The sequence below is a fragment of the Balaenoptera physalus genome, assembly GCF_965194825.1.
Source record: "Balaenoptera physalus genome assembly, chromosome: 12".
NCBI classification, from domain to species: domain Eukaryota; kingdom Metazoa; phylum Chordata; class Mammalia; order Artiodactyla; family Balaenopteridae; genus Balaenoptera; species Balaenoptera physalus.
The window spans coordinates 95,450,186-96,017,593 of NC_138897.1; the positions used below are offsets into that span (position 1 = coordinate 95,450,186).

The 567,408-nt window shown below is 51.0% G+C and overlaps 3 protein-coding genes, 4 long non-coding RNA genes and 1 pseudogene across 26 annotated transcripts; 3 read left to right on the forward strand and 5 right to left on the reverse strand.

Annotated features, from left to right (window-relative positions):
- Positions 1–4,272: 4,272 nt before the first annotated feature.
- On the forward strand, positions 4,273–154,537 carry ADGRD1 (adhesion G protein-coupled receptor D1). 3 transcript variants are annotated; one of them, XM_082418223.1, is made up of 26 exons: positions 4,273–6,769; positions 6,854–6,890; positions 14,077–14,160; positions 16,297–16,392; positions 18,180–18,302; positions 33,399–33,578; positions 36,223–36,477; positions 38,642–38,706; positions 39,486–39,641; positions 43,693–43,752; positions 46,273–46,390; positions 47,385–47,495; positions 49,303–49,378; positions 59,208–59,349; positions 100,726–100,799; positions 104,687–104,810; positions 122,424–122,527; positions 123,981–124,092; positions 126,613–126,766; positions 132,086–132,152; positions 134,572–134,638; positions 144,434–144,525; positions 148,175–148,301; positions 149,552–149,593; positions 150,911–151,003; positions 152,356–154,537. In XM_082418223.1, exons 1-26 carry the CDS (start codon positions 6,704–6,706, stop codon positions 152,449–152,451), a joined length of 2,721 nt encoding a protein of 906 aa, XP_082274349.1. In that variant the 5' UTR covers positions 4,273–6,703; the 3' UTR covers positions 152,452–154,537. The 3 variants fall into 3 exon arrangements, with proteins under 3 accessions (XP_082274349.1, XP_082274351.1, XP_082274350.1); XM_082418225.1 differs by lacking the exon at positions 36,223–36,477; XM_082418224.1 differs by lacking the exon at positions 16,297–16,392.
- Positions 141,423–400,330, reverse strand: LOC309640110. Its single transcript, XR_014252035.1, has 3 exons — positions 400,115–400,330; positions 141,886–143,284; positions 141,423–141,662 (listed from the first exon to the last, which is right to left on the reverse strand). It is a non-coding gene; the product is annotated as an uncharacterized lncRNA (long non-coding RNA).
- Positions 400,331–412,891: 12,561 nt separating this feature from the next.
- Positions 412,892–416,628, reverse strand: LOC309639747. Its single transcript, XR_014251832.1, has 3 exons — positions 415,829–416,628; positions 414,488–414,995; positions 412,892–413,596 (listed from the first exon to the last, which is right to left on the reverse strand). It is a non-coding gene; the product is annotated as an uncharacterized lncRNA (long non-coding RNA).
- An 18,050-nt stretch (positions 416,629–434,678) lies between these two features.
- Positions 434,679–436,862, forward strand: LOC309640101. The gene is made up of 3 exons (XR_014252022.1): positions 434,679–434,827; positions 435,614–435,940; positions 436,073–436,862. It is a non-coding gene; the product is annotated as an uncharacterized lncRNA (long non-coding RNA).
- A 13,068-nt stretch (positions 436,863–449,930) lies between these two features.
- Positions 449,931–451,627, forward strand: LOC309639634. Of its 2 annotated transcripts, XR_014251777.1 has the most exons (3): positions 449,941–450,215; positions 450,598–450,661; positions 451,254–451,627. It is a non-coding gene; the product is annotated as an uncharacterized lncRNA (long non-coding RNA). The 2 variants fall into 2 exon arrangements; XR_014251776.1 differs by having other exon boundaries at positions 449,931–450,661.
- A 17,814-nt stretch (positions 451,628–469,441) lies between these two features.
- On the reverse strand, positions 469,442–505,835 carry LOC309640086 (uncharacterized protein). Of its 14 annotated transcripts, none has more exons than XM_082418394.1 (8): positions 477,531–477,626; positions 476,955–477,035; positions 475,875–475,913; positions 474,087–474,105; positions 473,149–473,230; positions 470,413–470,534; positions 469,923–470,324; positions 469,442–469,635 (listed from the first exon to the last, which is right to left on the reverse strand). In XM_082418394.1, exons 1-6 carry the CDS (start codon positions 477,589–477,591, stop codon positions 470,448–470,450), a joined length of 369 nt encoding a protein of 122 aa, XP_082274520.1. In that variant the 5' UTR covers positions 477,592–477,626; the 3' UTR covers positions 469,442–469,635; positions 469,923–470,324; positions 470,413–470,447. The 14 variants fall into 14 exon arrangements, 8 of the variants coding, with proteins under 8 accessions (XP_082274520.1, XP_082274525.1, XP_082274524.1 ...); XM_082418399.1 differs by lacking the exon at positions 470,413–470,534 and adding an exon at positions 472,075–472,113; XM_082418398.1 differs by adding an exon at positions 472,075–472,113 and having other exon boundaries at positions 469,923–470,534.
- Positions 492,017–499,087, reverse strand: LOC309640063 (sec1 family domain-containing protein 1 pseudogene; annotated as a pseudogene). The gene is made up of 2 exons (XR_014268577.1): positions 496,995–499,087; positions 492,017–496,604 (listed from the first exon to the last, which is right to left on the reverse strand). The product of XR_014268577.1 is annotated as a sec1 family domain-containing protein 1 pseudogene (transcript).
- An 800-nt stretch (positions 505,836–506,635) lies between the features above and the next one.
- On the reverse strand, positions 506,636–535,216 carry LOC309639896 (uncharacterized protein). 3 transcript variants are annotated; one of them, XM_082417757.1, is made up of 8 exons: positions 531,835–535,216; positions 531,596–531,722; positions 521,896–527,260; positions 518,495–521,515; positions 511,665–511,734; positions 508,615–508,760; positions 507,501–507,627; positions 506,636–507,368 (listed from the first exon to the last, which is right to left on the reverse strand). In XM_082417757.1, exons 1-3 carry the CDS (start codon positions 531,965–531,967, stop codon positions 527,002–527,004), a joined length of 519 nt encoding a protein of 172 aa, XP_082273883.1. In that variant the 5' UTR covers positions 531,968–535,216; the 3' UTR covers positions 506,636–507,368; positions 507,501–507,627; positions 508,615–508,760; positions 511,665–511,734; positions 518,495–521,515; positions 521,896–527,001. The 3 variants fall into 3 exon arrangements, 1 of the variants encoding a protein (XP_082273883.1); XR_014251912.1 differs by lacking the exons at positions 511,665–511,734; positions 518,495–521,515; positions 521,896–527,260; positions 531,596–531,722; positions 531,835–535,216 and having other exon boundaries at positions 507,501–507,828; positions 508,615–510,507; XR_014251913.1 differs by lacking the exons at positions 511,665–511,734; positions 518,495–521,515; positions 521,896–527,260; positions 531,596–531,722; positions 531,835–535,216 and having other exon boundaries at positions 506,636–506,915; positions 507,501–510,507.
- Positions 535,217–567,408: the final 32,192 nt, after the last annotated feature.

Genomic DNA, 567,408 nt, shown 5'->3' on the forward strand with positions numbered 1-567,408 from the left:
GCGCGCGCGCACTGGTGCACACATGTGCTTGTGCATGTGTGGAAAGGCATGTATGTGCAAGTATGCATGTGTGCATGCATGTATAAACATGTATTTTAATGCATGAGTATGCACTACGTGTCTATGCATGTTATGCATGTGCGTGTGTGTGCGTGTGTGCATGTGTGAGCACATGTTTGCCTGTGCATGTGTGCAGTGTGCATGTGGGCGTGAGTGCACACACATGCATGTATGTGTGCACACGTGTGTATCCATGTGTGTGCACGTGTACATATGTATGTGTGTGTATGCCTTGTGTGTGCATGGGTGAGCACATGCTTGCTTGTGTCTGTGCATGTGTGTGAATGCACATGTGTGCATGTGTGCAATACACGTGTGTATATGTATATGTGTATGTATGCGTATATGCAAGTATGTGTATGCCTGTGTGCATGTGTATGCATGTTAAGTCAGTCTGGTCGGGAGTAGAGCTGGCTTGGGTTCTGTCGCCATGGTTACCATCAGTGCTGCACGGGCTTCAGACTCCTCTGGCATAGCCTTGCGCCTGGGGTGGGGTTGGTTCGGCAGAGGGAGCCCCTCAGTGTCCTTGCCCCACTTTCAGTTCCAGGCCTTTCTCGCCAGCCAGAGCAGCTCCCCATGCTCTCGCCTCTCCATTACCAGGGTGCTGCGTCCTGCCAGCCTGCAAGTGGGACGGCGGGAATTCTGTTTCCCTGGTCAGCCTCAGGCTCAGGTGGCCTGAGTTCCTGCATCTCGGGTGGATGTCCCCAGTGGCTCTGCCCCTCTCCCAGTACAAAGGGATCTCTCTGCCCCTCTCTGGGGACAGAGGGTGGTGTCTCCCCTTCCTCCAGCTGCACAGGTTCTTCCCAGTGCCCTGGGGTGCAGTGTTGGCTGTCCTTCTATAGCAACTTCAGGCCTTTGGTGCCTGGGGGAGAAGGTCCAGGCAGGTGTCATGGCTTCGCAGTGGCGGCCACTCACTTCTCCGGTGAGCCCTGTTGAGAGGTTGCCTCCAGACTCCCACCTGCCATGCTCTTCCTCTGAGCACCTGCTGGGGTCATGGAGAAGGGCCTGGGGTGGGGTGCGAACTCCCCTGTGTCTGCAGTGGCCGAGGGCTGTGTGCTCTCACCTAGCCCACCTTGGCCTTTCCAAATTCATTGCAATTCTTTTGCTGAATTCTCCTTACTGGCTTGGGCCCCGTTTCCCCCATGCCCTGCCTCGTGTGAGCCAACACTCATGCCCTCCTCTCCTTAGAGGGGTCTGCCGTTTCAGACCACGTTTCAGGCTGCGTGGTTTCCCTGACCTCTGTTTGCTAATGGACTCAAGAAAAGTCATGAGTTTGTAGATTTGGAGGCTGCTCTTGTTGTGAAGCGGGTAATGCTCTTTCCAGCTTTCCATGTCCTCAGAGAAAAAGCTTGGGTTTCCATTCCCATGACTGCAGGAGAGCTGTTCCATCTCTTCTTATCACATCTATGCTTCGGCCATAAAAAAGGTCAAGGTCAGCAGGCTTCAGGAAGAGCAGAGATCAAAAGCGTCTTCTCGAAGCCTGTGCCGCAGACGTCCGCCTCTATCTCGCTGTGTGTAGCCCCCTGGCCACCCCAGCTGAAAGGGAAGCGACCGTTTTTAACTGAGATTACGGGCACCCAAACACACTTGGGATACTGCCTGGGGAGAAGGGAGAGCCTGGATTTGGGGCAGGGAGTGAGCCACGTCTGCCAGGCACAGTCTTCTTAAAGCCTTCCTCCCCAGCTCAACAATTTCTTAAGATTTCACCCCTCACCTCCTCTTTGGAGACGGGATGAAAGCTATGGACACCGTCCCCGCAGAAGTTCACGTGTGTGCCTTCAGAAGAGCTGTGCATGCGACTTCAGGGCATTCTGTGACCCCACGAAGCTGTGCCTGAATGTCGGGACCCATGGAACCGTCACCCCTGATGGCCGGTCTTATCCTTGGTTCTCCAGAAGCAGAGCCTGGGGTTGACATGTGTGTGTCGTGTTCTTGGGAGCCGATTCTAGGGGCAACGGTGTTTCCAGGGGGAGTACAACAGGCAGGTGGGAAAGTGAGCTCAAGGAGCTGTCACTGAGCTGCCGCTCCTGGAGTGGAAGAGAAGGAGCGGGTGTCTATCCACTGAGTCCTGAGCCGCACTGGTCAGGGCCGCTCCCTGGCAGCAAGGGCCCTGTTTCTGGGTGCTGATGCATGCGGCTGCATGGGACCCCCGGGCGTCCCGCCTGCCGCCGAGTGGGAGAGGCCCCTGGCAGAGACACACCGTGGGGAGGGAAGCGCGGAGGCTGGTGTGGGGCTGAGCCTCCCAGCGCGTCTGGAAGGAGAAGTGACGCCGCCCGCCGGCCGGGCAGTGGCGAGGGGAGGGTCTGGTACACAGGCCAGCCAAGCGCCGCCTCTCTCTGCCTTCTCCCTCCGCTCCTGCCCTGCTGCCTCCTGTGCCTACACAGTCACCGAATGACAAACGACTGCAGCTTCTCAAATTCATCCCATTCACCAGACCTCCGACGGCAAGCGACAGAAACTGAGCTCAGACTTTCTCCCGGGAAACAGGAATGGATCGGTGCCTCTTGGCGAAAACTGCCCCTGTATCTCAGGTCCAGGAGCTCAGCAGACACCATCGAATCTCTTAGCTCAGTCTGTCCGTTCTTTCTACTCTTTGTAGAGGCAAAGTGGGCGTGAGCAGCCTTAAGTTAAGATCCTTGGGGGTCAGCAGCGCCACTGGGGGAGGGGAGCCTCCTCTCTTCCAGGGCGGGTGTATTAGCCCCGGGAAGGCGCTGATCAGAGCCGAGAAGGACGCGTGACACGTCTGGTCAATTGCAGGCCCGGGGCGCGCCGAGGTGCTGCAGGGGTCCCGCCCGCCCCGTGACCATCTGCCCACCGGACGGAAGCACGTGGCTGGCGTAGGAAGCACCCTGCAGAGGAAAACCTCACGCTTGTGTCCACAGTAGGGGAAAGCGGGGGGCTGGGCCGATGGTTTGCTGAGGGATGTGTGGCATCTGGGGAGGTGTAGCTGGGGGAGATGAGAACCGGGCCCTAAGAACTCGGTGTCCTCACAGCCTGGCCGGCGCTCCCAGCACCTGGGAGGTTCTACTGCGCTCTTCCTGAGGTCCAGGCTGTCCGTCCCGGCCGGCGGACACGTCTCCAGTTGCGCGTGAATAATCCACTTATGCCCCCGTCTTCAGCTGGCTTCACACTTTGCTTCATCCCTGTAAAACTTTATTGAATAGAGCCTAATTGGAATTTAAGTTTCCTTTTATTTTTTTTTTCAGCTTTATCACTGTATAATTGACAAAATTGTAATATATTTAAGGTGTGCAACGTGATGATTTGATATACATATGTATACACTGTGAAAGGACTCCCACAGCAGAGCTAATTAACACATCCGTCACCTCTCACCTCACATATTTATCTTTTTTTTTGTTTTTGGTGAGAACACAAATTCTACTCTGTTACTCTGTTGAAATGGCAAATTTCAATTACACGGTACAGTATTACCCATTATAGTCACTATGTTATATATAGATCCTTGGACCTATTCATCTTTTTTTTTTCTTCTTCCTATTCATCTTTTCACTTCATTTTATTTATTTTTTGTTTTTTAAAAAAGATTTATTTTTATTTATTTATTTAGGCTACGCCGGGTCTCAGTTGCAGCACGTGGGATCTTCGTCACGGCATGCATGTGGGATCTTGTTTCCCGACCAGGGATCGAACCCAGGCCCCCTGCCTTGGGAGCACGGAGTCTTACCCACTGGACCACCAGGGAAGTCCCTTCATCATTTTTTTTTTTTTAATTTATTTATTTGGTTGCCCTGGGTCTTAGTTGCAGCAGGCGGGCTCCTTAGTTGTGGCATGAGAAATCTTAGTTGCGGCATGCATGTGGGATTTAGTTCCCTGACCAGGGATCGAACCCGGGCCCCCTGCATTGGGAGCACGGAGTCTTATCCACTGTACCACCAGGGAAGTCCCCCCTTCATCTTTTGAAAAAAAATTTTTTAATTATAATTGATTTACAATGTTGTATTAGTTTCTGCTGTACAGCAAAGTGAATCACTTATACATATACATATGTCCACTCTTTTTTAGATTCTTTTCCCCTATAGGCCATTTCAGAGTATTGAGTAGAGTTCCCTGTGCTCTACAGTAGGTCCCTATTAGTTCTCTATGTTATACATAGTAGTGTGTGTGTGTGTCAATCCCAATCTCTCCATCTATCCCTCCCCCCCCCCACCTTTCCCCCCGGTAACTGTAAGTTCACTCTCTAAGTCTGTGATACTGTTTCTGTTTTGTAAATCAGTTCATTTATACCCTTTTTTTAGATTCCGCATATAAGCGAGATCATATGTTTGTCTCTCTCTGTCTGACTTACTTCACTCAGTATGACAATCTCTAGGTTGATGGTGATTTTTATGGTTAAAAAAGGAACAAACCAGCGTGGCTCGGTCTCGGTGATGGGAGAGGTCCATTTAATTAACAATCTGTCTAATTCTTGGTAAATTAAGATCTGGACTAAGAAAAATCTGCCTCTGCTGTCCCTCCTCATGCATCTTTCTCTTTCCTCCGGAGGCAGGCAACAGGAGGGACAGAAAACTGGTGAAATGCAGAGATAAAAGTTGTAAATTACTTTCCCCTTAGGCGATCAGCCTAGGCGGCAGGATAAAGGTGGCAATTACCACAGTGGAATTCACCATTTTTTTCAAGTGGGGAAGAGATAGAGAAACGTGCACATGAATTTCTGGAGCCCTGCTGAAGCTGTGCCCCGTGGTTCAGGCTATCAGATCATCTGGAAGGTTGTGGGCTGCAGGCACAAGTTAAAAGTAAGCACTTTATGGTTTTGACATCACATTTTTTTCTCCCCCATGGAGACTGGAGGTCATTTTCTTATCCTCTTTAGGAAGTACTTGGACTCAGGGCTCTGTTCCCATTTAACGTCAGGACAAAGGAGCTAATAATATTAGCTAACATTTAATGGGTGTTATTTTCTACTTTATAATAATAATAACCACAGCTAACATTTATTGAGTGACATTTTTTCTTTGCAAAAAATAGCTAGCATTTATGGAGTGCTACGTATTTTCCAAGCGCTGCTTTGAGAACCTTCTTTGTATCATCTCATTTCTTGTTACAACTCTATGGAGCGGAAACTATTACCTCCACCTTACAGATGAGGAATATGAAACAGAGAGGTTCAGTAACTTGCCTAAGAGCACACAGCCAGTAAGCATTGGAGATGGTACAGTGAGGTAAGTGTTATTTAAATCACATAGCACATTATAGCAGTGATTATAATCATGCACGCATGTGTGTGTGTGTGGACATGTATGCAGTATAGATAAAGTTTTGGTCTCTAGTAAAGTGGGCTGAGGCTGGCTAAGGGCCTGACGCTTTACTATCACCTTGAACAGCGGTCCCCAACCTTTTTGGCACCAGGGACCGGTTTCGTGGAAGACAGTTTTTCCACAGAGCAGGGAAGGCTGGGTGGGGGGCTAGGGGTGAGGTGGAGAGGGTGGGGGGAATGTTCAGGTGGTAATGCAAGCAATGGGGAGCGATGGGGAGCGATGGGGTGCGGCAGAGGAAGCCTCACTCGCCCGCCACTCCCCTCCTGCTGTGCGGCCTGGCTCCTAACAGACCACGGACCAGGACCCGTCCACGGCCCGGGAGCTGGGGACCCGTGACCTTGAGAACACTACCCTGGATGCTGTGGTGGGCTGTGGGGATTGGTGTAATCGCCTAGTAAATAGTTTCATTCGTCTCTGAAAGAGTTAAAGAGAAAACGTGGCCAGCATCACGTAGAGGGCACGAGGGTGCGGTGTATTTTCTTCTTCCATCCCTAAGTCACCTTCCTTCTCTCTCTGGGCAAACAAGGCTCCGCTCTAAACAGAGTTTACGGTCTGTTGTACGTTTTGTATTTATTAATATTTCTGCTGACTTTGAGGCGCTGGTGGAAGGTAGCTAACGTATGTACGCGCCCCGTGTCTGTCTGCTCTGCTTCTGAACCTCAGACCCTGAAAGTAATTCCCAGTGGTTCTTAACAGGCTGGTGTTAGGACCCAGGAAGGACACAGCAGCCGCGGGATATAAATAGAGAAGCAGAACAGAACAAAGTTTGAGGAGAGAGCCTTACATCCCTCACTCTCTCCACCCCAAGCGCTGGGGGACAGACAGACGGACGAGGTGTAAGCCTGAGTCACACCAGAAGGACTCGGGCAGCAACGCACCAGCCCAGGAGCCCGAGGGAGCTCCAGACACAATTCCTCCCACTTCCAGGAAAAAGAGAAACTTCCAACTCCGAACCTGGGTGGATGCCACTGGAGACTCTTGACAGAAACAGAAAACCGTGAGGGACCCACGATCAGCCCCCTGAGCCTGGGCGCTGCAGTCACAGCCCTGGATTTCTTCTCGGGAGCCGGGATCAGAAGCTGCCTTTCTCCTCCCTGCGTCCCCGTGCCGGTCTGATCGTTCCCATGTGTTTATTGATCACCGAAGACCCTTGAGTCCGGAGACGAAGACGAGACACCCATTAACTCTCACGACCCTCTGCCTTAACTCTCTGCAGTTCACAAACTCTAGTGAGACAGAAGGTTTTCTTCTTTCTGGAACCTGTGAAAATGTCCCTTTCCCAAGGGAGTGAAAGTTAAAGGTGCCACTTCGTCACAGACCCTCAGGAATTCTGCACGGATCACATTTTCACCTCCGAAAACACCATGAGGAAACTGCTGCCTCTTTGCTGCTGGCACTCCTGGCTGCTGTTGTTTTACTGTGATTCTCAGGTAGGGTCCCCAGGTGGTGCCCACCGAGATGGGACGCGCCGGGACGTTCCCTGCATGTCTTACAATGTGGTGTTTTGTGTGCAGGTGCACGGAGCCGACGCCAGGTCACAAGCCCATCCAGGTGAGTAAGGCGGCTTCCCTCCTGGTCTGCTCACTACCTGCTCTCCCTGCCCAGCCCAGGGTCTGGAAGCAGTTTGCTTGTTTGTCTCTAAGGCTGCGGGCGAGAGGCCCTTCTTGGGCTCCTCTGGCCCCGCCAGCTGTCCTGGCACCTGGTCCCGTGGGTCACTCATCATCCTACACCTCCATCTTGGGGAAGCAGGTCTCTCCGCGCCCGGATGCTTCTGGTTCTGGGGCATTCAGGAAACGGGGTGTTCACCGGTGAAGCACCTTCTGTCTCTTACTTACCTCGTGTGTCTCCAGCACAGATTCACTTGGGCTGACTTAGAGCATCGCCCCCTTTCCGCGCCGCCCCATTCTGTCCCCGTCCCTCCGACGGGAGCTTGGGTCCTCCGTTCCCTCCGAGGAAACCCCTCGCCCACCCGGCTGGGTCCGCTTTTCCTTTGCCCTCCTGAGCCCTCAGTCAGGAAGCACCACCCTGAGGCTTTCCTCGGGGAGGATACAGGAGCCGTGAAAACTTCCCTTGCCCCTTCCCAGAGGGGGAGGCCTGCGTGACGGCGACGGGAATTCGCTTTGCCGGCCCTTGTTCCCGTTTGCTGCTCGGCTGGCGTGCGCGTGGTAGAGGGGACCCTACACTAACGTCCCCAAGTCCTTGCTTGGGAGCCCGGAGGGCAACCCCGGCCTGGGGGTGAGCGTGCCTCTGGCCACGATGACTGTCACGGGCAGCCCTGCCGACTCCACGACCCACCAGAGATGGCGGGTGCAGCACCCCCGGCCCCATCCAGGTGGGAAGCCAGTTCCCAGGAGCCGGCTCCAGTCTGGTGGGGGCACCGGAGCCGTGCTGGGCGAAGGTAGACGAGGGGAGGGGCTCTGTCCCCTTTGGAGTGACGCGGCCGTCGCGGTGGGTGCTGGAGCACCCCCGCTATCGCTGCCACCTCCGCCTGCCGTCTCGGTGGTACAGGGGCTGCTGTGTCTCTTTCATTTGCATGTTTAAGTTCAGTCTTCGGTTGAAAAGGGCGCGAGGGCGGTGAATTTCCACAGGCTTCCCTTTCCTTAGCCAAAACGCTGAAAGAAGGGTTTGGGGATAAATAGAGCATCTAGCATCGCATCAAACGGGGGCTGTTTGTGCCCTGTCGCTAACTCACAGCTCACGCTGGTTTCCCAGGAGAGATGTGTGTGGCCAGGAAGGCGACAAGGCAGCCCTAGGCCCCCGGCCGCGGTCAGGGTGGGCAGGGAAGCTGTAGGGTGTTTGCCATGTGGTCCCCTGGCCATATCGCGGCCCGCCTGTTCCACCCACGGCCGCTGGCATCCTTGACCCTTAGCTTCAAGGAGTGGCTTGAACTCAGTCTTGGTTCCGTAGAGAAACTGCTCCTCTTGCATTCTAATTTAGGACAGAAGAAACATTTCTTGATCAACTAACTACCTCAGAGAAATAATAATAAAACTGACAATCATAGAAATGTTACTAAAAAGGAGCAATGTGCACGGAGGCCTGGGGGGAAAGCTGGAGTGCAGGGAGTTTGGGGTCTTAAGCTGCCCTGTGGGCAGCGCTCTGTAGCTGCGAGAGATTCCTCCTTGTCGAATCCCCCCGTCTCCAGCAACCTCTCTTTCTTCTTGTTCTCCCCACCCCACTTTTAAATTTTATTTTAATTAAAAATGTTTTTATTCCTCTTTATTGGAGTAGAGTTGCTTTACAATGTGGTGTTAGTTTCTGCTGTACAGCAAAGTGAATCAGCTACGTGTATACACATAGCCCCTCTTTTTGGATTTCCTTCCCATGTAGGTCACCACAGAGCACAGAGTAGCGTTCCCTGTGCTCTACAGTAGGTTCTCATTACTTATCTATTTTATACATAGTATCAATAGTGTGTATATGTCAATTCCAATCTCCCAGTTCATCCCACCCCCTCTCCCCCCTTGGTCACCCCACATTTTTAAATCTTTATTTCCTTTTCTTCCTCCCGCCTTCCTTCCTTTTTAGAATAAAGATGAAGGCTGATACTTATTGAACACCTAGGAGTTTTATTGTTTCTATTTTATACCCTATGGACGAAACCCTATTGCTTCCTCTCCTTCCCCCTTCCTTCCTTCCTTCCCTCCTTCTCTCCTTCTCTCTCCTTTTCTTTCCTGTCATCCTTTCTCCCTTATTTTCTTCCTCTCCCTCCTCCTTCTCCAGTCCTTTTATTTTGTCTTCTCTTCCTACTCAACCCCCTTTCCTGCTGAAAAGTCTGACCCCTGTCATCTGTGCACCATCAGCACCTGGGAGGCCTGATGCATTTCTGCTTCTGACCTCGGAAGCCTGCAGCATCCCGAGGGGAACCCCAGTGGAGGAAACCTGATTCCCAGGACTTCCACCCAAGGGCATCCGCCTAGGCACACAGTGAACATGCAGAGACCCTGTTCCCAATGGGAAGAGATTTGGAAACACCCTGAATATCCATCAGTGTGGGAAAGGCTACAAAAGTTGTAGCGTTTTATTCTAAGGAGCGCGAAGCGGTAGATAAAAATGCCAATATGATGGTGTACTGGGTGCTTTTACGTAGATTCTATACAGTCGCCCCAGTGCTTTGAAGCAACTTTGTCAGCCTCCAGGTGACGAAGTGTTTCTTCCCAAGGGTACGTGCTCTGCCCAAGGTCCCACGCTAATAAGACATAGTGGTAACTAAGGACTCACAAATTTGGAGGGAGCTGGGGGTGGTCAGACTCATACAGAGGTTGTTGAAGATGAGAACAGCGTGGTCAGCCCAGTGGGGGAGGTACGCACGGGAGGTTTGGTGAGCCGGGGTCCCCAGTAGAGGCTGGACCCCTAGTGTCCTGAAGGGCAACCACACCAAAGCTTCCTTTCTAAGGTTCTAGGAGGACTAGTAAGCGTTTCCTGGTTTCTCGGTATGGTACCCAGCCCTGTGCCTTATAGATACTAGGTGCTCAGTAAATACCTGTTGGTTGGATGAGGCATTGTCAGTTGAAGATTTGCTGGTTGTCTGGTGAGCTGAGTCCCTGATGACAGCCAGCCTGCGTGATTTTAACACCCAGCTGGGGGTTTTGGCTTCGTTTTCTGCCTTGCCTCTCTATACTAGCCCAGGTAACTCGATATTTCCCTGGGCTTTATCTCTACCGCATAGATAGGTATTTAGTTTCATCAGTAATTGAAAAACAACTTCAAATCATTTCGAGCATTTGTGTGTTTTGTGACTGTGGACTGTCATTTTGTGCCAAACTATAGCATGCTGTTGGAAGGACCACCAGGGGCTATTCTAGCCCACCTCCCCATTCGAGAGTTGACGGAGGTGAGGCCCAGAGAGGGGAAACTGGGGACTCCATCCCACACCTGGATCCTTTTCTCTGGCCCCAGGCTGCCCGATTTCTTGCTCTGGCCCCGAAGACAGTGCTAGGAAGCTGTGTTGGTGGATAAATCTAAATCCATAAATGGCAACGGCCAAGAAATTGCACATCACTTAAAAAAAGTTTATAAACATGCCTTTTACAGATAACTTTTGTAATGAGGGGACTTAATAAACCATGTCGTTATCCAGAAGTTTCCTGGCCCTGGGGTACGCAGAGTGGCTGGTTCTGTTTCCAGGAGATGGGGGCAGCTCACCTCATTGGCCCCATTTAGATGGCAAGGAGGCTAACACAGGTGATTATAGTAATTATAATTCCCATAGTTATGTAGTGGGTTTTTTCCCCTGTGTGAATCAATTGTTTATTCCCTTTATTTATTTTTATTTTTTAATTGAGATATAACTGGCATGTAAAATTAATGAGTTGCAGGTGTACAACATCGTGATTTGGTATTTGTATATATCGCGCAACGGTCAGCTCAGTAAATCTAGTTAATATCCGTCACCAACATCGTGTTGTATCGTTTATAAAGGACCCTCAGAGTCACTAGGTCATGGTAGGAACTTCATTCTTCATCGTCCTAGTGCAGACACAAAAGTGTTTATGATATAACTTTTAAAAATAATGTTTATACACTATTGAACAAATGGAAATTTGGCATTTAGAGATTGGGGAGCATCAGAATTACATAGTCTTTCTAGGTTTATTCTTTTATTTATTCATTATTGCAATTTCATTCATTCCACCTATATCATTTTTTTAAGAATTAATTGCTAACATTAAAATTTGGGGGAGAGTTCAAATGCAAAAACCTAGATTTCTGACACACACATACACACGTGCATGCACACACACACACACACACATACACACACACACACACACACCAGGCTGTGTTTTAGACACGGGGCTAAGGTGCAAATAGAACAAATTCTCTGCACTCAAGTCGCGAAGAGTCTGGTATAGGAGACAGACAACAAACAAATATACTAACAAACAAAAACTTTCAAATTATAGTGTAAGCCCCACGAGAAGACAAAACAAAGCATTGGGAGAAAGAGTGGATGGTGGTGGTGATGAGGGGTGATCAGGGCAGGCCTCTTGGAGGGGGTGTCCTGAGGGCAGAGGCTTGAATGACAGCGTCGGTTATGCACAGCGAGAGAAGAGCAGGGGGGACAGCAGGCGAGTCCCACTGTGGAATGAGCTTGGTGTGTCATGGGCCAGGCAGGAGGGGTCCAAGATCTGCCCAAATTGGCAGGGACCAATTTTCCTCTGTGTGGTGTAGATTTCTGTTGAATAAAATCAGTGGGCACGTATTGCCCTACACAGATTCAAGGGGTGAGGGCTTCCGTTTACTGACACACAGAGTAAGTGACAGGGAAGGGATGGAATGGGGAAATCTGGAATAAAAGCTGAAAAGGAAAAATTAAAAGTTTTATTAACTTTTCTTTTTGAATATTGATACCCCTCTCTCCCTCCCTCCCCATCTCTCTCACCAAACTGGATCAACAAAACATTAAGTATGGATGAGAAATTATTGCTGAAGAACTGATTTTGAAAAAAATTATTATGTTGAAGTATAGTTGATTTACAATGTGTGTTAGTTTCTGCTGTACAGCAAAGTGATTCAGTTATACATATATATTCTTTTACATATTCTTTTCTATTACGGTTATCACAGGATATTGAATAGAGTTCTCTGTGCTGTACACTAGGACCTTGTTTTTTACCCATTCTATGTATAATAGTTTTCATCTGCTAATCCCAAACTCCCAATCCATCCCTCCCCCACTCCCCCTCCCCCTTGGCAACTACAACTCTGTTCTCTATGTCTGTGATTCTGTTTCTGTTTCATAGATAAGTTCATTTGTGTCATTTTTTTAGATTCCACGTATAAGTAATATACGATATTTGTCTTTCTCTTTCTGACTTAGTTCACTTAGTATGATAATCTCTAGGTCCATCCATGTTGCTGCAAATGACATTATTTCATTCTTTTTTTATGGCTGAGTAGTATTCCATTGTGTGTGTGTGTGTGTGTGTGTGTGTGTGTGTATCACATCTTCTTTATCCGTTCATCTGTTGATGGACACCTAGGTTGGTTGCTTCCATGTCCTGGCCATTGTAAATAGTGCCGCAATGAACACTGGGGTGCATGTATCTTTTCAAATTAGTTTTCTCCAGATATATGACCAGGAGTGGGATCGCTGGATCATTTGGTAAATCTATTTTTAGTTTTTTAAGGAAGCTCCATACTGATTTTCGTAGTGGCTGCACCAATTTACATTCCCACCAACAGTGTAGGAGGGTTCCCTTTTCTCCACACCCTCTCCAGCATTTATTATTTGTAGGCTTTTTGATGATGGCCATTCTGACCGGTATGAGGTGGTACCTCATTGTAGTTTTGATTTACATTTCTCTAATAATTAGCAAAGTTGAGCATCTTTAGTAGATATTTTTATGATTTTTGAGTTTTTTTAAAATCAAGAATAGGTTAAGTCCTTCAGTTTTTCAAGGGTTCTTTTATATCCGTTAGCATGATTTTATTGTTTTCTTCATGAGAATGTTGTATAGTTCTTATTCTTTTGTTCTTAAATGTCTTGGCTGCATTTATAAATGAGAACCTTTCTTCTGTTTTTTAGTATTATTATTTGAATACAGGAGAGCTATTGACATTTGCATATTTAATTTGTGTCAGCCTCCTTACTCAATTCTTTTATTGTTTGTAACAGTTTTTCACTTACCAAATTCTTTTCTTATTTGTAATAGTTTTTCATTTTCATTATCAGGCATATATCATTTGAAAATAATGATTATATTATAATCTCCTCTTAAAAAACATCTTTTACAATGAACAAGGCAAAGATTACTTTATTAATTTTATCTTTTTGGTGATCTGGCAGACATTCAAGGCAGTTGATTATTATTTAGTCATCTGGGCCATTATTTCCACTTCTGGGAACCATTCACAGAGAAATATTCCAAAAGAAGATCCAAGTTAGGAGAACAATTCAATGTGTGATGGTGTAGCCTCTCCAGGGACTATTACCCAAACTCGATTATGAGAGTTAGAGAGAAAAAAATAAATCAAATAATTTGTACGGTATTAAGTGAGAAGAGCAGAATAAAAAAGAACGTATCTGCATAAAATGATGTCTACGCAAAGTACAAGGAACATAAAGGTAATTCTGAAAGGATTCGTTTTTAGGATGGTGGAAGCAGAGAGATAATAGAAAGGTCAGGACCAGTTCAGGAGACGTGTATGGAGCACAGCATCTAACACCAGTCCCTGGGTGACTCCTGAGGGGGCGTTTTATTCCTTGTCATAACAGATAGGCTGAGAGTACAGTTATAGAGTATCATTAGAATGAAACGAGGAAGTGTTTGTAAAGAACCTCACACAACGTCTGCACGATATCGGTATTGGTTTCCTCCTCTTTTTCAACCTCATTTTTTTCTCTTGTCTGATTGTATCAGCTGTGTCTTCTAAAACGCAGGAAGTAACAACGGGATAATGGACATTCTTGTCTTTTTTTCTGACACGTATTGGCGTGCTTCTTGCGTTGCACCATTAGGCATGGTGGCTTTTATTTTCTTTGGTTAAAAGGTATCTCTCTATTCCTATTTATTGTGTTTTATTCTGTAAAAACATTCATTTAATTTACTGAGTTTTTTGAACACTGCGAGTGTGTATTGAATCTATTCCAATGCCTTTTGAATACATCCCACAGTCACTCTGATACTTTTACTCTTCCCGCAATTCCTGATGGAGGTGGTAAGTAGTTCCTTATGTCCAGCTCTTTCTTTCCTGATGGTGATGTAATATTTTTATTCTTTCCTCCCCCAAGGGTTTGACGTCTTGGCTTCTGCTTCCCATTATTGGCCGTTGGAAAGTGTGGATGGGATCCACGAACTTCAGGAGACAACTGGAGGTAGACGGGGTGGGCACAGTGACCCGGGCCCGAGGAATGCACTTTCCCTGGGGAATCGGGGCCGTTGGGAGGGACAAGGGAACAAAAAGCATCCGCTCTGAAGTCAGCCACGATGACGGAGATGACTAAACATTTGTGTAGCTTCCCCCAATCATTGTTATTGCAAAGGATTTTACTAGAACTTTTATATGATTTTATGGTTGAAGGACAGGATTTATGCTTCAAAATATTAAGATGTGCATTTCGTCCAACAACCTTTAAACAAATGCAGTTGTTTTCAGCTTTAAGTGGTACACGATGGATCAGTCTCTGTACAAGTCCAGATGTACGTTTTCTAGGTAGGCACAAATGGAGTCATCTCCATGCCTGCCAAAGCAGGGGCCCATTGGAACCTAGGGCCAAATGTCGTGCCAACGAGGACTGACCCCCTGTTTGCGGGGTCACGATTTCACTTAGCAAAGGTACCCCCCCCACCTACCCATCATCTCCTCTACACGTCACTGGAAGCCCCCCTGTGAAAAGATCCAACATCACCTAAGATGCTTCCAATGGTCCCCAATTCCATGGAAGATAAAGTTTCTCTCTGAAGCAATTCAGACATTTCGAGAAGGAGAAACCCCAGACAGCCCTGAGCACTTTTTGCATTCCAATAAGAAGCTTTCTTAAAGTCTAAGTTTTGAGTGATTTGGGATGCTTTGACATTTTAATTTTTATTTCCTTATTCCTCTTGATCATGTCCAACGACTGATGTGTGTAACAGGAGAGTTATGTACAACCAACCTGGCACATGCTCAGATTGTCTCTACTCGTTCTTTGTAATGGATTAAAAAAAAAAACCCACACATTGCTGATTACTGTGCTTTCCACACCAGCACACTGATATTTTCCTTATTCCTGGGACTTCATGTGCTGCCATCAATTGCCACCTCAGATTCTAAAACTTTTTTTTTTTTTAATTTGCAAATTGAGAAGCATTACAGCTGAAGTCTGTCCTGCTGGCATCCTTAGAGGAGCTCAGTCAAGGAGCAGGGCCCTCCAGAAGGGTGCTGTCCTCCTGTGTAGGGCCACCGGAGGCCCTGCCTTATTCTGCATTGCCTCTTGCTTGTCTGCGTATCAGGCAGTGGTGGCGGCCACAGTGAAAACCTGCACTGGGCCACTGGGACTCCATATTTTCTCCAAATAGTCTGTACCACAGGGATGGACTGTCCCTGTGATAGTTATTTTATGACTACCTCAGGTTAAAAGAAATGGTTTCCCCTTGTTATAATCTAATTTTCTTTTCTCAGGGCCTTTACTTTAAAGCCTTTGAAAGGCGATCATTCCAAGTGGAAATTGCATTGTCAAAATAGCTCCTTGTTTAGGACCCAGGCGCTATTTTAGGAATTACTTCAAACAGAGCTCAAATAATGATCTGTATATTTCTCTCCTCACCCCCTCAGCTCATTTCACTGCCATAGATCATCAGATACAATTACACTGTGGTTGAATTTGTTCACCCAAAGTATTATTTTCCCATAAAACTCGAGCTATATTGGTGTTTGTCCCAAAACACTTGAATGATGAAGGTTTCACTGCGCTGTTCTATTGGGTCCATTCTTTATGTTATCGTGCTTTACTGGCGTATTTCAATTTGATTACAGCCTTCACATTTTACTTCTGGGGACAGTTGAATGGTGCTGGGAATCATTGCGTGGAGGCACTGCTTTGTCATTTGTTGCTGAATTCCCTGTTGTTTTGTCCATTTCTCATAATAACATGCAGTTGTTTTCATGCTGTGTTGCTGTTTCATCAGTTCTTGTGACATCACAACCGTTAATCCTTTTGTTAAGGCTATTTTATGGCCGAGTTCAATTTCATATCTCTCAACTAAGTATCTGGATGGGGGCGGGAGCCAGCAAATCGCAACCAAATACAGCGGCGATCACGCCCTAGGTTTGGGACTGAACGGGGTCGCTGGAGTTGCCGTACTGTCCCCTGAAAAAATTAGAGGGAGGTGGGGTCGGAAGAGAAAATCCAAGCTGTTTGCGGGGTGAAAGGCACACTTGTCGATGCGTGTTGAGTTGAGAGATATGTCGGTTCCATTTGTTTTTTGTGTCACTCATTCATTGTGCTTTTTTCTTTTGTTGTTTCACCCAGCATTGCGAACCCACAACCTCACTGTGCTTCTTCCCCATAATTCTACCTTTGTATATACCAATGACTCTGCCTACTCAAATTTCTCTGCAACCGTAGGTGAGCACATGTTTCTTCTGTGTTTGTCGAGTTTGGATCTGCAATGAATTGAAAGGCCATTCCGAGTTGGTTCTATATGAATTCACTATATCTTGACTAGCAAACAAGCAAATAACCAGAAAAAGAGCCAAAGATCCAGGGTATTGAAGATAACAACTTCGAATTAGGTCTAAAGGAATTACCACAGATTGCAGTACATTAGGGGGCATCTACACGCTTTCAAGCGACCAGGGTCTTCCAAACCAGCTGCTTGTTTTCAGAACAATACAGACATAAGATGAGTAGTTTCTAAAAATAGAACTTGTTTGGATTTTTAAATGGATTATATTCTTTGGGGGAGGAAAAACATGCCCTCTGAATGGAAAATTAAAGTCGATTTAAAAGTACCTCATCAAAAATCTGATCTCTTACAAACATTAAAATCGGCATTTCTTCTGTAGCTGGAATTTTTTTTTTTAATCATTAGAAGCTGTTTTCTAAGACACAGCCACAAGAGTCATGGCTAAATGACTATCTTATTTAATAACCTCCAGAGCCCGTATGTTTCAGATTTTGCTTATGCAGCACAGAGCAGAATGGATAGTAGCAATTGGGCAGCTCTCTGGTCAGTACGGAGAGTCAGCTCAGATAATTTAGATCTCACTCCTGATCTTTTTACAATATATAACCTGATTGCTCTTTCAACTATGGGGTGTTTCGCTTCCAAAATTAATTTTGCCAAGCAAACAGTCGGGTTTATACAGCCTCATTCAATGACATACTGTGAGTTGCCCATGTAACTTTGTAATATGTAGATCATCTCCAGCAATAAACGAGATAGATGAAAAAAAATAAGTTTAAACATGATAAGGAAAAACTTGAAGCCCTTTGAGTTGGTATCCACATGCCAATGGTTGTCAGAAAATCTGAGCTGGGGTAGCAGTCGGTCAAAGAGCCTCCAGTGATTCTGTACATCTTCATCTGGGTCGATGGCTCCAAGGGCAGGAGGCATGTGCCACAGGGCAGAGGGTCATCTGGGCGACTTTGACCCCAGTCAACAATACGTGACTCATCACCCTTGGCTTCAATTCTGTAAACCACTGACACCATCAGAGAGGTTTGCTATGGGAATGGGGCAAACAAAAAGATGACGGAGCTGGCGTCTCTGCCAGGACTGCTGGCCCTGTGGTCTTGTCGTTGGCGGGCTCTTCTGGGACAACTCGAAGTGTAGCTCTGCATGTCCTTCCTAGTGTTTGAAAATGAATTCTCTTAAAATCATGGGCTCCCATGTCTAGGATTGGGGGCTCTCAATGAGAACTCAAAAGGAGAGAGAGTTCACGTGTAGTTTTACGTTCAAACTTGAATCTCAGTGTTTCACTTGGAAAGTCTAGTGTGAAGATGGCAGTGAGAACTCATGAAGAGGTGGATGGAATGAAAGTTTAGGGCAGTAGGAGATTCTAATCACATGGCTTCCGGTAACTCAACTGTCGGCCAACATAGCAATTATAACAGTGTTCTATAACAGTACATATTATACACTGGTATGATATTAATTAATGTGATACAATATTAATAGGATAGAATACTTAATATTGACACGAATGTATATTATTTGTGATTTAGTTCTTAATTATGAAATGTTAACTACCGTTAATATTATATAATAATATATAATGTTAGAAATATTTAATTATAAATACAAATAACACAGTATACTTAGACGTAAGTTGTTTGTAAGCCTGACACATCTCTGGACGTCGCATCTCATGCGATTATTAACCTACAGTGTTGCCATTCTTCTCACTTAGATATTGTAGAAGGAAAGGTCAACAAAGGCATTTACCTCAAGGAGGAAAAAGGAGTCACATTTCTCTATTACGGAAGGTACAAAACTTCTTGCATCAGTAATCCAGCACAGTGCGGCCCTGAGGGTGAGTGATGAGCTCCATTCTTTTTCTTTTTCTTCTTTTTTTTTTTTTTTAGTTCATTTCATTGCCAGGTACCATCTGTTGCTCTGGGCCGTGGCAGATGTGAAGGCGAAGTTCGGCTGCAGGACACGTGCAAAATGTCACATACGGCTTTGAGGGGAGGGGAGGGGAGGGATAGGCAAGCAGACACCTAGAGTCCTAATGAGAGACTGGTCCTGGAGATGGAATTAAAACACCGTCTCGTGAAGGTGTGAGAGCAAAATATTTAATCTTGTAAAGCAAAAACAAACAAACAACAACGACCAAAAAACCCAAGAAACAAACAAAAAAGAACCCTCCATAAAAAGCAGGCACAGTGATATCACACTGGAGTTTGGATGGGGCCATGGAGCTTGTGGGAAGTAAATTGATGGTGTGGCTCACAGAACGTTATTTCTGGCTCCAGGATGTTGGCGATGGATCTGGGCGGGGCGTGCCTTTTAAGACTTGTGCCATGGGTTTGCTCCTTTTATATCCATCAAGATTGGAGGGGGCAGTGGAGAGAGATGTCCCAGCAAGAGGTTGCAGGTCTGTGGTTGAAATAATGCCATGGACGAAACACATAGATGCAAAAGAGATGTTAGGAACCTATTCCTTCTTCTTTTTTTTTTTTTTTTTCTTCTATGAAAAGTAAACTGCTCTCCAGTATCTGAGCTTCAGACAATGGACATCTGAGCCACATTTCAAAACTTTCTGGGAAATTGTTCTCTGCCATCCAAATCAGCTTCAAGCTTCCAAGTTCCATTATCCTAAGGAAATAAAAAATTTTCTTTCTAGGAAAGAAAAAAGTTTAATGCAAGCCAATTTGAAAGCCCTAAGGCTTTTTGGACATCCATGGCCTTATCAAAACCGCCCAGTGATGAATTCATTGTTCTTGACTCTGGGCCATAATGGGTTACATTCCAGTAAAAGTAAACAAAAGCTTAACAAGGTGATAACATGTGGAAGGAAACATTTTGGACTTCGCAGAACCCAGAGTTTTGAGAAAGGGTTTCGAGGTCCAAAACCACGCCAGGTTTACAAATCCACAGTTCAAGCTGTTCCTGAATTCAAACAGCGCTATAAACACAGCAGCCTTGTTTATTCCTCTAAATTTAAAACAGCCCCGCCTCAGCTACAAGGACTAAGAGAAGCGAGGAGGCAGTCACGCCTGCCTCACCCCTTCCCTGCCTCGGTCAGGAAGGCGGTGAGGGGGGGGGGTCTCTGCCTGCTTTCTCTCTGGGTCTGCAGGGAACGGCCTCTCCCGGAGGACAGGGGTCTCTACAGCCTCAGCTACCAACCGGAATTGACCCGTGTGGGATGCAAGGTCCCAGGAATTCCAGTGACTGGGGATGATCACAGATGACCTGTCTTTGAAGGGTGACTATGATGGGACCAGTGGGGCAGCCCAGCTATTGCAAATCAGAACTATTGGGAAGTTTTACCTGAACTCTGCGGTCATAAATTAGAGGCCTCCGAGCTGACTCTGGCCCGTGGCTGCGTTTCATTTTGCAAAAGCACGGAGTTACAAACTTTTACTTAGTTGCCAATGTTGAAAAATAGGAAGATTTCACATAAAAATATGAATTTCCAATTTCTATTGAGAAATCCACCCCTCCACCCAGCCCCTGGCCCATTCTGATTGGGTGGGGCTGAATGGAACAGCCCCCTTTGTGATGGACATTTCCCTTTGGTTCATCACAGACTTCGGACCCTTTGATCATTGGGCCAGTTGGACACAGAGCACGTTAACGGCATGGGCTCTGAGGCCAGGTGGCCTGGGTTCCAATTCCTGTTCTAACGCTTTCTGCGGTGACCTTGGGTAACCATTTAACCTCTGAGTCCCAAGTTCCTTATCTGTAAAATGGGTCCATCAAAGTACCTTGCTCATGGGGTTGTTCTGAAGACTGGCACGTGGTTGGTCCAGCATTGAGAGGCCCTTGGGGTCAAGTTTGGTGGCTCCAAACGTCCCTCCTGTCACCAGGATCTTGGTCCTCACCCAGTCTGCCCGCTTGTATGTGACCCTGTGACAGGGGCTGACATGGTTGGACTGATCATAATAATTATGTGACCCTGTGACAGGGGCCGACATGGTTGGGCCGATCATAATAATTATGTGACCCTGTGACAGGGGCCGACATGGTTGGACCGATCATAATAATGACCCACAGTTGTTTATCATTTACTTTGTGCCAGTCAATGTTCTAATCCCATTACATGTATTAACTCATTTCATCCTCAAGAAAACGAGACAGACGAGAGCTCAGGTGGTAGAGAGAGCTGTGAACTTTGGCTTCACCTCCCACCCCGTTGACAACTTTCCCTGTGTCATGTTAACTGGAGCCTTTTAAGGTGTTTTTCGGGTGGCCGCTTTCTCTAGAGAATGGCCAGATATCCAGGGAAGCCAGGAAGCCTCAAGTCAGCCTTGGCCCCCAGAGACCGTGCTGCTGGGGGGCTTAATGCGGATGCGGAGGGAGGCTGGGTATTCCTACATCCACCTCCCTTGGTGTGGTCTTCAGACAGGGCCACCGAGCATGGGTGCCATCCTGAGGACCACGGCATGCGTTTCCCCATTTTACTGACCATATCCTTTGCTCTGGTGGGTTTCCCTGGAGCCTCAAATAGCTTGTATTTCTGGGTTTAAGGAGAACAGGGAAGGTCCGTCCAGCGTTTTCCAAATCAAAGTCCACATAGCATGTGAAGTAGGTGAGATGATTTCAGGTGCACTTGGAGCGATTAAACAATTAATGGTTATGTTTTTATTTTAAGATAGCTCGTCAGAAGCTTAAGATAGCTTTCATAGATATTCTTTAGGACGAGACTTCAGTAAGTAGTAAGCTTTGAAAATGGGTTGACTTAAAGAACAGTGTTTCATAATAATAATCTAGGTGCTGTTCAGATAAGATGAAAATGTGAGTGATTAAAACGTAGGCAACATTGGATCAGCCTTTTCAGATACATTGATCGGGCGTCCTCATGTTTTTTGGAGGTGATGGTGGGCACAAATGTATAACCCACTATTCTTATAACAACCTTATATATATATATATATATGTTTCGTTATAAGAATAATGGGTCATATATACATATATATTGGCCTCACTGCACAGCTTGTGGGATCTTAGTTCCCTGACCAGGGATTGAACCCAGGCCCCAGCAGTGAAAGTGCCGAGTCGTAACCACTGGACCGCCAGAGAATTCCCCCAACATTTAAATAAAGAGAGAATCGCTCCCCATGCCCACTCCAGCAGGTCAACTGTTTTCATATTTGTGATTTCCCAATTCTCTTGGCCTCTGTTCATATTTTTGGCTGATTTTTTTTTTTAAAGAATGTTTTAGGAGACAGGATTGAGGTTAGAGCTTTTCAAAAAAGGATAAAACATCTGAGCAGTTCAGCTGTCTGTCCCTCTCCAAGTTCTCAGGTAGAACGTGGAATCGTCTTCCTCTGCCAGGCTGCCCACTCCAGGCTCTTGAACCCACACCCTGCTCGTCCTAGGGCTTCTCTCCACCCGCTCAGCCGGCTTCCCTTGCTTGTCTGAGCTGAACGTGGGGCCTGCCTTTTGGCAAATGGTATCTCCTGGGCAAGTGTTCTTCTGGGTGCTGCGTGCAAATGCAGGAGAAGCTTTTGAGGAACTTTTGAGAGAAAAAGGCTATTTGAACATTAACCGAAGGAAACACAGTCTATGTTCCTTAAATGCCGAGGTGTCTCGCTGCCAGCTCCCACGACCAGCAAACACACAAGCGGGGAAACTCAGCGTGGGAAGGGGCTCTTCCTGAGATGTTCCAGCCTCTTGTTTCATTCCCCTGCAGACCCTGAGAGCTCGGCTCGAGTGTTACTTTTGCAGGGGTGAGTCCCAGACCAGCTGCGTTCCTCTGTCTGTGCTCTCACATCTCCCTGTATGTTCTCCCTCGAGCCCTTGCACCGGTGGTGATGACCTGCTCATTATCTGTCTTCCTTCTTTGGCCTTTAGCTCTGTGAAGGCAGGGACTCTGTGTGTCTTGGTCACTGCTGTATTTTCAGGGGTGAATATCAGCATCGTAGATGTTTGACCCGTGTCACTTGAACAGATACGTCTAGTCTGTCTTTTTGATGTTAAATTCCTTTGAATGCTTCCCCAGCAAGTGTCTGATGGGCTGTCATTTGACTATCACCCTCGATGGGCCCTTCTCCATTCCTAAAGGGGCCCGTCCCATTTTTGTACTCCTTGGACCTTTAGAAACTTATTTCTGATATTGGATGAAATTCCATCTTGAGTAATTATCTCTAATTTGAGTTCAACTCTAAATCACCTTGGCTCCCCGCAGGAAAGACATTCTCTCTGTTTTACTCATTAGCTTTACCTTTCCTCCCTCTGGAAACGCGCCCTTTGTTTTTCCCTCTTTTGCATTAGAGCTTCCCCTGCTTATAAACACCAAGAAGCCTGCTATAGCTCCGTAGCAGCAGCTGGGAAATCTCACCATCCACATTCCCTTCTTCTCAACTTCGATAGGACTTTTTTGCCCTTTGCGTTAGGTTACTAAATTTAAAAAGCTGTCAACAAAATGCTAAAATATTTGCAGAATTGAGTTTCAGGACGGTAATTTCCAGAATGGTCTGATGGTTACAGGCTGGGCATGGATCCAACTTCTGTCTCCCTCAGATGACTGGGGGTTATGGGGCTGTTGGAAAGCCTGAAGGAGCCTCAGAGAGGAGTATTCATTCAGTATGCCCATTTCACAGAGGGGGAAACCGAGGCCCAGAGGGGGCACAAGACAGCCTAGAGCCACATGGCGATTTAGTGCAGAGTATCTCAAAGCGTTGTTTCCAGACCATCAGCAGAAGAGTCTATTGCAGAGATCGTTAAAAATGGAAGTTCTCAGGCTCCAGCTCAGAACCCACTGAATCAAAATCTCCATGGATGAGGCCTGGGAATCTGTAGTTTTAGCCAGGACCTCCAGGTGATTCTCATGGACTGAATCACAGAACGAACTGGCCAAGGCTGACTCCGTCCCACAGATGTGTTTTGTTTGCTGGCATTATGTCGATTCTCACATATTTTATACTTTAATCAGCTTTCTAAATTGTTCTCGACAGGATGGGTGGGTCCAAATAGCCTGGCTCACTGTTTGCAGAAACAGAGCCTCTCTCACAGTGCTTTAAATGTTTTTTTTTAAAAATTAATATTTAATTCCTATATAAGAGAAAATTTCATTAAAAAATCTATACTTCTGACTTCTCTTAAAAAATCAGAAAATCCAACAGTGTTCCCTGCCCACCTGGCAGTGGTTGGTTACTGACCGTTTCCTTTGGAATGGTCCGATGGTCTCCAGATTTCCTGAGTCCCCAGCGTTCTCAGTTCCCTGCTTGCTGAGACTGAAGGGCAGCTGCCACTCACCTGTTGGTCTCTTAAAATAATAATGAGGAGAGAAATGGTTAGTGTGAAAGAGAGTCCTACAGCACCAGGTATTTCTAGAAGAAATTAAAGAGAGCCTTTTTGGGGGGCAAGAAGGGTAGACATGAGTAGTAGTTGATATGCAGTGTTTGACCTGAGAAAGTGTGTCTGCATGTTGAAAGATACAGCCTGAGCTGCCTTCGAGAAACACGCTGGCTGTCTTACAGAGTTAATCCTCCTGGCAAGATGGGCTTTTGAGCTTATGGCCTCTGTCGTGTACACTAAAGTCTGAGAAACACTGCCCCTTTGGGTCTCTATCATCTTTCTCTCTGCATTTCATATATCACCTGTTCTCCTACCACTGCAAACTCAACTCTGGCTGAAGATGGAACTCCTTATCTTTCACCCGGTGTCTCTTCTGTTATCCAGATTCCCCGACACTATGACCTTCAGCTCTTTTTCTCTCCAAAGTTTGCTCTTTGCTGTATCATTTCTCCCACCTTATTTGATTGTTACTTCCTTGTCTTGAAATCATGGAGCTGGGAAAAAAAAATCTAAGGATACAGTGTGGAAGCTTCACCATCTTCACAGCTTCTCTTTGTCAAGTAAAAATCAGATATTATTAGGGAAGACAGTGAACACTGGGCCATGGAGTTGATACCTTGTAATGTTTCTACTTTAAGAGTAAGGTCTCTTGTATTCACTGGACCATATATAACCTCACACTTTGCTCCTCAATTGTTCTGTATGTTTAGGATGAATAAGACAATCTTATGAACCATTCTCTTTGTGTTTTTTGGCAGCTGGGTCTCCACAATATTGAGAATGGATGAGAATAGATCACTTGAAATTTGTACCGAGGAAACTTCCGCAGCCAGACGTAATTCTATTCTCATAGTCCTAAAGTGGACAAAAAAATGGCATGTCATTCCCTTAACTCGACTTTTGTAACATCGACTATCAAGGCAGTGAGGCTGGATGTGTTTATGCCAAAGAAGAAGTCCAAGGGCGGGTTATTTACTTTAATAGGTTGAGGTTGAATGATGTAATTATCTAAATTTCCAGTCATGCTAGAATGTTTTTAAGACTAGTGATTCTGAAATTTCATTCACTTTTAAATTGCTTTTATGATTTTTTTTTTTACCATATACACATAGCACCTGAACTATAATACTTATACCTTTTCTTTAAATTTTACTTACTTTGATTCAATTGAAAAGGAAACTTTCTATCACCCGCAAGAACTGAAAACCAATCTTGGTTCCCATAAGTAGAAGATACCTATATTGTTGAATTCTACGTGGGTACCATGGCCCACCAGAGGCTCTAAATTTGAGATGTGGCATTTCTGTGTTAAAATGGGGATTAGCAATTGTTACTTATGTACAAATGGACTTTCTCTTGTCACCATCAGAAGAACTGGAACACCATCGAGAAGGGACTCGTGATTCATGTTATGTAAAGACATGCCTATATGCTAAAATTCTCTTGGAGAAAGTGTCCGACACCAGAGGGGGTGGAATTGTCAACTCTTAGAAAGATGTAGGTAGAAATCATCATATCAACCTGTACTCTGCTGAAATGCAGAAGTAGGGATCACACTTTAGGGTCTTACAAAATCAGAGTTAGGCATCTACGGCAGAACCTTGCTGGTGGGCTGCTACCTAGGTGTCTGGGTCTTTTCTCAGCTTAGCCAGAAAGCCCAAATCTCCCCATCACTCTCTCCCAGCCTGTGCTCTTTTGGAAGCGCTCGGCAGGTGGTCACTCCGTAGAGACGCTCTGTCATCAGAACCCTGCACACTTGCTTCTTTCCTCCTCCTTCTGGGCCATACCGCACAGAAAACCCACTTAGAATCCTACAGTTGGTAGATTCCCTTGACATCCTCTATTCTTTATAAAGAAACCACAGCCCCAATTCTGGAGCCTCTCTTGACCAAAACCTGGGAGAACATCCAACTTCCATGCCTGAGATACGCCGTAATAAAATTGGATGTTGAACCAGCCAGATCAGATTAAAGGCCTTCCCAAACGAGCAGAATCTCTTTTTTTTTTTTTTTTTTTTTTTATGAAATCCTTTTTATTTTGAGATAATTGTCAATGAACACGCAGTCAGTTGTAAAAAATAATACAAAGCAACCCCACGTACCCTTAACCCATTTTGCAGTGGGCGAAGCTGAGTGATTAAGGCAAGGAACTTGAGGTGGGGAACGTCCTGATCTTCCTTGTGGGCCCAGGGTCATCACAGAGGTCCTTACAAAGGGAGGGGGCAGAGGGGCAGAGTCAAAGAGAGGTGTGAAGACGGCTTTGAAGTTGGGGGCGGGGCCAGGAGCCCAGGAACGTGGGCGCCTCTAGAAGCTGGAAGAGGGTCGGAACAAATTCTCTTCTGCAGCTTCCCAAGGGGACGCAGCCCTGCTCACCTCCTGATTTTAGCTCAAGTGGGACTTCTACCTCGAGAGCCTTGAGAGTCAATCGTGTTGTTATCAGGCATAGAACTATGCGGTGATTTGTAGGAAACTAACACAGAGGTACCGTCTCAGATTTCCCTCCTAACCCTAACCGCAGCTCTCGGACCCAAGTCTCTCCTGGCCACAGCTGCCTCACCAGCCTCCCCTCCTGCTTCTCTCTTACCCTCCTCGCCACGGCTCGTCACAAGACTGACATGAGGTCTGCTCCTTCAATGTTCCCCGGTCCTTCGTCCTGTGCCTTCCCTTGTCCGAGTCACACCCGTTCCCTTCAGATCTCAGGCCCACAGTGACCTTCAGGAAGCCTCTCTCAACCTCCAGGGTAGCTGGCGCCCTGCTCCGAGGCTCGCTGTGCGTGTCTCTCCTCCCTTGCCCTCATCACACCCGTCGCCGGGGGGACCACCGCGTGACTATTCACGTCGGTCTCTCCCTGCCCACGTGGTAGTAAGTCCAGGAGCCCAGGGACCCCGGGGTCTGCTCACTCTTCTGCCTCCAGACCCTCCCTCATAGTATCTGATGTGTATCAGCCACTGATTAAATGTTTGTCGAATGAATGAATGAATGAGGGTGCTGCTATGAACTGAATGTGTGCTCCCCAAATTCATGTGTTGAAATCTTATCCCTATGATAGTATTTGGAGGTGGGCCTTTGGGAGGTGGTTAGGATTCAATGAGGTCACGAGGGTGAGGGGTTAAGGCCCTTATAAGCAGAGGAGGAAACACGGGCTCTCTCTGTGAGCACGTACCAAGGAAGGCCACGTGAGGACAAAACCAGCAAGAGGGCTTTGCTGGCAACACGATCACAGCCTTCCAGCTTCCAGAACTGTCAGAAATAACTGTCATTTAAGCCACCCAGTCTGCGAGATTCTGTTATAGCAGCCCGAGCTTACTGAGTCAGGTGTTATCTAAGGTGAGACCGCAGCCCGGGAGTGAAATTGATGGCCTTGTTTCTTTTTTTTTAAGTTTTATTGGCTTTAATATCAAAAAATTTTTTATTGAAGTATAGCTGATTTACAGTGTTGTGTTAGTTTCTGCTGTACAGCAGTGATTCAGTTATACATATGTATACTTTCTTTTTGGTATTCTTTTCCATGATGGTTTATCACAGGATATTGAATATAGTTCCCTGTGCTGTACAGTAGGAACTTGTTGTTTATCCATTATATATATAATAGTTTGCATCTGCTGACCCCAAACTCCCACTCCACCTCTCCCCCTTGCCCCCTCCCCCTTGGCAACCACAAGTCTGTTCTCTAGGTCTGTGAGTCTGTTTCTGTTTTGTAGATAGGTTCATTTGTGTCATAGTTTAGATTCCACATATAAGTGGTATCATATGGTCTTTCTCTTTCCGACTTGCTTCACTTACTATGATAATCTCTAGTTGCATCCATATTGCTGCAAATGGCATTATTTCGTTCTTTTTTATAGCTCAGCAGTATTCCACTGTATATATGTACCACATCTTCTTTATCCATTCATCTGTTGATGGACACTTAGGTTGCTTCCATATCTTGGCTATTGTAAATAGTGCTGCTATGAACACTGGGGTACATGTATCTTCTTGAATTAGAGTTTTCTCTGGATACATGCCCAGGAGTGGGATGGCTGGGTCACATGGCACTCTATTTTTCAGTTTTTTGAGGAACCTCCGTACTGTTCTCCATAATGACTGCACCAATAGTGTAGGAGGGTTCCCTTTTCTCCACACCGTCTCCAGCATTTGTTATTTGTAGACTTTTTAATGGTGGCCATTCTGACCGGTGTGAGGTGGTACCTTGTGGTAGTTTTGATTTGCATTTCTCAGATGATTAGCGATGTTGAGCATCTTTTCATGTGCCTGTTGGGATGGCGTTGGTTTTGATGCTCTCAGCTTCCCACTCCAGAACATTCTTGAGCCTGCTCTGCTGGCTCTGGGTGGTTCTCATGGAAACTTGCTTTCAGCTGGTTGTCGTAGTCGACATGTGTGGATAAGCTCATGTCCTCTCATGCCATTGCACTGTAGGTGGACGTGTGTCTCACACAGGCCTAGGGCCACCTCTGTCTTCAACCAAGTCCTCTTGGAAACAGGAAAGGATGGAGAGTCTCCTTGCTCCCCCTCTCGCCCTGCAGCCGCTTCTCCAGCATCCTCCCCCGAATCAGCCACCCACAGCCGTGGTCAGGAAGGAAGGAGGGAGCCACGTGCACATCCTTGTGGTGGCCTTTGGTGGGACTTTGGGATCAGGAAGGGGACTCCTCTGTGGATTGTCAAACTTCAGCTGAAAGGTTGTAAGCAACAGAAACGCAACTCAGCTAGGCTTGGGGGATTTACTGAGTGGATCCAGGTAAAGACTGTGTTCTGGTTATCGACTGCTGCGTAACAAGCACTCCCAAACTTAGCAAGTGCAACACAATTTAGCATCACCTCTCATGGTTCTGGGGGTTGCCAGGGCTCTCACGCAGCTGCAGCCGTGGCGGCCAGGACTGGGTCCTGTGAAGGTGCCCCTGAGGTGGATATCTAAGACCACTTTCTTCACTCACATCTCTGGCACCTCCAGCTCCTCTACATGGTTTCTTTCTCCACCAGCAGAGTCTGGACTTGTTCCACGTTGGCTTTGAGCTCCAAGAGGCAGAAAGCTGAAGCTCCCAGACAGTTAATGGCTGCACCTGGAACTTGGCCATGGCCACTTCTGTTGACTCCGCTTGGTCAAATCAGCCAGAGGGCCGGTGGAGAAATTGGCCTGAGTCTTGATGGAGAGCGGGAAGGTCACATGGCATGAAAGGAGATGGGATGGGAGATGGTGTGGCTTCTTTGGGAGATGGAGCCTGCCACAAGCTGGGTCCAGGTGCTTAGATAACGCCACCAAAAGTTTGTGTTTCTCCATCGCTCTGGCTGTGTTCCAAGAAGGCTTTCCAGGTGTGATAGCAATGTCTGCTCAGAGTCTCCAGGACTCCCTTTTATTGGCTGAAGCCTGTCCGTCTCTGAGCCAGTCCCTGTGATTCCGACTGGTCCAGCCCATGTGAACCTGGGGCTGTGTGGTCAGCCCCACCTGATCTAGAGGAAACAGGGGTGGGGAGGATGGTTCCCCCCAAGAACGTGGAGGTGCTGTGCTGGGCGAGGGAGGATGGATGCCGGGCGGCTACATCCCCTGCGGGTCGCCTTGCCCTCCCTGCTGCCTGCTGCTTTGGTCCACTTTGAGTTACCAACATGCAGGGCACGGTGCTGAGTCCATGGGTCTGGGAAGAACTGCTCCTCTACCTGGAGAGATTCCCTACCCACCCCTGCCTGCCGCCTCTGCCCCGCCCACAGCAGACACCGAGAGGATAACGCACAAGGAGACTTCCTCGCCTAGCCCAGGTCTGTAGTGTGCATTTTTCTCCTCCACGGAATGCCTTCGAATCTTTTTTGTCTAATTCAGTGAGTGAGTCCTCTCCCAAACAACACTGTCTCCAAGGGAAGACAGAGAGATGACAAGTGCAGACTCCAGAGCCAGACTGCCTGGTTCAAATCCTAACTCTGTCGCTGGCTGTGTGGCCTTAGACAAGTTACTTTACCTCTCTTGGCTTCAATCCTCTCACTTGTAAAATGGGGACCGTACTAACATCTAGTTCATAACCCTAACTGTAACCCTAACCCTAACCCTAGTCGGGAGGACTAAATGAATTAATACATGAAAATTCTTGGGACATTCTATCTTGCTCAAAGTAAGTTCTCCTTAAGCAGTGGTGATCCTACTTTTCTTTATAAAGTGTTCTTTATATAGTAAGGAAATTCATTTCTTGTTTGTTCAGCGTTTTACAAATAATTTTTTCCTGGGTTGTCATTTGTCTTTTGACTTTGTCATGGTAAATTTTTTGCCTTGCAAAATTTTATAACATTTATGCACTCAAATGTATCCACCTTCTCTTGGGACAGCTGGATATTTTTTCTTTTCTTTTTTTTTTTTTGGTCTTATTGAGAAAGAACTTTCCTCACATTATTTTTTTCGGACGGATGAGGATTCAATGCTCATAAGAAGAAGAAAAGTATTGAATCGATTTGTCAATATTGCATTTCTTTTTTTTCAGATTTTTTTCTCCTTTGTGTTGACAATTCCAAGTGCAAGAAGCAAAGTTCCTGAAAATGCTAATATTAGAGGGCTCATTGTGAATCTTTTAAGACTCTGTGAAGACGTGAATTGATATTTAAATACAAGCTGTCCCTCAGATAGAAATGATTATTTTGTAGGCTGAATGAACAAAAATGAAAAGCTTGGCTCACAGTAACCATGGTTTGCTTCAATCTTCCCTTACCTAATGCCAAATTGAATGTTTTATTTTTATTTGTCTTCCTGGACAGAAAGATATTTGGCCAAGACAGGACTGAGTGAAAGGAATTTTTAAATGCAGCAAAGTGTTTGGAAAAAATGGACTTTTGTGAATCCCGCTGGGACTTCGTTTCATAACAAGTTTCACAATGTGCCGTGTTCGTGTCCCTGTGAAATCGGTTGTTTCTGAGTGGAGAGGCATGGCAGGAAGGCGTGGGTCGTTTTTGGACTCTGCGCCACTGCAGTGCGAGGCAGACAGAAGTACTGGGTGCCCCGGGCCTGGGAGTCCCCTCCACCTGCTGAGAGGACCCGTGTCTGGGACAGCCCAGCCGCCCTCTGAGCAAACTGCCGGAGTCCCATCCTTTTGCTGGCGTGACCTGTGTCCCAGGGCACTTTTGGGGACTTTTCTTTTTCCTCAGTAGCCCTGAGAACGTACGCCTTACGACTTGGAGCTCTACCCTGGAGCGTCTCTGAGCCTCGCCTGTTATTTTGAGGTTCCTCTTTACGTTAAAACAAAAATTAGAGAAATTCCAAACCAGGGTTATATAATCATGCCATGTTTTACATGTTTATATTAATCGTATTAAGGCTTTCGACCTACAAAGGTATAATGCAATGTAATTGTCACAATTATATTGTCATAAGACATCTGAACAACTTGTGACAAATATGTTGATTCATAAAGCATTACAGCCAGGATGGGTGGTGATGGGACAGAAGTTTATACTTGATGACAAATGTCTTCCTTTTTTTTTTTTTAATTAATTAATTAATTGATTTATTTATTTATTTTTGGCTGTGTTGGGTCTTTGTTTCTGTGAGGGCTTTCTCTAGTTGCGGCAGGTGGGGGCCACTCTTCATCGCGGTGCGCGGGCCTCTCACTATCGCGGCCTCTCTTGTTGCGGAGCACAGGCTCCAGACGCGCAGGCTCAGTAGTTGTGGCTCACGGGCCTAGTTGCTCCGCGGCATGTGGGATCTTCCCAGACCAGGGCTCGAACTCGCGTCCCCTGCATTGGCAGGCGGATTCTCAACCACTGCGCCACCAGGGAAGCCTGACAAATGTCTTCTTTTAATTCAGACTCTCTTAGACTGTGCCCATAATCTCATTTGAAGATAAGATCCAAAGTCTAAAATTGGTGCCCTTTATATAAATAAGGCCCAGGGCAAATGGCCGCCCCCGCTCCCCTCCCAGCCCCATCCTGGGCCTGTTTTGATCAACTCTGGGCACCTCCTCTCTCAGCATCAATGAAGCCTTCCCACCACAGAGCCTGGGCCAGGTTGGGAGGCCTGAGGCCGCCTGTTTTATTTCCGGCTTTCACCACCGAGCCCAGGCAGGCTGCATGCATTCACACACACACACACACACACACACACACACACACACACACACACACACACACACACACACAGTTTACTCATGGGCAAAGAAAGGGTAAATGTTACTGGATTCAGAGAAGCAGAGTGGAGGTAATCAGGGATCCACAGGGCAATTCCAGGAGCCTCCGGCCAGCTGTGGCCACTGTCGCCCCTCCCCGGGGAGCCTGCCCCTGGGCTGCAAAGTGATGGTGGGTCAGGGTCTCCGGCATCAGGAGCTGGCCTCGCTTCTCACACTCGCGCCCTGCTTCCCGTGATGGAGACACACCCACCAGTGGGCCAGCTCGTTCACGTGGAGGCTGGGGACCGGGCTCAGGAGTGTGCGGCTGCCAGGGCCTTCGGGTGCCCCGCTTTGTTGGGAATGAACAATTGTAGGTTTCAAAACCTTACAAAGTGGGCTTCCCTGGTGGCGCAGCGGTTGAGAATCCGCCTGCCAATGCAGGGGACACGGGTTCGAGCCCTGGTCTGGGAAGATCCCACATGCCGCGGAGCAACTGGGCCCGTGAGCCACAACTACTGAGCCTGCGTGTCTGGAGCCTGTGCTCCGCAACAAGAGAGGCCGCGATAGTGAGAGGCCCACGCACCGCGATGAAGAGTGGCCCCCGCTTGCCGCAACTGGAGAAAGCCCTCACACAGAAACAAAGACCCAACACAGCCAAAAATAAAATAAATATTTAAAAAAAAAAAAAAAAAAACCTTTCAAAGTGGCTTCCTCTTTGACTAGAAATGCCCTACTGGGAATTTACCCTAAAGGCATATAATCTGAGACATGCAGAAAGGTTTAGCTTCCAGCTCTGTTTGGGAAATTAAAAGTTGAAAGAGACTTTAAGACCCAGCCATGGAGAGAGGGGTTTGCTGTTTTTTTTTTTTTTTTAAAAATTACAGTTCCTGTTTATTTTATTTTTTGGCCATGTCACGTGGCTTTCGGGATCTTAGTTCCCCGACCAGGGATTGAACCCGTGCCCTCAGTGGTGAACGCACAGAGTCCTAACCACTGGACCGCCAGGAAGTTCCCTAGAGTTCCTGTTTAGAACGTCATGAGGTGCAGATACAAACAATGATGACATAGAGGTGTATTTAGGGACATTGGAGGGGGTCTATGATGTAGTAAGTTTTCAAAACATGTGGCTTATAAACCGGTACGTATGAATTGGTTCCTTTCTCTGTAAAATATGTCTATGGAGAGGCTTTGGAAGGAGCTACCTTAACTGCCGACGTCTGTAGGTCAGACTGAGTTTGGGTCTAATCTGAGTCAGTCTGTAGTTCAGGGACCTTGGGCAGACCGGACTCAAGTTTCTTCATCTGCCTAACGGGGTAAGCCGATGAATGATAATCGGGTTTTGTAGTATTTATGAGGAGAGGATTCATTTAAAACCCTTAGGAAAGTGTCTGGTACTTAGTGAGTTGTTCATAAATATCACCTGTTTTTATGGTCTGTAGTTTCTGGATTGAGCGTACACTGTCTCTGGAATGAGAGAAAAGAAAAGTGCCTTTTAAATGAAAATCAAAGAGCAGCAAGAACGACCTGCTTCGGTGAGGTGAAGTCCCATCCTGTTCGTTAAAAATAACCCCATGCCTTTTCTGTCCTCAGGGGTCACGTTCTCTTTCTTCTGGAAGACGCAAGCAGAACAGTCCAGAACAACCCCTTTCGCGTTCGGGGGACAGGTCATTTCCAACGGGTTCAAAGTCTGCTCCAGCGGCGGCAAGGGCTCCGTGGAGCTGTACACGCGTGACAATTCCATGACGTGGGAAGCCACCTTCAGCCCCCCAGGTAAGGGCGCCGCTGGCCCGGAGGGAGGCTCAGGCAGGCGGGAGGGGGGGCCAGACGCTGCGCTGTCGGTCCCCTGGCCTGCGGGCGGGTGAGCCCCGTCCCCTCAGGGGGCTGCTTGGGGGAACTTGCTGGAAAGGGTGAGATGGCATCCTTTGCGGAGATGTCTGCACGGCGGTTGAGGGGCGAGGTCCTTCGGGCGGACGCCTGGGTTCCCCCTGACCGCGGGATGACTGGGTCACTGCGCCATGTTACTTAGTGCCCCGAGCCTCAGTTTCCCTAGTGAAGGCATTAATGATACTTACCTCACAGTCTGGGGGAAATTACATGGAATATTGCACGCGGAGCGCTCAGCACAGAGGTTATTGTTCCTCCTTCTTTTCCTGTCTTTTCCCTCCTCCTCCTGCATCTTTCTTTTCCCTTCTCCTCCCGCCCCTCCTCCCGCCCCTCCTTCTTTTTAGTGGTGTAGACTTGCAAATGTTTAGACTTTGCCGTGAAAAAGCTTTTGGAAAAGAGGGGCTGACGATTAGGGGAAAGAAAGGCTGCCGGAGGGGAGGCGTGTGGGCACCAGGCCGGTGAGGGCCGGGGGTTCAGGAGGGATGGTCTGGACCAGCGTGGGGCCTGGGGGTTCAGGAGGGAGGGTCTGGACCAGCGTGGGGCCTGGGGGTTCAGGAGGGACGGTCTGGACCAGCGTGGGGCCTGAGGGTTCAGGAGGGATGGTCTGGACCAGCGTGGGGCCTGGGGGTTCAGGAGGGACGGTCTGGACCAGTGTGGGGACCGGGTATGTGCAGAGGTGGTTGAGTGCGTAGGTGGGTGTTGGGAGGCCACGTGGTCCTGTCTGACGATTCCTGTTTCCTCCGGGACTCAGTGTGACCCGTAGCTGGCCGGGCATGAGGTCAGAGGTGTGGGCCAGGAAGCTGGGGGAGGCTGGAGGTCTGGAGTGGGAACTGAGATGGGGAGAGGTGATGGGGGACCCAGAATGTCTTGAGGTAGCATGGACGGGCTGCCCAGTCCAGACTGGAGACTAAGAAGGGAATCGCGGAGGTGGAGGGCAAAGTGAGAGTCTAGAAGGATCTCCTTCAGGAGGAAATGACATCTCTGACATAGGCAAGGAAAATTCATTTTCGGACCATTTAAAGGAGGCTGCATGTCTCAGTTGTTAAAAAACCATGGACTTACACAGCCATAAATAAATAAATAAATAAATTTAAAATAAGTTAAAAAAAAAAACCAAAAAAACCATGGACCCTGGAGCCACGCAGCCTGGGCCAGATCCCGCTCTGCACCCCTCTGCTAGCGGTGCGCACCCGGGCGCCTGACTCGCCTGCCCTGTGCCTCAGCGTGTTCGTCTGTAATGTGAGCTCGATAACAGTATTCGGTCATAGGGTGACTGTGAGAGTGGAGAGAGCTAACGCACAAGGAGCCTACAGGAGAGGGGCCCCGTGAGCACTGACGCATCTGCCTGACTCTGCCGCTGCTGGGAGCTGGGACCAAGCGCGTACCTCCACCCCCGGAAAAGGGGCAAATTCAGCGCACACAGAGTTTGAGAGAATCTTGCGTATTTGCCCTCTCTGCTCCCCGAGGCCAGAGCTTGTCTCTGCGTCCTCTACCTGCTCAGACCTGCCTGTCCTGCCCCTGTTCATGGCTCTTATCACCTTCCACCTGCTATCAGTCTCTTCCGTGAGAGTCTGATCTCCGTGCCCCTTGGGGCTGACACAATATCAGGCACCCAGTCGTTTATCTTGAACATGTTTTAAGGTCAGATCTGCTGAATCCTGATTGTTTCCCCACCCAGAGAAATGGGGAGAACTGTAAACATTTCTGCCTGGCAATGTGCTCTTTATTTGTTCATTGAAGCGATTTTCACACTCCAGGGCAGTGATACTTTGGACCTGTCTCTGATCCAAGCGCTCTTCGGAGACTCGCGGTTAGAAAGTTGCGCAATCCCGAGCGAGGACCCCGGGGTAACTGCTGGGTGATTTAAGATGACCACCTGGCTCGGGTCGTAGGCTTCCTGTAAAGGGCGTCTTCCAGCAGCAAGTCCCTGAGGACGTCTGAGCACACATCTGCACAGCGAGGTGTGGCCCTTTGTGGGGCAAGCTGCCATCAGAGTCCAGTGAACTTCCTTCTTGTTGGTGAACGTGGTTCTCATGACAGAGAGACGAGTCATCACCAGGGCTCCTGACAGAGGTTCCTGGCGGAGCCAGGAGTGGTTTGTTCTCCCTCGGTGCTGCCATGTTGGTTGCTACCACCTGCTTGAGGTCAGGGCAGAGGTGGGTATCAGTGGCCTTTGGGCTGAATCAGGCCCTCAGATAGGTCTCGTTGACCTGCCCTGTGCTGGCCTAGGCTGGATTAAAAAAATATTTTGAACAAGTTATGACCATTAGTTATTACTTCATTTAATTTAAAATGGCGAAGGGTCTCCTTGAACGACTTCTGGGATTTGCGGGAGGGGGGGGGGTAACTTCTTTCCTGTGCTCCTGAGGACTGAGGGGAGTGAGATGTGCATTAGGACCTATACGAGAACTCAACCAACGGTGGCACTGACCCATCATCATGAGAAAGACAAATGTGCTTAAAACTAGAGTGACCACTGCATGGGGAGCTCGACCCACGTCATCAGAAGGGTGTCTCTGCTCTTTCCCAGGACCCTACTGGACTCATGTTCTGTTTACATGGAAGTCCAAGGAGGGCCTGAAGGTCTACGTCAACGGGACGCTGAGCACCTCAGACCCAAGTGGAAAAGTGTCTCATGCCTACGGGGAGCCCAACGTCAACCTCGTGATGGGGTCTGATCAGGACCAGCCCAAGCGCTACGAGAACGGCGCTTTTGACGAGTTCATCATCTGGGAACGGGCCCTGACGCCGGATGAGATCGCCATGTACTTCACAGCTGCCATTGGTCAGTGACAGGGGCGGGGCTGCGGGCCGGGTGTGACGTCAGCTCCCGGGGAGGGCGCGGGCTTCGGACCCACCTCCCCTTCCCAGCATGTTTCTTCTCCTCCCTCTCCTGATGCGGCCGTCAGCGCTGCAGGCTGAGGTGTGTCCTGATCAGCCTCATAAATACAATGGATTTTCTAGAACCCCTGCTCTCTAAGATGGAAGAATTCACAATTTACCAGAAACACACTGAGGTGAATATTCTCCTGCTGGTCACCAGGGAGTTTTCGAGGTGTTTGTGATAGATGGTTATGGAAAGCTTTGGGAATCAAGTGTTCCAGGTCCATCAGTGTGTTTGATCCACAGATGTTTACCACATGCGTCCCGCGTGCCAGACTCACCCACCATGGGCCCTCGGAGCGCCCCCAGGACGCCCCCTTCCTGCTTAGCACAGAGCGGTGGTTCAGGTCAGGGACCCGGGGGACAGTTGGACCTGGGTTCAGATCCTCACTCAACCACGATGAACTGTGGGACTTGGAAAGTCACTAATTAAAAAAATGGAGGTAAAATTCATAAAACATGAACGTCACCATTTTACAGTGTACAGTTCAGTGGTACTTACTATGTCCACATGTTGTGCAACCATCACCCCCAAAGGAACCCAGCACCAGTGAGCCGTCACTCCCCCTTTCCTCCTTCCCCAGCTCCTAGCAACCACTAATTTACTTTCTGTCTCTATGGATTTACCTATTCTGGATATTACGTATAAATGGAATCATATAACATGTGACCTTTCGTGTCTCATATGATGTCACTAGGAATCTCTGTTTTGGACTCTGCCTTCCTTTGCATAAAGATCTGTCTGCACAGGAAGCTGTGAGCTAGGGCTGCAGGTACCCAAAGGGGGCGTTTCCCTGGGTGACCTGTCTGGAGGGGGCCCCTTTTCTAACCTGTTAGCTAGAGCAGTGCCATTTTCTGATGGGTCGGTCCAGCTGAGGCGGCCTCTTCTTTTCTAATTCACACAAAGGCAGAGTGTTGATCAGCTATCCGCCTGCTCAGGTGTCCCCCCAACCCTGCGATGGTTGGGCGTTCCTTCTGTAGAGAAGCCGAGGAAGCAGAAGGCTTTGTTCAGAGTCCCACGGTTTGCAAGTGTGTTTCTTTGACACTAGAAACACACTCTGCACAGTCAGATGCTCTCATAACAAGAGCCAGTTGGGAACTGAGACTGACTTAGGACCCGGCCGACTCTCGTTTCTCATCCTGGTCTCACCTGGTCATCAGTTATGAGGATGGACAGGGCCGCTGGGCTGAGTTTTATTGTCCTTCACTTTCTCTTATGGACTCACATGAGTTAAATGTGAATTTGATGGGATTCCTTGGCATCCAAGGAATGAATGTCACTCTGACTTGGAGAACAGAGTGTTTGGGGCTCTGATCCCCAGAGCAGTGTCACACCTCACCCTCTCACCAGCTACCCACCCCCACCCACAGGGTCATTTACTCCTGGAACCAGGGACGGGTGATGAGGTTATTCCCTCAGGCCACCCAAAGCAACTTGAGGGATTTCCAGAAATGAAGTAGAGTATCTAGTTAAGTCTGTGTTTTCACTGGGGAATACTAAAATTAGAAGTAGTTGGATGTCTTCATTATTATAATCATTCGTAATGGACCAAATGGGGTCTTGAATAGAATCCTCGGGATGGGAGGGGCTCAGGAAGATGGTCTCCCCACCACTTGATGGGGTCCACGCCAGTGTCACCTCACCGGGAGGGGTGGCGAGGTCTCCTGTTTGTCCCAGCCCAGAGATTCACAACCCTCTGTATTTTATCTCTAAGTAGTCCAGATGCAATGGAAATCCATTTCTTTTGCTTCTTTATTTATTTGAAATCAGTAAAAGCATGTATAAAGTCATCTTTTTATGTGATGACTTGCCTAAAGACTATTTCCAAGCAATTTAGACTATAAATGGAAACATAATTTGACCTGGGAAAATCCATACAATCTACCCATTTGGCTGATTTATTAGGCCTTTATCTTTGCAGCGACATTGCGACTCAAAACGTTCTCACGCTCTTCTTAGTTTGTCTCTGAAGCTGGTAGATTTTTGAATAAGGACAGGCCTTCCTGAGGGTGAACGAGGTGACCGTGGCTTAGCCCTTAATGAAGCGTGATCGATTTTTTTCCAGGAAAGCATGTTTTGTTGTCTTCAACGCCACCCAGCTTCCTCACGACACCCACAGCAAACACCATGGTGAGCAGATGCATTTAATGTTGTCCCCACCTCCCCATCTTGGTGATGTCTTTTTGCTTGGACCATATGCCAGGGGAGTGGGAATCCCATTAGGCAGTCTGGTTCTGTCTTACTGGCAGTATAATGACTGTCTGGGAGGAAATAATAAATGGAGGGGAAGCCAACCCTGGCACTAAATCTCAACGCTCGGAGTGACTCAATGGGAGACCTGCTTCCTGTGTGGCCTGTAGCCTCAGGTGCCTACACGGAGTCAACGAGACTTCCCAGGGGCCCCCCTACCCACGACCCGAGACTGTTTGCTGGTGCACTTGGCACCATGAGCAGAGAACGAAGAGGAGCTGGCCTTGACACTTGGCTTCTCTCTGCGCCATTTTCTTCTGATGTTTGAGGAAAGGATCAATACGTTTAGAAAGTGTTCCCCTCTGGAATTAACTTGTGATCAATCAACTTCGCTTCCGTGGGAACTTTAATGTAATAACGAGTGAGCAGACTCTAGAACCATCTGCTTGGGTTCAAATCCCAGTTCTCTTATATATTTCTGCGTAAGCCTCTCCACGCTTGGTATCATCTGTCACATGAGTGCGTATTTCATGAGGCTGCTGTAAGGATGAAATGTTAATAATATTTGTGAAGGAGTCACAAGAGTGCCTGGTATATAGTAGGTGCTATTACCATGATTACTATGGTGTGAGAAGCATGAGACCCAGAGGACACACTGACCTTCTGTAGAAATCTTGGCTTTAGTTCTTAAAGGAACTCATGTTGCTGATTTCTTTTAGGTGCCCATTGATGCCTACCATCCCATCATAACCAACTTGACAGAGGAGAGAAGAAACTTCCAGAGTCCTGGAATTGTTCTGAATTACCTTCAAAATATGTCCCTCAGCTTACCCAATAAATCCCTCTCAGAGGAAACAGCATTAAATCTCACCAAGGTAAAGCTATTTGATTTCTGTGCCGAGTGGCTCAGCATTGGCAAACTGCCAGACCATGGCCCACAGATGTGCCTTGTTTGACCTACACAGGGCTGAAAAAATCAGAAACTTTAATATAAAAGTCTGGATTTCAACCAGATGGCGTGGCCACTCCAGCCAGCTCTACACAGCTCAGTGGAGTCTCCTGCAGATGAGACTCGACTCTTCATCTTGTTTTCCCAGCGCCCGGCCAGCCTGGCCCCTCTCTCCATCCACTTGGCCCCTGTAGGCATTTGGGTTTGCAACTCCTGTTCTAAACTCTGCCACCTCCCTTGGCAACAGGTAGAAGGTGGAGTTGGCTCTTGGGCAGATTTAGCCGTGGGGCCATAGTGTGACCCCAACACTGTGACTTGTATCTCAGTGGGAATTCCCAAAGTTACGTAAAACACTTAGGGAATGCACCACGTATGGCACTGGAACCAAGGTGTTTTCTCTTTTCATTCTCAAAATCCTTCTAGGTCAAGGTAGAGGAGGATGCTGGGCTCCTGGGGGCTTGATAACTTCGATCTCAGCACAGGGCTCCTGGTTGATGTGCAGAAAGAAGGGATGCTTGAGACCGTTTCACTTCAAAAGTGCAGCATGAGTGTTAAGAGCAGGATGTATAGGGTCTGACTGCTGGGTTGAATGTCTCTGCCGGTTACTTACAGTGCACGCTTGGTCGCGTTATGTAACATCTCTCTGCCTCACTTTGCTCATCTGAGATATTGGGAGATAATAGTACTCACCTCACTGGGGACTAAAAGGGTTCCTATGTGCATAGTATGTGTCTGGCACTTGGCGAGTGCTTTTTAAGAGTTCTTAATTCTTACTGGTTTCCTTGCTGAAGACAGATCCAAAGAAGTACCTGAATGCATGTGTTCTGTAAACAAAGACATCCTGAAATGCAGGGTGGGTCCTGAATGCCATAGCGTTCCTGCCCAGGCGACAGAAGCAAGAGTTAGACATCTCAGATTTCATTCATTCATTCATAGAACATGCTAGGTTCTGAGGATCTGGGATGACCAAGAACCACTTCCTGCTTCCAAGAGGCTCAGGGCTAAGAGGATGAAGATGGACCATGGAGTCTGAAAAGTGCTGTGAGGGGATGTCCTGAGCTGCAGGAGCTCAGTGACACTGGAGTCAGGCAAGCCTGGGCTTGACCCCCAGCTCTGTGTCCTTGGGCAACTTTTTAACTTCTTCAAGCCTCAGTTTCCCAGTCTGTGTTATGGGGATAATTTGACGACCCAAGTCTCTCTCCTAGAATGGTTTTGGCTGCAAATAAACAGTAATATGACTATTTCAAAAACAATAGGGGCATCTAATTGCTTCACTCCAGGTTTGATTACTTCAGTCTTCATTCACAGCAGGGATTTGGGTAGCAGCAGGACAATTCTCTTGGCGTTCTGCGCTGTTTCCAAGGGGCTGGAACGGTTCCAAACACCACAGCTCGCTACCAACCACCAGGAGGGAAAGCAAGGTCAGGGGGCTCCTCCTCCTTTATAGGGGAGGGAACTCTTTCCCATGGTTCCCCCTGCAGAGATCCATCACATGACTGCGCCTAGACCAATCACTAGCCAAGGGGAGCGGGCCTGGCTTGGTAGCTCTGCCAATCATATGGTGGTATGGGCGGGGCCAAGGCAGCATTCCGAGCACTTCCGGGCTCCCCACAGGAAGCACTTCCGGGCTCTGCACGTGAGCTCTGGGGGTGGGTGTGAGGATGCCCAGAGGGGTGAACGGGAGGGTCCGGCCCCTCCCTAGTCTTGAAGAGGTGTCTACACGGGAACATAGAATTCAATGCAGGTCTACACGGGAAACAGTTTCTTTTGAAGCTTGGCGATTTCCTCTTTCCTTTCGACTCCCCTTTTCCCCTCAGATATACTGGACACTGTCAGAGGCGCAAACTCAAATGCATGCAGGGGCCAGACAAATAAAGTAAATGGATGATTGGGTCAGACAGACAATAGGGAGGAGTAGAGACCGTGGCAAACTGGAAGGTGCCCACCCACAGGGAGTGGCATCAAGCTGCTCAAGAGTCCCCTGATTTTAACCTTTAGGGTAACCTCTTCTGATTTTACAAGCAAAACTCTGTACCTGATTTTGAAATGGAAAATCGTCCAATTAAAAAAAACAACTGGACAGCTAACTGAAATTTAAAAGCAAGTGTGTACAAGCCAAATAAAAGACATTTATGAGGCAGATTCAGCCTGTGGGCCATCAGCTTGAGACCTCTGATGGGGGCCCGTGTTGAGATACCTGACTCTGGGTGTCCTGGAAAGGAATCCTGCAGATTTACCCCAAACTCCACCCATCTCTGATTGGATGAGACATAAAAATCTTTGGCATCCATATCCAGTTTTCCATAATGCCCTGGCTTCTCACCACTAACAGCTGAACAAGAAAGTGACAAGAAGTCAATTCTTGTGCTGGGTAATAAGGAGGCCGTTAGCCACACGTGGCTCTTGAGCACTTGAACTGTAATCAGTTCAAATCAAGATCTAAAACACACACTGGATCTCTAAAGTTTAGTATAACAGAAGAATGTAAATTATTAAATTAATGATTTTTATATTGATTGCACGTTGAAGTGATATTTTAGATATATTGGGCTAAGTCAAATGTATTATTAAAAAGTAATTTCACCTGTTTTCTTTTCACTTTTTAAAGTATGGCTATTAGAAAATTTAAAATAAAACTGTGGATTGCATTATATTTCTATTCAGCTGAACTGCTCTAGATCAGGACTCAGCAAACTATAGCCCTTGGGCCAAATCTAGCCTACTGCCTGTTTTTGTAAATAAAGTTTTATTGTAACACCCTCATTTAGTTATGGATTGTCTGTCACTAATTTTGCACTACAGTGGCAGAACTGAGTGTTTGTGACAGAACTGTATGGCGTGTAAAGCCTAAAATTTTTACTAGGTGATCTTCTTAAAGAAAAGTGCTGACCCCTGCTCTAGATTATAAACTCTGCCCCCTAGGCCTCAAGCCCAACGAGGGCAGGGATCAGGATTGGTTTTTTCATATTTAATTTTTAAATTTCATCTTTAAATTTTAAGACATTGCACTTTAGGGTCTTATAAATATTTATCAAATAAAGATAAATGAAAGAGTGAGGAGTTTTGATGATGTGTTCTCTAAATATTTAGTGTCTAAAACTGTGAGGAACAATGTGGCTTTTTGGAGAACGCAGTTTGGTGGAAATATAGGAGGTTTAGATCAGGCTCTAAGTTTAATTCTGGTGTCTGTAGTAGGAGACGCACTGTTAAAAACCTACATGAGTAACATAAATGAGTGAAACAGATTAGGTGTAAGGCAATAGGGAGCGGTGAGGACTGGGGTGAGCTGGAGAACTCACAACTACCTAAGGGGTCAGCTGCTGTTCAGTTTTGGTCGATGGTGGCCATGTGGGACTATGGGATAAGAATTGTCCAAGCTTCTGCTTTTTTCAGAAGAAGGAGGAAATTCACATCGTTTCATTTAAATCTCCCAATTTGAAGATTTTACGAGCTACTTTCATTTTTTTAGAACAATAGTGAGCCAAACCAAACATGGTTTAAGGTGATTTGTCCAAGGGACCCCGAGTAACTTCTGCTTATGGAGGGGTCATTTCCAATTAAACAAGTGGGTTTTTATGTCAGCTTGGCTTCTCATGCCAAGAAAAGCACACGGAGCAGGCCATGATTTGTTCATTCGTTCATTCGTTTGTTCAACAGGCTTTTACCGAGGGACGGTTATATCTTCCAGGTACTGTACTTAGGGCTGCTGCCGTAACTAAGCTGTGAGCACACATCTAACATCTAAATGTTTGTCACTGGCTAAAGGATTGTCACCAGGAGCAAATAAGACAACATCTATAACATCTATAAAAGGGCTGTGTACAGTATAACCAGACCCACTAATGGGAGCTATTTTGGTTTACTACTGTGTATATGCAAAACCCAGCCCGTGGTTGACAGAGATGGGAAAATCAAAGGTCTTATCATTTTGAGGCTTCAGGATACATGCTAAGCAGTGTCATCTTGTCTTCCTTTAGACTTTCTTAAAGACCGTGGGAGAGGTTCTTTTTTTGCCCAGTTGGACTGCTGCATCAGAGGTAAGAGAAAAGAACATTTAGATCTTCAAAAGGGGCACCTTTTTGTCTTTCTGGAAGTGGCGTAAGTGTGACCCAGTTCACATCTGTAAGAGAAATGATGCATCTCTGGGATATTAGAGCTAATTTTGACTGGATATACGACTGGTTTGCAATGCTCTGTCTTCTCTATGGACCAGTTCTATAAGCATCAGTACCATGGTCCTGTTGTCAACACTGAACAGGAAAACAGTTGGATTTCTTCATGAGGAATGTATGCTTGTCTCTCATCTTAAAAACATATTTTTTACCATCACATTGTTCTTGAATGATAATAGAACACATGTTTGATGTTTAAAGATCACTAGATTAAATGAAAAAAGTAGAACATGTGACAATATACACTTCATGATTATAAGAGTAAATATCAAAGCAGCCTCTCCTTTCCTCTGTACGCTAAAGAATTAGGAGAATAGAATACTTTTTCTTTTCTTTTTGAAAATAACTTTCTTGATTTTACTTATTTAAGAAATAAAACAAGTGAATACGTGGTGGAGAAGTTAGAAAGTGCAGATCATAAAAATATATATAAAATAAAAATCACCTGAAATCCTCAGGCTGAGAGATAATGATTATTAACACTCTTGTATATATCCCTTCAAATCTAGTTTTCAATTCTCTTATATGCATATACAGTCTACACATATGCTATATATCTGAATTTATCTGTTTTTCTTTCATTATGGCAAGGACATTTCCCAATAATATTAAGTATCTTCTGCGATGCTCTATCAGTCAGGCTAGGCTAGGCTATGCTGCAGTAACAAATAGGCCCTACATCTCAGTGGCTCAGCGCAGTGGACATTTACTTCTCACTCATGCCAAGTCTGACGTGGGTCAGCTCTTCTCCACCCAGTGACCTGGGGATCCTGGCTCTGTCCATCTTCTGCTGCTGCTGTCTCAAAAATGTGACTTCCAGGTTGCCCGGCAGGGGTGGAGAAGGGGGAGGAAGACTCCTAACTGCCTTGCCTGGAAGGGCTGGGACCACACCATTATTTAAAGTGCTCCCTCTCCTGAACTCCCGTAAAGTTTAAAACATATTTGCCAGTTTGAAGCAGAACGACCTCACCTTCTCCCGTTACGAATGAGATGGCTCCGGGGTTTACATTTGATGAAATTTTTATTTGAACAGTTTCAAATGGAATGAGATCGGGCTTCACATTGGCAAAGGGAGAGAAAGGCGGTCATGAACTTAAGATTGTTATAATCTTACCTAGAAACACATTCTATTTTAAAAGGCACAGCACTCCAGGGTTCATGATTTCTGGGGGGACGATGTGTGCAGGGCTGCTGCCTGGGAAACACCCAGAGGATGGCCAGTGGAGGACCTGAGCAGATGTATTTTCTGCATCATCTTAAATGAACTTTCGCTTAATGCTCTGCCACGAAGTATGAATAATCATGAAACTATTCAGACTCAGGCAGGCTCTACTGTGCATTAAAGGGAAGGTATGAATCAGCAACTACCCAACAGATCGGCGTGCCAGAAACACAGACTTTCATGTGCTTAACTGTGCTTGGCTGATTGAAATCAGGCCACAGGCCTGAAAGAAAGTGTCTAAAATTGGCCTCAGTGTTCTATTTCCAGCTCGTTAGACTCTCATGGAGCGTGTGTTTTTGAGAGAACGCCTGGGACGCTTAGCAACAGACAGATGCTTTTTCAGAAAGGCGGGAAGGAGAGAAGGGGTGTGACGGCAGAGAGTCACACACTGCGTTCCCAGGGAGCTGAGACGCCCCTGCCCTGCTAGACGTGTGTCTGAGGACGAGGGATAGTCAGGCTGATCCGAGCTGGCTGCAGAGATACGGGGCCACCAGGAGGGACCCCTGCCTTCTTGGGGATCCACTGGGATCATCTCTGCCCTGGGGACTCAGAGTGGAGAGGCCCTTGGAGGGGAAGGGACACCCCAGGCATGTCAGGGAGGCCAGGGGTGACTTGAGGTGCTGGCACCTCCGAAGCCTCCTCCCCTTCACAGAGACTAGGACACAAGTGCTGGTGTCTTCATCCTGGAGGGTATTTGGGAGCAGTGATCTCCCTCCTCGTGAAACAGAAGGGGATGGAGTTGGGGGGCCGGTCAGAGACCTGTCAAGGTCCCCAGTGAGTTCAGAGTGGAGCGGGGACCAGGTCTGGTCACTCTGTGTCTGAGAGTGGAAGCCTTGGAGCTGATGGTCTGGGTGACCGGGGTCAACCTCAGCTGGTGTCCGCATTCTGCGAGCTCGGCTGGGCTGGGTGACCTCAGTGGTCCCCTCCGCGCCTGTGAAACGGGGTAGCGGCGTGACTATCTCTCCCCTCGTCTGGTCATCGTGAGGGCAGAGCCTGGCCCACCATGTCAGTCAGCAGATGCTGGGCGTCGTCCTTTGCAGGAATGTTGACAGTGAGCATGAAGCTTGATCTTGTGCGTTTGTGCATTTGCTGCCTCCGTCGGGCGCACGTGCTGAGCGAGCTCCGTACTGACGTCTCCGTCCTTCGTGTCGTGCTGTTTGCAGGACAGTGCCGTGGTGCTGGGCTTGATAGACACCGTGGACACCGTCATGGGCCACATATCTTTCAACCTGCAGGCCAGCGAGCCCCAGGTTGCCATCACGGGCTCCTCATCCATGGCAGGTAGCTTGGCAGCGTGGGTGCGGGCGGGGACCGGCTGCGCGGCGGGAGGGGAGTGGGGTGCAGGGGCTGCCACCCGCCTGTTGAATTCCGTTCCACTCCTGCGTCTTCTTGCATGCGCCCAGGGACGCACAAACCTCTCGCACCATTACTGGAGATGCACCTCTCCGCTGTCCTAAACTACGTTGCCTGATGCACAATGATATGTTGGGGGAAGACGGAGTTAGGTCGGGGCGGCCGTGCTCAGCTGGGATGTGCACACAGGACCACGGGAGCCTTTCATGCTGACTTGGGGGCCAGATTCGTCTTGGGTGACAACTGTCTCGGTTCAGAACAGGAGGCGAGCAGCGGCAGCCCCTGGAGTGTCCGTGGGGTAGCAGGTTTCCCGGGGTCAGCTGGAGGCTTTTCCAAGCCAACAGGCACGGGCTCCCCTACAGGCCGACATCGCAGCCCTTCTGTTTTCAGGGTCTGTGTCTAGGGAGCGTGGTACCCTAATACTTTACCACCAGAGCCACTCTCTGGAAAGTAAGCTTAATTCAGCCACTTGGGTTCATTTTGATGGGAGTTTGTTGGCCAAGACAGGTCCCTGCATGGGATGACGCGCTTGCCTCACTTAGGTTAGTGTCTCATTTTCCTGTGGCTCGTGGGGTCCCTGGCGTGGCGGAGGGGCCCCTCAGCACAGGGGTCTCCCTGCAGGACGGGACGCGGTCAGTACCCGAGGCATCGTGAGCTGAGGGGCTGCGCTGAGGGAGAGGGGTCGCCTCAGGCTGGGAGAGCCCCCACCAGCGGGGGTAGATGGATGCGTCGGCCACATGGCCGCAATTACTGCCCTGGACACTCTTATTTTTTAGGTTCTCGTTTCCTAAAGGTAATTACACTCCGCAGGAGAGCTCGTTCTGTTAAAAACAAAACAAAACAAAAGAAGGTGGGGTTTTACAGCCCAGTTTCCTGCCCTGGAGTTGACTGACTGCAGCTTCCTCTCTCTGGCTTGTTCTAGACTTTTCCGTGGCCAAAATGCTCCCCAAGACCATGAATTCCTCCCACTACCGCTTCCCGGCCCAGGGGCAGAACTACATCGAGATCCCCCATGAGGCTTTCCACAGCCAAGGTGAGCACAGCTGGGGGGACCTGCACCCCAGGACCCTCGGGGAGGGACTCGGCCCTGTGAGCTGTCGGCGGGCGGAGGGGCTGCCCCCGGGCCTCCTCTGTGTGCCTGTGGGAACACAGTGTGTCATCAGACGCTCTTGAGGTGTTGGCATAGCGCCGACTCGACTCCAGGTCCGCTGCAGCCTGATGCACCGGGAGTCGGGGGGAGGGGCTGGGAATCTGCATTCTAGACGGACTCACTAGGCGACTCAGCAGAATGTGAACTGATGTGGCCACCTCCCCTCCCCGCTGGGGGGCCTCTGTCTGCTCAGTGGCCCGGTGCCCTCCTCCTGGGTGGGTCCAAGTCCAGGCCTGTGATGAACCCGCCCCGAGGGGACCCCGATTACTCTCTCTGGCCCTGGAGCACCGTCGGGGGCCCGGGTGGCTCTGGCCATTTTTGCTGCCATGACTGTCCCGTCTGCCCCTTGAAAAGTGACTGTGCCTCTGTAGGCATGTCCCTCCGTCCCAGGGGCCTCGGGCGGTCTGGGGAGTCGTGGATTCTCAGCTCCTGACAGTCTGGCCGGAGGCCATGCACTTGCCGGGTTCTGCCTTCAGGACTGGGGGCCAAGCTGCGGGGTGTAGGGCCATGGTGTCCCATCCCCAGCACGGGGTCCTCACTCCCCAGCCCTTGGGAGCCAACCTCTGCTCCCTGTACCCTCTAGTTTGCCTGTGTGAAAGGTGCTCAGGGATGTCGGGGTGTCCTGCTCTCAGGGGACTGTCCCCCTGCACTCAGGGTGAACTACAGAAATTGGGGGGGTCCAGGGACAATGCCGAGGTCAACCGACTGCATGTGGGATCTTTTGCCATCTCACACGGCTGCACGATCTGTTAGAAATCCTCAGTTTCTCAGAGTTGGCAGGACCGCAGCCTCATGGTCTGTACGTACGGAAGCTTCTCACACTTGGTGGTAGAGCTTATTCGTCACAAGCACCAACTCTGTGGATGGAACTCCTGGGCTCGAATCCTGGGTCAGCCACATACTTACTGGGCAAGTTATTGAACCTGCCCGGCCTCAGTTTCCTCATCTGTGATAGGGGACAGTCTTAGTACCTCCCTCAATATATTGTGGTGAGAATTAAAAGAGCAAAGCTTATACCAGTACCTGGCACACGGTAAGCGTTATGTGAATTATTAAATACATCCCTGAAATTTTAACACACTCAACCAATATCCCGAAGAGCTCGGAGGTCAGCTTGCAGTTTGCTCCTCCCGGCCTCCTGTTAAGCTCATGCGGGGAGGTAACAGAATAGATGATTCTTGTTTCCAAGTTGGAATATCACAGAGAGCCGAAGGCGTGACAGACGTCTGGGTGACTGTAAATCCTGCCTCTCTCGAGCGCTGGCGTTGCTGCAAATACTCCAGATGCAGACAGCCACTGGGATGCGCTCACGACTGCAGTGCTGTCGCCTGGCGCTGCCGTCCACAGCTCGATGCGGGCTCTGCCTTCAGAAGCTCCTGGTGTCTGGCTCCCCGGGGGCTGCAGCATCCGTGCGTCCAGAGCTGACCCCCGGGCAGCGTGGGGAGCGATCGCCACGGTTGGATTCGCAGTTGAAGAGTGGAGGGGAGTCGCTACTCAAATTCTGTCCTTGTAGCCAGTTCTGCCCCTGAGTGTCCCTCCCCTCGCCCCCCGAGGAGCTGCCGGGTTCCTGGGTGTGAGGTCTGCGCTGTGTGTTGCTGGGCGAGTGGGTTTGGCGGGGAGCTCTGTGTCTCTCCTGCTTGTCACCTGGGATGCTGACAGGTGTCTGTCTGGCCATCTGCTCTTTCCCCAGCCTGGACCACCGTCGTGGGCCTTCTCTACCACTCGGTGCACTATTACTTGAGCAGCATACAGCCGGCCAACACCAAGTGAGTCTCTGGGGGCCACACAGCACGGAGCGGGAAACGGGGTGCTTGTTTGCTGGGTGGCTGACGGCTGTGACACCTGCACCTCCCCACCATCACCAACACACTCAGTATTGTATCAGAGAACTTGTGACGCTAATTCCTGGTGCTTCACTGTTACGGCAAAGGAGGAAGACGCAAGGACCCCTACACTGGGGGTTCAGCAAGCCCTGGGGTGTAGGCTGATAGTGCAGTGGTCAGGAGCATAGGCTGAGTGACCATATCGGTTCCACCTGGAACTGTGTGACCTTGGACAAGTCAAGTGACCTCTCAGCCTCAGTTTCCACTTCTGTAGAATGGGAAGCCAGTAGCACATGCCTATATCAGTCAAGACTGTGTTGGATATATCAGCTTAGGCAGAAGGTCAGGGAACTGAGGGCTCATGCGACTAAGAAGGGCAGGAGTCAGTCGGGTTCAGGCACGGCTGGATCCAGGGACCCAGAGGATGCTTCTTTGACCTGGTCTCTATGTCCCCTGCCTCTGCTCTCCTCTGTGTCAGCTCATTTCCAGGCAGGCCCCTCCATAGAGGCATGGCTGGCTCCGGGTAGCTTCAGGCCCACGTGGGTTGGGGTCCTGAGATCTCAAGAAGGAAATCGAGTCTCTTTCATCAATGAAAAGTCAGTTTCATTCAAAATCCAGAGAGGGCTGTGGTTGGCCCACTTGGGCCACATGCCCATCCGGGCCCCCAGCCTTGGTGGGAGAGGATCCTGCCCTCTCATTGGCCAGGTCTGCTCACATGACCCACTGGGGCTTGGGGGGGTGGGTCAGCCCTACTCCGACCACAGGGAGGGGCTGGTTCCCTTAGGAGAGGTGAGAGGTTAGGGCCGGGGCCCACTCCTCCCTTTCATGGGGTCCCTGGGAGGGGGCAGGGCGGCAGAGCCCAGGGCCGGTGCCGGGAAAGGGCCAACGAGGTATGAGCCCAAGGGACCCCTCTCTGCAGTTAGTGTTTGGAAGGTGAAGCCGGTTTTGTCGGGCACAGATCCGCCCCAGACAGGGGCTCCGTGGAGGGCAGCAGGCAGGGGCTGGTCCATCTCTGTTCCCGCACGTCTGGCGCAGTGCCCGGCCCAGAGCAGGGGCTCCGTCCGAAAAGTTGCTGGAGAGAGAGCCGTGCATCTCAGAGGGAGCCGCGCAGGGCCTCCACCCCTGGACCCGAGGCCCCGCTGCCCTCCCCCCCTGGGACAGAGCCTGGGAAAGCTGATGGTATGAGGACGGGCGTTCCTGCAAGTTCGCTGTCTCTGCTGAAGGGAAGGCTTTGCAGGGGCGAGTTTCGGACACTGGCGCTGCTGCCGGGTATTTGGAGGCGTGTGTGATGGAAAAGCAGGCAGCTATTTTTACCGCCTACAGATAAACAAGAAATGATAAATACCTTCTAATGATGCAGATACCTGAGCCCTGGTATCATGTGTCTCTCAGGCTCCTCTCCCGCCTGATGTGAGGGACCAGCTCATTGTACAAAACCCTGGAGGAGGGCGTGGGAAGGGAGCAAACAGTCGTGGTTTAGCTGCAGACCTGGAAGAAAGCCCGGTTCTGGGCCTGGTTGCCTGGGGGAGCCTTATAACTACAGAAAAGGGACCTGGCACTCTGGGTGTGCTTTCCAGAATTCTTCAGGAAAGTCACAAAGGAAGATGCCACACACTTTCCTGGGAAACATGCCTTCTTGACTATTTGGGGGAGATTTCTCCAAACCTGAGATTATGAATGAATAGTGGACCCATCCTTGGCCCCAATTTATCAATACTTATTTACAGCTCTCACTGCTGGAGGTTCCGACTGAAACGGACTTTTCAGTGAAATCCACGAACGTGTATTTCTGGGGATGGCTGAGCCCTGCCGCGGGCCAGGGTAGGGGCGTGGGGAGGACGGCGTCTGTACCACGTTCTCGGTACCCCTCGCCCTCAGGAAAGGGGAGAAAGGCAGGATCGAGGGTTGCAGACGGCAGCAGGCACTTTGAATTAATATGACCGGAACCATCGCTCTATCTGGGGGTGTTGGCAAGCTTTTGCATAAAGGGCCAGGTGGTTAATATTTTCGGCTTTACCTGCCATAGTGTCTCTATTGCAGCAGAGCTGTGGGAAGGCAGCCCCAGACAATATGTAAAGACATGGGGTGCTGTGTGCTGATAAAACTTTATTTATAAGACTAGGCAGTGCCTGTGGTTTGCACAGCCCTGGGGACAGTTACATCAGTGCTGGCAGCAGCGCACGGGGCTGTGGAGAGTCGAAGTGTGTGCTTGAAGCTTGGCCGCTGGGTGTGGTTCCCTCCGTCCTAAGGGCTCCAGCCTTCCCTTCCCTCCACCGTCCTCACTGCCCAGGGGTACCCAGCAGGACTCCTGGGAGCCTCAGGACCCGGGGCGCCGTGATCAACTCTTATACCCCCTGCAAATCGTGGGCTTGGAGACCCGCACAGGCAGAGAATTCCCCTCCTCACAGCCCTCTACCCATTGGCGTTAACACCATCGACCTCTGAACTCTGTCAGCAGAGACTTTAAGTGCTCATTTTCCTGAAGTCAAAAACAGAATGATTTTGCAATGATGATGGTGTATTTCTCAGGTGTTGAACCTTTAGCTCTAAAGCCAACACTTGATGCAAAGATGTCTTACTGTCAACATGAACCTCAAAAAAAAAAATCACCCCCGAAGCTCTGCAAGTGTGGTCCCTGTGGTGCTTGCGCCTGTAGCACAAGGCAGCGCGGAGGTGACACTTACCAGTTGGGCTGTGGTTTGCTCTTGGATGTGGGAGCCGGGCTCCCGGCTTTCTTCTCGCAGCTGGCTGCCCTCACCAGCTGGTGGTCTCTTTGCTCGCGTGCTCCTTTCTAAGAGGGAGGACGGCCGTCCCGCTTTCTGAGGGTCTCCGTGAGCACTGAGTTAATGGTTTAAGTAAAGCCCTGGAACATGGTATGGAAGCACTTCCCTTATCGCTTCATGAGGCGTTGGATGTTCTCCCGCTCTCCGCCTCTAAGACGATTATCAAATTCCACGCAGGATTAGAAGCGGGTTCGAGCAGTCGCGCTGTTAGCGACACACCGTTCTAGTGTCCGCACTCGTCCGCACAGCTGACTTCATTCCGTTTTAGTTGTGTGCGTCGTCATCTTCACACATTTATGGTTTTTTGTGCGATCGGAAGGTTGCAGTGGAATCATAATGTCCTTTAAAGCCCCCCGGGGAGTGGAGTCAGCACGTGAGTTTAAAGCACGAGGAGGGGGTCGGGGCAGGACGGGCTCTCCATCCCCCCCGCCCTGGGTAGGCCACTCGGGGCCCATGTGCTGGCCCCCCAAGGCAACACCTGACCGTCCACAGGTCCTGCGCGGGGGCTTTGCTGGCCTCTGCAGGCGCCTGCACACGGGGGCTCCTCCGTGGCCCCTGGCCCCGTAGTGATAAGGAGAGTTCTGTTCTTGCTGATTCTCACCTGCCAGGCCAGCAGCTGGGACTGCCGTTTCCTTCCAGAGAGCCGTCCGAGCTGAGCAGGGAGCGGAGTCACCTGCTTCTCCTCCGCAGACAGACCCGGGACCCAGAGGGTGCGGCACTCCACGGCGGCGGCAGCAGCGGCAGGGCTGGGGCTCGTGCCTCTGGGTTTCAGCGTCTCAGTGACGGACTCACACGGGCTTCAGAAGGACACGTTCTGTGGGGGTTGACTTGGCTTAAATGTCTGCACTTCTGCTTTGTAGAGTAACGCCGAGCAATCCAGGCAGAAGGATGGCAAGGTCACGGTCGCCACGTGGCAGCCCTCAGTGTGGCCATCGATCGGGCAAACCTCCTCGGGGCAGACACCAGCGGGTGAAGGGCTGTGAGGGCCCGGGGTTATTCTCCGTCACCCCTCAGGGTACCCGCTACTCAGCTCGTGAGAAGGTCCCCAGGAGCGGAGACACTGTGACCGCCAGTTCAGCCGACAGGTCACGCTCGGTGTCACCGACGTCGGGACAGGCTGACGTCCTGCGTCCCCTGATGCGAAGCGGTGGGAAGGGTCATCCTGCCCCAGACGCTCGGTCCGACGCTCCCCACGAGGAAAGTCAGGGGACGTTTTGCAACACTTTGTCCGGACTGTGAAACATGCATGCAGTAAAAGCAGTAACAAGAGCGGGGACTGTTCCGGATCAGAGGGGACTGAGGGGATACGGTGACTAAATGGAGGGCGTCCTTTCCTTGACGGGAAGGAAGCCGCACTCTGAAGGACACCGTGGGGACACTGGGGACATTGGACGGTGGACCAGGCACCAGATGATGATGGAAGCCGTGTCAGATTTCTGATCGTGATGATGGGATGGTGATTATGGAGAAAGCAGTCTTTATTTTTAGAGGGTCCCTGTTAAAGAATTTAGAGGTGGAGTGTCATGATGTACTTTGTGATGGTTCAGCGAAAAGGCGTGTGTGTGTGTGTGTGTGTGTGTCTAGAGTGTGAGATGCCAGATAAAGCAAATGTGGCAGAATGGTAGGAGCTGGGAATCTAGGTGCACAGTTTCTAGCAAATTTTCTGTGGGCGTGACTCTCTTGCAATGCGAAGTTTGGAGAGAAGGGTCCCGGTTTAGGCAGAAATTCTGGTTCTTGCCGTGCTCTCTTGAGAGACCCCCCTGAGCTACTTCTGGACACAGAGAACTCGGCCACTGAGCCACCTGAGTACTACGGAGCTCACGTCTGCCGTCTTGGTGGGCGATTTCCTCTTTGGTTGTCCGTTGGCCAGAGGCCTCACGTCCACTCGAGAATTCTCCCGAGTCTCTCCAGTGTTCTCTCCCCTGTCACCACGGGCAACATCTTTCATGAGGTTCAAGTTTCCTCTGCTTGGTGTTTTCAGTGTCTCATTGCTGCTGCCCTGATGGTCAGCGAGAACACAGCTCTGACGGGTGGATGAGGATAGACCCCAGAGTGACCAGGGCACCATGTTTGAGTGGGAACTCATTAGAAAAGTAGTTCATTTACTAGGGAATATTTCCAGTTAAAATTTTTCTTTTTAATTTCCCTCTGGAAATTAAACTTGGCTTAACTGTGGGCCCCTTGTACTCGGAGGGATCTCTTCCTGAGGCCCCTTTTCTTATCCCATGTGTGCTAACTTCTCTTGCTTGAGGACCAGAGCTCATCTCGCCACGCGCTTGGGTGTTTTGCTTGAAGATTTCAGAGTGCCCAGATCTGCCCCTGAGATCCTGGAATCTTCCAACCTCTCTGGGCTTAGTTGAAGGCAGAGATGACCAGCAGAGGGGTCGTGGCTCAAATGTGCTGAAATAGGTGAGGCTGCAGGGCCGGACTTTGGGCTGTGTCAGTCGGGTCCCCCATAGGGGCCAAATGGGTAATTTGGGGGAAGTTAAATGGAGGGGCCGTTCACAAGGCCATGGTCAGGGTGGGCTCCCCACTAAAAAGGATAGAGTACAGTAACAGGAAAGTTCTCGGAACAAGGAGACAGGGCGTACTGCTACGGCCCTGGGCTGAGGGTGGCAGGAGAACACAGTTCCCTGTGCAAAGAGGGAGGGGTGCGTGTGGGGACCAGACGGGTACCGGGCCCTTCGGTGGGCTGGGGCCAACTTGGGGTGACGCCACGGGAACAGCCCTGTGTGGGCCTTACTCTCCTCTCTGATGCCTCTGATTTCCTACCGGTGCTCCCGTTGGCTGAATGCGCCCAAAGCAGAGGGCATGGGGCCTGGATGAGGCAGCGCGGGGCAGGGGTCCGTGCAGAGGAGGGAACAGGGCGTAACACTGCGGCCCCCGCCCCCTGGCTGCCTCCTTTGCCCTGTTCCCTCCTTGCATCTAGAATGAGCTGGTTTTCCCAACCAGAAAAGACCCCCAAGCCCTGGTGTGATCAGCTCCAAAGTGACAGATAATCCAGCCTCCAAGCGTTACTGCTCCCTAGATTAGAGATTAAAAACAAAAAAAATCAAACTTGGATCAGATTTATGAAACCAAAGCGAAACTCTTATTACAGTTGGAGGTACCAGAGAGATTAAATGAAGTGGTAAAAAAAAAAAAAACAACAATCCTCTTTTTATTATGAAAAATGTTGAACATCTGTAAAAACAGAGAGACGGTCATCACCGGGTTATGACCAGGAAAACCCACGGCCGTTTGGGCTTCCTCTGCACACCCGGCCTCACCGGTTATTTGGAAGCAGTCTCTGACATCATGTAGTTTCATCTGTAAATATTTAGTCTCTATTTTTAAAAGATAAAGACTCTTTAAAAACTACAGAGTAAACTCCCGCCATTATCACATCTGAAAAGTAAACAGTAATTTCTTAGTTCTTCTGGTGTCTCGTCGTTGTCGACTTGGGTGGGTCGTGTGGAAGCGGTGGGTTCCTCCTGGCCCGGTGACCCTGGACCCCCACCGGGGCCTCTCCGCAGGGCGAACCCAGCCAGAAGGAAGGGCCTCACTGACTGCGTGAGAAGTGAGTCGCTGGAGAGCATCGGTGTAAACCCGTCCGTATTGCAAAATTGCATTTTTCCAGATTAAAAATGCTCCTGAGGACGCAGTGTAGACCGTCAGCCTTAACCGTGATTTGGTGAGTCTGGTATCAATTCCTGCCCTCAAAGGCGGCGTTTCCCAGACTACATCTGGCTGAATCCATGTGTTCCCGGGGTGGAATCCAGGAATCCCCTCTGGATTTGCATTCTGTCTGTTGAGAGAAGGTTCTCCATGTGTTTTACATTTTTCCCATATGTTTTTCTTAAGTCGTCATTGTCTGCCTGTGAGAAGATTCATTCATTCAACACATGTTAATTGAAAACGTACCGTGTGTCAGGCATGGTTCTGGGAGCTGGGAGAGCAATGAACAGAATGGGTGAGAATGCGGCCCTGGTGGAGCTGACCTCCCAGCGGGAGAAGACAGCTGACTGGATGAAATATTAGAAAACGTACACGGAGGGGGAAAGAGGGGTGTGTGACAAATGATGCTGTATTTTTAGGGTTTCATGCTCATGGTTGTGATTTTATTGTTGGCTAATACTGGAGTCCTAATTTTTGCTAGAAAAATGAATTCTAGCTTGTTTGCTGGAATTACACACGTGCTGAGTGCACGGAGTTCTGCGGAGGGAAGCGTGGATTGCAAGGCGCTGGCAAGGGTGAGTGCAAAGCATCTCAGCTCCCCGGAATCGCGGCCAGAGAGGCCGTCCACCTGGGCGGCCCCCTCATTCTGCGAGCGAGCTGGCCTCTGTGTCACCGGGGACCACATCTTTCTGTCTTTGGGTCTGATTTGGTCCCTGGTGACATCAAGCCAGTCTTAGGTTTCCACGGCAGTGGCTGAACCCCATGCATTTTCAGTGGGGGTGATATCACCTCTGTGGGGTGAAGACTGGTTTTGGGGGCAAGGAGTCTGAGCTATTACAGTGGCTGTGACTCTGCAGAGTTGTGTAGAGCATGTTTTATGTACGTAGGCAGATTTACTGTATCTCTGTGGCACTAAAATCTCACAGGATGGGCGGGGTGTTGATGGGTGATGGCAGGGTGTTAGGGAAAAAGTGTCTAATAAGACTCTTGAGGGGGTGATGATGAAAACAGTGGTTGAGAAACACTGAACTAGCGTGCTGTTTTCTTTTCAGTGTCTTTTGTTTTTTTTTAATGTGTGTGACTTATTCTACGTGTGTCTTCTCGTTCTGGGCTTGCACCAGTGACATTTTCCCAGAGAAGGACAATCAGAGAGAAAATCAGCCGTGTTCTCTGAGCTTCCAGCAGCCCCTCAAGATTCCAGCCTCGGTGATATTCAGACACGAGGAATCCATGCCTCTGTTTTGCTACAGACCCGGGTCCTTGGTGACCTTCTGTTGGAAAGACCCTCTTGCAGGGTCTTTCCATGAAGGCAGGGCTGGGGTTTTAAACCTTTACAGCGATATATTTTTAAACACCTCATATTGACAGTTCCAGGAACAGTTCTGTGTGCCGCTGGGGACCGGCTCTCTTTTAGGGACACGTGTAAGGGGCCTGTGTGCAGAGCCGGGTGTGGTGTGTGAAGGGGGCCGGTTGCAGGAGCCGCATGGGTCCCACGGGCTCCACTCCGGGTCAGCAGCATTGAGGCTAGTTAGTAGGCACAACTAGTTGAGGGAGGAGGGAGAAGATGGCGCACGCAGCTCCCAGGGCTCGGCTCGACGTTATGAAGATAGTCCTGCGGGCATAAACGCACACGGGGGCAGAATCCCCAGTCGGGCTTTGGAGAGCGAAGAGGAGACACGCAAAGTCCAGATTGGGCAAGAGACCAGCAGGCGAATGGGCGGCCCGAGCGGGGGCCGAGGGACTCCACGCCGCAGGCATCCCAGCGTAGCTGTCTGAAATTCAGATTCAGGCAACAGACATTTGCCGATTACCTGCCACACGCCAGGCTGGGCGAGGGCTCGAGCAGACACCGAGAACACAACATTCAGATCGCTGTGCCTTCTGGGAGTCGTTCAAGCACCACACGTGGCAGGCCCTGAACGTGAACACCCTCTTAGATCTTGCACCCCAGGTTCCTTGCTTGCCTCGCCCTAGTCCTGGCCCTGAATATCATTTCAGCCTCATAACTCCATGAGACAAGTACTGTGTACATCAGTCAGGATTCTTTTGATTGGGTTTTAAGTGACAGAAACCCCAGCGTAAGCTGTTTTTTTTTTTTTAATTTATATATTTTATTATTTTATTTTATTTATTTATTGTTTCTGGCTGCGTTGGGTCTCCGTTGCTGCGTGCGGGCTTCCTCTAGTTGCGGCAAGCGGGGGCTACTCTTCGTTGCAGTGCGCGGGCTTCTCATTGCGGTGGCTTCTCTTGTGGAGCACGGGCTCTAGACATGCAGGCATCAGTAGTTGTGGCATGCGGACTCAGTAGTTGTGGCTTGCAGGCTCTAGAGCACAGGCTCAGTAGTTGTGGCACATGGGCTTAGTTGCTCCGCGGCATGTGGGCTCTTCCTGGACCAGGGCTCGAACCCATGTCCCCTGCATTGGCAGGCGGATTCTTAACCATTGTGCCACCAGGGAAGTCCCGTAAACTGTTTTAAGCAAAAGAGGACTTTGTTGGATCACATAAGCTGAAAAGTGCATGGGCAGCTGGCTTCAGGAGCAGCTCGATCCAGCATCCAGTTGATGTCACTCAGCTCCATCTCTCAGCTCTTCCAGGGGGTGGATCCCCTTCCCAGTCAGTCTCTCTGCTCATGATTGTAAGCCACTTCTGGGACCTCATGCTTCAGGGCTGATGTCTAGCAGAGAGAAGTGAGAATCTCTGACCCAGCGTTTCCTTCTGAATCTTGTTACTTCTCCTCGGATCTTCTTGGACCATGTGCTCACGTCTGAACAGTCAGCATGGTCTGAGGAATGCAGTGCACTGCTGCAATCAGGTCAGGATAGCAGGCTTTACTCTTAGTCAAGGATGGAGTTCCCTCCAAAGCACATGGGCTGCAAGTGGGGAAGGGATGATCACCTGGAGGGAAGCTGAGGTGCCTTTATCAGGAGAAGGGTGAAGCGCTACTGGGTGACAAGACAACAGGCATCTATCACACTACTATTTACCACACCGGTTTATAGTTAGGGCAAATAGAGTTCCAATAGGTAAGTCACTTGTCCAAGGTCAAGTAAATGGATGGCTGAGATTCAGGCTCATTGTTTTGGCCTTTCTGTTCTTCCCCACATCCTGGGCCATCCCCCCTTCTTCTACTAGATTATAGACTCTGTGAGGTCAAGGGCTCCATCTCACCTTTTGGTACCAGCATCAAGCCCTAAAGAGAGCAGCTCTTTGATAGAAATCAAAGCCCCATCCCAAAAAGATTTCAAAACATCTCAGGCTTAACATTAAATTTTAAACCCAAGGGTTTTTTCTTTTTTTGTGTGTTTTGTAATGATTTTTCATTTCTTTCCAAGGATTGCTGAGGCAGCAAACTACAAAAACTGCTTGCTGTCTGTGACCAGCTATCTGATTTCCCTGGAGGTCTTCCCGACGCCGAAGCTCTCCCAGAACTTATCGGGCTCCCCGCTCATCACTGTTCATCTCAGGCACCATTTGGTGAGTTCGAGTGAATTTGTCCTCATTTCTGTTCTTTGATTTCGTTTTGCAGCAAGGAATATTCGTATGTACGATTGTATAAAGAATGTTAGATGGGTTGGTGCTGGCCAGGATTAGCATTTCCCTCTTTCTAGCGTTCGTTTTCTTGGGATTATTTTTGAACAGCAGTGGAAAATCCCCCAGATGGCACTGGGGTTGGACACACAGTATTGACTTTGGGTAAAAAGGCTTCTGAGAACAGATGTCACTTTCATAGGTGTGTGCGCCACAATCATGGGTATTTCTGACTTACAATAAATGTCGTTTTTGGAGGAGGGGGATATACTGACTGGTTCTCCCTTATCTTGATAATAGGCATTAGTAAGTTGGAGAGCTTGGTTCTCTCTGGGAAACACAGTTTAGCGTTTCGAAGAGACTTTTTTATGCTTTCGGTTTTGAGTGATGAACTGTTTGTTTTGCCCCATTGTAACCATAATTCTCTCTGCCTTCACTTTATCTTTGTCAGTGATAAGAACGACAAATGTACTGGGGACACAGGTGTGCACCTGGCCTTTAAAAAGTACGATTTTCCCTGTGTCAGGATCGTGTGCTGTGATACAATGTTGATTTGACACCTGAAGGTGTGGTGTTTCAAGGAATTTATTTAAAAAAATGCAATATATATATATATAAAATTTAGTTTATTGAAGTATAGTTGATTTACAATGTTTTGTTAATTTCTGCTGTGATTCACCTATACATATAAATATATATATATGTATATATATATGTATACACACACATTCTTTTTCATATTCTTTTCCATGATGGTTTATCATGGGCTATTGACTGTAGTTCCCTGTGCTATACGGTAGGACCTTGTTTATCCATTCTATATGTACAATAATAAGAACTAAATATGTTTTTGATTGCTTGAAGTCATACAAAGACGTTTCCTGCCAGGATTTTCTATTTTGTTCCGTTTTATACTGTTCCATCCCATTCCACCAACATTACCTGAAGCCCTACTATGTGCCAGCCTCTGGGGCCGTCCACGTGTGTTTTCATCCCCTCCTCCATGAGACGGCCATCGAGGGAAGCCAGTGAGTCAGGACACAGTCGCTCTCACTGCAGCTCCCGTCTCACCCTGCCCCCCGACCCTCATTCCCCACGAAGGTCAGGCCCCTTCTTGGTTCCCTCAGAACCCAGCTCTGCCCGGCTGTCCACACTTTCTGGCCAGTGTTCGTCTGTATTTGTGCTTTCCCAGGCTGATGGCACCACCCGACAGCCGTTGCTCCGTTCTCTCTTTCATCCTGACCATCTCGCTGGTTTCTCACGTCCCTCTCATCATTCCCTCCTTCCTCAGGGAAGGACGTTTTCCTTCTCTTCTTCAGGAACCTTCCCTCCCTTCCTCCGCCCCCACTCTCTGCCTGCTCCATCCCTCTCTCTCACGCCCTTTCCATCCACAGGCAAACTGTCCTGACCTGAGAATGCCCCTCTCACCCTACCTACCTCTCTGTCTCTCTTTTTGAAGATCACAAAACATTAAAACATTTTAAATTGTGGTAAAATACACATAACATAAAATTGACCTTCTGAACCATTTTCAATCTTGCAGTTCAGTGATGTTAAGTACGTTTCACATTGCTGTGCAACCGTCACCACTCTCCATCTCCAGGACTCTGTTGATCTCGAAAAACAAACTCTGTCCCCATTAAACACAAACCCCCCCCTCCCCGTCCTCAGCCCCCCGCACCCACCCTTCTCTCTTCTGTCTCTATGACTTTGGCTACTCTGGGGACCTCGTGTAAATAGAGTGACAGATGATTTGTCCTTTTGTGTCTGGTTTATTTCACTGAGCATCAAGTCCTCAAGGTTCATCCGTGTTGTAGCAAATGTCAGAATGTCCTCCTTTTTTTTTTTTGGCAGTGCCATGCGGCATGTGGGATCTTAGTTCCCCGACTAGGGATTGAACCTGCGCACCCTGCAGAGGAAACGCAGAGTCTTAACCACTGGACTGCCTGGGAAGTCCCAGAATGTCCTCCTTTTTAAGGCTGAATCATATTCTATGGTGTGGATGGACTACATACACTTTGTTTATCCATGCATCCGTCAATGGACACTTGGGTTGCTCCCACCTTTAGGCTATTGTGAATAATGCTGCCATGAATGTGGGTGTGCAACCATCTCTCCAAGACCCTGCTTTTGGTCCTTTTAGGTGTGTACATGCAGAAGTGGCATCAGTGGTTCCCAAGTTCCAGAGATCTTATGTGACATCCACCTTCCCTTCCCTTCTTCAAACTATTTGAAGTCGATTTTTACTATCTCCACTTTCCATACACATTTTAAAGCTGCAAAAATGGTCTCACACGCCTCCAGAGACCCCTGCTCACCTGGGCTCCGTCGAGGCCCATGCCCCACCGCAGCCCCTGATGCCCCAGCCCCGGGCTTGCCATCCACGGCCTGCAGGTGCCGCCCTTTCCCTGGTGTCAGCTCCACCTCTGCTGCACCCCCTGCTCTAACTCCCTAACACAGGTGTTCCTTCAGCCCCTCTGCATGAACGTTTACTTCTCTGAATTCATGGGCATGCCGTGATTTCAGCCATCACCTCCGGACAGATGTTCCCGATGACACAAAGCCCACCTCTTCTCTCGGCCTTGCTCCTGTTTCCGGGCAGGTATCTCGGCTCCAGGTGTGCAGGTGGGCACGTTACCCCCGAACCCGCACGTCCTCTGTGTCTGTCCTCTGTCACCACATCACCTTCTCTCCGCTCTGAGCCTGTCACCCTGGCGCCCTCCTGGGTCCGGGTCCCTGCGCAGGACCAGCCGTGACCCTATTTTCAGAGCCTCCCTCGCACCTGCTCTGCCCCGCCATGCCTCCCCTGGTTCTGCCTGAGCTAGAAGCTTCCTGACTGTTCTCCCTGCTTCATTCTCCCCGAGTTCCAGGCTTATCTTCCAGAAACACATGCCAGGTGGTCTTACTCACCTATTTAAAATCTTTCGGTGACTAAGGTTTCCCTGAAGACACATTTCAACTCCGGGCCTCACGGTCGGTCTCTAGCGGACCTTTCCAGTCTGACTTTCTGCTTGAACGTCTGTCTGGAGGAATGGAAATGCTCGCTCTCCCGTGAAGTCCAGGCCTGGTGGGCCTCCACCCTTGCATGTGCCCCTCCCTTTGTCTGGAAGGCCTTCTTCCCACATCTCTGGGGTCAGTCCCACCTCATCCGTGAAGCCCTCTCTGATGTCCCCAGGGAAGGACCACGTTTCCCTCCAGGCCGTCTTTGCGCTGCGTCAGTACCACCTCCGTATGTTATTATTTATGCAAATCGACCATCTCTTAAACCAGCCCGTGCGTTTCTGGAGAGGCTGCCCTGGGCCCTGTTTGGAATCACTGATTCCTTCCTCGCGATGCCTGGCGTCGAGCTTTGGCTCCCAGCAGCGGCTCTGTAAGTGGTTGTTGAGGGAACGCTGAGCTCAGAGCCGGCAGCGCCACAGAAGTGGCCTCGGCAGGAGCTGTGTTGTTACTTGTGTGTATCTGTGCGGCTCCTCTTCCCATGGAGAGATGCCCGTCCCCGGGGCAGAGGCTCTTCCCCTGCTGCCACTGCGAGGACGCAGCCAACTCGGCAAGAATGAGCTCGGCGGGCTCAGCTCGGCGGGCTCCGAGGCTCAGTGTTGGAAATTTGGTCCTGGCGTGAAGCAGCGGCATTTTTAGTGCTTCCAGTGTTGGGGGTTTTATAATGTGGCATCTGTAACCCAGGTGTATAAAAGCAGAGAAGCCTTGCTCTGAACGACTCTGGAAGCGATGTGTGTTTGAGGCTGAAGTGGCCCTAGGGGAGGGGGCTGTGAGTCACAGTGGACGCTGGGGCTGTGGGTTGTGCTGGGGAGCGGGGGGCTTGGGCACCAGGGCCTGAAGCTGAGGCACGAGGCTGAGCGGGCAGGGGAGGGAGGGGCGGATGGCCTGAAGGCGGGGCTTCCCGGTGTCCAGACCCTCAGTGAGTTCACGGGGAGGGGATGTGTCCGTGCGTGCACACACACACACACACACACACACACACACACCCAGGACATACGCTGACACACAAATACACGCACACATGCAGACCTAGCACACACACAGACACACACCCAGGACACACATAGACCTGACACACACACACACATACACACATGCACCCAGGACATGTGCTGACACACAAATACACGCACACATGCAGACCTAGCACACACACAGACACATGGACACACATAGACCCGACACACAGACACACACCCAGGACACACATAGACCCGACACACACAGACACACACACACCCAGGACACACATAGACCCGACACACACACACAGACACACACACGCACCCAGGACACACATAGACCCCACACACACACCCAGGACACACATAGACCCAACACACACAGACACACACACACACACCCAGGACAAACATAGACCCTACACACACACACAGACACACACACACACACCCAGGACACACATAGACCTGACACACACACACACAGACACACACACACACCCAGGACACACATAGACCCGACACACACAGACACACACACACACACCCAGGACACACATAGGCCCAACACACACACACACAGACACACACACACACACACCCAGGACACACATAGACCTGACACACACACAGACACACACACACACACCCAGGACACACATAGACCTGACACACACACACACAGACACACACTCAGGACACACAGAGACCCGGCACACACACACAGACACACACATGCCCACACTCCCACACCCACCCTCCTTGTTAGATCAGGCTGGTGTGAACCTGGAGTTTGAAGAGCGGGGGTGATTTTGTTTTGTTTATCACGGTTCCCTCCCTCCCGCCCTCCCTCCCAGCCCCTTTCTGAGTAGGGCCGTCTCCAGGACCCCTACTCTCAGGACCTCACCATCAGCCAATGTCTTTTGTGATGTTCTGCCATAAAGATCCTTACATGAAAAAAAATGTTCTCAGTATTTTCTTAGGAAACCAACTCGAGTCGGTTACTGGTACAGTGAAATAAACAAACCGGAGTCCACTGCCCTGATATGCAGGGGCTTTGCCTTGAGTCCCCAGTGCTCATTATGGTTCTGTGCTGTCTGTGGGTAGCGACCCGGGTCTGACAGACTGTGATGGCCAGTGTAGCCAGGGCTCCTGTGCCATGTCTTCTTCGGAATCTCTGTGTCAGGCATGCCTGGGACCCAGCGTGTGTGTCCTTGGAGGCTGTGTTCAAACCCATCGCAGTGTTTTGCTTCATTTATGTCCCCTGCTTCCCAAACCATCAAACTGTCCAGATTCCGACCCTGTCCTTTGGCCGACCCCAGTCGTGCTGATTTGCAGGTGGCTTCCTGCTGCTTCGCCGTGTGTCCCGTCCAGCGCGGGGACCCTGCTGGGCTGCAGCCTTTCCCAGCTCAGAGCACTTGGCCGGGCAGCTGGCAGTGATGTAGAGGCTGTTGCAATAGACCGTCCAGCTGAGGAGGATGGAAACGGGGAGCAGATGCACAGCCCCCTCTAGAAGTTACTCAGGGCACCACCCTGATGTGGTTAACTGGTCCCTGTAGCAAGTGCCAAAGTCCCCTGCCTAAAAGATGGGTCAGAAATGGCAGTGTTCTGGCCAGTTAGAATCGCTCACAGCCTCTAATCAGAATCTTAATTTGTAAATCGAGACTGAACGGTCACCTTTCCCTGGTCAACGAAGATGAGACCTTTGCTACCCCCAGAAGGAAGCAAAGCCTGAGACAAGCAGATTCTTCGGAAACTCTGAGAATTAGAAAACCAAAAGCCAGTCTCTTGAAGAGCTAAGTGCTGTCAGTTTTGATGGCTATTGTCTAAAATTTACTCATCAATCTGGCTTTAGCGCTCTCTGACTGTCAGTCCCAAAGACAGGCCGTCCATCCATCAGGATTGTCGTAAAGTTGGGAAGGGATTGAGTCCAATGACAGTGATGAACTAGCATCGGTGATGTTTGGCCCGGGAAGTGGCCAGAATGGAGGGTCTGCCCTTCTGCGCGTCTGACATCAGCTCCCAGAGGACCAGCGACGGGGCTGTGGTCAGAGCACACACTGTGCTGCCTGCCCGGCTCCGACCCGTGACGGCCGTGCGCCCCTCAGCGGTGAGTCCGCGGGAGGCTCGGTGGCCGCCACGCGGGAGGACGCCCAGGCAGGATGCGGACCACGGTGACCAGCTCAGAGGCTGGGGCGGCGTGGCTGCCATAGCCGTGCACAGCGCGAGCCTCGTGTGGAGGGGCTGCAGTCGCCCATCTGAGGTCGCTTCATAGTAAGAGAGGCGAGTAATCCAGCGGGTAGTAAGAAAATCTGCATCATGAAACACTCACAAGTAAACACGAGGGTATCATTTGTCCTCCGGGACGTTTATTCATTGGCTCGTACGTTGACTCAACAAAAACCAGCTGTGTGACCTCGAGTGGGGTGTTTGCCTCCCTGCCTCCATGTCGTCCTCTGTAAGCTGGGACGGGGGTTACTTAGCGCTTGTTCGGTTCACAGTCTGCAGTGCAGGAACAAACTCCAGCCTCGGATGAACTTTAGCAAAGAGGGCGTTTTCCAGGACATCCTGCAGCTCACAGGACCGGAGGGGAGCTCCAGCCAGGGGTGGTCAGGGCCGCACAGGGGCCCTGCGCTGGTGCTGGGTGAGGGCCACCTCTGTGTCTGTGCATGTGTCCCCTCCTCACAATTCAAAGCCCCGGGAGAGAGCAGGAGGGAGGATGTCAGTTGGTGTGTGAGGGTTGTACGCCCGTCACGGGCCAGAGGGTGGCGGGGAAGTGGGTGTAGTTCCCCCAGTATCACCTGTGTGGGGTTCGTGCACCTTGACAAGTGTAGCATCTAAATGATGGGGTCGACCGTGTGAGCAGAAGTCCTGACAAATTCTAGCCCCAGTACTCCCATCTGAGTCTCAAGACGCACATGTGCTTGGGGACAAGCCCTGAAGGAAGCCCTGAGCTCTCCCCTCTGGGGGGCTGGGGCCCATGTGACCTCAGGGTGTTGTACCTTCTCAGGCCATCTGGATGCGGGGAACGGCGTCAGGACACGGGGAGCTTTGGTCCTGCCGGTGGGAGCGGGTGATGTGGCGTGGCTTCCTCAGAGGTAGTGCCACAACTTCTGATCTTTGAGGGGAAGCCATACACCTGGATTTAAAATTGTATCTCTGGGCTTGTATTGTTGGCAGCTGATTCAAATTCGCTTTTAACATTTTCAACCAAAATACATCTGTGGGTTGAGTTGGGCTAGTCGGTCACCAGTTTACAACCTCTATGGTTTTTTAAAGATTTTTATTTGAAATGATTTTAAACTTGAGGAAAAACTGCAAAATAGGACAGAGTTCCCATACACCCGGCTCACCCTAATGTTAATACTTTAAAGTACAATTCTTGAAACCAGGAAATTAACAGTGATATTAACTAGTCAATAGACATGCTTTGGATCTTGTCAGTTTTCCTGCTTAGGGCTTTTCCATATAGGACCTCACCTGTCTCCTCACCTCCCAGCCTGTCGTGGTGCTTCAGCTTTTCTTGGTCTTTCAGCACCTTGACGCTTGAATTGTGCAGGACACTCACTTTGGAGAACATCTCTCAGTGTGGGATTATCTGATGTTTTCTCACAGCGAGGTTGAGTTTATGCATCTTTGACAAGAGCACCCGGAAGTGAAATTGTGCCTTTCTTATTGGATCACACCAGACTGTGTGAGTTTCCTGTGGCTGCTGGAACAAAATAACACAGACTAGGGGGTTAGACAACAGACGTGTATGGTCTCACATCCTGGAGACTGGAAGGTGGAGATCAAGGTGTCGTCAGGGTTGGTTCCTCCTAACGCCTCTTACCTTGGTGTGTAGACGCTGCCTTCTCTCTGTGTTCTTATGTGATCTCTGTCCTCTTCTTATAAGGACACCAGTCATGTGGGATCAGGGAACAACCCTATGGCCTTATTTACCTTAATTACCCCTTTAAGGCCCCGTTTCCACACACAGTCACATCCTGAGGTCCTGGGGACTAGGTCTCCAACAGATGGATTTGGGGGCACAATTCAGACCAGACGCAGGCAGTAAAGGATGGCATTTATTATCATCCGTGATGCTCACTTTGATTGCTTGGTTGAGGGGGTGTTTTCCAGGTTTATCCATTGTAAAGTTATCGTTTTTCCCTTTGCAAATTATAATCTCTTGTGAGGGAGATACCATGAAACTACACAGCTGTCATACCTCTCATGGTACTTTCTCCAAAAATTTTAGCGTCCATCAATGGTTATTACCTGCAAAAATTATTGCTGTAGTGTTTGCCTAATGTTGATTTTCTATTTCCATCATTCTTTCTACATTTATTAGTTGGAACTTTAATATAAGGACAAATTATTCAATTATTTATTCATATCAATATGATTCTTGGACATTTTGTTCTGTAGGCTAAAATCCAATACTGTCATTATTTATTTTGTTGTTCAAATTGTCCCAGCTTTGACCATTGGGAGCTTTTTTCCAGTTGGCTTCTGTGTCCTTTTGATATGCCTTCCTCATTTTTGAGTCTTTCGTTACTTTCTAGCATTAAAGATATTCTAGGCTCATGGAATCCACCATTTCTCCAAGGAGCCCTGTTTCATTTTATTGGCTAGTGGTGTTTAGAAGCCAGGATCTGGGTGCAAAGTGTGCTTATTTCTACTGGGGTGTCATTGCTTCTGAAATGTATGTATGTACTTAAACAAGCAAACACATGCATTTATATATTTATCTATATCTATCCATCTGTATGTATATGTTAAAAAGTGTAAGATCATTCTGATAACGCTTTGCAATCAAAGACCACAGGATTCATTCGAGGCTTTTTTTATATCTTTCCTTCTCCAAAGCTGGCTCACATGATTCTCAGTATTTTTACTTCTTTGTAAAATAAAATATATTACACATACAGAGTAGTTCAGGATTGCTAACCCACACCCCCGTGGGAAACAAATGTACTAACTAGAGGACAGTATTTGTTCACATTCTCTTTGCCATTGGCTTACACTATACAGTTGAAATTCTGTTTTACAAGGTTACCTAGGTTGGTTGGTTCCTTTCTTCTCCCTTCCCTTCAGAGTGGGTTAATCATTTGTGATACAGTTAGACTCATCCGTGGTTGTTTGTATTCAGTGATGGATGTGCCCCATTCTGGTCAATTTTAGTTACTGATTTATTTGGGGGCAGTATGTGAAATGTAACCACAGTCCTAAGGGTCAGATCTACACAAGCAGGTGCACTCAGAGGCATGGCACCCCACCCTGCCCTGCTCCATCCTCTGTTCTTTGTTCTTTGCACTCCATCCCCAGCTATGCCCTCTAGGTAAGCCGTTCTCTTAATTTCTGGTTTATCCTTTCTGTGTTTCGTTTGCATTGAACAAATAGACGCATGTACATTTTCTTATATCTCCTTTCTTCCATGAAGGGTAGAGTGCTATAAAAACCCTTTTGAACTTTGCAGTTTTTCACTCCACAGTATACCCTGGAGATCACTCTAAACCAGTTCATAGAGGTTGTCCACATCTTTTTTTTTTTTTTTTACAGCTGCATAGTACTCTGCTGTGTGGATTTATTCAACCGTCCTGTGGTTATCAACTCCCCTCCTGCATATGGGCATTTGAGTTGGTTCCAATATTTTGCAAGCAATTTGTTGGAGTGAATGACATCGTTTGCCTGTATTTCCCCGTTGTGAGAGGTATAGCCTCTCTTCTGTGCTCTTGGAAAAGCGTGTGTCTACTTGCACATGGACCCCTCTCCCCAGGCTGCTCTCTCCCTCCTCTGTGTTGGCCTCTGGCTGTTGGGGGAGCAGTGGAGTGACAAATAGCAGAGAGAACAGGAGGAGCTCAGTCTCTGCACACAAGGTCACTGTGAGAATGGTGCCGCCAGCCAGATTCCTTCCCCTCGGCTGCTCTAGTGATCTGTGTGTGTGTGTTTAACTCATTTCTGAAGACGCAGCATTATGAGCTGTCGACCACAGACAATAACAATCACCCAGAAGGCCAGATGAATACAGCACGGGGAGCAGCCTTCCTGGAACTCGCTGCCCCCAAGTGACAGTGCGTTCTTGCCCCCCGGCACAGAGGCCCGGAAGGCGTGGGCAGGAAGCAGGTGCCGACGCCTCCGCCTGAGCTGTGCTCTGTGACCTGGGTCATGGCTGGAGGGAGGCGGGGCATGGCTTCGAGTGGTGCTGAAAGCCGCTGGGCTTCAGGGGTGGTTGGAGAAGCAGCACCAGGTGAAATTGAGTGTTGCTATGCTTTTTGAAAACACGGTTCTTTTTTCTTTAAGAACACCACCCTTCCAGACTCCAGCAGCTAAGGAGAGATGCTTGGATAAGCATCCCTTTGCTCTGGGAGGCTCTGGGCAGGGGCTCTGTCTTTCAATGGTCCTTGACACCTTGTCACTGGAGTGGTTCAGAAGATGGTGTGGACCAGGGGGGGAGTGGTGGGAGTGGGGGGGGGAGTGACGGTGGGGGGCGGCAGGGGGAGTCAATCCTTCGAAAATACTTCTCACTTTCCTGCTGCAGCTTGAATTCCGGCTTGGGCTGGCCTCGAGGCAGCTGCTGGACGTTTGGTAGAAGTTTACATTTTTTCCTTCTCTGAAGTCAGGAAGGTGCCAGTTTGGAAACCAGAGAAAAAGAAAGGGTGGATTAGAATGCAATCTCTGTTCTAATGGTGGGTTACTGTAGTTATTTTTAAAAAAGAAAGTCTTTGAGTGAAGACTGTCGTCCTGAGGAGAGGCGAGAGGAAATTTTGTCAGACCAACCGAGGACAGTAATTGCGGCTTGTCTCAGCCGAGCGTTCTCTAGGGTTTTGGGGGTTTTTCTTTTGAAGGTTGCGTTTGCATTTCTGAGGACGATTTTGGAGGCATGCTCTTCTGAGTTAAAATGAGTTGTGCGATGGGAAGCGGTTTTTTGAGGAAGCCCAGGCTGGTGGGCAGGGGCGGGGCGAGAGGGGCTCCGCGGACACGTGGGGACTGTCCCGCCATCGTCGAGGGGTGCGTGGCTCGGAGCCGCTGCGCTTTATCCCGGCAGCGGGGCCCGGGCTGACGTGGCGTCTTTTCCTGGCACAGAGCGGGGACTCCCTGGGGTTACTGAGGGACAGTGGCCGCAGGCCGGTCCCCAGGCCTGTCCTGGGGGGTCCTAGAGGGGACACTTAGTTAGACCCAGTTAGACCCTGAGGGTGGCCCACCAGACGCGCTGGGCTTGCGTTTCTGGGACACCACGTGGTCACGTCATCAGTCCATTTCCGAGGACATCGGGTCCCATCACTTAGTCCAGATGGTCAGGCTGCAGAGGGCAAGTTGGGTCAGGACGTTCGTGAGCCCAGCGCGTCCTCTGACCCTGGGCACTGTGAGAGGACAGAGGGGGCCGTGCTGAGGGGCCGGGGTGGTTGCAGGCCTGGCCGGGCCATGGGGGTACCCGTCTGGGGCCCAGTCACTCCCTGGCGCCTGTCCCCATCCCCCCCACCCCCCCAAGCTCTCCTGAGCTTTGCCTTCCGAGCCCGACAGATTTCTTCTCCCAAAAAGCCTGTTTAATGTCTCGGGGGCACCTTGGTCCCTGAGTCAGCACACGTGTTTCATCAGCCAAGGTGTTTGAATAGAGAACCGTCGGGGGTGGACTCCAGGTGGCTCCTGAGTGACCCCGAGCCTCTGGCCTTAACGTCCCCACTGCACAGAACTGCGGCTCAGACACATGCAGGCACTTGGCCTTTGAAGTTGCTTTTCCTTTGGGCACTTGACCTCCCGACTGAGATGGTCCTGGCTTCCTCTGTTCAGCATTACTTTGATGAGATTCATCTAGGACAGGAATTCGGACCTGCAGCACTATTTATATGCTTGTTGACCATCCCGGTATGCCTTTTTGTGTATATTATTCAGGTCTTTTGCCTATATTTGTATTGGGATGTCTGCTTTGTTTTTCTCACTGATTTTTTTAGGAGTTCTTTATATAGTTTGGGTATGAGTCACTTGTTGGATGTATGCATTGCAAATATCTTTTCCGATGGGGTCTTGCCTTTTTACTCTTGGGCTGTCTCCTGGAGTTTTAAGTTTTAATGTGGTCGACTTCATCAAGCTCTCCTTTTATGCTTCGGGCTTTTGTGCCCTGGTCGAGGAATGTTGCCTCGCCCAAGGTCATGAAGATAGTCCCCCGAGCTCCCTGAAAGCTTTATTGTTTTCTCCCTCGCCTTTGGATCTAGTCCTTCTATAATTGTTTCTGTGTGTGCTATGAAGTGGAGGTCAAGATTTATTTATTTTTCCCAGGTGGATAGCTAATTTTCCTCGCTCTATTTGTTGAAAAGATAACACCCCCTCCCCCTCCCTTTACACTGCAGTGTCACTTTTGTCATAAATCAGTTCACTGTTTACATGCGATTCTGTTTCTGGACTCTGCTCCTATCTGTTTATTCTGGTGCCAATACCTCGCTCTCCAAACTGCTGCAGATTTCTGATAGGTCCTGAGATGAGCTCAGACCCCCCAGCTTGGTTCTTCCAGGCTGCCTTGGCTACTTTTGGTGAGATACACATTTTAACATTTGATACACATTGACACACACCTTTGATACACATAATGCCCTTCAAAAGCTTGTAAGAGTTTACATTGTCCCCAAGCGGCCCCGATTTCCCCACATCATTGCAAACTCTGATGGCAAGAAGTCTCCTAGTACTGTTATTGTTGTGTTTTTATTTGCATTTCTTTGATTATGAGTGAGGCTAGACACTTTTTCCTATTGAATTGGCCATTTGCATTTTTTTTTTTTTATAAATGACTTTATTTTTTGGCTGCGTTGGGTCTTCGTTGCTGCACGTGGGTTTTCTCTAGCTGCGGCGAGTGGGGGCTACTCTTTATTGTGGTGCACAGGCTTCTCATTGCGGTGGCTTCTCTTGTTGCGGAGCACGGGCTCTAGGGTCATGGGCTTCAGTAGTTGTGGCACGCGGGCTCAGAAGTTGTGACTCGTGGGCTCTAGAGCGCAGGCTCAGTAGTTGTGGCACATGGGCTTAGTTGCTCCGTGGCATGTGGGATCTTCCCGGACCTGGGATCGAATTCATGTCCCCTGCATTGGCAGGCAGATTCTTAACCACTGCACCACCAGGGAAGTCTGGCCATTTGCATTTTTTTTTTTTTTTGATGTGGACCATTTTTAAATTTATTGATTGATTGATTTATGGCTTGGGTCTTTGTTTCTGCACGAGGGCTTTCTCTAGTTGTGGCAAGCGGGGGCCACTCTTCATCGCGGTGCGCGGGCCTCTCACTATCGCGGCCTCTCTTGTTGTGGAGCACAGGCTCCAGACGCGCAGGCTCAGTAACTGTGGCTCACGGGCCTAGTTGCTCCGCGGCATGTGGGATCTTCCCAGACCAGGGCTCGAACCCGTGTCCCCTGCATCGGCAGGCAGACTCTCAACCACTGCGCCACCAGGGACGCCTGGCCATTTGCATTTTTATTGCTTATATCCTTTGACTTCTAAGGGCCGTCTGCCTATCACAGCATTAACTCATTGTCTGTTATGTTTCATTTTGACTATCTTGGTCTCGTGCAAGTTAAACGTTTTTATATTATCCAATGTAGCCACCCTTTTCTCCAGAAGAAGGGTGTGTTAGTTTCCTATTGCTGTTGTAACAAATCACCATAAGCGGAGTGGTTTAAAACAACACAGCTTTATCATCTTAATGCTCTGGAGGTCAGGTCTCCAACATCGGTCTCCTTGGGCTGAAGTCAAGGTGCCAGCAGCTCTGCATTCCTTCTGGAGGCTCCAAGGAGCCCTGTGTCCGTGCATCTTCCAAAGACCCTGCCACTCCTTGGCTTGTTTCTCCCTTCTGCCTGCACGGCATCTTCAAACCTCTCTCTTTGACCTCTGCTTCTGAGGTCACCTCTCCTCTGCCTCTGCCCCTCCTGCCTCCCGCTCACAAGGACTCTGGTTGATCACACTGGGTCCTTACGGAACAGCCAGGAGAATCTCCCCATCTCAGGGGCTTTAACTTAACCCCACCTGCAGAGCCCCTTTCCCTCGTAAAGTGACACTCCCCGGTTCTGGGGATTGGGATGGGATCTCTCCGGGCGAGGGGGTGTCGTTTTGTCTACCGCAGAGGGTAGTGTAGGAGTCTATAGGAAGCCCCTTCCAGGTCAGTAGGGCTGCTGAAACCCTCGGGGAGGGTGGCCAGGTTTCTGAGTGTGACAGCCACCACTGCGGGGTGGCAGATTTCCCCTCTAAGGCGTGAGATTTCTGTGCCCGGACCGTTCACTCTGATTGATGTGCTGGAACACGGAGGCGGATGCATGATCACTGCACCTCATGCCCCCTCCACAGAGGAACCCAGCTGTGTGTCAGGGCCGGGGTGGAGGGTGTCAGCCTGAGTCCTAGAAACAGCGGTCTTGCCACTTCCAAGGAGCAGCGAAAGTGCTCTCCCCCGCCTTTATGGCCAAACATGGATGCCGGATAATTCAGTGTGTAGCAACTGCCGTGTTTCCCAAGTACACTGAAAAAAAACAGAAGACCAGTAATCTAATACTCCTGTAAAAGCCCATCGCTTAACGAGCCAGTTTGCCAAACACGGAGCACCTATCGTGCGCAAGGGAAGCCTGTTCAGCCGACAGTGTGGTCCTGGGGTGACTGTGGGTACCAGGTGCCTCTCATCACTCCGCATCCTCCCGTGGTGCGTTCCGGGTACACCCGGGCAGAGGAGATATACCGCTTCTCACTCTGTGTTTTTGAAGTTGCCACACGGACACCGTGGGAATGAGGGTCGGGCAAAGCCTCGGTCCCATTGTCTGTAGCTCCAGTTAAACGCGGATGGAGAGGGCCTCAGGCTGCCCAGAACTCCCCGCCTTAGTTTACGGCTGCTCCTTGGAGATCACTGCTGAGATGCAGAGTCTCGGGCTGGTTTGTGTCTTTCCAGCCCTCTCTCCTGGGCCGGCCCACGTCCCTTCCTGCAGACGCGCTGGGCTGAGGCCTCTGAGAGCAGAACCGGCTCTGGTGGGGGAGGCATGAGGGCAGCTGTTTGCCTGGCTCAGCTGAGACTCTGGCTGTCCTCCTGTTCCCTCCCTCCAGGCCTGGCTGACTTTCTTCCGGGAGCTGAGTCTGTGGGTCCTGGTGGATTTTGTGGGATTGATGGAAACTCTGGGACTTAGCTGGAATGCACCTACCTTTTGACCCATTATTGGGATGACTTGGTCCACAACTCGAGACACCATACGCTCACCTCACACACCTGTCCTTTTCAGTTAATCCCCCCACCCCATCCCCGCCCCCGACTCCAGCTTCCATGCTCCCAGGGCTCAGATTCATTCTCGTGCTTATCTTTTCCAAAAGGTTGGGTCTTAGCAAACACTAGCCCTCCACCCTTAATTCAGTCCCTGTCTTAAATTAGGTCATTGGTTTCAGGGGACCCCTTTCCTTTCTCTGCCATTGGCCTTTACTGGGCCACCCAGGTCCCCCACACAGAGCTCCGAGACTCCGCAGCTCGTGATGGGGCACGCGGGTGCCAACCACCTGTCTCCCCAGAGACCTGGGGCTTCTTAGGCAAGATGGCCTACCTTCCTTCTGGGGACCAGCTCTGCATGCCAAACAGTGGGGTGGCTTTTGCTGCGGCTCAAAAACCCCCCAAGATGCTGTCAGCCCCACCTCCCAAATCTGGGGTGTCTGCCTGCTGTTCAAGTGACTCCTCTGTGAATTGCCACCTGGGCAGCATGCCTTTGAAATGACCCCAGGCTGACCTCCTTCCTCATGCAGATTCCTACCCGCCCCTTTTCCTTTTGGCCACACTGCGGCACGCGGGCTCTTAGTTCCCCCACCAGGGCTCGAACCCGCACCCCCTGCATTGGGAGCGTGGAGTGTTAACCACTGGACCGCCAGGGAACTCCCATGATTCCGACCCCTTTGACCCTCAGAGAGAAGAGGTGACGTTTCCATGCAGATGCGGCCCTTAGCCCTGCAGACACAAGCCACAGGAGCTTTCCCCAAGGAAGCAGCACCAGCTCACACCCTCTCACCTGGAGGGATGCACGTCAGCCCCAGCCTTGCCACCTGCCGCCGGGCTGCTGCTGCCAGACGAGCTGGAGCAACCCTTCTGCCTGGGGTCCTGGTCGAGCTCACGAGCTGCCTCTCTTCAAAGACAATCTCACAAACCCACCCTCTATTGTTCAGCTTGTAGCTCCTTTCAGACCCTCCCCATGGGCGAGTCACCTAATGGATTCTGACACTGAAAATTCAGCTCTGTGGTGGGTTCACAGCTCAGTTTGGTTTCCCGAAAATATATTTGTTGTCTCGGCTGAAGTTTCCAGTCATCATTCTGTGACCTTTATGGTGAGGAGCGGCAGATGGGCAGCTTATTAGGGGCGCGTGGAAGGTCCGACCACGAATCTCCCCGTCCCCCTGCAGGGCAGCAGAGCTGTGGCCCCGCAGCTCCAGTCACAGCTTGTCGGGTTTTCACTAGCGATCTCTCTCCTTCCTTCCCCCGGTCCCCAGAGGGTTATGTTTATTGGAGAAATCCCGAGACTGTCCCAGCGGCCACTTCGTTAGTCTGGTCGCTCTTCTCCCCAGTGAAATAAAACTGTCATTAACACTCGTTCCCGAAGCGCTTGATGATTCTGTGGTTTGCGCAGAGTCGCCTGCATTTTTCACTCTCGGCCACGCAGCAGCCGAGCTGGCGATGCCAAGTTTTCTGTTTTGTGCGAGCGGGCTCTTGGGTGGGTCCCCTGTGAGCTCGTCCAGATGGGGTTGGGTTGTGGTTTTGCGCAGCGCAGAGGCAGGGGCTGGGGGGCAGGGTGGCGGGGAGGAGTCTGAGGAAGCAGAGGTTTCCAAAGCCGGCCTCGCCCTTGGCTGCTTTCATCCTGGTAGGGACTCCTGCAGACTGGGGATGCAGACCTTCATTCATTCATCCGGCAAACATTGATTCAGCCCCACGCCTGTGCTCTGCACCGTTGTGGACTCTGGGGACGCCGATGAGCAGGACAGACTTGTCCACAAATGGCGTTCTCTCCCCCGCTGGGAGGGTGGGCGTGCAGTGTTGGTTTATTGATCCTTTCTCCTCTGAGGTCAGCCTGGATGCGTGGAATTGTTATTTGCGGCTGGGCTGGGCTGGGAGAGCGTGCGCGTGGGTGAGGGCGTCTAGGCAGGCACCTCTTTGATGGGAAAGTGAGCGTTCACCCCTCTTGTCTAGCTAGCGGGAGTTGAGGTGATGGAGGCTTGGGCTGCCTCTCTGCCTGCTGCGGGGAGGACAGCCTGTGGGGTGCGGGCGACCGCAGGAGGGGGAAGGGCATGGTCCTAGCCAGGAGCTGGCCCAGCTGCGTGATGCCCTGTGACTGCTTCCACAGCTGCTGCATCTGCTGGGGGCGGGAGCGGCTGAGTCATGCTGGGGCCTCGGTGAAGTGGGTGAGGACTGGGGACACACACGGTGTCACGTGATGCTGAAGAAAATTCTGGGCATGTTGATGACCTGGGGCATCAGCGTCCAAGCTCTTGCGTCGTGCGCTTGGCAGGACAGAGCCTGCCCTCTGCTGGCCCCGCCGCACAGATGACACCGAGCAGGAGGAAACAAGACCAGCCTGCGGGCTGGGTTCCCAGCTCACGTCCCCAATCCATTCCTGCCCCGTCTCCACTCACTGTCCTTGCCCAAGACTGTCATCTCCCCTCCGAACCACTGTGATGGTCTCTCAACTTCTCTCTCGCTGCCAGGCTTGCCCCTGCTACACACAGCATCCAGAGGACTACGGTCAGCCCTCTGCACCCACAGGTTCAACCAATCTCAGATCAAAAATATTAGAAAAACAAATTCCAGAAAGTTCCAAAAGGCAAAACCTGAGTTTGTTGTGTGCTGGCAACTGTTTGCACAGCATTAACATTGAATTTACAATTACATAGCATTTATATTGTATTAGGTATTATAAGTAATCTAGGCACGATTTAAGGTATATGGGAGCATGTGCGTAGCTTATATGCAAATATTACACCATTTTGTATAAGTGCCTTGAGCGTCTTTGGATTTTGGTGTCCGAGGGGGGTCCTAGAGCCAATCCCTCTTGGATACCGAGGGATGACTATTCGAAATGTCCTTTGAACTGTGTGACTCTTGCGCTTAAAACCCTCGACAGCCTTCTGTGCATTTCAAGTACCATCTAAGTCTACAAAGCCTTGTCTTTCTTTCAGCCTTGCTCTGTGCCACCTTCCTGTTCCCTCTCTGCCTCAGCCACAGGACCTTTGCACGTGCTGCATCTGCCTGCAGCTTAGATCAGCTGTGTTGTCACTCTCCGAGGGGCCTTCCCTGACCCACCTGGACACTATTGTGTCCCATTCCTTGGTGGTACTTACACTCATCATGTGGTCATTGGATGAATGCTTGTCTTTTCCCCTAAACTGTACCTTTCCTGCATTTTTGCTTATCATGTTGTGTGCAGCATGTGGTGCATAGTGGGGTCTTCTGATGATGAGGATGCTGAGCTTGGAAAAGTGAAATGACCTTCTCCGCATTTCCTGGTTGGGGAGTGCGGGCTCCAGGTACTGAATCCAGGTCTGTGAGCCACCAAAGCTCTGCCTTAAAATGCAGCCTGTCCTCCCTGGGAAATAAATGCAGACTTCAGTCAGCATCTTCGAACTTGTTCTATGTTTTATGCTGTGAACAAGAAAAATACGCTGCTCAAGGCTTAGCTCTTCTGCATTTAGTTGTTGCTGTGATGTTAATAGCCGGCCCCCAAACATGATGTTGAGTTGATTGCTTTAAGATTTGAAAATAGAAACACTGCAGTGGTCCATCACTTAACGGGTGTGATACTGTTATTATTTTTTTAAGGAACCAGATTATAACAGTGTTAATGGAAGTCAAAATAGAAGAAAAATTCGCCCATTTTCCTAGATGTAGACCTATTAATGCCTTACACTCATGCATGCATTTTATACAGCAGGAATCGCAATGTAAATGAAGTTTTTATTCTCTCAGTTAATTATTTTCAATATATCTATAAACGGCAAGATGATTGCTTGGAGATTCATCCACATCAAAACCAATAGAGAGAAAAATTATGCCACTAGTAAGTGCTCTTATTCTCCTCCTTGTTTATCTACTTAAACCAAAAAATAAGCAAAGCTCTAAAAACAAACCAGTGTCGGGGAAGCATGAAGCTGCTCCTGTCTCCAGCCTGCTCACGTGGGTCCTTGTTTGCGTGCGCTCACCATCCGAACGTACGTTCCCATGGCAGCTGAGGGCTCAGTAACCCGGCACCTGGGCCGACCCTCCCTCCCTGCAGGCCAGGCAGGTCCCGGGCTCAGCCCAGGCAACATGTTTGCTGCTTTATTTGGTATCTCAGAGTGGGGTTTGTGTTTGATGGAGAGAGAGGGCATCAAACACAAACCCCCCTGTATTTTCTAAACTAGACTTGACAAAGCTTCCCATTTTTTAAGAGAATCGAGAATTTTTAATATGAAATTTTCCAAAAATTTGGAACCCTGTTCAGGGCACATAAAATACGCCTGGAGACAGGGATGGGCCAGCTGCACGACTGCAGTTGCCTCGTGTCGCTCCCAGATACTTTGCTCTGGAACCGTGGAAACACAGCCAGGAGGGGGCTTTCGGGTGAACGTGGGAGATGGGGCCCCGTGGGCTCGGACCTCGTCGGGGATGTGGACAAGGAGGTCCTGAGCAGGTGAGGAACCAGGGTTGGGGGGGCTCTGCAGGGGTGGTGACTCCTTTCTGTCCTGAGGGGGATTAAAGGATACTCAGATGACACTGAGTCCGATGGAGGTGGAAGGGGAACAGGTCAGCTCAGGCCCCGCCAGGGGGGAGCCTGGTTTCCCAGGACGGTGGACGTCACCTCTGTGTAGCCCCCACCTGCCCGCCCTCTCCACTGTGATGATGGTGCAAACAGCAGCTCCCAGCTCCTGAGCGCCCCCCGGCCAGGCGCTGGCTGGAGCACCTCCCTGACGGCATGAGCCCACCCAGGCTGTCCAGCTGAGAGCACATCCTCTCTCCTCCCCTACTGAGGCCAGACAGCGAGGGGCTGGTACTGCAATCCTGCGGCAGGTGTGACAAACTAACGCCCCCGGGAGCCAGCCCGGAAGTGGCCCAGGGGTGAGACACCTGTCCACTCCTCCTCCCCCACCCATGGGACCTGCTCCTGCCTGCTTAGGGTCAGAGGGGACGGAGGGGCCCACCTTCCTCTAACTCTGTGACAAGAGCGTGGCCCCGGCAGCAGTGCCTGGGACTGACCCTTGACCTCGGAGTCAGGAGAAAACTGGACGTGACTGGGGACCCCTCACCCCACTGATGGGGCCGCGGGAGGGGATGCACATCTTGTCTCCCTGCCTTGCTGATTTTCCCAGAGAAGTGGCTTTTGCAAGAAATCTGACTTTTCACTATGGACAACGCTCAAAAAAGAAAAAGAACAGATGCGGGCTGGACGTGCGAGGGCAGGTGGACGCACCTCTGGGCCCTCGTGCGCAGGAGGGGCAGGGAGAACCCCAGTCCTCAGGGAGAAGGAGCTGCTGACTTCTCTTCAAAAGGATGCACGAGCGAGGAAGAGGTGTCCTTCGGGGCCGGTGTCTGGGACTGGACAGGACAGGTTTCCCCAGGGGAGCCCCAAGCAGGGGCTGCCGGCTGCGGATCCCCTGCCTTCTCCTTTGCCGGGACAGTGGGCAGAGGTGGCGGGCGGTCGGTGGAGGACTCAGCCCTTCCGGGGCCTTGTCTCAGCCCCCGTCCCAGCAGGACCCTCACAGCAAACACAGCTGCTCTGCTCCAGGGCCAGGGAAATGGGAGGGGGGGACCCAGCCCAGCCTGAGCTGGGGTTTCTGTAAAGACAGGTTTCCCGGTGGGGACTGTGTGGGCATCATCTGGAAGGACGGTGACAAGTGCTGCCCAGGGCCCATGGTGGCCGTTTGGAGACAATGGAAAAGAAAGGAAGCAGGGAGACAAAGCAGTGTCGGCCCCGCAGAGATGTCCAGGAGGGACGGCTGGGCACATCGGCCTCGGGAGGCTGACTTTGAGTCTATCAGGAGGGCGTCGCTTTTCTCCCCGAGCACGTCCCCACTTAAAACAAGGTGGCAGCAAACCCAAACCAGCCACTGAACACACACCTTGTGAGGGGAAGAGCGTCACCTGGCGAAGGTCAGCTCTGCCCGGGGCCTGGAGAGGGTTTCCTGCTTTAAAACAGTGAATTGGGCTTCCCTGGTGGCGCAGTGGTTGAGAATCCGCCTGCCAATGCAGGGGACACGGGTTCGAGCCCTGGTCTGGGAAGATCCCACATGCCGCGGAGCGGCTGGGCCCGTGAGCCACAATTGCTGAGCCTGTGCATCTGGAGCCTGTGCTCCGCAACGAGAGAGGCCGCGATAGTGAGAGGCCCGCGCACCGCGATGAAGAGTGGCCCCCGCTTGCCACAACTGGAGAAAGCCCTTGCACAGAAACGAAGACCCAACACAGCCATAAATAAAAATTAAAAAAAAAACAAAAAAAAAACCCCGTGAATTGGCTGCAAACACTTTAAGACTGGGAGATTTCACATGAAAATCTGAGTTTTTGTCCGTTTTCTCCCTTGGAAAGTAGAGGATCAGAGATGGGGCCCACATGCACATCTGGGCCACCGTCCCCTGGGCTCTGGGTCCCCGCAGAGGCCCATCCCCTGCAGGCAGCACAGGGCTGCTATGGCTTCCAGGGGTGCGTCACCTCCCGGGCCGTGCAGGAGCTTGGCTCTGAGCTTCCTTGTGTGAGACCAGGGAAGGGGCTCTTCCTCCCCTGGGAGGGTCTGTTGCAGCTCCGTTGCTTTGCCAGGCTCTGGAAGAGATGGATGGGATTTGTTGTGAGGCGTTTGTCATGAGACGTGTGCAGCCAGTGTGGAGAAGGTGTTGTCACTGTCTCCTGGTCCCCCCCTCTTCCCCCGCCTTCTCCTCCCTTCCCCTCTTCCCCCTCCCCTCCTCCCCACCTTCTTCTTCTCCTCCCCTTCTCCTCCCCCTCCCTCTTCTCCTCTCCTTCCTTCCCATCCCCCCCTCCTTCCCTCTTCCCCACCTTCTTCTTCTCCTCCTCTTCTCCTCCCCCTCCTTCTCCCCCCATCATGCCCCTCCTCTCCTCCCCCTTCTCCTCCTCCTCTCCTTCCTTCCCATGCCCCCCTTTCCTCTTCCCCACCTTCTTCTTCTCCTCTTCTTCCCCCTCCATCTCCTTCTCCCCCTCCCCGTCATGCCCCTCCTCTCCTCCCTCCTCCCCCCCCCTTCTTCTTCTCCTCTTCCCTCTCCCTCTCATTCAGAAGGAGCTGACACCCACTCATTAAAAGGAACATGCTTGTGAATCATGGTTTTGATGTGTGGTTCTATATTTTTAGATTACTCAGTAAAATAAATTTATATTATTTCTTAAGATGAGGGTAAAGTCTTAAGCAATAACATACATAACTTTTTAAAACTACATTTATTTATTTGTATTTATTTGTTTATTTGGCTGCATCGGGTCTTAGTTGTGGCGTGTGGGATCTTCATTGCAGCATGCGGGATCTTTCATTGCAGCGCACGGGCTTCTCTCTAGTTGTGGCGCACTGGCTCTCTAGTTGTGGCACGCGGGCTCCAGAGCACACAGGCTTAGTTGCCCCGTGGCGTGTGGGATCTTAGTTCCCCGACCAGGGATAGATCCTGCATCCTCTGCATTGGAAGGCACATTCTTAACCACTGGACCACCAGGGAAGTCCCATAACATCTTGTGTTTGGCATACATTTTTCAAATAGACCTGAGAAGAGATCCATCACCATTAACTAGAAAGTGCTCCTATTTCCCTTCCTTGTGTGGACCTAGAATCATCTTGCAGCACCCGTGGTAGATTGCAGCCCCTCAGGAAACTGTGAGCTAACAGGGGGCTTGGGGTCAGACAGCTCTGGACGAGCCCCGGGTGTGTCCCCACATTTTGGGGAAACTGTGATTTGGGGAAAATTGTCCACTGGCCGAGCCTTGTTGCCCATAATGCAGGGATCACGGTAGTAACGTCTGCGCCAGCCTCGTGGGGCAGTTGGGAGGACCGATCACAGGTGAACGTCGTCATGAAGCTGCAAAGTCCTGTTTGCTCTTGGCTCTGAGCTTGCAAAGGGGCCCTTGTACCACCTTCAGCCCACGGATGACCTGGGCCGTGTTTCAAACAGTTTTGAAACCATTGCCAATATTCGAAATCAGGGGATTTTTAACCCTACCATCTTAACTTCCAGTTTCTCTCCAGAAGCCCGAGCAGGTCGTGCTCTGTGGCGGGATGGTCGGGGCTGAGTGGTGGCTGTGCCCCTGTCCCCCGGGAGGGGCCGTCACCCCGCTGGCCTTCCCTGCTGTCACCTGAGGTGTGACCTCCGTCAGTGGGGTGCCCGTTTCCTGGGTGCATCCTGGGGTGGGAGGGGGAGTGAGAACTTCACGGACCACAGGAGGTCGGGGGCGCTGGCCCCTGGGAAGTGAGTTTGAGAATGAGGCCTTGGGATGAATTAAGGACCCGTCTGTCCTCCTTCACGTGTGAGGGCCTCGGGGGGCCTGGCCTTCCTACGGAGCTGGCCTGGTGCTGCACTCCAAGGCATCAGAGAGGCGTCAAGCGTCGCCACACGTCCTCTTTCTGGTCCTTGACTCCTCCCCCAGTCCTGTCTTGCTCAGGTGAGACCAAACCAGGGCTGGGAAGGAGGCGGGAAGGATGCCCGCCTTGTTCCTTGATGTCCCATCAGCCCGGGTTCTGGAAACACCTCTTTCCCTTGGGGCTGGCGGTAGTCCTGAACCTCAGGATATGAGCTGAGGGTTGGAGTCAAGGATGGAAAGGGAGGTGAAGACACACCAGCTCGGGCAGGAGGCTGAGGAAGCTGTGGGAGTGGGGGTGGGAGTGCAGAGGGCAGCCCAGCAGACAGACGGCTTCCAGGTCCGTGTTGGGGACCAGACCCCCAAACGGGCGTGGGGTGACAAACGGCAGCCTCAGTGTCGGGGAGACCACGGCGACGTGGCCTGGAGGACACGGCCTGTGTAAACAAGACTCTCGCCTCTTGGCTGGGACGGGGCCAGAGCCGCCGGGACCTCTAAGCTTTGCAAAGGGGCTTCGAGGCCAGAGGCTCCTGTGCAGTCACCTTATTTTCAAACACTGGCCGCTAACCCGCATCCTCCCGCCCTTCGGATTCCCATGTTCTGTTTTTCTCCGTAACACATGCCGGCGTCTAAATGTCACGTATTGTGTACGTTTGTCTTGCTTATTGTCTGTCTGTCTCCCTGCACTAGGAAAGCCATCCCGTGGAGGTGAGAAATCGCCGTTTTGCTCACTGCTGTATTCTGGGCTCATAGCAGACATCAAATAAATGTTTGTTGAATGACTGATGTGTAGGTTAAAGAAAAAAATCCAACATAGTGTATGACTTAGTATGTTCTCCATTCAGAAAAAGCAATTAAGATTAATCACTTTCCAAACTGAAGACGCTTTGTTTTGAAGAAAATAGCCACCCCGTATCAGGGGGCGTCCCCCCATCTTGTGCTGTCTGCAGGGCCCCCGGTGGGACGGCTTGCTGTTTGTGGGGTGACCCAGGCGAGCAGGGGGAAGGGATGTGGATAAACAACGTCCTGAGCACGTGCGACTCTGCGGCACAAACTCTGGAGTTTGCATTTCTTCCGAGGGAGTTTGGAGCAGGATTCAGGCCAGAGTTTGACACGGTGGCTTCCGGTCAGATGGATAATTTGATTTAGCTGGTGACAATTAAAAGCTGATAAATTCCAGTCGTGGGGCCTTTTGGGGAACACGCAGAGTTCAGGGGCGCCTTCCTTGGTGATGACGATTGAGCTGAGTGGCCGCCGGCTCCTTACCTGGGCGGGGGTCTCCTCCCACTGGCCCACCTGTGCCTCCGTCCCCTTGTCTGGCCCTGCCCGTGCCCCTGGGAAGGTGGGTTTGTTATTCCTGCTCTCAGCTGGGGGCCTCCAGGCCTCCTGAGTCAACTCAAAGCAAGCGGAGGGTGGCGTTGGGGGAGGGGTGAGGTGGGAGCGGAGGGGCACAGACCCAATCAAGACGGAAATACACTGAGGCCTTAGCATCCCCAGAAGCAGCCGGGGTTAGGGTGATATTAGTTCTTTGCTTTTATACAAGCCACTCCCACCTGTTCTCATTCACTTCCCGCCACAGCTCCGGGATGGAGAAGAGGGAGCGGGTGTGCTGAGATGGGTGGGTCAGGGCCCGTGTCTAAGAACAGGCAGGACGGGAGGAGGGCCAGGCTTTGGACCCCGTGGGGGAGGGATGCTGGGATGAGCCCACTGCTGACCATGTGCTGCTCCACGGTCCACGCGGAAACGGCGCCGCTGCGGGCGTGCAAATGCACAGTCACCTCGGGGCCGGCACGTTGCCTGCTGCAGTCCAGTGCGTGAGTAGCACTAGGGTTATAGGCGACACTCCTGGGTGAGACCCACGTGGGTGTCAGTCACCTGCGCTCGCTACCGGGGAGGGGGCAGCACAGCAGGCGACCCACGGGGCTGCACCCGGGAGCAAACAACCGGGGGCCTTGGCGGGGACAGGCTTATGGTCCAAGAAGTGGGTGACCCTTGGTTCCGTGGGGGGATGAGGATGGGATTGGTTGGTTTGATGGCCCTGCAGCCCTGGGTGCTTCCAGCTTCTCTTCTTACGTGCTCCCTGGGGGGTGAAAGGTAGGAGACCCGTGGCCAGGAGGCGCTGACGGTTCCCACGACTCCGCCACTGCCCAGGTCCCGCGCCCTGGATGTCGGGTGATGGAGTGCTCCAGGGACCCTCTGCACCCCTGCCCTGGCCGCCGCGATGGGAACTCAGGTCACCGGGCGGTCTGGCCTGTGGCCCTGAGAAGAGTGGCAGAGGCGGAGGGCGCGTGGTCTGTGGGATGCGGAAATGGCCAGCACCGCCTTCACGTCATCACCAGGTGCTTCCTTCTGCCGAGTTGGGGGCAGGAATTCTTGTCTGAGCTGCGGCCTTTCCAGAGAGAAGTTGGCGTCAGCGGGAGGGGCATTCCCTCCACGTGCTGGGTGACGCCATAAGCGCCCCATCTCGGCGCCTCGTGGAAGGCGACGCATCAGTGGGAGGGGGTTCGGCTTCCCGTAAAACGGCGCCATCACCGGCAGTCCTCGCCCCCCAGCCCCCGTGGCGGCAGCTTGAACAACGGGCTCTTTCTCTCTCTGGGGGTGAAGAGCCCCGAGCCTTGCCGTGCGGGGCCCTGGGGACCAGCCCGTCCAGGATCTGGACCCTGTCCTCCAAGCCCAAGATGGCGCTCTGTTTGTCCCCCCCATGTCACACATCTCGGGGGGCAGTGAGGCTGGGGCCCCCGTCAGCTCCTCTGCGGGAGGCTCCTGGCACCTCCGATCAGACTTTAGTCATGTGGCAACTCCAGCTTCTCGGGTGGGAGGCGTGGTCTCTGAAGGGTCAGTCAGAGGCTCTTTTCTCTGCGCGATGGAGAACAGATGTCCGTCTGCCGCAGCTCCCCACCTGCTCGGGGCTGTGCATCCTGTTTGCTGAGCGGGAGGCAGCAGGCGCAGGGTCAGTCCAGGGCCAGCGGCCTTTCTGAAACCGAATGAGGCTGCGGACAGCCCTGGGTGGGGCGCCCCCATCATCTCTGAGTCTCTGCCTCCCCGGGGAGGGCGTCTCCCTTCAGCTGTCCTGCAGCTGGCCGGAAGGCACGGCCACCCACCTTCTGGGCTCGGAGGTCCCGCTGCCGGTCTGGTGCGGCCCAGATGCGCCCAGGGCTCGCCCGACCTTCCCGGGTTTGAACCCCCTACCTCTGGGAAGCAGTAAGGCGGGATGGGAGAGTGCTTGGCGTGTAGCCCTGGAGGGCGTTTCTGGTGACCTGGGCTCCTTGGACTTGCAGGGTGGAGGGCCTTCCAGGCATGTCCCGGCTGATGCTCGGATCTGTGATTCATTCCACGATGATAACAGGTTGCTGATCTGGGGACTTTTTATAGTTTACATCAAAGACTCTTGTCATTTGCGGGCAGGACGCGATCACTCGCAGATGTCCGCGTGGCCCTCCTGCCTAGCACGGGACAGACCCGCATGCAAGCGCACGTCCTGCTGGGTCTGGGCAACAGGACCTGCCTCCTCTCCTCCCGGAGGCCGTGAAGGGACCTGGGCCTTCTCCTCCATAAGCCTCTCTCCTGCGCTTCGTCCTGCGGACAGTCCCGGGGCTGAGTGCAGCGGGGAGGCCAGCTGCCTTGTCAGCCTCTGGGTCCCCCCTGGGGCTAAGGCAGGCCACTGCTTTCCCCACAGGCAGAGTGCAGGCTCTGTAGCTAACTCCCTGGGTTCAAGACCCAGCTGTGACCTTGGGCTAGTTCCTGGAGGTCTCTGTTCTCAGCTTCCTCCCGTGACCAGTGGGGCCTGTGATGCTGTCTGCAGATGGCATCACCATCACCATCATCACCATCACCACCATCACCTTCACCATCATCACTATCATCACCATCATCACCATCACCCTCATCATCACCATCACCATCACCATCATCACCATCATCATCACCATCACCATCACCATCATCACCATCATCATCACCATCACCATCATCACCATCATCACCATCACCACCATCACCTTCACCATCATCACTATCATCACCATCATCACCATCATCCTCATCATCACCATCACCATCACCATCATCACCATCATCATCACCGTCACCATCATCACCATCATCATCACCATCACCATCACCACCACCATCACCATCATCACCACCATCATCACCATCATCACCACCATCATCACCATCATCACCATCATCACCATCATCACCATCATCATCAATGCAGTTCTCAGGACATGCTGGCTGCATCCATGGCAGGAAGTGCTGTGAGTCAGGTGGGCCAGCTGTTCTGGAGTTGCTCCAACCACAACTTGACTTGTATTTCTCTAGTCCAGATTTCCAGAGGCCATGAACCTCTCCCGTGGTTGCTCCACTTCCGATGTTCACCATTTGTGTTTATCTGGAGGGATGAGGATACGGTCCTCTTGGTGATGCCGTACTGTGTAAGGTTTAGGATTCTGCTGATACGCCTCAAGAAACAAGAATTCCTCGTCTCTTTCGATGGATGTCAACAAAGGCCACTGGCATATTCATTTCATTGTCTTTTCCATTTGATTTGAAACAGAACTTGGGTGTTTGTACTTAAATGGTAACTTTCCGTCAAGATTCCTCTGTTTAAACGGATTGGGAAGTCTCAGCAACAACATACACTTGTCTGGAGTATAAGATCTTTGGGACAGCAGTGGACATCTGACTTCCTAAAGCTTTCTTAACATTTCTCCACCAATAGGGAGCTACTTAAAGGAAGAGAGGGGGTTCTCTTTTCCAGGGTGTCTGGGACAATGAAATGACACTCACCTAAGGAGGGCTTCAGGCTTGTTTTAAAGGATGTTTCCAAACTTATGTCTCAGCCCACTTTTTTAAATTAAATGGTTTATGTTGACGTCTCCTCCTCCTCATGCTACAGAAATCACATCTTTCTTAGCCCTTCCCAGTGAGCTCTGATCTGAGAACCTCCAGATGACTCCGGGGGTCTGTCGGCAGGTATCAGGAGAAGGAGGGGTTCCCAAGACAGAGCCAAGGGAGGTTGCTGCCCACACCACACACTGGAAAAGCTCCGCCCGTAAGTGCTGCACTTCAGGGGTGCCCCCCCATCAGGCGCTCACTCTCCATCTCTGGCAGCTCTGAGCCTCCCTCACAGCTGCTGGCTCAGGGGCTGGAGGAGGACGGGCTGGGCTGCAGCCGCAGGAGGGCCTGAGACTCTGCACAGAGTTCAGCCCCCACAGGGCCGGGGTCCTGAGCCGTCCTGGGGGCACCTGCCCGGCCTCCAGCCGCTCCACCGACGGCCGTGGTCACCCCTCATTCACGTCTCTGAGCCTGGACTCAGTGCACCTTCCGTTCGGGGCAGGAGCGCGGCTCTCGCTGCGGGCGGAGTGACTGCTCCTGTTCATGGTCATCGAGGAGCCGAAGGCACTTCCAGGGCTTTCCTGGGGGTGATGGGGAGTATTCACCCCCTCCCTCCTCCAGGGACCGATGGGCTTCTCTTTCAGTGAATAGTCAGGGAGCGAAAATGCACCGATTAGCTTAGACCCAGCTCATGTGGAGCTACTGAGAGAGAAGGAGAGAAAGGAGAGACCCGCTGGAGTGAAATCAGGTGAAACTGAGGTACGTGGGAAGAGATTCCGAGCAGCCAAAATGATGGAAGTTGAGGGCACCAACCTTTCTTGGCGGCTTTATGCAGTTGAGTCAAGGAAGTTGGTTTCGTGAACTCTTGAGGGATCATAGGAGCTCTGAAGGGGCAAGGACCCAGGGGAAAGACATCAGCAGCCAGACCGGCCAGCGGTCTGGCTGATCCTGCCAGAATGCCGGCCGCGCAGTGCATTCGAGACCTGGTTCCCAGGCACCTCGGCCCCTGTTTGCAGCATAGAACGCATCTGGGGGACTCGGCCGGCCAAAGGGTCCCCTCACGGGCACAGAGCCTGGGGCTGTTCTCTCTCAGATCCGGGCACTGAGACCTCCCCCATCATGTGCTTGTTTTCCAAAGCGTCATTTCCAGTCTTTCTTGTATTTTCTTTTCTGACGACCTTCATGGAACCGGCACCGTCACGGCGGAACCAAGGACGTCACCCAACTGGTCACCCTCCTCGCTGCCGTCTGTCCTCCTTCTCTTTCACTGTCCTATGCTGTCACATTTGCATCCTCCTTTTTGCCATATTTACACCATGACGTACGATGAGTGTTTTGTTTTTTTTCTTGGAAATACTTCTTTGTTCAATGCTGCTAAATTCTCCTGGAATGCTCTGCCAGTTCAGGAAGATACATATCTTTAAGTAGAAGCTTTTCCATAGAAGCAAACATAGTGGTTTGGAAAAAAAATCTCACATGGTTTTTGTACCCTGAGAATGACAGGTGTTCATTTCACAAGTAATTGGCCATGTTCATATTTCAGGACCTTTGGGATCTGGCTTACGAAATCATTTTCTATGAACTGTTCACATTGAGATCTGTAATTGTCTATTGAAATGCAAATGTTGTCTGGCAGAGATGGAGAGTCAGTGGAATGATTATTTCCCTGTGGATATCAACCAGTTTTGCCAGTTTTGTATCTATTAAGCAAATTTACTTAAGCATTCCTGGTGGCCTCGTGGATGTATGATTCTTTGGATTTTCCTTTGAAGTGACACTAACATCTTAGCGGTTGCTTCAATCATTAATGAGTTAGATAATATAGTTAATAGGTGTTCATTTTATATCTATTTGAGAGTCATGATTTTATCCTTTTCAAATGTAGTCTTTTAATATGTGAGAAGAGAATTTGAAGGGAAAAGCTTTATATATTCTCTATTGCCTTACGAAAAGGACTTTTTTTTCTGCATGTGTGAGTTTAAGGCCTGGGGAAATTTGGGTTAAATTATTTTGTATATGAGCTAATAAAATAGAGTAGCAAGCAGGAAAATGGGAAGCAAAGATGATTAACAGGAATCCGTATCACTGAACACATCTTTCATTAGACTGTTCTAGAATGCAAATCGTGGGCTTCTAAATTCCTACTTTCTTTCTAAGAAAAATTGCTCATCATTCATGAAAAATAACATCATTTTTAATGTGGTTTGTAAGAGGGTTCAAGACCACAAACATGATTTATTATTATTAACAGCCACAGAACCAGGCTGTAAAACAGATCAGAATTTTATAACCTTTAAACCCATCTCATTATTTGCATAGAAATAAAAGTATTACAGTCCCTGGGACCTTCTGATATGACCCCCAGGGGTATACCTGTAATTGAAATTTCCTGATTATCTGCAAACCCTAAAAATTTATTTCGAGAGTTCTGCTTTGTAGTTTGTGTTATGAAAATACTATTTTTTCCCTCCCACCTGAGGACACTGATATACATGGAGCAGCGTTTACCTGTTTTTTAAAAAAATTTAATCAATTAATTAATTTATTTATTTAGTTTTAGCTGCATTGGGTCTTCATTGCTATGCACGGGCTTTCTCTAGTTGTGGTGAGCGCGGGCTACTCTTCGTTGCGGTGCGCAGGCTTCTCATTGCGGTGGCTTCTCTTGTTGCAGAGCATGGGCTCTAGGTGCGCGGGCTTCAGTAGTTGTGGCATGTGGGCTCAGTAGTTGTGGCTCGCGGGCTCTAGAGTGCAGGCTCAGTAGTTGTGGCATGTGGGCTCAGTAGTTGTGGCTCGCGGGCTCTAGAGTGCAGGCTCAGTAGTTGTGGCACACGGGCTTAGTTGCTCCGCGGCATGTGGGATCTTCCCGGACCAGGGCTCGAACCCGTGTCCCCTGCATTGGCAGGCGGATTCTTAACCACTGCGCCACCAGGGAAGTCCAGCATTTACCTGTTTTGATTGCAGACTCTTTTCAGAGATACATTCAAAGTTATAGCTGAGTTTATAATCCCAGAATTTTCGGGCTGTAGGTGACATTGGAAGTAAGCCAGTGTGGACTATTGATTTAGGGATCACTGCCCTTCCTTTTCCCTTCGTGGAGAACATCTTCAGGGCTGGAGGGAAAGGCAGCGAGTTCATCTGGGGAAGATCAAACCGATCAGTACTGAAGCCATATTTTAAGTCTAGCTTCTTTTTTTTCCCCTTTCTTATATCACAGTTCAGATAACATTAAAGTTTGTGAAACATCTTTGAAAAATTCAAACCAGGTGTCCAGGGAAAAAAATTATAACACAAATATTCCACGAGTAAGAGGCATCTGGGAAGAGAATATTCCAGAAGGAGACCTGAAGGTAAAAGCTGACCACTTTTTTTTTTTTTTAGATTCTCTATATATGCGTTAGCATACGGCATTCGTTTTTCTCTTTCTGACTTACTTCACTCTGTATGACAGACTGTAGGTCCATCCACCTCACTACAAATAACTCAATTTTGTTTCTTTTTATGGCTGAGTAATATTCCATTGCATATATGTGCCACACCTTCTTTATCCATTCATCTGTCGATGCACACTTAGGCTGCTTCCATGTCCTGGCTATTGTAAATAAAGCTGCAGTGAACATTGTGGTACATGTATCTTTTTGAATTATGATTTTCTCAGGGTATATGCCCAGTAGTGGGATTGCTGGGTCATATGGTAATTCTATTTTTTTTTTTTTTTTTAAGGAACCTCCCTACTGTTCTCCATAGTGGCTGTATCAATTTACATTCCCACCAACAGTGCAAGAGGGTTCCCTTTTCTCCACACCCTCTCAGCATTTATTGTTTTTAGCTTTTTTGATGATGGCCATTCTGACCGGTGTGAGATGATACCTCATTGTAGTTTTGATTTGCATTTCTCTAATGTTTAGTGATGTTGAGCATCCTTTCATGTATTTGTTGGCGATCTGCATAGGTTCTGAAGAACCTAATGGCAGAACAGCAATAAAGACGCAGACGCAGAGAATGGACTTGAGGACACGGGGAGGGGGAGGGGTAAGCTGGGACGAAGTGAGAGAGTGGCATGGACATATATACACTACCAAATGTAAAACAGATAGTGAGTGGGAAGCAGCCTCATAGCACAAGGAGATCAGCTCGGTGCTTTGTGACCACCTAGAGGGGTGGGATAGGGAGGGTGGGAGGGAGGCGCAAGAGGGAGGGGATATGGGGACATATGTATACGTATAGCTGATTCACTTTGTTATACAGCAGCAACTAACACAACATTGTAAAGCAATTATACTCCGATAAAGATGTTAAAAAAAACCCAACAAGCTGACCACTTTGATGTGCGTGGGGATGGACTCTGACGGAGGCCGGAAGGCTGTGGTTGGACCCTCTGCGGAACGATCGTTTCCCTTGGTTCCGGCCCAGACCACACAAGAGATACTTGTGCTTTAAGTGGGAACAAAACACACACCTCAGGATCCAAAAGGGAAGTTAATATAGCAACCAGGGCCCCAGGAGGCGGAAGGAGGTCCCTGGGAGGAAGTGAGGGGGCCCACACCCGGGTCTGCCGTGCACCTCGTCGTGCTGGGTATGCCTGGATCTCGCATGTGGTGACAAGTAGTTGAGATCCGAGGCGCTGGGGAGGAGGAGAGGATAATTATAAATTATGGTTGTATTGTCCCCGACGATGAGACCTGTGGTTCCCTTAACTGGCTTACCAACTAATTCCACATTCCTGTGCAGAATTCAGCTAATCAAAATGAAACTTAGATATTAAAATCCCAGGCTTAATGGTTGGGGACATTTTATCTCCTGCCCAAGTTGTGTTTCCTCCAGCTAGAAAGCTTGTCTTGGTGATCGTTCATCTGATGCTGGTTTAACTCTTTAAAAAATTTTTATTTTGGAATAATTATAGATTCACAAGAACATCACTGAAATCAAGATACAGAGCCATCTTACCACCCAAAACAGCTCCTTTGGTTGCACTTCCATCCGTAACTCCTGGCAACCAACGATCTGTTTTCCATCCTTATGATTTTGTCATTTTGAAAAGGGTATATAAATAGAATCATACAGACCTTGCCTTTAGAAATTGGCTTTTTCCGTTCAACCTAATGCCCGTGAGAGCCATACAAGCTGTCACGTGTATTGCTAGTTCAAATCTTTTTTGCTGAATAGTCATTCAGGGTCTGGATAAATTGCAGTGTGTTTAGCCAGTCACCCACTGAATTATGTTTTGGTTGTTTCCAGTTTTTGACAATTACAAGTAAAGCTGTTATGAAGAATTGTGTACAGGTTTTTGTGTGGAAATAGTTTCTCTTTCTCTGGGGTAAATGCCCAGGAGTACAATTGCAGGGTCATGGGATAAGTATTTTCAATATTTCTTAAAACTTCCAAACTCTTTTCCAGAGGGGCTGTACCATTTCACGTTCCCACCAGCAATGTACGAGCGATTTAGTTTCTCTGCGTCTTTGCCAGTGTTTGGTTCAGTCAGTCCTTTAGTTTAGTTGTTCTCATTGCGGTCTGGATTTGAATTTCCCTAAGGGTTAGCGATGTTGAAGATCTTGTCTTCTGCTTATTTGCCATCTGTGTACCCTCTTCAGTGAAATGTCTCTTCATGTCCTTTCCCCTTTTTCTAACGGGATTCTTTGTTTTATTTTGGTTTTTTACAGTTGAGTTTTTTTTTTTTTTTTAACATCTTTATTGGAGTATAATTGCTTTACAATGGTGTGTTAGTTTCTGCTTTATAACAGAGTCAATCAGTTATACATATACATATGTTCCCATATCTCTTCCCTCTTGCATCTCCCTCCCTCCCACCCTCCCTATCCCACCCCTCTAGGTGTTCACAAAGCACCGAGCTGATCTCCCTGTGCTATGCGGTTGCTTCCCACTAGCTATCTATTTTACGTTTAGTAGTGTATATATGTCCATGCCACTCTCTCTCTTTGTCCCAGCTTACCCTTACCCCTCCCCATATCCTCAAGTCCATTCTCTAGTAGGTCTGTGTCTTTATTCCCATCTTACCACTAGGTTCTTCATGACCTTTTTTTTTTTTTTCCTTAGATTCCATATATATGTGTTAGCATACTGTATTTGTTTTTCTCTTTCTGACTTACTTCACTCTGTATGACAGACTCTAGGTCCATCCACCTCACTACAAATAACTCAATTTCGTTCCTTTTTATGGCTGAGTAATATTCCATTGTATATATGTGCCACATCCTCTTTATCCATTCTACGGTTGAGTTTTGAGAATTCTTTATATGTTCTGGATATGACTCCTCTGTCAGATACGTGGTTTGTAAATGTTTTCTCCTAATCTGTAGCTCATCTTTTTATGCTCTTAATAGGGTCTTTCACAGAGTGTGAGGTTTTTAGTTTTTATGAAGCCCAATTTATTTATTTTTCAATTTTATGGAATGCATTTCATACACTGGCGTCATAGCTGAGTACTCTTCAATGGACTGTAGGTCCTGAAGATTTTTTTCTATGTTATCATCTACAAGTTTTACAGTTTTATGTTTAACATTTACTGTAGGATCTATTTTCAGTTAATGTTTTGTAAGGTGTGAGATTTAGGTTGGGTTATTAATTGATTGATTGTCCTATGGATGTCCAGTTGCTCTGGCATTATTTGGTGAAAGAACTATCTATCCTTCCTTCATTAAATTATTTTTGATTCTTTGTCAAACATCAGTTGACTGGACTTGTGTAGGCTGTCTCTGGGTCTCTACTGTGTTCCACTGATCTATTTGCTGACTGTCAGGGTGTGTCTTTGTAACTCATTTTCTTTCTGAAAATTCACCCCATATTAGGACAATGTTGTTATCTTAGACTTGTGAGCACGTACAGAATGTATTTTATGAGTCACTATAACAAAAGTAATGGCACTTATTTTTTTTAAGGAGGACATTTTCTCATGGGAGGAGATGATTCCAGAAAAATGAGGATCTTATGTTTTCCCTAGAAAAGACTTTTTTGCTAGTTTAATGAATTTGTCCTAATTCAGACAAATCCCAACGTGTCCTCCACCGTCCCCTCTTGGATTAGGAAGGAGAAGGCATTGAGGGTCTCCTTTGGGAGTTAAACCCTCCAGGGTCAAGGTGCCCCTCTTAGGTACAGCTGGCCTGGCACTGGGGTCTGTGAGCCGCTGTTCCCTGGAGGAGTTTCTGGGGACACCTGATGTCTCTGTGGTTAACTTGAGCTGGGAATGAGGAGGCAAGGGGTGAAGTGGGATTAAACGTTAGGAATCTGAGGCCAGGACAGGTGCCCTGGTCCTGTTTGAACCAAACTGGAAGCAAGTCTGTGTGGCGACCCCAGACTCACGAGAGAGCTGTAAATAAATAAGATGTCTGGCATCAAACAGTCCTACGTGTGTGGCTCAACACAAGATTTTCCTTTTTAAAAAAACAAGAATCTTTGCAGCCCCTTCCTGTGAAACGGGGATGGAGCTTTTGGAAAGAACCCCTACCTGCGGGCTGACAGGAGCTCACGGCCGCCCTCGCGCTCACACAGTCCTGCCTCTTTCTGCTTCTGTTCTCTGCTCCCCGCTCCGCCTTCCCTGGGACCCATCTCTCTGCTCTGAGACGCCGCAGCTGTAAATGCCAGACGCAGGAACGGGCCTGGGGACCAGTCTAGCCCGTGTCAGCGCATTTTCCACTGAGACCTTCCTGACTCGTGTTACCTGGGCCACGGGGACGATTTGAAAACACGTTCTGTTCAGTTTTGAGGCCGGCTGTTCTAATTCCAGATCCCCATGTAAGTAAGTTCACAGGGCTTTTTGTGTTTTGCTGGAAGCATCGGAGCAATTTCCTCTCTGCGTGTTTCCCTCACCCGCCGGGCAGGTTTACACACCGAATATAAACCGTGAGCTAAGAATCAGGAGTCTGCAGGCCCCGTTCCTCTCCAACTGGAGCCGTGAGGGTTAACAGAGGAGAGAGGGCCTGGGAAACCACGGGCGATCACATGGAGAATTGAATTCCCTTCTGGCACCGGACCCACCCCTGCGCCCAGCACCCCGCAGGGACAGGGAAGGCGGAGAAACCCGAGTTTCCCGCACGTGTGGACCCCGCGTTCCCCGGCTCTGGACGGGTCCTCGGTGGGCGTCTCTGACCCGGAGCTGGTGGCCGTGGCTGTGCCGCTGTGTCCCTCACGAGCCCCTCCCGGCGTCCCCGGCCGTGCTCAGCTGCACGTGGAGGGATCGGCAGGTCGGGGGCCTGGGGCGCATCTGGGCCTGAGGTCCCGCCGCCAGCGGAGGGTGAGGACGAGCGCGTGTCAGCACCTGCCGGGCCGTCTGTGCCTCGTGTGGTCACGACGTGTCTGTCCACGGACAGGACGGACCGACTCAAGCCCAAAGGGGCCTCTATCGGCTGGTGGGCCCGGAAGGGCCGGGCGAGCCGGGGATGCAGGCGGCATTTGGACAGGGGAGGGCGCGTGCGGGGCCCGGGGCCAGGGCCTTGGGGTGTCCTCGGATGACCTGGTCACACACTGAGGGACGTCAGGAGGGTCCGAGCACAGCGCCTGAGGGTCCCCAGCGCCCCGGGCATGGCCCACCCCTCCGGGGAGCCAGGACAGAGAGAGCTCAGCGCAGGTGGTGCTGGGGTGGTGCGGGCATGGAGCCGCAAGGCCCCCTGAGCCCCTGCTCCGTGAGGTCAAAGGTCTCAGCGTCTCACCCTGTCTGACCTTTCACCCTCAGCACTTGGGCCAGCTCAGCCCACCAGGCTGCCCGGGTCTCCCTTTCCAGAGGTGAATCTCAGGTGTCTCCTTCATGGGGCCCTGCCCTGCCCCCATCCTGCCAGATGCTGAGATGCTGGAATCTGTCTTAGCATCTTCAGGAGGGACTTCCTGTGATTCTGTGGGAGAAAGAAGCACCCCAAAATGCCAGAGGAGACTGAGGCTGGATAAACGGTGTCCGCCGTCATCCCCACCCAACATTACCTCTGTGATTCTTGCTTCCCCTAAAGGTGGGACGTTTCAATCACGCAGAGCCCTGGCCCCTGGCTTGTGAGGGGAGCCTGGCTGGAGAGGAGGGGGCCGACAGCACCTGCCCCCAGCTATGAGCGGGGCACTTGGACCCCTTCCGTTGCTTTACTAAGGGTCAGAATTAAGGGCCGTGGAGACATCTGTGTTTTGCTTGGGACAGAGATAGGCAAGTACCTTTCCGACCAATGTATAAGTTAAACTATATACAGTCAGCCCTCCATATCTGAGGGTTCCACATCCACAGATTCAACTAACCTCAGATGGAAAATAGTCAGAAAAAAATTCCAGAAATTTCCAAAAAGCAAAATATCAATTTACCATGCACTGACCACTATTTACATAGTATTTACATTGTATTAGGTATTATACGTAATCTAGAGATGATTTAAAGTATGCAGGAGGATGTGTGTAGGTTATATGCAAAAACTACACCACTTTTTCTACAGCACTTGAGCATCTGTGGACTTTTGTATCCTCGGGGCTCCCTGAACGAATCCCCCATGGTTACCGAGGGGCGATTGTACTGGCCTAAAAAGCAAGCACATTTCTAAACAAGGAACATTCACAGGCTGTTGTCGGGTAGATTTTCTCCTCTCCTGATGTGCGCCTCTCAGAAGGAGACCCCTTGCTGTACTAGCAGCAGACAGTGAATACTCGATTAGTCCCATTTGCTTCTCCCCAAATGGGAAGTCCTCACGGTTGTTTGCAGAAGTCTCGGATCCCGTAGGAGAGATTCCGCAGGGCCCGTGTAGCCCTTCCCCGTGGGATGTGCTTAGGTGGACACGTCTGGCGAAGGGTCAGGGCTTCCCTGTGGACCACAGGGCTCCACAGGGTCCTCGGCCTCAGGACCCAGGAGGGGGTCAAGGGGGATGCTGCTCGCCCACCCCACCCTGATGGGGACGCCCTACCTCCCGGGCCCTGGGGCGACTGGCGGGGATGATCTTCCGCCCTCGCCCAGGCACTCGGGAGGCTGATGGGCGGGCGGCGCCTCCCACGCCTCTGGGAAAGTGGGCCGTGACCTGGATTCCTCGCCCTCCTTTCTCTGGCAGCGCCGCGACCGGGGTGTTCACACCATCCCGTCGTGCTCCTGGGAACCGTCTAGGTCTCCTTTCCTGGAGACGTGCTGAGAGCCTTTGTTCCATTTCAGCTGCAAACTTCAAACAAACACAGAAGGAGGGGATCTGCTTTCTCCATCACGGGCGCGGAGCCGGGAGGAACCCAGACAGAGGCAGGAGTGTCCCATCTCGGGTGTGATCCTGGCCCCAGACCCCCGTCTGCCCTCCACCCTGCCGACCACACAGGCACTTGGCTCGTGGGTCGTGCCTGATTTTTAAATTCCCGTTGAAGAGTGATCTAGATCCAGAGTCAGAGGGTCAGGACTTCGGCCTCTATGCCGCTCCCACACGGAAATGCTTCCCTGCGCTCAGAGCAGGGCTGGCGATGAGAGAAGGGGTGACCCTTCTTCCTGGGGAAGCGTCAGGGCCTCTGATGACGTGGGGCCCAGGTTGCTGGCTTCTTCTAGCGCTGGGGCCGTCACATTTCATTACTTTACACAAGCATCACACGTAGTTTAAACAAACGGGACCTAGTTAAACTGAAAAGCTTTTGCACAGCAAAGGAAGCCATGACAAAACGAAGAGACAACCTACCGAATGGGAAAAGATATTTGCAAATGATACGACCGATAAGGGGTTAATATCCAACATATCTGATAGAAACAGCTCATATAACTCAACATCAAACAAACAAACAACCTGATTTAAAAATGGGCAGAAAAACCGAATAGACATTTTTCCAAAGGGCAAATGCAGATGGCAACAGGCCCATGAAAAGATGCTCAACATCTCGAATCATCAGGAAATGCAAATCAAAACCACAATGAGATATATCACCTCACACCTGTCAGAATGCCTATCGTCAAAAAGAACGCAAATAACAAATGAGCATGTGGAGAATAGGGAACCCTCCTACACTGTTGGCGGGAGTGGAAATTGATACAGCCACTGTGGAAAACAGTATAGAGATTCCTTAAAAAACTAAAAATAGAAGTACCATATGACCCAGCAATTCCACTCCTGGGTCTATAGCTGAAAATAAAACAAGAATAAAAACACTAATTTGAAAAGATATATACACCCCAGTGTTCATAGCAGCACTATTTGCAATCGTCAAGGTATGGAAGCAACCTAAGCGTCCATCAAAAGGTGAACGGATAAGGAAGATGTGGTCCATATATACAACGGAATACTACTCAGCCATAAAAAGGAATGAAATTTTGCCATTTGCAGCAACATGGATGGACTTGGAGGGCATTATGCTAAGTGAAATAAGTCAGACAGAGAAAGACACATACTGTCTGATGTCACTTATATATGGAATCTAAAAAATACAGCAAACTAGTGAATACAACAAAAAAGAAACAGAGTCACAGATATAGAGAACAAACTAGTGGTTACCAGTGGGGGGAGGGAAGCGGGGATGGGCAATATAGGGGTAGAGGGAGGAAAAAAAGGGGAAAAAACCAGCACACAGCAGTGTCCTGGAGGGTCTGGTCCTGCCCGGGGCCAAGGAAGCCTTGCTGAGACTGGGCGGGGGTCACCAGCAGGTTCTTATTTGTATTTTCGATTTTGTGGGGTTTGCACATTGCACAGTGCAGTTCCCCTGCTGATCACCTTCTGTGGTTCTAAATGGCTGCAGCCACAGGGCTGTCTGGGACGGAGCACGAAGGTCACAGCAGGCTGAGACGTGAGGAGGGGACAGAATAGGCAGCCTCTGTCTAGCTGTTAGTGGCCCTCAGGTCCATGTGCGTCGCCTGAAGGACTTGTGGAAATCCGGAGGCCGTCCGCACCCCCAGAGCTTCTGATTCTGTGGCGGGGCCCTGGGATGGCCTGGGATGACGCCGAGGCTGCCGTGAGGACCACTCTTTGAAAACCGTCCTCAGCATTGGATGGCGTGCCAGCCGGGGTGGCCCAGGTGGCATGTGGATGAGGTCAGGCGTCTCGGACGCAGCCTGAAAAACAGGGTGAGAGAAAGGAAGGCTTAACCTTTTTAGGGTCTTTTCCATGGACTTTCTTGAGCCTTTGGTTGTGTTGCCCCCTGAGTGTCCTTATAGGGTTTGAGGCTCAGGTAAGCTCATCTCCCTGAGTACCGGGCCCCTCTCTCCTGAACCAGTGTGTGCTCAGAGACAGGATGCCCCTATCGGTTTCTGACCCACACATTCTCCTGCAGCCCAGCCCGGTGGTTGGGTGCCCAGGGGCATCAAGTAAGAGGTTCTTGACCTATTGATTGGGAGTCGGTGAGATACCATTGATCCCGGTTTCCTGTGGTGCTGCTGGCTTCCCAAGCTCCCTGGCAAGATTCCTGGATGAGTCTCTGCATCTCGTGGAGGGCAGAGCAGCTGCTGCCAGGTGCCCTGAGCTGGCATCCAGGAAAAGCCCAGGGACGAGACTTTCTCTCTTGGGAGAGTGAGAATCCTAGGAACAGGGTCATTGATGGAACTGTTCACTTATTCGTTCTTTTGTCCACTGGTTCAATAAATATTTAGTAAGCGCCTGCTGTGTGCCAGACACTAGGGTAGGTGCCAGGGATACAGCAGTAAACGAGATAGCTCACTGTGTGCATGTTCTAGAGAGGAAGACAGCAGACAAATAAATAAGTAAATACATAACGTGCTGCGTGGAGATCAGTGCTATGAAAAAACGCGGTAAGAGGAATGGGCAGGTTGGTATTGTTTTGAATGAGCCGGCAGGGTCTCCTGAGGAGAAGGCCAGGAGGGAGGGAGGGAGCCACGTCGTTGTCTTGGGGGAGAGCTTTCTAGAGGGAGGACACAGCAAGTGCAAAGGCCCTGAGGTGGGAGCCCTGGCAAAGGAGAGCCGGGAGAGAGATGGGGTGACCCGCCCTCTCCGACCACAGGGGTTGCGATGGAAGGTCAAGGGCTTTGTGTATTGCCAACCTCGTGGGGTCTTGTGGGCTGTGAGGGTGCAGCTCTCACATCAGTTTTGGCAACTCGGCTTCTCCGGCTGGATCATAAAGCATATCCATCCTCTGTCATTTCAGACTCAAAGGCAGTACATCGAGGCTACCAATGAGAGCAACCGAATCTTCCTGTATTGCGCCTTCCTGGACTTCAGGTACTATCTGCGTGGGAGGGTCCCAGGGCGAGGAGGCAGCAGAGGAGGGGAGGGAGGGGGCCCAGGGTGTCCACGCTCGGTCACACGTCTGTCCAGGTTATGATCTACTTTTATTTTTTTTGCTTCTTGTATTCTCTTTTTCTTACTCCAGTTGGATTTTGTGTGTATTTTTTTTTTAACATCTTTATTGGAGTATAATTGCTTTACAATGGTGTGTTAGTTTCTGCTGTATAACAAAGTGAATCAGCTATACATATACATATATCCCCATATCTCCTCCCTCTTGCGTCTCCCTCCCACCCTCCCTATCCCACCCCCCTAGGTGGTCTTTTTGTGTGTATTTTTGATGCCACTTTATCTCTGCTATTGACTTCTGGTGTATACTTCCTTTTAATTTTTTTGTAGTGGTTGCCCTGGGGCTTAGAGTATATATATCTTTAATTCATCCGTGTCTACCTTCCAATAATATTTTATACCACCACACATGTATTCTGAGACATTACAACAATCTTTTCACAATTCTTCTTGCCCATCCTTTGCATTATTCTTGTTGTACATTTTACCTTTACAGATGCCAGAAATGCACAATACATTGCTAGGATTTTTGCTTTAGAAAGTTAGTTATCCTCTAAAGCAATTCAAATTAAGGAAATAATAATTGCATATTTCCCTTCATTTTTTTCCATCTCCAGCTATTTCATTTCTTTGTGTAGATTCACAGTTTCCATCTGGTATATTCCTGTAACTTTTCTTGTAGTGTGAGTCTGCTGGCAGTAAGTTCAGCAGACTTTTATTTTTGAAAGGTATTCTCACTGAGCTTAGAATTCTGGGTCACTTTTTTTCCCTAGACTTACACTTTAACAAATGATAGAAGCAATATATCAAAACATTATTCTTTTAAAAAAGAAAACATTATAAGAAAAACTTTTGTCCTGTTGGACCTTTAGATCTTATCCTGATCTCTCCTCTTGCCTGTAGTAGCCACAGTGGGGAGATTTTTTTTTGTGTATTTTTTGATAATTTATGCATGTTTTATATTTATGTTCCTGGGAAATATATGGTGTTGTTTAGTTCCATGTTTCTTGCATCATTCCACCATCCTTATTTTGTGTTCTGCCCACGTCTCTTTTCACCGACGTGTAGTTTTTTTTTTATTATTTATACACACACATTCCATTTATGCATGTGAAATAGCAGTTTTCTGCTCAGATGCCAACTTCCTAGGTCACAGGGTAAGACACATATTTTCCTGTTATTTGATATCTCTTGACCTGGCTGCCATGGCGGATTTATTTATTCACAAGTCGGGGAACCAGGCTTCTTGTTTCCGCGGGTTCCCTGGGACGCGGATCTTTCCATGCACACAGAGGTGATGCCACGCGGGGCTCAGCTCCCCTGGTTAATGAAGACATCGTCACGGCTTCGTGGCTCCATTTGGGAAAATGTGACTTTCACGGTTTTTAATTCGCAGTCACTCTTGGCGCCAGCAGAGGGGACACGTTCCATCCTAGGACCACGCTCCCCGAGTTTGTGCCCGCTAGTTCTCAGGTCACCCTCTAATTCAAGTGTGGCGTTCATACATTCCATGGACAAAGGTCACATACAACCCAGCAGCCGGTGTCGCTGGTTCTCCTCAAGGACCAGGGACAGGTTAGCCCTAACAGGTGGCAGGGTGGGGCAGGACGTGCCCATCTTTAAGGCCCTTTTATCCTGACGTTACTGGGGGGTTGCTCCTGAAAACTGGTAGGTTCGACTGGTCCTGGCTGTGCTCTCTGGTCTCTGCTAAATGCTCCCCACCTCACTCATCACAAACACTGCCTCTGAAGCCGCTGTCCCCGAGCCTCGGCCATCAGGCTCAGTGCCACCCCTGAGCCACCTCCAGACGACCCTTCCCACCTCACCCTCGGGTTCCACGCTGCCCAAGCTCACCGAGAGTTACCATCACACAGCATCCTCGCAGGGACACCCTCTGCCTCAGGGATGAAAATAAAGATGCCGTTAGTGTGTGCTTTGTTCACAGAACACCGCAGGAGCGGGGCAGGACTGTCTTTATCCATCACCCCTCTGGGACGGCCACGTTTCTCATCCACGGCTGACATTGCCGTGAAAACTGAATGTACAGCAAAGAGAAACCTAGAGCCTTTAAATTTCTTCAGCTTTATAAAAGCTTTCCCCAGGGGCCCCTGCCTTTGGCCGAAGCAAAGATTTGTCTTTGCTGATCACTCAAAGTTGCAATTTCTCGGAAGAACCATTGAAGCATCCTTTTTTTTGAATTTGAAAATATAGAGAGATACAGGGAAGAAAATTGTAGTCGCTCATATTCTCACCACAAGAATGACCACAGTTAACATTTGTGCATTTTTGCTTCAAGTCATTTTTGTCTTGGTTTATACTTTAAGAAATAAAGCAAGTAATACGTCAAAACATTATCCTTTAAAAAATTATAAAAAAGCAAACATGTAAAAGACTTTTACATCTTATCCTGGTCTCTTACCCTCTCTGTGGGGAGTTTTCTCAATTATTTGTCCATAATTTATGGTTATGTTCATAGAAAATATATGATCTTCTTTCATGTCATGCCCTTGCATCATTATTACGCATTCAACATTGTATATTAAGTTTCTGTGTTTTATCCATATGGATACATTGCTGCTTTTGACTGATGTATATACCCTACCAAATTTTATCCAGGTCCCCGAGGTGGACATTAGGTAACTTTAAAATGTTCTCTAGTATCACGCATCATTCAGTAAGTACCCCAGACGCATCCCTGTGCACAGAGCTCAGAATTCTCTAGAAGTGGGATTGCTGGGTTGCAGGACCCGCACACTTCACGTTTTCTAGATTTTATTGAAATACAGTTGATTTACAATGTTGTGTTAATCTCTTCTGTACAGCAAAGTGATTCAGTTATACATATATATATTCTTTTTCATATTCTTTTCTATTATGTTTTGTCACAAGATATTGAATATAGTTCCCTGTGCTATACAGTAGGGCCTTGTTGTTTATCCATTCTATATATAATAGCTTGCATCTGCTGACCGCAAACTCCCACTCCATCCTTCCCCCAACTCCCTCCCCCTTGGCAACCACAAGTCTGTTCTCTATGTGTGTGAGTCTGTTTCTGTTTCATAGATAGGTTCATTTGTGTCATATTTTAGATTCCACATATAAGTGATATATGGGATTGGTCTCTGTCTTTCTGACTTAACTTCGCTTAGTATGATAATCTCTAGGTCCATCCATGTTGCTACAAATGGCATTACTTCATTCTATTTTATGGCTGAGTAGTATTCCATTGTATATACGTGCCACATCTTCTTTATCCATTCCTCTGTCGATGGACATTTCGGTTACGTCCATGTCTTGGCTATTGTGAACGGTGCTGCTGTGAACATTGGATGCATGGATCTTTCTGAATTAGAGTTTTGTCTGGGTAAATGCCCAGCAAAGGAAACCATAAACAAAATGAAAAGACAGCCTACGGAATGGGAGAGAATATTTGCAAATGATGCAACTGACGAGGGCTTAATTTCCAAAATATACAAAGGGCCCATACAACTCAATAACAACAAGAACAACAAAACCAACCCAATCAAACAATGGTCAGAAAATCTAAATAGACGTTTCTCCAAAGAAGACATACAGATGGCCAGTAGACACTTCATATTTATTGGACGTTGGACCAGGTGTTTTGCAAAGTGATTGGGCCTAAGTGGTTACGCCGCTTTCCCCTCCCGGAAGGAAGGAGGTGCTTGTTTCGTGGGGTCTGATCAACACCAGGAACACCCTAGTCTCGTCAGCCTGGTGGTGAGAACGCTTTCTCGGCCCACGGGCCAAGGGTGGGCTTTGCTTCCCACTGACGGTTCCTCCTGTGTCCTCAGCTCCGGAGAAGGCATCTGGTCGAACCAGGGCTGCGCTCTCACCGAAGGGACCCTCAGCTACTCTGTCTGCCGCTGCACGCACCTCACCAACTTCGCCATCCTCATGCAGGTGGCCCCGCTGGAGGTAAGCGCCAGGCGGGGAGGGGCTCTGGGACCGCAAGGAGGTGCCTTCTCTCCGTCAGCCTGCGGTGGGGGCCGGGTGGCAGGGCTTCGTCGTCAGTGCCGGGGGCTTCAGCCGCAGCCGGGCAGATGGGAGCCTGCGCAGGTAGGGAGGCCCGGTGGTTGGGGACATCCATGACGCTCCGCTTCTTTGGCAAAAGCTCCAGGTTTCCTTAGCCAGCACCTGTGCAGACCCTGGGTCCCTCTTGAGGATGCACGTGCCGCCTAGGAGGTGGTCATGGCCGCGTTTTCTGTCTTTGGTCACTGGGCTGTGAAACCCTCCCTGTGCCATGGGCGTGTCCAGCAGAGCGAGGTCCTCGGCTATAAGCAGTGTGCCTGGATGTCCAGAGAAAGTGTCACCGGGGGTGGCATACAGCTGCATCTATGTCCAGGGTGGCCACGCCGTGTCCTCGGAGCATTTCTGCTGTGCGACAGGAGACCCTGGGCTGCAGACGGGGCCCTGGACCTGTTTCTGAGGGACCTGACTTCCAGCCCCAGCGGGAGTGAGCCCCGAGGTGGGGGAGGGGATTTCCGACCGCCCCCTGCGTCCTCCTCTCCAAACGGGGCCAGGACGTCTATCCTCAGGTTAAGGATGGAAGAGGCCCCTCCTGGTTGGGTTTCTCTGCTTCAGAATATTTAATCTTTATTGCCTGCTGGGCTTGGTCAGCACTAAGAACTAGAGGTTAACTTCTGTGGTTCGAGGGAGGCGTAGCTTGTAGGAGAAGACAGAGTGCTCTTTAAAAATGCAGATGTGGGGCTTCCCTGGTGGCGCAGTGGGTAGGAATCCGCCTGCCAGTGCAGGGGACACGGGTTCGAGCCCTGGTCCGGGAAGATCTCACATGCCGTGGAGCAGCTGAGCCCATGAGCCACAACTACTGAGCCTGCACTCTAGAGCCTGCGAGCCACAGCTACTGAGCCCACGAGCCACAACTACTGAGCCCGCGAGCTACAACTACTGAGCCCGCATGCCACAACTACTGAAGCCTGCACGCCTAGAGCCCGTGCTCTGCAACAAGAGAAGCCACCGCACTGAGAAGCCCGTGCACCGCAACGAAGAGTAGCCCCCGCTCGCTGCAACTAGAGAAAGCCCGCGCGCAGCAACGAAGACCCAACGCAGCCGAAAATAAATAAATAACTTAAAGAAAAGGCAGATGCCCTGTGGTGGGACCCTCTGAACTATGACCAGTCCCTGAAACCTGGGCGTGATGACTTCCTTGGCTTCTTAGGCCCACAAAGAAAACTGAATTTTCCTGGTGGGGGTGGGAGAGCAGGGAGTCGATGGGGCTTCTCCTAGGATCTCCTAAGATGCAGGGCGGGTTGGGCACTTGGAGACAAGTTTGGTTTCATCCTATTCTGGTTTTGGAGATTGAAGATGTTTTACGACTCTGAATTTCTGGCTGCTCCTGAAGATCTGTGGCGGCGCTGGGCCAGAGCTCTCACCTGGGGCAGTGGGGCTGGAGCTGGGCAGGGGCTTTCTCCTCCTACATCAGTGGAGCTGAGTCCTCCAGCCACTCGGCACACCGGCCGCTTGTCAACAGGATGCTCTGACCTCCCCACCCCCATGTGCCTGAGGGAAGGGAGGTGGCGGCTGACGGGCAATGAGGTGCCCTGGCCGCTGGGTCTCTGTTGCCGCATGACCTGCTCTGGCAAACCCACCTCCCGTCACGCGGGCCGCCCTCTCGGGGCACGTCCACTCGCAGGGTCTGTGTGTTTATGAACAGGCTCTGTTCTCCTGGGTGTTGAACTCCAGGCGCTGCACACACTGGGCGTCAGGAGGTGTCTGATGAGCCCGTGATTGCATCCGTTTTGTTAGGGAAGGTGTGGTTCTCATAGCAACACCCAGACGGCAAGCGGCGTTTACCTAAGGGTTGGCTCCTTATCCAGCATCATTCGACAAATACCTCTCGGGTATTGCCAGGCCCAGAGGGTCATTTGTAAACAAGGAAATCCATGCGTTTCTGCTTTGGAGTAGTTTATATTCTAGTGGGAAAGACAGAGCATAAACAAATTAGCGGGTAAATCGGTAAGTTCGAAGAGCAATAAGTGTAGGAAGAGCCTCGGAGGGAGCGATGGAGGAGACGGCAGGCGGGGAGGGAGGACGCCTTCTGGGAGTGTGGTCTGGGCGGTTGTCTCCGAGGAAGTGACATTTGAATGGCCAGCAGAGTCTTGTCTCTAGGAGGCCTGGGAGAGGAATATTCCAGGCTGAGAAGGCGAGTGCAGAGGGCAGGAGGACTGATGAGGTTGGCGTATCGTGGGCGGAAGGTGGTGAGCAGGGCGGCCTTTCCATCGCAAAGCGTATCATGGATTTCACAAGCAGACTGTGAATTACTTATGGAGACTCTGGAGAGGAGTTCCTGGCGGTCTCTAGGAGGACACGGGGGCTGGTCCGCCCCCCACCCCGCAAACTCCCTGCATGGACACACGCAGCACTGCTTATCTGAACAGATGACCCCCTTTGCTCTGCTCGTGGTGAAGCTTCAAGCGAGGGTGGGGCGAGCAGACTTCTCAGTAGCCCCATCAGACCGAGTCGCCAGGAGTTGCTAGGTTACGCCTGGGAAAACTGGCGACGCGTGAAATGAAGCCCAGGCGTTGACGCATCAGCTTTTAGTTTCAGAGCGGGCAGTTCTGTCGTAGACTTGAGGGGTGCAAGCCCACCTGTCTGCCCAGCGCACCTGTTGTCCAGGCAGGTGTGACACCCCCAGACAGTCCCAGTGGGAGCGTCTTCTTGGAGGTGTGACCTTTAGGGGGCAGTTGAGTGACTGGCACCTCCTCCCTTTCCGTTTCCGTCCTTCCCATGTGCTCGGTCAAAACCCTTTCTCGGGACTTCCCTGGTGGTCCAGTGGTAAAGAATCGCCTTCCAATGCAGGGGATGCGGGTTCCCTCCCTGGTCGGGGAGCTAAGATCCCACACGCCGCGGAGCAACTAAGCCCGCGCGCCACAACTACTGATCTTGCGCACCTCAATGAAAGAGACCGCGTGCTGCAAACTACAGAGCCCACGCGCTCTGGAGCCCGCGCGCCACAACTAGAGAGAGAAAACCCACACGCCACAACTGGAGAGAAGCCCGCGCGCCGCAATGAAAGATCCCTCATGCCTCAACGAAGATCCCGCGTGCCGAAACTAAGACCTGACGCAGCCAAAAAAACAAAAAAACAGAAAAAAAAAAAACCCTTTCTCTCGTTGACCTGCAGCTCTTTGATCCTAAGTCGGGGCGCACACTGGGTTGTGAACCATTGGTAGCCGGGGGGATCAGTGCGGTGGGCCGTTGCTAGTGATTTAAAGAAAAATGAAATAAGATGACAACGTAGCAGAGTGCATTGGAGTCGGGAGAGTAAGTCCCTGTTCGCGAGACCCAAGCATCAGCCGCCCTGACTGCGCGAGGCTCCGGTTCTTCTGGTCCCTCCACCCAGTCGCTTCCTCTGCCGCCCTTGCTTATCCTAGTCCGCAGGTCCTGACGCCACTCGTATCTCCTGGCACATCAGGCCCTGGCATATGAGAAGCACGGCCTCTGTGAGGCTCCCACCTCCACCTCTGTCCTCCAGCCAGGCCCCCGGGTCCTCCCTCCTGCCAGGGCCTCGGCCCTCGTGGCTCCGTCTTTTTCCTTCTGGTGTCACAGGGGAGAGTCCAGCCACTCACGTTGGCCCCCGGCAAAGGCACCACCCTGCCGCCACGCGGCACCTGTGTCAGTAGTGCCCGGAGAGTCTGAGGGTCCTGTGACCCAGCCCCCTCCTGGACAAGTGGAGAAAATGAAGCCCAGAGGGCGGGCTGGCCCAGCCTGTGGTCACTCATCCATTCACCAGTGAATTGTTGAGCTCCAGGTGACCCCTGGGCTTTGTAGGCGTTATTCTGGAAAAATACAGCGCTCAAGATCTTGAGTGCGGACGGAGACACGGCCTGTGAGGGCAAACGTGGGAGGGTCAGGCGGGAAGACAGCGGTGGCCCCGCAGGGCCTCCTGAGCGGGGGGCGACGGGTAGAGACCCCAGGGGGTGCGGGGGAGCCATGCAGACGCAGATGGAAGGGCGTCCAGGCAGGGGGGCCGTGGGTGCGAGGCCTGAGCATGAACAGCAAGGAGGCTGGTGCATGGCAGGCGCCAGGGAGCTTCAGACCCAAATGTCCGGGGCGCCGAGAGGCCGCAGGGGTGATGGGAGTGGAGGCCATCACGGAGAGTGTGGTGAACTGAGAGCCCTTGCCCTGCTGACGGGGCAGCGGCTATGCACGCGGGCTGGAGCTGCCGCCTCTTTGATTGAGAAAAGCTGGAGACAGGTTTTGTGCAAAATCTCCTGATTTTTAGATGTGTCATTAGTTATCCTTTCTAGGCCACGTGTGAGAGGTGTATCCGTGGCCTGGGCCAGTCCGATGTCTGCAGACCAGCAGCCTGAACCCCACGTGCTCAGGGACCATCGGGTCTTGTGAAAATGCTGATCTAGGTTCCTCAGGTCTGGGTGGTTCCCTGCTCACAGGGCCCAAGCGGTGCCCAGGCACTGCTGGCCCCAGACCTCTCTCTGAATAGACCCTAGAGTCAGGCATCTTGTCTGTCAAAGTCAGATCAAGCTTGTGTTCACGTCCCGTGAAAGTGGCTGGGCCGGTTGTTACAGATTTGAAGGGCGAGTTAGGGTTAGTCTGATTCTAAACGTGTGCTCTGTAGCAGGTGGAGATGGGACCTCGGTTGGGGGTCTGAAGGGAGGCAGTGGGACAGATGGCCCTCCAGGAAGTAAGATGCAGAGGAGACTGGTGAGACTGCCTCTTGGGAGAGCAGTTCCAGGGACGCAGGAAACAAGACTTGCTCTACAGTGAGCCGCAGGCAGACCGAGAGCCAGAAGAAGGGCAGGTGTTCTGTCTGCAGCCGTGGCAGCCCGGGGGTCACTGGAGGTGGGCTGTGGTCCTGGGGGTCACAGAGCAGAGTGCCTGCTGGTGACAGTGAACACAGGAAAGGCACTGTTTGGGGGTCTCTCCCCTCCTTCTGGCCTCGCCATGCAGGCCTCACAGATGAGGGTTTGGGGACTTCCCCAAGGTCACCAGAGTCTGGACTTGAGCTCTGCCCTCCTGTGCAAAGCTCAGGCTGGTGGTCACGCCCCTGGATGGACCCTTTACCCACCAAGGACTAAATCCAGTTTCCTCTGTGACATGGGTGGGTCTGTTGGGCAGTGGGAGTGGGCAGAGGGGCAAACACTCAGCAGGAAGTTGTGTTTGTGCCTGCCGGTGGGAGAGGGAGAAGAGGCAGCTCGGTCTAGGAAGCTGGAAAACTGTGGTCACAGAGCATCTGTGATTACAGATCTGTCGCCACTCAGTGGCAACACCAGATTTAGACACAGTCAGTGGGTGTCTTCATGGAAGCAAATCATATCTACTCATCGCCAGGAAAGGTCGATTTGAAAATGGTTTAAAATTAGCTGTGCTAAAAATGAACGTTTTCATGAACGTTAAAAAAAGCAACAAGGCAGTTATCACAGGTAGATGCCAGATCCGTGGGGCTTTCGGAGAATGAATGAAAACAGCACGAATGCCTTTACTTCCCTGACGCTGAGCCCGTGCCTTCCTGGGCTCCTGGGCAGGCTGTCTCCTCCGAGCCCGCGTTGCTTCTCCCTGCCCGTCTCTCCTGGCTCCTCTCCCACCCAGCTTCCGCCTCGGGGGTCTGCCCTTGGACCCCCGCCTCCCCGAGCGAGTCAAACAAGGGTCGGGAGAGACTGGACCAAGCCCCCAGGCCTGTGTGGTACGCCCCCGGTAATGCATTTGTGTGGAATGACCTCAGATGAGGGAAAAATACAATTCGCAGCTTGGGGAGGCTGTTGCTGAGGTCTGAGAGTGCATTGCTCGTGGCTCCTTCCCGGTGCCCAGCGGCTGGCGTTCGGCAGGGGGCCGGCTGAACAAGTGTGTGCATGAGGTAGTCAGTTCCACAGGGGAGAGCAGCTTGGAGGAACGCAGGAGCGCTCCCCCCGGATGCCGGAAAGCCCGGTGCATGCGGGTTTAGTCAGTACCCCTGACTCCCAGGCACAGGGACCAAAGGTGCACAAGAGGAGGCCGGCGGGTGCTGGAACCTCGCTCATCTCTAAGGACTGACCAGCAGCGGGCACCGGGGACCGAGGAACAGAGGCTCCCGCTCTGGTGGGCTGCTCCAGGCAGGATCCGGGGCAGGGGGCAGGCGGGCATCACCCCGGGTTTCTTGTTGAAGCAGCAGTAACCACAGTGGCTGTCTTATGAGTGGAATTTATAAGTAGGAAGGGAAGTCAGAACAGGCAGGATCAGGGGCTGCCCCTGGCTCCCTCATGGGCTCCTTGACAGCAGCCTGGGCCTGGACATCTGTCCTGGAAGGGGGCAGGAGAACTGTGCCAGGACAGGTGCACCTGCGAAGGCTGGACCACAGGGGCCCCTTCACCTTCCCATCAGTCAGGGAGCCTGGGGCCGGGGGCCTGGCAGCCACAGGGAAGGAACGGTTCCCTGAGACAGAGTCACAGCCCGTGGTCTGCAGGCTGACTTTGGCCGGTGGATGTGTTTCAGTTAGCCCATTATTTTAAAATAATTTTTTAAAATTTATTTTATTGAACAAAATAACATTTTACAACATTGTGTTAATTTCTGCTATACAGCAAAGTGATTCACGTTCTTTTTCATATTCTTTTCCATTACGGTTTATCACGGGATATTAAATATAGTTTCCTGTGCTCTACAGTAGAACCCTGTTGTTTATCCATTCTAGATATAATAGTTTGCATCTGCTAATCCCAGCCTCCCACTCATCCCTCCCCCACCCCCTCCCCCTTGGCAACCACAAGTCTGTTCTCTAGGTCTCTGTTTCTGTTTCATAGATAAGTTCATTTGTATAATATTTTAGATTCCACATATGAGTGATACCACATGGTATTTGTCTTTCTCTGTCTGACTTGTCCCGGCCATTATGAATAGTGCTGCAATGAACACGGGGGTGCACGTATCTTTTCGAATTATAGTCTTCTCCAGATATATGCCCAGGAGTGGGACTGCTGGGTCGTATGGTAGTTCTATTTTTAGTTTTTTCAGGACCCTCCATACTGTTCTCCGTAGTGGCTGTGTCAATTTACATTCCCACCAACGGTGTACGAGGGTTCCTTTTTCTCCACACCCTCTCCAGCATTTGTTATTTGTAGACTTTTTAAAATGATGGCCATTTTGCCATTTGTCAACATTTCAAAACTCAGAGATATTATCTAAAATTTTGGATTTCTGGTTTTCTTAAAAAGAAGAAGAAGAAGAAGAAGACGATCTGGCCACACAGAGCTTCCACTCCTGACGGAGCAGCCCTGCTCCCTGCAGGCGGGGGTGTGCACTGCAGTTCTCCACAGTCCCCACCACTCCCTATCACCTCCCTCATGCTAGGGGCCATTCGTCATCATGTTCTCATTATTCTGCTTTTAGGAAGACAGTAAAATGCTTCTTGTTCTTTTCTCCGGTGGGAAAGCGACATACGCACTAAGAGGAACTGTTGGAAAAGAAAGGAAGATAAAGATGTCTCTTTGTGGAAGAATAGCTTCACTTGTTTAGTATGTGTGCACGCTCCCGGCTGGCCTCCTGAATTTATATGAGCTGCCTCTCTGGAGGCACTGGCGTTTGTGGTCTCTGACTCAGAGGAGTCCATGTCCTGAAGCAAACTCCAGGCTCTTCTGGGCGTTTCTAAATCTAGCCGCTGGTGGGAAAGGAAGGGCACAGCTGGGGCACACCACGCCTTCCTGAGGCTGGAGCTGCAGTGCGGGGCTGGGAAGGGGGTGGTGTCCCACCTTCATAGGAGCCCCTCCTCCGTCTCTCAGGGCCCATGTCCAGTCTGGGCTGATGGTTAGAGGACCCACCGGTGGCTGCCACACCCTCAGACTCTGGCTGCCAGGGAGGGGCGCCGGAGCCTAATTACAAGGCGGCCCTGGGGCTGGTGAAATGCCCCCTCTCTGAGCTGTATTTGTGGTCCTGGTGGGTGTATCGCAGACAGGCCAGGCCAGCATTTAGTCCGGTGCTGGTGGAGGGCTTGATTCACCATCGGGAAGCAGGTTCTTTCCTCCAGGGTCTCCAGGCGTGCAGGTCACTTAGGCAGCTTCTGATGGGCACCTACTGTGTGTGGCTCTGTCCCCATCACTGGGGTGTGGCCAGCAGCGGCCCCACTCTGCTTCCGGGTCAGCTAGGCACTCGGCCCCTCCCCCAGCACACCGCTTGACCTTGAGCAAGGGCCCGCTCTGAGCTTTGGCTTCCCTGCCTGTGACATGGGTGAGGACCCCCTCCTCATGGAGCTGTGGGGGTGGTCAGACACCTCCCAGCCCAAGTACTGAGCTCTGAGCACCCAGCAGTGAGTACTGAGCTCTGAGCACCCAGCCCCAGGCACTCGGCCTGACCGAGGCCGCAGTGATGTCAGCACTAGCACCCGCCTGGGATGTCCTGGCAGCCGAGGAGCCACATCAGAGAGGAGTAGGGAGGGGACTGGGATGGAGCAGGGCTGAGCCTGGGGACCACAGACCTCCCCGCAGGCAGCATCAGAGCTCCGGGCCGGGTGTCTCTCCCTCTTCTTTCATTCTTCCGAAGGACAGCAGGGTCCTGAGCCTCTAGGTGCGGAGTCAGGACTACTGTCTCCTTGTTGACGGGGGTCCTGCGGGAGGAGGGAGCTGAAAAGTCTCTTGTTTTGCCCTTTATTCCCCGCCCCCCCAGGATGTAATGCCTCACCTTGTGTATCTGCAACGGAGGGGCCGGTCCTAAATGCCTTCCTCTTGCAGATCCAGAAAGGCACCCCGCGTCACTCCTCAGTTCCCTGGTCCCTGCAGTTATGTAGGAAAGGGTAGCAGACAGGCTCCCACTGGGTCCTGGCTGGTCCTCTGGGCTCTGCTTTGCATATCTGCCCTCTCCCTCCTGCTGATTCACCAGCCAAGCCCTTCCAGGCTGTGTTCGGACCAGGAACTTCCTCCTCCGACCCCCCACCATGCATGTCCACGGGGTGAATCTCACCAGCATCTCCTGAGAGCCTGGGGCCGTGCTGAGCGGGGCACTGGAGAGGTGCAGAGAGTGCCTCCCTTCCCCCCTCCCCCCTCCCCTGCCCCTCCCATCTCTCTCTCCCTCCTGCCTCCCCCTCCCCTGCCCCTCCCATCTCTCTCCCTCCTGCCTCCCCCTCCCCTGCCCCTCCCCTGCCCCTCCCATCTCTCTCCCTCCTGCCTCCCCCTCCCCTGCCCCTCCCATCTCTCGCCCTCCTGCCTCCCCCTCCCCTGCCCCTCCCATCTCTCTCCCTCCTGCCTCCCTCTCCCCTGCCCCTCCCATCTCTCTCCCTCCTGCCCCCCCCTGCCCCTCCCATCTCTCTCCCTCCTGCCTCCCCCTCCCCTGCCCCTCCCATCTCTCTCCCTCCTGCCTCCCCCTCCCCTTCCCCTCCCATCTCTCTCCCTCCTGCCTCCCTCCAGGGCTTCCTAGGGCCCTTTCCTTGAGTCCTTGCCTTGCTGCCTCTCTGGGGTGGGCATGTTGGCTGAGCTCTGGGGCTGGGCCCTGCCTGCCATCCCATCTCTCCCCGCTAGAACCCCAGGCGTGCAGGCACTGCGACCACCTGGGACTGGTGGAAACGGGCTGAGGCGGTAGGAGCAGACGTTAGGGCGCAGGAGACAGCAGCCTGGTGCCGTGGGGTATCAGCTTGGCATCGGCCCGGCCCTGCTGTCCTGGGAACAGTGCCTCTCTGTGGGGTCAGGACTCCCCACCCCGGCCAATTTCATTATCCCCCAGTCCTCCACCCAGACCCAGGCTGCTACTTCAGGGGAAAAGCAGCCACTGCTTCCTTTATCCTAGAATCTTCTGAGAAGCATCTGCTCTGGAGCTGTGATGGGGCTTGAGCTGCAGGGGAAGCTGGCAGCGGGGTCCCCGAGGGCTCCTCTCTCAGGGCTGCCCTCAGGATCGAGAGCGCCCTCCGTGGGGTTGGGGTGTGAGCATGGTGGCCAGGAGCGAGGACGCCAGGAATGAGCTGGGGTGGAGCTGGGGCGTCTCCATCCCGAGGGTCCAAGGACTGACGTGCAGCCCCCCGGAGGGAGGGAGACGGGAGAGAGAGGGATAGAGGGTCGGGCAGGGAGGCCAAGGGCTCCACGGTGGTTCAGGGCGGTCAGCTCTGGGCTGGAGGACTGAGTCGGGGACTGAAGTGTGTGATGACCCAGATCGGGTAGATTCCACATTTTTTGTCGTAGGCATTATGGATCTCCGCATGGTGGTGGAACAAGGGGCAAAGGGGGACCATCTCTGATAAGCTGCCACCCCCTGCGTCAGGGGCGAGGAGACCTACGGGAGCCCAAGGGCTCCTTGCCGGACTGAGGTGAAGCCAGGGCCAGTTCCTTGGGGTGCGTTTGCTCTAAAGATGCTGCACCACGTGGGAAAGTGCAACAACACAGAAGGCAGGGTTGAGCGCGCCGGCTCCCCCCCCATCCCGGGTCTCCCAGGGCCCTGCCCGGAGCAGCGGCTGGCTCTGTCACCTCAGAGGCAGTCTCCGTGTCACCCCCTGTTCCTTCAACACAGGGCTGCGTGCTGTGAAGACTGTTGTGTGCTTCTGAAAGACGTATCCTGGTGACTGGTCCATCCCTGTCTGCGCGGACCTACCTCACTCATTTTCACCACTGCGTGCCTCGCCCCGCCCAGCCCGTGATTTCTCTGTGGATCAGCATCAGGTGACGGCAGTCTTTGGCTGCTGCGAACAACAAATATCTGGGTGCCGACTCCCTTCCCTTCACTGTGAGCGCGTCTGTAGGAGAACTCACCACAGTGGCCCTGCGGGGTCAAGCAGCGCGAGGCTTTAGCTTTTCATAGATGCTTGAAGCCACCATTTATGGGGGGGGGGGTCTGCTCCAGCCCCGCCTCCGTGCAGAGTGTTGGGGTGACGGGTGTCTTGGGTCCACGTCCTCCCGTTGTCCACACGCCTCCCCCAACAGAGGCTGTACGTGCCTTGCAGTCTCAGTGTCGCGTTACCCCCGTCCCACCCCCATGTATAAAGCTGGAGGTCACACAGCTTCCGGTTAGTGTCTTGGGGGCCGGCAGCCTCAGGGGCAGGGCCGGCGGCTCCGCGGCTCCCACCAAGGAGCTGGACGCAGGAGAGATCCGTTCCCCAGGACCCCAGTCTTGTCCAGGTGCCGGGCCTTTGCTCTGAGACCCACCCCTTCCCCTGCTGGGCTCTGCATCGCAGGGCTGACCACTGCTGGCTGGCTTCCCAGGTCCCTGCCCCTTGGGGCTCTGGTAGGAGGTGGGAGGGGAAGGCGGTGAGGCCCCGTGCCCATCCTCTCTCGCGAGCCTCAGGCGGATTTCCTGGCCTTGTCTTTGCAGCCCCCCGCTGGGCAGCTCCTCCAGCCCGTGGCCCTGGCTTCCCCAGGTGACCATGGGCCAAGCAGGTGGCTTCCTGCTGTGATTAATTGATGCCTGGGTCGCGCCATCGTCCCCGTGGCATCTCTGTTCCCCTCTCCCCTTTGTGAACGCTGCCCTGAATTAAGTCTCCAAATCTTTGAGAGGCCGAAGCGGTTGCTGTTTTCCTAGCCGGCCCCAGACCGGCACACAAGCTGTGGGGCTGAGGGGAGATGATGAGGCATCCCCAGGAGCCTGGTCTGGGTAACAAGGGGGTGAAGGGGCTCCGTCCTCGCCCCCGCTGGCTCCTTTGATGAGGTAACTAGCCTGAGGAAGGCAAGTCACTGACATCTTTTGAAAGACATCGGAGCCAAGTCTTCATGCATCCCGTGGGGAGAAATCCCACCCGCTGCACCACTGCAGGGCTGTGGGTACCAGACCAGGCGCCGACGGTCTGGTACCGATGACCTTTGGACAGAAGCTCATCTCTGCCTGTCCTTGGGGCTGTGGGCTTATTTCCACCCCTGGAATGTGAGATTCATCTGCCGTCTGGACTCAGTGCAGCGGGTGTGGCCGGCAGAACCTGCAGCTTGTTAAGCCCAGGGACTGTCTCCACACCCCCGGCTGTCCAGGGGCTGAAGGAAGGCGCGTGGCTCAGCCGCCCCGCGGAGGGCAAGCTCCACCTGGATCCCAGCAGGAGGGGAGACCAGAGGCAGGACGGAGCCGGCCTGGCAGAGAGCTGGGGGTGGGGTGGCAGAAGCAGAGGAAACGGAACACAGGGTCCAGGGGCAGCGAGGGGCTGAGAGCATCCGCACCCGGGCTGATCCAGCGAGCGGGCTGCATGCGCTCAGACGTGTCCCCACTTGTCCTCCGCTCTGCTCGGCCGCAGGTTCCCTTGACAACTGGTTCCTTCCAAGTCCAGCCAGTGAGAACCAGGCACGAAGTGATACACCCCTGCTGTCGCTCAGAGGCTCCTGACGCTGCCTGTGTCACCTCCGTGGTCCCTGCTCCTGCCGTACCCCGCCTCCGCCGCCGACCTCAGCTCATGGGACAGGCCTGTTGTGTTTCCAGCTCTGCCAGTGGCCCCAGCTCTGCTCACATCTCCCCTTCCCATTGTCCTTCCCACCCTACGAGGGCAGAGGCTCTTGCTGCGGCTGTGCTCTGGGACCCTCACCACCATCTCCTTTTTCCGGGTTTCCCACACTTCTACACCTACTTCCTATGTTCAGTCCCCTCTGCTGAATCTTTCCGGAGGTGTGGACCCTCCTGACAGAGCGACTAAGGTGGTGAGGCAGAGGTGCAGGCGGGGCTGATCACTCGGGGGCCTTGGAGACCCTGGGAGGGAATGTGGATTTCATTCTAGGTGCAGGGGTGCCCAGGAGGCGGGTAAGCTGGGAGCCATGTGTGCTGAGTGGCGACTTGGCTGAAATGGGGAGCGGTGAGGGGGTCCAGGGGCTGGAGGAGGTTAAGGCAGAGGCTCGGAAACTGGGGAGAAAGAGGGATGCATAGCTACATGTCAGCTGAGGAACCCACAGGACTGGGTGAGGGTGGGCTCTGAGGGGAGAGGGAGGACCCAGCGTGACTCTCAGGTCTGGGCCCCCCTCCCCGTCCCCCACCGATCACCTCACCACGGCCTCTGTGTCCATCACAGCCTGGTCAGTCTCAGAACTAGCATCCTTATTTCCTCACTCATGTATTTATCTGTTTATGCCTTTGTTCACTATCTGCTTTCCCCACCGCAGTGCAAGCCCCAGGCTTGGCACACAGTGGGTGCTTAATACGTGCTTGATGCAGAGGGGGGCCCAGGCCTTCTGGGGTCAGCACTGTCTTGCCAGCTGTGCAGCGCTGGGCAGTCACGTTTCCTCGTCGTGATGACCAGGATGCCCGCAGGCTGCTCTGCGGGTTCAGTGCCTGCATGCAGCAGGTGCCCAGTAAAGGCAGCTCCGCTCTTCCCCTCTTGACCATCCACTCCTCTGTGAATGCCCCACTACCCCAGACAGGCATTCTGATCTCGGTTCACCTCTGGAGCATCTGGAGTTTTCCAGTCCTCTGTTAGATGCTGGGGATCCCGACAAGACAGACAGCGCTCGTGTCCGCGGACCGCGGACCTCACCACTCAGAGCGCACGCGGCTTCCAGGCCGGGGGACCCTCTCCCGGCCTCTCCGCCCACTTCCTGCCGTGTGTCGGGGCCTGCGTGACGCCCACACCCCCGCCCGTCCCACCTCACAAGGCACAGGCTGTCTGCAGGTTACAGCGGAGCCGTGTTTAACACAGGATGCAAGTTCACTTAATACACTGACTAACCAGTGGGCTGAACGTGTGTTAAAGTTATAAAGCTCTTATATAAAAAGAGAGGGAAGTAAACCCTTCAGGCAATCAGGGTCTCTCAGATTGCCCGCCACCAACACACACACCATTCTGCTCTGTAGATTTGACAGCTGTTTTAAACCAGAAAGGTCTGAAGACCCCGACTTCTGCAGGCAAGTTCCTCCTGGTCCCTCCTTTGGTCTGCCTCAGTGCTATTCAGACCACTGTACAGAAGGATGATATATGGGGTTACCTGCACAGACTGTGGATACTCCAGTTTATGGGGGATCTTAGGGGTTTTCAAGGGTCCTTTTGATCACCTCTCATTTTTACCTTATGGCCTCACTTTATAATTCAAGTGCCATGGAAAATACGATCTTCCAATCTAGTTTGCCTTATGTTCTGTATAACCATTTCAAGACGGGCTGGCCAGGATGTTAGCAAGGGAGGGGCCATATCTCATTTTTTAAGTGTTCCCTATCGTGCCTGGCTTGAGGCTGGCTTTGGTTGGGTTTGGTAAAAGTTGTGATGAAGAGTTGGTTGATTGGTGGGGTTCATTGATGGTAAGATTGGTTGATGGTTGAATTGGTTGATAATAGGGTTGGTTGATGGTTGAATTGGTTGATAATAGGGTTGGTTGATGGTGGGGTTGACTGATGGTGGGGTTGGAAGGCATATGGTACAGGGTTGGGTAGGTGTGGGTCTGAGGCTAGGGCTGGACTCCCATTTATCAGAAGCTCTAGGCCGAGTGTATGTGCAGAAAACAGGAAAAGATTTCAGCTAGTCTGGCTGGCCAGGTACAGCCCTCACGCCTGGAAGCTTCTACATTGTGCAGTGAAACTCTCACGTGAGCCTACTGGAAGCTCCCTAGCTCTGTGAGTGGAGGAGGTAAAGATTTATTACCTCTTGGGTTTCCCTGGTGGCTCAGTGGTTAAGAATCCGCCTGCCAATGCAGGGGACAAGGGTTCAAGCCCTGGTCTGGGAAGTTCCCACACGCCACGGAGCAATGAAGCCCGTGCGCCACAACTACTGAGCCTGCGCTCTAGAGCCCAAAAGCCACAACTACTGAGTCCTCGTGCCCCAACTACTGAAGCCCACGCGCCTAGAGCCCGTGTTCTGCAACAAGAGAAGCCACCGCGATGAGAAGCCCATGCACCGCAACGAAGAGTAGCCCCCGCTCACCGCAACTGGAGAAAGCACGCACGTAGCAAGGAAGACCCAACGCAGCCAAAAATAAATAAATAAAATAAATAAATAAATTAAAAAAAAAAAAAGATTTATTACCTCTCTAAGAGGTATGCAAACAGTGATGTCGATTAAATACATCTTTTATGGTGAATCAGTGCGGGAGTCAGGGGAGTAGACTTGAGGGCTCTTTCTACCCTAAAACCTTCAGCAAATACCTGTGGAAAACCATCATTCTCAGTAGTACCCTGCTGTTCTCAGAGCTGTGGTTGATGAGACAGTGGAAGTTTCAGGAACGTGATCTCTCTCCTTGAAGAGCTCACCATCTCTCTGGGAGTAAGAAGACTCTCCCGTGAAACGTGACAGTAGTATCAGAGTGGGACGCATCCCACTGGGGGGATGTGAGATGTTTGGGCAGTACAGCGATGAACAGGGGTGGGAAGAGCTGCAACTTTGGGGTGCGAGGACTCGTGTGGAGAACTTGGGCTCAGGGCCAGACTCGGAACGGGACGTCCCAGTGGCAATGGGGTGAAGGTGTCACGGGGGCCAGGCTAGCTCTTGGATGCTGACATGTTGCTATCCTTCATTTGCTGTCATTTCCATTGGTAATTTAGGTTAATTTCAATTAGGTGAGTGCTGCAGAGGTGGACCTTAGTTTCCAAGAACAGTTGATGATCTGTGATGCCCATAAACTCTGGTAACTGATACTTCCCTCCACCTCTAGGCAGAGATCATTGTCATGGTGGGACAGGACTTTTCAACCGTCTTATGAGACAGCAAAGAAAGGTGACATAGTTGGTATAATGTTAGTGATTCCTCACCTGGTTTTTTTTTTTTTTTTTTTTTTTAAAAATAGTAGTCAGATACTATTTTATTTTTAAATTTTATTTATTTATTTTATTTATGGCTGTGTTGGGTCTTCGCTTCTGTGCGAGGGCCCTCTCTAGTTGTGGCAAGCGGGGGCCACTCTTCATCGTGGTACGCGGGCCTCTCACTATCGCGGCCTCTCTTGTTGCGGAGCACAGGCTCCAGACGCGCAGGCTCAGTAGTTGTGGCTCACGGGCCTAGTTGCTCCGCGGCATGTGGGATCTTCCCAGACCAGGGCTCGAACCCGTGTTCCCCGCATTGGCAGGCAGATTCTCAACCACTGCGCCACCAGGGAAGCCCCCCTCACCTGGTTTTAGTTCTCCGTTTCTGAAAAGTATCGCTTGAAGTAATGGCACTTCCAAAGAGATACTCTCTTCCCCTCTCCCAAAGAGTTTGAGAAATGCCAAGTTTAACATAGCTGTCTCTATCTATATATTTACCCGAAGGAGTCTCAGAAGCCTTAAGTTGCTTGTATTCACCAAAAGTCTTTAAAGGCAGATAGAGAGTGCAGCTTTTCCGAAACTTATCTAAAACCAGAAACATCGTTTCACAGAAGACCAGTGACAGCATCGCTCAGGAATTAGTGTTAAGCAATACAGTGCAGGAAAGTGGCTCTAGGAATGTATTTCCATTTGCCTTCCACAGATTTGTGATGGCTCAGAACACCGCTTGGCCTTTCTATCTGCAGATGGAGAACTTTAGGGTCCAGATCTTGGGATGTTGCCGAGAAGGCCGCTGCAGGAACGCACTGGTGGCCCCTCCTGTCTAGGAAGCTTGTTTTCCTGCATAGACAGGGGTTACTCCTGAGGGCCCTCCCGCCCCCATGTCCAGGGCTGCTGGGTCCAGGCTTCTGCCTCCCCTGCCAGGGATTCAGCCAGGGACTGAAAGTGTTTCTTGACCCCTCATTAAGTTATCAGTTCTCGGAAACCGACCGGCTGGCTCCCAAATTGTTCCCTGTGACCCACTTACGTTTCCTGGTGGGGCCTCCTGGGCCCCTCGTCCTGGACAACAGCCTTTTTCCGTACCTCAGAGTTGCCTCCTATTGTTCCCAATTAAGTCCCGGTGAACAGGGAAGAAAGCAGTTTAGCTGGAGGCCAAGGTCCCCAGGTGTCCTGGCCAAGGCTGGAGGGACCTTGATGTCTGGCGCTGGACACAAATGCAGAGCGAGCTCCAGGCTGGGTCTTTGATGCTGACGGAGGAGCAGGAAGCTCCCGGGATGCTGGTCTCCTAGGCCTGTGGCTTAGGGAGCACGGAGATTCTTGGATCCCAGGGTCAAATGTATGTGACCTCGAGAGGCCAGCTCCTGGAGTTGGGCTTGTGCTGTTAGGTGAGCTGTCGTTTCTGTCCCCGTCCTTTGTGGCTTTGCATCCACTTGACTTACTGCCTACGTTTATGCTCTACTGGGCATCAGGGATACCAGCCAACTCTTACATTGCTCCGAGCACTTCACATATGAAAATTCATTCCTAGGTCGTCAGCTGGGACTTGCACCGGGGCCTATGGGTCAGGCTCTTACGGGAACCCTACATGCCGGGCGCAGAGGCACGGGGCAGGCGGGGAGCAGTGGGGGAAGGGAGCGGATGCAGTAGCAGCGCAGGGGCGGGGCGGGTGGAGGGACCTGAGTGATGGGTGGAGCCATTTGGAGCGTCTGAAATGCGCAGAACCAAGGGCCAACACCAAAGGACTGGCCCTGTGGGTGGCAACACCAGGGCATCAGGGGGAGAGGCAGGCGCTGGCGGTCCAGTGGCCAACCCTGGACGGTCCAGTGGCCGCCTCGTGCTCAGCTGTGCATTAGCCCTGGGACCCCTTCCAGCCTGAAGCCCCCCGATCAGGCTCGGGCCACATTAGCCACGGGGCCAGTCCCCCTCTAGGGCCTGGACCGGCGGCGGCTGACTGCCTCCGCTCTGCTTCCCGCGCAGCTCACGCGCGGACACCAGGTGGCGCTCTCGTCCGTCAGCTACATCGGCTGCTCGCTGTCCGTGCTCTGCCTGACCATCACGCTCGTCACCTTCGCCGTGCTGTCGTGAGTCATCTTCTGCTCTCCCCCGGGGCCCAGGGGGTTGGGCGGCTTTGTGCAAATGTCAGTGCCACCCCTGCCCACTTCGATTTCCCTTCCGGCACTTGCGCTCGGCAGGCGGCAAATGCCGGCCCCTATTAGAGTCTGCACACGGTGTGTGACAGCTGGACGGCTGTTCCTCGATTACCTTTTGTTTTGAAATCTGGGGCGCAGGGAGGGGGCTCTGGGCGCTGGGAAAGAGAGAGGGGAGAGGAGGTGCCGTGGAATTGGAGGGCACCCGGCTTCAGCTAACCTGGAAGGCTCTGGAAAGGTCCCCAGCCCACAAGGTTTTCTGTCTTCTGGCCAGGGGGGAGCCAGAACTGAGGACCTCCCCCCAGATGATATCAAAACAGCCAGAGCTTTGTGGGGCTGGGCTGCAGGAGGCCCCGGGGGTGGGAACACTGGGGGGCCCCTGCCTCCCTGCCGGCTGAAGCCACGTCTGGTCAGAGATTGAGGTCACCCCTGCAGCCCCCCAAGAGGAGGCCGGCAGCTCAGTCCCTCCGTGGCCCTTTCTGAACCGGGACAGAAAAATAAGACGAGAGCCGTGAGTCTGGGCGGACAGCTGACTGGGGGCTGCTTGCACACTCCCCTCCGAGCTGCTGGGCTTCAGAGAAGGGCGTTTTCCCCACACCTGGCCGGGCCCGCTCTCCGGGGATGCTCGCGAGTTTATCTGCCCCTCTTCCTCCACCCCTGGGCTTCCTCCTGGGGGTTCCCAGGTTTGGCTGGTCGGGGGGCTGCGGCAGCATCAGCAGGGGAGGCTGTCAGCTTCCCCGGCTCCCCCCATCCCCACTGCTGCCCACTGGGGACCCGGGCGCCCTGGGGGGTGGGGGGCAGGGGTACACCTTGGACACGGGAGCTTCTGGAGGGATCCGAGCCGGGTGAGAGGAGACCGGCGCGGGTTTGAAGGGACCCCAGCGTTACGCTCAGGACGTTCCTCGTTCCTCAGCTATTTGCTCAGCAAGCCCACCCCACCCAGGCGTAGTCAGCTCTGAGGACGCAGCTGCGCCCAAGACAGATAAAAACACACCTGGCTGGGGGGGGGGGGGCAGACAACGAGTGAGGATGCAAAGGCTGAAGACACATCTTCACAGCCGTCCGAGCCCTGAGAGCAGTTCAGAGAGGAAGTGGGGCTCCTTCAGGCTCCGGAAGTTCTCTCTAAGGGGAGACCTGGGAAGGGACTTCACTGCAGAGGAACGGCTGGTGCAAAGGCCCCGAGGCTGGAGCGGGCTGGGGGTCTGTGAGCAGGGAAAGGGAAGAGCTGAGTCGGGCAAGGATCAGGCCCTGCAAGGCCTGTGGAAGGAGCTGGGTCGTTTCCGAGAGTGATAGGGAGCCATCGAGGGTTCACAGCTGGGAGTGGCAGCATCTGGGCGGGCTTATCAGGCCCTCTTCGGTGGCCTCACCCCTGCCTCTCTGCCCCCAGCTCGGTCAGCACGATCCGGAACCAGCGCTACCACATCCACGCCAACTTGTCCTGTGCCATCCTGGTGGCCCAGGTCCTGTTGCTCATCAGCTTCCGCTTCGAGCCGGGCACGGTGAGTGCACCCCCTCGGTCCTGCGGGGCCCACAGCGGGCCTCCCTCCCATCCCGTCCTCGCCCAACTGTCACCAGGGCTGGCACCTTCTCCTGCTGGCTTAGTTCAGAACTCAGACCACCGGATAGCCAGGCTATGTTTCCCCTGGGAGAGACAGGGACGATGACAGGCAGGAGTGGCTTCCCCGCTCAGCCTCAGTCTCGGTAATGACGACACTTACGGCCCTGACTGCGTGCTGGGCGCCGTGCTGAGGGCTTACGTAGACCCACTCAGTTAATCCTCATAACAAGCCCACGAGGCGGTGCCGTCGTAACCCGCCTGCTACAGATGCCAAGTTGAAGCACGAGGGAGTTACAGCCACTTACCCAGGGTGGCCTGGTAAGCACTGACCAGGTCCTGACCTCGTGCGGTCTTGCTGCAGACACTGCCCTCTATCGCTGCTCTGACCATACACACAGCCGCATCCCCTCTGCCTGCCAAGGGCCAGCGCTCTCTGCAAAGGGACCGTGAAGACCCAGACCCACCTTGTCTCTGCCCTTTGTATCAGGCGGGGGGTTCTCCGGGGACCTAGGAAGCCTTAGATCTCACAGAAAGTGAAATGCTGAGACCAGACTGACCCAGGCTTGGGTGCTGTGGGTCATAAACCTGGTTGAAGGGAAGAAGCAGCAGAGATGTGCTTGCTCTGCACCAGGAAGGAAGGGGGACCAGGCAGTTTAAGTCAGTGGTCCTGGGGCGCGATCACGGTTGGCTAACGGAAGATGAACTCTTTATCCCACGAAGTGAGGGTCAGCAGAGCGTCCTGTCCTCACTGCCCAGCAGGGTCCTCAGCCCACCTGCCTGTCCTGGGGCTGCTGCCTAAGGCGAGATCCGCCCTCCTCTGCTCACAGGTTTAGGGGTTCAGCCAAGCATCTCAGAAGTTCCCGGCTGTGCCGTGGACAGATGAGGCCTGCACCAGCCTCGTTCTCTCCTGCTGGGTGCTTTTCAAGCTCCACTGTGGATCATCACATGGGGTTTTCTTAAAACACAGCTTTGGGTTCAGCAGGCCCTGGAATTCCTATTTCCATCAGGTTCTCAGGTGATGGCTGAGGCTGCCTGTCCAAGCCACACTGGGAGGGGTGAGCGCCCACTGTGGGATGGCAGCAGGGGGGGAAGCGGTCCAGGCGTCCACCATCCAGATGGTGAGCCCAGGGACCGGGAGAACCTCCTGTGTGTCTAAAATCCCAGGCAGGGCTCTGAGTGGTCTGTCCATTGGATCACCTCTGTGGCAGACAGGACAGGTGACTGTGGTGGCCAGTCTCTGTGTGGGGAGGGGCCGCTCCCCACATGAAACGGGCAGCTGGTCCTAGAAGACGCAGGGCCACCGGTGCTGGGACTACAAAAATAACAGATGTGTCCCATATTTGTATCTAACTTTAACAGAGCCTGATGACCAGAAGCACAGCATTTCAGTAACTTGTTCCTTTTATTTCTTCCCTGAGAATCAACTGATCAGGGGGCCTTGGGAGGACAGGACATGGAGCCCCCGTAGAGATGGTTGTTCTTGGTTTCCATATTTGTTTCCTTCCCCAGGCTCCTGGTTCCCTGGCCCTCGTATCCGAGCTTAGGGATGGGTGGCGGTGGATTCACAGAGAGCATGGGCGGGGGGATCTCTGATTGAGGCTCCGGGGTGAATCTGAGCCCACATGGCTGAGCCTGGAGTTGTGGCCAAGACGCTAGGAGCAAGAGGGACCAGCAGACCGTTGCCGCCTTGAACAGGGCAGAGGCGCACGCAGTGCTGAGCAGCCCGCTGCCCTCGCCTGCTCGTCACCGAGAAGGCAGGTGGGATGTCAGTGCCCCGGGCAGCCAGAAGGAGCAGACATTACAGGTGGTTTGTGCACCTCTGTTCAGTACACCTGCTGAGAGTAAAGTCCCGTGAAGCGGCCGTGTCACTCAGGCCTTTCGGCTCCAGGTAGGCAACCAACACCTTGAAACGGAGAACTGAAAATTCCTGAGTCGGGAGGTGTCAGCCACGTCACAGGCTGCGCTCTCTCTGTCCCTTAACCCCCTTCCCCTCACGCGCTCCGCTCTGCAGCCCTCCCCTCCGGGCCGGGGTGGCTTCCACGGCTCCGGGCTCCCGTCCTTGGGTCCGAAGGAAGGAGGGAAAGCTGCTCACCGGCGCCTCCGCCCACCCCGGAGCCCATGCCCGGCGACCCGGCCAGTCACGTGCCCACCCCTGAGCCAATCCTGCTGCAGGGATGGGGATGTGTACGCTGATTGGCCGGACCGAGTCCCTGCCCCCTCATGAACCAATCACTGTACCTGGGAGGGGGTGTGGTGCAGTGATTGGCTACTGCCTGAGCAACGTGCCCCACTCAGCTCACTCAGCTGGGAAAGGCGAGGCGTGACTCCCCAGGAAGAAAGTGAGGCCACGTGTTTAGAAGGCTCCCCCAGAAAATGGGTGCAGGGAGGTTGGGACAACAGCAGGCTTCCACCGCTCACACCCCGAGAGAGCTTCTCCTCTGTGCCACTGCTTTGATCCTAGACCCCGTGCCAGGTGCTGGCCGTGCTTCTGCACTACTTCTTCCTGAGCGCCTTTGCGTGGATGCTGGTGGAAGGGCTGCATCTCTACAGCATGGTGATCAAGGTCTTTGGATCAGAGGACAGCAAGCACCGCTACTACTATGGGATCGGATGGGGTAGGTGGGGATGGGATGGGGCAGGTGGGGCAGAGGTGGGTTGTGATTTCGTCTTCATGTGAAACACCTCTAAGAGGCCAGGTGCTCTTAGGGTTGAACTTCCCTACACTCTTTTTCAAAAAAGTCAGTTTCCATGGGGAGTGCTTTGGATTTCTCTGTTCTAATGGTCGGCTTCCCTCCTCCCTGGGGAAAATCCCAGAGGCACTGCTCTGGAGCCGGTGCGGGGACAGTGGCCTGCTTCTCTTGGATTGACACCCCAGCTTTAATGCAGGGCACCAGGCAGGGGAGGTGGCCTCTAATCTCACAGTGTATGGGTGCCCTGGGGCGAGGGCAGTCGGGGCCCTGTGTTCTCAGCCAGTCACGCCTGGGATGGACCCTGTACAGTATGGGTTGTGGTTGGAGGGAGAAAAGGAATTCTGATCTCTCGGTCGCTCTTACCTGGAATAGAGTTTCTGCCCCGTGGTGCTGGGGAGAATGAGAAATGCAGGCAGCCTGCCCCAGGGGGATATTGTGGCTCTGGACTGGGTCCCGGGGGAGGGAGCCTGTCTTGTTGGCCACAGCCGCCTGGAGTGGAGCAGGTTGTAGCCCAGGTGTCCCAGCGTGTCAGTTTTACCCAGACTTAGTAGGTTTTCTTGAATAAATTTTTCTTAATTTGCTGCATGCCCTTGAGAAAATCTATAGAGACGTTAAGTGGTTGTGTTTTTTTAAAGCTAACTTTCGCTCGTCATGGCGGGCCTTCACCCTGGGAGTCACCTCCCCGCTGACTTGACTTCGCCTCACTTCCTTCTTGCCCATCCTGAGGAGGAGCCCCGGAGCACAGGAGACCCTGCTTCCTGCCAGAGTAATTGACACCCGGCGTTCTTGCATCTGCTGTAAAGCATTAATCCAGCATAAGGGACCTGCTACTTGTGTCTAGTTTTCTTGCGATAGATTTAATTTTCACAGTCCCCATGGTGCAGGGAGCAGACAGGCATTTTATTCTGTGCTTTGAGCTGGCTAACGTAGTTTATCTGGGGGACGTAGTGGAGGTAAATTATGTGCCCCTCCTGGCTTTCCTGCGGAGCCCAGAGAGGCTCACGGGGGCAACGTGGAGAGAGGAGGCACAGCCGCCGCCTCCCGATGGGTGTGGCCTCGCAGGGAACTCCCGGTGGTCGCCAGCGATGTCCTGTGTCCCACCTGCGGGCAGGCTCGCTGTTCATGCCGCGCTCCTCCTCACCTGGATGCCTTTGCTCTGGCTGGGCTCTCAGCAGGAATGTCCTCTCCTCTCCATTTTCTTCTTGGTGAGCCCAACTCAAGCATGACCTTCTCCTTCCATCCTGCCATGACTCCCTGACAGAGGAGGGTTGCTTCTGCCTCTGACTTCTGACTTCATTTAGTAAAAGGGTTTACAGGACAAGTGACCAACCACCTGTAATGGCTAGTTTCTGTATGGAAACGGTCAAATAGTTTAGAGAAATGTGCACACAGACACACGCACACACCCCGTAGCCACAGCAAGGACAGTTGAAATGAATTAAAAGTGTGGAGTTTGTCTCTGCAGTGACAGGAGTCAGGTGTGTTGGTTCAAGATGTAGGTGGGGGTCATAATCCAATCCAGCCCTGAAGGATCTCTTCTTTGGTCTGCACAGTGTTGGAGAAAAAAATGAATGATTTGCCAATACTTAAAAGTGGAGAGATTTTGCATAAAATTATAGAGTTCTTTTGAAAGGTGAGGTGATCTGGGAACCCTGAGCTTCCGTTCCTACTTGACAGCATTGGCTGCGACTGTACGGTTTCTGATGCCAGCGTCTTCCCTGCGGGTGTCTGAGTGTACAGCCTCTGTCAGACGCTCCCTGCAAATGGAGCGCTGGGCTGGGTTCCAGCAGGGCTCTGCCTCCACGTCAGCGTCCCCTTAACTGATTTCCTCAGGGCTCTGAACTGCGTCCTTCCTTCTGATGGGGTTCGACTTGGCTCTGGGCCTAAGTACAGACAATCTGCAGGCGGCTGGCCTCTCTCTACCTGCAGTTATGAATTAAGAGGGAGCTGGAGGCTGACCCAGGGCCCAGGGGGGTCACCCTGCAGGGAGGGTACCCCAGAGAGAGGCCACTTCCCTGGAGATTTTCACCGTGCTCTTACCCTGACCTTCAAATGGTATCATTTTTTGAAACTCAAGGACTGTGTTTTTGACCGAGTTGGGATTGGAGGTGTCAAATTAACAACATACCTGAAGTTTAGCTGCATGTCAGGTCCTGTGCTTGAACTTGAAAGGTGAGTGTAATGTAATCTTTGTCCTCAAGGAGTCCATGTGGGAACTGGGAGATCAGGTGAGTGATAAAACAGTTGAGCCTTTACACGTTGGTGCAGCAGACATGAATCTCTGACCACAAAGTCAGAAGTGAAAGAAATAATCATAAACTCAGTAGTGAAAGAAATGCAACTTGCTTTATTTTCCTCTGTTATGACTTCACTTCTTTTGTGAGTGCCCACTCATCAGAAGGTGAAAACGTCATCAGAGTTCATTCTGGACCCCGCCTTTCTCTGAAGTTGCGCTGGTGTCCCAGGGAGGTGACACAGTGCCAAGACCCTGGGACGTGCATCAGTCAGGGCAGGCTAGGTTATGCTGCCATAACAAGCAGCCTCCAACTCACATGGGTTGACAACAGTCGCATTTATCTCCTGCTTACACTGCGTGTCGTCAGTGGCCGGTGGCAGTGGGAGGGGCTCTGCTCGGGGCAGTCCCTCAGGGGCCCGGGGTGATGGAGAAGGTGCTGCCTGGAGCCACTGCTGGATGCTGTGAGAGAGAAGACAAGCCGGGGGGATGTCACCCGGGAAATCAGATACTTAGCCGAAAGAGGCATGGGTCAATTCTGTTCACAACTCACTGCCCAGAAGGAGGCAACAGCTCAACAGCCCCAGGGTGCAGAAGTGCAAGCCTCCATGTGCCCAGAACGAGGCATCCAGAGTGTGGCACAGTGACTTCTACCGGAGGGCGGGCCACTTGTCTCCCAGCGTTGTCATCTCTCTGCCCCTCCTCTGTCGAGACACCCCACCCCTGTATTGGGTTTCATATCATCCATCCTCTCGGGGCTTTGCTCTGCGGGTCTGGGTTAACATTTCATAGCAATGCTCCTTATGGTCGCTTCTCACATCACCCCTCCCTCCTTCCCTGGATCTTAGGGGCCAGCAGCCAGGGAAGCACCAGTGTGGTCCCTCTGAAAGGTCACCACATTCCAAAGAGAGCACTTCTTGAGCTCCACAAAGTCAACGTCCATAGGACAGGACCAGAGGAACCCCAAACTGCGGAAGCAGGTCGCGTGTCTGCATGGGTTATGGGGGTGTGAATTTCAGATGCTAGCAGCAGTGGAAAAGGCATCGGAGTTGGTTCATAAGAGTGGAGATTATCATGCAGAGATGGGCTTCATACGTCAGCACATCCTTAATCACATCCATGGCCGCAGCGCGTGTGATCCTCACCACAGCCTGATGGCACGTGCTGTCATCTCCATTTCCAGAGTGAGAACGTGGCAGCCCAGAGAGGTTCAGCCGGGTCCCTGAGGCTGCACAGCTGGTCCAGGGGCCCTGGGACTAGAGCCAGGGGTCGTGTGGCTCCGAAGCCCAGGCTTCTCCCACTCGCTGACTTCTCCATCCTGTTCCCACGCTCCTCTTCCCGCCACCTGTGAACTTATCCTTGTTAACAGCACCCTCACCCAGTGTCTGTGGCTCCTGCAGCGTGTTTCAGAGAAAGCAGAGGGTAGGGCCCACCTTCTTCTCAGACCCTTCTGGTCACTGCCCTGTGGCCTGTCTTCTGAGCGTCAGTGTTGCTTTGGGGATAATAGGAGAAACGTGTCAGTTGTGAAGGCAGAAAAAGAATCTTCAACTCCTCCGTTTAACTTTGGGCAGCAAAGAGATGCCAGCCCGTGACTTGGGCCCCCGCCGTGGCCACGATCGGGGGAGGGAAATGTGGTGTTGACTCAAAGTGAAGTCAACCTCAACCCCTGAGTTTGAAAATCTGTCCTCCCAGGCACCTCGGGTTCTTACTGCACCTTCCAGAACACCCCCGGACGGGGCCCTGGGGACGCTGCAGGGTCCTGCGTGCACCTGCTGGGCTGTCCTATGGACCCAGATCTCCTGCAGTGCCCACTTCTCCCGCACCCCAAGGCTTGCGCTTCCTCGGGAAGATGGGGTGGGGGGGAATCTTGGTGCTCAGTGCCCCCAGGGCCCCTCACCATCTCAGGGCCCATGTGATCCTCCCAAGAGAGCCAGGCAGCGGGGTTCCCTGCAGCGCCTGAGGAAACCGAGGCCCTAAGTGAGTGGGCGGCAGGGTGCGGGCCGGATCCTTGGCGTCCCCCTTGTCTCCTGTGACTCTGGGTCCATCAGGGCAGGAGGGCCGCAGCCAGAGCCTCCAACACCAAGGGAAAGGCTCTGGCTTCTATGAGGTCATGCACGCGGGTAGAAAACCCGAGTGTGACAGCGGGTCAGCAGTGAGAGGTGCGTCCCCTCCTGGCCCCTGGCCTGTCCACCTCTCCCCAGAGGCTGCTTACTGGTCTCCTTTGAGGGCCCGGTGACTGTCTTGTCCAGATGTGCTGTGATGTAGTCAGACTATTTTGACATCCAGACAACGTGTTTCAGAGACAGGACCACTCTCCAAAGACTCCTTTTCAAGGAGAATCATTTAACACTGCTCCTCAGAAGGGCCGGTGTGGAACTGACCAAGCCACCAGAGGTCGCAGGAGGGCTGAGGCCTTGAGGCGCCCAGGCCTGGAGCCGGGAGCAGGCTTCCCCCTGGGTCCTGGAGCAGATCTCCCATGGGCGGGGCAGGCTCGGCCAGAGGGGCACAAGGAGCCGCCTGTCCTAATGTATCTTCCCCTGCCCCCTTTTATCCCAGCAATCTGCAAAGTGCAGGGTCCTGGTCAGGAGCCCTTTCTCCTGACCACCCTCAGGAGGGGAGGGTCAGTGGGTGGAAGGGGACCCTTTGCTGTCTCTTCTTCCCCCTCCCTTCCCTGCAGGGGAGCAGAGGCAGGTGCTGTGCTCAGGGCGCCGATCAGACCGAGGCCCTGGGCATGCTGCTTCCCCAGCAGCCGGAAGGGCGTTGTTTTCAGATACAGAATCAGATTCATAACGGATCTGCCCTAAAATGCATGTGTGTGTGTGTGTGTGTGTGTGTGTGTTAGTTATCTCTTTGTTTAGACTCTAAATTCTTGGAGCCTAGGGGCTGTTCTGTGTCCTCAACACTTAGCACACATTTCTTTGTACACATCAGGTATAAAATGAATAAATGAATGAACGAGTCAGAGGAGACTGGAGCAAGCTAATAAAATATTCTGCTCTCATTTTCTGCAGGTTCTCCTCTTCTGATCTGTATCATTTCAGTAGTCTTTGCCATGGACAGTTACGGAACAAGTAAGAAGTAAGTGAAGGGGTGATCCCTGTGTGGGCAGGACCCCCGTGGGGAGGGGCGCGGTGAGGGTCCCCATGGCTCGTTGTCTTGCTGTGTTCTTCTCGGGGGGGGGGGCGTCTGTCCAAGGCGGGTATCCTCCAGCCCTGGCAGTAAAAAAGGCCTGATAGAGTGAGAAACACCCCCGGCGGTGCTCTGGGCTTCCTCCCACCTTGGAACTAGCATCGAGGGGGTCGGAGTGCCTCCTGCACTGAGTGGCCGGGACAGGTTTCTGATGGGAGCTCTTCATCCATGTGGTTGTCCTGGACGCAAAGTCTGGTCGCCTGTGGAGCCCCGTTTTGTGCTGACCCTTTCTTGGGGTGGTCAGCAAGTGCCTAGTACATAAGAAGTCCCGTTAAGTTACAGCCGAGTGAATAGGTGACTGTGTGAGTAAGTGTGGTCTGATGTGCACCCGCAGGGGGCGTTCTCATCGCTGGGGCAGCAGCAGAGGGGACAGTGTGTGTGCCGGACCTCGTGTGCCATTTTGAAACTGCAGCTGGTGGGTCCCTAGTTGGATCAGGAAGAGGCTGGGTTGGGACGGTGCGACCAGGTCAGGCGTTCACCTCCCAGAAATTTGAATTCCTTTCCTCCCAAAGAGAAAAGGGCTTTAGCTCACCCGTCTTTAGGGAGCTGCCCCTCTCCTCAGCCAAGCTGAAGAACCACTGAGTGACAATGCCATGGAGAGACTTTAAGAGGCGAGAGAGGGAGTTAAACACTGTTCCAGCTTCAGCCTGAGATAATTTCTCAGCTGAGTTGCTAAAGTGGGAGGAATCTGGCTTTTTCTACTTTAGGGCGACAATTTCCTGAAGAAGAAGCACTTAAAGAAAGCACTATCTGAGTCCATATTGAAATAAGAATGATTAAACAACCATTGTTCTGGCCCATTCCTTGCAAGCCTGCGTGGTATCCGAAGTCAAGGCACTAATTAAAAGAAGAAACTTCTTCTCAGACACATCTCATTGGCATTTGTTCCGTGTCTTTCCATCTGGGAGCGTGCAGATGCTGGGCCGCCCACGGTGCGTCTCAGCTCCAGGGTCTGTTTCTGATGTAAGCCTCTCACCCACTCATGTGCCCGAGAGCAAGGCAGCCCCAGCAAAGGTCCGGAAGCTCACTGAGTGTCCAGGGAGGACAGGGGATCTGAAGATTCTCATCCACTTAACATTCTGCGCGAAAATGGTGGAAAGCACAAGCTTCCTCTTGCAGAACCCTCACCCTCCCAGGGAGCCTGGGTTGGAGCTGCCCCTTTGCAGAGGGACCACCAGACTCGACGTGTATTTCCATGTTAAGTGCCGCGTCCTCGGACGGGAGGTTCTTTTCTCCAGGCTCTAGGTTCCAGACGGGAACGAGCCTCTTACAGGCGCTGTCACCTGTCTGGGGCATTTCGTGTCTCCTGGTCCAGGAGGTCTCGGGGGAGGACGCGGGCAGAAAGACAGGGCGCAGGCGTGGACTTGGGTCCCCTAACGTCCCTGGGCCTCAGCCTCCTCCCCTGCAGGGCGGGGTCATCACAGCACCTGCCTCAGGGGCGCGTGGGGTTATGGGGGGCGACGCTGTGCCGTCAGGGGGCTGCGCTGGGTGAGCAGGGGTGAGTGAGTGACCAGGCGGCCCCGCAGGGACGTCTGCGTCCTGCATCCGTGAGGATACGCCGTGCGCCTCACCAGATCCTGGTGGGTGTGCCAGGCCCCCGGGGCTGCCCCCGGATCCAGGCAGGTGACGTGTCTCAGGGACCCCGGGCTCTTGGCGGCTCTGATGCTCTGGAGAGGAAAACGGTGGTCCTGCCTGAGTTCCTGGGATCATGTCTCGTAAGCCAGGAGCAATTTCATATCCTCAAACTGGACCCTACTTCCCAGATGAGGCTTCTCTGGAAATCAGAGCCGTGGCTGGGATCCACTGGGACCTTTCTTCTTGGTTGTGGAGCGGGGTCGGGGGATGGCACTGCCGGGGGTGGAACTGACCGACAGCTGATGAGAAGACGAAGATGGTCCATGCTGCCACGTGATGCCTCCTCACTCCTTGAACCCCTGCAGAAGACACTAGTTAAGTCAGTATTTGAAATGCTCTGGAAGGAAGCCGGCCCCTGGCAAAAGCCTATTTATTTATTTCTCGTATAAAATTAAGACCTCCTTTGGATTTTGGCTAGACTCTTCAGAGATTGCGAGTTTTTCCACTAACCAGGTGACCTGTAAAAGCCTTCTTTTCCCCGAGCCAGTCTACAGACCTGGAACATTCTTCCCAAGAGCGGGAGGCATGAGGTCATGGACAGGATACAGACACGTTTGTAGGGATTAACAATGTCCTTGTGACTGTGCCCCACGGTGTCCCTGTACTGTCCCGGACGCAGGGCCCCTGGGACGTGGGATGGTGCACTGAAGTAACCTTCTGCCCCCTTCCACAGTTGCTGGCTGTCGCTCGGGAATGGTGCCATCTGGGCCTTCGTAGCTCCTGCCCTGTTCATCATCGTGGTACGTCCTCTGCCGTGCGGGCGCGGAGCTGGGCTGGGGAGGGGCCGGAGTGGAGGAAGCCCTGGGCTTTGTGGAGGTGCAGCTGGGCCCCCTGAGAGCATGTCCTAAGCTGGGGCAGCATAGGTCCTGTTACAGCCCCTCGTGGGGGTGTGACCCAGAGCCTCCTTTCCCCGAATGATACTCAGGAAGGTTGGGCAGGTTTTCAGGTTTAATGCAGATCTGTCTGAGGCCCTCGGTGCTTTTCATGCTGAAGCAGCAGGTGTGGGTGTGTGTCCAGGAGGGGCAGTGCAGACCCAAGTGGTTCTTTTCTTTCCCGATGCTCTTCCATGATTTCCTCACGTGCACATCTCCGTGGTCAAGGAGATGCAGGATCCAAGGCTATGTTAGGGAGTTTTCGTCCGAGCGTTCTGGGAACCACACAAAACAGGATTCCTGTGATAATGAGGGACCTATTCAGAAAGCGTGACAGACATGGGGACTTCTAAGCTCACAGTCAGGAACGTTTGCCGTGGCTGTGCGTCTGCGGTTCAGATGAGGCCGTCTCCACGTGGTTCTGGCTCCCCACCTCTCAGCTCTGTTTTCCTATAAGTTGGCTCCATTCTTAGCTAGGTTGCCCCAGATGATGGTAAGAAACTCTAGGACCACACAAAATTATAATAACTGTCATGGGAAAAAAACCCTCCTTTGTTGTTCTTGCTATTGTTCTACCGACATGTCCCACAAAATCCTGGGATCGATTTTCATCATTTCTGATGGGCCTGGCATGGAACTCTGCCCACCATGGGCCCCTCGCTGAGGCCAGAGGAGCAGCATGCTCTGATTGGCCAGAGGAACGGAATGTTCTGATTGGCTAGCCTTCACTGAAGGCAGTGGAAGCAGAATGTTCTGATTGGCCAGCCCTCACTGTGGCCAGAAGAATGAAATGCTCTGATTGGCCAAAGGACTGGAACGTCTTGATTGGCCAGGCCTGGGTCACAGCTCTAACCCTGGGTCCTTATACTTGGTTTCCCATGAAGTTATTTAACGTTAATAATAAAGCTCAAATTTATAGAGCATCTTTTTTTTTTTTTTTAAGATCTGAATGTGTTTTTACATTAAATTTCTCTCTTACTTGCCCCTAAATTAGCTGCTTGGAGAGATGGTAATTTCTATTATTACAGAGGGGCAAATTAAGGTGCAGGGAATAAGTAGAATGATAAAATCCTGGCCTGTGATGGTAGCTGTATTAGTTTAGGTGTCCCCTTCCTCTCCTCCCCCCCATCCTTCTACTCTCCCTCTTCCTTTTGTTCTCTCTCCTCCCACTTCTCCCCTGGTGCTAGTAAACCAGCTTGAGTGCCCTTGAATAGAAAAGGCTCAGTCCTGGGAAACAGAGAAATCAGTCATGGCTGGTTCCAGGCACTCAGTGATGTCCACAGATATCTCCTACTCAGCCCATGGTCCCATTGCCTCCTTGCTGGCTGCATCTCAGGCAGGCTTTCCTGGGGGGGATGTGATGGAGCTGGTACCCTGATACATCCTCCAGCTCTGCAGTTCAGGGTAAGGAAGGAGGCACTGTTCCCAGCAGTCCCAGCAGAAGTCCCAGGGCAGATTCTGATTGGCTCCCATGGGTCAGGTTTCCAGAGCCAATCACTGAGGCTGGGGTGGAGGCAGATGATTGGTCAGGCCCGAATCACATGACTACCCAGGGGCAGGGTTTATTATTTTATCCACCCGAACTCTCGGGGCTAGAGGTGGGGATCCCCAAGAAGCCCTAGGGAAAGGGCCTGGGAGAGGGGGGTGCCAGTACCTGGGTGCTGAGCCTGGCTGGGGTCTGGTCAGAGGTGAGGCATCGCCATGCTGTCCCAGTCTGGGCCTCTCTCCCCACAGGTGTTGGGGGCTGACAGCAGGACACCCCCATCCCTCCTGCCCACCTTGTGCAAATCCACAAAGCACACTCTCCACACCCTTGGCTGGGGCCCCAGAACATGCTGTCCACGCACCCCCAGGGTGGGAGCCAGGCCGTGCTCACTGCCTCTGGGGGTGCTGCCTTTGAAGGGTGTCGGGCCCCCAGGTGGGCCCGGTACTGGAGGTGACGGAAGGGACTCCAGCCAGAGACACTTGAGACTTTGGTGTCCTCATCCATCGCCTCCCCCATCGGGTGTCCCGGCTGTGGTGGCACATGAACTGTCCTCCCATCCTAAGGACAGATCCAATGTCCTGTGTCACCAAGGATGGCTGCCGGAGGATGGACTTATTTGGAGAGGGTCTGTGGATGGCACTGAAGCCCAGCGCTCCTGCCTCCCCTCCATGTGGATCTTTCCTAAATATTGTGAAGCCAGCCCTCCTTTCACTCACCCCCCTGCTCCCTTCCCCAACGGCTGATTCGAAAGCTTCTTTTGACTTTGTTCCAAATTCGGTGGCACTGACTGAGGCCGTGGGCCCTGGTGGTTAATTAGAAACGTATCCAAGGGAAGACGCCTAAAGATGTGGCTTCTTCCTCCTTAATTAAAATTCCACTCAGACATCCTCAGGCCACACAGAGGTGCAGCAGCGTCTTCTTGGTAAAGGGTTTCCAGACGGGCAGCGTGGGGGGCATCATCGTGGTGTCACCGTCTGTTCGGGACATGAGGGAGGGCGGTGGTGCCAGCCCCACACACGCTCCCCCCGTTCGCGCTGCGTTGACTCTGCTCCCCTCCACGCCGGTCTCCTGCCAGGTGACGTGTGCTCAGGGCCGTCCGCGGGGACAAGCAGGAGACGGGGGCGTTCCCTTCCTGACATGCTGGCTCTGCGAGCCCCCTGGGTCCCCCGTGGCCCCGGCCCCCGGGCCTCGGTGCCAGGGGAGAGGCGGGGCTGTGCTCCCCGCTCTGCAGGGCTCGTGCGCCCACCGGGCTCTCTGTAGGGTCCGCGCAGGGCCCTGGTGGGGGGGGTGGGCGACGGGGAGACGGGGGCCTTGCGGGCGTCAGCTGGGTGCCCCTCCCATGCCACTCCCCTCCTGCTCTCAGTGTCCCCGGGGGGCCGGTCTGGATGGAAATGGACCAGGCTCAGAGGGAGGGAGGAGCCGGGGGCCGGGAGTGCACCCCCCGATCCTTCGTGCAGGGCAGTGGGTGCACGTCTGCTCCGTCCCCCTCAGGCCACACTCCTGTCGACAGCGCCGGCCCAGCCCTGGCCGCAGGGTCCCTGACGCGGTCCCTCTGCCCTCAGCCCTTCTGTCTCACAGGAGCTGGTGTCCCCGGCGCCCCGTGAGCCCTAGCCGTCTCTCCGGTTGCTGGCTCCCGTGTGGTGCTTGGGACGTTTTCCTTCTTTGTCCATCACAGATGATTAGAATCACACTGCTGTGTCATCTCTGCGAGGGAAGGGGGACTGCAGTCTTTGCCAGTCCAGGGCGATGGCACACCAGTTCTGTAAAGGAGATCTCCTTCCAGGAAGGGCTGCCGGGTCGGGAGAGGGACGGGACTGTGGTCTCAGGGCGTCCGTCCTTGGCGTTAACTCCGAGCTCTGAGTACAGGCCCGGGTCCCTCCATCAAGTGCTTTCAGCTGCGGGAGGTGGTGCGTTGTCGTGGTGACACGTCCCTGAGCTTTCACTCCAGGCTGTCCCCTGTCCCAGGGCTGCATGAGGACCATCTGCAGTCACTTCATCACCCGGCCTTTCACAGGATGACAGAGGCTCCTGTGAGCGACCCCGCGGGTGCCCCCCTTCCTGCTCCTGGGGTCAGGGAGGACCACTCGCCTTGTCCCCCAGATGGAGACACAGGCTCAGACCAGACTCCAGTCCCCCGGACAGTTAAACCCTCCTGGTCAGAGCACGGACTGTGGGAGGGGTGGGAGGGGAGTAAGTGAGTGTGTAATTCCTCCGCCCTGTTCTCTCTCTGCGCTGACTTAACCCCCCAGGTCTGCAGGGCCCGGCAGCATCGCCCCCTCCCAGACTCCCCGGGTGATCTGGCTGTTTCCTCTGACTTTGGTCAGTGACGGCGGGGGATCCGAGGCGGCCCTGCCTGGACCCTTCCCTACCACCCACCACAGCGAGGGGTCCAGCAGCAGGGTCCCCGCATCCCACGTCCTGCAGGCTCGCTGGAGCCCTGCTGTCCTTCCAGAGGGGGCGTTACCTCCGCCCCGCCCCACCTGCTCCCAAGGGGTTAACATCCATCACCTGGGACAACAGCCCTGGGGGCCTCTGCAGAGGGGGCGTTACCTGCCCCCCACCCCACCTGCTCCCAAGGGGTTAACATGCATCACCTGGGACAACAGCCCTGGGGGCCTCTGCAGAGGGGGCGTTACCTCTGCCCCGCCCCAGCCCCTCTCCTTGACATCAGCCCCGCGCCTGCGAGGACTGCAGTTCTCACACTTGTTAGTAATGGAATCCCTGGGGAGCTTGGGAACGGTTCCTGCCTGAGCCCCACCTGGGAGGTTCTGGGTTTACTGGACCTTTCAGAGCTCCCGGCGATTCCGGTGTGGAGCTGGCTTGCAGTCCGAGGTGGGCCGTGGGAAGTCCGAGAGCCCTGGGCTGCGGGGAGGGGGTGTCTGCTGAAAACGGTCAAGTGTGGGGTCAGCTGGCCGCGGCCCACGTGGTAGATCCCGTGCAGGTGCCGGGCACTTGTTTACAAACTGCGGCGTCAGTCACGCTGCAGCTGTTGAGTTTAGCTGTTACAGTAGAGACTGGGAGGCCTGAAAAGCCAAAAATGTTTGCTCCCTGGACCTTGAGAGAAAAAGCATGCAGACCCCAGGCCAGGGGATGCGGCGGAAGGGTCCTGAGACCCAGCCTCTCCGACTGTCAGGGCTCAGGCTGGCCAGGGGCGGGAGTGTCCCGTGTGTCTCATTTCCTCTGAGGACCCTGGGTTGTGCCAGTCTGAGTCGTGCCCCGTTGTTCCCAGAGGTGCTCTGAAGACAGCAGGTTTCAGCACCACAAGTAGGGCCTGGCCCCATTGGGTAACGTGTGCAAAGCTCTGTTCGGGCACATGTTCACGTGAGCACGTCCGTGGGAAAGAAATGTCTGGATGGATGCACACGGGATGGTGTTCCCCAGAGAGGGGTTTGTGTCCGGGGGGTACTTGCTTGCACATCCCATCCATTTAAAAACACCCACATGTCACGTGCATCATTTTAAACTAAAACACTTTGGAAAGGTGCATGTTCGTGTTGGGGTATGTGGTTTCGCTGTGTCCCGGTGAGGTTGGTCCCGGAGGGGCAGGCACCTGTGGGACGGGATTGTCACCGTGGCGCCTGGTGGGCCCAGTGCTGGGGGGGAAAGGGCAGAACCGAGCCCCTTCCGGTTCACAGATCACCTGTCACCCCACTGCCAAATATGCACCCACCAACTGTCCCTTCACAAACTGTTCTCCCCGATTATGAAGGGACATGGATGTCATTCCCTGGGCGACTCCAGTGACGCTGAGTGCAAAAGTGCCCACGGGGCAGGCAGGTCTTATAGAAGCAGGGACGCCGTGGGCCACAGGGGCCACCTTAGCCTGAGCCCCCCCAGGGGGCTTGTTCCGTGCTGGCGCCACCTGGGAAAAAGGCCTCCAAGTCAGGGAAGAGAAAGAGTCTAGAGTTTTAAAATCCTCCTCTCACCTGGGGAGAAGCCAAGCTAGTTGTGTGACTCTGCAAATACAGGTACATAAATAAAGATACATAGATACAGATCCAGTTACCAATTCCTGAGAACAGATATGGACGTGGGTACAATTACAATGATAGTTACAGACATAAGGATGCAGGACCATAAATACCTATATGGACATAGAAACAGGTATAGATACACATGAAGCATTTACTATGTCTTTATGTGTGTCTGCACGTATAACCTTTCACTGTGAAATCGTGGTACACATCCCAATGATTTTTCACAAATACCTGAGTGGCCCTGAGCCCGGTAAAGAAACAGAGCGTGGTCCCAACCCCAGAGCCCTGCCCAGCCGTTCCCTCCCCCCAGCAAAGATCCCCATGGTCTTGAGTGTATGTCCTCCCTCCAACCCTCCCCTCCTTTTTTTTTTTTTTTTTTTTGCTGAAATGCAGCCTGTGAATTATTGGTTTGACATCTGTCATAAGTAGCTTGTTGGCTGTTCTAATGCAGAGATACTTAGTTGATGAAATACCCCATATTCACGTTACAAACGCCTCACCCCAGGGCCTTTCCCAGTTTGCAGCCAGGCACAAGCCAGGGCGAGTGAAATGGAGTGAGGGGGCCAGGCCCGCTTCTGTTTTGTATTTTCATGAAACGCCAGATTTGTTTCACCCTCAGCTGCTGTCTCCCACTTAGTTGCGCATTAATGTAGGCTCGGAGGTTAGCCTGCACCTTCTCTCATGCTGCCGTGGCCAACGTGATTGTCTTACAAACGCGGGGGGGAAGCGTGCATGGCAAATGAAATCAGACAGGCCCCCAGCTGAAGGAGGGAGAGGGGAAATAAATAAACCCCAGCAAAAGCTTTGGAGACATGGGCATGATGATGAATTGTAACAGCCAATCACGTGGGCAGCTTAAACATTATTGAAACGCTTCCTTCCGGGTCTTCAATACAGAGGCCAAGAAATAACAAAAGACCTGAAATCGAATTAATCACTTGGAGCATTTCTGTGTCTGTGGAACAATTTGCCATAATCTGATCATCCATTCAGTGGCCACATCACAGAGCCTGTGCACAGCAGTCTGAATCGCCTGGCATCACACCCAAGAGGTCTAGGGCAGAATCCCGGGTCAGCCTCCAGCCGGCGAAGGGAGAGGTGGTTGGGATGAGACCTCTGGGGTCACGTGGGGTGTTCAGGCTCCTCTCCAGAGGCTGCCTGGCCTCCATCTCCCGGGTCCCAGGCTCTGTGGCTTCTCCATCCCCTTCCCTGAATTACTGGGACACTTCACAGTGGAGCCTCTTTTCCTCCTGAGCCCAAGGTCATAACTGAGACGTTCGCAGGAAAAGGGATTGATGTCATTTCCCTTTTATAATTTAATTAAGTAATTTGATTTTTGAACATTAACACATATGGTTAAAAATTTGAAAGCAAAGCTTTATAATGTATATATCTGAGCAGTCTCTGCCCACGTCTCTCTCTTAACTCCCTGGTTTCCACCTGCCCCACAAACAGACAACCCCTGATGCTAACTTCTTGTGTATCTTAGGGGTGCTATGAAGATACCGGCGAATATAAATATATATTCACCTCATTCTGTGCCTTTTCCACGCACACAGTGTGTGCTGGACCTCTGGCTTTATCAGCACAGGGAGAGCTGCCTCGGTCCCTGATGCGTCCACAGAGTAGGCTGCCCACGGTAGCCCCCAAACCTGCTCCCTGGTGGAAACAATTCAAGTGTTTCCAGTCTTCTCTGGTTACAGACAAGGCTTCAGCTTTGGCCAGTGGGTGAGGAACCCAAGATATAAATTCCCAAAGTGAAAGAGGCAGGACTTACAGGATGGCACACGGGGGACCTCAGTAAATGTTCTCCCCCTAGAATACAAAGAAGCTGCTGGAAGAATTATACCTGGGAAAACCCCAAACATTTCAGAACTCCATAAATCAGCCAAAGGCTGAAAAGCATTTAATTGTGAACAATCGCTGAATCTTGGTGAGAGCAGCAGGGTCTGTGGCTTTTGATGGGCCACTCGGGCCCCACGTCCCAGCTCTGTGATGCAGCTCTTGTCACTGGAGGTGAGGACGAGCTTCCTTCCGGGCGCGCGCGGGTGCGGCGCCTGTCTGACCTCAGAACAAGCTGTTCGCAGACCTCGCTGAACCTCAGCGTCTGGAATAGACATCCCCATTCTTAAAGCGGCGACCAGTTCGTCCCCTGGCTTTGGTCACCGACCCGGTTGAATGGAAAAGTCCCTGCGTTTTCACACCAATAGCCCGGCATCCGTGCTGGCCTGCCTCTTTCCTGTCTGCTGAGCGTGGCCTTCCTGCGGTGCTAAGCCGGTCGGCCAGCGCGGGGCGGGGAGGCGTGGAGGGCGCGGTGTTGCTGACGGTTCCCATCTGCCAGCGGCTCCCGTGTGCCCGGACCTCAGGAGACTTCCGTCGTCATCCCCACTTTACAGGCAACAAAACGAGGGGGAGTGAGGCGGCCTGTCGGGAGCCAAGCTGCCGGGTGTGGAGATGGTCAATTAAGACGAGGGCCCCACTGACGGCACCTGTTCTTTGTTTGCTCTAAAGACTAATGATTAAAGCTTTACTCGCTTAGAGTGATGGTATAAGCAAGGGGCTAAGCGGGCAGAGGTGCCAGCTTCCCAGGGCTCCGTGCCACAGAGCAGCGCGGGCAGGCTGAGCGGGTTCTGCAGGAGCGGCTGCTGAGTCCTGGACCTGCGAGCTGGGAGCGGGAAGCGGGAGCAGGGCCGGGAGTGGGGAAAGCGCTGGGTACTGAGGCAGAGCGGGAGAAGTGTCTGCAAGGCCCCTGAGGTAAAGGGTATCAGCAGAGATGCTTTGGAAAGGCCTCAGGCTGGGCCCCCAGAAGGAGGCCTCTAATGAGGGCCTTCAGGCCAGGCACGCAGGTGTGTGTGCGGCGTGGCCGGCCGGGGCAGGAGGGGCCTGAGTCCCCTGCAGAGCCCGGGATGCTCTGCTGGGCCCCAGGTCTTGTGTGCGGAGGGCCACTTTCCCTGTGTGGCCTGCCAGGAAAGCCTTTGTCCTTGCCTGTGGTCAGGCCTGAAGGTTCACACGTGGCCGGGAGCGGGACTCCTCGCCGACTCTGTAAACGACCTCAGGAGTTTTCAGATACGAGGGAGAGGCCCCGTCACGCACAGCCCCGAACCAGCTGTGGACCCTGTAGCGGAAGGAGATGGCCGGGCCTCACTTCCCCTGCTGGCACCTGCCTGCTCAGGCTCCTGTTCAGGACCCTGGAGAGCTGCCCACGGGAGGGGACACTGTGCTAGAGCCTCTGCCAGAGACCCTCACAGCCCCCGCCCAGCCCCCGGCCCCCAAGGGGAGTCTCCCAGCCCCCAGCCCCCCAAGGGGAGTCTCCCAGCCCCCAGACCCCAAGGGGAGTCTCCCAGCCCCCAGCCCCCAAGGGGAGTCTCCCAGCCCCCCGACACCCAAGGGGAGTCTCCCAGCCCCCAGACCCCCAAGGGGAGTCTCCCAGCCCCCGGCCCCCAAGGGGAACCTCCCAGCCCCCAGACCCCAAGGGGAACCTCCCAGCCCCCAGACCCCCAAGGGGAGTCTCACAGCCCCCAGCCCCCAAGGGGAGTCTCCCAGCCCCCAGACCACAAGGGGAGCCTCCCAGCCCCCAGATCCCCAAGGGGAGCCTCCCAGCCCCTAGACCCCCAAAGGGAGCTTTCCTAGCAAGGAGGAAGCATTGGGCAGAAGATGCAGAATCCTCTGCTGTGGCCTCCGGGGACCCGTGCTGTGGCCTCTGTGGACGCACAGCCGTGGGCCTGGGCTGGGGGCAGGAGGTGAGGGCCAGGCTGTGCTCCAGTGCTCAGACTGCACTGCGGGCGTTCCTGCTCCTTCTCATTAACTGGAGAAACTGAGGTTCGGAGGACTTCAGTACGTTACCCAGGGCCACACCCGGGGAGCACGTGGTGAAAGGAGGCTGGAACCAGCTCTGTCTGATTCTGAGGTCCACAGCTTCCTTGCCCTGGTGGTGAGCAGAGGGGCACTTTCTTCGGCGTGCTCCTGGGGACTCGACCTGGGGTGTTTGGCCATCTTTTCTCAGGAGCACAGATGTGGGCTCCCAGAAGGCAGTCTTGCAGGTGACCTGTGCAGGTAAAAGTTCAAGGACACGGCTTCGATTTCTCCCAGAGACGCCCCCTGTTTGCCTGGGAAGGCTGGCTGGGGAGTGGGCCAGGTGGGCTCGGAGGTCCTGCAGGTGCGGCTGCAGCCCTCACCTTGTCTCTCGTGCTCCTCATGCAGGTCAACATGGGCATCCTCGTTGCGGTGACCAGGGTCATTTCACAGATCAGCGCCGACAACTACAAGATACACGGAGATCCCAGCGCCTTCAAGTAAGCGGGACCCTGGGCTGTCAGCCATGCCCCTGCCCACAGAGGCTGCTCGGGGGTAGCAGGAGGCGGGTCACGCTCTTGGGCTTGCTTGGTGTCCTCATGATGTCATGGGGAGCATGGAGCGTGTGTCCTCATCGGTCTCTGTGACCAGCACCAGCTCGCTGCCCCTGGTTGTGAAAGAAGGGGGTCTATGAGATGCTCTCCCGGAGACCGCTTCACCCCTAGGGTGAGAGGAGCTGGCGGTGGGGTCCAGAGGAGGGTTCTGGAGCCCGACCGCCCTGCCTGGGTTGGTCCTGCCTCAGCCCTATCATCTGCTGGGACCTTGTGAGCTGTTCAACCCCTCAACACCCTGATTTCCTCGTCTGTGTGGTGAGGGTGATGGCGGCCGTCTTACAGGTTGTCCTGAGGAGGGTGGAACTTCCTGACCTGCTCTGGGGCTGGTTCATCCTCAGAAGGAACAGGTGTCTCTGAATGGGGCGGGGGTTCCACTCACACACTCGCTGCCTTCTGGGGTTTCTTCACCCCATTGTCGGGGCTCTGCCAATTGCAAGTGACAGAAAACCCAACACAAACTGGCTAAAGCACAAGGCATACCTATCGACACAGACAACCATAAGTCCAAGAATGAGTCTAGAATGGCTTGGTCCAGCGGATCAGATAATATCACCAGGACCCAGCTCCTCCTGCACTTCTCAGCTCCATGCCCTCTGTCGGCTTCACGCTGAAACGGACTCTGCCTCCTGGTGAGAAAATGGCTGCACAGGAGGTTCAAGTCCATGGGAAAGTGTGTCTCTTTCCCCAATGATCAGAAGTCCTGAGCCTGGAGACCGAGACTCAGACCAGACCACACGCCCATCCACAAATCAGTCCCAGTGGATGGAAATCACCAGTTAACCCTGGCCTGAGTCACACGGTCCATCCTGGCTCTGGGGCGCAGTCAGCACCCCTGAACCACCGGGCCAGGAAGTTGGGGCAGTGGCCCCTCAAAGGGAATTTAGGGGCTGCTGTAGAAACAGGGTGCAGTTACTAGGCAGCTGGCATTCTGTAAGTTACTTTATCTACACTGTATCTCTTCCGATCTGAAAGGGAAAACAATAGACATATCAGCAGCAAATCGATAAGACAATTATTCTGTAATGAACTCCAGACGCTGTAAAGTAACCTGACCAGTGGCTCCGGCCCCCTCGGGCTTTTTCAGCCCCTGGAAACCTTCGAGATGCTCCTGGGTCAGGGTCACTCCCCTTCCTCTTGCATCAGCGAGAACAGGCAGCGCTGCCCCGTGAGGCCGTCAGTCCCCCGGCCCCGGGGGCCTGACTGGGGAGGAGGCTGACCCTCCCTCACCCCAGCCTCAGCCCCCAGGCCCTCCCCTCGGTGCGCAGGGCCCCGTCGGACCCGGCACCCGCAGGACCACTGGGCTCGCTGCGCCCAGAGCAGCCCGGATCTCACCCCACGCCCGCGCCCCCGTCTCTGCCCTGCCCCCTCTTCACGCTCCGCGGCCCCGAAAGGCAGCTGAGCCCACGACCCATCTGCCCTCCGTGGGGACCTGGTCCCCAAGTGGAGGCTGACACGGGGGAGGTCGGGGCCGTGCATCGCGAGGGCGTTTCCGCGTCTCTGCGGAACCAGGGCCGGGGCGCAGCCGCTGTGCCCTCCCGTGTCCTGTGTCCTGCACGTGACATGGCGCTCAGGACCAACCTCCTGGAGAGAGTCCGGCCCGTCCCTCTGGACAGACCCCCGACCCTCCCCGCCCAGCACGCTCCCTGCCCCGCCTCCTCTTCTTCGCGTGGCCGAGCAGGACCCTGGGTCACTGCGTCACTCCCTTCTGAGTGTCCCCGCCCTGGGCTGGTGAAGCAGGAGCCCCGGGAGCCGGGCGGAAGACGCAACACAGCCTCCTCGGAGCACTTCTGGCTCCTTCTCTCCTGGTTTCAATCTAGTCCTTTCCTTCCTGCCCAGCGGCTCAACGCCCAGTGACTTAACGCAATGAGATGCTTCCTCAGGAGCCCTAACAGGGCTGCCTTCCACCTGCTTTCTCACCTCTATTTATTGGTCATGATTCCAGACTCCCCAGAAAGCAGCAGAGAACATTCAGTTTTCCCAAGTGAGATCCGGGTCCTGGGGGCGGGAGGGAGGTGGATGCCGGCCCCCGGGGAGCAGGGGGGCGGGCATCGGGGAGTCTCATGCGTCCGGACCGCGTCCCCCACCTGCCCAGGCCTCCTCTCCTGCAGGGACCCCGCTCCTTCTGCCTTTGACAAGGGACCTGGCTGCTCTGGCCGTGTTAACAGGTCCTCAGAGAGCCTCAGCTAGAGGAGTTTCCTCCAAGATTTTGTCATTTATTGCTTTATTTTTGAAGTAAAAATGAGCCATCCCTTTAAAAGTAACACATTGATACCGACTTTTCAGCAGCTGTTCCTTTCAATTATGGATTTTCCAGGATCTAAAGATTGAATCTAAATCACTCATGATATCTTGTTCCCCAGATTCAGGTGTCTTATTTGAACTGTATTGACTTTATGAAAACACGCAGCTGCAGCTTCCCTGAGAGATGACGTGTGGGGACACATCTTTGGTTTTCTAGGGATTTGCTGCGAGGAGCTATCCGTGCCGGGACCTCGGGCTTCTGACCAGGAAGGCCCTTAGGGCCATCGCACCTCCTCCTGGGAGGGGCTGGATCCCTGAGCGGCACTTCTGCATGTTCATGCATTTGCTCGACCATCAGCCGTTCTGTGGCCTCTTCCTCATCTTGCCCGCTGGGCCTGGCGCTGTGCTGGCTTTGGGGCTGCAGAGATGCAGAGCCCAGCCTTTAGAGGACTCACCGTCTAGTGAGGGAGACCGTGCGGGTCGCAGCGCCAAGGGACGAGGGCCTTGGAGGTTGCTTAGCTGGGCAGCATGGCACCCATCCGTCTCTGGACTTCTCTGTCATGCTTACGTGCAGAAACCGCCCTGTGGAGAGCTGAGCTGTCTGAGGAGTCAGGGTGGGCTGGGCCCCAGTTAGCGTACGATGATTTGCAGGGCGTATCAGACAGAGGCAGCCAGGACTCAGACAGCCCCTGGGGCATCGCCGCCACACCAGCTCCGTTCTGGGCTCTGCAGACACCGGGGGGCCCAGAGCCTTCTCACGGAACTCACGTTCCAAGGGCGAGCCTCAAGGCCGACGCTGCAGGTGCCGCGGCGCTGGGTGTGTCTCCTGCCCCCTGGGCTCCTCGGCTGCGCTCCGCTCTGTGGGCACCTGGCACCAGCATTTCCCTCAGCATCACCACCTGTTGGATTGGCGCGGTCAGCCTGAGTGCCCAGAGGATGCGCTGGCTCCCGGAAGCCCAGTGCCAGCTGCCGTCCTACAGAGCTGCCTGTTTGGCCCAGAGCTGGCCTTGCAGGGACCCCGTCTTACACGTCCGGGGTAGTCAGCTCCTGACCCAAGGCCTCCTGCAGGGAGGAATCAGGTCTCAGTCCCAGTGGGGCCTGTGTCTGCTCCCACCTGGAAGCCTCGCGTCTGGGCCCCCCCGCCTGCCCGCCCTCCCTGTCTCTCTTGGCGTCTGGGCCCAGCCTGCCCGCCCCCCCTGTCTCTCTTGGCGTCTGGACCCCCCCGCCTGCCCGCCCTCCCTGTCTCTCTTGGCGTCTGGGCCCAGCCTGCCCGCCCGCCGTGTCTCTCGCGCAGGTTGACAGCGAAAGCCGTGGCCGTGCTGCTGCCCGTCCTGGGAGCCTCGTGGGTCTTCGGCGCATTTGCCGTCAACACCCAGACTGTGGCCTTTCAGTACGTGTTCGCCGCGCTCAACTCCTCACAGGTGAGGGCCCGATGGGACTGTCGGCTTCGTGGGTGGACGCGCGGAGCAGCTTGCCTCTGAGGCGGGAGGGAGACCCTGTGCTCTGTCCCCTCCACACACACGCACCTCGTGGACCCCGAGCGTGGAGGGTCCCCAAGGCCTGCGGACACGGGCATGGGCGGGGCGTGCACCGGGGTCTCTGAGCAGATGGGCCGTGCAGGACCCCATTCACAGCAGGGCTGCCTCGTCCTCCTGGACAGTATCTGTGGAGGCCCATCCGGGCCTGGAAGGAAGACGGTCAGCACGTGGGCAGCTCCTGAAAGGGAGCCGGGCGTGGAGAGGTGGTGATGGGGGTACCTTGGGCTCTGAGTTCTCATCTGCCCTCTGCATGGAAGGACGGCAAGGGTGACAGCCTAGGAACCAGACACTTGGGGTGCCCAGAGTCTTGACTCCCCAGAGCCACAAGCCCCCAGAGGAAGGGTGGAGGCGGGTGCCCGTGGCCATACACAGCCTACGCGACCAAGCCCAAGGCTTAATCCGCCCCAGCCCTCACCATGATGTCCTTGCCGCATCTGGGTCTGCACAACCAGTGACGGTGCCAGGCTTCTAATTTGTAATAAGCCCCCATGCATAGTTTCCTTCTGGCTGTTTATAATGAAAGGTGGTAGGTTGTCCTGGCTGCAGCCCTACACACCCCAGGTCCTGGGCTCCTCATTTATCCTCTGTGTCCCATAAAGTGTCCTCTTCCGTAAAGTGGGAACAATAACGGGACCCACTTTGTGGGGGGCTGCTTTTCAGCACTAAATGAGATGACGCACGCGAAGTGTTTGTCTAGTGCGGACACAGAGGGGCAGTCTCTAGGCGTTTGGGGAGATCCTCACCTTGTGTCTGTTTTCACTGTCATCGTCATCCTCAGTTTGCAGGTGAGGACGCCAGGGCTCGGTTTAGGTGATGCGCTCGTGCCCTCCCATTTGTCCGCCCCAGCATGTTTGCTCCTCTCCGAGGTTAAGCCTGTCTGGGCGTCCACCTGTCCTTGTATCTTGGTCATGGCGGCTGCCTGCGTTTAGGTTAGATTACAGGATACCCTTCCGCCCTTATGGACTCCAGACCGTAGGGTCCAGCATCACAGCTCACTCCCATGCTCCCCAACACCAAGCCATGCCAATGCCACTCTCAGAGCCCATGGGTGGCATTGGAAAGCACCCTCAGAAGGTGTTTGTAACAAAATGCAAGTGGCTCTAATTCTGTGTTTTCCTGCCCTTCCTTCCCAGGGATTTTTCATCTTCCTTTTTCACTGTCTCCTGAATTCAGAGGTATGTCTGCTCCACTTCGTGACAGTATGAAGCTGGTTTTTCATTTCTGAAAGGGCACAGAGCGCAGGAACCATGTTGCCGCATCAGGCTGGTGTCCGGAAATGTAACCCTGAATAAGCCTTGGTATTGCTGACAGGTTGTGTGCGGGGGGGCTGCTTTCCGTCAGCTCTCTCTCCCTCATCCCGGTTGCTAAGCAACACACACACATCCTCCCTCACTGCTGTCACACGGGCACGGCTGGCTGTGTGGAGGACCAGGGGAGATGGCGACAGTGTGGAATAGCTGAGCTGGAGATCCAGGGCCTTGCTTGGCATCCGGCATATCAGGGAGAGTAAGATGCAGATGTGCTCCCGGCAGATCCTCCCCAAAGGCATTCGGGAAGCTGGCCTGGGGTGTAAGGAGGACTCCTGACTGGAGGGGTTAGAGAGGGGACGTCTGTGATGCGGCCTCCGAGGGCATTGGGGTACCTGGAGTGGGCTCATTCCTCTTGGTGCAGTCTGGGGCATTGCACCTGCTGTGTACTCGGCCGTGCGGATGGTGGAAGCTGCTCTAGATCCTGTCCCTCGGGACCCATAGTCCGTGGGAGGAGTTTTACCTGCAAATTGTGGGAGTGGCATTGTGTTCCTTGGCATCTGAGTCCCTTCCAGGCTGTGGTCCTGGGGAAATGCCTCTGGAACGGTGACTGAGAACAGGGCAGAAGCGCCACCCGCCTCTGTGCTTTTCCAGGAGGGTCCATCCATTTGCACGAGGATAGGTCAGGCGGGGAGGGAGGAGATGGGGGGAGGGGCAGGCAGGATGAGTGGCCCAGGACGATGGCGGCCAGTGGAGGAGAGGTCACGTGTTTGCAAAGACCAGGTAGCAGCCCAAGCAGGGCCTGAGACTGATCCACGTGGCAGAGGGGGCAGGAGGGAGAGGCAGCCTCGGAACCGCACACGGCCCGCCCCACGCGTGGGTTTCTTCATTTACTTCTTTGTGTGGTTTCTGTGCCCGTCGCACTCTCGGCCCCCAGGCTGTTCACTGTCGAGTGTGTCCCACCTCCCCACCCAGCACTGTGAGGGCGGCAAAGGGCAGGCCAGGTCCGGCTTTCTCCCCGTGCAGGGCTGGGAACGGCGGGGGGACGCAGCCTGTATCTGTCACACGAACCAGTGACACGTCCGTAGCGCGGCTCCGGAACCACTGACTCTGTTTGGATCTGATGCCCCCGAGTCCTTTCCTCACCCTGCAGCACAAATTCCTTGGGACCTTTCAGAATGACCTCTTGTTGCTTTTTCAGCTTCTGAAATTGCTTCTAATGAGCCTTCCATTCTGCCTTTGAAGGTGAGAGCTGCTTTCAAGCATAAAACCAAGGTCTGGTCCCTCACGAGCAGCTCTACCCGCCAGGCCAACGCGAAGCCCTTCAACTCGGACATCGTGAGTGCATGTGGTGTCTCGTGTGCGCCCCTCCTGCGCTGGCCGATCCTGCTCTGACTGCCTTCCATCCCCAGCCCACACTGACCCAGGCCTCTTGTTCTCTGTCCTCATCAGCCAGGACTTGCTTTCCAGCTTCACTGAGCTGCACGCAGCCTCTGCCTTACAGAGGACCGCGTGGTCCTGAGGCTGCGTCTCTTAAAGCCCGAGCCCCAGGCCCCCCGCTCACTCCTTCCCCGAGCTCCATCGTCTGCACCATCAGTGTCAGGCAGACGGCTGCCCAGGTCGGGGTGATGGAGCCTCAGCTCGGGTGCTGGTCCTTTCACACCTGACATAGGCCTGCAGGCAGCACGAGCTGATGTCACACCCACAACAGGGCCCCCCTCCTCACGAAATCACCTGGCCCTCTCTCCTGCCCCACTTCCCAGGGCCAGTACTTCTTATGTTGACTTAGGGGGATGGAAGGATCAATTGACCACGAGGCAGACACTGGTCATGCTGATGGTGTCCTATAAGAGGCACAAAAGTCACTGGACACAGCCCGGCCTCTGCATCAGGTCTCCTCCCCCTACAGATGCTTGAGAAATTGGGTCTGGATGGTCGGGGGTCTGAACAAGCCGCTCACCTTCCAGCACTGGGCTTGGTTCACCTTTCTCCCGCGGGAAGTGGTCCCTCATCCCTCCGCCCCGCAGACCCCTGGGCAGGGCCCCGGGCCCCCTGGAGCAGGCGGTATCGTGGGTTCTCACTGCACTGCAGCCTTGCACCTGTCAGTTAGGCCCTCGCTCAGGGGTCCCGTCCTCAGGAGGTCCCTCCTGGACAGCACTGAACAAAGGTGCCCCCACCCCGTACCAGCGTCCTGCGCCTGCTACTCTTGGCAGTTGTTTGGTTTATTCACTTGCTTGATGGCCACTGTCTGCCTCCCCCATTGGAACGCGAGCTCCGCGGGGGCAGGGGTCTGGTCGGCTCTGTTCACTGGCATGACCCCATAGCCTAGATCAGGCCCCGGTGCCCAGCCTGCTCGATAAATCAGTGTCGAAGGAATAAGTGAATACGTGGAGGGAAGAATAGAGGCGTGAATGAGTGAATGAACGAATGAGTGAGCGATAGATTGAAGAATGAATGACTGCCTGGGTGAGTGCACCCCAGAACCTGGGAGCCACGAGGCAGGGGAACCTGTGCGGAGAAGGTGGAGAGAACTGCGCCCTCCGGGTCCTCATTTTTCTGGGGGGCGGTGGGGCCGCCCCCAGGAGGATCCCCAGGCAACTTTCTGGCACAAGGCTTTGCTCTCAGCACTCCTGTGGGACTTGGGTTTCTCGTCCCAGAGTCTCCATTTCTCGATCCTCTGTGGTCTGCAGATGAACGGGACCCGGCCTGGTACAGGCTCCAGCAAGCTCACCCCTTGGGACAAGAGCAGCCACTCCGGGCACCGCGTGGACCTGTCCGCCGTGTGAGCAGAGCGGCCGCGGACCCGGCAGCCTGCCGCTCAGAACCCCCCGACCCGCCGCAGACCGCATGCAAGCATTGCTCTGCCTTCGCCACTGGGACCCTTTACTCGTCGCTCTCTGGACCTGGGGGTCACGGCCCTCCCCCCTCCCCCCGTGACAGCCATCCTCTCCTGCGACCCGCTCCTGTGACAGAGCCCACCGCCCAGCCCGCAGCCTGATACACGGCGAGGGACGGCGCCCCGGAGCACACAGCGGCCCCTGCCCTTTATCACTGCAAGTGCACAGACCCTCCACACTGCGCGCACAGGACTCAGGGGCCGTGGCACCAGGAGGGAGGTTTAGCCTCGGCAGGCGCCGCGATGGGGACTTGGGACCAGAGACGTGGCGTCCCGCAGGGGAGGCTGGGCGGAGGCCCCTGGGGGCGCGTGGGGAAGTGCTCGAGGGTGTTTTCCACCTGCTGACTCCACCCAATGCAGGGTCCCCGATGCCTGGCACCTGCTGACGCCCAGGGCGTCGGGCTGGGGGCACCGGCTGCCCAGCCCGTCTGTGCGCTTGGGCCTCGCGTAGGCGCAGAGCCCGTGGGGTCTTCTGCTCCGGCAGCTCCTCCGCCCCTTCCTCGTGAGTGCTGTCTCTTCCGACTCCAAGTCAGCCTTCAGGTCGCCCCCTTTCCTGGCACCTGAGCCTCCTCTGTGTTCGCGGGGGCCCATCAGAGCCGCCGTTTCCCAAGGCATAACGTCCCCCAGAGGGTTTCTTCGTCATCACCTGTAAATGCTTTTCCGTGTTTCTAGCGAGCGGATCACAGCGGAGGGGAGCGCAGTAGGTGATTTCATGTCGCCACAGGGGCAGACCTTGACGCCCAGAGCCACTTGGCAGGCTGCTGGGGGGTGGGGTGGGGGGGACCCTGGTCCTGACCGACCCGGGGAGGGAAGCGTGGCAATAGCTGTATCTTCTGAGTTGATGTTAATTTATGGACCCGGACTCAGCCCCCTAGGAAATGGGATGATCGTTAGGACTCCATGTGTGGGCGAGACCCCGTGGAACGCTGGGGTTCGGTCATAGACGCGAACCGAAACGCCATCGAAAAGCTGGGAAACAGGCTGTGAAAGGTCACCCTGTGATGACGGCACCAAAGGTGCCTGTGAAATGTGTGGGTACGAAATTCCAACTTGTTTTCGATACTGGAAAATCTTCCTTGAAAACTGTGACGGCGACAGCATTAAAGGCCTCCCCACCGCGTCGCCCCGCCTCTCCCAACACGTTTGCTTTGTTTCCGAGTGAGATTTTACATCGTCTTGCAGACCTTTTCCATCTTCCTCTGGCACCTTCGTGAAGTAACTCATGCCCTGATGATGATGAGTGTGACAGCCATCTTCAGGCATCTCCCACAGTGGGGGGGGGGGCGGGGGACCGGGATGGGGGGTGGGACACAGAGCAACGTGTTGACGCAGGGGTTAACCTCTGTCCTTCCGTCCGGGTGGGTCCCAGATGCACCAGCCCACTCTGCACGTTGTGACAGTGCCATGGGCATTCCCCAAGGGTGTGCCGTAGGGGTGAACCTGGCTGATGGCGGCAGAGACCCCGTGTCTGGCGAAAGGTGCGTCCAGCCCCTGCTCCAGGCTCTCCTCATGATTCCAGAAACCAGATCACCTGTAACTTGGCATTAGATCCTTGTCATGCCCAAGAGCACCTAGAAGTGAGAACACTATATTCCTAAGACTTACACTTGGATTCTTTTTTCTTATTTAGTTTCTGGTGAAGCAAATCAAGTAAGGAACTGTTTTTATTTTAGATGGAATTCTTTGTTGTTTTTTTTTTAACTCTCCGCATATTCACCCTACATAGCTAATATATCAGGAGAAGTAATGAGCAAACTCTTTATTTCCAAAGAATGAGAGTAGTGCACTTTATTTATAGGCTATATATTTTGGCTTCTGCAGTATTTTATTATCTACACATAATTTGGCCAAAGATAAGCAGTTGGAGAGAAGCGTGTGTTTAAAGTAGTTTATAGCACAGGAGAGACGATGAATGCCACTACTAGTGAAAATAGGTTGTGATTTTTATGAAATAAAATCTTAATGTCCTTAAAAAAGTGTGGTCTTTAGCGTCTTTTGCTAGTGGAAGGTGAACAGGACTGTGGGTCTCTCGACAAAAATCTGAAGAGAAACACACGTGGGTAAAATCCAACCCTGGGATTCACTCAGCAGACATTTATTCAGCGCTTTCTATGTGCCCAGCACATTCTAGCTCTTGGGACACTGTGATGGGCAATGCCCTGCCCTCTCAGGAGCCTCCCTGGGTGGGGCAGGTAGTGGGATTTGTGCAGCCCTGTGTCTCCCCAGGTTAATGTACTGGACAGAATACTGGTGCTTCTTTTTTTAAAAAACTTAACAATATATTTTATTTAAGCTAATATGTCAAAAATATTTCAACACATAACATTAAAAATTGTTGAGCTATTTTACATTCTTTTTTTCTATACTAAGTCTTTAAATCTGGTTTATTATTTTTTAAAGTCTTTAAAAAATGTTTACATCTGTGACTCTATTTCTGTTTTGTAAATAAGTTCATTTGTATCATTATCTTAGATTCCATGAGAAATAGAGTCACAGATGTAGAAAACACACGGTTACCAAAGGGGAAAAGTTGGGGAGGGGGGGAGGATAAATTGGGAGATTGGGGTTGACATATACACACTATTATACATAAAATAGATAAGGACCGACTGCAGAGCACAGGGAACTCTGCTCAATACTCTGTAATGGCCTATATGGGAAAAGAATCTTAAAAAGAGTGGATAGATGTATATGTATAAGGGATTCACTTTGCTGTACAGCAGAAACTAACACAACGTTGTAAATCAACCCTACTCCAATAAAAAGAAAAAGAAATGCTTACTAAACTAAAAAATTTTTTTTTAAAGTTTATACTCCATATACAGTTATTACAAAATATTGGCTCTATTCCCCATGTTGTACAGCACATCCTTGAGTCTATCCTACACCCAATAGTTTGTACCTCCCCCTCCCCCTCCCCTATATTGCTTCCCCCTCCACTGGTAACCACTAGTGTGTTCTCTGTACCTGTGAGTCTGCTTCCCTACTTTGTTGTATGTTTTAGATTATATATATGTATATATACTGGTGCTTCTTCCCAGGAGGTACAGAGATCCTCCCAGCTATATTTGTTCATGTGCTTTACCACGTTACTCTTGGTTCCTTGCACACAGCAGACATAATCTACTTGGTCCTACATCATATCTGCTATGCAAACATCTGCTTTTAAACTTGCTGTACTCTCTTAAACCATTTTCCATATTACTAGATATTGTTCATAATTATAATGTATATACATAAAACATTCAATTACATACTATATTTTACCAAAACCTTGTACTATTTTACAATGAGGTGATTTCTATGCTTCTATATTATCTACAGCATATGTAATGAGTATTTATTTTCATATTATATATGTATTGTAATATATTTTATATCTACTTATTCTAGATAGATAGAGCGATAGATATGTATTGATGTCTTTCTGCTTATGGCTTTTTTTCTTCTATTGATTATTTTCCAGGTTAAAATTTCAAAATTGGGTTCCTGCATCAAAAAGAGTCAATCATCCCGTCACTCTTGAAACGTTCTGCCAAAATGGTTACTGAGTCAGTTCTCGCTGCCAGTGATGACTTATTAGTATTCTCGTTTCCCAAATACTTTACCAGGACAGAGCGTTATCAGTATTTTTATTCCCAGCTTAATATGTGTGAAATGTCGTGATGTGCATTGCTTTGCTCAGTCCTGAGACTGCAAGGTTTTCCACACGTGTCTTTGCTTTCCCTCCTCTTTCTCTTAGAAGGAGGGGATGAACATTCTGCATATACAGGGGAAATAGTTGCCGTATTCGTGGGGTTTCCTCGCTGCTCCTGCGGCTGGCGTGAAGCAGCCTTGGTGAGAGTCAGGGCCGGGGCGATGTCCCACACCAGCCGCGCTCGCACACTGCGGCCCCCTGCTCTCGGGCCCATGGTGCAGCCTGCTGCGTGCGTCCTGTGGAAACGCCCTGGCGGGTTCCCAGGTGTTTAGGTCCGTCTCCGGAGACCAGGTCAGCCCCTGGGGCGCGGGCCCGGCTTGCTCCTGGGAGGTTGGAGGAGGTGGGTGCAGGCCGGGGAGGGGGATGCCGTGCAGGCCTGAGCGCGGTGGGTGGCGCAGGGGCGCCCCGGAAAGGATGCTGTAAGGTGGATGCCTGCCGCTGCCCTGGAGCCTGATGCCCTCTGGTCCCCGCCTCCTTCCGCCAGAGCCCACCGCCGCCTTTCACAGCAATCTTCTCATGCCATCTTTCCTGCAGAGATTCCTCAGAACTTGGAGTACACACATGGAAGACATTATCTTTCTGGGCTCCAATTGGTCTTTAAACTATTTTTTCACCATGTTTAGGGAGTTTGGGTGTGAGTGCTGGGGCGGAGATGGGGGTTAGAGGCGGTCCTCCGTTCCCATCATTGGCAAATTCCTTACGTCCTTTCTTTTTCTAATTTCATTATTATTTTTTATTGAGGTATAATTGACATACAACATCATAGTATTTTTAGGTGTACAACATAACGACTTGATACTTGTATACACTGCAAAACAATCACCGCAATAAGTCTAGTTAACCTCCGTCACCATACATGATGGTGATGGATGTCATAGCTACAGAAGTTTTTCTTCGTGTGCTGAGAACTTCTAAGATCTTCTCTCTTCGCAACTTTCAAATATGCAAGACAGTGTTATTAACTGTAGTTGCCATGTTGTACATTATAGCCCCAGGACTTTTTTATTTTATAACTAGAAGTTTGTACCTTTTGATCCCCTTCATCCATCTTGCCCACCACCCAACCCCCAACCTCTGTCACCACCAACCCACTCCCTGTTTCAATGACTTCAGCTTTTTTAGATTCTTCATATTAGTAAGATCATACAGTTTTTATATCTTTCTCTGCCTGACTTATTTCACCTAGCATGAGGCCCTCAAGGTACATTCATGTTGTCTCAAATGGCAGGATTTCCTTCTTTTGGCAGGTGAATAATATTCATTGTGAGTGTGTATGTCTGTGTGTGTATTTTTTACATATATATAGTACATATAAGTATATATTACGCATCTATGCCACATTTCTTTATCCGTCCATTCATTGATGCTGATTCTGTATCCTGCAACTTTACTGAATTCCTTTGTTAGTTCTAACAGTTTTGGGGGGGAATCTTTAGGGTTGTCTAAAAATCCGAATTTCACTTTTTCCTCTATGATGTGGGTGATTTTTATTTCTTTCTCTTGCCTTATTGTTCTGGCTAGGGCTTCCAGTACTATTCAGCCCCTGTGTTGAATAGGAGGGGTGGGAGTGGGCACCCTTGTCTTGTTTCTGACCTTAGAGGAAAAGCTTTCAACCTTTCATGGTTGAGTATGTTACCTGTGGGCTTGTCATGTATGGCCTTTAATATGTTGAGTTTTTAATCATGAATGGATATTGTATTTTGCCAAATGAGTTTTCTGCATCTATTGAGATGATAATATGATTTTATCTTTTATTCTATTAATGTAGTGTACCACATGTATTGATTTGCATACGTTGAACCATCCTCGCATCTTAGGGATAAATCATGGTGTATGATTTGTTTAAATATGCTGTTGAATTCAGTTTGCTAGTATTCTGTTGAAAATTTTTGCCTCTATATTTATCAGAGATCTTGGCCTGCAGTTTTCTTTTCTTGTAGTGTCCTTGTCTGGCTTTGATATCAGGGTAATGCTGGCCTCGTAAAGTGAGTTTGGAAGAGTTCCCTCCTTTTCCATTTGTTGGAAGAGTTTGAGAAGGATTGGTGTTCGTTTTTCTTTATATGTTTGGTAGCATTCACCAGTGAACCATCTGGTCTTGGGCTTTTCTTTTTTGGAAGGTTTTCGATTATTGACTCAATCTCATTACTTAATATTGGTTTGGATTTTCTATACTTTCATGATTCAGTCTTGGTAGGCTGTATCTTTCTAAGAATGTATCCATTCTTCCAGGTTTTCCAATTTGTGGGCGTAAAATTGTTCATAGTACACTCTTAAAACTCTAGCATTTCTGTGGTGTCAGTTGTAATGTCCCCTCTTTCATTTCTGATTTTGTTTGTTTGAGTCTTCTATCTTTTTTCGTGATCCTTCTCTCAGCCTTAAGTATTCTGAGGCTTTCTCAGGACTTTTCTATGGAAAAGGCCGTCACCTACTCCATACTTTTTGTTCCCTCTTGTGGCGGAATTCTTAAGCTCACACAACTTCTCTCCATCGTGCAGAGCACCGGGCTGAGTCCTGAGCCTCCGTTTCGCTGTCCCTTGAGCGGTGCTGAGCACTCCGATTTGTGATTTGTGAGGTTCCTCCCAGGCCCAGATAGTCGGACTGATTTCGTGCCCACGCTCACAGCCATCGTTCAAAGGCCCACTCCTGGGGCCCCTGGGAGTGCGCACCGGGGAGCCTGCGGGCACTGGTTTTGTGTGTGGATGGAAGTCACGGCGCACTGGGGGATCAAGGTCCAGCCTCCTGATGGAGCCTGTAATGTGGTCGGTGGGGTCTTTCTCCTTTTCATTCCCCGTGGGAGCCCCGTATGCCATCCTCCCAGCCGCTCCCCACGCCCCAGTAAGGCAGCACACCCCGGCATTCTGGATGGGATGAGAAAGATGTGGGTCTCCGGCAGTATCCACACAGCTGGGGGGGGGGCCGGGTGCTTACTCACACGCTCTCATGTTACCTCGTGGGAGAAATCGGAGTCTGAGAAGGTCTCTCTTGGCCCCAAGTTGAGCCGGGAATGTGTGATGAGGGTAAAGTGAAACTGCTCCTCTACCTTTTCAGTGTGTCCAGTTTCAGATTGTTTTGCTCCAGTGGTGTCTGGAACTTCTCCACTGGACTCCTGGACTTCCACTAGGCTCTCTCGTCCGTGGGTGATTACCTAAATTGGTGATATCTTTGGAAGGAAGATGGTAGAAAACTCTTAGCCTGCTATGATGATGATGTCATTCCAGAGCAAATGTTTTATTTTGATGAAGTGCCATGTATTAGTTTTATCTTTTGTCAGTCATAATTTTGGTGTCCTGTCTAAGAAATCTTTAACAAATCTTAGATTGAAAAGACTTCCCCCTATCTTTTCTTCTAAACATGTTATAGTTTTAGCTTTAAATTTATGATCCTTCTAAAATTAAATTTTGTATAAGGTTTGAGGTTTAAGTCAAGACTCATTCTTTTGCCCATCGATATTCTTGTGGACGTCCAGTTGCACCAGCCTCCTTTGTTTGAAGCTCTGTCCTTTCACTATCGAATTTTCTTTGCTTCTTTGTCAAAGATCAGTTGACTGTGTGTGCATGGTTCTCATTCAGGGGTCTCTAGTCTGTCCCATTGGTCCATGTGTCTGTTTTTCCCTTCCAATACCACACTGCCTGATTACTATAGCTTTATAGGAAGTCTTGAAATCAGGAAATGTGAGTTCAATAAGTCAGGCAGAGAAAGATATAAAAACTGTATGATCTTACTAATATGAAGAATCTAAAAAAGCTGAAGTCATTGAAACAGGGAGTGGGTTGGTGGTGACAGAGGTGGGGGGTTAGGTGGTAGGCGAAGTGGATTAAAGGGGATCAAAAGGTACAAACTTCTAGTTATAAAATAAATAAGTCCTGGGGCTATAATGTACAACGTGGCAACTACAGTTAATAACACTGTCTTGCATATTCGAAAGTTGCGAAGAGAGAAGATCTTAGAAGTTCTCAGCACAAGAAGAAAACACTTCTGTAGCTATGGCATCCATCACCATCATGTATGGTGATGGAGATTAACTAGACTTATTGCGGTGATTGTTCTGCAGTGTATACAAGTATCAAGTCATTATGTTGTACACCTAAAAATACTATGATGCTTGTTTTCTGTTTTGTTTTCTTTGCCTTTTGGTATGCCTTACAATTTATTTTTCTTGTTATTAAAAGCTAAACATATTTGTGTTGGGTGTTGGAAACTGAGGTAAATAGGACTTTAGTGTGAGGATTTATGTTAATCTGACCAGCAGTTGGGCTGTGTAGACTGTTCACTGCAGCTGTAGGTGCCTGAGGCTTCAAGTTCTTGTTTTTCCTTCTTTACTCTTGACTTTGGACTTTCCCTATGGACTGTACTCCGCATAGAGTCTGCATCTTGCAGCTCTTTCAGCCTAATCTGTTAATATACCAGCTCTTTTTTTGCTGTGGTGTTAACATGTGCGGTAGGAGAAGTATTCTGTAATATTATGATACATCTGCATCTTTTAGTGGGTCTGTGTCTAAGGTGGTGACCCTCAGAAGTGTTTCTCTAGTGATAAAGCATTTTCCCCCTCTTTGGGGAGACAGGAAGCCCAGAGGGGGCTGGGAAGTCAGGAATGCCCTTCCCCCAGATGGAATAAGGCTTTGATAAAGCACATCCCGTGCAAAGCAGGGTAGCTGTTGATGATATGATGGGAGTGAGCTGTGGCTGCCGGCTCTCTCCTGTCACTTCACCAAGGTGCACTGTGGCTGCAATGAAAGCGCTTTCTCCCCTCCAGTCCCTTGACCTCTTTGGACTCAGAAGACCGAGGAGGGAGAAGCCAGTGGGCAGGTTCTCAGGTGCAGTTCCCAGGGCTCTGATCCGCCCTCCTGGATACTTTGGGGCTACATATATCCCCTGGACATGGACTCGTCTCTGGAGAAAACGTGGAAAGGGGGTGCGGGATCCCCAAATCATCCAAGGTTAAGTTGCTGCCCTGGCAGGATGGAATCTGAAACAGAAGGGGTCGGTTTCTTCGTGTCAGTGTGAATTTTGAGTCCCTTCCACTTCTGTTGGAGGTTTTATTCTGTAAAACGAGTAAAACCTGCAGTTGCAGTAGCTCTAATTCCGTTCCCCGAACAGCAGAGGGGGGCAGGTGCAGTAGACTCGGGGTCTCCGTCCAAGACCCCACCTTGTTCCTTGTTGAGAGAACATTGAATCTCCTGGGTGACTCAGGGAAGGGTGACCCAACACCAGTGCAGGGGCAAACCCTGACTGGTCTAAAATGGCCTTCATGGTCCCATTCTCCTTCCCAGGGAGGCACCTCAGCCATGATGTGTGAGGGAACACTGGTGTCTGCTCAGGAAGTGTGGCACCACGATGTGACATGGGGCAGCTGGCCAGGCCACAGCTACCCCGCAAGGATAGCTGTGGGGAGGATGGAGAGAGCTGGGGCCACTGGTTGTGGACAGAGCAGCTTTGTGGACGGCCCTGGAGGTGCAGCTGGGAGAGAAGCCAGCAGAGTTCCCTGTTGTTCACAGCTGGGCCCCCGGGTGTCCCCGAGCAGCAGGAAGGACCTTGTGTGCTTCTTGCTTGGGGCTGAGGGAGATTGCAGTCCGGGGGGACACCGCCCAGATGCTGCCCTGGCATCTCCCCAAGCCTATGTGGGACTATTCCTTCACCTCTGACAGGCATCCTTGGAGGAGATTTAATCAAGAAGAGTAATGAACCTAATGGAGTCTGTCCAGATAAATGAGCTAATGGCCTGACTGCTGCATCCTGTGTAGCTTGTTCACGTAACTGGATATTCTGGAACCTCCTCTGCTTCAAGCTGTGTTTGTCAGTTAAACAGCAAACAGTCCTGGCCCCAGGTTCTATCTCTGATTTTACAGAGTTCCCGAGTTTTGAGAGATTTTTCTTCACTAAGTGTATTGACTTTCTTCCTTCTCTCCCTGCTGGGTCCTATAGGTGGACGCTGCACAGACTCTTTCCATGTGGGGTGGGGAGCCTTGGGGCACACAGAATGCTCACACCTGGCCCTGGTGGGAGAATCACTCCGACTTGCCCAGCACTCATCCCAGGACACAGGCTGTGGCTGCCGTGGCTCTGTGTGAAGCTTGTCCCCAAGCTTGGAGGTGACTAGAGAAGTTCGAGAGAGTAGAGTCAAATAAGGATGGTGGCCTGCCTGTCTCAGGCAGCTGGAATGTAGATGTGGGGGATGGAGCTCAAGCAGCCATTTTGGAACATGAGGAAGAATCAGATATCAAGGAGTTCCTAGAAGCAAAAGAGAGGAGCCACCTTCCCTTATGACTGTGAATGATGATGCCAGCCCTGGACCACACTTCTCCACACTTGGGTTTTGTGAGAGAGAGTAGCTTGTCTCATGTGAGCTCCTGTGGACTGAGATCTGCAGTTGCTCACAGCAGACTTGCCCCACCTGATGCAGCCACAATGGATGCATTTCTGCCCCCTGTGCTGTGCTGACTGGACAGAGCAGCTGCCCTCTGGCTCCTCAGAGAACAACGTGCTCACAAGTCCCCTGGGGCTGCTTACACTGCAGATGCTGATTCCTGGGCTGGGGCTGGGGTCTGGGATTCTGCATTTCCCACATCTCAGGGGATGCCAGGCTGCAGCTCCCTGACCACCCCTGGGGCCTAGAACTCATCTGCCTCACGGGTCTCGGCCTGGGTGTTCTCACCTGCCCCACCCTGGGCAGCTCCTGCCCAGCTCTGCCCACAAGAGCAGCTGCTGGAGAAGAGCGATCAGCAGAGAGGATTTTCATGTGATGGGCCCGGCGGGGAGCAGGGCCTCTGCAGTGATGTGGGTCCTAGAGGAAACACGTCGCCTCCCCTCCCCTGCAACCCTCCTTCCACAGCAGGAAGCTGGGGCATCGTTGTGATATCAGAGGCCCAGGAAGGGTCCAGAGGACGAGTTAATAGTTTCATGCTGTTCTTAGTCCTCGAAGTAGGTTTTCTGAGCCATTTGCTGGGTTTCCAGAGTGGTTTCCCCTCTGTCTTCCGAAGGTTGGTTAGAAATCAGGGGCTGCGGCCCAGGAGCCCTGATTGCGTCACTCACACGTGAGGACGCTCAGCGCCCTTCCCGACCGCGGGTCTGCCTGGACTCACAGGGTCACTCTCCCCCCAGCCCCGCCCGTCCTCCCTGGGTTCCTGCACAGACTCGCTGAAAACACTGCTGGGGAAGGGGTGGGGCCTGGACGGGAGGGCGGGGCCTGGACAGGGGTGGGGCCTGGATGGGGGCGGGGCCTGGACAGGGGCGGGGGCCTGGACGGGAGGGCGGGGCCTGGACAGGGGGCGGGGCCACGGGGACTGTGACCGCGACCTTGCGCTGGGGCCCCACAGTCCTCAGCACCATCTCTCGCTATCCCACTGCCCCTCACGAACCCAGCCTGGGCTTCACTGTCTCCTGTGATGTATCCTCAGACCTCCCACGCATACTTGTGCAGTCTTCCGGGCCGGCTGAAAGGTCTCTGCTGCTTTGTGTGTGGAGCAACTCCACACCACTTTTTTTGGAACAATGAATCAGGTTTTAGGGAGCTCATCTATTTATTTAAGTGCACATTTATGAATTTTTAACGAGCAGTTTCTTGAGCAAGAATTTTCAAGATTAGGGATTATGGGGAAAATTAGCCAGTGAATATTAGACTCCAGGTACGCAAATGTATTTAAATTAATTTCCAACCACATCAATTTCCATCGCTGTAAGCAGTGCTAAAATTGTTCTTTCAGGTTCCGTGGTATCATCATCTTGTATATCCATCCCCAAGCATCCAAGTGCTAACAGTTCTCTTCGGATGATAAGGAGCATTTTAAAAATATTATCCTGTTTTATTGCAAAAATGCATAATTATTGTAGAAAATGTGTTAGTTATTGATGAGCAAAAGGCAGGAAAAGAATCACCAGTGAGAGAACAGTGATAAATATTCTATGGCTTTTCAGGTTGTGTGTGTGAGTTTGAGTGTGTACTCACACACCTGAGTGTGTATCTATCTTCATGAAAATGGGTTCTGATTGCTCACACTTTATTGTACCTGTTTCTTTCTTAACAATTAAATGTATGAATAGAGTGTAATTACTTTTAGTGACATCAGTCATTCTTCTCCAGCAGGACTTGTCTTCTGGCTAATGGAGTCCCCTGAGGAGACTTTAAAAGCACCTCGACCCCCAGGCTCTCCCAGGAGGCTCTGGTGGTGGTGGTGCTTGCTGTCTTATCTGATGGATGCCCATGTTCTCATATTTAATCAATTCCAGGTTGTTGGATTCTTGGGATATTTTTGCCATTATAAGTCTCTAAGGGGTATAATTGCCATTATGAAATATCTGTAGGTATACCTTTGCATACATCAGCTATCGCGGATAAATCCTGGAAATTGGATTACTGGGTCAAAGGTGTCCACCCTCTATCGGGTGGACAGAGGGTGGTCTGTCAGTCACACTTTGAAGAGACGAGACCAGGGAACACTGCACAGCAGGAAGGGTTGTGCCATCTGCCCACGGTTTAGCCATCGCTGGGAAAGATGAGAGATTCTGGTGGGAACGGCTCCCAGAAGGAAGGTCTCAGATGGGGCTACAACAGCCCCCGTGTCCAGATGAGGCGATCACACTCCGTGGTGGCGGGCCTGTCCTTAGGTGGAGAAAGCGCCCAGACTGGCTGCCCTGCCGTCCGCCCCTCTGTGCTGCTGGGGAAAATCCACATCAGCGGTTAAGGAGCAGGAACCCAGAGGCAAAGGCTGAGACCCACACGGCGCTCAGACCTTCACCCACCTCCAGAAACGTCTGAGGCTCAGCCTTTCATGCCCTCCTCTTCATGGGCGAGGCGGCCTCTCCTGAGCCCCCTGGGAAGCCCTCGCAGACCCCAGTCTGCCCCTGACGCCCCTCCTCCGAGCCCCCGCAGAGCAGGGCGGAGCCCCATTAGAGCTCATCTCCTTCCTGTGTCTTGGAGTTAGTCTCACCCACCTGGAGTGATGGGATTGCTGGCTGGAGGTCATGACTCACTTCTCTCCCAGGGCATGTGACATCCTTGTGGAGCTCCTCCCGCCTCTGACATGGTGACTGGCGGCAGCAGCCTGGGTCCTGGGGCAGCTGTGGTGAGCAGAGCGCCCCTGTCAGTCCATGATTGACATGAGAAATGGACAGTTGTTTTTAGTCACTGAGATGTGGGGATTGTCTGTGACTGCTGCAAACCTTTGTGTGCATCAGTAAAAGCAGCTTTTTTTTTAGGCCACACCAGGCAGCATTCAGGATCTTAGTTCCCCAACCAGGGATCGAACCCGGGCCCCCTGCATTGGGAGCGCGGAGTCTTAAGCACTGGACCACCAGGGAAGTCCAAAAGCAGTTTTTATAATAGACTACGCGTGTTGGGCACCAGACAAAGTTTCCCTCACAACCACATTTAGCTAATCTATTGCACAGGCTTACCTACTGTCTTGTTATCTTGCATTCCAGGGCTCGGAGCCGAAACCCACATTTCCTAGAACATCCTATCCTGTAAGGATTAGGATTTATTTATTATTTGCTTCTGGTACATCTATTTTATTAGTTCTAATGTGCTTAATCTTATTTAAAGTTTTATTTATATTTTATTTTTGATTCAATGTTTCCTCCTCATGTCATAGAATTAGAATCTCATTGTAGCTTTAATCTCGCCTCTGGGCTCACAAATGGTTTTTCAAAGCTAAAAAACAAGGTTTAGAGAGTTTTTACTGTGTTCTCACTTCTGAATGGAGCGTTCACCATTTATAAACAAGGGACCTGAGCCTCAGAGAGTATTTTCTGAATCACCATTACACTTGCAACTAGGTCAATAAGACTGGAGGGAGGGATACACAAATATCTGATTAAGTTAAACACTCAGAAAGTATTAAAACATTTGCTGGCACTGTGTAAACCTAAGAGAGGGCTCGCATGTCTAAAGACATACACGGTAGTGATAAATTTAGGAGAGATTAAATAAAACGAACATTCAGAATCACCTTTGGGTTTACACAGAGCCTCTCCATGCCTACCACTGGCTGGTCAGCGTCCAGGTTTATAAATTAGCACAAGTGGTTTCCACTGGTCATGGGGATGGTGCACAGTCCGTGCCTGGAGCAATCACACGAAGACCGCCCTGCAGAGCCTGGGAACAGTCTGGAGGTGCATGTGTGGGAATGACCATCACTGGTGAGAGCCGGCTGGGCGCCAGGAGCCCCAGGTCCTGACCCTCGCATGTGAGACAAGTATGACTTCATCCCTCGCCTGTGCGAGGAAGCTGAGTCCACGCTGACTTGATGTCATGGGAGAGACAGGACAGGTCTGTGCTAACACGCCACGAGGGCACTGTGATAAGTGTGGTACGTGCAGAATTGGAGGAGAGGGGGACAGGCTGGTGTTCAGTGGGTGTGAGGCAGCCCCTGCCTAGGGATGTGGGCTGTGCTACAGCTTCAGGACCTTGTTGAAGACGAAGGCTTATTCATCATCCAACCCATGTTCCCTGAGTACCTGCCACATGGTAGGGAAAGTTCTAGAAATTGTGGAGGAGACACTGAACAGGTCAGACAAGGCTCCTGTCCTCCTGGAGATGACGTCCTAGTGGATGAGGCCAATGGTGATCAAGTAACTGAACCATGGACACGGTGACTCCAGGTGGCGACGTGCATTCTGAGGACCATGATGCAGGGCAACGTGATAGACTGTGTGTGTGTGTGTGTGTGTGTGCACGTGCGCGTGTGTGTGAGCATGTGTGCGTGTGTGCGCGCGCATGCGTGTGTGTGTGTGAGCGTGTGTGTGGGCGTGTGCGCGCGGGTGTGTGCGTGTGTGCGTGCGCGTGTGTGAGCGTGTGTGCGAGTGTGTGTGCGTGCGTGTGTGCGTGCGTTTGCGTGTGTGCGCGTGTGTGTGAGCGTGTGTGCGCGCGTGTGCGTGCGCGTGTGTGCGTGTGTGCGTGTGTGTGAACGTGTGTGCGTGTGTGTGCGCGCGCGTGTGTGCGTGTGTGTGCATGCGTGTGTGTGCGTATGAGCGTGTGTGCGTGCGTGCGTGCATACGTTTGCATGTGTGCGTGTGTGCGTGTGCGTGCGTGTGCGTGCGTGTGTGCGTGTGTGTGTGCGTGTGTGCGTGCGTGCGTGTGTGCGTGCGCGTGTGTTTGTGTGAGCGTGCATGTGCGTGTGTGTGCGTGCGTGTGTGTGCGTGTGAGCATGTGTGCACGTGCGTGTGTGCGTGTGTGTGCGTGCGTGTGCGCGTGCGTGTGCGCGTGCGTGTGAGCGTGTGTGCGCGCGTGTTTGTGTGTGCGTGTGCGCGCGTATGTGCGTGTGTGTGAACGTGTGTGCGTGTGTGCGTGTGAACGTGTGTGTGCGTGTGTGCGCGTGCGTGTGTGCATGTGTGTGCGTGTGTGTGCGTGTGTGTGCGTGCGTGTGTGTGCGTGTGAGCGTGTGTGTGAGCGTGTGTGCGCGTGTGTGTGCGTGTGAGCGTGTGTGTGCGCGTGTGCGTGCGTATGTGCGTGCGTGTGAGCGTGTGTGCGTGCGTGTGTGCGCGTGTGCGTGTGTGCGTGTGCGTGCGTGTGCGTGCGTGTGTGCGTGTGTGCGTGTGTGTGAGCGTGTGTGCGTGTCTGCGTGCGTGTATGCCCGTGTGTGTGCGTGTCTGCGTGTGTGTGCGTGTGTGCGTGCGTGTATGCGCGTGTGCGTGCGCGTGTGTGCGTGTGTGTGCGTGCTCGTGTGTTTGTGTGTGCGTGTGCGTGTGTGCGTGTGTGCGTGCTCGTGTGTTTGTGTGTGCGTGTGCGTGTGTGCGTGTGTGTGTGCGTGTGAGCGTGTGCGTGTGTGTGCGTGCGTGTGCGCGTGCGTGTGCGCGTGCGTGTGAGCGTGTGTGTGCGCGTGTTTGTGTGTGCGTGTGTGTGCGCGTGTGTGCGTGCGTGCGTGTGTGCGTGCGCGTGTGTTTGTGTGCGCGTGCATGTGCGTGTGTGTGCGTGCGTGTGTGCGTGTGAGCGTGTGTGCACGTGCGTGTGTGCGTGTGTGTGCGTGCGTGTGCGCGTGCGTGTGCGCGTGCGTGTGAGCGTGTGTGTGCGCGTGTTTGTGTGTGCGTGTGTGCGCGCGTATGTGCGTGTGTGTGTGCGTGTGTGTGAACGTGTGTGCGTGTGCGTGTGTGCGTGGGCGTGTGTTTGTGTGTGCGTGTGTGCGCGCGTGTGTGCGTGTGTGTGCGTGTGTGTGAGCGTGTGTGCATGTGTGCGTGCGTGTTTGCGCGTGTGTGTGTGCGTGTCTGCGTGTGGGTGCGTGTGTGCGTGCGTGTATGCGCGTGTGTGTGTGCGTGTGTGTGCGTGCTCGTGTGTTTGTGTGTGCGTGTGCGTGTGTGCGTGTGAACGTGTGCGTGCGTGTGTGCGCGTGTGCGCGTGCGTGTGTGCGTGTGTGCGCGCGTGTGTGCGTGTGTGTGAACGTGTGTGCGTGTGTGCGTGTGAACGTGGGCGTGCGCGTGTGCGTGTGCGTGAGCGTGTGTGCGTGCGTGTGTGCGCGTGTGTGCGCGTGTGTGTGCGTGTGAGCGTGTGTGTGCGCGTGTGCGTGCGCGTGTGCGTGTGTGTGAGCGTGTGTGCGTGCGTGTATGCGCGTGTGCGTGTGCGTGTGTGCGTGTGTGCGCGCGTATGTGCGTGTGTGTGTGCGTGTGTGTGAACGTGTGTGCGTGTGCGCGTGGGCGTGTGTTTGTGTGCGTGTGTGCGCGCGTGTGTGCGTGTGTGCGTGTGTGTGAACGTGTGTGCGTGCGTGCGTGTGAACGTGTGCGTGCGTGTGTGCGCGCGTGTGCGTGTGTGTGTTCGTGTGTGTGAACGTGTGCGTGCGTGTGCGCGCATGTGCGCGTGCGTGTGTGCATGTGTGTGCGTGCGTGTGCGTGTGTGTGCGTGCGTGTGTGTGCGTGTGAGCGTGTGTGCGCGTGTGTGCGCGTGTGTGCGCGAGTGTGCGCGCGTGTGCGTCTGTGCGTGCGCGTGTGCGTGCGTGTGTGCGTGTGTGTGAGCGTGTGTGCGTGTGTGCGTGCGTGTGTGCGCGTGTGCGTGTGCGTGTGTGCGTGTGCGTGCGTGTGTGCGTGTTTGTGAGCGTGTGTGCGTGTGTGCGTGGGTGTATGCGCGTGTGTGTGCGTATCTGTGCGTGTGAGCGTGTGAGCGTGCGTGTGTGCGCGTGTGCGTGTGCGTGTGTGTGACCGTGTGTGCGTGTGTGCGTGCGTGTATGCGCGTGTGTGTGTGCGTGTCTGCGTGTGTGTGCGTGTGTGTGCGTGCTCGTGTTTGTGTGTGCGTGTGCGTGTGTGCGTGTGTGCGAGCTCGTGTGTTTGTGTGTGCGTGTGCGTGTGTGCGTGCGTGTGAGCGTGTGTGTGAACGTGTGTGCGTGTGCGTGTGTGCGTGGGAGTGTGCGCGCGCGTGTGTTCGCGCGTGTGTGCGTGTGTGTGCGTGTGTGTGAACGTGTGTGCGTGTGTGCGTGTGAACGTGTGCGTGCGTGTGTGTGCGTGTGAGCGTGTGTGTGAGCGTGTGTGCGCGTGTGTGCGCGTGTGTGCGCGCGTGTGCGTCTGTGCGTGCGCGTGTGTGCGTCTGTGCGTGCGCGTGTGTGCGTGCGTGTGTGCGTGTGTGTGCGTGCGTGTGTGCGTGTGAACGTGTGCGTGCGTGTGTGCGCGTGTGCGCGTGTGCGTGTGCGTGTGAGCGTGTGTGTGAGGGTGTGTGCGAGTGTGTGCGCGTGTGTGCGCGCGTGTGCGTCTGTGCGTGCGCGTGTGTGCGTCTGTGCGTGCGCGTGTGTGCGTGCGTGTGTGCGTGTGTGTGCGTGCGTGTGTGCGTGTGAACGTGTGCGTGCGTGTGTGCGCGTGTGCGCGTGTGCGTGTGCGTGTGCGCATGTGTGTACGTGTGTGTGCGTGTGTGCGCGTGTGTGCGTGTGTGCGTGCGCGTGTGTGCGTGTTTGTGAGCGTGTGTACGTGTGTGCGTGCGTGTATGCGCGTGTGTGTGCGTATCTGTGTGTGTGCGTGTGTGCGTGCGTGTATGCGCGTGTGCGTGTGCGTGTGCGTGCGTGTGTTCGTGTGTGTGCGTGTGAGCGTGTGTGCGTGCGTGTGTGCGCGTGTGCGTGTGCGTGCGTGTGCGTGCGTGTGTGCGTGTGTGCGTGTTTGTGAGCGTGTGTGCGTGTGTGCGTGCGTGTATGCGCGTGTGTGTGTGCGTATCTGTGTGTGTGTGCGTGTGTGCGTGCGTGTATGCGCGTGTGCGTGCGCGTGTGTGCGTGCTCGTGTGTTTGTGTGTGCGTGTGCGTGTGTGCGTGTGTGCGAGCGTGTGTGCGTGTGTGCGTGCGTGTATGCGCGTGTGTGTGTGCGTATCTGTGTGTGTGTGCGTGTGTGCATGCGTGTATGCGCGTGTGCGTGCGCGTGTGTGCGTGTGTGTGCGTGCTCGTGTGTTTGTGTGTGCGTGTGCGTGTGTGCGTGTGTGTGCGCGTGCGTGTTCTTGCGTGTGTGTGTGCGTGCGTGTGTGCGTGCGTGTGCCTGTGTGTATGAGCGTGTGGGCACGCGTGTGCGTGTGTGCGTGCGCGTATGAGCGTGTGTGCGTGTGTGCGTGCGCGTGAGTTTGTGTGTGCGTGTGTGCGCGTGTGCGTGTGCGTGTGTTCGTGTGCGTGTGTGCATGTGTGTGCGCGTTTGTGTGCGTGCGTGTGCGTGTGTGTGCGTGTGTGTGTGAGTGCGTGTGTGCGTGTGTGTGTGCGTGTGAGCGTGTGTGCGTGTGTGTGCGTGTGTATGTGCGCGCGTGTGCGCGCGCGTGTGCGTGTGTGTGAGCGTATGTGCGTGTGTGTGTGCGTGTGTGCGTGCGTGTGTGCGTGTGTACGTGTGCGTGTGTGTGAGCGCGTGCACGTGTGTGCGTGTGCGTGCGTGTGCGCGTGTGCGCGTGTGCCTGTGTGCGTGCGTGTGCGTGTGTGCGTGTGTGTGTGTGCGTGCGTGTGTGCGTGTGTTTGTCCGTGTGCATGCGTGCGTCTGTGAGCGTGTGTGCGTGTGTGTGAGTGTGTGCGTGTGCGTGCGTGCGTGTGTGTGCGCGTGTGTGCGTGCGTGTGCGTGAGTGCGTGTGTGCGTGTGTGTTAGCGTGTGTGCGTGTGTGCGTACGTGTGTGTGCGTGTGAGCGTGTGTGCACGTGTGTGTGAGCGTGTGTGCATGTGTGTGCGTGTGTGTGTGCGTGTGTGTGTGTAACGTGTAGGAATGTGTATGTGCAAACATGTAGAGTTTGTGTGGATTTGTAAGTGGGTAGGTGTATGTGTGGTTGTGAGCGGGTATGTTTGTGTGAGTGTGTAGGGGTGCGTATGTAGTTAACTTTGTTGCAATGCTTTATGAGGTAGCAGATTGTGGGCATCTAACCAGCAGACAGGTTTTCACACCTGGGAATTGTCGAAGGCATTTCCCTGGGCACGTGAACCTTTTCTCTCCAAGTGCACACCGCAGGAAACAGGGACCGGGGAGGGAACATTCCACTGCTGGGAAATACTGGGGCTGAGGGTGTGAACACAGTAGGGGCTGAGGACTGGTCTGGGGCAGCAGGTGAGGCTGAGAGGAGGTGGAGAGAGCCTCTGAGGGGTGTGACGTGAGTGGGAGACACCAGAGCTGCTCTTAGAGGTGTCCCTCTGAAGGCCCGGGAGGGAGGCGCTGGGCGGGTTTGTCACATGAGAAATTTCCCAGGGTGGAGATTGTAAACTGCAAGAACACAGGCCGGGCGACCCCCAGGTGCTCAACCAGGTCAGTGCCGAAACAATGTCAATAAGTGGCCAGTGCTTAAAGATTGAGATGTTTTGCCTAAAATTCTGATTTCCTGACATTCTTGAGCAGTCAGGGCTCAGGCAGCTCTGAGACCCATCCCACGTGGCAGCCGTGGCTGGTGCCGAGCAGCGGACACGCCCTCGTGGGGCACACTCTCACCAGCGCCCCAGGTCCTCCTGGTCCATAGCTTCCTGTCACCTCCTGCCCGCGGGTGACCTGAGGATTCACTTTTGCATCAGTTCATATTCACTGAATGGACCTTTGGAAATCTGAGACCCTTCTTGACCTTGAGAAGGTTTGACCCTCAAGTCAGAGGATGGGGACAGAGAAGCAGTTCATCAAATCACAGCACAGCATCCCATCAGGGAAACGGAGGGGGAGAACCTTGATTCAAGTCCATGAGGGTGTGGCTGGGAGAATAAAGGCACCAAAGGTGTCCACACCCTGATCCCCAGGACCTGTGACTGTGTTACCTTACCTGGGAGAGGGGGCCTTGAGGGTGCAATTAGGTGAGGGGACGGCACCCTGGATTACCCAGGTGGGCCCAATCTAATTACATGAGTCCTTAAAATAGGGTAATCCTTCCCATCCTGTCAGAGTGGGAAATAAAATACTGCTAGCCATATCACTAAACAAAGATGTCTCAGCCATCAGCGATTGCAGCCCCCTGACCCCCGACAGTGAGCCCTGAGGGAACTCAAGAAGGAAACAAAGAACACCTGCCATCTAGCAGCCATCAGACTGCAGCCACTCCTAAGGGCGTACCTTAAGGAAACTCAGGATGTGAAAATACAGGTTACTGCCCCCAGCCCCATAGCTGAGGTGCAGATCAAAGGAATGATTTCAGTGAGCCCAGACTCTTGCATCTTCCGATGCATAGAAAAGCACTAAATTCCTTAACTTGAAATATCCAGTTTTCTTTAATAACAATAATCTTTTGAAGTTCAGACTACCTGCCCTTTGTTGCAAAAGCTTCTATATATCCTGGCTCCCCCCCTCACCTCCTAGGAGTGAGGCAGGAGATAGATGGACTCCAGGCTAGACATTTACAACTGGCCTCCTGTTCACACTTCCTGGGGGGAGAAGAAGATGGGCTCCAGGCTGGACATTCCTTACCAGCCCCCTGTTTACATTTCCTGAGGCAAGAAATAGACGGGCTCCAGGACTACATATTTATGACCAGACTCCTGTCTATATTTTGAGATCTGTACTTCGATATAAGAAACAGCAACAGAAATAGGGTAAATAACCGGACATTGGACATTTTTATGGCAGGGACAGAGTGGGACTAAACCCTGTTAAAAGATCAAGAGGTCATACATTTCCCATCCCTGGGGCAAGGGAGACTTTGCACATGCACAAAAGCCTTCAAGGGGTCAGTAAGCCAGGGGATGCCAGACCATAGTAAGTCTTACTATCTTCCTCCCAGACGCCTTTGCGATGAAATCCATCTCGACTGAGGGGTGTGTGCACACCCAGGGGAGGGTCCAGAGACAAATTAGACATGGGGTCAAAACAGTACGATTGGCCAAGAAGAAGACAAAGACCCGGAAGACTGCCCCCTTAAAAGGGATTTAAATTTCCCAAAGGCGCAACAACTCTTCATGACTCTCTCTCTCGAGTTCGCCCGTGCGTCTTTCCGCATGTACTCTGCTTTTCTGATAAACTTTTCACTTTTCTCTTTACCTTCTGCCTCCTTGCCTGAATTCATTCTTGACAAGGCAGCAAGAACTAGGGACCAGGCCCTAGCTGCTGGCCCCTGTGGTCCAGTGGTTAGGACTCCCGGTCCAGGAACCAAGATCTTGCTTCCAGCTACTGCTCACTGCTGCTTGCTGCAAGCTGCCGCTTACTGCTGCCTGCATCCAAAACCAGGAGCAGTTCTCTCAGGGTTACTTGAGATGCTGCCTCCTGGACTTGAAGTCCTAAGAATGTCCACCAAATAAAGCATAACTCTCAACTTTTCAGTTGTGCATTTTTTTTTAGTCAACAAGAGAGACAAGATAAGAAAGAGACAAGACAAGAGAGAAGAAAAAGGACAGATTCAAAGCATGAGAGGGACTCGACTGCTACTGCTAACTCTGAAGATGGAGTGAGGGGCTGTGAACCAAGGCACATACGTGGCCCCTAGCAGGTGGAAAGACCCTCATGTGACAGTCAGAAGGAAACAGGGATCTCAGTCCTACAACCACAAGGAACTGACTTCTACCAACAACCCGGATGAGCAAGAAAGCAGGTCCTCCCCTATAGCCTCCGGGAAGAAACAGCCTGCAGACATCCTGATTTTAGCCCAGTGAGACCCACGTCAGTCTTCTGATCTGCAGAACTGTGAGATAACCAATTTGTGTTGTCTAAGCCATTAAGTTTGTGGTAATTTGTTAGGTCAGCAATAGGAAACCATACAGATGGTTGTGTTTCCGGAAGAAAAAGCTGACCTTCAGCCTGCACAGACAGGAAGGCTGTTCCGCCTGAGGACAGGTGCGTGTGCAGGTGTTGGAGTGGAACTTGGTTGGTGAATAGAAATAACGTGGGGGGAAGGGTGGGTCCAGCTGCCCGGGAGGGAACATTGAAAGCATCGCAAGCGTCCTGAAGGGTGGGAAAGGGTGAGATAGCCCCAAACCACCAGCATGAGCTAGAATCCCCCAAGTTAATGACCCACTTACCTGAGGATGGACGCTGCCTTTGCTTAGCAAAGGAACACAGACCAACACCCTAGACATGGTCTTGGAAAAGAAAACTATAAAGTTATAAAACTAAAAAACTCGATCTAGCCTCAAATCCCTCGGGAAGAGTGCTGCCCTGCTTGGGAGGCACTTACCCCCCACTCCATGGACTGTTTTCCTTGAAAAAAGGAGGCCAAACTCATTACTAAATTGTGTTATTTTTGTCTTTGGCTAAAAGGGATGTTGCAATTATTACCCAGTCTCAGACAATTTCCATAGGATTTTGCAAAGTTGTGTCACACATGCACCACTGTTTTCACGCCTGTGTGCTGAGCAGCTGGTGGCACCAGCATCTTATGGTGGGAACATCTAGGTGGCGGGACAGTAAACATCACAGTAATTTTCCTCACGTTGCCACATTAGCTGGAGCGTTAATAGCCTTGTCACAGTCACAGCTCTCGTTAGGGAGTTCGGTGTCCTTCCTGCAAGAAGGCTTCAGAGTCAGAGCAGAACAGGATCCCTGGTGGAGGCACCTGTGCTCCCTCTGTTATAAATCACCAGGCCCGACAGCGCGCCCACGCTCGGACTACCAAACACAGACGTGCTGGTGGGAGACCTCGAGCTTCAGTCGAGCTCCTGTAAACTCGGGGGACACAGAGAAGGTCACCCCAGAAACCTGGCACACAAATCCACGTGGGCAAATGATGGAGGAGGGGGAGGAGGCGGGAGCACGCTTCCTGGGGCTGGTGAGGGAAAGGGCAGCACAGAGCGGGAAGCCAGCCCCCCAGGCTGACGGCGGGGCACACGGTCGGTCCCAGCCCCCGGGGCGTCGAGGCCCTGAATCCTGAGAGAGAACCCCTGCAGGACGCCGATCCCACCCAAGCTGCTGAGAAGGCGCTTCCCCCCGAGCGCGGTTCCCACCAGGATGAGCACGTGCTTAGCAGCCCGGTCGGCAGGTGTCATCTGCTCCCCGTGACTGTCCCAGACAGGCGTCCACTCGCCAGGTGAAAAGGCCAGAGACAATCCACGTCGGGTCACTGAGCCATTGGACCTGTGCTCTCCTTCCCAGACCCAGATTTCGGAGACAGACTCAAAGGCAGGTCTCCTGGGTCAGTCCAGGACCCTTTCCTGCAGCTGTGAACCCATTTCAGACAAAGTCTCTTACATCAGTGGAAGACAGCAGCACACGCCACCCCGAATATGCCCTTTGGTACACTGATTATTTGGAGCTGTTGGCACTGGAGGAACAGCAAATGCAGGAGAGGCTTTCTCTGAACTCCCTTATCTGCCTAAAGTCACATCCTCCCAGGAACTCGGCTGTCACAGATCCCCTCCTGGAAGGCTCACCAACAGGGAAGTTTGGCTCTTGTCACAGGAGAGGAGACACCACATTCAGACAAAGCTTGTCACAATCTATCCTCCCATTTATTCTTCCAAGGGCCCTGTCGTCTTTCCTAAGAATCCTTCACTCTCCCCTAAGAGGTCTACATTCCCCTCCCCTTTCCCTATTAAGATGGCTTTTGGTCTGGATTCTAAGTCAGCTGGGGGAGGTCACTCATTTTCCTGAGTATCTACCATGTGTACTTGAGGTACATATGTTAATAAACTTCTATTTGATTTTCCCTTGTTAATCTGTCTTTCATTATAGAGTCTCAGCCAAGGAGAACACAGGAGGGTAGAGGGAAAATATTTGTCCTCCCTACATCCGCAAGCTTAACAAGCTAGTCCTGCCTCACATGGGGCTCTCCTGTCTGACACTGACTCTTCTGTTCTCAGTTAGGTTTATTGATTAAGGGCAAGGCTGCCTTCTCTGATGGTTGTTGAACAGTCATCAGTATCAAGGCAACAAAGAACAAAGAGCTTTATTTGGGGTCTTAAGAATGGTAATTCAGGAGATACAGATTCAGGTGAAACCAAAGAGTGTTAACAGGGAAGAGAAAGAGTCAAGAGCTCATAAAAGCAAATGCCACAAGGTTGTTCAAGAATAATGATGCACTATGATTCAAGAAAGGAAATATTTGTTCCCTAAGGGATAGGCTGTCATGAGTTATTTTAGGGTAAGGGTCTGATAAATATCTTGAGTTTCTGGAACATCAGGCAGATATTATGGATGCTGCCTTAAGACAGTAACTAGTCAAAAAAGTCAGATTCCATCCAGGCTAAGACATGCATAAGTCACCCTTCCTCAGTGGTCGCCCAGCTCCATTTTAGAGAGCTCTCTTAGCAATACTGACTCCATTTTGATTTTCCTTTCACATTTCCCCCTTTGGATACAGATCTTCTTTGGAAAGCATCGATGAGCAGCCATCTGGTTATTTGGCATCAGCACTGACTTCCTCAGCACTGGGAAGTCTCATTCCCAGAAAGTCTTGTCCCACAGAGGAGGGAAAGAGGTGGTTACGTGAGAGGTATCGTGTTAGAGAGTTTATGGCCACATTTGGGCAACAAGGATCCATCTCGGAAGTGAGTTGTAACTGGCGTTCAAAATAGGGGAAGTTCGTGGATCTTCATTAGGAGGAATCTCATGGGGGTGGTTAATCATCTCCAAACATCAAGCTATCATTACCCCTGTGGAGGGTGTCATAGCACAACAGTGAGAGATACAAAATGTTAACAACTTATAGAACACACACACTTACTAATATTGCAACAATCAATAGTGACGTCATAAGCAAAGCTCTTAGCCTACTTTCACCTGAGCCTAACCAACCTTTTAGTGTTTCTACAAAACTGGGCATTGGGTCATTCATGGCATTTATTTGTATTTTCATATGACTCATTAAGTTGGTGACATTAGAAGATTCATCTGGTATTAAAACACAACATTCTGCTTGTATTATAGCACAGGTACCAATTTAAGAGGCTGTAATAATGTCAAGATCCATCCAGTTTTGTAAGACTGCCTTTCTTATTAAAGATATTTCAGAATTTTAAAGATTTATAGCTTGTTGGGGAAATTTGGTTAAAGCTTCTATATGAGCAATGACATCTTCAAGTCCCAGTGAGGGAACAAAAATAGATGCCAAATGACTAACCTAGCCCATCTTGCTTTTTATAAGGGATAATTTTCAGGGGCTGTGTTGAGAGTTGTGTAAATATGCCCTTGAGTCCAGGGAAATCCTAAGGTACAACATCCTATCCATCTGGGACGGACCCAAGGCCAGAAGTTAGTTTCACAAAGCCATTGGGTTCCATTTGGGATTACCCAACAAATACCGTGCCATGTATTCCAATCAGTTCCAAACCAACCACTAGCTTTTTAAAAAATATTTATTTATTTGGTTGTCTCGGGTCTTAGCTGGGCCACATGAGATCTTCATTGTAGCATGTGGGTTTCTCTCTAGTTGTGGCATGCAAGCTTCTCTCTAGTTGTGCCGTGTGGGCTCCAGAGCATGTGGGCTCAGTAGCTGCAGCGTGTGGGCTCAGTAGTTGCGGTGTGCAGGCTCTCTGGTTGTGGCGTGCAGGCTCCAGAGCACATGGGCTCAGTAGTTGCAGAGTGTAGGTTCAGTACTTGCAGTACATGGGCTCTCTAGTTGTGGCGTGTGGGCTCTAGAGCGTGCAGGCTCAGTAGTTGCGGCACATGGGCTTAGATACCTCGTGCTCATGGGATCTTAGTTCCCTGACCAGGGCTCGAACCCGCATCCCCTGCATTGGAAGGCGGATTCTTAACCACAGGACCACCAGGGAAGTCCCCAACCACTAGCTCTTTCTTTTTTTTTTTAACATCTTTATTGGAGTATAATTGCTTTACAATGTTGTGTTAGTTTCTGCTTTATAACAAAGTGAATCAGCTAACCAGTCACTAGCTTTTAAAGTGATAGCTGCAGCACAAGAATCATGTGGTGCCCATCCAAGATGTCTGGTATTATTAGGTAAGTTCATCTTTGTAAGGTTAAGCTGTTCCCAACATAATGGGGCTTTGGTACTTAGATGTCCTTAACACAGTGTTAACCATGTAAATCTGTCCTGTAATTGGGGAACAGTACACCCTAAAAGACAAGAAGTGCCATTCTTCAGTTCTGACATTCTAATTCTTTCCTGAGATTGGGTCGTGGTAACACTAACAGAAAACAAATACCAATGCACAGAGTTATTTAAGGTTTGGTTGATGGGCCATTCATGTGGGTTCCAATGAATGATATCCATGATTTCTAAAGTAATACAAGCATTTCTTTCTTCTAAAATGAACTTTCTTAAAGCCAACCAGTCAAATCCTTATAATGGAGATATTCACCAAGGTAACTCAGAAGTGCTGGACAAGGGCGGTTGTCCACAAATGCAACAATGGGATTCGTTTGCAAAATGAGCCTGTGATTGTGCCCATAGGAGAAAAATGTTTGAATCAAAAGCATTGATATATGGGAAAAGGCAAATAAAAAGGAAGATTATACAGACCTGGTCCCAAATCATGGGAAAGCTATCCACAACAGATTTGTTTGCTTTATAATCCTAGCTTCTGTCTGGTTAATTTGAGTTTCAGGTCTCTAAATGGTTGTGAAGTCCAGGCAGGAGGTGTTGCCTTCTTTGAATGAGAGTCATGAATCCATGAGTCAATGCCTTTACATTTAGTGACACAAGTTAACAGTACCTGGTAAAGTCCCTTCCAACGAGGTTGAAGGGTGTCTTTGTGAAGGTGTTGGTCCCAGTAGACATACTTGCCAGGTCATGATGTTGTAGATCTTCGTCTCCCAGGAGCGTGCTGTAAAAAGTTTGCTCTACAATCTTTGTATGAATTTTAAGGGCTTTAGTTAATTCTTGGAAGAAGGTGAGGAGATCTCCTTTCATCATAGCAGATTCATATATTCCTTCACCTAGTTGCGTGTGACTGCCAGTAACAATTTAAAATGGTGACAGTCTATTTTTCCTGAGGGAGTGATTCTGAGATTAAGCAAAACCAAAGGCAGTGCTTCAGGCCAAGGCAGCTTAAAAGGTTCAACTAATTTTAAAACTAATAGTTTAAATTATTCCATTAGTGCATACTACCAATTCAGAGGATTGATGATGGTAGGTGCGGTGAAAATGTTGCATAATTGGCCAAATATTACAGACAGACTATAAAATTTGTCCTACAAAGTGGAAGCCTTCTGTCACTATGTAGTTCAGAGAGAATTCAAGTTGGGATAATTTTTTCTAATAGCACTTCGCTAATTACTGTGACTCTGGGACAAGGAAATGCTTCTACCCAGTGAGAAAAACATGCAAATCATTCCCAGAACATAATTATACCCTTGAGAGGGAGGAAATTGGATGAAGTCTATTTGCTGTATCTCCTGAGAGGAGAGGAAAATGTCCCATAGATGTATAAATGGGTTTTTCTGGGTCATATTTAGGACAGATTTGACATCTCTGATAAACTCGGGAGGCCGTCTTTGGGGATAACTTCCAATTGCATTGCTTTCCCCATTTTATCAGTATTCCAATGAGTTAATTCATATATGTCATTCAAGATTTGTTATTATATTAAAGAACTGATTCATTAGAATGGAATTGACAATGAAAATTGGTTATCTCTGTGACACATGTAATTTTAAGATAATAAGTAGAATTATGACTCATAACATTATACTAGGACATATCCAAATTTTAGGAATTTCATATAATCTCTAGAACATTTATGTTAATAACATTTACCTATACAATACAACCCAAGAAGATTTATCGTCCTTTATTTGACAATGCTTCCCATGTAATTTAGCCTACCAAATAAGGTAATTAGTTTAATGTCTCTCTTTTATAGAGAGAGAAAAGAAATCTTCTGAGGTATTCCAGGGGACCTTCTGGAAAACCTCCAAGTTATTTCCTGGTCAATAAGACTTCATTTAGAATGTGATTTGTGGGAAGCTTATTAAAAATATCAAAAGCTTTAAAAACACTTGGTGAAATAGGATCATAGGTCACTGTGAAACATTATTTATTCATTTAATCAAAGTAACAAAGACTTCACAGGCAAATACAGAAAGTTGAATAGTTGTAAAAAGTCTTACCTACAAATCATAGCATCCTTGTTTTTCTATACAGATTACATTAAAGGTAAATAAAATCTTTGCTTACAATTTCTCATTAAGACTAGACCAATAATCTAAAAAACCATTCTTTTAACAGAGAGAAAAATGAATTTTAACTTGCACCAGCTTACTTTTGATATAAAACCTCATTTACTTAATTAAATTCATTCCAATCTTATCCATTCCTGACCACATATAAAATTCTTTTCCAAAGATTTCTTTTTCATAAATCTTCTTTTACCTCTCTCTCTTGCTTTAATCACATACCTTAAAAATTTCAAACCCTTAGAAACCTTTCTGGGGAAAACTAAAAAGGAAGCAATTATGAACCTTCTTTTACATTAGCATTCTATAGACTGGCAAACTTGTACTTTTTATAATTTCTAGAAACATACCTTCTCATAGAAAATTTCTGTGTGGCACCAAACATGTTTACTAATTGTCCCAAATATCTTTAGTTTCTCTGCAAAAGGAAGCCTATGTTCAGTAATTAATGTTTCAGTATCTTATCTTATTTGGGAATGAGCTACATATTTAATGAATTTAACTTAACTCGTTTAACTTAATTTAGCAAAATTCTAAGGGTATAAGTTACCAAAGAGTTTTGGGAAGCTATGTTTTAAGTTGACATATCATAAAACATAATTATTCTTAAAGAGTTCACCTAAAACTCTTATTCTATTTACATTTATTTAGTTTACCTATGAAAATACCATACCAAGTTATTTTTCTTGCTGACAAATTTTGTAACAGAGATAATATGAACTTATTTGACTTTTAGTTAACCTAAGTACAATAAAAGTAGGTTTCTTAATGTTGTTAACGCTGAAGACATGTCTATATTAATTAAACCAACAGGCTTAAACTAGCTATAATACTGAATATTTTCCCAGATCATGTAAATCTGAAACTAATTTGGGTTGGTTTCTATATTTCTGAGAAGTTTATGCAAGCGCTTGTTTGTTAAACTCAATTAAATAGAGCTCTTTTACAAATTAATTTTGGCAATACCATTTGGAGGTAAAAAAATACCATTTCTATAACATACATACATAGATATACACACATACAGATACACAGAGAGATCCCATAGTTTTCATTTTAAAACATTAGTCATGAACAGGTACAATACAAAACCCACTAGTTTATAAATAACAGTTGGAATAAATAAGTCTATCCATTTAGATGGCTAAAGTCTTTCATTATTTGTGGAGAAGACTTTTAAGATATTCATTTGCTCTTGACAAGCAATTTTAAGGAGGCTGTTTGGGCATGAGAGTCCTTTTAGCAGTTTGTGTATTAAAAGGCTTCATTCCCTCTCTTTTTTTCCTCAGTCTTGGGAGTTGGAGGTAGTCTAGCTAAGAGTTCCCAAAGAGGTTAGAAGACTTTTGAGATAAATAGGGGAGGTTTGGAGATCGATGAAAAAAAAAAAAAATGAGTGGGTTTTAACTGCCTCTAGAGATGCATGTCCAGTTTTGCAAAGATTTGTAAGATGTTAACACATGTGACTTTTCGATGTTGAATAATGAAATATGTCAACATCTGGAGAATTTGCATCACTCAGTGAACCAATATTTTCTGAGTGATCAATATTAGATTTCAAAAAATCATGTGTGGGTACAATATCCATTCAAAGTACCAATTAGATGAGTGATTTTGTCCATCCTAACAGAGCACAAAACCTTCACTGGATAAGGTTTCATGTTCCACACTCGGCAAACCTCTAAGAAACTACCATTTGGTGAGTTCTAGTATGAAGTCAAAGAAAAATATCCATAATTATTTAATAAGGCAATTAATACACTCCTTCCTCTTTCCAACTACACATGTGTGTAATGCTAGATTTTCAACCAAAAGAACAAATCAGGGGCTTCCCTGGTGGCACAGTGGTTAAGAATCCGCCTGTCAATGCAGGGGACACGGGTTCGAGCCCTGGTCCAGGAAGATCTCACATGCTGTGGAGCAACTAAGCCCGTGTGCCACAACTACCAAGCCCGCATGCTGCAACTACTGAAGCCCACGTGCCTAGAGCCCGTGCTCCACAACAAGAGAAGCCACCGCAATGAGAAGCCCGCGCACCGCAACGAAGAGTAGCCCCCGCTCACTGCAACTAGAGAAAGCCGGCACGCAGCAACGAAAACCCAATGCAGCCAAAAATAAAATAAGTAAAATAAATAAATTTAAAAGAAACAAAAACAAATCACAGCAGCCTGACTGAAGGAGCAGATATGAGAACTCAGCAGTCTTCTGTGAAGTCAGACATTAAAAGGTTTCTGCAAAATTGTGAAATAGGGCTGCTCTTCTCCCTCTAATCTTTTTGTTTAGGAAAATACAGTTATTTTTCATTAACTTAAATGACGTCATAGGTTGATCCACCCATCCAATGACATTATACCTGATTTACAGGGGGGTGGGCAGTAAGGCCAGCCTTCTGCAAAATGAAGGTCAGAGAGAGATGACTAGCAAGGAGGAGAGCCTGAGGGGACATTCAGACGGACGGCAAGGAGCAGAGAGAATGCTCTCAGAAACCTCAGAGGGTTTTTCCAACTCGGAAATCCTTTGCAATAATTGTGAGTTAGTTTCTTTGAGGGAAGCAATAGTGGATTCATTTGGGGGCATCAAATATCAGTTGCAATATGCTTCCCATACTTGCCTTATCCTCTAGTTTTTTTCCCAACTGAGTATGAAAATAGACTAATTTAGAAATCTCAAATGAGCCCCAAGTGGACCAAGAGAGTTTCAAGTCGTGGTGGGTAATTTTAGTCCCACATCTGAGAAATTTACAAGAGGAAGTTTTGAAATAAGTTGGCATTCTGGATGGCAGCCGCCCATCAGCAGTGCCCTTAGAAATTGAACTGCCCATAACAGAGTACTCACAAGATGAAGGATTCCCTTCCCAGCCAACACCAGAGGAAACCCAAATAACTCAGAATCTTGACCAAAATGGGAGTTTTGGAACCAAGAGGACTTACCCCCATGACCTAGGGCTGCCAAGGAGATGACTGAGTACAAGGGACTCTTGTAGGTACCTTACTCATGTCCATGGCAGTGTTGGAAGTAGAGGTGAGTCACTTTGGATCCCACTTTTGACACCATGTAATGTTGAACAATAATTGGTATCAAGGCTGCAAAGAATAATAAGATTTGTAATTCAGGAGACACAAATTTGGATAAACCGAGAGTGTTCCAGAGAAAAGAAAGAGTCAGGGGCATATAAAGGCAAAAGCCACAATGTTGTTCAAGAATTATAATTTTTAAAAATTTTACCAGTGTTTTAATCTCACATTTCATCTTCATTTACATGAAGAATTGGCATTGCTGAGGCAGAATATTTTAAAATACACAGACGCTGCCAATAAAACATTGCATGGCTGTTCAACAGAAACATAAAGCCACTGAAATACATGAATTTGTCAGTACACGTAATTGTGGCTAAGCAAAAATTTGGGACAAGAACGCATAAAGAATTATGATTGATTCTAATGCAATAAAGGAAATATTTGTCCTTAAAGAATGTGTTGTCACAAGTTACTTTAGGGAACGTGTCTGATAAGTAGGTAAACATCAAGAGCTATTTGAGGGTAAGGGCCTGATAAGTATCTTGAGTTTCTGGAACACTGGGCAGAGGTTCTGGATGCCTGCATTAAGACCGCACTGGTCCAAACGTCAGATTCCACCCAGGCTGAGATGTCCGTAAGTCAGACTTCCTCAGTGCCCTCTCGGCTGTATTTTAGAGAGTTATCTCAGCAATACCAGCTCCATTCTCACTTCCTTTCACATGATGGAGGCTGTGGGAGAAGACACACCTCCTCCTCCTAGAACCTGGAGAATGGATCCCCTTTCTCCATGAAGGAACTTCAGTGCCCATGGCAGATGAACTCCAGACACTAAACCCAAATTGCAGAGGAGTAACTTGGGGTCAGTGGTCACAGTGAGAGGCTTGACCAAATTCAGACACACCCCGCCCTGGTGCTGAGGGGAGGACCCGCCAGGGGAGAACCCAGAAGAGCTGCCCGGGGGTCTGAGCCCCAGGACTTGAGGGCTGCCGCACCCGGGGCCACGGGGCCAGCGGACAGGTTGATGGGGCCCCTGCATCCACCCTCAGACCTTTGCTCTGCCTGAGGGATGGAGCTGACGTGTCTGCAGAGAACGGAGTTTGGACCTGCTCCGGCACAGCAGTCAGAGGACTCCCGGGTCCCCACAGCGCCCTGTCCTCCGTCCCCGCTGGTGCACTCAGGGCCGGCTGTGGGGCAGGAAGCTGGTTTCATCCGTGTTCACACCTGCATGAGTCACCAGGTGAGAGGCTTTGCAGGAAAGGCAGCCCCGAGGGTGGGTCTGAGCCTCCCAGGGGCCCTTCAAACCCTGCTCTGTGTGTCACCCGAGCTGAGCCCAGGGATGGAGGGCGGTGTGTTTCCTGCTCTGTGGCCGTAACTGCAGGTCTGAGCTACAGAAGGCGGTGCTGAGCCCCCGGCGGGAACCGTGGAGCTCCTCCGTGGAGGGGGGCTCAGAGGCCTCCGGAACGCAGCGCGGGCCTCCTGTCTCCAGCCCAGCCTGAGGCTGCAGGCGCCGGGTGATCGGCTCCCTGAACCCGCTGCCTGGGGCTGCACGTCGAGGGACCGCAGAGCCCAGGCTGCAGGCGAGGACGCGGCCCCTCCCCGCAGCGGAAGGTCTGCGCAGCAGCTGGAGGCTCGGAGCGCGCAGAGCGCACGCAGACCCCGGCGTCCGGCAGAACCGTCTTCCCCGCTAACGGTCCCACCCGAGCTGTCAGAGCGTCAGAGAGGCCCCGCCGCCTGATCTGAGCGGCGATAGGGGTGTTGGCTCTGCCCCCCGAGGCTGCGGGAGGGAAGTGGGCGGAGGTCTGCGGGGAGAGGCGGCAGCTGGAGCCGGAGCCCTGGGACACGTACCTGCTCTGGGGCCAGAGGCGGCAGCTAGGGGGGCGGTGTGCAGGGGCTCCGCTGGGGGACAAGACCCAGGACAGGCAGGAGCCCTGGGGGTGGCGGATGCGACAGCGCCATCTGCAGAGCTGGGCTGGGCGAGGGCTGAGGACGGCTGGCCTGGGCCCGCAGGGAAGGAGTTTCTCACAATCCCATGTGAGGGTTGCTTCACGGGTGGTGAGCTCCCCGTCACTGGGAGGGTTCAAGCAGACATGGGGTGATTGATCTGCAGCTCGGTCCTTGGGGAGAAGTTGGACCTGACAGGCTTTCTCTCCATCAGGTTCCCTGATGATAAATGTTGGAAATGGCTTCTGGGAAGCTTTAGCATGTCAGGGTTTTGGCTCCTCCCTGCAGAGTCTGACTCAGCGTCTGGGGTGGGGCCCAAGGACCCCCTTGCCTCTGCAGCTGCTCCCGGATCTGAGGGTCCTGATTCCTGGGGTCTGAGAGCCCAGGCCTGGGATTGACCTTGGACCCTGCTCCTTGCAGACAGGGCTCCAGGAGGGCAGGGGTCTCCATCCCAGTGCCCGGAACAGCTCCAGCTCCAGGCAGATGCTCAAACAGGGAGGTCAGTGCCCCCTTCCCCTCTCCCGGCCCCTGGGCTATGAGACAAGGGCCCTAGCCCTGGGGCCCTGAGCGTCCAGCCTCTGGAGATGAGTCCTGGACAGTGACACCCCAGCAGGAAGCCCCAGGAGGAGGCGGCACTCAGAGAAGTCTGTCCCCAGCCCATGGCATCGTCCTGCAGGAGGGGGTCTTCCCGCTGTGACAACCAAGCACACACTGCGTGAGTCACTCCTCCTCGAGCAGTCGGCAGACGGTCTTGCTTTGAAAGCAAACCCAAGTGGGGAGCAGGGCCCACATCGGGTGCTGGGATGTGTGTGGCCTGATCGTCAGGACCCAAGTCAACCCCAAGCCCCCAGTCCCGCTGTGCACACATGGGGGGCAGAGGAGGAAGCCCAGGGAGCCGAGCCCACGGGGCAGCCCCTCAGCATCGCCCTCCCTCAGGACGGGACCTGGGGGCGGCATCTGGATGAGCAGGGGTCAGGTGGGAGTGGGCTCTGTGCTCCCAGGGGGCAGAGATGCCGCGGTGGCCGGACATCCCCACTCCTGGGGGGCCCCCAGCAGAGCTCTGCAACCCCTGTCAGGAGCAGATCCATCCACCCGGGGAAACTGTGTGGATCCCCCAGATTCCCACAGGATATGACCCCAGAACCCACTCTCTGCTGGTCATAGTGATGTCAGCACAGGGCCCAGAAGGTGGGAGGAGCTATGGGCTCAGGTGACCAGACGAGGTTTTCTCCTGCCTGTGATTAGTCCCATCAGGGACGGGAAGCGGGCCTCGGGGAGCCTGGGGGAGGGGCTCTGTCTCAGGTGAGGTGCCCCGAACACCCAGGGGCACCTGATGGAGCCCCAGGCAGCGGTGACCTGGACCCTCAAGGGGCTCTGGGCCTTGATGCCCCAGGAGCTCACTCTCCAGGGGCTGCAAAGCGTTTCCCACCTGCCTTCTGCCCAGCGCTGCCCATGACAGCCTCTGCCTTGGGGAGGGGGCTGACTTGCAGTTTGCAGACAAGACCCAAGTGGCCGAGTAATCTTACTTTAAATAATTCAGTAGGAAGCATGGAAATCAAGCTGGAGATATTTCGGCTTAAGGACAACACATTTAAAGACTTGTGGATTATTTATTCCTTTAATTTGCCCTCAAATGCTACCATAAATTTACACTATTAGATTTTTAATGAATATTAGTTTCTAAAAGTAAATTTGTGGTGGCTCCGGTTTTCCAATGAAAGGGGAGGGAGGGAAGGAGACGGTGTTTCTCAGGCTCTGAGGGCCCTGACTTCTGGGGCAGGTCCTGGATACTCAGGTGCCCGGGGCAGGACGACCGGGATCGGTGTCTGTGGGGCCATCAGACAAAGGGCAGCTGTGCCCTCACCCGGGGAGGAGCAGGAGGCAGGCGGACGTGAGGGCGGCAAAGACGCCCCGGTGTCAAGCCTGGTTTCAGGCAGCCAGTTGGCAGAGAGTCTGGCTCTGAGACATTTGGGGTCTAGGAGGGGCAGGCAGGGGTGCAGCAGGCCGGGTGCAGGAGGAGGGAGGGTGGAGCTACCCCATGCCCTCTGCCCTGGACTCTGCATTCTCCCCTCCACTCACCTCGCCACCCCCCCTGCCCTGCGCTGTCTGAGGGGCTGACCTCCGATCTCCATGGACAGTGTCCCCGGGCTCCCCACCCGTTGGCCTCTGTGGGGTTTGGACATCAGGGCTGCCAGCAGGAGGACGGAGGGAACGAGGAGGGGAAGTGGGCGTTTATCCCGGCCCCTCCCTCCTCAGGGCTCTGGATTTAGTTAGGTCCCCCCCACACACACACACAGACGCATACCTGCTGTGCCCCCCGGGCCAGGCTCTGCTGACGCGAAGTCCAGGAGCTGGCGGACCTAGGAAGCCAGATGTGCTCCATAGAAAATGCAGGGTGAGGAGGGGTGACTGGGAGGTGACCGAGGAGCAGGGCGTCTCCCTGCGGAGGGGACATTTGTGATGAGAGCTCGAGTGCTGGGAAAGAGAAGTCCACGCTGACGTCCAGAAAGTGCGGGACTGAGCACGGCCAGCCTGAGGGACAGTGCGAGGCCCGAGCAGGTGCGCAGCAGGGAGACAGGGGCTCAGGATGCAGCAGGTGGGCAGCCCAGCTCCATCCCCCACCAGCCGGGTGCAGAAATGCAGTGTCCCTCATAAGCCACAGCTGTAATTCCCCGGCTCCGGAGCACAAAAGCTCCTGGACGCATCTTCTCCTGCCGCTGGTTATTTAATCTGGAGAGCAGGGGTGAGTCTTGCAGTCTTGTCACTCCTGAAACCAAGTCCCCCTAAAACTGAGCTCCCCTGCCGAGTTTATGATTCACTTCTCTACCCGATACTTAATTCCCTTTCTTATCCCACCCCCTGTTGCCCTCAGGATTGAGGAGTATCAGAGAAAAGGGGGGACTGAAACAAAGCAGGACACTGTGGGGCCCTCCTGGGTACAAAAGCCTCACTGTGTCCCCTGTTTCTTGTCTGTAGAAAAGGCTTCAGCCTCCTAGGCCTCCCTTGAGTTCCAGAGAGCAGACTCAAGCAGTTAATCATTAGGGAAGCGAGGGAACAAGAAACAAAGGAGAAGCAGTCAAGCAAGAAAAGTAATGATGGCTTAAACAATAGTTCAGTGATACGGCAGAATCCTAGTTCCTCCTGAAGGAATGTGACAATCTGACAGATATCTTTGAGTTGTTCTGCAGAAACTAAGACCCCCACCCAGGTGGAGGGTAGTGACCACATGCCGACCACAAGCATGTGGACCCCAGACTGGTTGGAACCAGAAGGTTGATGATTAGGATTCCTGAAACATCACCCTGTCACCTCACCACCAACCAGTCAGAGGAAAGTCATACATCCTGCAGCTCTCACCTCAAATATTGCCTTTAAAAACGCTTCCCTGAAAGCCATCAGGGAGTTTGGGTCTTTTGAGCGTAAGCTGTCATTCTCCTTGCTCAGTGCCCTGCAAACGAACACTGCACTTCCGTCACCACAACCTAGTGTCAGCAGGTTGGCTTTGCTGTGTGGCTGGTGAGTGGAACAACGTCTGGCTCGGTAACATTCCCTTGATTATTAGTGTCTGAGAGACAAGGTCCAGGCGGTAAACATGTGTCTCCCCCCATGGCGGAGTCTCCTTGCCCGGACCCACAGGTAGCTCCCCCTCTTCTCATAGTCTGCCCAGTACTGCCTCATTCCCGATACCAGTTTCTGCTTTTTGAGGCAACAGAGTGCAAATTGTTTCAGAGGGGTTAGATATACTCACTCTGCTCCAAAAGGGTGTTTGTCATCCTGGAGGGAGGGCGGTCCTGAGCCTCCCCAGCTCAGTGTGGGCAGCGCAGGTCACCCGAGGGGAAGGAGCTGCTGATGCAAGTACCTGTGATCATGAGAGATTCAGACAATGGGTCCGTGACGGGTTAACTTTTCGGTGAATCGGTAGCCAAGTGTAACTATGTCGTGCTGACCTGAACTGACATGCAGTGTGAAAGACTCAGTTCTAACTTGAGGTTGTCTGACCGGAGGGGAGAATTCTGTGACCCCGTCAGTAGCCTGAGGTCTGAATTTCTGATGGCCCGTTGCATAAGTTAATGGCATGCCTTGTGGAATTGCAATGGTGAATGGACTTCTCCATAAAGGGCACCCCCTGGCAAAATTTGGAGTGTGGCCATTGGAAAGAGTGTGTCTGGGGACCTGGGGATACAGACACTAAGGGGTGGACCTGCTGCCACATGCGCACAATCCGATCTCACCCTCCAGGGCACAGCTGAACCATCTTTAGGAGCACACGACATGAGGCAGTCTAACCAGATGCCTTTTTTTCCTGAGCATTTGGATGTCTTCTTTGGAAAGATGTTTATTCAGTTCCCCTGGCTGGTTTTAAATTGGGGTTGTTTTTTTTCTTTGCTATTGTGTTGTATGAGTTCTTTATACGTCTTATATATTAACCCCTTATCAGATGTATGATGTGTAAATATTGTCTCACATTCTATAGATTGCCTTTTCATTTTGTTGATTTTTTATTTTGCTCTGCAGAAGCGTTTTAGTTTGATTTAGTTCCAGTTATTAATTTTTGCTTTTGTTGCTTGTGGGTTTGGTGTAATATCCTAAATATTGCTGCCAAGACCAATGTCAAGGAACTTCTTCCCTATGTTTTCTTCTAGGAGTTTTATACTTCCAGGTACTATGTTTAAGTCTTTAATCAATTTCAAACTTCCAGGTACTATGTTTAAGTCTTTAATCAATTTCAAACTATGTTTGTGAGTGGTGTAAGACAGGGGTCTAATCTCATTCTTCTGCATGTAGTTACTCAGTTTTCCCAACACTGTTTATTGAAGAGACTATCCTCACCCCATTGAATAATCTTGGCTCCCTTGTCAAAGATCAGTTTTATACAAGGGTTTATTTCTGAGCTCTCAGCTTTGTCTCATTGATGTGTTTAATTTTATGCCAGTACCATGATGTCTTGATAATTATAGCTTTATAGGTTTGAAATAGGAAGTGTGATGCCTGTAGCATTTTTCTCTTCTTTGGATTGCTTTAGCTATTCAGGAATTTTCATAGTTCCATACAAATTTTAGGACTTTTCTATTTCTGTGAATTTTGATAGGGATTGAATTAAATCTGTAGATGATGTATGATTGGAATTTTGATAGGGATTGGAATTTTGATAGGAATTGAATTAAATTCAGCTGGAATTTTGATAGGGATTGAATTAAATCTGTAGATGATGTATGATCCTTTTAACTGTATGATGGACATTTTAACAATATTAATTCTTCCAGTCCATGAACACAGGATATTTTTCCATCTGTTTGTGTCTTGTTCAATTTCCTTCTTCAAAGTCTTGTAGTTTTTATTGTGCAATACTTTCACCTCCTTGGTTGAATTTCTTCCTGAGTATTTTATTATTTCTGATGGTATTGTGAGTGGGATAATTTTCTTTTTAAGATATTTCATTTTTAGTGTATAGAAACACAATTGACTTCTATGTATTGATTGTGTATCCTGCAACTTCGCTGAATTCATTGATTAGTTCTAAGCATCTTTTGGTGGAGTCTTTCAGATTTTCTATACGTAACATCATATCATCTGCAAACAGAAAATTTTACTTCTTCTTCTGTGATTTGGATGCCGTTATTTCTTTTTCTTACCTGATTGCTCTGGTTAGGATTTTCAGTAATATGTTGAATAAGAATGGTTAGAGTGTTCACCCTTACCTTATTCTTGATCTTAGAGGAAAAGCTTTCAAACTTTCACCATTGAGTATGATATTAGCTGTGAGCTTGTCAGATATCACCTTTATTGTGTTGAGGTACAGTCTATATCCAGTTCATTGAGTTTTTTTTTTTTTTTTATCAAGAAAGGATATTGTATTTTGCCAAATGTGTTTTCTACATATATTGAGATGATCATATGAATTTCATCTTTCATTCTATTAATGTGATGTATCACATTTACTGATTTTTTTGTATGTTGAACCATCCTTGCGTTCTAGGGGTGAATCACTGTTGATCATGAGGTACAATCCTTTTAATTGTGCCGTCGAATTCAATTTGCTACTATTTTGATGACAATTTTACATCTAAATCCATCAGGGATACTGGTCTAGAGTTTTCTTGTGGTGTCCTTATCTGGCTTTAATATCACAGTAATGCTGGCCTTGTAAAAAGAGTTTGGGAATGTTTCCCCCTCTTCTATTTTTTGGATGAGTTTGAGAAAGATTGTCACTAATTATTCTTTACATGTTTGGTAGAATTCACCAGTGAAGCCATCTGTTTCTAGGCTTTTTTTTTTTGTATTGGGAGTTTTTTGATTACTGATTGAATCTTCTTACCTGTTATTGGTCTGTTCAGATTTGCTTATTCTTCCTGATTCAATCTTAGTAGGTTGTGTATTTCTAGGAATTTATCCATTTTTTCCTAGGTTATCCAATTTGTTGGCCTTTGATTATTCATATGATCCTTTGTATTTCTTTGGTATCTGTTGTAATCTCTCCTCTTTCACTTCTGATTTTATTGATTTGAGATGTCTCTTTTTTTTCCTTAGTCTAACTAGTTTTGTCAATTTTGTTTATCTTTGTTAATTTTTATTGTTGAAGGGAGACACAATAGAGGGACGTCTTAGGCCATTGTGTTGTGGGCATCACCCTCCAGCTCATTTCTGTTTAACACTGAATAATATTCCATTTTCTGTATTTATCACAGTTTATGTATCCATTCGCCTAATGAAGAACATATTCATTGCTTCCAAGTTTTGGCAATTATTAATAAAGCTGCTATAAACATCTTTGTTCAGATTTTTGTGTGGACACAACTTTTCAACTCCTTTGGATAAATACTAATGAGCTTAATTGGTTGAGCATATGATAAGAGTATGTTTAGTTTTGTAAGAAACCACCAAACTGCCTTCCAAAGTGGTTGTGTAGTTTTGTATTCCCACCAGCAATGTACGAGAGTTCCTGTTTCTCCACATCCTTTCTGGTATTTTCACTGTTCTGGACTTTGACCATTTTAATAGGCATGTAGTGATAGCTCATTGTTTTAACTTGCATTTATCTGATGACATATGATGTGGAGCATTTTTATATGCTTATTTGCCATCTGTATGTCTTGGCTTTGGTGGGATATATGTTTAGGTCTCTGGCCCATTTTTAATAGTTTATTTTCTTATTTTTGCATTTTAGTAGTTCTTTGCATATTTTGGATAACAGTCTTCTATCAGATGTGGCTTGTCTTTAAAATCATTTGATAATATCTTTCACAGAACAGAAGTTTTAAATTTTAATCAAATCCAGCTTATCAATTATTTCCTCCATGAACCATGCCTTTGATATCATATCTAAAAAGTCATCACCACACCTAAGGTTATCTAGGCTTTTTCCTAAGCTATCTCTAGGAGTTTTATAGCTTTGCATTTTATATTTTGGCCTAAGATCCATTCTGAGTAAATTTTTGTGAAACGTATAAGATCTGTATCTAGATTCAGTTTGTTTTTCATATGGATGTCCAGTTGTTCTAGCACAATTTGTTGAGAAGACTATCTTTGTTCCTTTGTATTGCCTTTGCTCCTTGTCAAAGATAGGTTGACTCTATTTACGTGGATCTCTTTCTGGGCTCTCTATTTTTTTCCACTGATCCATTTGTCTATTCATTTACCAATATCACACTGTCCTAATACTGTAGTTTATATTAAGTCTTGAAGTTCGGTAGCATCAATCTTCCAACTCTGTTCTTCTTCAATATTGTATAGGTGCTTCGGGGTCTTTTGCTTCTCCATATAAACCTTAGAATCAGTTTGTCGATAGTGATGAAATAACTTGCTAGAATTTTCAATGAGGTTGAATTGAATCTATAGATCAATTTGGGAAAAAACTAACATCATGACAATGTTGAATCTCCTTATTTATGAACATGGATATTTCCCCATTTATTTAGTTTTTTGATATCATTCATCAGAGATTTTTAATTTTCCTCATATAGATCTTGTTATATTTTGTTAGATTTATACCTAAGTATTCCATTTTGGGAGGTGCTAATGTGAATGGTAACCTGTATCAAATTCCACTTGTTAAAAGTGGGTCATTTTATAGAAAGTAAAAAAGTGTTAGTAAAGGCAGTCATATAGGTATGGTATGCAAAGTGTGAGGGTTGGTCTGACTTTGAGGATGATGCAGATATGTGATCTTATCCCAAACCCCAGCCCCTTGTCAAGTGCACTGGACACGTCCACGTTGTCAACACACCCCTAATTATCTCATCACCTGACTAACCTGCCCCTCCACTTGACTATGTCGCTCCCAGGCTCTTCCTCCCAGAAGGAGCCCCAATCCACACTGTGCAGGCTGTGGATCCCTCCCTGCTTCCTCCCTCCTTCTCCCTGGTACCTTCTTCCTCCTCTCTCCTCCTTTTCCTTCTCCTCCTTACCTTTCCTTCCTCCTTTTCCCTGCTACCCCAGGCTCTCTTTAACATGCCCCACTGCTTTTGTCTCTCCCCCTGGAGGCTTTTCCCCTTTGCCTTTCCCATGGGATGTCATCCAGTGGCACAGGTAAAAGGCACCACCAACCAAAGGACAGGCAAGTGAGAGAGGGGGAGAGAGAGGAGGGAGGGAGACAGGGATGGGGGGGTGAGGGAGAGAAATGCAGGGGGAGAGAGGGATTCTTAAAGCTCCTGGTCAGAAGTGGCACACACTGTCCCTCCCACATTTATTTGGCCAAAGCAAGTTGGCACTTGAGCAATCCTGAGTTGAGCAGGGTGGGGATACATGGTCCTCTCCCAGGGATGAGAAGCTAATAAAGACAATGGAAACCTATCACAACCTCTTTCTTAAAATAGAGTGTCCTTGATTATCTCAGGGAATGGCTTATTTTTCCTTTTATTGAAATTTAATTGCAAATCGCAAGTGCACAGCCCAGTAGATTTCCACAGAGTGAGAACACCTGGGTGACCTGCACTCAGCTCAGGAAGCAACCCTGAGCGGAAGACCCCCTCCTGCCCCCTCCCACTTAAGGCTAGCTTTGCTCTGAAATCCAGCAGATGGCAACTGTAATCAGAGAAACCACTATTCAATATGTCAGGAAAATATAATTAAAAGCAATAGGTTAGAAATGTTGAAGGGCCTGCATTGATAGAACTGCAGTTCTGGAGTAGAGGGGTCTCCAGGATCTGTGCCTGAGATGGGTTGGTTCTAATTACAAATCCCACTGGACTCTGTTTGCATTTGCTCTTTCATTGTCTATGATTTTGGCTCTGTTTACATTGCTTCATGTCCCCCCTTTATTCACCAGAAGGAGTCAATCCACCAGAAAAAACAATTTAATACCCAAAGAGATTAAAGGCATTTACCGTTACCATGTGAATATTTCAATAGCATTGGGAATAAACAGCTTAAAAACTACTCACATTAAAATTAAACAAATACTTTACATTCAGCATTCATTTCCTTGGTCAGATTTTGTGTCGTTTCTATGGAGACATGCAGCCCTTATGCGTAATGCCGCACCCTTCATGGTCTATGTATTTTATGCCCAGCTCTGGATACTTCCACTGACATCCGAGTACTTCTTCAGTAAGGTTTGTCTCTGATGTGTGGTGTGCGTTGTCTAGTGCAGCATCATTTTAAGGCACATTTCATGGCAGGTAAACAGAAGTTGTGTCTCAGGGACATCTGCCCAGAATTTTTGAGGGGAACAGAACAGTGTGTCCCAGATCCCTTCTGGTGCATGGTTTTGTGTCTTTGCAGTAAATAGGAACAGACTTTTCAATGGCCCGCCTCCAGGGGAATTCAGTGTCCGTCCCAGTTCTCATTCAACCAGCAAGAACGGCCCTGAATTCCAATCGACAGTGGTGAGCTCAGACAGCTTGTGATCAGAGATTGGAGAGGAAAATCCAAACCATGAACTCCATTTCTGAACCAAGTGAGTATGTTTAAATAATACCTCTGAATATACTTTGCACTCTGTTGCCTCAAAAAGTAGAAATTGGTATCAGGAATGGGACAGTACTCAGTAGACTTTATGAGAACGGGGGGGGACCAGCTGTGGGGTCCTGGTGGGAAGGCAGCCCTGAGCCTCCCCAGGCTCAGTCTTGGAAACACAGGTCACCCCAGGGAAGGAGGTGGTGACAGGGATACCTGTGATCATGAGAGGTTCAGACAGTGGGTCCGCCACAGGGACGCTTTGGGGACTTAGTAGCAAAGTGCATGAGATGCAGACATGAATCTGCTCATCCTCGGTCAGTGTCAGGTCCTATGAGTCACTCAGCGTGGATACTTGGCTCTGCCGAGCGTGCTTGCAGCATATAGAGACCCATGTCTTTCATACAACGTGGCTCTCAAACACAAGCTGTCTCCCTCATCTGATGCTCAGCTGCAGAAACAGGAATGTGGTCCATCACTGCGGGAAACTGTCCATGGTGGGTGCACTGAGAGACGCTGTGTCCTCACACTGCAGTTCAGGGCTCTCTAAGGTATAACGTCAAGGGCAACTTTGATTATTCACGACTTCATCCCATGTACTGATGACTTTAGAACTTAATTATGAAAAAGACATAACTCACCAATTTTTTAAAAAAGTATAAAGTTTTTTTAAAGGGACTTGTTGCCTGAGGGATCCCTCTATAGTTCTGGGGTCAGGTCAAGTGATTAGGAACAGGAAGAACTTGTTGGCAGAACTTGTTGACACATTTGTAAAGGAGACTTCTATTAACTCCGTGTTTGAAGGATGAAAATGTATAATTATAACTAACACAGGGCACATACTATGTGCCAGCACTGTTCAAGTTACATGCACACAGAAGCCTGTTCTGCAGATAAAGAAATGGGGACACAGAGAGATTAAGCAACCTCCCTGCTGCCCCACAACTTGTAGACAACAGAGTGGGTGTAGAACTCGGTGTCTGGCTCCAGAATCCGTGGCCTTGACCGCTACACATCTGCCTATAGGAGCAGAACCCCAGGTTATTAATTTACAGTGTGAAGCACAACTGCTGATCAAAGCAGCTGGTCCCCTTGGCCTGACAAAATAGACTCCTCTCCCTAAGGATTCAGAGTGGAGGCTTATCGGATTCTAAGAGTCTCAGTGGAGGTCGCTTTCTGGGAAGCAGCCTCCTTAGCCAGGCTCCCTCTCCCTCCATCTCCCCCGGGACCCTGGGTTGGCTGAGGCCCACTCTGCTGCCACTGGAGGTACAGAGACCCCCACTCACAGCCCTGTGCCTGTGGGGTGAGTGGCACCCTCCCAGAGGCACTCTGGACACTGTGCCCACATCTGCCTCAGCGGCAGATCCCCAGCTCGCTCATTGCCCACAGCTAAGGAGGCGTCTGAGCCCAGGATGGGTCCTAGCGCTTCTCTTTCCTGTCTCATCCTGGGGATCCCTGCCCACCCTCTCATCTGCCACGTTCCTGCCTCTCACTCAGAATAGAAGGATGGCGCCTAAGTTACCCGCATGAGTTCAGTTTTCACGGTCAGTAACAGTCCAGCCCCGTTGTGGTGGACGCTGGTGATTCCGCTGTCTTGTTGGTCTGTTGCCCGGCCTCCACTGGACAAATGGGTGGTCACAGGGAAGTAGGACTGGGAAAATGAGCATTTTGCATTAATCTAAACTGATTCATTAGCCCTGAAGACATCAGGAGCTGATCGCATTAAAACAAAGAGTTTAGCAAGTGACAGGAAATCAGGACTATCTGTATGGACATTCCTACGGGCTGATATCCAGGCGTCTATGTAAAATTTTCTTAAAACGTCCTTTTATACTAACCTTTGGACCTGTGATTGAATTTGCTCTCACATTTGGCCAAGGTGGGCCATAGGATAGATCATCCGGTCCACACTCCAACATGAGTTTTCAGCTTTGGGTTCTGGTAAAGGAAGTTGTGCTGAAGTCAGCCCCAGAGAAATGGCCTGGGCACATTATAAGAACAGAAATGACACAGGTGCTGCCCACGCTCATTTAATCTGTGCAGGAAATGACTTCTGTGAGGCCCCTTTGTCATTTTCATTATATCTGACCTTTACGCTAGTGGCAACTGGAAAGGTGAACACAGCTTGCCCAGCAAGGGTACCAGCACCCGACCCAGGGCCTGGATTCAAAGAGTCTCAGATAAGGAAATGGAGACATGGAGATACAGCTTCACATGTGTGATAGCTCCTATAAAGGAACAGAGATGGGAGTTTGGGCTTAGATGGTGTGGATTCCAATCCCAGCCCCACTGCAATAAAAAATAACTGTCTTCCTTTGGAAATTGCAAAACTTGAACATGCTGTTTGAAATTTTATACTCAGAGTGGCATGTAATAGAACGTTCACCAGGACCCTTCCCACCATCCAGAGAGAGCCGATGGCACATTCGAGGGGGTTAACTAAGAGGTGCTTGTCAGCCCCAGGGGAGGAACACCCTCAAGTCTTTCTCAGAGGCTTCTGGGGCATCCCTGAAGGGGAGGACCCAGTAAAGGGTATACAAGGATGGTTCAATATACAAAAATCAGCAGAATACACCTCATTAACAGAATGAAGGGAAAAGAACCACATGATCATCTTGATTGGTGCAGAAAACACATTTCACAAAATGCAACACCCTTTCGTGATAAAACCACTTAAACTTGAAATGGAAGGAAATTTCCTCAACATAATAAAGGCCGTATATGAAGAAACCCACAGCTAATATCATACTCAGTGATGAAAGAGTGAAAGCTTTCCTCTATGATCAGGAAAATAAGATACCTGCTTTAGCTACTTCTATTCAACATGATATTGCAAGGTCTAGCCAGAGCAATAAGAGAAGAAAAAGAAATAATCGGCATAGAAGTTGGAAAGGAAGAAGTAATGTTATCTCTGTTCACAGGAAACATGATCTTATATGTAGAAAACTCTAAAGTCTCCAAAACCAAAACAATTGTTAGAGCTAATAAACAGATGCAGGAAAGTGGCAGGATGTAAAATCAACACACAAAAATCGCTTGTGTTTCAATACACTAACAGTAAGCAATCCAACAAGGAAGTTAAGAAAACAATTCCATTAAAATGGCATCAAAAAGAATAAAATATTTAGGAATAAACTTACCGAGGAGGCAAAAGACTTGTACGCTGAAAACTACAAAATGTTACTGAAAGAAAATGAAGAAAACATTAATAAATGGAAAGACATCTGTGTTCATGGTTTGGATAACTTGATGTTGCTAGGACGTCAGTACTACCCAAAGTTATCTGCAGATTCAATGCAATCACTATCAACTCCCAGAGACATTTTTTTTTTTTGGTAGAAATAGAAAAATACATCCTAAATTTCATACTGAATTTCAAGCGGCCCAACATAGCCAAAACAATCTTGAAAAAGAACAAATTTGGAGAACTGATATTTTTTTGTTTCAAAACTTACTGCAAAGATACAGTAATTAAATACTGTTGTACTGGCGTAAAGACAGAAGTACAGACCAATGCAATGGAAGAGAGATCCAAAAATAAACCCTCAGGTACATGGTCAAATGGTTTTCTACAAGAGTGGCAAGACCATTCAATGGGGAAAAGATAGTCTTTTCAACAAATGGTGTTGGGAAAACTGGATACCCACATGCAAAAGGATGAAGTGGGACTCTTGCATTATACTATATTAAAAAATTAACTAAAATTGAGTCAAATACCTAAATACAAGAACTAAGAGTATAAAAATCTTAGAAGAAAACATAGAGGAAAGGATTCATGACATTGCATTTGCCAATGATTTATTGGGGTATAAAAAGCACAGGCAACTTGAAAAAATAGATGAAATGAACTTCAGCAAAATTTAAAACTTCTGGGCATCAAAAGGCTCTACCAAATGAGTTAAAAGACAACCACAGAACGGGAGCAAATATCTTCAAATCATGTATCTGATAAGGGATTAATCCAAAATATACAAAGAATTCTTACAACTTGACAAGAAAAACAACCCAATTTAAAAAATGGGCAAAGGACTGGAATAAACATTTTTTCAAAGAAGAAACACGAATGGCCGATAAGCACATGAAAGGGTACTCAACATCACTAATCGTTAGATAAATGCAAATCAAAATTACAATGAGATACCACTTAGGACTGTTATTATTTTATTTATTTATTTTAAAAAATATTTATTTATTTGGCTGTGCTGGGTCTTAGTTGTGGCATGTGGGATCTTTGTTGTGGCATGTGGGATCTTTAGTTGCGGCATGCAAACTCTTAGTTGCGGCATGTGGGATCTAGTTCCCTGACCAGGGATCGAACCCAGGGCCCCTGCATTGGGTGCACAGCGTCTTAGCCACTGGACCACCAGGGAAGTCCCTAGGACTGCTGTTATTTAAAAAATAAAAAAACCCAGAAAATAACAATTGTTGGCAGGAATATGGAGAAATTGGAACCCATGAGCATTGTTGATGGGAATGTAAAATGGTATGTCCACTGTGGAATCGTATGGAAGTTACTGAATAATTAAACATAGAATTACCATATGATTCAGTAATTCTGCCCCTAGGTATATACCCCAAGGAATTGGGTATATACTCAGTGTTCATGGCAGCTCTGTTCACAAGAGCTAGAAGGTGGCAACAACCCCAGTGTCTCCCCCAGGCATCACCCCAGCCCCAGGGGACACCCCATCACCAAAGGCTCCTGAACCTTGATGCAGCAAGTCTTCGGTGCTCTCTGGACTCCACGTCTGCCCCAGGGGGTCAACCCTGCAGCAGGGGCCCCTCCCCTGAAGCTTCCCTCCCTGGTGGACCAGCCTCCTGCCCCTGGAAAGCAGCCACGTCCCAAGTCTTGAGATACAGCGCTTTCCAAAATTAACTTCCTCTGCCACAGGTGTTTCACTCAAACAGCAATCTCTCATAATTATTCATTTTGGGATGTGATTGGATCCTTCCTTCACAAGAGCCTGTGGATATGATGTTAAAAGAAAATATTATTGCATTTCTGGGCTCTTTTGCCAAAGGCACCCAACCCCATTTTTTATTAGCTTTCTGCTGGCAGGTTTATTTTTGCTTTTCCTCTTTATTGCCGGTCTCAGTGGAACCAGAGCCGCTTGAGGGGAGAGAGATTCTGATTTTCCAGCTCTGCCGTGTGGCTCATCAACATCGTGCTAATAACACAGAGGCGGGTCCCAAGTCCAGATTCAGATGGCAGGGCTGTCAGGAGACATAAATGAGGGCACCCGGCGGAGGCTGTGGAAACTGGAGTGCGTGCACCCCCTCTGATGGGGTCGTGATCATTGCCGGGTGAGACAGAGCCCCGTGCTGGCGAACTGCCGACTGCCCACGGGTATCGGGGGTCTGCATTCTCAGGTGAGGCCCCCTGACGTCCACAGGGGGCTTGTGTGCAGGACCCCTCTGCCCCCAGAACCACACTCCGCCCTCTTTCGCCCCAGTGCATCCCCACGAGATGACCTGGGGGCTGGGTCACCCAGGCCGCCTTGTCTCCTACCTTCTGTTCGGGCCCCACCAACGGGAGGCTCCCTGGGAGGTCAGAGGTGGGAGGAGAGACGCCGGGGTGTTTGTTCCTCGCGTCCTCCCTGCTGGGACTGTAATCTTGTCCCTGTGACGCAGCAGTATCGTCCCCTCCTGCCCTTCAGGACGGGCGGAAACCACTTCCCACTGTAGCTCCCCTCTGAGGGTCCCAACTTCGCTGTCTGTTGCTCTGCTTTTCCGTTTCTTCATCCACGCCTCTGAGGGGGTTCTCTTTCCTGCCAGGACTCTGGCTGACAGAGCCTTGAATTAAGCAAAAGGAGTATATAAGCGTCTGATCCCCTCCCTCATCTGACAGAGACTCAACCTCCCTCTTAGTTAGAACAAGCAAACAATCTCCACGTCTGTGTCTGCCTTTGCCCTTTTTTTTTTTAAACATCTTTATTGGAGTATAATTGCTTTACAATGGTGTGTTAGTTTCTGCTGTATAACAAAGTGAATCAGCTACACGTATACATATAACCCCATATCTCCTCCCTCTTGCGTCTCCCTCCCACCCTCCCTATCCCACCCCTCTAGGTGGTCACAAAGCACCGAGCTGATCTCCCTGTGCTATGCGGCTGCTGCCCACTAGCTAGCTATTTTACATTTGGTAGTGGATATATGTCCATGCCACTCTCTCACTTCGTCCCAGCTTATACCCTTCCCCCTCCCCATGTCCTCAAGTCCTTGAACTAACATTTGGCGCCAGAGCACAAGGTCAGACAGGGCCCACCTCTCGAGCCACCGCGGCCAAATGCGGCCCTCGTGCCCGGCCCCTCCTGCAGGCAGGCGGGCGGTGGGCAGCTGAAGGCAGGAGGGGTGCAGAGGCTGAGGACTGGGGAACTTGGCCCAGGAATTCCTGAGGGAGGCGGATCCTGGGAGCAGTGGAGAGAGGTCAGCAGGTCAGCAGAGGTTCCGTGTGGAGAAAGGAGATTCCTTCTCCGGAGGATGGGCGCTCGCTGCCGGGGCGTCTGCTCTGTGAACCGGGAGTGCCCAGGCTGGCGCGAGCCTCGGAGCTGGGAAGACGCAGCCATTTGTTGGGAATCCTGCCCGGACACACGGCCAGCCAGCTGCTGCTTGTGGCCCTGATTCATGCGGCGAAAGCACGGGCCTCCTGGCCCTGCAGGGGCCTTGCGTCCCCTGGCTGGCGGGCGTCCCCTCGGGCACGGTCTTGTCCCAAGGCAGCTCCAGCAGCCTGCCTCTCAGCTAAGGGAAGGGCCTGCGGTCCAGAAGGAGGAGAGAGCTCTCTTTCCCCAACTTGGAGCTGACGCATTGCTTTGCTGTTTGTCAAAGAGGTCTGTGCCCCCCGTGGAAGGAGAAGATAAATGAAACAGCGGAAGCGTGTGTTGGAGGGAATAGGAAGCACCCGAGGGAAGAAAGTGCCCCTCCAACCCCCCACCCCGTCAGCAGCCTCTTGATATTTTTCCAGCTTTTAAAATTTCCCACATCCAAATGTCATACATATATTTTGAAACAAATCGGGTCACAGTGTACAGAAAATTCTTATTTTAATTTCACATTCTGCCATGGGCATTATCCCAGGGGGCAAAGGTCTACAGCATCTTTTCAAAAGGAAATTCAGCATTTCACTGGTAAAACCGATGTTTTCTTACTGGAGCCTTGATTTGTTGCCCACATGCTTCCAGCATACATGTAATTGGTGGAAGTCCCTGTACACAGGTCCTGTGAGCTGGTCCTTGTGGGAACTTATCCACGGAGCAAACATGTGCCAAGTTTGAAGCCTGTTGACACCTGTCACCAAACTGCCCGCAGAAGTGCTGTACAGCTGACTCTTCCCCAGGCTAGGGGTGACCTGGAGGGTGACATTCCCTGGACCCATGTCAGCGAAAGTTATTTTAGTGGTTTTACTCTTTGCTAAACCCAGTGAACACAAAGTATTTTCTTTTCACTTGCATAACTTTGAAACTAGAGATGCAGAGTTCTTTGGCAGCTATATTGTTTATATGTGTGTCTTACTTTTGATATCCTTTTAGTGCCCTCTCTTTTCTTGTAGAAATCTTCTTCTCACTGATATGAATACACTCAATATAGTAAGGTATAAACTTGTTGTTTGTCATATTCTCATAGTTTCCTCAAATATCTTCCTCCAGCTTATTTGCTATACGTATTTCCTATGTGTGTCTACCCCGATGAGGACTTTTTCCTCTCATTTTCCTGATGTGTCCACTCGCAATGTAGTTGACTACCTGCTTTCACACGTGTACATCCTGAAATGGGATGACACCATGTTAAACAGGTGTTTCCACCCTGAACTTGGATGTCCCTCTTCTTCCCCAGTTGTGTCTACTTAGAGTGTGAGTGTCTCTCTAACATCTCAAGTGTGTCTACTGGGGATGACTGGGGATGACTCTCTAATTCCCCAGGTGTGCCTAGCCCGAATGACGATGTCTCCCTAACTTCCTAGGCTTCTCTATCCTGACCTGAGATTTCTGCCTATTTCCTAATGTTTATCTACCCTGAACAAGTATGCCTGCCTAATTCCAAATGCATGTCTTCGTTGACCTAGAATGTCTTCCTAATTCCCAACATGTGCATTTTGACATGGGGATTCACCCTAGTTGAGCAGGTCTGTCCACAGTCACCTGGGATGTCTCTCTGATTCCTGTAGTGTATTTACTCTGACTTGGACCGTCTTCCGTCTTCCCGAGGTGTGTAATATAGACCTGGGACGGCTCCCTAATACCTAAGGTGTGTTTGTGCTGACATGAGATATCTCTCTAATTCCCATCTTGTTTCATATGAACTAGGATGTGTCCTCAATTCCCCAGATGTGTCTACTGTGACCTGGGATGTCTCCCTAATTACCCAGGTGTGTCTACCTCGACCTGGGATGTCTCCCTAAGAGTCCAGTTGTGTATTCTGACTTGGTATGTCCCTATAATTCCTAAAGTGTCTACTCTGATATTGGATGTCTTCATAATTTACCCTGTATTTCTACACTGACCTGGGATGCCTAATTCCCCATGTGCATCTTCCATGACCGGGGATGTCTTTGTAATTCCACAGGTTTGTCTACTCTTACCTGGGATGTCTCCCTAATTACATTGTCTACACTGACCTGGGAGCTCTCTCTAATTTACCAACTGTGTCTACACTGACATGGGATATCTCTCATTCCTCAGGTGTGTCTATTCACTTCTAGGGTGTCTCCTAATTCTCTAGGTGTATCTACACTGAATTGCCATGTCTACCAAATATCCCGTGTGTGCCTACCCTGACCTAGGAAGTCTTACTAATGCCCCAGGTTTGTCTACCTTGACCTGGGATGTCTCCTGAATTTCTGAGATGTGTCAATGATGACCTGTGATGTCTCTTTTATAATGATGGTGTTTCTACTGTGAAGTGGGATAGCTCTCTTTTCTCTAGCTGTGTCTACCCTGACCAGGAATGTCTCTCTAGTTCCCCAGGAAAGTCTACCCTGAACAGAATGTCCCCATAATTCCCCAGGTATGTCTAAACTGTCCTCAGGTGTCTCCATAATTCCACAGGTGTGACTACCCTTATGGGATGTCTCTCTAATTCCCCAGGTGCGTCTACATTGACTTGGGATGTCACAACTTATTCTCAGGAATGTCTACCTTGATCTGGAATGTCTTCTTAATTCCCTAGTGTGCCTACCCTGATCTTTGAAATCTAATTTTTCAGGGTATGTCTTCTGTGACTTGGGGTGTCTCACCAATTCCCCAAGTGTGTCTTCCCTGACAAAGAATGTCTCCTGTGTTCCCTTGAAACATCAGCCATGACCAGGGATGCCACCCTAATTCCCCAGCTGTAACTATTCTGAGCTGAATTCTCTCCCTAATTCATAAGGCATGTCTATCCTTACCTGGCAGTTCTTATTTTCCCGTATGTCTCTACTCTGACCTTGGATGTCTCTCTAAATCCCCAGGTGTGTCTATTCTGATCAGGGACATCACCTTACTCCCCAGGTGGGTCTACACTAACTCAGGTTATTCCCCTCATTCCTCAGGTTTATCTACACCAAACTGGTATATCTCTCTGGTTCCCAAGGTTGTCTACACTGACATGGGATGTTTCCCTTATTCTCCATGAGTTTCTACCCTGACCGTTGCTATCTTTCTATTTCTTCAGGCTGCCAATCCTGCCTTGGGATGTCACCCTAATTCCCCAGTTATGTCTACTCTGACCTGAGTTGTCCCCCTAATTCCCTAGGTGTGACTACCTTGTCTTTGGATATCTCTCTAATTCCACAGCCTTGTGTACTCTCACCTCTGATGTCTCTTTGGTTTCCCAGGGATGTCCACTTTATTGTAGAATGTCTCCTTAGTTCCCCATGTGTGTCTGTCCTGACCTATAACGTCACTCTGCTTCACCTGATGTGTCTATACTAACCTGGAATGTCTAATTCTGCAGGTATGTCTACTATCAAAAGGAAATTCATAGAGCTTTACTTGATATGAATATCTTGAGTGAGAAACTAACTTTCGGGGAACAGGATAACATCCAAACTGAAAGTGGCTAAGACACTTGGCTCTCAGCAGTTACAATCAAGTTTATAAAACATGGGTGTGTAAGTACATTATTTTCTATTGCACTTGGTCACTAGAAACTTACATTCTTTTTCATTACATGAACTCACTTGATTGTAGCTGATTAGCTTGAAAGCTGTAATGTCATCCTGACATGAAGAAGCTTGAATTTTGTTTAAAATCAGAGTCAGTATTTTGGGAATCAGGACAGTTTTAAGTTTTGGTTAGGTGACTATGAGTCTTTGTACTTGGGGTATATTCAAACTGTGTCCTCTCTTTTTCTTTCTCCCTTCCTTCCTCCCTTCCTTCCTTCTCTTTCAAAACAACCCCTCCACACCCTGCTTTTGATCATTCTCTCAGTAGAACCAAGAGAGTGGCCAACTATTTAGCATTACTCTTGGCCACCACATGTTCCTTCTTCTGTGGACATCTGAAGACTATGAACCAGAATCTCAGTAGGTTCTTCTGATTCTTGTTCTTGAGTTTTTGTTGTTCAGTTCACGCAGAGATCATTTGATTAGTCAGTGGCTGCTGAAAAGCACTGAAGATGCATGAGAAAATACAATACACAAGGGACATTACTAATATGATTAATGGGAGGACAATATCAAGTGTTTGAAAAATACCCCAAAACCAAAGTGCCCATTTGCCCAAATTTAACCAACTAAAAAGATCAAATACGTTATAATCAGATTCAGTTTTTACTTTTACAAGCCAATCTGCATTGTTTGCATAATTGGGTTTAAATTTTCTTTCTGAGTTACTTATATAGGCAAGGCATGATGTATTAGCAATAATGTGTATTTCTTCTTGTTCAGCTAGTAAATAGTCTAAGGCTATGACATTGTCTAATATAACTCTGGCTAAATAGTTCATAGATTCTTCTTGTAATTATAGGGATTCTGCAGTAGATAAGGTCCCTTAGAATGAGTTTCATTTGGAATGGGGAGTTTTGGAGTCATAACTTGTAAAGGCAGGCCTCCTGGGCAGCTAGATGGAAATCCCAGATCAGACTAGACACACTTGGCACATTAGGAAGACATACTAGGGGAAAAAGGTACACCTCCCAGGTAGGAGTAGTAATATTTGGAGTTTAGAGAGAAATTCTAAGTCAGGGTAGATATAACTGGGATGAAGGGATAATTCTAGGTCAGCATAAACTTACCTTGGGAATTGTGGAGACATCCAAAGTGAGTGTAGACATACCTGGGGACTAAAGGATACAACCAAGATCAGAGGAGACACACCTGGGAAATCCTCATTAAGTGTAGAGAAACCTGTGGAATTGGAGTGACAACCCAGGTAAGAGTAGTCACACCTGGGGAAAAAGAGAATCACTCCAGGTAAGTGGACACACAGCTGAGTTATTAAGGAGACACCTTGGTGTGTGTATAACCTGAACCTGGATAAGTAGGCAAGCATCCTTGAGCAGGGGAGACAGAGCTGGGGAATTAGGGAGATATTCAAATTAAGAGTAGACATAAGCAGTATTCACATGGTGGAATGTTCCCCAATGTGTCTGCCACCAGTGTCTATGTCCCCAGGATGAGCCACAGCTGCCCCCACCCACCCCCCGCACTGCCTCTCCAGAAGATTCTCCAAGACCAGCAGATGAATTTCATACTGTCTGTGGAGTTTTCAGTTATTGAGAGACTATACTGAAAGAGGAGCATATGATGGCAAAGAAGTTGGAGGAGGGGGGTAACTCTTCTGGATGGAGGTGGTGCTGGTAGAGCTGGTGGTGAGGATGGCCCACCATCTGCCTGTGGATACACTGGAAGAGGTCCTGAAATTTATGAGAAATCTGAGGGCGCATGCTCCTGTAATATAAATCATCCAACGTTTAAATGCTTGTAATAAAATATACAGCAAACAATTTTTAAAAAGAGTAGACATACCAGGGGAAACATAGAGATGTCGTAGGTCAGTGTAGAAATACTTGAGGAATGAAGGTGACATATTAGGTCATGGTAGCTTCCCCTGGAAAAACAGAGATATCACATGTCAGTGTATACGCACCTGGGGTATTAGGGAGACATCCAAATTCCCAGTAGATACAAGTGAGAGATAAGGGATACATTTCAGGTTGTGATAAAAAAAAAAAACAACTGGAGGGCGACATCCTATATTGAGTAGACACTCCTAGGGAACTGGGGAGTCAGAGTAGAAATATCTGGGGAAGCAGTGGTACTTCCAGTCTATACGAGACTCCCCATGGAGCTATAGAGACACCCCTGGCCTGTTAGATAATCCAGAGTGACCAGGGAGTTGTTAGGGTGGACATTGCTGATGAAAGAGGGAGACACCTCAATAGGCACACTTGGGATTTTAGAGAGACAGCTCAGGTCAATGTAGATATACCTAGGAAATTAGGGAGATGTTCCAGGTGAGGTAGACACACTTGAGTGACTACTGAGATATCCCAGCTCAGGGTAGAAACACCTGGTTAGTTAGAGCAACATCACAGTCGGGTTAGACATACCTGGGGAATTAGAGACATGCTAGGTCAAGGTAGACATACCTGGCAAATTAGTGTGACATCCAAGGTCAGAGTAGAGACATATGGTGAATTAGGGAGATATCCCTGTTCAGGTATCCATTACTTGGATATGTGGACATACAAGGTCAAGGTAGACATACCTGGGGAACTAGGGAACTAGGGAGACATCCCAACTCTGGGAAGACACACATGGGGAATTAGACATCACAAGTCAGCATGGATACACCTGCAAAATTAGGGACACATCCCAGGTCAGGATATACATACCTGGGGTTCTAGAAAGCCAGCCCTGTTCAGTGTAGACACATCTGTGTAATAAGACAAATATCCCAGTTATGAATAGACATACCTCAGTAGTTAGGAAGACATCTGAGATTAAGGTTGGCACACCTCTGGAAATAGGTAGGCATCCCAGGTCAGGGTGGACACACTTGGGGTATTAGGTAAACATGGCAGATCAAGTGCACAACCAGGGGGTAATTAGGGAAACATCCCAGGTTAGTGTAGACAAAACTGGAGTATTAGAAAGGTATCCAGAGCATCATGGCAGTGTAAGAATCCATTCTTTTTGTCCCCCTTTTAAAACAGCTAATTAGGCACCCATCCACACACAAAAATGCCTCTAGGAGTTGTGGGATATAGCATCCTACACCAAAGGATCCAGGAGGAGTGTCACCCTACTCTGCATCAGGTACGGGCTGTGGAATCAGTAGAGCCAGCAAACGTGTCCAACTCCCCTGAGCTGCTGTTGGGGAAAACCTGGAGAATGCCAACATGGGCAGAAACCCTCAGACAAGGGGGACTTTGTAGAAGTCTAGCTTTCCAGAGGGGAGATTCCAGAATGTCTCTGGAGAAAAAAATACAAGTTTGGATACACTGGAAAGGATAAGAGAAACTTTGCCAGCACTGCCTCTCTTAAGGTGACACTGTAGGGCTAAACTGGCTGGTGGTGACCTCTCCCTTGGGGAAAGGGAAATCAGTGAGTGGGTGATAGGCTTCCCCAGCTGCTGCTGGACGCTGCTGGAGAAACCTGTTTCTCTCCAGCAGCACCCAGAGTACTGAGGTGGGACCTCCAGGACTAGGGGCAGAAGGAGATCTGGAAAGAGGCAGATAAGAATATCAAAAGGCATTAAAGGGATGCGGTTCCTGCTGACTGCACTCAGCAAGTCCACCCTCGAGCCTCTGGAATATCCTCACCTGAGGATCCCCCAACACCTTGAGTACTGAATGCACACCTCCCCCACTCTGCCACTGGCTCCTTATGCATGTCCCCAAGTGTGGCAGCAAGAGCAAGCTCCAGTAAGCAGAGTGCTGTCAGAAAACAGACCAGGGTCTGGAGGCAAGGGGGAAACCACAAACGTGAGCTGTAGCTCCACCATCTGGAAAACAAAAGAGAGGCTTCCAGGAACCAGCCTGGTGAGTTGTAGGGACCAGAAAAGACATAAAAGCTGAAGAATTCTGCCACAAGAGGGAGCAAGAAGAGTGGACCAGGTGTATCCACACAAGGTGGGAGAAAACCCCAGATAATAACAGAACTTCAGGTGGGAGTAGGTATCTCCCAACTAGTAAAGATTTGAGGAGGTCTCTGCTACTCCACATCTGAAAGCAGCAACACAAAACTACGAGTAACATGAAGAATCAAGGAAACGTCACTAAAAAATAACAGTAATCCTTCAACAACACAAAGTATGGGCTTTTGTGATCTAGCTGTTTTAAGAATTTCAAAGTGCTACAAGAAAACACAGGAAGACAATTCAACAAAAATCAGTACACAAACAAAACGATAAATTTAACAAAGAGATAGAAATCCTAAAAAGAACCAAACAAATTTGGAATAGAAGAATTCAATGAATGAAATGAAAAATGCAATAGAGAGCATCTACAACAAATAGATAAAATGGGGAGATAGAATCAGTGAGGTAGAGGATAGAAATTTTGAAATAACTCAATCAGAGAAGAAAAAAAAATGAAAAAGAGTGAAGAAAGCCTACGTGATCTATAGGACTCCAACAAAAACACAAATATTAGAATAATTGCAGTTCCAGAAAGAGAAGAGTAGGAGAAGAGGCAGAAAATTTATTTAAAGAAATAATAGCTGAAACTTCCCAAAACTGGGGAGAGACTTGGACATCCATGTTCACGAAGCTAATAGACCATCCTATTATCTTAATGCCAAAAGACCTTCTCTAAGACATATTTCCTTTGATTTTTGACAGTTTCATTGTAAAGAGAGAATCTAAAAGCCACCAGAGAACAAAGATTGTAACCTACAAAGAACCCTCAACGGGCAATCATCAGATTTCTCAGCAGAAACCTTACAGGCCAGGAGAGAGTGCAATGACATATTCAAAATGTTAAAAGAAAAAAATTGCCAGCTAAGACTACTCTATCCAGCAAAGTTATCCTTCAGATATGAAGGAGAAATAAGGACTTTCCCAGACAAACACACACTGATGGAGGTTATCACTGCTAGACTGGCCTGGCAAGAAATGATGAAAGGAGTTCTCTAAACTGAAATGAAAATATGCTAATTAGTGACATAAAGACATGTAAAAGTAAACAACACACTGGTAAAGGTAAATATAGAGTCAGACTTGGAAAACAAATTCTGGGATAGGATGATGTATTAACACTAAACTATAATATAAAGGTTAAAGGGAAAGAGTATTAAAATAATTATAGCTACTATAATTTGTTAATGAATACACAACTTAAAAAGGTAAATAGGTCTACCTATAAAAGGGGGTAAAGGGTGAAGATTTTGTAGGTGATCAAAGTTAAGTTGCCATCAGCTTAGAATGGACTATTTTATCTATAGGATATCTTATGTAAGCCTCCTGGTAACCAGAAAGCAAAAAACTAGAGTAATGCTCAAAAGAGAAAGAAAGGGGAAACAGAGCATATCACCATGGAAAATTACTAATTTACAAAGATAGGCAGAAACACAGGGGGTAAAGGAATGGAAATACAAAACAACCAGAAAACAACAAATGAAATGGCAACAGTAAGCCCTTATCTATCACTAATCACATTAAATGTAAACGGACTAAATTTCCAATCAAAACTCTTAGAATGATTAAAAAAAAAAACACCCAACTATATGCTGTCTACAAGAGACTCACTTCAGCTTTAAGGACATACATAAGCTCAAAGTGAAACAGATGTACTTGCAAGTGGAAACCAAAAGAAAACAGGGGTAAGTATACTTACATCAGATAAAATAGACTTTAAGCCAAAAGTGATAATGAGACAAAGACAGTCATTATGTAATGATAAAGGGTCATATCATCAAGAATATAACAATTGTAAATATATATGCACCAACACCAAGGCAACAAAATATATTAAGCAAATACTAACAGATCTTAAGGGAGAAATACACAACAAACAATAATAGTGGGGGACTTCAATACTCCACCTTCAGCAATGGATGGATCATTCAGACAAAAAAAATCAACAAATAAACATTGGAGTTTAACCATACAAAAGACCAAATGGACCTACAGATATTTATAGAAAATTTCATCTAAGAACAGCAGAACACACATTGTTCTCAAGTGTACATGGAATATTCTACAGGATAGATCATACGATAGATCACAAAACAAGTCTTCAAGACTATTGTAACCATACCAATTATCTTCTCTGACCACAACTGTGTGAAACTGGAAATCAACAACAAGAGGAAAGCTGGAAAATCTACAAGCATGTGGAAACTAAACAACACATCCCTGAATACCAATGGGTCAAAAAAGAAAGCAAAAGAGAAAACAAAAATATATACCAAAGCAAATGAAAATGGAAACACAGCATACCAAAACCTATGGGATGCTGCAAAAACAGTCTAAGAGGGAAGTTTATAGCAACAAATGCATATGTTAAGAAAATAAAAAATCTCAAATAAAGCAACTTTACATTTCAAGGAACTAGAAAAATGAAACACACTAAGCCCAAGGTTAGCAGAAAGAAGGAAAAAAAATAGGAAAAAATCAATGACCTAAGAACTGTTTTTTAAAGATAAACAAAACTGACAAAACTATAGCTAGAGTAAGAAAGAAGATGACTCAAAAAAATAAAATCATAAATGAAAGAGGAGACATTACAGCTGATACTAGAGAAATACATGGGATCATAAGAGACTACTATGAACAATTATACGTGAACAAATTAGAAAACCTAGAAGAAATGGATGAATTTCTAGAAACATTCAACTTACCAAGTCTGGATGAGGGAGAAATAGAAAATCTGAACAGATCAGTGATGAGTAAGGAGATTGGATCAGTAATTAAAAACCTCCCAATGCAGAAAAGCCTAGGACCAGGTGGCTTCACTGCTGAATTCTACCAAACATTTAAAGATGAATTAACACCAATCCTCCTCAATATCTTCCAGAAAATTGAAGAGGAGGGAGCACTTCTAAACTTATATTACAAGGCCAGCATTACCCAATAGCAAAACCTAATAGGGACACTACAAGAAAACTATCCAGTAACCCTGGATGATTAAAATTTGTCAACAAAATATTAACAAACCGAATTCAATAACATATAACAAGGGTTATACCCCGTGACCAAGTGGGATTTATCCCTGGGACACAAGGATGGTTCACAAATCAATAAACGTTATACAACACCTTAACAGAATGAAAGATAAAATTCATATGGTCATCTCAATAGGTACAAAAAAGCATTTAGCAAAATACAATATCCCTTCATGATAAAAACCCTCAACAAATTGGGTATAGAAGGAACATATCTCAACATAATAAAGCCCATATACAACGAATCCACAACTAACATAATACTCAATGGTGAAAGATTGAAAGTGTTTCCTGTAAGATCAGGAAAAAGACAAGACAACTCTTATTCAACACAGGACTGGAAGCCCTAGCTAGAGCAATTAGGCAAGACGAAGAAATAAAAGGCAACCAACTCAGAGAGGAAGTAAAATCGTCATTATTTGTAGATGATATAACCATATACAGAGACCATCCTTAAGACTCAACCAAAAAACTGTTAGAATTAATCAACTAATTCAGTAAAGTTGCAGGATACAAAATCAACATGCAGAAGTCAGGTGTGTTTTTATACGTTAATGACAAAACATCTGAAAAAGAAATAAAGAAAACTATCCCATTCACAATAGCAGTAGACACAGCTGGGGATGTGGGTGACATCCCAGGTCAGTGTACACACAACCATGATATTAGGAAGATATCCAAAGACAGGGTAGGCACAACTGAGATATTAGAAGTGTATCACTTGTCAGAATTAACTAGGGAAACATATCATGTCGGAGTGGACACACATGCAGATATAGGGTGGCATCCTAGGTCAGTGGAGACATACTTGAGGAAATAGGAGGGCATCCCAAGAAAATGTAGACACAGGTAGGGAATTAGGGAGATATACTGGTTAAGTGTAGACCTAGAGATTTAGGGAGAATACTCAGGTCAGTGATGACACCCCTGGGGAAGGAAGGAGGAACTAGATCAGAGTAGACAAACTTGTGGTACTAGGAATCCTAGGTCAGGGCAGATACAACAGGAGTTAGGTGTTATCCCAGGGAAGAGTAGACTTACCTGGGGAACTAGGGGACACCCCATGTCAGCTTAGAAATACCCAGGAGTGAGGAAGACTCTCAAGTTCAGGGTAGACACATCTGGGGAATTAGGGGTACATCACAGGGCAGAGTTCGTATACTTGGAGAACTAGGGAGACATCCAAGATCCGTGTAGACACACCTGGAAATTAAGGTGACATCTCATGTCAGGGTAGACAAAACTCAGAAATTAGGGAAACATCCCTTGTCAGTGTATATGCAGATTGGGAATTAAGGAGACATCCCAGGTCAGGGTAGACATACCTGGGAAACTGAGACATCCCAGGTCAGTGTAAACACATTTGGTAAATTAAGCAGATATTCAAGGTCAGGATAAACACACCTGGATAATTACAGAAACAAGCAAGGTCAGTGTAGACACACAAGGGGATTTAGGAATATCTGACATGAGGATAGACATACCTGAAAAACTAGTGAAACATCTCAGGTCAGAACACCCACACCTAGGGAGTAAGGGAGATACCCCAGGTCAGAGTAGGAACAGCTGTGTTATTACTAAGACAGCACAGGTCAGAGCTGACACATGTAGGTATTAGGGAAGACATCCCAGGTCATAGCAGAAACACGAGGGAAGTAGGGAGATACCCGCCTTCAGTGAATACACCTTTGGGTAATAATCTGGATACCCAGGTCTGGTCAGACTCAACTGGAAAATTAGAGAGCTGTCCAAAATCAGCATAGACACACTTGGGAATTAGATATACCTGGGGATAAAGAAGACATCCCCCATCAGTATAGACTCACCTTGGCAATTTAGCAGACATGCCAGGTAAGGGTAGACACAACATGGAATTTAGGAAACATCCCATGTTATATAGATACACCTGGAGAAAGAGGGAAACATCCAAGGTCAGAGTAGACACTCACAGGGAATAAGGGAGACATCGCAAGTCAATACAGACATAGGTGGAGTATTAGTAAAACATCACAGGTCAGAGTACACACATCCGGGGATTTAGGGAAGTTTCCCAGCTTAAAGAAGACACATCTGTGGAATTAGAGGGAAGTTTAGACACACCTGGGAAATAACTGAGGTATTCCAGGTCAGTGGAGACACAACTGGGAATTAGGGAGTCATTCCAGGTCGGAAAAGAACACACCTGGGAGAATTTAGTAAGACATATAAGATCAGGATATATAATACATACCTGGGAACAAAGAAGACATTTCAGATCAAGAAAGACACACCTGGGAAATTAGAGGGACATCCTAGGTAGGGAGATGCACCTGGGTTATTAGGGAGGCAATTCAGGTAAGAGCAGACAAACCTGGAAATGTAGGGAGATACTCCAGGTCAGTGTAGACACACCCAGGGAATTAGACAGGGACCCATCCTGGGCTCAGACGCCTCCTTAGCTGTGGGCAATGAGCGAGCTGGGGATCCGCCGCTGAGGCAGATATGGGCACAGTGTCCAGAGTGCCTCTGGGAGGGTGCCACTCACCCCACAAGCACAGGGCTGTGAGTGGGGGTCTCTGTACCTCCAGTGGCAGCCGAGTGGGCCTCAGCCAACCCAGGGTCCCGGGGGAGATGGAGGGAGAGGGAGCCTGGCTAAGGAGGCTGCTTCCCAGAAAGCGACCTCCACTGAGACTCTTAGAATCCGATAAGCCTCCACTCTGAATCCTTAGGGAGAGGAGTCTATTTTGTCAGGCCAAGGGGACCAGCTGCTTTGATCAGCAGTTGTGCTTCACACTGTAAATTAATAACCTGGGGTTCTGCTCCTATAGGCAGATGTGTAGCGGTCAAGGCCATGGATTCTGGAGCCAGACGCCGAGTTCTACACCCACTCTGTTGTCTACAAGCTGTGGGGCAGCAGGGAGGTTGCTTAAGCTCTCTGTGTCCCCATTTCTTTATCTGCAGAACAGGCTTCTGTGTGCATGTAACTTGAACAGTGCTGGCACATAGTATGTGCTCTGTGTTAGTTATAATTATACATTTTCTTCCCTCAAACACGGAGTTAATAGAAGTCTCCTTTACAAATGTGTCAATCATTTCTGCCAACAAGTTCTTCCTGTCCCTGGTCACTTGGCCTGAGGCTCCAGTTCTGACCCCAGAACTATAGAGGGTTCCCTCAGGCAGTAGATCCCTTTAGAAAAACTGTACACTTTTTTAATGGAAGAGGTGAGTTACGTCTTTTTCAGAATAAAGTTCTAAAGTCAGTACATGGGATGAAATCGTGAATAATCAAAGTTGCCCTTGACGTTATACCTTAGAGAGTCCCTGAACTGCAGCGTGAGGACACAGCGTCTCTCAGTGCACCCACCATGGACAGTCTTCCCACAGTGATGGACCAGATCCCTGTTTCTGCAGCTGAGCATCAGATGAGGGAGACAGCTTGCGTTTGAGAGCCACGTTGTATGAAAGACGTGGGTCTCTATATGCCGCAAGCACACTCGGCAGAGCCAGGTATCCACGCTGAGTGACCTGCAGGACCAGAGACTGACCCAGGGTCAGCAGGTTCATGTCTGCATCTCCCACTCACTCCAGGGCACAGCCTTACTGAGAAGAATGTCAGTGAGAAGGGCCTGTGCTGTTTAAGTTGTATCAATACTAATCTAGTTCGTGGCCAAGCGGTTGTAGATGAATTCCTGTGAGTCACATGTCCACGCAATGCAACTCATCAGGACACATCTCCCTTCAAATTTTCTCCTAGTTTTCCCACCCAGTGATTGTACATCATTGGGGGCCGTAATCCCATGATTAAGACAGAGCTGAGCATGAAATTCAAAGGGGTTCTGAGGGTGGGAGAGAAGACTGCTCCCTGGAGGAATGCGGGGAGACGCTCGGTGATGTGCAATGAGCTGGAACCAGTGCCCACAGCGTCCGTGTCAGGGTCGGGTGGAGCAGGCATCTCCCACGGACCTCGGCTGCCCAATCTTGACGGTGGAAAATATAATCAAGCTGCTGAAGGAGGAAAAGAAATCGCCGTGGTACAGAGATGGTTCCACTGCATTTAGAGAAGGTGGGGGTAAAATCTCTTGTTTTTACCATGAGCGCCACGAGTATTTTGCTGTGGCAGAACCTCCAGCCTGAACGGGACAAACAGTGCCCGAGTCGTGATTTAGTTGGAGTAATGGGACGGACTCAAGATATTTCAAAAGAAGGACATGCAATCCAGGAAACTGGTGGTGGAAGGACTTAGAAACCAAACAGGGGAGGGTAAGGCAAGCCGGAGTTCGGTGATCGCAGGAAGCCATCACCATGTGTCACTGTCTTGGGATGGAGGGAGAAAGATGTAGGCAAAGCTGGAACCTCAGGAAAGACGAAGGTGCTTGCAGGGAAGCCAACCAAACAGTAGGAGGCGGCAAAATGGAGAAAGGGGATGTTCTGGCTTCTTCCCTTTCCCACTTTTCTATAGTCCCATTGGCCACGCCACCTGGAAGCACAGGACAAGGCAGCCGGGGAAATTTCATCCCTGGGAAACAAAGGAGAGCAGAGAGAGTCATGGAATAATGGGTGTGCGGGCAAAAGTGAATGACTGGCATACCCACTCATCTCTGTGGTCTTTGAAAAGTGGGCAGGCTTTCCCTTTGCTTCAGAACACTGTTTCTCAAAGTACATTCCACTGACCTCTGACCTCACTCAGATCACCCTGATACTTTGAAAATGTAGATCTCCAGGGCAGCACCTCTCCTGAATCAGACTCCAGGAGTAGGACCCTGGGATCTACACTTTAACAAACCTCCAGGTGACCGCTACACAGACGTTTCAAGGCAGTTGCTTTAGAGCTCCATTCCTCAACCTGCCTGATGCACTGGGAAGAGTTCTGAAACGTGCAGACCCTGAGCCCCGACCCCAGGAGATATGGATTCAGGATGTCTAGGAAGGCCCCAGGAACCTGTATCTTAAACACGTGTCCCCCATTCTTATTGTGCAGAAAATTGGGGAAGCTGCTTTAGAAGGCTGCCCTTAGATGGTGCTGAAACTCTTCAATCAAAGGGAATCAAACACACCATCAGCTTCCTGGGGCTGTGATAACAGATAACATCACAGCAGGTCTGTGAGAGCTGGGGGCTGTGCAGCTGCAGGGGACCAGGTCAGAGTGCCACCTTCTTTCTGTATGTCATTTGCCGCTGGTTCACCCTGGGGTGATGAGCAAGGACTGTGCCCTACAGACCCTTTTCAGGTTACATGCGGGAGCTCAGTTACAGGAATAACAGAGTGGCTAGCGGGTAGCTGAGACACACTTGACTATTCAAAATGAGTAACATTCTTTCTGAAATTCCATTCACAACCTCTGTTGAGCTGCGTCACTAGCCCTTGTCTCCCTTCTTGAAATTAGCCTCCGATCTCACCAGGTTGCATTGACCATTTCTTTCACTGATTTTTCTCTTCTGCTTTCAGTTTTCTTCTCCATTTAAAAGAATAAGTTGTCTAAAAGTTGCAAGATTGAGGATTGCTAAAAGAAATGAAAGGCATCAATTAACCCAGCTCCCAGAGATAAGCACTATTGGAAGACATACAAATGGCCAACAGGTACAGGAAAACGTGCTCAACATCACTAATCAGCAGGGAAATGCAAATCAAAGCCACAGTGAGATATCACCTCACACCCATCAGAATGGCTATTATCAAAAGTCAGAAGATTACAAGTGTTGGTGAGGGTACGGAGAAAAGGGAAGCCTTGTGCGCTCTTGGTGGGAATATAAATTAGTGCAGCCACTATGGAGAACAGTATGGAAGTTCTTCAAAAAATTAAACATAGAAATACCATATGATCCACCAATCCCACTTCTGGGCATATACCCAAAGGTAATAGAATCATTATGTCTGCAAGAAGAGATGTCTGCACCCCCATGTTCATAGCAGCATTATTCACACCAGCCAAGACATGGAAACAACTTTGTCTGTCCACAGATGAATGGATAAAGAAAATGTTATATATTTTTCATTGTATGTATATAATGGAATGTTATTCAGCATTAAAAAAGAAAGAAATCCTGCCATTTACAACAACATGGATGAGCCTGGAAGACATTATGCTAAGTGAAATAAGCCAGACACAGAAAGTCAAAATTGCATTTTCTGACTTGTATTATAGGACTATTATTTTTTAAAAAGCAGTACTCCTGGGAATTTCCTGGTGGTCCAATGGTTAGGACTCTGCGCTTCCATTGCAGGGGGCATGGGTTCGACCCCTGGTCGGGGAACTAAGACCCCACAAGCTGTGCAGCGCGGCCGGAAAAAAAAAAAAAAAAAAAAAGCAGTACTCCTAATAACAGAGAGTAGAATGGTGGGTGCCGGAGGCTGGGGGGAGGGAGTCATGGGGAGTTATTGTTTAATGGGCAGAGTTTCAATTTTCAAGATGAAAAGAGTTCTGGAGATGGGCGGTCGTGATGGCTGCACAATAATATGAAAGTACTTAATGCCCCTGAAATGTAAACTTAAAAACAGCTAAAAGATAGTCAATTTCATGTTATATATATTTTACTACACTAAAAATTTTGGAAAAAAAAACAGGTCAATGCATAGTTTTTCAGAGTTATTCTATATTCACATGAAACAGAACATATAAATGTGTGTGATCTGTGTATATACGTGTACATAGGTAACATATATGCACACATAATCTTTCAGTGCACACAGGACCACCTCACTACTTTTAGTAACTACTGCTCAACATTTCAGGGCATAATTTTCCTGTAATTTACTTCATAGATTCCCAATTGGTAGAATTGCTTGCTCTTACTTATTTGTTCAGCTTCGTTTCTCTTACAGTTCTTCCATGAATAACCCTAAAACTACTCATTTGTATAGCTCTAAGAGAGGTACTGTCCCCTCCTCAGGGAGACGCCCTGCTCCTCGGTCACCTCCCGGTCACCCCTCCTCACCCTGCATTTTCTATGGAGCACGTCTGGCTTCCTAGGTCCGCCAGCTCCTGGACTTCGCGTCAGCAGAGCCTGGCCCAAGGGGCACAGCGGGTATGCGTCTGTGTGTGTGTGTGTGGGGGACCTAACTAAATCCAGAGCCCTGAGGAGGGAGGGGCCGGGATAAACGCCCACCTCCCCTCCTCATTCCCTCCGTCCTCCTGCTGGCAGCCCTGATGTCCAAACCCCGCTGAGGCCAGCGGGCGGGGAGCCGGGGACACTGTCCATGGAGATCGGAGGTCAGCCCCTCAGACAGCGCAGGGCAGGGGGGTGGCGAGGTGAGTGGAGGGGAGAATGCAGAGTCCAGGGCAGAGGGCATGGGGTAGCTCCACCCTCCCTCCTCCTGCACCCGGCCTGCTGCACCCCTGCCTGCCCCTCCTAGACCCCAAATGTCTCAGAGCCAGACTCTCTGCCAACTGGCTGCCTGAAACCAGGCTTGACACCGGGGCGTCTTTGCCGCCCTCACGTCCGCCTGCCTCCTGCTCCTCCCCGGGTGAGGGCACGGCTGCCCTTTGTCTGATGTCCCCACAGACGCCGACCCCGGTCCTCCTGCCCCGGGCACCTGAGTATCCAGGACCTGCCCCAGAAGTCAGGGCCCTCAGAGTCTGAGAAACGCCGTCTCCTTCCCTCCCTCCCCTTTCATTGGAAAACCAGAGCCACCACAAGTTTACTTTTAGAAACTAATATTTATTAAAAATCTAACAGTGTAAATTTGTGGTTGCATTTGAGGGCAAATTAAAGGAATAAATAATTCATAAGTCTTTAAATGTGTTGTCCTTAAGCCGAAATATCTCCAGCTTGATTTCCATGCTTCCTACTGAATTAATTAAGTTAACTTTACTCAGTTCTTAGGAAATACTCTTAATTTTAGCAATTCTAGCATCCTTTTTTATTAATATTAACTTTTTATGCAAAACACATGAATTTAATGTCCTGAAAGTTCAGTAAACTCTAGGAAAGTCATACTTTTAAGAAACTTTTGAATGATTCATCAAAGTTCTGATATAAATTGCCACCTCCGACGGAGGGCAGATTCACAACCACTTCGTCTCCAACTGGAGAGGTCCACGGACCTGTAAGTGGGCCCAGCCTGTGTGGGCCTCTATGTGGGTTTGTGCCTTTGGGGAGTTTTACTAAAATACCAGTAGGAGGTGTTTTGGGGCTGAATACTGGGTTCCTAACGGGGTCAGAGCAGCTACCCTGGGTCTTGTCTGCAAACTGAAAGTCAGCCCCCTCCCCAAGGCAGAGGCTGTCATGGGCAGTGCTGGGCAGAAGGCAGGTGGGAAACGCTTTGCAGCCCCTGGAGAGTGAGCTCCTGGGGCACCAAGGCCCAGAGTCCCTTGAGGGTCCAGCTCACTGCTGCCTGGGGCTCCATCAGGTGCCCCTGGGTGTTCTGGGCACCTCACCTGAGACAGAGCCCCTCCCCCAGGCTCCCCGAGGCCCGCTCCCCACCCCTGATGGGACTAATCACAGGCAGGAGAAAACCTGGCCTGGTCACCTGAGCCCGGGCACTTCTTCCTCCAACTAACGCCTCCTCTGGAGGCCCTGGGGTCTCACTCACACCCAGCAGCCACAGCAAAGCCTGTCTCCTGTTTGCCCCAGGGATGTGCGATCTGAGGGGCCCGTCCTCTGAGGCTCCACCCCAAGCTGAGGAGATTCTGGACAGTGTGGAGGGGCCCCTGTGCCCACCCCGCAGGCAGGCAGTCCTGGGGATGCTGGCTGCGGCTTTCATTGGTTAAAATTAGGAAAACATGTACGTGCAGGACACGTACACCTTGAAGGTTCCAGACCCCCGCGATGTAGCAATACAGCTAGTCATGCAAACTTTCTGGTTTCCCAGCGCATACAAAAGTTATGTTTACACTACACTGCAGTCTACTAAGTGCGATAGCATTACGTCTAAAACAACCAATATACATACCTTAATTAAAAATTCCTTATTGCTGAAATATGCTAACCATCATCTGAGGCTGCAGCGAGTCCTAATCTTGCTGCTGGCGGGCGTCTTGCCTCAATGTTGCTGCCTGCTGACTGATCAAGGTGGTGGTTGCCTAAGGTGAGGGTGGCGTGGCAGTCTTTCAAATAAGACAGCAGTGAAGTTGGCCGCATCAGTTGACTCTTCCTTTCACGAATGATTTCTCTGCAGCATGCAGCGCCGTTTGATAGCAGTTTACCCACGGTGGGACTTCTTTCAAAACTGGAGTCATTCCTCTCAAACCCCGCCGCTGCTTTATCAACTCACTTTATGTGATGCATCATTACCAAAACGGGCTACAGAGACATGAAGTGAGCAAATGCTATTGGAATAATGGCGCCCGTAGACTTGCTGGATGCAGGGCTGGAACAAACCTTCAACGGCTGAAAAATACAGTGTCCGTGAAGTGCAGTAAAATGAGGCGTGTCTGTATTCGCAACAGAAAATGACAGGAGACACCCACACGCCCACCAGCGTGCACAGGGGAGCCGAGGGATGCCCTTCTGTGCCGCTCTTAACTGGAAAGAGGAAAAATAAATCTTTCTACAAGGTGAGCTCCAGGAACTTTTGTTAGATAATGTAATACTGTTAACTATGTTTACACTTTTTAAAAAGGAGCAACGAGGGCATCATTAGACACTAATAATAAGAGGGAGAGAGGGGAGGGGGACTGAGGGAGCATTGCGACTCTGGATGGACCCTGGGTCATGACTTTTACTTTGGTACCTGCTATTACTTTATGCAATAAAAATCAAAAGGCAAAGCCCTTTAAAAATGGTGAAGTAAATGAAGCAAAATGCACACCAAGGTGATGGTGCAACCACTCACAGGAGTATGACTGCAGGGGAAAGAGAGGGACTCAGGGGACCCCGGTCCTGCCCAGCTGATTTCTCTGGCCTCGGCGGGGGGGTGGAGGGGGCAGAGGCATGAGCCAGGCGTGATGCTGAGGACAGAATTATTCTCTCAGACCTCGTGGAGGGGAAGAGTGCGCTCTAGACGCGCCCTGCCCCTCACTCACCTCCAGCCCAGGACAACCACCTAACCTGTCTGAACATCAAAACCTCTCTTCCCCACCTCCACTCTGGGAGTGAGGCTGGGAGGAAATGAAGGGTTTGAAATGGCTTTGTAAGATTTACACGGCTTTCCGGTCGTGCAGGCCTGCCACATTCTGGAGGACAGGATGGGACCAGTGGGATGCGTCATAAAAATAAAAAGACAGAAATACTCCAAACTGCATCCTGGTAGGAACACCCTAGAAACAGTATTTTCAGAGGATGAGGCAGCTGGTCTCATGGAACGCTCTCTCCATAGAGAGTTGACTCCCCGTGACCAAATCCCACTGACTCAGTTTGTGGCCAGATGACAGCGAGGCTGATGGGACAGAGGACGCATCCCCCCTTCTGTGCCCTGTGTTGACATCACTGAGACCAGCAGAGAGCAGGATCCGGGATGACTTCCGGTGGGAATCCGGGGGATCCGGCACGACCCCCACCCGTGTAGGCGGATTCGCTCCCGGGGGGCTGCGGGGCTGTGCTGGGGGCCGCTCCTAGGACGGGGCCTGTCCGCAGGCATCTCTACATCTCTAGCGCACCATGGGCACCATGGTGCAGCAGTGTCACCTTCCTGAGCAGAGGCCCTGCTCCCACCTGGCACCTGTGAAACCGTGGGTAATACTCACATCTGGTTCACCTGCCTCCTCTGATAAGGCCGGCTATGAAATACCTGCATGTCCTCCAAGCTGCACAAAACCTGAACAATAAGATGTTTGCCCGAGTTGTTTTCCAGGAGCTTGGGGTCAGCTGTGTCTAGTTGGAGTTGAGCCCAGGCCAGCCGTCCTCAGCCCTCGCCCAGCCCAGCTCTGCAGATGGCGCTGTCGCATCCGCCACCCCCAGGGCTCCTGCCTGTCCTGGGTCTTGTCCCCCAGCGGAGCCCCTGCACACCGCCCCCCTAGCTGCCGCCTCTGGCCCCAGAGCAGGTACGTGTCCCAGGGCTCCGGCTCCAGCTGCCGCCTCTCCCCCGCAGACCTCCACCCACTTCCCTCCCGCAGCCTCGGGGGGCAGAGCCAACACCCCCATCACCGCTCAGATCAGGCGTCGGGGCCGCTCTGACAGCTCGGGTGGGACCGTTAGCGGGGAAGACGGTTCTGCCGGACACCGGGGTCTGCGTGTGTTCTGCGCGCTCCGAGCCTCCAGCTGCTGCGCAGACCTTCCGCTGCGGGGAGAGGCCGCGTCCTCGCCTGCAGCCTGGGCTCTGCGGTCCCTCGACGTGCAGCCCCCAGGCAGCGGGTTCAGGGAGCCGATCACCCGGCGCCTGCAGCCTCGGGCTGGGCTGGAGACAGGAGCCCCGCGCTGCGTTCCGGAGGCCTCTGAGCCCCCCTCCACGGAGGAGCTACACGGTTCCCGCCGGGGGCTCAGCTCCGCCTTCTGTAGCTCAGACCTGCAGTTACGGCCACAGAGCAGGAAACACACCGCCCTCCATCCCTGGGCTCCGCTCGGGTGACACACAGAGCAGGGTTTGAAGGGCCCCTGGGAGGCTCAGACCCACCCTCGGGGCTGCCTTTCTTGCAAAGCCTCTCACCTGGTGACTCGTGCAGGTGTGAACACGGATGAAACCAGCTTCCTGCCCCACAGCCGGCCCTGAGTGCACCAGGGGGAACGGAGGACAGGGCGCTGCGGGGACCCGGGGGTCCTCTGACTGCTGTGCCGGAGCAGGTCCAAACTCCGTTCTCTGCAGACACGTCAGCTCCATCCCTCAGGCAGAGCAAAGGTCTGAGGGTGGATGCAGGGGCCCCATCAACCTGTCCGCTGGCCCCGTGGCCCCGGGTGCGGCAGCCCTCAAGTCCTGGAGCTCAGACCCCCGGGCAGCTCTTCTGGGTTCTCCCCTGGGGGGCCCTCCCCTGAGAGTCCTCACCTGGGGGCCCTCAGACACCTTGACTGTCAGAAGGTACCTGAAGCCCTCCTGGCTGCAGCCTGCAATGCAGGGAGGGGTGTGTCTAAGACCATCTTAATAGGGAAAGGGGAGGGGGATGTAGACCTCTTAGGGGAGAGTGAAGGATTCTCAGGAAAGACAACAGGGCCCTTGGAAGAATAAATGGGAGGATAGTTTGTGACAAGTTTGTCTGAATGTGGTGTCTCCTCTCCTGTGACAAGAGCCAACCTTCCCTGTTGGTGAGCCTTCCAGGAGGGGATCTGTGACAGCTGAGTTCCTGGGAGGATCTGACTTTAGGCAGAAAAGGGAGTTCAGAGAAAGCCTCTCCTGCGTTTGCTGTTCCTCCAGTGCCAACAGCTCCAAATAATCAGTGTACCAAAGGGCATATTTGGGGTGGCGTGTGCTGCTGTCTTCCACTGATGTAAGGGATTTTGTCCGAAATGGGTTCACAGCTGCAGGAAATGGTCCTGGACTGACCCAGGAGACCTGCCTTTGAGTCTGTCTCCGAAATCGGTGTCTGGGAAGGAGAGCACAGGTCCAGTGGCTCAGTGACCCGACGTGGATTGTCTCTGGCCTTTTCACCCGGCGAGTGGACGCCTGTCTGGGACAGTCACGGGGAGCAGATGACACCTGCCGACCGGGCTGCGAAGCACATGCTCGTCCTGGTGGGAGAACCGGGCTCGGGGGGAAGCGCCTTCCCAGCAGCTTGGGTGGGATCGGCGTCCTGCAGGGGTTCTCGCTCAGGATTCAGGGCCTCGACACCCCGGGGGGCTGGGACCGACCGTGTGCCCCGCCGTCAGCCTGGGGGGCTGGCTTCCCGCTCTGTGCTGCCCTTTCCCTCACCAGCCCCAGGAAGCGTGCTCCCGCCTCCTCCCCCTCCTCCATCGTTTGCCCACGTGGATTTGTGTGCCAGGTTTCTGGGGTGACCTTCTCTGTGTCCCCCGAGTTTACAGGAGCTCGACTGAAGCTTGAGGTCTCCCACCAGCACGTCTGTGTTTGGTAGTCCCAGTGTGGGTGCGCTGTCGGGCCTGGTGATTTATAACAGAGGGAGCACAGGTGCCTCCACCAGGGATCCTGTTCTGCTCTGACTCTGAAGCCTTCTTGCAGGAAGGACACCGAACTCCCTAACGAGAGCTGTGACTGTGACAAGGCTATTAGCGCTCCAGCTAATGTGGCAACATGAGGAAAATTACTGTGATGTTTACTGTCCCGCCACCTAGATGTTCCCACCATAAGATGCTGGTGCCACCAGCTGCTCAGCACACAGGCGTGAAAACAGTGGCACATGTGTGACACAACTTTGCAAAATCCTATGGAAATTGTCTGAGACAGGGTAATAATTGCAACATCCCTTTTAGCCAAAGACAAAAATAACACAATTTAGTAATGAGTTTGTCCATTATTCTAGGAAACAACTCATGGATTGGGGGTTACAGCGCTTCGCAAGCAGGGCAGCACTCTTCCCGAGGGATTTGAGGCAAGACTTTTTATAGAACGTTAGAAACAGCCACTTGGAAACAAGGCATGATTGGCTGGGGTTGCTTATCTGACCTTGTCTAGAAAGATCAAGGAACAGGAAATAAGTACAGAGACCAGCGTTGGCTTGGCCTTTGGGGACTGGCTGACCGTGTATACGGGCAGCCCTTGGTATCCGCGGATATGGATGGCCAACAGTATTACATCATTTTATATAAGGGACTTAAGCATCCGTGGACTTTGGTCTCTGCTGGGGTCCTGGACCTAATCCCCATGGGTACCAAGGATTGACTATACTGCATTTCTGGTAAAGCAGACATTTATAGGAACATGAAAGCTGGTTTTGCTGACATGGTACTTGATGGATGACATTTTCACATCTGAGGTATGAGGAAGTCCTTCTGGCTTAACTTTATACTAACTAGATTTGACCTGAACTTCATGCTAACTAGAACCACCTATTTGTGGACTATTAAACATGCATTGTACAAACGCTTTAGTCATTAAAGGGTAGAATGCATTAAAAAAACTCAGAATGGAGTAACGGTGGTTCAGGCATCCAAAATGGAGCTGGGTGACCATTGTGGGTGTGGGTTCAGACACATTCCTACATCACTGAGAACTTGAATTTCTTTTCTTTTTTTTTTTTAATTAATTTATTTATTTTTTTGGCTGTGTTGGGTCTTCGTTTCTGTGCAAGGGCTTTCTCCAGTTGTGGAGAGCGGGGGCCACTCTTCATCGCGGTGCGCGGGCCTCTCACTGTCACGGCCTCTCCAGTTGCAGAGCACAGGCTCCAGACACGCAGGCTCAGTAGTTGTGGCTCATGGGCTCAGTAATTGTGGCTCACGGGCCCAGTTGCTCCGCGGCACGTGGGATCTTCCCAGACCAGGGCTCGAACCCGTGTCCCCTGCATTGGCAGGCAGATTCTTAACCACTGCGCCACCAGGGAAGCCCCTAGAACTTGAATTTCTGAACTCTATCAGACTAAGGACACCACCAGCCAGTCTCCAATCCGTTAGCAGCTTCCAGCTGCAACCTTATGGTCTCCAGGTCTCCCCTTGTAACTATGCAACCATTTCAGACCCCAAGCAATCCTTGCTTGACAAGCACCTTTACTTCTTGCCAGTTCCAATCCTAATTCTTGACAAACAATTTAGGTAATTTTGCATTTTTCTGCCTTTATTATCCTCCCTCATTTTGTAGTAAGGTGGAATACCATTCACTTTTTTCTTGAGTCCGTGTCTCCCATTCATCAATTTGGCTCAAATAAAACTCTTTTCTATTCCTATTATAGTTTGGTTATTGATTTTTTGCATCAACATTGCTTGGTGTAGTTGGCAAGATACAAGAAAACCCACCTGGAGTCTACTTTGAACTGGCCCTACATTTCCTAGGTGAAGAGGACTTAGGGGGGAATCCTAAGCAGGAAAAGCCTAGAAGACTCCACAGTGATTTCCTAGGCAGGGACCTAAAGGGGACTCTCAGCAGGAAAGACCTAGAAGGAACTTTGGAGTGAACTGGGTTGGCTGACATCTTTTTAAAAATTTGGATTAAAATTGGAAATCTTTGTACTTTACAGTAAATTGAAACGGAAAGAAAACAGGAAATTGTGCTTCTAAAGCCTACCAGCTCCAGGAAAGGCAGCCACTCACTGGAACTCCAGCTGTCTTCATGTACAACTGACATGAAGCCAATACTTGAAGTTACTTATCTAGCCTTAAATTGGTCATGTTGGGGCCCTTTTGACATTCCAAAACTGGTTTTTGCAAACGCAGTTAGAGAAAGCTAGCTTGATAAAACATCTTTTTAAAATACCCTGAGACAACAAAAGTACTCTTAGGAGAAATATAGAAATTATAACGCTTATCATGTCCTTGAAATATAAACACAGCCCACTTCACCTGAGACTATAGCCTTGGTTCAATTAGTAGAAACTAAAACTGAATAAAAATAAGGAAAAAGAGGCCTTTTAAAACTCAAGCAAGACTATTAAAAAAAAGCTGGGCTAAGCTTTTGAATGAACACTTTGGTTTCTATCAAGAGAGGAGTGATTGTGCAACCAAACATATTCAAATATTAAATCCATAACCCCATCTTGCAGAAAGAAGATGCTGGCAGAACCAACTTGAGAGCCTCCATTGCTGCCTGAACTCTGTTTACCCTTCCGTGTTTCCTATGGTCATTTGGATTCAAGCATGACTAATACTAGTAGTGTTTGTGTCTTAAACAAACAAATAAAAAGCATTATTTGTGAGTTATGATGTAGATGGCATGAATAAAATAATACATGTATTAAACAGTTAACTTTACACAATAAATTATTTAACCCCCCCCCCCAAAAACAGAGAGAGAACGAGAGCTTTTTGAAGTATGATTTTTGACTCTAAAATAAACCAACTCCAGTTTGTTACCAAAAAAAAAAAAAAACTTAAACAAGAAAACTATGAGATCTCTGTGTCTATCTAGACGTATGCTTGTGCATACATTATAAATATGGTATGTCTCTACTTCTGGATGATATTATCAGAATTCATGTGTAAAAGAGCTCTATTTAACTGATTTAAAAGTAAGTACTTACAAATCAAATATTTCTAAGTGTAACAAAAACCCCAATTTTTAAAAGATTGCATTTTCTAGGATAAATCTTTAATGAAAGAAAACAAGTTTAAGTTATTGTTTTATTAATGTAGACATGCCTTCAGAGTCATCAACATTAAGTAACTTTTATTGTACCTAGGTCTACTGAAAGCCAATAAGCTCATGTTATCTCTGTTACAAAATTTGTGAACAAGAAAATTAATTTGGTATGATGATATTTTCATAAGTCATGAAATAGAGATCAATGGGATAAAACTTTTTAGGTAAACTCTTTAAGAATAATTATGTTTTATGGTATGTCTACTTAAAATAGTTTCTTCAGATTTTGGTAACTTGATACTTCGGAGTTTTGTTAAATTAAGTGTTTAATGATGGGAATTCATTGAATGTCTAGATCATTTTAAAATAAGATAGAATACTGAAACCATTGTTAAAGAAGTCAGCATTTACCTACTTTGGACCTCTTGTTACAGAGAGATTAAATATGTTTGAAACTTTAATAATTACGTTTTGTGCTTTACTGAGAGACTGTATGATGAAGTGGCATATGTTTCTAGAAATTAAGATAAAAGACTGCATATGTAGAGTAGGATATGTTATTGGTCAGGATGAAAAGTGATTTATATTCCAGTGTATTTAAAAGTAGTGGCTTAGCTGAGTTCACAGGCTCTGTATTCATTCATTCATTCTCTCTCCGCTTCTCTCTCAGTCCTGGAAAAGCAGCTTGTCTGCCTATAGTCACAAAACCATCCTGCGGTGGAGCCCAAGGGGCACACTTCCTCCTGTGGGGAGGAGGAAGGACACACTTCCTCCTGCCTGGACCAGCTCACAGTTGAGAGGAAAGCACGGTGGGGAATGCAGTCCCGGTATTTGTGGCTTCGGGACCATTGCCAAGTTAACCACGTCTTCACGAGGAGACACCTAGCACTCAGCAGCTCTTGGAATCAGTCCTGAGCCGAGCTCAGCTTTGGGTTCTGGGATGAGCTCAAGCCATCTTATTTAATGCACAAAAGTGGGGCGTGCCTGGTGGGTTCCCACTGAAATCTGCTGAGGCTCAGTCATGTTTGTTCCTCTGCAGAAGCCCCCTCCCTGACACAGAGCGTGGGTTAGAGGCTATTGCTGACCTTGTACGGGGGTGTGTGAGCCTGGGTCCCAGGCTGTCCAAGCTTGGAGAACTTTCCACAGCAAACACAATCACTGTTAGGGGAATTGCCTGGGAGGATGGGACCGGGATCTTCAGACACGTTGATGAGCTGAGACTCAACTGGAGAACGATCAGTGCTCCCTTGGTGACAGAACTGTAAACTCCCCAGAGCATCAGGGTCTCCTGTTCACAGACTGTTGGCATTTCTCCCAGATTTCACCCTGAAGCTGTACGGATTGGTCTCTCCGTTTCCAGCTCCCCAGCGGTGCTTCCCTGGCCGCACAGACACCAAGCCTGGCAGCATTAGGAGCAGCTGACCTGTTTTCAAGGGGGTAGGTTTGTCCACCATCCAAGTAGGTGGCTGATGTCTAGGACCTGAGGTTGGCTCACACTTAGAGACCTAGTCTGGTTAGTGAGGAGGTGGGACTATGGAATGAAGTGCCACTGAGTCATGATGCTCCCGAGGGAAACTGGGAGCCGTGTGGGTGACCCGCTGCCCTTCTGCGGTCACAGCTGGGGTGGTAGTTCTGTAGGAGGGGCACGTCGCTTCCCCATGACATGGGGAAGTCACCCGTTCCCTTTTATCCTTTCATTTAAAATATTACTTGAATGACACTGAGAGACCGGTACCCGGCTTGGCAGTAGTCTCCATGAAAGAGAGGCTCTGTGATGGCTTCCGCAGCCTCTTCCTAGCTCTACTGCAGCACAACTTGGAAGAGATCAAAACGTGCTTTTTTCACCTAAGGACTGGTGATGCAACCAGGCAAAAGGTTATCAGTCTTCCGGTCGCATCTATAAGGACGCCGTAGCCCTGCCTTAGACTTTATTGTCCATCCAACCAGCCATTCAGTAAATGTTGAGCACCTACTGTATACCAGGCCCTGGGCTAGGCATTGTCCTTGAGGAGATTATAGTCCAACAGGGAGACAGTCATGGAAACAGACTGAATTGTCAGAACTCCTGGTTTCAGGCAACAGAAACACATTTCTAAAGGCCAGAGGTCAAGGGGGCATGTGTTGGTCAAGGACAGTGAGAAGGGGTTCTGAGCTAATTGTTCTCTGTGTCCCCCAAGTTCCACCCTTCACCCTTCCCTGCCCTGATCTGTCCTGGAAAGCTGGTCCCAGCTCTGCCTCAAAGCACTTCCTCACCATCAGGTGGGTTCACTGAGGGGGTGGGGGTGGGGAATTGGCAGGAAATTGGAGTGTGGGAGGAGAGGGGAGTTGGGGTATTTCTCCTGTTTCTGTGGCTCTGGCAGAGGCTGCACTTCTCTAAGGCCACAGACCCTGCCCATGGATGCCCTCCCCAGGCAACAGCGTTCCCTGGCTTCCAGAAACTTTGCTTCCTCGCTTGTCATTCAGATGATCCCAGGGATAGACTTCCCACTCTTGCGAGTCCCTGGGGTGCTTCAGCGTCCCCGCGGATCCCCTTCACCTGCCTGCGCCTCTGAGGATAACGCTAGACAACGCTTTGTTCGGTTATCCACGCTGGGTGCGCCATCTGGTCCCACCTGGACCCCACCTGACTCAGGTGTGCCAACATCACCTGGAGGAGATGGGCAGGAGGCAGATGAGCTTCAGGATCCGAGAGAACCAGATGACTGAACGCCAGCGGGTCCCCTTCACCCCTGCACTGAACTTCTTCTCTCCCACAGGGAATCAGCTTCTCCAGGAGGCGGGAAACACAGGGTCCACAGCCCCAGAGCCTCTTGCCATGGAGCCTTGGCCCCTGGAGAACAATACCAATTCGGAAAATCAGAGGGAAGGGCTCCAGCTGGCTTGGCCTCAGTCATGTGACCATGTATGGCTGAATAAACGATGGCCATGAGGCTGGGCTCATGTGTCCACTGTAAGATGCTCATAGGATGTGGCAAGGTGCATGGCTGGGAGCTCCTAAAGGACCAGGACCAGGACCATGCCACAGTCACCTTTGTACCCTCAGTGCCAGGCGCTTAGTGGGCGCTCAATAAATGTTTAATGAATGAATAAATGAGTGAATGAATGAATGAATGAATTATGGAGAGAAGCACTTGGTGACAGAAAGGGCTTCTATTCCAGTTGCGCAGAGGCTTCATGTAATAGATGACACCTGAACTGAGTCTTGTAAGTGAAGGTTATCCACACAGAATAACGCAGTGAGAAATATCCACACAGAATAACGCAGTGAGAAATATCCACACAGAATAACGCAGTGAGAAATATCCACACAGAATAACGCAGTGAGAAATATCCACACAGAATAACGCAGTGAGAAATATCCACACAGAAATAACGCAGTGAGAAATATCCACGCAGAATAACGCAGTGAGAAATATCCACGCAGAATAACGCAGTGAGAAATATCCACGCAGAATAACGCAGTGAGAAATATCCACGCAGAATAACGCAGTGAGAAATATCCACGCAGAATAACGCAGTGAGAAATATCCACGCAGAATAACGCAGTGAGAAATATCCACGCAGAATAACGCAGTGAGAAATATCCACGCAGAATAACGCAGTGAGAAATATCCACGCAGAATAACGCAGTGAGAAATATCCACACAGAATAATGCAGTGAGAAAAGGGGAGGGAACTGGACGAACACGGTCAAATTTTGCTGCAGAATGAAGGGATTTTGCAGCAAAGCTAGAAAGTAAAGTTCTCAAGGATGTAGAAGCCACATGTAAGACGTACTGATGAGGGAGGACTTCCTCCTGCAGGGAGAGAAGGGGGAAGGCAGTGAAGGACCACTGTGGCCTCTGTCAATGCCAGGGTCTGGGTGATAGATCCCAGAGCAGAAGCACTGCGGGGAGAGTGGTGGGACTCAGGGACAAACCCCCAGAGGAGGTCAGGGCGGCATCCCCGCAGCCCTGAGGCTAAGAGCAGGACCCCAGACCCTGCCTCCTGGGTCGCTCCGGGCTCTGACACTTGTTAGAGTTAAGACCTTGGGGGAGTCGCTTGGGCACAGAGAGGAAGACGCTGGTGACGGGTGAGGCGGTGCTGAGCGTCCCCCACCCCAGCCCCCCGGGCGTCCACAGAGGGGCTTCGGGGTCCCCAGCGGACGTCGTGAGGTCACCCCAGCCCAGCCGGACCTTCTCCCTGGGAAGGGGAGGCTCCTGAAGTGGGGTACGGGTCCTCCTGTCCTGGACCCCTGGGGGCCTGGCCTGGACAGTGGGAGAGGACGGACCCTGAAGCTCCCCTCCCTGACCGAGTGACCTGAGGGGGGTCTGCACCACGGAGACCTGACTGTGCAGGCAGAGCCCTGAGCTCTTTAAACAGGGCACAGGGCGGCTGAGCCATGCTGGCCTGGAGGCCTGGCCATGGGGCCCGGGAGGAGCGGACCTCAGGAGGGCAGGCTCCTCACGTGGTGTCGGGTGGGGACCTCCCTGGATGTGCTCCTGGGTCACCTGCTCGCCCTGCGTGAGGTCCAGGTGCCCAGGAACGCACGCCCTCATAGAGGCGGTACCGCAAGCTCCAGTCTTCCTTGCAGAGAGACAAAGGGTCCTTTAATGACACCATCCATGTCAAACATTTGGTTCAGAGCCTCAACTTGAAGGAGATTCTGATGGGAAAGCACGTGCTGTATTAGGAAGCCCAGGAGAAACGAGTTCTATGATAAGTCGGTGCCATAGCACCTGCCCACAGGGACAAGCCCCTACATCTGCCCTGTAAGACACTCAGTGCTTCTGTCAGGAATGGTTGCAGAACCACATGTCACCCCATGACTCACTGAGGCCTGGAGCTCCGACTTCTGTGGAAACAACAGCTGACATATGACAGGTCCAGATCCAGGGGAAGAGAACTGGTCTGGAGCCTTCTAGCACCCTCCTTACTGCAGAGACGGGCAAACCACCACCTGAGCTGATCTGCCCCAGCCTGGACTCTTTCAGGGCCTCTCTGGAGGCCTGTGCCCCAGAAAGCTCAGGTGGTCCAGTCTGAAGTGCCTCCATCCTAGACCCAGAAGCCAGGGCTCCTGGAGATCACTGAGTGCTTGTCAGCGTTGACGTGAGGGTCACCTTGACACTGCTGCTTCTCTGTCTTCTCACCTTTCCGAAGAAAGGACCAGAAGCTACTGACCCTCAGGCTGCAATTTCTCTCCTTATTTTAAATGAAAGAGTGACATACTACACGGTGGCATTCCTGAAATGCATGATTAGAAGTATAACTGGGTATTTACTGTCTAGATCATCATCCCAGATTTGGACACAAGTGTCTGTGTACCTGTGCTTCCTGGGGCCTTTTCAGGAGCTGCCTCTCAAGGACAGACTTAGATGTCTACAGCAAAAATGTTGACGCTCGTTCAGAAAGATGAAGCAGATGCCTGAGTGTGAAAGCACACTATTGCACACTATTGCATTCCTGGACTATATCGTTGAGACATTTTATCTGACACCCAGGTGGACAATTGTTCCTAGAAGTGAAAGTCAAGTTAGAGGCCATTGTGCCTGTAAATCACCCATAAATAGAGAGAGATCTGACCTTCCACAGTAGTCAGCATTGACTTCTGAGTGTGCAGATATGGGGAATGCTCATTTTTAAATGTCTCAGCAGGACAAGAGTCAGACTAGCTCTGCGTCCCAATGCTCCTTTCCAATGACAACTTTCCTGCATGGAGTCTGGGTCTGGTGCACAGTGAGAAGAGGCGTCCCATGCCTGACTGGTTAGATCTGCACGAGATTCTGGACACAGCATCTTGTCTGCCCCACGATAAGCTTCACCAGGTGGTGTCAGAGATCATGGAAGCATGGAAGGGAAGGGCCGTTTGAGGGAACGGTGTGTTTGGACTTAACATTGAGAGGGAGGACGGCTGACACATGGATCTTGTGAAATGCATTAAGTGGCTTGTCTTTGTGACAAATAACAAAAGCAATGACTCTTAAGGAGAATCCAGCAGCACAAAAGCTACTTAAAATATCATCAAACATTCCTTGTGGGCTCTCCTGGCTGCTGTGGCATACATGTTTTAAAAAGCAATTTGCATCTCCCTTCTATATGGAACTGCCTGTCATCTTTTTGTTTTTAAATTTTAAATTTGTATCATCCAATTACTTATGGATCTCACGGACCTAAAATTCTCTTTGTTTGAAATCATCTGTCTGAGTTCTCTTCCTAACCTTATCGGTAATCACCTGTACCCAGCTGAGCTCACTCTCTCAAATTCTGCCTCATTCATCTTATCTCTTTAGCCATGCCTTTTATTGTATTTTATTAATTTATTTATTATTTATTTTATTAAGAAAATTTTTATTGAACTATAATTGATTTAGAATATTATATGTTTCAGGTATACAGTATAGTGATTCATAATTTTTAAAGATTATACTCCATTTACAGTTATAAAATATTCCCTGTGCTCTTCAATATATCCTTCTAGCTTATTTAGTTCATACATAGTAGTTTGTACCTCTTAATCCCCTATCCCTATCTTGCCCGCACTCTTCCCTCCTGGCAACCATTAATTTGTTCTCTAAATTTGTTTCAATTTTTTGGATTCCACATATAAGTGATAACATACAATATTTGTCATTCTCTGTCTGACATTTCACTAACCTTAATACTCTCCAAGTCCATCCATGTTGTTGCAAAAGGCAAAATGTCATTCTTTTTATGGCTGAGTAATTTCCATTGTATGTATGTATGTATATGTATATATATATACATATATGTATGTATATGTGTGTGTATTTCACATCTTCTTTATCCATTCATGTGGTGCTAGACACTTAGGTGGCTTCCATATCTTGGCTATTGTAAACAGTGCCACTAATGAACCTGGGGGTGCATGTATCTTTTGGAATTAATGTTTTCATTTTCTTTGGATATATACCTAGGAGTGGAATTGCTGGATGATATGGTAGTTCTATCTTTAGTTTTCTAATGGCCCTCCACACTGTTTTCCACGTATACCAATTTACGTTCCCACCAACAGTGTACGAGTGTTCCCTTTTCTCCACATCCTAGTCAACATTTGTTATTTGTGTTATTTTTCGATGACAGCCATTCTGACAGATGTGAGGTGATATTTCACTGTGGTTTTGATTTGCATTTCTCTGAGGAGAAATTGAGTTTTGATATTGAGTTGTATGAACTGTTTTTATCTTTGGGCTATTAACCCCTTATTGGTCGTATCATTTCCAAATATTTTCTCCCATTTAGTAGGTAGTCTTTTCATTTCGTCGATGGTTTCCTTTGCTTTTAAGTTTAATTAGGTCTCATTTGTTTATTTTTGCTTTTGTTTCCTTTGCCTTAGGAGACAGATCTGAAAAAATATTGCTATACTTTATGTCAAAGAGTGTTCTGCCCATGTTTTCTTCTAGGAACTTAATGATTTCCAGTCTTACATTTAGGTCTTTAATCCATTTTGAGTTTATTTTTGTATATGATATTAGAGAATGTTCTAATTTCATTCTTTTACATGTAAAACTTGTCCAGTTTTCCCAGTACCACTTGTTGAAGAGACTATTTCTCCATTGTGCATTCTTGCCTGATTTGTCATAGGTTAATTGACTGTGTGTGGGTTTATTTCTGGGCTCTCTGTTCTGTTCCAATAATCTATGTGTCTGTTTTTTGTACCAGTACCATACTTTTTTGATTACTGTAACTTTGTAGTATAGTCTGAAGTCAGGGGGCATGATTCCTCCAGCTCTGTTCTTCTTCCCCAAGATTGTTTCGGCTCTTAGGGGTCTTTTTGTGTTTCCATACACATTTAAAAATTATTTGTTCTGGTTCTATGAAAAATGCCCTTGGTATTTTGATAGGGATTGCATTGAATCTATAGATTTTCTTGGGTAGTATGGTCATTTTAACACTATTCATTCTTCCAATCCAAGAGCATGGGCTATCTTTCCATCTGTTTATGTTGTCTTCAGTTTCTTTCATCAGTGTTTTATAGTTGTTCAAGTACAGGTCTTTCACCTCTTTAGGTAGATTTATTCCTAGGTATTTTATTCTTTTTGATGAGATGGTGAATGAGATTGTTTTCTTAATTTCTCTTTCCAGTAGTCCATCGTTAGTGTATAGAAGTGCAACAGATTTCTGTAAATTAATTTTGTGTCCTGCAACTTTACCAAGTTCATTGCTGATCCCTAGTAGCTTTTTGGTGGTGTCTTTAGGATTTTCTAAGTATAGTATCCTGTCATCTGCAAACAGTGACAGTTTTACTTCATCCTTTCCAACTTGGATTCCTTTTATTTCTTTTTCTTGTTTTATTGCTCTGGCTAGGACTGTAAAGACTATGTTGAGTAAAAGTGGTGAGAGCGGGCCTTCTTGTCTTGTTCCTGATGTTAGAGGGAATGCTTTCAGTTTTTTACCATTAAGTGATATTAGATGTGGGCTTATCATGTATCACCTTTATTACGTTGAGGTAGGTTCCCTCTATACCCACTTCCTGGAGAGTTTTTATCATAACTGGATGTTGAATTTTGTCAAAAGCTTTTTCTGCATCCGTTGAGACGATCATATGGTTTTTATTCTTCCATTCTCATTGGTAGTTGTTCTGTAAATAGTTGCAATTCTGGTGTACCCATGAGAGGGGAGCTCAGAGTCCTTCTACTATACCAGCTTGGCCAATCTCCTTGAATGATTTAATTACAAATGGAAAGGGCCCATATGGCTTGGAAACATCCTCTGGGCCCACCCCTGGGGCAGTGACTCTGCCCCCCCCAAAGTCCATTTTTCTTCTTTGTGCTGTAGCAAAGAGCAACCAAGGTTTAGCTGGGCACATGGTCTCCCAGAATAAAGAGTACAATTCCCAGCCTCCTTTGCAGTGAGACATGGTCACATGATCAAGTTCTGGCCAATGGGGTGAGAGAGGAAATATGTTCTACTTCCAGCTTCTCTCTAAATTCTGTCCTCCCTTCCTCTCTCGTTTCCCAGATGGGAGTGGATGAGTACGTGCCATCCTGGATTGTGAGGATGGAGGAACAGCAGGTCTGTGGCAGCTGGTCTGAGTAGCTAAGACACTGTGATGGCCCTACACCCCTTGGGCAGTGTGTGGGGACACTGGCTACAGGGCCTGACCATCTCAGTCTCACCCCCTCCAACTGCCCAGGGCAGAGAGAGGGGGCCAGGACAAGGTTTAGCATCCACCTGGGACCCACCTCCTTCTGCTGCTTTCTCTTCATCCTCCACACCCCACTCTGCTGCCCTGGGAGCAAAGGAAGAGCCCCCTAACCCCACCACCAGGCTTCCCAGCCAAGGAGTTAAAAAGAACCTAGGACAGACCTCATGGATGGATTAGAAATCCGGAAATGAGTCCCTGCCACACTGATGGGAAATTCTGCCAACTGCAAAATCTCAGGGGCTGAGGGGACAAGCCTGAACCAACAAGTGAAGCCCTTGTGTCCATGGCGTCTATAGGCATTTCCTCCAGAGTAAGGGGGCAGGGGCCCCTGCAGGGTCTGCTAAGTAAGGGAGGACGTACCCCCACTGTCCCAACAAACGTGCCCTCGGCCTCCACAGGGACCAGAGCAACCCTCTCTGGGGTTCTTCCTCTTCACTCAAGTTAGTGGTCTTCCACTTGGCAGTGACCCTGCAGCCTTTCAACAGCTGGAACCAGCAGCTGCTCCAGATTCACGAAAGGGCAGTTATGTTCCTGCAGCTTCCGCATGGGCTCTGTACCCAGAAGGCCGGGAGGGGCTCTTGTCCAGGGAACTGGGGTTCTGGGCTAGACAGACACGCTCTGTCACAATGCCTGGTTCAGGATAAAAGCACATTAAGTGTGGATCTCAGTCTACCGTCTTAGGTGCTGACAGGTGTGTGGGCCACGTGGCGCTGTGACCTTGTGGGAGGGGTGTCTGGCCTCATAGGGATGTCATCACTCCCATGAGGCCCTCAGACATCAGTCCTTGCAGGTCTCTGTGATTCCTCCTCCCCCGGGGCCTCTCCAGGATCTCTCTGCCCCTCTCACATGATCCCAGGAAATGGGGGGCCTCCAACTGCTCCCACCCCTTCTGAGGAGGCCTGGGGAACCAATGACCAGACTCATGACTCTGTCTGGATGCTCCGCAAGGAGCTACTCTCCTGCTGCCCATAAAGGTGCCCACTGAGCTGGGGCCTGGGTCGGGGGGGCGGCAACTCAGCCCCAGGTCGGGTGCTGGGTCACCCCAGAGCGGTCTCCAGGGCCGATAATTCCACTGTGGGAAGGTCCCCAATATCCCATTGGCAGGATAATACTGTGAGGAAATGACCAATGTTTTCTAGGCTTGGGCTTCTCTTTTACCACCCCCCCCGCCGCCACTCCACCCTGGTCATTGCGCTGGAGGCTTCTGCTCCAGAGGAAGTACTGTGGGAGAAACAGAGAACAAAGGAAAAATATTACGTTTTTAAGGGGTTTTTCTCAAATACATTGTCCTGCTGTGACACAGAGAAACTTGGGAGAATATCTTGAGTCGGTTGTTTCCCAGCCCAAATAGGTCAAGATTATCTCTGGGTCGGAGAAGAGAAATAATCCAGAAGAAAGAGGAGAGGCATGAGAAGGGGCCTTGCACCCAACACCTCCCTGAAGTCAGCTCTGAAATGGAGAGTGCCAGTCACCCCAGATAAATTTGGGGTCTGAACACAGAGGGGACTTGGGTTTGCTTCCTGCTTGGGATTCTGGAAGCAGTGACCTCACAGGACCCCACACGACCAGAGTGAGGTCAGGGAGAGGGGCGGTGGCTGGTGGGGCCTCAGCACAGAGGGGACCCAAGGGAGACCCTTTGGGTTCTCACATCCTGGTATGTAGAGAAGAATGCGGTGCATCCAGGTCCCACAGAGGATGAAGTCCTACAGCAAAGGAAGGGACAAGGCACGAGGAGAGCTGTGCTGGGTCAGGGGGTGTGACACCAGGCACACTGAGCATTGTAGGAACAGACTGAATGAATAAGTATAACTGAGCAGAAGCCTATGGGGCCTTCCCAGGACAGACCCCCTCCCCCACCATGTCCTTTACCTGCCTCTTGTCTGTAGAAAAACTTTAGCTAAAAATACTTTTAATTAAAGAAGTGAGAAAATACAGAATGAAAGGAAGACAAACAAGACAAAATAATAATAGTTTAGCGATTAAATAAAGTCAAGGACCTTAGTGCTTCCTCATGGGCTATCAATAATATTCTGAGCCATAATCCTTTGAGCTGCTTTGCAGATACTGAAACCTCCACCAGGTGGAAGAAGTTAACTGTATGCTGCCCACAAACATGTAAACCCCCAGACCAGTTGGAACCAGAAAGACTAGCTAACCAGGGATTCATGGCTCAGATAATGTTCCAATCACAAGCGAGACATGATGGCTACTTGAAACCACGTGATGGAGACAATCATCTCTGAAAATAGAAATTTAACTCCCTCTCTAGCATGTAGCCCTTTCCTCTTTTCCCTATATAATCTCTGAGCAAAACCTGGGGAGTGGATAATTGGTTCTTTGGGACATGAGTCCACCTTCTCCCTAGAATTGCTGGCTTCCTCAATAAGGCTATCTTTCCTTTTACCCAACACTTGACTCTCAGTATTGGATTCTTGAGGAAAGAGCAGTCATACCTGAGTTCAGTAATAGATTTGCTTGATCAGAAGCATGAGAAATGACAGCTGAGTGTTCCACCCTGACTGCACATGAACCAGTAACTCAGAGGCACATAAGATGGGAGGGAGAAAATCCTCAATTGTCTAGAAAAAGTATCTACCACTCTGAATTGATGCAATTCACCTGGAAGTGAATCTATTGTGTTTTACCATTAGGCACAGAGAGGGCTCTAGAGAGAAACTATATTTAGTTATAAAAGAATCAAGTTATTTTACACACTTGGGTTGAAATCTGTGCCATTTGAGAGCGTTTTGGGAGAAATGGTTATGTGCAGCGTAACAAATGTGAGCTTTGCTTTAGAGCCCAGGAGGAACAAAACCAGTTTTGGTTTCTTCACCAGGAAGTAGGGTTTGCCCAGGGCCGAGGAGGCTTTCCTGGGTCTGACACCATCTTGAATCTGGAGGGCGGGTGCAGGGGGGACCTTCAGCCACTTCAGGGTGGGCAAAGGGGCTACTCACCCAAGTCCCGGGAGTAACTGAGCTGGGAGGAGATGGGAGAAGCAGAGGAGAGATGGAGGGAAGGGGCGCAAGAGGGAAAAGGAGGAAGAGAGACAGCCGGGCTGTGAGGAGGGGCGTTGGGTTGGGGAGACACAGGTGAGGCCCCGACCCTTTCCTCGGCCTCCTGACTTGCGAGCAGCTGCCTCCCTACCATGTGGGAGCAGGGAGGACACTTCCGGTTGGAGGAGGAAGGCCCGGCAGAGCTTCTCCATCAGACTCATGAAAGGTGTTGCCATCCGCTGGCTCCTGCATGCACTCAGGGGAGTTTCGTCGTCATCCACTGTGCCCCTGACGCTGCTGATAAATGGCGGGCGAGGATGACGCGGTCCCTGCCCTCTTAGGAAACAGACAGCGAGCAATAAAATGAGAAGAAGAAAGCCAAGACACTTTTAGATAGTGATAGCTGCTACAACAGGAGAAGGACAGCGGTGAGACGGAGAATAAGGTGGGGACACTTCCACGGGCTCAGAGGAGGTCTCTGTGAACTGACTTTGGTGCTGAGAATGGAAGCAGAGAAGGAGCCAGCCATGTCGATGTAGCAGGAGGAACGTTCTAGACAGAGGGAAGAGCAAATGCAAAGTTCCATGAGATAAAGTGTGGAGACTTTGACAAGCTGAGGGAGCTTGCATGCCACAAAACCATGTGACCACTGAGCATGTCCCATGAGGTCAGATTGGAGCAGGTGGTGGGTCTGGGTCAGTTTCCACGTCAGGGGTCGAGCTGGAGTGTGAACCTTCTCCTAACTGCAGGGCGAGGCACAGGAGGAGTTTGTCTCCACAGACCCAGACCCCACAGTCTTCTCTAGTAGAGAAGTCTTCTCTCTTCTTCTCACAGTAGAAGCTGTTTTCTACCATCTCCTGGGGCATCCATTGTGTCCTCCTGCTTCAGTGGTTCTTCTCTGGAAAATGCCCTTCCCTCTGGGACCAGCTGCCCATCCACCTTGTGGAAGTACTTCCAGGTCTCTGGGTGACCTGAGATTTTGCAGGAAGTTTTCAAGATCCTCTGGCTACCAGTGAAGCCTGGAGAAATGATGACCAGAAGGCAGCTCAGAAGGGAGACCTGGGCTTGATGGGCCCTTGGAGGAACCTGTGAGGAACTGCAGTCTTCACCTCGGTCTGTCCTCACCAACGTCCCCCCCCTACTAGGTTTGTTCCCAGAAGGCAGAGTCCATGCCTGAGGGCTGGTGCTTTGGACTATGTGACTGGGGCAAAGGATGACACTTCACAGAACTCCAATCTTTCTATTTATTAAATGGAGGAAATAATATGGAAACTGAGGACACAATTGGGTGTGGCAGAGACTGCTGGTCAGCCCCCAGTAACCATTCTTCACGTCCTCCATAGTCGTAAAATATTTATCTTCTACTGAAGTTCTGGCCAATGGGGTGAGAGAGGAAATATGTTCACATCAGCAAGCTAAATGACACACCCACAGGCGCCATGACAGTTCCCAGAAGGATCAAAAAGTGGGCGGTGGCCCAGTTCCTGGAAATCCCCACCCCTTCCCGAAATAGCTGGAATACTCCTCCCACTCATTAGCCTATGAAATTACCCACCCCTATAAAAACTGACAACCCCATACCCTGGTGCCTTTCTCACCTTCTGAGATGGCCCACACTCTGCCTGTGGGGTGTGTTTCTCTCTAAATAAATCCACTTTTACCTATCACTTTGCCTCTCACTGAATTCTTTCTGCGATGAGACATCAAGAACCTGAGCTTCATTAAGTCCTGAAACCAGGTGTGTGATCTCAGTTGGAAGACCATGGGTTTTGGCCAGGTTCAAGCCCCAGCAGGTGGGTTCAAGTCCCAATCTGAGGTGCATGGTTTCAGAATGAGTCACTGAGGAAACCAGCCTCCCACTCAGTGTGAGGGCCCTGGACACACACAGGGTCCTGTGTCCCCTCTGCCCCCCCCACCAAGTGCTCAGAGCTGAGCTGGGGGCCGGGGGTGTCAGTGTGTCGTTCCCATGGGCAGCAGTGCAGCACCAGTGCACCTGCCCCAGGACCATCTCTGCAGCTGGCGTCTTGCTGCTGCTCTTCCACTGTGGGGTCAGATATTTACAGCACTTGAATAAACAGTGGACAACGTCCTTCATTCTTTACACTGCTGAGGGCCTCAGGGGAACATCACCTGGAGATTGAAACGTGCCTGGACCCCCTGACTTATGGGCGGAGTCATCAGACCCTGGAGCAAGTGATGGTGGTGCTTCGCCTGGGGTTCCCTCGACCACTTCACAGAGCCCTGACCTGTGCGCTCCCTCCAGGGCGTCTCACACCCACCTCCACACCTGTCCAGGTACGGACCGCTGGGCATCCTGGCCAGTACTGTGGCGGGGTGGGGGGCTCCTGGGGGTTCCCAGCAAGGAGATGGGGAGCTGGATGTGAGAGGGATGGGAGAAGAGCAGGCTTGGGGGAGCAGGTGGGGACGGAGTGTGCTGGCGGGAGCGAATAATCCCCACATTAGGCCATCAACACCGTCTCTCACCGCGAATCTCACACTCGGCCACGAACGCCTTCATCCACTCCGGCTCTTTCCACTGGTCCCTCCCAGAGGGGAGCTGGGAGCCCTGTGAACATGGGAAAGTCTGCATCTGCGTGGACTTAACTCAAGCGCTCCATGGAAATTTCCATGTATCCTGTCTCTGAGGACATTTTTTGAAGCCCTTCCAGCTTCTGAGCCAGGGAGATTGGTCAGGACCAAGTGCAGAGAGCCCCCGGCCCAGGTGAGAAAGGGGCCTGTCAGGCAGGTGACCCGCAGCTCTGAGCTGGGAGGTGGGGTTCCAGGATCACACCTGCTGCCCAGCTTTTACCTGAGAGGAGAGACAGTGGAGGGATGGTGGTCTCCTCATCCCAGGGCAGGTGCGGTTTATTTGAATTTGAGGAAGTTATATGCACGGTGGCTGGGACAGTGTCTCACCTCCTGCGATGCTCTGACTTTGGGAAGGCTCTTCCCCAGATCACTGCTATTCTCCCGGGAAACATGAGGACCTGACTGTGAAATGCTTGGGTTGAGGAGAAACCGAGTCCCAAGGTATTACAAGAACTCCAGGTGGGGAAGATGTGGTTTCCCAAAGCAAAATCGAGGTTTGCGTTGGAAGCAGAGGGAACAAACGACACTCAAAACAGCACACGTGCGATGCAGGCCGCTTGTGTCCACAGCGATCACCACGGTTTCCACTTGACCACGGCCGGAGGTTGACACAGGTCTGTGAGCACAGGTGAACCCGCCCCCTGGGGTCCCTGACGACGGCCCCTTAGAAAGCAGCTCTGAACTCTGGTCCTGCCTGGCCGGGCGTGGCCTGTGCTGTGGGACGTGTCACGTGGAGGTGTCCCCACGCCGGGCGAGCCCTTTGTTAAACCACAGAAGAGGAAGTAGGACACCACCACGCCTGGAGGTGTCCTGGGGATACGAGGAGCCAAAGATGGAAGCCATCAGCGTCAGGTCAGGAATTAGTTCTGACGTGTCACCAGCCACTGTTAGGAGGACCCGTTAAAGCTGAACAGGAATCAAAGGGTGACCTGCCAGGAGGGGAATAAAAACCCTGACGACAAAGCGGAGGCTGTGCAGGGTCCCGCCGCGTCAGCACGAACTGCGACTTACAAACTGCAGTTGGCAGGACGGGAGCTGGGTCCAGGGAGGCACGGACAGCCGTTTGGGGAGCTCCTCCCGGCTGGTTGAACTCCTGGCCTCTGCCAGTCCGTGCCGCTCTCCCTGCCTCAGTTTTCTCTTGTACAACAAACCATCCAAGGGTGCGCTGGCTGAAAGCATCACTGGTTCATTATCTCCCACAAATCTGTGCTCAGATTTCAGGCAGGGCCTGGCTGCTGGGTCTTCTGCCCCATGTGGCCTTGGCTGGGGTCACTCAGCTGCATCCACCTGGGGGCTGGGCTGAGCTGGAAGGTTCTAGGAGGTTCTTATGCACCTACCACATTGTTTGCAGCACCACTGAAAACAGCCCAGGTAAATCCACCACCAAGAACACAAAAGGTTCCATAGAGACCATTTTGTTACCAAGAGGAGAATCTGGGCGAGGAATCTATCAAGTGAGTGAAGGCTGTCAAGTGTAGGTTCCCTCTCATCTGAAGGATGGTTCTGATCGCCAGGGCTTGGGGCTGTTTCTCCTTGAAGTCTGGGCAGCCAGGATCTCGGGTGATGGATCACTCTGAGATTGAACTTGAGACTTTGATTAAACTTGTCACATCTCCAGCCCATGGCGCCCTTCCTCCTTCACTTGTCTTGATCTCAGCTGGAAGAAGGGAGACTTGAGACATTCTGAAAAGTGCAATGTTTGCTTTGCTAATTCCCAAGACAAGGGAGCCAGAAAAACTCATTTTGGGGGAATTTAGGAAGCTTGGCTGTTGGCTCCATCTAATGCCCAAAGCTCATTGTGAGTCTGATGAGGTGACACGTTCCCACAGGTGACCATGGACCAGCTGCTCAGCGCCCTCCCCTGGCGCCCCGTCCCTCCTGCCCTGCAGAGACCTGGGCCTCCTCACCTCCACCTGCCACCCCTCCGCGGGCTTCTCATCAGCAGTGCCTGAGAAACATCCATCCACACTGAAAACATTATTTCTCTGCCACACTCACCCCTTAGCTACAGGCTACACTTCGTTCTCCACTCACAGAGAACCTTCCAGGGAAAAGCGTGCAGCAGGAGAAGGTTTTCACGTAGCATCTAAAGTGTTTCTCCTTCTGGTGTTGCTGTCGCTGTGGTCACCCCACCCACCCAGGTGGGCTGCGTGCAGGGGCTCAGGGGAGCTTCACAGGCGGTGCCCCGTCCACGTGCCCATCCTCCTCCTAATAGACCCCCCCCCACCGTGTTTAGGAGCAAACCCCATGCGGCATACTGAGAGTAAGAATTACTTGTTACTTATCTGCAATTAAATTTGCTAAATGTGACAATTCTGCCTGGAATGACTTGGGTATGTGCCTGTGATGTCCAGCTGTGTGTTTAGACGTGTACTTTGGACCCAGACCTGCGTGTGTCTTTATAGAAGAGGTTTCTGTAAAGTGAACTATCACTCCCCAGCCAGGGGTCTTCTCCCAGCCCAGGGTCTCTGGTTGGCAGGTGTGAGGGACCCTGTGGGCTGTGGGGAGAGCAGGTGGCACGGGGGTCACGTGGTCCTCTGTCTTCCAGCACACACCCGGGGAGATGCTGACACGGGTCCACGAGGGACGTGTAAGAGGATGTTCTCTGAGCGTGCGTGTGGTGGCCGGAGTTGGAGGCTTCCTGGGAACGTGGAGGGAAAACGTGGTGGGTGCCCACCTCGGAGCAGGATGCAGCCCGAAAAACAAGGCAGGCACTGTGCACTTAGCAACACGAGCATCTGGTCAAAACATAATTATTTGTAAAAATAAAGTATCATAAACAGAATGAAAATATATGCCCACAAAACAGCAGTGGACATTTTACAAGAACACATTCAAATAAAAAGATAGTCATTAAACACAGTTCAAGGATTTCCTAGGAATGAAATCTTAGGAAGGAGTCTCAATAAACACACTCAAATTAATAACATAAAAATTCAATAAAAATTAAATACCAGTAAACACAATTTTGTGATTTCCTAAGAGCAGAAGAGGAATGGATTAAAGGGGAATAAAGAAACAATCAAACCAGATGGAATCCACCTGCAGACAAATGACATATCTGTGCAGTGTGATTAGTTCACCACGTTTGTCTTGAGGTCCCATAAAGAAGGTGAAGATGGAAGCAGTGAGAAAGCGGCTGTGAGACCAACGGAAGCCCCTCCAAAGTGGACATCATTCTGTTTATCCCTCGTCAGCTCAACAGTGGAGGCCCCGCCCCTCAGGCCTGCCCCGCCCTTCCACCCTGGCCACGCCCCTCTGGACTGACCCGCCTCCAGCCTGGTCCCGCCCTCATCTTCCCACCTGGGCCTTCCCCACCTTGCACACAGCACACCTGCCATGAGCTCAAATGGTCTGGCAATGGGTGGGATGGCCTCTCCTCTGCAGGGTGCAGTCCGGAGCCTTCACAGCCCTGGGTCTGTACAGGCCTGAGCAGGGGGTCCGAGGCCGCTTCACTGGTGCAAACCCAGACCCTGTGGAGGTGGGCGGGTGTGCAGCTCCAGGACCCCCGGTATTTGCTCCCTGTGTCCACTTACCCGCTGTCCTTCCTCCCGCCCACCTGTAGGAGCCCCGGGAAGAGCACCGTCCTCCTGTCCCCCGCCTGGGGAGGAGCCTACAGGGATGGGGGTCCCACAGTTCCCTCCCCAGCGCCCCCAGCCCTGCGCAGGCCTTCGTGCAGGGAAACATCAGGACATTGACATTCTGTGCGCAGAGACAGTTCTGCGGAGACTAAAAATGACAGACTGTGGTTGAAGCCAGGTCAGTGGGGTCAGCGATGTTTTTCTGCATTTCTCATTGTGTTACAATTTTGCCTCAAGTAGAAAGAGTTTAGAGTCAGGACAATGGGGCACCATCTGCGGAGGTGGCCTTGAGAGAAGGCGAGGGGTCGGCAGGGGTGGGCGCCGGAGTGGAGGCGGTCCCCTCTCCGGGTTTCCAGGGTGGACGGTGCTGAGGGAGTGGTCGTACCTCTGAACCTCAGGCGTTCCTTCTGTACAACCAGCCCTATGGGGTTCACCCCCCGGGGCTCTGGGTGTCATGTCCTAAGCTCTGTGGAATGCGTCCACTTTCATCCCTCTGCACTGCTACCCTCCCGAGCGCTGTCACCTTTGTCAGGTTACCTGCAGGCTCCTGACTTCCGCCCACACCCAGCCCATTCTCTGCTCGGTGGCCAGAGTCATCTTTCAAGACTGAACTGAATAAAGTCATCTCCTCGCTTAAAATCCCTTCAGTGGTTTCCCTCTGCTGCCGACCTCAAAGGCGGTAAAGGCAGGATCTAGGCAGAAAAGTGGAGGCTGGGTCACACCCGAGGTGGCAGAGCCGGGAGGGCAGGGGGTGACTCGTGCTGGAGGGGCAGACCGTGGGTGATGGCAGAGAAGAGCCACTGCAGGGCCAGCTCCGCACAGCTCCCCGGGCAGGGGCGAGGGGGGCGGGGCCCAGGAGCAGCCTGGGCGCTGGACCACCGCCCACCGTGGAAGGACACCTGGGGACCCCAGGACTGTGATGGATGGCACCAGCAGGGGTGAGAGCCCGAGGAGGGGGCTCTGCAGGGCAGCTGGGGGAGCTGGAGGGAGACCTCCTTGCTCAGGGGCCCCTCCCACCTCGGGTCCCAGCGGAGCCCCTGTGGTCAGGAGCTGGCAGGGTCCTGTGCAGGGGAGCGCGTCCACGGACCCCAGCCCCGGATGCAGAGCAGAGCAGGATGGGGGCTGGGGAGCTGTGTCAGCAGGAGATCCAAGCACTGAGGCCGACAGGGCCCTGGGATGCCCCCCCACCCTCCCCAGCAAGGGCTGTGGTCCGGGCTCGCTGGACCCTGTTTGTCCCCAGTCACCAAGTCCCTCCCCCTCAGGCCCTGACCTCCTGCCCCTCTGCCCTCAAGCCTCCCCTGCTGTCCTGCTGGGCCTTCCCCAGCCCTCCTGTCTCTGCTCCAGCCTCCCTACCCTGGGAAGTGCTAGTCCCCTGTGTCCCTGAGGTCACGTCCCCGGGCTGTCCCCTCCTTCAGCCCACTCAGCTGACAAGGTAACCTCTGGTCCATACGGTCCCCTCTAGACGCAGGTGCTTGTGTTCAGGGACCACCCTTCCCTGCTGCCTTGCGCACAGTAGGTGCTCATTAAATACTTGTTGGGTGAATGGGTAGTGGGTTAATGGGATCTTAGAGCCGGGAGAGGGATCTGGGTCTGGCTGGAGCACCTGCAGCGGCCCCGGTGTCACCCTGGGAGGTCCCTGGATGGAACCTCAGGAAAGGAATAGACAGGAAAGGAATAGACAGAGGGGCTGGCCCTGCTCAGGGGGCCAAGAGGCAATTAGGGGCCAGAGCCAGAGCGACACTGCAGACGTGTTCCTCCTGTGAGGACCCCCGCACAGCACCCGCGGCCAGCAGCTCGTGGGCACTCCGTCGTGGCGAGCGTGAAAGCGGACCCTGCTCTTCCTAACGCGCCTGGGGGCTGCCAGGGAAGTGGGGGGCACGGGGCTGGTGGCAGGAAGCGCCTGGTCCACAGAGGACAGAGGATGGAGGGGGTTATCCACAGGTTACCCTCCCTCAGCCCTGGACAGGAGAGAACAGTGACGGGCCTGGAGGGGTCGACCCCTCACCCCTCTCCACCCCATCCCACTAGGGAGGTCTGACCCGCGCTCCCCAGGTCCCCTGCTGCCGTCCTGGTCCAGGCAGCCGTCCCCTCCCACCTGGACGACCGCAGTGGCCTCGCTGTGTAGTCGAGGCCGTCACACGTCCACGTCAAGTTGTGTGCGTTCAGATACGTGCCCTTGGGAAGAAGCCAAGAGGCAGGTGCCGGTGGGGACGCTGCCCCCGAGGGTGAGGGAGGGCTGCCTGGGAGGCTTGTGTGTATCTTCACGCTCCTACTGAGACGCAAATGGCTCCTCCCTTACGTGGTGGATTCGTGCACCGTGTGGGCTGCGTCCTGGCACAGAGGGTGCCTGGGCAAAACTGCCTTTACAAACCTCTGAGATCAGGCATGACACACAATACCCAACAGCTTTGCAAAGTGCGTACAGAATAGATGCAAATGTATTCAGAATGCAAAATACATACTGAAGTGAACAGCGTATCATAAATAGTACATGTGTAAATTTAATTTTACAGCTCAATTTGAATTATTTCTCTCTTTTTTTTCCTGGCAAAATGCATATATTTGAATTCTTAGGAATTAAACATGGATTTGGTGAGAATGTAGTATTTCAGTCTCAGAAGTGCCAGCAGAGAAGAGGCTCCACTTCACACTGCACAGACTCAGCCCGGCAGGTGCATATCTCACATCGGGCACGGGGACCGGTGATGCTCTCACCTGGCCCGGCAGCTCCACGGGGGAAGCCTGCTCGCTGGGTTCGGAGATCAGAGCAGAGTCTGCCAAGTGCCTCCCACCTTCTCCCAGCCCACGTGAATGATCTGACAAAAGCGAGTGTTAAATCCCTGCCAACCAGCCCCTCTTAGCTGCATCTCTTATCTTAAAGGCACTAAACTCTGCATAAACGAATGCATTCATTTTGTTTCACCTAGTGTTTCTCCAAAAAAAGAAATCACAGAATACTGTTTTCCTGCAACAGGTATTAATATCTGCAGAATGAGTGCTTGCCAAAGACACTATGAAAAAGGCATGTCTGTAAAATGAAGCCCACACCTCTCAGCCCGGCCTCAAGGCCTCAAAAGTTTGACTCCCATTATGAGAGCCAACACTGACATAGTGACCGCATTTGCAGCACAGTATACTTAAAACTTTACCTGTGTTACTTTATTTGAGGTAGGGATTAGTATTATTATCACCATCACCATCACCATCATCCTCATCATTATTCTCACTTTACAGATGAGGAGAGTAAGACAGACAAATTTTATAAGACACACTGAGCTAGGGGTCCCAGGTCTGTGAACCCTGTAACAGTTAGCTTCTGCGGTTGTAACAAGCATCTTCAAAGTTTCAGCAGCATCATGTAGCCTGAGTTAGTTTCTCGCTCACATGGACACAGCAGCGGGAGGCTCAGCTCCAAGCCACCCAGGGTCCCAGATGGACAGAGGCTCCAACCCTCATAACCGCAGTCTCAGGAGCCCATGACCCCCTTGGTCATGGCAGCAGGAAAGATGCAGGGGGTGGGATACAGGCTGGCTCTTCTCTACCTCATCCCAGGTGTCATTGCAGTGCCCCTGCCCTCAGCCTATTGGCCAGGATGAGTCACATGGCCCTGCCCATCAGCAAAGAGGTGGGACATGTGGGGGCAGATGGAGTTGGGGGCACCATGACCTCTACCTCCATTCTGCTCAGACTTGGAGGGAGGGGACTTAGTGGTCCTCCCATTTATGTTCTTGCTTCTCTGAATTAGATTCCAAAGCCCAGAGAAGAGAGTGCACCTTGTTATTGTTTTTCCCATCACTTTGACTTAATTTGTAGAGCATCCAAGCCGTGGGCAAAGCATGCACTGAAGACCTGGCGAAGTCCCACTGAAAACGCAGCCCTCGAAATCCCCGAGTGAAGCTCAGAGCATGTCTTTTGAATACCAGCCAACATGGATACAGAAAAAGGCTTTGCTGAATGCACAGCAAATTTTCTCCTTCTCTAAATACAAAACAAAATGAACAACAACAAAAAATGGTGGGCTTTTGGTTGCTCGTGGTGCTTTGTGGCCCCGGAGAGAAAGAAGCTGCCCGACCCAGGGGGCGGAATGAGCGGGAGAAATCCGTATCCGTCAGGTCTTGCTGTGTAATGACCAGTCACAAAGCTCAGGGGCACAAATGACAAGGACTTATTTCTCCTGGGTCTGCAGGTAGGCTGGGGTGGCTGAGCTCAGCTCCGTGGGGCTCCCTCAAGGATCTCAGGGCTGGTTTTATGCCGGCTAATCTCGAGGAAGCTCAGCTGGGCGGTCAGCTCTGCTCCATGCGTCTCCCCTCCTCCTGGACCAGCCGGCTGTTCTCATGGTGACTGCAGAGGCACAGGGAGCAGGTCTGATGGTACAAGGCCTTCCAAGCCTGTGGTGGCATCTGTCCACTAATACTTCATTGGCCAAACGCCTTAGATGACCAAGCCCCGAGTTCAAGGGCATGGATAGCCCATCCACGGAGGTGAAAGCAGAAGGGAAACAATATTTCTGAAAAGCCATGTAATCTCCTCTGGATGCAGCAGTGTGGGACCCCAGGGCTGCCCTCTGCACTCTGACAGCCCAGACCTGCTGTGTCCTCTGCTGGACTCGGACGTCACGGTCCCTACTCCCCATCCTGGGGGCAGACGTGGCGATTCCTGATCCATTTGGTCTTGTCTCTGCCTCCTATGGGGACCAAAATAAGCTTAAAGCATTTTTGTTAGTTCCCCACAATGTGCCCCAGACTCCGCCACCCCAGGGGGCCCACATCTCCGAGTTGAGTTCGGGGCTGCTTCTGATGATTAGAAATCTCTTCCCGGGAATGGGCTTCCTCCTCACAGTTCTGATGAGTTGCCAGCGTGATCAGACCATCCCACTGAGGACTGTTTTACAGATGTGTCTGTGCTCTGAATATAAAACTTAGTACAATCTGATCACTCTTTGTGAGTAAATGCATTGCAAATTACTGTTCAGGAAGAATCTGTGGAGGGACAATCTTTCTTTCTTAGAATCCTCTAATCAGAAATATATTCCCTCAGTCATAACACATCCATAAGGGGTAATTCTGTGTTTGTTATACATGGGTTGTAAATTACCTGTTAAGTGTATAAAAGCGTGTCAGCCCACAGAAGCCTGGCATCTTCAGAGAATGCAATAGAGGACAGTCCCCTCCTACCGCTTTCAGGATTCCCAGCACAGTGAGAAGCCGGGGACTCATAAGCTGGAAGACCTAGTGGTCGCCATCATTCCTTCCTCATTCAACTGGCCAGGGCTTAAACCCAAAGTCAAGGCCAAAGGGTGGACACCCCACAGGGAGGGGTGAGGGACTGGGGCCATGGCTCAGTCATCTTGCACGTGGGGAAGAAATGTGCAGCGCTTACCCTGGGCGCACAGGTGAGGAAGCAGGCATGGGTAGGTATGACTCTAGCAAGCCTCTCGGGAGGACCGCTCTCTAACTAGGGCCAGCCACACTGTTCTGTGAAAGGTCCAGTCAAAAGTAGAGAAATAAGAGGCCGATGATGTCCACAGGGATTCCAGGTGAGGACTCCCAGGAAATGTTTAAAGAGATAGAAAAAGAGAGAGAGATTAACAGCAGGGGCTTCTCACTCCTGGAACTTCTAAGGGGTATACACGAAGAAGAAAGATCACGGGCTGAGAAGCAAAGTTTGAAATACAGTAAGTTATGATGGGTACATAAAATAATACATTTGTTATAATACTAAATAATTACTGTATAACGATGGTAATATCCAAAGAGGAACCTCAAAAAACAAAACAAGGCTAAAAGGATGTGTATTAATAGCCTAAAGCCAGAGGGCAGTGATTGGAATTAATAATTATAATTTAGAAAGGAGGTAGGGATACTAATTAATTAGGTTTGGTAAATAAAATACACATGATAAAAGCAGAGGCAACCAGTAAAGGAAGAGACACAGAATGCTGCAACCACACTCCTCAGATGGAACTCAACCCCAGCCACGCTTCAGATGGGACTTTTATAACCCAAGATCTCTGACTTAGGAGGGGACTTGAACCCATTGTCTTCTGATTGAAGCTGCTCACCTGGTGTCAGGACTTACTTACGGAAGCTCAGGTTCTTTTGTCTCGGTGCGGAAAGAATTCAGCGAGAGGCAGCATGACAGGATGCTTGTGAGAGATACAAGTGGGCAGGCAAGGGAGAACTGCCCGGAGAACAAAGAGGCCTACTTTTTTATAGTGAAAGAAAAAGTGGGGAGCGGAGAAGACCACCTTCTTCCTCATTCTTGGGTAGATGGCAAGGTTTATATCATTAGTTCCTCCTTTGGCCCTATATGGTCTACCCAGGACTGTCATGGTGCTATTGAAATCATATGTATATTAGCAAAAGGGTGGTGACATATATTAAAATATGGTAATTCATCTTAGGTTTCGGTAAAATGTCCCCTTTCACCTCGTTTCTTTTCCCTTTCACCTATATTCCTGTCTTGGTTACGTGCAGAAATGCTACTCTTCAAAGACCATTAAATCCCTGACTTCCTGTAACAAGATGTAGACCCCGTATCTCTTGTCTTGTACTTTAAGTACATATGTAGATTGTTGCTTGGTTACTGGATTCTTTTCTTGAGTGGTCATTAGCTTACAACAGTCTCCCAAACCCTCTTAAAATTCCCTTTCTATCTTTAATGCCCTAGTGAGATTTCTAAACTAACTATTTGATTATCCTACTCTATCCCTATCAACACTAGTAGGGGAAGAAAAAGATGGAGAAAATTCTCAAGAGGAAAAGATCACAAGGTACTATAATGTTTTGAAGAACACACACACTTGCATGTGTCTGTATGTGTTGAAAATGCCTCTGGAGAGTTCACACAAAGCAGACCTGCCCCTGGAGAGGAGAACCTGGAAATTCGCGTGTACATGGTAGTTGTCTGCGGAAGAGTTACAGTCATTTAAAGTTATAGCATAGTCTCCATTTTACTAAGGAGATTATGCTATAAAAAGTAAAAAGTTTTAAATTTTAAAAAGTAAAAGTAAAAAGTTTTAAATTTTAGAACTCAAGTAGTCACAAGTTTAGATGAGAATCGGAGTAGAAATAGAGAACAGAGGCGAGAAACAGGCTTAGGCAAGCACATCCTCTAGGGCGCGAGTCACTCGTGTCGACTCAAGGCAACGGGCGGAGCAGGGGGCCTCTGGGCCCACAGGGCGGGGCCAGCACGGGCTGCGATGCCCCGGCTTGTCGTTCTCGGCTGGTGCTCCTTCTGTAACACGTTTTAAATATTTGTAATGTCTCCCTGCACCTGGGCTTCAGACAGAAGGGAACACCCAGAGGCGGTGTAGCCGCACAAGGTGTGGTTTAGGAGGACTCTGCCCCGGCACGAGAGGGACGTGAGGCTGTGCTGAGCGCTGTCACTGCCGCGGCCGGAGCACAGGGGACGCCCGTCCTGGGGATGGAGGAGGTGGGAGGAGCTGGGCCTCGGCGTCACACCTGTGAGATGTCAGGTGGCCTCGGCAGGAGCAGTCCTCGTGGTGTCACCCTGCTGCACCTGACTTCCCCCTCCTTCCACCCGAGCGGCTCCTCCCATCCCGGTCAGCTGACTCCTTCTTCCACCGGTGCCCATAGGGATGCAACGGTTTGTATACAACGTCAGACACGCAAACACACAGCGAAGAGGCCTCCGGTCAGCTGTCTGGAGTCGCACCTGCTAAATGCTGCTCATGGAGCCCCGCCTGAGGCCCTGCTCTTCCTAAAGCAGCAGCAGCAGCAAACCCCCGAGACCAGCGTGTGCCAACGTGGCAGGTGTGATTTACAGTTAGTTTATTTTCTTCTCTGTTATTTGCGTTCTTTTATATTTAAAATTTTATTTACTTTTCTTATTGAAGTCTAGTTGATGTGCAATATTATACATGTTACAGGTGTACAATATAGTAATTCACAATTTTCAACGGTTATACATGTACAGTTATTATAAAATTTGGCTGTATTCCTCGTGTTGTATAATATATCCTTGTATATAGCTTATTTTATGTCTAAGAGCTTGTATCTCTTAACCCCTTACCCCTATATCACCTCCCCTTCCGTCTCCCCACTGGCAACCACTAGTTTGTTCTCTGTACCAGTGAGTCTGTTTCTAGTTTGTTGTATATTTTAGATTCCACATATAAGTGAGATCATATGGTATTCTCTCTTTCTCTGTCTGACTTATTTCACTTAGTATAATACCCTCCAGGTACATCCATGTTGCTGCAAATGGCACAATGTCAATCTTTTTATGGCTGAGTAATATTCTATTGTATATATGTGCCACATCTTCTTTATCCATTCGTCGTGTTGCTGGACACTTAGATTGCTTCCCTGTGTTGGAGATTGTAAATAGTGCTGCTATGGACATTGGGGTGCAGGTATGTTTTCAAGTTGTTGTTTTTTGTTTTTTCAGCTATGCACCCAGGAGTGGGATTGCTGGGTCATATAGTATTTCTAGTTTTAGTTTTTTGAGGAACCCCCATACTGTTTTCCACAGTGGCTGCACCAATTTACATCCCCATGTAGGAGGGTTCCCTGTTCTCCACATCCTGGCCATAGTTAGCTAATTTTAAATAAACAGAGTTAACTCCACAGAGCAATTCAGCCACCTCCTCCCGCCAGACAAAGGCTCCTCTGGGCAGGAACCAGCCTTCCCAGCACCTGCTTCCCCGATGCCCAGTTTCAACTCTTGGGGAGTCAGCCCCGCCCCCGCCCAGCCCCCCGGGACAGGCCGGTTCCCTGCAGCAGGCCCCGCCCACGGGGAGTGCCCACCCCGCCCCACCGCGCATCTGCCCTCGGGCTCCTCTGTGTGCGTTCAGCGCTCGGCCTCCACCTGCACTTTCCTCCTCCCAGTGACCAGTCACAGCATCGTGTGCTTCCCATCCTCAGCCCCAGTGAGAGCCCGGAGTCAGCCGGGGCTCCGGCCATGTGTGTCCCTGCGTCACTGTCACCCTGTCACCCCACCCGAGACCAGCAACGTGAATGGGGGATTCCGTGCAGTCAGCCCTGCAGCCAGTCTGTCCTGCAGGAGGTGACATGGGGACAAGGACAGGTGAGAAGGGCCTGCCCTCTGCCAGCCTGTGGTCCAGGTGCAGAGCCAGGGAGACCCATGTGCGACCTTGCCCTTCAGGGTACAGGACGCAGAGCAGGCTCCGGGGTCCAGGCTTCTCGGTGCCACAGCAGACACCCTCTCTGTCTTAAGGACAAAGGGAAATCATCCTCTGCTCTCAGGGTCCACAGGACTGCCGGAGACCCAGAAAACAGGCCCTTCTCCGGAGGCCGGGCAGCAGGGACCCTGCAGAGGTCACACCCAGGCGCCGCTGCCCATGCACCCCACTGACCGCCACGTGGCCGCTCCAGCTCTGCTCCCTCACTGGAGCCCCTAGTCCTGGAGCAAGCGCCCCACTGCCCAAGCCTGGAGCACCTCCCCACCCCCGGGGGCCAGACATGCAGGAGCCTCATGTCTAAAAGGAGCCGCACGGGGTCCCTGTGAGCGGTGAACACGCGGCGTTTAGCCTGCCCCAGTCCACGCACGCCTCTGTGGCTGCTGGTCTGAAATGTCTGTGAACACTGCAGTGAAGGCTTTATTCATATACATGTGAATAAAATGAACACTAGGTGGGAAATTGGTGAATGAATGAAAGCGAACATGTGTGACAATCCCACGATGGGTTCTTGCTGAGCACACAAGAGGGGACAGACAAGAGCCCTGGGAGGACCTAGGAGAGCCCTTCACTGCAGGCAGGGGGGAGGCTGAAGACGGTGCCCCGCGGAGACTACACTGGAGCTGGGGATTCACAGAGGGGCTGGGTCTGCGGTGGAGACTCCAGACACACAGGCGGCGCCGGCAAAGGCCTTGTGGCTGGCGTGGCAGGGCGGGGAGTCTGTGGGTGCTGGGGCAGAGGGGCGTGGAGACGGGGATAGAGTGAGGAGGAGGTAGAGGCCTGAGTCCTGGCGAGGAGCAGGTCTGCACAGGGTCCAACCAGGGAAACAGGGACCACCACAGTTGCTCCAGCCCGGGAAGCGTTAGTCCAGGGATCAGCCCGGGAAAGTGGACAAGGCAAAGAGGGGCTCGGAGACAAAGACCGGCCAGCACAGCAACGTGCCAGCACCCTGGGGTTAACGAGACAAGGGGGACCAAAGAGCTCGGGGCCACAGAGGGAGCTGGAGCCACTGCGGAGACAGGTCCAGGCGGAGCGGGTGGCACTCTGGGCTCTCCCTTCCCCGACCCTACACCACTGCCCCCCGGCTGGCAATGCAGGCAGAGACCAGGGCCTGGGAAATGCAGCCCAGAGGGTTTGGCCCAGGATACAGGGGATGTGGGGGGGGAGGAGGGGGTCTGAGGGCAAACAGTCCAGGGTGAGCGTCACATCCTTCCCGAATGACCCTCCAGGGCAAACCCCGAGACTCCCAGAGACTTCTCCAAACCCCTGCTGGTGCTGCTGTGAAAACACCACTCTCAAAGAAAGAGGTAGACGGCCTTTGGAAAACAGCATTCCTCCCAAGAGGAACAAAAACTGTAGTTAAATAATCAAAATTCAGTTTCTCTTAGTCTAGACATAATGAGATTTCATAGAATTATCATTTTAAGTGCAGTATTCAGCACAATGCCTGTCTCTCAAATGTGATTTTCTTCCTTCATAATTGATTAGTGGGATAGACTTGCCAAGGTATGAACAGTGTTTACAGCTGATCGCGGACAGATGCTGATGTCCCCAGTGTCAGAACACACCGCTGATGCACACCTGATACACACCCCGTCACCAACCCGGGGTCACAGCCCGTGGCTGACCCGCTCTGCCCTGTGGAAGGCAAAGGTCCCCACTGCCAGCCCACACCGCCCCGGTTCAGTGCCGGTCCCACCAGCGCGGCCAAAAAGCCTTTAGCATCTGGTCCATACTGATCTGCAGCCATGGGGGGCTCAGCTGAGCGACCCTCCCTGAGACAGGCAGGACCACAGGCATCACATCTGGCCTGGGGCTGGGACTTCTCATCACAGGACTCGGTCTCCCAAACTGGATCCCACAGCCTAAGGATGTTCAGCTTTAGCTGAAAGTGCAGAGGAGGGTGAGAGGCAGGCTTTGCTCCTTCCTCTGGGTCACGAGGGAGAAAAGGTTCGGGGGAAGTCACCGCATCTCTGAGTGTTTGTGGTTCTGTGCTCTCTGTGTCTGTGGGGATGCTTCTGGGTGTGTGCATGTGTGTGCGTAAGTGTGCCCTCCGTCTGCACCCCACCGAACACTCCCCTCCCAACCTCAGCACGCAGGCTCCTTCGTCCTCCCACACACCAGGCCCAGCCCCACCTGCGTTTCTAGAACTTTCTCCGCCCACCTCTCCAGCCGGGCCTCAGGCCAAATGCCACCTCCTCAGAGAGGCTTCCCCCGACCACTCCAGTCATTCCAGGACAGCACGCCCAGATCCAAGGCCCTCAGCGCTGAGGACGTAGCAGAGATGGTTCACACCTGCCCTCCCCCTTTCAACACAGGTTTTGAAGTGTCTTTCCAGTTCAGCAGGACAACCTTCACTTAGCCAGACTCCGTGACCGGGGGAGACCCTGGCCACGTGATGCTCCACGCAGATGCAGAGCTCCTCCCAGAAGGAACGTCTGGGGATGAAACCCATCCGCCCTGTTGAATATCCTTGTGGCGTGTGAGCCGCTGTGCGGGGCTGTGTGTGCGGCTTCTTCTCGAGGTCGCGCCGAAGTGCCCTTTCTCTGACAGCGTGGTCGCAGTTCTGGATGCCAGCGTATAAAAGCATCGGATGTGACGGGACAACGCTGAACTGTCACTTAAATGGCATCTTTCCATCCTTACATCTATACACATTTATAAAAACAGTGATCTCTTTCAGTGATGGGCAGTTTAAGGGATTTTTAAGGAACTGAGCTTAATATTATTTAATATTTATTATTAAGTATTTAATTTTACTTTCATGGGCCCCTATATATGGTTCACCTCCCGGCACTGAGCCCCGTCCCGGGCGCTAAGGGCCCAGGTCAGAGTGGATGTGTGGCCTTCTGCCAACCCTGTAACCTCTCTGTGCCTCAGTTTCCTCATGGGTAAGTGTGGACGATAGACGTACCTACCTCACTGAGAGAGGATCCAATGAGTTACTCCATCCAAGCCCCTCAGCTCAAGGCCTGTCACCCAGGAGGTGCTCCGGAAATTCAGAGGTTATTAACTTCACGTTCACAAGATGGACTTGGCAATAAAGGGTGCAGAGAAATTTTTGAAATTTGTCTCACTGTGTTTCAGGATATTTGAGAAGAAGCACTAGATTTGAAGGCCTTTTCACGTACTTTCCCATCTTTCTCAGAAATAGCACCTCGGACTCAATTAAATATCGCACATTGTACACTTTTGTTGCTCTCCTGGCTGCCTCGACCTATATTTCTTACCCCCTCAGTCCTAATGCTTAAGCCTAGACTTTAGAAGAGCCGCAGGCACAGGATATAATAATAATGTAAAAATAATACCATTGTATTTTTTCCTCTTAGATCAAGATTGATTTTCCGGTTCCCTATAACCTCGCCTTTCACACATGCCTGTGGGCTGTTACCATCTGGTCAGAGCATCCCTTTCACTTCCCGCCTGTCACCTGGAAGGAGAGGGTGTCCCTGAGCTGAGTCCCCTCACTTGAGATGCTTTTCAGTTTATACCCGAGGGAGAGCTGACGGCGCCCAACCTTGTCAGGGTTCCCTCGGCATCACCGTCAGTCACTATCACCTCTCTCTCTCTTTCTCTCATTTCTCTTTCCCATAGTCACGCAGACAAGGCAAACTACTCAACTGGCCCCAGATGCAGTGGGCCGTCCCTCTAGGACTCCTCCAGCCTTACAGCAGGGCGTCTCCCCTTCCCTGGTTGCTGGGTGTACCTCACACTTACTCTCCCACCTCCCACCGTCCAGGACGCCCTGGTCTCTGAGACCTCAGATCTCTCAGGAAGGTCCATCCCCTCCAGCCCACAGGACAGCGCTGCTGCTTCTCCCAGACCCCGGGAGATGCAAGGAGGAGGCCTGCAGCTACGGGACACAGCAGAGGTTCGTCACATTGGACATTGAGAACGCAGCCAGTCTTCTGGGAATCCAACTGATAATGTTTGAGGTGAAGCCCAAATGACCTCCCTCCTGGAATCCACATGTGCAGACCTCCTCTCTGCCCCTCGCTGTCTCTGCCTCCTGGAATCTCTGACACGTGGATTGACCTGCAGGACGTGCTCTTCCCATTGCTGCTCACACCCAGCCCCCAGGGAGGACCTGGCCCACAGTACAGAGTCAGCAATGTCAGTAGGAAGAGTGAATGTCGGGGAAATTGGGGAGGGGGCCAAGGTCCGGGGTCCGCCATCCACGTCCTGGTCGTGCCCGTCCCTCGGACACAGGCTCAGCGTCGTCCTAAGAACTAGCTGTGGGTCTTTAGAGGGCAGTGGTCCCCTGTCACAGGCCACAGAGGATGTCCTGGGCCCAATACCAGGGAAAGGCTGTCATATTTTAACAACTGATGGATTAGATTGGGCCCATCTGGATAATCCAGAATGCACTCTGTACTTCAAGGTCTGGACCCCTAATCACATCTGCAATCCCCCCTCTCCCAGGTAAGGTAACACAGTCACAGGTCCTGGGGATCAGGGTGTGGACACCTTTGGTGCCTTTATTCTCCCAGCCACACCATCATGGACTTGAATCAAGGTTCTCCCCCTCCGTTTCCCTGATGGGATGCTGTGCTGTGATTTGATGAACTGCTTCTCTGTCCCCATCCTCTGACTTGAGGGTCAAACCTCCTCAAGGTCAAGAAGGGTCTCAGGTTTCCAAAGGTCCATTCAGTGAATATGAACTGATGCAAAAGTGAATCCTCAGGTCACCCGCGGGAAGGAGGTGACAGGAAGCTATGGACCAGGAGGACCTGGGGCGCTGGTGAGAGTGTGCCCCACGAGGGGGTGTCCGCTGCTCGGCACCAGCCACGGCTGCCACGTGGGATGGGTCTCAGGGATCAGCCGTGTGGGATCTGAGCCCTGACTGCTCAAGAACATGCAGAAATGAGCACTTTAAGCAAAACTTCTTAATTTTTAAGCGTTGGACACTAACTCAAATTGTTTCAGCACTGACCAGGTTAAGCAAACACTGGGGGTCCCCCAGCCTGTGTCCTGCAGTTTACAATCTCTGCTCTGGGAAATTTCTTATTTGACAAATCAGCCCAGAGCCCCCCTCCCAGGCCTCAGAGCAACACTGTGAAGATCAGATCTGGTGTCTCCAGTCACGTCACACCCCTCAGAGGCTCCCTCCACCTCCTCTGAGGCTCCCCTGCTGCCCCAGCCCCTCCGCAGAGTAGTTCTCAGTCACCCACTGTGTTCACACCCTGAGCCCTGGTCCCCATGGCTCCCACACCTGCGATGTCCTCTCCGCACAACCGCATCCCGAGGGCAGGATCCCACCGCGGGTCGGGGAGGGGAACAGGGAGCTCTTCCCTGGGGGAGGGGCAGGGACACCCACTTGGGCCAGACTCCCCACACCCCAACACCCTGCCAAGGACCCTCAAATCAAATCAACAGTGGAACACAGCTGCTCTCTCTCCGTGGAGTAGCACAAGGGGGGACCCAAAGCTGAGAGGCCCAAAAAACAAGGTATCACTAGAGGCGCTGGAAATCTCTGGTGGAGCCCGGGTACCCGAGCAACAGGAACTTCCAGCCCAGCTCCCGATGAGATTAGCACAGCCTCTCATCCTGCAGGCCGAGCAGAAGGAAAGGCAGAAAGGGCATGCTCGTCTCCAAGCACAAACAATGCTCACCTCAAACTCTGCTGCCAGATACAACATAGCCTGTGTTCAACAAAAACCACAAGGCACTCAATGAGGCGAGATGAAACACGGTGATTCTCAGGTCCAGACTTTGATTCAGTGTTCCAGATTTATCAGACAGGAAATTAAATTTTTTAAATGGTATGATACAGGTTCTAATGGAAAAATAGTGAATGCACTATTTGACAGGTAACTTCAGCAGAGAGGGAAACTATAAGAAAGAATAAAATGGTAATGCCAGAAATCAAGATTACGGTAACAGAAATAAAGAAATCCTTCAAAGGGCACAGAAGTAAATTTGACAGAGCCACATAAAGAATCAATGACTGTTCAGATAAGTCAGTGGAAATTTCCCAAACTGAAACACAAGAGAGAGAAAAAGTAGGAATGAATTTTTAAAAACACACCCACACAGAATAGAGCTTCCAAAAACAGTGGAACAAAATCAAAAGACCTAAAGCACCCAAACGTGGAATCCCAGATGGAGAAGAAGGAGAGAGTGGAAATAAATATCTGAAGGATAATCACAGACTTTTCCAAAATCAGTGATAGACAACAAGTCACAAATCCAAGAAGCTTAAAGAACACCAAGAAGGATAAACAAAGACAACAACAATCTCCAGACATATCAGGTAAAACTGTTGAAAATCAAAGCAAAGAGAAACTCAAAGGTAGCCAGCGAGTGGGGGATATTACCCAGAGAGGGACAGGGGTACAGATTACGGAATATTTCTCCTAGACATTATGCCAACTGAAACACAAGAAGTGACATCTTTAAGGTGCTGAGGGAGAAAAAGGTAGTCTCTGAACTCCCTGCACGTTGAAAACATCCTACAAAAGTGAAGGAGAAATGAAGACGTTCCTGCTAAACGGCTGTTGCATCAACTCCACAAGAAACGTTAAAGGAAGCTGTCTGGGCAGAGGGAGCGGGCTGTGAGTCAGGAACCTGGATCTAGAATGGGAACGATGTGGGTCAGGACCCTGGATCTAGAACGGGAACGATATGGGTCAGGAACCTGGATCTAGAATGGGAACGATGTGGGTCAGGAACCTGGATCTAGAACGGGAACGATGTGGGTCAGGAACCTGAATCTAGAACGGGAACGATGTGGGTCAGGAACCTGGATCTAGAGCGGGAACAATGTGGGTCAGGAACCTGAATCTAGAGCGAGAACGATGTGGGTCAGGACCCTGGATCTAGAACGGGAACGATGTGGGTCAGGACCCTGGATCTAGAATGGGGACGATGTGGGTCAGGAACCTGGATCTAGAACGGGAACGACTAGCATAAGAAACGGACTAAGTGAAAATAAAATACTATCTGTTTATTTATTATGTTAATTGCTCTTAAAGAGCAACGACTGTTTGAAGGCATAATGGTAATACTGAGTTGTGTGCTTATTCATGGAAAGTGGGAACACAGGATGACAAGGGACCAGGATGGCAGAGAGGGTTTGGGGCAGAGGGTTGTAACGACCTCACACGTCAGGAGAGGCAGGATTATACTTCTTGAAGGTGGACACAGATTATTTAAAAATGAATATTACAAACCATAGTTCAACCACCAAAAATGTTTGAAAATGAGGTATAAACAATAAGTCAATCGAGGAGATAAAATGGAATAATAAACAGACTATAACTCAGACAAGGCAGAAAACCAGGAAAAGAGAAACAGAACAAATGGAACAGATAGGAAAAAACTATCAAGGTGGCCGACATGAATCCCACTCCATCAGTAACCGTTTTAATGTGAGTGGTCAAAACTGACCAGTTAACACAGATTTCAGATTGGATAGAAATAAGCAGGAACCAGCTACAAATGGTCAACAAGAAACCCACTTTAAACATAAGAACATCTCTCTGTTAGGAGCAAAAGGAAGGAGGAAGGGACACCACGCAAAGAGCAGACAAGAGAAAGCTGGAGTGAATACCCCGACTTCAGGCAAAGCGGACTTGAGAACACGGACGACGTGCAGGGGCGCGCGGGCCGTCACAGGCTGGTAAAGGTGTGCTCTCCGGGAAGACGTAACGGTCCTAAACAGCCGTGCGCCTAACAACACAACTTCAGATTCCACACAGTGGAAACTGGTAGGACTGGAAGGAAGAATTGGCGAACCCGCAATCAGGGTAGGAGACTCCAGCGCGCCACTCTCAGCCGCCGTGAGACAAGGAGGCAGGGAGGCAGTCAGGATACTGACGACCCGAACAGCGTTGTCAAGCGACTCGACGTAACAGACGTTCCAGAACACTCCATACAGTAACAGCAGGATGAAGTCGTTCTCAGGCGCACACAGAACTTTCACTGAGTCAGACCATATGCGGGCCATGAAAATTAGAGACGGTCAATCACGAAAGGACGTTCTTGAACCATTATGAAATTTAACTAGAAATCAATATCTGGAAAATCCCTGAATAGTTGGAAATTGAACAACACATTTCTAAATAAGCCATGTGTCAAAGAAGAAGTCTCAAGAAGATTAAATCCACACATATATAGTATCATACACACACGTATGAAACCATAAACACACACACACGTGAAAATTGCATTTAATGCAGGCACTGGGGTGTTCAGACCATCACAAGCACACAGTGAAAAGAAGAAATTGTACCGGCTGCACCGAGGCTGAGGCTGCAGACTGAGGGACGCGGCCCCTGGGTCTCTGCAGAGGGGGTGAAATGCAGAGGGGAGGGCACGTGAGTGCCCTTTGTTATTTGTCCGTACACTGTTTACCGAGGGCCCCCCATGCTCAGTGTCCAGACCCCCTGGTGAGGAAGACGGCCGTCTCTGGAGGTGGGAGCCCATCAGAATGTGAAATCTCCCCGCTGACCCCTCTGCAGAGGCCCCCAGGGCTGTTGTCCCAGGTGATGGATGTTAACCCCTTGGGAGCAGGTGGGGTGGGGCGGAGGTAACGCCCCCTCTGGAAGGACAGCAGGGCTCCAGCGAGCCTCGAGGACATGGGATGCGGGGACCCTGCTGCTGGACCCCTCGCTGTGGTGGGTGGTAGGGAAGGACCCAGGCAGGGCCGCCTCGGATCCCCCGCCGTCACTGACCAAAGTCAGAGGAAACAGGCAAATCACCCAGGGAGTCTGGGAGGGGGCGAGGCTGCCGGGCCCTGCAGACCTGGGAGGTTAAGTCAGCTCAGAGAGAGAACAGGGCAGAGGACTTACACACTCACTTACTCCCCTCCCACCCCTCCCACTGTCTGTGCTCTGACCAGGAGGGTTTAACTGTCCGGGGGACTGGAGTCTGGTCTGAGCCTGTGTCTCCATCTGGGGGACAAGGCAAGTGGTCCTCCCTGATCCCAGGAGCAGGAAGGGGGGGCACCTGCGGGGTCGCTCACGGGAGCCTCTGTCATCCTGTGAAAGGCCGGGTGGTAAAGTGACTGCAGATGGTCCTCACGCAGCCCTGGGACAGGCGACAGCCTGGAGTGAAAGCTCAGGGACCTGTCACCATGACAATGCACCACCTCCCGCAGCTGAAAGCAGTTGATGGAAGGACCTGGCCCTGTACTCAGAGCTCGGAGTTAACGCCAAGGACGGACGCCCTGAGACCACAGTCCCGTCCCTGTCCCGACCTGGCAGCCCTTCCTGGAAGGAGATCTCCTTTACAGAACAGGTGTGCCATCGCCCTGGCCTGGCACAACCCCTGCCCTGCGTCCAACTCGTCTGAAGCTCCTCCCCCAGGGAGCCGTCCTCATTCACGTCCATCCCCAGACGGTGGCTCAGCCTCCAAGGGCGGGGGCCAGGCCATAGGAGTCCAAGATCAGCCACAGCGATGGGACTGACCCGTCAACAGGGAACCTGGGCAGGGGACGCCCTCAGCCGGGCCCCGCCCAGCTGCCTTTCTCCACCTGCTGCCTCGGGGATTTGCACCCAGGTTGGGGAGTTTCTACCCCATCGCTCAGTTCAGGGCAGCTACTACAAGAGCTTCTACTAGCATCACGTCTGATCAGCACCGGACGTTGCTGTGACTTTATCAGCACAGTGAACCCAGAAGTGGGTTCCTTTTGGTGAAAAGTCTAGCTTATTAACTAGCATCCCAGGCCTTAGAAATGCATTCTTGGTGGTCACGAGGGGACTGGCTAACATATTTTGGAGACCCCCCCCCCGATATGACACGTACAGGTAAAGAGACCAGCAGGACAGGTGGTCTGTACCCACGGTCCCTACGCCGTCCTGGGCCCATCGTGCGGATCACAGGATGCTGGGGGCCGGTGCTGAGCAGGAAGGAAAGGTCCTGCCTGTGGGAGGTCAGGTAGGCCCTGCCTGCAGGTGAGGCTGGATCAAGTCCCAGCAAGGAGACCTGGGGTTTTCACGGGCTCTCAGGACCTGGGCCTTCAGTGTCTGCCCCCCAGGAAGTGTGTGTAATCCACGACCATCTGCGTGTCAGGGTTGGTCTGGGCCTGACTTCATCATCACCTGGGAGGAGGGCTGTGTGAGAGCACGTGACCCCCATCATCTCAGACTTTCTGGAAGTAGCGGTCACGCATCGAAATAACCGAACCCTTGTCCATGACCAAATCGGCTCAGGTCACGTCACAACCATCCCAGCTCCCTGAGGCTTTCTGCAGGCTACTGGCAGTCCCTCCCCACCAAACGGCCGGGAGGAAGCCGCAGGAGGGGCTGGAGACGTGCTGCTGCCTGAGGCAGTGGCTGTTTCAACTCCTGAAGAGGGTTCCGGACGGGGAGGCGGTGGAGGAGTTGGTCTGAAACGAGATTGCGCTTAACCATCGACAGCTCATGAGATGGGATCCCAGGAACTCAGGCAGGACCACCGTTTTCCTCTCCAGAGCATCAGAGCCGCCAAGAGCCCAGGGTCCCTGAGACACGTCACCTGCCTCGATCCGGGGGCAGCCCCGGGGGTCTGGCACACCCGCCAGGATCTGGTGAGGCGCACGGCGCATCCTCACGGACGCAGGACGCGGACGTCCCTGCGGGGCCGCCTGGTCACTCACTCACCCACCCCTGCTCACCCAGCGCAGCCCCCTGACGGCACAGCGTCGCCCCCCACAACCCTACGCGCCCCTGAGGCAGGCGCTGTGATGACCCCACCCTGCAGGGGAGGAGGCTGAGGCCCAGGGACGTTAGGGGACCCAAGTCCACGCCTGCGCCCTGCCTTTCTGCCCGCGTCCTCCCCCGAGATCTCCTGGACCAGGAGACACGAAATGCCCCAGACAAGTGACAGCGCCTGTAAGAGGCTCGTTCCCGTCTGGAACCTAGAGCCTGGAGAAAAGAGCCTCCCATCCGAGGACGCGGCACTTAACATGGAAACTCACGGCGAGTCTGGTGGTCCCTCTGCAAAGGGGCAGCTCCAGCCCAGGCTCCCTGGGAGGGTGAGGGCTCTGCAAGAGGAAGCTGGTGCTTTCCACCATTTTCGTGCAGAATGTTAAGTGGATGAGAATCTTCAGATCCCCTGTCCTCCCCGGACACTCAGTGAGCTTCCGGACCTTTGCTGGGGCTGCCTCGCTCCAGCCTCATATCAGACACAGACCCCGGAGTGCAGACACCACCGCTGTGGGCAGCCCGGAGGCCACAAGCTCCCCAGGAGATAAAAGGGAACAAATGCCATTGAGATGTGTCTGAGGAGAACATTCTTCTTTTAATTAGCACCTCAACTTCAGAAACATTCCAGGACTGCAAGGAATGGGCCAGAACAATGGTTGTTTAATCATTCTTGTTTCAATAGGCACTCAGACAGCACTTCCTTTAAGTGCTTCATCTCCAGAATATCGTTTCCTTACAGCAGAAAAGGCCAGATTCCTCCCATTTTAGCAATTCAGCCGAAAAATTATCTCATCCTGAAGCTGTAACAACTGTTCAACTCCCTTTCTCTTCTTAAACGCTCTTGATGTTGTTTTCTTTTAACATTTTCCCTCAGTGCCCCCACAGCCTGGCTGAGGTGAGGAGTAGCTTCCTAAAGGCATTTGAAGGAAGGGAAATAATCTCTTTGGAACTTGAGAACCTAACTTGGGCTCTTAACCCTAACCCATCCCCGTTCTGATTCAACTATGGATTCACACAAGCTGTAATTTCCAAGTGGCAGCAAGTGATCTTGGACCACATAAATCGCTACCTTCTTGTAAAAAACAACGGGAAAGGTAAGCCCCACCTACTTTATTGTATACCAGCTCTGTGCCGACCACCCCAAATCAGCGACAGGGTCACAAAACTGTGTGTTACCAGATGTGCGTGTCTGGGAGGAGCTGAGCTGGACGTGTCTCTCAGCCCTTCTGGTCCTTCCTGCCCAGGGCTTGCAGAAAACACAAAGCAAAACAAAAGAAAAACCAGCCTTAAATACCGCCCCCCCCCGCCCGCCATCCCCACGTGGAACGATGCTCTGGACCGAGACCGTGGACATTCAGACCCTGAGGTGCCCGCACGCGTGGAGGTCACGATAGTCCGGAGGGTCCGTCAGCAGACGAGTCCTCTTGCCTGACGTCACACCTCTCTGCAGCTGTCCCAGGCCGACGACAGGGACGTGATACAGACCAAGACACGCAACCTGCAAAACGTCAGAGCAGGAAAGCACGTTGGCCGACGCAGGCTCCCTTCCCGTCCTCCTTCCTTCCGTGCCTGAAGCACGACCTTGACACTCGACAGACGCAGACATGATGTGCTCAGAGCTGGGGTCACAGGGCAGATGTGAGACGAGACACAGCCCTTCCGAGAGCCCAGAGTCTAATCCCACAGACACCACGCGCACAGCCCGCGAGGGTAATGAAGTGGTGAGCCGTGTCGGCATGGACGGCCCGGGACAGGGGACCCTGCAGGGCGGGGGCAGGAAGCAGGCCAGCCGGTAAGAGGCCTGAGGAGCAAGGAGGGGGCACACACAACGGCCTGGAACTTGAAGGGCGACGGCCACCTGTTGGTGCTGCTGGGTCTACACGAAGTCCTCCTCCTTCTGGAAACCGAACCTGCATTCTCCTCGGTGATCCATCCCCCCCATCATTCCGTGCGGTCGGGGGGCTGGTTCCCCTCCCGATCTAAGACGGCGACGTGACCCAAGCCCGGATGCCTGCCTCCTCAGATTCCGCTGCCAGAGATCTCCCCAGGGATGGGCGTGTAGCACTGGGTGGACCAATGAGACACAGTTCTGGATTTTTCATTGAAACTGTTGAGAAAGAAAAATGCTGAGCTTCTGAGAAGACGCAGGTGCTAGTGAGACTCAGACCCAGGCAGCTATCTTGGTGCCATATGCAAAGCACCAAAGCACAAATGGATAAATCTATGTGAGATGGCAAAAAGAAGACAAAATCTTGAGAATGTCACTTGAGCTCCTAGATCAAGCCATGCCTGAAGCCATCACCCTGGATGCTTTTGTTATATGAGGCAGCAAATTCTTGTTTTTGCAAAAGCTACTTCAGCTGTGTTTCTGCCTCTTGAGATTGAATAAATAACATCTTTCTGGTATTTTTCAGTTCCATGTTAGAGTCTGTTTGGGGACTGGGAGTTGGAAGAGAGCTCTCATACTAAGAATAAAGTTTTTTCTAAACTTGCTGTGGATCAGCATTTCCCGGAGCTTTCAGTCATCCTGCAAAGAAAAGGCCCGCTATTCAAAACCAGCACTGGGACCTCTGGCCTGACCATAGGGAGCCTTCCTCTTTCTCTTCCAGAGGACGCTGTGCAGCTCAGAGGCTTTTATGAGCTAATGTGAATCTCAGACAGGGAGGCTGAGAGGCAGTGTTTCCCGCCCCAGCTGTCTGGGGAGTTTTGTTCTGGAGAGCGCACTTCAGAAACTCGCCTCCATCCCCAACCCTTCCACACGCACATGTGGATTTTGAGGATCTTGACTGAGAATCTGGCTTATTTCTGAAAACAATCACTTGCAGCTGCTCAGAAAGCAGCGGCGCATCCCCAGGGCCTCTGTCTGACCAGCTCCCTGAGCACAGTCTCTCCCTCTGCCCCCCTGCAGGGAAGGGAGGGGGGGGGAGAAGAGACAGCAAAGGGTCCCTTTCCACCCACTGACCCTCCCCTCCAGAGGGTGGTCAGGAGAAAGGGCTCCTGACCAGGACACTGCATCTCTCAGATCCCTGGAATAAGGAGGGAGACAAAAGAAACCCCCTGAGTCAGTACTTGGGGCTATTTGTGCCTCAGCGGCCAAGGCTCTCATCTACCAGAGGATGTGCCTGGGGAATCTCAGCTGGTCCCTCCAGGCTGTGGGAGGAAGAGAAGGAGGGGAAGGGGGAGGGGGGGAGGAGAGGAGGGGGAGGGGGAGGAGAGGGAAGGGAGGAGGGGGAGGAGGGGAAGGGGGGAGGAGATGGGGAAGGGGAGAGGAAGGGGGAGGAGGGGAAGAGGGAGGGGGAGGAGGGGAAGAGGAGGGGGAGGGGGAGGAAGGAAGGAAACTCCTGGTTCCAGGGGCCCTGGTGGCAGAGTCAGCTCCACAGGCCCTCCTGACTGTCAGCTTTAATTAACCACCTTCCTGGAGAGCTGACCTGACCCTTCAAGGCTCCTGCTTTACATGTAAGAGAGGACAACTCATTACAGGAAGTCTGGGGAAATCAGGAGAAAGGTATCCAAAATACCGACAGCACAGCACAATAAAATGTCATTTTGTCTATTGCCTCTCAGTACTATTTTTTTCAGTATACATGTATTTTATGGTTCAATTCTATTTTCTACACTTTGGCTGCTGTTCTATCTACTTAACATAAAAGCATTTTGATATTATATTGTTTGAATAACAGTGTGATTAAGAATTGCCTATTGGTCAATGAACTGATGCCCCCCCTTGTCTCAGGAAATCATTAATAAATAACTTAATAAATAGCTTCCCGAACTTGATAGTCAGTGAGGAACTCAGGAACCCCAGCCCAGGGTCTAGAGCTGATAGGCATCTGCATTCATAGTCTAGTGTGAAGAGACTGGATCCAGGGGCAGGGCTGGTGCCGGACCAGGTGCAAAGGGCTGAGACCACAGTTTCCTCTGCATGAGGAAGCTGATGTCCCCGAGGCCCTGCTCCTGGGGGACGTAACCTAAGGTCTCCATCACGTGGGTGCTGCTGGATGCCATGGGTGCAGCACAGACCCAGCTACAGGGTCCGGAAATACTGTGACTAACCCCTGAGAGTGCTGAGACCTCCATCTCCGGAGCAAAGCAAAGGAGCCAGGAGGAGCCAGCACCTATTCTTGATGAGCATTGACACTGGGCATTCACTGATCCAACAGGTTTGGCTCCTGCAGGGTAGAGACCCTGCGTCGATGAAGCCCAGGGCTTTCCAGAGCATCAGCGCATCGGGACCCGCAGGGGAGGGGCAGGACCACACTCGCACCAACTGCAGCAGCTCTGCGGGCTTCTGCTGGAGCTGCTGGAAACTGAGAAGGATTATAGGGTCAGCCTGAGCATCTCACATGTAGCTTTCTTTTACCTCCACCTGGAATTCAGTCCCTCCTGTTCTTTCTGTCTAGAACACCACCCATCCTTTGTAGTGAGGACAATTTTAGACTCTCACAAGTCCTACCTTGATTAAAAATTTGAAATTGCAATGAAAGGGAAATGGAAAAAAGAGCTTCCTGGCAAGGTGCTAAATGTCTGGAGCTGGTGTCTCACAGACTCTTCTGAGTAACAGCCAGCTCTGTGCCAAGTCAGAGTGTGTCTGCAACCCAGACACATTTTCCCTGGTTCTAACCACATACAAATGCAAAATTCTTCCATAGTAGGATTTGATGACCATGAATTTGTCCCACGACCCTCCTACTTTCTGTGTCTCCAGATACTTGGAAGATAATCTGTGTAAGGGTGAGCGGCCAGGTCAGGATGTCAGCGGCCTGTGTGTCTGGGAGGCCGTGGGATGGTCCTATTTGATCCCAAATGTGGGACCAGACTCCCTGGTTGAAACCCAGGTTCTGCTGATCCAGAGCTGGGTGACGCTGGGCAGGTCAGTTTACCTCTCTGAGGCTCAGCTGCCTCATCTGTAAAATGGGGATGACAACAGTCCTTACCGCGAAATGTCACTGGAAGAACTAATAAGTAGTTTATCATTCTTGGTAAACAATAAGCACTCAGTGATGCTAGTGGGAGGATGATGGAGGGGGAGGAAGAATTATCAGATGTATAGTATTTAAGATAAGTAAGCCAGGGCTTAAGATCCCTATTGATCTTCGGTGAGTTAACGAACTCATGCAACAGGTCATGAGGGGGGAAGACTCAATGAGAAAATACACGCAAAGTTCTTAACCCAGCCCAGCATGCACACAACTAAACAGCAGTGCCCAACAGATGTTAACTGTGAAGATGGTGATATTGATCAGGTTGTGATGTGATGACGTGAGGATCGGGGGGATGATGGATGAGAATAAGGAGACTCCAACAGATGCATCTAAAATAAGTAACTGCGTATGTGAGCCTGCAGTCACAGCTGGACTTAGATAAACTTACCCATATGTGTATCTATGAAGGACTCACTAAGTACCAGGTGTGCTAAGAATTTGTCCTACAGAGAGGCTCCCACATTGCGTAATAACTTCGGTACAAGGTTGTTCTCCTCGGCCTTGGCAGTGGCAGCAAAATAAGCGGAACTTGTCCAAACGCTCGTCAGTAAAAAGGTGGTGAAGACAAGACAGGGGAGATCTTTTCCTGAATTCGCAGCTGCAACATTTCCCTAAGATCCCAAAGGCAATTCTGGAAGCTCCTTTGCCACGTCTTCCCCTGCATCATCCCCTACGTCCAGCAGGGCTGACCCATGGGGCAGTAAGCAGAGGGTCTGTCTGAGAAGAGGGTGGGCCCTACTCTCTGCTTTCTCTGAAAGAAGCTGGAGGAGCCACAGAGACTGGGTGAGGGTGTCTCATTGAGAAGAGAAAGTTCACAGGAAGCAGAATGAGGGGCGTGGGAGCAGGAGGGAAGAGTCAGCGAGCAGGAAAAGCCTGGGCTTCAGAGCCACAGCACCTAGTTCTATTCCCAGGATCACCCAGAACAGCTGTGCAGCCTCAGGGAACGAGCTGAACCTCTCTGGGCCACCACGTTCTCATTGTGGAAACCGGCGATGGGTGCCTTCCGCATTAGGTGTTAAGATTAAATGAGATGTGGCTACATGTATGTGAAGTAAGACACTAATTCGTTTAATAATTTTTACTATTCACTCACCCAAATCCCCGTGCCCTTTTTTCTGAAAGTGAGATACTGAACAAGATTGTCCATAAAACTTGTGAATTTTGCTCCCATGTTTATGGAAAAAAACTTTTTGGAATTCAAGCCTTCTCTGTCCTCTGAAAATAGAAACTTTTCAAGGGGGTCAGAGTGTGCTTTCTTCATTGAGATTTTTACTCTAATGAGTGAAGCCTCCTGATTCCTGTAAAAGGCATGAAGCATGAGCAAGAAAAAAACCCAAACACCAAACTAATAAAACCACTGAGATCTTGGGGGTTACTTGTTATTCCTGTCCCAACTGACGCACTTTCTGGTATCTGGACACTGTGTAATTAATCCTCCTGGAACCAAGGTGTGGCCTCAGAGGAAGGTGGGATCCAGAACTGGCTGATTAAATTCCACCTTCCAGCTGAACGTGAGCTCCTGAAAGAAATCAGGCGGCGTCACAGGAGAAAATAAAGCACACGCATCTCTTCCGCTCCCGGGTGTGTGAGCTGAGGTCGCGTGCACCATGCTGGTGTTGAAACTCCTGTGTGCCCGTCCCTGCTGTCCTCTCCTGGCTTCCTCGTGAACCTTCTAGAAGACGGGGTGTATTTGTCACCCACCTCCACCCACCGCATACTCGCCTGCACGGGGCCTGGCATCTGAAGGTGCCACTCCCGCCAGCTTCAGGTGGTTTGAGGGTCGGGGTAAGAGCAGGGAGGAAATCCGCAGAGAAGCGGCCTCTCCAAGGGGCCCTCCCTGCAGGGTGACCTCCTGGGGCCCTGGGTCAGCCTCCACCTCCTTCCTAATTCATAACTGCAGGTAGAGAGAGGCCAGCCGCCTGCAGATTGTCTGTACTTAGGCCCAGAGCCAAGTCTAACCCAATCAGAACGAAGAACACAGCTCCTGAGCCGCTGATGAAATTCATTAAGGGGAAGCTGGCAGGAAGATGGATAGAGGCTTCTAGAAACCAGCCTAGCGCTCTGTCTGCAGGGAGCTCACATCCAGGCCTGCAGGCTTGGTGTCCTCCAGGGGCTGGGAGGAGAGGGTTGGGGGAGGGAGGTGGGGAGGGGAGGAGAAGGAGGAGGAGGGGAAAGAGGAGGGGGAGGGGGGCGGTAGTGGTGGGAACCAGCTTCAACCGGCCGATGAGGGTCCCCCAGGATGTGGCAGAGACTCCTCCCGACTATGGCCCCGTCTCCCGTGCTGTTTCATCCACTTGGAGCTGAGCTGTCTTCTTCGTGGTTTGCTTGTTTACTGCCTGTCTCTGCCACCACATCGTAAGGACCCTCAGAGCAGGGGTGTCACCTGAATTTAATAAATAGCCCTTGAACAAATGAACGAGCGAATGCAGGAGTCCTCATGCAGGCAGGGCCATGTGCTGGGTACTGAGGATGCAAAGAGGACCCAGATGACCTACCCCTGGGGAGCTCACAGTCTGTGGCCGAAGCCCGGGAGGGAGGGGCAGGGACAGTGGTGGGGGAAGGGCACCAGGGGAGGATGGGAGGGACAGAAGCCAGGGAAGCATCTGCCCAGGGGAAGTGGCTCCGGGGAGTCAGTGGCTACCGAGTTGATGTCCAGGACCTGGAACCCCCAGGACAAAGGGACTGACCTGAGAGCCAGGGTCTCAGGACCATCAGGGTTCCATCCAGGTCAGTGGCTGGAGAGCATGCGCTCACACCTGGGCCACCACCTCAGAGCTCAGGTGAAAGAGGATAAGGTGACGCTGGAGATCAGGAGGCCCAGACCCCAACCCAGTGTGTCCGCTCCACACTCAGCACCTCGGACAGCCCCAGGGACGATTTACCCCAAATGGGAGAACACCGGGTGTCAATTACTCAGCCCAACCCTCCGGCAGGAAAGGGCCCTTGTTTGCTGGCCAGGAACCCTCAGGACGGACAAGAAGAAAATGAAACAAACAAACCAAGACGTCTTTGCCATCAGTTGTCCAGTGGGGTCCCCTTCCCCTCCTGCCCTCTTGGGGGCGCCACGAAGAAGGGCATGAAATGAAGACACAGCCCCCTTCCCACCTGCCCCATCCCATCCCCACAAGACGAAGGGAGGTGAGAGGCAGCAACAGTTACCGACGGCCTGGCCAGACCCCTGGTCTATTACGGTGGTCCCAGCGCTGCTCCCCTCTTTAGTTTAGAGCAGAGAGAAGCCAGCTGACATGAGGGCCGGAGTCCACACAGCCACACCACGATGAAGCGGAGACAGACGGGTCCCAGTTTGAGACCGGCTGGGACCTGGGACCTGGGACCCTTTGCAACAGTGCTTGCACCTGGACAAACATCTCCTCGAGCTACAAAATACACAGAAACTATAAGGGACTAAAAATAAGTGTGTGCATGCCTAGCTGGGGCAAATTATGGACAACAAGATACAAAAAGACCCAAAAAAACCCAACTGCCACTTCTGAAGAGCCAGGAGCAAAAGCAGGGGGTCGGGGGCAAAAGCAGGGCCTTGCGCATGCCCCCTGCAATCAACACCACCAAAGCGGGGGGCAGACCACCTAAGCCACACCTCCAGCCTGACCCCCCCAGCACACCCCTACCCTCACCCTATGTAAGGAACCAGCTGGCACCCCGCTCAGGGAGCAAGCAAGCAAGGGAACCTGATGCTTGTTTTCGCTCCCCCTGCAGCAGCAGGGGCCCCAATAAAGCCTTGTCTGAATTTCTTGTCTGGCCCCTTATCAATTTCTATTGATTGGGGAAGGTCAAGAACCCTGGTCGGTATCAAGTTCAGCCATCTCTGAGTACCTGGTGTCCCGGGATCGGGGGATGCAGCGGCCCCTGCCTCTCGCCCTGGAGCAGGTGGACCGTCCTGGGCACCTGGGAGGCTCGCGGGTGGGGGAAATGCCCCGTCAGCAGTGCCTGTGTCCAGAAGAGATGGTGAGAGCACGACACAGCCTGGGAGGAAAACTGGAGACAAAGGAAGAGGGAAATGATGGAAGGGAGGGAGGGAATTTTAAAAAGAAGAAAAACTAAAACTGAAGAAAAATGAAAGACAGAAACCCAGGAACAGTGTGTTTTTTGTTGGCTACTCCAAGTTCTATTACAATATTCACAAATCTGCTGATTCTTAAGATGAAAATGTGTGCTTGGTGCCTCGGTTCCCTCAAGCCCTGTTTGGGGTAGGAGGAGAGAGGTGGATGGCTGTTTGCCGGGCCTGACTTTAACCAAGGACATTAAATTCAGAATCTTGACATTATCTCAGAATGAGATAATGAGGTTGAGGGACGGTCACCAGGGAGACACGGGCTGAATGGAAGGGAGGCTCCATCTGCCAGCATCCAGCCTCCCGTTACTAATGAGACCGCACTTTCCACGGAGGCTCATGAATGAAAGTATCCACTAGTCTGTTAAATACCATGTACATAGCACAATTATAATGCATCCGGCCTTTGTGTTTTCAAAGTTCTAAGCTGCTTGATATTAACATGGAAAACCTGCCACTGTTTTTACAACCCTGGTTTGAAATTTGTCATCCCCAATTCTCCCCTCCCCTCCCCTCTCCCCTCCCCTCCCTTCCCTCTCCCCTCCCTCCACCCTCCCCTCCCTCCATCCCTCCCTCCCTCCATCCTCCCCTCCCCTCTCCTCTCCCCTCCCTCCACCCTCCCTCTCCCCTCCCCTCCCTCCATCCCTCCCTCCCTCCATCCTCCCCTCCCCTCTCCTCTCCCCTCCCTCCACCCTCCCTCTCCCCTCGCCTCCCTCCCTCCCTCCCTCCATCCTCCCCTCCCCTCTCCTCTCCCCTCCCCCTCCCTTTTCCCCTCCCCTTCCCTTTCCTCTCCCCTCCCTCCACCCTCCCTCTCCCCTCCCCTCCCTCCATCCCTCCCTCCCTCCATCCTCCCCTCCCCTCTCCTCTCCCCTCCCCCTCCCTCCCTTCTCCCCTCCCCGACCCTTTTCATTTCCTCCCCTCTGTCCTCTCTGCTTTGCTTTCCTCTCTTTTACCGCAGGAAGAGCGAGAGCCCAGCAGGGAGGGCGCAGGGCCTGGGGCTGCCTTGGTTTCCCAGCATCAGCATCACTCAGCAGCCTGCCTCAGCGCCCCTTGAGAACCATCCTCCACACTCACTTCCTGTGGTTGAGGTGGGCTGCCCACCCCCGACCCGGACAATCAGAACCCAGGGACCCTGTCCAGGACGGCCACGCTCAGTGGACAGAAGGGAAGCCTCGAGCATTTACAGCCACCCCTTGGCCACGTGCCCAGGAAAGCTTACCAAAATGTTGAGCTATTGCGGAAGAAAGACAAGCAGAGGGAAGAGAGACATACATTTCTGGTGACGTAATTTGAGCACCAGGGTTCAGGCAAATCCGAGGCCATCGTCTAGTGAATAATGGCCCCGTTTTGCCTCATCCGATCAAGGTAGTCACTGCGTTCTAAGCCTTGTTCCCTTCCCGACCTCCACAGCCTCTCCAAGAGGCAAACCGGTGTCTCTTTCCTTTCGCTCCCTCATCACATAATTTCTGGAAGAAACAAAACCTCAGAAAAAGGAAAGCCAAGTTTCATCAAAAACAACAACCCAAGCTCCAAACAAATAAATCTTGTTTCCGCTTTTCCCCAACATCAGGATGTTTTGGTTTCCAAAGCAACCACAGGAAAATCACAACTTCATCTTTTTTTTTTTCTGAGCCTTTTATCAAATATGTCTGTGCCTTTTATCCTAAGGCTTCCCCCCACCCCACCACCCGCCCCGCTCCTTTTCTTTTCAGACTGGAAGCTTCTGGACTATTTCTCATGATATTTCCTGCTGGAAGAAGCACCTTTGGAAATATCCTGGTATTTCTCTCCCATCTGCCCAGGGTGTTGCTGAAACGGCATCCTGGGTGGATGGGCTGGGGCTGTCCCTCCGCTCAGGCACACAGGCGGTGCCCAGCATCCTTCGACTCACCCAGTTTTCGCTTCTCCCCACCATGTCCCCACATCTGGAGTGTCATCCTAGGGCTATTTAATCTCAATGGAACCTTTGTGATGAATTACAGACCAATCGTGCCCTGAGCCTGAGGGGCTCCGTGGGAGATAAGAAGAAAGAAAGTGGTTATCTGTACGACCCACTGATGATTAATTGCGATGCCTCGCGCTCTCCGCCGTCACAGACTTTGACTTCATCTCTTATCCACACACAGGTCCGTAAGTCAGTGGAAGGAGGATTAGTAGTCCCCTGAGATTCCCGGCAAGTCTATGATTCTGTGATTTTACCTGGCATCACACACGCTTGTGCGCAAATATGATGGAGCAACAAGTATTTATGATTATGAAGGTACAAGAAAACTCAAGAGACGCGGCCATCAAGACAGCATCTTGTTTGACCCTGAAGTGATGAGGTGGCCTTTGACCCCTGCCCCTAGCATCGTGCATCATAGTAGTAAGTGCTCGGGAGAAGTGGGTTGGGTCCACATCTTGGAGTTGAGAATCTGGTCAAAGTGCCTGTCCATGGGGTGGAGACAGGGGCAGGGACAGGAGACTGACTTTTCCCGCATGTCATGTACTTCGATGTGTTACTCTGCACATATATCATTTGCTTCAAAAGTGAAAATAAATATCCTATTAAAAACAGCCAACCACTTGAGGTATCTGGAAACACTTTTCAGAGTATGATGAGTATGGTAATTATAAGACAGCTCAGCCAACAATGTCTTTGTGCCCTTGGGGATGGTCTCAAGACACATTTAGAAGCATCTTCTCCTTCACAAATCCCTCCTCATCCCTGTGATTCTTCAAGATGATTCCCTCTTATTGAAGATAGGCTATGTTTCCAGCATTGGTGAATAATGAATTATCACATCGTGGGTCCTTCCAGCAATGATTACTATATTGAACAAAGACTCCTCCAACTTTATGCCTTTATTTGGGGAAGAAGAGAGAGAAGCTGGCTGTAAGTTCTGTTGCCATGGACCACAAGTGTCTTAGTCTGCTTGGGCTGCTATTAAGGAAAAAAAAAAACAAGAACAACAGAGACTGGCTGGCTTATAAACAACAGAGACTTATTTATCTCAGCTCTGGAGGCTGGAAATCCAAGGCCAAGGGGCTGGCGGGCTCGGTGTCTGGTGAGGACCTGATTCCTGGTTCATAGATGCCATTTGCTCACTGTGACCTCACACAGCAGAAGGGCTGAAGGAACTCTGGGGTCTCGTTTTATAAAGGCACTAATCCCATTCATGAGGGCTCCACCCTCATGACCTAATCACCTCCCAAAGGCCCCACCTCCTAATACCTTCACCTTGGGGGTTAGGATTTCAACATATGAATTTGGGGGAAACACAAACTTTCAGACTGTGACAACCAGTTTTTCTTTTTTTGCTTGCCTGCAATAGTTTTTTTTTCACCTTGCAAAAGTCTCTGTGATGGCCTTCCCATACCCTGATACACTCACTTTCTTCTTCCCAAATTCAGTGGGCTGGTAACAGTAACAGGAGAAAATCATTTGATTTGCTTGACAAGGATCATTGTAGAATTTTTAAATCCTGAAGGCCTGTAAATGAAAGCATTACAGTTCCAGTGTAGACTTTTTCCCTTGAATTCATATCTGAGAAGGGCATGTTTTAATTTACAAGAGTATGTGTTTCATTTGGCTTCCAGGAGCTTAGGATAGAGGTTTTGTTTTAATTATGTTGCTTTATTTTCTTTCCACAAGGAATCAGTCCAGTGAACAAACCAATTAGAAATAAAAACAGTGTAGAAGCATGTGCTGGTGTCATTCAAACCTTTCCAGAAACACTGGGAATCAACAGCTGAACATCCATCCCCACTGTCACTCCGAAATGAGGCAGACGTTGCACATCCAGGATTAATTTCCTGGGTCACATCTCCTACCATTTCTGTGGTCACCTACAGAACTTAGGCTGGATGCAAATACCACGGGTGTTGTTTGAGCCCAGTTTGGATGTTTCCATGTCTGTCCAAATACACCTTTAGTAATACTTGTCTCTGGTGTGTGGTGCATGTTGCTTAAAGCAGCATCCTTTATGGCACATCTCACGGTAGGTCACCAAGAAGTTATGCCTTGAGAACTTCTGCATTAAATATTTTGGGAAATGGAATAGTGTGTCCCCAGGCTCCATCTGGCTGGTGCGTGGTTTTGCGTCTTTCTGTAAACAGAAGCATGTTTCAGTGGCTGGCCTCGGGGGAAGTCCAGGCTCTGGCCCAATTCTCATTCAGTCAGAAAGAAGAGGCTTTGGTGCCAACGGACAGTGAGGAGATTGGGCAGTTTGTGATCAGAGAGCACCAGCCGGAGAACCAAAACTGTACATGTCCATTCTGAGCGGATTTTGTCAGCTTGATTAATGAGTCTAAAGAAACAGAGACTGAAGTCAGGAAGGGGGCAGCCTCAGCGGCCCATGTGAGGGCAGCGGGAACACCATGGGGTCCCGACGGGAGGGCAGCCCTGAGCCTCCCCCAGCCCAGCGTGGGCAGTGCAGGTCACGTGGGGAAGGAGCTGGTGATGTTCTGCTCAGGCAGGTGCCCTTGCTCATGAAGGGCTCAGATGGTGGGTCCACCAAGGGGAAACTTGGGGGCTCAGTAGTGAAATGTAATCGTCATGTTGGCCTGAAGGAAGTGCTTTGTGAAAGAATCCATTCTGAGCTGAGCTTTCCTGCCTGGAACGGGATCATGAGTGGAAAAGGCAATTTAGTCACATTTTGGTGGGAGGCCTTTTCTGTCTGCATTTCTGAGGGCAAACTTGATGCATCCACGTGCCTCATGGGATTGCAGAGTGAAGGCATCTCCCCCTGTGTCCAGTTTCTAGGGCAAGAGGTCACCCGTGGGACCCTGGCTGTTGGGATGGGTGTATCAGAGGACCTGGGCGATCAGTCACACTGGGTCACAATGTGACTCTGTCCTCCAGCCCCAGCTGGGCAGCTCGTGTGGACACCAAGCCCGAGCTGGGCAATGGAGTCCTCTCCCTGGGAAGGTGACCTTGGAGACAGGAGATTTCATCTGAAAGTGGGCTGGTCTCTAAACTGGAAGAGGTACAAGAGCTTAGGGACCATTTCTACCCAGCAGGTGGAGCTCCTGAGAAATCTAACCTTCCGGGAACCAATAATGAAGCAGACACGTTGGGAGAATCAGAGATGAGGGGGCCACTCTATTCGCGACCTTTGGCAAACCAATCTTCCCTGGTTTTTCTCCATCTCTCCGGATGGTCCTTTACATCCCCGTGCCAGCTCCTTCTCTTTCTTTATGGGAGGAGGGAACGTCCCCACCTGGAGCTGAGGAATCGTGTCATCCCACGGACATCAGTGAACCCTGGATCAGCTGCACCTAAGCCCTTCTCAGAACTTCCCAGATATGCCAGTCAACGCCGTCTCTTTTTTGCTTTTGCCAGTTTGTACCAGGTTCTGTCGCTTCCAAATAAGACAGCCCTAACTGATAGGAACGTTGCTATCTTCTGTGTGCGCTCTCCTGCCGGTAACTTGAAAAGAGAATCATACTGGCTGGTACTTCCTGTGCCCTTTGGATGTGCAAGCACGATCTTAAGTGCATTTTGCAATGGTCTCACCGAACCTCCATGCCCTGAGATAGGTTTTGTGGTTGTCCAATATTACACATGAGGACATTGAGGCTGGAAGGAATTGAAATTCTTGCCTAACATCCTGCAGCCCCTAGAGAGCAAGGCAGCACCTGGATCCCTGCAGTGTGCACAAAGTCTGGGCTCACAGCGCCCAGCCTGGAGTGGTGGGTAAAGTAAGTCTAGTGTGGGAACCAGCCCGCAGGGGATCCTGCTATTTTTAATGTGGGGAGGTTGGTAACCTTGCATACTTAGTTGCATTTTCTTTGTGTGCTTTATTGTCTTTAATATGTTTAAGTCATTTGTTACTTTGTGAATTACAAATTTAACCATGTGTGTGTTACTTTCTACGCTTTCCGATTCATTTAAAACTGAGCATCAGCTTTCCAAGGAAAACAGAAAGAAAATTCTAAAAATAAATAGGAATGAAATAATAGTAGAGAATGTCACTTCCAAATAAGATACTACCCATTCTGCATTTTCTCCACCGACGGGCAGGACTCATCATTAGGATAGAACTTCACCTTAAAGGCGTCCCCTTAAACTGCAAGTGTTTCTAACCCAACATCACAGTTAAATATGCTGGAGAAGCTGCACGGTCAGATGTCCATTGGGCCACCGACCATGCCACGCCCACCCTTTACTGATCTTCTAGAATCTTACTGTGTAGGTTACTTTTTCCTACTTTAAACACGAGGAAGTGCACAGGCAGAGGCTGCTAAATGCTGGCTGCCCACACTAACACGGACCTAGTGGGACCTCTGAGCCCAGCACACGAGACAGTAGGATGCGCTCCAGTCCCTGCAGGCCTGCGCAAGGCCCTCCACCTTCCACTCTGCCCAGCAACAGAGGCGAAGGGTTTCTTTCATCCCCACATGATGTGTTGATTCCTACCCTTTTTGTGTGAGGCAGGAAAAGATGAAAATGAACTTGGAACAGAAATGCATACAGATTCTTTTCCCATTGTGTTCCATTCAAGGTGTTTCTCCAAATGTAAGTTGAGAGCCCAGGTGTAAAGGAGAGAAGGGAGACCTAAAGGACAAGGTGAGCACAGAGGGTGGAGGAGCCGGGAAGTGTGAGGTTGGATCCATCAGAGTCTGTGGGCCACCTCCCCATCCCCCCCTTCCTCCCTCATCATCCTCTTCATCACCTTCTCCTTTGTCCTCGTCCCTTTCTTCACTGACAGCTTCCAAGCCTTCTTCACCATCACCTTCTGCCCCTCCTTCCCTCCTTCGCCATCCATCCCAGGGTGGATGTGTTGTGATGGTGACTCCTGGTACACCTGTGGCTGCCTGAGATGCTCAGTGTACCGGCCAAGGTGCGCTGGGTTTTAGACTCCGCCTCTCCCTTGGCGGCTTCCTGCTGCATCTGTCGTGAAGAACCCCAGGTCCTTGGAAGTCTCCCATGAAATAGAAGTCATACCAGAATGCCAGGATACACCCTTAATTTTCCCCTTTGTTTACTGTTTTCAGATTAAGAGGTTGGCATCTTAGCAACCTCAGGGGTACACAGTGAGTCCTGCATATTTCTCCTCTTCACCACCCCTCACAAGTTCTTTTTTTTTTTTTTTTTTTTGCTCATGGCTTTTATTATTGAAGTGGTCCCACACTCCATGGTGACCACTAATCAATCTCCCTTCTGACTCTATGAATTTAATGATTCTGGACATTCAATATAAATGAAATCATAAAACATATGACTATTTGTCTGGCTTCTTTTACTTAGAATAATGTTTTTGAGGTTCAACCATGTTGTATTATCTATCAGTATAGATAGATAATACATTTCCTATTTTCCATTACTGTTGTTGTTGTTATTATTATTAATTGTCATTCTATTTAGAATGAAGTGTTATCTCATTGTGGTTTCATTTGCAGTGCCCTAATGATTCGAGATATTGAACATCTTTTCATGTGCTTGTTGACTGCTCGTATATCTTCTTTGGAGAAATATCTATTCAAGTACTTTGCCTAATTTTTTTAAAAAATGGGTTATTTGTCTTTTTGATGTTGAGTTGTAAGAGTTCTTTATATGTTCCGTATTTTAGACCCTTAGCATATATGTGATTTGCAAATATTTTCTCTCATTCTGTAGGTCGTTTTTTCATTTCCTTTCATGAACAAAATATTTCATTTTGATTAAGTCCAATTTATCCATTTTTTCCTTTTGTAGTTTATGCTTTTAGTGTCATAAGAATCCACTGCCAAATCTAAAGTCATGAAGATTTACTCCTAGGTTTTCTTCTAATAGTTTTGTACTTTTAGCTTTTCCATTTAGATCTTTGATCTATTTTGAATTAATTTTTTCATATAGAATGAGATAGGAGTTCAATTTCATTCTCTTGCATCTGGAAATCCAGTTTTCCCAGCATTTTTTTTTTTTTGAAAAGACTATTCTTTCTCTATTGAATTTTCTTGGCATGCTTGTCAAAAACCAATTGACCATGGAAGTATGAGTTTAATTCTGGACTCTCAGTTCTATTCCATTGGTCTATAAGTATATCCTTCTGCCAGTACCACAGTGTTTTTGATTAATGTAGCGATGTATCAGTTTTGAAATAGAGAAATGTGAGTCCTACAACTTTGTTCTTATTTTTCAGTATTGTTTTGACTATTTAGGATAACTTGCAATTCCATATGAATTTTAAGATCTGGCTTACCAGATCTAAAAAAAAAAAACCATAGACGTTTTGACAGGGATTCCGTTGCATCTGTGGATGCTTTGGGGAGTTTGACATCTTAACAATATTAAATCTTTCAATCTGTGAACACAGGATAGATTTCCCTTTATTAGGTCTTCTCTAATTAAGTTAATCAATGATTAGTAGTTGCCAGTGTACAAGTCTTACACCTCTTTGATTAAATTTATTCTTAAGTATATTATTCTCTTTGATGCTATTTTATATGAAATTGCTTTCTTAATTTCACTTTTGGATCATTCATTGCTAGTGTATAAAAATACAACTACTTTTTAATGTGTTGAAGTTGTATCCTGTAACTTTGCTAAATTCTTTTATTAGCTCTAATCGTTTTTTGTGAATTATTTAGGATTTTCTATATATAAAATCAAGTCATCTTTGAATAGAGATAGTTTTACTTCTTCATTTCCAATTTTTATGCCTTTTATTTCTTTTTCTTGCCTAATTGTTCCGGTTAGAACAATACAGTGTTGAATAGAAGTGGCATCCTGTTTTGCTCCTGAACTTAGCTGGAAAGCTATATATTTTTCATTATGAAGGGCTGTTGGGTTTTGTCAAAAACTTTTTCTGTATTGATTGAGATGATCATATTTTTTCCCTTGATTTTGTGTTGTATTATACTGAATGATTTTGGTATGTTTAACCATCCTCACATCCTTGAGATAAATCCCATTTGGTCATGGAATTTAATAATGCTTTTAATATGCTGCTAGATTAGGCTTTCTAGTATTTTGTTGATAATTTATGCATCAATATTCATAAGGGATATTGGTGTATAGTTTTCTCTTCTTTTGTTGTCTTTATCTGGCTTTGGTATAAGGATAAGGCTGGCCTCATAAAATGAGTTAGAAACTGTTTCCTCATATTCCATTTTTTATGAGTTTGGTGTTAGTTCTTTTAAATGTTTGGTAGTATTCACCAGTGCAGTCATCTTGTCTTGAATTTTCTTCACTGGAAGATTTTTGATTACTGATTCAGTCACTTTGCTTGTTATAGGTCTGTTCAAATTTTCTATTTCTTCTTGAGTCAGTTTTAATTATTTACTTGTTTCTCGGAATTTGTTCTTTGCTTCTAGGGTGTCTAATTTGTTGGTGTACAGCTGTTTCTACTCTTGTTTGTAATCCTTTCATTTCTGTGGGTAGATAATTATGCTCACTTTCATTTCTGATTTTAATCATAGTTCTTTACATGCTTAATGTCTTTTAATCTATTACAGCCATTCTTTTTTTGTTGTGGAAGTATAGTTTACTTAAAAATTGTGTTAATTTCTACTGTACAGCAAAGTGATTCAGTTACACATATATATACATTCTTTTCTATATTCTCTTCCAGTATAGTTTATCACAGGATATCGAATATAGTTCCCTGTGCTATACAGTAGGACTTTGTTATTTATCCATTATACCTATAATAGTTTGCATCTGCTAATCCCACGTTCCCAAACCATCCCTCCCCCACCCCCCTCCCCCTTGGCAACCACATGTGTGGTCTCCATGTTACAGTCATTCTTTTTGATGTTTGATTTAACCCACCCTTGTCCAGTGAGAGATCCACCCAGCTGACTCTTGTGTCCTGTTGACAAATGAAAATTCAAGATGACCCAAGCTCATCAAGTACATCGCCTGCCTCAGACCTTGAATCAATTCTCCAGATAGTTCGGATCTTAACAGAACTGGAGCCTCAGCATTTGCAATTCCCTCCACCTGGAATGCCCTCCCTGCACCACCTTTTGGTTTAGTTCATACTTATTCTTGAGCTTTTGGATTAATGTCACTTCTTCAGGGACACTTTCCCTATACCATCCCCCCCAACTTTATCAAATTCCTTTTTTCAGTACTTTGCTTTTGTGGTATTTATCAAAAAGTGGCCATCTGGTGATTACTTGTTAAGACTCTGGGATTGTTAATACTAAGGATCGGAGCTGGGGCTTTCAAGAGACGCCACATGGAGCCTCACAATGTCTGCAGTGCAGCAGAAGGCAGAGACCCTCCATGAAGAGATTCTTGTCCTGATGAGAATGCTGAGCCCTGATTGCAGGAATGCCAGAAGTCAGGACTCCCTTGGCCTTTGAAGATGTGCAAACATCCCCCCAAACAAACAAACAAACAAACACACACTTTTCCCCTTGATCCAGCAAGAACCCGCTTTCGGTCACTTACAACCAAGATTATCTTTTCCAAACTTTGTAGAATGTTGTTCCTACCACTTGTTACCATGACAACCTACCTTGAATGAGTCCGTTTCATGAATAATTGAGGTGGAGAGGCAGCTTATGGTGTTGGTCTTACACAAGTTTTATCTTCATTAGTGTTTCAAGATTAGATTCTCCAGCCCTTATAGACTTCCAGATGCTTCAAAGATCTGAAATGACCAGATGTTATTCTCAGACAACAAACATATCCAGGGGTAATTTAAACTCTATATGCACAGGGAACAGTGCAGGAAGAAGCAGAAAGAGTATAAAGTTATCATCTTGGAAATTCAACTCTGATCCAGGAAGATCCTGGTTTGAGAGCAGAGCTTAAGTGGACAGATGAATTATAAATCCTCTCCCCCTCAAACTACTTACACAGGACTGTTCAACACAATTCTCATTGTGTAATTATTTTATCTCATATTTTTGTTTCTATTTTTAGAAAAAAAAAATAGTGCCCATGTACCAGGCCTGAGGGTTGAGCTAATTAGCACCAGGAGTGGGAAGGGGTCTGCTTTGTGATTTTTGTGTAGCAAAGAATGTCAGGAAAAAAGCTTCTTTATATAATTTAATGTGGGATCCCTAAGTTAATCACTGGATTTTACCAAGACTTCAGGTAAACTAAATGAAATGTCCACCAGCTCTTATACTCAAAGTCATTTGCAGAGAGAAGATCATTAGAACTTAAATCCAAAAACAACAGAAGAAAGAGAGAGAAAGATGATTTCTGACTTTCTCAGCCCATATCTTCCTTCCTGGAAAATGAGTGAAGCCTCTGATATGAAAGTTCTAATGATAAGTTCTTTCTCTCCTCCTGCCCCCAGCGCCTGGAGAGAACGGCACACTGACCGCACCAGCTCTCACTCTAAAGCTCCTCATTAAGGGAAACTGTTTATCACCACTAGTCGGCCCAGCCCCTGGCAGGTCTTCTCATGAGCAGCAGTGGTGCGCGAGGACGGTGAGGGTGGAGGTGCAGTTCCCCAGAATGGACTGTGCCCTCGGGTCCCTCTTTCCACCCAGAATAATGAAATGTTGACTCAAACCTGCATCGTGTGGGGGGGGTCTGTCCTCCTGACCCACCAGTTTCCCAATAGCTGGGAAACAGAATGTACTAAATCCTTGCATTATTCAGTGGGTCCATGACTGGAATCCTGAGCTGTTCATTTCCAGAGGACACACAGCCCCATCCAAGGCCCCGTGGGTGCTGAACCTGCCTCAGCAACAGTAACTGCGACTCGCATCAACGAACCTGCCCAAGGCACCTTGGGTTCTGTCCCATTTCCTCTTAGCCTTCCCCATCAGGGAAGCGGGTCCGACATCCACTCTGCAGCTCCAGGTCAACTCCTAGGCGTCCCCGGGACTCCAATCCAGCTGGGCATCCTGTCCTCCCCACGCCCAGAATGCGGGCTCCTTCAGGACACGGTCCCGGGCCCTCGTTCACTGTGGTTTCTCCATGCCTGGCATGGGACTTGCACACAGCAGGTGCTCGATATGTTTCTTGATGAATGAATGAATCCCCTGGGTTACCAACCACCCGTCTCCTCTTTGGAAACTTGTAGGGAGGGCCTGTGGTTCAGTGTTGTTTTAATCAGATGCCCTGGGTCCATTCTTAACTGTATCAGCTACCTGGCTCACCCATCCACCCATCCACCCATCCATCCACCGACCCATCCACCCACCCACCCACCCACCCACCCATCCACCCATCCACCCACCCATCCACCCATCCACCCACCCATCCACCCATCCACCCACCCACCCACCCACCCATCCACCCATCCACCCATCCACCCATCCACCCATCCATCCATCCATCCACCCACCCACCCATCCACCCATCCACCCATCCACCCACCCATCCACCCATCCACCCATCCACCCACCCATCCATCCATCCATCCACCCATCCACCCATCCACCCATCCACCCACCCATCCACCCATCCACCCATCCACCCATCCACCCATCCACCCATCCATCCATCCATCCACCCATCCACCCATCCACCCATCCATCCATCCATCCACCCACCCACCCATCCACCCATCCACCCATCCATCCACCCATCCACCCATCCACCCATCCACCCACCCATCCATCCACCCATCCACCCATCCATCCACCCACTCATCCATTCACTCCTTCTTCCAGAAAACACTTGATGCTTTTGCTTTTCAGGGCACTGTGCTCAGTCCTGGCCCTCGAGGAGCTCACACTCTCCAGGGACAACAGGGTGTTCAGTCAACAGGGCCATGAGAGGGAGACAAGTAATTCTTCCCCTGAGTTGCTGGCCCCAGCATTGCTGAGCAGGAAGTCAGCCAGGACCGCGGTTTTAGGGAGATGAGACGGCCAGTCATCGGAGATGATAAGAAGTTATAAATGCCAGCAGGAAGCCCCCCCTGAAATTCCTCTCACCGGGTTGATCCTTTGGGGTTAGCATCACCGTCTCCTGTGAGTGCTCCTGCGCTATGGGAACCCCTCTGTGCGCGCGTGCGTGCGCGCAGGGCGGGGTAAACCTGTGTGCTGGTCATTCACTCTTCTGTTCTCTGCCCCCTTCCGCGCCTCCCTTGCTCTGCTCTGTATTGTGGGGACTGAGCCCTAAAAACCACACTTCCCAGGATCCTTTGCTGCTTGTTCCTGGGTATGTTCAGCCAATAAGAGTCATGGGTGGGGACCAGAGGGTGGGAGGGGGTAGAAACCGGGGCATCTCTCCCTTGTCTCTCTGCTCGGGCAACACCTCCTGGGTGGCTGCATCTTTGGGGCTCCATGTTGCACTGGCAGCCTCTCCCCTTAAGGGCTCGGCTCCTGCCTTGCCCCAGCCCTTGGGCTCTGGTGACCCCCTCCTTAGCCCAGGAACCCCTCCAGCCCTTGTGCATCCTGCTACTGCTGATTCCAGCCATCTTCTGAACCCCGATTAGGCTTTTGCACTGTCACCACCTTTGTCACTCTTCCCCTCCATGGAGTTCCAATGGCTGTGACCTCCCTGGGCTACCCTCCTGATCGACGTGCCGCTTCTTTCTCTCTGCACCAGCTTGGTCAACACGCAGCGGCGTTGGCGGTGCTGGCGGTGGGCACAGAGGATGCTGGGAGTTATCCGTGGCCCTGCTCCAGCACTAATTAGGGCATTTCCGGGACCAGGACCACCCCACTTCTATGAAAGCTCAGAACTCATCCCAGGAATGGAGGTGACTGGTGGGGAGAGACCAGGTCCCTGAGAGCCTCATGGCCCTGAAATCCTGTGACATCGGACACACGGAGGGGCACCAGCTCAGGCCTGACTCTGAGGACCAGGAAGGCTCTGAGCCTTGTCCTGGGAGCACCTCCATCAGGTCCACGGAGTGCTTTACAGGAAGCCCACCCTCCTCCCCTTCCCTGTACAGAGAACAGGTGTGTGGCCCTGCTGTTGTCCTGCCCGGCATGAGGTCCTCCTGTGGCATCAGTCCCACTCCTCTCTGGGGGAGCCGTCCACCCCGTGCTCCTGGACACCGAAGCTTGGGAAGGGCTCGCGCTCCCCTGTGCACCCCCAGACCAGGACCCACGGGGGCATATGTTTCAGGACAGGCAGTCAGAGGCACAGGGACACGGGGTGGGGGGCAGTGCTTGTCCTCCAGGTGTTTCTGAGCCCAGCGTGTCCTGCGCACCCCTCACGGCGGTGTCCTTTTCCCCCAGTGCCTCCGATTTGCTGGGAGGCAAATGTCTGGCTGCTATGAATATTCGATGGGCCCGGCTGTGCAGGAGACACTCGAAAAGCCGTCCGTAATTAACCACGAGCACAGCAGCCTTTGGCGCTCAGAGCGGCCTCCTGCGCAGTCAGCAGCCGCTCGAGGATGGAGACGCCTCGGGGCTTCATTCTGCGTCACGCATTCAGGGGCCAGCGGCCCGAAAAGCCTTTCAGCTATGCTGTCGGGGAGGCCTCGGCAGCTCCTGGTGGCCGCCGGGTTCTCAGACGCTGTCACTCTCAGACCACCTGCTCTGCCCTGCTGGCATCCCCGCCTGGTCCTGACCCTCAGCCTCCCTCACACTCCCTCAGGTGGCCCTTGCATTCCCCATTTCCCGTGGGGCCCACACTGACACCCCGTCTTCCCAGAGGCCAGCGTGGATGCCGTGAGCGCCAGCCTGGTCGCCCCAGTCACTATGTCCCTGGCACTGATGAATTACATGGAGGGAGGAAGGGTGCACAAACACACCTGTACACAAAAACACACACACACATATACCACATGCATACACACCACATGCACAAACACATGCACACAAAAACAGACACACGCACAAACATACAAGCACACACCTGTGCACACACTAACACGCACACACGCACAGACCACCACCACCTCTCCATGTGCTTCAGGCACTTTGAAAAGGACTTTCCTTCCCCGAGTTGGTCCCCAACTGCCTCGTTCTGCAGACCTCGCAGATCCAGGCCCCTCTGGGCCGGGACCGGCTCTGCTCCTCCAGAAGTAGCTGCCGCCGAACCTCCGGAGCCTCGGCGCTCACCGTCCCGAGAGCCTCCGGGGTCCTGCGCGGGGGGAGGGCTCCCGGGACCCTGGAGCCCAGTACGTCACACCTTTAAGACATTCAGGAGCCAGCTTCCCCCAGATGGAAAGGTCTGCAGCCACAGGACATGTCCCCCATCATGTCAGGAGACTGAGGGCTCAGGGGGATATTCCAGAACCTTCTGTGAGGAGCACGTGGGGGTTGCTGATGCTGGTGATGGAGCTGGACAGGCCTGAGAGGGACACGATGACCTGGAGGAGCTCTGGGGACACGGCGGCAGGTGGACAGCATGCCCCGATTCGCTGTCCTTGAAGGCCCGGCCTGCTCGGAGCAATCGATCGCCAGGCCGCCCGTCCGCCCGCCGGTCCATGTGTCCATCCATACGCATCTTCCGCGCGAGCACAAGCCAGCCTGCGCGGCCGGGAGGGGTGGAGGGGCGGCCCTCCTGCGACCCTGCGCACCGCGCCTGCCTCCAGGGCCTGGCCTGCGGGGGTCCTGGGAGGAGGGCGGGAAGGGGGCCCCTCCCGGGGCGCTGACACCACCTCGGGTTGCCATGGGCACCCGCAGGGTCGGCCTGAAACGGAAACCTCCGGAGCTGGACTGCCGGGCGCAAGGGCAGCGTCGCACACGGGACACTGCTCGAGGGCCGCCGTCCTGCCCTGTGTCTCGCCTTCCCTTTTCTCCTCCCTGTAGGTTAGCAGCTGACAGACCCTGAGCCCCCGACAAGCCCTCACCTGGGAGGGGCCCGGGGGTAGGAGGGGCTGCTGGATAGCGGTGGGACCCCTGGGCGCTGGGCTCACCCTTGGGCCCGCTCACCCCGCCCCGTCTGTTCTGCCTCCTGGCCTGGCCCCGGGGAAGGGACCACAGGTCCTTGTGAGGCGGGGCTGCAGCTGGGGGAGACGCGACTTTGAAAGGCCCTCCGGGAGCCACACAAGGCGGCTGTGTTTGGGACCAGCCTCCCCAGGCGCTGATCTCCTCCCTCGGGAGCAGGAAGGGGGCTTGGCGACAGCGGCCTGATGGCCCTCACTGTGTGGGGTCGCTGTCGGGCTATTTCTAGCTCCCGTCTCTAGCCTCGCAGACACAGGGGCATTGAATGAAGCTATTTGCAGCTTGGAACATCCGGCCCCAGGGCCCTCCCAGCAGCTGTGACCTCGCTAGGGGCAGAGGTGACAGATCTCAGGGCGGGAGGGGGTCAGAGGGCCCAGCTGCGTGGAAGGATGTGGATAAAGCCTCCACAGTGGCCAAGAGGCCCCCCGGGGATTCTGGGGGCAGGCTGACCTTCCTCTACGACCTTCCCTGGCTCCCCATTGCTCTGGGGCGAGTCCAGGCCCCTCCTTACCCAGGGCAGGGTCAGGAGAGCGGCCCTGTAACCTCAGTGCCCAGAAGGAGACTCAGCAAAGACCACACTCGGCAAAGACGGGCCCAGGCGGTGCACAGGCTGAGATGACGGTGACGCCTGCCCGGGCACGTGGTGAGCACTGGTGCCATCCCACCTGAAGTCCTGCTGGTGCCTGGACCAGGGGATGTGGGGGGCAGTGGCCGGCCCTGAATGGTCAGCTCAGGGTGGAGCCAATAGGTGACTTGGCCTCTGATGGCCCTAGTTACACCCCCTCCAGGTACCAGCTGGGGAGACAGCGGGGCCACTCAGCCTCTCTGAGCCTCGGTCTCCTCATCTGTAAAATGGGAGTGAAAGTCACAGCGGGGGAGCCGTGCAGGGTAAATGAGTGAACAGGTGGGAATCGTTCAGCCCCCGCCTGGCAGGATAAGCACCGTGGTGCTCAGAACCCTCACTCCAGGTCAGTGATAATAATACAGACAGTCCCCTCCCTCCTCCCCGTGAGCAAATGGTCTCTGGGTCATAAAGGGAAAGAGAGAGGGCAGGCCTGCTCCTGGGAAAACGTCCCCCTAAAATCTGCAGCCCAATTTATGGATGAAAAAATAATGGGCCTCCAGGGTGTCTCTTCTCGTCTTTTGTAACGAGGAGGAAGCCCCGTGCTCAGCCTGGAAACTCGGGAGCGTCTTTGGGGCTCCAGCCCCTGGACTGTCCTTGCTGGGAAAGCCCTCCGGCATCAGTGCGCCGAGAGGAGGCCGAGGGCACAGAGCGCCCTGCGCTCACTCGGGGTCCCAGGGAAGAGCAGCAGGTGTTGGCATCATCACCAGCCCTGCCCTCACGGCCCTCCCTGCTGCTCCTGGGGCGGCTTCCTGGGCTACACGGGACTCCACGCGGGCTGAAAGGAAGGAGGGGCCGGAGGGTGCCTGGGGTCTCTGCACCCCTGCAGACCCTGACGGAGATGCCCCCCCCATCCCTGAGACCCGTGTAGCGACCATGATCCTCGCTGCTGCCGCCTCCATCAGGTCAGGGTGGGGACGAAGCCCCCCAGGGACGTTAGGTCAGAGAGGGGTTAATGCGGGGAGTTGGGGGCTCACAAGGCTGGTGGGGGGGCTGAAGGAGCCAGTGCAGAGGAGCCCCCATGATGGCTTGGGGTCCTTGCAGACCCGACCCCCAGGGAGCCACCTCCCCCGATGGCTGGATGTAGACGCAGACCCTCTAGACCAGTGGGGTGGGCTCCAGCCTTCTCTGTTCCATCTCCACCTGCCACCTGTTCTGAGCGGCTGTGTCCTGATTCTCCTCCTGTGAGGAGGCCCCTGAGACAGACCCTGACGGGGACACCTCTGGGTCCAGCACAGATGCCAGGGGTGGCAGGACTGCTCCTCACAGGGCGCCTCCTCCTCTCCCAGCCCCCACAGCAGACCCCGAGCTGCAGGCGCCCTGAGGACAGACTGGTGGGGCATGTCCTTGGGGGGGTGACCAGTGCTGAGGGGGACCTTGTCTCAAAGCAGCAGGGGGAGGGGCAGCGACATCCCTGGGGCTCAAACCCCAGCACAGTGTTGGGGGCTGAGTGACAACCTTCAGGGGGCAATGGCAGATTCAGCTCAGAGCATCAGGATTGAATCAGTGAGTCATGAGAAACACTCCAGAGGCTCCCAGAGATGGTTTTGGGGACCAGCCCCTGATGGGTAGCAGGTCCTGATGTCTCACAGGGGGTCTAATGAGCCAGGAATGAGAAAACACCCAAACAGGCCCAGGCATAAGACAAGTGTAATGAAAAACTGAGGATGGGGCAGCTTCAGGCACAGTTTGATCCAGCAGCTCAAACACTGACTTTAGGGCCTGACCCCTCTTTATCTTGTGGCTCAGGTTTCCTGTGTCCATGTCCCTTCCAGGCCAGCATCTCCTCAGGAGTATGTTCACTGAAACAAATTCTCTTCTCCAAGCAGGCCCATCCTACTGCCCACCCTGAATCAATCCCCAGGCCACGGGGATGGGATGTTCTAGTCTGCATAGGCCTGAGTCACGTGACCTCCCCTGGGCCTGGGGGGTGGAGTCCGCCCCACACAGACCGCATGGGCAGAGTGCGGGGTGGGACCCTGGTGAGGCCGAAGAAGGAAGGAGCCCAGGTCTCCGCGCTGTGTCTCCAGGGTTCCCGTGGAGCCGTCGCCCTGGGCTTTAGAAACTCCTCCTGCAGAAGTGTGGCCGCCCCCTCCCAGCGCCCAAGATGCCCATCAGGCTTCCTCTCCTCATGGGTCTGCGGGTCCCAAGGAAGCAAAGCCTGAAGCAGGCAAACATGGATGGACCCCTCAGAGGCCACACGGGAGGAGAGCTGGCCGCCTCAGCCTCACGTCACCCTCGCTGCCCCACCGCACCCTGGGCTGTCTCCCCATCTTCATCACACGTCACCCTGGGCTGTTTTCTCAGGGACTGCTCCTCTCACCACCAGCCAGGAGGAGAGACACAGCCCCAAGGACACTTGCTAATTAATGAGACAGCACAATGAGCTATTTAAAGGCAAACTCATAAGGCTGCTAATGGGATTTCTAACTTGGCAGGAGGAAAAGGGTTAAATTGCGTTGAGAGCAATGAAAGTTTTGGAATCCAAGATGATTTCTGGTTCTGTGTTTCATCCTGGTAATTAATTGAATGGCAGTTGTTAAACTTTACGGGGAAACCAGAGATAATGCAGGTTCACCACCTCTCTGGAAGATTAATTCATTCGTCTCCTCCAAAAAGGCCAGAAGCTCCAGTGTCAACGCTGTTTCCAGAGAGGAGCAGAGCGGGTCCAACAGTATCTGCTTATTTTCCTCGAACTCCGTCAGTGCGGGAGGGGCATCTGCTCTGAGCAGGGCTCTGGGCTCAGCCTGGCGGGGCTTGGGCTCGGACACTGGCGTGGGGCCTGGGCAGGTCTGAGCCTCGGCTTCCTGGTCAGGAGAATGGGGCTGAGGACAGGGCCGCTCTGTAGGGTCTCTGTGGGGATTGCCGGAGAGATGCCCTCAGAGCAGGTGGCAGGAGGCCGGGCACATCGGTACCCAGAATGTCACCGGAAGTGACAGGTTCCTATTTATGTGGCTGCAATGTCTTCCCACAGCCCTTCCCATCAAGTTCCCAGTATTTAACGTGCTGTGGGAGATTCCCCAAAAGACAGGCCAAAGACAAGCTCCAGCCAAAGTGGGAGGATGAAAGCAATAGGGAGAGAATTTGCGTTTGGGGTACAAAAAGGTACAGAGCCCAGGGGGAAATCAGAATTTTAGTTGGTTCCTTACATTATTTCAGGATGTGGAATTGCTTTGTTTCAGGCACCTTCATCTTGTCAGACTTTGCCCCTAGAAGCCTGCATCTGGCCTGCAGGACCAGCCCCTCCCCCACATGTCTCCCCCCTCCCACAAGCACCAGTGTCTCAGCCCTAGTCCCCCTCCTTCCTCCAGGGGGCCGGCCTCCCCTCCAGGCTCCCACCAGCCCCTCCCTTTGCCTGGAACAATCCCCTCCTCTCCCCTAAACCCCTCCTGCTGGCGATTCAGGTCCTGGGGTGACCCGCCCCCTTTGCTGGGGGCTTCCCCTGGCAAAGCCCAGGCCAGTGCCCTTCACACTTTTTTTCACTACCTTCCTCCTCACAGACTTAACTCCTCACACATGAATATTTCATTTTCATAAAATATCTAATTTTATTTAAAATGTAAATACACTGTTGCAAAAATTCCTCACATTACAAATATTGACATTTAAATATAAACTGGTACATCTCTCTTCTCCATGTATCCAGTGGGATACTGAGACCACAGTGATTTGATTCTCACCATCATCCACTTGAAAATGCAGTAGGGAAATTTACATTTTTCTCCTTTAACTGGTATTTTGCTCCATTCCATTTTGCCCATGAATTTTCATCTTAAGTAGTATATTGATGCTGGAAAATATTTTATTCATTCCCATATTACACTTTGCTCCAAATATATATATATAATAATTTAAATATCAAAATAATTCTATGACTAAAAAGCTCCATGTGTTAAAACATTCTTCTTAATTGAATGATAATTGCATTATTAGTAGTAGTCAGTACATCAAAGATAAATATATTAATTTTTAAAATATTTGAAAGTATTTTATTTTAAAAATAAAATGGAAAATGCCCTATTATGGAAGTAGATTGGATGAATTTCTGAAGCCTTCACTGAAGGAATTTCCTGTCACCTGGGGGCTCCCTGGGTCTCTTTCCCCCCTGCCCAGGACAGTGCACCTGAGGGGATCCAGGATGGGCAGGTTTTTCCCTACTGAATTTCACTGTAACTGGACCTTCACTGATGGTCATCCCCACCCCTCTTCCAGGCACCTCCACCTCTTATCTCGGTGGGGCAGGGGACCAGGTCTGGGAGCTCATCCCTGCACTGAGTCTGGTGCCTGCGTGCAGGGGGCCAGGAAACCCTCAAACCCACCGTCTCAGGACCCCATCCTCCCAGATTCACAGCCACAAATAAGATGAGATAAAATATTTACTGAAATTCCTCTCAAAACACCAACAGAGAGAACATGCATTACAGAGGGTGTTACTCCATCCTTGCTTCTCTCACACCCACCCAGCTCCCGAGCCCTCCCTCCCTCCCCTCACTTACCCTCCCTCCCTCCAGACATCTGGGACAGCTCCACCCCCTCCCCAGCTCTGTATTATGCAGATCAGCCCCGGAGCCTGCGCCCCCCATGTGGTCAGAGAAAGGGGCACTGGGAAGGGACAGACCCACCTGCTCCTGGCCTCCTCTTCACCTCTGTCCCCAGGGAGGGTCACCTGCGGGGACACCAGCTTCTGGGCTCCCTCGGTTCCCAGAGAGGCTGGGACTGGGGCTCCTTAGACCTTAATCAGTCCCTGAGCCCCGCCCCGGGCTGGAGCTGTTCTGGGAGATTGTCACCTGATCCCATCAGAGGGGGTGTCGTCCCTGTCCTCTTACACATGGGAGTTATGCCCCTTGATCCTTTAGTGGCGCAGCATCTGACCCAGGGCTCCTCCCAGGGCCTGGTGTGTCCAGGACCCCAGGAGCCTGGAGGTGCCTCCGGGGTGGGCGGAGCCAGGGAAAGGCTTCAGGGCCAAGCAGCCCTGCATTCAGGATTCATCTTCCTTCTCTAACCAAGGACACCATCCCTTTCTTAACAGCGTTTTTTGTCAAGTAAAAAAATAACAATAAATATGCTGAGGCATTTAATGTCAGATGCAACCTGATGTCCAGAAGTGAACATAATGTGATTTAGAATTTTTTTGTTTTATTTTTTTGAGCTATAACTGATACATAACATTATGTTAGTTTCGAGTGTACCACATAATGATCTGCTATTTGTATATATTTCCAAATGATCCCCACAATGTTAACATCTGTCACCATACATAGTAACAGAATTTTATTTTCTGATGAGAACTTTTAAGATCTACGTTCTTAGCAACTTTCATATATACAACACAGTATTATTAATTATTATCACTAGGCTGTGCATTACATCCCCAGGACTTATTTATTTCATAACTGGAAGTTTGTACCTTTTGATGCCCTTCGCCATTTTGCCCACCCCACCCCCAGGTAAGAAGCTAAAACAAGTGGAGAAATGAGATACTTCCTGCCCCCCCACCTATTGCCCCGACAGCAGCGCTGAAGTCTTAACAAATGAATCCGTAGCTCCCGATGCACTGAGAATAAAATCCAAAGTCCTCCCGGTGACTCTGAGTCAGGACACGCCACCTCCCCACCCCCAAGTCTTCCTCCTCTCACCCCTCCCAGCCACACTGGTCTCCTGTCCCTGAGACCCTGGGTCCCCTGCCTCAGGGCCTCTGCACGTGCTCTTCCATCTGCCTGGAGCGCCCTTCCTGCCTGTGGCCAGCACTGTGCAGGTCTCCCTCAGAGGAGCCGCCAGACCGGCCAGGATAGAGACCCTCTCCCTGCCCCTCGCATACCCGTGGAGCATTGTCATCTGTTCGTTTCTTCATAGCCCTTAACACTGTGGATTTAATCTCATTTTTCAATGTGTTTACCTGTACGTTGTCCCTCTACCTGCGCTAGGATAGGAGCTCCAGGAAGGCAGGGATTTGGATCTGTTTTGTTCCCTGGTTGATCCACAGAGCCTAGTACAGCACCTGGCAGATGGCAGGTGTTACGACCAATGTTTGTTGAATGAATGAACGTGGGCCACGTTCAAGGCCATTGTGGGTTGTGGGGAGGACATCGGTTACACAGCCCAATGCCCAGCTCTGACACCAGGGTGAGCAGAGGAAGAGTTACTCCATAACCTTATTGATTTATACCTTAAATTCAGAAAGACTATTTCAATTGACATTCACAGCTATCACAAATAGAGCAGGGATATTAATTTTCAAAGTGTACTGAACTGAATTTACCTTTGGGCAAAGCCAGAGAAATCAGGCTTTGCAGCCACTTGTGCTTCTGTAAATTGCATCTTCAAGACAGCTCCTGCGAGAGCAAGTGGAAGGTCAGTTCCCCCATCACGGTTCCCGTCGCTCCGTCCTCCATCCCCAGCTCTGAGCAGGTGTTTTAGCCCAGCTAGTATCTGAGCTTCGCACACGGAGCTGCAGGTGGGAACAGGATTTCTGAGACACAGAGGCGCATCCACCCACCTGGACTCGTGAAAAGCATTCCTACTGCACCGTGGTCACCATCCCGGAGCTCTGGCGTGAACACTCCCCGTGTGTCTGGAACCAGCCCTAAGCCCTCACTGTTCTCAGCAGGACATGTTGAACCCAAGACCCCCTCCCTCCAGAGCAGCTGTGCAGGCTCAGCGGCTCCTGCACCTCTGAGCCATCCCACCTCTGCCAGGGGTGCACTCGGGGCGCAGGGCTGGAGTAGCCCCTGGGCAGGTGAGCATGGCTGGTGCAGGTTTGTCTGTGGAACGAGAGGCCCTGTCCTTAGGAGAGGCGAACCCTCTCCTGTTCTCCGCAGTCCCCACCCCTCCCTATGACTCACCTCCAGGCACCTGCACTCCTCACATTCCAGTCTGCGCCCTGAGGACATTTGAGTTCATGGCTTTGTCCTACATCAGTGTGTGGGCCTAGAGGTGTGGTGCTGTGGGTAGGAGCTGGCTTTGAGGGGCTGAGCTGCTTGGAAGTGAGGGTCCCACACTCTGTGTCTCCCTGGCATGGCTGTGAGCCCAGGAGATGGCTTTGGGTAAATTAGAAATGGACCCTTCCTCAGACTCTTTACTGCCATCTGCTGGGAAACCATCCCAGTGTCTGTATAACCCCAGGGTGACTGTAATGTGAGCTGTGCTGCTAGACTCGGGCAGTGCACAACCTGGACAACCGCACCTGGCAGCCCTGCCTCCTCTTCCTCTCCCCCCCCCTCCCGCTCCTTCATCCCCCCCAACCCGAGCTCCTGTCACCAGCCAACATTGTATATTTTATCTAATGTCTGTCTCAGCCTTTGAATATATTCTCCAAAAGGGCTGGGAGTCTGGTTTGTTTGATTCAAGATTGTGTTTCCAGTGCATACATCTGTCTAACACAAAGTAGGGATTCAATAAGTATGTGTTGAATGAAGGAATGAATGAATGAATGATTGCAGGAATGAGTTCTCCTTCCTTCCTTCCCCTCTTCACCTCCAGTGTCACCAGCAGAGCCCGCGGGCAGAGGTCACTGAGTTTTGTGCTGCCCCGATCAGCCTCAGGGGTCTCGGGCTTGGTCCAGGGGAGACACTCAGAGCAGGTTTGGGGTTGATTCCTCTGTTTGTAGAAACTGCGTCTGGGCACAGCTGCCAGGGGCGCAATTACGCTGTTAAGTGAAGCCTAAGAAAAGGATAAATGTTTGAACAACTGCACAGGTGCCGAGGAGCCCTAGTGAAAATTCAAGCTTTGACAGAAGTTTTAACTTCTGTAAAATTAAATGTTTTGCGTTGAATATTAAATTTCCGAACAGCGGAGGCAGGCTGGGAGCGGTGATGTCTGAGGCGGGAGATCATTTCTTAATTGGTTGGAGGGAGGCTGATTCTATCTGGCGGGATCGGATTCTGATAACTTAACCGCCACCCCGTGACCGCTGACTCTGTCAGCCTCAGAAGAAGCAGCAGTTTATCCTCCTTGATTTAAAGATCACGCATTTGAGACCCCTCATGTCGCTCTCCTCAGGCTGCTCTGATGCCACGGGCTTTCCCTGCAAGCTGTCTGAGGGGGAGTTACGGGGAGGGCCAGGCCACACGCGTGACCCTGGGTGCGATCAGGACCCTGGAGCACCCAGGTTCTCCCCTAAGTTGCAGCATCCTTTCCCGCTCTGTCACCCCTGACCTCCCTGGGCTCTACCCGGAGACGGTGTCGCTCAGGCTCGGGGGCCTGCCCACTTCACTGCTCACCGCCCACGGGGACACCTTGGGGGACAGATTTCACCTTCTGAACTGGGATTTCTATCAGAGCCGGCATCGCTCCTGGGAGGGGAGATTAGGGGCGATGCCTCCTCAGGTCCCTCTGGCAGCCCTGAAATATCTTTTCTTCTCACTTAATGAGCAGAAATGAGATTTCTGCTCATTCTTGCTTTCTCTGTGGCTGGGAGACCATATTCCCCACTTGCACCTCTTCCAGGAAAGGGTGACTAAACTCAGGGATCTGTCACCTCATGTCCTGCCTGAAACCCACCCTCCTAGGGGACCCTCCTCCTCTCCCTCCTGTCACGCTCCAGCCCTCAGGACGTGGCTCTGTGCATCTTCCCCTGCCTCCTGCGCCCAGATCAGGGCTGGACCAGAGCCGTCATCAGGAGAGGCGTGTTCAAGCAGGTCGCCTGCGGGTGTCACAAAGGAGGTCACTCCTGCAGGAGTTTGAGGAGATACAGCCCAGAGTGTCTGGTGAATCCCTCACAGTGCTTCCTGGTGGTCCCTGTCACCTGTGGGGCCAACCTGTCCCAGTGATGGGAGGTGGGGACCCTTCCTGAATCCAGTGTGGGTGTAGTGTCAATACGGGGCCTGCCTTGAAACCCCAGTTCTTTCCCTTACGCTCTGACTGAGCGAGCTAATTTAGCTCTGTGGGCCTCGGTTTTCTAATCTGTCAGATCTGTCAGATGGGGATATAGTATCTCTCTATTGTGTATTGTGAGATTTCCAGGAGGACTGATTTGGGTTGGGTAACACCAAATGCCAGATGCTGTAAAAACAAACAAACAAACAAAAAATCTCAATGAATTAACACAAGAGCAGTTTGTTTATTCTCACGCAGCAACTCAACTACATGGGTGGTCCCCCCCCAGGAGGTCTTCTTCCTCCATGTGGTGATTCAGGGACCCAGGCCCCCTCTGTGTTGTGGCTCCTCCATTCCCAGACATCGGGGTACTCTGCATCCAGCTGATGGGAGAAGAGCATGGAGACGCTCCCTCCCCGCCCAGTTCAGCAGGACCTTGGCCTGGAATCAGCACCATCCCCACTGCTCACATCCAGTATGTGACGTGTTGTCATGACCACACCTGGACGTGACCCCTCCCAGCTGTAGCGTCACACCAGGGAAGGGGTGTTTCTGGTGGACACAGAAAACTCTGCCATCGATCAGGGGTGTGAGATCCCTTCATTCAATGTGAATACGTGGGAAACAGCCTTTCGTCTCCCTGCACCCACTCACAGGCAGGGACATCGCAGAATGAGAAATTGATTAGAAGAAAATAATGCTTATTGCCACTTAATGAGCTCATACAAAATGCCAGCTTTCCCCTCAGGGCTCTGCACACACGGAGGCGGATGCCAGCCCTGCAGTCCTCAGCGCTCAGGCAGTCGGGAGCGACAGGAAATCACAGCCAGACGGACCGTAGCCCCGGGAGCGCTGGTCACGAGACTGCACCGCAGGAGCAGCTGGGGACCAGCATCCAGTCGGCAGGACCCGGGGGTTTGAGGGATGCCGTCAACTGGCCTCTCTGCGTCAGACACTCTCCCTCTGTCTCCTGTGTGTCCTCCTCCAGGGAGCCCGCCCCTCCTGGAGCACAACGTCCGCTCCCAGCTCAGGACTCACGTGGTCTCTGCTGACCCGCTTCCGACCGTCCCAGACCGCGGGATCCCACCTCACGTGCCCGACCTGGATGGCGTCCCCACCCCGAGCCCCTCTCTGTGACCTGGGCCCAGGGGCCGCCCTGGAGCCTGGCAGCAGGCGTGGGGGTGCGGTGCCCACCGCCCTGGTCCACACGCCTGAGGGGGGGGGCTGCCCCCAGGGACGGTGGGCGTGGCCGGTGCTCACTAACCAGGAGTCACCAGCGCCCCCCCAGCCCCGGGTGAGCAAACAGGGCTCCCGACAGGTGGCTGGGCAGCTGGGCCACGTGGCTGTAGGACGCAGAGTCGGGGCTCCCACAGGGCTTCTGTCTGTCTGTCTGTCTGTCCGTCCGTCTGCGGGGCCCTGTCCTCACCCCCCGGCCTGCGTGGGCTCCCGCCTGAGCATCGGTCCCGCTCCCTGAGTTGGAGGAAAGGCGTCCCGTGGACGTTCTGTGTGCGTGACGGGAAACGACAGCAGAAACTCAGGAGGAGCTGGCGGTCTGCTCCTCAGACGTGACGGAAGGACAGGCGGACTCGAGCGAAACGCACACACAGCCCCGGGTCAGCGCAGGGACCTGCCGGCCCCGGGCCCTCTGTCCCAGCCGGGCCCGCCCCGCCCCGTCCCCTGGGTGGCGGGCTCCGAGGGGGACATAGCACGGTAGAAAGGGCCAGACCACCCGTGGAGTTCAGGGGAGGGAACTAACTTAGGAGGATTGTTACAGAGGTGCAGGAGGAGGTTACCGGAGTTTGGGGACAGAAGGAAGCCACTGCTACCCCAGGACTGGAGGGGCCTGGAAGGGTCTGTGGCCAGAGACCAGGGGCCAGGGTGCCCAGGGGTGCCCCCAGTGGGAGCAGAGCCAGGGTGTTCAGGACTGAAAACACCGCGGGGCTGCTGGAGAGGCAGGGAGGGCGGAGGGCAGTGGGAGGAGGGAGGGGGCCTTGGCTCCCTTCCTGACGGCCCTGGTCTAGCAGCTGGCAGGTGGGCACGGAGGGCACGCACTGTCCCTGGTCATCGGACTGCAGCCCCCGCACGGCTGCCATGGAGCTGGGGTCCGCCCTTCCCAATTAAGGGGAGCGGGCACCAGGATGGCCTCAGGGCAAGACGAGGTTGCAGGGGGGGCTTGCTCAGCTGCCCCGCCCTGATTCCGCTGTTCCTGCTTTTCCTCGGGGGCTCCCCTGGGTCTGTGTGATCTGGGAGGGAAGCACCAAGACCTTAAATGCCGAGATTCCATCCCCCTGGCCAGGTCAGTGAGGGACACATGACCCACAGTGACCAAGGACCTTCGGCGTGGGCTTCAGCTTGATCCCCTGGGAGGAGGGCCTGCCCTCGCCTGGGGCAGCTCGGGGGCCAGACAGGGCTCTTAATGGAAATGCATTGGGAAACAGAGCTTGAACTTTTTATGAACCACAATTAAAAATTAAAAGTACAAAATTAATTTTATTAATATATCTTATTTATCCCAATATACACCAAATATTATCATTGCAATGAAACATAAATATAAAATTTTAAATAAAACTACTTACATTCTCTTTTTCATTCTGTAAGCCCACACATCCCTCTAAGCCGCTATGAGTGGATCCCCGTTACGCTCAACCGAGGGTTTAAAAATACACTCAGCACCCCCAGATCCCTGAGAGAGAGGCCAGCAGTGAAATGGCTGGGACCGCCCACCGGGAGCCCTTGATCCCTCCCCCTCTCCATTAAGCCCCCTCCCCTGGCCTCGCAGGACCCCAGGGGCCCCTTCTGTTTGCCTCTGAGGCTGATCAGGGCAGTCATGCAGCTGCAAAGACTCTGATGGGGCTGATGAGGGGCCGGGAGGGGAGGGGGTGCGAGGCGGGACACCTCCCTCCTCATTAGAGGCTTAACGAGCCTGCACCCCGGGGAATTCCGTTTCAGTGAATTACCAGCTACCAATCAAAGGGACCGATTGCCAAGACCACCCCGTTGCAGCATGGGAGGGAGGGAGTGGAGCCTCCCCGCCAGCCCAGCTAGTGGGGACGCCCCAGGGGGGATTCAGTACACGCTCGGAGACAGACAGAGAAGACTGTCCTCCTCCCATCCCGTGCCCAGAGCCGGGGGGCCAGCAGAAAGGGCTACAACAGCCCATGGTTTATGTTAAGATAAAGCACTTCTTTCCTGAGCGCTCCAGTAAAGGAGGGGACACCATGGTCCAGCTTCACTGCGGACCATGGGGGGTTCCCTGTGGCCCGAGAAAAGGAATATCCCCAGTCACCAGGCTTGGCTAACATGCTCTCTGCTGAGCTCAGAGGTGGCTCTGCCCCCCTCGAATGAATGGACTGAGAATGGGGATGCGGTTCCCGAGGAGATGCTGGGCCGGCGCGTGTACACACACGGCCCAGGTGAGGTCGATAGCCCGGGACACGTCGGGCGGAAGGTGAAGGCCAAGCAGACAGGGAGCTGGGACGGGAACACACCACAGGGCTTCTCGCCTCAGCCTCCAGCGGCCCCTCCCTGTCCTCCCACCTGCTGAAGAGCCACACCAGCGTCCTGTCCAGGGAGGACTCGGCGGCCGGAGGGAGGCGGCAGGGCCGCAGGGGGACAGAGGCGGGTGCTGTGGGCACCGAGTGGACCAGGCGGGCCGCAGGTGAGCGAGAGGCTCAGGAGGGCTGGCGGGGAAGCCACGGGAGGTTTCCTCTGCTCTCTGCTCCCCCCGTGGAAGCCCTCTGTGGGGTACGGAGGGGGCACAGGCAGGGTCCGGGGAGAATAGACGAGAGGGACCGTGCAGGGCACACCTGGCCCTGTGGCCCCAGGCGCAAGCAGAGAGGAGGTTAGGGGCCCTGGATGTCCCCAGGAAGGGGGATCAGGGGACAGAGGTGAGGCAGAGGTTCGCATCCCGCGGGCATCCTGCACAGCTGACACTGACGCTGTCTACTCCCCTCCACAGACGCACGATAGATGTAAGTCATTGGACGCCCGGGTACCATGGTGACGGTGCCATAGCAACCCCCACCTGTGGGCTCCACACTAGTGCAGGTGGGATGAATGAGTTTAGGTTAATTTAGTAACGTAATCGCCCTGGGGAGTCAAGTCTAAAGCCACTTTGAACTCTGGGCCCTGACCATCCAGGACCTGCCATGAGAGGACAGAGAGGAGACGAGGTCACAGGTGGGATCAGGAAGGAACCGCACCTGAGCTCCACACCTCCCGTCTGCCATCACTGCCGCCTCCGTGGCCATGGGCAGGGGAAGAGGAAGGGGTGACCTGAGCTGAAGGTTCAGGGACCCCTCAGAGTCTTGTGAGCTCACCTTGGACATCTCCGCCCTTCACTCCTAAGGAGTCAGCCCCTGGGACCTCTTTCTGGTCCTGGATCACAGTGGGGCCTTTGAACATGCTGTTCCCTCTGCCAGAACACCCTTCCACCCAGCTCTGCACGTGCTGGCTTCTCCACAACATGCAGATCTCAGCTGAAAAGTCACCTCTTCAGAGGACCTGTCCCCGTCATCCTAGAGATAGAACCTGTGTCTCTCCATCACACCGTCACCTCCTGTATTCCATAAATATAGTTTGAATTGAGAAGTGTCGTCACACCTTGTATAAAATGGTTTGTGTACATTAGAGAATGAAACATACCTGTGTATTCCCTCCCAGGCCAAGTTCTAGGACGGTGTTGTCCGAACTTCCTGCAGCGATGAGATGACCTGTACCTTCTCTCCCGGCACAGCACTCTACACGGGGGGCCACAGAGCACGGAAAACGTGAGTCCTGTGATTGAGGAAATTAACCTGTAATTTTATTCAAGTTTGGATTAAGTTTAAGTGTACACAGCCCCATGTGGCTGGTACGCCCCGCAGTGGGTGGTATTCAGACCCCTCCTGAGCGCCTCCCAATTTCAACCCCCTCCTTCCCTCTGGGTGACCCTCATCCTTCATTTTGCATCTATCAGTTCCTTGATTTTATTTTTACTTTTCCATCTTTTCATGGACCCTTAAAATAGTTTATCATTGTCACTCACCGTTCTTTTATATGACAAAATCATCCAGCCCATGCTTGTCTGCGATTTGCATATTTTATTCAACATATGCTTTTCTCAGTGAGGTAAAGAGTGTAGTGGTAGCTCCTTTGTTCATTCACTGCTATGTAGAATTCACATGCACCACACTTTATTTATCTGTAAGTTGTTGAGGTGAATAAATGAATATATTTTCCCTATCATCTATTTATCTATCTGTCATCTATCTCTCTACCTATCATCTGTTTATCTATCTATGCTTAGTACATCACCTGGCAGACAGTAGGAGCCATATAAATTGTGTGATATCATTATTATTCATTGTAGGATCAATACAAATGCTTGAATTCAGTTATTGTATCAATAGTGGCACACACACTAATACACACTCACACTGGCACATGCACACATAATCTTTGGCTGTATCTTATCAAAATATATTACAGAATTGCATGGGGAACAGGCCCCACCTGTCTGACCTGTGACGGATGCTCAGGGAAACAGACCCCAGGCGAGTCCAGCCAGGCCCTCTGGGCAGACAGAGGTGCAGGGCTCTGGCGGGGTTGGGGATAGGAAGGAGAGGCTGGGTAAAGTCTTCCAGGGCCAGAGGGAGGTGAGCTTTATCCAGACCAGAATGCTGGGATCCACAGGCGTGACAGTGTCACAGGTCCACCAACTGTGCCCTCCCCAGGGAATCTGAGAGCTCCATGGAGACACACCAGCACCCCTCATCCCACAGGGAATCGGGAGTGAGCCAGCTTGCTGACCTCAGAGTAGGGCCACGGACTCACTCCCACCAGGCTGGGGGCCACAGCTGGGCGGTCCAATGACCTCTGAGAACCTGCAGATTAAAACACGCTGCTCCAGAATGAAGCCGGCCCGGGGCAGCATCTCCTGAGCTCCGTTCTGCTTCAGTCTCCTCCCCAGGAGCCAGGGCCCTCCCCCCGTTCCCAAGAGGGCCGGTGGGTTGGAGGGGAGACTGAGAATGGGTGATTCGTCTGTATACGAGCTCATTGAAGGATATTCTCTACAAGGTGGGCTTTTCCCTTTTCCCTCACACGTGTAATCCCACTGCCCAGAGCAGCGTGGGCGCGTGGTCCGTGCTCAGTAAACACGCACGACATGGCTGGACTAACGGGTCTCTCCCCGGGGAGGTGGGGCCCGGCTGGGGTGGGTGCAAGGGCCTGACTCTGGGTTGACCAGACGGAGGTCGTGGAAGAAGGTCTTCAGCTCTGTTCTAGAAGAGCTGAGGATGCAGACAGGAGAAGGTGGTGCTGAGACGAGCCCAAAGGAGGGGCTCCCAGGAGGAGCAGGGCTCGAGGTGAGGGGGGGGAGCAGCCCGCTGATGGAGGCTGTGCTGTGTCTGTGCTGCTTCAGCGGGGCTGTCCGTCCACTCCTCACGACTCGGTGACGTCAACGTGATGACTGTCCCCATTTCACAGACGGGCACACTGAGAGTCCGAGCGGTGACGTCATTGCCCACGGCACGCGGCTGCGAGCTGCATTCTAGCTCAGCTCTGCCCGACCTCTCAGCCTGTGCTCCTCACGGCCTCCTGCCCCAGACGTGGGTGTCCTGCCAGCAGGTCCCGGAACCCCCGGCACATGGAGACCATGGGGCCTCCTCTCCCGAATCCCAGGCTCTTCCCCACCGGCTCCAACTGAAAGTCCGGCTTTTCTTTCCTCTGCCCCCAGAGCACGGGCACAGGCCCAGGCAGCATTAATGACGGGGGCAAAGCCGCCTTGGATGGTGCCTGGTCAGGACCGTTCTCACTCGGCCTCTGCACGGTCTGAATCACGAGCAGGAAAACAGCTTTGGCATGAATCCTGGGGCAATAAAGTGCAGCAAGCAGACTGCCAGGAAAGAAGGGCACGTCCACAGCTCTGGGGAGGTGGCCCCTGAGCGGCGGATCAGAGGAGGCTTTACCAGGAGCCCAGCATCCTGAGTCATGGCTCCACCCCCAAGTCCTCATGGACTAAACATTCAGTCACTCAGGTGTGAAATAGGCAGGGCTTTCAGCCTTTTCTCCGTGGCGTGCGCACGATGGATGCTCTTCGAACACACAGCAGACACTCTCCCGGGGCTCATCTAGCCTCTGACAGACCCAGGAAGGCTGTGCAGGGGGTGAGTGGAAGCAGCAGCTCCTGAGCCCCAGATGAAGGATGGCTCTTCAGTGCTGAGAGGGACAGAAAGGGCATCTCTGCCCACCTGCCCCGAAATCGCCCCCCAGGGGTGCTCGGAGGTTCCTGATGAACATCCTCTTCTCTGTGTGGACTCCTGGATGGGAGTGAGCTGGAGGTAAGAGGTGAGCAGGGGTGGGGGGCGGGGCTGTTCTGGCTGGTCCCCGACTTCACCACTTCCCTGGGCTCTGTGTTCTTCTCCACTGTGATGATGAACAAGCCACCTTGGTCTTTGCATCTCTGCTTCCAGACCCCAGCCTCAGCCTGTAGACTGAGAGAAATCAGTGACAAAGTCACGGGAAGGGGTGAAGAGAAATACCCGGGGTGTGTCCATGGCCTGTATGCCTCTGGTTAAAGGACAGGCTATTGCAGCACCTGGAATGAGCAGGAAAGCATCACCTCTCAGAAGTCACCGTTCCTGCCAGTATGTATGTGATGTAACCATCACACTGAAAATTCATAGAGATAATCTGTTCCATAATTGATTTTCCATTCCATAACATCTGCCTTTGGAGATGCTCACATAAATATGAATAAGGTGCAGATGTGGAAAGGGATGCCAGAGTCCAATAGCATCATTTCAAACTGAGAGGTGTGACGACCCCATTGCAATCTGGGGACACGTGGAAATGTGAAGTTCAGAAAACAGAACACTGGGATGATCTTCATGCAATCTCACTTAACAGTAATAAAAATGATCCTTTAGAGAAATCAAGTAGGAAAAAACAAGTCACCTTCCTTACTTTGCATGAATATTACAGTTCATTTCCAGACATGAAAATAAGACTGAAATTTCAGCTGCTGAATAATTCATCTTCATTTTTTTGACGAGAGGACTCACAAAACTCCCCGGAAGTCGTAATGTAATGATTTTCAACCGTACTTCTCCTCTGACACTCAAAGAGGCAGCAGCAATAATTTCTGCAACCCTGTCCCCAGGACACATGAGGAAAGTCACTGGTAACAGAACCAGGCTGTGTCACGGGGGTGTCAGCAGCTCAGGTTTCTGACCTGGCTGTGCAGGAGCTGGGAGAGCAGGGCCGTGGGAATATTCCAAAAGAAGGAAAGGACCAAGAGCAAAGGCAGCAAACAGAGGGGGCCAGTGAGGGCCAAGGAGGGGATGCCAGGGTGTGTGTGTGTGTGTGTGTGTGTGTGTGTGTGTGTGTGTGTGTGTGTGTACAGAGAGGGTAGCTGTGGGTCCAGGAACCGTCCTCCACCCACACCCCTCCCAGCTCCATCTCCCCCTCCCTCCTACATCCCCCCTCCCTCCTACATCCTCCCTCCCTCTTCCATCCCCTCTCCCTCCTCCATCCTCTCTCTCTCCTCCATCCCCCCTCCCTCCTCCATCCCCCATCCCTCCTCCATCCTCCCTCCCTCCTCCATCCCCTCTCTCTCCTCCATCCCCTCTCCCTCCTCCATCCCCCATCCCTCCTCCATCCCCCCTCCTCCATCCTCCCTCCCTCCTCCATCCCCTCTCTCCTCCATCCCCTCTCCCTCCTCCATCCCCCATCCCTCCTCCATCCCCCCTCCTCCATACTCCCTCCCTCCTCCATCCCCTCTCCCTCCTCCATTCCCCTCTCCCTCCCCATCCCCCCTCCCTCCATCCCTCTTCTCCCACCCCCATTCCCCTCTCCCTCCTCCATCCCCCCTCCCTCCTCCATTCCCCCTCCATCCCCCTCTCTCCCCCATCCCCCCTCCTTCTGCTCCCCCTCCCCCTGGCCTCTTCCTCCTCCCACTTCTTCTCTTCCTACGGGTGCATGAAAGATAATTGTGTCTTAGTCTCTTTAATGGATTCCAGTTGACAGTTGGAAAATTGAGCCTTTTAAGCAGATACATGCTGGGTGTGAGTCATCTCTGCTCTCCGTAGAGGAGTCGCCCCCATCTGGTTGTCAGGGCCTGAAGCTCCTGCAAGGGGGAGATGTCAGGCATCTGTTTTGTTTCCATCACCTTGGGCAAACACAACACCTTGGGTCAGTGCCCCCCTCCCCCCCCACTGGCCCTCCACCTTGCTCAAGAGCGGTGGGTGCTGTGTGTTTCCCAGCAGCCTCTAACCGTGCCCAAGCTTTGACCCTTCCAGAATGCTCCAGGTCTGCTTAGACATGCTCCTGAAGGAAGTCCACTGCACTGTCCAAGACCCTGGGCTTCTCTCAGGAACCATGAACTGTCACATCCCATGGGCAGCATGATCGACAGTTCCCGGGCCCAGTAAATACTAAGCAGGGGAGGGAGGGGGAGGGGACCATGAGAAAGGGGAGGCGAGGACAAGGGGAGGAGAGGGAAGAGAAGCAGATGGAAAACGGAGGTGAGAGGGCTGCTGGCCACGTTTCCACTCCGGTGAGGCATGCAGGGGAACCAGTCCCAGAGCCGGTTCTCAAAGCCGCCCCCCCCAAGCCTCAGGACCCCACTCTGAGCCACTCGTGGCTGTGGAGCGTCGTCTTATTTGATGTCAGACATAGGATCTGTGAGATCCATGTGTCCCCTGTAACTGCAGTGCCCCCGCCCTGAGCTGGCCTTTCAGACACCGTCCTCTGCCACCATCCGCAGGTGGCGACTCCCTGGGTCCCGACCTCTCCTGCCCCAGGACAGCTGACGGCCTCTCTCCCTCCCTGTGGCACTGGCCTGAGTGACCGCGGGTCATCTCTGCTGAGACAGAGATTAAAGCCATGAGCCTCTTATTAGCCCCTACGATTAGCCAGCGGCTCTCAGGGGGCAGCTGGAACTTGACCTCTGACCTGCTCTTCAGGACCATCACTGGGCCCTGTGGGCTTGGGGGGCTGACACACCGGGCTGCTTCTGCTGGCCTGGGAAGGCAGGGGCTGGAGATCAGGATGCCTCCACGTCATTCCCACGAAGCTCCCAAGGGAGAGGGTGACAAGGCCTCCTGCGTTGCACAGTGAGGGCCCGACGTCCCTGGTGACTCCTGCTGCCCCTCAGAAGGAAGGAGAGAAGGCGTGACTCGTTCCACCTTAGAAGGGATACAGGGGCTCCAGGGGCAGCAGGGCCACAAGGCAGTGATGGTTCCAGTGCTGGTTTTGCTCCTGCAGCTGGACGGCCCCCAACAGTGCCCAGATCGCACACCCCTCAGTCCTGCAGCCGCCCTTCCAGGGGGTCTTACCTCCACCCCACAAAGCAGCAGACTAAGCCCATGGCTCCCAGGAGGTGGAGCGGGGCTTGGCCTCAGTCTGTCTGACCCTAATGTCACTGATGTGCCACTTCCCTCGCCGGGCGGGGAAGGAAGGACTGGACATTGTGGGTCCATCGGTCTATGAGGACAAGGGACCAGGGCTCCTGGGGAAGTGGCCGATTCTGGGGCTGGAGCAGGAAACACACAGGCGAGCGGGGAGCCCCTGGTGGTGCCAGAGATTAAGGAAGTGTGAACACAAGTGCACACACATGCATACAGTGATGGGACAGGACAAATGGTCCACCTGAAAGAGCTCCCGTGGCCAAAGTGGAAGAGCCCATCTCCCCTGTGGTCTTTGGTGTTGGTGAAAGAAATGTTCACATGTTGAGGTACAGGGAGGTCACTGTGGCTGATACCTGAGTTCACTTGGATGTGATGTTAACTAACATAGCCTGTTTGTGGCCTGTCAAACAGACACTGTACATCTGCTTTAATTAGTAAAGAAAGGGGCACATTGACCAGAAGTAAAGACCATCCATAAAGATGAAATGGCCCTCTTCCTGGGGCACCAGTGCTGGTCCTTCTTTGATGATAAGACTCCCTTCCAGGTGCCAAGGCCACGCTGACTCGCTGCATACCTGCTGGTCTGGTCTTTTTTTTCTTTTTTTTTTTTAAACTTTGAAGACCTGTAACCCTGACTTGTTTAATGTTCATTTTTTCCTGACAAGACATGAAACTGTGCTGAGAGCCTTGCTTCTCCAGAACAGTTTCTCAGAGTCATCTGGGAAGCAGGCTTCTAGGCTGGGCCTCAGTTTGGCTCAAATACAACTTTTTTTCTATTCTTATTATTGATTGTTTATTGATTATTTTCGTTGACAGTGTCCCTAGACACTCCTTGAAACATTGGGTAAAAACTAACAAAGAGGGCTTCCCTGGTGGCACAGTGGTTGAGAATCTGCCTGCTAATGCGGGGGACACGGGTTCGAGCCCTGGTCTGGGAGGATTCCACATGCTGCAGAGCGACTGGGCCCGTGAGCCACAACTACTGAGCCTGCGACTCTAGAGCCTGTGAGCCACAACTACTGAGCCCGTGTGCCACAACTACTGAAGCCTGCGCTCTAGAGCCTGTGCTCCGCAACAAGAGAGGCCGCGACAGTGAGAGGCCCGTGCACCGCAATGAGGAGTGGCCCCCGGTTGCTGCAACTAGAGAGAGCCCTAGCACAGAAACGAAGACCCAACATAGCAATCAATCAATCATCAATCAATCAATCGATCAATCTAAAAAAAAAAAAAACTAACGAAGAACGGATAAAGTATGGACTTTAGTGAACAATAATATCAATATTAATTCACGAATGCTAACAAGTGTGCCACGGTCCGTGGGATGTTAGTGATGGGAAAGCCATCAGTGAGATACAGGAGAACTCTGCACCATCTTCACAGCTTTTCAGTAAAACGAACACTATTCTAGAATAAAAGGTTTCTTTAAAAATGTAAATAACAACTGGGTGAGAGTTGGGGCTGCCAATAGAGATGAGGAGACGTGATCCCCTGAAACTGTTCCCAGCAGGGAAATGATGTGAACACAGTGGGGGCAGCTGATCTGGGCTGATCATCCCCACGACCGCCCAGACGCCGTTACCCCGGGGAAGGGGTCTGTGAATATTTGTTTTGCCTTTATCTCCCCCCAAATAAGACATGCCTATGGTTAAAACTGCAGAGTATAAAACAGGATCCAGTGGGGAGAAAAGGGGCTTCTTCTTTGTGACTTTGACCACAAAGTCTCCCTGTCGGCCTCACCAAACAGAGCCATCGTCATCGTGTCTTCAAGGTCTTTCCAGAGATGCTCCAACCAAGAACGAGAATATAGAAGAATAAGCACGAATGAGATAAACATATACATGTATATATATTTCTGTATATTCCACAAATGGTAGCACACGTATACATCTTCATATTATACCACCTTCCTCTTCACAATGAACAGAAATCTCAAAGATTCTCCCACATTGTTGGAACTACCTTGCCGTCGTTACGGTCAAAGTCTGCAGAGCGGCCATTGTACAGACGCCCACAATTCACTGAAGTGGTTCCCTATCTGCCGACATTTATCTCAGTCTTTTGCTACAACAGACAAGCCTGCAGTGAACATCCTTGCACAGATGGCCTTAAGCGCATCACAGTACTATTTTTAATGCCTGCTTGGAGAGCTGTGAGAATACTGCACAATAATTTATTTAATGGTTCCCTGTTTTAAAATATTTAGATAGTTTCCAATTTTTCCATCATTATAAACAATGCTGCTATGATCATAAATCTTGACACACACTCCTGAATGCTTTCCTGGGATGAATTTCTAAAGGAAGTGCTGGGCAAACACATTTTAACTGTAAAGCTTTCAAGCCCATTTCCCAAAGCCTGAGTCAGGGCAGCCCTGCCTGGTGGTGTAGGTTGCACACTGCTCAGAGATCCCAGAAGGGGCAGCAAGGGGCTGAGGACGAGCCCTTGGTCTACTCCACAGGTATCCAGGTGTCCCCTGGAGTAGGTAACTTTTTCTAGTCTGCACAAAGGCACAGAAAGTGCTAGCAGAGCCCTGGCTGAATAGTCAGACGAAGAGTCTGAGGTCAGGGGGGTCCTCTGAAGCTTCAGACACATGTGATGTGACCTGCCCTTCCCTCTGCAATGTCAGTGGTCCATGAGCACCAAATCTTCTCTTTTCTGAGCCCCGCCTGACACTATGCGGCCTTCTCCAAACAGGCGACTACTGAAGGACCTAGACTTCCTTCCCTCTGATCCTCAGTGCCATCCAGGCCATGATATATGAGGAGACCAGGAGGTAGAGGCTGGGGGGCTGTGAGCTCCCGCCCACAGAGAGGGGACCCCTGCCCAGAAGGACACCTGCCCCGAGGGGCCTGACCTTCTGAGTTCAAAGAGAAGCTAAGAGGCTGGAAACTGGCATTTTAACTTTAAATGCCCTGATTTTTCAAAGTTGGCTCATGCAGACCAATTACAGCACACCCCAGGCCACCAGCCTGCAACGCCTGCCTTAAATATTTGAAATGTGACCGAACCAGCGGGATTATGTTTAAGTAATGACCCCTGGCAGAGGGGCCCTGGGGAGCTCAGCGTTTCTCAGACCCCAGAAAAGCCTGAAAGCACCTGCAGCCAGGCGGCCTGGCTGGGAGAAGGGTGCCCTTTGTAGGAATGTGCTTCCCCTGGGAATGGGATCCCCCAAGGCAGGGCTGCTAGAGGGGGAAGCTTCTCCCCTCCCACCTGCCAGGAGGGCACATCTGCTCTTTTTCCCGCCTGCAGAGCTGAGCAGTTAGACCATTAGGAGAACCTGTGGGAAGGTGTTCTGCCCCTTTATCTGCTGGAAATGACCCAGCAGGAGGAGACACCCAGCCTGGAGGCCTGCCTGCCCCTTGGAAGTCAGACTCTGAGCCTCATTTCCGACTGTCCACAACCTGGGGGTCCCTGGGGCAGAGCCATTCTGGGGGGACCGCCGTCCTGCAGGGTTGGCAGGTGTCATCTGTGAAGGGGATACGCACCTGTCAGTCGGACCCGGATGTGGGAGGGGGCACTGGGTCGGGAACATCGGATGTGGGCAACGCTCGGAGGAAGTGCAGCTCCGTTCCCGGGAGGACCTGGAATTGGGGCCACAGGGCTCCTGGCTGCCGTCCTGGTCTGCTGAGGGGAGTTAATTAGCGCACGCAGGACAGCCTGAGCCCCGGAAGTATGTCCTGAGCCCAGGAAGTGTGGCCCGAGAGGGAGGCGTGTGTCCCCCAGCCTTGTCTCTGGGTCACTCAGGCCTGCCCACGCCGTCGGATTCTAGCCCCCCGATGGCCAGGAGGCTGGGTGCCGTGTGAGCATCTCTGTGGGGCTCGCCCCGCCCCGCCCAGGCCGTCCAGAGAAAGACCAAGTGGCCCTGAGAGTTCGCACCTCTGGGCTCAGCACCAGCCTCCAGTCTCATCCCCAGGGTCCCTGAGGGCAAAGAGGTGTGTTTCAAGGGGCCCAGAAGCCCTGGAAAGGTTTGCAAACTGGACACCATGGATTTGAGGGTAAGAACTTCCACACAGAGACCTTCCCCATTCACCTCTGACAACACCCACCCGGGGACGTGTCACGTGTGGACTCTTGGTGGAAAGAGATTTATTGTAAGTATTCCGCTCCCTTGGTCACAGAGGCCCAGCAGCCCCAGGCCCTGCAGTCGGCCAGCTGGAGACCCAGGACGGCGGAGGGGGAGCTCCAGTCTGAGGCCGAGGCTGCCGCCGTCCTGGCTGGCTCCACGACTGTCAGCAGAGAGAGCGAATTCGCCCTACTCGGCCCTTTTGTTCCATTCAGGCCGCGGATGCCTGGGCGAGGCCCACCCGCTGTGGGAGGTCGCCTGCTTTACTACAACCTTGGCTCCAAATGCTGCTTCATCCAAAACACCCCGTCAGACACACCGGAACACGCTGCCCCGCTGTCCAGGTGCCTGGTCAAGCAGACACAGAGTTAACCCGCACAGGCGGATGGGCAGGGCCTGTTCACAAGGCTTAGGCACAGTCACCTATTTCAGCCCTAACGGTCGTTAGGGCCCCTGAGCTCAAAGCCGCAGGGTGGGGAGGGAGGGGCGGCGGCAGCGGCTAACAATCCCGAGTGCCCCCTGCTGCTCTGGCCTCTCCCTGGGCAGGTCTGAAGCCGTCACGTGGACATACGGACGTGCCCGTTGGGATCAGCGCTTCCCGTCACCGGGGCAGACACGTGAGGCTTCGCCTCCTCCCCCTCCCCCCATCCTCTGGCTCTGGTTCCACGTCTCTTTGCAGAGGAAGGAAAGAGGGAAACCCCAAATCACCCCCCTGCCCAGATCCCACCTCACAGGACTGGGGAGTAGGGTCCCGGCAGGGCCACCCTGCACCTCCCAGAAGACACTCCTGATGCCACTTCCTCTCTGTCTCTGTCTCTCTATCTGTCTCTGTCTCTCTCTCTCTGTCTCTACCTCTGTCTTTGTCTCTCTGTCTCTCTCTCCATCTCTCTGCCTCCCTGTCTCTCTATCTGTCTCTGTCTCTCTATCTGTCTCTGTCTCTCTATCTGTCTCTGTCTCTCTCTCTCTATCTGTCTCTGTCTCTCTCTCTCTGTCTCTACCTCTGTCTCTGTCTCTCTGTCTCTCTCTCCATCTCTCTGCCTCCCTGTCTCTCTATCTGTCTCTGTCTCTCTATCTGTCTCTGTCTCTCTCTCTGTCTCTACCTCTGTCTCTGTCTCTCTGTCTCTCTCTCCATCTCTCTGCCTCCCTGTCTCTCTATCTGTCTCTGTCTCTCTATCTGTCTCTGTCTCTCTCTCTCTGTCTCTACCTCTGTCTTTGTCTCTCTGTCTCTCTCTCCATCTCTCTGCCTCCCTGTCTCTCTATCTGTCTCTGTCTCTCTATCTGTCTCTGTCTCTCTATCTGTCTCTGTCTCTCTATCTGTCTCTGTCTCTCTCTCTCTCTGTCTCTACCTCTGTCTCTGTCTCTCTGTCTCTCTCTCTGTCTCTCTCTGTCTCTCTCCATCTCTCTGCCTCCCTGTCTCTCTATCTGTCTCTGTCTCTCTCTCTCTGTCTCTACCTCTGTCTCTGTCTCTCTGTCTCTCTCCATCTCTCTGCCTCCCTGTCTCTGTCTCTCCTGCAGATTCAGTCGCTGAGCTGACAGGGTCAAAGGTGATCATTAAAAGCCCATCACCTCAAAAGAGCCGCTTCTGCACCCAAACGGGGTTTGAAGTTGCACAAGGTCAGTGCATTAAGTCCGCAATCACAGGCGGCTGGAGCTCCCAGACCCCCGCTGCTGTCTCTGCGGTGAAGATGGTCCTGACTCTCCCATCGCAGGGTCCCCTCGAGGGGCCGTTTCCGTTCAGACGGGCAAACCTCTGCCTGGAAGGTCGTCGTAGGGGTTACTCTAAGTGTGTTTTCACCCGCTAAGATCCGCGCTATCGCTCCGAGGTGACCGCTGCCACTAGCGTGGACGGAGCCTGGCGCTCTGCCGGGATTTCTCCGTAAAGTGTAATCGTGAAACCCTTGGGAGAATTCAGCTGGGACACCCACCCCCGCGGCAGAGGCGCTGGGTGGCCCAGGAGGAGAGACCCTCTTTGCGCAGCCGCAGGCTGGCCCCTGGGGACAGAGCTGGCTCCCGAGCCTGGGGACTGAGGGAGCAGGGCCCCCGCGGGGCTGTGAGCCCCCTCGGCTGGGACGGCTCCCTCAGGGCCGTGTCTCCCCTTCCACAGCTCTCTGTCCAGACGCCAGCACCCCTCCCTGCGCTGGGCGTGACCAGGGGGCCCAGGGCCTGGGCTCAGAGGGAGCGCCCAGCTCAGTCCATCCGACCCCCCTTGTCAGGGGCAGGACCTTCCTCACGGCGCCCACCAGCATCCCGGCTGCTGCCCAGGCCCCGCCCTCCGCTCCGGCATCCACAGCCTCCCAGGAGCACGGGGCATGGCTGGTCCACGCGGGGTGAACTGTGGGGTTAGGCAAACCCTCAGGACCCAGGCGGGCATCACTCAGCTGGTGACCCGTGGGGGAATCCGCGCCTGCTGCTGACGGACAGGCCCAGGGGCTGTGGGCAGAAGGGAGAGGGCTCTGCACCTCACCCTGGGCAGTGTGCAGGGTCACCTGGATGAGACGGGACAGTCGCTGGCCCTGACCCCACCCCCTGGGGCCCCGGGTAGGTGGTCTCACTCAGGCAGAGGCAGGGCCCCCCTGCTGCTGGCTGGGCTCCTGTATGTTTAGGCACTCCTCTCTCTGCCCGGGAGGTAGAAACTGGAATCGCTCATTTTTCCAGTCTGTTTTATAACGGACCACAGCCTGTGAAACTTCAGCCAAGGATTGAATACGGTTATCCTCGGTTTCCATGGAAACGCCCTCCCCTAAGGCCCCGGGGGTTCGCGGTTGGGGCCAGGTGGGTGACGGTGCGGGTCTGGGACCTGCCTGCTGGGGCCCACGGCTGCCTCTGCACAGCTGCCTCAGCTTGCTCCCCTGTAAATGGGGTACAGACCCCACACCACAGGTGTGGGAGAGCCCAGTGAGTTAATCGTCATGAGGCACCTGGAACAGAGCCGTACACCCGAATCAACGAGTCCATGCGTGTTGACTGTTGGCGTCTTGGGCTGGGGCAAGGCAGCTGGTGGGCAGGAAGGAGGGGTGAGGGCACCACATTGGAGGAAGCTGTTAGATGACATAGTTATTGATGGGTGTGACCAGCAAGAAAGACGCTGGGGTGGGACCAGCGCGGGGGCTCAGCCCCAGCTCGTCACAGGATGCCTGATGTCTGGATACACCGTCTGACCCCACAGGCCACGCGCCGGGGAAATGAGTGTCTCGGGAGCGGGTGCAGGAGCTGACTGCACTGGAGGGGCCGGGGAGTAGCCCAGCATCCCCTCCTTCTGTCCGATCCGCTCACAACCTGTGATCTCTAGAGATTCTGTCTCAGTTGGTCCGACAGTACCAGCCATCCTGGGACCCCAAGGGGCTGTGGCGCTGGTGGAGAGGGTGTTTTATCCATCCGTCCGTGGAGGCGAGCGTGCAGGGCTGACAGCCCAGCCAGCACCGGAACATCCTACAGACTCTCCCGGGCTTGGCAGGCGGGAAGAGAGGCCAGCCACCGCCGTTGCCCTCCGGCACAGGGTGCTAGGATGGGGTCTCCCAGCCGGTCCCCGGGCCCTCACCTGGAGCTGGCTAGAACCGCACATCCCAGGCCCACCTGGACCTGCTGAGTCAGACACTCTGGGCGGCCCACAGTCTGTTTCCACCTGCCTCCAGGACGTTCCACACGCAGGAACGTGGAGAATCCACTGCGGCAGGGCTGCCCAGGGCCCCTGGGAGCCTGTCCCAGGCTGAGAGCCTCTGTCATCACTCCTTCAGATCCCTCCTTCCAGAGGTTCCACCAGGAAGGTGCATGCCGGCCCTGCACCCGATCGGGGACCAGGGACGAACCTCCCCCCTAAGTGGCCCCTCCACGCAGAGCGCATCACGCCCATTAGCCCAAGTGATGTGATGCGTCTTCCCACCCGGTGGGCAGTAGGAGAGAGCCTGCTCCCCACAACATCACCGCCCAGGGCTGGAGACACACACGTGGACCAAGCTCTCTTCCTCAGGGCCTTGGATTCCACTGTGTTTCCTGTGCTTTGTGGAGAAATGGCCAGCAGTGTAAGATGCTGGGAAGGCCAGGGTCCGGAGCAGCTGCCCAGGCAGGAATGGCTCCGGGGGTGAGGGAGGCTCTGGGTCAGAAAGCCGAGTGGGGAGGGTCAAGGTACCCCACCCACCCCGTGAGCTCCAACACACATGGGAAGAACCAGGGTTTGGACACCTTGGATACAAGATGCAGAGAATGAGATCAGGGCATCGTGGAGATAAATTCCTCGTCACGACAAGGAACAGAGAGTTCAGTGGGTCTCAGACCGTCCCTCCTCGAGCCAGGCCCCTCCTTGCCTTTCCTTTGCTCCTGCACTTCATGACCTCGTCTTACCCCTTTCTGCAGGTTTTTCCAAATCTTTGGTCTGTGGTACAGCAAAGGCAGCTGGTGCTGAAAGAATCATACAGAAGCCTCACGGAGCCGTCTCTGTCCCACGTCCACAGCACAGGCGTCTCTTTGCACCACCCCTCCCCACTCCCAGCCCCAGCTCCACGTTGAAGCAGTCACCCTGAACACCTCTCCTTCCCGCCCATTGGTAAGGACAGACATTGCCCTGGCATTTGCCCATTTTCCTGCGTGTACATAAACAGCAATTGTTTTCAGGTTTATTTCAGGGAAAGTCACAGCAAGCCCTTCTGCCATGTTCCAGACCAATAGGCTGGCGTGTGGCTGAATGGTAAAGGCTGCATTCTCCCTGGAATCGAAAAGCTGAGAACTGCCCATTCTCCCAGGAGCAGCCGGGTCCCCCACACAGCAGCTCTGAGCTACCCGGGCCATGCCAGGCATTCTGCAGCTGGGACCAGTCCTGCGTGTGAGGAAGAACGTGCCTTCGTTTCCCCAGACACACTCCGCACACAGGTGTGGAGGTTGCTGTGGACTGAATGTTTACATCTCTCAGATTCATACTTGACAGCGTGATGGTATTAGGAGGTGGAACCTTTGGGAGGTGATTAGGATTAGATGAGGTCATGAGGGTGAAGCCCTCTTGAATGGGATTAGTGCCCTTTAGACTCATGAGAGGACTTGCTTCCTCCCTTTGCTCTCGTCCCTGTGAGATTACAAGGAGAAGTCGGCTGTCTGCAATGCTGAAGAGGGTCCTCTCCAGAACCTGACCGTGCTGGCACCATGATCTCAGACTTCCAGCCTCCAGAACTGTGAGAACTAAAATTCTGTTGTTTATAAGCCACCCAGTCTACAGTACTCTGTTACAGCAGCCTGAATGAACTAAGACAGAAGGCTTATCTATGTTTGCGTCATGATGAGAAATAAACAGAAAAGACACAGAGGCAGGTATTAGGATGTACATTACATCCATGCTTGTAGCAGAGAAAAATATGGAACAGCTGCAATATTCATTAGTTAGGAAACAGGCAAAATCAATCTGTAGTCATTAACCCCAGAGGCACACAGTGGAAAAATATGTAGTTGTTTTAAAACATACAGTTGATCTCTATGTATTGCCAGGAATCCCTCTCCAAGGTGCATTGTTAATCGAGGACAAAAATGACCGTGCATGTTGGCAAGCTCACTGGCGTCAGATTGAGGAGGCTGGTGATAGCCTAGCAGGCTGGCCCCAGAGCCCACCGCCAGCCACGAGGCTGTGTCCCGCTGCTGGTGTGCTGGGCTGGGCTGGGCTGGGACTGATGACCTGTCGATTATAAATATTACCCTCAGGCATATAAATGCATGCAAATGCACAGAAAACAATGCCAGATGCCACACACCAAACAGCTCAGAGTAATTACCTCAAAGGATCATCCAGCGAGGGCAGAGAGCAGTGACCACAAGGGACCCTAGGCACATCCGTAATTAACGTTTGGTCTTTCCAAGAGGAAAATGTATTCGTCTATTGCTGTGCGCTCTGCCTCTTGTTACCGGAGGGTCATGTGAGTTATTCAGCCACGCTGGGGCTCTGTTTTCTTGTATATAAAGTGGGGATATTAACAGAACTACAGGCAGGTCATTAGATCACGCTGTGGGTGAAGCCCTAGAAGGAGCTTAGTGAAGTCTCCAAGGTGGTGCAGCCTCCATGGTGCCGCCTGCACGGTGCAGCCTGCGTGGTGTGCGCTGGAGTTTGGGAACAGCCACTTCTGCAGGATCCTCTCTGCCCTGCTTCTTGTCAGAGGCTGCTGGGGGCTACCCCACCTGACTTCTCTGCCCTGCGATCAGAAGCCTCAGGGGTTGTATTTGTTGCAGGGCTGGCGAGTCAGTGAGTCCCTAACTTCACTGTGGGGAGAAGGGACCCATCAGGTAGGTGTGTCCCTCATTGGGCTGTGACGTCCCCGCTCCGGATGGTCCTCCTCTGCTCAGTCAGGTGACCCTGGGGCTGAGCCAGCACGTCCCAGTTCTGCAGGGTAACCTGCCCCCTGTGAGGTACTGCCGTTAGGGGCCACTGATGAGGGAGGGGCCATGCAGCATGCTGACTGCTTCCTGCTGCTCTGAGCGTGGCCCTGGCAGTGGCACGTCTCCCAGCAGTGGACATGGTTCCAGGCTCCTGAATCCCCGAGCCCCAGCCCTCCCACAATCAGCCTCGCTGCACCCGCTCCAGGGCACCAGTACCTGCCAGGCAGGCCCCTCCCCAAGGGTCTGGGTCTCCTCTCCCTGGGGTCCTTCCTCCAGCTCCAGCTGGGAGCTAGGGGTGGAGACCACAGAGCAGGAAAACAGTGCCCAGGAAGACGAGGAGAGGGCTGTGTCGGCTCCCTGGGGCGAGCCCTGGAGGGAGGGAGGAGGGAGGGGAAGCCCCACGTGGCCGGTGGGGTCTCAGAGCCACGGGGACTCCACGGTGGAACCACAGAAGGAGGTAGGTGCTCAGAAAGCTTCGGCAGGAGGGTCAGGCAGCGCTCCCGCAGCCCGAGCATGTCACCCCTGTGCCCCGAGAGAGGCACGGAAACTCCGGGTGGGCCTCCAGGTCCGAGTCCCGGGCAGAGGGGCGAGGGGTGACCCAGGAGAAACCTCCCCAGGCTGCTGACCCAGGCCTGCAGGGGGGCTGGCCCGTGCCTGTCTCCCGGTGTAAACGCTGCTGCCATGGCCGACTTCCCAGCGCGCTAGGATGTCACCCAGCCGGCAGCTGGGAAGGGATGCCCAGTGGCCAGCACACTCATTCCCACAGTCAGTGGACGTGAGTACGGATCACACTAAACAGCAGTAAAAAACCAGGGACGATGCGTTGTCAGTAACCATTCCTTTTGCCTTCTTCTACTTAATTGTAAGTTTATACAGCTTAATTTGTATTAATGGCTCAGTTTAACAACTGAATCACAAACTCCCTGAAAACATAACGAAAGGCTCCCGCAGGTGTGTGCTCACTGAGCCCAGAGCACGTTTGCGGGGGTGCCTCAGAGAACAGATGTCCCCTCCCTGTCCTGTGCGGACAAATAGCCTTGGCCTCAAGGAGTTGCCTTGCCCCCAACTCCCTGGCGCTCTGTAAACCCAGGAATTCTCCCTAGGGGCACAGATCTCCCCAGAGAGGCTGAGATTCAGTACGTGCCCCGTTGGGAGAACGGGGCGCAGATAGAAATTAAATTCATCTGTTAAACTGCAAAGGAACTACTGTTCCTCACACACCTGAGATTGAGCACTGAGAGGCTTACCTGCTAAAAAAAGACTAATAAAGACCTTGATCTTGAAGTCCAAGATTAAAGACATCTTTGAGGCCATATCTTCAGTGACTTTCAAATTGTTCACCTCCACTCAGCTCAGCCTGGGGTCAGGACGCATCACCTGTGTCTCCCAGGTGTGTCCAGAGGCCCCTTCTCTTCTCAGTCAGGACACCCGGTGGGAGGCCTGGTCCAAGGAATCAGTGTTCTCTGGGGGGGGGGTGTGATTCGCTGCTAAATTCATGCACAGTCCCTGGATTACTTTCTCATCCACATGCTTAGACCAGCAAGGGCAGTGCGCAGCGGGCTCTTTATAAGAAAACACTTTCAAGGATGCTCTGAGAACAGTTCTCCCTTCCCCGCAGATGAAGCCGGGGTGAGGGGTGGTTATAGCATCACCCTGATGTGGGAGCGAAATGACCCAAAATGGGCCCACAGGGCTGCACGAGGACAGCAGGAGGGTCCCGGGCCCCAGCCCCTGCCTGACTCCCCTGCGTAAAATCAGGAGATGCAGGCATCGAGCACACCCCTTTCCACGATCAGCACGCACCACAGGTGTCTGAGGCTTCACGGGGGCCCCTCTGACCTCAGACTCTTTCTCTGACAAGTCAGCCAGGGCCCTGCCGGCGCGACGGTGCAGACAGGAAAAGGCACCTGCTCTAGAGGACAGCCGCCTCCTGCAGCCCCTTGCCCACCTGCCTCCTCCTACCTCCTTCTGCCCCCTCCTGCCCCCTGCCCGTTCCGGGCACCGTGAGCAGTGCGCAACCTGCACCACAGGTCCTCCTAAAGGTACAACGGCACAGTTCTGCCAACGAGAAAAGGGAGCAGCGGTGGGAGGGGAGAAACTTCTCCCTCCCTCTGACACCTTGCCCTGGGGGATTCCTATAAAGGACGCCCTTCTCCCAGCCAGGCCGCCTGGCTGCAGGTGCTCTCGGGCTTTTCTGGGGTCTGAGAAGCGCTGAGCTCCCCAGGGCCCCTCTGCCAGGGCTCATTACTTAAACATGATTCCGCTGGTTCGGTCACATTTCAAATATTTAAGGCAGGCGTTGCAGCCTGGTGGCCTGGGGTGTGCTGTAATTGGTCTGCATGAGCCAACTTTGAAAAATCAGGGCATTTAAAGTTAAAATGCCAGTTTCCAGCCTCTTAGCTTCTCTTTAAACTCAGAAGGTCAGGCCCCTCGGGGCAGGTGTCCCTCTGGGCAGGGGTCCCCTCTCTGTGGGCGGGAGCTCACAGCCCCCCGGCCTCTACCTCCTGGTCTCCTCATATATCATGGCCTGGATGGCACTGAGGATCAGAGGGAAGGAAGTCTAGGTCCTTCAGGAGTCGCCTGTTTGGAGAAGGCTGCATAGTGTCAGGCGGGGCTCAGAAAAGAGAAGATTCGGTGCTCATGGACCACTGACATTGCAGAGGGAAGGGCAGGTCACATCACATGTGTCTGAAGCTTCAGAGGGCCCCCCTGACCTCTTCATCTGACAATTCAGCCAGGGCTCTGCTAGCACTTTCTGTGCCTTTGTGCAGACTAGAAAAAGTTACCTGCTCCAGGGGACACCTGGATACCTGCGGAGTAGACCAAGGGCTCCTCCTCAGCCCCTTGCTGCCCCTTCTGGGATCTCTGAGCAGTGTGCAACCTACACCACCAGGCAGGGCTGCCCTGACTCAGGCTTTGGGAAATGGGCTTGAAAGCTTTACGGTTAAAATGTGTTTGCCCAGCACTTCCTTCTAGAAATTCATCCCATGATTGTATGCCAAGATTTATGAGTATAACAATGCTGTTTATAATAGTGGAAATACTGGAGAGAATCTAAATGTTTAAAATAGGGGATGCATTATATAAATTATTGTGCATTATTCTAATAGCATTCTAAGCAGATTAAAATAATGCTGTAATGTGCATAAGGATATCTGAACAAAGACATTCATTATGTTGCTATTTGTAGTAAAGACAGAGATAAATGTCTGTTGATAGAGAATTGCTTAAATAAATTATGGGGCATCTATACAAAAGGACATTCTGAAACCATGAAAAATAATGAGTGCTGTGAATGTACTTATTTGAGGAATTGTATAATATAAAAAAATGTATATGCACATGCTGGGGTGTGTGTATATGTGTGTGTGTGTGTATGTGTGTGCGTGTGTATATGTGTATGTGTATATATGTTTATGTATGTATGTGTGTATACATGTGTAATGTGTGTGCTTATGTATGTGTATACATGTGTTTTGTGTACATTTGTGTGTATGTACATGTGTACGTATGTGTGCGTATGTAATGTGTTTGTGGATATATCCCTGTGTATCTGTGTGTGTGTTTATGTATGTCTGTGCATATGTGTGTGTGCATGTGTACCTGTGTATATATGTCTATGTGTACATGTGTGCCCTTGTTCATGTTCATACCATCTCTGGAAAGATTCTCAGAAACAGGGTGACAGTAGCTGCTTTTGGTGAGGCCAACAGGAGACTTATGGTCAAAGTAACAAAGAAGAAACTTTTTTTCTCCCCACTGGATCCCACTTTATACTCTACACCTTTTCACCCATGGATGCATTTTATTTGAGAGATAAGAGGAAAAAAAGCTGACAATCGAATATGCAACCACCTTAGGATGGGGGAACAGCGTCTGAGCTGAGGCAGGAAACGCTCAGCTCGGCCCGGGCGCCCCTCCGTGTTCACCTCACCTCCGCGCGGGGAGGAGTTTCAGGGGATCACAGCGCCTCGTCTCCAACTACACACCCCGACGCCAACCACATTCTATACTTTAAAGACGCTTTTAATTTTAGAGCAGCTCCAGGTCGACTGAAAACTTGCGGCAATTACACAGAGCCTCTCACTGTCCCCCCCACCAGTTTCCCCAATTGTTCACTTCTCATGGGACCGCAGTGCATTTGTCCCCATTAACGGACCAGTACTGATACATTATTACTAACCAAGCCCTTACTTTGTTCACGTTTCCTCGTTTTTCCCTAATGTCCTCTTCTGTCCCAGGAGCCCATCCAGGGACGGAATTGCACGGAGTCGACGTGTCCGCTCGGGTGTATTTCGGCTGGGCCGTTTCTCAGACTCCCGGCTCCTGCAGACTTGGGCGGCTTCCAGGAGCACGGAGACCCCGGGCTCCAGCACGGGGCTTCTGCGGCCATCTATGCCCCCGACACGCGGGGCGGTGAGGGCCTGGGAGGGGCGGCTCTCTGGGGGTCCCAGGAAGCAGGGTCCCTCAGGGCCTGGGGTTCCTGTCACTGGGGACATGGCAGGAGCTCCTGGGGTCAGAGCGAGTCGGCGTGCTTAGTGCACAGACCCAGAGTCAGAGGAACCCGGGACTGGGCCTCCATCGCACACGTGCCAGGTGGCGGCAGCCGCGTCCCACTGGAGGGGGGTGATGACTGGACCAGTAACAGGCAGAGCAGGCCCAGTGCCGGCGCCCAGTAAGCGGGAATAACTGGGGGGGGGCGGGGGGGAGGGCTTCTGAGAGGCGCAGGACGAGCTCCAGGTCCCACAGTATGGGGTGCGGTTAAAGGCTGTTATGGGATGAATTGCATCCCCCAAAATTCACATGCTGAAGCCCTGACCCCCGGGACCTCAGGATGTGACTGTGCGGAAACGGGGCCTTTAAATGGATGACTGAGGTAGAACGAGGTCATTGGGGTAGGGCCGAATCCCACAGGACTGGTGTCCTTAGAAGAGCAGGCGATCGGGACACAGACACGCACACGGGTTCGACCACGTGAGGACAAGGGAGGAGACGGCCGTCTACACACCAAGGAGAGAGGCCTCAGAGGGAACCTGCCCTGCGACACCTTGCTCTTGGACTTCCAGCCTCCGGGACGTGGGACTGTAAATGTCTACTGTTAGAGCTGCCCGCTCTGTGCTGTTTGTTGTGGTCGCCCCAGGACACTGACCCAGGCTCTGATGCTGCGGGGTGCACGCCCAGCCCAGCCCCGCCCCCGTGCCCACACCCAGACCCCTCCTGGGAACGGAGGGTGGAGCGTGGCCCTCACCTGAGAGACCTGGTCACTGCACCAGCAGAGGGTGGCGGTCACAGGGCAGTGGGCACGGCTGGACCAAGGCAGGGCGCCAGCATCCAGGAGGCAGGGGACAGTTAGGCTGGACGGTGGTGGACAGAGTCAAATATAAAATTATGACAGGTTTCAAGATGACAACCACAGAGCATTAAACCCCACGCGGGGCCCTTCTGAGTGTGGACTAAGCCTCCGGCCCGGCAGACACATCTGCACTGGGCGTCACGAGAGCGAGAAACACTTTTATTCTGAAGACACTGAAATCGCAGGAGGTGCTCCCACAGCATTACCCTAACGAGTGGAGAACTATGGTCGGTGTTCCCACTTCACAGAGGAGGAAACTGAGGCTTGGGAGCAAGCCTGGGGACTCAGGAGGTAACAGCAAATCTGGGTCCCCAGCCAGGCTGTTGAGCCCCGCTGAGTGCTGCCGGGCACTGAGAGCTCGGTGAGTCCAGGTGTTGCTACATCATCCTTGATGTCAGCCTGACCTGGCGGCGGGAGTATCCATGTCCCAAGCCCTCCCCACCCACGGAGAGTGCTGGAATCTGGGGGGAAGGGCACCCTGCGTTCACAGGCAGCACTTTCCAGGCAGGAATGTCTGCCCCGTTTCAGCTTTCTTTGGAGAAAGACTTAACACATTCTGACACAAATGGACTTTCTCTTTGACTTTGGCATTGATTTCTCTCAGTCTACAGGCTGAGACTGGGTTCTGGAAGCAGAGATGCAAAGACCAAGGTGGCTTGTTCATCATCACAGTGGAGAAGAACACGGAGCCCAGGGAAGTGGTGAAGTCGGGGACCAGCCAGAACAGCCCCGCCCCCCCGCCCCTGCTCACCCCTTACCTCCAGCTCACTCCCATCCAGGAGTCCACACAGAGAAGAGGATGTTCATCAGGAACCTCCGAGCACCCCTGGGGGGCGATTTCGGGGCAGGTGGGCAGAGATGCCCTTTCTGTCCCTCTCAGCACTGAAGAGCCATCCTTCATCTGGGGCTCAGGAGCTGCTGCTTCCACTCACCCCCTGCACAGCCTTCCTGGGTCTGTCAGAGGCTAGATGAGCCCCGGGAGAGTGTCTGCTGTGTGTTCGAAGAGCATCCATCGTGCGCACGCCACGGAGAAAAGGCTGAGAGCCCTGCCTATTTCACACCTGAGTGACTGAATGTTTAGTCCATGAGGACTTGGGGGTGGAGCCATGACTCAGGATGCTGGGCTCCCGGCAAAGCCTCCTCTGATCCGCCGCTCAGGGGCCACCTCCCCAGAGCTGTGGACGTGCCCTTCTTTCCTGGCAGTCTGCTTGCTGCACTTTATTGCCCCAGGATTCATGCCAAAGCTGTTTTCCTGCTTGTGATTCAGACCGTGCAGAGGCCGAGTGAGAACGGTCCTGACCAGGCACCATCCAAGGCGGCTTTGCCCCCGTCACTAATGCTGCCTGGGCCTGTGCCCGTGCTCTGGGGGCAGAGGAAAGAAAAGCCGGACTCTCAGTTGGAGCCGGTGGGGAAGAGCCTGGGATTCGGGAGGAGGCCCCGTGGTCTCCATGTGCCGGGGGTTCCGGGACCTGCTGGCAGGACACCCGCGTCTGGGGCAGGAGGACGTGAGAGCACAGGCTGAGAGGTCGGGCAGAGCTGAGCTAGAATGCAGCTCGCAGCCGCGTGCCGTGGGCAATGACGTCACCGCTCCGACTCTCAGTGTGCCCGTCTGTGAAATGGGGACAGTCATCATGTTGACGTCACTGAGTCGTGAGGAGTGGACGGACAGCCCCGCTGAAGCAGCACAGACACAGCACAGCCTCTATCGTCGACAATTAACATAATTACTGCTATTAATGTTGCGGATGATATGTTTGTTGTTGTATTATCTTGAAGCCCATCTGTGAACTCACCCCGCCTACCCTGTCCTCTGAACCACGTCCCCCAGGGCACCCAGGACCACAGGGTCGGGCTGGAAGGCCAGGGAAGCGGAGGACGAGGTGGAGGGGTGGTGACCAGGACATGGAACAGGACGGCTCTCAGACGAATGTCCTTGGTTCCGAGCTGAGGGTCACAGCTCAGCCTGGGTCCCTGTGGGGTGAGGGTAGGGACTCGTGTGGTTCCAGGAGCCCTCGGCTTGCCCTGGAAGGCACGGCTGGTGGAAGGCACACTGTCACTCATGCTGTGGGTCCAAGCGTTCTGGCCCTGGATAAGCTCACCTCCCTCTCTCCTGGCAGCCTTTACCCAGCCTCCCCTCCCTAGGACCCCAAGGCAGACCCCAGAGCCCTGCACCTCTGTCTGCCCAGAGGGCCTGGCTGGACTTGCCTGGGGTCTGTTTCCCTGAGCGCCCATCACAGGTCAGAGACGAGACAGGGGGGAGGTGCAGCCTCACTCTTCACATCGATCTGTGGTGTCTTTAGATAAAATGCACCTATGACGAGTGTGTGCTTGTGTCAGTGTGTGTGTGCACACACGCACCTGCTACTGTTGCCAGAATATCCCAATCTGAGCATTTTTGTTGGTCGTACCAGTAACACAGTAATAATAACAACACACAAACACACACTTCGGTAACTTTTACCATCTGCCAGAGCCCCTCATTAGGGGGTCATTAGAAATGAACAGATAGATGATAGATTCACTTAATCATCTCAACAGACTTCATATTTACAGAAGCATCGTTCACAAAAGAATAAGCAAGCAAACAACTGTGTAGAATGGATAAATCAAGTGCGGTACATGTGGGTTCTGCCCAGAAAGGAAAGTGCATGAAGGAACTACTTATGGACTCTTTAACACAGATCATGCTCCAAAGGTTACGCTGAACACAATAAGCAAATCCCAGGGGGTCCCGGGCGGGACAATTGCATCCCATAGACGTGCAGCGTGACAACAATCGCCTCTGTGTGTGAAGGACGCATGAAGAGGGGGTAAAGCATAAACAAGAGCAAGGGTGAGGGAGACAGGACTGAGGACGATGGTACCCTGGAGGGAAGGGGGAGGGAGGCTGGGAGGGATTCGGGGCTATTGTGGTCCTGATGATTCTCCAGACGTGAATGATCCAGCGTGTGAGCCGCCGGCCACAGGGGCCATGTAAACATCACCCACACCTTCAGCTCAGGTCGCTCCTTCCTCTTCCCCTGCCCGTGGCCACGGAGGCGGCAGTGATGGCAGACGGGAGGTGTGGAGCTCAGGTGCGGTTCCTTCCTGATCCCACCTGTGACCTCGTCTCCTCTCTGTCCTCTCGTGGTGGGTCCTGGATGGTCAGGGCCCAGCGTTCAAAGTGGCTTTAGACCTGACTCCCCAGGGCGATTACGTTACTAAATTAACCTAAACTCATTCATCCCACCTGCACTAGTGTGGAGCCCACAGGTGGGGGTTGCTATGGCACCATCGCCATGGTACCCGGGCGTCCAATGACTTACATCTATCGTGCATCTGTGGAGGGGAGTAGACAGCGTCAGTGTCAGCTGTGCAGGATGCCCGCGGGATGCGAACCTCTGCCTCACCTCTGTCCCCTGATCCCCCTTCCTGGGGACATCCAGGGCCCCTAACCTCCTCTCTACTTGCGCCTGGGGCCACAGGGCCAGGTGTGCCCTGCACGGTCCCTCTCGTCTATTCTCCCCGGACCCTGCCTGTGCCCCCTCCGTACCCCACAGAGGGCTTCCACGGGGGGAGCAGAGAGCAGAGGAAACCTCCCGTGGCTTCCCCGCCAGCCCTCCTGAGCCTCTCGCTCACCTGCGGCCTGCCTGGTCCACTCGGTGCCCACAGCACCCGCCTCTGTCCCCCTGCGGCCCCGCCGCCTCCCTCCGGCCTCCGAGTCCTCCCTGGAGAGGATGCTGGTGTGGCTCTTCAGCAGGTGGGAGGACGGGGAGGGGCCGCTGGAGGCTGAGGCGAGAAGCCCTGTGGTGTGCTCCCGTCCCAGCTCCCTGTCTGCTTGGCCTTCACCTTCCGCCCGACGTGTCCCGGGCTATCGACCTCACCTGGGCTGTGTGTGTACACGCGCCGGCCCAGCATCTCCTCGGGAACCGCATCCCCATTCTCAGTCCATTCATTCGAGGGGGGCAGAGCCACCTCTGAGCTCAGCAGAGAGCATGTTAGCCAAGCCTGGTGACTGGGGATATTCCTTTTCTCGGGCCACAGGGAACCCTCCATGGTCCGCAGTGAAGCTGGACCATGGTGTCCCCTCCTTTACTGGAGCGCTCAGGAAAGAAGTGCTTTATCTTAACATAAACCATGGGCTGTTTTAGCCATTTCTGCTGGCCTCCCGGCTCTGGGGATGGGATGGGAACAGGACAGTCTTCTCTGTCTCCGAGTGTGTATTTAATCCCCCCTGAGGCTTCCCCACTAGCTGGGCTGGCGGGGAGGCTCCACTCCCTCCCTCCCATGCTGCAACGGGGTGGTCTTGGCAATTGGTCCCTTTGATTGGTAGCTGATAATTCACTGAAGTGGAATTCCATGGGATGCAGGCTCGTTAAGCCTCTAATGAGGAGGGAGGTGTCCCGCCCCGCACCCCCCCCACTCCCGGCCCCTCATCAGCCCCATCAGAGTCTCTGCAGCAGCGTGACTGCCCTGATCAGCCTCAGACGCCGGCCTCTTGCTCAAACAGGAGGGGCCCTGGGGGGTCTGGAGGGGCTGCTGGGATTTTTGCACCAGTATTCACCAGGGGTATCGGGGTGCTGGGCTGTAGTTGTCTTATACTATCTCTGTCTGATTTTGAGAGTTTGAGAAGGATTGGTATTAAATTCTTAGATGTTTGGTAGAACTCGCCAGTGAAGCCAGCTGGTGCTGGGCTTTTCTTTGTTGGGAGGTTGGGGTAATGATTCACACTCCTTATTCGTTGTGAATCTGTTCTGATTTTCTCTTTCTTCATGATTCAGTCTTGGTATGTTGTATGTTTCTAGGAATTTATCCATTTCTTCTCAGTCGTCAAATTTTCGGGTGTAATTGTCCAAGGAGGTCTCTTAATATCATGTGTATATCCGTGGCATCAGTTCTAATGTCTCTTGTTTCATTTCTGAATTTTGAGTCTTTTCTCTTTTTTCTTCTAGCTAAGGGTTTGTCAGTTTTCTTGATCCTTAAAACAACTTTAGTTTCATTGATTTTTTTCTATTCTCTATTTTACTTATTTCTGGACGAATCTTTAATATTTCCTTCCTTCTGCTAACTTTGGGTTTAGTTTGCTCTTCTTTTTCAAGTTCCTTGATGTGTAACGTTAGGTTGTTCATTTGAGAGCTTTATTCTTAAATTTAGGCATTTACTGCTTTCACCTTCCCTCTTAGCACTGCTTTTGTTGGATCTCGTAAGTTTTGGTATGAGGTGCTCCATTTTCATTTGTCCCAACATATTTTCTAATTTCCTTTGTGATTTCTTCTTTACCCACGGATCGTTCAAGAGACTATGGTTCAATTTCCATGTATTTGTGAGTTCCTGGCTTTTCTTCCCTACCAATTTCTAGTTTTATTCCCTTTTGGTCAGGGAAGATATTTGGTCTGATGTCAATCTTCGTAAACTTGATAAGACTTGTTTTGTGGCCTGGCAGGTGGTCTCTGCTGGGGGACACGTCGTGTGAGCTGGAGGAGGGCGCGTGTCTCCTTTTGTTGGGTGCAGGGTTCTGCGCGTGCCTGCCGTGTGGTGTGAGCCCGTGTGTCCCCACTGAACTTTGGTCTGGCTGATCCATCCCTTACTGGAAGTGGGCACCGCATCTCCTGCTGTCACTGTGCTACTGTCTACGCCTCCCCTCAATTCTACCGGTGTTTGCTTCCTGTAATTAGGAGCTATGCTGTTGGGTGCATGTATATTTACAATTGATCTGTCTTCCTGAATTGACCCTCTTTTTCATTGTATAGTGTTCTTCTTCGTCTCTTGTGACACTATTTTACTTCAAGTATATTTTGTTGGATCAGATATAAGCAGAGCCCCCTGTGCTCCCTTCTCGTCACTAGTCACTGGAGGATCTGTTTCCATCCTTTACTTTCAGCCCGTGTCCATCCTTGTGTCTTAAGGGAGGGTCTCGTGGGCAGCACATAGCAAGATCTTGTTTCTTTATCCATCAGCCAATTGATGTGTTTTGACTGGGGAGGTTAATCCATTTACATTTACAGTAATTACTGATGGGGAAGGGCTTTCTATTGCCTTAACACGTTGTTTTCGGTAGTCTTTCATTACTTTCCTCTCCTGCTGCCTTCCTTTGTGTGTTGCTTTTTAATGTAGTGACATATTTGATTTCTTTATCATTTTCTTTGGTGCATCCTCCATAGGTATTTTCTGTGTGGTTACCGAGGGGATTAAAAAACACCTTATTAGACATAACCATCTATTTTAAACTGATAACAACTTACTTTCAGTCACCTACAAAATTCCTACTTCTTTAGACCCCCTCCTACTCTGTGTTGTCAGTGTCACCAGGACATCGCTGTACGTTTTGTGTCCACTCACACAGCTGTCATCGTCTGGTAAAGGCCGTGGACCGGGTGCTGTTGTGAAGCTGACATCTCCGTGGGGAGCCAGGTCAGGGCCTTCCTCCTCCGTCCCCCTGCCCCCTTGTCTGGAGGCTCTAACGCTCAGCCAGGATCCCCTCGTGGGACGGCCTCCGAACACTCTGGACCTCCATCCTGCTGCCTGAGCAGCCCCGTGAGAAAGTGTGCAGGAAAGGGCTCACCTGGTATGTGAACCACGATTCTCAGCAAGGCCGCTGGCAAGGTTGTCCCCGGGCGAGGGTCTGGGAACGGGGCTGCAGACAGTCCCCACGCTGTCGGAAGCTTTCCCTCAGCGCTAAGAGGGCTCCGCCCACCCCCTTCTAAACGACTCGCGCAGACCACGTGGCCGAGGCTGGGCGCCCGCTTTCCTCCCTGGCCTGGGATGTGGGGACATGCAGGCAGGGTGGCTACCGGGGCAGCCCCCAGTGCAGCTCTGGGCACCGGGTCTGACGAGCTTCCCCAGCGACACTGTGTCACCGGTGCCGTCACGACCTGCTGGGGACGTAACATCATCACCCTGCGTGGCTCCACGGAGAGGACGCTGGACGCCCGTGCCACACGCTCTGGACCTCACGGGAGACCCAGACCCCGGTCCGCTCACCGCCCGGCCCCCCAGTCCCGCCGTGGCGGCAGCTGCCCCGGTGGCCAAACTCAGGGCGCCCCCCCACCGCGCTCCGCTGCCCCCGCCTTTACGAGCAGCGCCCTCATTGCGCTTCTGTGTCCCAGCCCCGCCGTGGCCCCCCCTCCCCCGCTGACCCCCCGCAGCCAGTCAGGAGCTGCCATTTCTCTGCCAGAAAAGTGTCCCCCTCGGAGCCCGGCACCCAGGGGACGGGGCGGGGCGGGCCCGGCTGGGACAGAGGGCCCGGGGCCGGCAGGTCCCTGCGCTGACCCGGGGCCGTGTGTGCGTTTCGCTCGAGTCCGCCTGTCCTTCCGTCACGTCTGAGGAGCAGACCGCCAGCTCCTCCTGGGTTTCTGCTGTCGTTTCCCGTCACGCACACAGAACGTCCACGGGACGCCTTTCCTCCAACTCAGGGAGCGGGACTGATGCTCAGGCGGGAGCCCACGCAGGCCGGGGGGTGGGGCCAGGGCCCCGCAGACGGACAGACAGACAGACAGGCAGACAGAAGCCCCGTGGGAGCCCCGACTCTGCGTCCTACAGCCACGTGGCCCAGCTGCCCAGCCACCTGTCGGGAGCCCTGTTTGCTCACCCGGGGCTGGGGGGGGCGCTGGTGACTCCTGGTTAGTGAGCACCGGCCACGCCCACCGTCCCTGGGGGCAGCCCCCCCCTCAGGCGTGTGGACCAGGGCGGTGGGCACCGCACCCCCACGCCTGCCGCCAGGCTCCAGGGCGGCCCCTGGGCCCAGGTCACGGAGAGGGGCTCGGGGTGGGGACGCCATCCAGGTCGGGCACGTGAGGTGGGATCCCGCGGTCTGGGACGGTCGGAAGCGGGTCAGCAGAGACCACGTGAGTCCTGAGCTGGGAGCGGACATTGTGCTCCAGGAGGGGCGGGCTCCCTGGAGGAGGACACACAGGAGACAGAGGGAGAGTGTCTGACGCAGAGAGAGGCCAGTTGACGGCATCCCTCGAACCCCCAGGTCCTGCCGACTGGATGCTGGTCCCCAGCTGCTCCTGCGGTGCAGTCTCGTGACCAGCGCTCCCGGGGCTACGGTCCATCTGGGTGTGATTTCCTGTCGCTCCCGACTGCCTGAGCGCTGAGGACTGCAGGGCTGGCATCCGCCCCCGTGTGTGCAGAGCCCTGAGGGGAACCTGGGAGGATGTGACAGAGCCGTGAGCTCGCTGTCCCTTTGCTGGCAGGAGTGCAAGTGGGAGGTTTTATCAGCTTTATCATCTTTAAAACAAGGAGGATAAACCGCTGCTTCTTCTGAGGTTGACAGAGTCAGCGGTCACGGGGTGGAGGTTAAGTTATCAGACTCCGATCCCGCCAGATGGAATCAGCCTCCCTCCATCCAATTAGGAAATGATCTCCCGCCTCAGACATCACCGCTCCCAGCTCGCCGTCACTGCTCGGAAATTTAATAGTCAACGCAAACATTTAATTCTACTTTCGTCGAAGCTGGAATTTTCATTAGTGGCTCCTCGGCACCTGTGCAGTTGTCCAAACATTTACGTGATAACCTAACTCGGCTCCTTTTCTTTGGTTTCACTTAACAGCGTAATTGCGCCCCTGGCAGCTGTGCCCAGCAGCTTCTACAAACAGAGGAATCAACCCCAAACCTGCTCTGAGCGTCTCCCCTGGACCAAGCCCGAGACCCCTGAGGCTGATCGGGGCAGCACAAAACTCGGTGACCTCTGCCCATGGGCTCTGCTGGTGACACCGGAGGTGAAGAGGGGCAGGAAGGAAGGAGAGCTCATTCCTTCCTTCCTTCCTTCATTCATTCCTTCATTCAACACATATTTGTTGAGTCCCTACTTTGTGTTAGACAGATGCATGCACTGGAAACACAATCTTGAATAAAACAGACCAAATTCCCAGCCCTCTTGGAGAACATATTCAAAGGACATTTATTAGATAAATTATACAATGTCGTTGGTGACTGGAGCTCTGGGGGTGGGGAAAGAAGGAGCAGGGGGTGCAGAGGAGGAAGAGGCAGGGCTGCCAGGTGCGGTTGTCCAGGTTGTGCACTGCCCGAGTCTAGCAGCACAGCTCATATCACAGTCACCCTGGGGTTATACAGACACTGGGATGGTTTCCCAGCAGATGGCAGTAAAGAGTCTGAGGAAGGGTCCATTTCTAATTTACCCAAAGCCATCTCCTGGGCTCACAGCCATGCCAGGGAGACACAGAGTGTGGGACCCTCACTTCCAAGCAGCTCAGCCCCTCAAAGCCAGCTCCTAACCACAGCACCACACTTCTAGGCCCACACACTGATGTAGGACAAGGCCATGAACTCAAATGTCCTCAGGGCGCAGACTGGAATGTGAGGAGAGCAGGTGCCTGGAGGTGAGTCATAGGGAGGGGTGGGGACTGCGGAGAACAGGAGAGGGTTCGCCTCTCCTAAGGACAGGGCCTCTCGTTCCACAGACAAACCTGCACCAGCCATGCTCACCTGCCCAGGGGCTACTCCAGCCCTGCGCCCCGAGTGCACCCCTGGCAGAGGTGGGATGGCTCAGAGGTGCAGGAGCCGCTGAGCCTGCACAGCTGCTCTGGAGGGAGGGGTCTTGGGTTCAACATGTCCTGCTGAGAACAGTGAGGGCTTAGGGCTGGTTCCAGGCGCACGGGGAGTGTTCACGCCAGAGCTCCGGGATGGTGACCACGGTGCGGTAGGAATGGTTTTCACGAGTCATGTGGATGGGTGCACCTCTGTGTCTCAGAAATCCTGTTCCCACCTGCAGCCCCGTGTGCGATGCTCAGATACTGGCTGGACTAAAACACGAGCTCAGAGCTGGGGATGGAGGACGGAGCGACAGGAACCGTGATGGGGGAACTGACCTTCCACTTGCTCTCGCAGGAGCTGTCTTGAAGATGCAATTTACAGAAGGACAAGTGGCTGCAAAGCCTGATTTGAGGCTTTTCCTAAAGGTAAATTGAGTTCGATACACTTTGAAAATTAATATCCCTGCTCTGTTTGCATTATGCTGTAAATGTCAATCGAAACAGTCTTTCCGGATCTACCGCATGAATCTATCACCTTAGACTCTCCTCTTCTGCTCGCCCTTGTGACCTAGTTGGACCTTGTACCCAGCCATCCTCTCCACACCCCACCGTCACCTTGAACGAAGCCCACGTTCATTCACTCAACAAACACTTGTTGCAGCACCTGCTATGTGCCAGGCACTGTTCTGTGCTGGGGCTCCCACCCCAGGACAGGTAGAGGGACAACATACAGGTAAATACATAAGAAAATGAGATTAAATCCACAGTGTTAAGGGCTATGAAGAAACGAACAGATGACAATGCTCCAGGGGTATGCGAGGGGCAGGGAGAGGGTCTCTATCCTGGCCGGTCTGGCGGCTCCTCTGAGGGAGACCTGCACAGTGCTGGCCACAGGCAGGAAGGGCGCTCCAGGCAGATGGACAAGCACGTGCAAAGGGCCTGAGGCAGGGGACCCAGGGTCTCAGGGACAGGAGGCCAGTGTGGCTGGGAGGGGTGAGAGGAGGAAGACTTGGGGGTGGGGAGGTGGCGTGTCCTGACTCAGAGTCACCGGGAGGACTTGGGATTTTATTCTCAGTGCATCGGGAGCTACGGATTCATTTGTTAAGACTTCAGCGCTGCTGTCGGGGCAATAGATGGGGGGGAGCAGGAAGTATCTCTTTTCTCCACTTGTTTTACCTACTTAACACGTCATTAAAATTCCTCCAGGGCAAGCGATGCAGAATGAGCTGATGATATTTAATGGACACGTAGCAGGTCACTCTGAGAGCAGTGTAAACACTTTAACGCTCACCCCGTCCACACCACGTGGTGCATGAGCAGCTTGTGACAGTGACCTTGTAAATTCTCAGGCAGAGACCGCAGGGGTCTCCTCTGCAGCCTCTCTGGTGTGGGTGGGCCTCGTCCAATCAGGCGACGGCCCGAATAGAACATAAGACTGACCTTTCCGAGGTCAAGGGGGAATTCTGCAGCAGATGCCCTTCAGACTGGGACTGTACTGTCTGCTCTCCTGGGTCTGCAGCCAGCCGGCCCAACCTGCAGATTTGGGATGCACAGCCCTCCTGGTTTACCTGAGCCAATTCCTCATGATAAGTCTTTCTATAGATACACGTCCTCTTGGTTCTGCTGGTCTGGACCCTGACAAACGCAGGCTCTGAGCGTGTGCCTTTGGGCTGGCTCTTAGGTTGCCTCCAGAAGTGACGTGGGGACCCTGTGAAGGTGTGGTGACGCCTGGCACGGATGGAGGGGGGAGGACTCACACAGGGGAGATGGGCGGCCCCCCTTCCTGATTCTCTGGAACGTGGCACCTCTCTGTCCCTTGTCAACACTGCCATTTTTACCTGCCGATTCTCCTCTGGCTTCTCCATGATTAACAGGCTTGTCTATGAATTCTGGAACTCCAGGGACCCTCTTCAATTCAATCCGTCCCAGCACCAGGGCCATCGTGGCACTCGACGCTGAGGGACCCACGCAGTCCCACAGGTGAAGGCCTTGGGCGTCTGCAGGGACCGGGAGGGAGTCTCTCCTGGTTGGAGGGGGCTGTGATTTTGTGTCACAGCTGTGAGAGCAGAGAACGTTTCTGAAGCTGGCAATTCTTACAAAAATTCCTTTCCAAAAATTTATGAGCCCGAGCAGCACGTTTGTTCTTGTGGCACGGAATCAAGTGAGGCCTGCATTTTTCCAGTTTGTTTTTCAATCCGTTGGGCACCATGTGCATGACTCCTCAGCTTGTCACGTGTTTTAATTCATGAATTTGTTTCTAAAGTGTGCGACTGGCGGGAGCTTGGGAGGCCGCCCCCTCCTGGGAGTAACTTCGGGTGACGATTCCAGTTCGTCCTTGAGCATCCACGCTGGGCACAGGGACGGACCCCAGCACGGATGCCCCCAGCTTCTCTGCTCACCTGTGTCCACAGCCCTGGGCTCAGCGCTGCCCTGGCTCAAAGGGCCCTCGGGGAGAGGGGTGTCCTCGGCAGGGGGAGGGGCAGCGGGTCAGGGGCCGCCGAGGGCCTCCCCGAACCTCCTGCAGGAAGTCCCTGTTGTCCTGGGGCCGCATGGAGGCCTCGGCACGAGGAGTGGGGACTGGAGGGGCCCCCAAGCTGTCCCCCAGCCCCGTGTCCCGAGACCCCCCAGTCACCCCATCCTCAGCCCCTCGGCCCTCCTGGGGGTCACACCTGCCCGGAACAGCAGAGCTTCTCCCCAGCAACCTGGACGATTCCGCCCCGTCCACGCAGCCAGCAGAGCGGGCCTTGGAGAAGTGGGGTCTCCAGGGACACAGTTCTGGCGTGGACAGGCTGTGCCCCTCAGAGAGCCTGGGGACAGGACACAAACCCGCCCCAGGGGCTCTCGGGTGGGAGCCGAGGGCGTGATTTGGGGGCCCAGCACAAGATCAAATTCAGAGCCCCTTGTTCCAAAATCAGGAAAAAGCTCTGTTGAATGGCACTAAAATACAAACCCCTTCTTTCTTCTGTGGTCTGTCTACACTTGGCCGTGGGCTTTTTCATGTGCTATTTAATGTTTTATGTAAATAAAATTGAAGTCTTCAGTCGTTAGCATAAATTTTACCACTCGTTTTTATATTTACAACAATAGTTTAAATGCAAATCTGAACTCATATTTATATGAGGAATTTATATAATAAATTATATAAATAAGTTATTTATATAATAACTCATACAGGAAATCACGGGACTAGCGCAGGTCATATCTGAGGCTCTCCTGGAGGCTGCCTTCAGGGGGCCGGCCCAGGAAAGGTGGAAGGGGGGTCCCCCAGGCATGGAACCAGGAGGTGCAGGGGCACAGGGACCCCCGCGGGGCGAGGGGGACACGCACGCTGGCTCGGATGGCCCCCGGGGCCCCTGGTCCTCACCCCGCCCTCCCCGGGGCCCAGAGGGAGCCCCGCTCACAGCTGTCAGTCAGGTTGCCTCCGAGCCGGGGGGTAGTAAAGCCCCTCACAGCCCAGGACAAAGGCTCTGCCCTCACCCTTCATCACGGGCTTCCGAGAAATGCATTGTTCATCCCACAGACACGGGGGCCTGGGCAGGGGGGGAAAGGCCGCTGCTCCGTCAGGTCCTTAGGGGCGACCTGAACGCTGAGACCCCCAAGATCCACCTGCGTCCAGCGGCTGCTCCCCCAGACCCGGACCCCGACGGCAGGGGGCTCAGTGGAGGGCAGCCCCGAGCAGGGGGGTCACGGCCCAGAAAACAGCTCGGGTCTGCGGGGCTCCCCCTAATTGCCACAGCTCTGACCTTCTCAGAGCCTGTGTGCCCTGTGGGTTCTTCAAAGGCTTCCCCAAACCCCACCTGCCGGCCTCTCATCCATGCTGGGAAAGCCCTCTGTGACCCCCAGCAGGGATGGACGCCTGCCGGCCTCTGGGCAAAGATCAGCCTGGTTACAACTGCCCCCAGCTGGACTCCGTCTCCTGGGCAAATGTGCCAGATCAGAAACTGCCCGGAAAAGTGTTTTATTCAGACTTTTCTCCTGATGGCCCTCTGGTGCTACAAAGCCTTGCCCTGAATTCAATTTAGTTGAGAAAAGTCCGCTGATTGCTGGAGAGAGCAGAGTGGAGATTTAGGTGAGAAAACTCATTTCAGACAGCCTTGTGATTAACTGTAGAGCTCTGAGTGAGACCACCGACCGCCACACTCGAGGGAAAAGACAAAGGGCAGACGGGAGAACCACGTTTGCTGTGCTTAATAGACAAAGGTTTGGTGCAGGAAACATCAAAGGGGCTTCCGCAAATCAATAACAAGCAGAGAAATCCTGACAGAAAAGCCAGACGTTAGGAGTAGACATTCACAGAAAAGGATGCGAGAGTCCAATTAAACACGAGGCAGGATGTCCCGTCCCACTAATCAGCCAGGCCTTGAATGCAGCAGGTCTGGGACGTTTCCGCCCTCCCAATCCGGCCTAGTGTGCTTTGGAGTGCGGACACCAGCCCGGGGACGCCAGCCCCACCTCTCTGCAGGGGCAGCGCCGTGGCCTCCCCGGAAACTCCCCAGGGGGCGGGCACGTCAGCCTCCTTCACAAAGTGACCCAGCGCCTGCCCACTGGTGTCCATTCCTGATCCCCCTCAGCCAAGCACAGTGGGAGCCACTGATCCTGGTGCTACTGCAGGAAACAGGGTCTGCTATGTTAATGAGCCTTCCAGGATACCAGGCACCGTGGGGCCCTTGGTACAGGGTTGGGGCACCGGCCTGTGTCCCCTGCTTGCCTGGGGGACATTCGTGCCTTCTGTAGAGGACTCCTGCTGAGGACAAGCTGGGAAGGGAGGTTTTCTAAAGGGGAGCTCGATTCCTGCCTTCTAACCAGGGGCCCAGGACAGGAGGGGAAAAGTCCACTTCACCAAGAACATGAGATATTAATAATAACGATATTAGTAACAGTAGGCACAGGGCCTGCTCCAAGCCCTGCCATTACCTCATCACCTTTCCTCCTCTCCCTGGAAATAAGGCACCATCTTCACCATCATCATCACCATCATCATCCCTATTTCACAGCTGAGGAAGCCCAGCCACAGGAAGCTAAGTGATCACCACATGATAAAGAGATTAAATTTCTCCAAAGCTCACAAGATCCCCTTTTCCCTTGGGTCCTCCTGGGCCCAGATCAAAAGCTGACCCAAGCAGACTGGGCCTCGTTCAGCCAGTGGATGGGAAAAATGGGAGGGGAGGGCTCCTCTCCGTCCTCTCAGGGCACGACCCGCAAGTTGCTCCCATCGTCACCTCCTCTGTCCTCTCAGGGCACGGCCCGCAAGTTGCTCCCATGGCCTCTGCTCACAATGCATTGGGCAGAACTCAAATCCATTGGTCAGATGATCCCTGATTCTGCAAAGGTGGCTGGGAAACGCAGTGTTTGCCCTGGGCAGCTGTGTGCCTGGAGAATGCTCGGGGCTCTGATCCACTGAAGGGGCAGATACGGAGGGAAGAGCCTGGGAATCTGCATTTATTCTCCCCCAGACTACGTCCCCAGGATGCCTGGCGCCTGTGTTTGCTTTCCCAGCATTGATCCGATGCATGTAATGGAAGCACAGAGCCGGCTTAGCAGAGGGCTGATTTCTCCTGTCGACATCAGACATACTCAGTGCATCGCCAATCCTGCTCATTAAAATTTCACCTGCGTGCACAGAGGGAAACCTAAAAATACTCACCAGTCTCTCGCTGTCTCAAACTTCAGAGGGGAAGGTGTGTGAGGCCCAGGAGTGGCATGAGGAGACCCTGAGACTCCAAACAAGGGGAGGGGACCCCTGGCCTCCTGGGCGGGGAGGCTTGTCTTCAACGTGCAGAAGGTGTGGGAGGGAAGGGGCCACGGTGGACCGGGCTGCAGCGCCCGGTGGGCAGGACACACGCCCATCAGGGACCCTGAGCCGCGTCTCCAAGGCCTCCAGCCCGTGTCCCTCCGCTCACACCTGAGGCCCAGTGTCAGCTAATGCCCGTGAAAGATGAGAGCGTCCCACAGACCTAACTGCACAGGAATCAGCGTGGCGCAAACACTGACAGGTCAGGGTGCTGCCCCCTGGGCTGCTCTGGCCGAGCCGGGGAAGGATGGGCGCTGCTGCCCTGAGGGTCACCGTCCGCCCTGCGGTGACCGCCTTGTAGGACTTACAGACCCCTTGACCCAGCCTCACTGCATCACAGTGTGGGGGCGGGGCAGCTGCACACCCCTCCTCCCAACCACCCTCTTCTACGCACCGTTTTACGGCAAAGGGGTCAGCCCGGAACCCCCTCCCCCAGGCTTCCAAAGTCCAAGAACTGAAGCACCAGATTCCTCTGCATTGAACCACGTCTCCACTGCAGGACGTTTAATTTTTTCCTCCCAGCTCTCACTCCTTCAGGGAACATCGTGGTGCATGTTCTCTTTCTCGCCTCCTTTGCGCACGAGTGGGCGTTTCTCCAGGTAGATCTGGGAAGCAGAGAAGCCAGGGCCTGTGCGGTCTTTGTGCCAATAGATGCGCCCAGATCCCAATCCGCAGAAGGCCCTTCAAAGTACATTCTCACCAACAGCACGTAGGAATCCTGTTTCCACACATCTCTGCTGATACCTACTATTATCAGTCGTGCTCATGTTTGCCAATCTAATAGGTGAGAAAGGATATCTTGTTTTAACAAGTTTTCCCCTCATTCCTACCGAATTGAGCATTTTCCACGTTTGTTGGCATTTGTAATTTCTCCCCCATGAGTCGTGTGTTTATATCCTTTGCTTGAATTTCCACCATTGTTTATCTTTTTCATATTACTATATGGAGGTGATGACATATTCTATCTGTGAATCCCTTGCTATGTATGGTGTGAATGTTTTCTCCAAGTCTGTGGGTAATTCTTAACCGTATCGTGAGTCGTATAGGAATTTAAAATTTTGAGGTAGTCAAGCTTATGTGTTCTTTATTTTAGCCTTTTGCATTTTCTGTGTCTTGTTTGAGGTCTTTTGTTTCTCCAGGTTACATTTTCTTATATTTTTGCCCAATGTTTTTACAGTTTTGTTTTACATTGATGTCTGAAATTACTTTGGGAAATGATGTGAGGTTGAAGATTAATTTTATTTTTCTTCCCCAACAGTAGACAACTGTCTCCACACCATTTAGTGCCATCAATCCCTGTGGATTTGAAATGCGTCCTTTCCTGTGTATTAATTTCACATACGCTAAAGTCTCTGTTTCTGGAGTTTTCATTATGTTCGATTGATCTATTTGCTCATGTCAGCTGCCCTCCCCCTGTTTCATACACATTTGTTATGTGCCCAACATGGGGAGGGAATCACCACTCCCCCTCCTCCTCCTTTTCTTCTTCCTTTCCTATCTTTTCTGGTCTTGCCCTTTCTCTTCAAGATGAATTTTAGATTCCATTTGTCAATATCTCTACAAATCTATGTTGAGCTTTTGATTGTTGTCTCACTGAACGTGTAGAGTAACATGGGAGAAAGTCAGCCACTCACTGTTGAGGCTTCCTGTTTAGGAAGGTAGCAAATCTCTGCTCCCTCTGTCAGGGCTTTGCAATGTCTTGCAAGGATGTCGTACTGTCATCTTTGTAAGGATCTCACACATTAATTAGGCTCACTCACATATGTTAAAGTCTTGCTGCCACTGTAAATGGAAAATTACTTTTCTATTGAATCTGCTAAGCATTTACTGCTGACAATTAGGACAATTTTGATTTTTTATTAAAAATCTTTCTTTTGATTTGAATTTGTCCTTTTGATCTGTGATGTTGGTTTTTGGGTTTCTACTTAGACAGTTATATATTCTGCAAATATGAATGACTGCATCTCTTCCTTTGCAGTATTTGTACCACTTTTTTCATGTCCTGTACATGACCCAGATCCTCCATGAAAAGTTGTCCATGTCAATGACATTAGGCACCTTTCACGTGTTTCCTGACTTCAGTGGGAAAGCACTGATATTTCATTATGAAAGGTGACAGTAAGTGGGTTTCTCTCAGCTCTTTGAACTTTGCATATTTACAATGTCCTTTATGGTACTCCTGCTTAATGCCCCAAAATGTTTTAAAAACCATACACCTGGGACTTCCCTGGCGGTCCAGTGGTTACGACGTCCCCTTCCAATGCTGGTGGTTTGGGTTTGATCCTTGGTCAGGGAGCTAAGATCCCACATGCCTCGGGGCCAAAAAAACCAAAACATAAAACAGAAACAATTCTGTAACAAATTCAATAAAGACTTTAAAAAACAATGGTCCACATAAAAAAAAAAATCTTTGGGCTTCCCTGGTGGCGCAGTGGTTGAAAATCTGCCTGCCAATGCAGGGGACACGGGTTCGAGCCCTGGTCTGGGAAGATCCCACATGCCACGGAGCAGCTGGGCCCGTGAGCCACAACTACTGAGCCTGCGCGTCTGGAGCCTGTGCTCCGCAACAAGAGAGGCCGCGATAGTGAGAGGCCCGCGCACCGCGATGAAGAGTGGCCCCGCTTGCCGCAACTAGAGAAAGCCCTCGCACAGAAACGAAGACCCAACACAGCCATAAATAAATAAATAAATAAATAAATAAATAAACAAATAAATAAATAAATAAAATATTTTAAAAAATACTTTAAAAAAAATCTTTAAGAATAAAATAAAATAAAATAAAATAAAAATAAAAACCATACACCCACATCCTGGGCAGATGAAAAGGATGTAGGAATAAAACCAGCTGCTGCTCAAGAGTCCCAGCCGGGTTCCTGACCCTGGGCAGGTAAAGGTGGTCTTTTCTCCTGGGGAAATGGACAGAGAGAGACCCTGCATCACCTTTGGGCTCCCACAACCTCCACGACTCTCAGGCCAGAGCCACGGGGAAGACGAATGGAAATCCACCCAACACGGACCAGCTGCCATCCTCTCCAACGCTGCCCACAACCCCAGAGCTAAGCGTTATGATGTCATTGATTAAAGGAGGCCCCTGAGTCTCACCAGATGTCAGATGGTTTGACAGTGAGGTTTGCAGATGGGACCCACCTGTGTCTAGACCATGGTTCTTCCCACCATAGTGAGCAAGGTAAGTGAGAAGCATGAATCCCTGACAGCATTTCTGTAAAGTAAATGGATATTACCAATAAAACACAGTAATTAACCCTAAAGAGAGCTCACAGGAATGGCTGGTGCTTTTCACACACCTCAACCCATATAAGAGTGGCCCAGGCCACTGTTCAGCCAAGAGGAAACGTACGTCTTATAAAGATAATGAGTTCCTGTACCTCCCCCCTCCCACCCCGAAGAGGAGATCCCACACCAAACCTGCGGACAAAACCCTCCACCAGCATGGTGGAGAGAATCAGGACAGAAAGTGTGGCCCCATGATGTTCAATCATAAGTCTACCCCCCTTTCAAGGGACACATTTCTCCCAGTGTTTAAGAGAAACAGAAAACAGAAAACCAAGAAAAAGTGAGACTTCTAAAAGGGAATTTTCAGGTTTACAAATTCAACTCCTTTATTGCAAATCATCTGCCTGACTCAAGAAAAGCCCACGGTCACTGGGAGACCTTTCCATGTGGTCATCCTACTCATCTCATACCACCCGCCTCCCCCAGGATGAAAAGGTCACTCGTAGTCATCCCAGGAAATCTTATACCACAGGGGAATGGTGGGGGGGAGTATTGCCAAAGTCTCTATCACTCCATCAATGAGTGGTGCATTATGCATGGATCATCAATAAGGATTTCAATCTGGTCCCTACAGGACTGTGGGTACAGGAAAGCAGCAGTACCGGATCCCATTCTCCATGGAAAGGACCCTCAAACAAAACTATAGGTGAAGGAAGATACTCCCAACCTTCATCCCCAGGTCGGAGCCAGGCATGCGCTTCAGAAAGCTCAGGGGAGAAACCATGGCGATAGAGCCAGCCTTCCCCAGGTGGTGTCAACGGCGTCACCAGATATGTCTGGGTCTCACCCTTCTGGGCACAAGGAAGCACTACACATCCTCCCGGTCCCTCGTGGCTGGGCGGGGCCAGTTCCCGGTTCTGGTCAGTGACACGTGCCGTATCCACCTCAAAGCACCTAATGGCCGGTGTGAGACTCTCAGGGATTCTTTACGCCTGGCACAGGAGCTGGCAGCATCCAGGGGAGTGGCTGCTCTGTCTGCAATGATCACTGCCTGCCTGACGACTCAGGTGCACGTGCACCACGAGTGAGGATACAGCTTTGTGCTTTTAAGCTGCTGAGATTTTTGTGTGTGTTATTCTGATTATTATTATTTTTAAAATTTATTTATTTTTGGCTGCATTGGGTCTTTGTTGCTGCGCGCGGGCTTTCTCTAGTTGTGGCGAGCGGGGGCTACTCTTCGTTGCGGTGCACGGGCTTCTCATTGCGGTGGCTTCTCTTGTTGCGGAGCATGGGCTCTAGGCGCGCAGGCTTCAGTAGTTGTGGCTTGTGGGCTCTAGAGCGCAGGCTCAGTAGTTGCGGCATGCAGGCTCAGCAGTTGTGGCTCACGGGCTCTAGAACGCAGGCTCAGTAGTTGTGGTGCACGGGCTTAGTTGCTCTGCAGCACGTGGGATCTTCCTGGACCAGGGCTTAAACCTGTGTCCCCTGCATTGGCAGGCGGATTCTCAACCACTGCGCCCCCAGGGAAGCCCTATTCTGATTATTACACCTCTATTTCTTCTCCTCTTGTCTGTGGCCCTAAAATGTAGCATTTCCTTGCACATAGCAGGAGCTCAGTTAATATAGATGGACAGATAATGGAATTGGCGCCAAAGCCCCCCAGAGACTCACTGGCGGCCCTTGCTGGGCTGGAAGGCTGGGAACCAGCCTGGACTTGGAATTTCCTCTTCACTCAGATTAAGTGCACAGGTGTCGGGTCGCCTTTATGGTGTCCTCCTCACGCACGCAAGACCAAGCCTGGGGAGGGGAAGTCAGTCATAACAAGCAGTGTGATGCTGTCCGGAAGGAAGACCTGGGTCCTGATAGACAGCCTCTTCTCGTCCAGCCGGGTTGCCCTTCCCGGACTGGAATGCCGTTTACTTGAGCTCGGTGCTGACCTCTTCAGGGTTCTTAATAAACCACGCAGCCACGCCCAGTCCATGTGTGGGACACGGATGCCTGTGCAGGGGGCTGGGGTGGGGGTGCATGAGGCTGTGTGCAGGGCACCTGCTCCTGGCTGGCGTTTGACCTTGGCGCTTTGTCAACGTGCAGATGCTCAGCTCACATTTGCCCTGGCTCCCTGATGGGCAATAACAGACACAGGGTGCCTTAAGCTTTGCTTCTTTCCAATGGCCTCCCCACAAAGGGCACTGCAGGAGGAAGGGCTGGGGGCCACCCTGAGGACACTTGGTGCCGCTCGGCCCCAGCCGGGGTCCAGGTCCTCAGCCACCTCCCAGCCCTGGCCTGGGGTCCCCCCTCCCAGAGCCGCTGAGCCGGGACCTTCATGCTCCAGGCCCCTCCTGGGGCGGCACTCCACACTCTGCCCCGTACCGGGACCCTGAGGGGGCTTCCTGATGGCCCAGTGGCTGGGTTCCTCTGGCCTGAGCACACCAGGCAGCTTCTGTGCCACCCAGGGAGCTGTACCTGCACCTCCTCCAAGGAGGCCTGAGCCCAGCCTGGGGAGGCCCCTCCAGTGGGTCCCGCCTTGGGCACCTTCCCCAGCCACCAAGGGTCCTGGGAGTGTTCTTGTATCTGTACTCAGTCCTCCATCGAGGTTTGGTCTTTCTTTATGTTAAGCTTCCACTGCTTAAATCCCTGTGTGATTTCTTTCTCCTGGTTGGGTGTAGACTAACCCAAGCTGATGCCCAAGTCAGGAGGAGAGGTCACAGGAGTGCTGGGGACATGCCTACCAGGTGGCAAGGGCACCGGGTAGGAATGAGCTGAGGGGCTGGGAGGTCCCAGGGGCAACGTTCTGTACAATATAGCGATTCAAACTTTTAGTAGATTATACTCCACTTAACGTTACCCTAAAACACTGGCTAAGAGAAAGCATGAAAAAAAAATATTGGCTATGTTCCCTGTGTTGTACAATATAGCTGTGTAAAAAATAAAACGTAAAAAAAAATATTGGCTATATTCCCTGTGTTGTACAATATATCCTGGTAGCTTATTTATTTTATATATAGTAGTTTGTACCTCTTAATCCCCTAACCCTATCCTGCCCCTCCCGCTTCCCTCTCCGCTCTGGTAACCACTAGTTTGTTCTCTAGATCCGTGAGTCTGCTTCTGTTTTATTATACTCATTCTTTTGTTTTATTTTTTAGATTCCACATATAAATGATAACATACGGTATTTGCTTTTCTCTGTCTCACTTATTTCACTAAGCAAAATACGTCCAGGTACATCCATGTTATTGCAAATGGCAAAATTTCACTCTTTTTTATGGCTGAGTAGTGTGTATGTGTGTGTGCATCTATATTATCTCACATCTCCTTTATCCATTCATCTGTTGATGGGCACTTAAGTTGCTTCCATATCTTGGCTATTGTAAATAGTGCTGCAGTGAACATTGGGGTGCATGTATCTTTTTGAATTAGTGTTTTCCTTTTCTTTGGATATATACCCAGGAGTGGAATTGCTGGACAACATGGTAGGTTTTTTTTTGTTTTTTGTTTGAGGAACCTCTATACTGTTTTTCATAGTAGCTGCATCAACTTACGTTACTGAAAAATGCCATTGGCGTTTTGATAGGGTTGCATTGACTCTGTAGATTGCTTTGGGTAGTGTGTTCATTTTCACAGTATTAATTCTTCCAATCCATGAGCACAGAATATATTTCCATCAGCTTGTGTCATCTTCAATTTCTTTCATCAGTGTCTTACAGTTTTCCGAGTACAGATCTTTTACCCCTTAGTTAGATTTATCCCTAGGTACTTTATTCTTTTTGATGGGATTTTAAGTGGGATTGTTTCCTTAATTTCTCTTTCTGATAGTTCATTGTTAGTATATAGATATGCAACAAGTTTCGGTATATTAACTTTGTATCCTGCAACTTTACCAAATTCACTGATGAGTCCTAGTAGTTTTGGGGGGTAGAGTCATGAATTTTATCCCCAGGGCAAGGGGACCACTCAAGGGGATTACAGAGGGGAAGGGGTGTGGGGTGAGCTGAGTGACCTCTTCAAAGGCCACCAGGCAGCCAGAAGGAGAAGGACGATGAAGTAGGAGAGAATGTTCAGGACACTTGGGGAAGGGGGGTTGGGATCAGGCAGAAGAGGAGAGAGGGCAGAGGCAGACAAATCTGGGGTACATTCTGGGGATGGAGATGACGGGACATGATGTGGGGTTGGATGGAGTGAGGGAGGAAGAGAGAAGAACCAAGGGTGACCCTGAGGTGTGGGCTCCCTGAGAAGGGATCTAGGAGGTTAGTGCCCAGGAAGCCTGGCCCAGAGGAGGGGCTCTGACTAATGAATGAGTGAGTGAATGTGTGAATGAATGAATGAGTGAATAAATGAGTGAGTGGGTAAATGAATAAATGAGTGAGTGAATGAATGAGTGAGTGAGTGCAGAGACCTCAGTCCCCGACACCAGCCCCTACTCAGGCCAGCAGGCCCCAGGGTCTCTCCCTCCCCTCGATTCATCCCTCTGCCCCCCTCCCTGCCCTAACCGCCACCTCCACCCCTGGCACCGGGTAGAATCCAGGGCACCCGGTTTGAAGGTCACCAGATAAAAGACTGTATTTTCAACCTGCTGCAGCTAAGTGTGACCATATGTGTGGGAATCCCTGTGTGGGAGGCTGTTCAAGACGCTGACTCAGATGGGAAGAACTGCCCTTTTGTTCTTTCCTGCTTCCTCCTCTCTGCTGCCAGAATGTGGATGTGAGGACTGATCTCCAGCAGCCATTTTGGGCCATGAGGCATCACACTAAAGATGATGAAACAGAAAGATAAAAGGATTCTGGGTCTTTGGTGATACTCGGGTTCCCACCTGAGAGTAACCCTTGTATCTTCAGGGCACTGTGATTTAAACCCATCTGTTATCTGCCATTGAGATTTCCCCCAGTTGTTCCTTTGACCTGCCTTCTGTCAAACTTTCCTTCTCTACTGTGTTGCTGGTCCCATAATAGCACCTTAGGGGGAACCCACCATTTTCCAGTTACTCTGTGTTATTAAATAAGCTATTTGATTATAAAAACAAAGTCAACCCAGACAGTTTTAAAGCCTCTTATTTACATCTGAATCAAAGCTTTCCCATTTACCTGTTTCAAGACCCATGTGGTTTCAGAGCCCTGAACTGGAGACGGGACATCATCTGCTTTTTCACTCCTCTCAATCAACACCTGATAACGGGAGGGACCCCACTCCCCTCCAGGGACGCTCCTTGCCCTATTTCCCCAGGGTTTGCTGTCTGTCCATCTACCTGCCCTCACTGAGGCTGACACACCTGATGGGCGAGGTGCTCTGGTCCCTAAATCACCTTGTTACAGAGGCAGCACAGTGTGGTGGACGTGAGCAGAGGCTGTGGACCGCCCAGGTGTGAAGTGTGACTTGCTATGTGCTGTGTGACTTCAGGAAAAGTCATGCACCTCTCTGTGCCTCTTTTCCTTCATCCGTAAAATGGGACTGACAGTGTACCCAACCCTAAAGGCTTGATGTGGGGACAGAGCTTACTGTCGTGTCTGATCAAATGGACTCACGGGGCGCACGCTCCAGCGACATATCTGTCCTTGTTGTCTGTTGTTTCTTTCCTCAGACAGCAGAAATGGTGTCTGTTTGCCAGAAACCCAACATCTTGGCTCTCTCCTGACACGGCTGCGCTTACAGAATCACATCAGGCACATAAATGCCCACTTCAAAGAGCTAATTTTGGGGCTTTTCATCTTAGGGCAATAAAATTCACATGAAACACGCAGGTTTATAAATTCAACCTCACTTGATTTCCCGGCAGCTACACACTTCCCGGCTCAGCCATTTGCACTGATCAGTTCCAGCACTCGGGTAATGGATGCACCAGCCAGGCGGCCAGCCAACCTTGACCGGTGAGGATGCCCCAGGCGGCACAGACGTGGGGGAGACTGCGAGCCTACACTGGCCTGGAGACGAGAGGAAATGAGCCCTTACGCGGATAACCGGGGCACAGAAGATTCCCCCCGAGAGCCTGAAGCCCTCAGGCCACGGGCACTGGCTGGAAGTTTCCCTGGTCACCCCGTCCTCCCGCCCCGTGCTCCCCGCGCAGGCGCCGGCCAGAGTGTCCCTCACCTGCAGAGGGCGGTAGGGAGCCTCAGCACAGAAGGCCTGAGTCCCTGCCCTCTCCCCCAAGGGAACAGAAGGCCCATCTTTCCTCCACGAAAACTAGCACATCCCAGGACCTGACACAGAGAAGGCACTTTCTGTTTACTTCAATTTGCATTTTAAATAAACTAAGTCCCTTTGGAAAGACAGTAAGAGTTCATTCATGTTGTGAAATGTCATTTTCACCAATTCCTTGCACGTGAAGGCTAATTACAGCTCTCCAGGGAACGATCCAGTGACTCAGACCCACCACGCCACCAATGGGAGCTCAGGCATCAAAAGCAAAGGTGAGCTGGGACATAGCCACTCAGCTGGGCCGGGCCCGAGTTGGGACAGCCCTGGGGACGAGGGATCCTCCTCGGCGACGAGGGGCTGCTCCCCAAACTCAGAGGGCGGGGACCCTGACCTCCGCCGGTGGGTGGCTGGCAGCCTAAGCAGCAGCTGAGTCAGCAAAGTGCGGCCAGGGTTGATGACCACCTTGCTGGGGCCTTCCACCTCTCCTCACTGTGTTCCAGAAACAGACACTAGTTCCCAAACCCAGACAAACGATCCCCTCAGCAGCGACTCCCCTTAAAAAGGATGGAGTCTCATCTAACCATTAGGCTTCATTCACTTTTTCACTCGCTCATCCAACAAATACGCATTAATTGGAGATAAGTTTCGTATTATCTATTAAAACTTAAAATGCTTTTACCTGCGAAGGCAACTCAACAGAAAAAGCGTAGTCCTTTCAACAGAGCACTTTAGCAAGTGGACATCCCTATGCAAAAAAATGACCTCAACTTATACCTCACACGTCATTCAAAAATTACTTCAAAATGTACCACAGATCTAAATGTAAAATATAAAATTATAATTTTTTTAGAAGAAAACATCACAGAAAATTTTGTGACTTTGGGTTAGACAACACAAAAGGAGCAACTCATAAAAGGAATATTGATAAATTTGACTTCATCAAAGTCAAAATTTTTCTCTGCAAAAGACATTATGGTGAGAACGATAAGGTCAGCCACAGACTGGCAGAAAATATTTGCAATTCAGATACTTGACAGTGAACTTGTATCTAGAATACCTAAATAACTCCTCAAACTCCGTGATAGCAAAATGAAGAACCCATTTTTTAAAACTAGCAAAAGGTTTACACATTTTGTCAAAGAAAGTAAACACATAACAAACAAGCACGGGAAAAGATGGTCAGCATAATAAGCTATTAGGAAAATGCAAATTAAAGCCACAAGAGAGTACGCACCTACCAGAATGGCTAAAATTTTAAAAATAGAGAAAAAAAACAAACAAGGCCAAGTGCTGTTGAAGAAGGGGGGCAGCAGGAGCTCTCTTTGGCAGCAGGTTTGGTGGTTTCTTACACAGTGAAACACACACTTACCAGGAGACCCAGTGATCTTCCTCCCAGGCATTTGGTCCGGTAGAGTGAAAACCAATGTTTACACACAAATGCAAATTATATGCAAATTGTATGCAAATGTTCGAGCAGCTTTATTTGTCATTGCAAAAACTGGGAATAACCCAAGTGACCCTCAGTCAGCGAATGGGTAGCAAGCTGTGTGGCGCCCACACAGGGAACGCTGCTCACAGTGAGAAGATCCAGCTACTGATCCACCCAGCCGTGTGGGAGGAAGAATCTCAGATGACTCCGCTCAGAGAAGGAGCCGGACTCCCAGGGCTCTATCCTGTCTGACTCCATGTAGCTGGAATTCTGGGATTTCAGAGCCCCGTATTAGGGCTGCGAAGAGGGTGTGAGCACCAGGAGGGTCATGAAGGGACTGGGGGCAGCTGATGGGACTGCCGGTACCAGGGGGCTTACCCAACTCCATGCATTTGCTCAAACTCAGAGAACTGTATGGCGAAGAGAGCATGTCAATTAAAAGATAAATTTTAAAATGCATTTACGAGCTTGCCTGGTGGTGCCATGGTTAAGAATCCACCTGCCAATGCAGGGGACACGGGTTTGAGCCCTGATCGGGGAAGATCCCACATGCCTCAGAACAACGAAGCCCGTGCGCCACAACTACTGAGCCTGTGCTCTAGAGCCTGCGAGCCACAACTACTGAAGCCCGCGCGCCTAGAGCCCGTGCTCTGCAACAAAAGAGGCCACTGCAATGAGAAGCCCGTGCACCCCAATGAAGAGTAGCCCCGGCTCATCGCAACTAGAGAAAGCCCATGCGCAGCAACAAAGACCCAACGCAGCCAAAAATAAATTAACTAATGAAAAAAATAAAATAAAAAATATGTATCTAAAATGCATTTACTCTTCAACCAGGAAGTTTGCTAGGAACACCTCCCAGAGAGGTGCCCACATATGCAGAAAGACACAGGTGCCTGGACATTTATCACCACAGAGGATTGGAAACCTGGGAAATATCTACCAATAGGGATGGGTTGGATAAGTTCTGGACACTTAGGCCATAGGGTAGACTATTCAGCTGGTAAAAAAATGGGGCTGATCTCTATGATCTGAGAGGAAACACCTTCCCATGTGTGTGGGTGTGTGAAAAAGCGAGATGCAGAAAAGTGTACCTGGTACCCTACCATTTGTATGGAAATGAGAGACAGATCTATGTACTTCCTTGTAAATAAGCAGAATTTTCTGGAAGCATGAGGAGAAGCTGATAACACTGGTTGTGTCTAGGGAGGGAACTGGAGGAGGGCCCTTTGACCTGCACTCTCTCTTCAAAAAGAAATGGACTTCAAAATTGCCAGCTCTGCTTACAGCGCTGCAGCTAAGGAGAGCTGCCATCCTTTGACAACCACACAGGAAGAAATCTCAGCCCAGGCATCCAAAGAACTCTCCCAGGCCCACAGTGAGGATACGTTCAAGTTCATCTAAGGAGATCTGGCCACTATGACTCCTGCCTGGCACCTGCAGAGATAGCACCCACTTGTTGCCAAACCTGCCCTCGGTCATGGATGCCTAGCAATGCGTGTTCCAAATAAAAGAGAAACCATGACAGGTCAGTAAGAAAACACTGACCAGCTGCCACCAGCGTTCAGGGGAGTGAGCACAGGGCAGCTGCAGGAAGGCCCAGTGGAGGGAACTCTGTGCCCAGTGAGCACACTGCCCCGTGGATGGTGGGGCACAGGAGCCGGAAGGATGGACCGCTCGGGGAGATTCCATCATGGCGGCTTGGCACCAGAACCAAGGTCCCAAATGTAGGTCAGTGATCCCCTGACCTCTCAGCAACCTTCATTCATTCACTCATTGCTCCATCCAACAAATATTTACTCTGCGAGAGCTGGGAAGAAAGCCCTTAGGAGGAGAGAGGAGGCCCTGTCCTCCTGGTGTTGGTGCGACGTAGGGGGGCACGTGGCCACCACGCGCTCTCCTTCCGGCCAATTGAAATCAAATTCTTCGTGAAGAAACTATATTGAAATAGCAACAGACATCTAACATTTTAAAATTTCCCATGGGCTCAGATCCATATTTTCATTTGTCCCTATTCCTTGCTGGTATTTATACATAGAAATTTTTAATTTGTACACATTTGCAGCATTACCATAAATATACATATTTGTATTCTATGCTTTTCTCTTTTCATTATAACATTTTGCTAAAGTCTCTTTTCTCTTATTCCTGCAACACAAACTCTCTCTTCTTCCAACCATCTACACCCTGTGCCCAGGCCCAGTACCCAGTGGTCCCCATTATCAGCCTGGTGTATAGCGGGTCTTCCGTCATCTGCTTTTACAGTCCTGTCACTTAACCATAAGTTGGGAACATCCCTCCAGGTCAGTGAATTTCCCCGACTCTTTGCAGCAGCTGCATAAAATCCCACAGTGTTTATGGACCAGTGTGTCCTGCATGGTCCTCCCGTAGCTCGTCATCTGCGTTATTATGTGGCCACCACGAATATCAACACACCGATACGGACTTCCTTACCTGTTTGTGTTTCTCTCTCTGAAATAAAAAGAACTAGTGATCACTGTTGGGATAACCTCCAGGAGCCAGTAGGGCATCTGCCTGCTCTGGGGTTGGGAGGCTCCTCTGGGGGAGTGAAGCTGGTCAGAGCATCCAAGGAGGAGGAGGGGGGAGCGGGCGGAGGAGGGGCCCAGACAGAGGGAGCGCAGGTGCCTGGGCCCCAGGCCTGGAGGGCTTGGTGTGGACCAGGGCAGGGAGCAGGTCCTGTATGAGCTTGGGGGAGGAGGAGCAGGGGTAGGATAAGGGGGGGCCCCTGGCACATGATGAGGGTCATGGGGTCTCCCAAGGTCAGGGAGAAGTCTCTGAGAGTCTCACACAAGAGCTGACTCACCCAGAGTGGGGTCTGCCCGGCCCCTCCTCTGTGAGCTGGAGAAGGGGCAGAGGGAAAAGAGTCAGTCTGGAAGCTTCTGCTGGGAAGAGACGATGGTGCATGAAGTAGGTGATGAGTGAGGACAGGAACAGGGGTGTTTGAGCTGTACTGGGGTGCAGGGTCCTCGGGATTGGTGACTGTTTGGTATGGACGGGAGAGAAGTAGCTGCCACGTCCCCAGGGTTTCTGGTGCAGGAATCGGGAGGATGGAAGTGGGGATGTTGGAAAAGGAAAGGACTGGGGGTAAGGCTCCGAGTTCAGTGGGAACATGTGAAGCTGAGTTCCTCCGAGACGTCCAAGGTGGGTCCATGTCAAAAAGATGGGGGCATCTGGAGGAGCGGGTGAGGCCAAGGCCAGCGGCAAAGGTTGAGGTTGTGAGCAGATGGCACTGTGGCCTCAGGTCTGCCCGGGGAGCTGGCTCTAGGGTTCAGCAGATCAGCATGCAAGGCTCCCATCAAATGTGACTTTCATATAAACACCAGGTGATTGTTTCAGTAGAAGTATAACCCGTGCAGTATTGGGGACATACACTAAAATTATCTGTGTTTATCTGAAATTCAAGTTTAACTGGGCATCTTTTATTTCACCTGATAACCTACTGGGGAGAAACTGTAAGGTGAGGAGAAAACCCAGGAGAGTGGAACAGTGCTGCCATCCTGGTGGGGGTCGGGGGTCAGGGAGGCTCCCCCCGCAGCACCCCTTCCATGAGGCCCCGCAGGCTGAGGGTGTGCTCTGTGGGTGCAGTACCGCCTCCCGCCACACGGGGCAGCACCGGCAGTGTTGGGGCGGGCGGGGGCCGGGGCAGTGCTTAGTGAAATAACAGCGCACAGATTGCCCGGTGGACCCTTCTGGATGCCAGACTGCATCTGACATTTAATGTCTCAGCATATTTATTCTTTATTTTATTTAACAAACTCTCTATATTAAATGGATGGTGTCCTTGGTTAGAGAAGGAAGATGAATCCTGAACGCAGGGCTGCTTGGCCCTGAAGCCTTTCCCTGGCTCCGCCCACCCCGGAGGCACCTCCAGGCTCCTGGGGTCCTGGACACACCAGGCCCTGGGAGGAGCCCTGGGTCAGATGCTGCGCCACTAGAGGATCAAGGGGCATAACCCCCATGTGTAAGAGGACAGAGACAACATCCCCTCTGATGGGATCAGGTGAGAATCTCCCAGAACAGCTCCAGCCCGGGGCGGGGCTCAGGGACTGATTTAGGTCTAAGGAGCCCCAGTCCCAGCCTCTCTGGGAACCGAGGGAGCCCAGAAGCTGGTGTCCCCGCAGGTGGCCCTCCCTGGGGACAGAGGTGAAGAGGAGGCCAGGAGCAGGTGGGTCTGTCCCTTCCCAGTGCCCCTTTCTGTGACCACATGGGGGGCGCAGGCTCCAGGGCTGATCTGCATAATACAGAGCTGGGGAGGGGGTGGAGCTGCCCCAGATGTCTGGAGGGAGGGAGGGTAAGTGAGGGGAGGGAGGGGAGGGAGGGGAGGGAGAGGAGGGAGGGAGGGCTCGGGAGCTGGGTGGGTGTGAGAGAAGCAAGGATGGAGTAACGCCCTCTGTAATGCATGTTCTCTCTGTCGGTGTTTCGAGAGGAATTTCAGTAAATATTTGATCTCATCTTATTTGTGGCTGTGATTCTGGGAAGATGGGGTCCTGAGACAGTGGGTTTGAGGGTTTCCTGGCCGCCTGCACGCAGGCACCAGACTCAGTGCAGGGATGAGCTCCCAGACCTGGTCCCCTGCCCAACCGAGATAAGAGGTGGAGGTGCTTGGAAGAGGGGTGGGGACGACCGTCAGTGAAGGTCCAGTTACAGTGAAATTCAGTAGGGAAAAACCTGCCCATCCTGGATCCCCTCAGGTGCACTGTCCTGGCGCATTGTCCTAGGGCGCCCCCTAGGTGACAGAAAATTCCTCCATTAAAGATTAAAAATTTATCCAATCCACTTCCATAAAGGGGCATTATCCTTTTTTAAAAAAAGTAATAATTGGGACTTCCCTAGCAGTCCAGCGGTTAAGACTCCGCACTACCAATGCAGGGGAGCAGGTTCGATCCCTGGTGGGAAACTAAGATCCCACATGCAGTGCAGCCAAAAAAAAAAGTAAAAAATAAAAAAGTAATAATTATTAAAATTTTGATATATTAACTACATGAATATATTACATATATGTATTATGTATGTCAGTATTTATCTTATACATTGTATAAAAATATATGTTACATATGTATTGTATAAATATATATTTATACATGTTGTAAGTATACACATTATATAAATGTTTAACCTATGCTTTTTTGAAGACTTGTCTGCTACTAAAAATGCAATTATAACTCACTCTGAAAGAATGTTTTAACACTTGAAGCTTTTCGACACAAAATTTATTTTACTTAAACTTTAAATATACATATAATAATTTTTATAGAGAAGTATAATCTAGCAATCAATAACATACTTTCAAGCATCAGAGCACTGCATGGGACAAATGGAATGCAGTGAAATATGAGTTGCAGGAGAAAAAAGAACAACGTAAATTTCCCTTCTAAAACAGATGTAAATAGATGATGTAATTTCCAATGGATGACACAACACTATGTTCCAGTATCTCACTAGATACACTGAGAATAGTGATGTACCCATTTTATTATAAATATCAATATTTGTAACATGAGGAATTACCTTTCTGCAACAGTATATTTACACTTTAAATAAAAATAATGGATATTAATGTGCAAGGACATAAAGTCTGTGAGGAGGCAGATAGTTTTAAAACACAGTGTGAAGGGCACTGGCCTGGACTTTGCCAGGGGAAGCCCCCAGCAAAGGGGGCAGGTCCCCCCCAGGACCTGAATCGCCAGCAGGAGGGGTTTAGGGGAGAGGAGGGGATTGTTCCAGGCAAAGGGAGGGGCTGGTGGGAGACTAGAGGGGAGGCCGGCCCCCTGGAAGAAGGATGGGGTCCTGGGGCTGAGACACTGGTGTTTGGGGGAGGGGGGAGATATGGGGGGAAGGGGCCAGTCCTGCAGGCCAGATGCAGGCTTCTAGGGGCAAAGTCTGACAAGATGAAGGTGCCTGAAACAAAGCAATTCCACATCCTGAAATAATGTAAGGAACCAACTAAAATTCTGATTTCCCCCTGGGCTCTGTACCTTTTTGTACCCCAAACGCAAATTCTCTCCCTATTGCTTTCATCCTCCCACTTTGGCTGGAGCTTGTCTTTGGCCTGTCTTTTGGGGAATCTCCCACAGCACGTTAAATACTTGGGACTTGATGGGAAGGGCTGTGGGAAGACATTGCAACCACATAAATAGGAACTTGTCCCTTCTGGTGACATTCTGGGTACCGATGTGCCCAGCCTCCTGCCACCTGCTCTGAGGGCATCTCTCCGGCAATCCCCACAGAGACCCTACAGAGCGGTCCTGTCCTCAGCCCCATTCTCCTGACCAGGAAGCCGAGGCTCAGACCTGCCCAGGCCACACTCCAGTGTCCGAGCCCAGGCCCCGCCAGGCTGAGCCCAGAGCCCTGCTCAGAGCAGATGCCCCTCCCGCACTGACGGAGTTCGAGGAAAATGAGCAGATACTGTTGGACCTGCTCTGCTCCTCTCTCTGGAAACAGCGTCGACACTGGAGCTTCTGGCCGTTTTGGAGGAGACAAATGAATTAATCTTCCAGAGAGGTGGTGAACCTGCATTATCTCTGGTTTCCTCGTAAAGTTTAACAACTGCCATCCAATTAATTACCAGGATGAAACACAGAACCAGAAATCATCTTGGATTCCAAAACTTTCATTGCTCTCAACGCAATTTAACCCTTTTCCTCCTGCCGAGTTAGAAATCCCATTAGCAGCCTTATGAATTTGCCTTTAAATAGCTCATTGCGCTGTCTCATTAATTAGCAAGTGTCCTTGGGGCTGTGTCTCTCCTCCTGGCTGGTGGTGAGAGGAGCAGTCCCTGAGAAAACAGCCCAGGGTGACGTGTGATGAAGATGGGGAGACAGCCCAGGGTGCGGTGGGGCAGCGTGGGTGACGTGAGGCTGAGGCGGCCAGCTCTCCTCCCGTGTGGCCTCTGAGGGGTCCATCCACGTTTGCCTGCTTCAGGCGTTGCTTCCTTGGGACCCGCAGACCCATGAGGAGAGGAAGCCTGATGGGCATCTTGGGTGCTGGGAGGGGGCGGCCACACTTCTGCAGGAGGAGTTTCTAAAGCCCAGGGCGACGGCTCCACGGGAACCCTGGAGACACAGCACGGAGACCTGGGCTCCTTCCTTCTTCTGCCTCACCAGGGTCCCACCCCGCACTCTGCCCATGCGGTCTGTGTGGGGCGGACTCCACCCCCCAGGCCCAGGGGAGGTCACGCGACTCAGGCCTATGCAGACTAGAACATCCCATCCCCGTGGCCTGGACGGTTGATTCAGGGTGGGCAGTAGGATGGGCCTGCTTGGAGAAGAGAATTTGTTTCAGTGAACATAATCCTGAGGAGATACTGGCCTGGAAGGGACATGGACACAGGAAACCTGAGCCACAAGATAAAGAGGGGTCAGGCCCTAAAGTCAGTGTTTGAGCTGCTGGATCAAACTGTGCCTGAAGCTGCCCCATCCTGAGTTTTTCATTACACTTGTCTCATGCCTGGGCCTGTTTGGGTGTTTTCTCATTCCTGGCTCATTAGACCCCCTGTGAGACATCAGGACCGGCTACCCATCAGGGGCTGGTCCCCAAAATCATCTCTGGGACCCTTTGGAGCGTTTCTGATGGCTCATTCATTCAGTCCTGATGCTCTGAGCTGAATCTGCCATTGCCCCCTGAAGGTTGTCACTCAGCCCCCAACACTGTGCTGGGGTTTGAGCCCCAGGGATGTCCCTGCCCCTCCCCCTGCTGCTTTGAGACAAGGCCCCCCTCAGCACTGGTCACCCCCCCAAGGACACGCCCCACCAGTCTGTCCTCAGGGCGCCTGCAGCTCAGGGTCTGCTGTGGGGGGCTGGGAGAGGAGGAGGCGCCCTGTGAGGAGCAGTCCTGCCACCCCTGGCATCTGTGCTGGACCCAGAGGTGTCCCCGTCAGGGTCTGTCTCAGGGGCCTCCTCACAGGAGGAGAATCAGGACACAGCCGCTCAGAACAGGTGGCAGGTGGAGATGGAACAGAGAAGGCTGGAGCCCACCCCACTGGTCTAGAGGGTCTGCGTCTACATCCAGCCATCGGGGGAGGTGGCTCCCTGGGGGTCGGGTCTGCAAGGACCCCACGTCATCATGGGGGCTCCTCTGCACTGGCTCCTTCAGCCCCCCCACCAGCCTTGTGAGCCCCCAACTCCCCGCATTAACCCCTCTCTGACCTAACGTCCCTGGGGGGCTTCGTCCCCACCCTGACCTGATGGATGCGGCAGCAGCGAGGATCATGGTCGCTACACGGGTCTCAGGGATGGGGGGCATCTCCGTCAGGGTCTGCAGGGGTGCAGAGACCCCAGGCACCCTCCGGCCCCTCCTTCCTGTCAGCCCGCGTGGAGTCCCGTGTAGCCCAGGAAGCCGCCCCAGGAGCAGCAGGGAGGGCCGTGAGGGCAGGGCTGGTGATGATGCCAACACCTGCTGCTCTTCCCTGGGACCCCAAGTGAGCGCAGGGCGCTCTGTGCCCTCGGCCTCCTCTCGGCGCACTGATGCCGGAGGGCTTTCCCAGCAAGGACAGTCCAGGGGCTGGAGCCCCAAAGACGCTCCCGAGTGTCCAGGCTGAGCACGGGGCTTCCTCCTCGTTACAAAAGACGAGAAGAGACACCCTGGAGGCCCATTATTTTTTCATCCATTAATTGGGCTGTGGATTTTAGAGGGACGTTTTCCCAGGAGCAGGCCTGCCCTCTCTCTTTCCCTTTATGACCCAGAGACCGTTTGCTCACTGGGAGGAGGGAGGGGACTGTCTGTATTATTATCACTGACCTGGAGTGAGGGTTCTGAGCACCACGGTGCTTATCCTGCCAGGCGGGGGCTGAACGATTCCCACCTGTTCACTCATCTACCCTCAATACAACCCTGCGAGGCTCCCCGCTGTGACTTTCACTCCCATTTTACAGATGAGGAGACCGAGGCTCAGAGAGGCTGAGTGGCCCCGCTGGCTCCCCAGCTGGTACCTGGAGGGGGTGTAACTAGGGCCATCAGAGGCCAAGTCACCTATTGGCTCCACCCTGAGCTGACCATTCAGGGCCGGCCACTGCCCCCCGCATCCCCTGGTCCAGGCACCACCAGGACTTCAGGCGGGATGGCACCAGTGCTCACCACGTGCCCCGGCAGGCGTCACCGTCATCTCAGCCTGTGCACCGCCTGGGCCCGTCTTTGCCGAGTGTGGTCTTTGCTGAGTCTCCTTCTGGGCACTGAGGTTACAGGGCCGCTCTCCTGACCCTGCCCTGGGTAAGGAGTGGCCTGGACTCGCCCCAGAGCAATGGGGAGCCAGGGAAGGTCGTAGAGGAAGGTCAGCCTGCCCCCAGAATCCCCGGGGGCCTCTTGGCCACTGTGGAGGCTTTATCCACATCCTTCCACGCAGCTGGGCCCTCTGACCCCCTCCCGCCCTGAAATCTGTCACCTCTGCCCTTAGCGAGGTCACAGCTGCTGGGAGGGCCCTGGGGCCGGATGTTCCAAGCTGCAAATAGCTTCATTCAATGCCCCTGTGTCTGCGAGGCTAGAGACCGGAGCTAGAAATAGCCCGACAGTGACCCCACACAGTGCGGGCCATCAGGCCGCTGTCTCCAGGCCCCCTTCCTGCTCAGGAGGGAGGAGATCGGCGCCTGGGGAGGCTGGTCCCAAACACGGCCGCCTTGTGTGGCTCCCGGAGGGCCTTTCAAAGTCGCGCCTACCCCAGCTGCAGCCCCGCCTCACAAGGACCTGTGGTCCCTTCCCCGGGGCCAGGCCAGGAGGCAGAACAGATGGGGCGGGGTGAGCGGGCCCAAGGGTGAGCCCAGCGCCCAGGGGTCCCACCGCTATCCAGCAGCCCCTCCTACCCCCGGGCCCCTCCCAGGTGAGGGCCTGTCGGGGGCGCAGGGTCTGTCAGCTGCTAACCTACAGGGAGGAGAAAAGGGAAGGCGAGACACAGGGCAGGACTCGAGCAGTGTCCCGTGCGCGCCGCTGCCCTTGCGCCCGGAGTCCAGCTCCGGAGGTTTCCGTTTCAGGCCGACCCTGCGGGTGCCCATGGCAACCCGAGGTGGTGTCAGCGCCCCGGGAGGGGCCCCCTTCCTGCCCTCCTCCCAGGACCCCCACAGGCCAGGCCCTGGAGGCAGGCGCGGTGCGCAGGGTCGCAGGAGGGCCGCCCTCCGCCCCTTCCCGGCCGCGCAGGCTGGCGGTGCTCGCGCGGAAGATGCCTATAGATGGACACACGGACCGGCAGGCGGACGGGCGGCCTGGCGATCGATTGCTCCGAGCAGGCCGGGCCTTCAAGGACAGCGAATCGGGGCACGCTGTCCAGCTGCCGCCGTGTCCCCAGAGCTCCTCCAGGTCATCGTGTCCCTCTCAGGCCTGTCCAGCTCCATCACCAGCATCAGCAGCCCCCACGTGCTCCTCACAGAAGGTTCTGGAACATCCCCCTGAGCCCTCAGTCTCCTGACACGATGGGGACATGTCCTGTGGCTGCAGACCTTCCCATCTGGGGGAAGCTGGCTCCTGAATGTCTTAAAGGTGTGACGTACTGGGCTCCAGGGTCCCGGGAGCCCTCCCCCCGCGCAGGACCCCGGAGGCTCTCGGGACGGTGAGCGCCGAGGCTCCGGAGGTTCGGCGGCAGCTGCTTCTGGAGGAGCAGAGCCGGTCCCGGCCCAGAGGGGCCTGGATCTGCGAGGTCTGCAGAACGAGGCAGACGTGGACCAACTCGGGGACGGAAAGTCCTTTTCAAAGTGCATGAAGCGGATGGAGAGGTGGTGGTGGTGATTCCTGCACTGTGTGTGTGTGTGCATGTCAGTGTGTGTACAGGTGTGCTTGTGTACCTGCGTGTGCACATGTATATATGTGTGCCTATGTATGGGCATGTGTGTGTGTGCATGTTTGTGTGTGTACAGGTGTGTGCTTGTATGTGTGTGTGTCTTTATGTGTGCATGTGTTTGTGCATGTGGTGTGTATGCATGTGGTATATGTGTGTGCGTATTTTTGTGTACAGGTGTGTTTGTGCACCTGCGTGTATACACGTATATATGTGTGCGTGTGTATGCCCCGTGTGTGCATGTGTGTATGTGCATGTTTGTGTGTGTGCGCATGCATGCTGGTCTGTGTCTGAGGTGCTGAGTCGGCTCCGGCCACCCCTGCGGTCGGCGTGCACCCCGTCTCTCTTCCACCCACTCTGGCCTCGCCCACGAGCTCGCCTCGCACTGAGCTTGGGCTTTCACACCAGCTCCTCCAGCCCCAGCTCCTCCCACCTCCTCCCTGGCACCAGGCAGTAGAGCACGGACGCCGGCACTAAATGAACCCCGAGCAAGGGGAGGTAAGGGTCCAAGGTCCCATCTGCTGGCGTCGGAGGCTCAGGTCCAGGTCCAGCCCTGCCGACCCCCCTGCTGCTGAGGAAACAGCCTCGCCGCGCGCATCTCCTTCCCGGCGGGAAATCACGAGAGACTCCGTCTGGGAGAAGTTTGCACTTCTCTGCTCTCCAGCACCATCAGCGTAGAGAGGAGCCCTCGGGGGGTTCCAGAAGGAAGACACCCCGGAGGCTCGTCCCCATTTGGATCCCGGGGTGGCTGGAGGGAGCGCAGAGGGTGGGGAGAGGGGAGAGCAGCTCCCGTGGGCGATCAGGAGCCCAGCCCTGGAGGCGCAGGAGGGTCGCCGCTCTTCTGCTTTGCCCACGCTGGCCTCTGGGAAGACGGGGTGTCAGTGTGGGCCCCACGGGAAACGGGGAATCAAAGGGCCACCTGAGGGAGTGTGAGGGAGGCTGAGGGTCAGGACCAGGCGGGGATGCCAGCGGGGCAGAGCAGGTGGTCTGAGAGTGACAGCGTCTGAGAACCCGGTGGCCACCAGGAGCTGCCGAGGCCTCCCCGACAGCATAGCTGAAAGGCTTTTCGGGCCGCCGGCCCCTGAATGCGTGACGCGGAATGAACCCCCGAGGCGTCTCCATCCTCGAGCGGCTGCTGACTGCGCAGGAGGCCGCTCTGAGCGCCAAAGGCTGCTGTGCTCGTGGTTAATTACGGACGGCTTTTCGAGTGTCTCCTGCGCAGCCGGGCCCATCGAATATTCATAGCAGCCAGACATTTGCCTCCCAGCAAACCGGAGGCACTGGGGGAAAAGGACACCGCCGTGAGGGGTGCGCAGGACACGCTGGGCTCCCGAAACCTGCTTGTGAAACTCCAACAACACTGAACCACAGGCCCTCCCTACGGGATTCCGGAGAGGAGACGGGTGAGCTGGTAACCAGAGGGTTCACTCATTCATCAAGAGACACTCACGGAGCACCTGCTCTGCGCTGGTCCCGCCCTAGGCGTGGAGGAACCGCAGGGAACGAGGGGCCAGGACCGTGTCCTGAAAGAGCCCACATTCTGGGCGTGGGGAGGACAGGATGCCCAGCTGGATTGGAGTCCCGGGGACGCCTAGGAGTTGGCCTGGAGCTGCAGAGTGGATGTCGGACCCGCTTCCCTGACGGGGAAGGCTAAGAGGAAATGGGATGGAACTCGAGTTTGCTTTGGGCAGGTTTGTCAATGGGAGTCTCGGTTATTGGTCCTGAGACAGGTTCAGCACCCACGGGGCCTTGGATGGGGCTGTGCGTCCTCCGGAAATGAACAGCTCAGGATTCCAGTCATGGACCCACTGAATAATGCAAGGATCTAGTACATTCTGTTTCCCAGCTATTGGGAAACTGATGGGTCAGGAGGACAGACCCCGCACACGATGCAGGTTTGAATCAACATTTCATTATTCTGGGTGGAAAGAGGGACCCGAGGGCACAGTCCATTCTGGGGAACTGCACCTCCGCCCTCACCGTCCTCACGCACCACTGCTGCTCATGAGAAGACCCGCCAGGGGCTGGGCCAACTAGTCGGTGATAAACAGTTTCCCTTAATGAGGAGCTTTAGAGCGAGAGCTGGTGCAGTCAGTGTGCCATTCTCTCCAGGCGCTGGGAGCCGGAGGAAGTAATCAATCGCTACCAGGAAGAGTGAGATTTTTATTGGCTCCATTCATTTGCCTACCAGAGAGATGCTCCAGGAAAGAACAATTTTCATTAAAACCTTGATAGTCGGTGGGTTTGCTCATTTGATGGGTGAGGAGGGGCCGAATGTGTAAGGTAAGATCAGGGTGAATCCAGAAGGTGTGAAAGGAGGAGAGAAGCAGAAAACACCTCCCTCTCTCTCTCTCTCTCCTCCCTGTTGCTGGATTTGAATCCCAGTGGATCCCCTCTCTGAGGACAACTTTGAGAATAAGAGCTGGAAGACGTTTCCTATCGGTTAGGTGAATCTTACTGAAATCCAGGGGCTGACTTGGCGTTCTCCCACTAAATTACGCTAAGGGACTTTTCCTGTACTTCTTTGCCACCCAGAAATCGCAAAACAGCCGCATTCCCACCCCTGGCTCAGCCCGCAGGCTCAGGCCACAGCACCGGCCACGGGATTTCACTGGGCAGCTTCTCCCAGGAGACTCAGAGAGGCCAGCGGAAGACACTCCGCTTTCCAGACCAAATCGTCCCTGCCTCCCAGACCTGGGACTTCTGGAGGCTGGATTCAGCACTCTGGGCCCAGGCAGGCAGAACAAGGGCAGCCGCACGTCCTTGTCCCAAAGGAGTGGACCTGTAGAGGGTCCAGAGTCTCAGTGTGTCCCTGAGATGCAGACCCCGTGGGCCCTGGGGTGTCAGCAGTTCTGACGTGGGCGGGAGGTCTTCCAGGAGCAAAAGGTCCTGGGTGAGGGGAGTTCCCAGGGAGATGGAAAAGGGTGTCCTGAGGCCCCTGGGGCTCCAGGGGCACCGTGATCTAAGCGGAAGGTCCGTCAAGGGACAGAGAGGAAGGACCTGGCCAGAATGGCGGGGCAGGGGCAGCCTGGAGGCCAAATGGGCTGTGGGCACAGAGGGTACTCAGCCCAGACGGGACAGGACAGAGGATGCGTGGGAGCCCCTCGGGAAGTGAGAGCACAGGGTAGCGGGGGGCTGGGATGTCTGGAGGTGAAGTTTGGTCAACTGCTGGACAACGTGGGGGTTAATTTCTGATAATAAAGGAAATGAATAAACAAGATGGTTTCCAACTTGAGGATAAATGAAATACTCAGAAAATAGAAAGTTATCACCTTCTGTGTCCTGGCTCAGCAGTGAATGGGGCTCCCTGAGGTAACCAGTGGGTCCAAGTGTAACCCACGTCCTGAGAGACCCACCACACACAGGAGGAGGGGCGGGCACGCGGGTGCCGCCGAGGGCGGGCGAGAAGCTCACCCTGGGCTTTGTGGTCTGGGATGGTTGGAGAGACTCTGCACTGGCCCTCCTGCCCGGCCCTCCTCGCCTGCCCCGCTCTTGTCTTTTCTGTTCTTTCCCAGGAACATTTCCTTTACTTCATAGTCCAGTATTTTTACGACTTTTGCCTTTTTAATCACATTTTTAATGCTCTTTTTAATAAAATCCCTTTCTTATTAAATGGGTGTAGTGTCTTCTTTTATCTCCCTGAGGCTGTTAGTTAATAGTTGTGGGTTTGCAATTGTCTTCTCTCTCCATAAATACCATGTTTCCCTCCCATTTATTCATTTTTAGTCTCCACTTTCATGTTCCACATTTTTCTCTGTCTGTTGGGCTCGTATGTCCAATTGCAGGAGGGAAAAGCTAGTGGGAAGCTGTGTGCTGTCGTGTGTGGCCTTTGGACCTCGTCGGAGCATTTTCTTGGGAAATCCCTGATGCCAGAGCCCATGCGGCTTTCTTCACGGCCTGGCCACATTCTAAGGGCAGGAAGACCGCTCCCGTCTCCCCAGTGTGGGTTCCACGGAGTTGATGGCCAGGTACCATTTCCCGGGAGCTTCCCGTTAGGACCTCTCCTTGCTCTGTCTGCCGGGTTAACACCTGTTCCGTGTCGCGTTACTACCTTCTCAGTGGGCGCTCAGGAGGACCCGCGGGCAGCATCTGTTCAGTCTGTGCCTTCAGACAGGTGTTCCCACTGCATCCTGAGACACTTGGAGCTGGAGACCCTCAAGGCCACGCTGAGGTCTCAGGAGGGGCTGGGGCTCCGGACGACAGCTAGGGCGGCGCTAACTCTGGCTTTAATTTGTGTGTGAATCACCGGGATTTTTTTAAAATGCATGCTCTGATCCAGCAGGTCTAGGGGCCCAAGGTTCTGCACTCCAGTGACCCCTGGTGGTGTTGCTGTTGTCCCGCGTCCACCCCTGAAGTGACAAGGACCTCAGAGACAGCACCCGGGACCAGGGAGGACAGACAGGCCTCAGGACCAGGCTCCACACGGCTGCACGTTCCGGGCAGGGCAGACGTTCCTAACTGGCCTCGCTCGGGTGTTACTCAGGTGTCCTTGGCTCCTTCACCTGCAGGAGCAGCAAAGCCAGCTGTCCCCTTCGTGTGCACGAGTGCGTCACATCGCTGGGCGGAGGCCGTGTTGGTTGTATGCCTGGAGGACCTGCAGGCTCAGGCCTGGGGGGCGAGCTGGGCAGAGCCACGCCCTTGTCCCCAGGGCCCAGGGCCTGTCTCCTCTTCCCTGCCCAGTCCCTCCCGAGGGGCCTCAGTCACACTCACAGCTTTGGGTCATCGGTCAGCACCACATGCACGTCTGACCCCATCAGGCATTTACTGTCACTGGAGCCGCCCTAGCAGCCTCTGGGCAGAGGTCAGAGAGGGGTGGAGGGTGGTGCGTGTGAGGCAGGAGATAGATGGGCTCCAGGTTAGACATTCACGGCCAGCCTCCCGTCTCTACTTCAAGATGGAAATTACAACAGGAACAGGGTAAATAGCTGGACTTTGTCTCCGGTGGACCCTTTAAGATAACAGTTATGGCCAGGGCAGAGAGGGGCTAAATCCTGCCTGGCTAAAAGATTAAGAGGTCACATATTTCTCATCCTTGGGGTCAGGGAGACCTTGACCGCACATGCACAGAAAGGTTCCCTGGGGATCATAAAGGGAGGGGACGTCAGACCATAATCAGTTTTGCTAACTTCCCAGAGACCCTCGCGCTGAAATCCATCTTGGCTAAAGGATGCACACGCACATAGGGTAGGGCCCTGAGACAAGTCAGCTGTGGGGTGAAAGCAAGACGACTGGCCAGAGGAAAACAAAGATGCAGAAGACTGCCCCCTTATAAATGATTTAAACTTCCCACAGGCGCGACTCTCTCCGAGCTCAGCCATGCATCTGTCCGCAAGTACTCTGCTTTTCTAACAAACACCTTACTTTCCTCTCTACCTTCCGTCTCTTTGTCAAATTCCTTTTTTTTTTCAAAGCACACGAGAGCTGCGGCCCAGACCCTCGTCACTGGCCCTCGTGGTCTCACCAGCACAACCAGGGTTTGATCCCTGTTCAGGGAACTAAGATCTCGCTTCAAGCTGCCACTCGCTGCTATCTCCCCATAGTCAGGCGGAGAAACACCAGGGCAGAGCCCAATGTGAACCAGGGAGTCTCGCTGACAAAGTGGCTTCCTGGGGGCTCTCGACATGCTGAGACAACGCCGGACCCGTAGCCCTTATAGCCATCGTCACCTGGGGGCCGTGGCAGCCACCCACCTCCAGCCCCCTGGGGGCTGTCACACGCCTGCCCTGTGGCATGCGGCCTCTGTGTTATTAGCACGACGTGGGTCAGCCACGTGGCCCTGAACGTGATGAGAATGTTCTTCTTCAGACTCGTGTGGTTCCACTGAACCCAGGCAGGGAAGAGGAAAACCTGAAAGCGTTCTGACAGCAGGAAACTAACAAGAAATGGGAGCTACTGCCCAGGCAGCAGGAGGACACTTGGTGTGTGTGTGTGTCTGAGTGTGTGTGGATAGGGTCTAGAGATGCAGACATTCTAATTTCTGCGAACACCTTAGCCGCAGGCCCCTGTTGGTGGAGTATCAGATCAGATCCCCAAATGAGCAATTAGAGAAATTGGCTTTTAAGTGAAGCACCTATGGCAAAGTAAGTTAATCTGGGAAAATGTCATAATTCAAGAGGCTGACAGGAGGCAGTCGGCCTGCCCTCCACAGTGGGGGAGGGTAGGGAAGAGGCTGGACCCCGATACCATTCCACGGGGATGGAATGGAGACGGGCGGGGATCCCACCTCACAGGGTGGCCCGGGGCCCTGACAGGACCCCAGGTTCCCCCTGTCTTGCTCAGGAACATGGGCTCCGGGGTCCTCTAGGGCTGGCGGACCACTGGGTGGGCACAGAGGAGGGACATGTAAGAGTCGTGTGCAGAAATGCAATATGGGGGTCATGTAGCGGTGCAGAGGGGGACAGAGGCAGCACAGCAGAGCCAGGGCACAGGGCCTGGGCCACCTCCACCCACCTGGGCCCACCTGGGGCAGAAGTAGCAGGCGGCCCCTGCTGGGCTGATGAATTAGCACAAAGGGCCCTCTGTGGGTGCAGCCCTGGCCAGAGCCCACAGCCAGGGGGCTGAATGCAAGCTGGGCTTCACCCCCCATGGCCCTGGGCCTGGACTGCAAAGGCCTCCTGACTGGGATATAGCAGAGCCCTTACCCACCCCTTGGGCCACTGGACGTCCCTGCCCCAGACCGTGGGAGGAGCAGTCAGGGGTAAACTGAGCAAACAGACTCGGGGTCTCTGTTCTGCTGGGCCTCACACACCTAGACCTGCAGAAACAGCAGCTCATTTAGACCCCAGCACCTAGACAGCCCAGGACACCAAGACTTTGGTTGGTCACAGGACCTGAAACCCAGGATTATTTTCTAACGAGTGAACCTGAAGCAATGGCATCTCCATTGCTCCCCAGCCAGGGCCTTCCCTCCCTCCCTCCCGAGCTCACATCCTCACGGTGCACACCTGGGCGCCAGGCCCCGTGCTGCCCTTTCGCAGCTGCGCTCCAGTGGACGGTGTGCAGCCTGCCTATCCCTGTAGCGGGCATCTCGGGGCATCTTCCCAGCCCTCCCTGATGCCCCTGCTCTGAGAATCGGCCCGGCGAAGCACCAGCCTCCAGCTCGTGTCTCCACGCAGCTACCAACCTCTGCAGAGTCACCTTTCGCTGCCACCTCCCTTGTTCTTGAGGGCACCCTCGGGCCTCCCCTCCCCCGCGCTCTGTTGCAAATGAGTCGGTTCCTTTCAGGAGAGACTTGGAGCCCCCTCTGTAACCTCCCCTGGGCACCATCCCTGAGTCTCGGCTCTGGAGCTGGACGCTGGGACGACGACGACAAGCTCCCCTCTGCGACAAGCTCCCCTCTGCGCGGCAGCCCTGCCGTAGCAGCAGAGCACACGTGGCGTGAGGAGGGAGCAGCTGCAGCCCCCGGGGCTTTGCCCTCCTGGTGTGAAGGCACCACCTCACAGTGGGGGAGGCCATCAGGGCCCCAGGATTCTCAGTGGTGGCGCCCCCAAGGAGAGCCTCGATTCTACAAGCGGGGGCTTAGCCTCTGAAACAGGTAGCTGGGGGGCGGGATGAGAAGTCTGAAGGCCGCTCCTCCTGGGAAGCAAGTCCACAGTCTGCAGGCTGGGGGGCGGAGGGGCTGGGGGGTAGGGTGCTGAGAGGTTGGGGGCTGGGGACTGGGGGCTGGGAGACCTGCGTTCTTGGCTGTGCCCTGGAGACAGGGGTCACGTTCTAGACCCTGGGCATCCGGGACCACTCAGAGCCAGCAGAGTTCTCCTTACGACCACCCCGTCCCGATGGACCAGATCCCAGCATTGCCCATGGGTGTCTTCAAGCCTTAGAAACGGCGGGGACATTCATTTCTCATTGCGGTCCCACAAGGCACAGGGTTAATTTCTCAAACTGACCATCAGAAGTTCACCGTTCACGGATACTGACAGAAAGGGCCTCCATCAGCAAGGTTACACAATTGTCTTTTTACGCCTCATGCCCTGCCCGTCAATCAAGGGGAGACAGAGCCATTTCCTTCCTAGTGCTGTTCGTGTAACCACAGCGCCTTAAGGCCCACACGCAAGTCCTTGCAGCCGAGTTGCCAGAGCTGCCGCCTGATGGGCCCAAAGTCGGAGCCCTTCATCGTCAGAGACACCTGCATAACTAGCTCCCCACCCACCCCTCCTGGCGGGAGACCTGCGCTGCCCACACCTAGCTCAGGACTGCCCTCCCGCCAGGACCCCGTGGCCTGTCTCACCTGCCCCCACCCCTGACTTCAGTTGCTGCTTTTTGAGGCAACAGGACAAATATTAGGCTTCAGATGTACTAATTAGCTGTGCTAACCCTCCCCAGAAAGGAGACTGGCTGTGGGCATTTTCCTGTTGGATCTTTCTGACCACAAACCATGTAATCTCCACCTTGTCACTTGGCAATGGGGACATTTTTTGCAGGTTGAATGAGACTGTGACAGTTCTGACTTCCCCTTGGAGGCCAGTCATTGAAATATGTGTTTCCATTCATGGCAAAGCCCCCCCAATCCACGTGCCAGAACCTGGGGACCCCTGCTCAGTTCATGCAAAACTTTTGATTTTTGTTTGTTTGTTTGGCCGTGCCATGCAGCTTGTGGGATCTTAGTTCCCCGACCAGGGATCAAACCCGTGCCCCCTGCAGTGGAAGCGTGGAGTCTTAACCACTGGACCACCAAGAAATTCCCCATCCAAAACTTTTAAATGCAGAAGTTCCCAAAGGAAAACATCTGCACTACCTACCATGGAAATTGCCCTAATATTGTTTCTGCATTAGCCAACCCCTTCTCTACACCAAATACAAAATAGTAGTGAGGAAGTATTTGTGTACATGAGGTAATACTCAAAACTAGGCTTAAAAAATAAATCACACACAGTGTTGCATTTCATCATAAATTACGTATGGTTTCTTAGAAACAACACAGAAATTACAATGAGGCAATAAACATTAAATATAAGGTATGTGTTTAATTCTAAAATAAGTAGATTTAAAACTGTTTATTCCCAGCACCGCTTAAAATGGTCACATGGCAAAAACAAATGTCTCTAATCTGTCTTTATTTCTGTCTCATTTGTCCCTTTAACTGAATCTCTGTGAAACAATTAAAACAAAATCTATATCCTATGCCACTGAAGGGAAATAAAATCCTCGCATCCCAATGGTATTTTAATTAGAAATAACCCATCTCAGACATGAATTCAGGGAAAAATCTGCATTAGGACTGCAATGCTACTAACTGAGAACCTTCGAAATTGTGTTCATCGAATTTAATGATCTTTGCTGAACGTATCTAATAGATTCTTTCTCCCTTGACAGTTTTCACCCAGTGAATTTTATAGGAAAACAAAAATCTCAGGCCATCTGGGCATATGAAAACGCCATAACAGATTATCCCACAGAGAGTTTTGCTAAACGGAAAAAGCAACAAACATCAACAAAACAAGCTACTGGTATTGAGAGAAAGCATAATAAACTGGTAGTCCAGGCAGCATAAATGACAATCAGCCCCTCCCTTCAAAAAACCAAAACTTAAAGACCTGATGGTTGGGGAGTTCGTAGTATCCTCCATACTGCCTGGCACAGATGCTGTAACATGACGTGATTCACCGTTCACCATTCCTGGACTCTGCAGCACCACACACACACACACACACACACACCCCCACACACACAAAGAAGAGAACTCGAAGGTGGGTAACATGAACCACGTGGATGAGGAAGGAAAGACACCATGTGGATGGGGAAGAAGGAGATGCTTCTGCAAATAGTTGGAGATCCCTTGAAGACCATCTCCAACCTGGTGTGATCCCTGGATGCCCACATTGACTGGCCAGGGTGTGCAAAGTAAGATTTGACATTTCCTATACTGAACGTACATTGGAAAACGTGACCTAATGCCACAAGTGATGTTCCCTGAGGAACTTCCACTCTACCTGAAGGGACAAGACCCAATGATGGTTGAATTATTCATCTCCCACCTCCATTTGTATTCTTATGTTTCATAAAACACCTCCCCATCCACCATGGTTGCCCACAAGCCTGTTTAATAGTAAATATTATCACAGATTCTTAGAATTGGAAAGACCCTCGGGGACAGCTAATCTTAGTGCAATTGACCCACCGACATGTCTTAAAAAAAAAAATGTAAAGGAAGTTCAAAACAGTAAAGACCCAAGACAGGGCACCAGTCATTGTCAGCAGACTGTACAAATAATCTCTTCTTAACTCCATAGAGTGACCCAGGCTCAGGCACCCTCTGACCCAAATGTGTCCTAAAGATCCCACTGAGATTACAGAACCCATGAGTGCTACCCCAGAGTGACACTGTGATGTGACACCACATTTGAGAGTGAGAAGATGATGGAATAATTTGCCGAGGGGAAAGCAGTTTTTAAAAGTTGGTGAATAGTTGCAATTGGTAAACGAGGGCGCAAGAGCCCAGCTTCAGGGCCGCGTTCTTGGGTCACACAAGTGTCAGTGCCCATCTGGGCACTGTCATCAGACACACAGATGTCTTTATGAGTCAGACCTTGACCCAGAGGGAAGGGAACTTGATAGTGTTTCCAACAGTGTCACTTCCAGCAGAAAAGACCTACCACTTTACATGCTTCTGCCTGGACAACTGGGGTAAAATCCTTATGGAAAAAGGTGGAAAACATTAGATATGTAAAGCTCTAAGAAAATAACAGAAAACATTAAAAAACCAACACTGGAGATTACGGTGATTTTGTTGTTGTTTTGTGCCTTTGAACCTTCAACAATCCCACCGGGGTGGGAGAGGGGCAAAGAAGTGAGGGTTGTTGTTGGGAGCTAAGGGGTTTTGTATTCGCGTCAGTGGTGCTGGAAATTTGCTTTCTTGTTCCTGAGGTCTCACTCTTCTGGAAATCACAAAATGGGGGAGGGGAGGAAGCAAAGAGACCACTGTGTGGTGTGGGCTCCTTGGGGCTGCGAGGGCTCACCTTCTCCTGATGGTGAAAGGCCACTGCCAGCTCTGCCAGGACAAAGCCCCAACTCAAGTCAGCTCTAGCAGAAAGACTCTTGGGACGCAACCATACCAACATTTTCTTCTGTGACTTCTGGATTTTTTTGATGCGCAGAGGAAAAAAACCCTCTCTCACTTTGGTTTTGGGTGAACTTCAATGAAACACTTAATACAGGTTTTTAAAATCAAAGTAAGTTCTGAAGATGGGGCTTATTTCTCCTTCTATCAGATCTGTTGTCTTCTTTGTATCAATACTAAGGATCCCTAAAGTGAAGGGAACAAAGTTTCTCAAAATTCCAATCACAGAGCTGATTCTGAGTTCCTTCCAGGGCACTGGGCAGAGCTGAGCTGACAGTGAAATCGAAGCCATTGCTCCAACAAAAGCAATTATTCTGCAGTTTGGGCTGAAGGCGACGTGAGCTCTGCTTGTGGATTCCATTACTCGCCCTGCATCATCACTTAACTCTACAGTTCATGTTTAAAATTTAATTTTTCTTCGTGACAGCAGGCTATTTGGCCCAGACAGAATGTCATTTTGAATGGCGTGACAGGAATTCTTAAAAGCAGCTGAGATATTTAGAGAACTTTTCTTCTCTGACTCTCTCTGGGAATTCTATTCCTCAAAAACTTTCACAATGAGCTGAGTTGGATCCCCAGGGAGCCGGCTACCTCCGAGCGGAGAGGCACCCACCAGGGGAGGGCCTGAATCACATGGGTGCAAATTCATCTCGCCCTCCACGCTTGGTAAAGGTGACACTGATTCTTTGCTCGATTCCGGACGGTTCTATAACATTCATACGTCCTGGGGAGCACATACTCTGCACCACGGACTCGTGGGTCAGCTCTCTGACACTGATGTCATCTTCTTCTCCCAGCTTGGAGACGCTTGGCTTAGTTGAAGCTGGGTGCTAGAAACAGGGGTCAAAGTCCATTCAGGTGGAGGACCCTTTTTAAAATGAGAGATGTGAATCCATGAATTGATGTCTTTCAGTTTGGCTGTACATGAATTAGTTAGTAATACCTGATAACATTCTTTCCATCATGTTTGTAAATAATCTTTTATTTGTGTCCTTTCCAATAAACAAAATCTCTAGGTTGTAATCCATCATCCTTTTCATCTCCTGGGAGCTCACTATAAAAGTAGTCACCATTTTTTTTGGAAGTGTCTCAATAAGACCCTGTCAATAACGTAATAGATTTCCTTCAAACCAAAATGGGTGCAAATTTCCAAAATATTGTTTTCCCCATAAAACCATTTTCTTAGATGCCCAGTGTCTTAAAGAATGTACATGCTGGAGTAATGGCAATTGGGCTTCAACAGACACTATAAGTTTTGTTTTGTTTTATCAGGTCTAAACCATATTTGTGTGGTTGGATCAAAATTCCCCCTTTTGTTGCCGTATCTGTTTCTCTTTTTTAGTGGGGATCTCTTGAGCCTGTAGAGAGAAATCTTTCATAGGGTTAGCAAGGTTAATGGAGAGCAGTGGACAGTCTCAGGACTGGACAGGATGAATATTTAAAGCTGCCTGTTTGGCTGCAGCATCAGCAAGCTGATTTCTTTTAGCTTCCATAGTGTCAGATTTGGAATGCCCTATTGTTTTAATAATTGCTAACTGTTTTGGCAGCTGTATATTTGTAACCTGTTTTGTTTTTTTTTTAATTTATAAGTTGTGCTGAGGTTAAAAACATCATTGTTTTTATAGCATTCCAAAGTTGTGTGCCACTTCAAAAGTATAGCGACTGTCAGTATAAATATTTGTTATCCTGGCCTTTAGCTAGTTGACAAGCTAGAGTTAAGGCAATTAATTTGGCCAGTTATGCTGGCTTTGTTTCTGATAAATAAAAGTCTTCAATTATGTCCACTGTGGGCGTTACTGTATATCCAGCCCAACAATGTCCTTGTTCATCCTTTAAGTAGGACCCATCTGTAAATTAAATTCGATCAGCCTTATCAATAGGGGCTTCTTGTAAGTCATTCCTGGGAGCAAGAAAATAATCTGTTAACAAAATGTAGCCATGGTTGTTTCCTTCCTGTAGTGCTGGAAGCAAAGTTGCAAGGTTAGGCTTGTTACATGGAACCAAGGGAGTATTCAGTGCAGAAAGCAACAATACTTCATAAGAAGCTAGTCAGCTGGGTGTGGTGAGAGCTTAGGAGAGACTCAACTGAGTGTGGGACATACATAGTGAAAAGAGACCCTATTATTGATACTATTTCTTCATATTGTTGATACTGCTTCTTCAGAGCATAAAAGCAAGTCATCTCCAAGTATTTTTGTAAAAGCATCAGAATAAGACAGTAAGACAATAACTGTCTCTAAATGACAAAAGACTCGAAAAGCATGCTTAAAGACCTGATTACAATGTGACTGTCAAGGAAATTTAGCCATTTCTGATATAGAACATTTTAAGATAATAACTACAATTATGACTGACAACATACCATGGCATTTTAAATTTTAGGAACTTCATATAATTTCATACATTAATAATATTTACCTATACAGTATAACTTAAGAAGATTTATTATTACTCATTTGACAATACTTCCCAGTTGGAATTCTCAGATTTCATTCATTCACTCATAGGACAAACTAGGTTCTGGGGATCCAGGATGACCAAGAACCACTTACTGATTTCAAGAGGCTGGGTTATGAGGGTCTGAAAAGGGCTACAAGGGGATGTGCTGAGCTGCAGGAGGCAGCCCAGTGATTCTGGAATCAGGCAAGCCTGGGTACGGCCCCAAGCTCTGTGTCCCTGGGCAAGTTATTCAACCTCCGTAAGCCTCAGTTTCCCGACCTCTGACACAGGGATAATTAGATGACCCAAGTCTCTGTCCGGAAGATGCTCTTGGCTGCAAGTAACAGGATAATATACCTAAGTCACGTTTAGAACACAGGACATTTACTTCCTTCTCAGCACAAGAAGCCCAGGGGCAGGCGATTCCCGGGCAGACTGCACGGTCAGGCTTCAGTGGGTCTGGCTCTGCCGCCATGCTGTAGCCAACTCCTTCAGTTTGTCTGGAACATTCTGGTTTTAGCACTGGCAGTCCAGGGTCCTGGGAAATGCCTCAGTCCCAGGCAAACCCTGGACGTCAGGCTTCCCACATCCTGCTCTGCTTCCTAATGGCAGCAGTGGGAATACGGTGAGGACTGCACTGACAACGGCCAGGACGGCAACTCAGGGCTGGGGTTGACCCCCTCTTACCAGGGAGGCAAAGTCTTCCCCACGGTTCCCCTTGCAGATATTCCCTCACAGCTCATTGGTCAGAGCTGGGTCACATGACCACTCTAGACCAATCACTAGCCAAGAGGGGCAGGAGTGGCACAAGGGTTCAGCCAATCATAAGGAGCTATGGGTGGGAACAAGGCTACCAGTGTCTGAGCACTTCCAGGCCCCCCATGGGAAGCACTTCTGGGGTGGGTGTTAAGAGGAAAGAATGTTCTAGAAGCCCCCGTCCAGCAGGACAGGGGGGTCTGAAGCCCACCGTGAGAAACCTGCCCCGGAGCCCCGCCCGTCTGGCTCTCCCCTGACTTTCGAAGGCTGGTGGGATGTGCAGCCGTGGGGGGTAGAACCGGGGATGCTGAGCTCCGGGGGCACGGGGGGCCGCGGGGAATGGAAAAATGGGAGAGGCAGAGCCCGCGGGAGACCCGGGGTTTCTGCGGGAGGACCCGGGCCAGGGCAGAGCGAGCAGGAGTCGGGCCCAGGCCAGATGAGCGCCGGCTTGGTGGGAGGCCGGGTGGGTGTGTTGTCTCCAGGCCCAGGGGCGGGCGGGCCGCCGAGGCCCCTCTGCGCTTGTTCCTGCAGCGGGTGTTCCCCAGCCCGGCTCTGCATCGGAGCATGGGGTTCACTTGTTGTTCAGTCTTGCCCGTCCGCCCCCCTCGTCACTGCCGTACCAAATAGACATTTGCTTCTCCTTCTTGCCGAGTCCCATACGGTCAGCGGGGGCGTCCTCCATGCGGTGACTCAGGGACGCCCCGCTCCGTCCAGCCTCTGAGGTTCCCGTCTCAATGCTTGGCTCCCAGGGTCGGAGTGGAGCGGGGACCTTGTCCTGGCCTGAGCCCCTCAGTGGTCCCTTGTCTACGTTAGACGGCCTGGAGCCCCTTGGCCTGGGTGACGCAGGCCAACTCTCTGGCTTGTCTGTGTGACCTGTGTGTGGTCACCTCCCAGTCTGAGAAATGAGAGGTAGCATCACCCACCTCCTCTGGTCACTGTGAGGACAGGCCCTGGCCCACAGGAAATGCGCGAAAAATGCTGCCTGTTCCTCTGCACGCTTCAGCGTAAAGTGGCAAAACAAACAAACCCCCAAACCCTAAATAGTTTGTTTTCATGCATTCAGGGCATCCAGCTGGTGTGATTCTGAAGCAAGTTTGATTTTCAGTGTTTCTGTTTCTGATGTTCAGGACGATCCCACGGTGCTGGGCTTGACTGAAAAGACTGGTGGGGAACCCGAGGGCACCATCCTGGGCTCCCTTTCCAGACGGGGGGTTCCATCCTCAGCCTGTGTGAGACAGAGTGTGCAGGTTGGAGAGGGGAGGGGAGGAGGGAGGCAGTTAGCTGAGGAAAAGCTCCTATTTGTCAAATTTAATGCTAAGGGGTTTCCGTGGGGCTTATTAAATGGCGTTGGCCACTTCCAGTCTCCCTTCTCAGGGTTTCCTCAGGCTGGATTAGGGGCTTGTCTGTTCAGGTCCCTGGGTTCTACTCCTGCACTGGCCAGAGTCTCCTAATGACAAGTGGCCCAGGAGGCTCCAGTTGTCCTCGCAGTGGGACGTCCCTGCGTGCTTCCTGGGGGCCTGCTCTTCGTCCAGGAAGTGTGTAAGGAAACCATGTGGTGTTTGGGGCAGGGGAGCGTGTTGTGTGTGGCCTCCCAGCCCTACATCAGTACAGTGTCACTGAACACTGTGTTCGAGACTATTATTTAGGGAAAACCAGTTGTCAAAGGAGGGAAAATATGGTGCACTCAGCTCCCAGGGGCTTGTTAAATGTCAGATGAGAACTGGGGGTCGGGGTTTGCCGACATCTGTAACTGAGCAGAAACCTCAGTCCTTGCTTTGCAGAGCTAAGCTGGGAGGCACGTGGGGTCCAGGTGAGAGAAGCTGCAAGTAGATGGTAAGGGACCCATGTGGGGGGCAAATGATCCTGAGTCTCAGGGGCATTGGTGCAATGTCTAAGGTTCTAGCTCATTCAGTCAGTTACTGAACACCTACTGTATACCAAGTCAGTACCACCTCAGTTCTGCATCAGACCTCCATGAGACAAGTACTTCATGTGCCAGGTAGGGTATTTGGGGTTATAAATGACAAAAAACTAAACCTAAAGTGTCTTCATCACAAGTGTATTTTTCCCTGGCACATGTGCTTTGGAAGGTCCATGGATACGCTAGCTTCAGGAGCAGCTTGATCCAGTGTCCAGTTGATGTCACTTGGCAAAATCTCTCAGCTCTCTTCGGAAAGTGGGCTCCCTTCTCAGTCACTCTCTCCCCTCATGTGTGAAAGTCACTCCCAGGACCTCATCTTTCAGGGCTGACATCTAGTGAAGAGAAGTGAGAATCTTTGAACCAGCGTTCTCTACCTCATCCTGTTGCACCATTTTGGATCCTACTGGATCGTGTGCTCAGCCCTGATCAATAACCATGGCCTTGAGGAACACAGTGCACTGATTCATTCAGGCCTGAATAACAGGGTTTACTTTTTTTTTAATTAATTAATTAATTTTATTTTTGGCTGTGTTGGGTCTTTGTTGCTGCGCGTGAGCTTTCTCTAGTTGCAGCAAGTGGGGGCTACTCTTCGTTGCAGTGCGCGGGCTTCTCATTGCAGAGCACAGGCTCTAGGCATGCGGGCTCAGTAGTTGTGGCTCACGGGCTCAGTAGTTGTGGTGTACGGGCTCAGTTGCTCCGCGGCATGTGGGATCTTCCCGGACCAGGGCTCGAACCCGTGTCTCCTGCATTGGCAGGCGGATTCTTATCCACTGCACCACCAGGGAAGTCCAGTAGGTTTTACTTTTAAGCCCAGGATGGAGTCAACTTCAAATTACATGGGCTGCCAGTGGGGAAAGAGATGGTCACCTGGAGGGTAGTTGAGGAGACTTTTACAGGAGAAGAATGAAGGGCTGCTGAGAGGCAAAACAGCAGATGTCCACTGAAGTGGAGTAAAATACGCCACCTCCAAGTATGCCACTTGGTCACAAGGATCATTTTGAGCTGAAGGCAGTCTTTTTCTGTTTGGTTGGTTTTTTTTGTTTGGTTGGTTTTTTGTCTTGTTTTTATTTGGGGTTTTTTGTTTCGTTGTTTTTTAATCTTGAAGGCAGACTTGAAGAAACAGACACCAAAAAAGCTTTCTGGACTCCACCTGTTTCCTGAAAGCAGGGCATACACTTATAAAGTTGTCTTCCGCTCCCCTTTCTAACTAGGAAGAACCAGAGACAAACCTAGACCCTGATCACCTAGCAACATCCCGGGAGGAATCTATGTAACAAAACCCACTGACTATTCTCCCTCTCCCATCAGTCCCCCCATGTGCCTGTCTTCCACAATTTGCCACCCTAGAAACGCAAAGTCCTGTCACTTCTCCGAAAGTTCATCATCCCTTTAGTTACGATGCTGTGTAAACCCAGGTACTAACGGCTCTTCTGGGTTACTCTTCGCTGAGTACTCTGGTGCACGTGTTAATAAACTTCTGCTTGTTTTTCTCCTGTTAATCTGTCTAGTCAGTCTAACGTCCAGGGCACCAGCCAAGGAAGCTAAGATGTGTAGAGGAAAAAAACCTTTTTCTTCCTCTCACCCACCATGCTACTATTTATCCCACCATTTTATAATTAGGGAAACTAAAGTTGAGGCAATGTAAGTGATCTCCCCAAGGTTACGCAGTGATTGAGTGGAATTGCTGAGAGTCTATGCCCAGTGGTTTTGACTCTTTGTTATTTGACAGCTTCCTGGGCCTCAACTAAGTTGTTATTTGTGGTCCAAGATTACACTGCAGCTCTCTTGGTAGTCCCTATAGGTGGCAGAATAAAGTCTTAAATAGAGTAGTGTTCAGTAACGGAATTGAAAAATTCTTCCAAAAAAGATCACCGTCTCAATAATTCGAAGTTTAATATTAAATTTCAAACCCATCTTCTAGCTGAATGCCTTCCTTTGCCATTTCGTAACAATGTCCCTTTTATTTCCAAGGATTGCTGAGGCAGTGAATTTCAAAGAGTCCGTGAGGCCTGCAGCCAGTTACCATATTTCCCTGGAGGGACCACTACCACTGGCTCTCCCAGGGAGTGTTAGACGCGTCTCTTCACATCATCCGTCTCATGCACAAACAGGTGAGGTCCTCTTCTTTGATTTGCTTTAGCATTTAGGACAGTTGTTTGTCCACATACTCATACAAAGAGTCTTCAATAGTGTGGTGGCCTGACTTGGCATTCTGCTCCCCCAGGAGGCCCTTCCTTTTCTTGATCTGTAGCAGAAAAGCTCCTCCAGTGGCAACGAGGGTTGATCTCAGGGTATTAAGGGGTAAAAGGCATCTGAGGCCAAATTGAAGATTTCACAAAGTGCTATAGCAACTAGGAATGTTTCTATGAATAGAAATAATGTGTTTAAGACCAATTCTCAGTGGTCTTGTGTAACAGCCAATGGCAAGTGAAGGAATGCCTTCTGCCTGAGAGAAACACACTTGAGAGCTTAGAACACACCATTAAGTTTGCCCTGATGCATCTTTACATTTTTCTACATTGAATTTCTTTTTTCAATGGATGAAAATACCCAAGTTACTGCTAATGTAGATGTGAACCGTCCACTCACTTTTTATCAATAAAAAGTTTTCTCCTACCCCATTTAGTGAGTAATGTCCTCACAAAAATCATGATTGTTTTATATCTGCCATCATTGTGGCCACGAGGACCATCAGCATCCTTTGTTTGCAAGCACCACAAAGAGCCTCAGCTGATTTCATTTGGTCGTTGCAAAGCTTCCACAAGTTCACATAAGGAGTTAACAGAGTGAAATGTCAGATAAGGTGGCCTCCCCCATCTCCCCTGGAGGAGACCCAGAGGTGAAACGGAAAGTGCGAGATGCACCAGCAACCCAGAGCTCAGGGCTCAGTAGAGACCTGAGAGACCTTTTTTAACAACAGAAAATTTCTTCTTCTCTCTTTCCTCATTAAAGTAGGAGGTTCCAGACATCAGCTTCAGAAATGTACTCAAACCCACCAGCCTCAGTAGCATATTGACACAAGGGGCTAGGCAGCCAACACTGGCGCGTTACATTTGGATAATTAGCCACGAGTCTGGTCTTTCCACCAAGCGTGAGATGCAAACTTGCAGTTTCCTCAGACAGAGAAGATAAAGGCAGGTCTTTTCTTCATCTCTCCTCATTTCAGACCATCCAACTAAGCATCAATCAGCATGCTCAAGTTTTCAAATCAAAATCCATTTGAATTTGTTTAAGAGGAGTGGAGCGTGTTCACTGATTCAGGTATGTTCCTTCTGGGCTGTTTCATCACCATCTTTGGAAAAACACATGAGGTGGGGTCCACAGATAGACTGTGACTTGTCCTGCAGGGATTTGAAACGCCGTGATTGGCATTGTGCCCTCGTGGGAGAGATCTGCTCCTGAAGCACTTACCTGACAGGTCTTGGTTCATCGGTGATGCACAGTGATTTTGCCCTCCAGGATTTCAGGGGGGGTCTTTAGTGTCATGAGGACACATTTCCTGTGTCTGCAGGATGATGCAATCCGATGGGAAAGCATGAGTTGGGGCAGAATGCCTCCTCTTCCCGGCAGGTTCCCCATGGTCCAGAGGCAGACATGCCACGGAGTCGGTGAAACTCTTCAGGACCTGCTGCTGCATGTGGGTGAAGAGTCTACTTACTGTTAATGAGGCTTCTTGATTTGTCAAGACATTTAACACTTAATAAGTGTCCTTAATGATTCAGAGAAGTAGCATTCAGTGCTCTTGGGAGAGGCACGTGCCAGCGTGGGACGTGAGCGCCTAGAGGGGCGGGGAGGGCTCTGCCTCGCTCGGCTCACACGGGAGCGGGCTCCCACCCCTCCTCGTTATCCCAGCCCCCGCGGCAGGTGCTACACAGCGGGGCTCCACTGCAGACGTGCTTTTCTATTGAAAGTCAGTGAAGAAAGCAGGATTCTCAGCTTTCCTTGGAAAAAAGGTAATAGATTTTTTGAGCATCCATCTTCCATTTCCCTGACAAGAGCCGCCTGCAGTGGCTCAGACTATGATCGATAGCCCTTGAGGAGGAACTAAAGGGCCTTGACTTTGCTTAATGGCCGCACTGTTGATACTTGGTGTTGGTTGACTGTTTTCCTTTGCTTCTGCATTTTCTCACTGCTCTGGTTAAACTTATTCTCCGGCTGAAGTTTTTCCACAGACAAAAGGCAGGCGGAGGACGGGGTGGGGTGGGGGGCGGAGCACATTGTCCCCCCCCCGTCTCACCCTCCGCATCCTTCACTCATCACAACGCGCCGGTCCCTGGTTTCCTCCCGCCTTACTGGCCCTTCCTTCTCAGTCTCCTTTTCAGACTCAGCCTCCCCACTGCAAGTTAAATGTTCCCAGAGATGCATCCTGGGTCTCTTCTCTCCTCACTGTATTTCTTTCTGTAGTTAACCTTATCATTCCCCGGGCCTTCGAAACTGCGTGTACGTTGATGGATCCCAAAGTTATGTCTCTAGAATATTCCTGCCTCTTAGCTCTGGATTCATGGGCCCAGTTGTTTCCTTGATGTCTGCATCTGGATGTCTCGTGGGCAGTGTCTCCACAGGCCAAAGTAATGTCCGGTCCAAAGGCCGAAGTCCGGTCTCCACAGGCCAAAGTAATCTCCCGTCCCTCACTTCAGACCTCGCTCAGCGTTTCCGCTTTGCTAAACTGAACCACGATGCATTGACCTGGACGAATCAAGAGAACCCATTCCTTGTATTCCCTTTCCCTTACTCTCCTCGTATCCAACTCACTGCTAACTATTGATTTCATGTCCAGAATTCCCTGAAATGCACCCACTTTCCTCGTCTCCACGGCCTCCACCCCCACGCGCACCCAGCGTCACTTCTCGCCTGGTGCCCACGCCGCCTCCCAGCTGGACTCCTGCCCTCTGCGCTCCCTGTGGCAGATCGAGTGCTTTGTTGAAGAAACAAGTCTGGTCTTCTGCCTCCCCTGCTGTGGGTCCTCCCCAGCTCCTGTCACGCTCGGGGTGAAGTCAAACCCGCCCTCGTGGCCCAGAGCCCGGCGCTGTCCCCTCAGCCTCCTCCTGTACCATTCTCCTCTTCTGTCTCTGCCTCAGCCGCTGGGCCTTTGCACATGCTGTTCACCCAGCCCAAAGCCCTCTCCCTCCCTTTCTGGTCACTGCTGGTCACCACCATGTCTCAGCTCTGTTGTCATTCCCTGAGGGGTGACCCTCTTGGACCAGGTGGGCATCACTGTGCTGTCCCCCATTCCTTGTTGGCACTTACACGCCTCCTGTGGTCACTCAGTTCCTGTTTCTCTTTTCTGCTAGACTGTCAGCTCATGCTTTTGGTTCATCATGGAATGCACAGCACACGGCATACAATAGGAACTCAACGAATATCTACAGTATAAAATGAACTACAAATAATAGTCCTTTGTAAGTGGAAATCAGAGGTTAGAAAAGGCTGATGACACAGTGCAGCTGCGGTGGCTGCAGGACCCGAATCCCGGTGTGAGACGCCAGAGCCCAGGGTGCTTCTCTGTGTCTACTCTGAGGGAGAGGCCGGACTTCATCTGCATCTGCCCACGTGTTTGTGTTCACGCCCCGGGAAGGAACCGCAGTGCGCTACTGAGCTGGTAATTTAATGAGCACAGACATCCTTTCATCAAACAGCCTGGTTCAGCTACTGTTTTAAGAGATTTGAAGATAAATCTACTGTGAAGGTCAGTCACTTAAATTGCCTGTTATTGTCTATTAAGAAGAATGTGTATAACAAGATTAACATATAGTTGGCCCTCCATATCTGTGAGCTCTGCATCCATGGATTCAACCGACCTCAGATCGAAAATATTAGGAAAAAAATTCCGGAAAGTTCTAAAAGGCAAAACTTGAATTTGCTGCAAGGCAACTATTTACATAGCATTTAAAATGTATCTACAATTGTTTACACGGCTTTTACCTCATTTTAGGCTTTATGAGTGATCTGGAGATGATTTAAAGCATGCAAGGAGGGGCATAGTTTATATGCAAATGCTATGCCACTGTCTATAAAGGACCTGAGCACCTGTGGATTTTGGTGTCCTTGGGGGTCCTGGAACCAATCCCCTGTGGATACTGAGGGACGACTGCAATTCACAATAAAACATGGAAAAATATATTTATTTTTCGAGACACTGAACCATTTAGTTGTTACAAGTATACACAAATTTTATAAAGCAGTAATTATAATGTAGACAAGCTTTTTATTCTCACAGTTAATTATAATTGTGACAGGCAGGATTATCGCGTGGAGAGTCACCAGATCCCATCCCCCGCAGATTAAATTGTATCATTAAAGTGTACCCACCGCCTCCTTATTTGTCTGATTTTTTTTTTTTTAATATTTGTGCTTTAAAAACACGGAAGTCAGTGTGGTGAGTGTGATCTGGGCGTGTGGCCGTCTCACCTACGTCAGGTTCTCGGAGCTGTTGGTGCATTCCCACAACTGAGGGTCTCGTTAACTCCATCAGTCGGTGGTTTGACTCCTTTCTCCCGTGATTTTTATTCCAACTGTTGAAACATGTGTGGACAAGTCACCACGCCCTTGCCGATGGATTCAAATGGCCCAGCAGCCTGGGAACCCTTTCCCGCTTCTCCACGGAGACCAGTGTCTTCATGACAGGCCCCCATGTCACAGCCGCTGGCTCAGGGGCTGGAGGAGGACGGGCTGGGCTGCAGCCGCAGGAGGGCCTGAGACTCTGCACAGAGTTCAGCCCCCGCAGGGCCAGGGTCCTGAGCCGTCCCGGGGGCTCCTGCCCGGCCTCCAGCCGCTCCACCGACGGCCGTGGTCACCCCTCATTCACGTCTCTGAGCCTGGACTCAGTGCATCTTCCGTTCAGGGCAGGAGCGCGGCTCTCCCTGCGGGCGGAGTGACTGCTCCTGTTCGTGGTCATCGAGGAGCCAAAGGCGCTTCCAGGGCTTTCCTGGGGGTGATGACTTTGAAGACCCCAGCGGTGACACACTCCCTTCCTAAGGGTACGCGTGAGGGAGGCGGGGTCTCCCCTCCCCTTCTCTTTCATCTGCGTCCATAAGGACTTTTCGAAGCAAACCTGACCCAACCTGCAATACCCACGGAGGAATGCACAGGCCCCTGTGACCTGCTAGGGGCAGGTTGGATCAGGGCTGACATGCCGCCGTCAGAATCTCCGCTCAGCTCTGTGTCGCTGCACTGACTCTGCGCTCAGACAGCGTGGCCTCCAGCAGTCACCAGGCCAAGGCCTACCTCGTTCACACCAAGCAGGAGACACAGGGCCTGTCCCAGCCTTCCCAGGTCTCACCGCCGCTTATCTGCCCTGCTGGTGTCACTGCTGGCCTGGCCGTCCCCGCGGCAGGAGCCAGGTGCATGGTTGGCAGAGACCCGCATGATGGGGCGGTGCCTCTCCAGGAAAATCAGGGCCCAGTGAACCAGGAAGCAGGTCAGTGGGTGCTAAGCAGCCATGAGATTTTCCTGCGACCAAGGCCGGGGAGGTGGGCTCAGGTATTTTATTTGTGAGCTTCTCCAATAGAGCGGCTCGCGGGGGACAACGTGGAACAAGGGAGAGGACAGAAATGTGAGCTGGTACATACTGGTGAGGGTCACAGCAGTTCAGGTGTCACGACCTTCCCAGGCAGCCTGGGATACAGAGGGTGGGCTCCTAAAACCCCCCTTTCCACTCTGAGTGGAACTGATCATCTTTGAGGAAGATGTGAGAAGTGTTAGAGCACAAGCATGCTGTTATCGTTCTCAGCCCTCGGGGCCACGTGTGAGGCAGGTCAGCATTTCACAGCACCTTAAACTCCACTGCTTCCTGACAGAAGCAAAACCGCTACAGAAAGAAAACCATCATATACACACTACCAAACGTAAAATAGATAGCTATTGGGAAGCAACCACATAGCACAGGGAGATCAGCTCTGTGCTTTGTGACCACCTAGAGGTGTGGGATAGGGAGAGTGGGAGGGAGGGAGATGCAAGAGGGAGGGGATATGGGGACATATGTATATGTATAGCTGATTCACTTTGTTATAAAGCAGAAACTAACACACCATTGTAAAGCAATTATACTCCGATAAAGATATTAAGAAAAAAATAAAAAAATAAAATAGAGATTGTAAACCCCCCAAAAAAAAAAGAAAGAAAACCATCATCTCCCTGGGGGTGCGACGTGATCCCCTTGGGGGCCACACCTCCAGCTGGGAGTCCTGGTCTGCAAATCCTCCAGCCAAGGAGGCGTGTTCGGAGGTCTGCATTGTAGTGTGTGTTATTACAAACAATATTTTTCCCAGTTGAAGACCATTTGAGAGAGAGACAGGGAGAGATTACCTGTATTGATTATAAACTCCTTGGGTTGGACATAGGCTATAAAGCAGTCAAGTCAATGAGAAAGGAGGTTTTTTTCTAATTATGGAAAATCTGTGTCTCCTGAGAAGGACCACTGGACGCAAGACCCAGTGAGAACTGCCAGGGCCAGGGGCGTGGCTCACGCTTCACTGTCATAAAGGACGTCATCCTAAAGCCAGCTACTCGGAGCCAGCCTCCCTGGAGTCCTGGCTTTCCTCCAACAATTCAGGAGTAAGAGAGCCAGGTGGAGGGGTGAAAAGGTCAAGAGGATCGTTTTAGAAGCTCAGCTCCTTTCTTCTCATGTGAAGAATGAATAACATGTTGACATGCAGTCTGCAGAAGGCCTTGGAGAAATTCAACCCACGGTGTCTGGGATGAGTGATTTATTCCATGGGCAAGAGGCACCTGGAGGAACAATCCAGAAGGAGGTCCGGAGTCAACAGTTCTGGGACACTTTTGACGCGGGTGGAGAGCAGAACCTACCCCTGGACCTCGGAGGCCCTGGATGGGCCCTGGGTGAAACGACTGTGTCCTGGGTCTGTCCCACAGTAAAACCAGAGCGTGCACCTCGGAAGCCAGTGGAGGAGGGGATGCTGCTGCCAGAGCTCAAGGAGAGGAGGCCTGGGGGACAGAAGGCCGAACCTGAGGTTTGAGGGGTGTCACTGCGAGTCCGGGCGTGGCTGGATGTGAACGCAGGAGGGAGAATGCCCGACTGAGACAGGGTCACCCCAACTCTCAGGGGAGCTGGCTAAAACCAGGAGAGGCCAACCCGTGACACCCGAACGTGAGTGGTTCTGAAGTCGAGGAAACTGCCCTGAGCTGGCCGCGCTCTCCCCTGGTGAGTCCGGCCCTCACCGGCCGCGGTGCGTGCAGGGAGCTTCTCTCTCGGCCCTGGGAACGCACTGGATGCATCGGAGCTGCCTCATGGATCAAAGGAACCACGGGCGGTGTCTTAGTCCCCTGGGCGCTGGAACAAAGTCCCGCAGACTGGTTGTCTACACCAGCAGGCATTTACTTCTCAGGGTCCTTGAGGCTGAAGCCCGGCCAGGTTCCAGGGAAGACTGTCTTCTGGGCTGCAGGCTGCTGACTTCTGGCTGGGCCCGCACATGGCGGAAGGGGTGAGGGAGCTCTCTGGGGCCTCTTTAATAAGGGCACTAACCCCATCCATGAGGGCTCCACCTCATGACCTAATCACCTCCCGAAGGCACAAAGAGACGCTTGGTGGAGGGAGTGGGGCTTGTCTGGGCCTCAGCTCCAGCCTGCTGGGCCCTTCCACTCTGGGCACCCAAGTAAAGACCGTGGTGCAGTTTGGGGCGGTGGTTTGACCTCTGAACCCAGTAGTACTCTCCCTTCCAACTCCCCCTGCCGCCTCTGCTCAGGTGCACAGGTATCTCCTGGGACACAGGGGCTTCTCGCAGCCAGGAGCTCCCAAATGGCTCCTGGGAGAATGCCCCTTGGAGGGAAACTCTGCCGGACCCTTCTGGGCACCCAGGGCACGCGCTCAGCTTCTGGCCAGCGTCCTCCATGAACAGGGTGAGGGGGCCCCCTCCCTGCCAGGCCAGGGCGATGGTGAGCCAGGGTGTGTGCCGTGTTCAGAGCCGTCCTTGCAGGCTCTGCCAGCCCACGGTGCTCTCCACGAGCATTCCTTCCCTGGGTGCAGGTCTCTGGAGAAGGCATCTTGTTAGCATACTGATTAGGAAATGACCTAATACATAGTTTTAAGTTCTGTCAGAGCCTGACATTTTACTTCTGATTCTCTTTCCCTTTTAATGATCCCTGGTAATCATTAGGAGGGTGAAAAGTATGTGTTTTCTCTTCTTGTTGAGGATTGTGCTCAGCTGCAAGAAACGGAAGAGACAACCGAGAGCCTGACCCGACGGGGATTTACTTTCCTCCTCGTCAGACATCCGAGGAAGGCGGTTGAGGGCTGGTGTGACAGTTCTCGATGCCCTCAGGACCTGCCGTGGTGTGTGGTTTGGGCACCACCGTGCTGTCTTGTGGTTACAAGAGGGCTGCCCTACCTCCCACATCACAGCTGCATTCCTGGCGGGAAGAACAGGGAGGGCGGATGACAGAAGGGACCAGCCAGCTGAGTCCACCCCTTACAGGAATCCTCTTCCCCTGTCTGCATTTCGTTGGTCAGAGTTCGGTCACATGACCAGCCATAGGTCCAGGGGGTTCTGGGAAATGTAGTTCCATAGCTGGGCACATTGCAACTCTGATCTACAATGGTGTCTTGTCCCTTAGATTGAAGGGCCCATGCACACAGCTCAGGCATCATCTGGGCCTGCCAGAGCCCTCGAGGAGGTGGGTCTGGCTCTGTGGGGCCTCCCTGGGCCCCTCCCAAGACCTGGCTTCTGAGCAGTGGCAGCCAGACAACAGGTGAGGGACCCTCCTGATGCAGACCAGAGTCAACCCCCATCCTTGTCGAGTCCTCGTTGCTGTGCCAGCAATCTGTCTAGAGGGAGGTTGGGGGAAGCCTCCCAAATCCTTAATCCTGTGGGCACGTCCCTGAAGTCAATGCGTCAGGTGCACTGGAGGCTGGTTCCAGAATCCCCCGGAAACTCTGAGCCACGGACGAGCAGAGGGAGGTGCTGCTGCTGAGGGACCGAGTGAGCTTGGACACATTAGCAGTTCACTCTGTTCCAGAAAACTGTGTTCGCTTGCCGGGACGTCCCTGGTGGTGCAGTGGTTAGGGATCTGCCTGCCAATGCAGGGGAAGCAGGTTCGAGCCCTGGTCCGGTAAGATTCCACATGCTGAGGAGCAACTAAGCCCGTGCGCCATAACTACTGAGCCCGCGAGCCACAACTACTGAAGCCCGTGCACCTAGAGCCCGTGCTCCGCAACAAGAGAAGCCACCGCAATGAGAAGCCTGCGCACTGCAACGAAGAGTAGCCCCCACTCGCCACAACTAGAGAAAGCCTGCACGCAGCAACAAAGACCCAATGCGGCCAAAATAAATAAAAAATAAATTAATTAAAAAAAAATAGTACTGAGAGGCAACAGACAAAATGACATTTTATTGTGCTGTGCTGTCGGTATTTTGGATACCTTTCTCCTGACTTCCCCAGACTTCCTGTAATGAGTTGTCCTCTCTTACATGTAAAGCAGGAGCCAGGAAGGTGGTTAATTAAAGCTGACAGTCAGGAGGGCCTGTGGAGCTGACTCTGCCACCAGGGCCCCTGGAACCAGGAGTTTCCTTCCTTCCTCCCCCTCCCCCTCCTCCCCCTCCCCCTCCCCCTCCTCCTCCCCCTCCCCTTCCCCTCCCCCTCCTCCTCCTCCTCCCCCTTCCCCTCCTCCTCCTCCTCCCCCTCCCCCTTCCCCTCCTCCTCCCTCTCCTCCCCCTCCCCCTCCCCCTTCCCCTCCTCCTCCTCCTCCTGCCGCCTGGAGGGACCAGCTGAGATTCCCCAGGCACATCCTCTGGTAGATGGGAGCCTTGGCAACTGAGGCACAAATAGCCCCAAGTACTGACTCAGGGGGTTTCTTTTGTCTCCCTCCTTATTCCAGGGATCTGAGAGATGCAGTGTCCTGGTCAGGAGCCCTTTCTCCTGACCACCCTCTGGAGGGGAGGGTCAGTGGGTGGAAAGGGACCCTTTGCTGTCTCTTCTCCCCCCTCCCTTCCCTGCAGGGGGGCAGAGGGAGAGACTGTGCTCAGGGAGCTGGTCAGACAGAGGCCCTGGGGATGCACCGCTGCTTTCTGAGCAGCTGCAAGTGGTTGTTTTCAGAAATAAGCCAGATTCTCAGTCAAGATCCTCAAAATCCACGTGTGCATGTGGAAGGGTTGGGGATGGAGGTGAGTTTCTGAAGTGCGCTCTCCAGAACAAAACTCCCCAGACAGCTGGGGCGGGAAACACTGCCTCTCAGCCTCCCTGTCTGAGATTCACATTAGCTCATACAAGCCTCTGAGCTGCACAGCGTATCTAGGGGCTCAAGTGACATTCTCAAGATTTTGCCTTCTTTTTTCCATCTCACGTATCAGATTTCTCCATTTGTGCTTTGGTGCTTTGCATATGGTACCAAGATAGCTGCCTGGGTCTGAGGCTCACTAGCACCTGCGTCTTCTCAGAAGCTCAGCCTTTTTCTTTCTCAACAGTTTCAGTGAAAAATCCAGAACTGTGTCTCATTGGCCCACCCAGTGCTACACGCCCATCCCTGGGGAGATCTCTGGCAGGGGAATCTGAGGAGGCAGGCATCCGGGCTCGGGTCACGTCGCCGTCTTAGATCGGGAGGGGAACCAGCCCCCCGACCGCACGGAATGATGGGGGTGATGGTTCACCGAGGAGAATGCAGGTTCGGTTTCCAGAAGGAGGAGGACTTCGTGTAGACCCAGCAGCGCCAACAGGTGGCCGTCGCCCTTCAAGTTCCAGGCCGTCGTGTGTGCCCCCTCCTTGCTCCTCAGGCCTCTTACCGGCTGGCCTGCTTCCTGCCCCGCCCTGCAGGGTCCCCTGTCCCGGGCCGTCCATGCCGACACGGCTCACCACTTCATTACCCTCGCGGGCTGTGCGCGTGGTGTCTGTGGGATTAGACTCTGGGCTCTCGGAAGGGCTGTGTCTCGTCTCACATCTGCCCTGTGACCCCAGCTCTGAGCACATCATGTCTGCGTCTGTCGGGTGTCAAGGTCGTGCTTCAGGCACGGAAGGAAGGAGGACGGGAAGGGAGCCTGCGTCGGCCAACGTACTTTCCTGCTCTGACGTTTTGCAGGTTGCGTGTCTTGGTCTGTATCACGTCCCTGTCGTCGGCCTGGGACAGCTGCAGAGAGGTGTGACGTCAGGCAAGAGGACTCGTCTGCTGACGGACCCTCCGGACTATCGTGACCTCCACGTGTGCGGGCACCTCAGGGTCTGAATGTCCACGGTCTCGGTCCAGAGCATCGTTCCACGTGGGGATGGCGGGCGGGGGGGGGCGGTATTTAAGGCTGGTTTTTCTTTTGTTTTGCTTTGTGTTTTCTGCAAGCCCTGGGCAGGAAGGACCAGAAGGGCTGAGAGACACGTCCAGCTCAGCTCCTCCCAGACACGCACATCTGGTCACACACAGTTTTGTGACCCTGTCGCTGATTTGGGGTGGTCGGCACAGAGCTGGTATACAATAAGTGCTCAATAAATTACAGTCAAGTGAATGAGTCAGATGAATGTGGTTTGCTGTGCCCCAGACAGGCGGGGCTTAGGATTCCCATTGTTTCGGTAGGATGGGGTAGGAATTAATATGGTCCAACATCTCCCGCTGCCATTTTGAAAATATAGCTTATGAATGTTGAATCAGAAAAGAGATGGGATGGTGGTGTGGGCCCAGGTCTCTTTCCAAGACCCAGAGAAATTATTCATTACCAGAACATTTTTCTGTTTTCTTTTTTCGTTTTTTTTTTTTTTTTTTGAGATTTTGCCTCAAATGTCTTTAAGAAGCTAATCCCTCTCTTCAGACAAGCTGGTGAATCACAATAATGAAACTCTCTCAGTGATGAAACAATGAAACATCACTGAAAGCATTTAAAAAAAGAGGGAGTGAACAATTGTTACAGCTTCAGGAAGAGATAGTTTTCCAGATGAATTGCTAAAATAGGAGGAATCTGGCCTTTTCTGCTGTAAGGAAATGATATTCTGGAGATGAAGCACTTGAAGAAAGTGCTGTCTGAGTGCCTATTGAAACAAGAATGATTAAACAACCATTGTTCTGGCCCATTCCTTGCAGTCCTGGAATGTTTCTGAAGTTGAGGTGCTAATTAAAAGAAGAATGTTCTCCTCAGACACATCTCAATGGCATTTGTTCCCTTTTATCTCCTGGGGAGCTTGTGGCCTCCGGGCCCTCCACAGCGGTGGTGTCTGGACTCCGGGTTCTGTGTCTGATATGAGCCTGGAGCGAGGCAGCCCCAGCAAAGGTCCGGAAGCTCACTGAGTGTCCGGGGAGGACAGGGGATCTGAAGATTCTCATCCACTTAACATTCTGCACGAAAATGGTGGAAAGCACCAGCTTCCTCTTGCAGAGCCCTCACCCTCCCAGGGAGCCTGGGCTGGAGCTGCCCCTTTGCAGAGGGACCACCAGACTCGCCGGGAGTTTCCATGTTAAGTGCCGCGTCCTCGGACGGGAGGCTCTTTTCTCCAGGCTCTGGGTTCCAGACGGGAACAAGCCTCTTACAGGCGCTGTCACTTGTCTGGGGCATTTCGTGTCTCCTGGTCCAGGAGGTCTCGGGGGAGGACGCGGGCAGAAAGGCAGGGCGCAGGCGTGGACTTGGGTCCCCTAACGTCCCTGGGCCTCAGCCTCCTCCCCTGCAGGGTGGGGTCATCACAGCGCCTGCCTCAGGGGCGTGTGTGGTTATGGGGGGCGACGCTGTGCCGTCAGGGGGCTGCGCTGGGTGAGCAGGGGTGAGTGAGTGACCAGGCGGCCCCGCAGGGACGTCCGCGTCCTGCGTCCGTGAGGATGCGCCGTGCGCCTCACCAGATCCTGGCGGGTGTGCCAGGCCCCCGGGGCTGCCCCAGATCCAGGGAGGTGACGTGTCTCAGGGACCCCGGGCTCTTGGCGGCTCTGATGCTCTGGAGAGGAAAACGGTGGTCCTGCCTGAGTTCCTGGGATCCCATCTCATGAGCTGTGGATGGTTAAGCACAATCTCGTTTCAGACCGACTCCTCCACCGCCTCCCCGTCCGGAACCCTCTTCAGGAGTCGAAACAGCCACTGCCTCAGGCAGCAGCACGTCTCCAGCCCCTCCTGCGGCTTCCTCCCAGCCGTGAGGTGGGGAGGGACTGCCAGTAGCCTGCAGAAAGCCTCAGGGAGCTGGGATGGTTGTGACGTGATCTGAGCCGATTTGGTCGTGGACAAGGGTTCGGTTATTTCGATGCGTGACCGCTACTTCCAGAAAGTCTGAGATGATGGGGGTCACGTGCTCTCACACAGCCCTCCTCCCAGTGATGATGAAGCCAGGCCCAGGCCAACCCTGACACGCAGATGGTCGTGGATTACACACACTTCCTGGGGGGCAGACACTGAAGGCCCAGGTCCTGAGAGCCCGTGAAAACCCCAGGTCTCCTTGCTGGGACTTGATCCAGCCTCACCTGCAGGCAGGGCCTACCTGACCTCCCACAGGCAGGACCTTTCCTTCCTGCTCAGCACCTGCCCCCAGCATCCTGTGATCCACACGATGGGCCCAGGACGGCGTAGGGACCGTGGGTACAGACCACCTGTCCTGCTGGTCTCTTTACCTGTACGTGTCAGATCGGGGTGGGGGGTTGTCTCCAAAATATGTTAGCCAGTCCCCTCGTGACCACCAAGAATGCATTTCTAAGGCCTGGGATGCTAGTTAATAAGCTAGACTTTTCACCCAAAGAAACCCACTTCTGGGTTCACTGTGCTGATAAAGTCACAGCAACGTCCGGTGCTGATCAGACGTGACGCTAGTAGAAGCTCTTGTAGTAGCTGCCCTGAACTGAGCGATGGGGTAGAAACTCCCCAACCTGGATGCAAATCCCCGAGGCAGCAGGTGGAGAAAGGCAGCTGGGCGGGACCCGGCTGAGGGCTTCCCGTGCCCAGGTTCCCTGTTGACGGGTCAGTCCCATCACTGTGGCTGATCTTGGACTCCTATGGCCTGGCCCCCGCCCTTGGAGGCTGAGCCACCGTCTGGGGATGGACGTGAATGAGGACGGCTTCCTGGGGGAGGAGCTTCAGACGAGTTGGACGCAGGGCAGGGGTTGTGCCAGGCCAGGGCGATGGCACACCTGTTCTGTAAAGGAGATCTCCTTCCAGGAAGGGCTGCCAGGTCGGGACAGGGACGGGACTGTGGTCTCAGGGCGTCCGTCCTTGGCGTTAACTCCGAGCTCTGAGTACAGGCCCAGGTCCCTCCATCAAGTGCTTTCAGCTGTGGGAGGCGGTGCATTGTCGTGGTGACACGTCCGTGAGCTTTCACTCCAGGCTGTCCCCTGTCCCAGGGCTGCGTGAGGACCATCTACAGTCACTTTACCATCCGGCCTTTCACAGGATAACAGAGGCTCCCGTGAGCAACCCCACGGGTGCCCCGCCCTCCTGCTCCTGGGGTCAGGGAGGACCACTCGCCTTGTCCCCCAGATGGAGACACAGGCTCAGACCAGACTCCAGTCCCCCGGACAGTTAAACCCTCCTGGTCAGAGCACGGACAGTGGGAGGGGTGGGAGGGGAGTAAGTGAGTGTGTAAGTCCTCTGCCCTGTTCTCTCTCTGCGCTGACTTAACCCCCCAGGTCTGCAGGGCCCGGCAGCCTCGCCCCCTCCCAGACTCCCCGGGTGATCCGGCTGTTTCCTCTGACTTTGGTCAGTGACGGCGGGGGATCCGAGGCGGCCCTGCCTGGGTCCTTCCCTACCACCCACCACAGCGAGGGGTCCAGCAGCAGGGTCCCCGCATCCCATGTCCTCGAGGCTCGCTGGAGCCCTGCTGTCCTTCCAGAGGGGGCGTTACCTCCGCCCCACCCCACCTGCTCCCAAGGGGTTAACATCCATCACCTGGGACAACAGCCCTGGGGGCCTCTGCAGAGGGGTCAGCGGGGAGATTTCACATTCTGATGGGCTCCCACCTCCAGAGACGGCCGTCTTCCTCACCAGGGGGTCTGGACACTGAGCATGGGGGGCCCTCGGTAAACAGTGTACAGACAAATAACAAAGGGCACTCACGTGCCCTCCCCTCTGCATTTCACCCCCTCTGCAGAGACCCAGGGGCCGCGTCCCTCAGTCTGCAGCCTCAGCCTCGGTGCAGCCGGTACAATTTCTTCTTTTCACTGTGTGCTTGTGACGGTCTGAACACCCCAGTGCCTGCATTAAATGCAATTTTCATGTGTGTGTGTGTTTATGGTTTCATACGTGTGTGTATGATGTTATATATGTGTGGATTTAATCTTCTTGAGACTTCTTCTTTGACACATGGCTTATTTAGAGATGTGTTGTTCAATTTCCAAATATTCAGGGATTTTCCAGATATTGATTTCTAGTTAAATTTCATAATGGTTCAAGAACATCCTTTTGTGATTGACCGTCTCTAATTTTCATGGCCCGCATATGGTCTGACTCAGTGAAAGTTCTGTGTGCGCCTGAGAACGACTTCATCCTGCTGTTACTGTATGGAGTGTTCTGGAACGTCTGTTACGTCGAGTCGCTTGACAACGCTGTTCGGGTCGTCAGTATCCTGACTGCCTCCCTGCCTCCTTGTCTCACGGCGGCTGAGAGTGGCGCGCTGGAGTCTCCTACCCTGATTGCGGGTTCGCCAATTCTTCCTTCCAGTCCTACCAGTTTCCACTGTGTGGAATCTGAAGTTGTGTTGTTAGGCGCACGGCTGTTTAGGACCGTTACGTCTTCCCGGAGAGCACACCTTTACCAGCCTGTGACGGCCCGCGCGCCCCTGCACGTCGTCCGTGTTCTCAAGTCCGCTTTGCCTGAAGTCGGGGTATTCACTCCAGCTTTCTCTTGTCTGCTCTTTGCGTGGTGTCCCTTCCTCCTTCCTTTTGCTCCTAACAGAGAGATGTTCTTATGTTTAAAGTGGGTTTCTTTGTGACGGTTTATAGTCAGTTCTTGCTTATTTTTATCCAATATGACGATCTCTGGGTGTTAACTGGTGAGTTTTGACCACTGACATTAAAAATGACCATTGATGGGGCTTCCCTGGTGGCGCAGTGGTTGAGAATCTGCCTGCCAGTGTGGGGGACACGGGTTCGAGCCCTTGTCTGGGAAGATCCCACATGCCACGGAGCAACTAGGCCCGTGAGCCACAACTACTGAGCCTGCGCGTCTGGAGCCTGTGCTCCGCAACAAGAGAGGCCCCGATAGTGAGAGGCCCGCGCACCGCGATGAAGAGTGGCCCCCACTTGCCGCAACTAGAGAAAGCCCTCGCACAGAAACGAAGACCCAACACAGCCATAAATAAATAAATAAATAAATAAAATTAAAAAAAAAAAAAATGACCATTGATGGAGAGGGGTTCATATCAGCCGTCTTGCTAGTTGCTCTCTATCTGTTCCTCTTGTTCTTTCTTTTTTCCCTCTTTTTTTGCCTTCTCTTGAGTCTAACTGAACATTTGTTATTATCCCATTTTATCTCCTCAATTGACATTATTTATACCTCATTTAAAAATATTTTTCGTGGTTGAACTATGGTTTGTAATTTTTCACTTTTAAATAATCTGAATCCATCTTCAAATAAGAGTATAGGGCTTCCCCTGAAGTGTGAGATGATGTAACAGTATATGCCCAGCGCCTCTCCGCCATTCCTGGTGCACTGTTTTGTCGTGCATTTCAACTTTCCCACGCTCAACTCTTAGCAATTTGTTAAATTTTGAGTTTAATCTTCCTACCAACTTCCTCTGGCACTGTCCACCTCACCAAGTGCTGGCCCCTTTTCTCTCTGCAAGCGTCTGTCTGTCTGTCTCTCTTTCTCCATTTCAGGTGAGTTGTCTGCTGTGAAATCTCAGCTCTTTAAGGGAGTCAAGAAAAGCTGTTGATTTGCAGTCTGTCCGGCTTTTTTCCATATTATCTGGGTGGGAGCTACAGGCTTGTCTGCTCTCTACCTTTCTGAATGTAAACCATAATTCCGAACACAGTTTTGAAAGCAGCTTTTGAGGAGATGAGAAAACAAGACAAAAAACCAAGAATCCTATCTAGTTTAAGTAATTGGACAGATAGAAATGCCACGTTTTATCAATGTTCCAGCATCCCAAGGCAGTGGGGTCTTCATTTTCACCTAGAGTTGCAATGCAACCCCTGAATTATTCTTCCAGCGATTTATTCCACGTCTGGTATAAGTAGCTTACGGGCAGTTCTATCAGGAAGATGCTTACTTGGTGGAATGCCCATGGTATTCATACAGCCTCACTCGGGGCTTTTTTGGTGGGCAATAGGACAGGGAGGGACCTCCAGCCAGGATGCCAGGAGCGGGACGCAGGCAACAGAGCAAAGGGGCCGGCCGGCGTCTGTTTTGAATTTTCCTAAAACACTAGGTTGCTTTCACTTACAGCCACCGTCCCTCTTAATCACACACTGACACGGGGCTGGAGCCCGGGGGCAGCTGCACCTCCTCTCACAACATCACAGCTAATGTGATTGTCCCACCACGGTGAGGGGGTATGTGCGCCAGGGGAAACCAGACAGACCCAGGCGAGAGAGGGGGCAACGCAAGGAAATAAAACACGGCAAAACCCCTAGATAAATCGGCATGATGATGAATTGTAACAGCCAGTAACGCGAGCAGCTTATCCATTATTAAAGCATTTTCTTCTGGGTCTTAGATAGAGAGGCCAGGAAATAACAGAAGACCTGTACGTCCCTTATTAATCACTTAAGCACACTTTCATGTTTCCAAAATACTTTGCTATAATTTGTTATTCTTTTCAGTGGCTCCATCACAGAAGTCTATGTACCGAAACCTGTATAATCCACTGGTTCAACAAGACATCTAGTTCAAGCTTAATGAGAGGTCGGGCAGAGGCAAGTTTTCCGGCCTTCAGGGGCAAAGGCTGCTATGAAGAGAACTCAGCTCCCATGTGGAGTTGCTTGTGATGAGACTTCAGGGCCCACGCAGAGGATTCGAGCCTGTCTCTCTCCATCTCTCTCTGCCTCTCCCTCTGTCTCTCCCTACGTACATTACACACACACACACGTATATACATTCATAAATATACATACATATATATGTCGCGAGTGGCCACCCCTATTTCCTAGATCCCAGGCTCCGTGGTTTCTCCATCCCCTTTCCTGAATCACTAGAACCCTCACGGTTAATCTCCTTTCCTCCTGTCCCTGAGGACACTGCTGAGATGTTTACAGGAAACAAGTTAGATTTTCCAAATGACCTCACATGTTTCAGAAACTAAAATTCCCTGAATCCAGCACAGCCCTGAATCCAGCTGTGGACCCTGTAGCGGAAGGAAATGGCCGGGCCTCACTTCCCCTGCTGTCACCTGCCTGCTCAGGCTCCTGTTCAGGACCCTGGAGAGCTGCCCACGGGAGGGGACACTGTGCTAGAGCCTCTGCCAGAGACCCTCACAGCCCCCGCCCAGCCCCCGGCCCCCAAGGGGAGTCTCCCAGCCCCCAGCCCCCCAAGGGGAGTCTCCCAGCCCCCAGCCCCCCAAGGGGAGTCTCCCAGCCCCCAGCCCCCCAAGGGGAGTCTCCAAGCCCCCGGCCCCCAAGGGGAGTCTCCCAGCCCCCAGCCCCCCAAGGGGAGTCTCCCAGCCCCCAGCCCCCCAAGGGGAGTCTCCCAGCCCCCAGACCCCCAAGGGGAGTCTCCCAGCCCCCAGACCCCCAAGGGGAGTCCCCCAGCCCCCAGACCCCAAAGGGAGTCTCCCAGCCCCTAGACCCCAAGGGGAGCCTCCCAGCCCCCAGCCCCCCAAGGGGAGTCTCCCAGCCCCCGGCCCCCAAGGGGAGCCTCCCAGCAGGTTCCCAGCAAGGAGGGACGGTTGGGTATAAGATGAAGAACTCTCTGCTGTGAGAATCCAGAGCCTTGGAATGGGCGAGAAAGGAGAAATGGGTACCGCACTAGGCAAAATCATTTTCTATTTTTTTAATCTATTTTTTTATTGAACTATAGTTGATTTAAAAGTTGTGTTAGTTTCAGGTGCACAACAAAGTGATTCAGTTATACACACACACACACACACACACACATATATATACACATATATATATATTCTTTTTCAGATTCTGTTCCATTATACGTTATTACAAGATACTGAGTATAGCTCCCTGTGTTATACAGTAGGTCCTTGTTGTTTATTTTATATATGATAGTGTGTGTCTGTTAATCCCAACCTCCGAATTTATCCCTCCCCTCCTTTCCCCTTTGGTAACCATAAGTTTGTTTTCTATGTCTGAGTCTATTTCTGTTTTGTAAATAAGTTCATTTGTATCATTTTTTTAGAATCCACATATAAACGATATCATATGATATTTGTCTTTCTCTGTCTGACTTACTTCACTTAGTATAACAATCTCTAGGCCCATCCATGTTGCTGCAAATGGCATTATTTCATTCTTTTTGTGGCTGAGGAATATTCCATTGTCTATATGTACCACATCTTCTTTATCCATTCCTCTGTCGACGGACACTTAGGTTGCTTCCATGTCTTGGCTATTGTGAATAGTGCTACTATGAACATAGGGGTGCACGTATCTTTTTGAATTATGGTTTTCTCAGGGTATATGCCCAGTAGAGGGATTGCTGGGTCATATGGTAGTTCTATTTTTAGTTTTTTAAGGAACCTCCATACTGTTCTCCATAGTGGCTGCACCAACTTACATTCCCACCAACAGTGCAGGAGAGCTCCCTTTTCTCCACACCCTCTGCAGCATTTGTTATTTGTAGACTTTTTGATGATGGCCATTCTGACTGGTGTGAGGTGATACCTCACTGTAGTTTTGATTTGCATTTCTCTAATAATGAGTGCTATTGAGTATCTTTTCATGTTTCTGTTGGCCATTCTTTGTTTCTTTCTTTCTTAAAGACTTTACTTTGAGACATGATGGGAAAATCTTACAAGTGCACATGAAAAAGCGAGACGTGATTCCAGCTGAACGTGAAGACGTGCAACCAAAGAGCTTGAACGCCTGTCAGTGAGTGCTGCCCCGGGGGCTCTGCGTCTGACAGGCTGCAGGGCTGGAAGGGATGGCGGCTGGGACCCCCGTCCCTCTTCCTCACCGCTCCTGCACGGAGCCCACAGCGGCCTCGGGAAACTTTCCCATGGGCAGCCAAGTCCTCACCCACGTCTCAGTGAGCAAAGGTCCCCACGGCCGGCGTGCGGTCACACTGGTGGCCCGGGGACCCCGGCCTCCGCAGCGGCTGTGGCGCTGCTCAGCACACACGGCTCGCTGGGCTTTGGCCGGGTCTCCAGCAGGTGCCGCCAGGGGAGGCTGGTGATTGACGCCAACTCTGAAGCCAGTAGGGCACCGGCCCGCAAACTGGATGCCACACTTGCCCTGGATGAATATACGTATATAGATTCCCTTTGCCTGGTGACTCAGGCTGGGCCGCGTGCCCATCCCTGAACCGGTCACAGTGGACGGAAGTCACCAGCTAACCTGGACCTGAGTCACAGGGTCCACTCCGGCTCTGAGGGACAGTCAGTAACCCCAAACCACGGTGCCAGAAAGTTGAGGGGGAGCTGGTCCCTCACAGGGAATTTGGGGGCCACCGTGGACATTCAGAGCATCGATGCTGGTGGGCACGACAAGTAAGTGGGCGTCACACCCGGGATGAGGCCTTTCCTTCCAGAACAAGAGGGGGCATGTGGGCAAACCTGCCCTGGAGCCGGGGGACAGAGCACACGGGGGAGCCTTGTCCTGGGGCTGGAGTTGGGGGAGGGGTGGTGACAGAGCGTGACTTCCCAGGACACTGGCCACCCGTGCTGAAAGTTTGTCATGAGGGTCCTTTCCGTTTTACAGAACTTAAACTAAAAACATTTCAAATGCCGGCAGTTTTCAAATTTCCAAGGCGCTGGCACAATTAAATTTACTTTAGTTACATCATATCTTTTTGGATCTAAAAGGAAAAACAGTGAACATGTCTGCAGTAAAACTGATAATTATCCTGGAATGAATTCCAAACCCTGGGGAGTAAGGTGACAAGTGGCCTTAGCCCATCTGGGCTTTTTTCAGCTTCTCAAGACTTTCAAGGGCTGCACCCTGAGAGAGAAAGGATGCTTGTGGGTCACACACGGAGCCTGCAGCACACCCACAGGCCCAGCCTTGGGACAGCAGGCCCGGCATCGGGGAGTCTCTTGCATCCGGACGGCGTCCCCCGCCTGCCCAGGCCTCCTCCCCTGCAGGGACCCCGCTCCTTCTGCCTCTGACGAGGCACCTGACAGCTCTGGCCGTGTTAACAAGAGTCCTCAGAGGGCTTCGACTAGAGGAATCTTCCCAAAATCTTATCATTCATTGCTTCATTTCGGTTTAAATAAACCATCACTTTAAAAGTTGCACATTTGATACCTATCTCTCAGCGGCTGCTCCTTTCAAATATGGGTTTTCTAGGATCTAAAGACTGAAGCTGAATAATTCATGATATGTTCTTTCCCAGATTCGGGTGTTTTATTTTAACAGTATTAACTTCATGAAAACACTCGGGCTGCAGCTTCCCTGAGAGCTGACATGTGGGAACAGCCCTCGGGTTTACAGGCACTTGTGGCTAAAGTGGGGCCTTGAGCCCGTGACCAGCCTCCCTGAGCCTCAGTTTCCTCATCTGTAAACCGTGTCACGGGCTTATAGTGAGGCCGAGTATGATACACGCACCGTGCTTGGTTCCACCCTCTTTCTGTTGGGGCTCAGACACACGTGCCGTGGGTGCTATTAGCCCAGATGTTCCCCCGTCGTTGGGCTGGGTCCTTGTTGGCGCGTTTCCATGGTTTCCTGAGCACATCTGCACACGTTTGCTATGTGCCGGGTATGTGCCTGTGGTGGTCACTGTACCTAAAACTCACGTCCACCACCATTCGGAGGGCATGCGGGCCACAGCACTGAGACCAAGAAGGTTCTGCCAGGACCCGTCCACTTGGGTTTTGCCGAGGACTCGCGTGACCTTTTCCTGAAAGCACATCTCTGACTCGGGAACGAGGTCCAGACGTGGCTTTAGAATCTGGAGAAATCCGTTCGTTCGCCAGGTGGTCACTGAGCGCCTCTGTGCCAGGCACTAATCCAGCTGTGGTGACAGCTGTAAAGGAAACCAGTGACGATGGCTGCCCTCACGGAGCTCCCGGTCCAGTGAAGGGGCTGGAGAAGCCGGAAGAGGAGTCACATGTGTGACGTGTGAGACAGTGTCGCGGGTCCTGGAGGGAGGGGGAGGGCTGCGGAGCGTGTGCGCGGGAGGATGAGGGATATCTGAAAATAATCCAGTTTGCCAGACCAATCTGTCAACTGAGTGCGCAGGAAGTAGCCTCACCGACATGTGGGGAATGAGTCACGTGACTCTAAATAAAGCTAATGGCAGCTTGGGGCACGTGCTTCAGACAGGTAAGACCCCGGGTGTCGGCCAGCGGAAGGCACAGGGTGGGAGAGGGACGCTGGCCAGCGCATCTCTGACCGCAGGTTAACCGGGGCCCCGTCTCCCAGGAACGCTGGGATTCGCGCTCCACGAGCGCCTCAGGCCAGCGAGAGCCCTGCGGGACCTGCCCTTTGGATCTGAGCTCTACGAGGAGATCCCAGCGCTGGGTCCGGCGCCATCTCGGGATGCGGCTCCTCTCGCGTCAAATCCCTTGGTTCTCAGAGTGGGGCCCCTGGACCAGCCACATAAGCATCACCTGGGAACTTGTTAGTGAAAAAGAAATGTTCACATACCGAGGCGTGGGGAAGTCATTCCGCCTCATGCGTGAGTTAACTTGAATTTTATGCTAACAAAACCAGCTCGTTTATGGCCAATCAAACACACATTGTACATCTGCTTTCAATATTAAAGAAAAGGGCACGCGGACCAGAAGTGAAGAATGTCCATGTTAAAAATAAATGGCTTCCTTCCTGGGATGACAGGGCTGGTCCTTCTTCAATGATAAGACTCCCTTCCCAGGTGCCAAGGCCACACTGACTCGCTGTGTATGTGCTGGTCTGTCTTTTTTGAAACCTTGAAGGAATGTATCTTTGACTTGTTTGATGCTCTTGTTTTCTGACAAGACATAAAACTGAGCTGAAAAACACGCTTCTCGGGAGCAGTTCCTCAGAATCGTCTGAGCAGCTGTTTTTCTGGGCTAGGGTCCTCAGTTTGGCTCAGGTAAAACCCTTTTCTATTCTTATTATAGATTGTTTGTTGATTATCTTCATGGACATTAGAGACAGGTCCTCCAGACCTGCGCGAGCAGAAGCTCTGGCCATGGGGCCCCGCGATCTGGGGTTTAACAAGCCCTCTGGGCGGTGCTCATGCTGACATCTGGCAATCTCTGGAGTAACAGCTCCTGGAAGATTTCTTCACACTGCACCGTCCCTGTTGGTATCAGTTTATCCTGATGACGTCTTGGCCTCCTCAGAGACGGGAAGCTGAGTGCTCCGAGATTCCGCTCCGGCCTCTCCTCCTGCGGTTCGAGCCTCTGGGCTGTCCTCAGAGGCCATCACTAAGCAGGGAGGGCAGCAGGGCAATGCGGTGTTTGCCCTCATCTCGGAAACAATTTAATTCAGGTTAAATGGGCCACTAGATGGGCCACGAGAATGAGGAGGTCAGCCTTATACTGTAAGTAAATCTCCTTGGCTGTGATACACGGCCTCCACTCTGCTAAAAATGCCTTTATCCTCCAGGAGCAGTTCTGAGCCGCTTATTTCTTTGATGAGGGATCACAGCCATCAGCTGACAATCGGGGGAATTTATCCCCCATCACCCAGCACCAGCAGCCCTATTCACTTCTCCAGCTCGCACAGATGTGGACTCTATTGACTGAGCGAGGGGCCGTGTAATGGATCTGACGGTCTGCTTGGTTTGTAAGATCCTGCGTCGTGATTCCTTCTTAGCTTAGAAGATCTTGTAGCGTAAGAGACTTTCCATGGAGTCTGGGAAGGAGTTGGGTAGAGACGCAGAGATGGAAGTTACTCACATAGTGCTTGGACCACGGAATCCCAAGGGTGAGTTTACGAAGAGAAGGTGGCTAAAAACAGCCTTGGGGAATGTCTGCATGTAGGGGTCACAAGGAGGAGAGACAACGGTGGAGGCAGATAAAGAACCAGGCAGGGAGAAAACTGAGAAGTGCAGTAAAGCAATCAGTTGACAACTGCTGCTAAAACAATCAGTGACAACTTTTCACAATGAAGGAACCGGTCCGTCATCTAAAATGTTTCAGAAAGAATGAAGATGAGACTAAAAATGAGACATGAGTTGGAGTGACCATAGCAGCAACATCACTGAGGCTGGAGGGCAGGGCTTTGGGAGGAAGCCCACTCCTGCTCAGGAGGCTGGGGGAGGGCGTGGAGTGGGGGAGGGGCACCACCTGCCGCCCTCCATTCTCCCCGGAGGCCAATGTGTATCTCTTCTCTCCCTCACTGGACAGATATCCTTCGAGGAGATTTAGTCAAGAAAGAATGGGCCTAATGGAGTCTTTCAAGATAAGTGGCCCCTGTGTGCCCTGTTGCCTGCTCATGTGGTTGGGTCTTCTGGAGACTCTTCTGCTTTTATTAGCTGAACAAGCTGCATTTGTCAGTTAGTTTGCAAATGGCCCTGTCCCTCTGTTCTATTCTTGGTTTGACAGATCTCCTGGGTTTTAAGAGATTTTTTTCCTTCACTAATTGAAGCCAATTTCTTCCATCCTTGGGTCTACCATTTACATGGTCTCCACTCTAAATGGCCACTGTGCAGGCTGTTTCCATGTGGCAGTGGAGAGCATAGGGCACAAAGAATGCCCACGCCTGGGCTAACTGGGCCACCCTGCCCTTGGGGCCTTGGGGTGACCCTGTCTCTGCAGGGCAGATCCACTTATAACACATGCGCTACCTTGGAGTTTTAATGCTGGTTCCGAACACCGTGTCCAGGCAGTGAAAAATTACTCTGACTTTCCCAGTGCTCATCCCAGGACATGGGTCTCTTCACAGCTGCCGTGGCTTTGTGTGAATCTGGTCCCCAAGCTTGGAGGAGCTGGAGAGGTTCAGGAGAGTAGAGTCAGATAAGGACAGTGGCTTGCCTGTCTCAGGCAGCTGGAATGTAGATGTGGGGGCTGGAGCTCAAGCAGCCATTTTGGAATATGAGGAAGAATCAGATATCGAGGAGTTCCTAGAAGCAAGAGAGAGGAGCCATCTTCCCTTATGACTGTGAATGATGACGCCAGCCCTGGACCACACTTCTCCACACTTGGGTTTTGTGCGAGAGAGTAGCTTGTCTCATGTGAGCTCCTGTGGACTGAGGTCTGCAGTCACTCACAGTGGACTTGCCCCACCCGATGCAGCCACAATGGATGCATTTCTGCCCCCTGTGTTGCACTGACTGCACAGAGCAGCTGCCCTCCGGCTCCTCAGAGAACAACATGCTCACAAGTCCCCTGGGGCTGCTTACCAGCAGATGCTGATTCCTGGGCTGGGGCTGGGGCCTGGGATTCTGCATTTCCCACGTCTCAGGGGATGCCAGGCTGCAGCTCCCTGACCACCCCTGGGGCCTAGAACTCATCTGCCTCATGGGTCTCGGCCTGGGTGTTCTCACCTGCCCCACCCTGGGCAGCTCCTGCCCAGCTCTGCCCACAAGAGCAGCTGCTGGAGAAGAGCGATCAGCAGAGAGGATTTTCATGTGATGGGCCCGGCGGGGAGCAGGGCCTCTGCAGTGATGTGGGTCCTAGAGGAAACACGTCGCCTCCCCTCCCCTGCAACCCTCCTTCCACAGCAGGAAGCTGGGGCATCGTTGTGATATCAGAGGCCCAGGAAGGGTCCAGAGGACGAGTTAATAGTTTCATGCTGTTCTTAGTCCTCGAAGTAGGTTTTCTGAGCCATTTGCTGGGTTTCCAGAGTGGTTTCCCCTCTGTCTTCCGAAGGTTGGTTAGAAATCAGGGGCTGCGGCCCAGGAGCCCTGATTGCGTCACTCACACGTGAGGACGCTCAGCGCCCTTCCCGACCGCGGGTCTGCCTGGACTCACAGGGTCACTCTCCCCCCAGCCCCGCCCGTCCTCCCTGGGTTCCTGCAGAGACTCGCTGAAAACACTGCTGGGGAAGGGGCGGGGCCTGGACGGGAGGGCGGGGCCTGGACAGGGGGTGGGGCCTGGATGGGGCGGGGCCTGGACAGGAGGGCGGGGCCGCGGGGACTGTGACCGCGACCTTGCGCTGGGGGCCCACAGTCCTCAGCACCCTTTCCTCAGAGGCCCACCACCCTGCAAGGTGGTCAAGAACATGGGTCCTGCTGTCAGGCGGATTCAAGTTCAAATCCTGGCTCTGCCATGTATGAGCTATGTGACCTTAAGAAATGACTATCTCTTTGGGTCCAGAGGGCATTGCAGGTGAGGGGCAGCATGGGGCAGGCACGGTGTTGCAGGAAGAGCCTGTGAGCCTGGGGCAGGGAGTGACAGGAGAATGGCTGAGGGAGAGTGAGGTCAGATCTGCAGGGGGCTCTGCGTCATGCAGGGCAGAAGGTCACCAGACCAAGAACCCAACTCAGGTCGGATCGAGGGACAATGTGGGAGCACAGGCTCCCCACAGGCTGCAGGTGCAGCTGGATCCAGGGGCTCAGCTGGTTCTGCCTCCCCACCTCTGGGCTCTGCTCTCCTCTGGGAGGCTCCAGCCTCACGCTCCCGTGTGGCAGCAAGGCAGCTGCCTGCAGCCCAGGTACCCCTCCTCCCAGCACCCAGATGTTAGTCTCTCACCCCCACAGGTCACTGGGATTCCCCGTGGTTGGGTCAGGAATCAGAGGCACCATGGGCATGCCTGGGTCAATGCACAGTCCTGGGCCCATGACAGCGGCACCCACCCTGTGGGCTGAGGGGGTTTGTAGCCTGCCTGCTGCCTCAAGCCAGCTCAGTCACTTTCTAGCTGTGGGACCCAGGCCGGGTCACTGCACCTCTTCCTGGGTCTGATGTCCACCTGCAGAGTGTGGGCGAGCGCAGCCGCTGCTCACAGGCTTGAGAGGGGTGTGGTCCACAGCCTAGGAAGAGGCGCCACACCGGTAGGTAGGCGTCCAGTGAGCGCGAGCCGTCATTGTCAGTCACCTGCCATAGAGCGCATGATGTTTAAAGTGCCCCTGAGGGCCGGGCTGCCACTTACCTGGCTGACACCTCATCAGGTGACCTCCGCCCCTGCAGGTGTTGTACCTCTAGAACCTCTAACTTACCTGCGGGTCATGTCACCAGCAGTGGGTTTCAGGCACCTCTCTGCATCTGGTGATCAGCTGGGCATGGAGATGACCCACCAAACCATTGCTGAGTTCCTACCGCGTACATCCACGATGTCAGGTCATTATCGAGCACCTACTGTATATACTCACAGTGCCAGGCCATTGCCGACTGCTTACTGTGTACATTCACATTGCTAGGTCATTGCTGAGAGCCTACTGTGTGCATGCTGTGCCAGGTCGCGGCTGAGCACTCACTGGGTACGTCTGCCTCAGGCACAGTGCTAATGCACCTGGCCCCTCAGTGACGCACACCCTGGCTTTGCCTCTCCAGCCACACATAAACCTGCTCGAGGAGAGCAATCCGGTCCTCTGACTCATCACGTAGCAGCAGCACATCTCCGAGAACCATCCCCCATCCACCCAAATCTGCAGCTGGTTCAAATTTTGAACGATGGAAAAATGAAACATATTTTTGAAACCAGCCTAATCTCTATTTCTTCGTCCAAAATGACTGATGGCACAGCATCCGATCTTAGTCAATTCTGAGTAAATGTGGTCACAGCAAGATTGGACCTGCTCGGTTCAGGATGTGCCTCCCTCCCTCCTCTCCTGGGAGGTGCGGGTCTGGATGCCCCTGGATCCTGGATCCCTCCTCATAGACATCTGCAGAGACGTCCGTCATGAACTGGTCCCTGTGGGTGGCTGGATGACAGAGGTAGCTCTGAACAGCTGTGTACGACGTACTTGGAGCCCTCTCCTCTAAGCCCCACTGCAGGGCTGCCGTGGAGGTTGAGTCTGTGATTCCCTCTCTCAGTCATTTCCTCTCTGGCCAGCCTCAGAAAGGTGAGGACGCATCTGGCTGCAACCGCAGGCTCATTACCACCAAAAAATTTTTGAGCAAATCAGCAGAGCAAAGGGAAAAAGGGACTGTCTGGATCAGATATTGATTTCTCCCCAGTTACTCTGAAGAAGCCCCAGGGAGGATGGGGAAAAAATCGATAGAAAGTTAAGGTGAGTAATGGAATTGACAGTTTTCTTACAAGATAGATTAAATTGAGACGAATTAAAATAGAGTGGGCCCTAGGTTGTATTTGGGCAATGGAGGCACCACTGGTTCACTCAGGGACTGACTCAGTCCGTGGATCACAGTATCTGCCACAAATAAGAATCACCTGGGGAGATCTAAAAATCCTGATTTCCAAACTGTGCCTCAGACCAGTTACACCAGGATCTCTGAAGGTGGCAGTCAGGATCCAGTCTTTCTAAAGCCTCTCCGGTATTTCAATGGGCGGCTATTTTGGGAACAATTGGCTAGAGCCCCTCCAGCCCTCTTGGGCTCTGGAGGTTTCTGTCCCACCCAAGCCTGGGCGCAGGGTGGAGTGGGGAGTGAACAGAGCTCGGGGGCATTCTCAAGCTCCCCTGGAGCTGCTGCGTCCTCTAAGCCATCCTCTGTCCTTTCTCCTCATAGCCATGGTCTCTGCTGGCCAGAGATCCCAGAGTACGCACCCTCTTCTTTGACCAAGCCCTCCTCCCTGGCCAACATCCTAGATGGGCCTGAAGAGTGACATTCATGCGTTGGACATTCAGCCTCTATTTCCCTGTTTCGTAGCCTCTCCTGTGGCCCAGATGTGGCTTTGCTCCTGGTGTCCTGAGGGTGGGTTATTCATCCTGGCTTGAGCCACAGTGATTGGTTCAGGGATGGGCATGTGACTCAAGCAAGACTCTCTGGCTCAAATAGGGAAGCCCTGAAATTATGGCTGAATGGCTGGGAGGTGGTGGTTGGCTTTTCTTGAGACTTCTGTGTCATGAACTGGGGGGACAGGGGGATGTTAAGGTCGAGCTGTTGAACAAAGGTGCTCTGAGAATAAAGCCAGCACAGAGAAAGTGAGGAGAGAATGAACCCTGGTAATGTCACTTGAGCCCCTGGATCAAGCCAGGCCTGAAACCAATCCTAGTTTCCAGCTAGGTGCACCACAATACCTCTTTTCTCTTAAGTTGGTTTGGTGGTGGTTTGCTCTCATTGCTCACAACACAAAGGGTCCTGACAAACACAAATGGCCTGCAGCCCCTCATGCCTTGGCTCTGGCCCTGCTCAGCCCCAGTCTCTGGGCACACCATGCTCCATCTCCTCTTGGAGCTCAAGCTACACTGAAAGATCTTAAAGAAGCTCAGTACAGGGATCCAGACGGCCTAGCGCAAATCCTGGTCCTCCCGCTCGTGAGCTGTGTAACCTTAGGCAAGTTACTTATCCACATGTGCTTCAATATCCTCACCCAAAGTACAGGAATATTGATGGTACTGTGCTCAGTAAGATGTCTTTACGCATAAGGATGAACTCAGGATGAAATGAGGAGGTGTATTTAAAACAGAACCGTGTTTGGGCACAGCGAGGCCTGTGTCAGTGTCAGCTCTTGTTATGACAGTGATGCTTGTGTCTAAGGGGCTTCTCATCCTCCCACCTCAGGGCTTTGCACCTGCTGTTCCCTCTGCCTGGAATGCCATCTACTTTGATCACACCTCCTTCAGATGCCAGCTCCCTGAATGTCCCTGTTTTATGTTCCCAAGGGTCCCTGTAATTGTCTCTCCCAATATCCATTGAAGTTTGCAATTCTATGTCTTTAGAGTATTTATTCTTTTTCTGTATCCCTCTCTAGACTGTGAACTTGAAGGCATGTGATGAATCTGGTTTGCTATGATCTGTAGCTTCAATACCGAGGACAGAACCTGGCCCCTCAGAAAATACATTTGGAAGGAAAGAAGGAAGGGACGGAGGGAGGAAAGGAGGGAGGGAGGGATGAATCGAATGGTCTGGTAACTCAGGGACAACTTCACAGGGAAAGTGTGAGAGATTCGAGGGCTGAGGGAGAGCCGGTGCTCAGGCTGGGGGGAGCAGTCCAAGCCCTCAGAGCTGTGGCAGTGGGGATTAGAGACACCCTTTGACCCGCTCGAAGCTGTAGATGGCCCATATTCTTTTATTATTCTATACAAGCTTCAGGTGTGTAGCATTATAGTTCAACGCCTTATACACTAGATGGTCCACATTCTCGATCACTTGATCAAGAGAGAGTGCACATCACTGGACGCGCTCAGCACCTGCAGCTGCAAAGCTCCAGCAAGGTCAGCGCTAGGCACATGGGGTGATTTAACCACACTGTGAAGAGTGGTAAATGGGCTGTAACAGGCACATGACTATCTTCAAAGGGGATCTGTGTCCTTTTTCCCTTCTAAATACATTTCGACATTATTAGCTTTTAATTAAAACTGAGGCAGGTGTCACTGTGCTGAGATCATACCTAAGCAATGAGAGGATGGAGAGGACGCTGAGAGGGACTGGGTGTTGATAAGGCAAGGTGATAGCGATGAGGTTTCATGACATGTGTTCTGTTCTTAAAACTGGAATTGACTTTGATGGCACGCTGAGAGGGACTGGGTGTTGATAAGGCAAGGTGATTGCGATGAGGTATCATGACATGTGTTCTGTTCTTAAAACTGGAATTGACTTTGATGTCTTTCAAAGCCCCAATTCATTTTTAATCCATGCAGAGACTCTTTTCTTAGTTTTCTAGGCTCTTCCAGGAGCACTGGGGACCGGTGACATACCGGGAGCTGGACGGAGCATGAGTGTGAACAACAGTCATAATGAGATGGTCCGGTTCCCAAGCCTGTCCCATGGTGGGCGGCACTGGGGGCATCTGGAGTCTGGGTGCAGAGGGTGAGGGGTCCCAGTCCTCTCGTGGCTGAGCTGAAAGCCACCTCCGTGATGCAGAAGGTACGTCACCTCCCAAGGAAGCTGGGTCCAAGGCTGTGCTGTGCTCATGGGTCACAGTCTCTGCCAGGGACGGGTCAAGGCTCTCTGGGTCCCGGTCTGTAGCCCGTGCCAAGCACCAGAAAACTTGGAGACACTTAGAAATGTAACGGAGTTTCATCCTGATCTTAAGAATTTCCTCTTCTTTCCTGCTGCCCTGTGCGGGCTGCATGAAGGAAGGGGGGAGGAGCTTGGCTCAAAGCGGACTCAAAGTGACATCTGTGAACCTGCCTCCTCACCCCACCCTGGGTGGGAGTTCCCCTCAGGACCCGGCAGAAGACACCACCTCCCAGGACTGGCTTCCTCCATCGGCCCCACTTGGCGAGTTATCCACAGCTTCGTGAATGCCGACCCACAGCAGGGAGAGCGTTCCCGCGTCCCTTTAAAGGTGAAGAATACAAGTGCTCCCAGGAGAGAAAGTCCAAGTGCAGCATCGCTTCGTTTACAACCTCCTCGTGAGGGTCCCTGGCCTCGTCTTTTCTCTGAGCTGTCAGCGTGGATGCAGTAAACTGAGTGTTCCCCCATCGAACACCGGCACATCCCGATTCCTGGAGATGCTCAGGGCCTCCGACGACCTGGGAGCCTGTCAGCAGTCACGACATCCCAAAGAAGCCCCACTTCCGATAACGAGAGAGGCTCTTGGGAAAGCCTAGGCAGCAGGACAGAACCAGGGAAGATCTGTGGAGTAAGCCAAGGGTCCACACAAGTTCTTTGTTATCTAAGAGATAAAGGCTTCTTTGCAAAGTATTTACTGCATCTGTGATGCTGGGAAAGAAATACACACGAGGGTTATTCTATTTAAACATCTTGATGGTCTTCTCTGGGGAAGACTGAAGGCTAATGATTTAGAATCGTGATATGCTGTACAAACAAGTACTCAGACCACCACTGTAGTGCCCCAGTCTTTCTCAGATGCCCAAGAACTACAGCTGCCAGCCCTTCTCAACCCCTCCTCTGGTTTCCAAACATGTTTTGGCTCCCAGCAGATCTGAGTCTCAGGCTAGCGGGAAGTATTGGGCCCATATCTAGTTCTTACCACATCTTATGACCAAGTGTGGGCCTGAGTCAGCTTGTGCACGTGTTACAGGTGTGCGACCCACGTGGCTCATCCATGGGTGTGCAGCTGGGGCTGCTTCTCTTACCTGCAGGAGCTGCCTGAGACTTACCTATCTGGTTCCCATGTGAATTGCCTGAGGGTGTGACATATGGGCTAGCGGTGTATGTTACCTACGTTTGTCTTACATCTGCGATGCTGTGCGTGTCACACACGTGCTGTTTTCTTGTGCTCTACGTGCTTCTTACGTGTGTTCCCAGCGACTGTGTCATCTGCTTCCCACATACTGCTATCCAGATGTCACCCTTGTATATGTGACCTGTGCTACACTTGTGCACCTGGGCTACCTGGATGTGGCAGCATCCTGTGCATGTGCATGTCACTTGCATGTGTTGGTGCTTATTTGTGTTGCCACGTGAGTCGCCTCCGTATCCTGTCCGCATCCACCTGGTGTGCAAGCTTCTGCTGTACGATCTCGCTGTGCACCGCCCTCCGCGGCCTGGGTGCCCTCCTCCACGTTCCCACGCCTGCTGCTCTGGGGGTTAAGTTTCATACACTCCTGCATGCGCCCTACTCACGTCAGTTGTTTCTGGGCTACTCACCACAACATTAACCCTCCATCCTCCTTTTACAGACGAGGAGGCCGAGGCCGGAGGGTCCAGGCTCGGACCGCACGGCGGGAATCCGCACAATCCCGATCCTAGAATCTGCTCCGTGCCCTCTGCACTAACGAGGCCTCCTCACTGCGAAGTGACAGACCCACCTCACATCTGCTCAAGAAAACAGGGGTGGGGCTGGTGCACTCCTGACCTGAGGTCTCCGCAGCGCAGGGCCAGCTTCAGGCGCGGTTGGATCCAGGGCCCCAGTGACGTCATCAGAACGCAGTCCTTTCTTCCCTCTCATCCCTTTGCCTTCGTTCAGCCTGGCTTTGTTATCAGGCTCCAATCTCTGCCTTCGGGCACCTTCAGGCCCCTCCACGGTGACGAGATGGCAACGGAGGTCCTGCTCACCTCCTCTCAGAGCCGAGGCTTTCCCGTCAGCCCCAGGCGAGGCCTGGCGCTCACTCTGATTGGATTGAATGAGGTCATGTGACCGTCCCTGACCCAATCACTGCAGCCAGGACACAGCCAGTGGAAAATGTAAGAGCCTTTCCTGATGACTTGGGACAAACCCTAACACTCACTCTGATTGGACACGTTAAGGTGATGTGACCTTCCTGAACCAATCATTGCAGCCAGAACACAGCCAGTGGTAAGAGCCTTTCCTGTCAGCCTGGGGCAAGTCCTGATGCTCACTCTGATTGGACACGCTGATGTCATGTGACCAGCTCTGGACCAATCACTGCAATCAGGGCGGGGCTTGACTTGCCGTGACCTGAATCACAGCCCCAGCTGGAGCCAAGGGTGCTCTGCCTGGATCCCGGGTCTGAGCGTGCGGGGTGGGTTCCCGGAAGAAACTTGGGGCGCTCCTGGAAGGAGGGGTGGGTGCTGGGAGATGGCCTCCACAGAAGCTGGGTCAGTGCCCCGGAGGCCCCCAGCTGCCCCCGCAGGCGGACCCTGAAGGGAAGAGGGGAGGGATTCCGGCCTGGCCCTCCCTTCTGGTCCTGGACACGAATCTCTGAGACCCGCTGACCTCAGCCAGAGCCTGGGACCCGCTGGGACTGTGGCCTCCCGTACAGATCTGGCCAGAGGTCGGCCACCCCGCCCCGCGTCCTGCCCTTTCTCTGGTCCTGCAGGTTCCCTGCCAGGCTCCCCACAGCCCCGCCGTGGGCTAATGCCGCTGAGCCTACCTGTAATGTGCTCCTTACACGGTACTTTCGTATTTTGAAGGTTTAGAACCCGAGCGTATCAGTGTGAAGATTTGGGGATTTGTGCATTCACCGAATATAAATTACACTGAGCTCTGGAAGGTCTTGAGGCTCTAATGCAATTCGAAATTTTAACCTGATTCCTGAACTCGGAAGCAGATGAATCATCCACAGGCGTTTGAAGGTAACAGCGAGCTGCCGACTATGGATGTGTGTGTCGGAGAGCCAGTCCTGGGATTCTCCACTCGATTTAGAAACCAGAAATGGCTGCCTAATGCGATGCAAAGCTCACAAAGCTCTAGGATCAGACTGAGAGATTCTGGTGGGAACGGCTCCCAGAAGGAAGGTCTCAGATGGGGCTACAACAGCCCCCGTGTCCCGATGAGGCGATCACACTCCGTGGTGGCGGGCCTGTCCTTAGGTGGAGAAAGCGCCCAGACTGGCTGCCCTGCCGTCCGCCCCTCCGTGCTGCTGGGGAAAATCCACATCAGCGGTTAAGGAGCAGGAACCCAGAGGCAAAGGCTGAGACCCACACGGCGCTCAGACCTCCACCCACCTCCAGAAACGTCTGAGGCTCAGCCTTCCATGCCCTCCTCTTCATGGGCGAGGCGGCCTCTCCTGAGCCCCCCAGGAAGCCCCCCCAGACCCCAGTCTGCCCCTGACGCCCCCTCCTCCGAGCCCCCGCAGCGCAGGGCGGACCCCGTTAGAGCCCATCTCCTTCCTGTGTCTTGGAGTTAGTCTCACCCACCTGGAGTGATGGGATTGCTGGATGGAGGTCATGACTCACTTCTCTCCCAGGGCATGTGACGTCCTTGTGGAGCTCCTCCCGCCTCTGACATGGTGACTGGCAGCAGCAGCCTGGGTCCTGGGGCAGCTGTGGTGAGCAGAGCGCCCCTGTCAGTCCATGATTGGTGTGGGGCACAAGCAAGAAAAGGACAGCTGTTTTTTTTTTTTTTTTAAAGATTGATTGATTGATTGATTGATTGATTGCTATGTTGGGTCTTCGTTTCTGTGCTAGGGCTTTCTCTAGTTGCGGCAAGCAGGGGCCACTCTTCATCACGGTGTGCAGGCCTCTTATTATCGTGGCCTCTCTTGTTGCGGAGCACAGGCTCCAGACGCGCAGGCTCAGTACTTGTGGCTCACAGGCCCAGTTGCTCCGCAGCATGTGGGATCTTCCCAGACCAGGGCTCGAACCCGTGTCCCCCGCACTAGCAGGCAGACTCCCAACCACTGCGCCACCAGGGAAGCCCCGGGACAGCTGTTTTAAGTCACTGAGATTTGGGGATTTTCTGTGACTGCTGAAAACTTTTGTGTGTTTTAGTCAAAAGCAGCTCTTGTAATAGAATGGGAGTCTTGGACAGCAGGCAAAAGTTCCTACACAACTGCATTTAGCTTATCTATTGCACAGGCTTAGGTTTCACCCTGTTATCTTGCATTCCAGAACTCAAAGCTGGAACACACATTTCCTGGAACATCCTCTTCTGTAAGGATTAGAGTTTATTTATTATTTACATCTGATACATCTATTTGTTAGTTCTAATGTGTTCACTCCTATCATTTCTAATCAGTCTTTAAATTTTTTTATTTATCTATTTGTGCTTCAATTGCCTGTCTTGGTTTCAGACACAAGCTCTTTACCAGCCACCTCCCCTGTCTAGCCTCATTCACCCCTCTCCTACCAGTATTTCTCAAGGCCTTCTCCCAAATACTTGACCTCCAAATAGCTTGACCTTGAATGTTTGCTCCAGATCTGCTTATGGGGCGATGTAAACTAAGATGACATATACTAGAGGTAAACCCTCCAGGACTTAAATTGTAGTGGGATGTGAGGCAAAGAGAGAAATCATGGATGAAGCCTAAGTTGTTAACCTGAACATGAAGGCAGCACTGCTATAGAGATGTGGATTATATTAAAAAGAACCATTACATAATTGGGGACATGCCAGTAAAATCTTGATGGTCACACTATCTGAACTCCTCTTTAGCAACCACAGGATAAAGGGCTGTGAATATTTCTAGAATTTCAAAAGCCTTAAACTCCTGAGGTCCCCAGTGAGTCTTTTCAAGTCTGCCTTAGAACATTAGAGGATTCTTCTTTTTATCATCTATCAGCAATGGATTATTCAAATAGCTTCCAACAAGACCCATTCATTTCTGTGTAAAATGTTCAGACACTGTCCCAGAAATAATTTCATTAGCCGTCTCATTTTCAGCCACACAGGACTTTATTAAGGTTCCTCTTAGGAATTAAATTTCCATGCTTGGTCTCCACTGGATGGTGACTTCACTGCAGAATTTAGTTAAATTTGTTTCAGTCCTTTGCAAAGTAACAGAATGTGCACTTGTAACCGACAAATGGGTTTTTACAACTTTATGTTTGTGCATACCTGGGAATTGTCAAAAGTATTCTGGTTGGAAAATTTACCCTTTTTTTCCCAAATGTGCAACACCACTAGAAATAGAAAATGAGTAGGTGTGGCAAATCTTCTTCTTTGGGGATCTTGTCCAATAAGCTATTACTCAAAGTACACAGATTATTCATAACATATCCCCCTTGTTCTCAAAGCACTTGCAGGTTAAATAATCTCACGGAGGCAGCCATTCATCCTATAAGATTTTTGTTTTGTAGAGAGAATTTCAAGATATCTTTTTCTTTCACATGCAAAGGCACAAATCAAGTCTCAACAAATTTAGGAGGATAGAAATTACATTAAACATATTTTCTGACCACAACAGTATGAACTAGAAATCAATTACAGAAAGAAAATTGGGAATAGACAAACACATGGATAACAAACAGCATGCTACTAAAAAACCAAAGGGCCAATGAAGAAATCTAAGAGGAAATCAGAAAATACCTTGAGGCAAATGAAAATAAAACCACAGCTTTCCAAAATGTATGGGATGCAGCCAAAGCAATTCTAAGAGGGAAGTTTATAGTAATATAGGCCTACCTCAAGAAACAAGAAAAATCTCAAACAGCCTAACCTACCATCTGAAGAAATTTAAAAAGAACAAACAAAGCCCAAATTCAGCAGAAGGAAAGAAATAATGAAGATCAGAGCAGAAATAAATAAAATACAGTCCAAAAAATAAATAAATAAAAATGATCAATGAAACCAAGAGCTGGCTTTTGAAAAGATAAACAAAATTGATAAGCCTTTAGCCAGGCTCATGAAGAAAAAACAAAACAGAGGAAGGAACCAAATAAACAAAATAAGAAATGAAAGAGGAGAAATTATAACTGATACCACAGAAATACAATCATAAGAGAATACTATGAATAGTTATATGCCAGGCAATTGGACAACCTAGAAGAAGTGGATAAATTCCTAGAAACATACAATCTTCCAAGACTGAATCAGGAAGAAATAGATAATCTAAACACACCAATTTCTAGCATTGAAATTGAACCAGTGATCAAAAAACTCCCAAAAAACAAAAGTCCAGGACTAGATGGCTTTGCAGGAGAATTCTACCATATACATATAAAGAAGAGTCAATACCTATCCTTCTCAAACTATTCCCAAAAATCAAAGAGGAGAGAATACTCCCAAACTCATTCTTTGAGGCCACCATTACCCTGATACCAAAACCAGACAAAGATACTACAAAAAAGAAAATTACAGGCTACTATCTCTGATGACTATAAATGCAAAAATCCTCAACAAAATATTAGCAAACCAAATTCAACAATATATGAAAAGGATCAAGCATCTTGATCCAGTTCCAGATCCAGTTCTCAGTTCCCCAAACAGGGATTGAACTGGGGCTGCAGTGCTGCCCTGGCTCTTGTATGCTTTGAAGAAAGAATTTGGCAAAGAGACAAAAAGTAGTAAGGCAAGTAAAGTGTCTATTAGGAGAGAAGATTTATTTCAGGATGCAAGGATGGTTCAATACCACAAATCAATCAATGTGACATAGCACATTACTGAAATGAAGAATAGAAATCACACAATCATCTCAATAGAGGCAGAAAAAGCATTTCACAAAATTCAGCACACATTCATGATAAAAATTCTCAACAAAGTGGGTATAGAGGGAACATATCTCAACATAATAAAGGACATTTATGACAAACCCACAGCTAACATCATTCTCAATGGTGAAAAGCTAAAAGGTTTTCCTCTAAAATCAAGAACAAGACAAAGATGCCCACTCTCGCCACTTCTGTTTAACATAGTATTGGAAGTCCTAGCCACAGCAATCAGACAAGAACAAGAAACAAATTGCATCCAAATTGGAAGGAGGCAGTAAAACTGTCACTATATGCAGATGACTTGATACTATGTATAGAAAACCCTAAAGTCTCCAACAAAAAAAATTAAAAACTATTAGAACTAATAAATGAATTCAGTAAAGTTGCAAGACACAAGATTAATATACAGAAATCTGTTGCTTTTCTATACACTAATAATGAACCATCAGAAAGAGAAAGCAAGAAAACAATCTCATTTACAATGTTATCAAAATGAATAAAATGCCTAGGAATAAACATAACCAAGGAGATGAAAGACCTATATTCTGAAAACTATAAGACATTGATGAAGGAAACTGAAGATGATACAAAGAAATTGAAAGATATTCCGTGTTCATGGATTGGAAGAAATAATATTACTAAAATGTCCATACTACCCAAAGCACTCTCCAGATTTAGTGCAATTCCTACCAAAATACCCATGACATTTTTCACAGAACTAGAACAAATAATCCTAAAATTTGTATGGAACCAAAAAAAGGAACCTGAATAGCCAAAGCAATTTTGAGACAAAATAATAAAGCTGGAGGTATCACACACCCAGGCTTCAGACTATACTACAAAGCTACAGTAATAAAAATAGTATGGTACTGGCAAAAAAACAGACACAAAGATCAATGGAATAGAATAGAGAGCTCAGAAATAAACCCATGCACATAAACTCATCTACAACAAGGAAGGCAAAAATATACAATGGGGGAAAGACATTCCCTTTGATCTCAGGTGGCTGTGGGGTGGCTGCAGCTGTGGCAGCTTGAAGCAGGATCTCAGTTCCCCAAACAGGGATTGAACCGGGGCTGCAGTGCTGCCCTGGCTCTTGTATGCTTTGAAGAAAGAATTTGGCAAAGAGACAAAAAGTAGTGAGGCAAGTAAAGTGTCTATTAGGAGAGAAGATATGTGCAGAGAAAGCATGGGCAGGCTGAGAGAGAGAGAGAGAGAGAGAGTTGCACACTTTGGGGATGGATTAAATCACTTATGTGGGGGCAGTTCTTCTGGGTCTTTGTTTTCCTCTGGCCAATCATCTTGCTTCATTTCACACATCTAATCGGACCCAGGGCCCTCCCCGATATGCGCATACATCTTTTAGCCAAGATGGATTTCAGTGTGAGGGTCTCTGGGAGATTGACAGCGCCTATTATGAGACACCACGCCCCTCCCTTTTTGACCACTGAGGAGCCTTTCTGCACACGTGCAGTCAGGGAGGTCTCCTTGACCTCAAGAATGATAGATGTGGTCATCTTACCTCTTTACTCCAGCAGAGCTCAACTCCTCACCACTCCTCCATTAACTTTTTCCTTGAACTATCAGGAGGAGACAAGTTCCAATTTACTGAGATTGACAAATGTCAGCTACTCAGCCCAAGGGCCCATCTACCTCCTACCTCATCTTCCACAAGTGGTGTTGATAAAACTGGACAGCTGCATGTAAAATAATGAAATTAGAACATTTTCTAACACCATATACAAAAATAAACTCAAAATGGATTAAAGACCTAAATGTAAGACTGAACAAAAAGCTCCTAGAAAAAAATATAGGCAGTACACTCTTTGACATAAGTCTTAGCAATATTCTTGGGGGGGTCTGACTTCTCAAGCCAAGGAACCAAAAGCAAAAATAAACAAGTGGGATCTAATCAAACTTAAAAGCTTTTGCACAGAAAAGGAAACCATCAACAAAATTAAATGACAACTTACTGAATGGGAGAAGATATTTGCAATTGATATGTCTGACAAGGGGTTAACAAAGAGCTCATAAAACTCAATATCAAAAGACCCCACAAACAACCCAATTTAAAAATGGACAGAAGACCTGAATAGACAGTTTCACAAAGAAGATACACAAATAGCCAACAGGCACATGAAAAGATGCTCAACATCACTAATCATCAGGGAAATGCAAGTCAAAACCACAATGAGCTATCTCCTCATACCAGTTAGAATGGCTATTATCAAAAAGACAAGAAATAGCAAATGTTGGCGAGAATGTGAGAAAAGAGAACTTTCATGCACTGTTGATGGGAGTGCAGATTGGTGCAGCCTCGATGGAAAACAGTATGGAATTTCCTCAGAAAATTTAAAATAGAACTACCATATAATCCAGCAAACCCACTACTGGGTATATATCCAAGGAAAACAAAAATACTAATTCAAAAAGATATATGCACCCAATGTTCATAGCAGCATTATTTACAATAGCAAAGATATGCGAAACAATCTAAATGTCCATCAACAGATGAGTGGATAAAGAAGGTGTGGTACGTATATACAGTGGAATACTACTAACCCATAATAAACAATGAAATATTGCCATTTGCAACAACATGGATGGACCTGGAGGGTATTACACTTAGTGAATTAAGTCAGACAGAGAAAGACAAATACTGTATGTTTTCACTTATATGTGGAAACTAAAAAATAAAATGAATGAATATAACAAAACAGAAAACAGACTCACAGATACAGAGAACAAACTAGTGGTTACCAGTGGGGAGAGGGGTGGACAGAGAACCAATACAGGGGAAGGGTATTAAAAGGTATAAACTACTAGATATAAAATAAACAAAATACAAGGATGTAATGTACAGCACAGAGAATATAGCCAATATTTTATAATAACTTTCAGTGGCTTATAATCTATAAAAATCTTTAATCACTATCTTGTAAACCTTAAACTAATATGATGTAAATCAACTATACTTCAACTTAAAAAGATAACCTGGGCTTCCCTGGTGGTGCAGTGGTTAAGAATCCGCCTGCCAAGGCAGGGGACATGGATTCGATCCCTGGTCCAGGAAGATCCCACATGCCACGGGGCAGCTAAGCCCGTGCACCACAACTACAGAGCCTGTGCTCTAGCACCCACGAGCCACAACTACTGAGCCCGCGTGCCACAACTACTGAAGCCTGTGTGCCTAGAGCCCATGCTCTGCAACAAGAGAAGCCACTGCAATAAGTCAGCACACCACAACGAAGGGTAGCCCTTGCTCTCCGCAACTAGAGAAGGCAATGAAGACCCAACACAGCCAAAAATAAATAAAATAAATTTATTTTTAAAAAATTTAAAAAATAAAAAGATATCCTTTTCTTCACTATCATATATTCATTCAGTCATCCAATGTTTACTGAGAAACTATTGTGCATCTGAACTTCTGGAGTGCTACTGATGGAAAGATAATGACACAGTCACTCCCTTCTGAAATTGCATTCGGTTGGAAAGACTAATATGTAACATCTAGTATCCATTCTCCCTCTAATTTTATTTTATTTTCATAGTGGAGAGCAGAAATTTTATTATATAAGAAATTCTATACAACAGATTGGATCAGTTAGTAAGTTGTTTAGTTGCAAGTAACAGAAAAATTTGACTTATAGTGATTTCATTATGTGGGATTTTGAGAAGTATATATATTTTTAATTGGAGTAAAATTGTTTAACAACATTGTGTTAGTTTCTGCTGTACAATGAAGTGAATCAGCTATATGTATACATATATCCCCTCCCTCTTGCATCTCCGTCCCACCCCACCCCCCATCCAACCCATCTAGGTCGTCACAGAGCACCGAGCTGAGCTTCCTGTGCTATACATCAGGTTCCCACTAGCTATCTATTTTACACATGGTAGTGTATTTTAACAGAGGCCCTGAATTTAGCTGGATGCATGGCCCCTGAGCTGGAGACTACATTCCCCAGGCCCCTTTGCAGTGAGGTGTGGTCATGTGACTAAGTCCTGGCCAATGGGATGTCAGCAGGTGTGATGCTCTTCCAGTGACTTCCTTATAAGGAAGATGACTGCCCTCCACTTCCTGTGCCTTTCCCCTCCTGCAGGCTGGGTTGCAGACATGGGGATGGGGATTCCAGGCTTGGCCTTGTGGACTAGGTGATGTCCCAGGGAAGGCACAGCAGTGAGGTGGAAGGGGCCCTGGACCCCCTGCCAGCCTCAACTTTCCTACGAGATGGGGCCGACCTCTGATCTTGCTCAGACAAGGCTATGGGGCCTCAGGTGAAGCAGCCACACTGACATGCTAACACAGACCGCTGAACAGACATTGGAATATTGTGACCCTTTCTCTAAGTATGTCAGATGAGAAGTGAACTCAAGTCAGTGTGCAGGAGTTCGGAAGGTCGGGAACTCGAATCAGCCTACAGACCTTCCCCTCCCTCCGTTCCCTTCACTCGTGGTCTCTGCACTGTTTCCCACATGACTGTGCTGGTCCATTGTGCTAAACTCCCTCCACCACTTCCTCTCACTTAGTTACCTCCATAGCTGGCATCGCTGTCTCTGAGGCTGAGCCCGGTGTGCCCTGCTCATGGCTGTGTCCTCAGGACCGAGAAGGTGGTTGGCATAGGTAGGTGATAAGTAAGCATTTCCTGGTTACTACATGGGCAGTTACTGTGCACAGTGACACATCCGCTATGGGGAATGCTGGCCCAGAGGAGAGTGCTCCAGAGTTCCCTGGTGAAGCTGAGGAAGCCTTCCTGGAGGAGGGGCTGCATGAAGGGAGATTCTCCAGGCTGATGAGGGGAGAGGACATCACAGGTGTGGGAACCATGGGGACCAGGGTTCAAGGTATGAACACACTGGGTGACTGAGAACTACTCTGCGGAGGGGCTGGGGCAGCAGGTGAGCCTCAGAGGAGGCGGAGGGAGCCTCTGAGGGGTGTGATGTGAATGGCCAACACCAGATCTGATCTTAACAATATTGCTCTGAGGCCTCGGAGGGAGGCTCTGGGCTGATTCGTCAAATAAGAAATTTCCAGAGGGCAGACAGCAGAAGCAAGAAGAACTACAATCCTGCAGCCTGTGGAACAAAAACCACATTCACAGAAAGAGAGATAAGATGAAAAGGCAGAGGGCTATGTACCAGATGAAGAAACAAGATAAAACCCCAGAAAAACAACTAAATGAGGTGGAGATAGGCAACCTTCCAGAAAAAGAATTCAGAATGACAGTGAAGATGATCCAGGACCTCGGAAAAAGAATGGAGGCAAAGACTGAGAAGATGCAAGAAATGTTTAACAAAGACCTAGAAGAATTAAAGAGCAAACAAACAGAGATGACCAATACAATAACTGAAATGAAAACTACACTAGAAGGAATCAATAGCAGAATACTTGAGGCAGAAGAACGGATAAGTGACCTGGAAGACAGAATGGTGGAATTCACTGCTGTAGAATGGAATAAAGAAAAAAGAATGAAAAGAAATGAAGACCGCCTAAGAGACCTCTGGGACAACATTAAACGCAACAACATTCGCATTATAGGGGTCCCAGAAGGAGAAGAGAGAGAGAAAGGACCAGAGAAAATATTTGAAGAGATTATAGTTGAAAACTTCCCTAACACGGGAAAGGAAATAGCCACCCAAGTCTAGGAAGCACAGAGAGTCCCATACAGGATAAACCCAAGGAGAAACACTCCAAGACACATAGTAATCAAACTGGCAAAAATTAAAGACAGAGAAAAATTATTAAAAGCAGCAAGGGAAAAACAACAAATAACATACAAGGGAACTCTCATAAGGTTAACAGCTGATTTCTCAGCAGAAACTCTACAAGCCAGAAGGGAGTGGCATGATATACTTAAAGTGATGAAAGGGAAGAACCTACAACCAAGATTACTCTACCTGGCAAGGATCTCATTCAGATTCGATGGAGAAATCAAAAGCTTTACAGACAAGCAAAAGCTAAGAGAATTCAGCACCACCAAACCAGCTCTACAACAAATGCTAAAGGAACTTCTCTAAGTGGGAAACACAAGAGAAGAAAAGGACCTACAAAAACAAACCCAAAACAATTAAGAAAATGGTCATAGGAACATACATATCGATAATTACCTTAAACGTGAATGGATTACATGCTCCAACCAAAAAACACAGGCTTGCTGAATGGATACAAAAACAAGACCCATATATATGGTGTCTACAAGAGACCCACTTCAGACCTAGGGACACATTCAGACTGAAAGTGAAGGGATGGAAAAAGATATTCCATGGAAATGGAAATCAAAAGAAAGCTGGAGTAGCAATACTCATATCAGATAAAATAGACTTTAAAATAAAGAATGTTACGAGAGACAAGGAAGGACACTACAAAATGATCAAGGGATCAATCCAAGAAGAAGATGTAACAATTATAAATATATATGCACCCAACACAGGAGCACCTCAATACATAAGGCAACTGCTAACAGCTATAAAAGAGGAAATCGACAGTAAGACAATAATAGTGGGGAACTTTAACACCTCACTTACACCAATGGACAGATCATCCAAAATGAAAATAAATAAGGAAACAGAAGCTTTAAATGACACAGTAGACCAGATAGATTTAATTGATATTTATAGGACATTCCATCCAAAAACAGCAGATTACACTTTCTTCTCAAGTGCGCATGGAACATTCCCCAGGATAGATCACATCTTGGGTCACAAATCAAGCCTCAGTAAATTTAAGAAAATTGAAATCATGTCAAGCATCTTTTCTGACCACAAGAAAATTGAAACCATATCAAGCATCTTTTCTGACCACATGAGATTAGAAATGAATTACAGGGAAAAATAACATAAAAAACACAAACACATGGAGGCTAAACAATATGTTACTAAATAACCAAGAGATCACTGAAGAAATCAAAGAGGAAGTCAAAAAATACCTAGAGACAAATGACTATGAAAACACGACAATCCAAAACCTATGAGATGCAGCAAAAGCAGTTCTAAGAGGGAAGCTTATAGCTATACAAGCCTACCTCAAGAAACAAGAAAAATCTCAAATAAACAATCTAACCTTACACCTAAAGGAACTAGAGAAAGAACAAACAAAACCCAAAGCTGGCAGAAGGAAAGAAATCATAAATATCAGATCAGAAATAAATGAAATAGAAACAAAGAAAACAATAGCAAAGATCAATAAAACTAAAAGCTGGTTCTTTGAGAAGATAAACAAAATTGATAAACCATTAGCCAGACTCATCAAGAAAAAGAGGGAGAGGACTCAAATCAATTAAATCAGAAATGAAAAAGGAGAAGTTACAACAGACACCGCAGAAATACAAAGCATCCTAAGAGACTACTGCAAGCAACTCTATGCCAATAAAACGGACAACCTGGAAGAAATGGACACATTCTTAGAAAGGTATAACCTTCCAAGAGTGAACCAGGAAGAAATAGAAAATATGAACAGACCAATCACAAGTAATGAAATTGAAACTGTGATTAAAAATCTGCCAAGGGCTTCCCTGGTGGCGCAGTGGTTGAGAGTCTGCCTGCCAATGCAGGGGACACGGGTTCAAGCCCTGGTCTGGGAAGATCCCACATGCCGTGGAGCAACTAAGCCCGTGAGCCACAACTACTGAGCCTGCGCATCTGGAGCCTGTGCTCCGCAACAAGAGAGGCCGCGACAGTGAGAGGCCCGCACACCGCGATGAAGAGTGGCCCCCACTCGCCGCAACTGGAGAGAGCCCTCGCACAGAAACGAAGACCCAACACAGCCAAAAATAAAATTAATTAATTAATTTTTTTTTTTAATTTATAAAAAAAAAAAATCTGCCAAAAAACAAAAGTCCAGGACCAGATGGCTTCACAGGTGAATTCTATCAAACATTTAGAGAAGAGCTAACACCCATCCTTCTCAAACTCTTCCAAAAAATTGCAGAGTAAGGAACACTCCCAAACTCATTCTATGATGAGACCATCACCCTGATACCAAAACCAGACAAAGATACTACAAAAAAAGAAAATTACAGACCAATATCACTGATGAATATAGATGCAAAAATCCTCAACAAAATACTAGCAAACAGAATCCAACAACACATTAAAAGGATCATACACTATGACCAAGTGGGATTTATCCCAGGGATGCAAGGATTCTTCAATATACGCAAATCAATCAATGTGATAAACCATATTAACAAATTGAAGGAGAAAAACCATATGATCAACTCAGTAGATGCAGAAAAAGCTTTTGACAAAATTCAACACCCATTTATGACAAAAATCTCTCCAGAAAGTGGGCATAGAGGGAACCTACCTCAACATAATAAAGGCCATATATGACAAAAAAAAAAAAAAAGAAGAAATTTCCCAGAGCAGAGATTGTAAACTGCAGGACACAGGCTGGGGGACCCCCAGTGTTTGCTTAACCTGGTCAGTGCTGAAACAATTTGAGTTAGTGTCCAACGCTTAAAAATTAAGAAGTTTTGCCTAAAGTGCTCATTTCTGCATGTTCTTGAGCAGTCAGGGCTCAGGCAGCTCTGAAACCCATCCTACGTGGCAGCCGTGGCTGGTGCCGAGCAGCGGACACGCCCTCGTGGGGCACACTCTCACCAGCGCCCCAGGTCCTCCTGGTCCATAGCTTCCTGTCACCTCCTGCCCGCGGGTGACCTGAGGATTCACTTTTGCATCAGTTCATATTCACTGAAAGGACCTTTGGAAATCTGAGACCCTTCTTGACCTTGAGGAGGTTTGACCCTCAAGTCAGAGGATGGGGACAGAGAAGCAGTTCATCAAATCACAGCACAGCATCCCATCAGGGAAACGGAGGGGGAGAACCTTGATTCAAGTCCACGATGGTGTGGCTGGGAGAATAAAGGCACCAAAGGTGTCCACACCCTGATCCCCAGGACCTGTGACTGTGTTACCTTACCTGGGAGAGGGGGGCCTGCAGAGGTGATTAGGGGTCCAGACCTTGAAGTACAGAGTGCATTCTGGATTATCCAGATGGGCCCAATCTAATCCATCAGTTGTTAAAATATGACAGCCTTTCCCTGGGATTGGGCCCAGAACATCCTCTGTGGCCTGTGACAGGGGACCACTGCCCTCTAAAGACCCACAGCTAGTTCTTAGGACGACGCTGAGCCTGTGTCCGAGGGACGGGCACGACCAGGACGTGGATGGCGGACCCCGGACCTTGGCCCCCTCCCCAATTTCCCCGACATTCACTCTTCCTACTGACATTGCTGACTCCGTGTTGTGGGCCAGGTCCTCCCTGGGGGCTGGGTGTGAGCAGCAATGGGAAGGTCAAGTCCTGCAGGTCAACCCACGTGTCAGAGATTCCAGGAGGCAGAGACAGCGAGGGGCAGAGAGGAGGTCTGCACATGTGGATTCCAGGAGGGAGCTCATTTGGGCTTCACCTCAAACATTATCAGTTGGATTCCCAGAAGACTGGCTGCGTTCTCAACGTCCAATGTGACGAACCTCTGCTGTGTCCCGTAGCTGCAGGCCTCCTCCTTGCATCTCCCTGGGTCTGGGAGAAGCAGCAGCGCTGTCCTGTGGGCTGGAGGGGATGGATCTTCCTGAGAGATCTGCGGTCTCCGAGAGCAGGGCGTCCTGGATGGTGGGAGGTGGCAGAGTAAGTGTGAGGTACACCCAGCAACCAGGGAAGGGGAGACGCCCTGCTGTAAGGCTGGAGGAGTCCTAGAGGGATGGCCCACTGCATCTGGGGTCAGTTGAGTAGTTTGCCTTGTCTGCGTGACTATGGGAAAGAGAAATGAGAGAAAGAGAGAGAGAGGTGATAGTGACTGACGGTGATGCCGAGGGAACCCTGACAAGGTTGGGCGCCGTCAGCTCTCCCTCGGGTATAAACTGAAAAGCATCTCACGTGAGGGGACTCAGCTCAGGGACACCCTCTCCTTCCAGGTGACAGGCGGGAAGTGAAAGGGATGCTCTGACCAGATGGTAATAGCCCACAGGCATGTGTGAAAGGCGAGGTTATAGCGAACCAGAAAATCAATCTTGATCTAAGAGAAAAATATACAATGGTATTATTTTTACATTATTATTATATCCTGTGCCTGCGGCTCTTCTAAAGTCTAGGCTTAAGCATTAGGACTGAGGGGGTAAGAAATATGGGTTGAGGCAGCCAGGAGAGGAAAAAAATGCATACATTAACATGAAGAAATATTTGAGTCCAGGGTCCTAGACATGAGAAAGCATGTGATAAAGGCCTTTGAAATCTAGTGCTTCATTCACAAGTGCCCTGAAATATAGCATGACAAATTTCAAAATTATTTCTGCACCGTTTACTGCGAAGTCCATCTTGTGAACGTGAAGTTAATAACCACACATTTATGGAGCACCTCCTGGGTGACAGGCATTGTGCTAAGCGGCTTGGATGGATTATCTCATTCAACCCTCTCCCAGTGAGGTAGGTTCTGCTCTCATCCACACTCACCAACGAGGAAGCTGAGGCACAGAGAGGGTACAGAGTTGGCCACACATCCAGGGAGGGGAGGAGCCAGGACCCCACACAAGCGTGTTCCACTCCCAGCTGGTGGGCCCTCAGCGCCCAGGATGGAGCATGGTGTGGGGGGAGCCGCCTAAGACACAGGGGCCACGGAAATCGTGACAACATGGGTAAAAACTTTGAAGGATTTTGTACTGAGATTGTGAGTTTCATCATCTTATTTGAAAAAAAACAAAAACAAAAACAAAACCCTAGAACTATAGCTCCTAAAACTACATTATGGCTGTGCTGAGGTAACGGAAAGAAAGCCCAACTCCAGTTATCAAATCCATACTCAAAATATTAGCAAACAATTGTACATTCACATACTTTATGTTAAAAAATATTTTCAAGAAGTATAGGTCTTATTTTTATCACGATTCCACATCTTATTCCCCTTTATTCAGATAACCACACCAACTAAAGAGACATCTACTCTGCTCATAGGCAGGAAGAGGAAAGAGAGCCTGACTTTGGAGAACAGAGATTTTTCTTTCATGCTTTGATTCTCAGCTCGCTCTGCTCAACACTGATTCCTAAATCCCCCGACAGCTCTGCCCTCACCGTCTCTGCCTCCCCCATCACTAGCTTCCGTCCTCTCTGCTCCCACCCGATTCCAAACCTACTTTCCCTTCACCTGAGTGAAGCTGCGGCCTCCGCTCACCCCGCCCCCTTCCATCCCCACGACCTGAGATACTGTCCACGTGTTGGCTGAGGGTCAGGCGCTTTAAAAATGCCATTTAAGTGACAGTTCAGCGTTGTCCCGTCACATCCGATGCTTTTACATGCTGGCGTCCAGAACTGCGACCACGCAGTCAGAGAAAGGGCACTTCGGCGCGACCTCGAGAAGAAGCCGCACACACAGCCCCGCACAGCGGCTCACACGCCACAAGGGTATTCAACACGCTGGATCCGTTTTATCCCCGCAGCCGTCCTCCCGGGGGAACCCTGGGTCGGTGTGGAGCGTGCTGAGGTGTGGACGGAGGGGCCTGTGAGTCTTGCGGCCGGGGTGTGGCTGTGGGAGAAGCCGGCGTGGACGTCGTGCAGCCCCGGGCTGGCTGTGACGCCTCCCTTCCCGGGGGACACTTGCCTCATCACGAGCCTCACTTCCCAGGGCGGAAACCAGAGGCCCGTTTCCCAGCCTCCCTTGCAGCGGGGCCCAGGCATGTGACCCCGGCCCACCAATCCGAAGCCTCCCGTGAGCCTCTGCCCCGGAAGAGAGGAGGTGGAGCCGGCAGAACCGGTGAAGGCGGGGGAGCTGGCGGGGAGCGAGGCCTCGGTGGGGAGGGCGGAGAGAGAAGGTCCCGTTCTCGGGGCCGGCGGCGGCGGCGGGGTCTGGCTGAGTGGCCCTGGTGTGGGGCAGGCGTTTGCTCCCCACGAGGGGCCTGAGAGCCTCCTGACATGCGCCCCGGCCGCCCGCCTGGCGGCTTCACCTGGGGCGGTTGGAGATGCTCAGGCTCGGACCCGCCCAGACCTGCGCGCACAGGAACGCTCGGGGACGGTGAAACGTGCTCCTTTTCCCCTTCCCCCAGCTGCAGGGGTTCCTGTCCTCACAGTTGCCAACCCTGGTGATGTACAAGCCTTGGGGGGACTTAACCAGGGAGTGAGGTGAGCTGGTTTATCCTTCACGTGTCTGTCCTGCTGCGGGGCTCAAGAGGGGCCGGAGGGGAGGCCAGGCCGGGAGGCCAGGCCAGGAGGCCACGACTTGTCCAGAGAAAACATGTTGTCACAAGATAGGCAGACGTGCACATGCCCTGTGCAAGGACGGAGACACACACCTGCAAACTTAGACACACACATCACAGATGCTCACACACCCAGACTCTCATGTGCAAATTCAGAAACATCCCTATTTATACAGAGAACACAGACCCACAAAGACACAGGCGAGGGTGCTGGCCCCAAAGCTGCTTTTGTGTCTTGTGCCCCTAGAACCACAGGAATGCCCCAAGCCTGCCTGACTTTGCTCCCCTCGTGCTGCAGAAAACCTTGCAACTGAATTAAATATCCAGGAGCTCCGGGAGCCTGGTTTGGGAGATTGGATCCGGTGAAGAGAAGTCCCAGCTCCAGGCCAGATGCGATGCCTGTGGTCCTGCCTCTCTCAGGGAGGGTCGCTCAGCTGAGCCCCCCATGGCTGCAGATCAATATGGACCAGATGCTAATGGCTTTTTAGCTGGGGACCAGCATTGAACCGGGGCAGCGTGTGCGGGCAGTGGGCACCTTTGCCTTCCACAGGGCAGACAGGGTCAGCCGCGGGCTGTGACCCCGGGTTGGTGACCTGGTGTGTATCACTTGTGCATCAGCGGTGTGTTCTGACATTGGGGACATCCGCTTCTGTCCACGATCAGCTGTAAACACTATACCTTGTTGACTCTATCCCACTAATCAATTACAAGGGAAGAAAATCACATTTGAGAGATAGTCAGACATTCTGTAGTATATTGCACTTCAAATTATAATTTTATGAAATCTCATTATTTGTGCCTAGACTGAAAGAGATTTAATATTGATTACTTAACTGCATTTCCTGTTGCTCTTATGAGGAATGCTGTTTTGCTAAAGGTCCTCTGTTTCAGTCACTGAGAGTGGTTCTTTCCTGATGTGTCTGGAACTGAGCAGCGCCATCAGGGGCTTCTAGAAGTCTCTGGGAGCCTCAGAGTCTGATGCTGGAAGGACATTATATCCATCCTGGGCTGCGTGCTTTCCTCACTGTTATCGTCGTCGTCACCACCATTATCATTACTGCCGTCGTTACCAGCATCACTGCCGTCGTTACCATCACCGTCGTCGTCGTCATGGTCGCCGCCATCACTGAATGTGGCACTCACAAGTCCTGGCACTGCTCCAAGTGCTTTCAATCTGTTACTCTGTTGACGTCATCACGAGTCTATAAGGTAGTGTCGCCATCCCCATTTGAATGAGGAAGAAGTTGAGGCACAGAGAGGTTAAGAGACTCACCTAATATTGAACAGGTGGTGAGCTGCAGAGTCTGGGCTCAGACCCAGCAGGCTGGTCTGACCTCCATGCACTTACCCACTCTCTGTTTTGCACAACACGCCCTCGATCTCCCTCGACAGCCTTTGCTCTCCATCGCTGGGACTGTGTCCACACCTCAGCTGTCCCCAGAATGTCCCTCGCTGCCCCTGAGCCTTTGTCGACACGCTCACCCTCCACACTTCCCTCTGGGCCACCTTCTCCTGAAGCCCCTGCTAGCATCTCTCCCCAGCTCCCGACGCTCACAGCGCTGCTGCTGTCCCCCCCTGGCACTGACCACCTGCAGCACCGTGCTGAGAACCGCAGAGGCAGGTCTCCAGTTGGACAGACTCTAGTGCCCTAAGCACCCCCCAGGATGTCCAGGGACAGCCTGTTGTTACCCTGATGATGGCACCGGCTCAGGGAGGAGGCGTTTATCACCTGAAATTCCTGGTCTCTCAATGTCCTCCCATCACAGCCCACAGAAACGACATGGCCACGGCATCATTCTGGTTTGACAGGCGTGTGCTGCTCCCCCCCCCCAGCGTGGGGCCCCCGGCTCTGGATGTAAGCGCGTGACGTGGGCAACTGAGAGATACTGAATTTGAATGAGATCAGATTGAAGCAGAGAAGCCTGTCTTCCCCCACAAGGCGACTGTGCTGGCACCTCCTAAAGGGAACTCACTCTCCATCTGATCTCCCTGCTGGAGACTCCATTATCTTTTCTTACAGAGAATCTAGCCTCTACACCTCCACAATTTTCCTGCTGCAGCAAGATGCGGACAGGGACTTAGAACAGCGTGTGTAATAGACCCAGACTGGGCTTCCCCACTGCAGCTGACAGGGGCAAACCAGCCTCCCGGGGAGCACGTCCCCTTCCTGGGCAGCCCAGGAAGGAGTGGCCTCTGCCATTGTCCCCTCTGAGACCCCAGCCCAGGAAAGACCCCCAATCTCCCCTGGCCAGTGTGCAGATGAGAAGACCAGCATTCAGGATGTTCACTCAGTGCCGGCCATGCTTGGGGAGCTCTGATTACAGGACCAGGTCGCTCAGTCCTCACCCTGACGTGGGGAGAGTTTATCCTCAGTTTTCGGATGGGGAAACTGAGGCACAGAGTGGTCCATTCCGTTGTCCAAGGACACACGCTGGTGAGTGACGGGACTGAGGTTGTCATCACCGTTATCGTTATCTTCTCCACAATCATAATGACCCTCATATCAAACCCTCCTCGTCGTCACTGTTGTCATAACTGCCCCCTCCCTTCTTCCTTTTTACTGAATGAGAGTCTTTCTTTGTCTTGTCATTGATTTCTTTGAGAAAGCAGAGTCATTTTTTTCCTTTCTGCTTTGGCTTAACTTGTTTCTCTATAAAATAACTTTTTAAAACTTATATATATATTATTCAGATACTTACAAGGTAAATATTCAGACATTATGAAATTAAGACTAAACAATCATTTATAGAATAAGAAGAGAAAAAACTAATAATTCATGTTCACCAGTAATATTTAGATGGTTCTCCTTCTTTGTTTGTATTCAAAGGTATGGAAAACTTTTCTTTCACCAAACATAGGATAATACGGCATGTGGTATTTCATAACCTGCTTCTTCCACTGGACGCTGTGCTGTAACATCTCATGCCCGCTCTCACCCATGTACCTGTGCCTCGTGATGTGAAGCCGGCACAGGTGACACCAGCCAGCCTCTCCCGCCTGTCCTCCTCGCGGCTCAGCGGGCGAGCGTCTGCATCCCCGTCCCCACTTCCCATAGGAGCCCCGCTTGTTCATGGTCCTCAGTTCCTGACCTGCCTCCTGTGGGAGACCCCCTCACCCACATGTTCTCTCAGGCCCCCTCCCCACGTGGGTCATAGCTCATAAATGATCCCCCTCGCTGCCTTGTCACATTTCCCGAGAAACTTCTCACTCCAGACCCTGGGTGGTACTGGGGACACACAGACACCCCCGCTGACCTTTCTTGAGCACTGACAGGCAGCAGGCATTTACTATTTACTTGTCTGGCTTCCATAATCCCATAGCAAGCCCATGAGGTACGTTCTGTTATGTCCCCGACTCAGGCATAGAGAAGGTGAGGTAGAGCTTGCACAAGTGAGAAGCAGGCTTCACCCCAGGCCGTCAGAATCCAGAGCCGAGCCCCTAACCGTCCTGCTGGCCCATGGCCCCTGCCTGTGCGGAGGCCAGCCTGCATCAGAGGAGTCTCCACCTGCCCAGTCCTGTGTCCCGAGAAAGGCCAGGCGGAGCCCTAAGTGCTCTGTGCAGCTAGGACGCGTTTAATTGTACAGGACAGAAAACCCAACTCTAACCGGCTTTAGGCAACATGGAGGGTTTCAGATTCAAGCTGCTCCACAGTCTAGGGCCAGAGCTGCCCTCTCCAAGGCTGGATTCAGAGCCGGTGATGCCATCAGGGCTCACTTTCCCTCTCTCCCTCTCACGGTCTGGTTTCTTCTTCCGGGTCAGCTTCCTTCGCAGATACACTCTCCCTGATGGACGCAGGAAGGCTGCAGCATCTCCGGAGCTCACACTCTCAGCTACAAGTCCAGTGGGAGGTCACCTGCCTCTGTCCTGGAACTTGCACCAGTGCAATGTGACAGGAGTGACGGGTGTCCCCTCTGATAGAAGCTTTAGGAACCAGTGTGTCACTCTCTTCCCTGCCGCAGTGAACAGCAGCGTTCCAGACAGAAGCTGCCTCGGTAGCCTGGGTCCTGGAGTGACAATGACGTGGAGCAAATTCACAGCCACGACAAGACGAACACGCAGCATGAGCACGAGTGAGCGTCTGTTTTGGTGAGTACTAGACCTGGGGTTGTCTGTCGCTGCAGCATAACCTGGCACGTCCTGCCTGATCTCCGGCGCACGGACGTGGTGCGTCTCGGCCGAGGGTCTGGATCCGGCATCGCTGCGTCTTGTTTCCCCCAGAGAGCCGAGTCCACACGGGGACCCAGTCAACACTTGGTGACTGATGGGGGCCAGTCCCCTGTCCACGTCGCTCCTCTTTATCTGGTCTCTGCGCTGGTGCCCTTTTCCTATAAAGTCTCTGTGGCCACTGGCCCTCCTGGCTTCAGCCTGAAGCACCCAGCAGGGCTCCAGGCGCTGGTCAGGAGCAGGTGATCAGCTCCAGCTCACCCTGCTGAACCGTGGACATGAGTCTGGTTTCCCTCAGTTCTCCTTGTGAGCTCGGGCGTAACGGGATCTTCCCTGGAGAAGGTAGCTAGGAGCCTGCCTTAAACTGACACAGGAAGGGAATAAAAGCCCATCACCGGTTTTCAAAAAAATGTTTTTCTGTACAATTGTGGAAAAACTAGGGCACTGGCTGCCATAATGTTCCTTGAAGTCAGAAAGAGCCAGGGCTCTAATTTAGCCTTTGTTCAGCGGCAGACTCACTGGAGCTCCATCGAGCAGGAGGGGGCGTCCCTCACAGAGCAGCCTGTCCTCACTCCCAAAGGACACGGTGCCCGCGGAGGAAGGACTGTGTCGTCATCGATCAGAGCTTCCTGCACTCAGCCTGCAGCGCGCCTCCTGACGCAGCCTGGCCCCTTCCCATCTACCCTCCTCCTCGACGGGGCCTTCGTTTCTGGAAATTAGTTCAGTAGATGTACCTGCGTGTATGTGTGTGCGTACATGTATATGAATAAAGCCTTCACCGCAGTGTTTACAGACATTTCAGACCAGCAGCCACAGAGGCGTGCGTGGACGGGGGCAGGCTAAACGCCGCGTGTTCATCGCTCACAGGGACCCCGTGCGGCTCCTTTTAGACATGAGGCTCCTGCATGTCTGGCCCCCGGGGGTGGGGAGGTGCTCCAGGCTTGGGCAGTGGGGCGCTTGCTCCCGGACTAGGGGCTCCAGTGAGGGAGCAGAGCTGGAGCGGTCACGTGGCGGTCAGTGGGGTGCATGGGCAGCGGCGCCTGGGTGTGACCTCTGCAGGGTCCCTGCTGCCCGGCCTCCGGAGCAGGGCCTGTTTTCTGGGTCCCCGGCAGTTCTGTGGACCCTGAGAGCAGAGGATGATTCCCCTTTGTCCTTAAGACAGAGAGGGTGTCTGCTGTGGCACCGAGAACCCTGGACCCCAGAGCCTGCTCTGCGTCCTGTACCCTGAAGGGCAAGGTCGCACATGGGTCTCCCTGGCTCTGCACCTGGACCACAGGCTGGCAGAGGGCAGGCCCTTCTCACCTGTGCTTGTCCCCGTGTCACCTCCTGCGGGACAGACTGGCTGCAGGGCTGACTGCACGGAATCCCCCATTCACGTTGCTGGTCTCGGGTCGGGTGACAGGGTGACAGTGACGCAGGGACACACATGGCTGGAGGTCTGGCTGACTCCGGGCTCTCACTGGGGCTGAGGATGGGAAGCCCACGTGCTGTGACTGGTCACTGGGAGGAGGAAAGTGCAGGTGGAGGCCGAGCGCTGAACGCACAGAGAGCAGCCCGAGGGCAGATGCACGGTGGGGCGGGGTGGGCACTTCCCGTGGGCAGGGCCTGCTGCAGGGAACCGGCCTGTCCCGGGGGCTGGGGCAGGGGAAGCAGGTGCTGAGAATCCTGGTTCCTGCTGAGGGGAGCCTCTGTCTGGGGGGAGGTCGTGGCTTTATTGCTCTGTGGGGTTAACTCCCTGTTCATTAAAATTAACCAACTACAGTGAGGATGTGGGGCAACGGGACCCCTCCTACACTGCTGGTGGGAATGTAAATTGGTGCAGCCACTATGGAAAACAGTATGGAAATTTCTCAAAAAACGAAAAATACAACTACCATGTGACCCACCAATTCCACTCCTAGGTATATATCTGAAAACAAAAACACTAATTCAAAAAGATACGTGCACACCAGTGTTCATATCAGCATTATTTACAGTTGCCAGGATGTGGAAGCAACCTACATGTCCCTCAACAGTTGAACGGATAAAGAAGATGTGGAATGGAATACTACTCAGCCAGAAAAAAGAATGAAATTTTGCCATTTGCAGCAACATGGATGGACTTGGAGGGCATTATGCTAAGTGAAATAAGTCAGACAGAGAAAGACAAATACTAATATCACTTATGTGTGGATTCTAAAAAATACAACAAACATTAATATAACAAAAAAGAAGCAGACTCACAGATATAGAGAACAAACTAGTGGTTACCAGTGGGAAGAGGGATGGGGAAGGGAATCGGGGAGTAACAGGTACAAACTATCAGGTATAAAAGAAGCTACAAGGATACATTGTACAGCACGGAGAATACAGCTTAATTTTATAATAACTATAAATGGAGTATAACCTTTAAAAATGTGAATCACTATATTGTACACCTGTAATGTATAATACTGTACATTAACTAGACTTCAATAAGAAAAGTAAATAAAATTTTAAATATAAAAGAACGCAAATAACAGAGAAGAAAATAAACTAACTGTAAATCACACCTGCCACGTTGGCACACGCTGGTCTCGGGGATTTGCTGCTGCTTCTGCTTTAGGAAGAGCAGGGCCTCAGGCGGGGCTCGCTGAGCAGCATTTAGCAGGTGCGACTCCAGACAGCTGACCGGAGGCCTCTTCGCTGTGTGTTTGCGTGTCTGACGTTGTGTACAAACCGTTGCATCCCTATGGGCACCGGTGGCAGAAGGAGTCAGCTGACCGGGATGGGAGGAGCCGCTCGGGTGGAAGGAGGGGGAAGTCAGGTGGAAGGAGGGGGAAGTCAGGTGCAGCAGGGTGACACCACGACGACTGCTCCTGCCGAGGCCACCTGACACCTCACAGGTGTGACGCCGAGGCCCAGCTCCTCCCACCTCCTCTATCCCCAGGACGGGCGTCCCCTGTGCTCCGGCCGCGGCAGTGACAGCGCTCAGCACAGCCTCACGTCCCTCTCACGCCGGGGCAGGGTCCTCTTAAACCACACCTTGTGCGGCTACACCGCCTCTGGGTCTTCCCTCCTGTCTGAAGCCCAGGGCCTCTGGATCCCGACCTCTCGTGTCAGGAGGGGCTTCAGTGTCTCGCCTGGAGTAGGAGGGGCGCTCATGGCCACACAGGAATGCAGCCCCGGGACGCACCTGAGTGCAGCCTCTGACCAGACTCCCCCGGGGCCGCCCCAGTGTCTCCCTGCCTGCAGTCAGCACGCCCTGGGGTGTGGGAGCCTCCTGGTCAGGACATCGATGCCCCCAACCTGGTTTTCAGGGAGAACTAAGTGAAGGAGAGGCAGGCCTGGGGAGGAGGCTGGGCCTCGACTGGAGTCCGGGAAACTTCCGGTGCTGGGGATGCGGCCGCGGTCCCTACCACAGGAGGGAATCCGGGCAATCGTCCTAGACAACCCCCAGACAGGCCGCACGCCCTGGGGTGTGGGAGCCTCCTGGTCAGGACATCGATGCCCCCAACCTGGTTTTCAGGGAGAACTAAGTGAAGGAGAGGCAGGCCTGGGGAGGAGGCTGGGCCTCGACTGGAGTCCGGGAAACTTCCGGTGCTGGGGATGCGGCCGCGGTCCCTACCACAGGAGGGAATCCGGGCAATCGTCCTAGACAACCCCCAGACAGGCCGCACTCCTGGGGTTGGAGCGGAATCGGTCAGCTGTTTGGAGGCGGCCCAGGGCCGAAGGGAATCTGCTTCCAACCCTGGGGACGGGCCTCGGGCAAGACCCCGTGTCTGGGGCTTATTCCAACCGGAGGCCCAGCCAGGGTCCAGCTCTGCTCTTCTCTGTCTGACGAGACCTTCGTCCCTTGTCCTCGCTTGCTGTCCCCTCTCTCCCTCTCTTCCTTTCCTAAGCTTTGTCCCCACACTCAAGAACCAGTCTGAAATACGAATTGTACTTTCCCTCACTTATTCACTTATTTATTTCCCCAAACCCTGTTCTCAGGTATCTTCCAATCCCACATCACTAAATGACAAAGGAGTACAATTCCTCCAGTCTCGACAGAGGGCACTGATGGGACTCAGGCGTTCCTGGCCCCGTGCCCACGTTCCCGGTGATGGGCACAGGCACCTCCCGCCACCCCTCACCCTCTCTCACACACACAGTGGGTTCAGATTTCCCCTCCAGGATCCTGGCATCTGAGGCGTCTAGACAAGCCCAGGTGAACTCCATTGTTTGAATTTCGTGGGAGGTTCAAAGCCTAGAAAACCTCCAAAGGAACAGCCCAACAAAGAAACCAGAGTTGTACACTTTGGGGTCGTTCACATGCTGACATAGTAGCTGTTCAACTCCTTGCACTACGTCAGGAGCCGCAGGGGGACAGGTGCTCATCCGTGAGGCCGAGGTGGTCCTGGATCAGGTGACACCAGCCGGTCTCTCCAGGGAGCAGGTGGAATGTCCCCAGGGACCAGGAGGAAAGCGCAGGGGTGGGGACTTTGGCACCAGGTGAGCGTCCCGTTCATCCGTCTTTCACCTGTTGGTTCCTCCCCGGTCGATGAGCCTGGCCTGGATCGATAATCAGCCCCAGGGATGCTAGGATCTTCCTGCCCTACAAGGGCCAGGGTGCCTCCCCCAGCGAAGCAGCAACCCCCCAAAACGGGTGCGGGAGGGACTCTTCTCTACTGCAGTCATTGAAGATTCCAGGCTTTGACCGGCTGAGCTGCTTTTTGTCTACTTAACAGGTAATTTACCACTCACATAAGAAACACGTAATGATTGCTTATGAAGGGTTTACGACCGTGTTATGGGGAAAATCTATCTTTGCTCAGAAGTTAGTAGGAAAAAATACTGTCCCCATCAAGCCTCCTGAATAGCCACGTGCATGCGCTGGCTCCCGCGGGGCGCTGGGGCGTGAGGAGAACACCGGGCACATCTGGAGAACTGTCACCGAGGATGGTCTGATGAGGCGGGTGTCACCTGCGGGGTGTGCCGGGTCGGCCCATTCCCGGGAAGAGGTTACCAGTCATCACAAGCGGCCCTGAACTCGGAGACGCGGGGTCTGCAGCCCTTTGCGGGGAACTGACAAAAGTGCTTCAGGTTTATTTTGGTCCCCATAGCGGGCGGAGACCAGATGGAATGCATCAGGGATCGGCACGTGGGCCCCGGGGTGGGCAGCCCAGCAGAGGACACAGCAGGCCGGGGCTGGGAGTGGAGCGGAGGGCGCCCCGGGGCACACCCTGCTGCGTCCGGAGGGGATTAGGCGGGTTTCGGGAGTGCCTTACCCCGTCCCTTCTCACGGGTGTGGGCAGAGCCTGCGCCGCTGCCCCTGACGCGGCCCAGCCGGGGGGCGTTTAGGCCCATCGCGCACTGCCGCCTCCACCGCCTAGAGGAGCGCCCGCAGGATGCGACTGAGAGAGGCCGCCCGCTCCCTGCTGGCCCAGGAGGCCGGGATCTGGGCCTAGACTCGCAGGCAGGACAGGAGCCGCCACGGGGCCTCCGGGCTTCACAGCCTCCACCCCAGCTCAGGTGGGCGGGCAGCGCGGGAGAGGCTGAGACCGGCCCGCGGTGACCCTCCAGCTGCAGCCCCTGCGGCCTCTGCCGGGAGGGCCTGGCGCTCGCGGGCTTGTGGCCGCAGCGTCAGCTGATGGGACGGGTCTCGGGCCCGGGGCGCCCTCCAGCTCCGCGAGCCCCGAGCGCGGGGAGCCGGCAGCGCCTGCAGATCGAGTCCCGGGCCCCCCTCCGTCCTGGACAGGCCACCTCACCTCCGGGGCTCACTTTCCTCACCTGTACATAGTAGTGAAGACACCTTATGGGCTCACTGCGGAGACCGAACCTCTGAATCCGCGGAAGGCTTTAAGAGCCACGTGTGCGCACGCGTCACTCGTCCACGCCGCCTGCAGTGATCTTGCCCAAGTATTGGGGATCCTGCCCTCCACGCTGAGAAGGGGGGCCTCACGTCACAGACCAGCCCTCCCCCCAGTGTCCTCTGCACGGTCCAGGTTCCACAGGATAAAGGAGCTGTGGCCCCAGCGCAAGAATCCTGCGACCAGCTATTCCGGGAGTGCCGGGATCAAGCCAGCTCGACCGGATCCTTCCGACTGAGGGGGTGTCGGAGCTGAGCCCGAAGCCACCTCCTGGGAGCACCTGGACGGGCCGCCTCCTCAGGGAGAAGCTCGGTGACAGCTCTGCAGCTCGGCGCCCGCCAAGTAAAAGTCTCCCGATGCACTGGGGTGAATCTCCCTTCCCCAGGGTGTTCTCCCGAGGCTGGACGCTTAGCCAAAATCGCCAGTTTTAACAATGGAATTTGTGAAGATGACTTGTCCTCGTCCTGCGTCCAGAGACTCAGGCATCAGTGTCCCGCCCCCCCCCCCACTCGAAGGCTCGGCAGAGATCACCCCGCTCTGCGGGTGCTGGGCTTCCCAACAGCCACCTGCAAGGGCCGAGCTTTCTGTCCAGTGAAGACCACCTAAGCCGCCTGAGCCCAGCACACCAGGGGGGAAGCCAGCGCCGCAGTCCGTCCCCAGACGCTCCCTGGTTTGGCATTTTCATCCCACCATCTTCACTTAAAGCCAACGCCCACATTTGACACGGGCTGGGGTGGTTGGCCTCGACCTTTCTGAGGAGTCCCTGAACTTTCCACTTTGCTTTTATTTCTGCTTTTAGCAGCTTCACCGAGTTACTATTGGCACAAGATGAAAGGCACCTACTGATCATTTTGGACATGTGTGTCTCCGTGTGAAACCGTCATCACAGTCACAGTAATGAGCATATCACCATCCCAGATCTCCTTGTTCCCTTTTGTCCCCTGCCTCCTGACCGGCAGCTAAGCCCTGCCGGCTATCACTGTAAAGAATTTCCACTTTCTAGAATTTTATATAGATGGAATCCTGCTATTTACACTCATTTTGTCCTGCTTCTTTTACCCAGAACGACTTGAGATTCATGTGGCGGCATAGAGCTTAGCTCATCCTTTTCATTGCTGAGTAGTTCCCTGTATGCATGGACCACAGATTGTTTTCCATTCAACTGTTGGTGGACATTTGAGTTACATCCAGTTTTCACTCATTACACATAAAGCTACTGTGAATATTCGTGCACATGTTTTTGCTTAGACACTTGGTTTCATTTCTCGTGGGTAAGAATCTAGCAGTGGATTGACTGGGTCGTATGTATGTGTGTGCTAACTTTTCAAGAAACTGTCATGTTATTTTCTGAAATTCTGCCATTTCACACTATTGCTAGTCGCATGTGAGAGTTCTGGTTGATTCACATCCTGTGATGTGATTCGCATCCTGTCCCGTCAGTCTGCGTCCATTGTAATAAGGTGAGCAGTGGTATTTTAAAATACCTTTTTGGGGTATGATTTACATCCCAAAACATTGACTTATTTAAATGTGCAACTCAGTGGTTTTCAGTAAATTTAAAGAGTTGCACAACCATCACCATAGTGAGATTTTAGAACATCCCATCGCCCCCCAGAATATTCCACTCAGTTCTCCCCCCAGCTTCTAGCAACCAGGAGTCTACTGTCTGTGTCTGTGGATCTTCTTTCGTGACATTTCACATGAACGGAAGGGCACCTGAGGAGGACTTTGACATCTGGCTTCTTTCACTTAGCATCATGTTTTGGTGATTCACCCAAGCTGTTGCTTGCCTCAGTGCTTTGGTCTTTTATTGCCAATTCGTATGCCAGTAAACACATATAACACATTTTGTCTCTTTATTCACCATTTGGTGGCTATTTTAAATGTTTTGGGGTTTTGGCTATCATGTTATGCTACGAGCATTTGTGTACAAACCTTTGTATGCATGAATGCTTTCATTTATCTTGGGTAGACAGACACCTAGGAGTGGAATTGCTGGATCACATTGTAAATTTATATTCATTAAAAAAATTGACATACGATGTTGTGGTCTGAATGTTTGCGTCCCCCCAAAATCAAAGGTTGAAATCCTAGCACCCAAGTTGATGATACTTTGAGATGGAGACTTTGAGGGCTGATTAGGTCATGAGGGTGGAGCCCTCATGAATGGCATTGGTGCCCTTAGAAAAGAGGTTCAATAAAGCTCCCTTCCCCTTCCACCATGTGAGGACACCTTGAGAAGAGGGCTATGAACTAGCACCTGGGCTCTCAACAGACACTGAATCTGCCAGCACCTTGATATTGGATTACCCGGCCTCCTGAATCGTGATAAATTTCTGCTCTTTATAGGCCACCCGGCCAGTTTATGGTGTTCTGTTACAGCAGCCCAAATGAACCAAGGCAGACTACTTTCCAAAGTGGCTGTACCATTTTACATTCCTACTAGCAATGCATGAGGATTAAAGTTATTTCATCTACTTCTCTCTTTTATTCCCTCCAGTGTTACTGAGATGTAATTGACACATAACTTTGTACTAGTTTCAGGTATACAACAGAATGATCACCACAGTAAGTTTAGTTAAAATCCATCACTTTACAAATTTACAAACTGAGATGTGATGAGAACTTTTAAGATCTACTCTCTTAAACATTTTTTTAAATATCCACTCTCTTAGGAACTTTCAAACATTCAATACAGAATTGTTAACTATCACCACGCTGTGCATTACATCCTCACCACACACTTTTTGACATTTATTACTATCTTTTTTATTGTCATTCTAGTAGGTGTGAAACTGTATCACACTTGAGAACTTTATTTTTCTAATGATTAATGATATTGAGAATCTTATCCTGAACATATCATATATGTTGTATCATATATGACATACGATATATACACACACATATTTGTCAGTATTTTTGTAGCATCTGTTCACATCTTTTGCCCATATTTTATTAAATTGTTTTTAATGTTGACTTTTGAGAGTTCTTTGGATATTCTGGATACAAATATTTTGTCACTTATGTGATTTGTAAATATTTTCTCCAGTCTGTAGCTTGTCTTTTTATTCCATTAATGCCATTTTTTTTTTTTTTGCAGAACAAAAGGATAAATTTTGGTAAATTTATTGTTATTTTTTAAAGGTCGTGCTTTTTGTTTTACATCTCATAACACTTTGCCTAAAGTATGGCATGAATATTTTCTCCTACATTTTCTTCTAAGAGTTTTATGGTTTTCCTTTTTTACATTTGACCAGTGCTTGGTTTGCTTTTGTGTAAGGTACAAGGCTTCCTTTAATGATTATTTTATTTTTTATGTTTTGCATATGGATGTCAATCTTTCCAATACCATTAGACAAAAAGACTATATTTACTCCACTGAATTAGTCTTTCAACTTGGTAAAAAATGAGTTTCCAATATTCCTGTGGGTCTATTTCTAGATTATATTTTCTGTTCCCTTGATCTAAGTTTTTACTTTTTCATCAGTACCACACTCTCTTAGTTACTTTAACTTTATATGAATTCTTAAAATGAGGGAGGACGTTCCTCTAACTTTTTTTCTTTCTCAAAATTATTCTGGCTGTTCTACCTCATTTGCCTTTTCATATAATTTTAGAATCATCTTGTCCCTATCTACAAATAAATCTTGCTACAATTTTTGTTGTATTGCATTATACATAGAGATCATTTTGGGAAGAACTGATACTCTAACTCCTGAAACCTCAAATACATGACCACAGTATGTCTCTCCATTTACTTAGAGCCTCTTTAATTTGTTGTGTCAGTGTTTTGTGTTCAGATTACAGATCCTGCAATGTGTTTTGACCGATTATAATTGTATTTTGTGGTGAAGATTTGTACTTCTTGTGCATAGAAACGTGATTCATTTTTGTCTGTTAACCTGTATACTAAGACCATGCAAGACTCATTTATTAGTTACCAGAGGGTTTTTCCTTTTTCTTTTTCTTTTGGTAGATTTATTGAGACCTTCTTCATAGAGAATCATGTTATCTACAAATGGAGACAGTTTTATTTCTTCTGTTTCAACATATATGACTTTTATTGCTCTTTCTTGCCCAGTGCCCTCCCTAGGACGTCCAGACAGTGTTTGATAGGAGGGGTCAGAGTGGACATCTTCACTGTGCTCCAGTCTAGGGGGAATATTCAGTCTTGCACAACTAGGCATAACTTAGACGTGTGTGTGTGTGTGTGTGCACGTGCGCGTGTGTGTGTGGTGACCACTATCCAGTTAAGGAAGCTCCCTCTAATCCTTGTTTGCTGAGAGTTTTTATCATATAGATATATTGAATTCTGTCGAATGTTCTTTCTGTGTTTTTGATATAATCATGTGTTTTTGTTTTTTTTTTTTCAATCTGTTAATGTGATGCCTGTTGTTGATTGATTTTTGAATATTGAACTAGGCATATATGCCTGGGATAAACTACAATTCTTTGTGTAATATTAAATTTTATTTTTTTCATGATTCAATTAAAAAATATTTCAGTGATGATTTTGTGTCTGTACATAAGGGATATTGTTCCCTAGTTTTCTTGTCTTGTGGTTGCATGATTCTGGTATCAGAGTAGAAATGCTGGCTTCTAAAGCCAGTTGCTAAATGTTTTCTTCTATTTCCTGGAAGGGACTGTGCACACTTGGTATTTTTCTTTAAATAGTTGGTATAGTTCCTTGCCTTGAAGTCTACTTTGATAATAATATAGGTTCTTTAGGTTTCATTTGATTTATGTTCCATAGTATATCTTTTTTCATCATTTTAGCTTATCTTTCTTAGAATAATATATTTAAAGTGGGTTTCTTGCAGACAGCACATAATTTTTGTATGTGTGGGTTTTTCCAAAAAATATTCTGACAGTATTTGACTAATGGGACAGATAGTAAATAGAGTCTCCTCTGCAGCTCTTCCGTTCTTCATTTTAGGCACAAAAGTACCAGAGACATTATGCAGATAATGGTAACATCTGTGTTCCAGTAAAACTTTATTTACTAAAGCAGGTGCTGAACTGAATTTGGCCCAAAGGCTGTAGTGCACTGAACCCTGTTTTAGGCTATTTATATTTAACATAACTATTGATATGTCTGAATTATATCTAATCATTTATTAGTTTTTTCTCTGTTTGCTGCCTCTGTTCTTAATTCCTCTCTGTCCCTTTTCTGGCCCCTTTTATAACATACGATTTTTTTTTTTTAGTGTTCTATTTCAATTTATCTATTTTTTAGTATTTTAATTATCTGTTGAATTCTTAGTATACCCCTTGAATAGTTGTGTGTGTGTGTGTGTGTCTGTGTGTGGTTGCTCTAGGGGTTAAAATGCACTTACTTAACTTTTCACAGTCGACCTAACACTGATATTTTATGATTTCACATGGAACGTAGGAACAGTAGCTGATCTAGACCCCCTTACCTTCCCACATGATGTTACAGCTGTCCTGTGAATTACATCTACGTACCTTATAAACCCCATCAGACAGTGATACACTCACTGTCATGTGTCTCTGTTGGAAGCAGGACGTGTTACATTAGGTGATAGGACCAGGTGTGAGCAGGCCGTTAGTGGGAGCTTCCATATCCATCTGGGTAGGAATGGGCTCTGGGTGAGCTTTGCTGTGGCCGCAGGTGTCAGAGGCTACATGTTCCCCTCATGCGTTTGTCTGGGGTCCCCTGGACTTGGGCTTCCCCACGTGCTCCTCCACAGAGCTGCTGGGTCCTGCAGCTCTATCAGCCCTAATCACGGATGTTACACCAGAGCCCTGCTGGTGTGGTTGTAGGTTTGGGGGAGGAAACTGGTCTACAATCTTATGGTGAAATCTCTCTTTCATCACTCATCTCTGAGTCCCTGGGCCACGTCCTCCACGCGTGCTCCTCCAGAGGGATGGATTCCCCTCCCCTGTCAGGTGAGACAAAAGTTGGAGGGACTGCAGTGGGGCAACCCTTTCTCCAGGCCAGGAGAGGCCTCAGGACTGAGCTTTGGAAAACTCCCACCCGGAGAGCAGCCCTTTGCTACGGAGAAGCCTCTGGGCACATTCACAGGGACTCCTCTTCCCTCCCTCTGCCTGAGCCACTGGGATCTTCCTGGGTCTTCCCGGGGAGAACCTGGTGGGGCTCCTGGAGATAAAACCCAGGACGGCGTGGGCACCCCCCGACCCTGCGGCCACCAGGAGCTTCTCGCCCTCATGCGGGTCCTCACTCAGGCTCCGCCGTGGGTCAGTGTCACCAAGGTGTTCCTGCCAGCTGCTGCCCCAGGTGCGCAGGTCCTGGCCTGACCCTCTGCGTCCCCCGTCTCCAGATTTGAGGTGGTGGTCTGTCACGAGACCTCACTTCTCTGATGCCTCCAGGCAAAGTTGATTTTTAGTTTGTTCAGCTTTTCCTGGTTGTGGATGAAAGTGAAAGCTCCCAAGCTCTGGAATGTTAGAGCTGAAACCAGAAGTTTCATCTTTTAAAGAACTGAAGAGAGAAAAACAGCCTATTCTGAGGACCCAGATACTTAACCTTTTCTGCTGTTTCTCCTCCCCTTGTGAAGTCCTGGGTTTCCTCTGGTCTCTTTCTCTGCGGCCTGCGGAGGTGCCGCATCTTTTCTTTCACGGCAGGTCTGCTGGCGACACGTCTGGTTTCCTGCTTCTGAGAAGGTCTCAGCATCACCTTTACTGAAGGGTGTATCACCGGATGTGGAACTCTGGTGGACTCCATTTCTTTGAGCCCCGGAACTGAGTGTTCTGCTATCGTCTAATTTTATGTCTTCTCATGAGAACTGTGAGGACATTCCACACAATGACACACACGCAGGGAAACAGTGCGTGGAATGTCCTCACGGTTATTTCAAGGTTATTCTTTGTGTTTGCTTCTCAGCAGTTTGATTCTGATATGTGTACATATGACTCTCTCTGAATTTATCCTGTTTGGGGTTCACTTGGTTTTTTGAATATGTAACTTTGTGTTTTCGCAAATTGGGACGTGTGAGCAATTATTTCCTTCACCACACTCTTCCTCTCTTTCTGGAATTCTGGTGACATGAATGCTGGGCTTTCGTTTGTTTGTATTTGTATTGTCCCACAGGTCTTTGAGTCTCTGTTCTGGTTTTTCAGTATTATTCTCCTTGTTTCTCAGAATGGATAGTTTTTATTAATCTGTTATCAAGGCACTGACATTTTCCTTTGTAAACTCCATTCTGCTTCTGAGACCAGACAGTATTTTGTCTTTTGCTTATTGTATTTTTCAGCTCTAAATTTTCATTTGTTCCTTTTTTATCTTCTACTTCTTATCTGAATCTCTTTCTTTCCATTTGTTTAAAGAGTGCTCATGTTTCTTCTTGGAGCATAGTTATAACAGTTGTTTTAAAGGTTTGTCCACTAATTCCAACATCTGTGTCACCTGGACTTGGTGTCTTTTATTTGGAATTCCCTCTTGCAAGATATTGAGATGGTTCTGGTTCTTTTTTTTTTTTTAATATTTATTTATTTATTTGTTTGTTTGTTTATTTATTTATTTATTTATTATTCATTTAGGCTGTGCCGGGTCTTAGTTGCGGCATTCGGGATCTTAGTTGCGGCATACATGCGGGAGCTAGTTCCCCGACCAGGTATTGAACCTGGGCTACCTACATTGGGAGCACAGAGACTTACCCACTGGACCACCAGAGAAGTCCCGGTTCTGGTTCCCTAATGGCATATAATTTCAGATTGTATCCTGAACAGTTTAAATATTACATTATATGACTCTGGATCTTGCTTAAACTCTAAGGGGAAGGCTTGTTTTATAGGATAGTTGACCTGGTTAGGCACATGCAGCAAGTCCCTGCCTTTGTTGCATGGGCTGTGGTTCAGTTTCCATTCCAAAGCCTTGGAAGTGCTATGTGTGTCTGTCCTTCGTGTGCTCTAACCATCGGTCAGCCTGGGACCTGGGCACCAGTCTACCCTGGGCACAGTATTCAAAGCCTTGGTGTGCTGATGAGTAACAGAGCACATAGGCATGGGTCAGGGTGAGCCCAGTAGTAGTTCAGAAGCGCCCTTGTAGTTAGTGCCCTTTCTTGGTCTCCGTCTCCTCTGCCATCTCCCTGACACGTTACGGCTTTCAGGATCCCCCTTTCGTGTTCCTCCCCCCGCCCCACAGCATTCCAGCTAAGGAACCTGGTGTTTTAGTTTCCCTTTCTGTGTGCACAGTGCATACCCAGTGCCGGGGCTCGCGCTCAGGGCAAACTGCAACCCAGGACACTCATTACATCTCCGTGTGTGATACCGAAGCCTCCGGAATCCTGAGGGACCAAAAGAGGGAAGTGTCCAGTGAACTTCAGGACAGCGTCAGTGGGACACTCTGCAGGATAAGATGGTCGTCCAGATCTGCATTATTTATGTGCAGCAGTCTCTGTAGTATGGTGAGTGATGGCGGTAGGTGATGGAATGTCATTTCTAATATGGTCCCACTTAGGTATCAATGAGGTTAAACATATTATGTGCATTGTATGTGTGCCTTATTTTAGACAAAGTTCTAAACAATGGAAAAGATACAGTATTAATGTTAACGGTGATTTTCCTGATGATAGAATGTGGATGACTGTACTTTCTTTCTTTGACGCCCTGTGTCTTCTGATCGCCTCTCCCCGCCATCAGCGTGCATCACTTACACAACTAAACAAATGGGAAGCTTTTAAAACTTGGCCTTGTTCGCTGGCACCTTCCTCCCTGGGCACGTCTGGGTGAGAATGGCCCTGAATATCTCATCTTGTGAAACGCACGTGCGTTATCTCTCACTGGCAGAGCAGAGATCACAAAAATTCAATCAAAACAGCAGGTAGACTGGACACAGACATCCAAGTACAAGGTGAATCTCGGAATGCATCAGTAGTCTTATCCGTGCGTGAGCTTCACAGTGTCTCGTGTTTTCTTCCATGTACTAAGATGATCTACAAGTGAATAATTCCCAGCTAATTTATCCTTGCCTTCAGAATACATGAGTTCCCCTTTTAAATTAATGATTTCATCCCAGGAGAGTTATGTTTTAAAATGTCTGCCTTGGGCGAATATTAAAACAGCTGGGCTCCTGCTGACCGATGGAGGGGTGGGGAAGAGCAGACGGGTGTACTGGGGGTGCATGGATGTCGGGCGGGGCACAGACCCAAAGACCCCCTCCCCTCCCCCATCCGCAGAGCAGCCCACGTGGCTTGTCCACCTAGCTTGTCCCTGAGCCACAGGTGATACGACAGGGCCCAGCAAGTGACAGCTGCATGGGGTTAAAGAGAGATCTAGACAGAGTTCATGAAACCTAATTTAATGACTTATTCTCATCATTCAAGGGGAAACTCCAGGTTTAGGCAAGGCTTGGAGGAAAGTCTTTTTCACGATGACTTAAGTAAACCGCTTGTATTTCTCCATTATTAACCTTCCCTCTGGGTATCTGTGCTCCTGTTCATAAGGGCATGTCCGGAAGCGCTCTTTGCTGCTGCCAGGTAGGGCACTGCCCCCCACTTTCCCTCATCCCGGATCACCAGCCCAGGCCAGCTGACGCTGGGGCGTGTGGCTCTGCTCTCTGCAATTTTGTGAGATCACAGTCTTCTCTTTGTACCCTGAGCCCCCTTCACCCCGCCCAAGTCCTCTTGTTGTTGGCGAGATGCAACTTAAAGCAAACGCTGGGATCTTCCTGCCAAAGCACAGTGAGAAGACACAAGCAACCAAAAACGTGTGACCATCATATTGTAACTGGATGACAGCTGTTAAAATGAGTGAGATTTCCCATAAAGGATGTAATTACATTTTCATTGTGTTAAATAAAGGAAGAAAAGTAATACCAGCTCACGATCATTGCCTTTAATCTCCAGCAATCTCATTTACCTCTGAAATTGTTAGGGAATATCAGGCCAGGCAACTGCTGGCGCCGTGACTCCCGTGTAGGGGGCAGAAAATCTACCCCTGGGGGTGGGTGGGTGAGAAGCGTGCTCACCGGCTTTGGAGCAGGGCTGAGGGACGGCACCTTGGGGTCTCAGTCCACACCCTCCGCCAGCCTCTGTCCAAACCCCACAGTGTGAGCGGGGCGCTGGCCTGGGGTGGTTATGTAATCCAGCACCAACTTCCAAAGGTGTGTTAAAGAGAAAAAGCTGAAATCTCACAGAGGAGAGAATTTCAGATTCGTGGAGCCTGGCCTTGATCCAGCCATGGACAAGGAAGGGGAGGAAGGCGTGGGCATGTCTGAAGCTTGAGTTAGGATTTGGGGTAAATCAGGAGCCTGTGGGAGGGGGCGATTCCTGACTCAGCGTGTGAGCCCTGGGCCTTCCTTTGCAGAGACATTAACAGATCCCAGGTCCCCTCAGGAATCTCAACCAGGGGCGTGAGGGAGCCCAACAGCAAGGGGGGCAGCGGAGGCCTCCTGAGAAGACCCCTGCCAGAAAACCCAGCCGCCCCGCTGTGGCCCACGTACACGGGGGTCCACGTGGGCAGCATCGAGTTCTAATTGCAAATCGTTAGAGAAGATTACACGGGATTTTAACTGGATAATTCAAGCAGTTAGAGTAAAAGGGGGTTGTTTGTCCTAATATTACTAGGGGGAAGAGCACATGTCATTAACTCTCTTAGAATGTCTCACCCCCAGGGGCAGGCAGAGCACCAGAAATCAGGGAGATACTTTATCAGGTGAAACCCCCGTCTCCTCGTCTATGATGGTCTCAGGATCCCCCAGACAGACCCTCACTCACACCTCAGACCCACAAAGTTCACAATCAGCTACAGACAGCTTCTGCAGAGTGGATAAAATGTCATATTTTAATGACATAATTACCTGTCTTGATTATGTAATTAGTAAAAACACCATAATTATACACTTAGAACCTGAAATCATTTATTACAGAGGCCCCGTTTTGTCATTTGAACAATAATTTGTCATGGTGAACCTGGTAAAATCCTACACAATCTGCGGAGAAGGCAATTTTAAAGGAATGAAGACGGATGCCCTCAGCAAACTGGGTACCAACAATTTCTTCAGTCATCAAAAAGAAGTCTGGAGCCCTGGCAAGAGCTGCAAGTTATAAAAGCCAACAAATTAAATAAATAGAAAGTAGTTTTGAAATACAGCTCTACACACTGCTAATTTGTTACTGAGTGTTTCAAAATCACTTAGTCTGTAAGAATTGTAAAAGCCTCAGGGGTTCTTCAAAGGCAAGGGTTGCGATTTTTTTCTAAATATTTAGAAACAGGTGTGAGTGTGCATGTGTGTGTATAACTCTTATGGTTAAAGGTACTTCACATGAAGGTCGTGTCCACAATTACATCATTTAATAGTCATCTCTGGGGAGCTTGGGTGTGTATTTGAAAACGTCCCTTTAGAAGGAAGCTCCACATTGGGAGCAGGTTTGAAACCCTTACCGTCCAACTCCATGAGTTGGGGCACTGGGGAATCAGAGGTGATGAATAATAAAAGAAGGAAAGGTAGATTCCTTGGCTTCCCTGGTGGCACAGTGGTTAAGAATCCGCCTGCCATTGCAGGGGACACGGGTTCGAGCCCTGGTCCAGGAAGATCCCACATGCCGCAGAGCAACTAAGCCTGTGCACCACAACTACTGAGCCCACGAGCCACAACTACTGAAGCCCATGCACCTAGAGCCCATGCTCCACAACAAGAGAAGCCACTGCAATAAGAAGCCCGCGCACCACAACGAAGAGCAGCCCCCGCTCACCGCAACTAGAGAAAGCCCACGCGCAGCAACGAAGACCCAACGCAGCCAAAAATAAATAAATAAATAAATAATTTATTTTAAAAAAAAAGAATAAAGAAAGGTAGATCCCTCTTGTTGAGGAAAGTCTGGAGAGAGGAGGAAGCAGCCGGATGGGGATGGAGTAGGACCCTGCCTGGGAGATCTGATGCCTCTGGGTCAGGGTCTCGCAGAACTCGCCATCCTGATCCCACCTTGTTCTGGGGAGGAGCTCTCTCTCCTCAGCCCCAGCTGGCGGGTCAGTGCCTACTCAGTCCTCCTGCCGACCCCTCCCCACCTAGAGGGTCAACACCTCCCCCACCCCAGACATCTCTATGTGATGGAGGACCTGACTCAAGGCTGTCAAATGCTCTCCTGCTTGGGGACACTGGGGAGGCCAGCTGCTCTGGGGTGTCACCATGCTCTCACTGTTGCTGTGCATTCCCCAATCTCTGTTTCCAGAAAAGACAGGGACTTCTTATGCTTGGTGATTGAGATGCCTGCTCCATCCTGTTTTAGAGAAGGTCTGTCCTCATTCCCCAGAGCTGGTTCTCCAGTGGATTCCTGTTCACACACACAGTCACTGTGAAGGAGAGAGAAGACCCTGACTGCAGCACCAGAGTGCCTGGATCCAGCCACACCTGAAGGCAATACCCTGTACTTTTCAGTGAAGTGGGCCAATCACTGCCCCCCTTTTTTAAGTGTTTTATTTGTTTTATTTATTTATTTTTGGTTGTGTTGGGTCTTCGTTGCTGTACGTGGGCTTTCTTCTAGTTGCAGCGAGTGGGGGCTACTCTTCATTGCGGTGCACGGGCTTCTCATTGCAGTGGCTTTTCTTATTGTGGAGCATGGGCTGTAGGCACATGGACTTCAGTAGTTGCGGCACGCAGGCTCAGTAGTTGTGGCACATGGGCTTAGTTGCTCTGCGGCATGTGGGCTCTTCCTGGACCAGGGACCAAACCCGTGTCCCTTGCATTGGCAGGTAGATTCCTAACCACTGTGCCACCAGGGAAGCCCCTCCCCCTTTTTTAAGCCAATTAGAAATTGGTTCTGTCACTGACAAAGTTGTAGTTGATAACCCATCTCTGTCCCTCCCACCCCCACTTCATTCTTCTGAGCCCGAGAAAAATTGGGAGAGAGAAATAAGTGGGCTGTGGAGAGGCAGGTTCTGAGCACCAAGGTCACCATAGCCCCTTCCCACCACATCAATGGACCGATAACTTTGGAAACGCCATTTGCACCAAAACCTTTATAGCGTCCTTCTGCCCACTGTGCCCACAACCTGGAGACCCTTCCGCAGAACCGCTCCACCCTAAAGAGCCCCCGGCCGTCACCTCACGCATCTCTGAGGGCTTTCCTGACTGCACCCTTCCTGGGCTCCCTCCCCAGCCCCCGTCCACCTGCCATCTGTGCTCAGCCCAACTTCACATCTCTCTGATACTGGAACCACCCTCCTCCCCAGCTGCGCTTGGTCCCCTGAGGGCAGGAGCTCCCTTACCTGTTCCTGGCTTCTTGGCTCCTAGCAGAGCCCTGGGGTCCCTGATAAATGCTCATCGGCAATAACCATTCACCCACTGCCACAAATGCACAGGCAACTGCAGAATTACAGAGGGTGTGTGGTTTGGAATGCATTGCTACAGGGTTCTAATTAGGCTTATACTGCAAGCAAAGCCACACTTCAAAAAAAATAATAAGTCTACTACAGGAATAAATAGACAGTTTTTCATGTAAAGTTTCCACCCCGTGCTTTCCTGGCAGGATTCCGAAGGCTTTTAGAGCTTGTTGTCCTAACTGGAGAAGCCCCAGACAGGAGAGCTAGAGGGGAGTGATGGTTTCCTGTACATCACTCCTGACATTCTGGGTCTCTGAGCAACCCAGCCTGGCTGCAGGGGAAGAGGGTGGGAGGGGACCTGGCTCAGGGAGGCTCCTGGGGGCTGGGGCAGCTGCAGTGACCTGGTGGGAGCAGCATTGGGTGGGGGACAGACCTACAGACCCTCCTGCCCCCCATCCTGAGACACCATGCAGCAGGACTCCCTCGGGGCAGTGCCACCACCTGCCCCTCCCTGCACAGGATGGAAGGCAGACTCGGCCGACCCTGGGCACATGCCAGGACCTTCTAGAATGTTCTGTCTTCAGTGTCTTTAGTCATGACAGCCAGACACACACCAGAAGAAAATCACCAGGGAAAGGCAGCAGCACCAAGGCCCTGTCTGTTCATTTATTCTTTTGATTTGTTTAGCTGCAAACCAGACTCGTTTTTCTGTGGACTGGAATAGAGCTGACAATATCGATAGTTTATTACATGACCATTAACAGCTGATCATTTATTCCTACTGTGGTTTTTCACCCAGATTTATTTTTATATGTAGCATAAAGTACCTTGTTTATTTTTCTGAGGGACTCTGAGGCTTTACTTAATTGATTATAACAACTGACCTCCGGCCCCCAGATTTGTTAAGAAAAGTACACACTCTAACTCAGGGCACACAGAGCAACATTTCTTTACCTGAATTTTGATTTTTCATTTTTCTGAAAGTTAACAAGTTTTAAGGGGCTTTTGAACTAAGCTATTCATCTTTTATGACAAATTGTTAGGGAACATAGTATCTGAACTTTAAAGGTTAGCAGGGATAAAGCTAATGTTCACTTTTCACTTTCACTCACTGGCTGCGTTCCTGGGGCAGGAGCTGAACGTCACGGCATCCTGCCTGTAACAGGACAGTGATAAACCTGCCTCCCGGGGGTCCTGCAGGTCGAGTGGGTCTCGCATGGAAAGTGCTCAGACGGTGCCCAGCTCACGACAGCCCCAGCGCGTGGGGCTTCCCCCGTGGAGCTGCCGGGCCAGGTGAGAGCATCACCGGTCCCCGTGCCTGATGTGAGACGTGCCCCTGCCGGGCTGAGTCTGCGCAGTGTGAAGTGGAGCCTCTTCTCTGTTGGCCCTTCTGAGACTGAACGACTGTGTTCTCACCAAATCCACGTGTAATTCCTAAGAATTCAAGTATATGCATTTTGCCAGAAAAAAAAGAGAGAAACAGTTCAAATTGAGCTGTAAAATTAAATTTACACATGTACTTTTTATGATACGCTGTTCATTTCAGTATGTATTTTGCATTCTGAATACATTTGCATCTATTCTGTACGCACTTTGCAAAGCTGTTGGGTATTGTGTGTCATGGCTGATCTCAGAGGTTTGTAAAGGCAGTTTTGCCCAGGCACCCTCTGTGCCAGGACGCAGCCCACACGGTGCACGAATCCACCACGTAAGGGAGGAGCCATTCGCGTCTCAGTAGGAGCGTGAAGATACACACAAGCCTCCCAGGCAGCCCTCCCTCACCCTCGGGGGCAGCGTCCCCACCGGCACCTGCCTCTTGGCTTCTTCCCAAGGGCACGTATCTGAACGCACACAACTTGACGTGGACGTGTGACGGCCTCGACTACACAGCGAGGCCACTGCGGTCGTCCAGGTGGGAGGGGACGGCTGCCTGGACCAGGACGGCAGCAGGGGACCTGGGGAGCGCGGGTCAGACCTCCCTAGTGGGATGGGGTGGAGAGGGGTGAGGGGTCGACCCCTCCAGGCCCGTCACTGTTCTCTCCTGTCCAGGGCTGAGGGAGGGTAACCTGTGGATAACCCCCTCCATCCTCTGTCCTCTGTGGACCAGGCGCTTCCTGCCACCAGCCCCGTGCCCCCCACTTCCCTGGCAGCCCCCAGGCGCGTTAGGAAGAGCAGGGTCCGCTTTCACGCTCGCCACGACGGAGTGCCCACGAGCTGCTGGCCGCGGGTGCTGTGCGGGGGTCCTCACAGGAGGAACACCTCTGCAGTGTCGCTCTGGCTCTGGCCCCTAATTGCTTCTTGGCCCCCTGAGCAGGGCCAGCCCCTCTGTCTATTCCTTTCCTGTCTATTCCTTTCCTGAGGTTCCATCCAGGGACCTCCCAGGGTGACACCGGGGCCGCTGCAGGTGCTCCAGCCAGACCCAGATCCCTCTCCCGGCTCTAAGATCCCATTAACTCACTACCTATTCACCCAACAAGTATTTAATGAGCACCTACTGTGCGCAAGGCAGCAGGGAAGGGTGGTCCCTGAACACAAGCACCTGCGTCTAGAGGGGACCGTATGGACCAGAGGTTACCTTGTCAGCTGTGCTGAGCGGATGAAGGAGGGGACAGCCCAGGGGACGTGACCTCAGGGACACAGGGGACGAGCAGTTACCAGGGGAGGGAGGCTGGAGCAGAGACAGGAGGGCTGGGGAAGGCCCACCAGGACAGCAGGGGAGGCTTGAGGGCAGAGGGGCAGGAGGTCAGGGACTGAGGGGGAGGGACTTGGTGACTGGGGACAAACAGGGTCCAGCGAGGCCGGACCACAGCCCGTGCTGGGGAGGGTGGTGGGGGGCATCCCAGGGCCCTGTCGGCCTCAGTGCTTGGATCTCCTGCTGACACAGCTCCCCAGCCCCCATCCTGCTCTGCTCTTCATCAGGGGCTGGGGTCCGTGGACGCACTCCCCTGCGCAGGACCCTGCCAGCTCCTGACCACAGGGGCTCCGCTGGGACCCGAGGTGGGAGGGGCCCCTGAGCAAGGAGGTCTCCCTCCAGCTCCCCCAGCTGCCCTGCAGAGCCCCCTCATCGGGCTCCCACCCCTGCTGGTGCCATCCGCCACCGTCCTGGGGTCCCCAGGTGTCCTTCCACGGTGGGCGGTTGTCCAGCGCCCAGGCTGCTCCTGGGCCCGGCCCCCCTCGCCCCTGCCCCGGGAGCTGTGCGGAGCTGGCCCTGCAGTGGCTCTTCTCTGCCATCACCCATGGTCTGCCCCTCCAGCCCGAGCCACCCCCTGCCCTCTCAGCTCTGCCACCTCGGGTGTGACCCAGCCTCCACTTTTCTGTCTAGATCCTGCCTTTACTGCCTTTGAGGTTGGCAGCAGAGGGAAACCACTGAAGGGATTTTAAGCAAGAAGATGACTTTATTCAGTTCAGTCTTGAAAGATGACTCTGGCCACCGAGCAGAGAATGGGCTGGGTGTGGGCGGAAGTCAGGAGCCTGCAGGTAACCTGACAAAGGTGACAGCGCTCGGGAGGGTAGCAGTGCTGATGGATGAAAGTGGACGCATTCCACAGAGGTTAGGACATGACACCCAGAGACCCGGGAGGTGAACCCCATCGGGCTGGTTGTACAGAAGGAACGCCTGAGGTTCAGAGGCACGACCACTCCCTCAGCACCGTCCGCCCTGGAAACCCGGAGAGGGGACCGCCTCCACTCCGGCGCCCACCCCTGCCGACCCCTCGCCTTCTCTCAAGGCCACCTCCGCAGATGGGGCCCCATTGTCCTGACTCTAAACTCCTTCTATTTGAGGCAAAATTGAAACACAATGAGAAATGCAGAAGAACATTGCTGACACCACTGACCTGGCTTCAACCACTGTCCGTCATTTTTAGTCTCCGCAGAACGGTCTCTGCGCACAGAATGTCAATGTCCTGACGTTTCCCTGCACGAAGGCCTGCGCAGGGCTGGGGGCGCTGGGGAGGGAACTGTGGGACCCCCATCCCTGTGGGCTCCTCCCCAGGCGGGGGACAGGAGGACGGTGCTCTTCCCGGGGCTCCTACAGGTGGGCGGGAGGAAGGACAGTGGGGAAGTGGACACAGGGAGCAAATGCCAGGGGTCCTAGAGCTGCACGCCCGCCCACCACCACAGGGTCTGGGTTTGTACCAGTGAAGGGGCCTCGGACCCCCTGCTCAGGCCTGTGCAGACCCAGGGCTGTGAAGGATCTGGACTGCACCCCACAGAGGAGAGGCCATCCCACCCATTGCCAGACCATTTGAGCTCATGGCAGGTGTGCTGTGTGCAGGTGGGGGTTGAGGGCGGGACCAGGCTGGGGGCGGGTCAGGCCAGAGGGGCGGGGCCAGGGTGGAAGGGGGGGCAGGCCTGAGGGGCGGGGCCAGGGTGGAAGGGCGGGGCAGGCCTGAGGGGCAGGGCCTCCACTGTTGTCTTGTGCTGATGGGGGATAAACAGAATGATGTCCACTTTGGAGGGGCCTCTGTTGGTCTCACAGCCGCTTTCTCACTGCTTCCATCTTCACCTTTATCGGACATCAAGACAAACGTGGTGAACTAATCACACTGCACAGATTACATGTCATTTGTCTGCAGGTGGATTCCATCTGGTTTGATTGTTTCTTTATTCCCCTTTAATCCATTCCTCTTCTGCTCTTAGGAAATCACAAAATTGTGTTTACTGGTATTTAATTTTTATTGAATTTTTATGTTATTAATTTGAGTGTGTTTATTGAGACTCTTTCCTAAGATTTCATTCCTAGGAAATCCTTGAACTGTGTTTAATGACTATCTTTTTATTTGAATGTGTTCTTGTAAAATATCCACTACTGTTTTGTGGGCATATATTTTAAATAATGATGGCATTGTGTTATATATTTCATTCTGTTTATGACACTTTATTTTTACAAATAATTATGTTATTTACTTATTTATTTATTCTTGGCTGTGTTGGGTCTTTGTTGCTCCGCGTGCGCTTTCTCTAATTGCAGCGATCGGGGGCTACTCCTTGTTGCGGTGTGTGGGCTTCTCATTGCAGTGGCCTCTCCTTGCGGAACACGGGCTCTAGGCACGTGGGCTTCAGTAGTTGTGGCATGCAGGCTTAGTTGCTCTGCAGCATGTGGCGTCTTCTTGGACCAGCATGTGGCATCTTCTTGGACCTCCTTGCTCAGGGGCCCCTCCCACCTCGAACCCGTGTCCAGGGAAGCCTGGAATGTGGGCTCTTAGTTGCGGCATGTGGGATCTAGTTCCCTGACCAGGGATTGAATCCAGGCCCCCTGCACTGGGAGCATGGAGTCTTAACCGCTGGGCCACCAGGGAAGTCCCACAAATAATTATGTTTTGAGCAGATGCTCATGTTGCTAAGTGCAGAGTGCCTGCCTTGTTTTCGGGCTGCATCCTGCTCCGAGGCGGGCACCCACCACGCTTTCCCTCCACATTCCCAGGAAGCCTCCAACTCCCGGCCACCACACGCACGCTCAGAGAACACCCTCTTACACGTCCCTCATGGACCAGTGTCAGCATCTCCCCAGGCTTGTGCTTGGGGGCAGGGGAGGGGGCACCCCTGCCAATAGAGTTTTCCTGTACTTGGTCTGACTGAATAATGCCAGGTTCCTCTCCAGGACAGCTGCTCCCTCTACCCTCCCGCCTGCCGGGCACTGAGTGCCAGTGTCCCCATCTCCTTGGCAACACTGACAGTTGCCAGCTTCCTAATTGCTGCCAGTCTATTAGGTGTAAACGGATATCACTTTGCAGGGTTCATTTGCATGTCCCTCATGACCAACAATTTGGAGCATCTTGGCATAAGCTTGTTAGTATTTTGAGGTTTCAATCGCTGATGATTATCTGTTAATATCTTCACGTCCATTTGTGGGAATTCTCTCTTTCTCTTGTTGATTTTCACAGTTACATTGTGTATTCTAGTGTTGACTGTTTACCAGTTTCAAGCATTACAAACATATTCTCCCACCTGTCAGTGGTCTGTTAATTTTGTCCATGATTCCCTTCATGAACAGACATCCTTACTTAGATGTAAGAAAATTAATCATTTAACGATCTGGCTCATACTTTTTAAATTTACTTAAAATATACTTGCCAGCTACACGTTCACCAGCATCCTATATAACCTGCTATTTTGTTTCCTTTCCTGTGTAGGTTTGTAATCCACCTAGATCCCACCTATGTTAGCGGTGTGGGCGGGGACTTAGTCTCATTCCTCCGTTTATACACCTGGTTTCCCACCACCAGTTTCATACCACCCATCCTCTGTACCTGCTTGTGGAGCCAATTTCACCACTGTCTTTACAGCCATCCTGTGAACACGTTATTTAGCTTGTTGGTTTTGCTGCAATATTCTAGCTTTTGTTGACTGTGCCCCCTTAGGGGGAAGCCAACCAGAGTCACACAGAACAGTGGAAACGTCACCATCAATGACAAAGACGCCTGGCACACGCTCAGCTGCATGCTGGTGGAGGGCACGGCCGTGGGGTCCAGGAGGCCAGCCTGGCCTGGACCCCAGAAGCAGATGCTGCAGTGAGGATCCGGGGATGAGCTACGCGGTCAGAGGCTCTCTCGGGAGAGCTGGTGAGGGACCAGGAGCCAGGCTGGGAGGGGACAGAGCCGAGCAAAGTGTGGTGTCCACGTGGCCCTCAGTCTGTGGCCTCAGTGCGACGGTACCGGAGCAGGGAGTGTCACCACGTCTCTGGGAAAGCTCGGGAGCTGAGTCAGACCCCACACCCGACACTGTCATCGGTTAAAGGCAGAGTCGTGATGCTAAGTGTTTAACAACTGCCCCTGTGGGGTGGGGGAGAAGTTCATAGCATTTGTCAGTTTTCTGTGGCGTAGATATTTTCCCCCAGGACTCATTTTGAAGCTACCAACTGGCTCATAGAGTTCCTGAAAATTTAAGATGTAAAAATCAGCTCTCACAAGCTGGCATCTGCTGGCCTCAGGCCATTTCACGCCCCTGTGATATGAGCACAGCTGGCTCAGCAGCCTGAGGCCGGGCCATGTCCCAAGAGCAGTGCAGGGGCAGCTGGAACAACGGGAGAATGCAGAGCCGAGAGGGTGCTGGGGATGGAGGGGTCCCAAGGAACTGAGTGGAGCTCCAGCCCCCCCTCCCCTGGCTGTGTGCCCTCAGCTTTTACCAGGTTGCTGTGATACTCACACCGGCTGCTTTTTTTTTAAAAAAATTATGTTTTATTGGGTAACACTGGTTTATCACATTATATAAGTTTCAAGCGTACAACACTGTACTTCTACTTCTATATACTCTACAATGTGCTCACCCCCAAAATTTTAGTCTCCATCCCTCACCATACACTTGATCCCCTCTACCCTCCCTGCCCGCCTAACCCCTTTCCCTCTGGTAACCACTACTCTGTTCTCTGTATCTATGTTTCTGTTTTGGTTTGGTTTGTCTTGTTCATTTATTTTGCTTTGTCTCTTTCTTTGTTTGTTTTTAGCTTTTTGGTCTAGTTTGTTTTTGGTCTGGTTTTCAGTGGTGCTGATAACAGTGTGACAGATGCATAAACGCCCACACTGAGCCCATTCCCCCGAGTTGCAAACTGCAGGGGCTTCTCAGCCCCCATGGAGGTCGAGGGTGCTAGAACCTTGGTGCATATGTTCTACAGATGAGCAGGAGGCACCAGTGAGCGTGCGGGAAACACACAGTTGTTTTTGCTGCAGCAGCTTGGCAGGAGGGAATGGACGAGGATCAGAACTCCCGAGGTGAGCTGCAGGAGGGGCGGGTGTCTCAGAGCGCCGCACCTCGTCCCCCAGCATCAGCCGTGCTGGGTCCCAGCACGACCGCCCACATCTGCATTCTGCTCTTCCCTGGCTCCTGCCTGCAGAGTCGCAAACCTACCCCGAGGCTGCCGTGAACCCCCATGTTCCCAGGAGTGTAGAGGACGTGGGCTGAGGCTGGGAGAGGGCTCTGGGAAACGTCTGCTGTTACTTGCTTACCCTTCATTGGGTATCAACATGGGGTTCTGCTTGGAGCCCACACCTTACTCATTAGATGCATTTTTTTTTAATTGAAGTATAGTTGATTTACAATGTTGTGTTAGTTCCTGGTGTACAGAAAATGGTTCCGTTATATATATATATATATTCTTTTTCAGATTCTTTTCCATTATAGGTTATTACAAGCTATTGACTATAGTTCCCTGTGCTCTGCAGTAGGTCCGTGTTGTTTATTTTATATACAGTAGTTCGTATCTGCTAGTCCCAAACTCCTAATTTATCCCTCCCACCACCCCTCCCCCTTGGTAACCATAAGTTTGTTTTCTATGTCTGTGAGTCTATTTCTGTTTTGTAAATAAGTTCATTTGTATCATATTTCAGGTTCCACATATAGCTGATATCATATGACATTTGCCTTTCTCTGACTTAGTATGATCGTCTCCAGGTCCATCCATGTTGCTGCAAATGGCATTATTTCGTTCTTTTTATGGCTCAATAGTATTCCACTCCATATATATGTACCACATCTTCTTTATCCATTCCTCTGTTGATTGACTTTTAGGTTGTTTCATGTCTTGGCTATTGTAAATAGTGCTGCTATGAACATTGGCGTGCATGTATGTTTTCTATATCTCTGGATATATGCCCAGGATGGGATTGCTGGATCATATGGCAACTCTTTTTTAGATTTTTAAGGAACCTCCATACTGTTCTCCATAGTGGCTGCACCAATCTACATTCCCACCAACAGTGTAGGAGGGTTCCCTTTTCCCCATACCCTCTCTAGCATTTGTTATTTGTAGACTTTTTAATGATGGCTATTCTGACTGGTGGGAGGTTTTCCTCATTGTGGTTTTGATTTACATTTCTCTAATAATTAACAAAGTTGAGCATCTTTTAATGTGCCTATTGGCCAACTGTATGTCTTCTTTGGAGAAAGAAGTATTTCCACACTGACCTTGGGAATTTCTGTGTTTCCTCTGGTGTGCGTACTTTTAACTTGTATGTCTTTCTAATTCCCCAGCTCTCTATCCTCTGATCAGGGATGCCTCCATACTTATTCTGGTGTGTATAATCTGAACATATATGTCTCCTTAATTAATAAACAATTGTGTGTACATTTACAAAGAATGTCTTTCTTTTTCTCCACATCTGACTACTCTTACCTGGATTGTCTCTAGCCAGGAGTGTCTATCCTGACCTGGGTGTCACTCCAGTTTCACAGGTATGTCTCTACTGAACTGGATTGTCTCTAATTCCTAGTCTACTTAGTTTTTCAGGTGTGTCTGCTCTGACCTTGGTTGTATTCCTTATTCCCCAGGTATGTCTGCACTCACATGGGGTGTCTCCATAATTCCCAAGGTGAGTTTAATATGACCCAATATGATCCCTACATCCCAGATATGTCTACCCTGACTTAGAATTTCTCTCTAAACCCCAAAACTACTATTCCTACCTGGGAGATGTACCTGGTTCCCCGGGTGTGTCTACTTTGACCAGTGAGGTTTTCCTGTAACATGGGTGTGTTACTTTGACCTGGTATATCTGCCTAATTCCCCAAGTGTGTCTAGACTGATGAGGATGTCTCTCTAATTCCCAAGATGTTTCTATTATAAACTGGGGTTTTGATCTAGTTGCCCAGGAATGCCCAAACTTAAAAATTATTTCTCCAAAATTCCCCAGGTGTATCTAACTAAAGACTTGAAACTCGTTAGGGGTGACCTTATATGTTTCAAAATATCTAAAATTACAATAAGAATCTATAGGGCTTCCCTGGTGGTGCAGTGGTTAAGAATCCACCTGCCAATGCAGGGGACATGGGTTAGAGCCCTGGTTCAGGAAGATCCCACATGCCGCGGAGCAACTAAGCCCGTGCGCCACAACTACTGAGCCTGTGCTCTAGAGCCTGCAAGTCACAACTACTGAGCCCATGAGCCTAGAGCCCATTCTCTGCAACAAGAGAAGCCACCGCAATGAGAAGCCCGTGCACCGCAACGAACAGTGGCCCCGCTCACCGCAACTAGAGAAAGCCAGTGCGCAGCAACGAAGACCCAACGCAGCCAAAAATAAATAAATAAAATAAATAAATTTTAAAAAAAAGAATCTATAAACTCTTTACCAGAGTTATATATTAAACAATTGCATAGCCTTAGACTATTTACTATCTGAACAAGAAGAAATATACATTATTGCTAATACATCATGTTTTGCTGATATAAATAACTCAGAAAAATCAGAAACCATTAAAAATTATGCAAAACAATGCAGATTGACTTTGAAAAGTAAAAACTGAATCCAATTATAACCCATTTGATATATTTTTTTAACATCTTTATTGGAGTATAATTGCTTTACAATGGTGTGTTAGTTTCTGCTTTATAACAAAGTGAATCAGCTATACATTTACATATATCTCCATATCTCCTCCCTCTTGCATCTCCCTCCCACCCTCCCTATCCCACCCCCTAGGTGGTCACAAAGCACCAAGCTGATCTCCCTGTGCTATGCAGCTGCTTCCTACTAGCTATCCATTTTACATTTGGTAGTATATATAAGTCCATGCCACTCTCTCACTTTGTCCCAGTTTACCCTTCCCCCTCCCCATGTCTGCAAGTCCATTCTCTATGTCTGCATCTTTATTCCTGTCCTGCCCCTAGTTTCTTCATAACCATTTTTTCTTTTAGATTTCGTATATATGTGTTAGCATACAGTATTTGTTTTTCTCTTTCTGACTTACTTCACTCTGTATGACAGACTCTAGGTCCATCCACCTCACTACAAATAACTCAATTTCGTTTCCTTTTATAGCTGAGTAATAGTCCATTGTATATATGTGCCACATCTTCTTTATCCATTCATCTGTTGATGGACACTTAGGTTGTTTCCATGTCCTGGCTATTGTAAATAGAGCTGCAATGAACATTGTGGTACATGACTCTTTTTGAATTATGGTTTTCTCAGGGTATATGCCCAGTAGTGGGATTGCTGGGTCATATGGTAGTTCTCCATTTGATATTTTAGTTGTTTAAATTTGGGCAAATGTACACCTTGGCTTTGGAGTATTTTTTCAAACACTTGATATTACCCTCCTTTTAATCATATTAATAATATCCCTTTTGTGTTGTATTTTCTCATGCGTCCTCGGTGCTTTTCAGCAGTCACTGACTAATCAAATGATCCCCATGTGAATCAAACAACAAAAACTACATGAACAAGAATCATCAGAAGAACCTACTGAGATTCTGGTTCATGATCTTCAGATGTCCACAGAGGGAAGTTAAAAAAAAAAGTGTAGATATTTTAGAATGTTTTTGAACTTAATTGACTACCAGTTTAAAACAAGTAGGTTTAGGGCAATATATATGAACCACATGGTAACCACAAATCAAAAGCCTACAAAAGATACTCAAAAAGTAGAGAGAAAGGAACTCAAGCATACTACTAAAGAAAATAATCAAACCACAAGGGAAGAAACTAAAAGAAGAAGAAAAGGTCATTAAAGAACTACAGAAACAACTAAAACACAAGTAACAAAATTGCAATAAGTACATACCTAACAATAATCACTCTAAGTGTCAATGGACTAAATATTCCAATCAAAAGACATAGAGTGGCTGATTGGATAAAAACCAAAACCCATCTATAGGCTGCTTACAAGAGACTCACTTAAGAACTAAAGACACACACAGACTAAAAGTGAGGGGATGGGAAAAATTATCTTATTCAAATGGAAACGACAAGAAAGTGGGGAGAGCAATATTCATATGAGACAAAATGGACATTAAAACAGAGTCTATAACAAAACACAATGAAGGGCATTATAAAATGATAGCAGGGTCCTTATAAGAAGAGAATATAACACTTATTAACATATTTGCACCTAATATAGGAGCACCTAAATATAAAGCAAACATTGACAGACATAAAGGGAGAAATTGCCAGTAGTACAATAATAGTAGAGGACTTTAACACCCCAATTATGGGACTTCCCTGGTGGCACAGTGGTTAAGAATCCACCTGCCAATGCAGGGGACACAGGTTCGAGCCCTAGTCCAAGAAGATCCCACATGCCACGGAACAACTAAGCCCATGCGCCACAACTACTGAGCCTGTGCTCTAGAGCCTGCAAGACACAACTACTGAGCCCATGTGCCACAACTACTGAAGCCCGCACGCCTAGAGCCCATGTTCTGCAACAAGAGAAGCCACCTCAATGAGAAGCCCACACACCAACGAATAGTAGCCCCTGCTCGCCGCAACTAGAGAAACCCCGCATGCAGCAACGAAGACCCAACACAGCCAAAAATAAATAAATAAATAAATAAAATTTTTTAAAGAACACCCCACTTACTTCAATGGGCAGATCATCCAGACAGAAAATCGGTAAGGAAACTGTGGTCTTGAATGACACATTAGACCAGTAGGACTTAATAGATACCTACAAGACATTCCACCCAAAGAGAACAGGTACACATTCTTTTCAAGTACACGTGGAATGATCTCCAAGATAGATCACATGCTAGGCCACAAAAGAAGTCTCAACAAATTTAAGAGGATAGAAATTATAACAAGCATTTTTTTCTGACCACAATGGTATGAAACTAGAAATCATTACAGGAAGAAAAATGGGAAAAACACAACATGTGGAGACTAAACAACATAATACTAAAAAATCATTGGGTCAATGAAAAAAATCAAAGAAATCAGAAAATACCTTGAGACAGTCTCTTCAATAAGCGGTGCTGGGAAAATTGGACAGCTACATGTAAAAGAATGAAATTAGAACATTTTCTACACTGTATACAAAAATAAACTCAAAATGCTTGAAGACCTAAATGTAAGATAGAAACCATAAAACTCCTAGAAGAAAACATAGGCAGAACACTCTTTGACATAAATCATAGCAATATTTTTGGATATGTCCCCTAAGGCAAAGGAAACAAAAGTACAAATAAACAAATGGGACCTAATTAAACTCAAAATCTTTTGCACAGGAAAGGAAGCCATTGGCAAAATGAAAGACAGCTTACTGAATGGGAAAAAATATTTGCAAATGATATGACTGGTAAGAGGCTAATATCCAAAAATATATAAACAGCTCATACAACTCAGTATCAAAAAAACAAACGACCCAATTTAAAAATGGACAGAAGACCTAATAGACATTTTTCCAAAGAAGATATACAGATGGCCAATATTGCTAATCATCAGAGAAAGACAAATCAAAACCACAATGGCTACCACCTCACATCTGTCAGAATGGCTGTCATCAAAAAGTCTACAAATAACAAATGTTGGCAAGGATATGGAGAAAAGGGAACCCTAGTACACTGTTGGTGTGAATGTAAATTGGTGCAACCACTATGGAAAATAGTATGGAGGTTTCTCAAAAACTAAAAATAGAACTACCATATGACCCAGCAATTCCACTCCTGGGTATATATCTGAAGAAAATGAAAACACTAATTTAAAAAGATATACACACCCCAATGTTCATAGCAGCATTATTTACAATAGCCAAGATATGAAAGCAACCTAAATGTCTATTAACAGATGAATAGATAAAAAAGATGTGATATATATATGTATATGGTATTTATAGCACTTATGATATATATCTAGTGTATAGTATATATATATATACATATATACATGTATATAGATAGATATATAGCACAGAATATTACTCTGCCATTTGCAACAACATGAATGGACCTAGACGGTATTATGCTTAGTGAAATAAGTCAAACAGAGAAAGACAAATACTGTATGTAATGACTTATATCTGGAAACTAAAAAATAAAACAAATTAATATAATAAAACAGAAAGAGACTCACAGATACATAGAACAAACTAGTGGTTACCAGTGGGGAGAGGGAATGGGGGAGGGGCAAGATAGGGGTAGGGGATTAAGAGGTACAAACTACTGTGTTAAATAAATAAGCTACAAGGGTATATTGTACAGTGCAGGGAAATACAGCCATTAGTTTATAATAACTTTAAATGAATTATAATCTATAAAGAATAACGAATCACCATGTTGTACATCTGAAACTAGTGCAATATTTAAATCAACTATACTTCAATTTTTAAAAAAGACTCATAGTTATGTAACCAAAATTTAAAACTGTCCTGATTCCAGAAATTCTGACTCTGATTTTGAACAAAACTCAAGCTTATTCATGTCAGAATGACATTACAGCTTTCAAGCTAATCAGCTACAATCAAGTAAGCTCATGTAATGAAAAGAGATGTAAGTTTCTGGTAACCAAGCACAATAGAAAACAATGAATGTACTTTCACGTTCATGCTTTATAAGCTATCTGTAACTACTGAGAGTCAAGTTTCTTCGCCATTTCAATTTGGACGTTTCCCTGTTTACAAAAACTTTTCTTCTCACTCAATAAAATATTCATATAAAGAAAAATTCACTAAATTTACTTTTAATAGTAGACATACCTGGGATTAGAAAGACATCTCAGGTTAGTATAGACACATCAGGTGAAGGATGGAGACACCACAGATCAGGGCAGTTAAACATGCAGAACAAAGGAGACATCCTACAATAAGGTGGACATCCCTGGGGAACTAGGGAGACATCACAGGTGAGAGGTAAGACACCTGTGGAAATAGAGAGACATCTAAGGTCAAGGTAGACACACCAAGGAAATTAAGGGAACAACTCAGGTCAGAGTAGACATAACTGGGGAATAACGGAGACATCCCAAGTCAGGGTTGACAAGCTGGGAGAATTAGCAAGACATTAAAGTTTAGGGGAGACACACCTGGGAAATTATTGTGACATCCCAGGTCAAGATAGAAACTCATATGGAATAAGGGAGACATCTCACATCAGTGTAAACACATCTTAGGAAATAGGGAGATATACCAGTTCAGTGTAGACATACCTGAGGAATTAGGTGAGACATTATTTTTTTTTTTTTAAAGAATTATTTATTTATTTATTTTTGGCGTGTTGGGTCTTCGTTTCTGTGTGAGGGTTTTCTCTAATTGTGGCAAGCGGGAACCACTCTTCATCGCAGTGCGCGGGCCTCTCATTATCGCGGCCTCTCTTGTTGCAGAGCACAGGCTCCAGACGCGCAGGCTCAGTAGTTGTGGCTCACGGGCCCAGTTGCTCCGCAGCATGTGGGATCTTCCCAGACCAGGGCTCGAACCCGTGTCCCCTGCATTGGCAGGCAGATTCTCAACCACTGCGCCACCAGGAAAGCCCTATTTTTTTTTTTAGGTGAGACATTATTGATAATACAACTGGGGAATAAAGGAGACTTCCCAGGCCAGTGTAGACACATCTGGGGATTTAGAGAGATATCTGAGGTTAGAATAGAGACATATGGGGAAGAAAAAAAAAGGACACATGCCAGGTAAGGGTAGACACACCTGGTGAACTAGAGAGATAATCCAGCTCAGAATAGTTACACTTGGGGAGTTAAGGTGACATCCCTGGTTATGATTGACATTTCAGTGGAAGAGAGAAGACATTCCTCGTTGGGGAAGACACACTTGGGGAAATAAAAAGACATCACAGGTCATAGAAGACAAATCTGTGGAATCAGACATCTTAGATTACTGCTGACACACAAGCGTATTTAGGTAGGCATCAAAATTAGGATAGATGCACCTGAAAATTTGGTGAAACGTTCCAGTTCTGTGTAGACACACCTAAAGAATTAGGGAGCCATTCCAGGTCAGGGTAGAAACACCTGGGGAATTAGAGTCTTCCTTGTCAGTGTAGACATATCTAGGGCATTAATGAAACATTCTAGGTCAGAACAGATATTAGATATCCCAGGTGAGTATAGACACACCAGGGTAATTAGAGAGATGAACCAGAACTGAGGTAAGAGGTAAATGGGCCCCTGGGCAAAGAAGCTGGTGTCGGTCAAGCAGAGTAAATTGGAGCTTTGTTTTCCCCTGACACTCCAAGAATAAAGTTAATGGCAGGAGCTGAGCCCTGCTGGAGTAAAGAGATAAGATGACCACATCTGCCACTCCTGAGGTCAAGGAAACCTCCCTGACTGTACATGCGTAGGAAGGCTCCTCAGGGGTCAAAAAGGGCGGGGGCGCCATCCCGTAATAGGCGTTGTCAAGCCTCCCACAGGCCTCTATGCTGGATCCATCTTGGCAAAAATATGCACACGCATATTGGGAGAGACCTAGGACATGTCAGGTGTGGAGAAGAAAGAAGATAACTTGTCAAAGGTACACAAAGACCCAGAAGAACTGCCCCTTTATAAATGATTTAACCACCTCTTTATTGCGTTCCTCCTCATTAGGGAGAATGCCCACACCACTTCTCTGCCTTGCTTCTGTCTTAAACTGTTTCTCTGTGTGCTCTCCTACATGTTGTGCTATGTCTCTGATAATAAATTTTGTACCTGTTTTTGCAGTTTTTTGCCTCTTTGAGAAATGCATTTTTCAAATGGGGCAAGAGCCAGTGCAACTTTGTCTCTAGCCTCTAGTCCCTGGTGGACCAGTGGCTAGGATTCCTGGTTTTCAATCAGGCTATCCAGGTTCAATTCCTGGGCAGGAAACTCAGATCCTGCTTCAAGACCATTCACTGCTGTCTCTCCAAAAACAGAATCAGGGTTGACACATCTGGGAAAATAGGGAATCATCCCAGGCCAGTGAAGACATACCTGGGGATACGACATCCCAAGCCAGACTAGACAGACTTTTGGTATTAGGGAGATATCCAAGGTTACTACAGAAATACCTGGGTAATCAGGGATACATCCAAGTTCAAGACAGACACACCTAGTGACTAGAGAAAAATCCCAGGTCAAAGTAGAAACACCTTGTGAATTAGGGAGACATCCCAAGCCAGTATTCTCAAAACTAGAGTATTGGGGGACACTCCAGGTCAGTGTAGATATACCTGGGGAACTTGAAAGATGTGATAGGTTCAAGTATATGAACCCGGGGGATTAAGGAGAGAACCCCATTATGTATAGACCCGCCCTAGGGAATAGGGAGACATGCTGGGTAAGAGTAGACACACCTGGGGAATTAGAGAGACATCCCAATTCAGTGTAGACATACCTGGGGGTTGGCAGACATCCAGAATCAGGGTAGATGTACCTGAGGAATTAGAGAAGTATCCAGGGCTAGTACAGACACACCTGAACAATTATGGAAACATCCCAGGTCAGGATAGAAACACCTGGGGAATTTGGGATATATCCCAAGTCAGGGTAAAGACACTTGTTGAATTAGGAGACATCCCAGGTTACAGTAGAGACACATGGTGAATAAGAAAGACATCTCAGAGTAGGCAAACATGTAGAAATAGGGAGACATCAAGATGAGAGTGGAAATTATAGAGACAGTAGAGGTCACTGTACACCTTAGAAATTATGGAGACACACCAGGTCAAGGTAGACACTACTGGAAAATTAGATAGTGTACCATGTCATAACAGACACCTGAGAAATTAGGTATACATCCCAGATCAGTGTAGACACACTAGAGATTTAGGAGGTCACCTAGGGCTAGTGGAGACACACCTGGAAAACTGAGACTCTCCAGATCAATATAGACACACCTGGGTAAGTAAGGAGAGTAACAAATTCAAATAAGCCATACCTGGAGAATACAGAGATTTCCCAGGTAAAAGAAGAAACATTTGGAAAATTAGGGAGACATCACAGTTCAGAGTAGACACACCTAGACAAATAGGGTAAAACCCTAGGTCAGAATGGTCATGCCTGGCGAGTTAGGGACACATCTCAAGTCAGCTTAGATTCATTAGGGAATTAAGTATATATATCCCAGGCCAGTAGTTACACAACTGGGGCACTGTTGAGAAGGCCAGAGCAGGGAAGACACACCTGGGGAATAAGGGCATTATCTTAGTTTGAATAGACACACCCAGAGAATTAGAGCAACATTCCAGCTAAGAGTTGTAAATCAAAACATCTAGAGAGATATCACAGGACAAGTCTGACACACTGGAAAACCAAGGAGACATTCCATTACAGGGTAGACACATCTTTACAAATAGAGGGGAAAAAAACAGGTTAGAGCAGAAACACCTGGGGACTTATGTAGATATCCCAGGTCAGAGAGGATACACCAGAGGAAATAGAGAGACATCCCAGGTCAGTGTAGACTCACCTGAGGAATTAGGGCTCCATCTGAGGTCAGTGTAAACACACCTTTGGATCTATGAAGATACATCATGACACAATAGACATACCTAGGAAACAAGGGGACATCCCAGGCAGTGTAGCCATATCTCAAAATATGAGACATCCAGATCATAAATGGCACACCTGGAGATTTAAGGGAGATAGCCCAGATCACTACAGACACACATCAGGGAAAAGGGTTAACATCCCAGGTTAGGGGAGACACTCTTGGGGAATTAGACATTCTAAATCAGAGTAGACTGGGAGAATTTGAGAAACACCCAGGTCAAAGAAGACACATCTGGGGAAAAAGGTAGAATTTCAGACTAGAATGGACACAACTGGGGAGATATGGAGACAAGTCAGTATATACACTCCTGAGGGAATTAAGAGACATTATATGTCACTAGACTCACTGGAGAACTAGGGAGACATCCAAAGTCATAGTTAGATGGGGAATTAGGGTCACATTCTAGGCCACAGCAGACATATTTGGGGGAAAGGGAGACATCTCATGTCAGCATAGACACTATTGAGAAATAAGGATACATGCCAGTCAGAGAAGATGCACTTAGTGAATTTGGGAGACATATAATGTCAGTGTTGACACACCTGGGGAATGAGGAAGACATCTCAAGACAGGGTAAATCAAACTGGGGAACTAGAGAGAGATCCCAGGTCAGGGTAGACACATATGGTTTATTATGTAGACATACCTGGTCAATGTTGACAACCTAAGATATTAGGCAAACATCAATAAACATCCCAGCTAAATATAGACACTCAAGGAATTCAGGAGTTACCCAAGTTCAGTGTGGGCACAACTGGAGAATTAGGGAAACATCTTTGGTCAGTGTAGATATTACAGAGGTTTTAGGGAGCCATTCCAGGTCAAGTAAACACACTGGGGAACGAGAGACTTACCAGTTCAGAGTAGACACACCTGGGGAATTAAGAAGACAGCAAAGGTCAATATAGACACCCTTAAACAATTAAGCTACATCCCAGGTCTGGGTAAACACACCTGGGGAATTAGGGAAACAGGTCATGGTAGAAAAACCTGAAAATTTAGAAAGACAACCAACATCAGGGTAGACACAACTGGGGAATTACGGAGACATCTCAAATCAGGTATGAAATTCTAGGGACTCTGTGAGACATCCCAGGTCAAGATAGACAAAACTGTTATTAGGGGGACAACCAATATCAGGGGAGAAATATCTTTGAAATTAGGGAGATAACCCAAATAAGTTTGGACAGATCTGGGGAATTAGGAAGAAATCCCAGGTCTGAGAAGAGAAACCTGGGAAAGTAGTGAGACATCCCAGGTCAGGATAAACAACCTGGGGAATTAGGGAGCTATCCAAGCTCAGAATAGACACATACACTTGCGTAATCAGGGATAATTCATCGGTCAAAGTAGACACAGCTGATGAATTAGAAAGACATCCCAGTTCAGTGTAGATGCATCAGGATAACTAGGCAGATATCCAAAATTAGGGTGGACACATCTAGTGAATGAGAGAAACATCACAGGTCAATGTAAAGACACCTGAAGAATTGGGGATACATACAAGATAAGGGTCAACAGCCCTGGGAATTAAGGAGACGTTGCAGGTCTAAGTAGACACACTAAGGGAATTAGAGAGACATCCCTGGTCAGTGTAGACTTACCTAGGTAATTAGGAACATACTAGGTCAGAGCAGAAACACATGGAGAATTAGGGAAACATCCAAGGTCAGGATAGACACACCTGAGGATTTAGGGAGACATCTCAGGACAAATTAGACACATTGAAGTATTAGAGACACCTCAGGTCAGATTACACACAATAGAGAATTAGGAAGTCATGCCACATCAAGAGTAGACACATTTAGAGAATTAGTGAGACATGACTGGTCAACGTGGACACACCTAGGTAATTAGGTATATACCCCAGATAAATAGACGTATCTGGGGATACAGAGTTGTAGATGCAACTCAGGAATTATGGAGATATCTCAGGCTAAGGTAGACAAATCTGAGAAAATGAGGCTACATCCCAGGTCAGGGTAGACACAACTAGGTAATTAGGAAGACATCACAGGTCAATATAGACACAAGTAGGGATATAGAGAGACGTCACAGGTCACTGTAGACACATCTGGATTACAACTGTTGTATCCCAGATCAGGTTAGACATACATATGGAAGTAGGGAGATATCTCAGTCAGAATAGTCAAAACTGGGGTAGTAGTGAGTCAAAACTCACAAATATGTGCAATATGAAAAAGATTCTAGGACACAGTATACAAACCTGGGGAATTAGGGACACATCCCAGGTCAGTGTAAACACATCCTGGTAATTAGGAATATATCCCTGGTCAGTGCAGAAAAATAGGGAATAAGGGATAAAACTCATATCCCAGTAGACACATTTGGAAACAATCCAGATCAGTGTAGACACCTGACGCATCCAAGGTCAAAGGACACACCTAGAGAACTAGGAAGGCATTCCAGGTCAGAGTTGGGAAATTCTGGGAAATTAGGCGGTCAGACCAGGTCAGCGTAGACAAACCAGGGAATTAGGAAAACATTCTAGGTCAGTGTACACATTTAGGGAATTACTGAGACATCCCAGGTGAGCATAGACACACCTGGGGGATTCGAGAGACAACCCACATGGCACACCTGGAGTATTAGGGAGCTATCCCAGGTCAAAGTAGACTCACCTGGATCATTACTGAGATCCCAAATTAGTGTAGACAAACCTGTGCAATTAGAGACATCTGCGCCAGTGTAGACACAATTAGGAAATTGGGAAGACATCCCAGGCCAGATATGCACACTGAGTGAATTAGCAACACAACCCAGGTCAGTTTATACACACACGGTATACTAAGGAGACATCCCAAGTCAATATAGACACAGGAAGGACTAGTGAGTTATCCAGGTCAGAGTAAACACACCTGGGAAGCTAATGAGTCATCTCAGTCTGTGTAGACACACATGGGCAATTAGGCTGTTAACCCATGAGAGAGAAGAAACTCCAGGGAACTAGGGAACCATTCACGGTCAGAGTAGACACCCCTGAGGAAGTAGAGTTACCCCAGGTCACAGTAGACACACTTGGGAAATTAAGAAAGCTTTCAGGTCAAGGTAGACGTGCCTAGGTCATCAGAGAGACATCCTAGGACATAGTGGACACACCAGGGTATTTAAGGAAACATCCAGGTCAGTGAGTCACACCTAGGGAATTAAGGAGACATCACTGGTCAAAGTAGACACACCTGGGAAATAAGGGGGAAATTGCAGGTCAGTGTAGACACATCTGGATAATTAGGAAAAATCCCAGGCCAGAGTAAGCAAGTCTGAGGAATACGGGAAACATTCAATGTCAGGGTAGGCATAGCTGGGGAATTAAGAAGACATGCCAGGCAAAAGTAGACAATCCTGAGTACCTAAGGAGTTATCCCATGTCAGAAGAGACATCCTTGAGGTTTCATAGAAATACAGGTCAGCAAAAACACATGGGGAATAAGGGAGACATTCCGTGTCAGTGTAGGCACACTGGAGGGACTAGGGAAACCTCCCAGGTCAGTGTAGACACTTCTGAAGAATAAGGGTATAATAGCAGATCAGAGTCGACATATTGGGGAATCAGGAAGATTTCCCAGGTCAAAGTAAACACACCTGGGGAACTGGGGAGACATCCCAGGTATAGATACACCTGGGGAAATTTAGTAACATCCTAGGTGAGGGCAGACACACCTGGGAAACAAGATAGGCTTGCCAGGTCAGGGTAGACACACCTGAGGAACATAGGAGCCTTCCCAGAAGACAGTAGACACATCCATATCTTAAGGTGTGTAACTTGTTCAGAGAAGACACATCTGGAGAATTAAGGAGACATCATTGGTTAGTTTAGACAAAGTGGGGAATTAGGAAGACATCCAAAATCAGGGTAGAAGCCCTTGGGGCATTATAGAAACATACCAGTTCAGTGTAGAAACATGTGGAAATAAGGGAGATACACAAAGTCAGTGTAGACAGACCCATGGAATTAGGGAGACATCCCAGGGCAAAATAGTAGCACCAGAGCAATTACGGAAACAACCCAGGTAAAGTAGACACACCCATGAATTAGGAAATCCCAGGTCAGAGTACACACATCCAAATTAGGGAGATCTCTCATGTCAGAGAGAACACCCGTGGGAAATAAGGGAGACATTCTAGGTCAGTGAGATGTGCCTGAAAAATTAGGGAGGCATCCTGGGTCAGTGTAGACACACAAAGATTAAAAAGAAGATAGTTCAGGGGAGACATCTCAGGACAAGGTAGAAACACATGGAAAAGTAGGGAGATATTCCAGGTCGGAGCATACACACCTTGTGAATTAGGGAGACATCTCACATCAGGAAAGACACACTTGGGGAATATGGGAGACATCCTTTGTCAGAGTAGACATTCCTGAAAATCATGGAAATAACCACAGTCAGAAACCACAACTCAGAAAATAAAGGGACTTCCCAGTTCAGTGTACATGCACTTGGGGAATAAGAGAGATATCCCAGGTAATAGTAGACATACCTGGGAATTAAAGAGACATCCCAGGTCAGGGTAAACACATCTGGGGAATTAGGGAGACATGCAAGGTCAGTGTAGGTAAAACTGGATTATTAGGGAGGCATCCAAGGTCATAGTAGAAACATCTGGGGAATTAGCAAGACCTCCCAGGTCAGGTAGTCACACTGGGAAGTAGGGAACATCACAGATCTGGGTAAATATGCCTGTAGAATTATACACACATCCCACTTCACTGTAGATGAACCGGGGAAATTAGGGAGACATATCAGGTCAGTGTAGACACAACTAGGGAATTAGAGAAAGAGCCCAGGTTGAAGTAGTCACACCTGGGGAATTATGGAACCATTCTAGGTTGGGTTGACACACCTGGGGAACTAGAGAGGCATCCCAGAAAGAGTAAAGCAGTTGGGGAATTAAGGAGAAATTTCAGGTTAGAGTAGACGTTTCTGGGGAAATAGGGAGGCGTCCCAGGTAAGCTTAGACATACTTGGGTGATTTGGGAGAAATGTTATTCAGGTGAGACAAAGGGTGGTATTAGGGTGACATCCCAGATCAAAGCAGACACATGTGGGGAATTAGGGCAGAGGCCACAGGTCAGGGTAGACACACATGGGTAATTAGGGAGACATCCCAGGCTAGAGCAGACACCTCAGGAATAAGGGGGAAATCCCAAATCAGAGTCTTCACACCTAGGGAATAAGGAAGATGTCCCAGGACAGTGTGGACACACTTTTTCTGATTCTTCCTGTACTGCTCCCCGTGCACATGGGGTTTAAATTCTCCTCAGATAGGTTGTCCTTTTTAAGTGTAACATCTGGTCATTTGGGATCTTCGAAACATCTGGAAGTCTGTAATGGCTAGAGAATCTAATCTCAAAACACTACAGTTGATAAAGCTTCAGGAGACGAATACCATAAGCTGCCTCTTCACCTCCTTTACTCATGGGACCAGCTCATTACAGAATGCACAGTTGTCATGGTAACAGGTGCCAGACAGGAGGCAAAAATTCCAAAAAGCTTGGAGAAGATAGTTTTATAAGTCACTCCTGGCTGCCAGTGACTTAAACCTGATTCTTTCTCGCTTAAGCAGCAAACAGGGTTTTTTCTGTTTTGGTTTTTTTTTTTTTTTTTGCTTGCATTTTTGAAAAGGCCATGTTAGTACCAATTTCAGACAGAGCTGCAGTCAGGGCTCTGTAGTAGCATGAGGACCACAGTCTCTTTAGCACATAGTTCTGCCTTCTTGATTAAAGTCATTGTCAAGCTTCACGTGTCATCACCTGAAAGGTTCAAACTCAGATCATCATTAATATCAGCAGGCCTAGACTTTAAACAAAAAATATTACCAGTCATTTTATGAAAAATACTACACAAGAAGAATTATTGAAACAAGAAGTTCAATAACATACTGTTTTCCACAGTGACTGCACCAATTTACATTCCCACCAACAGTGTGGGAGGGTTCCCTTTTCCCCACATCCTCACCGCAGTTGGTTAATTTTAATGAACAGTGAGTTCACCCCACAGAGCAATAAAGCCACGACCTCCCCCCAGACAGAGGCTCCCCTCAGCAGGAACCAGGATTCTCAGCACCTGCTTCCCCTGCCCCAGCCTTGTTGCTGTAAATGAGCTTCGTAAGTGTGCCCGGGCCAAAGGAATGTCATTTTACAAGTATGTAACGGAAAGTCGTGATCCTAGTACAAATGCTATATTATTGGAGGATACTGCAGCAGTATTGGGAGTGACAGTAGCAGCCACTTGTATGGGCCTTACTTCTATAACAGGCAATCCACTGTATGACAGCCTAGGTTCTCTGGGTGTGGGCACCTTATTAGGTGTGGTCTCAGCATTCCTCATCTACACTAACACAGAAGCACTCTTAGGGCCATCCATCCAGCCAGAACAAGTACAACTTGTTCTTACTTGAACTCCTGGAGAACGGCCCATCAGTAAGGGCAATTCATGATGTTAAAGCCACAGATCCAGGATTAGGGAAAGTAAGATTTAAGGCAGAAGTAGATTTCGATGGACGAGTTGTTACAAGATCATATTCGGAAAAACAAGATTTTGACCAAATGCTACAAGAAATTCAAGAAGTGAAGACTCCTGAAGAACTAGAGACCTTTATGCTTAAACATGGAGAAAATATGATTGATACTTTAGGAGATGAAGTAGATAGACTTGAGAAGGAACTGAAAAAACGAAATCCTGAAGTTTGACATGTAGATTTGGAGATATGATAGACTTGATGGAATGAATCACCTTGGAGGGAGCCTTGGAAACAAGTTTGCCAAGACTACTTTCCCACGCTGAAGGGGTCAATGCCATTCAGAAGCCGTTTTGTTTTGTTTTAAGATAGAGGAAATATTTATGTAAAGGACAATTCAACAGTCCACAGAACTAAAACAACTTCTCACTTCTAAGAGACATATTACAAGTTGAATCAATTTGGAAACATGTTTTTATGTTTCAACAGGAAACATTTTGGTTACTTATATCGTTCATAATTTCTCATTTTAGCCTGTCAGTGTGCACTGTACCTTGCAATCATGTTTCCTTTCTTCACATTGGTAAAAAATAAGGGGCATCCATAAGATTATGATTTTTAATTTTGTTGCCAGTGAAGATTTCACTCCATCAAAACCTGTCAATCTTGAACATTCTGGCTAAATCTTGGTTTGCGGTTTTTAAAACAGTCACTCCGTTTCAAAGTCTGTCTTTCCTTATGGAATGTAAAAATTATTTTAACATACCTTGTATTTTTTGCCCTGAGCACTAAGAGGAACGCTCTCCTAACCTAGTTATCCATAAATGTTCATTCCAGAAAGGGCTTTGTTACTGAATTGAAGGAAGAGATTTCAGTACACTCTTTTAGGTCATGCTACTTGCCATTTTGTAAGATTTCTTTTCTCTTCTTTGCTTTTTTTTCCTTATTTAGTTTAATTTTCCTAGTGGTAGGAAATATGAAATAGCCCTAGATGTTTTTTCCATGGGCCAGTGTGATGACTGTTTTTTTGTTTTTGTTTTTTAACTGGCTTCAGTGCCATAATGTGTATTTACTAGGAGATAATGCATTTATAAGCATTTTAACATTCTGTAAAGTGGACTAGAAATATTTATAATTTTACAGACAGGACAGTATTTTATTTTTAATTTCTTTTAAAAGAGGCACTACTTAACTTATGTAAATCTGAACTGTGGGATATTTCTTGCTTTAAGAGATAGAGAAGTAAACCTCTTATGAGGAAACTTATGGCCATGACTTTTGTATAGTATCATAGTCAGTAGTGTGTCTGTAACATGAGTTTCTTGCAGTTACAAATGGGCATTTAGCTTAATATATGATTATAACATTATGTGATAAGTAGCTTTCTAATGATCATAAGGTATCAAGGTGAAAAAACATGCAACTCAGTAATTGAAAATTTAGTGCAAAACTACAACTGTGTCTCCATTCATCAAAAGAATTCATATGCACTTTAAATTGTTCAGATACCAGTGAGAATTGTCCATGCAAGAGTGGTAGCTGGGTGAATAATCTCTTTGCCGCATAAGTGAGTGCTTAAGGACCTAGGTCAGTGTCTAAAAACGTATTTAGATTGAAGTTTATGAATTATAGAAAATTATAATGCTGGAAACAAAAAATGAATATTTGATTAAAGGGTTAAAAAAAAAAAAAAGATACTCTGAGGTCTGAAGCATGTACTTGAGGTAGGGGGACCAGCACTGGTTAAACTGATGAAAGGGAACGTGGAGCTGGATGTGTGAAACCCTTCTGAAGGATGTTTCAGAACCACAAGTGCAGTTACTCCAGTGAAGTACTGCAGAGAGGAATGGTTGCTTGTCTTGGAGGGACCATGAAATCAGGTGCCACTTTGTCATGATGCTCCCAAGGAAAACTGGGAGCTCTATGGGTGACCCACTGCCCTTCTGAGGTCATAGCTGGAGTTGTAATTCTGTAGGAGATGGAACATGTCTTCCCATTAGAATAGAAGCAGTCACTCATGTCCCTTCTTTCATCGTTCAAAATGTTGATTGAATGACACTGAAAGCCCAGTACACTGCTAGGCAGTAGCCTCTATAAAAGAAGCTCTGTGGCGGCTTCCCCAGCCTCTTCCTAGCTCTATTATGACAAAACTTGGAAGAGATCAAAAGATGCTTTTTTAACCTAAGGACTGGTGATGCAACCAGGCAAAATGTTATCAGTAGAATCTGTAAGGATGCCATAGCCCTGCCTTAGACTTTATTGTCCATCCAACCAGCCATTCAATAAATGTTAAGCACCTACTGTACACCAGGCCCTGGGCTAGGCATTGTCCTTGAGAAGATTATAGTCCAACAGGGAGACAGTCATGGAAACAGACTGAATTGTCAGAACTCCTGGTTTCAGGCAACAGAAACACAGTTCCAAACGCCAAAGGTCAAGGGGACATGTGTTGGTCAAGGACAGCGAGAAGGGGTTCTGAGCTAATTGTTCTCTGTGTCCCCCAAGTTCCACCCTTCACCCTTCCCTGCCCTGATCTGTCCTGGAAAGCTGGTCCCAGCTCTGCCTCAAAGCACCTCCTCACCATCAGGTGAGTTCATGGGGGGGAGGGGGGGAGGCGGGGAGTTGGCAGGAGATTGGAGGGTGGGAGGAGAGGGAAGTTGGGGTATTTCTCCTGTTTCTGTCCTGCTGGGCTGTGGCTCTGGCAGAGGCTGCATTTCTCTAAGGCCACAGACCCTGGCCATGGATGCTCTCCCCTGGCAACAGCTCTCCCTGGCTTCCAGAAACGTTGCTTCCTCACTTGTCATTCAGATGATCCCAGAGATAGACTTCCTATTCTTGCTAGACCCTGAAATGGGAGGCAACTGAATAAGGGTACACATAAAGGAAAAAGAAGGTAGTTAACCAAGGCAACCTATAGACTCAGTGCAATCCCCATCAAAATACCAATGGCATTTTTCACAGAACTAGAACAAATAATTTTAAATTTTATATGGAAACACAAAAGACCCCAGAATAGCCAAAACAATCTTGAGAAAGGAGAACAGAGCTGGAAGAATCATGCTCCCTGGCTTTAGGCTATATTACAAAGCTACAGTAATCAAAACAGTATGGTACTGGCACAAAACCAGACACATAGATCAATGGAACAGGATAGAAAGCCCAAAAATAAACCCATGCACTTACGATCAATCAATCTACAACAAAGGAGGCAAGAAAATACAATGGACAAAAGACAGTCTCTTCAATAAGTGGTGCTGGGAAAACTGGACAGCTACATGTAAAAGAATGAAATTAGAACGTTCTCTAACACCATACACAAAAATAAACACAAAATGGGTTAAAGACTTAAATGTAAAACTGGATACTCTAAAACTCCTAGCAGAAAACATAGGCAGAACACTCTTTGACATAAATCGCAGCAATATTTTTTTGGATCCATCTCTTAAAGCAAAAGAAATAAAAACAAAAATAAGCAAATGGGACCTAATTAAACTTAAAAGCTTCTGCACAGCAAGGGAAACCATACACAAAACAAAAAGACAACCTACTAAATGGGAGAAAATATTTGCAAATGATACGACCAATAAGGTATTAATATCCAACATATATAAACAACTCATACAACTCAACATCAAAAAAAATCCAATTAAAAAACGGGCAGAACACCTAAATATTTTTCCAAAGAGGAAATGCAGATGGTCAACAGGCACATGAAAAGATGCTCAACATCGCTAATCATCAGGGAAATACAAATCAAAACCACAAAGAGATATCACCTCACACCTGTCAGAATGGCTATCATCAAAAAGAACACACATAACAAATGTTGGAGAGGATGTGGAGAAAAGGAAACCCTTGTACACTGTTGATAGCAATGTAAATTGGTGCAGCCACTGTACGGAGGTTTCTCAAAAAACTAAAAATAGACCCAGCAATTTCACTCCTGGATAGATATAGATATATAGATATAGATATAGATAGATATAAAATATGTAAAACAAAAGCAGTAATTTGAAAAGATACATGCACCCCAATGTTCACAGCAGCATTGTTCACAATTGCCAAGATATGGAAGCAATCTAAGTGTCCATCAACAGATGAGTGGATAAAGAAGATGTGGTATATATATATATACCATTTTATATGGAAATACAAAAGACCCCAGAATAGCCAAAACAATCTTGAGAAAGAAGAACAGAGTTGGAAAATCATGCTCCATATATATATATATATATATATACATATATATATATATATATATGTAATACTACTCAGCCATAAAAAGAATGAAATGTTGCCATTTGCAGCCACATAGATGGACTTGGAGGGCATTATGCTAAGTGAAATAAGTCAGACAAAGACAAATGTACAATATCACTTATTTGCGGAATCTAAAACATGCAACAAACTAGTGAATATAACAAAAAATAAGCAGGCTCACAGATATAGAGAACAAACTAGGGGTTACCAGTGGGGGGAGGGGCAATTTAGGGGTAGGAGAGTGGGAGGCACAAACTACTGGGTGTAAGATTGGCTCAAGGATGTATGTACAACACTAGGAATATGGCTAATATTTTGTAATAACTGTCAATGGAAAGTAACCTTTAAAATTGTATTTAAAAAATTGTGCCTACAAGATTAGAGGACAGAGTCTCAAAAAGAGAAAAAGAGAGAGAGAGAGAAGGTAGTTAAATTTTGCTGCAGAATGAAGGGATTTTGTAGGAAAGCCAGAAAGTAAAGTTCTCAAGGATGTAGAAGCCACATGTAAGATGTACTGATGAGGGAGGACTTCCTCCTGCAGGGAGAGAAGGGGGAAGGCAGTGAAGGACCACTGTGGCCTCTGTCAATGCCAGGGTCTGGGTGATAGATCCCAGAGCAGAAGCACTGCGGGGAGAGTGGTGGGACTCAGGGACAAACCCCCAGAGGAGGTCAGGACAGCATCCCCACAGCCCTGAGGCTAAGAGCAGGGACCCCAGACCCTGCCTGCCTGGGTCGCTCCAGGCTCTGACACTTGTTAGAGTTAAGACCTTGGGTGTGCTCCTGGGTCACCTGCTTGCCCTGCGTGAGGTCCAGGTGCCCAGGAACGCACGCCCTCATAGAGGCGGTACCGCAAGGTCCAGTCTTCCTTGCAGAGAGACAAAGGGTCCTTTGATGACACCATCCATGTCAAACATTTGGTTCAGAGTCTCAACTTCAAGGAGAGTCTGACAGGAAATCACGTGCTGTATTAGGAAGCCCAGGAGAAACAAGTTCTATGATAAGTCGGTGCCATAGCACCTGCCCACAGGGACAAGCCCCTACATCTGCCCTGTAAGACACTCCGTGCTTCTGTCAGGAATGGTTGCAGAACCACAGGTCACCCCATGACTCACTGAGGTCTGGAGCTCTGACTCCTGTGGAAACAACAGCTGACATATGACGGGTCCAGATCCAGGGGAAGAGAACTTGTCTGGAGCCTTCTAGCACCCTCCTTACTGCAGAGACGGGCAAACCACCACCTGAGCTGATCTGCCCCAGCCTGGGGGTCCTTGGACCCTCTCGGAGTCTCTCTGGAGGCCTGCCCCCCAGAAAGCTCAGGTGGTCCAGTCTGAAGTGCCTCCATCCTAGACCCAGAAGCCAGGGCTCCTGGAGATCACTGAGTGCTTGTCAGCGTTGACGTGAGTGTCACCTTGACACTGCTGCTTCTCTGTCTTCTCACCTTTCCGAAGAAAGGACCAGAAGTTACTGACCCTCAGGCTGCAATTTCTCTCCTTATTTTAAATGAAAGAGTGACATACGACACGGTGGCATTCCTGAAATGCATAATTAGAAGTATAACTGGGTATTTACTGTCTAGATCATCATCCCAGATTTGGACACAAGTGTCTGTGTATCTGCGCTTCCTGGGGCCCTTTCAGGAGCTGCCTCTCAAGGACAGACTTAGATGTCTACAGCAAAAATGTTGATGCTCTTTCAGAAAGATGAAGTAGATGCCTGAGTGTGAAAACACACTATTGCATTCCTGGACTATATCGTTGAGACATTTTATCTGACACCCAGGTGGACAATTGTTCTTAGAAGTGAAAGTCAAGTTAGAGGCCATTGTGCCTGGAAATCACCCGTAAATAGAGAGCTGACCTTCCACAGTAGTCAGCATTGACTTGAGTGTGCAGATATGGGGAATGCTCATTTTTAAATGTCTCAGCAGGACAAGAGTCAGACTAGCTCTGCATCCCAATACTCCTTTCCAATGACAACTTTCCTGCATGGAGTCTGGGTCTGGTGCACATTGAGAAGAGGCATCCCATGCCTGACTGGTTAGATCTGCACGAGATTCTGGACACAGCATCTTGTCTGCCCCACGATAAGCTTCACCAGGTGGTGTCAGAGATCATGGAAGCATGGAAGGGAAGGGCCGTTTGAGGGAACGGTGTGTTTGGACTTACACTGAGAGGGAGACAGTTGACACATGGATCTTGTGAAATGCATTAAGTGGCTTGTCTTTGTGACAAATAATAAAAGCAATGAGTGTTAAGGAGAGTCCAGCAGCACAAAAGCTACTTAAAATATCATCAAATATTCCTTGTGGGCTCTCCTGGTTGCTGTGGCATAAATATTTTAAAAAGCAATTTGCATCTCCCTTCTATATGGAACTGCCTGTCGTCTTTTTGTTTTTAAATTTTAAGTTTGTATCATCCAGTTACTTATGGATCCCATGGACCTGAAATTCACTTGTTTGAAATCATCTGAGTTATCTTCCTAATCTTGTTGAGGACCACCTGTACCCAGCTGAACTCTCTCTCTCAAATTTAGTCTCATTCATCTTGAATTATGTAGTTATCAATGGAAATGGCTCTCAACGCTTGGAAACATCCTCTGGGACCACTCCTAGGACAGTGACTGCCCCCAAAGTCCACTCCTCTGCTTTCTGCTGTAACAATAGAGCTCCCAAGTTTTAGCGGGATGCCAGTTCTTCCAGAATGGACTACAATTCCCAGCCTCCCTTGCAGCAAGGTATGGTCACATGACAAGTTGTAGCCCATGGGATGAGAGAGGAAATTATGTGTACTACTTCCGGTTTGCCCCTAAAGCCTGCCCGGCCTTCCCCTCCCTTCCCCCGGATGGAAGTGGATGCGTGTCCGGCCATCTTGGATCACAAGGAGGATGAGGATCTGCCAGAGCTGGTGGAGCAACAACGTAGAGCTGAGGCCTCACAGGGTGGGGTCGGCACACTGTGGTCCACACGTCCGGCCACAGCTTATGCCTGGACTGTGGATAACAGAAATTCCCCGTTTTGTTTAAGCTGCTCTTATCCGGGACCCCTGTCCCCGCAGCGGCATTTGTCTCCTGGGGGACGCACCTGCTCACATGCCGAGCCACACAGCCTCCTCCGAGCCCAGGTGGCCTCTCTCCCCCCAGGGAAGCGGGTTGGTTTGTCCTCCGTGGAAAGAGGGAAGGATGGGGGCGTGATGGTCCCAGGGTGCTGCAGGAAGCTTGGTCTGGTGTCTGTGGTTCAAGTCCATTTAATCACAGAACGAGTCCTCTTCTTTTCCATCTTCACTTCTTTCCATGCAATGTAAAAGCATCAGATAATGTAGGACACTTACGGAGCACAGCCTGTGGGCCTGGCACTGTGCTAACGTGTCCTGTGAATGACCTCTCTCATCCTCACAGCAGTCCTGTGGGGAGGTGACACTTCCATCCCCATCCTACAGGTGTGGAAACTGGGGCCCAGAGACCCCCAGTACAGCACAGAGACCGTAAGGGGGCAGGACATGAGGGCCGGTGGTCTGGCTCCAAAGCCCCCTGACTTTGTGCACAGGGAAATCCTGCCACTGTACCCTGTAAATGCAGAGGGGGCTGGTACCTGGCCTCTGTTTATGTGCGTTTCTTTCGTAAAATAGGCCCTCAGCCCTCAGTTTCCAGATGGTACTTCCAGAGGGCTTCTCTTGATCATCCCCATTGTACAGGATGTGGGAAAACAGCTCTAAGGGTCCATCGGAGTGCCTGAGAGACTGTGACAGCCCCACCGCCCTTGGGCAGGGTGTGGGCAGCCTGGGCCCACGGCCCTAACCAGCTCGGACCCACCATCTCCCACTGCCCAGGGTGGGGAGAGGGGACTAAGACAGTGTTTAGCACCCACCTGGGGGCCCTGGACGTGGCTCAGGCAGCTCCTTCTGCTACTTTCTCTTCACTCCCCCAAACCCCACTCTGCGGCCCCTCCTTAGGGAGCAAAGGAAGAGCTCCCTCAACCCAAGGCTCCCAGCCAAGGAGTTGAAGAGAACCTAGGACAGACGCCAAGGATGGATTAGGAGCCCATTCAGACTGATGGGAAATTCTGCCAATTGCAGAATCGCAGGGGCTGAGGGGACGAGCCTTAACCCACAGGTGATGCCCTTGCTGTGTTCATGGGGTCTACAGGCATTTCCTCCAGGGTAAGGGGGCAGGGACCCCGGCAGGGTCTGCTAAGTGAGGGAGGACGTACCCCCGCTGTCCCAACAAACCTGCCCTCGGCCTCCACAGGGACCAGAGCAACCCTCTCTGGGGTTCTTCCTCTTCACTCAAGTTAGTGGTCTTCCACTTGGCAGTGACCCTGCAGCCTTTCAACAGCTGGAACCAGCAGCTGCTCCAGATTCACGAAAGGGCAGTTATGCTCCTGCAGCTTCCGCATGGGCTCTGTGTCCAGGAGGCCGGGGAGCTGGGCTTCTGGGCTAGACACGCTCTGTCACAATGCCGGGTTCAGGATAAAAGCACATTAAGTGTGGATCTCAGTCTACCATCTTAGGTGTGCTAGAAAATAACATTTAGGGTTGCCTTTCCGTAACTGAAGCTCATTTCTATTTGAGGCCCCCCTTTGTGTCTTTGGTGGAGATGTCATCTCAGCCCATTCAGGCACCCGCCCCCTTTTCCCTGGTGCTCTAAGTTCTGCAAAGGTGAGGTGAGCAACTTTTTTTCTTCTTTATATACAAGACCTTTTAAATACATTGATGTGTGTGGCAAATTTCCAGACATATGATTATGAGCCGAATCAGAACACGCGAGCCCCCTCCCCTGCATCCAGGGTGGGCTGGGGGATGGGCAGTGACAGCAAAGGTGGCCGGGTCCTGCCCTGCCCTCCGTGCTCCCGACCCTTCACTGCTCGCCCCAGGATCTGTTACATACACTCACTTTCTGCCTCGTCAGCCCAAGTCACCTTCTGAGGTGCTGACTGGTGTGTGGGCCACGTGGCGCTGTGACCTTGTGGGAGGGGCGCCTGGCCTCACTGGGATGTCATCACCCCCATGGGGCCCTCAGACGTCGGTCCTTGCAGGTCTCTGTGATTCCTCCTCCCCCGGGGCCTCTCCAGGACCTCTCTGCCCCTCCCACATGATCTCAGGAGACTGGGGACCTCCAGCTGCTCCCACCCCCTCTGAGGAGGCCTTGGGGCCCCGTGACCAGACTCATGACTCTGTCGGGATGCTCCGCAAGGAACTACTCTCCTGCTGCCCGTAAAGGTGCCCACTGAGCTGGGGCCTGGGTCGGGGGTTGCAACTCAGCCCCAGGTCGGGTGCTGGGTCACCCCAGAGCGGTCTCCAGGGCCGTAATTCCACGATGGGAAGGTCCCCGATACCCCACTGGCAGGATAATACTGTGAGGAAATGACCGATGTTTTCTAGGCTTGGGCTTCTCTTTTACCACCCCCCACTCCACCCTGGTCATTGCCCTGGAGGTTTCTGCTCCAGAGGAAGCACTGTAGGAGAAACAGAAAACAAAGGAATAATATTACTTTTTTAAGGGGTTTTTCTCAAAGACATTGTCCCGCTGTGACACAGAGAGACTTGGAAGAATATCTTCAGAGTCAGTTGCTTCCCAGCCCAAATAGGTCAAGATTATCTCTGGGTTGGAGAAGAAAAATAATCCAGAAGAAAGAGGAGAGGCATGAGAAGGGGTCTTGCACCCAACACCTCCCCAAAGTCAGCTCTGAAATGGAAAGTGCCAGGCACCCCTGATAAATTTGGGGTCTGAAAACAGAGGGGACTTGGGTTTGCTTCCTGCCTGGGATTCTGGAAGCAGTAACCTCACAGGAGCCCACACTACCAGAGTGAGGTCAGGGAGAGAGGAGGTGGCTGGTGGGGCCTCAGGGCAGAGGGGACCCAGGGGAGACCCATACATCCTGGTATGTGGAGAAGAATGAGGGCACCCAGGTCCCATAGAAGACAAAGTCCTACAGCAAAGGAAGGGACAGAGCATGAAGAGAGCTGTGCTGGGTCAGGGGGTGAGACACTAGGAGAGCTATGCTGGGTTAGGGGGTGTGGCACGAGGACAGCTGTTCTGGGTCACGGGGTGTGACACAAGGGCAGCTGTGCTGGCTCAGGGGATGTGACACAAAGACAGCTGTGCTGGCTCAGGGGGTGTGACAGTATCAGACACACTGAACATTGTAGGACCAGACCCTGAACGGGTGTGGGCATGGTCCAAAGATGTCAGCAAGGGTGGTGACAGCTGAAAGTCCCACCCCCACCCCAAGTGACCCTGCTTGGAGGCACCTAAGAAAGGAGGGAGAATGCTCCCCAACTGTCTCAAAAAAAAGTCTACCGCCCTGCATTGATACTATTCACCTGGAATTTAGTCTGTTGTTTTCTGCCATTAGGCACAGAGAGGGCTCTAGAGAGAAACTATATTTAGTCATTAAAGAATCTAGTTATTTTACACACTTGAGTTGATGGCTTAGAAATCTGTGCCACTTGAGAGTGCTTTGGGAGAAATGGTTATGTGCAGCGTAACAAATGTGAGCTTTGCTTTAGAGCCCAGGAGGAACAAAACCAGTTTTGGTTTCTTCACCAGGAAGTAGGGTTTGCCCAGGGCTGAGGAGGCTTTTCTGGGTCTGACACCATCTTGAATCTGGAGGGCGGGTGCAGGCGGGACCTTCAGCCACTTCAGGGTGGGCAAAGGGGCTACTCACCCAAGTCCCGGGAGTAGCTGAGCTGGGAGGAGATGGGAGAAGCAGAGGAGAGGTGGAGGGAAGACGAGGAAGAGAGAAAAGGAGGAAGAGAGACAGCCGGGCTGGGAGGAGGGGCGTGGGGTTGGGGAGACACAGGTGAGGCCCCGACCCTTTCCTCGGCCTCCTGACTTGCGAGCAGCTGCCTCCCTACCATGTGGGAGCAGGGAGGACACTTCCGGTTGGAGGAGGAAAACCTGGAAGAGCTTCTCCATCAGACTCATGAAAGGTGTTGCCATCCGCTGGCTCCTGCATGCACTCAGGGGAGTTTCGTCGTCATCCACTGTGTCCCTGACGCTGCTGATAAATGGCGGGCGAGGATGACGCGGTCCCTGCCCTCTTAGGAAACAGCCAGCGAGCAATAAAATGAGAAGAAGAAAGCCAAGCCGCTTTTAGATAGTGATAGCTGCTACAACAGGAAAAGGACAGCGGTGAGACAGAGAATAAGGTGGGGACACTTCCACGGGCTCAGAGGAGGTCTCTGTGAACTGACTTTGGTGCTGAGAATGGAAGCAGAGAAGGAGCCAGCCATGTCGATGTAGCAGGAGGAACGTTCTAGACAGAGGGAAGAGCAAATGCAAGTTCCATGAGATAAAGTGTGGAGACTTTGACAAGCTGAGGGAACTTGCGCGCCACGAAACCTCGTGACCACTGCGCACGTCTGTGTCCCCTCTGCCCCCCCCCCACCGAGCGCTCAGAGCTGAGCTGGGGGCCGGGGGTGTCAGTGTGTCGTTCCCCTGGGCAGCAGTGCAGCACCAGCGCACCTGCCCCAGGACCATCTCTGCAGCTGGCGTCTTGCTGCTGCTCTTCCACTGTGGGGTCAGATACTTACAGCACTTGAATAAACAGTGGACAACGTCCTTCATTCTTTACACTGCTGAGAGCCTCACGGGAACATCACCTGGAGATTAAAATGTGCCTGGACCCCCTGACTTACGGGCGGAGTCATCAGACCCTGGAGCAAGTGATGGTGGTGCTTCGCCTGGGGTTCCCTCGACCACTTCCGAGAGCCCCGACCTGTGCGCTCCCTCCAGGGCGTCTCACACCCACCTCCACACCTGTCCAGGTACGGACCGCTGGGCATCCTGGCCAGTACTGTGGAGGGGTGGGGGGCTCCTGGGGGTTCTCAGCAAGGAGATGGGGAGCTGGATGTGAGAGGGATGGGAGAAGAGCAGGCTTGGGGGAGCAGGTGGGGACGGAGTGTGCTGGCGGGAGCGAATAATCCCCACATTAGGCCATCAACACCGTCTCTCACCGCGAATCTCACACTCGGCCACGAACGGCTTCATCCACTCCGGCTCTTTCCACTGGTCCCTCCCAGAGGGGAGCTGGGAGCCCTGTGAACATGGGAAAGTCTGCATCTGCGTGGACTTAACTCAAGCGCTCCATGGAAATTTCCACGTTTCCTGTCTCTGAGGACATTTTTTGAAGCCCTTCCAGCTGCTGAGCCAGAGAGATTGGTCAGGACCAAGTGCGGAGAGCCCCCGGCCCAGGTGAGAAAGGGGCCCGTCAGGCAGGTGACCCGCAGCTCTGAGCTGGGAGGTGGGGCTCCAGGATCACACCTGCTGCCCAGCGTTTACCTGAGAGGAGAGACAGCGGAGGGATGGTGGTCTCCTCATCCCAGGGCAGGTGCGGTTTATTTGAATTTGGGGAAGTTATATGCACGGTGACTGGGACAGTGTCTCACCTCCTGCGATGCTCTGACTTTGGGAAGGCTCGTCCCCAGATCACTGCTGTTCTCCCGGGAAACGTGAGGATATGACTGTGAAATGCTTGGGTTGAGGAGAAACCGAGTCCCGAGGTATTACAACAACTCCAGGTGGGGAAGATGTGGTTTCCCAAAGCAAAATCGAGGTTTGTGTTGGAAGCAGAGGGAACAAACGACACTCAAAACAGCACACGTGCGACGCAGGCCGCTTGTGTCCACAGCGATCGCCACGGTTTCCACTTGACCACGGCCGGAGGTTGACACAGGTCTGTGAGCACAGGTGAACCCGCCCCCTGGGGTCCCTGACGACGGCCCCTTAGAAAGCAGCTCTGAACTCTGGTCCCGCCTGGCCGGGCGTGGCCTGTGCTGTGGGACGTGTCACGTGGAGGTGTCCCCACGCCGGGCGAGCCCTTTGTTAAACCACAGAAGAGGAAGTAGGACACCACCACGCCTGGAGGTGTCCTGGGGATACGAGGAGCCAAAGATGGGAGCCATCAGCGTCAGGTCAGGAATTAGTTCTGACGCGTCACCAGCCACTGTTAGGAGGACCCGTTAAAGCTGAACAGGAATCAAAGGGTGACCTGCCAGGAGGGGAATAAAAACCCTGACGACAAAGCGGAGGCTGTGCAGGGTCCCGCCGCGTCAGCACGAGCTGCAACTCACAAACTGCAGTTGGCAGGAGGCGAGCTGGGTCCAGGGAGGCACGGACAGCCGTTTGGAGAGCTCCTCCTGGCTGGTTTTTTTTCCAAGTTGTGACAGCTGTTTCATGAACTATGCAGCATGAAGAAGTCGGCAGCAGCGATATAAAATGTGTTTCCTTTTCTGTTGTCAACAAGCTTTTGATACGCAATGTAGTTTCTTCTCCCAGCACAAAAACAATTGATGCTTGGAATGGATTTTTGTTCCTTGGAACTGAGCTGTCATCTCCTGGCAGCATTTGGCATCAAAATATCTACAGTCACCAGTTTCAGGGTTTGACTGCATCTCCACGAAGACAGATAGGTTGCGCCGTTTCAGTACCACCTTCTTCGGTCCTCGCATCACAAACTGTGATCCTGCGTTCGTGACTCGTGGCAGCAATGCCCGAGCTGGCAGGAGCTGAGGCCATCCTTGCAAAAACTTTCCGCTGTTTGATATACTGTAGGGGGTTAAGGTTGCATCCTGCGTCAGTTACAGCTTTTTTGTATGGCTTCAAATCAACCTCAGAAACTACTTACTGTGCGCTTACATAACAGATAAGAAATGCCTCATTTTATCTTCTGGAGTTCCTGCATCAAGGTCTGGTGTTACATCTTGAAGAAATTTATCCAGAGTAGTTTGCTCACTATTTTTTCTTTACAGTCAAAATACACATCCAGTTTTCTTGCCTTTATATGTCCTAAGACAGAAGTGCCAACATTTTATGGAGATCAATAAGGTTTTTTTTCCCCTCCGAAGAGTTCTGGCAAAGAACCAAAAGCTGATGTTAGCTGAGCGATGTTGTCAGAAAGCATCCTTATGGCCCCTTCATCTCCCCGTCTGGTTCCCGCAGTGCTTCTAAGACGTTTGACCTCATCTTTCTGTGCTCTGTAAGATTCCAGTTCTTGCTGAACTGATCCTGAAACCTCTGGGGATGGACTTCCTTTACGTTTCTGCCAAAATTTATCAACTGGAGTTAGATCATAAGACTTCTTGTTTTTTCTCTAGACCAAACTAGCACCAGCCGGGGAATTTTTCACTCCCAAAGATTCTTCCAGATTAAATCTATGTATGTGGAAATCTAGTACATCATGCACCTAGTACTGATATGTCCAAATATGGTGTAAAGGAGTTCCCAAATCTATGTTTCTGTCAACAGGACTGATGAAGCCTTTGGAAGCTGAAGTGGCCAGCTCCCCAGGGCATCACTTGTAGACAGACTGCTTCTGGCATCTCTTAGATGTTCCTTAAGTTTCTTATCTGGTTTCATTGCTACCATTTCTGTTGCAGTTCCTGCTGAATATCTGGTTATAGGAACAGTACCCAGTGTAACAGAAAAGCAGAAGAGGTTGTCGACATTCCGGTCCATAACAGTTTCCATTTCCACGTCTGTGATATCTGGACTGTTAATGGCACAATATGAAACATTTCCTTATTTTGATTGCATCATACAAGCATATCATTTTCCAAAGTAATAAAATTGAGATACTGATCAAAAACTTTGGCTACTTGTGTAACTTCAGAGCTGCTACTTCTGCATTTGCAATATTTTCCAGTTTACTCCTTGAAAGAGCAGAAATAAAATTTAAATAAGATGATTCATAGGGTTGATTTCAAAGATCTAGAGTACTGGTTTATTATAAAAGGATACAAACTCAGGAACAGCCAGATGGAAGAGACGTGTAAGGTAAGGTATGGGGAAGGGGCACAGAGCTTCCACCCCTTCCCCAAGTGCACGTCTCCCCAAATCCCCAAGTGTCCACCAACCCAGAAGCTCCCACCCACCTTTACTACTTTCCTCCTGCTTAGAACTCATCTCCCTGGGCCAGGCCCTCCAACCCTCCCCTGGCACCCCGTCCCTCCTGCCCTGCAGAGACCTGGGCCTCCTCACCTCCACCTGCCTCCCCTCCACGGGCTTCTCATCAGCAGTGCCTGAGAAACGTCCATCCACACTGAAAACGTTACTTCTCTGCCACACTCACCCCTTAGCTACAGGCTACACTTCGTTCTCCACTCACAGAGAACCTTCCAGGGAAGAGCGTGCAGCAGGAGAAGGTTTTCACGTAGCATCTAAAGTGTTTCTCCTTCTGGTGTTGCTGTCGCTGTGGTCACCCCACCCACCCAGGTGGGCTGCGTGCAGGGGCTCAGGGGAGCTTCACAGGCGGTGCCCCGTCCACGTGCCCATCCTCCTCCTAATAGACCCCCCCCACCGTGTTTAGGAGCAAACCCCATGCGGCATACTGAGAGTAAGAATTTCTTGTTATTTATCTGCAATTAAATTTGCTAAATGTGACAATTCTGCCTGGAATGACTTGGGTATGTGCCTGTGATGTCCAGCTGTGTGTTTAGACGTGTACTTTGGACCCTGACCTGCGTGTGTCTTTATAGAAGAGGTTTCTGTAAAGTGAACTATCACTCCCCAGCTGGGGGTCTTCTCCCAGCCCAGGGTCTCTGGTTGGCAGGTGTGCGGGACCCTGTGGGCTGTGGGGAGAGCAGGTGGCATGGGGGTCACGCGGTCCTCTGTCTTCCAGCACACACCTGGGGAGATGCTGACACGGGTCCACGAGGGACGTGTAAGAGGGTGTTCTCTGAGCGTGCATGTGGTGGCCGGAGTTGGAGGCTTCCTGGGAACGTGGAGGGAAAACGTGGTGGGTGCCCGCCTCGGAGCAGGATGCAGCCCGAAAACAAGGCAGGCACTGTGCACTTAGCAACATGAGCATCTGGTCAAAACATAATTATTTGTAAAAAATGAGAATTGTCATAAACAGAATGAAATATATAACACAATGCCATCAGTGTGTATTTAAATATATGCCCACAAAACAGCAGTGCACATTTTGCAAGACCACATTAAAGAAAAAAGATAGTCATTAAACACAGATCAAGGAATTTCTAAAAATAAATCTTACGACAAAGTCTCAATAAACATACTCAAATAAATAAGGTAAAAATTCAATAAAAATAAAAAAGATACTAGTAAACACAGTTTTATGATTTCATAAGAGCAGGAGAGGAATGGACTAAAGGGGAATAAAAATAATAATAAAACCAGATGGAATCCATGTGCAGACCAATGACACGTACTGTGTGTAGTGTGATTAGTTCACCCCATTTGTCTTGAGGTCCGATAAAGAAGATAAAGATGGAAGCAGTGAAAGAGGGGCTGTTAGACCCACGGAGGCTCCTCCAAGGTGGACATCCCCTTCTCTGTCCCCGTCCCCAGTAAAGGACATCCTGGCCCTGCCCCTCCACCAGTCATTGTGAATCGGGGAGCCCAACTGTTTCAATATTTGCCCAAGGCAGACATTTTTTAAACATAATTCTCCTGGGATGAAATCATTAATTTAAAAGGGGAACTCATGTGTTCTGAAGGCAAGGATAAATTAGCTGGGAATTATTCACTTGTAGATCATCTTAGTACATGGAAGAAAACACGAGACACTGTAAAGCTCATGCACGGATAAGACTACTGATGCATTCCGAGATTCACCTTGTACTTGGATGTCTGTGTCCACTCTACCTGCTGTTTTGATTGAATTTTTGTGATCTCTGCTCTGCCAGTGAGAGATAATGCACGTGCGTTTCACAAGATGGGAGATTCAGGGGCCATTCTCACCCAGACACGTGCCCAGGGAGGAAGGTGCCAGCAAACAAGGCCAAGTTTTAAAAGCTTTCCATTTGTTTAGTTGTGTAAGTGATGCACGCTGATGGCAGGGAGAGGCGATCAGAAGACACAGGGCGTCAAAGAAAGAAAGTACAGTCATCCACATTCTATCATCAGGAAAATCATCGTTAACATTAATACTGTATGTTTTCCATTTTTTGGAACTTTGTCTAAAATAAGGCACACATATAATGCACATAATATGTTTAACCTCATTGATACCTAAGTGGGACCATATTAGAAATGCCATTTCGTCACCTACCGCCATCCCTCACCATACTACAGAGACCACTGCACATAAATAATGCAGATCTGGACGACCATCTTATTCTGCAGAGTGTCCCACTGACGCTGTCCTGAAGTTCTCTGGACAGTTCCCTCTTTTGGTCCCTCAGGATTCCGGAGGCTTCGGTATCACGCACGGAGATGTAATGAGTGTCCTGGGTTGCAGTTTGCCCTTAGCACAAGCCCCGGCAGTGGGTATGCACTGTGCACACAGAAAGGGAAACTAAGACACCAGGTTCCTTAGCTGGAATGCTGTGGGGCGGGGGGAGGAACACGAAAGGGGGGATCCTGCAAGCCGTAACGTGTCAGGGAGACGGCAGAGGAGACGGAGACCAAGAAAGGGCACTAACTACAAGAGCGTTTCTGAACTACTACTGGGCTCACCCTGACCCATGCCTATGGGCTCTGTTACTCATCAGCACACCGAAGGCTTTGAAGACTGTGCCCAGGGTAGACCGGTGCCCAGGTCCCAGGCCGACTGATGGTTAGAGCACACGAGGGACAGACACACATAGCACTTCCAAGGCTTTGGAACGGAAACTGAACCACAGCCCATGCAACGAAGGCAGGGACTTGCTGCATGTGCCTAACCAGGTCAACTGTCCGCTAACACAAGCCTTCCCCTTAGAATTTAAGCAAGATCCAGAGTCATGTAATGTAATATTTAAACTGTTCAGGATACAATCTGAAATTATATGCCATTAGGGAACCAGAACCGGGACTTCTCTGGTGGTCCAGTGGGTAAGTCTCTGTGCTCCCAATGTAGGGAGCCCAGGTTCAATACCTGGTCGGGGAACTAGATCCCGCATGCATGCCGCAACTAAGATCCCAAATGCTGCAACTACGACCCAGCACAGCCTAAATGAATAATAAATAAATAAATAAAGATTAAAAAAATAAATAAAAAGAACAGAACCATCTCAATATCTTGCAAGAGGGAATTCCAAATAAGAGACACCAACTCCAGGTGACACAGATGTTGGAATTAGTGGACAAACCTTTAAAACAACTGTTATAACTATGCTCCAAGAAGAAACATGAGCAGTCTTTAAACAAATGGAAAGAAAGAGATTCAGATAAGAAGTAGAAGATAAAAAAGGAACAAATGAAAATTTAGAGCTGAAATATACAATAAGGAAAAGACAAAATACTGTCTGGTCTCAGAAGCAGAATGGAGTTTACAAAGGAAAATGTCAGTGCCTTGATAACAGATTAATAAAAACTATCCATTCTGAGAAACTAGGAAAATAATACTGAAAAACCGGAACAGAGACTCAGAGACTGTGGGACAATACAAATACAAACAAACGAAAGCCCAGCATTCATGTCACCAGAATTCCAGAAAGAGAGGAAGAGTGTGATGAAGGAAATAATTGCTAACACGTCCCAATTTGCGAAAACACAAAGTTATGTATTCAAACAACCAAGTGACCCCCAAACAGGATAAATTCAGAAAGAGTCATGTGTACACATATCAGAATCAAACTGCTGAGAAGCAAACACAAAGAATAACCTTGAAATAACCGTGAGGACATTCCACGCACTGTTTCCCTGCGTGTGTGTCATTGTGTGGAATGTCCTCACGGTTCTCATGAGAAGACATAAAATTAGACGATAGCAGAACACTCAGTGGTTCCGGGGCTCAAAGAAATGGAGTCCACCAGAGTTCCACATCCGGTGATACACCCTTCAGTAAAGGTGATGCTGAGACCTTCTCAGAAGCAGGAAACCAGACGTGTCGCCAGCAGACCTGCTGTGAAAGAAAAGATGCGGCACCTCCGCAGGCCGCAGAGAAAGAGACCAGAGGAAACCCAGGACTTCACAAGGGGAGGAGAAACAGCAGAAAAGGTTAAGTATCTGGGTCCTCAGAATAGGCTGTTTTTCTCTCTTCAGTTCTTTAAAAGATGAAACTTCTGGTTTCAGCTCTGACATTCCAGAACTTGGAAGCTTTCTCTTTCATCCACAACCAGGAAAAGCTGAACAAACTAAAAATCAACTTTGCTTGGAGACATCGGAGAAGTGAGGTCTCGTGACAGACCACCACCTCAAATCTGGAGACGGGGGACGCAGAGGGTCAGGCCAGGACCTGCGCACCTGGGGCAGCAGCTGGCAGGAACACCTTGGTGACACTGACCCATGGCGGAGCCTGAGTGAGGACCCGCATGAGGGCGAGAAGCTCCTGGTGGCCGCAGGGTCGGGGGGTGCCCACGCCGTCCTGGGTTTTATCTCCAGGAGCCCCACCAGGTTCTCCCCGGGAAGACCCAGGAAGATCCCAGTGGCTCAGGCAGAGGGAGGGAAGAGGAGTCCCTGTGAATGTGCCCAGAGGCTTCTCCGTAGCAAAGGGGCTGCTCTCCGGGTGGGAGTTTTCCAAAGCTCAGTCCTGAGGCCTCTCCTGGCCTGGAGAAAGGGTTGCCCCACTGCAGTCCCTCCAACTTTTGTCTCACCTGAGAGGGGAGAGGAATCCATCCCCCTGGAGGAGCACGCGTGGAGGACGTGGCCCAGGGACTCAGAGATGAGTGATGAAAGAGAGATTTCACCATAAGATTGTAGATCAGTTTCCTCCCCCAAACCTACAACCACACCAGCAGGGCTCTGGTGTAACATCCGTGATTAGGGCTGATAGAGCTGCAGGACCCAGCAGCTCTGTGGAGGAGCACGTGGGGAAGCCCAAGTCCAGGGGACCCCAGACAAACGCATGAGGGGAACATGTAGCCTCTGACACCTGCGGCCACAGCAAAGCTCACCCAGAGCCCGTTCCTACCCAGATGGACATGGAAGCTCCCACTAACGGCCTGCTCACACCCGGTCCTATCACCTAATGCAACACGTCCTGCTTCCAACAGAGACACATGACAGTGAGTGTATCACTGTCTGATGGGGTTTATAAGGTACGTAGATGTAATTCACAGGACAGCTGTAACACAATGTGGGAAGGTAAGGGGGCCTAGATCAGCTACTGTTCCTACGTTCCATATGAAATCATAAAATATCAGTGTTAGGTCGACTGTGAAAAGTTAAGTAAGTGCATTTTAACCCCTAGAGCAACCACACACAGACACACACACACACACACAACTATACAAGGGGTATACTAAAAATTCAACAGATAAATTAAAATACTAAAAAATAGATAAATTGAAATAGAACACTAAAAAAAAAAAATCGTATGTTATAAAAGGGGCCAGAAAAGGGACAGAGAGGAATTAAGAACAGAGGCAGCAAACAGAGAAAAAACTAATAAATGATTAGATATAATTCAGACACATCAATAGTTATGTTAAATATAAATAGCCTAAAACAGGGTTCAGTGCACTACAGCCTTTGGGCCAAATTCAGTTTAGCGCCTGCTTTAGTAAATAAAGTTTTACTGGAACACAGCTATTACCATTATCTGCATAATGTCTCTGGTACTTTTGTGCCTAAAATGAAGAACGGAAGAGCTGCAGTGGAGACCCAATTTACTATCTGTCCCATTAGTCAAATACTGTCAGAATATTTTTTGAAAAAACCCATGCATACAAAAATTATGTGCTGTCTGCAAGAAACCCACTTTAAATACATTATTCAAAGAAAGATAAGCTAAAATGATGAAAAAAGATATACTATGGAACATAAATCAAATGAAATCTAAAGAACCTATATTATTATCAAAGTAGACTTCAAGGCAAGGAACTATACCAACTATTTAAAGAAAAATACCAAGTGTGCACAGTCCCTTCCAGGAAATAGAAGAAAACATTTAGCAACTGGCTTTAGAAGCCAGCATTTCTACTCTGATACCAGAATCATGCAACCACAAGACAAGAAAACTAGGGAACAATATCCCTTATGTACACAGACACAAAATCATCACTGAAATATTTTTTAATTGAATCATGAAAAAAATAAAATTTAATATTACACAAAGAATTGTAGTTTATCCCAGGCATATATGCCTAGTTCAATATTCAAAAATCAATCAACAACAGGCATCACATTAACAGATTGAGAAAAAAACAAAACAAAAACACATGATTATATCAAAAACACAGAAAGAACATTCGACAGAATTCAATATATCTATATGATAAAAACTCTCAGCAAACAAGGATTAGAGGGAGCTTCCTTAACTGGATAGTGGTCACCACACACACACGCGCACGTGCACACACACACACACACACACACGTCTAAGTTATGCCTAGTTGTGCAAGACTGAATATTCCCCCTAGACTGTAGCACAGTGAAGATGTCCACTCTGACCCCTCCTATCAAACACTGTCTGGACGTCCTAGGGAGGGCACTGGGCAAGAAAGAGCAATAAAAGTCATATATGTTGAAACAGAAGAAATAAAACTGTCTCCATTTGTAGACAACATGATTCTCTATGAAGAATGTCTCAATAAATCTACCAAAAGAAAAAGAAAAAGGAAAAACCCTCTGGTAACTAATAAATGAGTCTTACATGGTCTTAGTATACAGGTTAACAGACAAAAATGAATCACGTTTCTATGTACAAGAAGTACAAATCTTCACCACAAAATACAATTACAATCGGTCAAAACACATTGCAGGATCTGTAATCTGAACACAAAACACTGACACAACAAATTAAAGAGGATCTAAGTAAATGGAGAGACATACTGTGGTCATGTATTTGAGGTTTCAGGAGTTAGAGTATCAGTTCTTCCCAAAATGATCTCTATGTATAATGCAATACAACAAAAATTGTAGCAAGATTTATTTGTAGATAGGGACAAGATGATTCTAAAATTATATGAAAAGGCAAATGAGGTAGAACAGCCAGAATAATTTTGAGAAAGAAAAAAAGTTAAGAGGAACGTCCTCCCTCATTTTAAGAATTCATATAAAGTTAAAGTAACTAAGAGAGTGTGGTATTGATGAAAAAGTGAAAATTTACATCAAGGGAACAGAAAATACAATCTAGAAATAGACCCACAGTAATATTGGAAACTCATTTTTTAACAAGTTGAAAGACTAATTCAGTGGAGTAAATATAGTCTTTTTGTCTAATGGTATTGGAAAGATTGACATCCATATGCAAAACATAAAAAATAAAATAATCATCAAAGGAAGCCTTGTACCTTACACAAAAGCAAACCAAGCACTGGTCAAATGTAAAAAAGGAAAACCATAAAACTCTTAGAAGAAAATGTAGGAGAAAATATTCATGCCATACTTTAGGCAAAGTGTTATGAGATGTAAAACAAAAAGCATGACCTTTAAAAAATAACAATAAATTTACCAAAATTTATCCTTTTGTTCTGCAAAAAAAAAAAAAAATGGCATTAATGGAATAAAAAGACAAGCTACAGACTGGAGAAAATATTTACAAATCACATAAGTGACAAAATATTTGTATCCAGAATATCCAAAGAACTCAAAAGTCAACATTAAAAACAATTCAATAAAACATGGGCAAAAGATGTGAACAGATGCTACAAAAATACTGACAAATATGTGTGTGTATATATCGTATGTCATATATGATACAACATATATGATATGTTCAGGATAAGATTCTCAATATCATTAATCATTAGAAAAATAAAATTCTCAAGTGTGATACAGTTTCACACCTACTAGAATGACAATAAAAAAGATAGTAATAAATGTCAAAAAGTGTGTGGTGAGGATGTAATGCACAGCGTGGTGATAGTTAACAATTCTGTATTGAATGTTTGAAAGTTCCTAAGAGAGTAGATATTTAAAAAAATGTTTAAGAGAGTAGATCTTAAAAGTTCTCATCACATCTCAGTTTGTAACTTTGTAAAGTGATGGATTTTAACTAAACTTACTGTGGTGATCATTCTGTTGTATACCTGAAACTAGTACAAAGTTATGTGTCAATTACATCTCAGTAACACTGGAGGGAATAAAAGAGAGAAGTAGATGAAATAACTTTAATCCTCATGCATTGCTAGTAGGAATGTAAAATGGTACAGCCACTTTGGAAAATAGTCTGTCTTGGTTCATTTGGGCTGCTGTAACAGAACACCATAAACTGGCCAGGTGGCCTATAAAGAGCAGAAATTTATCACGGTTCAGGAGGCTGGGAAGTCCAATATCAAGGTGCTGGCAGATTCAGTGTCTGTTGAGAGCCCAGGTGCTAGTTCATAGCCCTCTTCTCAGGGTGTCCTCACATGGTGGAAGGGGAAGGGAGCTTTCTTGAACCTCTTTTCTAAGGGCACCAATGCCATTCATGAGGGCTCCACCCTCATGACCTAATCAGCCCTCAAAGGCTCCATCTCAAAGTATCATCAACTTGGGTGCTAGGATTTCAACCTTTGATTTTGGGGGGACACAAACATTCAGACCACAACATCGTATGTCAATTTTTTTAATGAATATAAATTTACAATATGATCCAGCAATTCCACTCCTAGGTGTCTGTCTACCCAAGATAAATGAAAGCATTCATGCATACAAAGATTTGTACACAAATGCTCGTAGCATAACATAATAGCCAAAACCCCAAAACATTTAAAATAGCCATAATAGTGAATAAAGAGACAAAATGTGTTATATGTGTTTACTGGCATACTAATTGGCAATAAAAGACCAAAGCACTGAGGCAAGCAACAACGTGGGTGAATCACCAAATCATGATGCTAAGTGAAAGAAGCCAGATGTGAAAGTCCTCCTCAGGTGCCCTTCCGTTCATGTAAAATGTCACGAAAGAAGATCCACAGACACAGACAGTAGACTCCTGGTTGCTAGAAGCTGGGGGGAGAACTGAGTGGAATATTCTGGGGGGCGATGGGAATGTTCTAAAATCTATGGTGATGGTTGTGCAACTCTTTAAATTTACTGAAAACCACTGAGTTGCACATTTAAATAAGCCCATGTTTTGGTACATAAATCATACCCCAAAAAGGTATTTTAAAATACCACTGCTCACCTTATTACAATGGACGAAGACTGACGGGACAGGGTGCGAATCACATCACAGGATGTGAATCAGCCAGAACTCTCACACACGACTAGCAATAGTGTGAAATGGCAGAATTTCAGAAAATAACATGACAGTTTCTTGAAAAGTTAGCACACACATACATACGACCCAATCAATCCACTCCTAGATTCTTACCCACGAGAAATGAAACCAAGTGTCTAAGCAAAAACATGTGCAGGAATATTCACAGTAGCTTTATGTGTAATGAGAGAAAACTGGATGTAACTCAAATGTCCATCAACAGTGGAATGGAAAACAATTTGTGGTCCATGCGTACAGGGAACGACTCAGCAATGAAAAGGATGAGCTAAGCTCTATGCCGCCCCATGAATCTCAAGTCTTTCTGGGTAAAAGAAGCCGGACAAAATGAGTGTAAATAGCAGGATTCCATTTATATAAAATTCTAGAAAGTGGAAATTCTTTACAGTGATAGCCAGCAGGGCTTAGTTGCCGGTCAGGAGGCAGGGGACAAAAGGGAACAAGGAGATTTGGGGTGCTGATATGCTCATTACTGTGACTGTGGTGATGACTTCACAAGGAGACACACATGTCCAAAATGATCAGTAAGTGCCTTTCATCTTGTGCCAATAGTAACTCGGTGAAGCTGCTAAAAGCAGAAATAAAAGCAAAGTGGAAAGTTCAGGGACTCCTCAGAAAGGTCGAGGCCAACCCTGCTGCACCTGACTTCCCCCTCCTTCCACCCGAGTGGCTCCTCCCATCCCGGTCAGCTGACTCCTTCTTCCACCGGTGTCCATAGGGATGCAACGGTTTGTACACAATGTCAGACACGCAGACACACAGCGAAGAGGCCTCCGGTCAGCTGTCTGGAGTCGCACCTGCTAAATGCTGCTCATCGAGCCCCACCTGAGGCCCTGCTCTTCCTAAAGCAGAAGCAGCAGCAAATCCCCGAGACCAGCGTGTGCCAACGTGGCAGGTGTGATTTACAGTTAGTTTATTTTCTTCTCTGTTATTTGCGTTCTTTTATATTTAAAATTTTATTTACTTTTCTTATTGAAGTCTAGTTAATGTACAGTATTATACATTACAGGTGTACAATATAGTGATTCACATTTTTAAAGGTTATACTCCATTTATAGTTATTATAAAATTAAGCTGTATTCTCCGTGCTGTACAATGTATCCTTGTCGCTTCTTTGATACCTGATAGTTTGTACCTGTTACTCCCCGATTCCCTTCCCCATCCCTCTTCCCACTGGTAACCACTAGTTTGTTCTCTATATCTGTGAGTCTGCTTCTTTTTTGTTATATTAACCTTTGCTGTATTTTTTAGAATCCACATATAAGTGATATTAGTATTTGTCTTTCTCTGTCTGACTTAATATACTTAGCATAATGCCCTCTAAGTCCATCCATGTTGCTGCAAATGGCAAAATTTCATTCTTTTTTCTGGCTGAGTAGTATTCCATTCCACATCTTCTTTATCCATTCAACTGTTGATGGACACTTAGGTTGCTTCCACACCCTGGCAACTGTAAATAATGCTGCTATGAACATTGGTGTGCATGTATCTTTTTGAATTAGTGTTTTAGTTTTCAGATATATACCTAGGAGTGGCATTGGTGGGTCACATGGTAGTTGTATTTTTCGTTTTTTGAGAAATTTCCATACTGTTTTCCATAGTGGCTGCACCCATTTACATTCCCACCAGCAGTGTAGGAGGGGTCCCGTTGCCCCACATCCTCACTGTAGTTGGTTAATTTTAGTGAACAGAGAGTTAACCCCACAGAGCAATAAAGCCACGACCTCCCCCCAGACAGAGGCTCCCCTCAGCAGGAACCAGGATTCTCAGCACCTGCTTCCCCTGCCCCAGCCCCCGGGACAGGCCGGTTCCCTGCAGCAGGCCCTGCCCACGGGAAGCGCCCACCCCGCCCCACCGCGCATCTGCCCTGGGGCTCCTCTGTGCGTTCAGCGCTCGGCCTCCACCTGCACTTTCCTCCTCCCAGTGACCAGTCACAGCATCGTGTGCTTCCCATCCTCAGCCCCAGTGAGAGCCCGGAGTCAGCCGGGGCTCCGGCCATGTGTGTCCCTGCGTCACTGTCACCCTGTCACCCCACCCGAGACTAGCAACGTGAATGGGGGATTCCGTGCAGTCAGCCCTGCAGCCAGTCTGTCCTGCAGGAGGTGACATGGGGACAAGCACAGGTGAGAAGGGCCTGCCCTCTGCCAGCCTGTGGTCCAGGTGCAGAGCCAGGGAGACCCCTGTGCGACCTTGCCCTTCAGGGTACAGGACGCAGAGCAGGCTCCGGGGTCCAGGGTTCTCGGTGCCACAGCAGACACCCTCTCTGTCTTAAGGACAAAGGGGAATCATCCTCTGCTCTCAGGGTCCACAGAACTGCCGGGGACCCAGAAAACAGGCCCTTCTCCGGAGGCCGGGCAGCAGGGACCCTGCAGAGGTCACACCCAGGCGCCGCTGCCCATGCACCCCACTGGCCGCCACGTGACCGCTCCAGCTCTGCTCCCTCACTGGAGCCCCTAGTCCTGGAGCAAGCGCCCCACTGCCCAAGCCTGGAGCACCTCCCCACCCCCGGGGGCCAGACATGCAGGAGCCTCATGTCTAAAAGGAGCCGCACGGGGTCCCTGTGAGCGACGAACACGCGGCGTTTAACCTGCCCCCGTCCACGCACGCCTCTGTGGCTGCTGGTCTGAAATGTCTGTAAACACTGCAGTGAAGGCTTTATTCATATACATGTACGCACACACATACACGCAGGTACATCTACTGAACTAATTTCCAGGAACGAAGGCCCCGTCGAGGAGGAGCGTAGATGGGAAGGGGCCAGGCTGCGTCAGGAGGCGCGCTGCAGGCTGAGTGCAGGAAGCTCTGATCGATGACGACACAGTCCTTCCTCCGCGGGCGCCGTGTCCTGTGGGGTGAGGACAGGCTGCTCTGTGAGGGACGCCGCCTCCTGCTCGATGGAGCTCCAGTGAGTCTGCTGCTGAACAAAGGCTAAATTAGAGCCCTGGCTCTTTCTGACTTCAGGGAACATTATGGCAGCCAGTGCCCTAGTTTTTCCACAATTGTACAGAAAAACATTTTTTTGAAAACCGGTGATGGGCTTTTATTCCCTTCCTGTGTCAGTTTAAGGCAGGCTCCTAGCTACCTTCTCCAGGGAAGATCCCGTTATGCCCGAGCTCACAAGGAGAACTGAGGGAAACCAGACTCATGTCCACGGTTCAGCAGGGTGAGCTGGAGCTGATCACCTGCTCCTGACCAGCGCCTGGAGCCCTGCTGGGTGCTTCAGGCTGAAGCCAGGAGGGCCAGTGGCCAGAGAGACTTTATAGGAAAAGGGAGCCAGCGCAGAGACCAGATAAAGAGGAGCGACGTGGACAGGGGACTGGCCCCCATCTGTCACCAGGTGCTGACTGGGTCCCCGTGTGGACTCGGCTCTCTGGGGGAAACAAGACGCAGCGATGCCGGATCCAGACCCTCGGCCGAGACGCACCACGTCCGTGCACCGGAGATCAGGCAGGACGTGCCAGGTTATGCTGCAGCGACAGACAACCCCAGGTCTAGTACTCACCAAAACAGACGCTCACTCGTGCTCATGCTGCGTGTTCGTCTTGTCGTGGCTGTGGATTTGCTCCACGTCATTGTCACTCCAGGACCCAGGCTACCGAGGCAGCTTCTGTCTGGAACGCTGCTGTTCACTGCGGCAGGGAAGAGAGTGACACACTGGTTCCTAAAGCTTCTATCAGAGGGGACACCCGTCACTCCTGTCACATTCCACTGGTGCAAGTTCCAGGACAGAGGCAGGTGACCCCCACTGGACTTGTAGCTGAGAGAGTGTGAGCTCTGGAGATGCTGCAGCCTTCCTGCGTCCATCAGGGAGAGTGTATCTGCGAAGGAAGCTGACCCGGAAGAAGAAACCAGACCGTGAGAGGGAGAGAGGGAAAGTGAGCCCTGATGGCATCACCGGCTCTGAATCCAGCCTTGGAGAGGGCAGCTCTGGCCCTAGACTGTGGAGGAGCTTGAATCTGAAACCCTCCACTTTGCCTAAAGCCGGTTAGAGTTGGGTTTTCTGTCCTGTACAACTAAACGCGTCCTAGCTGCACAGAGCACTTAGGGCTCCGCCTGGCCTTTCTCGGGACACAGGACTGGGCAGGTGGAGACTCCTCTGATGCAGGCTGGCCTCCGCACAGGCAGGGGCCATGGGCCAGCAGGACGGTTAGGGGCTCGGCTCTGGATTCTGACGGCCTGGGGTGAAGCCTGCTTCTCACTTGTGCAAGCTCTACCTCACCTTCTCTATGCCTGAGTCGGGGACATAACAGAACGTACCTCATGGGCTTGCTATGGGATTATGGAAGCCAGACAAGTAAATAGTAAATGCCTGCTGCCTGTCAGTGCTCAAGAAAGGTCAGCGGGGGTGTCTGTGTGTCCCCAGTACCACCCAGGGTCTGGAGTGAGAAGTTTCTCGGGAAATGTGACAAGGCAGCGAGGGGGATCATTTATGAGCTATGACCCACGTGGGGAGGGGGCCTGAGAGAACATGTGGGTGAGGGGGTCTCCCACAGGAGGCAGGTCAGGAACTGAGGACCATGAACAAGTGGGGCTCCTATGGGAAGTGGGGACGGGGGTGCAGACGCTCGCCCGCTGAGCCGCGAGGAGGACAGGCGGGAGAGGCTGGCTGGTGTCACCTGTGCCGGCTTCACATCACGAGGCACAGGTACATGGGTGAGAGCGGGCATGAGATGTTACAGCACAGCGTCCAGTGGAAGAAGCAGGTTATGAAATACCACGTGCCGTATTATCCTATGTTTGGTGAAAGAAAAGTTTTGCATACCTTTGAATACAAACAAAGAAGGAGAACCATCTAAATATTACTGGTGAACATGAATTATTAGTTTTTTCTCTTCTTATTCTATAAATGATTGTTTAGTCTTAATTTCATAATGTCTGAATATTTACCTTGTAAGTATCTGAATAATATATATATAAGTTCTAAAAAGTTATTTTATAGAGAAACAAGTTAAGCCAAAGCAGAAAGGAAAAAAATGACTCAGCTTTCTCAAAGAAATCAACGACAAGACAAAGAAAGACTCTCATTCAGTAAAAAGGAAGAAGGGAGGGGCAGTTATGACAACGGTGACGACGAGGAGGGGTTGATATGAGGGTCATTATGATTGTGGAGAAGATAACGATAACGGTGATGACAACCTCAGTCCCGTCACTCACCAGCGTGTGTCCTTGGACAACGGAATGGACCACTCTGTGCCTCAGTTTCCCCATCCGAAAACTGAGGATAAACTCTCCCCACGTCAGGGTGAGGACTGAGCGACCTGGTCCTGTAATCAGAGCTCCCCAAGCATGGCCGGCACTGAGTGAACATCCTGAAAGCTGGTCTTCTCATCTGCACACTGGCCAGGGGAGATTGGGGGTCTTTCCTGGGCTGGGGTCTCAGAGGGGACAATGACAGAGGCCACTCCTTCCTGGGCTGCCCAGGAAGGGGACGTGCTCACCGGGAGGCTGGTTTGCCCCTGTCAGCTGCAGTGGGGAAGCCCAGTCTGGGTCTATTACACACGCTGTTCTAAGTCCCTGTCCGCATCTTGCTGCAGCAGGAAAATTGTGGAGGTGTAGAGGCTAGATTCTCTGTAAGAAAAGATAATGGAGTCTCCAGCAGGGAGATCAGATGGAGAGTGAGTTCCCTTTAGGAGGTGCCAGCACAGTCGCCTTGTGGGGGAAGACAGGCTTCTCTGCTTTAATCTGATCTCATTCAAATTCAGTATCTCTCAGTTGCCCACGTCACGCGCTTACATCCAGAGCCGGGGGCCCCACGCTGGGGGGGGGAGCAGCACACGCCTGTCAAACCAGAATGATGCCGTGGCCATGTCGTTTCTGTGGGCTGTGATGTGAGGACATTGAGAGACCAGGAATTTCAGGTGATAAACGCCTCCTCCCTGACCCAGTGCCATCATCAGGGTAACAACAGGCTGTCCCTGGACATCCTGGGGGGTTGCTTAGGGCACTAGAGTCTGTCCAACTGGAGACCTGCCTCTGCGGTTCTCAGCGCGGTGCTGCAGGTGGTCAGTGCCAGGAGGGGACAGCAGCAGCGCTGTGAGCGTCGGGAGCTGGGGAGAGATGCTAGCAGGGGCTTCAGGAGAAGGTGGCCCAGAGGGAAGTGTGGAGGGTGAGCGTGTCGACAAAGGCTCAGGGGCAGCGAGGGACATTCTGGGGACAGCTGAGGTGCGGACACAGTCCCAGCGATGGAGAGCAAAGGCTGTCGAGGGAGATCGAGGGCGTGTTGTGCAAAACAGAGAGTGGGTAAGCGCATGGAGGTCAGACCAGGCTGCTGGGTCTGAGCCCAGACTCTGCAGCTCACCACCTGTTCAACATTAGGTGAGTCTCTTAACCTCTCTGTGCCTCAACTTCTTCCTCATTCAAATGGGGATGGCGACACTACCTTATAGACTCGTGATGACGTCAACAGAGTAACAGATTGAAAGCACTTGGAGCAGTGCCAGGACTTGTGAGTGCCACATTCAGCGATGGCGGCGACCATGACGACGACGACGATGATGGTAACGACGGCAGTGATGCTGGTAACGATGGCAGTAATGATAATGGTGGTGACGACGACGATAACAGTGAGGAAAGCACGCAGCCCAGGATGGATATAATGTCTTTCCAGCATCAGACCCTGAGGCTCCCAGAGACTTCTAGAAGCCCCTGATGGTGCTGCTCAGTTCCAGACACATCAGGAAAGAAACACTCTCAGTGACTGAAACAGAGGACCTTTAGCAAAACAGCATTCCTCATAAGAGCAACAGGAAATGCAGTTAAGTAATCAATATTAAATCTCTTTCAGTCTAGGCACAAATAATGAGATTTCATAAAATTATAATTTGAAGTGCAATATACTACAGAATGTCTGACTATCTCTCAAATGTGATTTTCTTCCCTTGTAATTGATTAGTGGGATAGAGTCAACAAGGTATAGTGTTTACAGCTGATCGTGGACAGAAGCGGATGTCCCCAATGTCAGAACACCCCGCTGATGCACAAGTGATACACACCAGGTCACCAACCCGGGGTCACAGCCCGCGGCTGACCCTCTCTGCCCTGTGGAAGGCAAAGGTGCCCACTGCCCGCACACGCTGCCCCGGTTCAATGCTGGTCCCCAGCTAAAAAGCCATTAGCATCTGGTCCATATTGATCTGCAGCCATGGGGGGCTCAGCTGAGCGACCCTCCCTGAGAGAGGCAGGACCACAGGCATCGCATCTGGCCTGGAGCTGGGACTTCTCTTCACCGGATCCAATCTCCCAAACCAGGCTCCCGGGGCTCCTGGATATTTAATTCAGTTGCAAGGTTTTCTGCAGCACGAGGGGAGCAAAGTCAGGCAGGCTTGGGGCATTCCTGTGGTTCTAGGGGCACAAGACACAAAAGCAGCTTTGGGGCCAGCACCCTCGCCTGTGTCTTTGTGGGTCTGTGTTCTCTGTATAAATAGGGATGTTTCCGAATTTGCACATGGGAGTCTGGGTGTGAGCATCTGTGATGTGTGCGTCTAAGTTTGCAGGTGTGTGTCTCCGTCCTTGCACAGGGCATGTGCACGTCTGCCTATCTTGTGACAACGACATGTTTTCTCTGGACAAGTCGTGGCCTCCTGGCCTGGCCTCCCGGCCTGGCCTCCCCTCCGGCCCCTCTTGAGCCCCGCAGCAGGACAGACACGTGAAGGATAAACCAGCTCACCTCACTCCCTGGTTAAGTCCCCCCAAGGCTTGTACATCACCAGGGTTGGCAACTGTGAGGACAGGAACCCCTGCAGCTGGGGGAAGGGGAAAAGGAGCACGTTTCACCGTCCCCGAGCGTTCCTGTGCGCGCAGGTCTGGGCGGGTCCGAGCCTGAGCATCTCCAACCGCCCCAGGTGAAGCCGCCAGGCGGGCGGCCGGGGCGCATGTCAGGAGGCTCTCAGGCCCCTCGTGGGGAGCAAACGCCTGCCCCACACCAGGGCCACTCAGCCAGACCCCGCCGCCGCCGCCGGCCCCGAGAACTGGACCTTCTCTCTCCGCCCTCCCCACCGAGGCCTCGCTCCCCGCCAGCTCCCCCGCCTTCACCGGTTCTGCCGGCTCCACCTCCTCTCTTCCGGGGCAGAGGCTCACGGGAGGCTTCGGATTGGTGGGCCGGGGTCACATGCCTGGGCCCCGCTGCAAGGGAGGCTGGGAAACGGGCCTCTGGTTTCCGCCCTGTGAAGTGAGGCTCGTGATGAGGCAAGTGTCCGCCGGGAAGGGAGGCGTCACAGCCAGCCCGGGGCTGCACGACGTCCACGCCGGCTTCTCCCACAGCCACACCCCGGCCGCAAGACTCACAGGCCCCTCCGTCTTTCATCCTCCCACACACCAGGCCCAGCCCCCCACGTTTCTAGAATTTTCTCCGCCCACCTCTCCAGCCGGGCCTCAGTCCAAATGCCACCTCGTCGGAGAGGCTTCCCCCGACCACTCCAGTCATTCCAGGACAGCACGCCCAGATCCAAGGCCCTCAGCGCTGAGGACGTAGCAGAGATGGTTCACACCTGCCCTCCCCCTTTCAACACAAGGTTATAAAATGTCTTGCTGTTCAGCAGGACAAGCCTTCACTTAGCCAGACTCCGTGACCGGGGGAGATCCTGGCCATCCATGTTCCACACAGTCGCCGGGCTGCTCCCAGAAGGAATGATCTGAGGATAAAACGGATCCTCTTGGTTGAATATGTGTTGTGTGTGTGTGAGTGTGTGTGTGTGAGTGTGTGTGAGTGAGTGTGTGTATGTGTGAGTGTATGTGTGAGTGTGTGTATGAGTGTGTGAGTGTGGGGGCGGGGGGCAGGGGGCCTTCTTCACAAGGCATACCTGAAGTGCTTTCTCTCTGGCGTGGCCAGCACTGGAGAGGGGCTGACCCAGCGTGTGGTCATCGTGTGCAGAGAGAACGGGTACTCAGTGTAGGGAGATCACTGTGTGGATGTCGACCAAGGAACCTTCTTCTAAGCTATGGTACGGCACACAGCGGGATCCTGGCACACACTCATCTAGGTGTTAAATCCAGATACATACACTCAACAACAGGGAGAGGGCAGGTGGAGGGAGAGGGGAAACTATTTAACCCATTTGGGTCATTCCTGTCAACGAGTCTATGTCCCAAATGCAGGAATCAGAGGATGGGGATCTGCTGTCCCCTCATCTGTCTCCAGGGGGTATCTTCACCATTCTGAGATGATTCAGTGTTTAAAATTGTATTCTTCCCTCAAAATGGCCCTACGAACGAGGCATTTATTTCATCTTATGCTCAGCAGAGAAAAAACAAAAACAAAAAACTATATCTGTTCCAATGCTGGACTACTCATGATTTTTAAGAAACTCAATTTAAACCTAAACCCTGTGTTAAGATGTGAATTCTATGTTGTCATTATTTCCGTGGCCCCTGTGTCTTAGGCGGCTCCCCCCACACCATGCTCCATCCTGGGCGCTGAGGGCCCACCAGCTGGGAGTGGAACACGCTTGTGTGGGGTCCTGGCTCCTCCCCTCCCTGGATGTGTGGCCAACTCTGTAAGCTCTCTGTGCCTCAGCTTCCTCGTTGGTGAGTGTGGATGAGAGCAGAACCTACCTCACTGGGAGAGGGTTGAATGAGATAATCCATCCAAGCCGCTTAGCACAATGCCTGTCACCCAGGAGGTGCTCCATAAATGTGTGGTTATTAACTTCACGTTCACAAGATGGACTTTGCAGTAAACGGTGCAGAAATAATTTTGAAATTTGTCATGCTATATTTCAGGGCACTTGTGAATGAAGCACTAGATTTCAAAGGCCTTTATCCCATGCTTTCTCATAACTAGGACCCTGGACTCAAATATTTCTTCATATTAAATGACATTTTTGTTCCTCGCCTGGCTGCCTCAACCCATATTTCTTATCCCCTCAGTCCTAATGCTTAAGCCTAGAGTTTAGAAGAATAACAGGAACTAGAACTATCGTTGTATTATTTGTTCTTTTAGATTAAAATTTATTTTCTGATTCCCTACAATCTTGCCTTTCACACATGCCTGTGGGCCATTAACATTTAGTCAGACCATCCCTTTCATTTCTTCATATCTCCTTCCTCCAGCCTGTCATCTGGAAGGAAACTTGTCATTTTCAGTCAGCTCACATGAGGTGATTTTTAATTTATACCTGAGTGAGAGCTGACATGGCTCAACATTTCCCAGGGTTCCCTCAGGCTCGTGTGTCAGCCAGGATCACCTTCTCCTCCCCTCCGCCCTCCCTCTATTACTTCTCTTTCCCATAGTCACGCAGACAAGGCAAACTACTCAACTGGCCCCAGATGCAGTGGGCCATCCCTCTAGGACTCCTCCAGCCTTACAGCAGGGCGTCTCCCCTTCCCTGGTTTCTGGGTGTACCTCACACTTACTCTGCCACCTCCCACCGTCCAGGACGCCCTGCTCTCTGAGACCTCAGATCTCTCAGGAAGGTCCATCCCCTCCAGCCCACAGGACAGCGCTGCTGCTTCTCCCAGACCCAGGGAGATGCAAGGAGGAGGCCTGCAGCTACGGGACACAGCAGAGGTTCGTCACATTGGACATTGAGAACGCAGCCAGTCTTCTGGGAATCCAACTGATAATGTTTGAGGTGAAGCCCAAATGACCTCCCTCCTGGAATCCACATGTGCAGACCTCCTCTCTGCCCCTCGCTGTCTCTGCCTCCTGGAACCTCTGACACGTGGGTTGACCTGCAGGACGTGCTCTTCCTATTGCTGCTCACACCCAGCCCCCAGGGAGGACCTGGCCCACAACACAGGGTCAGCAGTGTCAGTAGGAAGAGTGACTGTCGGGGAAATTGGGGAGGGGGCCAAGGTCCGGGGTCTGCCATCCACGTCCTGGTCGTGCCCGTCCCTCGGACACAGGCTCAGCGTCGTCCTAAGAACTTGTCGTGGGTCGCCTGTCACAGGACACAGAGGACATTCTGGGATCAGTCCCAGAGCTGGTACAGCTGGTGATGACAAGGGAAGCTGAGAGAAATTCCCTGACTGAATAACGGTGTGTGGTTGAAAGAAAAAATGACCCGCTCCCTGAGAACCTTCAGAAAGTGTGTGAAAAGTACAGAACATAAAGACTAGCTTTCTTAACAAGATAAACCTTCAGATGTATCATTTTCATAGGACACAAAAAGCACAAACATGACAACCTTTTAGAAAATGACATCACTTCAGCACATCACCTATTTTCCAAATCTATTTCCTTTCCTCACCGTTTCTAGGAGGTCGATCTGTTGATTCTTTGCCAAGCTTGCTAAGCCACGGGCAGCATCGCACTCTGTATGCAGGTAATTAGCTCTCAAGATTCTGGTTCACGGTGGTGGTGATTTGGGACTGACTCACCTTGTCCTACAGTCAGGTAAACCCTGACTGTTGGGTCTTCTCTTTTTTGTTCTGCAGGTGCCTGACTTAAGCTTTGATTGCCAAGGCATCCACTTCAAAGAGGCATCAGCTTCAAAGACGGCATCCACTTCAAAGATGGCATCCGCTTCAAAGATGGCATCCACTTCAAAGATGGCATCCACTTCAAAGGTGGCATCCACTGCAAAGGTGGCATCCGCTTCAGAGATGGCTGTCTCAAATAAACACGTTGCCAGCCATAAAGAGCCAGGCTGCCTCCCTCCACTGGACCCCTTTGTTTTAAAGATCTTGGTTGATTTTGATAGCTGACCATTGGGTCACTTGTTTTTTCTCTTCCGGAGCTTTAAATTCCCATTCTTATATTTTAAACTTACAGAGTGAAACCTCAAAACCTTAGGCCCCCACCCTGACCCCAATAAGAGCAGAACCCCAGACCCATGCTCTCTCTCTCTCTCTCTACCCGTGACATCGTGGTGTAGCCCTAGGTGTGCCATGTATTCTCCAGATCCTGTAAGTAATAAACCTTTTGTCCCCAAAGTTCCCTGATGGCCTGAAGGGCATCTTGCAATCATAATAAGAACCACAAGGGCTGGTCCAGCCACAGATTGGTTATTGATAGGCTGAGAGAAGCACACAACACCTACCTTTCAGGATACTGGTGAACACTGCCGACATTCCCAACTGGGCAGCCGCACTCATCCTTCTCACCACACCTTATTTATATTTATCAAACAAGGTCAGCTCCACTCCAACACCTGCACACACCTGGCCTCAGGCAGAGCAACCTTCCAGTCTGTAGAGGCTGAAGGTCAGCTTTTTTCCAGAAACACAACCATCTGTATAGTTTCCTATTGCTGACCTAACAAGTTACCACAAACTTAATGGGTTAGACAACACAAATTTGTTATCGCACAGTTCTGTAGGTCAGAAGTCTGATGTGGGTCTCACTGGGCTAAAATCAGGATGTCTGCAGGCTGTTTCTTCCTGGACGCTCTAGGGGAGGACCTGCTTCCTTGCTCATCCGAGTTGTTGGCAGAAGTCAGCTCCTTGTGGCTGTAGGACTGAGATCTCTGTTTCCTTCTGACTGTCACAGGAGGGTCTTTCTACCTGCTAAGGACCATGTATGTGCCTTGCCTCACAGCCCTTTGCTCCATCTTCAGAGCCAGCAATAGTGGTCAAATCCCTCTAGCACTTCAAGTCTCTCCTCCCTCTTCCGCCTCATCTCTCTGGCCCAGCTAAGAAAGGTTATCCTATTTTAAGGACCTGCATGATTAGGTTGGGCCCACCTGGATAATCCAAGATGCTCTCCCCATCTCAAGATCTTAATGTTAATGACATCTGCAAAGCCCCATGTATGGTAACATAGGCACAGGTTCTGGCAATTAGGGTGTAGACATCTTTGGAAACTATTACTCTGCCTACAACACCATCAAGGACTTGAATAAGATTAGCCCTACTCTCTTCTCCTGCACTTGATGTTTGCTGTGATTTGTTGAATTGCCTGTCTACCTCATCTGACTTGAAAGCCAGTCCTTCTCAAGGTCAAGAACAGTCTCACAATTTCCAAACACTTGCTCAGTGAATATGAATTGATTCAGAGTTGGAATCCTTAGGAGACACTGGAGCAGGCGGTTACAGGATACAATGGACCAGGTGGGGCTGGGTGAGCCGGTGTCTCCATGAGGGTAGGTCCACTGCTCAGCACGAATCCATGCAGGAATGGAGCCTGAGGCTACCAGAGCCCTGACTGTTCAAGATAATCCAGAAATCGGAATTTTATACTAAACCACTCAATTTTTTGAGGTAATATAAACATAACATAAAATTAACCGTTTTAAGCTGAACAATTCAATGGCATTTAATACATTGTGCAGTCACCATCTCCATCTACCCCAAAACATTCTGGATTATCCCCCCAAAATAAAACCTTCTACCCTTTAGGCATTTCCTCACCATCTCCCATCCCTCCATCTGACAAACAACAACTTGCATTCTGTCTCTATGGATTTACCTATGCTGGACATTTCATATAAATGGAATCATAGGATATGTGACCTTTTGTGTCTGGGTTCTTTCACTTATTATAGGTTCTGAAAGTTCATCTTCACTGTAGCATGTATCAGTACTTCATTACTTTTTAAAGACTGAATAATATTCCATTATTAATATTAATATACATGTATATACCACAGTTTGTTGATTCATTCATTCTTTGATGGACATTTGGGCTGTTTCCACCTTTGGCTATATGGTCATGTTGCCACTATGAACATTCATGTTCAAATGATTTGTTTGAGAGCGTGTTTCAACTCTTTTGGGTGCATACCTGGGACTGAAATTGCTGGATCATACAGTAAGTCTATGTTTAACTTTTTGAAGAATCATCAAAACTGTTTTCCACATCAACTGAACCATTTTACATTTCCACCAGTAATGTACAAAGGTTCATTCTCTATATCCTTGCCAGTGCTTCTTTCTGGAAATGGAGTAGTATCTCACTATGGTTTTGATTTGCATTTCACCAAAGACTAATGATGTTGAGCATATTTTCATGTACTAATTATCTACATATATATCTTTTTTTGGAAAAATACCTATTCAAGTCAGTTGCCCACTTTTTTAATTGGCTTGTTGACTATTTTGCGATGAGTTTCAGGATTTCTTTATATATTGTGGATACCAGATGCCTATCAGATATGTGGTTTGCAGGTAATTTCTCCATTCTGTAGGTTGTCTCTTCACTTTCTTGATAATCTTCTTTGAAGCACAAGTGTTTTAAATTTTGATGAAATCCTATTTACGTTTTCCTTTGTCACTCACGCTTTTGGTATCATACCTCAGAATCCATGGCCTTCACGTGGCAGGCACTCAAGGATATCAGTTGGATGAATAAGGCTTCATCTTCAACAAGGTTCAGGAGGTTGTAGCAGTGACCCCAGACACTTGGGCTGGAGCTGAATCACACCCATTCAGCACCCTCTTCATCTTCCCCCTGTGCCCTCCCCATCTCCCCCTTCTCCAATATTGCATGCACCACACTGATCACAGCGTCCTTGTGATATATGTTAGTACAGACCTGTCCTATACCCCCATTAAGTGTGAAATCATAACCAATGCTTGGACGAGACAGAGAGAGAGAGAGAGGGGGGTGTAAAATAGTACCTTGCACACCAGCGGGAGGACTGAGATCACACACGTGAATACCTCTCACCAGTGTTGATTATTTCCACACATCGACTCCGAGGCCTGTTCCCCAAGGTCTGTGGGGTGAGTCCTCACGTGATCACTCCAGACGGGGAATACGCGCCATCGCTGGTGGTCAGTGGAGACCACGTGCACTAATTTGCATACCTGGAGCCTGATTGGTAGCAGACATGAAGCGGTTCTGTGTACAGTCCAAATGCAATTCTGCATATTGGTTTCACTTAATCTCTTCTACATTTATCTGTACTGTGTATGCCTTTAAATATGAGTGTCCTTTCTTCAATTTACACAGTACTGACCAAGGTTTTAATATTTACTTTTTCTGAACATTTAACTTAATCAAATAGTTGTGTAGCCTCCCTCCCCTCCCCCGTCTTACTGACTTAACTGAAAGTCTAATTGGTTAGTAGCACACTCTCTGAGCATCAGATCCCTTGTTTATAAACAGTGAACCCTCCACTCAGAGGTGAGAACACTCAGCAGAAATGCTCTAAACCATATTCATTAGTTTTGAAAAACCACAGAAGAAATGCCCCTGAGAGCCCAGAGAAGAGATTAAATGGAAGACAAGGCTGAATGAAACTCCCCGTCCCTGAAACGAAGAGAGAACACTGAAGCACAAATAAATACACAAATAAAAATTGAAAAGACTGATTGGAAATGGTAAGAGTAAACACATTAGAACTAACAAAAGAGATGCACCAGAAGCAAAGAATAAATTAGCTCTAATCTTTCCAGGGTAAGATGTTAGAGGAAAATGTAGGCTCGGGCTCTGAGCCCCGGGATGCAAGACAGACAGGCAATAGCTTGTGCAAAAGACTAACTAAAGGTGGCTGTGAAGGAGACGTTGCCTGCTGCCCAACACTCCCATTCTATTACAAGAGCTATTTTTGGCTAGTGCACGGAAAGCAAAGGTTTGCAGCAGTCACATACAATCCCCACATCTCAGTGACTTAAAACAAGTGTCCATTTCTCATGTCAATCAGGACTGACAGGGGCGCTCTGCTCACCACAGCTGCCCCAGGACCCAGGCTGCTGTCAGTCACCATGTCAGAGGCGGGAGGAGCTCCACAAGGACGTCAGATGCCCTGGGATAGTAGTGAGCATGACCTCCACCCAGCAATCCCATCACTCCAGTGGGTGAGACTAACTCCAAGACACAGGAAGGAGATGGGCTCTAACGGGGCTCCGCCCTGCGCTGCGGGGGCTCGGAGGAGGGGGCGTCAGGGGCAGACTGGGGTCTGGGGGGGCTTCCCGGGGGGCTCAGGAGAGGCCGCCTCGCCCATGAAGAGGAGGGCATGGAAGGCTGAGCCTCAGACGTTTCTGGAGGTGGGTGGAGGTCTGAGCGCCGTGTGGGTCTCAGCCTTTGCCTCTGGGTTCCTGCTCCTTAACCGCTGATGTGGATTTTCCCCAGCAGCACGGAGGGGCGGACGGCAGGGCAGCCAGTCTGGGCGCTTTCTCCACCTAAGGACAGGCCCGCCACCACGGAGTGTGATCGCCTCATCGGGACACGGGGGCTGTTGTAGCCCCATCTGAGACCTTCCTTCGGGGAGCCGTTCCCACCAGAATCTCTCAGTCTGATCCTAGAGCTTTGTGAGCTTTGCATCGCATTAGGCAGCCATTTCTGGTTTCTAAATCGAGTGGAGAATCCCAGGACTGGCTCTCCGACACACACATCCATAGTCGGCAGCTCACTGTTACCTCGAAACGCCTGTGGATGATTCATCTGCTTCCGCGTTCAGGAATCAGGTTAAAATTTCGAATTGCATTAGAGCCTCAAGACCTTCCAGAGCTCAGTGTAATTTATATTCGGTGAATGCACAAATCCCCAAATCTTCACACTGATACGCTCGGGTTCTAAACCTTCAAAATACGAAAGTACCGTGTAAGGAGCACATTACAGGTGGGCTCAGCGAGGCATTAGCCCACGGCGGGGCTGTGGGGAGCCTGGCAGGGAACCTGCAGGACCAGAGAAAGGGCAGGACGCGGGGCGGGGTGGCCGACCTCTGGCCAGATCTGTACGGGAGGCCACAGTCCCAGCGGGTCCCAGGCTCTGGCTGAGGTCAGCGGGTCTCAGAGATTCGTGTCCAGGACCAGAAGGGAGGGCCAGGCCGGAATCCCTCCCCTCTTCCCTTCAGGGTCCGCCTGCGGGGGCAGCTGGGGGCCTCCGGGGCACTGACCCAGCTTCTGTGGAGGCCATCTCCCAGCACCCACCCCTCCTTCCAGGCGCGCCCCAAGTTTCTTCCGGGAACCCACCCCGCACGCTCAGACCCGGGATCCAGGCAGAGCACCCTTGGCTCCAGCTGGGGCTGTGATTCAGGTCACGGCAAGTCAAGCCCCGCCCTGATTGCAGTGATTGGTCCAGAGCTGGTCACATGACATCAGCGTGTCCAATCAGAGTGAGCATCAGGACTTGCCCCAGGCTGACAGGAAAGGCTCTTACCACTGGCTGTGTTCTGGCTGCAATGATTGGTTCAGGAAGGTCACATCACCTTAACGTGTCCAATCAGAGTGAGGGTTAGGGTTTGTCCCAAGTCATCAGGAAAGGCTCTTACATTTTCCACTGGCTGTGTCCCGGCTGCAGTGATTGGGTCAGGGACGGTCACATGACCTCATTCAATCCAATCAGAGTGAGCGTCACCGTGGAGGGGCCTGAAGGTGCCCGAAGGCAGAGATTGGAGCCTGATAACAAAGCCAGGCTGAACGAAGGCAAAGGGATGAGAGGGAAGAAAGGACTGAGTTCTGGTGACGTCACTGGGGCCCTGGATCCAACCGCGCCTGAAGCTGGCCCTGCGCTGCGGAGACCTCAGGTCAGGAGTGCACCAGCCCCACCCCTGTTTTCTTGAGCCGATGTGAGGTGGGTCCGTCAGTTCGCAGTGAGGAGGCCTCGTTAGTGCAGAGGGCACGGAGCAGATTCTAGGATCGGGATTGTGCGGATTCCCGCCGTGCGGTCCGAGCCTGGTTCTTCTGGACCCTCGTCTGTAAAAGCAGGATGAAGGAGCCCATCCTGGGGACAGGGAGGGTCGGGGGGCAGGAGCGCGGGGCCGTGGGGGTGGGGCCAGTGCGGAACACCCTCTGCCCCGAAGCGGCCGCGAGACCCCAGTCCCGCCCCCACTGCCCCCATCTGGAGTCCCGTCCCGTCTGGCGGCTGCCCCGGGTCCCTGCGGGGCTGTTCGGCTGGCGGCGGCGACGCTGCCTGAGGGAAGCCCCTCCCGTGTGGCGGACTCCTGTGCACTCTCGACTTGCCCGGCCAGAGGGGCGTGAGCTGAGCTCTGAGCAAAGAAAGCGGCGTCGGCCAGGGGCGAGGAGACACGGGCCTGCCTTTGGGGATGACGCTGGCTGCTCTTCCAATTACACACCTAGACACGCGGGAAGAAGCTCGAGGGCCCGGAGCTTCTCAAAGATTTCTGCCCGTCTTTATGCCTCCTGCCCCCTCGCACCGAAATGGGGCAGATGCTGTGTTGCAGGGCACCCAACTGGTGGGCAGCATTCACAGAGGTGACAAACCCGGGTTACACTGGTCTAGGTACAACGTATAGGTAGTGAGCATATCCGCAATACACACGTGTGGCACCCATACGCATCACCCACAGGTAACAGACAGGTAGCATGAACCCAGGGGACACAGATATTGCACGGGCAGCACCACACAAACCAAAACAGAGAGATAGTACATGTGCGTAACCCACAGACAGCTCACGTAAGAATCACATATAGGGACTTCCCTGGTGGCGCGGTGGTGAAGACTCCACACTCCGAATGCACGGGGCCCGGGTTCGATCCTGGGTCAGGGAACTAGATCCTGCATGCATGCCGCAGCTAAGAGTTCACATGCCACAGCTAAGACCTGGTGCAACCAAATAAACAAATAAATGCTAAAAAAACAAATCCCATATATTGGAGCGTGTGAAAATGTTAACACACGGAGCAACAGGCACAGGTGACGTGGAGGTGGCACACACAGGCTGCAGGTAAGCAATACACAGAAATAGCATACAGCAGCATCGTGCACGCACAAGGGCGGGACACAAGAGACTCACCTGACACCGATGCACCTGTGGCACGCACAAATAACAGGGGATGCTATTGCGTTCAGGTTACAGAGCAGCCACGTGAACACGGGTAATGCAGACAACACACAGAAGCAGCCCACCCAGGTGAGTGCCCGTGTAGGCTGCACACAAACAGGTGACAGGCAGGCAGTGCGCAGTGTAACACAAGGGGAAACACTAGAAGAACTACAGCCATGTAGTACCCACACAGAGATAGGTAACACACACATGCACAAGATATACACTCAGGCAGAGCATAGCGAATTGAGAAAGGAGGCTCTGCATAGATAGAAGTACATTAAGGCTCTCAAAGGACATCAAAGTCAGTTTCAGTTTTCTAGAACAAAAAGCATTTTGTGGAAGAGCTTTGCAGTTAGCTTACATTATCAACACCCATATCCTTTTAGTACCACCTCCATCTTCTCAGTTCTTATTCATGGTCTCAGAACGGAGTGACACCTGCCTTAGTTTTAATTAAAAGCTTATAATGTTCAAATACATTTAGAGGGGAAAGGACACATCCCATTTAAGGATAATTACATACTTTTTAGAGTCCATTGACTATGCTCCATATTGTGTATGACCCAGCCCAGGTGCCAGCCACAGGTCTTGCTTTGTTGCCACCTGCAGGCGCTGAGTGGGCCCAATGATGATCACTCTCCTGATTGGGTGGTCAGGGGTGCGGACCATCACAGCACGAGAAAAGAAAACCACAGGTAAATGTTCCTGATGAATTTAGACGCAAGAGTTCTCAATAAAATACTAGCAAACCAAATGCAGCATCACATTTAAAAGGTCACTCAACTTTATCAGGTGGGATTTATCCCTGGGATGCAGTGGTGATGCAACATACGCAAATCATCCAATGTGATACATCATACTAACAGAATGAAAGAAAAAAATATGATAATCTCAATAGAGCAGAAGAAGCATGTGACAAAATTCAACATCTGTTCATGATAAAAATTCTTTAAAAGTTAGTTGCAGAAGGAAAGTACCTCAACATAATGAAAGCCATATATGACAAGCCCACAGATAACATCACACTCAGCAGTGAAAGGTTCAAAGCTTTTCCTCTAAGATCTGGAAGAAGACAAGGGTGACCATTCTCACCATTCCTATTCAACATAGTAGTGGAAGTCCTAGCCAGAGCAATCAGGCAAGAAAAAGAAATAAAAGGTATCATAATTTGAAAGAAAGACGTAAAATTATCTGTATTTGCAGATGACATGATTTTATAATCTTAAAGACTTTTCCGAAAAGTTATTAGTTCTAATCGACAAATTCAGTAAAGTTGCAGGATACAAAATTAACATAAAAAATCAGTAGTATTTCTACACACTAACAACAAATTATCAAAGAAATAAATAAAGAAAACAATTCCATTTGCAATAAACAGCAAAAACAATAAAATACTTAAAAACAAACTTAACCAAGGAGGTGAAAGATCTCTACACCAAAAACTACAAAGCATTGACCAAATAAACCAAAGAAGACACAAATAGATGGAAAGGTATCCCATGTTTGTGAATTGGAAGAATTAAATATTGTTAAAACCTCCATACTATCCAAAACCATCTAGAGATTCAATGTAATTTCTAACAAGATTCCAACAGCATTTTTTACAGAAGTAGGAAAAAATCCTAAAATTTATACGGAACCACAAAAGACCCCAAATAGCCAAAGCAATCCTGAAGAAAAGGACAAAGCTGGAGCCAAGAATACTCAATGGAGAAAAGACAGTCTATTCAATAAATGGTGCTGGGAAATTTGGATATTCACATGTAAAAGAATGAAACTAGACCCATCTCTTATAATGCTCACAAAAATTAACTCAAGGGCTTCCCTGGTGGCGCAGTGGTTGAGAATCTGCCTGCCAATGCAGGGGACACGGGTTCGAGCCCTGGTCTGGGAAGATCCCACATGCCACGGTGCAACTAGGCCCGTGAGTCACAATTACTGAGCCTGAGCATCTGGAGCCTGTGCTCCGCAACAAGAGAGGCCGCGATAGTGAGAGGCCCGCGCACCGCGATGAAGAGTGGCCCCCACTTGCCGCAACCAGAGAAAGCCCTCACACCAAAACGAAGACCCAACACAGCCATAAATAAATAAACAAAAAAAACAAAAAACAAAAAATTTAAAAAAAATTAACTCAAAATAAATAATGACTTAAATATAAGAACTGAAACCATAAAACTAGAAGAAAACAGGCAAAAAGCTCCTTGACATGGGTCTTGGCAATGAGTTTTTGAATATGACACCTAAAGCACAAGCAGCATAATCAAAAATAAGTGAGTGGAACTACATCAAACTAAAAAACTCTGAACAGCAAAACAATCAGCAAAATGCAAAGGCAGCCTATGGGATGGAAGAAAATATTTGCAAAACCATCTCTCTGGTTAATCTAACAGTTGGGGGTCATAGGGCAAATGTGAGATGAGATACAAGTCTCCTAAGAGCTTAGATGCAATTAAACAGGTAGGTGCCTGTGTTCACATGCTTGTGCACACATACGCGCACCACACACACACACACACACACACACACGCAAGGATAAAGAAGTGAATGATTCCATGTCAAAATGGATGACCTGGAAAAGGTGTGGTCCTGCAGTGATGGGAAGCAATCTGCCAGTCTAGAGCCATGGCTTGTGGGGGAGGGGGGACAGGTGGAGCAGGTAAGGTCACCTGGAACTTGAAGGATGATGGGTATTTGTCGGTGTTGCTGGGTCTGCAGGCACCGTTACAGATCTGCTCCATTGGTCCACTTTCTTCAAGTAACTGAGCCCGCATTTTCCTTGATGAGCCATCATCATTCTTTTTTTTTTTTTTTTGAAGACTGTATCCTTTTTTATTTTGTTTTTTTGTTTTGTTTTTCAAAGATTTATTTTTTATTTATTTTTGGCTGCGTCGGATCTTAGTTGTGGCGCATGGGTGCACCGCTCTTCGCTGCGGCGCTCGGGCTTCTCTCTAGCTGCGGCATGCAGGTTTTCTCTTCTCTAGTTGTGGCGCGTGGGTTCCAGGGGGCGTGGGCTCCGTAGTTTGCAGCACGCAGGCTCTCTCGTTGAGGCGTGAGAGCTCAGTAGTTGTGGCACGCGGGCCTAGTTGCCCTGCGGCATGTGGGATCTTAGTTCCCTGACCAGGGATGGAACCCAAGGCCGCATTGTAAGGCGGATTCTTTACCACTGGACCACCAGGGAAGCCCTCAGAGCCATCATCATTCTATGTGGTCAGGTCCTCTGACTCCTGTCGTGGGTCTAAGATGGCTATGTGACCCAAGCCCAGCTTACTAAATCATTAACTCTCTTGCCAGAGATTGACCCAAAGACAGACGTGTAGCACTGGATGGACCGATGAGACTCAGTCCTGGATTCTTCACTTAAATGATTGAGAAAGAAGCAGCTGAGCTTTCTAAGAAGATGCAAATATTAGTGAGACTCAGATCCAAGCAGCTATCTTGATACTACATGGGGAGAGCCAAGGCACAAATGGAGGAGTCAGATCTGCAGGATGGAAAAAAGGGGAAAAATCTTGATAATGTCACTCGAGTCCCTAGAGCAAGCATGCCTGAAGCCATCGCCCGGATGTTTTTGTTATATGAGCTACTTTCAGTTGAGGTTCTGCCACTTGACATTGAATTAAGACAAAATAAATCTGCCTGATATTTTTCAATACCATGTCAGAGTCTGTTTGGGGATTGGGAGTTGGAAGAAAGCTCTCATACTGAGAATAAAGTTTTTAAAATTACTCTGGATCAGCTATCAGTCATTCTGCAAAGAAAGGGTCCTATATTCCAAAACAGCTTTGGGAAATCTGGCCTGACCATAGGGAACCTTCCTCTTTCTCTTTCTCTTCCAGATGACACTGTGTAGCTTAGAGGCATTTATAAGCTAATATGTCTATGAACCTCAAACAGGGAGGCAGATACGCAGCGTTCCCCACCCCAGTTATCTGGGGAGTTTGTCCTGGAGAGCACACATCGAAAATAGGCCTTTCTCCACTTCCACACACACAGGTGAGTTCTGAGGATCTTGCCTTGAGAATCTGACTTGACTTCTGAAAACAACCCAAAAGCAGTGCATCCTCCAAGGTCTATAAATGGTGCAGCCGCCCTGAGCACAGCAGCCTCTTCCTCTGCTCGCTCTGCCAGTGAAGGGCTCAGGAACCCCAGCCCAGCGTCTAGAGCTGATAGGCATCTGCATTCATAGTCTAGTGTGAAGAGACTGGATCCAGGGGCAGGGCTGGTGCCGGACCAGGTGCAAAGGGCTGAGACCACAGTTTCCTCTGCATGAGGAAGCTGATGTCCCCGAGGCCCTGCTCCTGGGGGACGTAACCTAAGGTCTCCATCACGTGGGTGCTGCTGGATGCCATGGGTGCAGCACAGACCCAGCTACAGGGTCTGGAAATACTGTGACTAACCCCTGAGAGTGCTGAGACCTCCATCTCCGGAGCAAAGCAAAGGAGCCAGGAGGAGCCAGCACCTATTCTTGATGAGCATTGACACTGGGCATTCACTGATCCAACAGGTTTGGCTCCTGCAGGGTAGAGACCCTGCGTCGATGAAGCCCAGGGGCTTCCAGAGCATCAGGGCATCGGGACCCGCAGGGGAGGGGCAGGACCACACTCGCACCAACTGCAGCAGCTCTGCGGGCTTCTGCTGGAGCTGCTGGAAACTGAGAAGGATTATAGGGTCAGCCTGAGCATCTCACATGTAGCTTTCTTTTATCTCCACCTGGAATTCAACCCCTCCTGTTCTCTCTGTCTAGAACACCACCCATCCTTTGTAGTGAGGACAATTTTAGACTCTCACAAGTCCTACCTTGATTAAAAATTTGAAATTGCAATGAAAGGGAAATGGAAAAAAGAGCTTCCTGGCAAGGTGCTAAATGTCTGGAGCTGATGTCTCACAGACTCTTCTGAGTAACAGCCAGCTTTGTGCCAAGTCAGAGTGTGTCTGCAACCCAGACACATTTTCCCTAGTTCTAACCACATACAAATGCAAAATTCTTCCATAGTAGGATCTGATGACCATGAATTTGTCCCATGACCCTCCTACTTTCTGTGTCTCCAGATACTTGGAAGATAATCTGTGTAAGGATGAGCGGCCAGGTCAGGATGTCGGCGGCCTGTGTGTCTGGGAGGCCGTGGGATGGTCCTATTTGATCCCAAATGTGGGACCAGACTCCCTGGTTGAAACCCAGGTTCTGCTGATCCAGAGCTGGGTGACGCTGGGCAGGTCAGTTTACCTCTCTGAGCCTCAGCTGCCTCATTCGTAAAATGGGGATGACAACAGTCCTTACCGCGAAATGTCACTGGAAGAACTAATAAGTAGTTTATCATTCTTGGTAAACAATAAGCACTCAGTGATGCTAGTGGGAGGATGATGGAGGGGGAGGAAGAATTATCAGATGTATAGCATTTAAGATAAGTAAGCCAGGGCTTAAGATCCCTATTGATCTTCGGTGAGTTAACGAACTCATGCAACAGGTCATGAGGGGGGAAGACTCAATGAGAAAATACACGCAAAGTTCTTAACCCAGCCCAGCATGCACACAACTAAACAGCAGTGCCCAACAGATGTTAACTGTAAACGTGATAGTGGTGACAGTGACGGTAATGATGACGATGGTGATGTGATGAAGTGATGGATGTGGAGGATGATGGATGAGAAGAAGGAGAAACTAACAGAGCATCTAAAATAAGTAACTGCGTGTGTAACGCTGCTAATGACACCTGGACCTAGATAAACGTATCAATGTAATGAATGTTTATCAAGGACTAAGTACCAGGTATCGTGCTTGAAATTTGTCCTCCTTAAGTACAAAGAGATTCTCTGCAGCTTTGAGGGTAGCCGCAAAATACTGGCCCAAACACTCAATAGAAAGTAGAGACTGGGAGGATCTTTCCCCGAACTCACAGCTGCAGAACAAGCTACAGAAGCTACAGAGACTAGATGAGTGTGTGTGGAAAAGTTCCCAGATGGCAGAATCAGGAGCGTGGGAGCAGGATGGAGGGAACAGTGGGTGGGCTTTGGAGCCAAGCAGCACCTGGCTCCTCTCCCAGCCCCAGACCAGCTGTGCAGCCTTAGGGACCTAACTAAACCCCTCTGAGCCTTCATGTTCTCATTGTGAAAACTGGTAACGAATACCTTCCTCGTTAGGCTATTGTGAGGACTAAATGAGATGTCTCCATGTGTATGTAAAATAAGTCACTCAAGGCATGAAGCTAATCCCTACAATAATCTACTATTATGAACTAACTCGCGTCCCCTTTTTCTCTATTACCAGCTTCTGAACTGTGAGATAGCAACAAGACAGTTCATAAAATTTCAGAATCCTGGTCCCATCTTCATGAAATATATTTTGGGGAGTTCAAGCTTTCACCTTTGAAAATAGAAACTTTTCAGAGGGATCAGACTGTGCTTCCTTCATTGAGATTTTTGCTGTAATAAGTGGAACCTCCTGATTCTCATGAAAGACATGAAGTGTGAGCAAGAAAAAATTGGTTGTTTCAAGCTACTGGGATTTTGTGGGTTATTTGCTACTGCAGCACAATACAGCCTGGGATGCGCCTTCAGCTACCTTGGCACTGTGTAATAAATCTTCCTGGTGGGATCCAGAATTGGCTGATTAAATTCCACCTTCCAGCTGAACGTGAGCTCCTGAAAGAAATCAGGCGGCATCACAGAAGAAAATAAAGCATATGCATCTCTTCCACTCCCGAGTGTGTGAGCTGAGGTCGCGTGCACTATGCTGGTGTTGAAACTCCTGTGTGCCCGTCACTGCTGTCCTGGCTTCCTCGTGAACCTTCTAGAAGACGGGGTGTATTTGTCACCCACCTCCACCCACCGCATACTCGCCTGCACGGGGCCTGGCATCTGAAGGTGCCACTCCCGCCAGCTTCAGGTGGTTTGAGGGTCGGGGTAAGAGCAGGGAGGAAACCCGCGGAGAAGCGGCCTCCCCAAGGGGCCCTCCCTGCAGGGTGACCTCCTGGGGCCCTGGGTCAGCCTCCACCTCCTTCCTAATTCATAACTGCAGGTAGAGAGAGGCCAGCCGCCTGCAGATTGTCTGTACTTAGGCCCAGAGCCAAGTCTAACCCAATCAGAACGAAGAACACAGCTCCTGAGCCGCTGATGAAATTCATTAAGGGGAAGCTGGCAGGAAGATGGATTAGAGGCTTCTAGAAACCAGCCTAGCGCTCTGTCTGCAGGGAGCTCACATCCAGGCCTGCAGGCTTGGTGTCCTCCAGGGGCTGGGGTGGTGACATGCGCTGTCCAGTTCCAGCCAAGTGCCATCAGGAAGGGACAGGTCTTACAACTGCTCAAGTAAAACCAGATGTTAAGTGTCGAGATCTAATCTATTTGCTTCTCAAACACTGTGCGGACGCAATCAAACAGGCCGGACTGAGCTGGCAGGTCACTGTCTTGTGACCTTGTCTTACGGGCTGGAGAAGTGGGTGCCCCTCACCATAGGAACCAGGTCGAGGTGAGCCCCACGAAGGCGCCCAGATCAGTTTAACTGAGTCTGCTGAGGCTTGTGGTGCTTGTGGGGTGAGGGAGGGGATGAGGGAGGAGAGGAGCACAGATCCCCTGAAAACCCACGTCCCAGAGCGAGGCCCGTGGGGACCACACTGAAGGACCCCTGCAGCGCTGGCCAGCGACTCCCAGATGAGGTGAAAGAGGGAGGAAGTAACCTCGAGTCCAGATCCCTTTTATCTCCACGTGTGTTTCTCTGGGGATCCTAACCCAGATCGAGGCTCTTCAACTTCACAGACTTCAGCCACTCGCCCTGGGGAGTTCCAGCATGTTCTATGATCACCCATTTCCCTCCGAGCTCAGCACCAACACCACGTCAAACAGTGTTCCACCCGCCCGAGCTCCTGAGGCTGCTGCAGTCACCCCAGGACCTGTGATAAATGGGCCCGTGGAGATGGTGACGGAGGCGGGGGAGCCATCGGGAGCCCAAGGAGTGTGGCCACTTTGCTGGAAATGCTGACATTTTCCACGGACCTTGGTTAGAGGGAGAGATTTACAGGGGGGTTTCTGGGGTCTCCACCAAGAAAATAAAAATTTGAATTTATGAAATAAACCTAAGAGTTGGTTATCTGTATTGCCACCTGTGAGTGCTTCAGTTTACAGAACATCTCCTTTTTGCACGTGTATTTGGGTTGTGGAGTTTGGAAACCAGGCTGTCACTGACCAGAAATGAGGGTGGGTCAGCAAACTGCTGGGTCCAGCCCTCTAATCTGCTTTGTGTGGACTCAACAAAGTTTCAGCCTTTTTTTTTTTTAATTTGCATGCTTTCAAGCAGGCCTATTCTCCACGCAGCCGTTTCCCTGTCTGGTCTCAGTGGACATGGGGGCTTGCAACCCCTGATTAAGAGTCAGTCCTCAGCTGAAGCGATCATCGGGAGGGTCGTAGAAGGCCCTCATCTTCATAACTCTGCCCCGTCCTGGTTATCATACAACTGCTAAAAAACATAGTAATCCCTTCCTTGTCAGGAGCACATCTATTGCAAAAGGAAGATTCAAATTTTCAATAAAAGATATAAAAATTTTAAGTAATAAGATAATGCAGAATGAGGCAGAGACAGTTTGTCTCCCTGCATCCATTCTCCCCTTCTTTCTTCGCAGGAGTTTCCCTCTCTCTCTAGTGGCCCCTCTTCCAAGAACGCCCCCCCCTCCACCAGTTGCCCTTCAAAGTCCAAGTTCTCCCTCTTCTATCCTCCCAGGGCAGTAATGAAGCTATTCACTCCAGGAAAACCAGTGGGGGGTGTGTGTATTTTACCTCCAATTCCTCATCAAAGAAATATTTGCCAGCTCAAAGCATAAAACAAATCTGTTATCTTCTTGCATAATGAGGACTGTGAAAATTAAAACTACTTAGAGACAATAAGAAATAAATAGCAGGTCTCCAACGTCTGGTAGATTCCTTATGGCAAATGCCGGAATGCCAGGTGTCAATTACATAGCCCAACCCTCCCGCAGGAAACGAGGCCTCAGGTACTCACCAGGACTCCTCAGGATGGACAAAAACAAAGACAGACAAACAAACCAAGAGGTCTTTGCCATCAATTGTCCAGTGGGGCTCTCCTTCCTCTCCTGCCCTTCTGGGGGCAGAGGGGTCTGAAGAAGGACCTGAAAATGAAGGCACACCTGCCCTACCCCATCCTATCCCCACCTAACTTGTTCCATCCCTCCCTACCCCACCCCATCCCACCCTATCCTATCTAATCCTATTCCCACCTACCCCCTCCTATCCCATAGTAGTAGCGGTGCTTGCTGTCCTCTGATCCAAAGACCTTGATCACCATGCTGTAGAGATGCAGCCCTTCCACCAGCATCCACGCAAAGGCGCTCAGGAAGAAGTAGTGCAGAAGCATGGCCAGCACCTGGCACGGGGTCTAGGATCAAAGCAATGGCACAGAGGAGAAGCTCTCTCGGGGTGTGAGCAGTGGGTGTTTGCTGTTGTCTCAACGTCCCTGCACCCATTTTCTGGGGGCGCCTTCTGGTCACGTGGCCTCGTTTTCTTTCTGGGGAGTCACATCTTGCCTTTCTAGATGGAGTGATTTGGATGGGGCACGTGACTCAGGAAGTTGCCAATCACTGCATGCCCCCCTCCCCCACCAAGCACAGTGATTGGCTCAGGAGAGGGCAGGGAATCAGGCCTGGCCAATCAGCATAAATATTCCCATCCCTGAAGCAGGATTGGCTGGGGAGGGTGCAGTGACCCTCCTGGTCCAGCAGGGTGGGTTCTGAGGTGGGCAGAGCTGCCAGGGAGCCAGTGGGGGAGGCTGAGGCTTTGGAGACACCTGGGCTGGGCATCCTGCCGGCAGAGCCAGAAGCCGTCAGTGGGGAAGGCACTGCAGGCCAGCCAGGACACCAGCTCACAGTAGGTGTGGAGTGCTCCTGTGTGGTTTAGACCTGAGGGAGGGCACTGATGTGAGGAGAGGGGGAGAATGCCCAGGCACCACGCGTGTGTCCCCATGGGACCCGGAGAAGGGCACGGCCTGGGAGGAGAACTGGAGATGGAAGGGGATGGGAAGGTGACAGGAGGGAAGAGGAGTGGGAGGGAGGAAGGAGGAGATCTTTTCAAAGGAGGAAAAACAAAGAAAAGCATTAAAGACAGAAACCTATTACTGTACCAAACTTGGGTCTGCTAGCAAAGCCACTGACACCAGGTTGTGGTGAAGGAAAGTACAGCAGTTATTGCAGGGCCAGGCGAGGAGACCAGTGGGTCTGCTCATGCTCAAAAGACCAGGACTCCCGGATGGCTTTCAGGAAGAGTGTTTAAAGGCAAAGTGAGGGAGAGGGTCGCAGGTGTGTGATCAGCTTGTGGACATCCTTCTGATTGGTTGGTGGTGAGGTAACAGGGTGGTATTTTGGGAGTCAACATCATGAACCTTCTGGTTCCAGCTGGTCTGGGGTCTACGTGGTGGTGGTCGGCATGCATTTAGTTTCTCCACCTGGTGGGGGTCTCGGTATCTGCAAAACAGCTCAAGGATACGGCTCAGCATAGTATCTACAGCCCTTGAGGAGGAACAAAAGGTCCTTGACTTTGTTTTATGGCTAAACTATTATTATCTTGTCTTACTTGACTGTTTTCCTTTGTTTCTGCATTTTCTCACTTCTCGGATTAAATTTGCTCTTTGGAACTTGGGGAAGGCCTAGGAGGCTAAAGTCCTTCTACAAACAAGAGAGAGGGGACACAGGGTAGGGGATCTGTCCCCAGGAAGGCCCCACAGTGTCCTGCTCAGTTTCAAATCCAGGGACAGCATGATTTCTGGTGGATACACCAAGTTCTATTCTTACAATGTTCAGCAGTCTGCTAATTCTCAGAATAAAAATGTGTACTTGATACCTCGGTTTCCTGTTTGGAGTCACAAAACTTCCATTTGGTCATTAAGCACAGATATCAAATACACACAGTCCTTGTCTCTGAGGTCCCAGCACTGAGTGGCCTTCTAGGACCAGCTGCCCCTTGCCTGTGGCTCAACCCTGGCTCCCTGTTCTCTTTGTTTTTTCCCCGCTCCCTCTGGATTTCCTTTGGGAGACCTGACCACCGTCTCCCGGACACAGCGGGGTGGGGTGGGGGTAGGTGCTGTCATCATGGTGTCCCCACGCCTAGCCGAGAGGTGGGCATGTGCTCAGGCTGTCACTCGCTCACATGACTCTTCATGAAATGTTCATTTTTAGCACAGATAACTTCAATCCATTTCCAGATCAACCTTTCCTGGCAACGAATAGATGTGATTTGCTTCCATGAAGACACCCACAGACTGTCTAAATCTGGTGTCACCTACATTGAGTGGTGACAGATTTGGAGAAAAAGTTATATTTAATCATAAATAACTCTGTGACTTCATTTCTTTAAACTTGTGGATTGAACCACTTTACTTCCTCCCTCTCCCCTACCCTCTCACAAACACGCTTCCTGCTGAACTTTTACCCCCTTCTGCCCACTCCCACCACCCAACAGACCCACCCACGTCACAGAGGAAGACAGCTTGGTCTTTAGTTCTCAGTGTGTAATGGATCCAGAGGCGAAGCTCTGCTCCAAGGCCATCCAGGCTCACGGTCACTGTCACACAAGGACATGATGCCACCTGAGCATAGGAGGTAAATGACATCAGACATGAGGGACCCAGAACATCCTGCAGCCACCAGCACTCCGGGACCCGGGTGGCAGGAATGTTCTAGAATAATGGCTGCAGAGCCTGAGCTGAGACTCAGTCTCCAGACACTTTGTCAGTGCTGAGCCCTCACCTGCACTCAGCCCATCCACCCTGGGCTGGCATTTTAAGATGCTGATGCCCTCAGGGGACATCCATGGAGAGCTTCGGACGTTCTTCTTTAGAGCACGGCCCCCCGGTGGTGGGCTTGGTCAGGGCCTGGGGGGGCAGCCCCCCTACGAGGCCCTGCCTGAGCCTTCAGGGCCGGTCTCCGCCCCTCCACCCATCAGCCTGGGGAGGCTGTACCAGTCACGGCGACTCATAAACATCTCTCTGGTGGGAGGTTCCACATGGGGCCTGGGCAGCAGCTCCTCTCAGGCTCCCTGGGGAGCTGTGAGCCCGGGAAGGATGTAACCCAGAGGGACAGGTGACCCATGACTCATCACAGGGGCACAGACACAGGACATGCACGTGTGGGGAGAGCTAAGCCCGGGGAAAGCCGAGTCCCAGAGCGGCCCGCCCACACCCAGGGTCCCATTTCCCTCCTGTGCGCTGACCTGACAGCCAGTGCGGCGGGGGGGGGAGCCGTGCACAGCCCCAGGGACACCCAGCACATGTGGGAGACGACACAGTTCTGTGTGACCCCTGACATGGCCCAGAGCTGTGTCACTGGGTCACCCTCTCCAAGGCCAGTCATGGGCAGAGCTTCCTCACAGCACAAGACAGGGTGTCTTCTGAGTATGACTTGGGACTCATAAATTCCTCCAGTGTCACTCTGGGGGTCTCCCCGCGTTCCCACCTCTGTGTGCAGACAGCAAGACAACTGAAAACGGCAGCTATTAATTTCAGAAACCATGAGTGTGTGTGTGCGTGTGCGTAACAGGAAGAGTCAGACGTGCACTTCAGAGACAGTTTCCTGCCCCCTCCCATCTCCACCAAGGACCCCGCAGGCTGGGGAGGGGGGGGTCGGGGGCACGGAGACGATCAGGAAAGGGGCGGGGAGGGACTTCCCTGCGGTCCCGCAGTTAAGACTCTGTGCTCTCACTGCAGGGGGCACAGGTTCGATCCCTGCTCAGGGAACTAAGATCCCACATGCGAGGTGCAACCAAAAAAAAAATGGGGGCGGGAGGCTTCTTCCTCCGCAGTCTACGTGAGGACTAGGCAGCGTTGCGCCCGCTCACATGTGTCCTGGCACTGGGCACACCCTGGGCGCTCATGTCAGCCCTCAGGTCCGACGTACCCCGGGTGGACAGTCCCCATTCCGGGACCCAGAGCACTCACAGCTACCCGGCGCTGAGTGGCTCTGGGCGTCGGGACAGCAGCCGTGGGACAGGAAAGCCCCACGCCTCACCCGCTAAATGGAGCCGCGCTTCTCAAAAGAAGGAAGCCGAGGTCCAGCACACTCACGTGGGTAACGATCGTGGGTGCTGGGGAGGCGGGCCATGCCCGGGCACCGGGGACCCTCAGGCGCTGTGCTCGGACCCTCCCGACGTCCCTCAGTGTGTGACCAGGTCATCCGAGGACACCCCAAGGCCCTGGCCCCGGGCCCCGCACGCGCCCTCCCCTGTCCAAATGCCGCCTGCATCCCCGGCTCGCCCGGCCCTTCCGGGCCCACCGGCCGATAGAGGTCCCTTTGGGCTTGAGTCGGTCTGTCCTGTCTGTGGACAGACACGTCGTGACCACACGAGGCACAGACGGCCCGGCAGGTGCTGACACGCGCTCGTCCTCACCCTCCGCTGGCGGCGGGACCTCAGGCCCAGATGCGCCCCAGGACCCCGACCTGCCGATCCCCCCACGTGCAGCTGAGCACGGCCGGGGACGCCGGGAGGGGCTCGTGCGGGACACAGCGGCACGGCCACGGCCACCGGGTCCGGGTCAGAGACGCCCACCGAGGACCCGTCCAGAGCCGGGGAACGCGGGGTCCACACGTGCGGGAAACTCGGGTTTCTCCGCCTTCCCTGTCCCTGGGGGGTGCTGGGCGCAGGGGTGGGTCCGGTGCCAGAAGGGAATTCAACTCTAAATGTGATCGCCCGTGGTTTCCCAGGCCCTCTCTCCTCTGTTAACCCTCACGGCTCCAGTTTGAGAGGAACGGGGACTGCAGACTCCTGATTCTTAGCTCACGGTTTGTATTCGGTGTGTAAACCTGCCCGGCGGGTGAGGGAAACACGCAGAGAGGAAATTGCTCCGATGCTTCCAGCAAAACACAAAAAGCCCTGTGAACTTACTTACATGGGGATCTGGAATTAGAACAGCCGGCCTCAAAACTGAACAGAACGTGTTTTCAAATCGTCCCCGTGGCCCAGGTAACACGAGTCAGGAAGGTCTCAGTGGAAAATGCGCTGACACGGGCTAGACTGGTCCCCAGGCCCGTTCCTGCGTCTGGCATTTACAGCTGCGGCGTCTCAGAGCAGAGAGATGGGTCCCAGGGAAGGCGGAGCGGGGAGCAGAGAACAGAAGCAGGAAGAGGCAGGACTGTGTGAGCGCGAGGGCGGCCGTGAGCTCCTGTCGGCCCGCAGGTCGGGGCAGGACCGCCCCAGGGGGAGCCGCATCCCCGGATGTGCCACAGAACCTTCCGCTGCGGCCTCTGCCTGCTCCTCCGTCTGCCCGGAATAAACTCCCGGGCGGTTCCGGAGAAGCGAGAGCTGTCCTTTCACGCGCAGCTGGCTGCCCTGCCTGCTGCTGCTGCCGCGCTGCCCGGTACACGCTTGGTGACGCTGGCGGCACTGACATGTGTCCTGAGGCCACGAGGAGGCGTCCCCGTGATGCGGCGGGGGACACGAGGAGGTGTCACCGTGATGCGGTGGGGGACACGGGGGAGGGGCCGCTGTGATGCGGTGGGGGACACGGGGGAGGGGACCCGCCAGGAGGACAGAAACCCTGAGAGTCCTCAGGAAACTGCGGCCCAGAGAGGTTAAGTGTCCCTCCTGGGGGCACCCAGCGCATGGACAGAGCTGGGGTTTGCACGCAGGCCAGCCGCTCCAGGGCCCTCACCCTCGCGCTCACCACGTGGGGAGCTCACGGGCTAAGCGGGGCACTCAGCATGGAAGGGGGTGGGACACAGAACCCAGGGGCGTACGGGGGATGTTGGGATTCGCAGCAGGGAGGGGGTGGGAAGAGGGCTGGACTGAGCCGCCACTTTGCAGACTATCCGTCCTGTCACCCACACAAGCTTCCCTGCTTGTGTGTAAGGACGGTCACTCTTCCAACGTTCCCCGTGAGGATGTGGAAGTAGAACTGCTCCCCCGTTTGTCACGTGGGGACATTGAGGCCCAGAGAGGCGCGGTGATGTGTCTGGTGGCTAGATGGGTGGGTGGCCAGGAGCAGAGGAAGAGGCCGTCCACGAGACACGGAGCTCGTGTCACTATGTAAATTTAAATCAGTTACATTACATAATATGCAAATTGAGTTCCTCAGTCGCACTGCCACATTTTAATTTCTCAGCAGCACACGTGCCTGTGACTACCATTTTGGACAGCACAGCATAGGTGGAGACCCTGGAGCGTTTGAGCAGAGGGGGACATGGTCTGACATGTGGGGGCAAGGGACCCCCCAGGCTGCTGCGTGGGGAGCTGACTGCAGGGGTCTCGGTGGAAGCAGAAGCTGGTGGACCTCATGCAGGATCCAGACAAGAGGTGATGGTCCTGTATGAGAATTGCCATGTGGGGCGGGGAGGTGGCTGGATGGTGAAGATATTCTAAAGGTAGAACCATGAGGATTTTCTGAAAGATTGCATCCACAGTTCAAGGCTTTGGCTTAACCAGCTGGAGGAGTGGAGATGTCCTTCTCTTGGATGGCAAAGAATGTGGGTGAGCGGACTTCAGATGAAATCACATCGCAACCCATGAGCATCAAGCAGAGCTTTGGCTGTGGATGTCCGCAGCTCAGGAGAAGCAGAGCCTTTCAGAAGGAAGGGTCGTAGGAGGGAGCTGAGCAGCCAGCTCTCATGGTTTCAGGGTGGACACCCCTGTCCTGGGAAGGGCACAGGAATATTCTGAGCCTCAGGTTATCCATCTGCAAAATGGGCAGAATAATTCCTGACCTTTTTTCTCTAGCTGGAATTTTTTAGGGATAAAAGAAGAAATAACACAGAAAGACTTGGAGGCTTAGCCAAGATAAGGCATGAGATAACTCCAAGGTAAGATTATTATCTTAATTGGATGTAGTCAAATTTAGTTTTTTATTTTACTGATTTAGATTTGAGGATGAAGTATTAATTTATGAATCATCTGTGACAGTAAATAGACCTCCCTGGTGAAGACTTCCCTAATTACCTGTAACCACCTGTGATTGATGAGCCAGCAGCAGGGATGGTAGGGATGTGATGGCAGGCATTATCTAATCACATGTCCCTGTAAATAATTCAGGGACTGGGGCCACTTCTGAGGCTGGAGCAGAGTTACCTTTGCCTACCGTGGTGCATATTTTCTGTCTCTGCAGGAGACAGAGATGAAGCCACAAAGCAGGAGCCAGGAGGCGAGGTGCAGGCACCAAGCCTCTGCCTCTGCAGGCTAAGCCGTACCCCTCTGACTGTGGCTGTGGATGTCCACGGCTCAGGAGAAGCAGAGCCTATCAGAAGGAAGGGTCGTAGGAAGGGGCTGAGCAGCCAGCTCTCATGGGTTCAGGGTGAACAGCCGTGTCCTGGGAAGGGCACAGAAACATTCTGAGCCTCAGGTTATCCATCTTTCTCAACACCTGGGCCATTCCCTCCACCTCCTTCTTGCCAAGCTGGGTGGATGCATTTGGAACATTCCACTGTCTTTGTTATTAAACAAATCTTGTCAAGCTAATTAGCTATGGGGGATTTTAGGTGGGTTTTTGTTTTCAAAAGTAGTCAAACAAAACAAATGTATGTTATGCTTGGCCCAAGGCTAACTTTCTAATTAAAGTAAACTGCAGTTGGATCACCAAACAAAAGTAAATAAATAATAAATATTATGTGCACATATGTTCAGAGAGGAAAAGCAGGAGGTAAAATGAGACCCAGCAGAGCAAATTGCCAGCCATGAACTGAGCACACGGTGTAGGTCCCAGAAGCAATGAGGTTGCAGGGAGGGAAGAAGCTAGGTTAGTATCACTGCCCGAAGGGGGGAATGAAGAGGGGAAATAGGTCTTGAGTCTTGAGGGGAAATAGGTTTGTTTGTTTGTTTAACAAATTCTTTCTGCCTGGTGTTGGGAGCTATCATTTTCTTCTCTGTCCTCTTTCTTCTCCTTCCTGTAATAAGGGTCTGGCGTGCGTCCGAACGCAGAGCGCGCGTCACAGTGGCTCGGTCAGCGCACGTTTTAGGTCTAGTGTACGGAACCCTGCAGGGCCTGTGTGTGAGACGGCCACCAAGGAGCGTGGGTAGTGACAGTGGAGAAAATCTGCCCAGATGTGGGTGGGTCCCTGACCTCAGGCGAGTTGTCTCCTGGTACTCGAGAACGAGCCATCCAGGGTTGCTCCGCCCCGCGCGCTCCTGGTCTCGGCAGAGCCGCAGAACCAGAATGTTCGGTTAAGTGTGCGCAGCTGCACGCGCGCCGCCGAACCGACCCGCTGAGCCTGTCGCTGCCATCGCCGCCGCTCCGCCCCGTGCGCCGGGACCCGCGACCCCAGACCCCGACCCGTTTTAGATCGGCCCGCGCGCCCCAGGCCCGGGCCGAAGGAGGCGCCCCCTCAGCCGCCCCTGGCCAACGGGGCCCTCAAAGTCTCTGTCTGGAGCAAGGGGCTGCGGAGCGGCGCGGCCTGGGAGGACCAGGGTGAATCTTTAGATGTGATCTGCTGGTCGCGACAGATCATTGCTGTGTCCTAGGTGTCATCTGGGGCGCGTTACCGTTGCGAGGTTTCTTGGCACGAGCAGGGTTCTGCCTGATCAATGCAGGCGTCCTGTGCCCCCACTTCAGCGTCTACCGACAGACAGATGAGGAAGAATATGGCAGCACGCTGGAGCTCACAAAGGAAGGGTTTATGACGTCGCTTGCCTTGTTCGTGGTCGTTTGGATCGTCTTTTACACTGCCGTCCACGATGACTGTTGGGGCACAGTCCCCACCTGCTCCCTGTCCGGTCCAAAGGACCCTCTTAGTTACACCACAGAAACATGATTATCAGGGGCACCCAGCCACGTAGAACCTGGAAGGCCCATGTTTCCTGGACCGAGAATCAGAGTGTTGGGCGTCAGTGTTTTCTGCAAGGGTTGTGACCTGAAACTTTTTAAAGAACCATACACCTTTTGGGGAAGCATTTCTGAATTTTTTTTTTCATTTTTAATTAATTATTTATTTATTTATTTTTGGCTGTGTTGGGTCTTCGTTTCTGTGCGAGGGCTTTCTCCAGTTGCGGCAAGCGGGGGCCACTCTTCATCGCGGCGCGCGGGGCCTCTCACTATCGCGGCCTCTCTTGTTGCGGAGCACAGGCTCCAGACGCGCAGGTTCAGCAGCTGTGGCTCACGGGCCCACTCGCTCCACGGCATGTGGGATCCTCCCAGACCAGGGCTCGAACCTGTGTCCCCTGCATCAGCAGGCAGATTCTCAACCACTGCGCCACCAGGGAAGCCCGGGGAAGCATTTCTGAATTGTCCATCACCAGTCGTTTCTTCTTGGATACCATCATGAAACACCTGTTTGCCGATTGGAGCTGTCCTTTAATTTGTGCACCTCTGGATCCGGATGAAGCATTAAATTGTCTGCCTTCTCCATCAGGAGTACAGGTTTTAAACTATCAATCATTGGCATTTCAAGTCTTCTGAAAACAGTACGGCAGTATGTGCGTGGTCCCTAGCACAGTATAAGCAGCATCAAATAACAGTTTTCATTGTAGAATGTTTTCCGATACTTGAATAAATCAGATCTTTAATGGAAAAAAAAAAAAAAAAAAAGAACAAGCCATCCAAAGCATGTGATGGTGGCCAGGTGGTGGCCTTCAGACACTCCTCCCCCAGAACCCTTTCTGTGCTCCCATCTCTCTCTCATATTGCTGTCCCTCACCTGCCGACTTCATTCCTGTTTCCCCCTCATCTCACCAGGTGGAATCTTCCTCAGCAACTCCCTCCAAGACTGAGTAGCTTCCCAAACCAGGTTGGGCATTGGCCCTATCCAAGGTTCTGAAACCTGCTGGGACGTCAGGATGGAGCTGGTGTTTCTGTTCCACGGTGAACACATGTGAGGGTTCAGTGGCAGTACTAAATGTTATTTTAATATTTCCTTCATGCCTTAACTCCAACAGGTAACAGCTTGAAAATACATAACTGAAAGAAGATTTTCTGTCTGAAAAGATGCTTCTGAGCTGAAGCCTGGGGAGATGGTGGCTTTATCTTGAATATCCTCAGAAATACAGATTCTGAGACACATACATCTCTAAATCCATTCAGATGTCTGCAGACTGTAAGGCAGATGTCAGTAGAAATAATGCTAAGGGGTTATCAATCAACTCAGAAAATGTTTATCAAACCCCTTCTGATCAACCACTGTGCTGGGCATTTGGGTGCTTATAAAGAGATATAAGGAGTGGTTTTAAATCTGAAGAGTTCTGGATCTATAAGGAGTCAACATTAAATATAATAATATTAAAGATGAGGGACTTCCCTGGTGGTCCAGTGGTTAAGACTCTGCTTCCACTGCAGGGGGCATGGGTTCGATCCCTAGTGGGGAAACTAAGATCCCACATGCTGTGTGGCAACACCAAAAATATATATATATATATTAAAGATGAAGTAACATGTATTGTAGAACTGCCACCAACTAGCTGGTAAATTTAGGAAATAAATGGTTCTGTCAGAAACCAGCTTTCTGAGAGCTCACTCTCATCCCCCTATTGGAGCAGAGTTTGTGATTGAAGAGTGTTAGCAGGTGACCTTCACGTGGGGCATGGTTTCCTATCATGATCCAATATCTCTGTTAAGTTTAATCTAAGATTTACTTTTGTTCCAAGAGTGTACTGGAGCTTTGGAAGAGGATCATCCATGAGCAGTATAAATCTCAAGGAAATTATAAACCTTTAGCCAGACTCATCAAGAAAAAGAGAGGGAAAAAAATAAGAGAAATGAAAGAGGAGAAGGTACAACTGTCACCACAGAAATACAAAGGATCATAACAGAGTACTATGAACAACTATATGCCAATAAAATGGACAACTTAGAAGAAGTGGATAAATTCCTAGAAATGTATGATCTCCCAAGACTGAAACAGGAAGAAATAGAAAATACGAACAAACCAATTCTCAGGAATGAAATTGAATCAGTTTGAAAAAAAACAAAAACAAAAAAAAACTCCCAACAAACAAAAATCTAGGACTACATGGCTTCATGGGTGAATTCTACCAAACATTTAAAGAAGAGTTAACATGAATCCTTCTCAAACTATTCCAAAAAAATATAAGCGGAAGGAATGCTTTTGAGCTCATTCTACCAGGCCAGCATCACCCTGATACCAAAATCAGACAAAGATATCACAAAAAAAGAAAATTAGAGGCCAATATCACTGATGAAGATAGATGCAAAAATCTTCAACAAAATATTAGCAAACCAAATTCAACAATATAGTAAAAGGCTCATACACCACGATCAAGCTGGATTTATCCCAGGGAGGCAAGGGTGGTTCAATATCCACAAATCAATCGATGTGATACACCACATTAATAGATTGAAAAGTAAAATCATATGATCATCTCAATAGATGCAGGAAAAAAACTTTTGACAAAAGTCAACATCCATTTATGACAAAACTCCTAACAAAGTGGGCATAGGGGGAACATACCTCAACATAGTAAAGGTCACATATGACAAACCTACAACCAACATCATACTCAATGGTGAAAAGCTGAAAACATTTCCTCTAAGATCAGGAACAAGACAAGGATGCCCACCTTTGCCACTTTTATTCAGCATAGTATTGGAAGCCCTAGCCACGGAAATAAGAAAAGAAAAAGAAATAAAAGTAATCCAAATTTGAAAGAAAGAAGTGAAACTGTCACTGTTTTCAGATGATGGTATATTTAGAGAAAATCCTAAAGATGCCACACAAAAAAAAATCTATTAGAACTAATAAATGAATTCAGTGAAGTTGTAGGATACAAAATCAATATACAGAAATCTGTTGTGTTTCTATACAATAATAACGAACTATCAGAAAGAGAAATTAAGAAAACAACCTCATTTACAATTGCATCAAAAAGAATAAAATACCTAGGAATAAATCTAACCAAAGAGGTAAAAGACCCATACTCAGAAAACTATAAGACATTGATGAAAAAAAATGAAGACAACACAAGCAAATGGAAAAATATACCCTGATCGTGGATTGGAAGAATTAATATTGTTAAAATGACTACACTACTGAAGGCAACCTGCAGATTCAACACAATCATTATCAAAATACCAATAGAATTTTTCACAGAACCAGAACAAATAATTCAAAAATTTGAATGGAAACACAAAAGACCCTGAATAGCCAAAACAATCTTGAGAAAGAAGAAGAAAGCTGGAAGTATCACGTTCCCTGATTTCAAACTATACTACAAAGTTACAGTAATCAAAACAGTATAGTACTGGCACAAAAACAGATACATAGATGAATGGAATGGAATAGAAATCCCCCCAGGCACATATGGTCAATTAATCTATGACAAAGGAGGCAAGACTATGCAATAGGGAAAAGACAGCCTCTTCAATAAATGGTATTGGGAAAACTGGACAGCTGCATGCAAAAGAATCAAACTGAACTACTTTCTTACACCATATGAAAAAAAAGAAAAAAACTCTAAATGGATTAAAGATTTAAATGTATGACCTGAAACCATAAAACTCCTAGAAGTAAACACCCAGTATGCTCTTTGACATTGGTCTTAGCAGTAATTTTTTTTGGATATGTCTCCTCAGGCAAGAGAAATAAAAGCAAAATAAATGGGACTACAACAAACTAAAACGCTTTTGCACAGTGAAGGAAACTATCAACAAGACAAAAAGGCAGACAACTGAATAGGAGAAGATATTTGCAAATAATACATCAAATAAGGGGTTAATATCCAAAATATACAAAGAACTGGTACAACTCAGCATCAAAAAATCCCAATTTAAAAATGGGCAAAGGACCTGAATAAATATTTTTCCAAATAAGACATATATATGGCCAACAGACACATGAAAAGATGCTCAACATCAGGGAAATACAAATCAAAACCACAATGAGCTATCACGTTAGGCTTGTCAGAATGGCTATTATCAAAAAGACGACAAATAACAAATGTTGGCAAGGATTTGGAGAAAAGGGAACCCTCATGCACTGTTGGTGGGAATGTAAATTGGTGCTGCCACTATGGAAAACAGTATGGAGATTCCTCAAAAAATTAAAAATAGAACTACTATATGATCCACCAATTCCACTTCTGGGTATTTTTTCCAAAGAAACAAAAACTCTAGTTCAAAAGATACATACACCCCAATGTTAATAGCAACACTATTTACAATAGCCAAGATATGGAAGCAACGAAAGTGTCCATCAACTGATGAATGGATAAAGAAGATGTGGTACATATGTACAGTAGAATATTACTTGGCCATAAAAAAGAATGAAATCTTGCCATCTGCAACAATATGGATGGGCCTAAAGGGTGTTATGCTAAGTGGACTAAGTCGGACAGAGAAAGACAATCATATGATTTTGACTATATGTGGAATCTAAAAAACAAATTAAAAAAAAGAACAAACACAACAAAACAGAAACAGACACACAGACACAGAGAACAAATCTGTGGTTGCCAGAGAGGAGGGTGACGGGGGGATGAGTGAAATAGGTGAGGGAGATTAAGAGGTATAAACTTCCAGTCAAAAAATATCAATAAATGAGTCACAGGGATGTGATGTACAGCATAGGAATAAAGTCAATAATAATGTAATAACTTGTATGGTGACAGATTGTAAATAGAAATTAAAAGGTGAACATTTTGAGTGTATAAAAGTATCAGATCACTATGTTGTACACCTGAAACTAGTATAATATTATAAGTCAATTATACTTCAATAAAAATAAATGAGAAATAATAAGAAGTCTCAAGAAAATAAGGAAATTGTGTTAGTCAACGCTCAGTTTTACTTTCAAGTAGCCACGTCTCTCTCTCTCTCTCCATCTTCTGTTTCTGTCTGTGTGCAAACTTTGATCTCCTTTGCCTCACACTGACTTTCCCCACAGATCCCACACACTGACTACTACAGAGACTCGATATATAATAGACGAGGTCCTTCCCTCCCTGATTATTTGGTCCAGTGGGTGTCAACAGTCCAGCCTTAGACCAGTTACCATGGCTTGGAAAGGGAGTCAATTGAGAAGGTTGAAATTACATGTTTAGGAGAAGCATCAACCATAATGGGATGATGTGGTATCTTACTGTTCTGGGAATACTGGATGGTAAATGTCGGCTGCGTGAGTGACATTTTATTGAGCACCTGTGCTCAATTACTGAGACATAATTATTGACATATTATTGAGACAAGTACGTCAATTTTGCAGGTGAAGAAATTGACATTCAGAGAGAAAACATTAATTTTCCCTGCTGATTCACCCACCACCTTCTATGCCACTGATGGCAACAACACTAAACTTGTGCTTTCCATGGTCTTCCCAGGACACTTGAAAGTTACTTCTCTCCCTAATGGTGTTTCCTAGGTGCACTCAAAAGTCTCCTCTAAGACTTTTCATCTTCCTTTAGCATGTACTTTGATGGCTTATCTGAAATCTTGTTACGTATTTTCATGGGCTGCAGAGTAGTAAACAGTGTCAACCACATTTAATGAATCCCTGCTCATCATATGTTTCTGTCACAAAAGGAGACAAACTGTGTGACTCCTGACCTTTGGGAGGAAAGGTGAGCTTGCACCAAACACACACACTTAGACACACATACACACGCTCAACACAATCACACTCAAATATACATACACACGTTCACACACAAACACATGTACAAACACATAGTCAACTTTGAGAAGTCACCCCAATACCATTGGTTCCCCTTCCTTTTGGACATGCATCTCCCTCTCCCCACATGTCATGAAGCCTGGGTCCAGGCACTATGTCATAATTCTGCCTGGAGGAAAGAAGCCAACACACTCCTGCACGTTGAACTGGACACAGCTGCATGGTTTGTTAAGGAGCCTGAACAAGTCACTGCTTAGCTCAGAGGAATGGCATTCTAGCAGCGGAAAGCTACCAGATGGACAAGGAGAAGATCATTTTGACAAAGACCTAGATCTTCTTTCTAGCATCACACTGCTTGGATTATGACTTATGTGCCTTACACAGAGTAGGTCCTGCATATGTGACAATGACACCTAAGGGCAACATAACATCCATGTGCATGATGTGGGTGAACAGAAAGTTCCAAGTTCTGCTAGTGTGCAGCTTTCCAGGACCATGAGACTACACACTGCTGAGTCTCTGGAGGGCTGTGGCACCAGTACACTACCCATCTATCCATCCATCCATCCGTATTAATCAAGCTCCTACTATGTGCAAGGAAATGCTACATTTTTAGGTAAGCAAATAAGAGGAGAAGAACTAGAGGTACAATAGTCATAACAGGATGAACTGTGCTGCAGGAACAATATCGAATCTTCAGTGGCTCCCAATTCTAAAGGTTTATGTGTTACTCACGCTACACGTCCACCATGGGTCATTGCAGATGGAGCAGTCATCATCTTAAATGCTGCCAGTTGCTATGCCAGAAGGAAAGAGAGTCCCTGAGAGTTTCCATTTGGCAATTAAATCCTTTGATTAGATATGGCACGTGTCATATCCATTCAAAACTCATTGGCCAGAACAAGTCACTGTTCCCAACCAACCACGAGGGGCCTGGAGGTGCAATCCTTCCATGTTTGCAGAAAGGTGATAAGCAGACACATCTAGTGAACATCACTATGACACCACATGAAGGAGGTTGGCTCTGTTATCATGGTTTTCCCCCAACTTTTCCAAGGCTTGCTCCTGGCCCAGACCTGGAGTTTGGGACTTGGGTACCTTTCTTCACCTATAGTTTTGTCCTAGGGCCCTTTCTATGGAGAATGGGACTTGACGCTGCTACTTGCTTGTATCCACAGTCCTATAAGGACCAGATATGAATCCCTATTGAGGATCTATACATAATGAGTCACTCGCTGGTGATGGAGACTTTGGCAATGCCCTGCCACCCACTCTTGTGGTATAAGATTTCCCAAGATGCCCCTGAGAAACTGCTTCTTCCTAGGGGACACGGGTGGCATCAGGTGACTAGGATGACCATATAAATGAAAAGTACATGACTATGGACTTTCCTTGAGGCAGGGAGCTCATCTGCAATGAAGGAGTTGAATTTGTAAACCTGAAACATTTGGAAATCTCACTTTTTCTTTAATTCAAATCATAATTTGATCCGTGTTGGGTGGATTTCCATTCGTCTTCCCCGTGGCTCTGGCCTGAGAGTCATGGAGGCTGTGGGACCCCAAAGGTGATGCAGGGTCTCTCTCTGTCCATTTCCCCAGGAGAAAAGTCCACCTTTACCTGCCCAGGGTCAGGAACCTGGCTGCGACTTTTGGGCAGCAGCTCTGGTTGGTTTTATTCCTACATCCTTTTCATCTTTCCAGGATGTGGGTGTATGGTTTTTAAAACATTTTGGGGCACTAAGCAGGAGTACTATACAGGACATTGTAAACATACAAAGTTCAAAGGACTGAGAGAAACTGATTTACTGTCATGTTTCATAATGAAATATCAGTGCTTTCCCACTGAAGTCAGGAAAACACATTAAAGATGCCTAATGTCATTGACATGGACAACTTTTGATGGAGGATCTGGGTAATGTACAGGACGTGAAAAAAGTGGTACAAATACTGCAAAGGAAGAGATGCAGTCATTCATATTTGCAGAATATATAACTGTCTAAGTAGAAACCCAAAAACCAACATCATAAATCAAAAGGACAAATTCAAATCTAAAGAAAAATTTTTAATGAAAAACAAAAATTGTCCTAATTATCATCAGTAACTGCTTAGAAGATTCAATAGAAAAGTAATTTTCCACTTACAATGGCAGCAAGATTTTAACATACGTGAGTGAGCCTAATTAATGTGTGAGATCCTTACAAAGATGACAGTACGACATCCTTGCCAGACATTGAAACGCCCTGACAGAGGGAGCAGAGATTTGCTACCTTCCTAAAGAGGAAGCCTCACCAGTGAGTGGCTAACTTTCTCCCATGTTACTCCACACGTTCAGTGAGGCAACAATCAAAAGCTCAACATAGATTTTTAAAGATATTGACAAATGGAATCTAAAATTCATCTTGAAGAGAAAGGGCAAGACCAGAAAAGATAAGAAAGGAAGAAGAAAAGGAGGAGGAGGGGGAGTGGTGATTCCCTCCCCATGTTGGGCACATAACAGATGTGTATAAAACAGGGGGAGGGCAGCTGACATGAGCATATAGATCAATCGAACATAATGAAAACTCCAGAAACAGAGACTTTAGCGTATGTGAAATTAATACACAGGAAAGGACGCATTTCGCAGCCACAGGGATTGATGGCACTAAATGGTGTGGAGACATTTGTCTACTGTTGGGGAAGAAAAATAAAATTAATCTTCAACCTCACATCATTTCCCAAAGTAATTTCAGATGGATTTCAGACATCAATGTAAAACAAAACTGTAAAAACATTGGACAAAAATATAAGAAAATGTAACCTGGAGAGACAAAAGACCTCAAACAAGACACAGAAAATGCAAAAGGCTAAAATAAAGAACACATAAGCTTGACTACCTCAAAATTTTAAATTCCTATATGCCTCACGATACAGTTAAGAATTACCCACAGACTTGGAGAAAACATTCACACCATACATAGCAAGGGATTCACAGATAGAATATGTCATCACCTCCATATAGTAGTATGAAAAAGGTAAACAACGGTGGAAATTCAAGCAAAGGATATAAACACACGACTCATGGGGGAGAAATTACAAATGCCAACAAACGTGGAAAATGCTCAATTCGGTAGGAATGAGGGGAAAACTTGTTAAAACGAGATATCCTTTCTCACCTATTAGATTGGCAAACATGAGCACGACTGATAATAGTAGGTATCAGCAGAGATGTGTGGAAACAGGATTCCTACGTGCTGTTGGTGAGAATGTACTTTGAAGGGCCTTCTGCGGATTGGGATCTGGGCGCATCTATTGACACAAAGACCATACAGGCCCTGGCTTCTCTGCTTCCCAGATCTACCTGGAGAAACGCCCACTCCTGTGCAAAGGAGACGAGAAAGAGAACATGCACCACGATGTTCCCTGAAGGAGTGAGAGCTCGGAGGAAAAAATTAAACGTCCTGCAGTGGAGACTTGGTTCAGTGCAGAGGAATCTGGTGCTTCAGTTCTTGGACTTTGGAAGCCTGGGGGAGGGGGTTCCGGGCTGACCCCTTTGCCGTAAAACGGTGCGTAGAAGAGGGTGGTTGGGAGGAGGGGTGTGCAGCTGCCCCCCCCAACACTGTGATGCAGTGAGGCTGGGTCAAGGGGTCCGTAAGTCCTACAAGGCGGTCACCGCAGGGCGGACGGTGACCCTCAGGGCAGCAGCGCCCATCCTTCCCCGGCTCGGCCAGAGCAGCCCAGGGGGCAGCACCCTGACCTGTCAGTGTTTGCGCCACGCTGGTTCCTGTGCAGTTAGGTCTGTGGGACTCTCTCATCTTTCACGGGCATTAGCTGACGCTGGGCCTCAGGTGTGAGCGGAGGGACACGGGCTGGAGGCCTTGGAGACGCGGCTCAGGGTCCCTGATGGGCGTGTGTCCTGCCCACCGGGCGCTGCAGCCCGGTCCACCGTGGTCCCTTCCCTCCCACACCTTCTGCACGTTGAAGACAAGCCTCCCCACCCAGGAGGCCAGGGGTCCCCTCCCCTTGTTTGGAGTCTCAGGGTCTCCTCATGCCGCTCCTGGGCCTCACACACCTTCCCCTCTGAAGTTTGAGACAGCGAGAGACTGGTGAGTATTTTTAGGTTTCCCTCTGTGCACGCAGGTGAAATTTTAATGAGCAGGATTGGCGATGCACTGAGTATGTCTGATGTCGACAGGAGAAATCAGCCCTCTGCTAAGCGGGCTCTGTGCTTCCATTACATGCATCGGATCAATGCTGGGAAAGCAAACACAGGCGCCAGGCATCCTGGGGACGCGGTCTGGGGGAGAATAAATGCAGATTCCCAGGCTCTTCCCTCCGTATCTTCCCCTTCAGTGGATCAGAGCCCCGAGCATTCTCAGGGCGCACAGCTGCCCAGGGCAAACACTGCGTTTCCCAGCCACCTTTGCAGAATCAGGGATCATCTGACCGATGGATTTGAGTTCTGCCCAATGCATTGTGAGCAGAGGTGATGGGAGCAACCTGCGGGTCATGCCCTGAGAGGACGGAGGAGGTGACGATGGGAGCAACTGGCAGGTCGTGCCCTGAGAGGACGGAGGAGGTGACGATGGGAGCAACTTGCGGGTCGCGCCCTGAGAGGACGGAGGAGGTGACGATGGGAGCAACTGGCGGGCCGTGCCCTGAGAGGACAGAGGAGGTGACGATGGGAGCAACTTGCGGGTCGCGCCCTGAGAGGACGGAGGAGGTGACGATGGGAGCAACTTGCGGGCCGTGCCCTGAGAGGACGGAGGAGGTGACGATGGGAGCAACTTGCGGGTCGTGCCCTGAGAGGATGCAGGGGAGCCCTCCCCTCCCATTTTTCCCATCCACTGGCTGAACGAGGCCCAGTCTGCTTGGGTCAGCTTCTGATCTGGGCCCAGGAGGACCCAAGGGAAAAGGGGATCTTGTGAGCTCTGGAGAAATTTAATCTCTTTATCATGTGGTGATCACTTAGCTTCCTGTGGCTGGGCTTCCTCAGCTGTGAAATAGGGATGATGATGGTGAAGATGGTGCCTTATTTCCAGGGAGAGGAGGAAAGGTGATGAGGTAATGGCAGGGCTTGGAGCAGGCCCTGTGCCTACTGTTACTAATATCGTTATTATTAATATCTCATGTTCTTGGTGAAGTGGACTTTTCCCCTCCTGTCCTGGGCCCCTGGTTAGAAGGCAGGAAACGAGCTCCCCTTTAGAAAACCTCCCTTCCCAGCTTGTCCTCAGCAGGAGTCCTCTACAGAAGGCATGAATGTCCCCCAGGCAAGCAGGGGACACAGGCCGGTGCCCCAACCCTGTACCAAGGGCCCCACTGTGCCTGGTATCCTGGAAGGCTCATTAACATAGCAGACCCTGTTTCCTGCAGTAGCACCAGGATCAGTGGCTCCCACTGTGCTTGGCTGAGGGGAGTCAGGAATGGACACCAGTGGGCAGGCGCTGGGTCACTTTGTGAAGGAGGCTGACGTGCCCGCCCCCTGGGGAGTTTCCGGGGAGGCCACGGCGCTGCCCCTGCAGAGAGGTGGGGCTGGCGTCCCCGGGCTGGTGTCCGCACTCCAAAGCACACTAGGCCGGATTGGGAGGGCGGAAACGTCCCAGACCTGCTGCATTCAAGGCCTGGCTGATTAGTGGGACGGGACATCCTGCCTCGTGTTTAATTGGACTCTCGCATCCTTTTCTGTGAATGTCTACTCCTAACGTCTGGCTTTTCTGTCAGGATTTCTCTGCTTGTTATTGATTTGCGGAAGCCCCTTTGATGTTTCCTGCACCAAACCTTTGTCTATTAAGCACAGCAAACGTGGTTCTCCCGTCTGCCCTTTGTCTTTTCCCTCGAGTGTGGCGGTCGGTGGTCTCACTCAGAGCTCTACAGTTAATCACAAGGCTCTCTGAAATGAGTTTTCTCACCTAAATCTCCACTCTGCTCTCTCCAGCAATCAGCGGACTTTTCTCAACTAAATTGAATTCAGGGCAAGGCTTTGTAGCACCAGAGGGCCATCAGGAGAAAAGTCTGAATAAAACACTTTTCCGGGCGGTTTCTGATCTGGCACATTTCCCCAGGAGACGGAGTCCAGCTGGGGGCAGTTGTAACCAGGCTGATCTTTGCCCAGAGGCCGGCAGGCGTCCATCCCTGCTGGGGGTCACAGGGGGCTTTCCCAGCGTGGATGAGAGGCCGGCAGGTGGGGCTTGGGGAAGCCTTTGAAGAACCCACAGGGCACACAGGCTCTGAGAAGGTCAGAGCTGTGGCAATTAGGGGGAACCCCGTAGACCTGAGCTGTTTTCTGGGCCGTGACCCCCCTGCTCGGGGCTGCCCTCCACTGAGCCCCCTGCCGTCGGGGTCCGGGTCTGGGGGAGCAGCCGCTGGACGCAGGTGGATCTTGGGGGTCTCAGCGTTCAGGTCGCCCCTAAGGACCTGACGGAGCAGCGGCCTTTCCCCCCCTGCCCAGGCCCCCGTGTCTGTGGGATGAACAATGCATTTCTCGGAAGCCCGTGATGAAGGGTGAGGGCAGAGCCTTTGTCCTGGGCTGTGAGGGGCTTTACTCCCCCCCGGCTCGGAGGCAACCTGACTGACAGCTGTGAGCGGGGCTCCCTCTGGGCCCCGGGGAGGGGGGGGTGAGGACCAGGGGCCCCGGGGGCCATCCGAGCCAGCGTGCGTGTCCCCCTCGCCCTGCGGGGGTCCCTGTGCCCCTGCACCTCTTGGTTCCATGCCTGGGGGACCCCCCTTCCACCTTTCCTGGGCCGGCCCCCTGAAGGCAGCCTCCAGGAGAGCCTCAGATATGACCTGCGCTAGTCCCGTGATTTCCTGTATGAGTTATTATATAAATAACCTATTTATATAATTTATTATATAAATTCCTCATATAAATATGAGTTCATATTTGCATTTAAACTATTGTTGTAAATATAAAAACGAGTGGTAAAATTTATGCTAACGACTGAAGACTTTAATTTTATTTACATAAAACATTAAATAGCACATGAAAAAGCCCACGGCCAAGTGTAGACAGACCACAGAAGAAAGAAGGGGTTTGTATTTTAGTGCCATTCAACAGAGCTTTTTCCTGATTTTGGAACAAGGGGCTCTGAATTTGATCTTGTGCTGGGCCCCCAAATCATGCCCTCGGCTCCCACCCGAGAGGCCCTGGGGCGGGTTTGTGTCCTGTCCCCAGGCTCTCTGAGGGGGACAGTCAGTCCACGCCAGAACTGTGTCCCTGGAGACCCCACTTCTCCAAGGCCCGCTCTGCTGGCTCCGTGGACGGGGTGGAATCGTCCAGGTTGCTGGGGAGAAGCTCTGCTGTTCCGGGCAGGTGTGACCCCCAGGAGGGCCGAGGGGCTGAGGATGGGGTGACTGGGGGGTCTCGGGACACGGGGCTGGGGGACAGCTTGGGGGCCCCTCCAGTCCCCACTCCTCGTGCCGAGGCCTCCGTGCGGCCCCAGGACAACAGGGACTTCCTGCAGGAGGTTCGGGGAGGCCCTTGGCGGCCCCTGACCCGCTGCCCCTCCCCCTACCGAGGACACCCCTCTCCCCGAGGGCCCTTTGAGCCAGGGCAGCGCTGAGCCCAGGGCTGTGGACACAGGTGAGCAGAGAAGCTGGGGGCATCCGTGCTGGGGTCCGTCCCTGTGCCCAGCGTGGATGCTCAGGGACGAATTGGAATCGTCACCCGAAGTTACTCCCAGGAGGGGGCGGCCTCCCAAGCTCCCGCCAATCGCACACTTTAAAGACAAATTCATGAATTAAAACACGTGACAAGCTGAGGAGTCATGCACATGGTGTCCAACGGGTTGAAAAACAAACTAGAAAAATGCAGGCCTCACTTGATTCCGTGCCACAAGAACAAACGTGTTGCTCGGGCTCATAAATTTTTGGAAAGGAATTTTTGTCTAAGAATTGCCAGCTTCAGAAACGTTCTCTGCTCTCACAGCTGTGACACAAAATCACAGCCTCCTCCAACCAGGAGAGACTCCCTCCCGGTCCCTGCAGACGTCCAAGGCCTTCACCTGTGGGACCGCGTGGGACTCTCAGCATTGAGTGCCATGATGGCCTTGGTGCTGGGACAGATTGAATTTAAGAGGGTCCCTGGAGTTCCAGAATTCATAGACAAGTTTGTTGATCATGGAGAAGCCAGAGGAGAATCGGCAGGTAAAAATGGCAGTGTTGACAAGGGACAGAGAGGTGCCACGTTCCAGAGAATCAGGAAGGGGGGGCCGCCCATCTCCCCTGTGTGAGTCCTCCCCCCTCCATCCGTGCCAGGCGTCACCACACCTTCACAGGGTCCCCACGTCATTTCTGGAAGCATCCTAAGAGCCAGCCCAAAGGCACACGCTCAGAGCCTGCGTTTGTCAGGGTCCAGACCAGCAGAACCAAGAGGACGTGTATCTATAGAAAGACTTATCATGAGGAATTGGCTCAGGTAAACCAGGAGGGCTGTGCATCCCAAATCTGCAGGGTGGGCCGGCTGGCTGCAGACCCAGGAGAGCAGACAGTACAGTCCCAGTCTGAAGGGCATCTGCTGCAGAATTCCCCCTTGACCTCGGAAAGGTCAGTCTTATGTTCTATTCGGGCCATCGCCTGATTGGACGAGGCCCACCCACACCAGAGAGGCTGCAGGGGAGACCCCTGCGGTCTCTGCCTGAGAATTTACAAGGTCACTGTCACAAGCTGCTCGTGCACCTCGTGGTGTGGACGGGGTGAGCGTTAAAGTGTTTACACTGCTCTCAGAGTGACCTGCTACGTGTCCATTAAATATCATCAGCTCATTCTGCATCGCATGCCCTGGAGGAATTTTAATGACGTGTTAAGTAGGTAAAACAAGTGGAGAAAAGAGATACTTCCTGCTCCCCCCCATCTATTGCCCCGACAGCAGCGCTGAAGTCTTAACAAATGAATCCGTAGCTCCCGATGCACTGAGAATAAAATCCCAAGTCCTCCCGGTGACTCTGAGTCAGGACACGCCACCTCCCCACCCCCAAGTCTTCCTCCTCTCACCCCTCCCAGCCACACTGGCCTCCTGTCCCTGAGACCCTGGGTCCCCTGCCTCAGGCGCTTTGCACGTGCTCGTCCATCTGCCTGGAGCGCCCTTCCTGCCTGTGGCCAGCACTGTGCAGGTCTCCCTCAGAGGAGCCGCCAGACCGGCCAGGATAGAGACCCTCTCCCTGCCCCTCGCATACCCCTGGAGCATTGTCATCTGTTCGTTTCTTCATAGCCCTTAACGCTGTGGATTTAATCTCATTTTCTTATGTATTTACCAGTATGTTGTCCCTCTACCTGTCCTGGGGTGGGAGCCCCAGCACAGAACAGTGCCTGGCACGTAGCAGGTGCTGCAACAAGTGTTTGTTGAGTGAATGAACGTGGGCCTCGTTCAAGGTGATGGTGGGGTGTGGAGAGGATGGCTGGGTACAAGGTCCAACTCGGTCACGAGGGCGAGCAGAAGAGGAGGGTCTAAGGTGATAGATTCACGCGGTAGATCCGGAAAGACTGTTTCAATTGACATTTACAGCATATTGCAAACAGAGCAGGGATATTAATTTTCAAAGTGTATCGAACTCAATTTACCTTTAGGAAAAGCCTCAAATCAGGCTTTGCAGCCACTTGTCCTTCTGCAAATTGCATCTTCAAGACAGCTCCTGCGAGAGCAAGTGGAAGGTCAGTTCCCCCATCACGGTTCCCGTCTCTCCGTCCTCCATCCCCAGCTCTGAGCTCGTGTTTTAGCCCAGCCAGTATCTGAGCATCGCACACGGGGCTGCAGGTGGGAACAGGATTTCTGAGACACAGAGGCGCATCCCCCCACCTGGACTCGTGAAAACCACTCCTACCGCACCGTGGTCACCATCCCGGAGCTCTGGCGTGAACACTCCCCGTGCGCCTGGAACCAGCCCTAAGCCCTCACTGTTCTCAGCAGGACATGTTGAACCCAAGACCCCCTCCCTCCAGAGCAGTTGTGCAGGCTCAGCGGCTCCTGCACCTCTGAGCCATCCCACCTCTGCCAGGGGTGCACTCGGGGTGCAGGGCTGGAGTAGGCCCTGGGCAGGTGAGCATGGCTGGTGCAGGTTTGTCTGTGGAACGAGAGGCCCTGTCCTTAGGAGAGGCGAACCCTCTCCTGTTCTCCGCAGTCCTCACCCCTCCCTATGACTCACCTCCAGGCACCTGCTCTCCTGACATTCCAGTCGGCACCCCGAGGACATTTGAGTTCATGGCCTTGTCCTACATCAGTGTGTGGGCCTAGAGGTGTGGTGCTGTGCTTAGGAGCTGGCTGTGAGGGGCTGAGCTGCCTGGAAGTGAGGGTCCCACACTCTGTGTCTCCCTGGCATGGCTGTGAGCCCAGGAGGTGGCTTTGGGTAAATTAGAAATGGACCCTTCCTCAGACATGTTGCTGCCATCTGCTGGGAAACCATCCAAGTCTCGTATGACTCCAGGATGACTGTGATGTGACCTGTGCTGCTAGACTCGGGCAGTGCACAACCTGGACAACCGCACCTGGCAGCCCTGCCTCTTCCTCCTCTGCACCCCCTGCTCCTTCTTTCCCCACCCCCAGAGCTCCAGTCACCAACGACATTGTATAATTTATGTAATAAATGTCCTTTGAATATATTCTCCAAGAGGGCTGGGAATTTGGTCTGTTTTATTCAAAATTGTGTTTCCAGTGCATGCATCTGTCTAACACAAAGTAGGGACTCAACAAATATGTGTTGAATGAAGGAATGAAGGAAGGAAGGAAGGAAGGAATGAGTTCTCCTTCCTTCCTTCCCCTCTTCACCTCCAGTGTCACCAGCAGAGCCCGCGGGCAGAGGTCACTGAGTTTTGTGCTGCCCCGACCAGCCTCAGGGGTCTCGGGCTTGGTCCAGGGGAGACGCTCAGAGCAGGTTTGGGGTTGATTCCTCTGTTTGTAGAAGCTGCGTCTGGGCACAGCTGCCAGGGGCACAATTACGCTGTTAAGTGAAACCAAAGAAAAGGAGCCGAGTTAGGTTATCACGTAAATGTTTGGACAACTGCACAGGTGCCGAGGAGCCACTAATGAAAATTCCAGCTTCGACGAAAGTAGAATTAAATGTTTGCGTTGACTATTAAATTTCCGAGCAGTGACGGCGAGCTGGGAGCGGTGATGTCTGAGGCGGGAGATCATTTCCTAATTGGATGGAGGGAGGCTGATTCCATCTGGCGGGATCGGATTCCGATAACTTAACCTCCACCCCGTGACCGCTGACTCTGTCAACCTCAGAAGAAGCAGCGGTTTATCCTCCTTGTTTTAAAGATGATAAAGCTGATAAAACCTCCCACTTGCACTCCTGCCAGCAAAGGGTCAGCGAGCTCAGGGCTCTGTCACGTCCTCCCAGGTTCCCCTCAGGGCTCTGCACACACGGGGGCGGATGCCAGCCCTGCAGTCCTCAGCGCTCAGGCAGTCGGGAGCGACAGGAAATCACAGCCAGACGGACCGTAGCCCCGGGAGCGCTGGTCACGAGACTGCACCGCAGGAGCAGCTGGGGACCAGCAGCCAGTCGGCAGGACCCGGGGGTTCGAGGGATGCCGTCAACTGGCCTCTCTGCGTCAGACACTCTCCCTCTGTCTCCTGTGTGTCCTCCTCCAGGGAGCCCGCCCCTCCTGGAGCACAACGCCCGCTCCCAGCTCAGGACTCACGTGGTCTCTGCTGACCCGCTTCCGACCGTCCCAGACCGCGGGATCCCACCTCACGTGCCCGACCTGGATGGCGTCCCCACCCCGAGCCCCTCTCCGTGACCTGGGCCCAGGGGCCGCCCTGGAGCCTGGCGGCAGGCGTGGGGGTGCGGTGCCCACCGCCCTGGTCCACACGCCTGAGGGGGGGGGGCTGCCCCCAGGGAGGGTGGGCGTGGCCGGTGCTCACTAACCAGGAGTCACCAGCGCCCCCCCAGCCCCGGGTGAGCAAACAGGGCTCCCGACAGGTGGCTGGGCAGCTGGGCCACGCGGCCGGTAGGACGCAGAGTCGGGGCTCCCACGGGGCTTCTGTCTGTCTGTCTGTCTGTCCGTCTGCGGGGCCCTGTCCTCACCCCCCGGCCTGCGTGGGCTCCCGCCTGAGCATCGGTCCCGCTCCCTGAGTTGGAGGAAAGGCGTCTCGTGGACGTTCTGTGTGCGTGACGGGAAACGACAGCAGAAACCCAGGAGGAGCTGGCGGTCTGCTCCTCAGACGTGACGGAAGGACAGGCGGACTCGAGCGAAACGCACACACGGCCCCGGGTCAGCGCAGGGACCTGCCGGCCCCAGGCCCTCTGTCCCAGCCGGGCCCGCCCCGCCCCGTCCCCTGGGTGCCGGGCTCCAAGGGGGACACTTTTCTGGCAGAGAAATGGCAGCTCCTGACTGGCTGCGGGGGGGTCAGCGGGGGAGGGGGGGCCACGGCGGGGCTGGGACACAGAAGCGCAATGAGGGCGCTGCTCGTAAAGGCGGGGGCAGCGGAGCGCGGTGGGGGGGCGCCCTGAGTCTGGCCACCGGGGCAGCTGCCGCCACGGCGGGGCTGGGGGGCCGGGCGGTGAGCGGACCGGGGTCTGGGTCTCCCGTGAGGTCCAGAGCGTGTGGCACGGGCGTCCAGCGTCCTCTCCGTGGAGCCACGCAGGGTGATGATGTTACGTCCCCAGCAGGTCGTGACGGCACTGGTGACACGGTGTCGCCAGGGAAGCTCGTCACACCCAGTGCCCAGAGCTGCACTGGGGGCTGCCCGGGTAGCCACCCTGCCTGCATGTCCCCACGTCCCAGGCCAGGGAGGGAAGCGGGCGCCCAGCCTCGGCCACGTGGTCTGCGCGAGTCGTTTAGGAGAAGGGGGGCGGGCGGAGCCCTCTTAGCGCCGAGGGAAAGCTTCCGACAGCGTGGGGACTGTCTGCAGCCCCGTCCCCAGACCCTTGCCCGGGGACAACCTTGCCAGCGGCCTTGCTGAGAATCGTGGTTCACATACCAGGTGAGCCCTTTTCTGCGCACTTGCTCACGGGGCTGCTCAGGCAGCAGGATGGAGGTCCAGAGTGTTCGGAGGCCGTCCCACGAGGGGATCCTGGCTGAGCGTTAGAGCCTCCAGACAAGGGGGCAGGGGGACGGAGGAGGAAGGCCCTGACCTGGCTCCCCACGGAGATGTCAGCTTCACAACAACACCCGGTCCACGGCCTTTACCAGACGATGACAGCTGTGCGAGTGGACACAAAACGTACAGAGATGTCCTGGTGACACTGATAACACAAAGTAGGAGGGGGTCTAAAGAAGTAGGAATTTTGTAGGTGGCTGAAAGTAAGTTGTTATCAGTTTAAAATAGATGGTTATGTCTAATAAGGTGTTTTTTAATCCCCTCGGTAACCACACAGAAAATACCTATCGAGGATGCAGCAAAGAAAATGATAAAGAAATCAAATATGTCACTACATTAAAAAGCAACACACAAAGGAAGGCAGCAGGAGAGGAAAGTAATGAAAGACTACAGAAAACAACGTGTTAAGGCAATAGAAAGCCCTTCCCCATCAGTAATTACTGTAAATGTAAATGGATTAACCTCCCCAGTCAAAACACGTCAATTGGCTGATGGATAAAGAAACAAGATCTCGTTATGTGCTGCCCACGAGACCCTCTCTTAAGACACAAGGATGGACACGGGCTGAAAGTAAAGGATGGAAACAGATCCTCCAGCAACTAGTGACCAGAAGGGAGCATGGGGGACTCTGCTTATATCTGATCCAACAAAATATACTTGAAGTAAAATAGTGTCACAAGGGACAAAGAAGAATGTTATATAATGAAAAAGAGGGTCAATTCAGGAAGACAGAGCAATTGTAAATATACATGCACCCAACAGCATAGCTCCTAATTACAGGAAGCAAACACCGGTAGAATTGAGGGGAGGCGTAGATAGTAGCACGGTGACAGCAGGAGACGCGGTGCCCACTTCCAGTAAGGGATGGATCAGCCAGACCGAAGTTCAGTGGGGAGACACGGGCTCACACCACACGGCAGGCACGCGCAGAACCCTGCACCCAACAAAAGCAGACACGCCCTCCTGCAGCTCACACGACGCGTCCCCCAGCAAACACCACCTGCCAGGCCACAAAACAAGTCTTATCAAATTTAAGAAGATTGAGATCATACTAGATATCTTCCCTGACCAAAAGGGAATGAAACTAGAAATTGGTAGGGAAGAAAAGCCAGGAACTCACAAATACATGGAAATTGAACCACAGTCTCTTGAACAATCCGTGGGTAAAGAAGAAATCACAAGGGAAATTAGAAAATACGTTGGGACAAATGAAAATGGAGCACCTCATACCAAAACTTACGAGATCCGACAAAAGCAGTGCTAAGAGGGAAGGTGAAAGCAGTAAATGCCTAAATTTAAGAAGAAAGCTCTCAAATGAACAACCTAACGTTACATCCCAAGGAACTTGAAAAAGAAGAGCAAACTAAACCCAAAGTTAGCAGAAGGAAGGAAATATTAAAAATTCATCCAGAAATAAATAAAACAGAGAATAGAAAAAAATCAATGAAACTAAAGTTGTTTTAAGGATCAAGAAAACTGACAAACCCTTAGCTAGAAGAAAAAAGAGAAAAGACTCAAAATTCAGAAATGAAACAAGAGACATCAGAACTGATGCCACGGATATACACATGATATTAAGAGACCTCCTTGGACAATTACACCCGAAAATTTGACAACTGAGAAGAAATGGATAAATTCCTAGAAACATACAACATACCAAGACTGAATCATGAAGAAAGAGAAAATCAGAACAGATTCACAACGAATAAGGAGTGTGAATCATTACCCCAACCTCCCAACAAAGAAAAGCCCAGCACCAGCTGGCTTCACTGGCGAGTTCTACCAAACATCTAAGAATTTAATACCAATCCTTCTCAAACTCTCAAAATCAGACAGAGATAGTATAAGACAACTACAGCCCAGCACCCCGATACCCCTGGTGAATACTGGTGCCAAAATCCCAGCAGCCCCTCCAGACCCCCCAGGGCCCCTCCTGTTTGAGCAAGAGGCCGGCGTCTGAGGCTGATCAGGGCAGCCACGCTGCTGCAGAGACTCTGATGGGGCTGATGAGGGGCCGGGAGGGGAGGGGGTGCGGGGCGGGACACCTCCCTCCTCATTAGAGGCTTAACGAGCCTGCACCCCGTGGAATTCCGTTTCAGTGAATTATCAGCTACCAATCAAAGGGACCAATTGCTTAGACCACCCCGTTGCAGCATGGGAGGGAGGGAGTGGAGCCTCCCCGCCAGCCCAGCTAGTGGGGACGCCCCAGGGGGGATTCAGTACACGCTCGGAGAGAGACAGAGAAGACTGTCCTCCTCCCATCCCGTGCCCAGAGCCGGGGGGCCAGCAGAAGTGCCCGCGTCCACTGGTGCTGGATTTGGCATGAAAAGGCGTGGGCTGAGGGAGGGATGGTTTGAAGTATAAACAGATCATGTCGCTTCGCTGCTCCAAGCCCTCCAGTGGTTTCCCAACACCCCCGGGACAATCCAGGTTCGAGCCTGGTCTTCAAGGGCGTACGAGGCCCCTCTGATGCCCCCAGTTTGCTTCCCCAGCCCGTCCCTCCCTCCTCTCTGTGCTGCCGCCACCTCAGGGCCTTGCACCCTCCGTGCCCTCTCTGCATCCTTGCCTGACTCTCTCCCTCACTTCTCCCAGGCGTCTGCCAAGCGCCACCCCTCCGAGGGCCGTGTCCGGACCCTCTGTAGAGTCGGGCCCTGCCCTGCACACCCACTGCCCAGTCACCTCGCTCCCCTTCCCGATGTGCTTCCGCTCACCCTCGTGTACACGGCTCGCTCTGTCTGCCCACTGGCCCGGGCAGCTCCATCTCCGAGGTTCCTAGGGCTTCCCAGGATTACCCTCGGAGCTCCCTTCCTGACCCCTGGCCCCGGAGCCTTCCCTCCACCTCCTCAGGCTCCAGGCCAGCAGGGCTCTCCCGTCTCCCCGCCACCTGCCTCGGGCCTTTCCCATCCCCGCTGCAGGAGCCCGGCTCACCTTGCTCCTCGGCCGGCCCTGCCTCCCTGGATCCAGGCCACGACCAGGTCTGAGCGGTCGGCTCTCCCTTCATGTGCTGGCTCTTCAGCCTGGGTGGCAGAGCCGGTGGACACATCCTCTGCCCACTGTCACTTGGAGACGGGTGAGCCCTCCCACCTGGCTAGGGCTTTGGGCTTCTGTTGCCAGGAGATCGCACAGAGACGCTAAAAAATTCAGCAGTGTGGAACTGGCCTGACTGTTTAGACTAAGATGCTGAGGCCGGTGGTGGCCCCGTTTGTGTTGATGCCCATAAATGGCTGTTTCAGCACAAGAGGCCGGGCAGGGCCCACGTGCCCTCACAGCCAGGCCGTGGGTTGCCCACCTGCTCTAAGAGCCCAGACAGAGTCTGCCCTCCCGGGAGGGCTGTCACCAGCGCCTTAAAGCCCTTTCCTTAAGGACAGTGCCTTGCACACCTGGAGGGGGCACCATTCACACACGCATCTCTCTCCTCTCAGATTCTCCCTACCTGATGGAGAAACCGCCATGGTGCAAGCTCCCGCTAGCACCTGCCACTGAGCTGCTTCTCACATTCACGTGGAAATTATAACACGTGTTCGTCTTATTACTCTGTCCATGCTCGGTTTCCAAATCACTCTGCAGAAACTCCGCATCCTGTAACTCCCCTGCCGTGCTCTTCTCCAGTAATGATCACGCACAGTTACGGAGCCGCGCTGGATTACAGTCACAAATAGCGGGGGCGCGTGTGAACGGGACCTGCAGGAGCCGTCCGGTGAGTGGCCGGAGCCGCTCAGGGCAGGACACCCCATGCCTGGGCTCCCTTCACGGGGAGGCTGGTGCGCCATCTCTGGAGCTTAAAATCCCCACGTGGGTGCCCGAGGGGCCTCTTCAAGGATGGTTCCGGAGGTGGGGACCCCCCCAGGCTCCTCTCTGCCCCGCCCCCGGAGACCGTGAGCTCGGGGACCCAGGACTGCTCCGCAGGTGACCCCGCAGCCCCTGGCACCCAGCTAGCTCGCTGGAGGCAGAGGGAGCTCGCAGGAAGGCTGGGCTCCGAGGCTGCTCCTGGCAGGTCTCCCTCCCCCACCAGAGCTCGGCTGACCTTGAGGAGACCCTTCGGACGTCCCGTGACCCCCACTCGCTCTCAGGGCCCGGGGAGGGGGACACGGGGCCCCAGGCTGGCTGCACGCACAGCGCATGCCCTGGCCATGGCTTGGGCTCCGGGACGGACACAGGCCCCAAGTCAGAGCAGTGAGACCCTGTCTGCCGGCGTCTGCTGGGACTGGCCATGCAGAGGCCCTGCTTTCTGCGGGCTGGAAGCTGCTGGGACGCCAGGTCCCCTCAGGTCCGGGAGACGGCCTGTGAGCAAAGACAGGAGGGACAGCCCCGGGCTGCTGTCCGAGCCTGGTCACCCTGAGGCCACTCTGCCGTGAGCTTGTCAGTCACGGGAGCCGACGCAGCTCTCTTTGGACTGAGCTAGCGCGAGATGCGATTCTGTGACCTGTAACCAAGATCTCCCGGCACTTTGCCGTTTGTAATATTAAACAACAACAGAATAAGTTTTATCTGAGCCAGGAAAGAGGAGCTGAGACCGAAACGAGGAGGGAAAAAGCCCTTCCTGTCCACGCACCCAACCCCAGCCTGGGGTCGCTCTGCCTGCAGGGGCAGCAGGGACAAGAGGTGCCTGTCCCTCCACATCGTGCTCTCTCCCATCACCCTCGGCCGGCCCTGGAGTCAGGCCCTCCCCGCTCCCTGGGACACCGCTCGCAAGCTTGGGGGGCAGGCTCCCAGGGGCCCGACTGGGGCCCCGCCTAAGGGAGAGGCTGCGTGCGCCCAGCAGGGGGTTCCTACCAGCCTGGTTATTAGTGTCACCTTTCAGACCCGGGTCCTGCATCTCCAGCAGGTGAACCACGTGAGTCCTTTAAAAAAGGATGGAAAGCTCAGGAAGTAAGAGGAGACCCCAGGAAAGGGGCGTTTAATTCGGGGGGACTTGGTTAAAGCCAGTTCTACTCCCTCCTAACTCTGGCCCTTCCCGCCCGAGCTAGCAGCTGTGGCAGATCAAGGAAAATGAGACGGAGGCTGGGTCACAGAACAGGAGCTGGGACAGGGCAGATGAGGCAGAGCCTTTGCCCATTAGCGCCACCTAAGCCAGAGCCGTTCATGGAAGAACAGAACTCACTAGTCTCTTATGTGGTTCATCTGATATGGCTTGGAAGTGTTTCAGTAACAGCTTCGTTAAGTATTCAAAGAGAGAAATCAGGGCCCTCCCTGGCGGTCCAGTGGTTAGGGCTCCGGGCTGCCACTGCAGGGGGCGCAGGTTTGATCCCTGGTGAGCCAAAGAAAACAACACAACACAAAAAAAGCCTAAAAGATAGAAATCAATTTCCATACAGTTTAAATCAAAAAGGGCAGGCTTCCCTGGCAGCGCAGTGGTTGAGAATCCGCCTGCCAATGCAGGGGACACGGGTTCGAGCCCTGGTCCAGGAAGATCCCACATGCCGCAGAGCAATTAAGCCCGTGCGCCACAACTACTGAGCCTGCGCTCTAGAGCCTGCAAGCCACAACTACTGAGCCCACGTGCCACAACTACTGAAGCTCGCGAGCCTAGAACCCGAGCTCCACAGCAAGAGAAGCCACCGCAATGAGAAGCCCGCGCACCGCAACTAGAGAAAGCCCACGCGCAGCAACGAAGAACCCACGCAGCCAAAAAATAAATTAAAAAGGGCAAATGGGCTGAAGGCACTGGGCACAGTGGACCTTGAGTTTGACCCGTGCTGTTAGGGATCTCTGTCTGTCTGTCTGTCTGTCTTTGTGGCTCTCCTGACATTACCAGGCACTTGTCCCCCTGTGGTCACACCGGGCGGCACACGGCACCTTCAGGGCCGCAGGGGGACAGAGGCGGGTGCTGTGGGCACCGAGTGGACCAGGCGGGCCGCAGGTGAGCGAGGCTCAGGAGGGCTGGCGGGGAAGCCACGGGAGGTTTCCTCTGCTCTCTGCTCCCCCCGTGGAAGCCCTCTGTGGGGTACGGAGGGGGCACAGGCAGGGTCCGGGGAGAATAGACGGGAGGGACCGTGCAGGGCACATCTGGCCCTGTGGCCCCAGGCGCAAGTAGAGAGGAGGTTAGGGGCCCTGGATGTCCCCAGGAAGGGGGATCAGGGGACAGAGGTGAGGCAGAGGTTCGCATCCCGCGGGCATCCTGCACAGCTGACACTGACGCTGTCTACTCCCCTCCACAGACACACGATAGATGTAAGTCATTGGATGCCCGGGTACCATGGTGACAGTGCCATAGTAACCCCCACCTGTGGGTTCCACACTAGTGCAGGTGGGATGAATGAGTTTAGGTTAATTTAGTAACGTAATTGCCCTGGGGAGTCAGGTCTAAAGCCACTTTGAACGCTGGGCCCTGTCCATCCAGGACCCGCCACGAGAGGACAGAGAGGAGACGAGGTCACAGGTGGGATCAGGCAGGAACCGCACCTGAGCTCCACGCCTCCCGTCTGCCATCACTGCCGCCTCCGTGGCCACGGGCAGGGGAAGAGGGAGGAGCGACCTGAGCTGAAGGTGTGGGTGATGTTTACACGGCCCCTGTGGCCGGCGGCTCGCACGCTGGATCATTCACGTCTGGAGAATCATCAGGACCACAATAGCTCTGAATCCCTCCCAGCCTCCCTCCCCCTTCCCTCCAGGGTACCATCATCCTCAGTCCTGTCTCCCTCACCCTTGCTCTTGTTTATGCTTTACCCCCTCTTCATGCGTCCTTCACACACAGAGGCGATTGTTGTCACGCTGCACGTCTATGGGATGCAATTGTCCCGCCCGGGACCCCCTGGGATTTGCTTATTGTGTTCAGCGTAACCTTTGGAGCATCGTCTGTGTTAAAGCGTCCATTGAATGTGCATTTTCACTGCTGTGTACAATTATTTGTACCACAGTTTATTATCCAGTCTATGGCTATCCATTCCACACATTTCTTTCTTTGTTCTGTGAACAATGCTGCTCTGAACACTGTAGGTTGTCGAGATGATTAAATGAATCTATCTTATTTATCCACCTATGTATTTATCTTTCCATCTGCCTATGCTGAGTGCAGCGCCTGGCAGACAGCAAGAGCCACATAAGTGTGTCATTGTTATTACTCATTGTAGGATCAGTGACGGTGCTTGAACTGGGTATTCCGTCGACTGCGGCGTGTGGACACACACACTCATTCACACTCTCACGCTCACGCTGACACGAGCACACACTCCTTGGCTGGATTTTATCAAAAGACACCACAGATCGATGTGAAGAGTGAGGCTGCACCTCCCCCCGTCTCATCTCTGACCTGTGATGGGCGGTCAGGGAAACAGACCCCAGGCGAGCCCAGCCAGGCCCTCTGGGCAGACAGAGGTGCAGGGCTCTGGGGTCTGCCTTGGGGTCCTAGGGAGGGGAGGCTGGGTAAAGGCTGCCAGGAGAGAGGGAGGTGAGCTTATCCAGGGCCAGAACGCTTGGACCCACAGCATGAGTGACAGTGTCACAGACCCACCAGCCGTGCCTTCCAGGGCAAGCCGAGGGCTCCTGGAACCACACGAGTCCCTACCCTCACCCCACAGGGACCCAGGGTGAGCTGTGACCCTCAGCTCGGAACCAAGGACATTCATCTGAGAGCCATCCGGTTGCATGTCCTGGTCACCACCCCTCCACCTCGTCCTCCGCTTCCCTGGCCTTCCAGCCCAGCCCTGTGGTCCTGGGTGCCCTGGGGGATGTGGTTCAGAGGACAGGGTAGGCGGGGTGAGTTCACAGATGGGCTTCAAGATAATACAACAACAAACATATCATCCGCAACATTAATAGCAGTAATTATGTTAATTGTCGACGATAGAGGCTGTGGTGTGTCTGTGCTGCTTCAGCGGGGCTGTCCGTCCACTCCTCACGACTCAGTGACGTCAACATGATGACTGTCCCCATTTCACAGACGGGCACACTGAGAGTCGGAGCGGTGACGTCATTGCCCACGGCACGCGGCTGCGAGCTGCATTCTAGCTCAGCTCTGCCCGACCTCTCAGCCTGTGCTCCTCACGTCCTCCTGCCCCAGACGCGGGTGTCCTGCCAGCAGGTCCCGGAACCCCCGGCACATGGAGACCACGGGGCCTCCTCCCGAATCCCAGGCTCTTCCCCACCGGCTCCAACTGAGAGTCCGGCTTTTCGTTCCTCTGCCCCCAGAGCACGGGCACAGGCCCAGGCAGCATTAGTGACGGGGGCAAAGCCGCCTTGGATGGTGCCTGGTCAGGACATTTCTCACTCAGTCTCTGCACGGTCTGAATCACGAGCAGGAAAACAGCTTTGGCATGAATCC

Bases quoted from the DNA above. Each gene is read 5' to 3' on its own strand.
- ADGRD1 (XM_082418223.1), top strand. From the start codon at position 6,704: ATGAGGAAACTGCTGCCTCTTTGCTGCTGGCACTCCTGGCTGCTGTTG. The intron at 47,496-49,302 runs GTGAGCACAGCT...CTCTTTCCCCAG, and splicing joins TGAGGCTTTCCACAGCCAAG to CCTGGACCACCGTCGTGGGC. The intron at 59,350-100,725 runs GTGAGTTCGAGT...CTGTCATTTCAG, and splicing joins TTCATCTCAGGCACCATTTG to ACTCAAAGGCAGTACATCGA.
- LOC309639896 (XM_082417757.1), bottom strand. From the start codon at position 531,967: ATGCTTCTGCACTACTTCTTCCTGAGCGCCTTTGCGTGGATGCTGGTG. The intron at 531,723-531,834 runs GTAGGTGGGAAT...CTTCATTTTCAG, and splicing joins CTACTATGGGATAGGAGGGG to GTCCTTCTTCAGACCCCTCT. The intron at 527,261-531,595 runs GTGAGTACCTGA...AATCCTTCTCAG, and splicing joins GTCCATCCTGAGGAGTCCTG to TTTCCAGCAGCTCCAGCAGA.
- LOC309640086 (XM_082418394.1), bottom strand. From the start codon at position 477,591: ATGTCTCCCATATTCCCCAAGTGTGTCTTTCCTGATGTGAGATGTCTC. The intron at 475,914-476,954 runs GTGTGTCTACCC...CTAATTGCACAG, and splicing joins AAGGCTCCTATGTTCCTCAG to GTTTGTCTACACTAATTTGG. The intron at 470,535-473,148 runs GTGAGTCTACAC...TATTTCCCCAAG, and splicing joins ATGGAGCCCTAATTCCTCAG to TGTGTCTTCCCCAACGAGGA.